Raw genomic sequence first — 567,858 nt, forward strand, 5'->3', positions numbered from 1 at the left:
CATCCCCCAGAGTTCAGGAGATAATAAAAGGCCTTTTCCTACATAGACCAGACACCAAAAAGAATTTAGAACCTCAAGGAATAAGCTGCTAAGCTTATGAATGAATAAATCACACTTCATTTTTAAATTACTAATTTACCCTCTTAATTTAGATGTGGCAATTTATGAAATAGCTGACCACTTATGATAGGCTTTCATTGGGGGACCTGGAACACAGTTGCTACTGTATCTAGTAGGGTTGTCAGAAACCTGAGAATTATCATAGTACTCTGAAATGTTGAATGATTTCACTTGGTGTTTTATTGTCATTGTATAATTTAGATGTTTCAAATATGATTGTGTTCAAAGCTGTAAGTCCATGTTGGACTAATTGATGCCCCCCCCCTTTACTTTCTAGAAGCACTGTCAGGGCAGTTTCTATAGCAGTGGCTTTGGCATTTATATCATTTGGTATTTATATCAGCAGCTTCATCTCAGGTATGTGGACATTGCTCTGTTTCATTAAGATGCACAAAGCCAAAATACAGAATTTCTTCATGTTTCTGGTTTGGCATAATGAGGTGTAGTGTATTTAAAGAGACTATACATTCCCCTGGGGAGCAAAGGGGAAATTCAGCCCAACATAGTGTTTTTGGCTCAAGTAAACCTGATTGCATGTTTCTCACTTGGAGTTGAATTCTAGTTTCTGACTACCCAAAGGATTTTACACAGCATGCTGAAAGAGGTAGCCCCATCCAGCAACACAGCTAACGAATGAGAAGTCATAAAGGCCCCTTAATGGAGAGAGATTCACCAGGCCACTGAATAGATAGATTCAAGGTGATATGGTATTACTTCATCCATTTTTTCTTTCTTTCTTTTTAAAACAGCAGGTTTATTAAGACATAACTGAAACAATACTCAACTCACTCTTTTAAAGTGTACAATTTTATTATATTCACCCTGTTGTATAATCATCCATCTAGTTACAAAACATTTTCATCACTCCTGAAGAAGATCTATAACCATTAACAGTCATTTCCCACAAGAAAAAGATCATGGTAAAGGAACTAAATAAATGAAATCAAGATTAGCAATATGCCTGATAAAGAATTCAAAGTAGTGGTCATAAAGATACTCACTGGACTTGAGAAAAGAATAAATGAAATCAGTGAGACCCTCAACAAAGAGAGAGAAAATATAAAAAAGAACAAGTCAGAACTGAAGAATTCAATAACTTAAATGAAAAATACACTAAAGAGAATCAACAACAGATTAGAGGATGCAGACAAACAAATCAACAATCTGGAAGACAGAATAATGGAAAGCAACCAAGCTGAACAGTAAAAAGAAAAAAGAATAATACAAAGATTATTTGTACATACAAAATACATATTTGTACATACAAAATACAATAGATGAAGGGGCATCATCAAGTGTAACACCATCAAGCATAATAACATTTGCATTATAGGGATCCCAGAAGGAGGAGAGTTAAGGGGGCCAAAAACTTATTTGAAGAAATAATAGCCAAAAACTTTCTTAATCTGGGGAAGACATCCCCAAACACCCACTTACAGGGAGCATAGAGAGCCCCTAACAAGGTGAACCTGGGGACCACACCAAATAACATAATTAAAATGACAAAATGTAATGATAAGGAACAAATTTTAAAAGCAGCAAGAAAAAAGAAAAGTTACATGAAAGGGAAACCTTATAAGACTATCAGCTGATTTTTCAGCAGAAACGTTGATGGCTAGAAGAAAGTGGCATGATATATTCAGTGTTGAAAGGAAAAATCCTACAACCAAGAATATACTTGGAAGGTTATCATTCAGCATAGGAGGAAAGAAAGTTCTCAGACAAACAAAAATTAAAGGAGTTCATCACCAGTAAACCAGTAAACCAGCCTGCAAAAGGGAATTCTTTAAGTGGAAATAAAAGACCATAATTAGAAGTAAGAAAAGTAAGAAAGGAACAAATTTCATAGGTAAAAGCAAACATTTAGTAACGGTAGTAGATTAATTGTTTATAAAACCAGTATGGAGGGACGCCTGGGTGGCTCAGTTGGTTAAGCAGCTGCCTTCGGCTCAGGTCATGATCCCAGAGTCCTGGGATCGAGTCCCGCATCGGGCTCCTTGCTCGGCAAGGAGCCTGCTTCTCCCTCTGCCTCTGCCTGCCACTCTGTATGCCTGTGCTCGCTCTCTCTTCCTCTCTCTCTCTGATAAATAAATAAAATCTTTAAAACCAGTATGGAGATTAAAGCACAAAAATACTAAAATCAATTATATCTGCAAAAATTAGTCAAGGAATACACAAAATAAAATGATGTAAAATATGACATCATGTACATAAAGTGTGATGAAAGGAGTAAAAATATAGTGCTTCTAGAATGTGTTCAAATTTAATCTAACATTAACTTAATATCGAATACTATACAAATAAGGTGTTTTATATGAACCCAAGGTTTAACCACAAATCAGAAACCTATACTAGATAGACAAAATATAAAGAGAAAGGAATTTAAGCATAATACTAAAGAAAACAATCAAACCACAAGGGAAGAGAGCAAGAAAAGGAGAATGAAACAGAGAAATATCCACAAAACAATTAACAAAATGGAAATAAATATATACCTATCAATAATTATTTAATAGGTAAATGGGATAAATGCTCCAAGCAAAAAGCATAAGGTATTATGACCAATTGCACTATGAGGTATTTACCCAAAGGACACAAAAATACTGATTCAAAGGGGCACATGCACTGCAATGTTGATAGCAGTATTATTAACAATAGCCAAATTATGAGAAGAGCCCACATGTCCATGGACTGATGAATGGATAAAGGTGTCACACACACACACACACACACACACACACACACGAATATTACTCAGCCATCAAAGAAAGAATGAAATCTTGCTATTTGCAGCAACATGGATGGAGCTAGAGTATATTATACTAACCAATATATATCAGTCAGAGAAAGACAAATACCATATGATTTCACTTATATATGGAATTTAAGAAACAAAACAGATGAACATAGAGGAAGGGGAAAAAAAGAGATAGAGAAGCAAACCAGAAGAGACTCTTAAGTATGGAGAACAAACTGAGGGTTGTTGGAAGAAGTGGGCAGGATATGGGCTAAAAAAAAGCTGGGTACTTGTTATGATGAGCACTGTATATTACATGTAAGCAATGAATCACTACATTCTACACCTGAAACCAATTTTACTATATATGTTAACTAAAATTGAAATAAAAATTGAAATAAATAGAAATAGAAATTGAATAGAATAGAAATTGAAATAAATAGAAAGCAAAAACTAAAAAAGACAAAGGGTGACTGAATGGATAAACATCCAAGACCTATCTATATGCTGCCTGCCAGAGACTCACTTCAGAACTAAAGGCATTGACAGACTGAAAGTGAAGGGATGGAAAAGCATATACCTTGCAAATGGAAGTAAAAAAAAATAGCTTGGTTATCAATATTAATATCAGGCAAAATAGACTTCAAAACAAATACTGTATCAAGAAACAAGGAAGGGCATTACATAATGATAATGATAAAAGGGTCAATCCAACAAGAGGATATATCAATTGTAAATATCTATGCATCCAACATTGGAGCACCTAAACACATAAAACAAATGTTAACAGATATAAAGGGAGAAAATTAACAGTAATATACTACTACTACTACTACTACTAATAATAATAATAAGGGACTTTAACATCCACTTCAACGCATAGATCATCCACACAGAAAATCAATAATGAAATAGTGGCTTTGAAAAATACATTAGACCAGATGGACCTATCAGATTAAATATATAGAACATTTCATCCAAAACTAGCAGAATACACATTCTTTTCAAGTGCACAAGGAACATTCTTCAGGATGGATCATATGTTAGGCCACAAACAAGTCTCAATTAATTTAAGAAGACTGAAATCATATAAAGCATCTTTTCCAACCACAATGGTACAAAACCAGGAATGAATTGCAAGAAGAAACTGCAGGGAGCACAGAGGAGGAGGCTCACATGGAAGCTAAACAAGATACTAATAAAAATCAATGGTCAATGAAGAAATCAGAGGAAATTAATAAATAAATGAAGAGAAATGAAAATGAAAACACAATGGTCTAAAATTTGAGGTGGAGTATTATAATAGCCTCTAACCAGCTTCCCAAATTCTGATATTGTCTCCTGTCGCAAATATCACGTATTAGCTCACTTGACTTCATTCCAACCTCAATCATAGAAAAACTTTCTAAATGATAGAAAGATAAAGATAGAAAAAAAAGATAGAATGATAAACTTGGAAACCCAAGTTTATATGTCCAGAAGTTTCTCTTGGTCTGGGTTCCACAGGTAACCTAGCCTCTGCCAAGCAGATGGATCTACATGTAATTTGAAAAAGTGAGTGGAGAAGAGTTCATACTTTTGCTTCTGCAATTTCTGGTTTTTGATAGTGAGCATGGTCTTGGAAATTTTTGCTTTTTCTGCATGAACAGTAACAGACGTCCCAAGGTGTGGTTGCTAGTTTTATGGGCATCAAAAGGCAGATCATGGGTTACCTATTTTATTTAGATACAGAATGAGTCAGTGTGGTCTTGGAATCAAGATTTGTATAATCTCAGCAGAGAAGATGTGGTCCTAGAGGCAGCTGTGGGGGCGGTGGCTTCCTGTATCTCCAGATTCCTGATGGTGCCAATTATTTGATGTTATTATGGGAAATGGTTCTGGAAATATAACCTAGCGTATGTCCTTGCAGCACCTTTGTAAGCATCTAATTCCAAATCCTTTCTGTTTAAATGGGTGAAAGTGGTTCTCTTATCCGTAACATAACTCTATACAGTCTACTCTCTATACAAAAGCTAAAGGAAATGTTTATGAAATAGAAACCAGATCCTATAACTTTGTAGCTTCTTGTGCCACTTGCAACAAACTTCAAAATCCTAATTTCCTCCCACTGTGCCCTGACTCACTTCACTGAAGCTTTACTTACCTTCTTGCTATATCTCAAACTCACAAAGGACACTACTGCCTGGGCACCTGACATTTGCTGATCCCTCTACCTGGAATACTCTTCTTCCAGATAGGCGCATGGGTAAACTTTTTAATTCATGACAGTCATCTTCTTGTAATCTAATATTAGTCCAACTTTACTTTCTATGACATTACTCTCTTGATATTCTTCAGAACATGCATTACTCACTGAGATAAATTTGTTCTCTCTTCATCTGTCTCTCTTCACTGGAATATAAGTTACATGACGGTAGGGACCTTGTCTGACTCATTTAGTGAATTTTATGGGGAGTCAATGACCCATACATATTGAGAAAATCACAAGGAATTCAGGAGGAGGAAAAAGAAATAGAAGACACTGGGCATTTCTAAGCACTGCTGGGATGTTTAGGGAGTGTCAGAAGGCAAAACACCAAGGACTGAAAACTCAAATCACCTGATAAAGGTGGTGATTTCTGAAGAATATTTTTGCAATTGTGAAATAGAAATTATATATGCAAGCAGTGTGAAGAACAACCAGGCTTGTGTCTGTAATAAGTGTCACTACATCATTGATATCCAATTAGAAGCCTTGTTCATGATCAGCTGTGCAACTCATTTAGGATTTTCTTCTATAAAAGCATGTACTTGGATGGGTTTGGTCATCTGAGGAGTAATAAAACAGGGTGTTGAGGTTCATGTCATTTTGAGGAGTAACAAAACACTTTGAAAGCCTCTGCTGTTTATTCAGTCTAGCACTAGGCATGCTGGTATGGATCTAAGAAAGGGAAAAGCCACAAAATCTACCTGCAAAAAAGGATAGCCAAGATACTGTACAGTGAGAATTAGGGAACTGACTAGGAGAGGATTGACCTGTAGGAATCAGATAGGGTGGGTTCTCTGGAGTGGGAAGAGACTAGGAAAACAGAGAAACAGGAACTATGCCATCAGCAAACAGGAGACCCTCAAGTGCTTTGGAACTAGGAAAGAATTCAATGCCCAGCCTCTCAGCTTCTATTATGAAGCAACTAAAAAAACAGGTATCAATTAAACTATTCAGGACCACAGCCAAAGCACTGTCTCTCACATCTGTCTAGGGCCTCAGGTGGCTAAACTTGTTTGCTTACTGCTGCCAGCCACTGTCACATTGACTATATTACTATGAATTCACAATCAGCAGTTTCATCTGGATCCTCAATATTGCTTAGTATTCCTACTCTGTTTCTTTAGTCACCTATCTCATTCTCCCCCATACAGTTATTTTTATCTTATACATGCTCTGTAAGCATTCTCTCACATAGAAGATAAGCTTACCCTTCATTTTCATGGAGAAAACAGAGAACTCCAAACTCTAAATGGGAATGGGAATTCTCTCAATTTCCTGCTATCAGACTTCCAGCTGCTTACATCAGTCTCCAGCCTCTTATCCTTCTTTCTCTAGCTTGGACATGATAGAGGCTTTCAGGCTGAGTTTGTACAGGGAGAGTACTTCTGGGATCACTGACTGGTTGCAACCAAGTCCCTCTTGGGACTTGCAACATTCCACTGTCTTGGTGCTTTTGTTCATATGAATGATCCTCATTTGGGACTCAATTGATCAGATATTTTTTATTCATGCAGCCAGAATGGAGGGAAATATCAGGTTCTGCAGTGTAGCTCTCCCATGTCCTGGATCACCTGCACTAAAATCTCAAGGTATATTTATTCAAAATGAAGATTTCTTCTACCTGCCCCATCTTCTACTAAGAATGGCTCCAAAGATTCGACAACTTAACAATCTTTCCGTAAAGGAATTTGTGTGCACACTATTTTGACAGCCACTGATATTGGTCATAGCTAATTTATTAGATGAAAAGTTCTGGAATGGGTTTTTCATCATGAATCAGAGTTCTTTAAAAGGTGTTTCTCTAAAACATAGGGTCAACAAGAAACCAGGGGAATCCTCTTAGACCATGTTCTTTTCAGACAAATTTAAAAATGGTATGTCACATACTATATCCCACTCCACTGTTTCTATCTCCACCAAAACACACATACACATCCAGACTGTACTTAAATGCGGAACATGCTATTTCCCAACTTTAACCCAGTAAAATGACTCAGCTATGAGAGTATTACAGTACTATACAATGTTTAAGCTATTTTTGTGAACTATAGCACATCTACAGAAAAGTACATAAAATATAATTATATGGCATAAGGAATAATTATAAGGTGGACTTTCATGTAAACACTACCTAAGTCAAAGAAAACATGACTAGTCCTCCAGAATCCCCCCATGCTCATTTCCAACATGAGCTCCCTAGTTATTGTGTATCAGTTTTATAATCTATTTATGCATGTCTGCCTTTAACTTTATAAAAATGGCCTCATACAGTATATATTAACGTGTGTCTGGCTTCTTTGACTCAATATTTTGTTTATAACTTTCATCCAGTTTTTACATAGGGCATAGTATGTTCATTTCCTTTACTAAATGATATTGCATTTATAGATATATTGCAATTTGTATAGTCACTCATCTTTTGGTATTTGGATCCTGCCCTGGTTAGGATTGTAACAAGTATTGCCTCTCTGGGTCCTCTGGGCCATGTCTCTGAGGACATGTGTGCATGGGATTCTCTAGACTAATGGAATTTGCCTAGCAGTGGTGTTGCTGGGTTGCAGGGTAAGCATATTTAAAATGTTATGGAATGCTAACATAGAATATTTTTATTCATTTCTATATATTTATTAATTTCCAGTGAAGTTCTCTACCTTATACTAGCCATGCTCTTCCACAGATACATTCTGGGTTCATTCTTCACCAGAAACTTCTCTACTCCTGAATGCATACATTAAAATATCACATATCACAACCTCCTAGCCATTTTCTCTCTCACTCTTCTTCTACATCTCTTCTTTGTTCTTACTGCGGTCTCTGTAGCTTGACATCTTTACTTCTTGCCCATCTGTCCTCTCTCTCTTCTCTCTCATCTCCTCATTGATTTGGTTCAATTCTCTTCTCTACTTTCTTTTCCTGTTTACAGGCAGACTTACTAAGTTGTCAATACAACCACTACCACTTATCTCCCTATAATAGCAACATCTCCTATATATGAACATCTAGTCATGACCCGCATGCAATAAATTGTTGATTCTAAATTCTATGTACTTCCCACTGTGTATTCTAACACTACTTTCAGCGTTTCTAAGATAATTTTTGCTGCAGTTCGTGATATATTGTTGCCCTTTGATCCTTTCTTCACATTGCTTCTGGAATGATACTTCTAAAACACAAATCACTTCCCTAATTGAAACCTTCTAATGGCTTCTTATAGCCTTAAGGATAAGTCCAAATTACTGACCCTGGTATCCAAGGCTCCTTCCTGCCTCTTTACGCTTGACTTCCACCATTCCACCTCTCAAAATCCTTTGGTATACTCACCCTGAAACATTGGCAGTACCCCAAATGTGTAGTACTTTTTCGTGGCTCTGATTTTCTTTGAACATGCTGTTCCCCCTGCTTTGAAATCCCTTGTCCTTTTACCACTTCTCTAAATACCTCCTCATAATTCAAAACTTAGCTTTCCTCATACTCCTGTGTGCCTGCTTTGCACTACTGTGGCATTTATCCAACTGAATTATGGTCATTTACTCTGCCAGTTGAGAAACTTTTTACCACTAGACTTTGAGCAACTTTGAGATCAGAAATCATGTCTTGTTCTTTCTGTTCCTAGTTGTGAGATCAATTCCAGATACACAGTAGTTTTTTTTCTCACTCTCTCTATAATAGAGTTAACTCACACTTATTGAGAGCTTACTTGTACAATGTGCTGTGCTCAATTCACTGATTCCTCACAACCCTGAAGGATAATAATTACTATTACCTCCATTTTACAGAGGGGGTCCCTGAGTTCTAGAGAAGTAAAAAAAAAAAAGTTGTCCAAAGTCACACCCCTAGTGGCAGAAGCTAGGATTTGAAACTATGAAATTTTATTTCAGGGCTAGGGTCCTAAAGCACTATGGACCTTCCCGGGGTTGCAAACAACTTAACCATACATTAAAGGAACAAGCATCATTTTAGGCAAATTGAAGTTACTTCCCCTAACAAACATTGGAGTTACCTTCTCAGGAGGACTATAGTTAATAGCCCATTGGCTGAAGATTTTTGAGCAGGCCTAAAACTTGATATTCTACTGTCAGTAGATGCTCTTTTCATAAATTTTGTTGATTGAATGAAGAAATGATCTAATGTTGTCCTAATGATGCTTTGAAAAAGTAACACAATATGTTTTTCCAGGTTTTAGAGGCTTTGTTTCTCACAAGACAAAGCTTAGAGTAAAACCATTTATTTTGTACCTCAAATTGAATATAAGTCAGCTAGATTTCTGTAAAGGCTGTCCAGAGACCTGTCATCTAGATAAAGCTTGGCAAAAGACGGCCTCAAAATAAATCCTTGAGTTTATCAATAAGTCTTAAGAGAACAGGAAACAAACTTAAATTCGTGGAAGTCTGAGTAGTTAGGATACATGATGGAGATTTATATAAAAGAGACCTGTGCAGTATTGGGCCAACTCCTTCATGGCTTAAGGTACACTAGATAATGCATAGATAAAGTAACATTAATGACATTGACTTTCTTCAGCCACACACCAAGGAACCAAAAGCTCAGCCTCACTGAAAGACAAAGTTATTAGCCCAAGTGCAGCTGTGAGGAGACTTAAAAGGAAGTCTCAAGCTAAAAACTCAGGGAAAAAAAGGATTCTAAAGAAATGCAATCATTACTGGTCATTACCCAAAACATAGAGTAGGAAAAGAGTAGGGTGGAAATTGGCAACCTTTACACAGAGCCTGCTTTCCAGATTTTCTTTCATTCCTTCCCCCCAACCGGGGAGTTAAAGACAGCATTTTTTTTTTCTTTTTCCACATTGGGTGGGCAAAGGAAAAGTTGAAAGAAGATACAGCAATGGGAAGCCTCTTTCTGCCTTCTCTTGTTGCAGACTGGCTCTGGCTGGAAGCTCCCTAATTAGGGTCCCAATGTGCCCTCCTCCTGTCACAGCTCCATTGGGCTCAGGATCCAAGCCATGACACTAAGAGTGTCTCTTGTCCTGCTCCCTTTCCATAGCCTCATTCAGCTCTTCCTAATGGCCATCAAGGACACACAGGGCATAATGGAAACAAGAGGGGCTTAGAGCACCTAGGGAAAGTCCAAAGAGAGAGACTCACTGTACACCTAGCCAGCCAAAACTAACCCTGGCAGCTCAGCTCTCCCCTTCCTGCTCCTCTGGAGCCCTCCAACACTTTTGGATGCCCACATGATTGACTGAAAGACAAATACTGATGGATGGCACCAATCAATCTTGGGGGCTTCTTCTAAGCTTCTAAGCTTCTTCTAAGCTTTAGGGGTTTTGGGGTGGGGAAAACCATGAGAGGAGCAGGCAGAGAGAGCTGTATTGGCTGTTCTGTTTATTGCTATACCTCCAGGAATTAGAATGGTTCCTGGCACATAATAAGTACTCAATAAAATAAATGATTATTAATTGACTGAATGAGTGGATAAATGAATGAATAAGTAAATGACTATAAGAAAGGGTAAGACTTCAACAATAAAGATGACACAGAGAGCAGACAAAGGCCAAAGCTTATTTGAGGGCTACCAAATAGGTTGGTATTGCTAGGTATACAGAAGTAATGGAGCCTTTCTGTTTAATTCTTGAATGATAGCTTATTTTGTATGCAGTAGAGTCCGCAAAAGTTTCCTCACAGGAATTTGGCATGGTCAGAGTTGGGTTTTAGAAAGTTTAATTTGACATTAATATGAAGAATGAGCATATGGGGAAAGAGATGAAAATAAGGGAAAAGTTAGGATGGAAAGTAGGAGAAAAATTTCAGGCAATAAGTAGTGAAGGTAATAACACTGAGAGTTCATGAGAATATGGAAAATATAGAGTTCTTATCCTCTGACATTGGGAGTGCAAAATGGTACAACTACTTTGCAAGATAATTGATACCACCTAGCAAAATTGAAGTGGTAAGAAATTTCATGCATAGGATTAGGATTGCTCAACCTCAGCATCATTGACATTTGGGGCCAGATAATTCTTTGTTCTGGATTCTGTCCTGTGCATTATAGAATGTTTAACAGCATTTCTGGCCTCTACCCATTAAATGTCAGTAGTATCTCCACAATCATAACCAAAAATGTCTCCAGAGATTGACAGATGTCCCCCAAGGGGACTAAAGTGCCCCCCACTGAGAACTGCTGCCCTAGAGATACTCTTGTACATAGACATCAGGGGATAAGCATGAGAAGGTTCATAGTACCATAATTTGCAAAGCATGAAACTGGAAACAACCCACATGTCCATCAACAGGAGAATGAATAAATTATATGATTTTCATATAATGAGTAACTAAATAGCAGTAAAAGTTAATTATTATAGCTATACAGATCAACATCGATAAATTTTAAAGTTGGGAGGGGAAAGGAAGAATGAAAAATATGATACAAAATGTATGATTACATTTATATTAAGTCTGCAAATGGACATGAAAATAACATACTGTTTAAGGGAACATACCAAAAAACTGAACTTATAAAGAAAACAAGGGAATTATAATAAAATTCAAGATAGTGGTTACTTCTGGGAGGGAATGAGGAGTTAAGTCAGTGAGAACACATGTGGGTTTCAGAGGCTTTGATTATATTCCAGTTCTCAAGCTTGGTGATAGATATAGAGGTTTTCATTTTATTATGAGGCATGCTGTTGTGAAAGCAGCTAGCTATTCCAGACTTGCTGCCCTCTTTGGGATTGTCCAATTACTGCCCTGAGCCTGGAATATTCTTCTATATGAAATACAGCTATCTTTTGGCCCTGAATTCTTATTTCTTATTAGGGGGATTTACTCTGTTCTGGGTATGAGGTGAATGTCCCTGTACTGCTTAAATGTGAGTGTCATATGGCACCTGGCCAGTTCCACCAGTATATCTGCCCCACTGTGGGAAATGAACAGGGTCTTAACCTTTCCCAAGTATGTGAGGGAGAAGAAACTAGACTTTTCCTAGAAAAGACACAAGGTTTTTATGGTTGAAGGACTGATAGACTCGGTGAGCATATATTTTACCCATGTGAAAAATAGAAAAAGCCATAAATACCCAGATAAACAGGAAATGCAGGAATGGCCCTGACCCGATGCGGGAATGAGCACTCAGAGACTCAGAGAAGCCTGTTGAATTAGAGCTGGATCAAACTGCGCAGAAAGGCAAGTCAAACTTCTGAGTGTGGACATAGGAAGGGGAGCAGGGCCTAGAAAGAAAGCTTCTGAGTTATGCAGAGGTTGTGAGGAAGTTACAGTCAGATGTCTTACTCTAAGCTCAATGCCTTTGTTGTTTCTGAGGTTAAGTTTCCCATCAAAAGCCATGGATATTGCTATTACGAATGTTAAAGCAGGAAGTAACCTTATATTTTGTAGGTTTGGTAAAATTTCCTCCCCTTTATACTGGGGAGGAAACACAGGGTAAGCAATGGGGAAGTGAAAATGAATGTAAGTTGGGGGAGAGCAAGGTCAAGCTGGGACCCACAAGCATGGGTTGGAACCCACAGGATGGACAACACCCATGTTAATTATTATTATTATTTTTTTTTAACTTTTAGGATTGTTTATGTTTACACCTTCATAGAAAATGTGTTTTCAGGGGCGCCTGGGTGGCTCAGTGGATTAAGCCACTGCCTTCAGCTCAGGTCATGGTCTCGGGGTCCTGGGATCGAGCCCCGCATCGGGCTCTCTGCTCCGCAGGGAGCCTGCTTCCCCCTCTCTCTCTGCCTGCCTCTCTGCCTACTTGTGATCTCTCTCTCTCTGTGTCAAACAAATAAATAAAACATTAAAAAAAAGAAAAAAAAAGAAAATGTGTTTTCAGAGTGTCAGCTACTGTGTTTTCAAAACTGTCTTTCCCACGTTAGTTCTTTTTGCCTTTGCCCTTGATGATGTGCCTTTGCCTTCTGCCCTTCAGAAGCTGGGTATTTGGCCCTTTGTCATTAAGTTAAACATACACCTGGTCCAGAGGTCAGAAAATTTGAAATATAGTCCAGAGGAAGGTGGAGCATTTGCATGAGTCCAGAGGAAGGTGGAGCATTTGCATGCTTGGCTACTGTCTTATGCCAACATGGTAAGTTAGCAGATAAGGGACAATGTGTATAAGCTACTAAATGGTGGCTGCTTCCTTCCACCATCCAAATCACTCTCAAGAATCTCTCTTCTGGCCCATTGTAACCTACAGGAAAGGTAATTCTGTGAAATGTAGTTCAATTTAGGCAGGTTGACACATTATCAAGCCAAGTGTTATGTGGAGACATAGGTGGGGAGTATCACCGGATTGGAAGGGGGAGAAGATATCAGGCTGATGGGCATAGATGGAGATATGGAATAGGCTTGGGAACCAGTGAGTAGTCTAGTATGTCAGATGCTTGGGTTATATGTAGGAAATAGGCAGATATTAACCTGAAAAGGGAGGTTTGGTACAATATTAAATGGCTCTTGAATATCAGACTGATGAAACTAATATCATAATAAACATAATAAATGGAGAAATTATTGAAGGTTCTTGAACAGGTGAATGGCATTTTTAGAAACTTAAGCTGTCAGCAAATAAAGGATAGATCGAAGGGGAGACTCTGGTAGGAGAAAATCTTGGTGCAAACTGAAGATTTTTTTAGCTCATTTCTACTTTATTCCAACCTTCAAGCATTAGAGAGACTTGAGAAGGAATAGGAATTGCTCAACTTCTCCGTGGCACTCAGTTGCCAGCTCTTCTTTTCTTTCTGATCCGGCAGACTCTCTGGCCCTAGTCACCAAATGCTCTCATCTCTCAAATATTCTCCCTATTAAAAGGTTTTGCAGCTATTGGTGGTTATTCTGAAAATAAAAGAGGCGGGGTTTTCCTGAAAGGATGGGTGCCCAGGGATATCTGAAGGGTTTGTTAGAAGCTGGTTGTGTGGTGCATAAACAATGAATTCTGGTACACTGAAAAGAAAATTAAAAAGTTACAAAATTACAAAAAAGAAGCTGGTTGTATACCCAGACCAATTAAGCTTTGCTCTGGGAGGTACAGATGGACACATTTGTACATTAGGGAGAAAGAAGATGAAAGGAGGAGTTCCCTCTTGGCTTTAGACTTTGCCATAATGCTTCAGTTGTCACCTTAGTAAGTAGTGGAGAGCAAGCATCTCACCAGTGAGTCCACCACACTTAGTATGTGATTGGAAAGTCCAAGCAGATCAGTACCCCAGCCCCAACCCTCGAACTTGGAGTCTGACAACCACTCTTCCTCTCAGAGCCTCAGTTTCTTCATGTGTAGAACTGAAGTAATAATAACACCTGTATTGCCTACCTTAGAGCTATAGTAAGGGTCCTGTGAGATGGCAGCTGGGAAAGTACTTGGTAAACTGTAAAGAGTTGAGTCATCATTGTGGTTATTATAAAAGAGGATCTTTACTTGGATAAGTGATACTGCAGAACAAGTAGTGCTTAATAAAGAATTCCTGATGGTGTTGCTGCAACTGAGCATTTGACTTATGAGAAAAAAAAATTACGGCTAGAAACAGAAACTGGGTAACTTTCATTGTGAAGTAAAGGTAACACAGAAGCCATCAGTGCAGGGACCTGGGAGAAAGGGTTCCTCCTGCCGACTCCATTACCCCTTAATTCCCTCTTTTGGATGTCTCTCTTTTCAACTTTTGGTCCTTTCCCTTTTTTTATCAAATGATTTAATCTTATAACCCACCTCCTGAACCTCTCTCCATTTCTCCTTTCCTCTAAATTCATTCTCATTCTTTTTCAGTTTTTTTCTTTGTTTATTAAACTCTCCCCTTTGCTTGTCTGTCTTTAAAAATTTCACTCTCTCTGTCCCTTTCTCTCTTTCTGTTTCTCTTTCTTCTTGTCTGTCTCTGTTTCTTTCTGTCTGTCTCCCCCCGCCCCGCCGCTACACACACTTTTAAAACAAATTCTCTCTTCTGCCATGCTCAAGGAGAGCCTCCCAGCCAGTGTTGCTAGGCAACACAGTATCACATGGCCAGTCCCACATTTTCTGTCTGCTTCTTAATAACTCTATTGCTCAGACTCTATACTATATAGTTCACATTGAGCACAAATTTGAATAAAGAAAGGGCTCAGCTGATTCACTTATAGTTGGCCAAAGGTGTCAGCTTTGCTGTGGGATATCTAAGTTTCTGTAAATATAGTAGGCGGGGGGAAGCTAAGGAAATGAGAACCGCAATAAGATGCCATGCATTCTTGCAAACAACTTTCCAGAGCAGGGGGTTTTGTGTCCATGGGACTCCTAAGTACACGATGGAGAGGCCACAGGTACTGTAATATCTCATGCAAAATCAAATATTTATACTTAATTGACTTTTTTGTTGTTGTGAATGTTTACAGCTTTCGTCAAATTATCAAAGGGAAAAGGCCTTCCCAGGAAGTTCTTACATGCATTTCCAACTCCTATCAAGTTGTCTGTGCTGAATATTTTCCTTTGCCTACCCCCATACCCAAGCTTCCTATTTCTACATCCTTCTTTGATTCTCATGGATGCGTCAATAGGTCCCCTTGTCCTGTGGCTTCCAGGTGGATCTGGCCAACAGGAAGTAGTAACAAAAGATCAAAAAGAGAGGTTGGAGAAGAGTTAGGACAGAACACTTATTCCCCGGCTTCCTCCCTGACAGCTTGCCAGAGGTGGTGGTACTTCTCAACTGATTATCACAAATCCTGTCTTGAGGCCCTCTCCATATAGCTACCATCTTCCTCTGGGCTCTGGTAACTGCTATGTCCTCTTGCCCCCTCAGGCCCAAGGACATTAAGGTCTCCAGCAATTAACATTCCCAGGGAACTTTGTTGGTGTCTTTAAACCATGATCATACCTCAGTAAATATTAAACTTTATTAAACTCTTCTCAAATTATCCAGTTTGAAAGAGTTATAAACTTCCTATAGGACCATACTAATAAATGGAGTCATAAAAAATTAAAAGGTGGAGGCAAGAGAAAAGGATTTTGAAGTTATCTGCAAATAGGAAGTGTTTGAGTAGGTGTGGACATTTTCAAAACCCAGCTTTAATGGTTGTATCATTCTCTCTGAGATGCCTTCATGTTGTTTTACCAAGATTCATTGCCAGGAGAGGAAGGAACTTGACTATTCCGTGGTTCCTAACTCTGACATAATTCCAGTGTATCAACTGATGGTACTTGCCTCCATAACAATGACAACTTGAGATTAAGAGGAACCTTATAGCAATGGATATTTCAACACTCTTAATTCTATGGGATATCTCAAGATAGTTTTCTCATGCTACCTTGTTCAGTTGTTCAGGAATTTCTGAAGGTCCAAGACTGCTGAACAGTTATATCCGGCTATTGTTCCTGCTTGACAATTGATCAGTTGACCAATGGGCTTCTTGGCACATGGCTTTCTGGTGTTGGCCCCTGATGGAGTTTTCTTTTGTAAAGCCTCTGACTTCCCTCCCCCACCTCTACTGCTACTGCTTCTACCCCTTTCCCTGTACTCCTTCCCTTCTTCTCTCCCCAGTCTGTGGAATCTGGGGCAGGAGGAAAAAAGTAGGTTACAAATGCTTCCAAATCTTCTCTGTCTTACACCTGAACCTCTGGCTTTTGAGAAACTCAACAGCCAAGATTTAGACACCTTTTTTTCTCTGGTTACACTCTGACAACTTTCCCTAAAGCCATAGGTGACTCATGTCTAGCATCTTGGCTGGGAGGGAGAGGGTCTTGGGGAAAATTTAATGAAGTACAGAAAAAGTAAATGCACAGGTTAATGTTTCAGTACCTTATCTTGTCATGCTCACTTTATGTTGGCTATAGCAGTCTTGAGATTTCAAGTTCATTTAGACTTAGAAGTTCCTCTTTTTTTTTTTTTTTTGAACTGGCAGCCTCTTTTTTTTTTTTTTTTTAATAAGATTGTATGGGATGGACAATATAAAGAAAAAAAACAGGGCGGGGTACCTGGGTGGCTCAGTTGGTTGAGCGGCCACCTTTGGCTCGGGTCATGATCCCAGAGTCCTGGGATCGAGCCCCACATCGGGCTCCCTGCTCGGCGGAGAGCCTGCTTCTCCCTCTTCCTCTGCCTGCTGCTCTGCCTACTTGTGGTCTCTCTCTATCTCTCTAATAAGTAAATAAAATCTTTAAAAAAAACCAAAAAAACAGGAGGACAATGAATTTCTGGGCTCTTCATATGTGTAGGAGAGTTTCATTTGTAATTGAGGATACCATTTGGGAAGTCCTCAGCAACCTATCAGACAAGATGATTTGATCCAGAGATCCCACTTTTCTGAGTCAATTAAACATTTTCACATTTTTGTGTTCCTGGTTTCACAACTATCTGGTCATTCTAGAGATACTGTAGTCCTTATAGTTGGGTAGTCATGTTCACCTAATGTAATAAAAAAGACCAAGATATTGTCCTGACAATGATAAGCTTGTTCTATAAGTCCCTTGAGATTTTGCTGGGACAGTCTGGGGAATCATGCAGCAAAAACAGCACAGTGCTGTATGCAGAGAGTCTAGTCTCAGGAAGAATGCTGTGTTCCAATTATTGCCTTTGTGCACCCAGACCTGATTTTAGATTCCCTGGAGGTTTTACTTTGTGAACCATCTGGCCTATCAAAAATGTTTGAATAATTCAGGGATGAGAGAAAGCACTTGCCCATTTCTTACAGTAAATTGGTGGAGTGTAGTAATCAATATGGAAGAATTTTTTCAGTTTTTCATTATTTTTCTTTGTGCGATATCCTGGCTAATGACATTTGAGAGTGTGTAGGGGGTGAGGGTAGGGGTAAAATGAATAAATAATACATCAGTTCCCTGTGAAGTTGCTTATGTTACAAGTACATGACTGAGTCATTTAAGTCTTCTAGGAAGTAGATGATGGATTGGAGATGTAGGAGTGCAGGAAGGGGAACATCTGTGAAAACTAAAAGAGGCATGAAGCATGACTGGGCTGGAAGACCCTTAGATTTCAATGTACATCTGACATAGTTTTAGCCAATCTAACAGAGAGCTCTGGAGCAAAGATTTCCCATTAGAGGAATTCTTTGTTGGGCACAAGTGGCCAGGGTCTTGTTAGTTATTAGTAGGGATTACCCAGGAAGTGTGTGGTCTCCTTTCAAAAAGTAAGATGGATCATGAATGTACTAATAGCTGGAGGCTGTCAGATAACTTCACTCTTCTCAGCTGAACTGCAAGTTCTTGCTTGAAGGGAGACTTGAATGGTGCTCCTCTATAGCTGCCACAATGATCTGTAGAAATGTTTTGGTTATTTTATTCTGTCATTCATATCACTTCACAAACATTTGACTCTGTGGCCATTGAATGGCATGAATAACATATGTAGAAGACTGAGCCTTCAGATACGTAGCATGTTTTTATGCAGCCTTATTATGAAAGTGGGTCATTTGGAAGTGGAGATAATGCATAGAGAGTAGGACTCTGCTCTAAAGAATGACAGTGTCCAAGAGTCCTAAGAACCAAGGGAATGTAGGGAAACAAGGGATTGTATCTTTGGAAAGAACACTTCAAATTTTGTCAGTGTGACAGATCCAGAGGTGAAGGCCTCTAAACAATTTTACCCATAGCCACCAAGAGTAATTGTGTAATAAAATGATGTCTGTCCTATAAACCTGCCATTTACTGAACTGTCTGGATCTTTAGGGATACTCAAGGCCAATATAGATAATTTCTCAAGTATTTGACCTCATAGTGGATATGTGTTTCCATGGAGGCTTTCGTCCTATTTACTACACGACACACTAAGGCTTTGGGGCTCTCCGCTGAGAAAAAAAAAATCTTCATAATAACCTGGTTCCTTGGAAGACCATTTCTCAACCTCTGAGAGGCTTTGCTTCTACTTATTTGGCTTCAGAGTTACTAACCTCTATGGTTACTAGCAAAGGCCCTTCCAGGAAAACTCCCCCTACGCCCATCCGCTACCCCTAATGTAACATAACTAGTGTCAGTTAAGCTCCTCTAATTCTATGGTATAGTAATTTATGCAGGTTAATTCCTCATAGTCTAATTGACTTCTAGCCTGGCATAGAAGAATTTGGTCAATTCATTCCAGTTGGTGTATGAAGAATAGGAATAATGCTAGGCTAATATTATTGATGATACCTAATAATTATTGAGCACACATTATTTTCCATGTGCTGTATATATATGGTATATACAATTATCCTTGTTTTACATATGAGAAACTAGAGATTTGATAAATTAAGTAACTTGTCCTAATTCACTCCAGCTAATGAAAGTTAGAGCTGGGATTCAAACCCAGGCTCTTGATCACTACACTGATGCAGAGTTTGTAGGTCATCTCAGCCTTATGGAATGAATCTCCCTCTCAGAAGATTCAAGAAATAGTAAAGGACAAGGAGTAAATAATTTAGATGGGAGTCATAAGACTTAAAGCTTAATTCTATTGGAGCAGAAAGATATTTGGATAGCCATAGAAATGGAGATGGCAATGACAGGCAAACTAGTCAGAGAATGGCATGGTAGGGAAAATTGCTCACAAAGGAGTCTGCCTTAACCCACAAGGGCATTCACTACAAGTCACATTCTGGCAGTCAGTTATTTTATTTCCTGCCTGGGCCTAGAAAGAGTGTCATGACAAAGTATGGTCAGCATGCAACAGGGGTACCTGGAAGGTCCTAGTATTGGGAACCTAGCTATGCAAAAAACTATGGCAGAAACCTAGTTCTAGCCAAGCCACAAATCAAGCTCGAGGAGTTAAGAAATATAAGGAGGAGCAAGCAGGTAATAGAAGTCCAAGCTGGTTGGTAGGTAAGATGCAAAAACAGAAAGTCAGAGCTTTCAAGCAACCAACATCGACAAATAAATTGGATGTTGATTCAAGATAGAAGCTGTCTAGCCTCTGCTATTTCTAGCCTACCTTTTATTTTTTTTTTCGGGGGGAGGAGCTAAGATAACCAATTTTACTAAATTTATTTTCCTTTTTTATTATGTTATGTTAGTCATCATGCAGTACATCATTAGTATGTAATATAGTGATTTATTATTTGCATATAACACCCAGTGCTCATTATAACACATGCCCTCCATAATGCCCATCACCCAGCTACCCCACCCTCTCCCCTCTGAAACCCTCAGGTTGTTTCCCAGAGTCCATAGTCTCTCATGGTTCATCTTCCTCTCTGATGTCTCCTCCTTTGGTTTTCCTCCCTTCCCCTATGGTTCTCCATGCTATTGCTTATGGTCCTCATATGAGTGAAACCATATGATAATTTTCTTTCTCTGTTTGGCTTATTTCACTTAATATAATCCCCTTCAGTTCCATCCATGTCGACGCAAATGTTGGGTATTCATCCTTTCTGATGGCTGAATAATATCCCATTGTATATATGTACCACATCTTTTTATCTATTCATCTGTTGAAGGGCATCTCAGCTCCTTCCACAGTTTGGCTATTGTGGACATTATGGCTATGAACATTGGAGTAGCGCATTGGACTTCCATCCTCCCTTTTAAATCAGACCTCCTGATGCCAGCAGGCTGGATTGCAGTTAGAAAACAAGAAACCTACTGGGATTCCCACTCTTGAGTACAGAGAGTTACCCTCATGCTTCAGGTATTGTGAAATTCTCAATGTGACTTGTAGTTTATTCATGTTTTACATATATCTGCTATGATTTTAGTCATGTTTTATAGAAAAAAGAAGCAAATACAGTGTTTTTTTTTTTTTTTCAAATACGGTACTTTTATATTTTACATTAGGCAGAAGTTAAGCCATCATACCGATGTCAAAATGGTTCTTGGGGGAGCGCCTGGTTGGTTCAGTGGGTTAAGTGTCTGCCTTCAGCTAATGTCATGATCCCAGAGTCCTGCATTGGGCTACCTGCTTGGTGAGGAGCCTGCTTCTCTTTCCTTCTGCCTGTCGCTCCCCCTGCTTGTGTGCTCTCTTTCTCTCTCTGTCAAATAAATAAATGAAGTCTTTGAAAAAGTGGGTCTTGAGTTTCAGTGAATTAATTCTTCACAAGAAAGATTAAAAAAATACAATTTTGAGTTTACCAAAATTGAATTGACAAGGTTAAGAAGTAATAGAACTAGAAAGAAATATACATTTTTGTGTGAAACAACTTTTGTTTCAAAATATAATTTGAATGTAAATAGAACCAAACAGAGGATCAGAGTTGGGGGTCATTGTAAGAGTTTTGAGAAAGTGCAGGTTAAGCCCTACTTATTTTTTTTTAAAATTTAAATGCACTTAGCCAACACATGGTAGTACGTTGTTAGTTTTTGATGTAGTGTTCAATGATTCATTAGTTGTGTGTAACATCCAGTGCTCATCATATCATGTGTCCTCCTTAATGTCCATCACCCAGTTACCCCATCTCCCATCCGCCTCTCCTCCAGCAACCCTCAGTTTGTTTCCTGGAGTCAATTAGTGTCTCCCTCTCTGATTTCTTCCCATTCGGTTTTCCCTCACTTCCTCTATGATCCTCTGTGGCAGGTTAAGCACTATTTAACTTGGAGCAAGCATTTATACTCAAGTGAAAGAACAACGTCCTTCAAATTATGTTCCTCCCAGAAAATGAAAGTGAATCTAGCTTCCCTAGTTGTTTTCTAAGTTGGACCTGGTCATCACAACCATCAGGAAAGTAAAAGAATCAGGTCAAGAACTTGGACTTTGTGTTTTGGGGACCAAATGATATAAAAGAACAGATTCTGCTGACCTTTACTGAATATCTCTTTCATTCTCTCTTTCTTGTCTTTCTCCTTCTTCTCTTTGTCTCCAGCCTTCCCTACTTCAACCCTTGACTCTTTGGTAATGAATCCCAGAGTAGTTAATACATTCTATTTCAAATGACTTTTAGCTTCCTGGTAGTGGTTGCTTTTAGCATACATTCTTCTTTCTAAATATGTGTCATCAATAAATATTTTTAGAAGAAGAGTGGATTGAAGGTTGAAAAAAACTCAGTCCAACAGTCCAACTTTGCTCCATTTAAGAGTTATTAATACTTGTTACTTAATACTTAATACTGCTTCTCTTACTGAGTCTAGGTTTGTCCTTGCCTGAGAACCATTTTTCATCTTATTTCCTACTGGACTCTAAATTTTTTTTTTCACATGCAAATTTCAGGTCTTTTTCAAGGTAGAGCATCATATTTATTACAGCACTTACGAATTTCTTTTTTTTTTTAATTTTTATTTTTTCAGCATAACAATATTCATTATTTTTGCACCACACCCAGTGCTCTATGCAATCCGTGCCCTCTACAATACCCACCACCTGGTGCCCCCAACCTCCCACCCCCCACCCCTTCAAAATTCTCAGATCGTTTTTCAGAGTCCATAGTCTCTCATGGTTCACCTCCCCTTCCAATTTCCCTCAACTCCCTTCTCCTCTCCATCTCCCCTTGTCCTCCATGCTATTTGTTATGATCCACAAATAAGTGAAACCATATGATAATTGACTCTCTCTGCTTGACTTATTTCACTCAGCATAATCTCTTCCAGTCCCGTCCATGTTGCTACAAAACTTGGGGATTCATCCTTTCTTTTTTCTTTCTTTCTTTTTTTTTTTTTTTTACAGCTTTATAAACATATATTTTTATCCCCAGGGGTACAGGTCTGCGAATCACCAGGTTTACACACTTCACAACACTCACCATAGCACATACCCTCCCCAATATCCATAACCCCACCCCCTCTCCCAACCCCCTCCCCCCATCAACCCTCAGTTTGTTTTGTGAGATTAAGAGTCACTTATGGTTTGTCTCCCTCCCAATCCCATCTTGTTTCATTTACTCTTCTCCTACCCCCTCAACCCCCCATGTTGCATCTCCTCTCCCTCATATCAGGGAGATCATATGATAGTTGTCTTTCTCCTATTGACTTATTTCGCTAAGCATGATACCCTCTACTTCCATCCACGTCATCGCAAATGGCAAGATTTCATTTCTTTTGATGGCTGCATAGTATTCCATTGTGTATATGTACCACATCTTCTTTATCCATTCGTCTGTAGATGGACATCTAGGTTCTTTCCATAGTTTGGCTATTGTAGACATTGCTGCTATAAACATTCGGGTGCACGTGCCCCTTCGGATCACTCCGTTTGTATCTTTAGGGTAAATACCCAGCAGTGCAATTGCAGGGTCATAGGGTAGTTCTATTTTCAACATTTTGAGGAACCTCCATGCTGTTTTCCAGAGTGGTTGCACCAGCTTGCATTCCCACCAACAGTGTAGGAGGGTTCCCCTTTCTCCGCATCCTCGCCAGCATCTGTCATTTCCTGACTTGTTAATTTTAGCCATTCTGACTGGTGTGAGATGATATCTCATGGTGGTTTTGATTTGTATTTCCCTGATGCCGAGTGATATGGAGCACTTTTTCATGTGTCTGTTGGCCATCTGGATGTCTTCTTTGCAGAAATGTCTGTTCATGTCCTCTGCCCATTTCTTGATTGGATTATTTGTTCTTTGGGTGTTGAGTTTGCTAAGTTCTTTATAGATTTTGGACACTAGCCAATGGAAAAAAGACAGCCTCTTCAATAAATGGTGTTGGGAAAATTGGACAGCCACATGCAGAAAAATGAAATTGGATCATTTCCTTACACCACACACGAAAATAGACTCAAAATGGATGAAGGATCTCAATGTGAGAAAGGAATCCATCAAAATCCTTGAGGAGAACACAGGCAGCAACCTCTTCGACGTCAGCCGCAGCAACATCTTCCTAGGAACATCACCAAAGGCAAGGGAAGCAAGGGCAAAAATGAACTTTTGGGATTTTATCAAGATCAAAAGCTTTTGCACAGCAAAGGAAACAGTGAACAAAACCAAAAGACAACTGACAGAATGGGAGAAGATATTTGCAAATGACATATCAGATAATGGACTCTAAATTTTTGAGGGCAAAGTTTGTACCTTATTCATCTCTACTTTTCCAGGTCCTAAAGAGGCACTAATGCTTAGCAAAGTATTGTTGAATGAATACTATTTTATCTGTGCCTCACCACAGATTTCTGTTTAAAAAATCATTTTTTTATTTATTAAGTTTTTATTTAAATTCCAGTTACTTAACATACAGTGCAATATTTATTTCAGGTGTACAATATGGTGATTCAATACTTCCATACAACACCCAGAGCTTAACATGCTCTTTCTCAAAGCTCTTGCAATGACCCCCTCTGGTCCTCATTTATTAGTTGATGGACATCTGGGCTCTGTATAATTTGGTTATTGCTGATAAAGCTGTTATAAATATTGGGGTACATGCATGTATCTCTTCGAATTAACATTTCTGGATGTTCTGGGTGAATAACTAATAGTACAATTGCTAGATCATAAGATACTTCTATTTTTAATTTTTTGAGACACTTCCATACTGTTTTCCAGAGGGGCGGCACCAGTTTACATTCCCACCAGTTTGCATTCTCACCAGTGTAGGAGGATTCCCCTTTCACCACATCCTTGCAAAGACTTGTTTTTTCTTGTTGTTAATTTTAGTCATTTTGACAGGAGTGAGGTGATATCTCATTGTAGTTTTGATTTGTATTTCCCTGATGATTTAGCCATTTTGACGGGTGTGAGATGATATCTCCCTGTCGTAGTCTTTTGGTTTTCCCAGATGATGAGTGATACTGAGCATTTTTTCATGTGCCTCTTGGCCATCGGTATGTCTTCTTTGGAAAAATGTCTATTCATGTCTTCAACCCATTTTTTTAACTGGATTATTTTTGGGGGGGTGTTGAGTTTTTTAAGCTCTTTGTATATTTTGGACACTAACTCTTTATCAGTAACCTCACAGGATACAAAATCAATGTAGAGAAATCTGTTTCATTTCCATACTCCAATAATGAAGAATAGAGAAATCGAGGAATCAGTCCCATTTACAATTGCACAAAAAGCCATAAGATACCTAGGAATAAACCTAACCAAAGAGGTAAGAGATCTGTATTCTAAAAACTATAGAACACTTATGAAAGAGATTGAAGATGACACAAAGAAATGGAAAAACATTCCATGCTGACAGATTGGAAGAAAAAAATGTCATTAAAATATCTATATTACCCAAAGGAATCTGCACATTTAAGGGAATCTCTATCACAAGGCTGCCAGCATTTTTCAGAGAGCTAGAACAAACCATCGTAAAATTCATATGGAACCACAAAAGACCCCAGATAGCCAAAACAAGCTTGAAAGAGAAAAGCAAAGGTGGAGGCATCAAAATTCCAGACTTTAATTTATATTACAAAGCTGATCACTATCAAAACAGTATGGTACTGGTATAAAAATAGACACATCCGTCAATGGAACAGAATAGAAAACCCAGAAACGAACCCACAACTATATGGTCAGCTAATCTTCAACAAAGCAGGGGAGAATATCCAGTGGAAAAAGGACAGTCTCTTCAAAAAATGGTGTTGGGAAACTGGACAGCAACATGCAAAAGAGTGAAACTGGACCATTTTCTCACACCACTCTCTAAAATAAGTTCAAAATCGATGAAAGACCTAAATGTGAGACCGGAAGCCATTAAAATCCTAGAGGAGAACAGAAGCAGTAATCTCTTTGACATCAACCACAGCAACTTCTTACTAGAAATATCTCCTGAGGCAAGGGAAACAAAAGCAAAAATAAACTATTGGGACTTCATCAAAATAAAAAAAAAAACAAACTTCTGTACTCTGAAGAAAACAATCAACAAAACTAAAAGGCAACCTATAGAATGGAAGAAGATATTTGCAAATGACATAACTGTTTTAGAGTTAGTATCCAAGATATATAAAAGGCATGGATTTTTTTAAGTTCTTATTTAAATCCCCGTTAGTTAACATACAATGTAATATTAGCTTCAGGTGTACAATGTAATGATTCAACACTTCCTTACATTACCCAGTGCTTATCGTAAGTATAGTCCTTAATCTCCATTACCTATTTAAGAAACTGATGGCTACCAGAAGGAAAATGGGTGGGGATGAACATGGATATTTCTTAAGACACCAGGTAGTAAAAGACATGTAGCCTTTATCATTTTAGTGCTTATCAAGGAAATGTGAGCTTTATAATTGTAATCTCTTTATTGACAAGTCAGAAAGTAGTGAGTTATAAACATGAAGTCGTACAATCACCACCATCCCCTCCCCAGCCTCATCACTGCCTTCAACTATGTCCTTGTTTCCTTTTTTAATTTTATTTTTTCAGTGTTCCAAGATTCATTGTTTATGCACCACACCCAGTGCTCCATGCCATACCTGCCATCCTTAATACCCACCACCAGTTTCACCCAGCGCCCCCTTCCAAAACCATCAATTTGTTTCTCAGAGTCCACAGTTTCTCATGGTTCATCTCCCCCTCTGAATTACCCTAGTTCACTTTTCCTTTCCTTCTCCTAATGTCCTCCATGTTATTCCTTATGCTCCACTAGTAAGTGAAACCATATGATCCTTGTTTCCTAATGACCTGTCAGGCATGTCTCACAGCATTTAGGCTACTTGCAGCACAAAAATTTCATTGCAGGCTAATTTAGTCAATTGCAAATTTTAATCTTAGAGCCTCCACTCCTAAGCAAGTGCCAGCTAGGCTTTCCCAGTAGAATTTGCAGTGAGAAAGAGGATGCCTTTTGACAACCACCTCTCTCTCTTCTGGGTCTCCCTTTCTGTTTAGATATGCAAATGGTTTCTTAGTCCTATGGAATGTGTGCAGAGATAGGGCAATGTGGTGCTTTTTAGATCATCTGGTTACTCAGAAGCTGTTATTGACAGAGTTGGTGTTTTAGCCACAGATAGAACAAAAAAGGCCTTATTCAGCATATTTTATGTATATTCCAAAGAAATGCTTAAAGGAATAAAGAAATTTTACTCTTTTGAAAGGCCACATACTCCCATATTGGTCTTAAAATGGAATCTTATATTGATACTACTGCTGATATACATTTTGTATTCCTTCATTTTGAGTTTGATAAATATTTATTAAGTATGCATGAGTTCTTGGTAGAGCTCAAGATTCTGGAATACAGACCTGTCAATACAGACAAGGTCCTTGTTCTCCAGGAGTTTACATTCTAATAAGGGGTAGACATACAAGAAACAAGTAAATAAAATTTGTGATAAGTGATAAGTGATATGAAAGAAATAAAACCAGAAGATGTAATAGAGTGAAGGGGAGTATGAGGAAGACTACTCTGAGAAAGGATATTTGAGCCAAAATTTGAAGCATAGCAAGAAGCCAGGCACTCAAAGGGTCTAGGAAAGAGTTTCAGGCAAAGAGAATAGCAATTGCAATGTAGTATGGAATGGACTTTACATAACAAGCAAATCCAGATAGGCTGCAGTTCCATGAAGGAGATGGTTGGCAAATTAGGCAGGAAATAGATCAGGTAGAGCCTTATAGGTTGTGGAAATAAATTTGAATTTGATTCCAAATGCTATGGGAAACTTTTAAATAACTTTTAAATAGTCTCATAAAAGGATAGAAATGGACTAGTTTAATTTTTTAAAAGACAGTTCTGGCTGCCTATGAGGAATGGAATTTAAGGGAGCAAGGGAGGAGACAGTGAGCTCCAGTCAGAATCTATTACCATGGTCCAAGTAAACACATATGATGGCTAGGACCAGGATGGCAGCATTGGATATGAAGAGAAGTAGGTGAACTAAAGTTATATTTTAGAGATAGGGTAAGACACATTTTCTGTGGATTATAAGGAAAAGGCAGGAATCAAGGATGATTCCTAGGTTTGAGGTTTAAACAATTGGGTTTAAACCATTTTACTGGGCAGGATTGAGATGGTGGTAATCAAGAGTTCAGTTTAGGATATAATGTTTGACATATCTGTGAGACATTTAAGTGGTAAAATCAGGTAAGCAGTTGGAATAGAGTTATAAATTGCATGCTTATGCAGAGGTAATATTTAAATCTATAGGACAAGGTGAAATTGTATAAGATTAAAGTGTAGTGAAAGGCCTAAGCTATAGGACACTTCATAATGACTATGATATTTCTATTCTAATTTTTGCAAAGCAGCTTATAAGGAAGAAGATCTCTGTAAAGAGGAAAACTTGGAGGAATTAACTCAATAGCAGTCTATGATATATTCACAGAGTCAGGGAGAATTGTCTTAATTTTCCACTCAATTACAAGGGCCCATCTCTGACCTCAGAAGAATGCTACCCAACAGTCAGAATGCTGAATTAAAGGCCAGAGCCCTTTCACATGCTGCAGATAGGTAAAAGAGAGTTAAATATTTTTCTCACTGAAATCTGTTGCAAAAGAAGTAAAAAACTAAAATTTGTAACAAAGATGAGAAAGATGCCTAATTGTACCCAAGGGTTTGTAGTTCCCTAAATCTTGCTTTAAATTATAGCCTGTTTATATTTAATATTTATGCCAATACTAGTTAGTATTTATGCAGAGTTGATTTAGTAAAGTGTTCTCCCTCTATGGAAAAAAATGTAAATTAGTGGAAAATCATGATAATTCTCTTTAATTCTGTTTATCATACTGAGTTGTTCATGACATGATACCATAACCAAAACACACCTTTCACTTGTTGGCAGCTTATTCAAACTGCAGAGAGAACAGGTGAAATAAACAGTTTCTGAAATGTTAGGCTTACATAGCAAAATGTATACGGAGATTGCATATAGCATAGCTGTTAAAGAGTTGCCAACATGGAGAAATATCATCAGACTAACAAGTCTTACAACAATTAATCCCTTAGGGTAGAATTACTCTGCAAGTAACATACATGTTGTTTTTTCATATTTGCACAAGTAAATAACTGATACAAAAACAACCTTAACCCTTCTATAAATAAATTCCACACCAATGAATAAGGGATAGATGAATTAAATTAGCCATATCAATGTATTTTTTAAAGATATTTGGTCCATCAAAATCCCAGTTACCTAATTTTCATAGGAGAAAAACATTGACAAAAAAATGACAGAAGTTAAATCGGATGTAGATAAAATAAACACCAAAAGAAATGTCTTTGATTTTTTTAATGTTTCAAAGAACTGCTTGTGTAACTCTAGCACTAGTCACATTATCAGGAACAGGAGGGGTGGTTAAGGTCATTTTTCATTTTTGTCATGGCTTTCAAGAACCTCAAAACCAAATCTGAATTTAAATCACAGCAATAATATCAACCTCTTTGGTAGCATATTTCTTCCTTCCTTGGTCCTCGTTTTCTATTTTTTGTTGTTGCGTAGGCAGTGGCATTTCATAGAGCCAAAATGCCCACCTCTTCCAGTCTGGAAATCCCAACTGCTTTTCATCTGTCTTCTTCCCAGACTTGAGTTTACATTACAAAAGCTATTTGGAGGTATGCTGGCACCAGGTTTCTCTGCACAGTGTGAAGGTATGCTTACTTTCAGGGGGATGTTTTCTGCTAAACATGAAGATGGCCACAAGTTGTACTGTAAGAGTTTGGGGATAGGAAATCCATTCTGTAGATCCAGTGTAGTCTATTGAGATCTGAAGTGAAGAAACTTACAGAATCATTTATTTTACCTGAGCTTGTGATTAGAACACTATTAAACAATTGTTAGTTTGATGATTTGTGTTACTTATTTCTGTATACTTCAGAAACAAGTCAATAGATTTGTAGACACAAGATCCAGCAATCTCATATCTGGGTGTATACCCAAAGGAAATATAATTAGGACCTTGAAGAGAAAGCTGCGCTTACATGTTCATTGAGGCATTATTAACAATAGCCAAGACATGGAAGCAACCTAAATGTCTATCAGTGGATGAAAAGACAAAGAAAATGCAATATATACATATAATGGTGTGTTATTCAACCTTTAAAAAGGAAATCCTGCCATTTGTGACAATACAGATGGACCTGGAGAGCATTATGCTAATTGAAACAAGCCACAGACAGACAAATACTACATGATACCATTTATAATGAGGAATCTAAAATAGTAAAACTCATAGAAGCAAAAGGTAGAATTGTGGTTGCCAAGGGCTAAAGTAGGGGCAAACAGGAGATTTTGGTCAAAGAATACAAAGTTTTAGTTATGCAAGATAAGTAAGTCCTAGATATCTACTCTACATCATAGTGTGTATAGTAAACAGTACCATATTGTATACCTAAAAACTTGCTACTAGGGTAGATCTTATGTTAAGTGTTCTTATCACACACACACACAAAATAGTAATTAATAAAGAAGGTGGGAGGAAAGTTTTGGAGGTGATACGTTTGTTTATAACATCAATTGTGTTGATGGTTTTAAGGGTGCAAAGTTATCTCCAAACTCATCAAGCTGTTTACATTAAATACATACAGATTTTTGTATGTCAATAATACCTCCATAAAGTTTTTTTTAAGAAAGATTAGTAGGGTTGATGCTTTATTATGAAACTTCATTTGGGGATTATGGTCAAGATTGAAGTTCTATTGTTGTCCTCATCTTCTGTCTTACTGATCTCAACCCTAGTCTAAACTTTATTACCTCTTATATTCCCAATTCCCTACACTCATGTTAGTCATATACCCCAATTCTTCTCCACCCAGGATTAAAGTTTGGAAATAAAAATGGTTTTCCCATATCAGCTCTCACATCTACTTTCTGCTTTGGATTTTTCCAAATCAGCTGAAAAATAAGATGTAAGGAAGACAAATGGCCAATGGAGGAGCTGTATTGTAAGGAAATGAAACAAAAGTAATACAGACAGGGAAGGCAGAAAAAGCCTCCCAGCATGTTTGATTTGGAACAAAACTCTTTGCTTCTCAGTTTGCTTTTCTGTAAAATGGAGGTAATTTTTTAATCCCTAATTTTTACCTAATGAGTATTATAAATCCCATAAGGTAACATGTGTAAAAGTATTTTGCCAACCATCAGGAACCAAACCTATCCAAGGGGTTAGTGATGGAAGACTTACGTAGGTACCAACAAAGTCAGAACAAAAATGACATTTCTTTTGTTTTTTTTTTCCTCATGTGCTGCTTAGTTTCACATTCTTTATAGTCTAGTATTATCATCTAGAATATTTCTGTAATTTATTCTCTAACAGTCCTTGATTTTCTTTATCTTTTTTTTTCAGCTTCTAATTTAATCTGATCTTTGTATGCAAACATGCCCTGGGTTCCTCTTTAGGAAGCCCCCCCCCAAAAAATGAAGGGACTATGATTACTACATTATTTGTGTTATGTTCCATGAGGACATACAGTGGTAATACCTTAAATGCATAAAGCATAGGCCTAGGCCCATATATATGATTAAATATATAAATACAAATGCATACATGCTTTCTCTCTGTCATACACACACACACACACACACACACACACACACACCCCTCACAGCAAAGTCCTCACCCTCTTTTTTACACCTAGCATGTCACACAATACAGGGTGACATGGTCCTTGGGAAGGAAAGTCTTGCAACGTAGGTCATGTTGTTAATTTGTTCATCCAAAGATTATTTTACCCAATGAACTGCTCTACCAATTTCACATGTTCTGTTTCTATTTTATTGTGAATTGAAGAAGAATTAAATCATCTAAAAGCATCTGATGATAGGCAGTTATCTAGCCAATTAGTTTCACATTCTTATAACTCAATATTAGCATTTAGAATCTTTTTGTGATCCATTTATGTAAGAGCCTCTCAGTTTTCCTTCTTTCTTCTACTTTTTCTTTCAAATTGATCTTCATAGGTAGACAGGCCCTGGGTTGTCACAACTTCATCAGAAGACAAAAATGAGGAGTCAAATTTTTTATTACTTTGTGTCGTGTCTTTTAATGAAAAACCTATGTCAGTAATAATCCCTTGGATTTACACAAAGTGCTTTGAAAACAACCCAATGCTAGTTATGTAACCATGAGTATCACTTTACTTCTCCGAATTCATTTCTTCATTTGTAAATGGCAATAATATTGGTAATTTAAGCAGCTTATTTGAGGTATAGCCACTCAACAAATTAGAAATGGACCTGATAGTTTTCTCATTTAGCACTGTTCTCTCTACCTTGTCCATGAAAATATCATGAAGGACTTTGTCAGATACCTTGCTGAAATCCAGATTCACTGTGCCCAACATTTCCTTGATCTAAAAGAGTAGTAACAAACCTGATTGAAAACTTAAAAAGAAAGAGGACATGAGGTTGTTTGGAGTGATCTATACTCCATATCACCATATTATCTTCACTGATGGTCACCTCACTCCACAGGTGCCCACAAAACATGTATTTCTACTTGGCCAAATTGTTGGAACTTAAAATCCACTGGTGGGTATTTTCTAAAAATGACTATTGTCTTATTTAAAAAATAAAATTAGCTTTTCCCCTTTTGTCGCTTCTCAACAGTTTCTTAAAAATACTCAAGAGGAGCTTACATCCAACAGGAGAGAAGTATTTGGAGGAAGCATCCCATGGATGCAAATTTCCATCCATTCCTCATCTACCCTCAGAGGACCTTTTTTTCCTTCCAAGGAGTTTCATGGTCCTCCCAGGTCAGTGGCAGCACCACTGGGGATGTCCTGGGGACACTCTCAAGTCACTGAGAAAGTATGAGCACAATTACACTTTTCATTTTCATTTCAACTAACATTCATAGAGAGCCTATTCCATACCAAGGTTGTACAGATACAAAATAACTCTCTTCACAGACCTCACTGTCTAGAATGAAGGATACATGAACAAATAAATATAACCCAATTGTAAAAGTGCATCTGAACTTACATAGTGGGACCATAGTTTCAGTTTCCCATGTTTATGAACACTTCTATTTTAGCTAAGAAATAGGCTGGGAATGGCTTGGTTTACTGCAAGACAAGACAAGCCAGTTGGGACCAAGACGTGAAAATATGCAGGATTAATGAAACAAAATGAGTACATGAATGACAGGCTCTTTCTTAGATTCTGGAAGACAATTTGGTCTGAAAGGTAAATGTGTCATATAGCGATAGCTGTTGCTTAAAGTAAGATGGCAAGCATCCAAACCTAAGTGGGTACTGAGTATTTCAACAGATGGCCCAAGTATAGTGATGGGAAATTTAGAGGAATATAATGCTTATATTCCAAGGAAACTATATTTCAGCATTAGGGAGATTCACTAGCAGATATGAAGCCTTAGCTACGAGGCTAAAGTTCAAGGGAAGTTCTCTAGTTAGCAACTGCTCTGCCTATAGTACAGTGCATTCTGAGCTAACAAAATTGACAAACCAGTACAGTCAGCCTCACTGTGTATCTGAAAGGCTAATGCTCCCCACGGAATTGAAAGTTTCAACTTAATACACCTGTTGAGTATGTAGTTGACCCTAAAGCTTTACTCCAATGCTTTCATCCCCCATTCTTAAGTCTGCCCCAAGTCCAAGCCCATGTGAATGTGTCCACTGAGAGAACATCAAAACTCCATATGATGGCCTCCAAACCTGTAGAATTATGGATGGGAAAAGAGGGGTGAGGATTGCATAGATTAGTGGTTTTCACTTGGAGGGTATGGGCAGGGAACGAAAAGAGGGAAGAAATGGGAAGGATGTGTTAATTTGAATACATATCCCCAAGTTCTTTTTCTTACTATACATCCCCAATTAAGAATCAGTTGCATAGTTGAAGAATTTTATTTTATTCAATATTGAAATCTCTCTCCTGGGATATTGGATTGTTTGTGATATTTGGAGAGAGAATTAGAAAGATCACCTTAGTTGGACTGACATTCAGGAAAAGGAAATCCAATAGCTTTTCAAACAATTAAAAACCTTGACTTATATAAAGTAAATACATACTCATATTTAGTAAGAAGTACTTAAAATCAAAGTGCTTACTGAGGCTTGAGCACCATGACTCAGAATTTTCTTTCAACTAAAAAGTAAGTCCCAGGGCACCTGGGTGGCTCAGTGGGTTAAGCCGCTGCCTTCGGCTCAGGTCATGATCTCAGGGTCCTGGGATCGAGTCCCACATCGGGCTCTCTGCTCAGCAAGAAGCCTGCTTCCCTCTCTCTCTCTGCCTGCCTCTCCATCTACTTGTGATCTCTCTCTGTCAAATAAATAAATAAAAAATCTTTAAAAAAAAAAAAGTAAGTCCCAATTGGAAGTCCATATAAGCACTGATGCATCACCTCTTATTCTCACCTTGTTTTCTGACACAATCCCAGGGGCTGAAAATGTAAGGATATTTTCTGAAGACTTAAGAGGCTTATAAACTTCACAAAGCCATACTAAATCCAGATCTTTTGGAAAGATAGCTCCAGTAACATTTCCTGGGGCTGGTCCCTGGCATGAATATATAGGCCAGAGAATAACCTCTGTGGTTCTGGCAGTGGGGCAGGAAGAGTATTGATTGAAAGACCCGCAGGGATCTGTGAGAAGGGGGCAAGTGTACATTCTGCATTCTCAGCTCCACTCAGGACACTTGGTACTAGCTTGTTACTTTCTCCTGAACTAAGATAAGAGGTTTATTGAGTGTATTCTAAGTGCTTTGAGTGTATTCTAAGGGCTTTTAAAGAATATTTATTTGACTGTACTTCCACAAGTGTTAAGTTCAAACTTAAAAACTAAAAGGAAGGGGCGCCTGGGTGGCTCAGTGGGTTAAAGCCTCTGCCTTCAGCTCGGGTCATGATCCCAGGGTTCTGGGATCGAGCCCCACATCGGGCTCTCTGCTCAGCGGGAGCCTGCTTCTTCCTCTCTCTCTCTCTGCCTGCCTCTCCGCCTACTTGTGATATCTCTCTCTGTCAAATAAATAAATAAATAAAATTTAAAAAAAAAAAACTAAAAGGAAAAAAAATTGTGTTTTCATAAAATTGATATTAAGCATTTAGAGTGTTTTGGCAGATATGAGCATGTGCCACTTAGAACGGGTTTCAAAAAAGGATTTCCTGCCCAGTTGCAAATAGACATGCTTCAACTGTGAGGCCCCTCAGAGACCACCTCAGCTTTTACGCAAGTCATGTTCTTAACAAGATGGCCCCAACTCATGACTGAGAAAAATAGTATAAGGACCTAGCTGTTTCCATCCAATGGGTCTCAGCAGAACATCTTAGTAGTACTCCTGTAAGAGGCAGTCTTTGCTTTTATCTCTCCTTTGCGCTAGTAGAGACCTTGTCATGTCTACATTGGAATCTGACTGTTCCCTCTGCCCAGTTCTATTTCCTCCTTTTTCTTTTCACAGGTGTTACTTCCCCATAACTTTTTATACTCACAACTCCATCCCAGTATCTGTTTTTCACAGAACCCAAATTGGCACATGTATCGTATTAAGAATCTGGGGAGATTTTATGGATAGACTGATTGCATAAAATCACTCAAAGGGAAAGGTATAACACTAATGAAAAGTGGACAAATAACACTATTATAAGTGGGACTCTACCAGAGAGAAAAGAACTCAGAGGGGTACACCAGAACTTTGAAGAGAAGAGTGGATTGGGAATCAACAGATTTGACCTCTAGCATTTGGAGATAGGGTCTTTACAGAAGTCATTAGAACGGACTCTAATTCAATATGACTGGTATTCTTACAAAAATATTAGGACACAGACACACATAGAAGGACTAGGTCACAGCCACACAGAGAGAAGACCAAGACACAGGGAGAAGACCATCTATAAGCCATGGAAACAGGCCTTAGAAAGAACAAGGCTGATGACACCTTGATCTCAGATTTCACAACTGTGAGACCTTCAAAACTGTGAAACAATAAATATCTGTCATTTAAGCCAGCCAGTCTATGATACTTTCCTATAGCAGCCCAAGCAAATGAATGCAGAGTTCCTTAAGAGGAAGAGTTCCACTGTAGAACATTAGTTTCATTCATTGGGACTCTTGGGGAGTCTGGAGAAAACTTTCAGATCCACCTCCGTGTTGGCTCAGCAGGTGCATGTCAATTACCTCTATAATGGCTATGGAAATGCTGCTGCTGCCACCCACTCTGCTCCTCTACCCTCACACTTTCAAAATTGATTTGTTATAGCCTTTCCTATGACTTGTCTTTCACTAGGTTTATAAGATTCAAACAATGAGCCCTGACTCTGGGTACTGGATTTCATAAGAAAATAGTGAGTAAATAAACCGGGGTAATAAAATTCATGCTTTATCATTATGGTCAGTTGAGCCCCAGTGGAGGCCTTCCCCAAATAGCAGGAATAACTACAACCTAGCCATGAGTGAAACTAAATTGGCATCCCATAGTTAGAGTTCCTTTACTTTAAACCACTAGTTTTTAGTCCTGGCACAGGCATGCCTGCTGTCTCCTGGGTTCCTGAGTCACTGAATGTCAAATGTGGTGAGATGCTGAGGTGGCACTGCTAAAGTTAGAAGGCTCAAAGTTGCCAATTAATTCTGTGCAAAAGAAGTGTTTACATCAGCCTCCACTTTGGGCCCTGACTGATGTTCTGAAGCTTCTTCTAAACTGGGGCCTCTTTAGAAGAGACTGCTTGCCTGGAAACAAAAGTGACTACTTAGAGCAAAGTTACCAGCCTATCTGTTGGACACCAACTAGCTATGTTTGTCTTCTATCCTCCTCCTACCCTCTCTCATCCTGTATTACTTTTATTGCTATGTAACAAATTACCACAAATTTAGCAGCTGTAAACAACACACATAAGCTCAGTTTCTGTGGGTCAGGGGTCTATGTACAGCTTAGTTGGATCCTCTGCTCAAGGTCTTACAAGACTGCAGTAAAGTTCTCAGTAAGGCTGCCTTCTCATCTGGAGTTTAGGGGCCCCTTTCAAGCTCCTATAGTTGCTGGCAGAGTTGATTTCATGTGCTATATAACTGAGAGTCCTGATTTTTGCTGGCTCTTAACTGTAGGCTTCCCTCAGGTCCCAGAGGCCAAGGCAGTCACAACATGGCTGTCTGCTTCTTCAGGGCCAGCATTAGAAGCTAGTCTGCTAGAATAGAGCCTTAACATAACATAGTCATGAAAATGACAACCCATTACCATTTTCATATTGTTATTTAATAAAAGCAAGTTTCATATATTGCTCACACTCTAGGGAAAGGGTTATACGAGGGTATGACTCATTGAAAGTCATCTTAGGGTGTGTCTGCCAGCCCTACCCCTTTACTACTCACGTCCTTTACTGCCTCCATGGCAGTTGCTGACTGTTTCTGCTTATAATACCACCAATTAAGTTTGGGAGGGACTCAAGGGCCATTTTTTGTTATTCTCTTCTCCTCCCCTAGTTGTCATACCAGATGCATGCATACTGTTGTGATCATCACTATAAATTTCAGTTAAATCACACATGGGTTAATACAATTTATTGCAATCGACAAAGTGAAGAGACAGCCTACAAAGTGGGAGAAAATATTTGCAAATCACTTACCTGATAAGGGGTTAATATCCAAAATATATAAAGAACTCAAACCACTCCATAACAAGAAAGCAACTTGATTTAAAATTTGGTAAAGGACCTGAATATACAGTTCTTAAAATAAGACACACAAATGACCAACAGGTACATAAAAATGTGCTAATCATCTGGGGAATGCAAATCAAAACCATGATGAGATATCATTTCACATCTGTTAGAATGGCTATCATCAAAAAGACAAACGATAACAAGTGTTGGCAAGAATATAGAGAAAAGGGAACACTTTTGCTCTGTTGGTGAGAATGTAAATCAGTACAACCATTATGGAAAACAGTATAGAGGTTTTTCAAAAAATTAAAAATAGAATTACCATAGGATCCAGCAATCCCACTTCTGGGTATTATTCAAAGAAAATGAAAACAGAAACTTGAAGAGACTTCTACACTACCATGTTTATTACAGTATTATTCACAATAGATATGGACACAACCTAAGTATCCATCAATTTCTGAGTGGATAAAGAAGTTATGGTATGCATATAAACAATGACGTTTCATTCAGTCATGAGGGAAAAAGGTAATCTTGCATTTGCAACAAAATGAATGGTCCTTGAGGGCATTATGCTTACTGAGATCAGCCAGACAAAGACAAATATTATATGATATCAGTTATATGTAGAAGCTAAAAAGCCAAACGTAGAAATGGAGTAGAATGGTAGTTGCCAGGGGCTAAGGCATGGAGAAATTGCGGAGGTGTTGTTAAAGGGTACAAACTTGTAACTAGAAGAATAAGTTCTGGAGATCTAATGCACAGCATAGTGATTATAGCCAACAATACTATATTGTAAACATTAAAGATTCTAAGAGATTAAACCTTAAATGTTCTCACCACAAAGAAATGATAATTGTGTGATGTGATGTGATAGAAGTGATAGTTAAAGATACTGTGGTAATCATATTGCAATATATAAATTCAACAAATCAACAGACTATACACCTTCAACTTCCACAATGTTATATGTCAGTTATATTTCAATTTAAAAATAAATTAATATTTAAAAGAAAAATAAAAACATATGCAATACATATTTTCATAAGAGAGATAGCCACTTGCTACACTGAGAACAGTTTTAAGGCAACGGATGTGATAGTCATTCTGTAATGAATATAGGTAGAGAAGTATTTACAAACATATGTAATAAATATGGTCATAAAAGTGTTATATCCAAAAAACAAAAACAAAGAAAAAGAAGTGAATGAGAGAGTATGAAGGCAACTTTTAAAGACTATTATATATATGTTTATAAAGCTGTAAAAAAAAAAAAAAGAAAGAAAGGATGAATACCCAAGTTTTGTAGCAACATGGACGGGACTGGAAGAGATTATGCTGAGTGAAATAAGTCAAGCAGAGAGAGTCAATTATCATATGGTTTCACTTATTTGTGGAGCATAACAAATAGCATGGAGGACAAGGGGAGATGGAGAGGAGAAGGGAGTTGAGGGAAATTGGAAGGGGAGGTGAACCATGAGAGACTATGGACTCTGAAAAACGATCTGAGAATTTTGAAGGGGTGGGGGGTGGGAGGTTGGGGACACCAGGTGGTGGGTATTGTAGAGGGCACAGATTGCATGGAGCACTGGGTGTGGTGCAAAAATAATGAATACTGTTATGCTGAAAAAATAAAAAAATTAAAAAAAAATAAAGACTATTATAGCTATGGTGTGCCTTGGTCAGATTTGCCTTCTTAAAAAACAAATATTCAAATTTTAAAAATTAAACAATATACAGATTTAGTAATGCATAGCAATAGTCTTCTATATGACCCCAGTCCAGCTCCCCCTAAGGAGCCTTTTGAACATTCCTATCTGATTTTTTTCTTCTCACCAGAAGACTTGCACCACATCTCTAAATCATTTGCTTTTACAGCTGTTTTGTACCTTATCATTTTTTCTCTTTCTGCTATTTCATTATCGGTGTATAGAAATGCTACCAATTTCTGGGTATTAATTTTGTATCTTGCAACTTTACTGAATTCATTTATCACTAGCAGTGTTTTGGTGGATTCTTTACAGTTTTCTATGAACATTATGTTACTGGCAAATAGGGAAAGTTTTACTTCTTCCTAACCAATTTGGATGCCTTTTATTTCTTTTTCTTATCTGATTTCTAAGACTTCCAGTACTACGTTGAATAAAAGTGAGGAGAGCGGACATCCTTGTCTTGTCCCTGATCTTAGAAGAAAAGCTCTCAGTTTTTCACTGATGAGTATGGTGTCAGCTGTAGGTTTTTTACATATGGCCTTTATCATGTTGAGGTATGTTTTCCTTAAACCCACTTTGTTGTGAGTTTTTATCATGAACAGATATAGAATTTTGTCTAATGTTTTTTCTGCATATATCGAGATGATTATAAAATTTTCATCCTTCAGTTTTTTTTATTATGTTCAGTTAGCCATTGTATAGTATATAATTAGTTTTTGATGTAGTTTTCAATGATTCATTAGTTAAGTATATTACCCCGTGCTCAACACAACATGTGCCCTCCTTAATACCCATCACCCTATTATCCCCTCCCCTCCATCCTCCTGAGACTCTCAGATTTTTTCCCCAGGATCCATAGTTTCTCATGGTTCCTCTACCTCTCTGATGTCTCCTCCTTTGGTTTTCCCTCCCTTCCCCTATGTTCCTCCATGCTATTGCTTATGGTCCACATATGAGTGAAATCATATGATAATTGTCTTTCTCTGCTTGGCTTACTTCATTTAACGTAATCCCCTCCAGTTCCATCCATGTCGATGCAAACGGTGGGTATTCATCCTTTCTGATGGCTGAATAATATCCCATTGTATGTATGTACCACATCTTTTTATCCATTCATCTGTTGAAGGGTATCTCAGGTCCTTCCACAGTTTGGCTGTTGTAGACATGACTTCTATGAACATTGGGATGCATGTGTCCCTTCTTTTCACTACATCTGTATCTTTGGGGTAAATACCTAGTAGTGCAATTGCTGGGTTATAGGGTAGCTCTATTCTTAACATCTTGAGGAAACTCCATACTGTTTTCCAGACTGGCTGCACCAGCTTGCATTCCCACGAACAGTGTAAGAGGGTTCCCCTTTCTCCACATCCTCGCCAACATTTGTTCTTTCCTAGTTTGTTAATTTTAGCCATTCTAACTAGTATGAGGTGGTATCTCATTATGGTTTTGATTTGTATTTCCCTGATGCCTAGTGATGTCGAGCATTTTTTATGTGTCTGTTAGTCATTTGTATGTCTTCTTTGGAGAAGTGTGTTTATGTCTTCTGCCTATTTCTTGACTGCATTAGTTTTTTGAGTGTTGAGTTTGAGAAGTTCTTTATAGATCTTGGATATTGGCTCTTGTTCTGTAATGTCATTTGCAAATATCTTCTCCCATTCCATGGGCTGCCTCTTAGTTTTGTTGACTGTTTGCTTTGCTGTGCAGAAGCTTTTTACTTGATGAAGTCCCAAGACCTTATTTTTGCTTTTGTTTCACTTGCCTTTGGAGACATGTCTTAAAAGAAGTTGCTGTGGCTGATGTTAAAGAGGTTACTGCCTATGTTCTTCTCTATATTCTGATGGGTTCCTGTCTCACATTGAGGTCTTTCTTCCATTTTGAGTTTATCCTTGTGTATGGTGTAAGGGAATGGTCCTGTTTCCTTCTTCTATATATAACTATCCAATTTTCCCAGCACCACTTATTGAAGAGACTGTCTTTTTTCCATTGGATATTTTTGTAGATTTTTAACTTCTACTTTTTCACACCTATATTTTTTTCTTTTTATTTTATATCTATCTACATATATAGAGAGATATAGATATAAGATTCAATGTTGTCCTTTTTCCCTATTCAATACTACCTTTATATATATACCAGTTTTAATTTCCTTATAATCTGGGAAGTAGTGTTCTCTAACAAAGAAAACAAAATACACCCAAGAAGAACTGAAACACCCTACCTTGCCCACATTGAGAGATTATAACCTCCCTTTCCCTCACCTCCCTTTTTTTCTTAAATTTATAAATCTTATTCTTGGGTTTCATTTTGGCTGGTTTTCTTTGTTTGTTTGGTTTTGGTTTTTGGTGACGGCTTCCAACCCCTCCAAACTTTCCCAGGTGCATCTTGCCTGGATTGTGGTTGATATTTTCAATTCTGTACATCCCCTCAACCAGCCCTCAACAGAATAACTGGGAGGAGGAACAGTCTTCAATTTGTTGATGCAGTGTATCCTGTTGACTGATTTGTGGATATGAAACCATCCTTGCATCACCAGAATAAAACCCACATTGTGAATGATCTTTTTAATGTATTGTTGAATGTGGTTTGCTAATATTTTGTTGAAGATTTTTGCTTTTATGTTTACCAGGCATGCTGGCCTGTAGTTTTCTCTTTTTGTAGTGTCTTTGGATTTGGTATCAAGGTAATGATGGCCTTTTCAAACATATTTAGAAGCTTTCCTTCCCCTTCTATTTTTGGAATAGTTTGAGAATAGGTATAAACTGTTCTTTATTTATTTTTATTTCTTTTGTTGTGTTATGTTAGTCACCATAAAATACATCATTAGGTATTGATGCAGGGTTCTTTAAATGTTTGGTAGAATTCACCTGTGAATCCATCTGGTCCTGAATTTTTGTTCTTTAGCATTTTTTTAAAATTACCAATTCAGTTCCATTACTAGTAATTGGTCTATTCCAATTTTCCATTTCTTCGTGGTTCTTTTTTGGAAGATTGTATGTTTCTAGGAATTTATCCATTTCTTCTAGGCTGCCCATTTCTTGGAATATAATTTTCGTACTATTCTTTTATAATTCTCTGTATTTCTTTGGTGTTGTTTGTCTCTTCTCTTTTGTTTCTGATTTTTAAAATTTGGGTCCTTTCTCTTTTCTTTCCATGAGTCTGGCTAAAGTTTTGTCAATTTTGTTTATCTTTTCAAAAAAATTAAAAAAAAAAACAGCTCTTGGTTTCATTGATCTTTTTTTTTTAGTCTTTATTTCATTTATTTCTGCTCTGATCTTTATTATTTATTTCCCTCTATTCATCTTGAGCTTTGTTTATTCTGCTTTTTTTAGTTCCTTTCAGTACAAGGTTGGATTTCTTATTTGAAATTTTTCCTCGGTAGGCTGTATCATTATAAATCTCCCTTTTAGCACTGCTTTCACTACAACCCAGAGGTTTTGGACTGCTGTGTTTTTATTTTATTGTTTCCACGTGTTTTTTGATTTCCTCTTTGAGTTTTTTGTTGGTCCATTGGCTGTTTAGCTTCCACATATTTGTGGTTTTACCAGTTTTTTCTTGCAGTTGGTTCTATTTATGGTTGGAAAAATGAATGATATTATTTCAATATTGTTAAATTTATTGAGATTTGTTCTGTGGCCTAATATGTGATCAACCTTGGAGAATATTCCAGGTGCACTTGAAAAGAATGTGTATTCTGTTTTTTTTCAATGGAATGTTCTGTATATATCTGTTAAATTCATCTAGTCTAATGTGTTGTTCAAAGACACTCTTTCTTTATTGATTTTTCTGCCTGGATGATCTATCCATTGATGTAAGTGGAGTGTTAAAGTCCCCTGCTATTAATATATTACTGTCAATTTCTCCTTTTATATCTGTTAACATTTGTTCCATGTATTTAGGTGTCCCAATACTGGGTGCATAAATATTTACAATTGTTATATCCTCTTGTTGGATTAACCCCCTTTATCATTATGCATTGCATTTCTTTGTCTCTTTTATAGTCTTTGTTTTAAAGTCTATTTTGTCTGATATAAGTATTGCTACCCTGGCTTTTTTTTTTTTTCATTTACATTAACATGATCATCTTTTTTCATTTTTTCATTTTTAGTCTATACGTGTCTTTAGTTCTGAAGTGACTCTCTTGTAGGCAGCATTTAGATGGTCTTGTTCTTTTATTGATTCTGCCACACTATGACTTTTGATTGGAGCATTTAGACCACTTAAATGTAAAGTAATTGTTGATAGGTATATATTTATTTCCATTTTGTTAATTGTTTTCTGACTGCTTTTGTACTTATTCTTTCTTCTTTTCTTCTCTTCCTCTCTTTCTTTATGATGATGACTTTCCATAGTAACATGCTTAGCTTTCTTTCTCTCTGTTTTTTGTGTACCTATTATAGGTTTCTGATTTGTGTTTACCATGAGGTTGACATATAACATCTTAAGTATATAGCAGTCTATGTTAAGTTGATGGTTAAATTAGAGCACATTCTATTTTTTAAGTAGTATGAAATTAATTTTTATTTTTACCTCAAAATAAATGCTTAACACTTTTCCAAAACCAACACTAAAGGTGAGCACTTAGAAAGAAGGGTGGAAGGTTAGTTTTTCCTTCCCTGGGGAAGCCAGTAAGGCAGATGTTCTGACATGTGTGGTTCTTCCCAAATAACTAGTTTAGATCAAACCCTTTCCCAAACTTTTCCTCTATTATCAGTTGTCCTCACCAGGGTTCTGGCTGGCAGGAGGACCCCAACCCCCATCTCGAATCCCAGACCAATGCAAACAAGGCATTTGAAAAGCTAGGGGAAACCATTTAACACATGACCAGAAACATTCACAGAAAATCCTTTCTAAGAAGATTTAACGAAGATATGATGTCTCAGAAGCTATGCAGTGGTCTCTGCCTGTCAGTGAGCAATGAGAGTGCCAGGCACATTCATACCAGTCAACAGGCTATGGCTTAGCGATGCCCCTGAGCTCACTTCAGGGACATCTTAACGTTGAACTTCAGCTTCAGCAGGTACTTCAGACTTACATGAATAATGTCATAGGCAATGTACTCATTATACAGCAGACAGGTGTTGTTAACACCAGATGAAATCCCAGTCCCAAGAGGAACTTCTACACCATCCATAGTAATACTAGCTGAAGGGTCAGGGATAGTTTTGCCCAAACCTTTGGCACTGTGCTTGCCCTTGGGTAACTTGCTAATATGCGAAGCATGTATTAGTACATAAATGTTTCCAAGGGCAACTAAATTAGAACACATTCTAAAATACCTTCCTTTTTATTCCCCCCTCCATATTTTAAGTATATGTTGTCATATTTTACATCATTTTATTCATAATTTTCTTCTAATTATGGTCTTTTTTTCCCCTTTAAGAAGTCCCTTTAACATTTTTTGTAAAGCTGGTTTAGTGAGGATGAGCTTCTTTAATTTTTGTTTGTGCAGGAAACTCTCTTCTTCCATTCTGAATAATCTTGCTGGGTAGAGTATTCTTGGTTGTAGGTTTTTTTTTTCTTTCAGCACTTTGAATATATCATGCCACTTTCTTCTGACCTGCAAAGTTTCTGCTGAAAAATCAGCTGATTGATGATGGGTGCCTGACAGGGTAACTGGGGCCCAAACCAGTATGGGCTGGGGTGATCTGGGTCACTCCACACTGGTGGAACTCTGGCAAGGCAGCTGGAGCCAATACAGGATGCAGGCCCGGGGTCCCAGTGTATTCTATACAAGGGGTACCCTAGAGGATAGCTGGAACTAAGATGGGAAGGGCCTGAGGGTTCCTGGGGCACCCTGATGAGGCAGCTGCAGCTGAGGCTTTTGTGAGTCAAGAGGTCCTGGAGTATTTTGTGCCAAAGGTGCCCTAGCAAATCATTGGGAGCCAAAGTGGTACAGGTTTAGAGTGTTCCAGGGTGCTTTGCATCTGTGTCACCTTGGCACAATGGCTAAAATTTTATAGTGAACCCTGACCAGGGATGTCCCAGTGTGTGTGCACTGGGGTCACCTTGGTGGGATGGCTGAGGCTGGTGTGAGCTGGTAGCCTGGGGCTTACTGAGGTTGTAGGCCAGCTAGAGTACCAGGATCCTGCTCCTGTCCATGGTATTAAGGTGGATGAGGAATGTGAATTGTGGCACTCACCAGCCTCTCCAACCTGGAGAGAGTTTCAGCAGCTCCCCTGGCAAAGTTCTAAACCTAGTTCCTCTATATTCTAGTTGGTCTTTTAAACTACAGCATTTTTTTCCTGTGCCCCAGAGTATTTGGGACTGGTGTACGCTAGAGGCCTGGGGCATGATGAGGCAGCAGACCAACTATGGCATCCAGAGCCTGCTGCTATTTATGCTATCAAGGTGAAGGAGGAACATAAACCATGGTGCTCACCAGCCCCTCAGACCAGAGAGTTCCAGCAGCACCCCTGTCCATTTGTTGTTGCCTATTGTTCACAAACATGCACACTAATGAGGCCTTTAACTATTAAATAATTAGGTCATTGGTGCTTAAAATGCTTTATATGATGTGAAAATCTTTGGTAGGTTATTATATAGGTGTTTCAGAGTGTTCAGTAATATTTAAGGAAATGGGGGCGCCTGGGTGGCTCAGTGGGTTAAGCCTCTGCCTTCAGCTCGGGTCATGATCTCAGGGTTCTGGGATCGAGTCCCGCATCGGGCTCTCTGCTCGGCAGGGAGCCTGCTTCCTCCTCTCTCTCTCTTCCTGCCTCTCTGCCTACTTGTGATCTCTCTCTGTCAAATAAATAAAATCTTTAAAAAAAACCGCTTTTAAAAAAATATTTAGGGAAATGGGTTAGGGCTTTTGAATGGGTTATGAATGAAGTATTTTCTCTTTTTAAATACTACTGCTCTCTGAATATTTGCTTACCAACATGTTTTTAAGAATGAATTAGATTGGGATAATGAATTCCTGCACTTAAACTTTCATTTATTGTTCTTGAGCTATCATAAAATTCCTTGATTCTCATGTAAAATGAATATATAACACTCTTACTTTTCCTTTCATTTTTTTCTTTCTTCTATCTGCCCTTTACTGCTTCTGTATTTATATTTTTCTACTGTCAAGGTTGATGACATTTGCATTCTGTTTTATAAGTCTATAAGTGCTTTGTCTATAGTTGGTTACAGAAGTGGAAAATAAGTATACAATATTTGTATTTTATGGCTATTAAATATTGCTTACTGTACAATCTAGTAACATATTATATTCTTTTTCTAGTATAACTTTTTTCACTTTCCTGAAACTCCATTTGTATATCTTGTTCCTTTATTACATTTATCTCCTTCTTAACATGATCCATATTCTTAAGGATCCTAATAAGTCTCTGGTACCTTCTTTAGTCCCAGATGCTCCCCTCTGAATATCCTCCTATGTCACTCAGGACTAATTGTTCTGTAGAATTATTGTTCAGTTGTCATCCCAGGACTTTTTTTCATTGATCTACTTAGTTGGACTGACTTGGTTTATACCTCATTTTTATACACATACTGGGAACATACTATGAAAAGGTACATGGAGATTCAATTGTCTAAATTTAATTTAATTTAATTTTCTAAATGTCTTTACTCTCACATTTGATTGATAATTTTCAAGGCTTAGAATTCTAGGTCAAAATTAATTTTCCCTCAGATTTGGAAGATTTTGTTCTTTTGAATGTAATCTATTTTTATTCCTTTTTGGATATATTTAGGACCTACACTTTGTGACTGGTGTTTGGGAATCTCATGTTAATCTGCTTTGAGGTTTTTAAAAATTTTCTATTTACTCTAGTGGGTGCCTGCTAGGCTCTTTCAAGTTTAAGGTTAATACTTCTCTTCAGTTCTAAGAATTTTACCTGTATTATTAGTTTCAAACAGGCATTAAGAATTATTTTTTTTAAGATTTTATTTATTTGACAGAGAAAGACCACAAGCAGGCAGAGCAGCAGGCAGAGGGAGAGGGAGAAGCAGGTTCGCCACTGAGCCGGGAGCCCAATGTGGGGCTCGATCCTAGGACCCTGGGGTCATGACCCAAGTAGAAGGCAGGCACTTAAACACCTAAGCCACCCAGGAATCTCCCATAAAGAATTACTGTAAAGTCTTAATAACAAAAAATAATAATAATGCAGCAGTGGTTCAGGAACTAGAAGTCAATCCAATGGAACAAAATTTTCCAGAAACATCTATGTATATGTGGGATCTTATTATATGACAGAGCTGGTATCAAAAATTAATGTGGAGAAGATAGATTATCTAGTAAACATTATTGATAAAATTGGCTCACTGCATAGAGAAATGGGAATTTGTATTCTTTGTATACTATGTATAAACTTCAAACTGATTAAAGAATTAAAGATAAAAAGTAAAACTATAAAGAAAATAAAAGCAAACTAAGAAGAATATCTCTAAGACCTCACCATAGGGGAGTTCTTAAACCTCCAAAAGCACAAATAACAAAGTTGAAAAAAAAAAGGCAATGGATTTGGCTATGCCAAAATTAAAGATACATTTTCAACAGTGGACACCATAGATAAAGTTAACTGAACGGTGAGAAAGATATTTGCCATGTCTAAAAACAAAGGAATAATATCTAGAATCGACAAGATACTTCTCGCAATGAGTAAATGAAAGACAGGACTTCCATAAGGAAAATGATCAAAGGGTATGATAAGCAACATTGTACCTGGGATTATAAACCAAGATCCAAAAGGAGGCATGTTAAAAATATTTCCTAAAATGGTGTTTTGGAGAGTAAAGACAGGAGTATCCTTGATCTCCATCATTAGGTATGTGGAGTAGTAAGAAATAGTTACAAATAAGAAATTACATTATGTGCAGCCAAAGGATAGACTTCAAAATATAATGTTGCATAAAAAAGGGAATGAATGAATGAATGTATATTTAAAATACAGTGTCATTTTTTTCAATTAAACACAACAATGCTGTGATTTTTTCAATGATACATATCTAAACACTCATAAGGAAATTGGATTGGAAGGACATACACTAAATATACAAGAGTGGATAAGAAGAGAAATTAGAAAGGGGGTGGGAAATGAAATGGAAAACAATAGACAAAATTAAAACAAAGTGCACGCCACACCATTCGATGACATTGGTGTGCTTTGAACTATGGAGTATGATCAGTTTGGTTCTGTGCATCCAAAGATCTAAAGATAGAAAACAAGTCCACACAAAGACTGAAAATCAAGTGTAGTCAACCTACACTTGAGAATCCTTAAACCACAACTCATTCATTTTTTCAACAAATATTTATTGAGCACCTGATCTGTGCTAGACACTGCTCTGAATACTTAAGATGCAACAATGAACAAAACAGACAAAATTCTTGCCCTATGGAGCTTCCCTTCCAGCAGGAAACAGACAATAAGTGACAAATATAATAATTAAATTACTTAGCATGTTAGAAGATAATAAGTGCTATTTAAGAAAAGAACAAAATAGAATAAAAAGTATCAGGGGTTAAGGGGCAACTTTGAGCCAGATGACATTGGAATGAGAACTTGAAGGAGGTGAGGAAGTTTGCATTGAAGACCCAGGCAGAGTGAACAGCCAGTGACAAGGCCTTGAGGCAGGGGCATGTCTGGCATGTTAGAGGACCAGGAAGGAGGCCAGCGTGACTGAAGCTGAGTGAACCAAGGAGAGAGTAGGAGGAGGAGAGGGCAGAGAGGTGAAGGAAGCCAGGTTGTGTAACAGCCATTGTAAGAATTTTGGCTTTTACTTTGAGAGACAAAACTGCAAAACCACTGCAGAGTTTTGAGTGAAGAAATGACATAACAATGATAAAAAAATATTCATATGTAGACTTTAAAGATACCAACATATTTAATCCTCACAACATTCCTCTGGCAAATAGATTACCATTGACATTATTCAAACAAGGAAAGTGAGGCAGGCAAGGCTAGGCAAGTTGCCCAAGGCTGCACAGCTAGTACATGGAAAAGCAAGGCTGCAAAACCAGGTAATCTGGCCCCAAAGTCCACCAACTTAGCCACTGCCGAGAGCACCTTCTAATGGGATTTTGGCATTAAAGGCTCACTTCAGCTGCTATCATCAAGTATAGTGTGCAGGCATTATATGTGTCAGTACATCCATCACCACCAGTATCCCCTCAGTACAGGAAGAGATCACTGTGTACAGTTTAGCACCAGAAGATGTCTTTGGCTTGCATTCAGGAGCCATAGTGATAGTGGTTGCAAAATGTCTATCTTTAACTACTGGAATCATGCTCAGACAGAGTTTCGCCCAAGATTAGAAGCTCTCAGGAGAGAGGCCAACTGAGACTACATCTGGATTATGTCTCTGCTTCACATGCACCCTGGGCTGTAAATTCATCAAGAGGCAGCATCAATCACCCTCCTCCCTCCCCGTCCCATGTCTTTTGCCAGCAAGTATACTTGAAAATAAGTTGAAGTCCTAGAAAACAATGATTCCTCCGTCCAACTATTGCTGACTTGCTTGTTCCTCCCTCCATTTTCCCTTTGCCAGAGAGGACACTTGCTCATGATACCTGCCTACTTCTTCCCACCTTTACTTCCTTTCTAGAACTTGTACTCTCCTGGCTCTCTGGCACCAGCTTGCCACTCCTTTTATTTCCACTAGGCCTTGGCCTGATGCATACCACAAACTGGGAACTTTTCCAGGTATCTCCTGCATCTTTTACTTCCTGCCCTTCATACTCGTTATTTGTACCCATTCCTTTGGGTGTCATTCTCTTGGAATCTCCTCCCTAAAATACAGTTTATGCTCTTCTGGAAGACTTTTTTTTTTTTTTTTTTTTTGCCAAAGCAGAAAACTGTGTTTCTTAGCTAATCACACTGTTTTTCACATTTCTTAAATGAAAACAAACTGCTCTATGTGGTATTTTCATTGAAAAATATAGACAGACAATTATAAGGGAGTAAAAATCAAGAGCTTCAGCTCTAACACATCTAGCACACTCTGAGGCTCTGTAAATTGGGGATAATAATTTTCAACCTCTTAGTTTACACAGTTGTGAAAATCAAATACAATATGAAAATGACCATTGCAAAGGATGTTTGTGGTTAATGTAAAATTAATTTTCATAACAAACATTGTAGGAATCTGAGCTTTCTCTTTTGATGATTAATTCCACCTATGTTAGGATTGAATCAGCAGGTGCTCAGTGAAAGCTTGGGCATTCAAGTGAATCAATAAAGTGGTGTGAAATGTTATGTGTTATTTGTGTTTCAAAGCATTTTAGACCACAGTTAGCTAAGTGCAGGTGGGCGGGTGCTTGGTGATGAGGATAATGGAAATAATGATAATCAACTTGTTCTGTTGCCCTAAGCCCAAGTCAGTACTACAAAAAAGTACCTTGGTCTACAGACTGGGAATACTCGAGGACAGAGATGGCTTGCTCCTGTCAGCATTTTTCCCAGCAGTAAGCACAGTGTTTGGCACATAATAGTAGTTCATGGTTGTTTGTAATGAAAGAATGAGTGAATAACCAGATAAAATAAGGTATTATGCCTGACAATATGATTGAGAACAAAGTGCTATGGAAATAGCATTGAACATGGAGTCAGAGCCCCTAAGTTTTCATCCTGATTTGTAAATTCCCTGTGTGGCTTTACGCAAGTCCCTTCCCTCTCCTTATCCTTATACATATCTGGAAGACAATGGGGTAATGGTGGACAGGGTGGAGAGGGTGATGGTCTAGGTGATTTCTAAGAGTTCTTATTGACTTGATATCCCATGACAAGAGTGACCACAATTTGCTAAATAGTGAATTGATCAAGCACAGGGAGTTGGGATATGGCTGTGGGGAAAGCCATCATGGAATCCAAGTTTTACCCTCTATCAGAGAATGTGAAAAATAAACAGTGCCTCAGACCCTGTAGCCTCAGTGGGAAAGGTGACAGGCCTTGTCACTGTTACAGCCTTGTCTTTGCCATGCATAACAATGGTACTAACTGAGGTGAGAAGCCAATATAGCTTGACAAATATATCACTCTGATGCAGATCCTTAGCAGAGGACAGGGAAACACCAAAGACCTGGGGAACTGGAAGTAAAATCAAGCTTAACCCTTCCTTAGAACATAGGACCCCAAAAAATTGGAACTGGAAGGGAAGGCTCTTAGCAATCATCAAACTCAACCTCTTCATTTGAAGGGATAACAAAACAGGCCAGCATTAGGGGAAGGCACTTTACTAAAGTCAACAGAGAGTACAACCTAGACATAGCTAACAAAGTAAGGGAGCAAAGTGATAAAAAAAATTTGAACATTTTCTCCAGAAATTTCCAAAAATTTGCTTGCATTCTCAAGTCGTGATCAGACTCCAGGTTACAGACAAATCTTAACAGACTCTTAATTGCAGGAAACCAACTGAGGGTTGCTGGAGGGGAGGAGGGTATGGGGGATGGGGTAGTTGGAGGATGGACATTGGGGAGGGTATGTGCTATGGTGAGTGCTGTGAAGTGTGTAAGACTGATGATTCACAGACATGTACCCCTGGGGCAAATAATACATTTTATGTTAATAAAAAAATACATGTAGTATAAGAGGTTATAGAATCTTCTAAAGTTGGGACAGGAAAGAACTCTATCAGTAAGCCCCTCTAACAGCTCTGCTATTTGACCATTTTCTTTATTAAAACATTTTCCTGATATTCTGATCACATCAAGATTGTATTGCTTTTGGCCAAAAGCCATTATAATACTCAGAGTGAAGTGGTTATGATGTCAGCTTTAAAATAAATTGGGAGGATTAAAATAGACCAAATGAGAATGAGCTTCTAAGAGTAAGAACAGGTCATATTTTAAGATTGTGTTCATAAAAGAAGTCATCCAATTTATGCATCTCTAGTCATTTTAACTGCAACATTTAAACCAGTTTTTACTTGGATTTCTGATATCATCATTGCAAAATATAAAGTGCTATAGCTTGTGCCTGCATTCATCTTATATAGTACTTCCCTTGATTTTTTATATTATTTTATAGTTAAAAAGCACTGCTAAAAATTTCTTGAATGAGACTAAATTCATAGAGACAGAGAAAAGAGTAAATATGGAAGGTTTCCTCTTTCTTTTTTTTAAAGATTTTTAAATTTATTTTGGTGGGGGGGGCAAGAGGCTGAGGGAGAGGTAGAGCATCCTCAAGGAGACTCCCTACTGAATGTGGAGTCCAATGTAGGGCTCAATCCCAGGACCCTGAGATCATGACCTGAGCCAAAATTAAGAGTTGGACACTTAAATGACTGAGCCACTCACGTGCCCTGGAAGGTGTTTTCATAGAGGCAGAATTGCTGGGGTGAGAGTATCTATCTGTAAAACTGGGTAGTGGATTCATAGAAGTTTGCCTGAGATTGGAAAAGTAGGATAAAGTGAGGATTAACACAGATTGGTAAATTTATGTTCCAAGCAGCCAGTCTGTGGGACCCTACTTTTTAAATATGTATATCTTTTTAGTAAACTGTTTTAATAGTTTTATTGAGGTTTAATTGACATGCAATTAAATACACATATTTAAATATTTGATTTAAGTTTTGACATATGTACATATATATGTACTATGAAATCATGACCACAATGAAGAGAGTGGACACATCCATTACCCTCAAAAGGTTTCCCATTCCCCTGTAACTCTTCTTTTCCATACCTCTCTATCCCCCCAATCCCCAGACAAACATTGATCTGCTTTCTGTCACTATTGAATATTTTGCATTTTATGTAAATAGAATCATTGCAGCATGTACTCTTTTTGTCTAGCTTTCTTCACTCAGCATAATTATCTTGAGTTTCACCCAAGCTGTAGCATGTATTAATAGTTATTTTTATTGCTGAGTACTATTCCATTTTATGTGTGTAGCACAGTTTGTTTATTCATTCACTCGTTGATGGATATTTGGATTGCCAATTTCCAGTTTTTCATTACAAATAAAGTTACATTTAACATTTTTTACAATTCTTGAGTCAACAGATCTTTTAGTTACTTGGGTAAATACCTACAAGTAGTATGCTTAGGAGTCATATATGCCCAGTAGCATGGTAGATGTATGTTTGTTTAACTTTTAAAGAAACTGATGAAATATTTTCCAAAGTGGTTGTACCATTCAACATTCCCAAAAGCAATATATGAGTGTCCAACTTGTTCTACATCCTCGCCAACACTTATTGTAATTGGTCTTTGAATGTTAGCCATTCTAGTGAGTGGGTATTTACATTTTATTGGGTTCTAATTTGCATTTAATTAATGACTAATGATATTTAGCATCTTCTCCTGTGCTTATTTGCCATCAACATATATTCTTTGGTGAAGTATTTTTTTCCAAATCTTTTACTCATTTTATTCATTGGGTTGTTTGTCTTATTTTGAACTGTGAGAGTATATAAGTCCATTCTCAGATATACAGTTTGCAAATATTTTCTCCAGTTCTGTGTCTTGTTTTTTCCTCCTCTTAACAGTCTTTCAATGAATAAAAGTTTTTAATTTTTTTTAAATTTTTATTAATTTTATTTTTTATAAACATATATATTTTTATCCCCAGGGGTACAGGTCTGTGAATCACCAGGTTTACACACTTCACAGCACTCACCATAGCACATACCCTCCCCAGTGTCCATAATTCCATCCCCCTCCCAACCCCCCCCCCCCCCCATCAACCCTCAGTTTGTTTTGTGAGATTGAGTCACTTATGGTTTGTCTCCCTCCCAAAAGGGGATAGGAGAAACATAAATGAAAAGTTTTTAATTTTGATAGAGTTCAATTCATCCAAATTTTCTTTTACGGATCATTTTTTTTGTACCCTATCAAAATTTTTTAACTAACCTAAGCTCTCAATAATTTTATCCTATATTTTTTCTACATGTTTTGTAGTTTTAGGTTCTACATGTAGGCCTATGATTCACTTTGACTTATTTCTTTATAGGTGCAATGTATGGGTCAAAGTTCTTTTTTTGGCACATAGTTATCCAATTGTCTAACACTATCTTTTGTTGTAAAGGTCATACTTTCTCCACTGAATTGCATGCATTTGCATCTTTGTCAAAAATCAATTGGCCATAATATGTGGGTCTATTTCTGTACTACCTGTTCTGCTCCACTTGTCTATCTATATGCCAATACCACATTGCTTTGATTACTATGGCTTTATAATACTATCTCTTAAAATCAACTAAAGTAAATTCTTCAACTTTGTTGTTTCCAAAATGAGTTTGTCTGTTCTGGGACATTTGCACTTGCATGGGAACTTTAAAATTAGCTTGTCAATTTCTACACAAATGTTTGCTAGAATTATGATTGAGATTGCATTACATTTATAGGTCAATTAGGGGATAAGCAACATTTAATAATATTGAGTCTTTTATCCTGTGAACACATCTATCCATTTTTTAAGGTCTTCTTTAATTTATCTCAATGACATTTATTCGTTTTCATTGCACAGGTCCTGAGTAATTCATATTTTTTATGACTTTGTAACTGAAACTTTTTTTCAATTTCCAATTGTCCTTCGCTAATATATAGAAATTCAGTTGGTTTTTGTATATTGATCTGGTATTCTTCAATCTTTCCAAACTCATTTATTTGTTCTAATATTCTTTGTATAAGTCATAGAATTTGCTAAATAGATGAGCATGTCATCTCCAAAGGACAGTTTTGATCATTCTTCCTTTCTAATATGGCCTATTATTTCTTGTTTTTATCTTGTTTTGTTTCATTTATTACTCTGGCTAGACTCTTCAGTACAACACTGAATAGAGATGGTGAGAGCTGACATCCTTATCTTGTTCTTCATCTTAAGGGAAAGCATTCAGTCTTTCACCTTAAGTATGACATTGGCTGTAGGTTTTGCATGAATGTCTCTTATCAAGTTGTGACCAGCCATTTTTAATTTTAAAAGAAATACAGTGGAATACTCCTGACAGTGTGGTGGATTAGTATTCTGAAACACTTTCTTGCTCCACAAACAAAAATCTGGATATATTATAGCAAATTTCCATATAAATGTAAAACTGACCTTGCAAGAAAATAAAGAAAGCCAATCACCAGGAGCTAAAACCAGAGCAGCAAGGGAAGATAGAAGGCAGAATGAGGCCTGGGGTAATTTTCCAATTCCAGAAACATTATATACTTGGATTTTTTTTTTAAAGATTTTATTTATTTATTTGACAGAGAGAGATCACAAGTAGATGGAGAGGAAGGCAGAGAGAGAGAGAGGGAAGCAGGCTTCTTGCTGAGCAGAGAGCCCGATGTGGGACTCGATCCCAGGACCCTGAGATCATGACCTGAGCTGAAGGCAGCGGCTTAACCCACTGAGCCACCCAGGCGCCCCTATACTTGGATTTTAACAGCTGACATCCTCTCTGGCTGAGCCACCTCAGCCTCCCTCAGAAGCTCTCTTCTTCTACCTGCTTTTAAACATTAGTGTTTTTCAAGGCTCTCTCCTAGGATCTCTTATTTTCTCACTCCCTAGTTGACATCATTTATTACAATCTCAAGTATCATCTCAATGCTAATGACATGAAAATCTTCATCTACCATGTTCTTTCCTGAACTTTCCTATCCAACTTCCTAAAGAATATGATCTCAACTCTGATGTCCTACATATCTTTTAAACCCATATCAAAATTTCATCTTTCCTTTTAAACTCATATCAAAACTTCATCTTTCCTCTGCCTGTGTCTGTTCCTGTTTCTACCTCAGTTATTGACACCATAATTTTTGAGTATTCCATGACTCTTTTTAACTCTCTCACCCTTCCATATCTGATTATTTTTAGCTCAACCTTCCAAGTATCTCTTGAGCCAAATTCTTCATTTCCATATTCATTGCTATTATCTTTGTTCAAGTCACAATTTTTCACCTGAGCTACTACAATAGCCTCTTACCCAGTTCTCTGCAGCCAGTCCATCTCTCATTAGTCTATCTTCCATAGTGCCACCAGACTCATAACTTACAAATTGATATCACTTTCCACTGCAAACATAATAAAGTTCAATCCCCTAAAGCCCTTATATAGTGTGGTGAGTTATCTGGGCTCTCATTACCTCTCAAGCCTTATCTCTCCATTTTATTCTTTATTCGCTGGTCATCTTGAATGCCATGCCACTCCCTAAACTCCTTATATTCTGTCCTGCTTTTGTGCTTTTACATATGCTGCTCTCCCTATTCCCCTCTCTCTTGTTTCACCTGGCTAACCAAATTCTATACATTTTTCAGGATTCAGGTTAAATATTACCTTCAAGAAACATTCCTGGCACTGTTTACCTGTTAGATTCTGTTCCTAGATAACTCTGGCAATTATCTTACTATATTGCAACAGATTCCCTATTTACTTCCTATATTTATTCCTATATTCCTTCCTATTTATTCCTGTATTCCTTCCGATTTGTTCCTATATTCCCTATTTCTTGCCTATAAGCTTTGTTAAAGCACAGTCCTTAACACAAGAGTAATAAAAAATGAAACACCTTATTAATTAATAAAAGTTGGCTAATTGACCTTTTTTCTGTTTTTTTTTTCTTTTTAATTTAAATTTTAGGTAGTTAACATACAGTGCAATATTGGCTTCTGGAGTACAATTCAGTGATTCATCACTTACATACAACACCCTGTGCTCATCATAACAGGTGCCCTCCTTAATACACATCACCCATCCAGCCCATCCCCCACCCACCTCCCTCCTCAGACCCTCTGTTTGTTCTCTATCTTTAAGAGTCTTTTATGGCTTATTTCCCTCGCTTTTTAAAATTTTCTCCCTTCCCTTATGTTCATCTATTTTCCATCTATGTCTTTGCAAATATCAAGATATCATTCTTTTTGGTGGCTGAGTATATATACCACATCTTCTTTACCCATTCATCAGTCAATGGATATTTGGGCTCTCTCCATAGTTTGGCTATTGTTTATAATGCTGCTATAAACAATGGGGTACATGTATCCCTTGATTCTGTATTTTATTTTCTTGGGGCAAGCATGGGGACCAATGATCAATAGCTGCCCAGGTACCAAAAAATTACGTTTCTGAAATCCCTTGATATCAGTTCTGCAAGAAGAGCAATGGAGCTGCCCTACATGTGCCACTCATGGCAGAAGTCCTTTTTTAGTACTTGACCATTTTAAAGATAGAAATACTGTGTTGTGAATATCTTCTCTCATTCTATAGGCTGCTTTTTAGTTTTGTTGATTGTTTTCTTCAGAGTACAGAAGTTTGTTTTTTTTTTTATTTTGATGAAGTCCCAATAGTTTATTTTTGCTTTTGTTTCCCTTGCCTCAGGAGATATTTCTAGTAAGAAGTTGCTGTGGTTGATGTCAAAGAGATTACTGCTTCTGTTCTCCTCTAGGATTTTAATGGCTTCCGGTCTCACATTTAGGTCTTTCATCGATTTTGAACTTATTTTAGAGAGTGGTGTGAGAAAATGGTCCAGTTTCACTCTTTTGCATGTTGCTGTCCAGTTTCCCAACACCATTTTTGAAGAGACTGTCCTTTTTCCACTGGATATTCTCCCCTGCTTGTTGAAGATTAGCTGACCATATAGTTGTGGGTTCGTTTCTGGGTTTCTATTCTGTTCCATTGACGGATGTGTCTATTTTTATACCAGTACCATACTGTTTTGATAGTGATCAGCTTGTAATATAATTAAAGTCTGGAATTTTGATGCCTCCACCTTTGCTTTTCTCTTTCAAGCTTGTTTTGGCTATCTGGGGTCTTTTGTGGTTCCATATGAATTTTACGATGGTTTGTTCTAGCTCTGTGAAAAATGCTGGCAGCCTTGTGATAGAGATTCCCTTAAATGTGCAGATTCCTTTGGGTAATATAGATATTTTAATGACATTTTTTTTTTCTTCCAACCTGTCAGCATGGAATGTTTTTCCATTTCTTTGTGTCATCTTCAATCTCTTTCATAAGTGTTCTATAGTTTTTAGAATACAGATCTCTTACCTCTTTGGTTAGGTTTATTCCTAGGTATCTTATGGCTTTTGTGCAATTGTAAATGGGATTGATTCCTCGATTTCTCTGTTCTTCATTATTGGAGTATGGAAATGAAACAGATTTCTCTACATTGATTTTGTATCCTGTGTAGTTACTGATAAAGAGTTAGTGTCCAAAATACACAAAGAGCTTAAAAAACTCAACACCCCCCCCAAAATAATCCAGTTAAAAAAATGGGTTGAAGACACGAATAGACATTTTTCCAAAGAAGACATACTGATGGCCAAGAGGCACATGAAAAGAAGCTAAACACCACTCATCATCAGGGAAAAAGAAATCAAAAGTACAATGAGATATCACTTCACACCAGTCAGAATGGCCAAAATTATCAACACAGGAAACAACAGTTGTTGGTGAGGATGTAGAGAAAGGGAACAGCTTTACACTGTTGAGAATGCAAACTGGTGCAGCCACTCTGGGAAATAGTATGGAGATTCCTCAAAAATTTAAATAGAACTAACCTATGATCCAACAATTGCACTACTAGGTATTTACACAAAGGATACAAAAATACAGATTCAAAGGGGTACATGCATCCTGATGTTTATAGAAACATTATCAGCAATATCCAAATCATGGAAGAGCCCAAATATCCATTGGCTGTGAATAGATAATGAAGTGGTATATGCATACAATAGAATATTATTCAGCCTAAAAAGAATGAAATCTTGCCATTTGCAATGACATGGATGGAGCTAGAGAGTATAATGCTAAGCATATTAAGTCACCCCAAGAAAGATAAATGCCATATGATTTCACTCATATGTGGAATTTAAGAAACAAAACAAGTGAACATAGAGAAAAAAAGAGAGGCCAGCTAAGAAAGAGACTCTTAACTACGGAGAACAAACTGATGGTCAGCAGAGGGGAAGTGAATGGGGGGATGGGTTAAATAGATGATGGGGATGAAGGAGGGCACTTGTGATGAGCACTGGGTGTTGTATGGAAGTGTGGAATCACTAAATTCTATACCTGAAACTAATATTACATTGTATGTTAACTAACTGAAATTTAGATGAAAACTGGAAGGAAAAAAGATGCTGAAAAATCTATGTCCAGTTACAAAATGAATATAAGAATATAACTAGAATTAATATAGAATATAACTAGACAAAAGGTATAGGTTAGATCAGAATGGGGGTTAAGTAGATGTTCTTTTTTTAAATCCAAAAGTCCTTAATACACTGGAAAAATAGTTCAGTGACTAGATAAGGTTTACTTCTCACACAGAGTCTGATGTGGGTTAAGTACTGCTCATGTCTTTTTCCACCTGGAACATGTAGCCTTCTATATCACCAAGGCAGAGGAAGATAGAGCTTTAAACCAACTATGTCAGCCCAAAAGCCACACATGCTGCTTTTCACAACAAGGGTAGGCTTGAGCCATAAAATCCAAAGTTGTTTTCATAAAATTCAAATAAGGTGAAATTGGTCAGATGTGATTTTAAAGGCAAGGAAAACACAAATGATATTGAAAATGATAAATGAAGCATAATCACACACCCAGAAGATATTTTATTAAATATTATATTTAGCATATGCTAGGAATTTTGTAACTTTTTTCAAGAAGGGCTAGAAAATGTAAATACAAATAATTCCTCAATTACTGATAGAATTTATGAATAATTCCTACATAAGAATAACTAATAACTATATAATAAAATGAAATATAAGCAAAAGTTTATCCCTAAAAAATAATAATAATAGATCCAGGTATTTTTAGGTAAGTTTTACCAAATCTTCAAGAAACAGATAACTCTATGTAATATAAAGAATTCTAGAGGATAGGGAAATATGGAATGCAATCCAACTCTTTTTACAAAGCTGTCACAATAATGATACAAAATTGCTCAAGGATAAAACAAAAAAAAGAACTGTAGGCTAATTTTATGTATAATAGTTTAAACTTATTAGATAATACTATCATGCCAGACTCAGTTCACAGTCCTTTAGGCACTATGCTGTCTCCCAAAATAATGGAGAAATTCCACTTCCAGTAATGGTGGAATAAGTTGTTCCATATCAATCCTTTCATTAAGAGCAGTTCCCACCTAGAACAGCTTAAGAAGCTGGACAAAATATTAAAAATACTTCTCTGAATTCATCAGGGAGCTAACAAGGCAGAAAGGATATACAGGGCCAAGATCCCAGAGAGAATGGAAACTCAGGAAGGGGAGTCTCGCATTTGGAGGGGCTTTACCATTCTAAGATATAGCTGATTCTGAAAACCTGTGTATAAGAGGCTAAAAAGTTAGGCTGAGCTTTTGGCAGACTCATGGAAATCAGTATATCAAGAGCTTAATAGATAGGTTTAAGAACTGATAATATGCAAAGTACCATCCATTTTTTTCAAAGAAATGGAACAAATAATCCTAAAATTTATATGGAACCAGAAAAGACCTCGAATAGCCAAAGGAATATTGAAAAAGAAAGCCAAAGTTGGTGGCATCACAATTCCGGACTTCAAGCTCTATTACAAAGCTGTCATCATCAAGACAGCATGGTACTGGCACAAAAACAGACACATAGATCAATGGAACAGAATAGAGAGCCCAGAAATGGACCCTCAACTCTATGGTCAACTCATCTTCGACAAAGCAGGAAAGAATGTCCAATGGAACAAAGACAGCCTCTTCAATAAATGGTGTTGGGAAAATTGGACAGCCACATGCAGAAAAATGAAATTGGATCATTTCCTTACACCACACCCTAAAATAGACTCAAATGGATGAAGGATCTCAATGTGAGAAAGGAATCCATCAAAATCCTTGAGGAGAACACAGGCAGCAACCTCTTCGACGTCAGCCACAGCAACATCTTCCTAGGAACATCACCAAAGGCAAGGGAAGCAAGGGCAAAAATGAACTTTTGGGATTTTATCAAGATCAAAAGCTTTTGCAACAGCAAAGGAAACAGTTAAAAAACCAAAAGACAACTGACAGAATGGGAGAAGATATTTGCAAATGACATATCAGATAAAGGGCTAGTGTCCAAAATCTAAAGAACTTAGCAAACTCAACACCCAAAGAACAAATAATCCAATCAAGAAATGGGCAGAGGACATGAACAGACATTTCTGCAAAGAAGACATCCAGATGGCCAACAGACACATGAAAAAGTGCCCATATCACTCGGCATCAGGGAAATACAAATCAAAACCACCATGAGATATCACCTCACACCAGTCAGAATGGCTAAAATTAACAAGTCAGGAAATGACAGATGCTGGCGAGGATTGCGGAGAAAGGGGAACCCTCCTACACTGTTGGTGGGAATGCAAGCTGGTGCAACCACTCTGGAAAACAGCATGGAGGTTCCTCAAAATGTTGAAAATAGAACTACCCTATGACCCTGCAATTGCACTGCTGGGTATTTACCCTAAAGATACAAACGGAGTGATCCGAAGGGGCACGTGCACCCGAATGTTTATAGCAGCAATGTCTACAATAGCCAAACTATGGAAAGAACCTAGATGTCCATCTACAGACGAATGGATAAAGAAGATGTGGTATAGATACACAATGGAATACTATGCAGCCATCAAAAGAATGAAATCTTGCCATTTGCGTGACGTGGATGGAACTAGAGGGTATCATGCTTAGCGAAATAAGTCAATCGGAGAAAGACAACTATCATATGATCTCCCTGATATGAGGGAGAGGAGATGCAACATGGGGGGTTGAGGGGGTTGGGAGAAGAGTAAATGAAACAAGATGGGATTGGGAGGGAGACAAACCATAAGTGACTCTTAATCTCACAAAACAAACTGCGGGTTGATGGGGGGAGGGGGTTGGGAGAGGGGGGGGGGTTATGGATATCGGGGAGGGTATGTGCTATGGTGAGTGTTGTGAAGTGTGTAACCCTGGCGATTCGCAGACCTGTACCCCTGGGGATAAAAATATATGTTTATACGCTGTAAAAAAAAAAAAAGAAAGAAAGAAAGGATGAATCCCCAAGTTTTGTAGCAACATGGACGGGACTGGAAGAGATTATGCTGAGTGAAATAAGTCAAGCAGAGAGAGTCAATTATCATATGGTTTCACTTATTTGTGGATCATAACAAATAGCATGGAGGACAAGGGGAGATGGAGAGGAGAAGGGAGTTGAGGGAAATTGGAAGGGGAGGTGAACCATGAGAGGACTATGGACTCTGAAAACGATCTGAGAATTTTGAAGGGGTGGGGGGTGGGAGGTTGGGGGCACCAGGTGGTGGGTATTGTAGAGGGCACAGATTGCATGGAGCACTGGGTGTGGTGCAAAAATAATGAATACTGTTATGCTGAAAAAAATTTAAAAATTAAAAAAGAAAAAAAAAAGAACTGATAATATGTAGCTGAAGCGAAAACTAGTGAGCAAGAAAATAATTCTAAAGAAATTTTTCAGACTGAAAGACAAAGAGGGAAATTATAGAAAATACAGAAATGATGGTAAGAAAGGTATGGCACAGTGTGAAAAAAATCTAACATACCTGGGATTGGAATTTCAGAAGGAGGGGAAAGAGAGAAGCAATACTGAGGATGGGTAACAGTTGAGATTTTCTAAAATTTGACAAAACACATTGAGCCAAAGATTCAGGAAATCCTATAGAACTCAAGGAGAATTTCTCCTACACACATCATAGTTAAACTTCCGAAAACCAAAGACAAAGCAAAAATCTTAGAAGCATCCAGAAGAAAAGATATATTCTCTTCAAAGGTGAAACTATAAGATTGATAATGACTTTTCAAAAAAAAGGAATAGAAGCCAGAAGCAAACAAAATGACATATTGAAAGTAATTGAATAAAATAAATGCCAGTTTGGAACTCTGTATTCTTAAGGTCATCTTTTGTAAATGAAGGCAAAACAGACATTTTCAAATAAGAATTAATTGAGAGAATTCATCACCAAAGGCTTGCATTAAAGGAAAAAACCTTAAAGAGCATTCTTCAGGCAGCAGGAACATTATCCTAAGAGGAAGTCAGTAGATTTTAAAAGGAATACAGAGGAATGGAAAAGTAATTATTACCGCATAGAAAAATCTATATAAATACTGAGTTAAACAGAAACAACAATGTCCTATAAATATTATATGTATACCTGACCATAAACAGCACAAGTGACAGGAGAGAGTTAATGAGATTAAATTTTAAGGCCCCACATAATCCTGTACTGCTTTTTTCTTAAGATTTTATTTATTTATTTGACAGAGAGAGATCACAAGTAGGCAGAGAGGCAGGCAGAGAGAGAAAGGGAAGGAGGCTCCCCGCTGAGCAGAGACCCTGATGCGGGACTCCATCCCAGGACCCTGAGACCATGACCTGAGCCAAAGGCAGAGGCTTAACCCACTGAGCCACCGAGGCGCCCCAACCCTGTACTACTTCTTATTATACTCTGAAAATTCAGCCATACATGTTGCATTCCTTAAACTATTTAAAAAAAATAAGCAGATTAAAAAATCAGTAAGTACATAGATAGAAGATGTAAATATGGTTAACATGCTTGGCCAATTGATGTTGACATTTTTTTCAAGTGCATATGGAATATTTATAAAAACTGAGCATATATTGGGCCATAAACCAAGTTTCAAAGGATTTAAATCATGCAGAGTAAATTGTCTAACCATAGTAGAATTAAGCTAGAAATTGATAACAAAAAGATAACTAGAAAATCCCCATATATTTGGAAATTAAGCAACATATGATTAAATAACCAATGGGTTAAAAATGGACTCATAGTGGAAATTAACAAATATTAGAACTGAAAGATAAGGAAAATGAAATACAAAAAAAACATAATGGGAAGGAAAAGGCAAACTGTCATTATACGCATTTGTAATTATAAAATCCAAGAAAATCAACCTGAAAACTATTAGAACTAATAAGCACTCAAAGAAATGACTGATTATCACATAAAAGTCAATAGCTTGTTAATATACTAGCAAGAGCTAATTAGGAAATATCATGGTAAAAATACTCCACATCACAACAGCAAGAAATACTATCAATACCTAGAAAGAAACCAAACAAGAAACATTATACCTTACTGATGATAGTTAGAAAGACATGAATAAATGGAGAAGCATCCTGGAGCCTGAATGGAATGTAGCGTAGATTTAAGAATACTGACACTGGCTCCAAGAATCTGGAGCTCAGACTGCTCAAGTTCAAATCCTGGATCTGTGACTTCCTAGTAGTGGGGTCTTACCCACGTAACTTAACCTCTTTATGCCTTAGTTTCCTTTACCTTTAAAGTGGTGATAATCATGATAGTCTGTATTTTATACAGGCAGGAGTAAATGAGATACTGTTCTATGAGTAATGTATATAAGTCTATGACCTGTACCCTGCTCTCCTGACCCTCACATTTGACTCCCCTTACTTTTTTCTTTTCTGTAGCATTTATTGCCCTTTAACAAGCTATATCATTTACTTATTTCTTATATTTATTGCTTATTGCCTGCCTATATCTGCTAAAATAGATGCTTGTTGAGGGCAAGAATCTCTTATATTTTTCAATTTTTATAAATCTCTATATTTTTTACAAATGTATCCCAGATGCATTGGAAATTACCTGGCACATAATAAGCACTATTATTAAAGTGTTAGTTCTCTAGAAATTATAAATGTAATTCAGTTCCAATAGATAGCCCAGTGAGATATTTTATAGAACTTGAGTAGCTGATTCTAAAATTCCTTAGGAAGAGAAAGCAAGTAACAACAGCCAAGAAAAATTTTACAAAGAACATGGGGGAAGGAACTTGTCTTATTAAAAATTAGCACAATGAGTTATTGTCACAGGAATAGACAAATAGATCAGTGAGACTCTCTCTCCCTGTGTGTGTGTGTGTGTGTGTGTGTGTGTGTGTAGACGGAACTTGATATAAGTGGGGGAAGAATAAACTTTTCCATACACAGTGTGAGGGTAATTGGCTGTTAGTTATTTATGTATAAGATCTGTCCCAAACCCTACAAGCTTAAAAGCAATTCCCAATGGTTTAAACAGCTTTTGTGTTTGACTATCTACTATCATGTTTTTTAAATCAATATTTTCTCATTACTGCTTACAACGATTTGAAGGTAATCATGTATGAGTTTGTACATATATTAAGCTGGACCCCAAATCAAAACAGCCCTGGTTTCAACTCTTACGGCTGTTACTAATTTTCTTTGTGTCCTTGAGCAAAATCACTTCCCCTCTCAGTGCGTAGTTCCATTGTCTACAAAGTGAGAACATTTTATTAGATTAATTGATTAAGATCCAGACAGTTTCAACTATAATTTCTTGAGTTCCAGCAACTGTTTGGTGATTTTAATCAATTCTCACAACTCCATTTTCTCTTTGTTTGGTTGAAGAAACTAAAGCTCAAAAGAAACAATGGTTTGCTCAGGATCCCACAGCCAGAAGCTGCTTGCTCTAGTTTGAGTTATGTTTACCTATTAATAAAAAGGCCTAATGAGATAGAAGCTTCTTTTTCCCCAACATAGTATGAGACTGTCCAGGGTCAGCATGGTAGCTTCTCAGCCTTTGGAAATTCTCATCTGTATACTTTGTCATCCTGAGAGCTATCTTCCATCCTCAGTGGTGGTGCCTTAGAGGCCCAAGAGGGTTACTGTAATTCCAGCTGTGACATGATGCAGGGCAGAGAAGTAAATGGTGCCTGTATCTAAAACAAGTCAATTCACTTTGAAGAGCTTTTTGAGAAATGCCAGCTTGAATTTCCATTTTATTGGCCACTCCTATCTGCAAGAGAGGTTACTTTATTGAGCTGAGCACATTGTTGCCTCAAGATTTTTAAAGAGGAGAATCAAAATTGACTAAATAACTCACAATTCTGCTATAGTGGTAAAGCCTCACATCCAGGTTTACTGTCACATGTGTGATACTATTTTCATGAAATCTATAGGTCTGACCCTTATTTTTGAAATGACTACTTGGAGAGAGGATCAGAGTAAATTTGGAGGAAGTGGTTTCGGGATTGTGCCTCCACTTGATGATTAGAAGGTAAACATTTGGAGCCAGGATTTAGGGAATTCAATATAGTGGTGGAACCATGGTGGTACAGACTGGAGGGTAAGGGGGTATATGAGGGACAGAGTGCTGCTCAGATCAGCTAGGGCCCAGAATGGGTAATGAAAGGCTAGCAGAATCCCAGGCTACTAATAGGTGGGTTTGTAAGCCTCTGTCTTAAAGACATTATATGCCTGGGTGACCATTGCACCACTCCACTACATACAAAAATTCTGGAACAGCAGGGTTGTAAGAGGCAAGAGAATGGAGGAGGTAGTACTTCATGTGGAGAATTGGTTCAGCTCAAAAACTTAGCTCCTGCTTGCCTGTCCAGGGTTCTCAATGTCTTCTTTGGGTTCAGGTAGTGGTTCTCAACCTTTGCTATACATTGGAATCACCTGTAATCATTTTAACAAATATTTCCCACTTATTCCTGACCCCAGAGTTCTCCCAATTTGATTGGTATGGGGTACTACCTGGGCATTGGAGGTTGGTAAAGCTCTCCAGGTGATAAGAACATTTAGCCAACTTTGGGACATACTGGTTTAAGACACTGAAGGCAAAATATTAATGAATGAATTATATTTGATACCATTGTATTGTTATTACATAAAACATTATTTATAATGTTACTTATTATTATTATTATTAACAGAATTTTCCACTAACTTCTCCATGGATGGGTGCACAGGCTGGAAGCCTGTGTCACAGCTACCTTGCCTGCAGAGAACCAAGTAACCCAGAGGTTATCACACAGTAAGGAGTTTGCCTCCTTTCTTGCTGGAGGGTGCCATATTTGGAAGAGTTTGAGAGGCGCTGCACCCCCCATTAGCACCTTCACAAGTTGTTTTAGCACACATTTGAGGCTTTCTGGGTCGAAAAGCCAACACAAGCAATTGCAAAGATGGATCTCCTGGGATTTAAAAGAGTACTTACAAATGAATCTCTTCTCTCTCACCCGCCAACTTTTAGTTCAGTTCTGTGTGGGATCTGAGCTGCACATGGGATCAAAGTCCAGCTGTAGAGTTGGCAGTGTCAGTGAGCAAGGCTGGACCTGCTATGGAGCTAGTGAGGAAACCAAACTCTCACTGGAGTCCCAGGCCATGGTGTGGCTCAGGAGCCAGAGCCAGAGCAAATCTGGAACTCCCCCTCCCCCTCTCCTTTTGCGCCCAGCTTCCTGCCTTCCCTAGCAGAGAGGCTGGAGAGCCAGAGGATAAATGACCACCATCTGTGTCAGTTAACTTGCTACCAGTAAAATGTGCCTCACACAGTGTAAATTTTTGTGGGTTAAAAGTTGTCACAGAAGAAGAATTAGGCTGAGAACTTGCCTCTGACTGCTGGGTAGCGGGAGTGTGAACAAGCGATTTGCAAAAGCCAGTTGGTCTCAGTTTACAAATTGGAGCTGCAAGTGCCTTGTTTGTTGACTGAATTTATTTATAAGCCACGTATTTTTGGACATGAGTAGAGGCAGCTTACATAAAAGACATAATATGATGCATAAACTATTTTGTTTAGTTTAGCAAAAGCTGAAGTAAATAACATTTGTTATTTCAGTATCTCCTCATCAAATCCTCACCAGAACAATAATTCTGGAGTACATCCAGAGTGGAACCGACCTGTCCAATTACTAAACTACTGTAATTAAGGCTGAACAAAAGGATTTGCTATTACAGGGATAACGTGCAGGAAAAAGAGAAAGGGCAATTGTTGGTCTGTAGCTGGAAGTATTCAGTATCCCAGTGAGGGCCAGGTTTGCTGAATAAAGAAGCCTATCTATAAAGGTTTTGGTCTAAATGTTAATAGGATGAATACAATGAAAGCTTTATTAGGGATACTTTCAACAAAAGATGGATAAATTTTGGAAAGTGAGAAAAAAGAGGGCAGTTTGAAAAGGACATGAATGGCTTTCAAGAAGGGATTCTGGATTATTTAAAACAAGTTTTCAGGTTAAGTAAATAGATAAAGTAATAATTCTTTAATATTTACCTACTTCTAACTACATGTCGGACACTGTTCCAAATATTTTACAGGTATTAATTTATATTTATTCTTACACTAAGCTTGTGAGTTAGCTATTGGTATTATCATTCCTGAAACTATAGACAAAGAGAGATTAAATAATTTGTTTAAGGCCAAAATGCTAGTAAGTGGTAGACCCAAAATTTGATTCCAGGAAGTTTGGTTCCAGACCCCATTCTCTCAACCAGTGGTATTCAAAGTGTGGTTCCTGGACACACAACATCAGCAGCACTTGGGAACTCATTTTAAATGCAAACTCTGAGGGTTGCAGAAGAAGGGGTGGGTGGGAGGATGAGGTAACTGGGTGATGGGCATTAAGAAGGGCATATGATATGATGAGCACTGTGTTATATACAACTGATGAATCATTGAACACTACATTTAAAACTAATGATGTACTGTATGTTGGCTAATTGAATTTGAATTAAAAAAAATACAAACTCTGAAGCCGCCCCCTCACCCCAGAGCTGACTCAGCAACTCTGGGGTGGCGACCAGCAATTTGGTCTAATCTAAGTTATCTCTCTCTTTCTCTCTGCATTTGTGTTTTGTAAAAATTTCAACACTGTGTGAATATAGAAGATAGAGGTCTCCAACCTTCTCCAATCCCACTTGCCAGAGATTATGTATTAGTTTTTGATTGCTGATGTAACAAATTGCCACAAATTTAGTGGCTTAAAACAGGATACATTTATTAATGTACAGTTCTAAATGTCAGAAATCTGCTACAGGTCTTACTAGGCTAAAGTTAAGTTGATGGCAGGTTTCCTTCTGTTCTGGAGGCTCCGGGGGAGAATCTGCTTGTAAGTTCATTCAGGCGTTGACAGAATTCAGTGGCCTTGCAATACTCTTTGCATCACTATCTTCCAGGCTCTGCCCTTAGCAACTAGAAGTCTCTTTCTGGTCCTTTCACATGACTTTCTACCTCTCAGAACCAGCAAAGTGTTTCTCACATTGCCATCACTTTGATTTATCTGGGTTTTTTTTCCATTTTTAAGAACTCATGTATTTAGATTGGGTTTATCCAGATAAGCCAGCATGATCTCCTTATTTTAAGGGGCACAGCCTTAGTCACATCTGCAAAGACATTTTTGCCATGTAAGGTAACATATTTACAGATACCAGGGATTAGGATGTGAATATTTTGGGCCATTTTTCTATCTACCATAGTTTGCCAGTTTGTTCTATGTACTTGTAATTTCTTCTCTGCTTCTATGTGCATGCTTGTGTGCATGTCCTATATATTTTCTTCTTTTTTGTTTTTAAGTAAACAAAGATTTTTACCATTTTGTTTTGTCATTGCCTTTTTGTTCAGTTAACAGTATATCATATGCGTCTTTCCAAGTTATTACATACGATTCTGCCTCATTCTTTTGAATAACTGCCTAGTGATCCAGGAGAGGGTTACACCACTGTTTCTTTAACCTATTCTCCTTAGTGGATATGTGAACAATTTCTGTTCTTTTAAATAGTGAGACAGTGATCATAATTGTACATTTCTACATGTTTGTTTTCTTAAAGCCTGTCCTCCACAGCAAACAGGTTATGATCATTATGCAATATTATATCAGTTAGCTGGAATCTAATATCTTTACCATGGTCTATCAGGGCCTTCAGGATAAGGCTACCCATCACTTCCATGACCATCATTTTTCCTATTGCTCACTCCACTCCGGCCACAATGTCTTTTCCTTAAACACATGAAGCTACTTTCTACTTCAGAACCTTTGGATTTTCTGTGAGGCTCATTTTCTGTGCTTCAGTTCTCTCTGACATGTCACCTTATCAGAGAAGTGTCTATTTTTTGGCTGTCCACCCAAAAAAATAATGACATCCTTCCTTTCCCCCATCACATCAGTCCCCTTATCATGTGTTCTTTTTCATTTGTTATATATTATTCGATATATGTGAAATGCATGTGAAATAATACGTGCCATGTATATTTAATGATTATAAACAAGGAGATAAAATGAGCACCACTATTCTTTATTTTCCTTCAAAGCACTGATTACCATCTGACAGTTTTTGTAGTCTCTCACTCTACTGGAATATAAGAACACTACAACTCAAAGTTTTGTTCACTGCTGTCTCTTCAGTGTTCAGCTCAGTGTCTGGCACATAGTAGGTATTTATTTGTTGGACAAATAAATCTGTGAAGATAAATTACTAGAAGTGTAATATCTGAGTCAAAGGAATTTCAAATTGCCTTTTAAAAGATCACACTACTATACCCTCCCACCAAGAGTATATTGTTTCCTTAATAACTTTTTGTGTGAGATACTGTTTCTGAAATATGCGGTTGTTAGTTATAAATAAAAATGAATCACAGGACTCTGGCAATAAAGAATAACTTTTTTTTTTCTTGTAGAGAATGTGCTGAAAGCTTGACAATGGAGGAATTTATCTGCAGCTTGCTTTCCACAATTTGCGAGCAGAAGGGCTTCTCTTTCACAATGTTTTTCAGCTGGAAGAAAATATAGAGTGCAAGGCAAGAGAAGAAAGTAAATTCTGTGAAATAAAAAAGATTGGAGTTTAGATTCAGTCAGATAAAATGTTTTCTTTTCACGAAAGCCTTCTCAGACTAGTCTATGTAATATCATAACCCCAACCCATTAATTTTTATCAACTGTATTGAGGCTTTATTTACATAAAAATTCATATATTTCAAGTGTTTTAAATGGCATATGGCCCTAATTAGAGGATTGTTTCCTACCAGGAGGACACCCTGGGTTTGGTCTTTAACAATTTGCACTTTAATGTGAGGAGCAAGACAACTGGACTAGGAGATTGAAGAACTGATCTAGTTGCCATTAGCTCCTGAATAAACAAACTATGTAGATATTTAATATGACATTTAACTTGATACAAAGCAAAATAATGGAAAATTTTCTAGAATATTCTTAGGAAAGTCAGATGAGGGAGAGATTAATTCCAGTTGCTGGGGTCAAGGGAAAGTCCACAGAGATGGCATCTGAACTGGTGCCTTGTAATTCTTGCAATCCGAATGTTCGGAAATGGAGAAACAAGCAATCCAGGCAGAAACACAGAGACCAGAAAATTTGTGGGTATGTATCAGGAGCATTGGGTAATTATTTTCTGAAAAGTAGATTAAGTTGGATGAAGAATGTGATATGAATATGGAAAGATAAGTTTAAGTAAAATCATGGAATGAATAACATTCCCCTTTAAAACTCCAACCTCATATGATCCTACTCTTCCTTCTTTTGGTTTCTTTTGCTTAGTTGAATCATGTTGGTCCCTTCAAAACTAGCTTGGCTAACTACTCAGAGAAACCAGTAAGGAAACTGTCAAAATGCAAAAAAAAAATGCACATGAAGAGATGTTCAACATCATTAGCCATTAGGGAAAAGCAAATTGAAAACACAACAAAATATCACACACATGGTATGGCTAAAATAAAAAATAGTGACAATACCAAATGCTGGTAAGGATGCAGAAAAACTGGTGGAATGTAAAATGGTACAGCCATTCCAGAAAACATTTTGGCAGTTTCTTTAAAAAAAAACAAAAACTAAACATACCACTACAATATAATTCAGCAATTTCATCTCTGGGCATTTATCCTAGAGCAATAAAAAGTTATATTCACACAAAAATCTGTACAAGAATGTTTATAGCCAAATATTGGGGAAAAACACTCATGTATCCTTCAATGGGTAAATGGTTAAGCCATCTGTGACACATCCATATTATGAAATAGATTAAACAATAAAAAGTAATACACTTCTGATACATGACAAAAACTTGGATGGATCTCAAGGGGATTATACTGAGTGGAAAAAAAGAATCTCAAATGGTTACACAATGGTTTATTCCATGTATATAACATTTTCAAAATGAGAAGATTTGAGAGATAAATAGATTGTTGGTTTCCAGGAGCTATGGATGGGGATAGGAATGTGGGAGCAAAGTAAACAGGGTTATAAAAGGGCAACATGGGGGATCTTTCTGGTGATAGAACTATTCAGGATCATAACTATTATTGTGGTCACACACATGTACACACAAATGAGTACAGATAAAACAGGAAATCTGAATAAGATTGGTGGATTGGATCAATGTCAGTATCCTAGTTGTGATGTTATAGTATAGTTTTGCAAAATGTTGCTGTTGGAGGAAACTAGGTAAACTGTACCTGGGAACTCTGTATTATTTCTTGCAATTGCATTAGAATCTACAATTACCTCAATAAAAATTTCAATTGAAAATACCAATTGCATAAACAATGAATTCTGGTACACTGAAAAGAAATTTAAAAAAATTTTAAAAAATACCAATTGCACATAGTTCTCAAACCCAATTTTTTGAACTACAGTAACTAATACTAAGTCTTAAAAAGCATACATGTCTTCATGGTTCCTCTGACTGGTCCCCAAGCCCCTAATTAATCTTCATGTGGTCAGTCATCTTATTTTCCACTTCTCATATATGGGTCAATGTGTTCTTCTTTGAACATGTACAAAAGTCCATATTCTAACTCTGTCCCTTACCTAGGACTCTCCCATTAAGCCCTGTTTTCTAATCCAAAGGAACTGTCTCACTTTTATTTTTTTTTTTTTTTTTTTTTTTTTTTTTTTTTTTTAAAGATTTTTATTTATTTATTTGTCAGAGAGAGCGAGGGAGAGAGAGTGAGCACAGGCAGACAGAATGGCAGGCAGAGGCAGAGGGAGAGGCAGGTTCCCTGACGAGCAAGGAGCCCGATGCGGGACTCGATCCCAGGACGCTGGGATCATGACCTGAGCCGAAGGCAGCTGCTTAACCAACTGAGCCACCCAGGCGTCCCAATCACTTTTAAATGAATGAAACAATGAGTGGCTATAACTTTCATGTGAGATTTGATCACCAGGTGTGGCGGCCATGAAGATGCATTGCTTGGATCTTCCTTTAAGAAATAACTTGCTGTTCATCTGCAAGGAGTGCAGTAATCTCTGTTGAGGAACATCATCAAAAAGACTTGACCTCCAGTTGATCTGTAAGCTGGACTCTGGCACTCAGATGCTCCTTAACACCTCTTCTGTCCTTGGAATTTGGGTTCCACTTGTGTTTTCCACTCCATTACAAGAGGCTGCCCCAAGGACATACCCTTGAGATAGTGATATGGTGTTGGAAACACCTGCATAGTATATACGACTGAACCCAGAACAGCATGGCTCTTTATAAATTTTTAAGATTTGGCAGGTAGGGGGGCACCTGGGTGGCTCAGTGGGTTAAAGCCTCTGCCTTCAGCTCAGGTCATGATCCCAGGGTCCTGGGATCGAGCCCCACATCGGGCTCCCTGCTCGGCAGGGAGCCTGCTTCCTCCTCTCTCTCTGCCTGTCTCTCTGCCTGCTTGTGATCTCTGTCTGTCAAATAAATAAAATCTTTAAAAAAAAAAAGATTTGGGCTCCTGGGTGGCTCAGTGGGTTAAGCCGCTGCCTTCGGCTCAGGTCATGATCTCGGAGTCCTGGGATCGAGCCCCGCATCGGGCTCTCTGCTCTCTCGGGGAGCCTGCTTCCTCCTCTCTCTCTGCCTGCCTCTCTGCCTGCTTGTGATCTCTCTGTCAAATTTAAAAAAAAAAAAGATTTGACAGGTAGGTGCAGGGATCCATTTATCTTGCTGCTGCCCAAGACAAGCCTCATATGTAAGTTCACATTTCTTATTAATACTGTTACCTACCAGCCTGACCTGTCTCTTTTTTTAGTCTTTCTTTGCCCTCTGAGTACAGGGGCCAGTTTCAGATCATACCAGGAAAGTTTCTGGGAAGTTACAAACTAACAAGCTGGCAACCTCCAGGTGCAACACCTTTATGATCTGCCTCAGTGTTTGAGGGGAAGCCTAAGGGTTTCTCAGACCTGCACTTTGATCTGAAACTCTCTGCAAATACTTCTTCCTCCCCATTTTCCCTTTCACAGATAGCAGATCTGCAGCACAGTGGGAAGGGTTTTTTGACTTATCCTGTTTCCTTTCCTTTTTTCTTTCATAGCTATTACTCCTCAATAAGCCTCTTATACTCCTAAACTCTTCAATACTTGATTCCTGGACACCCAAACTGAGATACAATAAAAGTGCCTTTAAAAATCCCTCCAGTTATAGGTTTGCCAAATAGTAATTCTTTAGCTGAATAGTAACCATGACAACTGTACTGCAAGAACTATGAAAATTTCATAATAGGATGCTTGTTTTCTCATGATAGTGGTTATAGTCAATATTTTTAAATGTTGTTTTATAGTAGAGTTGGTTTAAGGTGATATGTGGCTAGAGTGAAATGCAGATAAAGCAAGGAGGTCAGTGGGGTTAAAGAGTTAGGAGGAACAGCATGGCTCAGATATTCATTGCGACACCATTACGGACGTCAAAGTTCCAATGTCAAAAGTATAAGACAAACACCATATGATTTCACTCATATGTAGAATTTAAGAAACAAAACAGATGAACATAGGGAAGGGAAGGAAAAATAAAAGATGAAAATAAAGAGAGATGCAAACTATAAGAGACTCTTAAGTCTAGGGAACAAACTGAGGGTTGGTGGAGGGGAGATGGAGGGGGGATGGGGTACTTGGGTAATGGGCATTAAGGAGGGCACTTAATGGAATGAGCACTGGGTGTTATATGCAACTGATTAATCACTGAATTCTACACCTGAAACTAATAATATACTATATGTTAACTATATTGAATTTAAATGAAGGAGTTTTAAAGGGTACAAGTGGGGAAAAAATAATCGCAGTGGTTATATAAGACACCTACTTTTTGGATTGATTGAATTTTTATTTCTTGAAAATTAAGTGGTGATCTCATTAAGGCCAAAGTTCACAATCAGTATAACTTTGCCAACTTCTCCCTCAATGCTTTAGAGGTTTTGACTTAAGCTCATGCCTGTTTATAAAATCCATGATAACTGAAAATCTGAAAATTTTTGTAATAATATTACAGGCTCTTGATTTTTAAAAAATTCAGGAAACCTAGGAGTTCCTGGGCAGCATGTATATACTTAGTTGGAAAATCATTTTATATTTTGAAAAAGACACCCCTCCTCATATACTTACCCTGCCATCTTAGGAAAATACTCCACTTCTGTTACTCTATTTATTTGTCAGATTTTCTGGCATGTCACTCTAACCCTACTGATCACAACTAGAATTCATGCTGGCAGATTCTCTGGGTACAGTGGGTCAACTAGAGAAAGAAAATAACTGTATTTGGTTAAGATGTTTTCTTCTTTGCTCTGAATGCAAATTAGGACTATCTGAACTAGTTTATTTTGTGTAGTTCAAATTATCTTAACTTTGCTTTATTTTTTGCTGTTCATTGGAATTTTGGATTCATGATGTTTTAATCATTCCAAGTTTATTTTGAATAAACTAATGTGGGATTCAATTTCATTTTCCAAATTAAATATCTCCAGAAGAATCTAGAAATTGTAAGTTTGAGTAACCTGTTTATTATTCACAACATATCAGGCTCTATACTTTTATTTTAATTAAGATATGAAAAGTATCAAGAATATTTAGGTTTCAGGTGACTCAACCTGACATGTGACTCTAGACCTAAATCATTCATTGATTTGTTTATTCTTTCAACAAAGTTTTGAGTACTTGCTGCATGCTAGACTTTATTCTAGGTCCTGGAGTTTGTCATAGTGAATAAGACAACATTAAAATTAAATTTAAAAAATTTAATTTAAGCTTATAGATCAGTGGGAGAGATAGAAAATCGGATTTTTAATACTGGATATTGATAAGTGTGAAATTTTGGACAAGTGGATATTGATAAGTGAAGAAAAATAGAGCATGGTAAAGGGCTAGAGAGATCTAAGGCATTCTGTTTTAGAAAAGCTAGTCAGAAAAGTTTTTTTCCAAGGAGGTATCATTTGGACACAGATCTCAATGAAGTGAGAATAAGCCATGAAGATTCTAGGAAAGGAAGGATCCAGTTAGAGGAAACAGCAAAGGTAAAAGCACTGAGGTAGGAGTTGCTTGGTATGTGTGTATTAAGACTGCCATGTTTGGAGTATAATGAGGTTTTGAAAAAGTCAGCATGAATAAGATACTGTAGAACTCATGGTAAGGATAAGAACTGTTTCTAAGCATGGCACTTCCTTATCTTTATCACCTTAATCTGTCAGTCATCACATTTATCAGCATTGTCAGTTAGTGTCTGATCCCCTTACCCTAAATTACCTTTGGATTATTTGACACTCATTTGCTAGGCACCTATTTTAAGTTAAGCACTGTGCTCATTGTGTTTAGCTGTGGACATAAAAGAGAAACAGGGACACCTGGGTGGCTCAGTTGGTTGGACGACTGCCTTCGGCTCAGGTCATGATCCCGGAATCCCGGGATCGAGTCCCACATCAGGCTCTCAGCTCCATGGGGAGTCTGCTTCTCCCTCTGACCTTCTCCTAGCTCATGCTCTCTCTCACTGTCTCTCTCTCAAATAAATAAATAAAATCTTTGAAAAAAAAAAAAAAGAGAAACAAAACCTAGTCTCTGCCCTCTGATCATTAACAGTCCTGTGAAGGGATGCAGACTCATGCAATATCACCATTTGCCTCTTGTTAACGTACTTTGAGACAAGTATGAGGCACCATGGGAATGCTTTATGCTAAATTTCCTATTGTGAGAGTGGGACGGCTACATTAACACCCTCCAAAATAATTTCTTATATTTTTAAAATGTTTACTGCTTATAAGGCATTTTACATTATGGTGATAATCTTTACTGAGATAACTTTTATTTTTATTATTGATTGATTGATTGATTGATTCCTGCACAGATACAGAGAGAAGAAAACACATTCGCAACTGTGAAAGGAATATACAAGATATTGGGACCTTCCAGTCCAATGAGTTAGGGGACATGAATATGCATGGCTGGCATATACAGAATCCCCGGACAAAAGGGTAAATTTTACAATTATGTACAAACTTTTGTGGTTATTTTTACTTTCATTAATCTTTAATAGTTAATTTTTCCTATTATGTGAAAGATTTTGAAAAAAAATTGAAAATGTAAAAAGAAGGTATACTAAGCATGTTATTTTAAATTTCAATTTTTAAGTGTCTCAGAAAAAGATTTTGGAGATGTGGTCCAAGATGGGGGAGGAGTAGGAGACCTTACTTTTGTCTGGTCCCAGGAATTCAGCTGGATAGCTTTCAAACAATTCTGACCACCTGCAAACTCAACTGGAGATCAAAGAAAAGAATAACTGCAACTCTACAGATAGTCAAGCAACCATTTTCTGCAAGGTAAGAGGTGTGGAGTAGTGAATCTGAGGCAGTATATGGAAAGATAGACCATGGGGAGAGGGAGCCACCATCAGCCAGCTACCGGCAAGTGATAGGGCAGCAGAGCACAAAATTGGAACTTTTATAGGTCTGCTCCACTGAGGGACACCACTCACGCAGCTAAGCAGGAGGTGGAACCCTCACTGGGACACTGTATCCTCAGGATCCTTGGGGTCACAGGAAGACCAGGGGTGCCTGAATGCAGCAGAGATCCCAGATATCATAGTGGGGAAGCTGGCAACAAAGAGTGAGACCAGGAGGGGCTCTCAGCTCTCAGCCGTGAACTGTGGCACAGTTGGGTGACTGCTCCAAAGCAGGGGCCCAACAAGTGGCAGAACCAGGGAGATCCCCCTGCCTCCCCTGAGAGGAGCAGTGCAGGAGCACACCACAGGAGCCTGCTGGGTTTGGAGACTCCAAACAGACTCATGTGCCTGAGATAGAAACCCTTGGTCACAGGCTGGGTGAACATGGAGTGTGGCGGGAGAGCAGGGAAACAGGAGTGACTGCTGCTTTTCTCTGAAGGCTCACAGAGAAGTGGGGCCCCAAACTTTTGGCTTGGGGCCAGAGATTGGGAGGCCACCCTTTTCATTCTCATCTTCTGAACCTGCACTGAAAGCGTTCAGGGAACAAAAGCCACAGAGAGAACACCAGAGCAGATTACTTAGCCTGGCCTCCTGGCAAGTGTGGAGCAATTCCACATGGGTCAAAGACATTTGGGAATCAAAGCAACAAGCCCCTTCCCCAGAAGATGCACGAGCCCCCTGAGAGTTGGAGATAGATTAACCTGGAGGATTTGTTGAAGGGGGTGGACCCATTGTGGCTCTAGGCTGAAGATACCTGCATGGCCATGTTTGCTCTGATCCTTTAAAGGAAGCAGAAAGAGGCCAGGGAAGAGAAGCCATGCAGCCAACGAGCTCACATTAAGCCCATCCCCTTGACCCTTGAAGGGGGGGGGGGCAAATCCACCCAGGCAAAAATGCCTGGGAAACCAAGAAGCATGTCCCTCCCCAAGAAGACAGACTGGAAGAATAGGTGAATAAGTTTAACTTATTTCCCACAGAACTATAAAACTCCAGCATTAGGAAGAAATAATATAGAGCTCCAAGTGTTCCCTCATGACTCGCTTACACTTCAGGCTAAAATTTTGCATTTCTTTATTAGTTTCTTTTCTTACTCTTTTTTTTTAAACCCTGCTCCCATTTCAAGTAGATTTGTATTTCCCAACCTATGTTTTTAAGTCCCTTCTTAACTTTTATTTTCTTTCCATGTATATGTTTCAGAGATTTACACTCCATATTAGTCCGTTTTCCACTCTATTCAATTTTGTCTTGATGTATACATGGTTATATATGTCAATAATATGTCTATAATCTATCTATCTATAAAATATATATACACACACATCAGAATTTATATATATATCTATAAAAAATATATATATATATACACACACACACATACACATCAGAACTTACATGTATATAAGTTCTGATTTCTTTGCAATTTTGGGATATAGTACCTTCTAACACACAAACCCAAATCAAGCAGAAACAGGCAGATATTCACCCTGCTGTGTCCACCCTGAGAGATTATAATCTGTCTCAATGCCCCCTTTTTTCTTTTTTTTTCCTCTTTTATCTTTTTCTTTTAATTGTTTTTGGAAGATCATCTTGGCTTTGATGGTGTATCTGTGGTAGCTTTCGACCACTTTTGGATTTTTTTGTAGGTACATTTTGCTTGGGTCATGGTTGATATTTTGGACTCTGTCTATTCCCTCAACCATCCCTCAACAGAATGACTAGGAGAAGGAATTCCTAACAAAGAAAAGAACCAGAAACAATGTCCTTTGCCACAGGTCTAATGGATATGGATATAAACAAGATGTCAGAGATAGACTTCACGGTAGCAATCATGAAATCAATAGCTAGTCTTGAAAGAAGAATTAGTGACAATATAGAATCTCTAAAGGCAGAAATGTGATCTAACCAGGCCAAACTGAAAAATGCTATGAATGAGATGCAGTCCAAACTTGATACTCTAACAACCAGGGTAAATGAAGTAGAAGAACAAATTAGTGATCTAGAAGATAAGCTGATAGAATGGAGGAAGCTGAGGAAGATAGGGAGAGGCAGCTAGGAACCAATGAGAATAGACTTAGATCAATGATGTCATGAAATGTTACAATGTCAGAATTATTGGGAAGGAAACAAGCATTTGTGTCCAAGAGGCAGAGAGGACCCTCTCCCAAGATCAATAAAAATAAATCAACACCTGTGCATATAATAGTGAATTTTGCAAAGATTTGAGCCAAGGAAGCTATCCTGACAGCAGCAAGGGGAAGAGGTTTCTTATGTACAGAGGGAAGAACATCAGAATAACATCAGACCTACCCACAGACAATTGGCAAGCCGCAAATGGCTGGCAAAACATATTCAGCATACTAAATGAGAACATGCAGCCAAGAATACTTTATCCAGCCAGGCTGTCATTCAGAATGGATGGAGAGATAAAGAGCTTCCAGGGCTGAGAGAAACTGAAAGAATATGTAACAACTAACCCAGACCTGCAAGAAATATTAAGGGAGATTCTATAAAAGAAGAAAGACACCAAGAGTAATATAGACCATAAATGTACAATCTATAGAAACAGGGACTTCACAGGTGATATGATGGCACTAGATACATATCTGTCAATAGTTACCCTCAGTGTGAATGGCCTAAATGCTCCCATGAAATGGCACAGGGTTGTATATTAGATAAAAAGACAGGACCCATCCACATACTGTCTACAAGAGACTCATTTTGAACCCAAAGACACCTCCAGATTGAAAGTGAGGGGATGGAAAACAATTTGTCATGCCAACAGACCTCAAAAGAAAGCTGAGGTAGCAATTCTCATATCAGGCAATTTAGATTTTAACCCAAAGACTGTAGTAAGAGATGTGGAGGGACACTATATCATACTTAAAGGGTCTATACAACAAGAAAAATCTGGCAATTGTAAATATCTATGCCCCAACGTGGTAGTAGCCAACTACATAACCCAAGTATTAACCAAAATAAAGAATCATGTTGATAATAATACATTAATAGGGAGACTTCAACACTCCACTCTCAGCAATGGACAGGTCATCTAAGCAGAAGATCAACAAGGAAACAAGAACTTTGAATGACACACTGGACCAGATGGACTTCATATATATACACACAGAACATTCCACCCTAAAACAACAGAATACTCATTCTTCTCAGGTGCACATGGAACATTCTCCAGAATAGACCACATACTAGGTCACAAATCAGGTCTCAATCAATACCAAGAGAGTGAGATTATCCCCTTTATGTTATCAGAACACAATACTTTGAAACTGGAACTCAATCACAGGAAAAAATTTGGAAGGAATTCAAACACTTGGAAGTTAAAGAGTATCCTGTTAAAGAATGATTGGGTCAATGAGGAAATTAAAGAAGAACTTAAACAATTCATGGAAACTAAAGAGAGTGAAAATACATTGGTCCAAAACCTATGGGATACTGCAAGGCAGTCCTAAGGGTGAAATACATAGCCATCCAAGCCTCTCTCAAAAAAAGTAGAAGATTCCCAAATGCACAAGCTAACCTTACACCCAAAGGAACTGGAGAAAGAACAGCAAATAAAATCTAAACCAAGCAGGAGAAGAGAAACTATAAAGATTAGAGCAGAGATCAATGAAAAAGAACCAGATAAACAGTAGATCAAGGAAACTAGAAACTGGTTCTTTGAATGAATTAACAAGATCGATAAAACTCTGGCCAGATTTATCCAAAAGAAAAGGGAAAGGACCAAAATCAAGATAGAGAGTTTATCATAATTTCACTTTCTGGTTTTATCCTTTTAAAAAGTTTTTACTTAAATTCCAGTTAGTTAACATACCATGTAATATTAGATTCAGGCGTACAATTTAGTGATTTGACACTTCCATAAAACACACTTGTTCATCACAAGTGCACTCCTTAATCCCTATCTTCTATTTCACTCATTACCTGACTCACCTCCCTTCTGGTAACCATCAATTTGTTAGAGTGTGTTTCTTGGTTTGCATTTCTTTCTTTCTCTCTCTCTCTTTTCCCCTTTGCTCATTTGCTTTTTTTTTTTAAATTCCACATATGAGTGAAATCATATGGTATTTGTCTTTCCCTGACTGACTTATTTTGCTTAGCATTATACTGTCTAGCTTCATCAATGTCATTGTAAATGGCAAGATTTCATTCTTTTTATGGCTGAGTAATATTCCATTGTGTATATATACTTCTTCTTTATCCTTTCATCAGTCCATGGACACTTGGGATGTTTCTATAACTTGGCAATTGTAGATATTTGTGCTATAAACATAAGGGTACATGTATCTTTTCGAATTAGTACTTTTGTATTCTTTGGGTAAATACCTAAATGGTTTGGGAAAACTGGACCAGCAACATGCAAAAGAATGAAACTGGACCGCTTCCTTATACAATATACAAAAATAAATTAAAAATGAATGACAGACCTAAATGTGAGACCTGAAACCATAAAAATCCTAGAAGGGAACACAGGCAGTAACTTTGACATTGGCCATAGCAAAGTATTTCTAGATATTTCTCCTGAGGCAAGGGAAACAAAACCAAAAAATAAACTATTAGGACTGATTCAAAATAAAAAGCTTCTGCACAGTGAAGGAAACAATCAACAAAACAAAAAGGCAACGTACAGAATGGGAGAAGATATTTGCAAATGACATATTTGATAAAGGGTTAATATCCAAACTATATAAAGAACTTTAAAAACTCCACACCTCAAAAGTGAATAATCCAGTTAAAAAATGGTCAGAAGCCATGAAGAGTCATATAGATGGGCAAGAAACACATGGAAAGATGCTCAGCATCACTGATCATCAGGGAAATGCAAATCAAAACTACAATGAGATATCATCTCACACTTATCAGAATGGCTAAAATCAACAACATGCTGGCAAGGATATGTAGAAAGGGGAATCTTTTTGCACTGTTGATGAGATAACTTTTAAAAACCCCTAATATAGTGTCTGGAACATACATGCATTTAGCAAGTAAATGGTAATTCACTTTTTCTTCACAACCATTGAAGAGTTGCTCAGGTTGCTTGGTTTAGTGATGAAGTAATGGGTTAATTGCCAAATAGCCAATAAATGGTAGAGAAAGGACTTTGTTTCAGGCTCCTATTGTTACAAGAACAGATAGTGGTTAAGGTCACTTCAGATGCTGAAGGAATTGGTTTGGGTTGTCAGTCAAGATTTGTGAAGAAATGAGCAGGAATCTCAGGGTAGACACCTAAAACAGCTATATAGTTGAATTTCATGAGGACTGGAAGGTTTGTGGAAACTAAAGATTTTCAAAATTCAGCACAGCTCTAGTAAATTAATAAATTGGCAGTAACTGGCTGCAATGGAACCTGAAAGTGGGTGGCAAGTGTGGAGAGCAAGATGGGCATCATCACTGCCTAGCAAAATGCTTTTCCAAATTACACCTTCAACCTCCAGAGACTCTTCCAGGGGTTACTGGCCAAGAGTGAATGATTAAATCCATCAGATACCTTGCTGTTTTTCAGCTTTATTGGAATATATTGCCCAATAAAATAATGAGATATTTAAAATGTACTTCAGTGAAGGGTATCCTCCACAATGTATATTTGATGTATGTATACATTGTGGAAGGATACCCTTCACTGAAGTAATTAACATATCCATCGCCTCACAGATTTACCTTTGTGTGTGTGTGAGAGGACATTTAAATCCTACTCTCTTAGCAAATTTAAAGTACGCAATAGTGTTATCAACTATAGTCATGATGTTTTACATGAGACCCTCAGACCTTATTCATCTTATAACTGAAAGTTTGTACCCTTTTACCTCTCCTCATTTCCCTCACCTCCAAGTCTCTGTCCTGGCAACTGTTTTCTATTCTGTTTCTGAATTCAACTTTCCCTTTCTCTTTTCTCTTGTCCCTTCCCTTCCCTGCTCCCTCTCCCTCTCCTCTCTTCTCTTCCTTCCTCTCTCTTCCTTTCTTTCCACCCTTCCTTCTTCCCTCCCTCCTTCCTTCCTTCCTCCCTCCTTCCCTTCCTTTCTTTCTTCCTTCCTTCCTTCCTCCCTCCCTCTTTCTTTCTTTCCTTTTTTTCTTTCTCTATCTTCCTTCTCCTTCATTCTTTCCTCCCTCACTCCCTTCCTTCCTCTTCTTTCTTCGTTCGTTCGTTCGTTCCTTCCTTCCTTCCTTCATCTTCCTTCTCCTTCCTTCTTCCTTCCTTTCTCTCTCTCTCTCTCTTTCTTTCTTTCTTCCTTTCTTTCTTCTTTCCTCCTATGCATTAATGATACTGTGCAGTATTTTCAGTATCTTTCTCTCTCTGTTTGGCTTATTTTACTTAGCATAACACCCTCCAGTTTCACCCATGTTGTAAAAAATGTCAGACTTCCTTCTTTATTTTTTTAAAAGATTTTATTTATTTATTTGACAGACAGATCACAAGTAGGCAGAAAGGCAGGCAGAGAGAGAGAGAGGAGGAAGCAGGCTCCCCGCTGAGCAGAGAGCCCTATGTGGGGCTCGATCCCAGGACCCTGGGATCATGACCTGAGCCAAAGGCAGAGGCTTTACCCCACTGAGCCAGACTTTCTTCTTTATTAATGCTGACTAATATTCCATTGTGTATATACACTATATGTTCTTTATCCATTCACCTGCCAACATAAGTTATTTCCATACCTTGGAACTGTGAATATTGTGAATAATGCTGCAGGTGAACATGGAAGTACAGATACATCTTTGAGGTAATGGTTTTATTTTCTTTGGATATACACCCAGAAGTAGGATTGCATATAGTAGTTCTATTTTTAATTTATTGAGGAACTTCCATACTATTTTCCATAGTGGGTGCACCAGATACATTCTAGCCAGCAGTGTACAAAGATTTCCTTTTCTTCACATTCTTACCAGTATTCTTTTTAACCAGCATTTGTTATCTTTTGTCTTTTTGATAATATCCATCCTAACAGGTATGAGGTGATACTTCATTGTGGTTTTCATTTACATTTAATTGATGAATAGTGATGTTAAGCATTGTATATTGGCCTTTTGTAGGTTTTTGCTATTGAATCATATGAGTTCCTTGTGTATATTGGATATTAACCATTTATTTGATATGTGGTTTGCAAATATTTTCTGATTCCACAGATTGCTCATGCATTCTTCTGACCTCCATGAATGTTTTTATGATAGTTATTTTGAACTTTATCAGATAAGTCACTTCTCTGTTTCATTAAGATCGGTTTCTGGAGATTTTTCTTGTTCTTATGTTTAGAACATATTTTTCTGTTTCTTCATTTTCATTGATTCTCTGTGCTGGTTTTGTCCATCAGATAAAACAGTTATCTTCTCCAGTTTTGACAGAGTGATTTTGTGTAGTAGATGAATTTCTTCAATCAGCTTTACCTGAGTTCCAGGTTGTCTCTCAAACTTGCATGATTTTCCAAGCCATCTTCTTTGTTCTTCGTGGCTCCCAATAGTTGAAGTTGTGCCAAGACCAATCAGTGTCCCAGAGGGGAGGATTGAAATCAGCACGTAGATGCAGGCTGATTAGAAATTGGGCTCTCAGGCAGAAGCTGATAAAATATGTAATTAAGACCCTTCCAAGGAGAAACTGGGAGATGGATGTTTTTGTCTTCTCCCTCTGTGCTGAGCCCTGGGGGAATAGCCATGGAGTAGGTCCCCTTGCATCCATTTAAAATTTTCTTTGTTATATCTGTGGAGGCCAAGAAAAACAAGGCTGTACCCACCTCAAGTCTAGCCCTGACATCAGTACAGCCAACTTGACAAAGCAAAAGCTGGCACCTGGCACACCCTCTCCACCCGCTCCCCTCCCCTCGGTAGTATGTGTGAACAAATAGTTAACTTGTAGAAATCACAATCCTGCAAGACAGGAGTCTACCTCGGTTTACAAATGTCCCAGTGTTAAATATCACTAACAAAGACGATTGATAGGAGGAATGTGACATTTCACCAGGACACTCCCAACTGTCTTCATGTTAGTGCCTCATTAGAGGGAAAAACGGCCTTGGCTTGATAATAACCAGGCCTCCAGTATCCTGCCAGTCTTCTTTACCCTGATAGCCCTTCTGAATATCCCCTTTGTCCTCACCCACCTCCAAGTCCACCCCTACTCTGCCTTTAAAAACTGACTGTAATCTGGTTCGGGGTCCAAGTCCCTACTCTGCTGTGTTGGGTACACTTGGGCCCAAGCTTAAGCTTGTCAAATAAACCCTCATGTGATTACATCAGTGTTGGCTCCTTGGTGGTCTCTCAGATGCGAAAACTCGGGCATAACAATATCCTATAGGACTCATGAATGCAAGCTCTGTTGGCTGTCAGAGCTAGGTGACTTAAAAGTCCCATCCTGGATGGCAGCTGCAAAAGGCAGTGTGCCAGATTTTTGTATAAGCTCCTTCCAGGGAGACACCGATGGCTTGGTTTTATCGTTTGAGCCAGCAGGAAGGAGAGGGTGGGGGAAGTTCCCACTGGCTTCCCTATCTCAGGGGAGGATTGCAGCCAACCTCTAAATGCATGTTAAATTAGGATCCATACCTCTGGCAACAGCTTGTAAAATATACAGTTAGACCCCTTTTAAGGAAAGACTGGGAGATGGGCATTTTTATCTGCTCTCTCTGTGGGTCTATGCTGAGCCCTGCTTGCATGCATTAAGAACTGCCTCTTTGTTTGCTATAGTTCTCTAGGTCTTATGAATGAAAGTCCTGTAGGTTTTCAGAGGTAGGTGTTTTGTGGGGCCCATTTGGGGGTTGGAGTCTTAAAAGTTGGTCACTGGATATGTAGTCAAGACCCTTTACTTCTCAGGGAGAAGATGGGGGTGGGGATTCTCTCCCAATTGTACAGCACTTTGCTTGAGTGGGATTTATGGTGAGAGTGTGTCTCAGCCTTTCCTACCCATTTTGATATGGGTATTTTCTCATTAGCCTGATATATAGAAATTGCCTAGCAAGTTTCTGGGTTTCTTTCAGGGGGATTGCTCCATGTTTAGCTGTACATTTGGCATGTGCATGGGAGAAGGGAAGTCCAGGAGCCTTCTATGTCACCATCTTGTTAAACTCCTCTGAATGCTTTCTATTTTGATTGGACAGTTTGCCAATTTCCCCAGTTGACTGGAATCGTAAACATGTAGTAACTGCCAGTGGAGGCAGAAAGCAACAAAACCTCCCAAGAAGCATTGCTTTTTTGGTTTGCATGTTAGATTATTACTGGGGAACTTGGTTCAGACAATTTGAGCTAAACAGTTCAGAGTATTTGGTCATTTGATACTTGAATGGAAATTTGTACCAGTCCCCAGGGGCAAGAGCTGAGAACATTGCCAGGAGGAATTTATTTAAGACTCCAAATCTATGTTTAAACAGGCATTACACCTCCAGCTCTGTTCTAGAATTTCCAATTGCATGCAATGTCTGGAAAATTACAGAGTCCTGGGGACCTGGGAGAGTGGCTGAGCATAGCTTCTAGCAGCTGTTTCCTCTCTATTCCATTTCTCTCTGGGAATGCTACAAGACCATTTGATTCAGAGTTCTGTGAGGAAGAGGGCTGCTTTTTGTATCTGGAGCCACATTTCTCTCTTGGATGGTCCTTTTTAAATTTTCCTTTCATATTTTCTAAGTGCTTGCTATGAACCAGCCACTGCTCTGCCTTCATCCTCAATCGCAATCACATGGGTTGATTCATCATCATAAACCTTAGCTCTAATTTATGCCATGTGTCTATTAAAAAAAGTCTTTGTATCTATTAAAAAAAGTCTTTGTATCTTTTTCTGTAGCATCTAACAGACAGCTTGATCTCTGCTTTGGGCACTAGTCTTGATCATTCCTTTGTGATCTTGGACTAGAAATTATCTGAGACATCTCCCCTGGAGTTTCTGTGATACTGGGCTATGGGGCCCAGTTTAGGTTCTGACCTTGTTTATTTGTTTACTGCTATATCCCTTAATCAATAAAACAGTGTTTGGTCTGCAGTAGTAGCCCATTAAATACTGGTTGAGTGAGTGGGGACCTAAGAAAAAAGAAATTGCTTGTCTAATCTACTAAACCAGGGCTCCCTGGATAGATCCAGTTCTATCTGTTGTTCCTGATCATTAATCATAAGAAAAGATGCTCAACTGCATTTAAATAAGAAATATGCAAATTAAAATTGCAATTATAGGGGCACCTGGGCGGCACAGGCAGTTAAACTTCTGCCTTAAGCTCAGGTCATGATCCCAGGGATGGAGCCCCACATCAGGCTTCCTGCTCAGTGGGGGGTCTTCTTCCTCCTCTCCCTCTCCCCCTCCTCCCCACTTGTCTTCTCTTTCTCTCTCAAATAAATAAATAAATGAAATCTTTAAAAAAAATAAAATTGCAATTGTATTATTTTCAACTTTTGGATTGGTAAGGGTGAAAATGTCTGATAGCCTACTGTGTTAGTAAAATCTTGGGAAAGCGGCCATTATTACATATGGGAACATGAACTAATACAACCTTAGAGGGTAATTAGGAAATATTTAACAAAATTAGAGTTGTATGTACTTTCTGTTAAATACAGCACCTCTATGTACAGGAAATTTTTTATACAAATGTGCTTTCATATTACCCTAGTACATTCACCTTCAAATTCTCCTGAACAACAATTTGATTTTTCTCCCCTGGAATGTTGTGTTATAGCAGGAATGAATGTATTGCATACTGAATTTCTGTCCTTACTCCCAAATACATTTCTTACATAATCATCCCTTGTTAATATATGTTAACTCCAACCTTCCAGTTGTTTGGATCTAAAATCCTGTAGTCATTTTTTTCTTTCAGCTTTTATTTATTTATTTAGTTAGTTAGCTAATTATTTTTATTAACATATAAGGTATTATTTGCCCCAGGAGTACAGGTCTGTGAATCATCAGGCTTACACATTTCTCAGCACTAACCATAGCACAACCATCTCCAATGTCCATAACCCAATCACCCTATCACTACCCCCCATTCCCCCAGCAGCCCTCAGTTTTTTTCCAGAGATTAAGAGTCTCCTATTGTTTGTCTCCCTCCCTGGTCCTATCTGGTTTCATTTTTTCCCTCCCTACCACCCACAACCCACTGTCCTGCCTCTCAAATTCCTCATATCAGAGAGGTCATATGATAATTGTCTTTCTCTGATTGACTTATTTTGCTCAGCGTAATACTCTCTAGTTCCATGCATGTCATTTGAAATGGCAAGATTTCATTTATTTGATGGCTGCATAGTATTCCATTGTATATATACACCACATCTTCTTTATCCATTCATCTGTTGATGGACATCTAGGCTCTTTCCATAGTTTGGTTATTGTGGACATTGCTGCTATAAACATTCGGGTGCACGTGCCCCTTCAGATCACTACATTTGTATCTTTAGTGTAAATACCCAGTGGTGCAAATGCTGGGTCATAGGTAGCTCTATTTTCAACTTTTTGAGGAACCTCCATGCTGTTTTCCAGAGTGGTTGCACCAACTTGTTTCCCACCAACAGTGTAGGGGGTTCCCCTTTCTCCACATCCTCGCCAGCATCTGTCATTTCCTGACTTGTTAATTTTAGCCATTCTGACTGGTGTGAGGTGGTATCTCATCGGGGTTTTGATTTGTAGTTCCCTGATGCTCAGTGATGTTGGGCACTTTTTCATGTGTCTGTGGGCCATTTGGATGTCTTCCTTGCAGAAATGTCTGTTCATGTCTTCTTCCCATTTCTTGATTAGATTATTTGTTCTTTGGGGATTAAGATTGAGAAGTTATTTATAGATTTTGGATACTGGCCCTTTATCTGATATGTCATTTGCTAATATATTCTCCCCTTCTGTCAGTTGTCTTTTGGTTTTGTGGACTGTTTCCTTTGCTGTGCAAAAGCTTTTGATCTTGGGGGGGGGGAGTCAAGATGGCGGAGAAGTAGCAGCTGAGACTACTTCAGGTAGCGGGAGATCAGCTAGATAGCTTATCTAAAGATTACAAACACCTACAAATCCAACGGGAGATCGAAGAGAAGAAGAACAGCAATTCTAGAAACAGAAAATCAACCACTTTTTGAAAGGTAGGACTGGCGGAGAAGTGACTCCAAAGCGACGGGAAGATAGTCCCGTCTCCAAAGTGACTCCAAACCGCGGGGGGAGGGGCCGGCTCCCGGCAAGCGGCGGAGCAACGGAGCACAAATTCGGGACTTTTAAAAGTCTGTTCCGCTGAGGGACATTGCTCCAGAGGCTTAACCGGGGTGAAGCCCGCGAGGGGTCAGCGTGGCCTCAGGTCCCGCGGGGTCCCAGAAGGATCGGGGCATCTGAGTGTTGCAGAGCTTACAGGTATTAGAACTGGGAAGCCGGCTACAGAGACAGAGCCGAGGAGTGACTCCCAGCTTGGGGTTACCTTGAACCGGTCGCAGGCTCGGTCAGCTCGGAGCGCGGCCAGAGGCCAGGGTGACGGGAGTCATTGGGCGCTGTTCTCTGAGGGCGCACTGAGGAGTGGGGCCCCGGGCTCTCGGCTCCTCCGGGCCGGAGACCGGGAGGCCGCCATCTTCATTCCCGCCCTCCGGAACTCTACGGAAAGCGCTCAGGGAACAAAAGCTCCTGAAAGCGAACCCGAGCGGATGACTCAGCCCGGCCCCGGGGAAGGGCGGTGCAACTCCACCTGGGGCAAAGATGCTTGAGAGTCACTACAACAGGCCCCTCCCCCAGAAGATCAACAGGAAACCCAGCCAGGACCAAGTTCACCTACCAAGGAGTGCAGTTTCAATACCAAGGAGAGCAGCGGAATTCCAGAGGAGGAGAAAGCAAAGCACGGAACTCATGGCTTTCTCCCCATGATTCTTTAGCCTTGCAGTTTATTTTTTTTTCTTCTTCAATTTTTTTTTCTCTTCTTCTGCCAAATTTTTTTAACTTTTACCCTTTTCTTTTTAAACATTTTTAAACTAGATTATCTAATATATATATATATATATATTTTCTTTTTTATATTTTTTCTTTATTCATTTTCTTTTTTTTAATTGTTTTTTTTTTTTCTTTCTGAACCTCTTTTTATCCCCTTTCTCCCCCCTCACGATTTGGGATCTCTTCTGATTTGGCTAAAGCATATTTTCCTGGGGTTGTTGCCACCCTTTTAGTATTTTTTTTTTAAGATTTTATTTATTTATTTGACAGAGAGAAATCACAAGTAGGCAGAGAGGCAAGCAGAGAGAGAGGAGGAAGCAGGCTCCCCGCCGAGCAGAAAGCCCGATGTGGGGCTTGAACCCAGGACCTGGGATCATGACCTGCGCCAAAGGCAGCAGCTTAACCCACTGAGCCACCCAGGCGCCCCCCCCTTTTTTTTTAAAGATTTTATTTATTTATTTGACAGAGAGAAATCACAAGTAGGCAGAGAGGCAAGCAGAGAGAGAGGAGGAAGCTAGTATTTTACTTGCTCCTTCATATACTCTTATCTGGACAAAATGACAAGGCGGAAAAATTCACCACAAAAAAAAAGAACAATAGGCAGTACCAAAGGCTAGGGACCTAATCAATACAGACATTGATAATATGTCAGATCTAGAGTTCAGAATGACGATTCTCAAGGTTCTAGCCGGGCTCGAAAAAGGCATGGAAGATATTAGAGAAACCCTCTCAGGAGATACAAAAGCCCTTTCTAGAGAAATAAAAGAACTAAAATCTAACCAAGTTGAAATAAAAAAAAGCTATTAATGAGGTGCAATAAAAAATGGAGGCTCTCACTGCTTGGATAAATGAGGCAGAAGAAAGAATTAGCAATATAGAAGACCAAATGACAGAGAATAAAGAAGCTGAGCAAAAGAGGGACAAACAGCTACTGGATCACGAGGGGAGAATTCAAGAGATAAGTGACACCATAAGATGAAACAACATTAGAATAATTGGGATTCCAGAAGAAGAGGAAACAGAGAGGGGAGCAGAAGGTATATTGGAGAGAATTATTGGAGAATTTCCCCAATATGGCAAAGGGAACAAGCATCAAAATCCAGGAGGTTCAGAGAACCCCCCTCAAAATCAACAAGAATAGGTCCACACCCCATCACCTAATAGTAAAATTTACAAGTCTTAGTGACAAAGAGAAGATCCTGAAAGCAGCCCGGGAAAAGAACTCTGTAACATACAATGGTAAAAATATTAGATTGGCCTCAGACTTATCCACAGAGACCTGGCAGGCCAGAAAGAGCTGGCATGATATATTCAGAGCACTAAATGAGAAAAACATGTAGCCAAGAATACTATATCCAGCTAGGCTATCATTGAAAATAGAAGGAGAGATTAAAAGCTTCCAGGACAAACAAAAACTGAAAGAATTTGCAAACACCAAACCATCTCTACAGGAAATATTGAAAGGGGTCCTCTAAGCAAAGAGAGACCCTAAAAGTCGTAGATCAGAAAAGAACAGAGACAATATACAATAACAGTCACCTTACAGGCAATACAATGGCACTAAATTCATATCTCTCAATAGTTACCCTGAATGTTAATGGGCTAAATGCCCCAATCAAAAGACACAGGGTATCAGAATGGATAAAAAAAAAAAAATCTATATGTTGCCTACAAGAAACTCATTTTAAACCCGAAGACACCTCCAGATTAAATGTCTGGTAGAATTCCCTTGGGAAGCTGTATGGCCCTGGGCTCTTGTTTGTTGGGAGTTTTTTGATTACTGCTTTAATCTCCTTACTAGTTATGGGTCTGTTCGGTTTTTCTATTTGTTCCTGGTTCAGTTTTGGTAGTTTATATGTCTCTAGGAATGCATCCATTTCTTCCAGACTGTCAAATGTGCTGGCATATAGTTGCTCATAATATGTTCTCATAATTGTTTGTATTTCTTTAGTGTTGGTTGTGATCTCTCCCCTTTCTTTCATGATTTTATTGATTTGGGTAATTTCTCTTTTCTTTTTGATAAGTCTAGCCAGGGTTTTATCAATCTTATTAATTCTTTCAAAGAACTAGCTCCTAGTTTTGTTGATTTGTTCTACTGTCCTTTTGGTTGTATTTCACTGATTTCTTTTTTTTTTAAACTTCATTTTATTTTTTCAGTGTTCCAAGATTCATTGTTTATTTCATTGATTGCTGCTCTGATCTTTATTATGTCTCTTCTCCTGCTCAGTTTAGGCTTTTTTTTGCTGTTCTTTCTCCAGCTCCTTTAGGTGTAGGATTAGGTTGTGCACTTGAGACCTTTCTTGTTTCTTGAGAAAGGCTTGTATTCCTATATACTTTCCTCTCAGGACTGCCTTTGCTGTGTCCCAAAGATTTTGTACAGTTGTGTTTTCACTTTCATTTGTTTCCATAATTTCTTTTAAATTCTTCTTTAATTTCCTGGTTGACCCATTCATTCTTTAGTAGGATGCTCTTTAGCCTCCATGTATTTTAATTCTTTTCACCTCTCCTCTTGGGACTGAGTTCTAGTTTCAGAGCATTGTGGTCTGAAAATATGCGGGGAATGATCCCAATTTTTTTGGTACCAGTTGAGACCTGGTTTGTGACCCAGTATATGATCTATTCTGGAGAGTGTTCCTTGTGCACTAGAGAAGAATGTGGATTCTGTTGCTTTGGTATGGAATGTTCTGAATATATCTGTGATGTCCATCTGGTCCAGTGTGTCATTGAAAGCCTTTATTTCCTTGTTGCACATTTGCTTAGATGTTCTGTCCATTTCAGTGAGGGGAGTGTTAACATCCCCTACTATTATTGTATTATTGTGTATACATTTCTTTGATTTTGTTATTAATTGGTTTATATAATTAACTGCTCCCATGTTAGGGGCATAGATATTTAAAATTGTTAGATCTTCTTGTCGGACAGACCCTTGAAATATGATACAGTGTCCTTCCTCATCTCTTATTATAGTCTTTGACTTAAAATCTAATTAATCTGATATAAAGATTGCCACCTCAGCTTTCTTTTGATGTCTGTTAGTATGGTAAATTGTTTTCCACCCTCTCACTTTCAATCTGGAGGTGTCTTTGGGTAAAATGAGTTTCCTGTAGACAGCATATCGATTGGTCTTGTTCTTTTTATCCATTCTGATACCTTGTGTCCTTTGATTGGGGCATTTAGCCCATTTACATTCAGGGTAACTATTGAAAGATATGAATTTAGTGCCATTGTATTGCCTGTAAATTGACTGTTACTGTATATTGTCTCTGTTCATTTCTGGTCTCCTACTTTTAGGCTCTCTCTTTGTTTAGAGGACCCCTTTCAATATTTCCTGTAGGACTGGTTTGGTGTTTGCAAATTCTTTTAATTTTTGTTTGTCCTGGAGGCTATTTTCAATGACACCTAGGTGGATATAGTATTCTTGGCTGCATATTTTTCTCGTTTAGTGCTCTAAATATATCATGGCAGTTCTTTCTGGCCTGCCAGGTCTCTGTGGATAAGTCTGCTGCCAATCTAATATTTCTACCATTGTGTGTTATAGACTTTTTGTCCTGAACTGCTTTCAGGATTTTCTCTTTGTCACTAAGACTTGTACGTTTTACTATTAGATGATGGGGTGTGGACTTATTTTTATTGATTTTGAGGGGGATTCTCTGTGTTGTGCCTCCTGGATTTTGATGCTGGTCCCCTTTGCCATATTAGGGAAATTCTCTACTATAATTTGCTCCAATATATCTTCTGCCTCCCTCTCTCTTTCTTCTTCTTCTGGGTCCCCAATTATTCTAATAATGTTTTGTCTTACAGTATCACTTATCTCTCGAATTCTCCCCTTCTGGTCCAGTAGTTGTTTGTTTCTCTTTTGCTCAGCTTCTTTATTCTCCATCATTTGTTCTTCTATATCACTAATTCTCTATTCTGCCTCATTTATTCTAGCAGTAAGAGTCTCCATTTTTTATTGCACCTAATTAGTAGCTTTTTAAATTTCAACTTGGTTAGATTTTAGTTTTTTTATTTCTCCAGAAAGGGATTTTATTTCCCCAGAAAGGGATTCTCTTATATCTTCCATGACTTTTTTGAGCTCAGCTAGCACCTTGATAATCCTCATTCTGACCTCTAGTTCTGACATATTACCAATGCCTGTATTGATTAGGTCCCTAGCCGCTGCTACTGCCTCTAAGTTTGTTTATTTGTTTGTTTGTTTTTTGTGGTGAGTTTTTCTGCCTTGTTATTCCAGATAAGAATATATGAATGAGAGAATAAAATACTTAAAGCATGGCAAAACCCCATAAAAATATACATTAACTGAATCAGAAGAGACCCAAAACTGGGGGGAGAAGAAAGGGGGAAAAATAAATAGAAAAAAATAAATATATATTAGACTAGTGAATAGAACAGAGCTGCCCACCTGATTTTGGGTGTATTCTGGTCTCTTAGAAGAAACTATCTCCCAAAATTTTAAAGAAAGAAAAACTTACATATATACAAAAATAAGGACAAACACGATGAAGGGACGGAATCTGACTCTAAAGATGAAAAATTTAAAAAGATTCTAAAAAAGGAATTGATAAAATAAGTTGGTTAGAAAAAGGAAAAAAAAGAGGAGGGAATGTGATCAGGCTGGGGACTAGAACACAGCCATGTGCTAGATTTAGGGTATATTTTGATCTATTAGAAGAAATTGAATCCCAAAATTTTAAAGGAAAAAAATATGTACATTACAAATAAGATTAAATACAATGAAGGGATCAAATATGACTAGAACAATGAAAACTTAAAAAGATTTTTTAAAAAGTTATTGTTAAGATAAAATAGTTAAAAACGTTAAAAGAGGAAAGAGGAAAGTTTTAAAAAATAGAATAAGATAAAAATAAAATTAAAAAATTTTGACTTTGTAAGACTAAAGGATCATGGGGAAAAAGCCATGAATTCTATGCATTGCTTTCCCCTAGCTCTGCATTTCCACAGATCTCATTGATCGATGAACTAGGTCTTGGCTGGGTGTTCTTGCTGATCTTTTGGAGGAGGGGCCTCTTGCAGTGATTCTCAAATGTCTTTGCCTGAGGTGGAATAATATCGCCCTTGCCAAGGGCCAGGCTTAGTAATCTGCTCAGGTTTGCTTTCAGGAGCTTTTGTTCCCTGAACAATTTCTGTACAGCTTTGGAGGACGGGAATGAACATGGCGGCCTCCCAATCTCTGCCTGGTGGAGCCAAGAGCTCAGGGCCCCATTCCTCAGTGTGCCCTAAGAGAAAAGCAGTTGATCCCTCCCATCTCCCTGGTCTCTGGCTGCACTCCATGCCCACCCAGACTGTGACGGAGCATTTCTATCTCTGGTGCATAGTCCCTTTGGAGTCTCCAAAGCCAACAGATTTCTGCTGTGCATTCCTGCACTGCTCCTCCCAGAGGAGAAAGGCGGGGGTCTCTCCAGATCTGCCACTTGTGGGGTCCCTGCTTGAGCAGCAGTGGTCCGACTGTGCCTTGGATCATGGTTTAAGGTAACCCCAAGCTGAGAGGCCCCCTCCTCGGCTCTGTCTCTGCAGCAGCTTCCCTGCTCCAATACCTGGGAGCTCTGTTCACTCAGACACCCCTGGTCTTTCTGTGACCCTACAGGTCCTGAGATCACACTGTCCTCATGAGGGCTCCACCCCCCACTTAGCCTCTGGAGCAATGTCCCTCAGTGGAGCAGACTTGTTAAAGTTCTGATTTTGTGCTCTGCTGCTCTCTCACTTGCTGGGAACCAGCCCCTCCCCCCACGGTCTCTTTTCCCATCACTTTGGATTCACTTCTCCACACGTCCTACCTTCTGGAAAGTGGATGATTTTCTGTTCCTAGAATTGCTGCTCTTCTTCTTTCCTATCTCCTGTTGAGTTTGTAGGTGTTCAGAATGGTTTGATAACTATCTAGCTGAACTCCTGGGACTTAATGATGTTTCACTCTGCTACTCCTCTGCTATCTTGCTTCCTCTCCTAAAATCCTAGTCACTTTTGATTTATCTCTTTCATATATTTATTTAGGGCAGGGGACCTGATAGACAGTTTTCCAAGTAAGACATACAGATGGGCAACAGATACATGAAAGATGTTCCAACATCACTAATCATAAGGGTAATGGAAATGAAAAGCATTTTAAAATTTTACCTGTAGTTGTAAATTTTATCTAGTTTATAGAGTCTTGCAAAGTTGATTCTGAAGTCTTGGCCAGTTTATCTGTTGCTTTGGTGGAAAAGGGGGTTGTGGAGTTTCCATTCTGCCATATTCTGTGATAACATTATGTTCACTTAGATACATTTATTAAGTTTTCCTTATTTTTTTTTATTCTCTAGTGTCTGGTTAATTTTCAATTTCTATTTTTATTATACTTGTGGTTCCTTAAAATTTTTCTTTTCATCAATTTTATAAAGAGCAAATACCTGTGTTTATAAAGCTAACACCTCTGTAACCATGGCTCAGAGATAGAATGTTAGCAGTACCCTAAAAGTTCACTGCATGTCCCTTGGAAATCATTTCCCTCTAATTCTTTCATAGAAGAAACTGATATACTGAATTTTCTGATTAGAATGTTTTTGTTTTCATTGCAGTTTTACCATACATATATGCATACCTACACAATATTGTATAGTTGTGCTTGTTTCTCAAACATATAAATGTAATCACAGTGTATATATTTTATTATATTAGTTCTTGCTGCTTTTTCTCAATGTGAAATTTATAAGATTCATGCATATTGGTAAAGTGAGAATTCAAGTATTTTGCCTACTTAAAGAAGTAGGCTGTTTGCCTTTTTCTTCTTGAAATGTAGGAGTTTGATACAGTCTCTATACAATTCCCTTGTCAGATATATATAATTTTTTCCAAGTTTTTGTAGAAAAATTCTTTTAGTCTTCTTAACAGCATCTTTGGAAGAGAAAAAAAAACCTTTAATTTTAATGAAGCCCAATTTATCACTTTTTTTTTAGATTTATGGTTGTGTCCTATTTACAAAATGTTTTCCTATTTCAAAGTTACTCAAAATTTTCTTAAGTTTTCTTCTACAATATTTATAGTTTTAGCTCTTACATTTAGGTCTATGATTGATTTGAAGTTAATGTTTTTAACTGGAGAAGTAAAGGTCACAATTCTTTTTTTGTATATGGATATTTAAGTATTCCAGTATCATTTTGTGGAAATGATTATTCTTTCTTCACTTCATTGCCTTTACATTTTGTCTGTATGTCAATATATGTGTGAGTCTATTTCTACACACTTCACTCTGCTTTATTGATCCATTTATTTATACCAATACTACACTGTTTTGATTTCTGTAGTTTTATAGTAATTCTTTAAATAAGTATAATTATTTTCTTTCTCAAAATTGTTTTGGTTATTTAACATTCCCTGCATTTCCTTATGAATGTTAGAATCAGTTTGTTAGCTTCTACAAAATAGTTTTTTGGGGTTTTGATTGGCATTGCTTTGAGTATATAGATAAATATGAACAATAATAAATTTTTTTTAATTTTATTTTTTATAAACATATATTTTTATCCCCAGGGGTACAGGTCTGTGAATCGCCAGGTTTACACACTTCACAGCACTCACCATAGCACATACCCTCCCCGATGTCCATAACACCACCCCCCCTCTCCCAAACCCCTCCCCCCATCAACCCTCAGTTTGTTTTGTGAGATTAAGAGTCACTTATGGTTTGTCTCCCTCCCAAACCCATCTTGTTTCATTTACTCTTCTCCTACCCCCTTAACCCCTCATGTTGCATCTCCTCTCCCTCATATCAGGGAGATCATATGATAGTTGTCTTTCTCCGATTGACTTATTTCGCTAAGCTTGATACCCTCTAGTTCCATCCACGTCGTCGCAAATGGCAAGATTTCATTTCTTTTGATGGCTGCATAGTATTCCATTGTGTATATATACCACATCTTCTTTATCCATTTGTCTGTTGATGGTCATCTAGGTTCTTTCCATAGTTTGGCTATTGTAGACATTGCTGCTATAAACATTCGGGTGCACGTGCCCCTTCGGATCACTACGTTTGTATCTTTAGGGTAAATACCCAGCAGTGCAATTGCTGGTTCATAGGGTAGTTCTATTTTCAACATTTTGAGGAACCTCCATGCTGTTTTCCAGAGTGGTTGCACCAGCTTGCATTCCCACCAACAGTGTAGGAGGGTTCCCCTTTCTCCGCATCCTCGCCAGCATCTGTCATTTCCTGACTTGTTAATTTTAGCCATTCTGACTGGTGTGAGGTGATATCTCACTGTGGTTTTGATTTGTATTTCCCTGATGCCGAGTGATGTGGAGCAATTTTTTATGTGTCTGTTGGCCATCTGGATGTCTTCTTTGCAGAAATATCTGTTCATGTCCTCTGCCCATTTCTTGATTGGGTTATTTGTTCTTTGGGTGTTGAGTTTGCTAAGTTCTTTATAGATTTTGGACACTAGCCCTTTATCTGATATGTCGTTTGCAAATATCTTCTCCCATTCTGTCAGTTGTCTTTTGGTTTTGTTAACTGTTTCCTTTGCTGTGCGAAAGCTTTTGATCTTGATAAAATCCCAATATTTCATTTTTGCCCTTGCTTCCCTTGCCTTTGGCGATGTTCCTAGGAAGATGTTGCTGCGGCTGAGGTCGAAGAGGTTGCTGCCTGTGTTCTCCTCAAGGATTTTGATGGATTCCTTTCTCACATTGAGATCCTTCATCCATTTTGAGTCTATCTTCATGTGTGGTGTAAGGAAATGATCCAATTTCATTTTTCTGCATGTGGCTGTCCAATTTTCTCAACACCATTTACTGAAGAGGTTTTTATCCATTGGACATTCTTTCCTGCTTTGTCGAAGATTAGTTGACCATAGAGTTGAGGGTCTATTTCTGGGCTCTCTTTTCTGTTCCATTGATCTATGTGTCTGTTTTTGTGCCAGTACCATGCTGTCTTGATAATGACAGCTTTGTAATAGAGCTTGAAGTCCGGAATTGTGATGCCACCAACTTTGGCTTTCTTTTTCAATATTCCTTTGGCTATTCGAGGTCTTTTCTGGTTCCATATAAATTTTAGGATTATTTGTTCCATTTCTTTGAAAAAAATGGATGGTACTTTGATAGGAATTGCATTAAATGTGTAGATTGCTTTAGGTAGCATAGACATTTTCACAATATTTATTCTTCCAATCCAGGAGCATGTAACACTTTTCCATTTCTTTGTGTCTTCCTCAATTTCTTTCATGACTACTTTATAGTTTTCTGTGTATAGATTCTTAGTCTCTTTGGTTAGGTTTATTCCTAGGTATCTTATAGTTTTGGGTGTGATTGTAAATGGGATGGACTCCTTAATTTCTCTTTCTTCTGTCTTGTTGTTGATGTAGAGAAATGCAACTGATTTCTGTGCATTGATTTTATATCCTGACACTTTACTGAATTCCTGTACAAGTTCTAGCAGTTTTGGAGTGGAGTCTTTTGAGTTTTCCACATATAGTATCATATCATCTGCAAAGAGTGATAGTTTGACTTCTTCTTTGCTGATTTGGATGCCTTTAATTTCCTTTTGTTGTCTGATTGTTGAGGCTAGGACTTCTAGTACTATGTTGAATAGCAGTGGTGATAACAGACATCCCTGCCGTGTTCCTGACCTTAGCGGAAAAGCTTTCAGTTTTTCTCCATTGAGAATGATATTTGCGGTGGGTTTTTCATAGATGGCTTTGATAATATTGAGGTATATGCCCTCTATCCCTACACTTTGAAGAGTTTTGATCAGGAAGGGATGCTGTACTTTGTCAACTGCTTTTTCAGCATCTATGGAGAGTATCATAAGGTTCTTGTTCTTTCTTTTATTAATGTGTTGTATCACATTGATTGATTTGCGGATGTTGAACCAACCTTGCAGCCCTGGAATAAATCCCACTTGGTCGTGGTGAATAATCCTTTTAATGTACTGTTGAATCCTATTGGCTAGTATTTTGGCGAGAATTTTCGCATCTGTGTTCATCAAGGATATTGGTCTGTAGTTCTCTTTTTTGATGGGATCCTTGTCTGGTTTTGGGATCAAGGTGATGCTGGCCTCATAAAATGAGTTTGGAAGTTTTCCTTCCATTTCTATTTTTTAGAACAGTTTCAGGAGAATAGGAATTAGTTCTTATTTAAATGTTTGGTAGAAATCCCCCGGGAAGCCATCTGGCCCTGGGCTTTTGTTTGTTTGGAGATTTTTGATGACTGTTTCAATCTCCTTACTGGTTATGGGTCTGTTCAGGCTTTCTATTTCTTCCTGGTTCAGTTGTGGTAGTTTATATGTCTCTAGGAATGCATCCATTTCTTCCAGATTGTCAAATTTGTTGGCGTAGAGTTGCTCATAGTATGTTCTTATAATTGTCTGTATTTCTTTGGTGTTCGTTGTGATCTCTCCTCTTTCATTCATGATTTTATTTATTTGGTCCTTTCTCTTTTCTTTTTGATAAGTCTGGCCAGGGGTTTATCAATCTTATTAATTTTTTCAATGTGAGACAGGAATCCATCAAAATCCTAGAGGAGAACATAGGCAGTAACCTCTTTGACATTGGCCACAGGAACTTCTTTCAAATCATGTCTCCAAAGGCAAGGGAAACAAAAGCGAAAGTGAACTTTTGGGACTTCATCAAAATAAAAAGCTTCTGGGGTGCCTGGGTGGCTCAGTTGGTTGAGCCTTCAGCTCAGGTCATGATCCTGGAGTTCTGGGATCGAGTCCCGCTTTGGGCTCCCAGCTCCACAGGGAGTCTGCTTCTCCCTCTGATCTTCTCCTTGCTCATCCTCTCTCTCACTGTCTCTCTCTCTCTCTCTCAAATAAATAAATAAAATATTAAAAAATAAATAAATAAAAGTAAAAAGCTTCTGCACAGCAAAGGAAACAGTCAACAAAACTAATAGGCAACCCATGGAATGGGAGAAGATATTGCAAATGACACTACAGATAAAGGGTTGGTATCCAAGATCTATAAAGAAATTCTCAAACTCAACACCCAAAAAACAAAATCTGGTCAATAAATGGGCAGAAGACATGAACAGACACTTCTCCAAGGAAAACATACAAATGGCTAACAGACACATGAAAAAAGTGTTCAATATCACTAGCCATCAGGGAAATTCAAATCAAAACCACAGTGAGATACCACCCTACACCAGTTAGAATGGCAAAAGTTAACAAGCTAGGAAAGAACAAATGTTCGTGAGGAAGTGGAGCAAGGGGAATCCTCTTACACTGTTTGTGGGAATGCAAGTTGGTATGGTCACTTTGGAAAACTGTGGAGTTTCCTCAAAAAATTAAAAATTGAGTTACCCTATGACCCAGAAATTGTGGTACTGCGTAGTTACCCCAAAGATACAGATGTAGTGAAAAGAAGGGCCATATGCACCCCAACATTCATAGCAACAATGGCCACAATAGCCAAACTGTGGAAAGAGCCTAGATGCCCTTCAAAGACCAATGGATAAAGAAGATGTGGTCCATATACACAATAGAATATTATTCAGCCATCAGAAAGGATGAATACCCAACTTTTGCATTAACTTGCGTGGAACTTGAGGAGATTATGTTAAATGAAGTTAGTCAAGCAGAGAAAGACAATTATGGTTTCATGTATTTGTGGAACATAAGGAATAGCATGGAGTACATTAAGAGAAGGAAGGGAAACATGAAGGTGTGGGGGGAATTGGAGGGGGACACAAACCATGAGAGCCTATGGACTCTGAGAAACAAACTGAGGGTTTTAGAGGGGAGGAGGGTGGGGGATGGGTTAGCCCAGTGATGGGTATTAAGGAGGGCACATATTGCATGGGCACTGGGTGTTATACACAACTAATGAGTCATGGAACATATATCAAAAACTAATGATGTCTTTTATCACTTTTGAGTTTATCTTTGTGTACGGTGTAAGAGAATGGTAGTTTCATTCCTCTACATATAGCTGTCCAGTTTTCCCAGCACCATTTATTGAAGAGACTGTCTTTTTTCCACTTTATATTTTTTCCTGTTTTGTCGAAGATTATTTGACCATAGAGTTGAGGGTCCATATCTGGGCTCTCTACTCTGTTCCACTGGTCTATGTGTCTGTTTTTATGCCAGTACCATGCTGTCTTGGTGATCACAGCTTTGTAGTAAAGCTTGAAATCAGGTAACATGATGCCCCCAGTTGTATTTTTGTTTTTCAGCATTTCCTTAGCGATTTGGGGTCTCTTCTGGTTCCATACAAATTTTTGAGATTATTTGCTCCAGCTCTTTGAAAAAGAGCGGTGGAATTTTGATCAGAATGGCATTAAAAGTATAGATTGCTCTAGGCAGTATAGACATTTTAACAATGTTTATTATTCTGATCCAAGAGCATGGAATGGTCTTCCATCTTTTTGTGTCTTCTTCAGTTTCTTTCATGAGTGTTCTGTAGTTCCTCGAGTACAGATCCTTTACCTCTTTGGTTAGGTTTATTCCCAGGTATCTTATGGTTCTTGGTGCTATAGTAAATGGAATCGATTCTCTAAATTCCCTTTCTGTATTTTCATTGTTAGTGTATAAGAAAGCCACTGCTTTCTGTACATTGACTTTGTATCCTGCCACGTTGCTGAATTGCCGTATGAGTTCTAGGAGTTTGGGGGTGGAGTCTTTTGGGTTTTCCATATAAAAAATCATGTCATCTGCAAAGAGAGAGAGTTTGACATCTTCATTGCCAATTTGGATACCTTAGACAGGAATCCATCAGAATCCTAGAGGAGAACGTAGGCAGTAATCTCTTCGATATCAGCCACAGCAACTTCTTTCAAGATATGTCTCCAAAGGCAAAGGAAACAAAAGCCAAAATAAACTTTTGGGAATTCATCAAAATCAAAAGCTTCTGCACAGCAAAGGAAACAGTCAACAAAACAAAGAGGCAACCCACAGAATGGGAGAAGATATTTGCAAATGACAGTACAGACAAAAGGTTGATATCCGGGATCTATAAAGAACTTCTCAAACTCAACACACACAAAACAAATAATCATATCAAAAAATGGGCAGAAGATATGAACAGACACTTCTCCAATGAAAACATACAAATGGCTATCAGACACATGAAAAAATGTTCATCATCACTAGCCATAAGGGAGTTTCAAATTAAAACCACATTGAGATATCATCTTACACCACTTAGAATGGCCAAAATTAGCAAGACAGGAAACAACATGTGTTGGAGGGGATGTGGAGAAAGGGGATCCCTCTCACACTGTTGGTGGGAATGCAAGTTGGTGTAGCCACTTTGGAGAACAGTGTGGAGATTCCTCAAGAAATTAAAAATAGAGCTTCCCTATGATCCTGCCATTGCACTACTGGGTATTTACCCCAAAGATACAGATGTAGTGAAAAGAAGGGCCATCTGTACCCCAATGTTTATAGCAGCAAAGGCCACGGTTGCCAAACTGTGGAAAGAACCAAGATGCCCTTCAACGGATGAATGGATAAGGAAGATGTGGTCCATATACACTATGGAGTATTATGCTTCCATCAGAAAGGATGAATACCTAACTTTTGTAGCAACATGGACAGGACTGGAAGAGATTATGCTGAGTGAAATAAGTCAAGCAGAGAGAGTCAATTATCATATGGTTTCACTTATTTGTGGAGCATAAGGAATAACATGGAGGACAAGGGGAGTTAGAGAGGAGAAGGGAGTTGGGGGAAATTGGAAGGGGAGTTGAACCATGAGAGACTATGGACTCTGAAAAACAATCTGAGGGGTTTGAAGCAGCAGTGGGTGGGAGGTTGGGGGAACCAGGTGGTGGGTATTAGAGAGGGCACGGATTGCATGGAGCACTGGGTGTGGTGCAAAAACAAGGAATACTGTTATGCTGAAAATAAAAAAAAATTAAAAAAAAAACTAATGATGTACTATATGGTGACTAACATAACAAAATAAAAAATAATAGAATAAAAAAACTTGTGTGTTGTAACATAGATTAAAGATTTTTATTTCCTAACAGTTCCTTTGGGTTGACAATAGACCTCTTCCACCAGCAATCTTGTTTCAAGAAGTGTGAAGGAGTCATATTACCTTATTATGATGTGATGGAAGGAGAGATACAATGTCATTTTTAGACCTGGACTCAATATGCTTCTCATTAAGGACAGGGAGTTGGGGGAGAGAAGTCACTGGGACAGCCTAGATACTAGAAATAGCAGAAATAGACCTGGGAAGTTCTCCTGTGGGTATGAAGAATTCTCTGGTAAAGACTTGACACCCTATTTAATTGTGAGCAGACATTAGCTGCGTAAAATTGTTCAGAGTAGACCTGAGTAGACCATCAAAGAGAAGACACAAATTTATTTGAGTCTGATAATGATTACTAATTTATTCTTGAAGGGGTATTTGTGATTGGTTTTGTACAGTAATGAGACTATGCCTATGACATGGGAGTTGAACATGCCAACAGTGAGAGAAATCCCATGAAGAAGTCTTACTTTCAGAGGCTATGAATTATGTTGGATACTACTCACTGGCAACTTGAAAGAACTGGGCATATGCAAATAATTTTGAAAGACCAAATTCCAACTGTGCCTGGATATCCAAGAGTGAATGTTTAATACTCTAGGTGGAGGTTCAGGTAAACAAAGGGTGGTAAATCTCCTAGAATGTAAGTCATGCCTTTCATCCTAAATGAGTTGTTCTTATACTTGTGTTATTTTCTGTGCTAGAACACAAGCACAGATGGAGCTGATACATCAAGGAGCAGATTGCATTTGTCTCAATGTTCCTTTCCTAGCCTTTCTTTTTCACTTTCAGACCCCTGGCTTAGCACAGAGCTTGGTTTAGGGAGATGTTATTGACAGGATCAAGTGCATGCTGGAATTTTAATTTTGTAAGCCATATTGCTGGAGACATGGCCATGATGGGGGCAAGGTTGCTTTCTAAATATTTTCCTAAAATCTTAGTGATTTATTAAACACTTTACTCTTTCTGTTGAAAACCAGCTCAGACCATTCATCCCAGTCCCATTGAATGATGGAGAAAAGTTTATTTATAGCAGTTTCATAGTCACCTCTAGTTACCAATGACCTTTCTCAAAGCTGCAGATAGGCCAACTATTGCAAAGTTTGTATTTCAATTAAATAGTTTAACTTTTGTTGGATGGTTTTTTCATGCTCTCACCACTTCATCTATCTATTTCTCATTATCTGTACTCATATAACCTGCCTTACTCTTATTTCTTTGAACTGTGTACACTTCTAATGTTAATCACTCTACTTAGATAGCACTCAAGTAAGTTTTACTTCTCTCTTGCATTACCAATCTTTCCTTTTCTACTGAATTATTTCCATCTGTTGACAAACCTGCTGCAATACCTTCTATCTTAAAAATACTAAAAACACCTCCTTGGACCTCACATTCCCCTTCTGATTCCTTAAGTATGTCTTCACTTTTCTTTAGAGCACATTTTCTCAGAAGAATTTCCTAAACTTACTGTTTCCCCTTTCTCTTCCATCATCTCATAAATCCATTGCAGTCAGATTTTTCAATTTCATCACTGCACTGAAACTTCTCTTGTCAAGTTTGTCAAAGAACTTTACTTTATCAATCCCAATGGTCAAACCTCATTCTTCATCATACCTAATTTGTCAAAAGCATCTACAACTTTATTTCCCTTTCTTCTTGAAAGTATGCCTTGCCCTGGCTTTTGTTACCCCATTCTCTTTAAATTATTCTCCTGCTTCATTGGCCACCCTCAGTTTCTGTCATTTATCTCTTTACCTGCCTTTCAAATATTGGGGCACCCCTAGGCTCAGTCCTAAGACCTCTTATTTTGATCTATTCTCTTTCTAGGTGATCTTCTCAATGACTTTAAATATGATCTCTATAGTGACAACTCATCTCCAGTCTTAAAACCTTTCCTAAGAGGTATATTTCCAACTACTTAGCATCTCCACTGAGATGCATGTCCCAAATCCAGCTCTCAATTGTCTATCTCTCCTAAAATGGAAAACAAAAACCCAACAGCAATAAACCATCACTATTCACATCCTTAATTTTCACTACCTAAATTATCCCTGAAGTTACTTTTATCAGCTACACAATTTGGAACAGCTGGTATATAGAAAGCAGAAGTACTCAGCTTTCATTTTGTTCTCATATTTTCCAGTAACGAAAAAAGTCATCAAACTGGAAATGATAGATTGAGTCTTAACCAGGAGAGGTACTATTCCACTAATGAGTGTTTGTTATTGTGTGTAGGAGTTCTTTGGTTACACAATAACTGAAGGAGTGGAAGATGCTGCTAGCATTTAGTAGGCAGGACCTAGGTAAGCTAAAAGTCCTTCAAAGTGCAAGATGGCATATCACAGAGAATTGTCCCACTCCAGATGCCACCAGTGCCCTCATTGCAAAAGCTAGAGTATAATTTTTAGAGAAAGAATTACATTCCAAGGGAAGATGGACTACAAATAAATAAATTCAGTTCATAGCACAGGTGAATTTCATCTTAGAACACTGAAAGAACTTTATGGTATTATATTTGAGGTTTTGTCAATCTCATTTGAAGAATTATTATAAACATCAGATGGGAGAGGATCCAGTTTAGTAGCCAAAAAATAAATAGTCTTAATGTGTTATAGTCCCATCTCATTCTTTATCAAAGTAGTGTTCCTAAGCTTGATAGCTACTGTAATTCACCTTAGCTTAAATAAATGAATATTTATTGAGCAATTATTGCTTCTCAACCCATGGTTAATCTTCTCTCCTTATCTTACTTGACCTCTCAGCTGCATAATCTTTGAAGATCCTTCCAACCCTGGAATGTGAAGATTCTGAGTTTTTGGCTCCAAATGATAAAAGCAAATAGGCATTACTTGAAGCTTCTTCTAAGAAGAATAACACCTTACTGGGCATCAGCAACATGAAACATGTTTGTTTGAGTTGGGTGGAGCTATGCTTTGCTATTGTGAAAGTAGTTATTTGAATTATGAAGTTTCATATCCTTTGAGCATCTGGGTTAGCAGCATGGGATGATGGGACATATGTGAGTCCTGCTTTATTTCTGTAGAGAAAAATAGGCACTGCCTTCCCTGGCCAATCTTTCTTTCCAGTGCTCTTTCTACATGATATACAAGTCTCTGCCATTAGTAAGAATTGTAGAGGCATGGTTTCTATTATGAACCATTCTTGAACTCCCCCTTACCTAGGTGGGGAGGAGAAAAAAGCAGTTATAATTGGATTTTGTATGTGATGACCTTTCTCCTTTCCCCACCTATCCATTGTGCAGGTGCTTGCTTATATGTCATTTCCATGAAACACTCCCAAGATTCTACTATAAGTAGTTTAGTGATGCCTAGAACACCAAATTCTGCTGCTGCTTTTAGTAAACAAACATGTTCTAGTTATAGAGAATCTGACAGGTCATAAGTTTCTGTTGTTTTTCACAAAGACGGGTGACTATGAGGTAAATTGGTACTAGAGCCTCTCTCAAGTGTCAAATATACTCTTAGTTCTGGAATTTCCCCAGGTAGCTTTACATTTTCTTGGAATTTTGATCCTAAGTTTCCGCTGGCTGATTTAAAGGACTTAGTAGGCTAATATCTTACCTCCCAACCCTGTTAAGTTACCTATAATTTATCTGGATTCTTTGATGTATAAACATAATGCAATAGTTCTAATGGTGGATGCAGCAGCCATTGTAACAGACTTGTGAGGACAGAGTTCTTCCTTGGGCATAAAATTAGACTTAGAGCCCATTCCCTCAAGTTTTCAGAGACCCTGAGATTTATATACTGATGGTGAGCAGTTCCTTAGGGAAGCTGGTGATGGAAGAGCCGGAGGCCAGCTCTTTGGATATAGCAATAGCTGCTGAAGGAGATCTGAAGCTAATGTACACAATTACAATTGAGGCAATATAATAATAATAGCTACCACTTATATGCAGCTTACTACATGCTGAGTATTACCCTAAGAACCTCACTCATATTAATTAATTTAAAGCTATAAGGAAGGTTTTGGTCTTATCCTCATTTTTACAGATCAGAAGCTGAGGTACAGAAGTATTCAATAACTTTCACAAGGTCACAGAGCTTGAAGTGATAGAACCAGTATTTTAACACAGACTACTCTGGCTACAGGGTCTAGGCAATTAACTATTCCTCAGTGTCTCCTTCCTCCTCCCACACTTCTCTTTAGGACTAGCACATTCCCCTTTAAACATTAACTCCAGTGACTGCCCCTAGTAGCTGCATAGCCTTGGGAAATCACTTTATTTCTCTATGTCTCCATTTTCTTGAGAGCAAAATGAAACCTTTAGACAGGGCTGGTGTAAAGTTGATAAGAGTTCATGTATGTAAAAGCATATTGCACACTTTGGGGCACATAATAGGTGTTTTGTGTTAACATAATCTGAATTTAATAATCTAATTTTGCCTGATTCTTTATTCACGGGACTCTCAAACTTTTATTTACATCAGAATCATCTGGTGTGTTATAAAGATGCAGATTTGTGGGTTTCATCTCAACACTGACTCTATAGTCCTTTGCAGCACACAGGAATTTTCATTTTGCAAGAGGTTCTGTTACACATAATTCTGGAACTACACTTTGAGAAGCACTGTATATGACGAAATTCCCTTTCCCTCCATACCTGCCCTGTTATTCTCTAAATATATTTAAATATAGGTGTATGGATACTTCATATGGGTAATGTTATATCTGTATTTGGCTGGGAATACTGGCTTTATATAAGGGTAGAATATCATCTGTGAGTTCATTTACTAGGGAGAGAGAGGAGTATGATTCAGTCTAGAAGCCAGAAAGCCAGATTTGAGTGAAAGGATTTTAATAGTAGTCAATATAGGGGGAATCAATTTCTTGTCTGTCTGTTTCTATCTCTGTCTCTCTCTCTCTCTCCATACAATGGATATTATTAATGTGTCCAGGGAGAATCTTTGGGTTGTAGGTTGATGAAAACAAGATAGCAGAGTAGTCATAAGGTAAAGAAGGAATCAAGGCAAGGTCCCGCAAGGTTGTGTCAGCTCTTTAGAGCAAGACAGCAGATGGAGTAAGTGGGGCCTATATACACTGAACTGTGTTCTTTTTGTGTTTTGTAGTATTTGTTTGTTTTTAAAAATTCCCTTAGTATTTTTTAAAAAAAGGTTTTGTTCTTTAAAAAGAAATCTGATCGGGGCACCTGGGAGGCTCAGTGGAGTAAAGCCTCTGCCTTCAGTTCAGGTCATGGTCTCAGGGTCCGAGCCCCGCATCGGGCTCTCTGCTCAGTGGGGACCTTGCTTCCCCCCACCCTCTCTCTGCCTGCCTCTCTGCCTACTTGTGATCTTTGTCTGTCAAATAAATAAATAAATAAAAATCTGATCTTTCTCAGTTATGTTAAGGGGAGACCAAGTGAAAATGTTTTTTGGGGCCAGAGTGTTAAATTTCACCCTTGAAAAAGTGAGAGTCAGGATGCTATAGAGTTAGTACTTATGATTAGGTATCCTCAACTTGAGATTCAATTTCTAGTATTAAACTTTTGTCTGTGTTTGATTTTACCACAGAAGATGCATCAGTCAACTTAATCCTACTACGAAGATGTTTGAAGTAGCATCCATTCCCAGGGCAAGAGCAGACATGGATAGCATAGTTTAAGACTGGTAATATGTGTAGAGCATGCCAGGTTCTTCCAGTAGCCTTGTGGAGAAAGATATGGGTCCTCCCTCTAGGGCCAGATCACCCATATTTATGATATATTATAACAATTCTGATATTGACCAAATTTATCTTGAATGCCTATACCTTTACTCCTTCAAGTCTTTGCCAAGGGCATTAAATATTGTTTTGATATAAGATGTACTTTGGTAGGGGCGCCTGGGTGGCTCAGTGGGTTAAGCCTCTGCCTTTGGCTCAGACATGATCCCAGGGTGCTGGGATCGAGCCCCGCATCAGGCTCTCTGCTCAGCGGGGAGCCTGCTTCCTCCTCTCTCTCTGCCTGCCTCTCTGCCTACTTGCGATCTCTCTCTCTCTGTCCAATAAATAAATACAAAATCTTAAAAAAAAGATGTACTTTGGTAAAATTATTGAAAGATAATACAGACTTCTTGAACCATTCACTCCTTTAGAGCATGTACAAAACAGCACTGACTTGATCCCACATTATATTGTATTTAGGTGACAGTTTTCTACCTCCCTATTAGACTTTGATCTTCTTGAGAAAAGAAACTATGACTTTCAACCTGAATCATTTCCCATAATTTATTCTCAGAAAATGTTAATTTGAAAAAATATAAGGAAAACAAAGGAACAGCTGTATATAAAACTCATCTGTAAAAACGAAAGGTCACCTTCATTTGTCGCAAATTAAGATAAGACTATGCTCTAAACATACCTGAGCATCTGGTCTCAGGAGGAGATATGGTCAGGTCCTATATTACTTTTTCCATGGAGTTCAGCACAACTAGATGTCTTGTTCATTTCTCTTAGAATAAAGCCTGAAGTGTCTTTATCGACTTCTTCAGACAGAAACTATATGTATATTACTTGATAGCAGGAGACTAAATGAAACCTTAGCCACTTGGCAAAAAATCTGGAGATGCCTGTCAGTGAGAGTCTGTTAGGTTTGACTAGGCAATGCTGTGGTAAGTTTCCTCCCTGTCCCCATCTTAATGTCTAAACGCAACTAACATTTGTTTCTTCCTTCAACTACCTTTCCAATGCTGGTCAGCATGGAGAATTCTGCTCCAGTCACTCAGGGGCCCAGACTGATGGTATCTTATGGCTGTATCATTTGGCACATTTGCTTTTGATTCTCATGGCAAAAGAAAGGAAGTGGGGAATGATACAGGGGCTTTTCAGCACCTCACCATAGAAATGGTACATGCTTTTCTATACACATTAAGTTGACCAGAACTAGTCATGTGATGCTACTCAACATGAAGGGACTGGAAAATATAGGAGAGCAAAAGGAATATTTGGTGAACTTTAATGTCTCTGTCAGAGATAAGCCAAAAGCATCTGGGGCGTTGAGTGGTAAATTCTTGCATTAAGGGAGGAGACTGGGATGATTATAGGTATGGTTAATATGAATAGTTGGCAGAGAGATGGTTTTGAATTTTATGCCAATAGAAGCAGCAGAGCATCTTTTTGCGTTTCCTATGAATTATATTCATCCAGTAAAAAATCAGAATCCTAGAAGTTTAGAGTTGGAAAATACCTTACTCTTACTTAATCCAACTTTCTATTTTAAGCACTAACCCCTTGGAAATAGCCCTGTTAAATAGCTTTCTAGACTCTCTGTCCCCTACATGTATTGGTAGAGAAACTATATAATGTGTAATCCAAATCATAATACTTTTGTGAGTAAAAGAGGGCACTATGAAAAATTGTGCTGGGACAACAGGTAGAACCTGGGAGTTTTCCGCACAAAATTGAGTGTATGGTCACCATAGATATTGCAGACTCACTCACCATCCCTTGTAATTCATTCCATTTAGAACAATTCTTTAAAGAAAAAATTTTTTTCAAGGTAACAGGTACACATAGTTAAATCAAATAGTACACTCAACCTCCAAATTTAGATAAATGGCTGGTGATGGAACAGCTGAGCAGCGCTGGCAAAAACTACAAAATTGGGTAATTTGGTAGCTTGGTACCAGGAAAAATCATTTTTTTCTTCCGTTCTCAGCTAAAAGCTCAATACTAACTGTCATTATTTTTGTCTTTCAGCTGGGAGAATCTGTTTCCCTTGTCCAAAAGTCGTGCAACAACCATGAAATAATGCTAAAACCTGAACCTAGTCTGTCTCAGAGAGATGTTCACAAAACCTTTTTTTTTTTTACCAGTGTCATACATAGACATGATTTTAAAAGTCAGATAGTAATATTAAACTTCAAAAGAAAAAAAAGTTGTCTCCTGCCCTAATTCCCTTCACATCTGATTCTCTATGCCCTGACATAATCACTTGAAACTTTACACATTTTTTGTTAATTCCATATTTTTAAATAACTTTTACAAACTTATTTCTTTGTTTTTTCTATTTTTTATATTATCCATTTGCTTTCTATATGAATGATAAGGACAACTTTCTCACAGACATTCATTCTGATTGACCAACACACACAGATATATATACACTCAGACACCTACATATCTCTTTTTCCTATCCTTTCAATAGAATTTGGTAACATAGTATAATATGGTCACAGTTCTCTTATACAACCTGTTGCCTTTCCTGGAGTTCATGGTACCTTGTTTATTTGTCTGTTTCTTTTTTCTTTACCAATCATCAAGCGTAAATATCTTTTAAATATGCTAATAAATAGGTAAACTCTCAATTGTAAATTTTTGGTTGGAGCCCTCAGTTTGCTTCAGTTTGATCCAGTTGCTCTTCTAGGTCTGCTACACAGCTATTATCCTAGGAATATCCATTATCAAGACTATCTGGGAATTTCATTTTGTACTACTTTGGGCTGGAATTCCTGTTTTTTGTATCTCATTTCTTTCTCTCTCTTAAATTATGACTATTTTACTGGAGCACCTCTTCTAATAGCTCCCTGAGAAAGAAGGCGTTGATGGTAAAATGTTTTAGCTTTCAAATGTCTATACAAACATTTACTTTATTTACTTTAAGTTTATTTTTTTGAAGTAATAACTATACTTAACTTGAACTCAGAACCCTGAGATTAAGAGTCACATGCTCTTCCAAATGAGCCTGCCAAGTGCCTCTAAAAACATTTATTTTAGCTTCAAAATTGCTTAGTACTTTGGTACAGAATTCTAGGTTGGAAATAATCATTTTCCAGAACTTTAAAGGAATATCCCATTATTTTCTAGCTTTCAGTGTTGATCTATAGAAGTATTTTTTTAAATTAAACATGTTGAAAATTTGGTGATCAAGTTACCTGATTTTTCTCTTAGTTTTTTTAATGTATTAAAATTTGAGGTGGTAGTAGTAAGTACCAATTAGCATGAGTTAGAATAGTTACTACTAATTAGTGTGGCTTTATATACAATATCTTAAGGAATTAAAATTCAAAAAAATTTAATTCAATTAAAGTCCAATAAGTTGCTATATGTAAAGTGCTTAAAATAATAGCCTGGTGCATAATAAGCACTATATATGTGTTACTTATTTTATTTTTGAATTGCTTTTCTACCCTGTGGTAGGTTGAATGATGTCCCTCAAAAGATGTCCATGTCCTAGTCCCAGGACTCTGTTAATATGCTACTGGATATAGCAAAAGGGGCTTTGCAGATATGATTAAGGATCTTGAGGTGGGATGATTATTCTTCATTATCTGGGTAGTCCCAATGTAATCACAAGGGTCCTTATAAGAGAAAGGCAAGAAGGTCAAAATCAAAGATGGACATGTTGCAGTGAAAGCCGGGGGGGGATGTGGGAGGAAGGGAAGAGGGGAAGGAGGAAGATATTAAGAACTGAAGATACTGTGCTGCTGCTTTGAAGATGGAGGAGGGAACCATGAGACCATGATTGAGGGTGTGCACTAGAAGCTGGTAAAGGCAAATAATAGATTCTCCCCTAAAGCCTCCAGTAGAAAGGTAGACCTGCCAACCAATTTTTGGTTTCTGGCCTTTAGAACTGTAAGAGAATAAATTTGTGTTGCTTTAACCAAGTAGGTTTGGGGCAATTTGCTATATAGCACCAATAGGAAACTAATCAGTCCTGAATTGTCTTATCAGAATTCCTTTAAAAATCTAGGTAGACAAACCACTTATTTTTTCATTCTTTTTGCTATTGTTTTTTTGAGTGCTTTATATGAGGGGAGAGAGAATTATGGATACAATGTTTCATTTTTTCATGTATTCTTTAATAAATATTTATTAGAAACTTTTTGGATGCAAGGAACTATATATTTTCTGAAGACGAGCCAGTATAAAAAAAATCAGGCAAATTTTTTGCCCCCATGAAGATTATATTTTGGTGAGGGGATAGAAAATAAACTAATAGAGTTGGCCAGATAGTAAGTGCTATGGAGAATATAACACAGCAAAGGGAAAAGAGTATGTAGTTATAGGTGACTGTTGTTTTAATTTAGTAAGATAGTAAAGTTCTCTCTATTGAAGTTACATCTGAGCAGAGACCTGAAAGAAGGGAAGGAACCATGCACTGGCAGAGAGGTTCCAGGAAGAGGTGAACTCACACTTGATGATTTGAGAATAGCAAAGAGTGAAGTGATGGAGAAGGATAGTATAGGAGATAAAGCTTAAAAAGTTATTTAGGGTTTTGTAAGCCATTATGAAAACTCTGGCTTTGACTCTGAGTGATGTGACAGGTTGGAGAATTGTAAACAGATGAGTGACATAATTTTTTGTATGTTTTGAAAGGCTCACTCCGGTTGCAGAGAAGATGGGCAGTAGGGGTTCAAAGGGGGAAGCAGGAATTTATGAGGCTATTACAATAGGCCAGGCTAAAGATGATGATGGCCAAGACTAGAGTGGTAGCAGTTAAAATGGATGTAGTGAGATGTGATTAGGTTATGAATGTACTTTTGAAAGCAGAGTCAAAAGGATTTGCTTATGGATTGGATGTAGGATATGAGAAAAAGAATGAAGTTAAGATAACTCTCAAGTTCTTTGTGGCATCTGTAATGAGAAGGTTGCAGTGGTTATTTTATGAGATTATGAAGACTGTAGGTTTAACAGGTTTAAAGATAGAAATCTGTAATTTTAAAATTTTAGATATGTTAAGTTTGAGGTGCCCTTCAGGGAAGAGGTCCAGCCTAGAAATATAAATAAATATAAATTCTGGAGCATATAAACCTATTTAAAATGAAGAGACTAGAGGAGATCACTTAGGGAATGAACACTGAAAGAAAAGTTTTAGGCATTAAACCTTAGGGCTTTCCAATATTAGTGACAGAGAAATGAAGAATGGCCAGCAAAGGAGACTGATAATGAGCAGCCAGTGAGGTAGGAGGAAAATAAAGAGGGAAGAATAATGGTATTCTGGAAGCCAAATAAAGAAAATGTTCCAAGGATTGAGTGCTCACTTATGTTGAATGTTGCTGAAAAATTGTTTGCATTGTCCATAGGACTTGGATTTGGCAAAGGATTTGGCAAAGGTGAAGTTAAGTGTTATTCTATATAAAATTATCAGTGGAGTAGTGGTTGTGTTCTCTTTCTCTCAAGAGAGAATAGAAGAGAGATTTGGGCTAGTGAGATTAGACAATAATTTTGAGTTTTACTGTAAAGGAGAGCAAAGAAATGAGGATGTAGCTGAGAAGAGATGTGGGTTTTAAAGAAAGTTTTTATTGATGGGATATATTAATACTGGTGAGGATGATCCAGTCAAGAGGGAGAAATGATTCCATATTTAGGATTGTTTGTTCTAGCACTTTGAAAAATACCGGTGGAATTTTGATCAGAATGGCATTAAAAGTATAGATTGCTCCAGGCAGTATAGACATTTTAACAATGTTTATTCTTCTGATCCAAGAGCATGGAATGGTCTTCCATCTTTTTGTGTCTTCAGTTTCTTTCATGAGTGTTCTGTAGTTCCTTGAGTACAGATCCTTTACCTCTTTGGTTAGGTTTATTCCCAGGTATCTTATGGTTCTTGGTGCTATAGTAAATGGAATCAATTTTCTAATTTTCCTTTCTGTATTTTCATTGTAAGTGTATAAGAAAGCAACTGATTTCTGTACGTTGATTTGTATCCTGCCACATTACTGAATTGCTGTATGAGTTCTAGTAGTTTAGGGGTAGAGTCTTTTGGGTTTTCCATATAAAGTATCATGTCATCTGCTAAGAGAGAGAGTTTGACTTCTTCATTACCAATTTGAATACCTTTTATTTCTCTTTGTTGTCTGATTGCTCTTGCTAGGACCTCTAATACTATGTTGAACAATAGTGGTGGCAATGGGCATCCTTGTTGTGTTCCTGATCTCAAAGGGAAGGCTGTCAGCTTTTTCCCATTGAGGATGATACTCACTGTGGGTTTTAGATAAATAGATTTTATGAAGTTGATGAATGTTCCCTCTATCCCTATGCTTTGAGATGTTTAATCAGGAACGGCTGCTGTATCTTGTCAGATGCTTCTTCTGCATCAATTGAGAGGACCATGTGGTTCTTCTCTCTTATTTTATTGATTTGTTCTATTACATTGATTGATTTGCAAGTGTTGAACCACCCTTGCATCCCAGGGATAAATCCCACCTGGAACTGCTAAGGAAGTGTTGAAAAAGAAAAACAAAACTGGGGGCATCATATTGCCTGATTTTGAGCTTTACTACAGAGCTCTGATCACCAAGACAGCATGATGCTGCCACAAAAAACAGGCACAAGGACCAGTGGAACAGAGTAGAGGGTCCAGATATGGACCCGCAACTCTATGATCAAATAATCTTCGACAAAGTAGGAAAAAATATACAGTGGAAAAAAGACAATCTCTTCAATAAATGGTACTGGGAAAATTGGACAGGTGTCTGTAGAAGAATGAAACCTGACCATTCTTTTACACCATGCATAAAGATAAACTCAAAATGGATAAAAAAATCTCAACGTGAGGTAGGAATCTATCAAAATCTGAGAGGAGAACATAAGCAGTAACCTCTTTGACATCGGCCACAGCAACTTCTTTCAAGACATGTCTCCAAAGGCAAAGGAAACAAAAGCAAAAATGAACTTTTGGGACTTCATCAAGATCAAAAGCTTCTGCACAGCAAAAGAAACAGTCAACAAAACGAAGAGGCAGCCCACGGAATGGGTGAAGATATTTGTAAATGACAGTACAGACAAAGGGCTGATATCCAAGATCTATAAAGAACTCCTCAAACTTGGGGCACATGGGTGGCTCAGTGGGTTAAAGCCTCTGCCTTCAGCTCAGGTCATGATCCCAGGGTCCTGGGATCAAGCCCCGCATCGGGCTCTCTGCCCAGCAGGGAGCCTGCTTCCTCCTCTCTCTCTTTGCCTGCCTTTCTGCCTACTTGTGATCTCTGTCTAATAAATAAATGAAATCTTAAAAAGAACTCAAACTCAACACATATAAAACATAATCACGTCAAAAAATGGGCAGAAGACATGAACACACACTTCTCTAAAGAAGACATACAATTGGCTATCAGACACATGAAAAAATGTTCATCATCATCAGCCATCAGGGAGATTCAAATCAAAACCACATTGAGATACCAACTTACACCAGTTAGAATGGCCAAAATTAACAAGACAGGAAACAACAAGTGTTAGGATGTGGAGAAAGGGGAACCCTTTTACACTGTTGGTGGGAATGCAAGTTGGTGCAGCCACTTTGGAAAACAGTGTGGAGATTCCTTATGAAATTAAAAATAAAGCTACCCTATGACCCAGCAATTGCACTACTGGGTATTTACCTCAGAGATACAGATGTAGTGAAAAGAAGGGCCATCTGTATCCAATGTTCATAGCAGCAATGGCCACAGTCACCAAACTGTGGAAAGAGCCAAGATGCCCTTCAACACATGAATGAATAAAGAAGATGTGGTCCATATACACTATGGAGTATTATGCCTCCATTAGAAAGGATGAATACCCAACTTTTGCATCAGCATGTACAGGACTAGAGGAGATTATGTTCAGTGAAATAAGTCACGCAGAGAGAGTCAATTATCATATGGTTTCGCTTACTTGTGCAGCATAAGAATAACACGGAGGACATTAGGAGAAGGAAAGGAAAAGTGAATTGGGGGAAATAGGAGGGGGAGACGAACCATGAGAGACTGTTTACCCTGAGAAACAAACTGAGGGCTTTGGAGGGGAGGGGGATCGGGGGTTAGGTAAGCCTGGTGGTGGGTATTATGGAGGGCAGGTATTGCATGGAGCACTGGGTGTGGTGCATAAACAATGAATCTTGGAACACTGAAAAAATTTAAAAAAGCCTTCTGTTCTGCAAAGGAAATAATCAAGAAAACTAAAAGGCAACCTACAGAATGGGAGAAGATATTTGCAAATGACATATCTGATGAAGGGTTAGAATCCAAAATATATAAACAACTTATAAAACTCTACACTCCAAAAATGAGTAATCCAATTAAAAATGGGCAGAAGACATGAATAGACATTTTTCTAAAGAAAACACAGATGGCCAATAGATGCATGAAAAAATGATCATCATCACTGATCATCAGAGAAATGCAAATCAAAACTACAATGAGTTATTACCTCACACCTGTCAGAATGGCTAAAATCAACAACACAGGAAATAACAAGTGTTGACAAGGATGTGGAAAAAAGGAACTTTTTGCATTGTTGGTGGGAATACAAACTGATGCATCCACTCTAGAAAACAGTTCCTCAAAAAGTTAACAAATAAAACTAGTTTGTGACTACTGGGTCACACTAAATACACTACTGGGTATTTACCTCCCCAAAAATAAAAAATACAATTTGGGATAATGTTCAAAATATATAAAGAACTTGTACAATGTAGTATCAAATAATCTAATTTAAAAATGGACAAAAGACTTGAATAGACTTTTTTCCAAAGATATATAAATAGCTAATGAGTACATGGAAAGCTATTTTTTTTTTACCTTTTTCACTTCTAAATAGATTTTAGAATCAACCTATGTAGTTCCACAAAATGAAACAAAACAAAATGAAACCCACTACTAATCTTTTTCCTGTCTCATAGTTTTGTCTTTTCCAGAGTGTCATATAGCTGGAATCAAACAGCATGAATCCTTTTCAGATTGGCTTCTTTCACTTAATTATATACAATGAAGATGACTCCATGCCTTTTCATGACTGGATAGCTTCCCTTTTTTTTTAAAGTTTTTATTTTAATTCTGGTTAGTAAACATTCAGTATTATATTAGTTTAAGCTGTACACTATAGTGATTCAACACTTCCATACATCACCCTGTGCTCATCATAGGTGCACTCCATTCTCGTTTCTTTTTAACTCTGAATAAAATTCCATCTGGATATATCACAGTTTATTTATCTATTCACCTACTAAGGGAAATATTGGCTGCTTACAGGTTTTGGAAATTATGAATGAAGTTTCTAAAAACACCTTTGTGTAGCTTTTCATGTGGCCATAAATTCTCAACTACTTTAGGTATGGAGTATGATTGCTGAATCATAGAGTAAAATTACTTTTAATTTTGTAAGAAATCTCCAAACTGTCTTACCATTTTTTATTCCCAACACCAATGAATGAGAATTTCTGTGCTCCACATTCTGTGCTCCATATTCTGTGCTCCTCGCCAACATTTGGTGTGGTCAGTATTCTGGATTTTGTCTATGCTAGTAATTTTTCATTGCAAGTCATGTACCATGTATAAAAGAACCACAAAGACCCTAGATGAGGTATTCTAAGTAGAGTCCCACCTTTCCCCTTTAAGGCAGATAGGGTAAGGGAATGCTTATGTCAATCCAATTAGATATTGAGCTGAGTGAGGGCTAGACTACAGTTTTAGTAAATCTCAGTTTACACCTGGTTTGTTCTCCAGATTGTAAAACCTTGATTTTTACCATTGGTGGGTCTTTGTTTTTTAAGTTGTTGAAAGACTGTACAGTATCCATGACTGCCATTCACAGCTTGCAGCCTCCAATGACTTCAAATCCTACCACGTTTGTTTCCTTAAAGCTGGGTGGTTGCTGGAGATTTCACTTTACCTTTTAGAAGTATTTGACCTAGCTCCCTGTATCTTTGTGCAGTACCAGAAGTCAGCAAATGTCTGGTAAGGGAAATCTGCTGAACATTTAAGTCCCATCAACTTTTCAATTTGTCAACTAGCCCTGTCAAACTGTTAAGAGCTTTGTTGGTTTTTCTTTCTCCCAGTAGAGGCTTTTTGCCTGTGTAAGCCTGATCCTCAACCTGTTCTTAGTATTGGTACATTTTCCAGAGGAGAAAAACACTTGGAGATTGTCATTTCTTTATTTTTTTATTAAAATTTTTAAGAATTATGTTATGTTACTCACCATACAGTACATCATTACTTTATCATTTCACTTTGGAAAAGTTTTGTCTTCCCTGGAACATTAATTTACTTAATCCTTGTTGTTTCCATCACTATCTGGCACATTTAAAATATTCTCAACAATTATTTCATTTCTTCTAGTTATAGAGGACTGTTGGCTCTCATGACTTTTTTTTTTCCCAAGGTATATCTGAATAGATATTTTTGATGCTATTATGACTGGAATCTTTTAACAACTTCTATGTTTCTTTCTCATTTATTTTTTATTTTTTTAAAGATTTCTTATTTTATTTATTTGACAGACAGAGATCATAAGTAGGCAGAGAGGCAGGCAGAGAGAGAGAGGGGAAAGCAGGCTCCCCGCTGAGCAGAGAGTCTGATGTGGCGTTCGATCCCAGGACCCTGGGATCATGACCTGAGCTGAAGACAGAGGCTTTAACCCACTGAGCCACCCAGGCACCCCTCTTTCTCATTTATTAAAAATTGATTTTTGAGGGGCATCTGGGTGGCTCAGTTGGTTAATCATCTGCCTTTGGCTCAGATCATGATCCCAGATTCCTGGGATGGAGCCCCACATTGGGCTCCCTGCTCAGTGGGGAGCCTGCTTCTCCCTCTCCTTCCCAGCTGTGCTCTGTTTTTCACTATCTCTGTTACTGCCTCTGTTACTATCTCTGTCTCTTTCTCAAATAAATAAATAAAATCTTAGAAAAAGAAAATTGATTTTTGTATATCATTTTAATATCCAGCAATTTTGCTAAAGTTCCTTCTTGATGTAATAATTTATCTACAGGTTCTTTTAGATTTTTCTATGCAATTGATAATATAATCTAGGAATAAGGATTATTTTTTATTTCTTTTCCCATATTTATGTTTTAATTTCTTTTTTATTCTTAATGAACTGAACTAAATAGAGGTTCCACTATAATGTTGAATAGTAGTGATGATGGCAACCATCTTGTCATATTCTCAATGTCAATAAGAAATACTTTAATGTATTATGGATAAGTGTGGTGTTTCCAATAAGCATTTTTATAGATACATTATACCATATTAAGGAAATTCTCTTGTATTCTCTGCTATTTTTTTGGAAAGAATGAACATAATATTTTATCAATTTTTTTTCTATGCCTCTTTGCATCATAAAAATAGTCTTCTCTAAAATGTTAATTAACATTTAGATTGAAATTTAAATTAAAATTTAAAAATTTTAACCAGAATTGCATTTCTGAGATAAACCCAACAAGGTCATGATATATTAGGCTGTTTACATATTGTTAACTCTGTTTTATGAACAGTTTTTAGGATTTGTTCTTTGATGACTATGAATCAGAAAAGACTTATAATGTTATTTACTCATATAGTCCTTGTCAGGTTTTAGTGTCAAGGTTATACTAGCCTCATAGAATTATTTTGGGACTGTGGTACTTTTGTTTACTCTATGGAAGAATTTTTGTTAGATTGCTATTACCTCTTTCTTTTTTTAAAAAAAGATTTTATTTATTTATTTGACAGAGATCACAAGTAGGCAGAGAGGCAGGCAGAGAAAGAGGAAGAAGCAGGCTCGGAGAAGAGAGCCTGATGCGAGGCTCAATCCCAGGACCCTGGGATCATGACCTGAGCCGAAGGCAGAGGCTTTAACCCACTAAGCCACCCAGGTTCCCCACTTCTTTTTTAAAATGATCAGTGGAAATTGCAGTGGAGCCAATTTGGCCTAGAGTTTGTCTGTAAGAAAATTATAGTTTTTCATTTCTTTAATAGTTACAGTAATATTCAGGTGATCTTTTTTTGTTTTCTAAGAGTATTTTATTATTATGTAGCATGCATACAGGGGAAATCACAAATTTTAAATAAACAAAAAGATGAATTTTGAAAAAAAAAAGATACATTCATGAAAACATTACCTAGATTGAGATAAAGAACATTCCATGATCCTAGAAAGTTTAGTCACTCTCCACTCCCTTAAGTTACCATTGTTCTGACTTCTCTATTATAAATTACTTTTGCCTGATTCTGCTCTTTATATGAATGGAATCATAGGGGATATACTCCTCCTTTATCTCACTTCTTTTGCTTCGAATCATGTTTTTGAGATCTGTGCATGTGGTATTTATCAGTAGTTTGTTTATTTTAATATTGACTAAAACTCAAGTGTATGGCTATGCCATAGTTTGTTTATATATTCTATTGCTATGGACTTCGTTTTTCCTCCATTTTTTAGCTATTACAAATAAAGCTGCTATGAGCTTTCTTGTGCAAGTCTTTTTGTGAACATATAATTTTCTTTCTATTGGTTATATACCTATAAATAGTATTGCCAGACTATAGGTATAGGCTTATGTTAAATTATGAGAAACTACCAGAGAGATTTTCAAAATGGTTGTACCATTTTACACTTCCACCCTTCATGTGTTGGGAGTACCATTTGTTTTACATACTTAACAACAGTGAAAATAAGTTCCATCCCTGTGAATATACAGTGATATTTCATTATAGTGTTACCTTGACTTTCTATAATGACTAATGATGCATCTGTACTTACAGCCATTGTGTATCTTTATTATCTTCTTTTTGCAGTTTCTATAAAAGTATTTTCCAACTTTTTGTTATTCATAAGTAATTTTAACTTCATTTATATTTAACTTCATTTATAAATGTCAAAAATATTAAAAATAAACATGACCACAATAATTTTTAATGGATATATGTCATAAAATATTTAAATTATGACATAAAAATATAAAATGTGTTGGGGGACTAAAAGGATAGTTTTTGTATACAATTAAAGTTAAGCTGTTATTAACTCAAAATAGGCAATTGTAACCACAATATGTTTTATGTAAGTCTGGTGGTAACCGCATAGTGGAAGCCCATAGAAGTTATACAAAAGATAAAGAGAAATGATTGAAAGTATAACACTACATAAATCATCAAATCATAAAGGAAGATAGTGAAAAGGGAGCAAAATGCTATAAAATAGCCAGAAAACAATTAATAGGATGATAATATTTTCTTATATATCAATAGTTACTTTAAACATAAAATACTCCAACCAAAAGACACAGAGTTGCTGAATAGAGTGAATAAAAAACACAAAGTGAAAAACCTGAAAAAACAAGACCCAACTCTATGTTGCCTACCAGAGATTTACTTCAGCTTTAAAGATACTCACTTTAAAGATACTCACGGGCTCAAAGTAAAGGAATGGATATCAGTAGTTATACCTACATCAGATAAAGTAGTCTTCAATACTCCACTTTCAACATTGAATAGATAATCCTGACAAAAAATCAATAACAAAACAGCAGATTTGAACTATACTAGGCCAAATGAACCTAACAGACATATACAGAGCATTCCATCCAATGGCAACAGAATACACATTCTTCTCAAGTGTACATGGCACTTTCTCTAGCATAGAGCATATGTTGTGACACAAAACAAATCTTAACAAATTTAAGGTAAGTGAATTCATATCAAATATTGTTTTTGACAATGGCATGAAACTAGAAATCAGTAACAGCAAGAAAAGTGGAAATTTACAAATGCATGGAAAATAACACACAATAAAATATCAGTGGGGCAAAGAAGAAATCAAAATGAAAATCAGAAAGTATCTAGAAACAAATGAAAATGGAAACACAACATATGGAAACATATGGCATGCAGCAAAAGTAGTTCTAAGACGTTTATACTGATAAACACCTATAATAAGAAAAAGAGACTTTAAATAAACAACCTAACTTTATACCTCAAGGAACTAGAAAAAGAATAATAAATTAAGCCCAAAGTTAGCATATGGAAGGATATAATGAAAATTAGAACAGAAATAAATGAAATGGCGACTAGAAAGAATATAGAAAAAAAATCAAAACCAAAACTTAGTTTTCTTTAAAGATTTTGTTTATTTATTAGAGAGAGAGAGAGCACGCATGTGCATGAGCAGGGAGTGGAGGATGGGGGAGAGGGAGAAGCAGACTCCCTGCTGAGCAGGGAGCCCAACATGGGGCTTAATCCAAGGACCCTGAGCCCTGAGATCATGACTTGAGCCAAAGGCAAATGCTTAACTCATTGTGCCACCCAGATGCCCTAAGAGTTAGTTTTTTAAAAAGATAAACAAAATTGACTGATCTACCTAGGTTAACCAAGTTAAAAAGAGAAGAGTCAAAAGCAAGTACAAATGAAAGAAGAAACATTATGACCGATACCACAAAATACAAAGAATCATAACACTACTATGAACAATTGTATGCCAGGAACTTGGAGAACAGAAGAAAAACCACATAAATTCCTAGAAATATAAAACCTACTAAGACTGAATCATGAAGAAATAGATAATCTGAACAGAACAATCAGAGTGAGGAGATTAAAGTAGTAATCAAGACCTCCCAACAAAGAAACATCCAGGAGAAATATTTTCACTGGTGAATTTTACCAAATATTTAAAGAAGAATTAAGGCTGATGCTTCTCAAATTCTTCCACAATTTGAAGAGGAAGGAACACTACCAAACTCATTTATGAGTCCAGCAATACCATGACACCCATGCCTGATAAGGAGACTATAAGGAAAAGAAACTACAGGTCAATATCCTGATGAATATAGATGTAAATATTACAAAAACAAACAAACAAACCAAATTCAACAGCACATTAAAAAAAAAACATACACCATGATCAAACTGGATTTATCGCTAGGATGCAAAGATGGTTCAACATACACAAATCAGTAAATGTAATAACCATATTAATAGAATGAAGGATAATAAGCTTATGATAATCTCAACAAATTCAGAGAAGACATTTGAAATAATTTAACAACTTTTTATGACAAAAACTCTCAACAATTTAGGTATAGAATGAATGTACTTCAACATAATAAAAGTGATATATGAGAAACCCACAGCCAACATAATAATGGTAAATTTTCTGTTTGTAGATGACATGATCTTATATTTAGAAAACCTTAAAGTTTCCACAAAATTGTCAGAATTGATAAATGAATTCAGCAAAGTTATAGGATACAAAATTAACACACAAAAATGAGTTGTGTTTGTATATCCTAGAAGTGAATGATCTGAAAAAATAATTTAGAAAACAATTTCCTTCACAATGTCATCAAAAAATAATATTCTTGGAATAAATTTAACTAAAGCAGTGAAAGATCTAGATACTGAAAACAATAAGACATTGGTGAAAAATTGAAGGAAATACAACTAAATGGAAAGATATCCCAAGTATACAGATCGGAAGAGTTAATATTGTTAAAATGTCCATACTTCCCAAAGAGATCTGTAGATTTAATGCAATCCCTATCAAAATTCCAATGGCATTTTTAACAGCAATAGAAAATAATCCTAAAATCTGTATTGAACTACCAAAATCCCTAAGTAGCCAAAGCAATCCTGAGAAAGAGTATCAAAGCTGAAGGCATGAGATTTCCTAATGTAAAACTGTATTAAAAAGTTATAGGAATCAAATCAGTATGGTACTAAGAACAGACACATAGACCAATGAACAAGACTTGAGAACCCAGATAGAAACCTATGTATATATGGTCAACTAATACTTGACAAAGCAGCCAAGAATACTCAATGGGGAAAGGAAAGGATAATACCTTTAATAAATAATGCTGGAAAAGTGGATATTCACATACAAAAGAAAAAAACTGGACCCCATCTTGCACCACTCATAAAATTAACTTGAGATTGATTAAATCTTAAATGGAAGACCTGGAACCATAAAACTAGAAGAAAACAAAGGGGAAAATCTCCATGACATTGGGACTGACAATAAATTTTTAGATATTATACCAAAAGTGCAAGCAACAAATCAAAAGTTGACAAATGGGAATATACTAAACTAAAATGTTTCTGCATAGAAAAAGAAGTAATAAACACAATGAAAAGCCAACATACAGAATAAGGGATAACATATTTATAAGCCATGTATCTGATAAAGCGTTAATATCCAAAACATATTTTAATAACCTTCATAATATTCGATAGCAAAAACAAAATAAAATAAATAATCCAATTAAAAATGAGCAAAGGACCTGAAGAGACATTTTCTCAAACAAGATATACAAATGACCGACAGGTACATTAAAAAATTAACATTAAATTAACATTAAGAAAATTTCAAGGTAGTGTGAATCAAACCATGATGACATATCACCTCACACTTGTTAGAATGACTATTATCAAAAAAGACAAGAAGTAACAAGTGTTGGAGGATGTGTAGAAAAGGAAACTGCTGTGCGCTGTTGATGGGAATGTAAATGATACAGTCATCACGGTAAGCAGTACAGAGGTCCTTCGACAAATTAAAACTACCATATAATCCACAACTCTCACTTCTGGGTATATATCTGAAGGGAGTGACATTAGTATTTCCAAGACATATCTGCATCCTTAAGTTCAGTGCAACATTATTTATAATAGCTAAAACATGGAAGCAACCTAAGTGTCTATTGATGGATTAATGGATTAAAAAACATGGTATGTATATGCAGTTGAATGTTAGCCATAAAAAAAGAAGGAAATGCTGACATTTGTGACAACATGGACGGACCTTGAGGTCATCTTTACTCAGTGAAATAATCAAGAAGCAAAAGACAAATACTGTACGATTTCACTTATATGAAGAACCTAAAAAAGCTGAACTCCTAGAAACTAAGAGTAGATTGTTTGTTGCCAGGGGATGGGCAAAATTTCAAAAGGGAGGAACACTCCCAAACTAATTTTAGGAAGCCAGCATTATCTTGATACCAAAGCTTAGAAGGACACCCCAATATCCCTGGTGAATATAAATGCAAAAATTCTCAACAAATATTAACAAGTTAAATTCAGCAATACATTTAAAGGATCGCACACCATGACCAAGTGCTATTTATCCTTGGGATGCAAGGATAACTGCATACAAAAATCAATAATTGTGATATACCCCATTAACAGAATGAAAGACAAAAATCATATCATCTCAGTAGATGCAGAAAACACATTTGAGAAAATACAGCATCCAGTAATGATAAAAAGCCCTCAACAAACTGGGTATAGGAAGAATGTACCTCAACATAATAAAGGTCACATATGACAAAACCACAGCTAACATCATACTCAACAGTGAAAGAATGAAAGCTTTTTCTCTAAGATTAGAAACAGGACAAGTGTTCCCACTCTCACCATTCTTATTCAACATAGTACTAGAGTTCTAGCTCAAGCAATCAGGCAAGACAAATAAAAATCATCCAAAAAGGTAGAGGCAAATTGTTATTTGCAGATAATATAATCTTATATATAGAAAGTCATGATGCAAAATCTGTTGGAATTAATTAATGAATTCTATAAAGTTGCAGGGTTTAAGATCTGTAGGAAATTAGTTGCATTTCTATATAGTAACAACAAAATATCTGAAAAAGTAATAAAACTATCCCATTCCCAAAAGCATCAAAAACAATAAAATACTGATGAATAAATTTAACCAAAGAAGTGAAATACCTGTGCAATGAAAATGACAAATTTTGATGAAAGAAGTTGAAGAAAACACAAATAAGTGGAAGGATATTCTGTGTTCATGGATTGGAAGAATTAATATGGTTAAAATGTCCATGTTACCCAAAGCCATCCATATACACAATACAATCCCTATTAAAATCCAAAGGCATTTCTCACAAAATAGAAAAACCATCATAAAATTTCTATAGAACTACAAAAGATCCCAAATAGCCAAAACAATCTGGAGAAAGAATAAATCCAGAGACATCTTTCTGATTTCAAACTATACTACAAAGCTACAGTAATTAAACATGATTTTTTCTTTATCTTTGATTTTCTATAGTTTGAAAATGATATGTCTAGGTGGAGTTTGTTTTTATCGATGGGGGGGGGGCATTTTTCTTGTATAGTGTTCTATGAACTCCTGGATTGGTAGTTTTGTGTCTAACATTATTTTGGGAGAAATTCTCAGTCATTATTATTTCAGATATTTCTTTCATCCTTTTTTCTTTTTCTTTTGTATCTGGTATTCCCATTATGCATATATCACAATTTTTATAGTTGTCCAAATCTTTGGATATTGTGTTCTTCTTCCCCCTCCTGCATCCCCCCACAGAGATTCTTTCCTCAGCTGTGTCCAGTCTACCAATAAGTCCATAAAAACATTCTTCATTTCTGTCACAGTGCTTTTGATTTCTAGCATTTCATTTTGGTTCTTCCTTAGGATTTCCATCTCTGTTTACATTATCCATTTTTTCTTGCATGCTGTCTACTTTATCATGAGCACCCTTAGTGTATTAATCACAGTTGTTTCAAATTCCTGATCCAATAATTGCAGCATCCTTGTCATGACTGTTTCTGATATTTGTTCTGTTTCTTCAAATCGTGTTTTTTTTTTCATCTTTTGGCATGCATTGAAATTTTTTCTTGGCAGCTGGACATGATATACTAGCTATAAGGAACTGCTGTATATAGGCCTTTAGTAATGTGATGGTGAGATGTGGGGGGAAGTGTCCTATTGACCATGATTAGGTCTCAGTCTTTAGCAAGGCTGTGCCTCTGGGCCATGAAATTTGTAAGTGTTTTTCAGTTATTTTCTCCCTTCCTAGGAGAGGATGACTAGAGTGAGCTGGAGTTGGGTATTTTTCTTCTCCCATGCAAAAGACTAGAGCTGATTGGACTTGGTATTTCCTTTCTCCCTGGCCAGTTACTCTCTGATAATACCCTAGCAGATTAGGCTCTGATTAGCTAGGTTCTTCCAATTGCAGGCCTTGTTAAGAAAGAACAGAGTGCTCTGGTATATTTCAAAATGGTTCTTTTTTTTTTTAAGATTTTATTTGACAGACAGAGATCACAAGTAGGCAGAGAAGTAGGCAGAGAGGGGAGGAAGCAGGCTCCCCGCCGAGCAGAGATCCCAATGTGGGGCTTGATCCCAGTGTCCTGGGATCACGAACTGAGCGGAAGGCAGAGGCCTTAACCCACTGAGCCACGCAGGCGCCCCTCAAAATGGTTCTTTTTTTCCCTCCCCCTGCCAGAAGCTCAAGGGAGTTTTCCTCCAATATTTATTATGAGAACCTGGTCAAGCTCTGGGAGGTAAGTATCATAATATTGTGAGATCCTCCCTATTAATGGGTCCCCCTGGGATTATTAACTTTCCTACTGGCCCACACTGAGCCTCTAAGCAGTTTACCAATTATAATTCAGGTTTTCCTACCATGGCATCAGGTTCTTTGGCAATTTCAGTAAGGAAGTCTCTGCTGTGGTAAGCTATGACTCCCTGAATTAACTTCTATGTCTCTCCAGTCTTGGAGGCAGCAGTTTGCCCTAGGTCCTCACTTCTCTTAAGGATCCAAGACATGTTTTTTTTTTTCAGTCTGTTCAGGGTTTACTTGTTCTTAGAATGAATCAAAGTTTGCTTACAGTCAATATTGTACTGTCTCATGTAAAATGTAAGGACTTTGCTAGCATATAGTTCTTCTCACTGCCCCTCATTCATGTTACAGTTATGTGTATTATGTCTATCCACATTATATACTGTACATTACAATGTTATAATTTTTCCTTTAAGTGGTAATATATATGTAGCAAATAAATTAAGAGAAAATATTTTATATTTATCCACATATTACCATTTCTAATATTCTTCATTTCTTCTGGAAGGTCCAGATTTTCATCTGGTATTATTTGCTTTCAGACTTAAGAATTTCCTTAGATATGGGACGCCTGGGTGGCTCAGTTGGTTGGACGACTGCCTTCGGCTCAGGTCATGATCCTGGAGTCCCGGGATCGAGTCCCGCATCGGCTCCCGGCTCTGCGGGGAGTCCGCTTCTCTCTCTGACCTTCTCCTCGCTCATGCTCTCTCTCACTGTCTCTCTCTCAAATAAATAAATAAAATCTTTAAAAAAAAAAAAAAGAATTTCCTTAGATATTTCTGATACTATAAAAAAAAAAAAAGAATTTCCTTAGATATTTCTGATACTATAAATACATTGGTAACAAATCATCCTAATGTTCATTTATCTGAAAATGTCATTATTTTGCCTTTATTCATGAAGGATATTTTGATGGCTGTAAAACTGTATTGATAGTTTTTTTTCCTTAAATTTCAGCACTTTTTTTAAAAGATTTTATTTATTTATTTGACAGACAGAGATCACAAGTAGGCAGAGAGGCAGGCAGAGAGAGGAAGGGAAGCAGGCTCCCCACTGAGCAGAGAGCCCAATGCGGGGCTCGATCCCAGGACCCTGGGATCATGACCTGAGCTGAAGGCAGAGGCTTTAACCCACGGAGCCACCCAGGCACCCCAAATTTCAGCACTTTAAAGATACTTTTTTTCTGATGAGAGGTCAACAGTCAATTGTATTGTTGTTTCTTGGTATGTTATTTTTTTCCAGATTCTTTCAAGGGTTCAGCTTTAGATTTCATTTTGAGTAGTTTGACCAATTTACCTGGCTGTAGTATCCTGCTTAGTGAGGGGCTGAGTTCCTTGAATCTACAAATTTATGTTTCATTATGTTTGGAAATATTTTAGGCATTATTTTTCAAACTTTTTTTCTTTTTCTTTTATTCTTTGCCTTCTGGGACTCTAATTATATCTAGGTTAGAATTTTGATATTATATAAAAAAAAGAATTTTGATATTATCCAACAGATTACCTAGGCTCTTTTAATCTCTTTCAATCTTTTCTTTCTCTGTACTTCAGCTTGAATAATATTTACTAATATGTCTTCAAGTTAACTTACTTTCTCTTCTCTCATTTCCAGTCTACTGGTAAGCCAACTCAATTTTATTTCAGAAATTTTAATTTTCAATTCTAGAATTTGCATCTGATTCTTTTTGTTTCTATATCTTTGATATGAGTTTCTATTTGTTCATTTGATAAAATTTATTTTTCTTTATTTCCATTAGGGTAGTTATGATGGATGACTTATAATTCTTTTCTGTTAATTCCAACATCTGGTCCATTTTAGGGCTATTGTCCACTGACGGCCTTTTCTCTTGAGTATAGGTGATATTTGCCAGTTTCTTTGTGTTTTTTTTTTTCCTAGTAATTTTGGAGTATACCCTATGAATGATATATTGTGAATGATATATTGTAGGATCTCTATATTCTTTTGTTTATCTGTAAAGTAATGCTTTTTTTTTTTGTAGGCAATTAACTGAACTGAAACTCTAAACTTTCCCTTGTTGTGAGGAGTAGGGAAAACTGTTTAATCCTTTCAACTTTTTTTAGGCTCTTTGGAATCTGTTCCCACATGCATAATTTATGGTTCCAACAGAGATTTGGTTGGGCAGTTTATACACAGAATTGAAGTCTCCCACTGTGTTGTTCTCTCCGTTCTTGAATTTCTCTCATCACATTTCAGGTTCAGTGGTTTTCCTGAATTTTGTCTTCTCGCTCTTCAAGCCACTAGGACTGTGAGCAGTTGTGTTAGGTAGCTAAATGGCACTGGCTTGTGAGAGCCAACTGTGTACATCTATTCCCAACTTCATGTTGATGGAATTGGCCCTGGTGGGAATATTTACACTATGGAAATTAGGAATGCTATGAATCAGGCTTTTATTTATTTTTTTCCTGAAGAGCCAAGTGTTAAACGTTTAACAGCTATAACACTTGTAGTTTCTCTGTTTTAGTTATTGTTTTGCCCCCCCCCCTGCGGCCCGCTGCAGGGGGTCTGCCCTTAGGAAAAAATTCCTTAAAAATGGAAATTCATTCAGTATCGTACCTTTCATTCAATTGTCAACCTTCCATTGTTAACTCTCTTCCAATTTATGGCTGTTTATGATTACTTTCCAAAGCATTCAGATTGTTGTTTTGTTTATTTTTGTCTAGAATTTATTGTTATCTTCAGCAGTATTGGCTTGATAAAAACTGCTTTGTCACTACTAGAAGTGCTCCTAGTAAAGTTTTTCTGTGGTTTGCACTGAACTGAGAACACTTATGAAAATGGTATTAATTTTGCAAGGAGCTAAAATTGTATAATTTAAAGAATAGTTTTTATTATGAGAATATCTTCATCTAGCTTATTTGTATTAAAATATCTTTTCTTTAAAAATGATGATCCCATAGGTGGTTTGTTAGTATCTTTATTTCACAAAAATAAAAGGTGGCCACTGTGTGGGTTAAATAACATCTCCCCTAAATTTATGTCCACCAAGCACCTAAGGTGTAATTTTATTTGGATGTGTGATGTCTGCAGAAGTAATTAAAGATCTCAAGGTAAAATCATTCTGGATTTAGAGTGGGCCCAAATCTAATGGCTGGTGTTTTTAAAACCAAAAAAAGTGGTGAAATTTGGTCATACAGAGATACTGAAGAGAAGATAATTTGAAGATTGAGGCAGAGATTAGAGTGTTTCTTCTATAAGCCAAGGAATGCCAGAGGCTACCAGAAGCTGGAATAAGCAAGGGAAATTTCTCTAGAGCCTTTGGGGGAAGATTGGCCTTGCCAGCACTTTGATATCAGACTTCAGATGGCCTCCAGAGCTGTGAGACAATATATTTTTGTGGTTTTAAGCCACCAAATTTATTGTAATTTGTTATGGCAGACCTCAAAAATAACACAATCACCTTATGCCAGTACGTACATTTTTGTTTGCCATTTTGCTAATCCATTAAATCCAACAGATATTTATGCAAACAAATACACTTGCTTTATGTAAAGCTTACCTGTTGCTTTGGCAGACAAAAATACTATGTCTGGGATCAGCAGACTAGGTGCTGCTCTTGATTTTATCACTGATTCACTATGAGATTGTGTGAGCTATATTTTTTCTGCAAGCCTCTTTCTCTTTATGCATAATGAGATGGTTATCTGTCTGGGTACTTTTAGCTCAGTGACTGTGAGCCTACGGATCCCTATCTCTATACTCAATATATGGATTAAAGTGGAGCACATATTCCTTACTGGACATGTGTAGAGTATTGGAAATTTGGGGTAGGGGGATAAAAATAGCCCACCTTGGGAAAAATTTTAAATGCCTACCATGTCTGAGTCACTGTATATGCATTGAGGCCAGTATTTTTATGCTAAACATAGTATGTAGGATAGGAACACATATGCTCATATTCATATTGCCCTTAAAACATTCAAAATGGAATGTCATGTCAGTGTGATTTGGGGTCTCATTTGGGGACCCATCTTTGGAGAAGCTTTGAAATTTGGTAGTGTATTTTTCACTATCAACAGATCAATTTCCTTGTCACCTGGAATTTTTCCTGTCTTAGAGCCTAGATTGTTAGGTCTCGAAGAGTCCTTCAAGATCATCTACATCTATCACCATTCATTTTGCCATTGGACATACTATGAGAGTCAGATTAAACAGGTAACTTGTCAAAGGTGCAGTGGAGCAATTTTGAGAGGCAGGACTCAAACCCAAGTTCCTTTATTGTATTCTTAGCCTGGGTCTCTTTACCCTCTATTTCATTGTTACTGTACTTTGCTCAGTTATCTTTTTTTTTTTTTTAACCCCAATGGGAATACAATTGTTTTATATTTTAACTAATCTCTTCTCTGTCCTATTCTCCAATGTGCAAACTCACCTGTGAGCTCACACACTTACCTATACCTATATTCCTTTCTGAGGTTTTTGAAAAGGAAGTATTGTGGTTCTGCTGTTTGTCTGTTTTGCCTGGAGGGAAGCTCCAATTGACAGTTCTGAACTGGGTTCACACTTCTACTTTGTGGGGGGTAGAGGTGGCAGTTAGGTCATTAGGGAATCAACGTGGCTGATCACTTTCTTTTTAGTGGAGGGGGAATGACAAACTCTTTGATGTAATTTTTTTTTAGCTCATTACTGTCTTCAGAGATGGAATGTGAACAAACAGGATTGTGAAACCTTTATTTGGAGCCTGAGCTAAGAAGACACACCCATAGGGATGTAAGAGATAGACCACTTATTTTCTGTCTTGGAGCAGCTAGCCAGCATCACACATCCGCATGGTAATCCATACTTCCTTTATCCTCCTATTCACTGCTCTTACCCTTTTGCTCTCTTTCCGTTCCTCTTGCTTCCTCTGCTCCTCCCCTTCCCTCTGAGCTTCCCTCTATTTCTCTGCTGGAAATCTTAAATAATAAAATACTACTTTAGTCTTTCCTAAAACAACCACAGATCCAAAACCTTGCAGCACTGTATTCCCGAGCCCCAGCACAGCCGCGTGCTCAGCACCAGGGAATGGTGAATCTAAAGCCAGCAAAGGGGGAGGGGAGGAGGGAAGAGAGAAGAGATAGGGAGAGGCGGGAGAAAGAGAGAGGGAGAGGGGGAGGAGAGAGAGGGAGAGGAGAGCGTGAGCGCGCGCAAGCTAGCGAGCAAACCGGAGAGACGAGAGAGGGACCAAGAGAGAGACCCAGAGAAAGAGAAGAGGAAGCCGAGCTCTGTGAGGACTTAATCTCCAAGTTGTTTCATTTCATTCATCCTTCTCTTCTCTCGGCCTCGGAGAAGTGACTGTGGCTCTTGGTAAGGAACATAGATGTCCCTCCTTCCCCCTCCCCCAAGCTGAGGTCTCCTTTAGCGATAGCATCTCTCCCCCGTACTGAGAGTCTCCTTGGGTTGGCCGGGGAGGCGAGACATGCTCTGCAGCTGTGATGCTATCCTGGGTTTCCCAGTGGGGCTGGTGGAAGCCCAGAGTTGGCATCTGGGCAGGGAGGCACTGAGGTAAAACCTGATTTGGGGAGGGGGTTGTGATGTGGTGTATGCGTTATTTGCTTCATTGTCAGTGAATTGTTTTGTTCCTTTTTGGAAACAGGTCAGCCTTGACCTTGCAAATTGCTTAGGGGGCCAGGCAGCTGCTGCAGAAAGCCACCCAGTGTTCCCTAGCTGGAGCAGACAGCACAGTCATGACCCCCCAGACAGCCCTAGGCACGGGGATGGGGTAATGGCTGGAGCTTCCTTCCTCCTTTAACTCTTTCTCTGCAGCTGTTTCTCATTGCTGAAATTGAGAAATAAGGAGAATACCATGCAGCCCTTTTCCCTTTCCCAGATGCAACTGAGTGGAAAGTTGTAAATAACTGCTTCTTTTGAAAGCAGCTTGAGACCCCCCCCCACTTCCTTTAAGGGGTTTATTGTGGGGTTGGGCCTGAGTTCCTTTACAAACTTGCGGGGCCTCTCTTGTTTCCCCATGGGAAGCCTCATTGCCTGCCCACTCCCCATCCTAGGTAGTTGAACAGACAAGCGAGAAAGGGATTCAGATACCCTACCCCATCCCACTGGCAGGCATGGTATAAGTCCAGCTGTGTCCTTGAGAAGGAAGAAACACCTGATGGTTTGTGTGGAATTGGTTTCCCAGCTTGCTGGTCCTCTGTGGCTGAGGATGGCATAGGCAGGAGGACTGGGGGAGGGGTGGCTTTTGGATTTAGAGCAGGGTGGTAAGCCAGGATTCCTGCTGTGAATTGTATGGTTTATTGAGGATCAGCAGGTTCTGGATGTCTGGAGCTATGCAAGGACTGGCTGAAGATGTTGTAGTATAACCCCTCTGAACTGGTAGGAGAAGGGATCTGGTTGCTTGATGGGAGTTTTTGAGTTAGCAACACTGCCATGCCCATGGTAGTAATTATTTCATCAAAAATACTAATTGCTACCATTGTTGAGTGCCTTGTATGTTTTGGATCTTAGGTTGAGGATTTAATATGTATTCTTACACCAACACTATGAAGCAGGTACTCGTATTATCCTTGGTTTACTGATGAGGAAACTGAAGCACAGAGAGGTTAAGTAACTGTCCAAGGTTGCAGAGTAATTACATGTCCCAGTTGGGAATTAAAACACAGGCAACTTAATTCTAGAATGCATGGTCTTGGCCATTAAGTACTACTGTCTCCTTGGGGAAAATTTTGTACCTTTGTTGGTTAGGCAAGTGTAGGTGTGATAGGAAGGGTACTCTTAGCAAAAAAAAAAAAAAAAAAAAAAAAAAAAAGTAGTAGCCTAGCCTTTGTGTAGAGTAATAGGAACTTAAAGTATGGCATAGTGGCTGGCCATTGTGGAACCAAGCCTCATTTGGGTTTCCTGGAGAAGCTGCCCAAAAGGCTCTCCTTGGCCAGCCTGCTTTCCTTTGAAAAGGCTATCTGGAAAGACTTGACTTTTTTACTGTCATAACCTCATCCATCTCACATCCAGCAAAAGACTGCTTTTTTCAGGACCAAATCTTACTCTTATTTTCTGAGAGCTAGAGTCACCTGGTCCTGAAAATTTTAGAATATTAAAACCTTGGACCTGGTAGGTCATTAAGCTTAACTTCTCCATCCAGTTCTTCAATTTGTCCTAAGCATTCAATTCTTTGACTGATTTTCACTTGATCTCTCTGCAGTGACAGAGAGCTTATTAGATGGCTTTTTTTTTAATCTTTGAGCAATTCTGATTGCCAGAAAGTAATCCCCATTATAAGCCAAGGTCTGTCTCCTTATAACTTGTATTCATTGCTTCTTTGGGACTAACTGCAACAAATTTGCTTCTTCTTAATAATAGCTCATCAGACAGTTGAAGACAGCAGTCATACCTCTCCCCTCAAAGCCTCAGGTCTGACAAGATCACAAGTAAAGGATCATTGTTTGTCTCATTTTGGAAGCTAGACTTTTATTAATATGATCAGTATCCCATTCTCGTTTGTCAGTCACAAACTAGGATACTGAGCTTTTTTAAAGCAGCCTTGATAGTGTATGTTTTCTTCCTTGGAAAAACTTGCTATTTGGTATCAAGTGGACTCACGGGAACAAAGAAGCTCTCCCTCTGGAAAAAAAAAAACACACTAGAAATTAGTTAGTGATAGTTCTTCTGAAGCCCCAGAATGTCCAAATAGCAGTCAGAAAATAGGCATGTGAGATTTGAGCAACAGGGATTTATGGCAATTATAAAGGAGACACTTGAAATAGTGGTGATTCAAGGTTCACACAGTATATGGAAGGTAAAAGGATAAATTCTTTGATCAGAAAGTATCTCAGAAACAATGACATCACTGAGGGGATGGTGCGGTGTGAGACTGGGTGGAGTAGGAGTGAGCACCAGTGTGTTAGAGTGGAGAACTGACCTGGGTGTTAAGGAACTTGAGTTTTATTCCTAGCTCTGCTAATTTGTCAGTTACCTTGGACACCCGAGTCCCCCGTCCATGGGCCTCAATTTTTCCATCTAAAAATGATGATGAGGTAGACTGTAGAACCAAGGGTCTTTCAGCTCTGTAATTCTCTATCTGAAGTAAATTATAAAGTCTGGGGTTTGTAAGGGCTTCAGAAATCATCTAGACCAGTGTTTCTCCAAATTTAATGTGCAAAAGAGTCTCCTGGGCATCTTGTTAAAATGCTAATTCTGACTCAGAGGGTCTGGGGGTACAGCCTAAGATTTTTCAGTTTAGCAAATTACCAGGTGATCTTGAATCTGTTGTTTCAGTGCTTTTCAAACTACCTTGTTCAAAGACCAGTTTTTAAAAATTTTCCAATCTATCGCAGACTGTTACTTTAGTAAAATACATTATGAATTATTAGAAAAGGAAAGAGAAAACAAAATATAAACTCACGTTTTTATTACTAGATTCAACAGACGTAAAATTATTTTTTAAATTGCTATAATATTTCATAAGTGATTATTTTCATTTCTGCTCCTAGGTCATTACTGCTTGGCAATAATAGTTTGCAGATAGGCATTGATCCATAGACCACACTTTGAACAGCACTAGTCTAGGCTACTAGGAATTTAAGAGGCCCAGATTTGGCCCAGTTATAATTCCAAAGTCATTTTTGCCAAAGGATTTTTCACCATCAGGTTAAATGTCTCCTTTGACAAAGAACTTAATATCCTTACAAAGTAACATCACTTGTTGTGACTGTCATAAAGCGTTTTTTTTTAAGCTTTTATAAATGCACCTCTTAGATTATATATTCCAAGCAAGTAAATTGTCACTTCAATGTATTGTAGTATCAGCCACTATTCTAGTGTGTGGCGTATAGTAGGTGTTTAACAAATGTTTATTAAGTGAATGACCAAGTCACTTGGTATAATGCATTTTGGAGCCACACATTCATTAAATAATAGGTAATTTTGGTTTCCTTCCAGCATTTGTGAGACAGTATTTATCCTGTTTTATAAATTTCTAATGGTGACCATAAGGCCAATTTATCTGGAATCCCAATTTTATTTTAAAGGAATTATATGTCCTGGGGCACCTGGATGGCTCAGTGGTTTAAAGCCTCTGCCTTTGGCTCAGGTCATGATCTCAGGGTCCTGGGATCAAGCCCCGCATCGGGCTCTCTGCTTAGCAGGGAGCCTGCTTCCTCCTCTCTGCCTGCCTCTCTGCCTACTTGTGATCTCTGTCTGTCAAATAAAAAAATAAGACCTTGAAAAAAAAAAGGAATTATATGTCCTAAGTCCCAAGTTTTTACCTTTAAATCAATTGTTCATCAATTCAGTAGTCCAACATTTATTTAGTAATGTGGTAAAGCATCATGCAGATAATACAAGGCCATGCAGATAAGACATGGCCTTTGCTTATGAGGAACTTACAGTTTGATGGGGAAGAGGCCATAAATCAGATACTCACACAACAGTTATTTCAGTCAGTAATAAATGCTATGAAGAAAAAGTATGAGGGTGAGGCTATGAAGGTATATAACAGAAAAAACTGATCTAGTGTGGGGTTTAATAAAAGCTTCCTTGAGGAAGTGATATTAAGGGTGAATAGAGACATGGGAGTAGGGTGGGGTTATTATGGTGAGGGAGGAGCAGCTTTGTAGATGAAGAGAAGAGCATGCATGAGGGCCTTGAGATGCATAGTGAATTTGAGAAATTGAGAAAAAGCTGGTGTAGCTGAAGTGATCATTGTAAGGATGTTGATGTTTATTCCAGAAACACAGGGACTGATTAAAGTCTTTTTAAGCAGGATGACTGATAGAGCCTAAATGAATCCATTTAGTATAACATTACTAAGTGCTATGAACAAAAGGCAACGTGGGAGATACAGGCTGATTTAGGAGTAGCCTCTGCTGTCCAAGATGACAGAGTCAAGTAAGAGAGAGAAGAAATAGACAAACAACTATAATTTTAGGAGAATGTAATCCACACACATAAAAGAAGGGCACGCAAAGAGATCAAAGGCAGCTTCCCAGAAATATAGTGTTTGAATTGGGCTTCAAAGATTAATCAAACTTTGGAGGTACACTTTGGTGTTCTAGGAAAAGGCCAGAAGAGCAGAGGACATGTATTAGGAACAGTGAGGAGCTTAGTGGTGTTGCAGTCAAATGTATGGTAAAAGTATGTAAGAACTATATGGCAAAATAAGTAGAGAGCTTGGCTGTAAATAATATTAAATGCTGGCGTGGAGAATTAGAGCTTTCTTTTATAGGCAGTAGAGAGGCAACACCTTTATTTTATGGATGAGCTAACTGATCCTGATACGGGGAATCACTTGATTTGACTGAGGTCACACAGCCCAGCAAAAAGTATTGGGTACAGTTGAAAGAAATGTGGAATTGGAGCTCTCAAAATAAGTCAACTGGAGAGAGTGATTTGAATCATTGATAATAGAGGCGGTACTTGAAGTGGAAAGGAGGGATCCAAAGATCTCTTCTTTGGGGAATGCTTATGCTTTAGGATATGGGAAAACAAAGATGAGATTGTGTGAAGGCTACAGAGGAAAGGGAAGGTGTGTGGAAGTAATGTTTGAGAATGCAGTATTATGAAAGAGCCAAGAATAAAGAGGTCTCATCAATTAGTTGGGCAAACATTTATTGAGTACATTCCATTTACCAAACATGGAGAATGTAATGGTGAGCAAAATAACTGGTTGTTGCCACCTTTGGGTTCATGGTTCAGACAGTGAGATAGACATTATTCTACAAACTACTGAATTACATAGTTTTACATTGTGATTAGTATATAGAGGAAAATAGATTGCTTTAAGAAGGAAGGCATGGTTACCATTATTAGACTTTTCAGCAGCACTGTGTACTGACAAACAATATCTAGTTTCTAATAGTTCTCCCCATTATGATACTCACAGTATCATAATTAATTACTAAAAGACTGGATGATCATATCCATTTCACTGTTGTTTGGCAGATGATAATGCTGTAAAGAAATGTAAGATTCCCTCTAGTCTCATGTCCACAAAAGCACAGGCTTATTTTTTTAAAAGATTTTTAAAATTTATTTGACAGAGAGAGAGCACATGTAGTCAGAACGTCAGGCAGACGGAGAGGGAGAAGCAGGCCCCCCGCTGAGTAGGGAGTCCAATGTGAGGTTTGATCCCAAGACCCTGGGATCATAACCTGAACCCAAGGCAGCCGCTTAACCAACTGAGCCCCCCAGGCACCCCAAGCATAGGCTTATTTGAAACCAGGTTATATGTCATGTTGCTTAACTGAAATTCTCAATGAGTCAGCACTCTTCCCAGATCATCTTCATTCTCCCCATTCAACAAGTTCGAGAAAGATACACTTGGTAAGAAAAAAAAATATGGAGAATGGGATATTAAAAGTCTCTCTGAAAATGAGATTTCAGATAGTCTAGTCTAGATTCTAGTCTTGGTTTGGATGCTGACTTAGTTTCTTGTAACAAGTAACTTGTTTGAGCTTCTGTTTCCATAACTGTAAAATAAGGAAGGTTGGACTAGACCTAGCTGAAATATTCTATAGTTTATGCTCTATTCTTTACTCCATTCTCATGGTCCTGTGCTGGTTGTTCAGGCTCAGTCACTTGTTTAAGGAACACTAGGGATTTTATATGGAATTCTGAAGGTTGCTAATTTTGGTGGAAGTATTCATAGGGCTTAGAAGAGATCACAGGAATGCCCTTTCCTTGTTCTATTCCTGAGATTGCTCAAACCATCACTGTTCTGGGAAAGTTAAGAAAAGAACTGACTGTGTTCTGAAATCTGTAGTAATTCTGAGTACTAGGTGATATTTTCACCACTGCTGGTTTTAAAATGAACTAAGGGCACTGAAAAGAAAATGATGCAGGATACTGTGGAACAGAGACAAGGTGGTTATCTCATGTTCTGAAATGTAGTGGTCCAGACAGTCTGTTCCTAGGGGGAAGATCTATGGTAAAGGGAAATATTGGTTGGTAATAGAAAAACATTTTTATACTTAAAACATTTTAAAGGTATTGATGTTTGTACACAATGTCTCCTCACTATACACAGAATGAAGAATAAAAATCTCCAGGATGTATATTTTGAAGGGTACTCTTTTCTGTTTAAAAATGATTTCATAAAAGGAATCAAGAATTACATAGTTTTTTTGAAGGGAAGGGGAGGTGGATGGGGGTGGAATTATGTAAGTGATCATAACATAAAATAACTTTTTTAAATAGTGCAAAAGGAGCTCAGAAATAGCAGGGTCCTTACCAATCATATAATGGTAGTCTTATCAACCAGTACATATGGTCATTTATTTTCAGTATGAATAGTTCCAGGAAAGGTTGTTTAATACCACCTGGTAACTGTGATTGTTAACAAATTCTTCTTCATACTGACCTGAAATCTGTTTTTTGAATCCAACCTATGGGTTGCTCCTTGGAGCAACAGGAATACTAATGTCAATTTCTTTGCCCTGTAACTAGCCATTCAAAAGCTTAAAGATAGTTTGTTCTTTTCATCTTTTCTCCAGTCCATATATTCCCAGTTCTTAAGCTCATATGGTATATATTTTGAGTATCTTCTATAGGAGATGCTGAAGTTTCCAGTATCACCCTTAATACATAATATCCAAAGCTGGACCCAGTATTCTAGGCATGGCTGATTAGCACCACCATTTAAAAAATTTTGTACATTTATTAATCTTCCTTAAGACTGTAATATCTATTTCTATTTTTTTCTATTCATAAAATGAAACAGCTTCATAATAGAAAATTTTAAAAAATGGAGAGAAAACACAAATTGCCTCTCAATACCTTGTCCAAAGACAACTTGCTTGGCTTCCTCCCAGATGTGTTTCCATGTTTACATAACTGGGATCATATCTTACATGTACTATTTCATATCTGGCTTCTCCATGGGTATTGTACTGTAAGTATTTCACTGTGTCATTCACCAGCCTTCAGACAATTTTTAATGGCTTCATAATTTTCAGTTGTACAATTTGTACCTACTTTAATTATTTAACAGATCCTGTATTAGTCATTTAAATTATTTTTAATTTAAGTTATCATGAATAGCCCTGAAATGTATACCTTTATGCATAAACCTTTGCTTCTTTGAACCTCATCTCTTTTAGGTCTTTATTCAAATATTACCTCCATACGGTCTCCAAAACAATTATCCATAAATATGCAAACCCTTCTCCTCCAACACTCACTTTTCTCTTTTCTTGCTTTATTTTTTCTCCCTGATCTGTATCATAACCTAATAGTTGAGATATTTTCTAATTTATTATCTGGATCTTTGTATTAAAATGTAAGCCCCTTGAGCACAGATTTTTTTTTTTACTTTATATTCACTATTGTATCACCCAGTACCTAGAGCAATGCATGATACATTGTAGATCTTTACTAGATATTTGTTGAATAAATGATTTTCTTAAAATGGGTTTTTATAAGAGACATTATTGGACCTGAGGATTAAATTTTTAAAGGCTCGGTATATGTATGAAGTTGTCTCACTGTATAAGATGGACAATTTCTGTTCATACACCTGTACCAAAACTGGCTATCGTCATTCTTTTAAAATCTGCCAGTATAATAGAAGCTAAATGATATCTTACTGTTTTAATGTTTCTTTTATTATATTGAGCATGAATATTGTCTCGGGTTTCTTGGTCACTTTTATTACCTTCCTATGAACATATATCCATGACCTGTATAATTTTTCCATTGATAACTTATATGTTTTTTGTTCATTTTTGTGGACAATGTATACATTTAATAGACATTATACCTTTCTTCTGTGGTATATGTGGAAAATACTTCCCATGTTTGTGTTTTAAGTGAACTTTTATGCGCAAATGAACATTTATGTAACTACATTTATCTTTCCATTTGTATTATTTCTGATGAATACATGTAAGTTTTTTCCCACCCAAATTAGATAAGTGTTTAAATGGATTTTTTTTTTCATTTTTATTGCTTATATTTGTTTAATCCTTCCAAAAATTTTTTTTGGTGTGTGGTATGAGGTAATTTTCTAAATTGTTTTCCCTTTCAATTTTTCACAATAACAGATATTAAATAATTAATCCTTTGTTCTGTGATGCTGCATTTAATATGCATAAATTGTTATATATAGTAGATTCTCTTTTTGGAATTTATCTAATTTCCATATTTTGTACCCTGACTCTTTCTGTCCTAGTTTAATACTTTTGTAACTTTAAAATAATTTTTATTACCTCAACTCTTCTATTTGCCAGCTGTGTGGAATCTGACCCTCTATATGTCTATTTGTATAGAGTGTATAATGGTAAAATTTGTTATGCTTTTAATTTGTGAAGGGGATCTTTCTATCATTTCTGCTAATTTATTATGGCTGGTATACAGGGAAATTGCTATTTATAATTTTAACTTCTATTTTTTCATTTTGCTCAAATTTATTAGAAATTTATCATTTCTTATTTCTCATTTTTAATTTTGAAGACTTTAAAATATTTAGAAACTCAGAGAAACGTCTAATAAAATGAGTAAATAAGTACATACATACTGCTCAGAATGAACAAGTGTTAGCATTTTGTAATTTTTGCTTCAGATGTATTTAATGAAGTAAATAAAACATTACAGATAAACTGTACTTTCCGATGTTTAGCTCAGCTTTACTTCTCTTTACATCCTTCCAGAACACAAAGCCTGGAGCCGCTCACACTTGCTTCTTTTTCTTTTTTTATTTAATTCCAGGATAGTTAACATACACTATTATATTGATTTCAGGTGTACAATACAGTAATTCACCAATTCCATACATCACCTGGTGCTCATCAAAAGTGTATTCTTCAATCTCCTTCACCTATTTCACCCATCCCCCTGCCCACCTCCCCTCTGGTGACCATCAGTTTCTTCCCTATAATTGAGTCTGTTTCTTTATCTCTCTCTTTCTTCCCTTTGCTCATGTGTTGTTTTTTAAATTACACATATTAATGAAATTATATGGTATTTGTCTTTCTTTGACTTATTTTGCTTAGCATTATACTCTCTAGTTCCATCCATGTTATTGTAAATGGCAAGGTTTCATTTTTTATGGCTGAATAATATTCTTATATATATATATATATATATATATATATATATAGAGAGAGAGAGAGAGAGAGAGAGAGAGAGAGAGATATCCATATATATGTATACACACACACACACACACACATCTTATTTATCTATTCATCAGTCCATGGACATTTGGGCTGCTTCCATATCTTGGCTATTGTGAATAATGCTCCTATAAACACAGGGATGCATGTATCCCTTTGAATTAATGTTTTTGTATTCTTTGGGTGTATACCCAGTATTGCAAATGCTGGATCATAGAGTAGTTCTATTTTTAACTTTTTGAGGAAACTCCATACTGTTTTCCAGAGTGGCTGCACCAGTTTGCATTCCCTCCAACAGTGCAAGAAGGTTCCCCTTTCTCCACATCCTCACAAACACCTGTTGTTTCTTGTGTTGTTGATTTTAGCTATTCTGACAGGTGTGAGGTGTTAGCTCATTGTAGTTTTGATTTACATTTCCCTGATGGTAAGTGATAATGGTTATCTTTTCATGTGTCTTGTTGGCCATCTGGATATCTTCTTTGGAGAAATGTTCATGTCTTCTGCCCATTTGTTAATTGGATTTTTTTTTTTTGGTGCTGAGTTTTATAAGTTCTTCATATATTTTGGATACCCTTTATCAGATATGTCATTTACAAATATCTTCTCCCATTCTGTAGATTGCCTTTTAGTTTTGTTGCTTGTTTCCTTTGCTGTGCAGAAGTTTTGTATTTTGATGTAGTCCTGATAGTTTAGTTTTACTTTTGTTTCCCTTGCCTCAGGACACATATCTGGAAAAAATTTGCTAAGGCTGATATCAGAGAGGTTACTGCCTGTCCTCTCCTCTAGGATTTTAATGATGTCAGGTCTCAAATTTAGGTCTTTCATCCATTTTGAATTTATTTTTGTGTATGATGTAAGAAAGTGTTCCAGTTTCATTTTTGCATGTGGCTGTCCAGTTTTTCCAACACCATTTGTTGAAGAGACTATCTTTTTTCCATTGGATATTCTTTCCTGCTTTGTTGAAGATTAATTGACCATATATTTATAGATTCATTTCTGGATTTTCTATTGATCTATGTGGCTATTTTTATGCCAGTACCATATTGTTTTGATCATTATAACTTTGTAATATAAGTTGAAGTGTGCACTTGTGAATCCTCCGTCTTTTCTTTTCTTTATTATGTTCAATTAGCCAACATATGGTCCATCATTAGTTTTTGATGCAGTGTTCAATGATTCATTAGTTGCATATAACACCCAGTACTCATCATATCTGCTTTTCTTTTTCAACATTGCTGTGGCTGTTCAGAGTCTTTTGTGCTCCCATACAGATTTTAAGGTTTATTCTAGTTCTCTGAAAATGCTGTCGGTATTTTGATAGGGATTACATTCAATCTGTAGATTGTTTTGGGTAATATAGACATTTTAATAATATTTGTTCTTGCATTCTATAAGCATTGAATGTCTTTCCATACTTTTGTGTCATCTTCAATTTCTTTTATCAGTGTTTTATAGTTTTCAGAGTGTATGTCTTTCACCTCTTTGGTTGAGTTTATTCTTAGGTATATTAATATTTTGAGTGCAATTATAAATGGGATTGTGTTCTTAATTTCTCTTTCTGCTGTCTCATTATTGGTATATAGAAATACAACAGATTTCTCTAGATGGATTTTATATCCTGCAACTTTACCGAATCATTTACTAGTTCTAGCAGTTTTTTGGTGGAGTCTTCAGGGTTTTTTATATGGAGTATCATGTCACCTGCAAATAGTGAATGTTCTACTTCTTCCTTACCAATCTGGATTCCTTTTATTTCTTTTTGTTATCTGCTGTGGCTAGGAATTCCAGTACTATGGTGCATTAAAGTGGTGAGAGTGGACATCTTTTTTTTTTTTTTAAGAGTGGACGTCTTTGTCTTGTTCCTGACCTTCTGGGAAAAGCTTTCAGTTTTCCCCATTAAGGGTGATGTTAGCAGAGTTTTTCATAGATGGCCTTTATTATGTTGGGGTATGTTCCCTCTAAACCTATTGTGTTGAGGGTTTTTTCCATGAATGATGTACTTTGTCAAATGCTCTTTGTGCATCTATTGAAATGATCATGTGGTTCTTATCCTTTCTTGTATTAATGTGACGTATCACATTGATTGTTTCATGAATATTGAATCACCCTTGCAGCCCAGGAATAAATCCCCCTCGATCATGGTGAATAATTTTTTAATGTATTTTTTTAAAATATTTTATTTATTTATTTGACAGACAGAGATCACAAGTAGGCAGAGAGACAGAGAGACAGAGAGAGAGGAGGAAGCAGGCTCCTGCTGAGCAGAGAGCCCAATGTGGGTCTCGATCCCAGGACCCTAGGATCACAACCTGAGCTGAAGACAGAGACTTTAACCCCCTGAGCCACCCAGGTGCCCCTTTTAATGTATTTTTGAATTAAGTTTGCTGGTGTTTTATTGAGGATTTTTGCCTGTCTGTTGATCAGGGATATTGGCCTGTAGTTCTCTTTTTTAGTGATGTCCTTATCTGGGTTTGGTGTTAGGGTAATGCTGGCTTCATGGAATAAATTTAGAAATTTTCTTTCCTTTTCTGTATTTTGCAATAGTTTAAGAAATACAGATATTAAATCTTCTTTAAATGTTTGGTAGAGTCTGCCTGAGAAGCCATCTGGTCCTAGGCTTTTGTTTGTTGGGAGTTGTTTGATTACTGATTTAATTTCTTTGCTGGCTATCAGTCTGTTCAAGTTTTCTATTTCCTCCTTTTTAAGTTTTGGTAGTTTATGTTTCTAGGAATTCAACCATTTCTTCTAGGCTGTCCAATTTGTTGGCATGTAGCTTTTCATTATATTTATTTCTGTGGTGGTATTTATTATTTCTCCTCTGTCATTTGTGATCTTGTTTGAGTCCTTTCTCTTTTTTTCTTGATAAGTCTGCCTAGAGGTTTGTCAATTTTGTTGAGTTTTTCGAAGAACCAGCTCCTTGTTTCATTGATCTCTTCTGTGGTCCTTCCTTCCTTCCTTCCTTTCTTCCTTCCTCTTTCTTTTGGTTTTTGTTTGTCGAGGAAACTCTTTATGCCCCCTTATATTCTGAATGATAGCCTTGTTGGTTGGAGTATTCTTGGCTGCAACTTTTTCCCATTTAGCACTTTGAGTATACCATGCCACTCCCTTCTGTCTTGCAAAGTTTATTTTGAAAAATCTCTTGCTACTCTTATGAGTTTTCCCTTATAAGTTAATGACTTCTTTTGTCTTGCTGCTTTTAAACTTTTTTTCTTTATCACAATATCTGCAAATTTTTTTAAAGATTTTATTTATTTATTTGACAGAGAGAGATCACAAGTAGACGGAGAGGCAGGCAGAGAGAGAGAGAGAGAGGGAAGCAGGCACCCTGCTGAGCAGAGAGCCCGATGCGGGACTCGATCCCAGGACCCTGAGATCATGACCTGAGCCGAAGGCAGCGGCTTAATCCACTGATCCACCCAGGCGCCCCAATATCTGCAAATTTAATTAGAATGTGTCTTGGTGTGGGTCTGTTCTATTGGTTGTGTTGGGGGTTCTTTGTGGCTCCTGAAATAGAATATCTGTTTCCTTCCTCAGATTAGGGAAGTTTTCAAGTATTATTTCTTCAAATCAATTTTCTTCCCCCTTTCCTCTTTTTTCTGAGATCCTATAAAATGAGTATTATTACATTTGATGGAGACACTGAGTTTCCCAAGTCTGTTCTTGTTTTGCATATTTTTTTCCTCTGTCTTTTGTTTTGCTTGATTACTTTCCATTCCTCTGCTTCTTGAATCCTACTGTTCATTCTATCAAGCATATTTCTCATTTCAGTTTTTGTGTCCTTTATCTCTATGTTATTCCTCATCTCTGGGTTAAGTGTTTCCCTCATGTCTTCTACTATTTTCTCAAGTCCAGCAATTATCCTTATGATCATTACTTTAAATTCTCTTTCATGCATGTTACTTCTACCTTCTTGGCTTTGTCCTACTCTTTTATTTGGGATAATTTTCTCTGTCTCCTCATTTTATCTGCCTCTCTATGTCTGTTTCTGTGTGTTAAGAAAGTCAGCTGTGTCTTCTGCTCTTGAAAGTAGTGATTTTAAGAAGAGATTCTGGAGGGTCTTGTAGTGCAGTGTCTCCTATTCACCAGAACCTGGCACTTAAAGAGAGTAAACGATGTGTATTTACACCCTGCTATTGTGTCTGTCACTCTACTTTTTAATGCAGTTATCTGCACTCTCTTTGCCTATTGTGGATTGTGATTACTCTCTGTGGTGTTAGTGGGATCTAAGCAGGCCAGTTCTGAAGGGGTGTGCCCACCAGGGAACTTGGAAGCAGGGCAGCAACATTAGCAAAATTTGTGCTGGACTACTAGTCCTATGCCAGGTCACCTGAAGCAATGTGGCAGCTGGGGGCTGTGCAGCGGGTTGGCCAGATGTGTGAGGCTAGGTGTGGTATGCTACAGTGGCTAAGAGCTTGCAGTGTGGCACATAGAGTTAGCTGTGGGTGATCAGCTGAGTACTGTGTTCAAACAAATGTTGAGCATGTGCTCCATGGCTCTGGGGGTATGAGATGACTGCTGAGGGCTTGGGGCTGGGAGCAGCACCTTCAGTGACTGGGGATGCATGGCTGGACACAGCACAGTGGATGTGTGCAGTGCCCAATGAGAGCTGTGCAGCCCATGGTTGGATATGGTACCTGCATGGCTTTAACTAAATTTGCCCTGAGCCCAGGGCTGAAACTAGCAGGCTTGGAGTGGGTAAGTCCTCAGGAGAACTCATTCATTGGTGTGGTACACTGCTAGCAGATTAGGTAGCAAATGTCTATGCAGCCCACTTCTGGGGAAGTGTCTCTGTGCTTATGCTGGGGGTTGGGAAAATGGGAAATGGGAAAATGGTGCCTGCCAAGTCCCTTGTTTTTGAAGAAGCCCCCTAACATGCTCCAAAATCAGTATAAACAAATCTGTCTCCTGTTTGCCCCAAACATTATATAAACTGCCATTTCTGTTTTGGCTCATCTCTGTAGGCTGCTCTCTCTTTAAGGGCCACAACTCAGCTATCACTTGCCTCCTGGGCTTTCCCAATGCTGTCAGCTGAATTTTAAAGCTCCAGGCTTCATGTCCCACTGGTTATACAAACTAATGAGTTCAGACCCTCTGATTTTTAAAGCCCAAGGCTATATGGATTAGTCTTCTGTGTGTGCTCTCCCTGGTATGAGGGCCCATTTCTCTGCCTTTTCCATGCCCAGCTCCCTCCTCCTGTGGGCAGCCTCCCTCTGCCTTTCTGACTGTTCCAATCTTTCAGATGCAGCTTCTTCTCTATATTTAGTTGTGGAGTTTGATCTGCCAGGCTTGGGATCACTCTCCAGTTTATTGACTTTGATATGGATGATATCTACTTGTAAATGTGGGGCAGGGTGAGCTCAGGGTCCTTATACTCTGCCATCTTCACAAGCTTCCAGTAGTATTGTGTTTTTAATTTCCAAATTTCAATTGTTTATTGCTGGTATATAGGGAAGTAATTGACTTTTGTATATTAACTTTGTATCTTGCCTTGTCTGTCTTTATTTTAGCCATTCTAGTGAGTGTGTAGTGTTAGCTCATTGTAGTCTAATTTACATATCCCTATGACTAATGATTTTGAACATCTTTTCATGTGCTTACTGGCCATCTGTACATCTTCTTTAGAGAAATGTCCATTCAAATTGTTTTCCATTTTAAAATTGAGATATTTGTATTTCTGTTATTAAGTTGTAAGATAAATGCATATTACAGTCCTTTAAAAGATAGGTATTTTGAAAAACACTTTCTCCCATTCTGTGATTTCCCATTTCATTTTCTCTGTGGAGTTTGTATTACGACTTTTACCTTTTCTATTCTGGGAAGTCTTTGCCTTAACTAAGTTCAAAATGATCTCATTTGTTTTCTTCTAGAATTTTATAGTTTCAGTTCTTTGATTTACATCTTTGATGCATGTCTAGATGACTTTTCTCTGGGGCAAGGTAGTTCCAGGCCTATAAATGTTTTTTTCATATGGATGCCTATTTTTTTCCAGCATTATTTGTTCACAAGACTATCCCTTTCTCATTGAATTACCTTTGTACCTTGTCTAAAATCAATCGACCATATATATGTAAGTCTACTTCTGGACTCTCTTCTGTCTGTGTAATTTATGTGTATAACCTTGCCACATTAGCACACTGTAACAATTACTGTAGTTCAGTGATTCTCAACTGGGGCAATCCCCCTCCCTGTGGGGAGGGAACACTTGGCAATGTCTGGAGACATTTTTGTCACTACTAGAGGTGAGTGCTACTGGCCTCTAGTGGGTGGAAGCCAGGCAAACACCACCAACAAAGTATTGTCCAGATCAAAAATGTTAATAGCGTTGAGGTTGTGAAACTCTACTATAGTATTATTATTATTTTAAAAAGATTTTTATTTATTTGTCAGAGAGAGAGAGAGAGAATGCACAAGCAGGGGGAACAAGAGGCAGAGGGAGAAACAGGCTCCCCACTGAACAAGGAAACCAATTCTTGACTCGATCCCAGGACCTTGGGATCATGACCTGAGCTGAAGGCAGATGCTCAACTTACTGAGCCACCTAGGCAGCCCTCTGCTATAGAATCACAGTAAATCTTGAAATAAGGTATTATGGATCCTTGAGCTTTGTTCTTCATTAAAAAATATTTTGGCTGTTCTCAGTCCTTTACATTTCCATATAAATTTTAAACCAACTAATCAGTTTTTCCAGGCGAAAGTTTTAATGGGACTGAAATAAACGTATACATTAATTTGGGGGTAAATCGCATCCTAATAATCTTAAGTCTCCTGATATATGAATATGGTATAGTTTTGCATTTTTTATTTCTTCTTTAAATTCTCTCAATGTTTTTATAATTTTCAGTGTGTAGGTCTTGCATATATTTTGTTATATTTATGCTAAGTATTACATTTTGATGTTATTATAAATAGCATTTAAAAATTTCTTTGAATGTTTATTGTTATACACAGAAATATAGTTTTTATATTGACTTTGTATACCATGACCTTACAAAACTCACTAATTCTAGTAGCTTTTTTTTAGATTGTTTGGCTCTTCTATGTAGATGATAATGTTGTCTAAAAATACATTTTTATTTCCTCTTTTGTACTTTGTGTACTTCTCCTTGTTTTGTTTTGTTTTCATTGTATTTGAAATGAATAGAGCCTCTAATACAATGTTGAATAGAAGTGGTTAGAGTAGATCTCCTTGCCTTGCTCCTGATCTTACTGGGGAAAGTATTCTTTCACCACTCAATATGAAATCAGCATTAGATTTTTTTTTTTACATGTCATTTTTAAGTTTGAGGGAGTTGCCTTCTATCCAAAGTTTTTTGAGGGATTTTATCATGAATGTGTGTTGGACTTTTTCAAAAATTTTTTGTATCTATTGAAATTATCTTTTTAAAAAGTCTGTTGATGTGTTGAATCACAGTGGTTATTTTTCCAGTGTTGAACCACCTTTGCAGTCTCAAGATAAAACTCTACTTGTTATGTATTGTTCTTGTCATGTATTTCTGGATTCTAGTTGCTAATATTTTGTTAAAGTTTTTTTAAATATTCATCAGGAATATTGACCTTTAATTTTCTTTTCTTAAATTTATTTGGGTATGGTAGTCTGGTCTCATAAAATTAGTTGGGTGGTGTTTCTTTCTCTTCTATTTTCTGGAAGAGTGTGTAGAATTGGGCTTAAGTATTTGGTAGAAATCACTACTGAAGCCTTCTGGGCTTTTTGGAGTTTTTTTGTTTGGAATTTTCTTTATGATCAAGGTTTTAAACTATTAATTTAATTGATTTAATACATAAAGGTCTATTCAGATTATCTATTTCTTCTTGAGAGTTGGCAATTTATGTCTTTCAAGAAGTTTGTTCATCTCATCTACATTATCTCCATAAATTTGTTCATTAATGTTCACTTGTTATCCTTATAATGTTTGTAGTGACATACTTGTCTTCATAACTGATAATAATATGATAATAATACTTTTTATATTCCTTCTTTTTCTCTATATCAGTTTGTGTAGAAGTTTACTAATTTTATTGATCTTTTCAAGATACCAGCTTTTCGGTTTCAGTGATTTTTAAAATTGTTTTCTTATTTTCTCTTTCATTGAATTCTTCTATCTTTATTGTTTCCTTTCTTTTGCTTCCTTTGGATTTGATTTGCTCTTCATTTTCAAATTTCTTCTTTTTAAAATCCCCTTTATCTATTTCACCTACCCTCCCCCCAACCCTGCTCTAATCTACCTCTCCTCTGGCAACCATCAGTTTGTTCTCTGTATTTAAGAGTTTGTTTGTTGCTGTTGTCTGTTTCTTTGTTCATGTGTTTTGTTTTTTAGATTCTACATATAAATAAAATCATATGGTATTTGTCTTTCTCAGTCTGACTTACTTAACATATTATCCACTTAACATATTATCCTCTAGAGCTATCTATGTTGTCACAAATGGCATAGTCTCATTCTTTTCTATCGTTGAGAAATATTCCATTTTATATATATATATATATATATATATATATATATATATATATATATATATAAAATCTCACATCTTTTTTATTCGTTCATCCTTTGATGGGCACTTGGGTTGCATCCATATCTTGGCTATTGTAAATAATGCTGCAATAAATATGTTATGCATTTATCTTTTCAAATGATTATGTTTGTTTTTTGAGGGTAAGTACACAGTAATGAAAGTATTGGATCATGTGGTATTTCCATTTTTAATTTTTTGAGGAAACTCCATATTGTTTTCCACAGTGACTATATCAATCTACCAACAGTGCATAAGGGTTCCTCTCTCTCTGCATCTTCTCCAGCAATTGTTATTTTTTGTCTTTTTTTACTTTAGCCATTCTGAGAAGTATAAGGAGATATCTCATTGTGGTTTTGATTTGCATTTCCCTGATGATTAGGGATGTTGAGCACCTTTTCATGTGTCTCTTGGCCATCTAGAGGTCTTCTTTGGAAAAATATCTATTCAGGTTCTCTGCCATTTTTAAAATCTTTTTTTTTTTTTTTTGGTGTTGAATTGCATAAATTCTTTATATATTTTGGCTATTAACTCCTTACCAGATATATTATTTGCAAATATATTCTCCCATTAAGTAGGTTGTCTTTTTGTTTTGCTGATGGTTTTCTTCACTGTGTAAAAGCTTTTTATTTTGGTATAGTTCCAATAGTTATTTTTGCTTTTGTTTCCCTTGCCTGAGGAGACAAATCTAGAAAAATGTTGCTAAGGCTGATGTTAAAGTAATTCCTGCCTATGTATTTTTCTATGAATTTTATGGTTTCAGGTCTCACTTTTAGGTCTTTAATCCATTTGAGCTTATTTTTGTATATGATGTTAGAAAGTGGTCCTGTTTATTCTTTTGCATGTAGTTGTCCAGTTTTGCCAGCACTATCTACTAGAGAGACTGTCTTCTTCCCATTGTATATTCTTGTCTCCTTTGTCATAGATTAACTGATCATGTTAGCATGGGTTCATTTCTACATTTTCAGGTTTATTAGATCTTGATTAGTTCTTAGATTTTTTTTTAAATCTTAGATTTCTTAAGTAGAATCTTAGGTCATTGATTTGAGATTTTTTCTTGTCTAATAGAAGCATTTAATGCTGTAAATAGTTTGATATGTACTTATTTAGCTACATTTGGTAAACTTTGATAAATGCCTTTTATTTTCATGTCTATTTCAATTAGGATCCTTTTTCTATTACATTTTTAATTGATGTCTGTAAGTTGGTCTTCTATATAGCAATTTTGAAGATTCTTATTCATGCTTATATTATTTATTATTTTTAAAAATTTCTATGGGTTTTCATATCTCCTGCATATATTAACAATGTTTTCTTCTTTTTGAAATTCTTATATTGATGTATTATTTCTTTTTAATTATTTAGGCTAAGAAATAGAAAAAAAATATTGCTTAGTGATAGCGATTCAGCAGTTCTAGTTTTGTTCCTGATTTGAGTGAGATTGTTTAAAAAGTCTTCATTAAGTACAGCATTTGGTATAGATTTTGGTATATACTGTTCACCAAATAAAGGAAGTTTCCTTGTATCTCTAGTATGCTAAAATTTTTATCATGAATAAGAGGAGACTTTCATTGTATGCTTTTTTCTTCATTCATGGAACTTTTCTTTCTTTTTTAAAAAAGATTTTATTTATTTATTTGACAGAGAAAGAGACAGTGAGAGAGGCAACACAAGCAGGGGGAGTGGGAGAGGGAGAAGCAGTCTTCCTAAGACCAGGGAGCCTGATGCAGGGCTAGATTCCAGGACCTTGGGATCATGACCTGAGCCAAAGGCAGATACTGAATGACTGAGCCACCCAGGTGCTCTCATTTATGGAACTTTTCATATATTTCTTTTAATATAATGCTAATATACATACTTTTAAATTACTGTAGGTAATTCAACCCCTTCTGGACCCTTCTTTTTTTTTAGAATTGTGAATTGCATTGATTATTTAATATTGAACTCTCCTTTCATTTCTTGGATAAATCTGCTTGACTCTGTACTATATGTGGCTGTATTTATTTGTTTTCCCTTTAAAAATTTATCTGTGTTCATAAGTTGACTTTATTATTTCTCTTCAATTTTGAAATCAACATTATATTAAGCTCACAAAATGGGTTATATAGCTCTTCATCTTTTTTCAGTTTCTGGAACAGTTTGCAGAAGGCAAGATTAACTTTCATGATAGTTTAATAACACTGACTTGATTCTTGTGTGATCCCATTCCCTCTTTACTACGGGGTATATGGAGCAGGATTTAATGTTAACCTCATGGTTCAATTTTCTATATCTTCCAGTTTATTATTTCTTCTAATATTTTCATAGAAATTTATCCATTTATTTTGTTTTTGAATGTAATGGCCTAAAGCTATTCATAATATTCTGGTATCATTTTTAAAATTTGTTTTGACCTTTATCAAAATTATATGGGGATTGAGTTTAAAGTCAAATATTTCTCCAAGGTTTGTTAAAAAGAACAACATTAGGGCACAAAAATAGACATGTAGAACAATAGAAGAAAATAGAGAACCTAGAAATGAACCCACAATTATATAGTCAATTAATCTATGACAAAGGAAGCAGAAATATGGAATAGGGAAAAGACAGTCTTTTCAATCAGTGTTCTAGCAAGACTGGACAGCTACATGCAAAAGAATAAAACAAGAACCACTTTCCAACATTATATACAAAAATAAGCTCAAATGGACTAAAGACCTAAAAGTGAGACTTGAAGTCATAAAAATCCCAGGAGACAGCACAGGCAGTAATATCTCTGACATAGCAGCATTTTTCTAGATTTGTCTCCTCAGGCAAGGGAAACAAAAGTAAAATAAGTAAGTATAAGTAAAAATAAATAAAAATAAGCTATTGAGAGTACAACAAAATAAAAAATGTTTTCACAGTGAAGAAAACCATCAGCAAAACAAAATGACAACTTACTGAATGGGAGAAGATATTTGTAAATGATATATCTGATAAGGGGCTAATATCCAAAGTATACAAAGATCTCATGCAACTCAACACCAAAAAACCCCCAAACAATCTGACTTAAAAAAATGGGCAGAAGATGTGAATAGACATTTTTCCAAAGAAGACCTCTAGATGGCCAAGAGACACATGAAAAAGTGCTCAACATCCCTAATCATCAGGGAAATGCAAATCAAAACCACAATGAGATATCCCCTCATACCTGTCAGAATGGCTAAAATCAAAGACAAGAAATAACAAGTGTTGGTGAGGATGTGGAGCAAAAGGAATACTTGTGCACTATTGGTGGGAATGTCAATTGGTACAGCCACTGTGGAAAACAGCATAGATGTTCCTCAAAAAATTAAAAATAGAAATACCATATGATCCAATACTTTTAGTACTGGGTATTTACCCAAAGAAAATGAAACACTAATTTGAAAAAATAAATACACCCCATGTTTATTGTAATATTTATAATAACAAAGACATGGATACAACCCATGTGTCCATCAGTAGATGAACTGATAAGGAAATGTGTGTATGTATACACAGACAGACACACACAATGAAATATCATGAAGCCATAAAAAAGGATGGGATTTTGACATGTGAGACAGCATGGACAGAGCTAAAGTATATTTTGCTTAGTGAAATAAGTCAGATGGAGAAAGACAAAGATAATGTGGGCCCACTCATAAATGGAACTTTAAAAAAAACAAACAAAAAGCAGAATCAAAAGTATAAGTACACAGAAGAAACTTTACCTTACCACAGAAGGTAAGGGGGTTAGGGGGTTGTGTAAAATGAGAGAAGGGGAGATAGATACAGGTTTTTAGTTAGGGAATGAATAAATCACAGGAATAAAAGGCACAGCATAAAGAATATAGTCAATGATAGTGTAATAATGATACTATGTGGCAGATGGTAGCTACACTTTTGGTGAGCATAGCATAATGTATAAATTGGTCAAATCACTAAGTTGCACACCTGAAACTAAGGTAACATTTTGTTTCAAATATACTAAAAAAAACCTCACCAAAATCAATAAGGCAACATGCCCAGTCCCAACACTTTTATCAAAAAAAGAGAAAAAAAAAAGAACAGTAGTTCCCTGCCCTCTTCCCAGAAATAACCAAATTTGACCCTTTCAGACAATTTTTAGGTATTTATAACCTATCCTTAAATGACATGTTTATATTGATCCTTCTTAATTTTAAATGTTTGGGTACTATTTATTAATTTCCCATTCTGGAAGATAAAGATTTTGATACTTTTAAAACCCCCTACTTGAGCAATCTTTATACTTTGTTTAATTGCAGCATGATATTGATTTAATTTTGTGTTGTGACTGTGTTAATGCCATTCATAGCTGAACCAGATAATATATTGTATTCATTTTCTGTTGTCACTGTAACAAATTACCACAAATCTAGTGGCTTTAGAACAACAGAAATTTATCTTCTTATAGTTCTGGAGGTTTTCCAGGGCTAAAATCAAGGTGTTGGCAAAGCTGTGTTCCTTTCTTGAGACTCTGGAGGAATATTTCCTTGCCTTTTCCAGCATCTAGAGACTACTCCCTTTGTGGGTCCTCTGTTTCTTGGTTGGTTGTTCCTTTTGAAGGGTGGAACATTAAAAGCTGATTGGAAATGCTGAGTGAATAGGTAGGTATATTCTATGCTGAGGTTGTTTTGTTGACAGCTGTGATGTCAGTGTTTGTAGGTCCTTGTTTTTGGATTAAAAGTTTCAACAGAAATTAATATTCTAAGTATCTCCCTTGAAGGATACAGATTTAATCCCTTATAATCTGAGTGATAAATAGGGTTGAAGAAGTCATAAAATTTTTTTGTTATGCCTCCTTTTCTCTTTGTTGGTTATAATCAAATTCTTTTACTGCCCCTTGAGTGAGGTTTCAGTACAAGGCGGAAACTAATGCTTATGTTCAATTGACTGTCTTTAACTGGGAAGGACTCTGAAGTTTTAAAAAATCTTGTAGTTTATAATTTTTTTATATATTTTTCAATTATTTTCCCTTTCGAAAGTCTGTAGGTGGTAAACTCTGTTTTGTATGTGTACAAGTATCTTTCTTTTGCCACCACTATTATGTTAGTTTAAATTACTCTAAAATTACACACACACACACACACACACACACACACACACACACACACACCATTATTGCTTTCCTATACTCATTATTTTCTACCTCTGGAACCACTATTAGGCTTTGTTGGAGCTTTTAAGTCTGTTCTCCAAGTCTCTTAACCTCTTTTTCATTTTATCAATTTGTCTTTCTCTCTCAGTGATTCATTCTGAATCCAGTTTTTAGAAACATTTTAAAATTGACTATTTCTTTAGCCATATCCAGTACAGGGTTTATGCTGTCTTTTGAGCTTTTATTTCAGAGTCTATAGTCTTGACTTATAGGATTTTTAAAATATACACATTTTCTGATTTGTATGTCTTTTTTATTTTATAATCCCTTGTTCTTGCTCTTCATAAGCTTATTCCTGTAGTGTTTTGAGAATATCAAACATTTGTTTTAAAGTCTTTTCAAGTTACTGTATTTCCCTAGGACATTAACCTCACATTTCTTGAATTTATTATTTTTTCAAGACTTTTTCTGTAAGCTTGGAATTTTAGTTTGCTGCAAGCTTACCATAACTAAGAAAATTCAGTTATTCTATTTGCTTTACTCATCCCTTTTAGGTCTGGCTGGACTGTTTTATTTGGTCAGCTCCCCAGTTCAGAACAAGTTCTTATATTGTCAGTTTGGGACTTTGTTCCATGGGGATACAAAAGGTCCAGTTTTTGAGCCAGTAGACGGTATGATGTAAGTCTCAGTTGCATAGTTCTCTAATACTTCCTATCACTTTGGTAGCACCTCAGTTTCTAATCTCAGCTATGCATACATATCATAGGCTTTTAAAAGTCATAATGCACAGGCAGGGAATCCTTGTTTCCCTTTCTGATTTTCTTCAGCAATCTAACTTTGCTACCATGCCACAATTCCCACATAATTTGAACTCCTGACTGCCTATGGGTATTTCCTAATAGGTGAGTGACTTTAGGTATCGCTATTGCTAGGTTTATTTTTTTGTTTGTTTGTTTGTTTCTGCTCCATGGACATATTTTTCTCTTTTTTTTTCTATTCTTTTTTAAGCAATTGTGGTTGTGTTTTATTTTTAAGGTATGTTTTATGATTTAGTTATCATTAATATGAAGTATTTTATGTTTGGAGCTGAGAAGGAGGTTTTCCTAAATGAACCTACAATGCTAGCTTGACATAATGATACCTTGGGATTTCTAGATGGATAATAAATTTCCTTTCAAATAATGACTACTTATCATTTGAGGACTTGGTTATAAAGAGTTCTCCTTGATTAGTTCTCCATGCTTAATCTGTAATCATGGATTCTAACATTTATATATCTAAGTATCACTCTAGATCGTGAAGAAATGGAGGCATGTGTCTACACAGGCTGGGTCAAACAGCAGGTGTTACTGACAATAAAGGCAAGAAATTTCAACTTGCCTACAACTAGGGCTACAGACTGAAAGCAGAGGAATTCTTGTAGGTCAAGTGGGCAGCAATGGCTACCTAAGCAGGAGGGTCTTGTGACAGGAGGAAGACACAATAGTAGTATATAAAAAAAAGTCATGGTCACTAGGTTGATGTTGGAACTTGAAACAGAAATTGAGGAAATGGATGAGGTAGCAACTAACATTTGGATAGCAGACAATGGTTTTCATTGGTCCCAGAAGGATAAATTGCCCAATGGAGGTTTTCCTTAGGTCATCTTAAGGTGGGAAGGCATGGTGCTAATGCATTAGAGATAGCAAGAGGAGGCTAATAGGGCATTGACAGTGAGCAGCCAGGTAGTAGGAGTTCAGGCAAGAGAGGTAGGATTTTGCTAATGATTAAAGGACCTTATAGGCCAAATTCAAGGTTTTATAGTACCCCCCCCCACCATGCAGTAAGGAGGCTTTGAATAGTTTTAAGCAAAGGAGGAAAATAATTTGATACCTTTTAATAGGTCCCTCAGGTTGCTGTTGAAGAATGAATTAAGGCAGTTTAAAAGTAGTCACAGTGAATATAAGGAGGCCAATACCACTTTAATAGGGTGGTATATGGAGAGAGGGAAAGGGAAGGAGGAAGGGTAGGAGGGAGAAGGAATATGGTTTTGAGAGATATATTGGAAGTAGATTGATAGGAATAGTAAATTGAATATTTAGCAAACACTAAGAAGTCTGACATAGCTGAACTTGTCCTTCTGATTGTGTTTCTTTGGTTAAATTTATTTCCTATTAGTTTTTCTGACCTGTCTCATTCACCCATATATTCTGTTATTCTTCTTCCGTTTTAATTCCATTCTTTCTTCTCCTTTAACCTTTAAGCTTCTGCTTTCTCTCATAGACTCAAGGGCTTGGCTATATTTTTGTGCCTGAATCCCTTAATCAACCTTTTGTTTTCTTTATTCTACTTCCACATTGGTGACTTATTAAGAGCATTCTATATTTTCAGTGGTCTGTATTGCTTCCCCCCATTCCTTGCTTTCTTTCAATCCATCCTTCTCAGTTTTTAGCTGGGATTGGTTTGATAAAGAAACTCTCTTGCTCTTGGGGAGCGGGCATATGCTTGCCAAATGTTTGCAAGAAGTATCTCATTGTTACAAGTGGTATTCCAGCAGCATTAACAAGCAGTCAGAAATAAGTAGATAGTCTTAGAGCTCATTATCATCTTTACTCCAGGAGCAATTTTCTCCTGCTTTCTGAGGGCCTGTTTGGCAATCTATAAAAGACACAGTCTCCAGAAGCATTTGGGGACCCAGGGTAGTATCCATGTTACAACAATGATCTTAGTTATATGCTCCATGTGGTCTGGAGGCTAAAATTGGTATATATGAACATAACCTTTCTCTATTTTTGTGTCTGGTCTGTAGATTTCCCATTTTCAGATAAAGGTAGGTTGCCTGAAAATGTACATTGCACATTCCTGTTTTAGCTTCTGTAGCCTGGAGACAAACTACAAATCTGCAGTTACTCTTTAGTATACAGCTTCATCCGTCTGCCTGCAGCCTCAGGGACTACTACTGAGAGTAGGTCTTTGGATGAGAGGCAGGATACAGCAGCCTAGCATAGTGCCAGGGCTCTGAATCACTGTCTGCAGGGTGAATGTTTTGGAATCTTGATGCTGAGTTGGAAGGGACTATGAGTCAATGCACTCTTAGAATAGAGCTAGCTGTAAATCAGGCCAGCAGCCTGAGGTGATTGTGTAAATTACACATAGTGTCTTTCTTCCTTTGGTGATTTAGTTCTTGAATTACTGTCTCTAATTGGTGGGTCTGTGAGTCTCTGTCTATAAATGGTTTTGTTGCTTTGCCAAGTACCTCCCAGAGGCAAGTAAAAAAAATAATTTGTGCTATAACCTGTATTCTCATATAAAGATGTTTAGGGTCATGCAAGCAATACATATGGATGGGTGACAGTTTTCCAGGTGTTTTGGTGTGCTCTAGCCCCAAGCAGAATTTACCTGTGAATATTGTGGCCCAAATTGACAAGGTCAATGTTCACTTTTTAGAATTTCTGTATCATTAGTCTCTGTAGAACTTCTCAGTTGTCTTCAAGTTCTACTTTATGAACCCCTTTCTTGAGTGTTTGGTTTTTCTTGGTGAGAGACAAAAGAGCTTTTTCTTTTCATTTTAATATCTATTTATTATGTTAAATGTATCAGTTCACTGTGCTAAGTGTTGAGGATGTGATAGTGAATCAGACAGACCTAATCCCTGTTCTGTTGGAGCTCACAACCTAAAAGGGAAGGAATACTTTGAATAAGTAATTTGAAGGTAAGCTAAATGCTGTGGAGTAAAGAGTTTTATAAAACAATTAAATTATATACCTAGCTTAGTTGGGGATATGAAAGGCAAAGTGTCATTAATGAAGTGATGCTCAAGCTTAGAACATAAATGTCTACAACTGTTAGTCACTTCAGTAGTAATGGGGATGGGAGGTAGGAGATGGAGAAGAAAATATTTCAGGGAGAGGAAATAGGTTGTGTGAGATTTTGATTGTTAGAAAATTCATGTTCCATTTTAGGAGACAAGAGAAGGCTAGTATGGCTAGAGTGTAGACAGAGGGATGAGAACATAGAGACAGTATTATTCAGGTCATATTATGTGGTGTCTTGTGGGACATATTAAGTTTAGACCTTATTCTGATGTCATATATAAGTAATTAAGGGGCTTTAAACATAAAATGACAGGATCAAAATTGCATTTTTCAAAACTAATTTTGGGAGCAAAGAATGGGTTGGCTTTCAAGAAAGTCAAAAGTAGATATGGAGGAAGAATTATATGATGGAAAGATATGGAGGGAGAGAAGAGCTCATGATAGTAATTTTCTCCACATTCTCACCAACACCTGTTGTTTCCTGTGTTGTTGATTTTAGCCATTTTGACAGGTGTGAGGTGATATTTCATGTTGTGAAATGAATAATGTTGATTTGCATTTCCCTAATGCAATGATAGTGTTGATTTGCATTTCCCTAATGGTCAGTGATGTTGATGCTTGGGCTGGCTGCTGGTGTGGATCCTGAGCTCTGGCAGAGATTGTGGGGTAGTGAACAGGGAAGGACTCAGGTACTTGTCACCTGTGAACTCTATTATGTGTAGGACAATAACTAGTGAAATCTACGTGGAGTTTATGATAGCTATGCTGGCCATTGCTCTCTTCAGTGGGGAAAGTTACTGGGGCCCTCTGCACAGCAGGTTGTGGCTGATACTAGTAGCCCCTGCTTTTCTTCCTTGTTCCTAGTCATCTCTATATGTCTCAGCTTTGCCATTCTGGGTGGGGTGAAATCAAAACGGGTCCTTTGTGTGGTACTTTGAAAGGCTGGAGAAGATGTCACTCACCCCCATCTCCCTTTCCCAGAGTGTGCTTTCTAGCTGTGCCAGCACTGAGCAGTGCCAGCCTGGAGGACAGGATAATACCAGTCAAAAGAAACTGTTCATCTTTCCCTTCGTGTGCAGTTATTCTTAGGTTTTTTGTTCTACTGTGTTACTAGTTTCTTAAGTAGACTCTTGAGCTCTCCCAGAGCCATTTTTGTTCATGAATCTATGATCTATGATCTTTTGGGGGAAATGGAGCTTATGGCCTTCTACTTTGCCATCTTGGTGATGTCCTTAAAAGGGTTTTAAGTTACAGGTTCAATTTCTTTAATATTGTGGTACTGTTCTGATTTCCTGTTTTGACTTGAGTCAGTTTTGGTAACTTGCATATTGCTAGGAAATTTTGTACATTTTAAACATATTTTCAAATCAAAGGCATAAGGTATTTCATAGTATCTTATAAATTTAAAAAATATTTTATTTGTCTTTTTTTTCAGCAAATCCTACACTCTAAGTGGGGTTCAAACTCATGACTCTGAGGTCAAGAGTCACATGTTCCACCAACTGAGCCAGCCAGCTGTCCCTATCTTATGATGTTTTTAATATCTACATGTAGGACCTATACTTACATCTCCCTTATGTTCCCCACTTTATTTGTGCTTTTTCTCTTTTTTTATTCATTGGTCCTTCTAAAGTTTTTTCAATTTTGTTATGTTCAAACAACTTTTGCTTTTGTTGATCTTCTTGATTATATATTTATTTTTTCTTTCATTTATTTCTGGTCTTAATTAATTTCTTCTACTTCCTTTGTGTTTAATTTGCTTTTCTTATTTTAGCTTAATGAGATGTTGCTTAGCTTATTGATTTTCAAAGTTTCTCCTTTGTTAATATATGTTTTTTAAGGTCACAAATGTCCATCTGTGCATGACTTTTGCTGTAGCCCATGAGTTTTCATATGTACTATTTTCAATATTATTCAGTTTAAAATATTATCTAATTTTCAATGTGATTTTTTTCCCTAGACCTAGGGTTATTTAGAAGTATGTTTCTTAATTTGGAAATGATGAGGGTTTTCTAATTGTCATTTGATTATTTCTTGCTTAATTGCATTCTGGTCAGAGTATACTCTGTAGAATTTCAATTTAAAATTTGATGAGAGTTTCTTATAAACAGAGAGTTTCTTATAATCAGCAAATTGTGGCCCATAAGTCAAATTTGGCTTATGGACTACTTTTGTATGTCCCTTAATCTAAAAATGTTTTTTTTTCCCATTTTTAAGAGGTGATTAAAAAAAGAAAAAATATATGACAACAATATCGTGAGGCTCACAAAGCCCAAAGTATTTAGTGTCTGTCTCTTTCTAGAAAGAGCTTGCTCGCCTTTGTCCTAAAATATGTTCAGTGTATGTAAACATTCCATGTGTTTATGAAAAGAATGTGTATTCTTTAGTTGTTGAGTATAGAGTTCCATATGTATCAATTAGTTCCAATTTGTTAATGTTAATGTTACTCAGTTGCTGTATATCCTTACTGATGTTATTTTCTCCTTGTTTCACTAGTTACTGAGAAAGATGTATTAAAATCTTCCACTGTGATATTGTATTTCTTATTGTGGTTTTCTCTATTTTTTTTCATCTCATGTCTTACTCATATCTTTTGAGGCAATATTAGGTACATACAAATTTAGAATTGTTACATCTTTCTGATAAATGGGATATTTTATCATTCTGAAGCATCTCTTTTTATTGCTAGTAATGATTTTTGTCTTAATGTCTACTTTGTCTGATATTGATTTAGCCAAGCCAGCTTTATTTTTTTAAAAATTGAAGTATAATTAACATTTAATGTTATATTATTTTCAGGTGTATGACATATTGATTTAACAAGTATATACATTACCTAGTGCTCATGATGATAAGTGTAGTCACCATCTGTTACCGTATAACATTATTACAATATTATTGACTATATTCCCTATGCTGTACCTTTCAAACCTGCAAATTATTTATTCCATAATTGGAAATTTGTACCTCTTAGTCTACATTTATCTATTTCACCCATCCCTACACCTACTGCTCCCTTGGCAATCACCACCTGTTTCTCTGTATTTAAGAGTCTGGTTTTTTGTTTGTTTGCTTGTGAATGTAAATTGGTACATATTGTGGAAAACAGGATGGAGGTTCCCCCAAATATTAACAGAATTACCATATGATCTAGTAATTCTACTACTGGGTATTTACCCAAAGAAAATAAAAACACTAACAAAAATAAAGGCATCTTGAAAAGATATATGTACCCCTATGTTTACTGTGGCATTATTTACAATAGCCAAGATATGGAAGCAACCCAAATGTCCAGTGACAGATAAGTAGTTAAAGAAGATGTGGTATGTATGCACAGTGGAATATTATTCAGCCATAAAAAATGATATCTTGCCATTTGTGACAGTACAGATGGACCTTTTGTTTCGGATATAAAAGTTATTATATATACTAAGTGAAACAAGTCAGACAGAGAAAAACAAATACCATATTATTTTACTTACATGTAGAATCAAATTAGCCTTTTAAAAATTAATGTTTGGTGTATCTCTTTCCAACCTTTTATTTTCAACCTTTCTGCATCCTTATATTTTAGATGCTATGTCTTGTAACATAGTTTTTGTGCATTCAGTCTAATAATATTTGCCTTTGATCAGAGCACTCAGTTCTATATAATGCAGTTATTGGTGTACTTGATTATAAATACTAATTAACATAGAATACTTTCTATTTGTTCTGAGTGCTTTTTTTTCCCATTTAAAGAGTTTACTAGGCAAAAGACTATTGAGTTTATGGGGATATGATACCTATACAAAATAAGCAATATGGTATATTATAGGATCTGAAAGGAGGACCATGTGGCTTGACATTATGGTAGACCTGAGCCTGATGAAAGTAGTTTGGATTTGATAATGCAGTTAATTTTCCCCTAGGTTAATAATTATTAATTTCCTTAAAACTACAGACATACCTCATTTTATTGAGCTTTGTCTGACTATGCTTTGCAGATAATTTTAACTAATTGAAAGTTTGCAGTAACCTTGCATCCAGCAAGTCTACTGGCACCATTTTTTCCAAAGACATTTGTTTGCTTCATGTGTCTCTATGTCATGTTTTGGTAATTCTCACATCATTTCAAACTTTTTCATTATTATTATCTTTGTTATGGTGATCTGTGATCATTGATTATGACTCACTGAAAGCTTAGATATTAGTTAGCATTTTAGAGCAATAAAGTATTTTTTAAAATTAAGGTATGTACATTGTTTTTTTAGACATAATGTTGTTGTGCACTTAATAGACTACAGTATAGTGTAAATGTAACTTTCATATGAACTGGGAAACCAAAAAAATTATTTGACTCACTTTATTGATGTATTTGCTTTATTACAGTGGTCTGGAACCATACCGGCAATATTGCCAAGGTATGTCTGTACTTTGAAGCCACTAAGGTATTTAAAGTGGTGGAAGAGCTGCTAACAAATTCAGATTTTGAAATGCTAAACTTGACTGCAGTATGTTGGATAGTTTAGGAGGAAAGTAGATTCCAGGAAACCAGTTAGCACTGTATCAGATACAAGGCATCAGATGCCTAGTAAATATTTCTAGTGTGAATAAAGTTTTAGCAGTGGTTAAGAATGAGTACATGACAGCTTGCTCTAGGGTTGTAGTAGAACACATGAAGAGACACGATGTTTTGAAAAGAGCTTGGAGGTAAACTTTGGAGAACTTTAAATAGAATAGTATGGAGATGTTGGAGAGGGAAATGTGAAAGATGATTTCTAGGTTTCTGATTTTGTGGTTGAATGGATGATGGTACCATTCACTGAGATAAGGAATAATGAAAGAGTATTTGGTTTTGAAAGAATGCTGGGACTTTGAGAAAATGAATAGCTCAAAAATAAAATAAATAATGATATGCAACAGAAATTTTGTTCCTATCACAATCCTCATCAATCTTATTTTCTCCCCTCAGTGCTACAACAGCTAACTTTTTAATTAATGTATTAGTCGTATTTCCATAGACTTTAAATGCAAATGTCTGGTTATTTTAGTGTATGTATCTCTAATTTTTATTGAGGTTGAACATATTTTTGTTTATTATTCTTTTATAATATTCTGTTGTGAATATTTTTTATATCCTTTGTTCAATTTTGTATTTTGTTTCATCTTTTAGTTACTGATTCATATTAACCCCTTATATGACAGGAACATTAATATTTTATTTATAAATCCCAGTCTCTTGCTTATTTCTAACTTTATCAGTGAGGGCTTTTTGTTGCAGAGAAGTTTAAAATTAAAACTCTTGGTCTTTCCTTTTATGCCTTATGAGTTTTAAGTTTTGCTTTGGAAGATCTCCTACTTCAAGACTACATTTAGTATTTGTTGTTTATACGTAGTAGCACTATAATCCACTGTTCATGTGGGTCTCACATTTTTTTAAATGAATAATCATTTGTCCAGTGCAATTTATTAAATAGTCCATAATTTTCTTATTGATCATAAATTGCTCCTTAATGCTACACTAAATTCCTATATACATATGGATCTGTTTCTGGGACCCTATGTTCACCATATAGTTATGGGTAATTTTCTGGGTGTTCTGTTCGTTTCCATTGATGTATGTGTCTCTTTTGGGCCAGTGCCATACTGTCTTCACCTCTACAGCTATGTAATATAACTTGAAATCTGGAATCATGATGCTTCCAGCTTTGCTTTTCTTTTTCAGGATTGCTTTGGCTATTCAGATTCTTTTGTGGTTCTATACAAATTTTAGGATGGCTTATTCTAGTTCTGTGAAAAATGCTGTTGGTATTTTGGTAGGTATTGCATTAAATATGTAGACTGCTTTTGGTAGTATAGACATTTTAACAATTTTGTTTTTCCAGTCCATGAGCATGGATGTTTTTCCATTTCTTTGTGTCCTTTTTAATTTCTTTTATAAGTGTTCTGTAGTTTTCAGAGTAAAGATATTTTACCTCTTTAGTTAGTTTTATTCCTGGGCATCTTACGGTTTTTGGTGCAACTATAAATGGGATTGACTCCTTGATTTCTCTGTCTGCTCCTTCATTATTGGTGTATAGAAATGCAACAGATTTATGCACATTGATTTTATATCCTGCAACTTTGCTGAATTCATGTATTAGTTCTAGCATTTTTTGGTGGAGTCTTTTGGGTTTTGTACATAGAGTACAATATTGTCTGCAAATAGTGAAAATTTGACTTCTCCCTTGCCTATTTAGATGCCTTTTATTTCTTTTTGTTGTCTGATTGCTGAGGCTAAAATTTCCAGTACTATGTTAAATAACAATGGTTATCCAAGACAAATAATAAGACACCAGTCTTGTTCCTGACCATAGTGGAAAAGCTCTCAGTTTTTCCCCATTGAGAATGAGATTAGCTGTGTCTTTCATATATGGCCTTTATGATGTTGAAGCATGGTCTTCTATCCCTACTTTGTTGAGGGCTGAATGGATGCTCTACTTTGTCAAATGCTTTTTCCGCATGTATTGAGAGGATCACATGGTTCTTATCCTTTCTTCTATTAATGTGGTGTATGAGGTTGATTGCAAATATTGAACCACTCTTGCAGCCCCAGAAATAAATCCCACTTGATCATGGTGAATATTTCTTTTACTGTATTGTGTGGTTTGATTTGCTGGTATCTTGTTGAGAATTTTTGCATCTGTTCTCATCAGGGATCTTGGCCCATTTTGTCTTTTTAATGGGGTCTTTGGTTTTGGAATGATGGTAATGCTGGCCTCATTGAAGGAGTGTGGAAGTTTTGTTTTTTTTTTCTATTTCTATTTTTTGAAAGAGTTTGAGAAGGGTAGATATTAATTCTTTTTAAATGTCTGTAGAATTCCCCTGGGAAGCCATCTGGTCCTGGACTCTTGTTTGTTGGGAGATTTTTGATTACTGAATCAGTTTCTTTGCTGGCTTTGGGTCTGTTCACATTTTCTATATCTTCCTGTTTCAGTTTTGGTAGCTTGTATGTTTCTAGGAATTTGTCCATTTCTTCAAATTGCCCAGTGTGTTGGAATATAATTTTTTCATAATATTCTCTTATAATTGTTTATATTTCTGTGGTGTGATCTTTCCTCTTTCATTTGTGATTTTTTTTTTATTTGGGTCCTCTCTCTTCTTGAAAATCCTGGCTAGGGGTTTATCAGCTTTATTAATTCTTTCTAAGAATCAGCTCTTAGTTTTGTTGATCCATTCTACTGTATTTTTGTTTGTTTATGTCTATATTGTTTATTTCTTATCTAATCTTTATATTTCCCTTCTTCTTCTGGCTTTAGACTTTGCTTGCTGTTCCTTTCCCAGTTCCTTTACATGCAAGGTTAGGTTATGTATTTAAGACTTTTGTTTCTTCTTGAAGTAGACCTATATTTCAATATACTTCCATCTTAGGACTGCCCTTGCTGCATGCCAAAGGTTTTAGACTATTGAGTTTTCATTTGCTTCCATGTATTTTTTTATTTCCTGTTTAATTTCCTGGTTAACCCATTCATTGTTTACTAGGATGTTCTTTAACCTCCATGTATTTGTAGTCTTTCCAATTTTTTTCTTGTGGTTGACTTCAAATGTCATAACATTGTAGAAAATATGCATGGTATGATCTCAATCTTTTTGCACTTGTCAAGGGCTGATTTGTGATCTAGTAAGTGATCTGTTCTGGAGAATGTTCCATGTGCACTCAAGAAGAATTCATATTCTGCTGCTTTAGGATGTAATGTTCTGAATATATCTGCTAAGTCCATCTGGTCTAATGTGTCATTCAAAGCCATTGTTTCCTTCTTGATCTTGTGCATAGAAGATTTGTCCATTGCTGTAGGTAGTGTGTTAAAATCCACTACTGTTATTGTATTGCTATCAATGAGTTTCATTATGTTTGTTATTACTTGTTTTATATACTTGGGTACTCCCAAATTGGGGGCATAAATAATTACAATTGTTAGATCTTGATGGACAGATCCATTAATTATGATGTTATGACCTTCTTCATCTCTTATTACAGTCTTTGGTTTAAAATCTAGTTTGATATATGTATGGCCAGTCCTGCCATCTTTTGATGCCCATTAGCATGATAGATTGTTCTCCATCCCCTCCCTTTCAATCTGCAGGTATATTTAGGTCTGAATTGAGTCTCTTGTAGGCAGCATATAGATGGGTCTCTTTTTTTTCCCATTCTGACACCCTACATCTTTTGATTGGAGCATTTAGTCCATTTATATTCAGAGTGATTATTAAATGTTATGATTATAATGCCATTGTATTATTTGTAAAGTTGGTGTTTCTGCTGATGTTCTCCATTACTTTCTAGTTTTTGTTGTTTTGGTCTCCCCCCAACACTCAAAGACTCCCATTTAATATCTCTTGCAGGGCTGGTTTAGTGGTCACAAACTCCTTTAGTTTTTGTCTGGGAAATTCCATTTTTCCTTCTATTCTGTATGACAGCCTTGTTACATATTCTTGTTAGCATATTTTTCCCATTTAGCATGTTGAATATATTATGCTACTCTCTCCTGCCCTGACAAGTTTGTGTGTGAAACTGATCTGTCTTTCTTGTAGGTTAAGGACTTTTTTTCCCCTTGCTGCTTTTAGGATTCTTTCCTTGTTTGTTTTGTGAATTTGACTATGATATTTCTTAGTAATGGCCAGCTTTTGTTGAATTTAATGGAATTTCTCTGTCCTTCTGGATTTCAAGGTCTGTTTCCATCCCCAGGTTAAGGAAGTTTTCAGCTATAATTTGCTCAAGTAAACCTTCTGCCCCCCTTTCTCTCTCTTTATCTTCTAGGACTCCTATGATATGAATGTTATTTCACTTCAAGGAGTTGCTGAGTTCCCTAATTCTATCTTCAGGATCTAATAACTTTCTTTCCCTTTCTTTTCCGCTTCATTATTTTCCATAATCTTATTTTCTATATCACTGATTCATTCCTCTGCTTCATCCATCCTCATTGTCATCCAGCAGCATCCATTAAGGTTTTAATCTTGGTTATAGTAATTTAATTTTGGCTTGACTAGATTTTAGTTCTTTTTTCTCTGAAGTAAGGGATTCTCTAGTGTCTTGAATGCTTTTTCTAAGTCCAGCTAGTATCCTTATAATTGTTGTTTTAAAATCTAGTTCAGACATCTTATATCTGTATTGATTAAATCCCTGGCCATCATTTCTTCCTGTTCTTTCTCATAAGGCAAGCTTTAAATTTTTTAGATTTGCCTTTTTAATAAGTAACTCATGTACAAGAGTCATAATCCAAAGGGTACAAAGTTGTATAGGGTGAAAAGTAAATCTTCTCATTCTTAAACAACCACTCAATTCCTCTCCCAGAAAGCAACATCTGTTACTAGTGTTTTGGTACATACAGGTATCAACATGCAAGTATTCTAATACCACAATATTTTATTTTGTTAGATTTATAGTATGTTTTCTTTATTAGTTCAAATCACCTTTTAAAAATTAGTTGTAAGCATTTTCCTATGAACTTTAAACTTGAAAAGCTTTATTTTAAGGAAACTGTGTTGGGACTTCTATTAGGATTACATTGAATTATAAATAAGCTTGGAACATTGTTTTTTTTAAGATTTTATTTATTTGAGAGAGAGAGAGAGAGAGAGAACACAAGCAGGGGGAAGGGACAGAAGGAGAGGTAGAAACAAACTCCCCACCAAGCAGGGAGCCTGATGCATGACTTTATACCAGGGCCCTGAGATCATGACCTGAGCTGAAGGCAGACACTTAACTTACTGAACCACACAGGTGCCCTCCAACATGGATATCTTAGTTAATTAGATCTTCACAGCCAAAAACATGCTGTGTTGTAATTTATTCTGATCTTCTTTTTAGTGGTTTGTTGTTGTTTGTTTGTTTAAAGTAAACTTTTTAATTGAAGTATAACGTACATAAAAATCCAAAATCATAAGTCTACAGCTCAATGAATATTTGTCAAATGTATGAATCCATGTAATCACCACCTGGATTGGGAAATAAAAAAATAATACTCCAAACCATCCTTCATGCTTTTTCTGTCCCTGTCTGTGTTCTCCTTCTCAAAGATAACAGCAAGCCTGATATCTTATACTACAAATTAATTTCACCTGGTAGTGAACTTTATTTAAGCAATAATACAATAGGCATGCCTTTGTGTATGGCTTGTTTGACCTAACATAATGTTTTTGAGATTCATTCATGTCATTGCATTAACTATATAGTTCATTAATTTTCAGTGCTCTGTAGTATTCCATTCTGTAAATAAACCACATTTTATATATCCATTTTACTGTTGATAGGAATTTGGATTTTTTTTTTTTGCTGAATACATGTTTTCAACTCAATTCTCTTGTTTATATAACTAGGAGTGGGATTCCTGGGTCATAGGAGATTTTATATATATATATATATCTATATATATATATCTTATTAGAAACTGTCAAGGAGGGGCACCTGGGTGGCACCTGGGTGGCTCAGTGGGTTAAAGCCTCTGCCTTCAGCTCAGGTCATGATCCCAGGTTCCTGGGATTGAGCCCCACATGAGGCTTTCTGCTCAGTGGGGAGCCTGCTTTCCCCTCTCTCTCTCTGCCTGCCTCTCTGCCTACTTGTGATCTCTGTCAAATAAATAAATAAAATCTTAAAAAAAAAAGAAACTGCCAAGGAGTTTCTAAAGTTTTTACAGCAAGTTACATGTCCTTCAGTACTTTACAAGTGTTCCTATGGGTCTCCATCCTTTTCAGCACTTAGTACTGTTATTCTTTTAAATTTTAGCCATTATAATAGCATGTTTTGATATCTTATAGTAGTTTACATTTGTATTTCCCAATTGCCTTATGAGTTTGATTTGGTTTCATATGCTGTTTGCCATTTGAATGTCCTAAACAATTTTTTTGAAAGTGTGTTGAAATCGTTTGTGCATTTGTTTATTCAGTTATCTCTAAGTTTCTTACTGATTTGTAGTTCTTAATATTCTGAGTACTAGTCCATTGTAAAATATATATATTGCATATATCTTTTCCTACTCTGTTGAATTTATTTTTTACACACTTAATGTTTTTTGATGAATAGTAATTATAATTTTAATGTAATCTAATACATCAATCTTTATTTCATGCTTAGTACATTTTTGTTCCGTTTAAGAAATCCTTGCTGAATGCAATGTCATGAATATTTTATTTTCTAGAGGCTACACATACACAATTTGTATGTTGATATATACATACATAGATATACATATATCAATATACCAATATATATAATATAAGATATCACTATATATGTATGATACAAGATAATAAAGAACCATTCATTTTTATGTGGATAGCCAATAGATATTCAATTAATTGCAAAGTATTTTAATAAGTCTTGATAATCTGGTAGTACAATTCTCTAACTTTATCCTTCTCCTAAATTTTAGAATCAGGTTGCTAATTTCCATACAGTAAAGGACCTTCCTGGAATTTGTATTGCAGTTGTGCTGAATCTATTGTTCAGCATTGGGAATAACTGTTATTTTTACCAAATGGAGTCCCCCACTCTGTAGACATGTATCTCTGTCCATTTATTTATATTTTTATTTTTCCTCAGTATTTTATATAGTTTTTTGCATATAGACCTTGCATAATTTTTAAAAATTTTTTTTATTTATTTGAAAGCATGTGAGAGTGGGGAGAGAATTAGAGGGAAAGGGACAAGCAGACTCTGTGATGAGTGTAGAGCCTGATGCAGGGCTTGATCTCAGAACCCTGAGATTATGACTTGAGCCAAAATCAAGAGTCAGTTGCCAACTGAGTCACCCTGGTGCTCTGATCTTGCACAATTTTAAAATTTATTCTTAGTTATTTAGTGTTATTTGATACTATTATAAAGGTTTTTAATTGTTTTTATTTTTAAAAATTTTAGTGTCTAAACTTTTTTGTGATTATACAGAAATATAATTTAGTTTTGAATGTTGATCTTATAGTCAGAGATACTGATCAATCCATTTATTAATAGTACCAATTTATTTTTAGTTTTATGAAATCTTCGGATAATTCCATTTTCACTTATTTCAAATTTTTATATATTTAATTTTTTATGACTTATTTTGTTGCATAGTTCCTGCAGTACAATGCTGAATGTAAGTGGAGATCACAGATATTGTTTATTTGTGATCTGAGAAAAGATTTTCATTGTTTCAACATTAATCGTGGTTTTTGCTACAGTTTTGCAGGTACCCTTTATCAGACTAAGGAAGTTTCTTTTTTATTTTTGGTTTACAAAGACTTTTTCTTTTTTACTTTCTTGTATTTTTTAACATTACTATGTTATTTTTCTTGTGACAAAATATATGTAACATTTACCCTCTTAACAAATTTTTAAAACTTCAAGATTTTAAAAAAATTCCAATTAGTTAACATATATGGTAAAATTGGTTCCAGGAATAAAATTTAGTGATTCATCACTTACATATAACACGCAGTGCTCATCACAAGTGCCCTCCTTAATACCCATTACCCACTTAGCCCCTCTGCTGCCCTGCATCCTCCATCAACCCTGTTTCTTTTTTGTAGTTAAGAGTTTTTTATGGCTTGCTAATCTTTCTCCCCCTCTCTTTTAATCCCCTTACCCTGTGTTCATCTGTTTGGTTTCTTAAATTCCACATGTAAGTGAATTCATATTGTATTTGTCCTTCTCTGACTGACTTATTTTGCTTAACATAATATAATCTAGTTTTATCAACATCATCGCAAATGGCAGGATTTCATTATTTTTTTCTTATTTACAGGAGTAGCTTTTTAAGCAGTGACTAATACTGTTTTTTAAATTAGTTAATTATTTATTTTTAATTTTAAAATTATTAACATATAATGTATTATTTTTTTCAGGGAATCAGGTCTGTGATTTGTCAGTCTTACACAATATATAGCACTTACCACAACACATGCCCTCCTCAAAGTCCATTACCCAGCCACCCTATTTCCCCCACCGCCTTCTGCTCCAACAACCCTCAGTTTGTTTCCTGAGATTAGGAGTGTCTTATGGTTTGTATCCCTCTCTATTGTCATCTTGCTTCATTTTTTTGTCTTTTCTCCTATGATCCTCTGCCTTGTTTCTCAAATTCCACATATCAGTGAGATCATATGATAATTGTCTTCCTCTGATTGACTTATCTCACTTAGCATAATACTCTCTAGTTCCATCCATGTTGTTGCAAATGAAAATATTTCAATTTTTTGATAGCTGCATAATATTCCATTGATCGATGGAACAGGATAGAGAACTCAGAAATGGACCCTCAACTCTATGGTCAACTAGTCTTCGACAAAGCAGGAATGAATATCCAATGGAAAAAGACAGTATCTTCAACAAATGATGTGGGGAAACTGGACAGCCACATGCAGAAGAATGAAACCGGACCATTTCCTTACACCATGCACAAAAATAAACTCGATATGGATAAAAGACCTAAATGTGAGACAGAAATCCATCAAAATCCTTGAGGAGAACATAGACAGCAACCTCTTTGACATTGGCTGCAGCAACTTCTTCCTAGACACATCACCAAGGGCAAGGTAAACAAGGGCAAAAGTGAACTATTAGGACTTCATCAGGATCAAAAGCTTTTGCACAGCAAAGGAAACAGTCCACAAAACCAAAAGGACAACTGACAGAATGGGAAAAGATATTTGCATATGACATATCAGATAAAGGGCTAGTATCCAAAATCTATAAAGAACTTCTCAATCTCAACACCCAAAGAACAAATAATCTACTCAAGAAATGGGCAGAAGACATGAACAGACATTTCTGCAAAGAAGACATTCAAATGGCCAAAAGACACATGAAGAAGTGCTCAACATTACTCAACATCAGGGAACTACAAACCAAACCTAAATGAGATATCACCTCACACCAGTCAGAATGGCTAAAGCTAACAACTTAGGAAATGACAGATGTTGGTGAGGATATGGAGAAAGGCGAACCTTCCTACACTGTTGGTGGGAATGCGAGCTAGTGCAGCCACTCTGGAAAACAGGTATGGATGTTCCTCAAAAAGTTGAAAAGAGAGCTACCCTATGACACAGCAATTGCACTACTGGATATTTACCCCAAAGATACAAATGTAGTGATCTGAAGGGGCACATGCACCCCAATGTTTATAGCAGCAATGTCCACAATAGTCAAACTACGGAAAGAGCCCAGATGTCCATCAATAGATGAATGGATAAAAAAGATGTGTGGTGTGTGTGTGGTGTGTGTGTGTGTATGTATCAGCCATCAAAAAACCCTGAGATCTTGCCATTTGCAATCACGTGGATGGAATTAGAGGGTATTATGCTAAGCAAAATAAATCAGTCAAAGAAAGATAGTTATCATATGATCTCTCTGATATACAGAATTTGAGAGGGGGGGCGTGGTGGAGGGAAAGGAGGGAAAACTGAAATGAGATAGGACAGGGAGGGAGACAAACCATAAGACTCTTAATCTCAGGAAACAAACTGAGGGTTGCTGGAGGGTAGTTGGGGGGAATGGATAGGGTGGCTGGGTGATGGACATTGGGAGGATATGTGCTATGGTGAGCACTGTGAATTGTGTAAGACTGATAATTCACAGACCTGTACCCCTGGAGCAAATAATACATTATATGTTAATAAAAAACAACAACAACAAAAAGAAGGAACCCTTGCCATTTGTGGCAACATGGATGGACCTTTAGGGCATTATGTACATGAAATAATTCAGACAGAAAAGACAAATACTATATGATCTCACATGTGAAATATAAAACTACAAAAACAAAAACCTATCAGGTTCAGAGGTACAAAGAACAGGTTGCCAGATGTAGGGGGTTGGCAGAGCATGAAATGGATGAAGGGGGTCAAAGGTACAAACTTCAACTTATAAAATAAGTAAGTCATGCATATATAATGTAAACCATGGTGATAATAGCTAACAATACTCTTTGCATATTTAAAAGTTGCTGAGAGTAGATCTTAAAATTTCTCAGGAAAAAATATGTAACTACATATAGTGATGGATATTAACCAGACTTATTAGGGTGGTAATTTTGCAATATATACAAATATTGAATTATTATGCTATACATCTGAAATGAATATAATGTATATCAATTATACATCAATTAATAAAAGATCTGATAAAAGTGAAAAATCACCAGTAAGACTGAAGAATAGCAAAGAAAACAAATAACCAATAACCAATGTTCAGAATGGAAAGGTATATATCATTAAAAATCCAATAGAGGCATATATCATTAAAAATGATATATGATATATATATATCAATGATATATGATATGTATCAATGACATATATCATTGATATATATCATTAAAATCCAATAGAAATTTAAAAAATGAAAGGATGTTATTTTTAAGAGATTTAATGCCAAAAATATAAAAATTTAGAACGACAGACATTTCCTAAAAATATAGAAAAAATCAATAAAAGCAAATTAAAAATCTGGATAGTCTTATATGCTTTAAAAAACAGAATCTATAACTAAAGAATTTCCCAAAAAGAAAACTTGTGGTCCAGATGGCATTACCAATGAATTCTTCTAAACATTTAAAGAATAAATAGCATCAGTCTTACATAATCTCTTCAAGAGTGTAAAAAAAAGTTCTGTATTGCAATTCATTTTAAAAGCTAACATAACCTTAATACCAAAACCTAAAAAAACCCTGACAAATAAAGCAAAATTGAAGGCTAGTCTCACTAATGAACAGGGATGGAAAAATTCTAAAATACACACACACACACACACGCGCGCGCGCGAATACTCACACATATGCCAGTCTGTTATGCAAGATAACTGGAAAAGCAGGTTTTTTACTGAGAATAAAATGTTGGTTTAACACTTGAAAATCAGTTAATGCAGGTCACCCCATTTACAGAACAAGAGAGAAAATGTGATTAACTCAAATGCAGAAAAAAAATCTGCTAAAATTCAATACCCATTCTTAACCCATTCTTGTGTTAACTAACCTTACTGTGGTAGTTATTTTTCAAAATATATTTATGTCAAATCATCATGTATTGCACCTTAAACTTACATAATATTATATGTCAGTTATACCCCAATAAAGCTGGGGAAAATTTTAACGCCCATCCATGATTTAAAGAAAGAAAAATTTTTCATTTTTGATGGTTGCATATCTTCTTTACCCATTCATCTGTCAATGGACATCTGGGCTCTTTCTGTAGTTTGACTATTGTGGACATTGCTGCTATAAACATTGGGGTGCATGTGCCCCTTCAGATCACTACATTTGTATCTTTGGGGTAAATATCCAGTAGTGCAATTGCTGTGTCATAGGGTAGCTCTCTTTTCAACTTTTTGAGGAACATCCATACCTGTTTTCCAGAGTGGCTGCACTAGCTCGCATTCCCACCAACAGTGTAGGAAGGTTCGCCTTTCTCCATATCCTCACCAACATCTGTCATTTCCTAAGTTGTTAGCTTTAGCCATTCTGACTGGTGTGAGGTGATATCTCATTTAGGTTTGGTTTGTAGTTCCCTGATGTTGAGTGATGTTGAGCACTTCTTCATGTGTCTTTTGGCCATTTGAATGTCTTCTTTGCAGAAATGTCTGTTCATGTCTTCTGCCCATTTCTTGAGTGGATTATTTGTTCTTTGGGTGTTGAGATTGAGAAGTTCTTTATAGATTTTAGATACTAGCCCTTTATCTGATATGTCATATGCAAATATCTTTTCCCATTCTGTCAGTTGTCTTTTGGTTTTATGGACTGTTTCCTTTGCTGTGCAAAAGCTTTTAATCCTGATGAAGTCCTAATATTTCATTTCTGCCCTTGCTTCCCTTCTCTTTGGCGATGTTTCTATGGAGTAGTTGCTGTGGTGGAAGTCAAAGAGGTTGCTGCCTATATTCCCCTCAAGGATTTTGATGGATTCCTGTCTCACATTGAGGTCTTTCAGCCATTTTGAGTCTATTTTTTGTGTGTGGTGTAAAGAAATGGTCCAGTTTCATTCTTCTGCATGTGGCTGTCCAGTTTTCTCAACCCCATTTTTTGAAGATACTGTTGTTTTTCCATTGGACATTCTTTCCTGCTCTGTTGAAGATTAGCTGACCACAGAGTTGAGGGTCCATTTCTGGGTTCTCTACTCTGTTCCATTGATAAATGTGTCTGTTTTTGTGCCAGTACCATACTGTCTTGATGATGACAGCTTTGTAATGGAGCTTGAAGTTGGGAATTGTGACACCACCAATGTTGGTTTTCGTTTTAAATTTTCCTCTGGCTATTTGCAGTCTTTTCTGGTTCTATATAAATTTTAGGATTATTTGTTCCATTTCTTTGAAAATATCAATTATATTTTGATAGGGATTGCATTAAATGTGTAGATTGCTTTAGGTAGCATAGACATTTTCACAGTACTTTTTCTTCCAATCCATGAGCATCGAACGTTTTTCCATTTCTTTGTGTCTTCCTCAATTTCTTTCATGAGTACTTTATAGTTTTCTGAATACAGATTCTTTGCCTCTTTGGTTAGGTTTATTCCTAGGTATTTATGGTTTTGGGTGCATTGGTAAGTGGGATTGACTCCTCAATTTCTCCTTCTTTTGTCCTGTTGTTGGTGTATAGAAATGCAAATGATTTCTGTACACTGATTTTATATCCTGACACTTTATGGAATTCCTGTGTGAGTTCAAGCAGTTTTGGAGTGGAGTCTTTTGGGTTTTCTACATAAAGTATCATATTAACTGAAAAGAGTGAGAGTTTGACTTCTTTGCTGATTTGGATGTCTTTTATTTCTATTTGTTGTCTGATTGCTGAGGCTAGGACTTCTAGTCCTATGTTGAATAGCAGTGGTGATAGTGGAAATCCCTGCTATGTTCCTGACCTTAGAGGAAAAGCTCTCAGTTTTTCCCCATTGAGAATGATAATCGTTGTGGGTTTTTTTTATAGGTGGCTTTGATAATATTGAGGTATGTACCTTCTATCCCTACACTTTGATAGTTTAGATAAAAAAAGGGTGCTGTACTTTGTCAAATGCTTTTTCAGCATATATTAAGAGTATCATATGGTTCTTCCTTTTTCTTTTATTAGTGTATTGCTTCACATTGATAAGTTAGTTCAACACCCACAAATCAATCAGCCCAGGGATAAATCCCACTTGGTCATGGTGTATAATCCTTTTAATGTACTGTTGGATCCTACTGACTAACATTTTGGTTAGTCTGTATTCATCAAGGACATTGGTCTATAATTCTCTTTTTTGATCGGGTCTTTATCTGGTTCTAGGATCAAGGTAATGCCTCATGAAATGAGTTTGGAAGCTTTCCTTCCATTTCTATTTTTTGGAACAATTTCAGGAGAATAGGTATTAATTCTTCTGTAAGTGTTTGGTAGAATTCCCCTGGGAAGCCATCTGACCCTGGGCTCTTGTTTGTTGAGAGATTTCTGATGACTGCTTCAATCTCCTTACTGGTTATGGGTCTGTTCAGGTTTTCTATTTCTTCCTGGATCAGTTTTGGTAGTTTATATGTCTCTAGGAATGCATCCATTTCTTCCTGATTGTCAAATTTGCTGGTGTATAATTGCTCATAATATGTTCTTATAATTGTTTGCATTTCCTTGGTATTGGTTGTGATCTAGCCTCTTTCATTCATGATTTTGTTAATTTGAGTCCTTTCTCTTTTCTCTTTGGTAAGTCTGGCCAGGGGTTTATTAATCTTAGTAATTCTTTCAAAGAACCAGCTCCTAGTATCATTGATTTGTTCTACTGTTCTTTTGGTTTCTATTTCATTGATTTCTACTCTGTTCTTAATTATTTCTCTTCTGTTGGGTTTAGGCTTTCTTTGCTGTTATTTCTACAGTTTCTTTAGATGTAGGGTTAGGTTATGATTTGAGAACTTTCTTATTTCTTGAGAAAGGCTTGTATTGGTATATACTTTCCTGTCAGGATAACCTTTGCTGTGTCCCAAAGATTTTGAACAGTTGACTTTTCACTTTCATTTGTTTCCATGAATTTTTATAATTCTTTTTTGATTTCCTGGTTGAGCCATTCATTCTTTAGTAGGATACTCCTTAATCTCCATGTATTTGAGTTCTTTCCAACTTTCCTCTTGTGATTGAGTTCTAGTTTCAAAGCATTGTGGTCTGAAAATATGCAGGGAATGATCCCAAACTTTTGGTACTGGTTGAGACCTAGTTTGTGACCCAGGATGTGATCTATTCTGGAGACTGTTCCATATACACTAGAGAAGAATGTGTATTCTGTCGTTTTGGGATGGAATGTTCTAAATATATCTGTGATGTCCATCTGGTCCAGTGTGTCGTTGAAAGCCTTTATTTCCTTGTTGATCTTTTGCTTAGATGATCTGTCCATTTCAGTGAGGGGGTTGTTAAAGTCCCCTACTATTATTGTATTATTGTCAATGTGTTTCTTTGATTTTGTTATTAATTGGTTTATATAATTGGCTGCTCCCATCTTAGGGGCATAGATATTTAAAATTGTCAGATCTTCTTGTTGGACAGAATGTATTATATGATTGCATGATAGAGTGTCCTTCCTCATCTCATATTATGGTCTTTGGCTTAAAACCTAATTTATCTGATGTAAAGATTGCCACCCCAGCTTTCTTTTGATGTTCATTAGTATGGTAAATTGTTTTCCAGCTCCTCACTTTTTTAAAATTTCTTTTCAGCGTAACAGTATTCATTGTTTTTGCACCATACCCAGTGCTCCATGCAATCCGTGCCCTCTCTAATACCCACCACCTGGTTCTCCCAACTTCCCACCCTCCGCCCCTTCAAAACCCTCAGATTGTTTTTCAGAGTCCATAGTCTTTCATGGTTCATCTCTCCTTCCAATTTCCCTCAACTCCCTTCTCCTCTCCATCTCCCCATGTCCTCCATGTTATTTGTTATGCTCCACAAATAAGTGAAACCATATGATAATTGACTCTCTCTGCTTGACTTATTTCACTCAGCATAATCTCTTCCAGTCCCGTCTATGTTGCTACAAAAGTTGGGTATTCATCCTTTCTGATGGAGGCATAATACTCCATAGTGTATATGGACCACATCTTTCTTATCCATTTGTCCATTGAAGGGCATCTTGGTTCTTTCCACAGTGAAAAGAAGGGCCTTCTGTACCCCAATGTTTATAGCAGCAATGGCAGCCCCTCACTTTTAATCTGGAGTTTTCTTTGGGTCTAAAATGAGTTTCTTGTAGACAGTATATTAATAGGTCTTTTTTTTTTTAATCTATTTTGATACCCTGTGTCTTTTGATTGGGGCATTTAGCCCATTTACATTCAAGGTAACTAATGAAAGATGAATTCAGTGCCATTGAATTGCCTGTAAGGTGCTGTTACTATATATTATCTCTGTTCCTTTCTGGTCTGTGTTACTTTTAGGCTCTTTCTTTGCTTAAAGGACCCCTTTCAATATTTCCTGTAGGGCTGGTTTGGTGTTTGCAAATTCCTTTTTGTCTTTAGTTTTTGTTTGTCCTGGAAGATTTTTATCTCTCCTTCTATTTTCAAACACAGGCTAGCTGTGCATAGTATTCTCAGCTGCATATTTTTCTTGTTTAGTGCTCTGAATATATCATGCCAGTTCTTTCTGGCCTGCTGGTCTCTGTGGATAAGTCTCCTGCCAATCTAATATTTCTATCATTGTATGTTACAGACCTCTTGTCCCGAGCTGCTTTCAGGATTTTCTCTTTGTCACTGAAACTTCTAAGTTTTACTATTAGATGATGGGGTGTGGACCTATTTTTATTGATTTTGAGGGTGTTTCTCTGTGCCTCCTGGATTCTGATGCTTGTTCCCTTCACCAAATTAGGGAAATTCTCTGCTATAATTTGTTCCAATATTCCTTCTGCCCCTCTCTCTTCTTTTTCTGGGATCCCAGTTATTCTAATATTGTTTGTTCTTATGGTATCACTTATCTCTCGAATTCTCGCTTCATGGCCCAGTAGTTGTATGTCTCTCTATTGCTCAGCATCTTTATTCTCCACCATTTGGTCTTTTATATCACTAATTCTCTCTTCTGTTTCATTTATCTCAGCAGTAAGAGCCTCCATTTTTTATTGTACCTCATTAATAGCTTTTTAAATTTCAACTTGGTTAGATTTTAGTTCTTTTATTTCTACAGAAAGGGATTTTATTTATCCAGAAAGGGACTCTCTAATATATTGCATGGTTTTTCACGCCCATGTAGTATATGGATAATCATCATTTTGAACTCTAGTTGTGACATATTACTAATGTTTGTATTGATGAGTACTCTAGCTGCCATACTGCCTCTTGTTCTTTTTTTTGTGGTGAGTTTTTCTGCCTTGTCATTTTATCCATTAAGAATAGAAAATGAGAGAACAAAATACTAAAAGGGTAGCAATGACCCCAGATTAATATACAGTGACCAAATCAGAAGAAACCTGAAACTGGGGGGAGAAGAAAAGAAAAAAAAAGTGTTCTTTTCTTTCCCAGGGAGGAAAAAGAAAAACGTATATATATCAGACTGGTGAAAAGCCACCCATTGATTTTAGGTATATTTTGGTCTGTAGAAGCAATTACCTCCCAAAATTTTAAAGCAAGAAAAACTTATATATATACCAAAATAAGGGTAAACAGGAGGAAGGGATGGAATATGACCTGTAAAGATGAACATTTAAAAAGAGTCTAAAAAAGGAGTTGAGAAGATAAGAAGTTGGTTTAAAAAAGAAAAAAAAAAGAGGAAAGAATATGATCAGGCTGGAGACTAGAACAAAGCCATGTGCTAGATTTAGTGTATATTTTGGTCTATTAGTAGAAATTGTATCACAAAATTTTAAAGAAAAAAAAACCCTATATGTCTAAATAAAATAAGGTTAAATACAATAAAAGTATAAAATATGATTTTGACAATGAAAAAAAGAGTCATATTGATATGACTACATTAATAGTAGGGGATCTTAACACACCACTCTCAGTAACAGACAGATAATTCAAGCAGAAAATCAATAAAGAAATAAGAGCATTGAATGACACATTGGACCAGATGGGCCTCATAGATATATACAGAACATTCCACCCTAAAACAGAAGAATACTCATTCTTCTCGAGTGCACATGGAACCTTCTCCAGAATAGACCACATACTGGGTCAGAAATCAGGGCTCAACCAATACCAAAAGATTGAGATTATTCCCTGCATATTCTCAGATCACAATGCTTTGAAACTGGAGTTCAACCACAAGAAAAAGTTCAGAAAGAATTCAAACACCTGGAAGCTAAAGGCACCTTGCTTAAGAATGTTTCAATCAGGGGGCACCTGGGTGGCTCAGTGGGTGAAGCCTCTGCCTTCGTCCAGGGTTATGATCTCAGGGTCCTGGGATCAAGCCCCACATTGGGCTCTCTGCTCAGCAAGAAGCCTGCTTCCCCCTCTCTCTCTTTCTGCCTCTCTGCCTACTTGTGATCTCTCTCTCTGTCAAATAAATGAATAAAATATTTTAAAAAAATAATGTTTCAATCAGGGCTGCCTGGGTGGCTCAGTGGGTTAATCCTCTGCCTTTAGCTCAGGTCATGATCTTGGGGTCCTGGGATCGAATCCCACATCAGGCTCTCTGCTGGGCAGGGAGCCTGCTTCCTCCTTTCTCTCTCTCTCTCTACTTGTGATCTCTCTCTGTCAAATAAATAAAAAAAAATCTTTTAAACAAAAAACAAAAAAAGAATGTTTCAATCAACCAGGAAATCAAAGAAGAACTTAAACAACTCATGGAAACCAATGAGAATGAAGACACTTCCATCCAAGACCTATGGGATACAACAAAGGCTGTCCTAAGGAGGAAATACATAGACATCGAAGCCTCCCTCAATAAAATAGAAAAATTCAGAATACACCAGCTGTCTTTACACCTTAAAGAACTGGAGAATCAACAACAAATTAAGCCAACTCCACACCCAAGAAGGGAAATAATCAAGATTAGAGCAGAGATCAATGAGATAGAAACTAGAGATACAGTAGAATGTATCAATGAAACTAGAAGCTGGTTTTTTGAAAGAATCAATAAGATCGATAAACCATTGTCCAAACTAATCCAAAAGAAAAGAGAGAAGACCCAAATTATTAAAATCATGAATAAAAAGGGAGAGATCATGACTAACACCAAGGAAATAGGAACAACCATCAGAAATTATCAACAGCTTTATTTAAATGAGTTAAACAACCTAGAAGATATGGATGCATTCCTGGAAACCTTTAAACTTCCAAAACAGAATCAGGAAGAAATTGACAACCTAAATAGACCAATATCTAGTAATGAGATTGAAGCAGTGATCAAAAACCTCCCAAAAAATGAGCCCAGGACCTGACGGATTCCCTGGGGAATTCTACCAAACCTTCAAAGAAGAAATAATACCTATTCTTCTGAAGCTGTTTCAAAATTGAAGCAGAAGGAAAACTTCAAGACTCTTTTTATGAAGCCAGCATTACCCTCATCTCCAGACCAGCAAAGACCACACCAAAAAGGAGAATTTCAGACCAATATTCCTGATGAATATGGATGCCAAGATTTTCAACAAGATCCTAACTAATAGGATCCAACAGTACATTAAAAAGATTATCCACCATGACCAGGTGGGATTTATCCCTGTATTGCAAGGGTGGTTCAACATTGGAAAATCAATCAGTGTGATAGAACAAATCAATAGGAGAAGAGAGAAGAACCACATGGTCCTCTCAATTGTTGCAGAAAAAGCATTTGACAAAATACAGCATTCGTTCCTGATTAAAACCCTTCATTGTATAGGGATAAAGGGAACACTCCTCAACTTCATAAAATCTATCTATGAAAACCCCACAGTGAATATGATCCTCAATGGGAAAAAGCTGAAAACCTTCCCTTTGAGATCAGGAACATGACAAGGATGCTCACTTTCACCACTCTTGTTCAACATAGTATTAAAAGTCCTAGCAACAGCAATCAGACAACAAAGAGAAAAGGTATTCAAATTGGCAATAAAGAAGTAACACTCTCTCTCTTCACAGATGACATGATACTTTATATGGAAAACCCAAAAGACTCCACCCCCAAACTACTAGAACTCATACAGCAATTCAGTAATGTGGCAGGATAAAAAATCAATCTACAGAAATCAGTGGCTTTCTTATACACTAACAATGAAAATACAGAAAGGGAAATTAGAGAATCAATTCCATTTACTATAGCACCAAGAACCATGAGATACCTGGGAATAAACCTAACCAAAGAGGTAAAGGATCTGTGCTTGAAGAACTACAAAACACTCATGAAAGAAATTGAAGAAGACACAGAAAGATGGAAGACCATTCCATGCTCATGAATCAGAAGAATAAACATTGTTAAAATGTCTATACTGCCTAGAGCAATCTATACTTTCTATGCCATTCTGATCAAAATTCCACCAGCATTTTTCAGAAAGCTGGAGCAAACAATCCTAAAATTTATATGGAATCAGAAGAGACCCCGAATTGGTAAGGAAATGTTGAAAAAGAAAAACAAAACTGGGGGCATCACGTTACCTGATTTCAAGCTTTACTACAAAGCTGTGATCACCAAGACAGCATGGTACTGGCACAAAAACAGACACATAGACCAGTGGAACAGAGTAGAGAGCCCAGATAAGGACCCTCAACTCTATGGTCAAATAATCTTTGACAAAACAGGAAAAATATACAGTAGAAAATAGAGTCTCTTCAATAAATGGTGCTGGGAAGATTGGACAACTATGTATAAAAGAATGAAACTCGACCATTCTCTTACACCATACGCAAAGATAAACTTGAAATGGATAAAAGACCTCAACATGAGGCAGGAATCCATCAGAATCCTAGAGGAGAACATAGGCAGTAACCTCTTCGACATCGACCACAGCAACTTCTTTCAAGATATGTCTCCAAATGCAAAGGAAACAAAAGTGAAAATGAATTTTTGGAACTTCATCAAGATCAAAAGCTTCTGTACAGCAAAGGAAACAGTCAACAAACCAAGAGGCAACCCACGGAATGGGAGAAGATATTCTCAAATGACAATACAGACAAAGGGCTGATATCCAAGATCTATAAAGAACTCCTCAAACTCAACACGCACAAAACAGAAAATTATGTCAAAAAATGGGCAGAAGACATGAACAGACACTTCTCCCATGAAGACATACAAATGCCTAACAGACACATGAAAAAATGTTCATCATCACTAGCCCTCAGGGAGATTCAAATCAAAACCACATTGAGAGACCAACTGACACCAGTTAGAATGGCCAAAATTAAAAAGACAGGAAACAATGTGTGTTGGAGAGGATGTGGAGAAAGGGGAACCTTCTTACACTGTTGGTGGGAATGCACGTTGGTGCAGCCACTTTGGAGAACTGTGTGGAGGTTCCTCAAGAAATTAAAAATAGAGATTCCCTATGACCCTGCAATTGTACTACTGGGTATTTACCCCAAATATACAGATGTAGTGAAAAGAAGGGCCATCTGTACCCCAATGTTCATAGCAGCAATGGCCACGTTCACCAAACTGGAAACTTCAACGGACGAATGGATAAGGAAGATGTGGTCCATATACACTATGGAGTATTATGCCTCCATCAGAAAGGATGAATACCCAACTTTTGTATCAACATGGATGGGACTGGGGGAGATTATGCTGAGTGAAATAGGTCAAGCAGAAAGAGTCAATTATCATATGATTTTGCTTACTTGTGGAGCATAAGGAATAGCATGGAGGACATGGGGAGATGGAGAGGAGAAGGGAGTTGGGGGAAACTGAAGGGGGAGACGAACCACGAGACACTGTGGACTCTGAAAAAACAATCTGAGGGTTTTGGAGGGGTCGGGGGTGGGAGGTTGGGTGAGCCTGGTGGTGGGTATTGTGCAAGTCATGTATTGCATGGAGCACTGTGTGTGGTGCATAAACAATGAATTCTGGAACACTGAAAAGAAGTTAAAAAATAAAAATTAAAAATAAAAGATTTGTAAAAGGTATTGATATGATAAAGTAGTTAAAATAGGAAAGGAAAAATTAAAAAAGTAGAATAAGAAAAAAATAAAATTTAAAGACTTTAACTTTGAAAGACTAAAGGATCATGGGAAAAAAGCCATGAATTCTATGTGTTGTTTTCCCCCAGCTTTGGAGTCACATAGAATACGTCATTAATCAGTGAATTTGGTCTTGGCTGGATGTTCTTGCTGATTTTCTGGTGAGGAGGCCTGTTGCAGTGATTCTCAATTGTCTTTGCCCAAGGCAGAATTGTGCCATCCTTGTCTGGGGCCAGGCTATGTAATCTGCTCCAGTTAGCTCTTGGTAGCTTTTGTTCCCTGAATGCTTTCTGTACAGGTTTGGAGGATGGGAATGGATATTGCAGCTTCCTCATTTCCAGCCCCATAGGAGCTGAGAGCCCAGGCCCCACTACTCAGTGCACCCTCAGAGAAAAGCAGTTAATCCCTCCTGTCTCCCTGGTCTCTGGCCATGCTCTGTGCTCACCCAGCCTGTGATGGAGTGTTTTTATCTCTGGTGCCCAGCCCTGCTTGGATTCTCCAAGCCCAGCAGATTCCTGCAGTGCATTCCCATGCCACTCCTCCTGGGGGAGGAAGGTGAGTCACCCCAGATTTGTCACTTGTTGGGTCCCTGCCAGAAAACCAGTGGCACAACTGTGCTGCGGATCATGGTTTAAATAATCCCAAACAGAGAGCCCACTCCTTGGCTATGTCTCTACAACCAGCTTCCCCTCTCTGACACCTGGGAGCTCTGCCACATTCAAACACCCCTGGTCTTTCTGTGACTCCGCAGGTCTTGAGACCACACTGTCCCTGTTAGGACTCCACCCCCTGCTTAGCCTCTGGAACAATGTCCCTCAGTGGAGCAGACTTCTAAAAGTTTTGATTTTGTGCTCCACTGCTCTCTCACTTGCTGGAAACTGGACCCTCCCACTATGGTCTGTTTTCCCTAATGTTGCCTCAGATTCACTTTTCTGCATGTCCTATCTTCTGGAAAGCAGTTTATTTTCTGTTCCTAGAATTGCTATTCTCTTCTCTCTCCTGTTGAGTTTATAGGTCTTCAGAATGGTTTGAGAACTATCTAGCTGAACTCCTGGGACCTGATCATATTTAGGTCTCCTACTTCTTCACAATCTTACTCCTCCCCAACTTCCTTCCTTTTTAGGAATGAATAAAATTCCTCTGTGTGTGTGTGTGTGTGTGTGTGTGTGTGTGTGTATGTATGTATCACATTTTCTTTGTCCACTTATTTGTCATTGGACGTTTAGGTAGTTTCTATATCTTGACTTTTGTGACTAATGCTGCAATGAACATGGGGGTGTATATGTCTTTTCAAGTTAGTATTTTCATTTCTTCAGATAAATATTTGTAAGTGGAATTGCTGAATCACATGTTAGTTTTATTTTTTTATGTTTTGAGGAAACTCCATACTCTCTATTGCAGCTGCACCAATTTAAATTCCCACCAGCAGTACACAAGGGTTTTCTTTTCTTCACATCCTTGACAATACTTGTATTGACTAGGCCACAAACTCATTAACTTTATTGTACTGTAGTCATACAAGAAGGTTTTTACATGCACTTATTTTTGTTTGTGTGTTTGTAGTTCCTTTGTGTGTGTATGTTTGTAGCTCTATGCAATTTAACCCCATGTGTAGATTTGTATAACCACTACCACAATCAAGATACAGAACGGTTCAGTCACCACAAAGAAATTCCTTTGTGTTACCCTTTATGGTAGCTCCTACTACTTCCCACCCCATCTCTTTCCCTGAAAACAATCTGTTCTCTACAGTTTTGCCAGTTTGATAATACTATATAAATATAATTATGGGGGTGCCTGGATAGTGCATCCGACTTGGTTTTGGCTTAGGGTGACCAGGTACTATTGTGTTTCTGGATTTGGATGTATGAAAGCACCTTGGATAGACTTTGGTTTTGTTACCTGCAGTTGCTTTCTAGTTTTAAAGATCATGCTGGATTTATATCTGAGATTCTTGAATTTTGAAATAAAGTTGAATTGCAGAACTTTTGTGAGGGGTGTATGAGTGAGCTGAAGGAGCAGGAAACAGGATTAATGGCTTTGGCTGGAACCAGAACACTCTGGTTTAAGAACTACATGGTTTTTGTATTTCAGACAGCTATATCAGATTCCTAAATCCCTTAGTGCTGGTGTTTACATGACCTTATCTAAATCTCTCTGTCCTGGAGTCTCCACTGTTCTAAAATGGTCACCAAGCTGACTCATTGTGAAATTATATTTCTTGTTGATACTCAGTATTTATTCCTAGAGCCTAGGCCAGTCCTGTGCTACATGGAAGGCATCAAGCAATAATTGGCCAAAAAGTAGTTTTTCTTGTCACAATCATATATAACTGAATTCTTACCATCATAGTAACTCCTTCAGGAAATACTTTTTAAGTGAGCTGTGGAAATAACACTTAACCAGAAATCAGAAGTCTCTGTCCTCTGTGACACTTATTAGTTATTAGTTTGTGACCAAGTAAAAACATCTTTGTGTTTTAGATTATTATTCCTTATACAGGTTAAAAAATTCTTAACGTGCTTACCTATCAGGATTATGATAAGAATAAAATCTAATAATAAATGACAAAATATATCATAAATGTACAATCGAAATAATTGTTACTGTAACTTCATTTACAACCATTTACTGGATGCCCATTATATGGTTTACTCAATTGTATATATAATGTACATAATATGTGTTATATATTATATATTAGTATAATTCATATTATATATATAATTTTTCTCATGAAATAATCACACAGTCCAAAAATAACAGCTATTATTATCCTTTTCTTTGAGATGAAAAGACTAAGTTTATTAGTTTCTATTGATGATACAATGAACTATAGAAAATCTAGCAGTTTAAAAACACACACTTGTTTTTGACTCACAGCTCTGTAGGTCAGAAGTTTGGTCACCTGAGGTGGGTCCTCTGCTTTGGGAGCCTCATAAGGGTGAAATAAAAATGTTAGGGCTGCATTTCTTTTTTTTTTTAAGATTTTATTTATTTATTTGACACAGAGAGATCACAAGTAGGCAGAGAGGCAGGCAGAGAGAGAGGGAGAAGCAGGCTCCCTGCCAAGCAGAGAGCCCGATGCGGGGCTCGATCCCAGGACCCTGAGACTCGATCCCAGGACCCTGAGACCATGACCCGGGCTGAAGGCAGAGGCTTAACCCACTGAGCCACCCAGGCGCCCCAAGGCTGCATTTCTTTTTGAAGGCTTTGGTGATATATCTGCTTCCAAGCTCATTCAGATTATTGACCAATATCAGTTCCATGTGGTTGTTGAACTGAGGTACCTGTTTCCTAATTGGCTGTTAGCCAGAGATATTTCTCAGCTTCTAGGGGCCACCTGCCTTCCCTGGCACAAGGATTCTTTCATCCTCAAAAGCAGCAACAGAGGATTGAGTTACTCTCATACTTTGAATCTATTTTGCCTCCTCTTCTGTTCTTAGGAGCCCATGTGATTACACTGGGCTCATCTAGATAACCCAGAATGATCTCTTTTAAGGTCAGTTTATTATTAACTGATTCCATCTGTAAAGTCTCTTTGACCATGTAGTGTTAATATATTCATGGGCCTAATACTAGGGAGTAAAAGATCATTGCTACCATACATTTTATTTAATTTTAAATGAACACATTTAATTTTAAAGCCTATATTTTAAACTTAAATTTTGTTAGTTAACATTCAAGATGATATTGGTTTCAGGAATAGAATTCAGTGATTAATCACTTACATACAGCACCCAGTGCTCATCACAACAAGTGCCCTTCTTCATGACCATCACCCATCTGATCCATCCTTCCCCTCCATCAATCCTCAGTTTGTTCTCTATTATTGAGAGTCACTTATGGCTTATTCTTAAAGACAGCTAATAATAAATTATAAATAAAAATTATTAAAAAATAAATAATAGAACATAAATATTTCATACATTTCAAAGTAATGTGTATATAGGTGTGTGTTTGTATATATGTATATCTTCTCTGCTTAAGGGAAAAGATATCCCTTACGAAATTTCTCTGTCCCAGATTTGTACTTCCAATGTTGAGTTTCCCACTGTATGTTATTCATTTTAGCTCTTCAATATAAAGGCTTTGATTCCTACTACAGAAGGTGGTGTTGGTCTATCTAATGATATATTTGTCAAAGAAGTAAACTACCAAGGTTCACTTATATTTTAGATGCAGGGGTTCCCAAAGCTTGAAAGTTATTCCTACAGAGTCTTCCTTTCAACTATTCCAGAATTGCCAAACCACTTTTAACTCTAACTTCTTTCTCTATTCACTAGCATCAATGTTGTTCTCTATTTTTACTGTCCTTTACCCCTTTGAGCCTAATATGCACCCAGAAACCAGAATTCTCTCCCCAACATACAGATATATTTGTGTCACAACATTCTTCAGCAGTTTTTCTTCTCTAAAAATTAAATCTAAGCTCTTTATAGTGGTTTGCAAGACCATGCATAAATTGGTTGCACTTACTTATTTCTAGCCATCTCCTCCTCCTGTTTTTGTTCCAGAAGTACTGAACAACTTTCATATTTTTCAGCATAATGTGATCTCTTGTCCCTTTGATATGTGATAACAAAATCTTTTTTTTTTCACTTTGAACTTTTTGAGTTCATCATTCAGGTCTCTGTTTAAATGTTACTTCCTCCATTATATCTTCCTTTATTCCCCCAAACTCAGTTTAAATGTTTTTTTTTTTCTATATTTTCATTACACTCTGTATTTTCTCTATCATTGCACTTTTATCATACTTTACTGTAATTTCTGGTTCTCCAAGTAAAATATCAACTCCCTGAAGGTGAGCCTCATGTCTATTTTATTAAATTTTGCATTGTCAGAACTTAACATGATTGTGAAATAGTTTGCTCAGAATATGAATAAATGAATAAAACCTGGTGTCTCCTCAAGCACTTACTCTCCTAGTCTGAGTGGGTGTGATGATGCATTTCTATTTTCTTAAGACACAAAAATTGGGACTAGGATTAACCCTTCATAACCCTTCTTTGCCCCATCCCTGATCTGAATGGTCTTTACTAATCTAAGAAGTTTACCTCTTGGGAATTGTGCTCTAACCTGACCAGATGTTAGTTCTCTCTAATCTAACAATCAAAGTTTTATTGTGTTTTCTGAGGCTTTAAAGGTTTTCTCCTTGCAGTATGATAAAATATTGGTATATCATCACTATTTACAAAAGCATCTTGGAAATACTTTCCCACACCATGGTTCTTTTTTTTTCTTTTTTAGTTGTGAATGACAGTATTTTATTTATTTATTTAAATTCAATTAGCCAACATATAAGTACATCATTAGTTTTTTTTTTTAAAGATTTTATTTATTTATTTGACAGAGAGAGATCACAAGTAGACGGAGAGGCAGGCAGAGAGAGAGAGAGAGAGGGAAGCAGGCTTCTTGCTGAGCAGAGAGCCCGATGTGGGACTCGATCCAAGGACCCTGAGATCATGACCTGAGCCGAAGGCAGCAGCTTAACCCACTGAGCCACCCAGGAGCCCAAGTACATCATTAGTTTTTGATGTAATGTTCAATGATTCATTAGTTGCATATCATTTATGCAACCATATCATTTATGGTTCTGGGTGCATATAACATCCAGTGCTCATCACATCATATGCCTTCCTTAATACCTGTCACCCAGTTACCACACCCTTCCTCCCACCTCTCCTTCTGCAACCTTCAGTTTGTTTCCAAGAGTCAAGAGTCGTTCATGGTTTGTCTCCCTCTCTGATTTCTTCTTATTCACTTTTCCCTCTCTTCCCCTATGATTCCATGTGCTGTGCTATTTCTTACGTTCCACATATGAGTGAAACAATATGATAATTGTATTTCTCTGATGGACTTATTTTCACATAACATAATTCCCTCCAGTTCCATCAATGTCAATGTAAATGGTAGGTATTCATCTTTCTGATGGCTGAAAAATATTCCATTGTATATATGAATGACATTTCTTTATCCACTTATCTGCTGAAGGGTATCTCCTTCCACAATTTTGCTGTTGTGGGCATTGCTGCTATACACATTGTTGCTATAAATATTGTTTCACTACATTTTTAATCTTTGGGGTAAATACCCAGTAGTGCAATTCCTGGGTTGTAGGGTAGCTCTATCCTTAAGTTCTTGAGGAACCTTCATACTGCTTTCTAGACTGGCTATATCAGCTTGCATTCCCACAAACAGTGTAAGAAGGTTTCCCTTTCTCCACCTCCTTGCCAACATTTGTTGTTCCCTGTCTTCTTAATTTTTGCCGCTCTAACTGATATAAGGTGGTATCTCATTGTGGATAAGTGTCTGTTCATGTCTTTTGCCTATTTCTTGACTGGATTATTTGTCTCTTGGGTGTTGAGTTTGAGAAGTTCATTATAGATCTTGGATACCAGCCCTTTATCCATAATGTCATTTGCAAATACTTTCTCCCATTCCATAGGTTGCCTTTTAGTTTTGTTGACTGTTTCCTTTGCTGTGCAAAAGCTTTTTATTTTGATGAAGTACCAAAAGTTCATTTTTGCTTTTGTTTCCCTTGTCTTTAGAGACACATCTTGCAAGAATTTACTGTGTCTGATGTTGAAGATGTTACTGCCTGTGTTCTCTAGGATTTTGATGGATTATTGACTCATATTTAGGTCTTTCATCCATTTTGATTTTATAGGTCTTTCATACATTTTGAGTTTATATTTGTGTATGGTGTTAGAGCATGGTCTAGTTTCATTCTTCTGCATGTGGCTGACCAGTTTTTCCAGCACCATTTATTGAAGAGACTGTCTTTTTTTAATTGGGTGGTCTTTTAGCTTTGTCAAAGATTAGTTGATCATAGAGTTGAGGGCCCATTTCTGGGTTCTCTATTCTGTTCCATTGATCTCTGTGTCTGTTTTAGTACCAATACCATGCTGTTTTGATGATCACAGCTTTGTAATAGGGCTTGAAGTCAGGCATTGTGATAACCCCAGATTTGGTTTTCTTTCTTAACATTCCCCTGATGAGTGGGGGGTCTTTTATGGTTCCATAGAAATTATACGATTGTTTTTTCAAGCTCTGTGAGAAACGTTGATGATGTTTTGATAGGAATTGCATTGAATGTGTAGATTGCTCTGGGCAGCACAGACATTTTCACAATGTTTATTCTTCCAATCCATGAGCATGGTATGTTTTTCCATCTCTGTGCCTTTCCTCAATTTCTTTCATAAATGTTCTGTAGTTTCTAGTGTACAGATCTTTTACCTCTTTGGTTAGGGTTATTCCTAGGTATCTTAGGGTTTTGGGTGCAATTATAAATGGGATAGATTCCTTAATTTCTCCTTCTTCAGTCACATTGTTAGTGTATAGAAATGCAACTAATTTCTGTGCATTGATTTTGTATCCTGCCACGTTGTTGAATTCCTGTATGAGTTCTAGCAATTTTGGGGTGGAGTTTTTTGGGTTTTTCCCATGAAGTATCATGTCACTTGCAAAGAGTGAGAGTTTGACTTCCTTGCAAATTTGAATGCCTTTTACTTCTTTTTGTTTTCTGATTGCTGAGTCTAGGACTTCTAGTATTATATTGAACAAAAGTGGTGAAAGTGGGCATCCCTGTTGTATTCCTGACCTCAGGGGAAAAGCTCTCAGTGTTTCCCCATTGGGAATGATACTTGCTGTGAGCTTTTCATAGATTGATTTTATGATATTGAAGTATGTTCCCTCTCTCCTTATATTTTGAAGAGTTTTAATCAGGAAAGGATGCTATATTTTGTCAAATGCTTTTCTGCATCAATTGAGAGGATTATACGGTCCTTTTCTTTTATTAATGAGCTCTATCATGTTGATTGATTTGTGAATGCTGAACCACCCTTGCATCCCAGGAATAAGTCCCACCTGGTCATGGTGAATAATCCTTTTAATGTACCATTGGATCTTATTGGCTAGGATCTTGGTGAGTATTTTGGCATCCATATTCATTAGGGATATTGGTTTGTAAATCTCCTTTTTTGTGGGATCTTTGGTTTTGAGATCAAGGTAATCCTGGCCTTATAGAACGAGTTTGGAAGTTTTCCTTGTGTTTCTGTTTTTTGAAACAGCTTCAGTGGAATAGGTATTATTTCTTTAAAGTTTTGGTGGAGTTTCCCTGGGAAGCCATCTGGCCCTGGCCTCTTATTTTTTGGGAAGTTTTTGATTACTGTTTCAATTTCCTTGCTTGTATTGGTCTGTTCAGATTTTCTATTTCTTTCTGTTTCAGTTTTGGTAGTTGATGAGTTTCTAGGAATGAATCAATTGCTTCCAGATTGCTTAATTTGTTGGTATATTTTCCCATAATATGTTCTTATTTTTTAGATTTTTTTTAAAAGATTTAAAAAATTTTTTTTATTTGTCAGAGAGAGAGAAAGAGTGAGTGAGCACAAGCAGGGAGAGCAGCAGACAGAGGGAGGGAGAAGCAGGCTCCCTGCTGAGCAGGGAGCCCAATGTGGGGCTCGATCCCAGGACCCTGGGATCATGACCTGAGCTGAAGGCAGCCGCTTAACCAACTGAGCCACCCAGGTGTCCCCATAATATGTTCTTAAAATTGTATTTCCTTGGTGTTGGTTGTGACCTTTCCCCTTTCATTCATGATATTGCTAATTTGTATCCTTTCTGTTTTCTTTTAGATAAGTTTATCCAGAGGTTTATTGATCTTATTAATTCTTTCAAAGAACCAGCTTCTAGTTTTGTTGATCCATTCTACTGTTCTTCTGGTTTCTGTGTTTTTTTTTTTTTTTTTTTAATTTCTGCTCCAATGTTTATTATTTCTCCTCTCCTGCTTGGTTTAGGCTTTATTTGCTCTTCTTTCTCCAGGTCCTTTAGGTGTAAGATTAGCTTTTGATTTGGGATTTTTCTACTTATTTGAGAGAGGCTTGTGTTGCAATGTTCTTCCCTCTTAGAACCGCCTTTGCTGTATCCCAGATGTTTTAAACCAATGTGTTTTCATTTTCATTAGTTTCCATGAAATTTTTAAATTCTTCTTTAATTTCCTGGTTGACCTATTTATTCTTTTAGCAAGATTTCTCTTTAACCTCTAAGTATTTGAGTTCCTTCCACATTTCCTCTTGTGATTAAGTTCCAGTTTCAAGGTATTGTGACTGTGGTCTGAAAATATGCAGAGAATAATCTCAATCTTTTGGTATCAGTTGAGACCTGATTTGTGACCCAGTATGTGATCTATTCTGGAGAAAGTTCCATGTGCACTCAAGAAGAATGAGTATTCTGTTGTTTTAAGTTGGAATGTTCTGTATGTATCTGTGAAGTCCATCTGGTCCAGTGTGTCATTCAAAGTCCTTGTTTCTTTGTTAAACTTTTGCTTAGATGACCTATCCATTGCTCTGAGTAGGGTGTTGAAGTCCCCTACTATTAATGTACTCTTACCAATGTGTTTCTTTACTTTAGTTATTAATTGATTTATACAATTTGCTGCTCTCATGTTGGGAACATAAATATTTACAATTGTTAGATCTTGTTGGATAGACCTTGTAAGTATGATATAGTGTCACTCTTCATACCTTACTACAGTCTTTGGTTTAAAATTTAGTTGGTCTGATATGAGGATTGTTGTCCCAGCTTTCTTTCATGTCCATTAGTATGGTAAATCATTCTCCACCCCCTTACTTTCAGTCTGGAGGTGTCTTTAGGTCTAAAGTGTCTTGCTTTTTTAATCCAATCTGATACCCTGTGTCTTTTGGTTGGAGCATTTAGCCCATTTACATTCATAGTAATTATTGAAAGTATGAATTTAGTGCCATTGTATTGCGTATAAAGTCCCTGTTTCTTTAGATTGTCTCTATTTCTTTCTGGTCTCTGTTACTCTTGGGGGTCTCTCTTCACTTGCATGATCTTCCTTAATATTTCTCTCAGGGCTGGCTTGGTGATCATATCTTCCTTTCAGTTTCTGTCTGTCCTGGAAGCTCTTTATCTCTCCTTCAATTCTGAGTTACAGACTTGCTGGATAAAGAATTCTTGGCTGCATGTTCTTCTCATTTAGTACCCTGAATATATTATGCCAGTCCTTTCTGGCCTGCCAGGCTTTTGTGGATAGGTCTGATGTTAGTCTGATGTTCCTCCCTTTGTATGTAAAGAATCTCCTGCTTTGAGCTGCTCTCAGGATAGCCTTTTTTTCTCTAAAATTTGCAGGCTTCACTATTACAGGATGTTGATCTCTTTTTATTGATTTGGGGGGGTCCTTTCTGCCTCTTGGACATGAATACTTGTTTCCCTCCCCAGATTAAGGAAGTTATTGGCTATGATTTGCTCAAATATACCTTCTGGCCTTCTCGCTATCCTTCCCCTCAGTCACACCAGTAATTATGACATTTGTTCATTTCAAAGCATCATTAAATTCTTGAAACCTTTCTTCATGGGCTCTGAGTTGTCTTTTTCTCTTTTCCTCTATTTCCTTCCATTCCATCAGTCTGTCTTTTAGATCACTTACTCTCTCTTCTGCCTTATTCACCTGAGCTCTTAGAGCATCCAATTTAGACTATTTCAGTTATGACATTTTTACGTTTGGCCTGATTAGATCTCATTTCTGCACTTAGAGATTCTCAACTGTCTTTTATGCTTTTTTCAAGCTCAGCTCTTAACTTTATAATTGCTATCCTGAATTCCATCTCTGACATCTTAATTTTATCCATATAGATTAGCTCTTTGGCAGAGAACATTACCTCTGGTTCTTTCCTTTGTGGTGAGTTCTTCCTTCTAATCATTTTACCCAGGGAAGAATGGGTGATTGACTGATCAGAGTCCAAAACATCCACCATGACCCATGCATAATGCATCCTAGGCAAATCTGGGGTAGTCAGAAACCAAAACAGAAAAGCACACAAAAAGCAAAACAGAACAAACAGGAAAAAGAGAAAAAATATGTGTGGCGGTAGGAGAGAAGAGAGACTATAATCTCTCAGGGTGGACAAAACAGTGATCCACTTGTTCCTGAGTGAATTTTGGTCTCTGTGTTAGAAGATGCTACCTCCCAAAATTGCAAAGGAAACAAAACTTATCTATATAACAAAATAAAATCAAATAAAGTAAGGACTAAAATGAAACCTATATCTATTAAATGTAGATGTAAAAAACAAAAGTCAAAAATGAACTTAAAAACATAAGTTGGTAAAATAAACTAGCTGAAATGGGAAAAAGGTTAAAAAAAAGTGGAAAATTGTAGACTGAAAGATAACTGAGTTGTGAGAAAAAAACCTCAAGCTATTTTCCACTGGTGCTGGAGTTTTAGTCTTGTATGACCTGTAATCTAGTTTGCACCTATTCTTTCAGATTGTCTTCTGTCGGGGGACTGTCTGTGCTGCTTCTTAGGGGTCTTTGCCTGGGCAGATTTGTGCCATCCCTTGCCAGGGGGCTGGGATCACTGTAAGTTGGTCCTCCGTGTGGCTTTTGTTTCCTGGAGGCTTTCCATGCCTCTTTAGAGGACCAGAATAAAAATGGCCATGACCCAATCTCCAGCCCAGAACTAAAGGTCATGGTCCCACCTCTTCAATAAGCCATCTGGGAAAAACAGTCCTCACCTTCATGTGTGCCAAATTCTGCAGACTCTTGAGCCACACCATAGTTCTTTTTGCTTCTTTTCTATGTTCCTTCCTATGGCCAGCTGATTCCCTTCCATGTTTATTTGCCTATGCACTGTAGTATTATGAGCATACAATGTGATTGTATGCTTTTATACTGAGGGCCACCTACTCCTGCACCATAACCATTTGCTTATGCACCATAGCTATCTGAACTTGCATTTTCATGTACTTTGGCTGCCTGTTCATGAATCTTTTTTTTTTAATTAAGCTTGTCTACTTCCACTTAAGGACAATCTGCTCCATTACTATAGTTATTTGCTTCTGCATTATGGCTCTCTCTGTCAAATTGTGGACTTAGGTTCATGTATCATGATTCTTTCATTATAATTACCTGATTCCATATAGTCAATAACATTGTAGTAACATTGTATGGTGACAGATGGTCACTACACTGACTCTGGTGAGCTGTGCCTAATGCATAGTATTGTTGAATCACTGTGTTATACACATGAAATTAATAAAACATTGTATGTCAGCCATATTTCAATTAAAAAGAATATAGGAAAAATATTTGATTCTACACCTTCACTATGGCCTTTGGTTCTGGTTTCATGCCTTCTGCTACTTCTTTCCTTTTTTTCTTTTACCATGGTTATCATTATCAGTAACTTGAATGTTCTTGCATCATAGACATTAAAGCAAACAAATGTCCTCTTTTGCTATGTAACATGGTCAGCTGTTAATGCACTTATAGTCATTCACCACAATATAGAATATTCACCACTATAGCCACCTACTACTGTGCTATAAGCACCTTCAGCAGCATGGTGTTCTGCGCATATGCTGAGGTTTATGTGTCATGGCACTCTGAACTTAATCATAGTGTAAGTCATTCCATGACCTTACCACATGCCATAGTCACCTTGGCATAAATCAGAGGCAACCGATCCTATATTTAAGTTATATCTAAGGTTTTCTTCCCTTGAAGCATACCCTTGCCACTTTAATGTGAATCTCTATACTTTAGACATTCTTCTCTTCCTTAATCATAAGTATAGCAAGAGCTTATGCACATGAACCTGAACCACAGTCATGATGTCATTATTATGGTTTTTAAACATATGTCAGTTAAGTCTGCCCATGTATGACAGTTATTTCAGTACTTACCATGGTCATCTTTTCTTGATATTCTTATTCTTTGGGTAGAGCCAGGGCCTATAACTTCCATGTTATCTATAACTTGCATTTTTGGTAGTTTACCTTAACACTGACTGCAACATTATATACTTCTCCTGGAGATTTCTATCACTGTAATATGATTACTAGCTCATGAATCATTTTCTTGATATATTATATTATTTAAATGTATATATCAATGAAGTCTTCTTGTATACAATGTTGACTACAGTTATGAGATAGATACTTGTAAATGACTACACTCTACTTCTAACAGGCAAATGTCAGCAAAATTTACTTGACTGATTTATATTCTATCACATATTATGGCTGACCGATAATATTTGGGGGTTTTCTGAATGTGCATTTTGTTCAGGTAGTAAAACTACTGAGAGATATTTTATATATTATGCATTTATTTGTGTGCCATGATATCTCCTTTTGCAAAAATGCCATTTTTAAAGGGTTTCTGTAACAAAGTATAACAAACTGGGTAGCTTAAAACAACAGAAATTTGTTTTCTCACAATTCTTGAAGCTAAAAATCCAAAATCAAGATATTGGTAGGGCTGTGCTCCCTCCAAAGGCTCTAGAAGAGGATCTATCCTTGCCTCTTCAAGTTTCTGGTAATTGCAGGTATCCTTGGTCTATGGCATCATCACTGCTGTATCTGCCTCTGTCATCACATATAATTCTTTCTGAATTTCCCTCTTATAAGGATACCAGCCAATGGATTTATGGCCCACCCTAATCCAATATAACATTATCTTAAAAGTTGATTATATCTTCAAAGGCCCTATAACCAAATAAGGTGACATTTATAGGTACCAGGAGTTATAACTTCAAAATCTCTTTTTGGAGGGGAAAAATTCCACCCATAACAGCATCTACACTTGAAGATATTTATTTTTTAAAGCTTTTTAATAATATTTATTATTTACTTAAAAAGAATCTGAATTTTTTCATGCATGATGAAGCATTGAATAGAATTTTTAAAGTACCCAAATTGGTAGACCATTGCAATCCAGATTTAGAGTCTCTCTTGCTGAAAGATGCAATGTCCTTACTGAATGGGAAAACAACATTTTGGAAAATACGGTGATTAGGACAATGAAATCTCCATCACTATCAACTGATGTTTAACAGATTCAACAATTGCTTTTCCTTCCTGTTATGGCTTATTTATCTTAATTTTGGTATTATAATATGGAAGTAAGCATTTTGTACATTATGTCTCTATGAATATGGGTAATAATTTTTAAATTATTATTATTTAAATTATTATTGTAATTATTTAAATTATTATTATTTAAATTATTATTTATTTTGTGAATAGTTGACACAATGTTACATTAGTGTCAGGTGTAAAACATAGTGATTTTTAAATTACTTTTATTTTTCTATGTTATGTTAGTCACCATACAGTCCATCATTAGTTTTTGATGTTGTGTTCCAAGATTCATTGTTTACATATAGCACCCAGTGCTCCATGATTTGACAAGTTTATACATCATGCTATGTTCACCAGAAGTGTAGCTACCATCTGTCCTGATACATCATTATTATAATATCATTGATTATATTTTTTATGCTGTGTTTTTTATCCCCATGATTTATTAATTCCAAAACTGGAAGCTTGTATCTCCCACTCAAAATTTGCTTTTATATTATGGCTTTTTAATTAGGTATTATGTCCATCTGAGTAAGTACCACAGTTTGTTCAGATACTGTTAATGTTTGAGCTTGACCTGTTATTATCTATGTTCTATGTTGTAATCATATTGGGCAGCATCGTTCCTAACTCATACATCAATCACATCTGTCTTCCTCTACTTCAGCATTTTTCTTTGCTCCTATACCATGTCCAACTGCCCCCATATTTTGGGTATATTTATTTTTTGTTCAAGGTCACACATCTATTATTTATTTATTTATCATTTATTTATTTATTTTTGCTTTGTTTTTGTTTTTTTTCCACTTTATTTTATTTTATTTCTTTTCAGTGTTCCAAAATTCATTGTTTATGCACCACACCCAGTGCTCCATGCAATATGTGCCCTCCATAATACCCACCACCAGGCTCATCCACCCCCCAAACCCCCTCCTCTCCCAAACCCTCAGTTTGTTTCTCAGAGTCCACAGTCTCTCATGGTTTGTCTCCCCTTCTAATTCCCCTCATCTCACTTCTCCTCTCAATTTATTTTTTTTATTGCTATTATGAATTTTTTTAAATTTATTTTCAGCATAACAGTATTCATTGTTTTTGCACCACACCCAGTGCTCCATGCAATCTGTGCCCTCTCTAATACCCACCACCTGGTTCCCCCAACCCACCCCCGCCACTTCAAACCCCTCAGATTGTTTTTCAGAGTCCATAGTCTCTCGTGGTTCACCTCCCCTTCCAATTTCCACCAACTCCCTTCTCCTCTCTAACTCTCCTTGTCCTCCATGCTATTTGTTATGCTCCACAAATAAGTGAAACCATATGATAATTGACTCTCTCTGCTTGACTTATTTTGCTCAGCATAATCTCTTCCAGTCCCGTCCATGTTGCTACAAAAGTTGGGTATTCATCCTTTCGGATGGTGGCATAATACTCCATAGTGTATATGGACCACATCTTCCTTATCCATTCATCCACTGGAGGGCATCTTGGTTCTTTTCACAGTTTGGTGACCGTGGCCATTGCTGCTATAAACATTGGGGTACAGATGGCCCTTCTTTTCACTACATCTGTATCTTTGGGGTAAATACCCAGTAGTGCAATTGCAGGGTCATTGGGAAGCTCTATTTTTAATTTCTTAAGAAATCTCCACACTCTTCTCCAAAGTGGCTGCACCAACGTGCATTCCCACCAACAGTGTAAGAGGGTTCCCCTTTCTCCACATCCCCTCCAACACATGTTGTTTCCTGTCTTGCTAATTTTGGCCATTCTAAGTGGTGTAAGGTGATATCTCAATGTGGTTTTAATTTGAATCTCCCTGATGGCTAGTGATGATGAACATTTTTTCATGTGTCTGATAGCCATTTGTATGTCTTCATTGGAGAAGTGTCTGTTCATATCTTCTGCCCATTTTTTTGATATGATTATTTGTTTTGTGTGTGTTGAGTTTGAGGAGTAGAAACAATCATCAGAAGTTATTATCAACAGTTATATGCCAATAAGCCAAGCAACCTAGATGAAATGGATGCATTCCTGGAAAATTATAAACTCCCAAAATTGAACCAGGAAGAAATTGACAACTTGAATAGACCGATATCTAGTAACAAGATTGAAGCAGTGATCAAAAACATCCCAAAAAACAAGAGCCCAGGACCTGATGGATTCCCTGGGGGAATTCTACCAAACTTTCAAAGAAGAAATAACACCTATTCTCCTGAAGCTGTTTCAAAAAATTGAAGCAGAAGGAAAACTTCCAGACTCTTTCTATGAAGCCAACATTACCCTGATCCCCAATCCAGGCAAAGACCCTACCAAAAAGGAGAATTTCAGACCAATATCACTGATGAATATGGATGCTAAGATTCTCTACAAGATCCTAGCAAACAGGATCCAACAGCACATTAAAAAGATTATCCACCATGACCAGGTGGGATTCATTCCTGGGCTACAAGGATGGTTCAACATTCGCAAATCAATCAATGTGATAGAACAAATTAATAAGAAAAGAGAGAAGAACCACATGGTCCTCTCAAATGATGCAGAAAAAGCATTTGACAAAATCCAGCATCTGTTCCTGATTAAAAAGCTTCAAAGTATAGGGATAGAGGGAACATTCCTGAACTTCATCAAATCTATCTATGAAAGACCCACAGCAAATATCATCCTCAATGGGAAAAAGCTTGCAGCCTTCCCGTTGAGATCAGGAACACGACAAGGATGCCCACTCTCACCACTCTTGTTCAACATACTATTAGAAGTCCTAGCAACAGCAATCAGACAACAAAGAGAAATAAAAGGTATCCAAATTGGCAAGGAAGAAGTCAAACTCTCTCTCTTCGCAGATGACATGATTCTTTATATGGAAAACCCAAAAGACTCCACCCCCAAACTACTAGAACTCATACAGCAATTCAGTAACGTGGCAGGATACAAAGTCAATGTACAGAAATCAGTGGCTTTCGTATACACTAACAATGAAAATACAGAAAGGGAATTTAGAGAATCAATTCCATTTACTATAGCACTAAGAACCATAAGATACCTGGGAATAATCCTACCCAAAGAGGTTAAAGATCTGTACTCGGGGAACTACGGAACACTCATGAAAGAAATTGAAGAAGACACAAAATGATGGAAGACCATTCCATGCTTTTGGATTGGAAGAATAAAATTGTTAAAATGTCTATACTGCCTAGAGCAATCTATACTTTTAATGCCATTCTGATCAAAATTCCACCGGTATTTTTCAAAGAGCTGGAGCAAATAATTCAAAAATTTGTATGGAACCAGAAGAGACCCGGAATCGCTAAGGAAATGTTGAAAAAGAAAAACAAAACTGGAGGCATCATGATACCTGATTTCAAGCTTTACTACAAAGCTGTGATCACCAAGACAGCATGGTACTGGCACAAAAACAGACACATAGACCAGTGGTACAGAGTAGAGAGCCCAGATATGGATCCTCAACTCTATGGTCAAATAATCTTTGACAAAACAGGAAAAAATATACAGTGGAAAAAAGATGGTCTCTTCAATAAATGGTGCTGGGAAAACTGGACAGCTATATGTAGAAGAATGAAACTCGACTATTCTCTTACACCGTACACAAAGATAAACTCAAAATGGATAAAAGACCTCAATGTGAGACAGGAATCCATCAGAATCCTAGAGGAGAACATAGGCAGTAATCTCTTCGATATCAGCCACAGCAACTTCTTTCAAGATATGTCTCCAAAGGCAAAGGAAACAAAAGCAAAAATGAACTTTTGGGACTTCATCAAGATCAAAAGCTTCTGCACAGCAAAGGAAACAGTCAAGAAAACAAAGAGGCAACCCACGGAATGGGAGAAGATATTTGCAAATGACAGTGCAGACAAAAGGTTGATATCCAGGATCTATAAAGAATTTCTCAATTTATTTTTATTGGATATTTTCTTGTGATATGTCCTCTTGTATCATCATTCATAGTTCATATTTTGGGTTTATCAGGATATACATCATGATAAAATATTCAAATGCAAGAGGTAGATGTTTATGTACTAGGGCCATCTGATATGGTATGGGGTCTCATTTTGCACCATTGTCACCTTATCCTTGAGTAAAAGAACTGGATTATGTATTATGGATATCCTGCAGTTGGATATCCAACTGTTTGTATATAGTATATGTTTACTCATTGACTATATCCATCTATCTATCTATCATGATCGAAGTTGCTAGTCTATCATAAGTATGTAAAAAAAAAGCATCATGATTATATGTGTATAGAATGACAGCTTCTATAACATTGATATTTGCTCTTATATTGTGGCCATTAGTTACTACACAATGGTTGTTTCTCCCATGTGTGTTGTCTACTCTTGTATCATGTCTACTAACTGTATTATAGCTGTTAGCTCAGGTAATGGCATCGTTTGAATATATAACAGGTTCAAACAAAAATTCTGGATATTCACCATGATTATTTTTAATTAGGCATTATGCCCATCTGAGTCTCCTTTTGTACCACTGTCATCTTCTCCTGGACCAAAGTCATTCACTGCTTTTTTGGTGATTTTTTATTATGTATCATATCTGGGGAAGAATCACACCACATTTATTTCTATACCGTGTACATCTATGCCTGTATTGTAATTGACATCTTATGTCCTACAGGTGTGTGGGTGTGATCTGCTCCTGCACTAATGCCATACATTCCAGTAACTTAAAAAAAATTATCTGAGCAGTTTTTTACTCTATGGTTCTTTGTTGGTTTACCATATGGGTCCCCTCTTTTATATATGAATTGACTCATTCTCTGTGATAGTCTAAACATGCATAATGAATTTCTGCTTGTATGCTGTGTTTGAAGTTATTACTATGCATTTCCATTTTTAAAAAGGATTTAAATTCAATTAGTCAACTTATATATACATTTCCCATTAAACACTATGCTTGTTTGAAAATACACTATCATTCTCTACTCTTATACTGGAAATTACTATTTTGTACCATGTATATTAGTTTGTACACCATGGATTTGCTACTGCAATGAGTTTTCTCTCCTTTTTCATCACTGTCTACTCCTATAACCTGGATGTTGTTCACATTTCAGGTTCTTCTATGTGTGCATCATGGTCAAATGCTCAGACTCCTTGGTGGCTGCTTATGTACCATGAATGTTTGAACATGTGCTGTGGTGTCTGCTTGTGCAGCATCACCATCTGCTTCTGGAACAAAGCCAATTCATTATTCTGTGTTTTTTTTTTTTTTTATTATTCTATCGTATCTCTTAAAAGAATCACAGCATGTTGTCATTTATTATAGTATTTAAGAGAATGGGTAGTGGAGCCAAAATGACTGGATTTGAATCCTGAATTATCCACTTACTAGATGTGGGATCTTGGGTTTATCAATACACATTTCTATGCTTTATTTTCTTGCAAAATGACAAAAATAATACCTCATAAGGTTGTTATGAGGATTATATGAATTATTATACATATAAATTTCAAACACTCCCTGGCATGTAGTAAGATATATGTGGTGATGATGATGATAAATGATACCATGTCCCTTGATTTTCTGTCATGATTTTCAGCTCAAATTCTGGAGTTCTGTAGGTGTGCATTATGGCATATTGCTCAGACACTTGTACTAGTGTTTAATGCACCATGGTATGAGCATATGCCATTGAGTGTCCCTTTGAATAACTTCTATCTGCATTATCCTATTAGCTCCTGCACTATTCTTTTCAGCTCTTTTATCATCACTATCTCTCCTAATATCCTTGTTCATTTGCTTGTATATTTGGGTCATCACCTCCTTTTCTTGGGGTGTCTGGATGTACATCACAGTAAAATGCTCAAACATCAGTGGTAGTGGTTTATGCACCATGATTACCTGAGCATATGCCATGATATCCCCCCTAGAACTATTGCCATATGATGCTGGCCTAAAAAAATGTATTCATGTATTATGTTTCCTTTATTCATATGCTCAGTCTATCTAAGCATATTCCATTTCATGTGGCTTCTGTATCACATCCACGTGTTTTTGTATTCTAGGTTTTTGCTCATGCATCATGGTTGTCTGAACATATGGCATGCTTGTATACACATATCCCATGGTTCCTGAGCAGAAAACTTAATTGCTTGCTGCTCTACAGGGAAATGGTGTTTCACGCATCATGTGTATCAGTTTATGCTTTACGGTAATTTGCTCCTTCCATGGCTCTCTACTCCTTGATCACTCCTGCCTTTTTCTGCACTGTATGTATTCAAAGATGATAAATGTTATTGCTTGTCTTAGTGTGCCTCACACTGAGTGACACTGGCTTATCTGAGTGTGCATCACAGTTATATGTCTGTGGTGGCTGTTCATGCACCTGGTTACTTAAACATGTACCATAATTTCACTTGTGTCATCATTGCTGTTTGCTCTTAAGGAAATATTTGGTGTTTTTTAAAATCACCAACTGTATCTATTTCAGGAAGCATACTGGCATGTCTTTTTGTTTCTGTATCATTGCTATTGATTCACGCCATGGGGTTGTGTAGGTAATCATCATAAGCAAATGCTCAAATACTAGTTGTGACTGTTATCTGAGTATTTGGTGTCAGGTCTCCTTTTGCCTATCTGACTTCTACTCATGGACAAAACTATTCAGCCCTCTACTATGGCTTTTTGTAAGGCACAATATCTGAGTACCAGACATCATGAGCACCACAACATGGTTTTCTTCACCAAAAACAAGTTTGCGTATCGTATTCTATGTCTCATGGCTCCTGTATCATGATTGCTATAACATAGTATAGAGTGGTTCCATTTACCTGTGTACATTATAATCAAATGATCAAATGCTGCTTATGGCTTTCATCAACTGTTGTGAGAACATATGCCATGTTATCTCTCTATATAACATTGACATCTGCTTCTGAGATAATCATTTATGTATTGATGTTTTGATCATGTACCATATTCATCTGTGATGTCTCCACTCATGGTTATTTTCTATTGTACTTTGTCTCTTGGCTCTAAACAGCTATTGGCTTTCTCTATAGTTGTATGAAAGTACATAATGCATTCTACTCTTTTATTGTGTTTGAAGTTTTACTACAGTGTTTTTTTAATCCATCACTTGTGTGAAAATGCACCATCAGTGTCTGCTTTTTACTAAAAATGAAAATTTCTGTACCATAAATATCATTTTGTGCACCATAGTTATATACTTCAATGTGTTTGCTTCCTCCTTCGCCTTCAGTATCTACTCCTATACACTGGATGTCAGCTCATGTTGCAGGATCTTCTGAGTGTGCATCGTAGTCAAATGCTCAGACTCCTGTGGTGGCTGCTCATGCACCACGGATGTTTGAGCATGTGCTACGGTGTTTACTTTTGCTACATTGCTGCCTACTCCTGGACCAAAGCCATTTGTTCCTGTACTCTGTATATTTTAATCCTGTATCACATCCATTTGAGGAAGCATGGCACCATCAATGTATATGTACAGTGCTGACTCTGGTTAGAATACTTGTATTTAATCCCAGTTCTGCCATTTAATGGCTCAGTGTCCTTGCATAAGTCATTCCATCCCTTTGTGTCCCTGTTTTCTCAACTGCAAAATAATAGTAAGGATAACACCTACCTCATAGGGTTGTTGTGAGGATTCAAAATGTTAAATGTAAAATGCTTAGATTAGTGTCTGGTACGTGGTAAATGCTGATAATATTAAGTTACTATGTCTTTTTCTTTATTATGATTGTCATCTTGCATTCTGAGATTGGTTGTATGTCTCAGTCATATGCTACATTACTGGTGGTGGCTATACTTCCAACTGATGTTATGTCTTTATTGCTCCTTTTCAATAATGTCTCCCTCAATAAAGCCATTTATTGCTGTGTTATATTCTTCATTACTCATCACATCTATGGGAGCAAGAACAGCACAATAGTTGACTACTCTACTATTTGCACCTGTATCTATATAATTGATAGTTCATATTTCAAAGCATATTGATGTGTGTCATGTTCAAACAATCAAACAATAGTAATTGATTGATTGATTTTGTATTGTGATCATCTGAGCATATATCATGGTTTTCCACCATTACCATCTGCTCCTGGACCAAGTAATTCCTTCTGGTATTGTGGTTTTTTGATCATATACTTTGATTATCTGTGCAATTTTCTCTAAATGATTATTTTCTTTGTACCATTCTGTCTTTCCTTGTATATAAGTGTTGGCTCATTTTTCATGGTAGTCTGAATATCCATAAGGAATTTCTGTTCATATAACATGTTTGGGGTTTATAGATTTTTACTCATATACTATGATTCTGTGAAAATGTAGTTATTGTCTACTTCTGATTTAAGAATGAAATCTTCTGTATCATGGATAATAGTTTATTAATTTTGACAGCATTTGGTTTGCCTACACCTCTATCATTCTGATATCAGCCCATGTTGCAGGATAATTGGATTGTGCCTGGTAATCAAATGTTCTCCATACTGTGGTGACTTCTCATGCATTGTGGCTGTTTGATAATGGGCCATGAATCTACTTAGGCAACAGTGTTTGCTGTCTGTATCAACAATATAGCCATTAGTTTCTTTACTGTGTATTTTTAAATCTCTCATCATGTACATCAGATATGGCACAGCACCACTGATACATAATGAGGTTAGACTGATGTACAAGTCACTTCCTACCTTTCTACCCTAGTTTCCTCAAACCTAAAATAACAGTAATACCTACCTCATATACTTGTTGTGAAAGTAAAGTAGTTATATGTAAAGTTAGTTCCTGGTATATAATAAGTACTAAGTAAGTATAAACTAGTGTCATTGTCATTGGCATTATTATTATACTAGTATTCTTTTCTCTGTTCTCTATATTAAGAGTGACAGCCTATATATTCTGAGATTGTCTTGGTTTACATTATAGTCAAATTTTAAGCACTCATGGTGTCTTTTCAACACACAGATGTATAAGCATTTGCCATGATGTCATGTACTGGGTCATTGCCATCTGTTCCTGGACTGTTCCATGTCATCTTATTTTATAATTTCTTAAACACTGTATCAAGTATACTTCAGTAAGTATTATTCTATGGCTTTCTCTACCTACTATTTCTAATTTCTCCTGTAACATACTTCTATGCATCACATTTATCTGATATGCTCATATACCATGGTTTTTGTGTATGACATAATCATGTCTACTGTTGTAATGAGGTTACCATTTTCTGTGTTATGGAAATAAGTTTATGCAGCAAATTTATTTTGAACTCCTTTTTAATAGTTTCCCATTATTCCTATCAGTTTCTATATCATCTTTTTGCCTCTGTATCCTGTCTCTCAACATATATTTTGAATTTATTTGATTGTACATTAGAAGCTCAAGTGCCAGTGATGTTTGTTCATACCCCACTGATATTTGAAAATATACTGTGTTGTTTCCCTTTTTACTATTTTCACCTGTTTTTGCCCCCAAATTGCTGTTCCTATATTGTAGTTTTGTGATCTCATGTCAAATCCATATAAACAAGCTCTAAACCATGATTCTCTGTTCCTTTAAGTTTTTGATCTCTCACCATGCTTTCATTTGTGCCTTCTGATCATTCACCACACTCATCCTCCATGTGATGTATCACAACTTTCTTATCATGAACCATTATCATTTGATCCTGTACTGAGAATGCCCTCTTCTGTACCTTTGACCATGTGTTAGCTTATGCATGTTGTTTTTTAGGTCCTGCACTACGATATTCTTCCTCTCCATCACTGCTGTCTCCTTCCACACTATCTATCTCATGACTAAGAGCTTATTTTGCAGTTTTCTGAGAAACACTGTGATTATATAGTGCTCATGGTATCCTTTTGCCTCATTGTTATCTGCTATATTCCTTCATATATCAATTACTGCCTACACTTGTGTGATATAGATCTGCTCTTGAATCATTACTATCTCCTCCTATATAACTATTAACTTGTTCACAGGGCTTTCTGATTGTACCTCATTGTCAAATGCTCACACTCTAGCAGTGTATCTTCATCATGCACTGTGGTCATTTGGATATGCACCATGGAATTTCCATTTGCATTAATTCCTTTAGCTCCTGAAACAAAGCCATTAAAAAAAAAAACAACAAACTCATGCTCCATGTTTTTATCATGTAACAGCATTTGAGATTGCATCTTTAGTGTGTCCATTTATTCCTACACTGTGGCTGTTTCCTCCTGTTTCATAAGTTTCAGTTATTTTCTGAGATTATTTGATATGCATCATGGTCAAATTCTTAAAAAGTCATTGTTGGATATTCATGTGCCTTTTTGATCTATGCCAGGGTGGTTCCTTTTACACTGCTACCCTCTATTTCTTGGCCAAATTCATTTCTTTCATGTTTTATGCATATTTATTTCATGCAACACATATATTTCAGTAAGCAGATCATAGTATTATTTCCTTCTGTCTTAAGTTGTAGAAGTGTATTTACTTACTTACTATGTGCTAGAACTATGATTGTCTATACCAGTCCTGAGAATGAGGGATTATAAGCATTAGATAACTGGCTCATGTACCATGATTGCCTGCTTTTCTATCACTATTCTCTTTTCTCATGTAAAAAAATGTCTACTGTCCCATGCCTTTCAGCATGTGTTGGGGGTTGTTTGAGTGTACATCATGATCAACTGCTCAAACGTAAATGGTAACTCTGTGCACCATGGATGCTTGAGCGTATACCAGTGTACTCTTGCATTGCTGCATCTGCTCTTGAAGAAAATTCAATTGTTTTAGTATTTTTAATCATATGCAACATCTATCTTAATAATTACTATTCTATTATTATGTGCTCCGGCAGTATTATGACATGTTCCATGGTTGAATGGCTTCATGGTAACATCATGGATTCTTTCATTCACTATGGCCATCTACTCATTTACCATTGCCACTTTAGCATGCATACTGAGTCTCTTAAAATATTAAGGATTTCTCATACACAGTGGTTGTCAACTTATGCACATGAACATCTTCTCCTTTATGGTCAAGGTCCTTGGAACATATGTAAGTTGATAATCCATAGTTGGGTCCTGATTATTGTAATAGATCACTCATTCATGTGGTTCTATGGCTAAACTCTTAGTAATGTCTATTTATTCACTGTATCAATCTTATATAATGCTGCTATAAACATAGGGGTTCATGTATCTCTTTGAATTAATAGTTTTATATTCTTTGGGTAAATACCCAGTAGTGTGATTGTTGGATCATAAAGTAGTTCTATTTTTAATTTTTTTTCAAAAAGATTTTATTTATTTATTTGACGAGACACAGTGAGAAAGGGAACACAAGCAGGGGGAGTGGGAAAGGGAGAGGCAGGCATCCCACTGAGCAGGCAGCCCAATGCAGGGTTTGATCCCAGGACCTTGGGATCATGACCTGAGCTGTAGGCAGCTGCTTAATGACTGAGCCACCCAGGCGCCCCTATTTTTAACTTTTTGAGGAACCACCATACGGTTTTCCAGAGTGGCTGCACCAGTTTGTATTCTCACCAATAGTGCAAAAGCGTTCCCCTTTCTCCACATCCTCACCAATACCTGTTGTTTCTTTTGTTGATTTAAGCAATTCTGACAGGTGTGAGGTGATATATCATTGTAGTTTTGATTTGCATTTTCCTGATGATGAGTGAGTTTGAGCATCTTTCCATGTGTTTGTTAGTCACCTGCATGTCTTCCTTGGAGAGATGTCTGTACATGTCTTCTGCCCATTTTTAAACTGGATTATTCATTTTTGGGGTGTTGAGTTTCATAAGTTCTTTATATATTTTGAATACTAACCCTTTATCAGACATGCCATTTGCAAATATATTCTCCCACTGTTTAGGTTGCTTTCTAGTTTTGATTGTTTCCTTTGTTGCACAGAAGTTATTTATTTTGTTGATGTCCCAATAGTTTATTTTTGCTTTTGTTTCCCTTGCCTCAGGAGACATATCTAGAAAATTGTTGCTACAGCTGATGTCAAAAAAATTACTGCCTTTGCTCTCTTCTAGGATTTTTATTTTGCAATGTAATATAAGCTTGATTGATTGATTTTTATTTACATATAATATCATTTGTTTCAGGGGTACAGGTCTGTGATTCACCAGTCTTTTTTTTTTAAGATTTTTATTTATTTATTTGACAGAGAGAGATCACAAGCAGGCAGAGAGGCAGGCAGAGAGAGAGGAAGGGAAACAGGCTCCCTGCTGAGCAGAGAGCCCGATGCGGGGCTCGATCCCAGGACCCCGGGATCATGACCTGAGCCGAAGGCAGAGGCTTAACCCACTGAGCCACCCAGGTGCCCCCACCAGTCTTATATAATACCCAGTACTCATTACAACACATACCCTTCCCAATGTCCATTATGTAGTTACCTCATCTCCCCACCACTTTACCCTCCAGCAACCCTCAGTTTGTTTCCTAAGATTAAGAGCCTCTATGGTTTGTCTCCCTCTCTGGTTTCATCTTGTTTCATTTTTTCCTCTCTTCCTCTGTGATTCTTTGCCTTGTTTCTTAAATTCCATATATTAGTGAGATCATATGATAATTGCCTTTCTCTGACTGAATTATTTTGCTTAATATAATACCCTTTAGTTCCATCCATGTCATTGCAAATAGCAAGAATCCAATTTTTTGATAGCAGTGTAATATTCTATTATGTATATATGCCACTTCTTCTTTATCTAGTCATCTGTTGATGGACATCTGAGCTCTTTCCATAGTTTGGCTATTGCGGACATTACTGCTACAAACATTGGGGTACAAGTGCCCCTTTGGATCACTACATTTTATCTTTGGGGTAAATACCCAGTAGTGCAATTGCTGGGCTGTAGGGTAACTCTATATTCAACTTTTTGAGGAAACTCCATACTGTTTTCCAGAGTGGTTACACCAGTTTGCATTCCCACCCTCTAGTATTTTTATGGTTCCAGATCTCACATTTAGGTCTTTAATCCATTTTGAATTTAGTTTTGTGTATGGTGTAAGAAAGTGGTCCAGTGGGGCGCTGGGTGGCTCAGTGGGTTAAAACCTCTGCCTTCAGCTCAGGTCATGATCCCAGGGTCCTGGGATTGAGCCCCACATCAGGCTCTCTGCTCAACGGGAAGCCTGTTCCCCCCACCTCCTTCTCTGCCTGCCTCTCTGACTACTTGGGATCTCTGTCAAGTAAATAAATAAAATCTTTAAAAACAAAAAAGAAAGTGGTCCAGTTTTATTCTTTTGCATATTGCTGTATAGTTTTTCTGGCACCATTTGTTAAAAAAAACTGTCTTATTCTTATTAGATATTCTTTCCTGCTTTGCCAAAGATTAGTTGACCATAGAGTTGGGGGTCCTTTTCTAGGTTTTCTATTCTGTTCTATTGATCCCTGTGTCTATTTTTGTGCCAGTACCATACTGCTTTGATTGCTACAGCTTTGTGATATAACTTGAAGTCTGCCATTGTGTTGCCTCTATCTTTGCTTTTCTTTTCCAAGATTGCTTTGGTCTTTTGTGGTTCCATATAAATGTTAGGATTCTTTGTTTTAGTTCTATGAAAAATGCTGTTGGTATTTTGATAGGGATTGCATTAAATGTATAGATTGCTTTGGGTAGTAAAGACATTTAAAAAATAATTATTGTTCCAATCCATGAGCATGGAATGTCTTTCCATTTCATTGTGTCATTTTCAATTTCCTTCATCAATGTTTCATAGTTTTCAGATTACAGGTCTTTGACCTCTTTGGTTAAGTTTATTCCTAGGTATTTTATTGTTTTTAGTACAATTTTAGATGAGGTTGTTTTCTTAATTTCTATTTCTGCTGCTTCATTTTTAGTGTATAGAAATGCAGCAGATGTGATGAGCACTGGGTGTTGTATGCAACTGATGAGTTATTGAACTCTACATCTGAAACTAATGATGTACTATGTATTGGATAATTTACTTTAAATAAAAAAAAGAAATGCAACAGATTTCTAGATTGATTTTGCATCCTATGACTTTAAAGAATTTATTTATCAGTTCATGTCGGTTTTTGGTGTAGTCTTTAGGGCTTTCTATACAGAGTATCATGTAATCTGCAAATAGAGCTTTGTTTCTTTCTTACTGATTTGGATGCCTTTTATTTCTTTATGTTGTCTTATTGGTGTGTTTAGAATTCCAGTACTATGTTGAAAGAAGGTGGTGAGAGTGGATATCTTAGTTTTGTTCCTGATCTTTGTGGAAAAGGTCTCAGATTTTCCTCACTGAGGATGATATTCATTGTGTGTTTTGCATATAAGTCCTTTATTATATTGAGGTATGCTTCCTCTAAACCTACTTTTCTGTGGGGTTTTATCATGAATGGGTGTTGTACTTTGTCAAATGCTTTTTCTGCATCTACTGAAATGATCATACATTCTCTTTTTATTAACATAAAATGTATTATTTGCTTCAGGGGTACAGGTCTGTGAATCATCATTCTTACACAATTCACAGCACTCCCTATAGCACATACTCTCCCCAGTGTCCGTAACCCAGCCACCCTATCCCACCCCGCCCAGCAATATTCTTGATCCTTTCTCTTTTTGATGTGATGTATCATGTTGATTGGTTTGCAAATGTTGAAACACACTTACATCCCAAGAATAGATCCTACTTGATCTTGGTGAATGATTTTTTTAATGTATTGTTGAATTTCATCTGCTGATATTTTGTTGAGGATTTTTGTATCATTTTCATCAGGGATATATGCCTGAAGTTCTCTTTTCTAGTGGTGTCTTTATATGGTTTTGTTATCTGGGAAATGATGGCTACTTGGAATGAATTTGGATTTTTTTTTCTTTTCTATTTTTTTTGGAATACTTTCAGAATAATAGGTATCATCTCTTCTTTAAATGTTTGGTAGAATTTACCTGTGAAGGTATCTGGTCCTGGATTTTTGTTTGTTTGAAGTTTTTTTTTGTTTGTTTGTTTGTTTTGATTAGTGATTCCATGTCATTGTTGGTAATCATTCTGTTCAAGTTTTCTATTATTTTCCACTTCAGTTTTAGTAGGTTATATGTTTCTAGGAATTTATCCATTTCTTCTAGGTTGTACAATTTATTGGCACATAATTTTTCATAATATTCTCTTAAAATTGTATTTGTTTCATTTCTGATTTGCTTGAGTTCTCTCTCTCTCTCTCATATCTCTTTTTTTGATGAGTCTGGATAGAGGTTTATCATTTTTTAAAATTTTCAAAGAACCGTCTTCTGGTTTCATTGTTCTGGTGTGTGTGTGCATGTGTGTGTGTTTAGTTTCTATATCACTTATTTCTGCTCTTATCTTTATTATTTTCTTCCCTCTGCTGGTTTGGGGTTTTGTTTGTTGTTTGTTTTCTAGCTCCTTTAGGTACAAGGTTAAGTTGTTTATTTGAGATATTTCTTGCTTCTTGAGGTAGGCCTGTATTGTTATAAACTTTCTTCCTAGTACCACTTTTGCTGCATCCCAAAGGGATTAGACTATTTTATTTTCATTTTCTTTTGTTTCCATGTACTTTTGAGTTCTTTTTTTTTGCTTTCTTGGTTGACCTACTCATTGTTTAGTAGCATGTTACTTAATCTCCATGAATTTGTGTCATTTCCAGATTTTTTTTCTTGTGGTTGATTTTTACTTTTATAGTATTGTGGTCAGAAGAGATGAAAGATAGCACTTCAATCCTTTTGAATTTCTTGAGACTTGTTTTGTGGCCTAATATATGATCTATTCTAGAGCATGTTCCATGTGCACTTGAAAAAAAATGCGTATTCTACTGTATTAGGATGAAATGTTCTGAATATATGTGTTAAATACATGTGGTCCAGTGTGTCATTCAAAACCACCATTTCCTTATTGATTTTCTGTTTGGATGATATGTCCATGGATGTGAGTGAGGTATTAAATTTCCCTACTATTATTGTATTACTACTGATTAATTCCTTTATGCTTATTATTAACTTTTAAATATTTGGGTGCTCCTATGTTGGGTGCAAAAATATTTATAGTAATATAGTAATATATAGTATTATATATAGTATATATAGTATTATATAGTATATATAGTAATATAGTAATATAGTAATATCTTCTTGTTGGATTGTTCCCATTATTATTATCATTTTAAATGTTTATTTATTTTAGCAAGCACAAATGGGAGGGGCAGGGAGAGGGAGAGAGAATCTCAAGCAGTCTCCACACTGAATGCAAAGCTCGATGCAGGGCTCAATCTTATAATCTTGAGAGCACAAACTGTGTTCAAACCAAGAGTTGGACACTTAACTCACTATAGCACCCAGGTATCCCATTCCTTTTTTTCTTTTTTCTTATATATATCCTTTTTCATTTCTTTGTTTTATAGGCTATTTTGTCTGGTATTCTTATTGCTACCCCAGCTTCCTTTCCCCTTCTATTTGCTTGATAAATACTTCTCCATTACTTCACTTTTAATCTGCAAGTGTCTTTAGGCCTGAAATGAGAATCTTGTAGGCAGCATATAGATGGGTCTTGTTTTTTTATCCACTCTGATACCCTATGTTTTTGGATTGGAACATTTAGTTCATTTACATCCAAAGTAACTATTGATAGGTATTTATGCATTTCTATTTGTTACTTGTTTTATGGTTGTTTTTGTAGTTTTTCTCTGATCCTTTCTTCTCTCACTCACTTTCATTGTTTATTAGCTTTCTTTTGTGATATACTTAGAGTCCTTTATTGTTTGCATATCTATTACTGGTTTTTGATTTTTGGTTTGTGGTTACTATTACATTTGTATATAACATCTGCTTATAGCATTCTATATGAAATTGATGATCACTTATGTTTGATCCCATTCTTTAATCCTCTCCCCCCACACCAATTTTAGGTATATGGTGTTGTATTTTATATCCTTTATTTTGTGAATCCATTGACTTATTTTTATAGGAATACTTATTTTTATTACTTTTATGTTTCATACTTTTCATACTCTCACTTATGGTCTTTTTCTTTCTACCCAAAATGTCCCCTTTCATATTTTTTGTAGGGCTAGTTAATTGTCCTGAATTCCTCTGGTTTTTGTTTGAGAAATTCTTTCTCTCTTCTATTCTGAATGATAGACTTGCTGAATAGAGTATTCTTGGCTGCATATTTTTGCCTCATAGTACTTTGAATATATCATGCACTGCCTTCTGGCCTGGAAAGTTTCTACTGAAAAGTCCGCTCATGGACTTATGGGGTTTCCCTTGTATATAACTGTCTTTTTTTCTTTTGATGCTTTTTAAAAAAGATTTTATTCATTTATTTGAGAGAGCACGAGAGAGAGCACAAGCAGGGAGAGCTCCAGAGAGACAGAGAAGCAAGCTTCTCACTGACCAGGGAGTCCAACGTGGGGCTCAATCCCAGGACCTGGGATCATGACCTGAGATGATGGCAGACACTTCTCCAACAGAGCCATCCAGGTGTGCCTCTTGATCCTTTTAGAATTTTTTCTTTATGACTACTTTTTTTTTTCCATTTTAATTGCTCTGTGTCTTGATGTGGACCTCCTTTGGTTCAATTTGTTAGGGGATCTCTGTGCCTCCTGGATCTGAGTATCTGTTTCCTTCCCCAGATTTGGGAAATTTTCAGCTATTATTTCTTCCAATAAAATTTCTGTCTCCTTTTCATTCTCTTCTGGGATCCCCATAATGTGAGTGTTATTACACTTGATGGAGTCACTCAGTTCCCTAACTCTATTCTCAACTTGCATATTTTTTTTCTCACTTACTCAAGTTGACTGCTTTACTGTATTCTGGCTTCTGGTTCACTGATTTGTTCTTCTGCTTCATTTATCCTGCTGTTTATTCCATGAAATGTGCATTAAATTTCATTTATTGTATTCTTCACCTCTGATTGGTTCTTTTTAAAAATCTCTTTGTTACGGGTCTCACTGATGTTCTGGACACTTATCTTAAGTCCAGTGGTATCATTATGATCATTACTTTAAGTTCTCTATCCAACTTATTACTTATGTCAACTTTGCTTAGGTCTCTTGATGTGTTTTGTCATCTGCTTTTATATGGGATATATTCCTGTGCGTCCTAACTTTATCTAACTTTCTGTCTGTTCCTCTGTGTTGGGAAAGTCAGCTATGTCTTCTTATTCTTGAAGGTAATTGCCTCATGAAGAAGAGGTCCTCTCATGTCCTGCAGTGCAGTGTTCCCTGTTCCTCATTACTTGGCTCTTCAAGGAGTGTCTTTTATGTGTGCTGCCCTTGCCCTGCTCTTGGTCCTGATGCACCTCTTTTAATCATCCACAGAGGTTTTCTTTGCCTGTTGTGGGCAGTGTTTGGCCCCAGCCACAAGAGGGCACATTTTAACAAGAAGTGTGCTGGTTTGCTTGTGAAATGAGACCTGCCATTGTTCCTGGAATCGAGGCTCTGCAAAATGTGCAGGTCAGGAGATGTGGTGTTGTCAGGGTGCACCAGTCTTCTGGGGGAGGAGACCTTCAGCAAGGGGACTGATGCAAGTGTGACTAGGAAGTATGGATTTGCTAAATCATGGGGGGGGCAGGTCTTGGTGTAAACATGTAGTTAGCGAGCGTAGGTGCTGGGCTGGTTAACATATGCAGCCATGTGTTTATGCTGGGGTGTGGAGGGAAATGATACCTTCTAGCTCCTTTGTTCCTAGAGGAGTCTTCCTGCATTCCTTGTCTCTCATGCTCTGAGATGAGCAAATAACTCTCCTTCCCATATATCTAGCAGTAGAATGTGTATTATCAACTTTACAATCTAATGCCAAACTTTTCTCTAAGGAACTTATGCCATTTTGGGCCCCTACCAAGAGTGTAGGAGAATTCCTTTTCATTCATATCAAACTTGATATTTATGAAATTTTAAAATTATTGTTAGTCAAAGAAGGTGAAATGAAAATTTATTATGGCTCTAATTATCATTTCCATGATAACTAATAAAAGCACTTTTTCTTAAGGTTAACAATAACTTTGTAGTTCCTCTTTTGTGAAGTACCTCTTCAACTCTTATATATTTTTGTTACTGGATTTTCTCTTTTTTTCTTTTAGTGTTATAGGAATTCTTCACATATCTTAGATAACATTTCTTTAACAAATATATGTATGTTGTGTGACAAGAATATACCATTCTGTGGTTGTTCTTTACTCTTTTTCTTGAATCATTTGATGAACAGAGTTCTGAATTTTAATATACTGTTTTATTAGTTGCTTCCTTTGTAATTACCACTTTGTGTATATTCAAGAAATATTTTCTTACTCCAAATTTGTGACGTTTACTTCTATTATGTAGTTTTATAGTTTTGACTTTCATGTTTAAATCGTCAACCCATTTGTAATAAATTTTTGTATGCCCTTGGTAAGGTTCCAATTTAATTGTGTGAGGTATGAAAATAACCATTTGTCCCAGTATCATTTATTGAAAATCCTGTATTTACCAGACAATTCCTCAGTGCTACCTCAGTCATAAATCAAATGTCCATAAATGACTAGATTTTTTTTCTGAATTCACCTTCTCTTTGTCTCTCCTGGCATCAATATCCTTCTCAGTCTTGATATTAATAGAGCAAGTCATATTAACTTATTCTTCTTTAAAACTGTTTGATATTCTTGGCCCTTTGCATTTCCATGCAAAATTTTAGAATCAGCTTGTCAAGCCTGACAAGTCAGTCAAAAAATTGATTGATCAGTTAATAAAAAAATAAATTGAAGGAGGAAGGGCAAGATGGTGGAGAAGTAGGAGACCCTGTTTCAACTGGTCCCTTATAGTGAGCTAATTATCTACCAAAACACTCTGAACACCCATGAAATCAGCCTGAGATGTAAGATTATACACTTCTGGATCTTTATGGGGGCAGAAGATGCCAGCAGAGAGTGTTGACTTCTGATGGCTCAGAAGCGTTCCAGGGTGCACCTTGTCTGGATTGCAGTTGATATATTCAGCTACATATCCCCTCACCCACCTCTCACCGAAATGACTAGGAGAAGGAACACCCAACAGAGGAAAAATTCAGAGACTGTGCCTTCTCCATCAGAAATATTGGATATGGACATAAACAGTATGTCAGAAAGGGAATTCGGGGTAACAATTATCCAGGCAATGGCTAGGTTGGAGAAAACCATTAGTGATAACATGGAATATCTAAAAGCAGAAGTGAAAGCTGCCTGGGAAGAAGTTAAAAATGCCAAAATGAGATCCAATCTAATCTAAATACTCTAACAGCTAGAGTAACCGAGGCAGAAGATAGAATTAGTGATCTAGAGGACAATCTAATCTAAATACTCTAACAGCTAGAGTAACCGAGGCAGAAGATAGAATTAGTGATCTAGAGGAAAAACTGATAGAAAAAAAGGATCCAGAGAAGGCATGGAAGAAACAGCTAGGAAACCATGAAAACAGAATTAGGGAAATAAATGATGCCATGAAACATTACAGTGTCAGAATTATTGGGATCCCTGAGGGTGAGGGGAAAGAAAGAAAACTAAAAGATATAAATTTTTCCAATCTGGGGAATGGAACCAGTGTCTGTGTCCTAGAGGCAGGAAGATCACCCCCCCCCAAATCAAGAAATCTAGAAAGACCTCAAAACACTCGATTGTAAGACTGATGAATCATAATTTTAGACAGGAACTCCTGAGGGTACCTAGAGGAAAGAGATTACTGATGTACAGAGGAAGGTCCATCAGAATAACATCAGACCTGTCCACAGAAACCTGGTAAGCCAGAAAGGATTGGCAAGACATATTCAGGGCACTAAATGAGAAGAACATGCAGCAAGAACACTTTATCCAGCAAGGTTGACATTCAAAATGGATGGAGAGATAAAGAACTTCCAAGACTGGCAAGGTTTAAAAGAGTATGTGACCACCAAGTTGGCACTACAAGAAATATTAAGGGGAGTTCTATAAAAGAAGAAAGGACCCAAGAGTGAAATAGAACAGAAAATTACAGAGACAATCTATAGAAACAAGTACTTCACAGGTAACATGATGTCAATAAAAACATATCTTTCAATAATTACTTTCAATGTGAATGGCCTAAACGCTCCCATAAAATGACACAGGATTGCAGGTTGGATAAAACAACAGGACCCATTCATATGTTGTCTACAGGAGATCCATTTGGAACATAAAGATACATCCAGACTGAAAGTGAAGGGATGGAGAAGCATCTTTCATGCCAATGGGCCTCAAAAGAAAGCTGGGGTAATGATTCTCATATCAGATAAATTAGATTTTAAACTAAAGACTGTAGTCAGAGGTAAAGAAGGACACTACATCATTCTTAAAGGGTCTATCCACGAAGAAGATCAAACAATTGTAAATATTTATGCCCCCAATAAGGGAGCAGCCAACTACATAAGACAACTGTTAATCAAGATAAAGAGTCATATTGCTATGAATACAGGAATAGTAGGGGATCTTAACATGCCACTCTCAGTAATAGACAGATCATCCAAGCAGAAAATCAATAAAGAAACAAGAGCATTGAATGACACATTAGACCAGATAGACCTCATAGATATATAGAGAACATTCCACCCTAAAACAACAGAATACTAATTCTTCTTGAGCGCACATGGAACTTACTCCAGAATAGACCACATACTTGGTCAGCAATCAGGGCTTAACTGATACCAAAAGATTGAGATTATTCCCTGCATATTCTCATGCCACAGTGGCTTAAAACTGGAACTCAACCACAAGAAAAAATATGGAAGGAATTCAAATACTTAGAAGCTAAAGACCACCCTGCTTAAGAATGTTTGGATCAACCAGGAAATCAAAGAAGAACTTAAACAATTCATGGAATCTGATGAGAATGAAGACACATTGGAACAAAACCTATGGGATATGGCAAAGGTGGTCCTAAGGGGGAAATACATAGCCATCCAAGCCTCACTCAGAGAAAACTGGAAAATCCAGAATGTACCAGCTGTCTTTACACCTTAAAGAACTGGAGACTTGACAACAAATTAAGCCAACCCCACACACAAGGAGGGAAATAAACAAGATTAGAGCAGAGATCAATGAGATAGAAACTAGAGATACAGTAGAACACATCAATGAAACTAGAAGCTGTTTCTTTTTTTGAAAGAATCAATAAGATTGATAAACCAATGGCCAAAGCAATCCAAAAGAAAAGAGAGAGGACCCAAATTAATAAAATTATGAATGAAAAGGGACAGATCATGACTAACACCAAGGAAATTGAAATAATCATCAGAAATTATTATCAACAGTTATATGCCAATAAGTTAAGCAACCTAGAAGAAATGGATGCATTCCTGGAAACCTATAAACTTCCAAAACTGAATCAGGAAGAAATTGACAACCTGAATAGACCAATATCTAGTAATGAGATGGAAGCAGTGATGAAAAACCTCCCAAAATACAAGAGCCCAGGACCTGAAGGATTCCCTGGGAAATCCTATCAAACATTCAAAGATGAAATAATACCTATTCTTCTGAAGCTGTTTCAAAAAATAGGAACAGAAGGAAAACTTCCAGATTCTTTTTAAGAAGCCAGCATTACCCTGACCCCCAGACCAGGCAAAGACCCCACCAAAAAGGAGAATTTCAGACCAATATCCCTGATGAATATGGATGCCAAGATTCTCAACATGATCCTAACTAATAGGATCCAACAGTACATTAAAAAGATTACCCACCATGACCAGTTGGGATTTATCCATGGGATACAAGCGTGGTTCAACATTCACAACTCAATCAATGTGATAGAAAAAATCAGTAAGAGAAGAGAGGAAAACCACATGGTCCTCTCAATTGATGCAGAAAAAGCATTTGACAAGATACAACATCCTTTCCTGATTAAAACCCTTCAAAGTATAGGGATAGAGGGAACATTCCTCAACTTCATAAAATCTATCTCTGAAAAACCCACAGTGAATATCATCCCCAATGGGGAAAAGCTGAAAGCCTTCCCATTGAGATCAGGAATACGACAAGGATGCCCACTCTCACCATTCTTGTTAAACATAGTACTAGAAGACCTAGTACAGCAATCAGATAACAAGAAGAAATAAAAAGTATTCAAATTGGCAAAGAAGAAGTCAAACTCTCTGTCTTAGCAGATTACATGATACTTTATATAAAAAACCTAAAAGACTACACCCCCAAACTACTGGAACTCATACAGCAATTCAGTAATGTGGCAGAATACAAAATCAAGTACAGAAATCAGTTTCTTATACACTAATGATGAAAATATAGAGAGTCAATTATCATATGGTTTCACTTACTTGTGGAGCATAAGGAATAGCACGGAGGAGATTGGGAGATGGAGAGGAGAAGTGAGTTGGGGGGAAATTGGAGGGGCAGACAAACCATGAGAGACTGTGGACTCTGAGAAACAAACTGAGGGTTTTGGAGGGGAGAAGGAATGGGGGGTTGGGTGAGCCTGGTGGTGGGTATTATGGAGGGCACATATTGCATGGAGCACTGGGTGTGGTGCATAAACAATGAATTTTGGAGTACTGAAAAAATAATTTAAAAAAAGCATTAAAAAAAAGAAAATATGGAAAGGGAAATTAGAGAATCAATTCCATTTACCACCAAGAACCATAAGATACCCAGGAATAAACCTAATCAAAGAGGTAAAGGATCTGTACTCAAGGAACTACAGAACACTCATGAAAGAAATTGAAGAAGACACAAAAAGATGGTAGAGCATTCCGTGCTCTTGGATTGGAAGACTAAACATTGTTAAAATGTCTATACAGCCTAGAGCAATCTATACTTTTAATGCCATTCCGATCAAAATTCCACTGGTATTTTTCAAAGAGCTAGAGCAAACAATCCAGAAATTTGTATGGAACCAGAAGAGACTCCGAATTGCTAAGGAAATGTTGAAAAAGAAAAACAAAACTGGGGGCATCACGTTGCCTGATTTCAAGCTTTACTACAAAGCTGTGATCACCAAGACAGCATGGTACTGGCATAAAAACAGACACATAGACCAGTGGAACAAAGTAGAGAGCCCAGATATGGACCCTCAACTCTATGGCCAAATAATCTTTGACAAAGCAGGAAAAATATACAGTGGAAAAAAGATAGTCTCTTCAATAAATGGTGCTGGGAAGATTGGACAACTATGTATGGAAGAATGAAACTTGACCATTCTCTTACACCATACACAAAGATAAAATTGAAATGGACAAAAGACCTCAATGTGAGACAGGAATCTATCAGAATCATAGAGGAGAACAAAGGCAGTAACCTCTTCAACATCAGCCACAGCAACTTCTTTCAAGATATGTCTCCAAAGGCAGAGGAAACAAAAGTGAAAATGAACTTTTGGGACATCATTGAGATCAAAACTTTCTGCACAGCAAAGGAAACAGTTAACAAAACAAAGAGGCAACCCATGGAATGGGAGAAGATATTCACAAATGACACTACAGACAAAGGACTGATATCCACGATCTGTAAAGAACTCAAACTCAACACACACAAAACAGAAAATCACGTCAAAAAAGGGGGCAGAAGACTTGAACAGACAGTTCTCCAAAGAAGCCATAGAAATGGCTAACAGCCACATGAAAAAATGTTCATCACTAGCCCTCAAGGAAATTCAAATCCAAACCACATTGAGACACCACCTTACACCAGTTAGAATGGCCAAAATCAACAAGACAGTAAACAACAAGTGTTGGAGAGGATGTGGAGAAAGGGGAACCTTCTTACACTGTTGGTGGGAATGCAAGCTGGTGTAGCCGCTCTGGAAAACATTGTGGAGATTCCTTAAGAAATTAAAAATAGAGCTACCCTATGACCCTGCAATTGCACTACTGGGTATTACCCCAAAGATACAGATGTAGTGAAAAGAAGGGCCATTTGTACCCCAATATTCATAGCAGCAATGGCCACAGTCACCAAACTTGGAAAGAACCAAGATGGACAGACGAATGGATAAGGAAGATGTGGTCCATATATACAATGGAATATTATGCCTCCATCAGAAAGGATGAATACCCAACTTTTGTATCGGCATGAGCGGGACTGAAGGAGATTATGCTGAATGAAATAAGTCACACAGAGATAGTCATTATAAAAGTCATTAACTTTTTTCATTTCATTTCACTTACTTGTGGAGCATAAGCCATAGCACAGAGGACATTAGGAGATGAAGAGGAGAAGTGAGTTGGGGGAAATTGGAGGGGGAGACAAACCATGAGAGACTGTGGACTCTGAGAAACAAATTGAGGGTTTTCGAGGAGAGAGGGGTGGGGAGGGTTGGGTGAGCCTTGTGGTGGGTATTAAGAAGGGTACATATTGTATGGAGAACTGGGTGTGGTGCATAAACAATGAATTTTTGAACATACACACAAAAATTAAATTAAATTATATTAAAAAATAAATTGAGCACTATTGACAACAATATTGTGTTTAAAGTTGTATTTCTGCATTTACTTAGGTCTTCATCATCTATCATTCCATAGTTTTATCTTACAGAAGCACTGTACATCATTTGTTAGATTTATTTCTAGGCCTGGGCAATTCTTCTTTTTAAGTTGAAATATTATTGTCATCCAGTGTTATATTAGTTTCAGATATACAATCTAATGTTTCAACAATTATATATATCACTCAGTACTCATAATGATAAATGTGCTTTTGCTCTCCTTTATCTATTTCATCCATCACCCCCCGACCACCTCCCCTCTGGCAACCACCAGTTCATTCTCTGTATTTAAGAGTCTGGTTTTTGTTGTCTTTTTTTTTTCTCTGTTTTTGTTTCTATTTTTTTTAAATTTTTTTTTTAAAGATTTTATTTATTTGTCAGAGAGAGGAGAGCGAGCGAGCACAGGCAGACAGAATGGCAGGCAGAGGCAGAGGGAGAAGCAGGCTCCCCGCCAAGCAAGGAGCCCGATGTGGGACTCGATCCCAGGATGCTGGGATCATGACCTGAGCCGAAGGCAGCTGCTTAACCAACTGAGCCACCCAGGTGTCCCTTAAATTTTTTTTATAAACATATAATATATTTTTATCCCCAGGGGTACAGGTCTGTGAATCGCCAGGTTTACACACTTCACAGCACTCACCATAGCACATACCCTCCCCAATGTCCATAACACCACCCCCCTTCTCCCAACCCCCCTCCCCCCCATCAACCCTCAGTTTGTTTTGTGAGATTAAGAGTCACTTATGGTTTGTCTCCCTCCCAATCCCATCTTGTTTCATTTACTCTTCTACCCCCTTAACCCCCCATGTTGCATCTCCTCTCCCTCATATCAGGGAGATCATATGATAGTTGTCTTTCTCCGATTGACTTATTTCGCTAAGCATGATACCCTCTAGTTCCATCCACGTCGTCGCAAATGGCAAGATTTCATTTCTTTTGATGGCTGCATAGTATTCCATTGTGTATATATGCCACATCTTCTTTATCCATTCGTCTGTTGATGGACATCTGAGTTCTTTCCATAGTTTGGCTATTGTAGACATTGCCGCTATAAACATTTGGGTGCATGTGACCCTTCGGATCACTACGTTTGTATCTTTAGGGTAAATACCCAGCAGTGCAATTGCTGGGTCATAGGGTAGTTCTATTTTCAACATTTTGAGGAACGTCCATGCTGTTTTCCAGAGTGGTTGCACCAGCTTGCATTCCTACCAACAGTGTAGGAAGGTTCCCCTTTCTCCGCATCCTCACCAGCATCTGTCATTTCCTGACTTGTTAATTTTAGCCATTCTGACGGGTGTGAGGTAATATCTCATTGTGGTTTTGATTTGTATTTCCCTGATGCCGAGTGATATGGAGCACTTTTTCATGTGTCTGTTGGCCATCTGGATGTCTTCTTTGCAGAAATGTCTATTCATGTCTTCTGCCCATTTCTTGATTGGATTATTTGTTCTTTGGGTGTTGGTTGAGTTTGCTAAGTTCTTTATAGATTTTGGACACTAGCCCTTTATCTGATACGTCATTTGCAAATATCTTCTCCCATTCTGTCAGTTGTCTTTTGGTTTTGTTCACTGTTTCCTTTGCTGTGCAAAAGCTTTTGATCTTGATGAAATCCCAATAGTTCATTTTTGCCCTTGCTTCCCTTGCCTTTGGTGATGTTCCTAGGAAGATGTTGCTGCGGCTGAGGTCGAAGAGGTTGCTGCCTGTGTTCTTCTCAAGGATTTTGATGGATTCCTTTCTCACATTGAGGTCCTTCATCCATTTTGAGTCTATTTTCGTGTGTGGTGTAAGGAAATGATCCAATTTCATTTTTCTGCATGTGGCTGTCCAATTTTCCCAACACCATTTATTGAAGAGGCTGTCTTTTTTCCATTGGACATTCTTTCTTGCTTTGTCGAAGATGAGTTGACCATAGAGTTGAGGGTCTATTTCTGGGCTCTCTATTCTGTTCCATTGATCTATGTGTCTGTTTTTGTGCCAGTACCATGCTGTCTTGATGATGACAGCTTTGTAATAGAGCTTGAAGTCCGGAATTGTGATGCCACCAACTTTGGCTTTCTTTTTCAATATTGCTTTGGCTATTCAAGGTCTTTTCTGGTTCCATATAAATTTTAGGATTATTTGTTCCATTTCTTTGAAAAAAAAAATGGATGGTACTTTGATAGGAATCGCATTAAATGTGTAGATTGCTTTAGGTAGCATAGACATTTTCACAATATTTATTTTTCCAATCCAGGAGCATGGAACATTTTTCCATTTCTTTGTGTCTTCCTCAATTTCTTTCATGAGTACTTTATAGTTTTCTGTGTATAGATTCTTAGTCTCTTTGGTTAGGTTTATTCCTAGGTATCTTATAGTTTTGGGTGCAATTGTAAATGGGATGGACTCCTTAATTTCTCTTTCTTCTGTCTTGTTGTTGGTGTAGAGAAATGCAACTGATTTCTGTGCATTGATTTTATATCCTGACACTTTACTGAATTCGTGTACAAGTTCTAGCAGTTTTGGAGTGGAGTCTTTTGGGTTTTCCACATATAGTATCATATCATCTGTGAAGAGTGATAGTTTGACTTCTTCTTTGCCAATTTGGATGCCTTTAATTTCCTTTTGTTGTCTGATTGCTGAGGCTAGGACTTCTAGTACTATGTTGAATAGCAGTGGTGATAACGGACATCCCTGCCGTGTTCCTGACCTTAGCGGAAAAGCTTTCAGTTTTTCTCCATTGAGAATGATATTTGCGGTGGGTTTTTCATAGATGGCTTTGATAATATTGAGGTATGTGCCGTCTATCCCTACACTTTGAAGAGTTTTGATCAGGAAGGGATGCTGTACTTTGTCAACTGCTTTTTCAGCATCTATGGAGAGTATCATATGGTTCTTGTTCTTTCTTTTATTAATGTGTTGTATCACATTGATTGATTTGCGGATGTTGAACCAACCTTGCAGCCCCGGAATAAATCCCACTTGGTCGTGGTGAATAAACCTTTTAATGTACTGTTGAATCCTATTGGCTAGTATTTTGGTGAGAATTTTCGCATCTGTGTTCATCAAGGATATTGGTCTGTAGTTCTCGTTTTTGATGGGATCCTTATGTGGTTTTGGGATCAAGGTGATACTGGCCTCAATAAATGAGTTTGGAAGTTTTCCTTCCATTTCTATTTTTGGGAACAGTTTCAGGAGAATAGGAATTAGTTCTTATTTAAATGTTTGGTAGAAATCCCCCGGGAAGCTGTCTGGCCCTGGGCTCTTGTTTGTTTGGATATTTTTTTTTTTAAGATTTTTTTATTTATTTGACAGAGAGAGATCACAAGTAGACAGAGAGGCAGGCAGAGAGAGAGAGAGAGGGAAGCAGGCTCCCTGCTGAGCAGAGAGCCCAATGCGGGACTCGATCCCAGGACCCTGAGATCATGACCTGAGCCGAATGCAGCGGCTTAACCCACTGAGCCACCCAGGCGCCCTGTTTGGATATTTTTGATGACTGTTTCAATCTCCTTACTAGTTATGGGTCTGTTCAGGTTTTCTCTTTCTTCCTGGTTCAGTTGTGGTAGTTCATATGTCTCTAGGAATGCATCCATTTCTCCCAGATTGTCAAATTTGTTGGTGTAGAGTTGCTCATAGTATGTTCTTATAATTGTCTGTATTTCTTTGGTGTTAGTTGTGATCTCTCCTCTTTCATTCATGATTTTATTTATTTGGGTCCTTTCTCTTTTCTTTTTGATAAGTCTGGCCAGGGGCTTATCAGTCTTATTAATTCTTTCAAAGAACCAGCTCCTAGTTTCGTTGATTTGTTCTATTGCTTTTTTGGTTTCTATTTCATTGATTTCTGCTCTGATCTTTATGATTTCTCTTCTCCTGCTGGATTTAGGGTTTCTTTCTTGTTCTTTCTCCAGCTCCTTTAGGTGTAGGGTTAGGTTGTGCACTTGAGACCTTTCTTGTTTCTTGAGAAAGGCTTGTACCGCTATATATTTTCCTCTCAGGACTGCCTTTGTTGTGTCCCACAGATTTTGAACCATTGTGTTTTCATTATCATTTGTTTCCATGAATTTTTTCAATTCTTCTTTAATTTCCTGGTTGACCCATTCATTCTTAGAAGGATGCTGTTTAGTCTCCATGTATTTGGGTTCTTTCCAAATTTCCTCTTGTGATTGAGTTCTAGCTTCAGAGCACTGTGGTCTGAAAATATGCAGGGAATGATCCCAATCTTTTGATACCAGTTGAGACCTGATTTAGGACCAAGAATGTGATCTATTCTGCAGAATGTTCCATGTGCACTAGAGAAGAATGTGTATTCTGTTGCTTTGGGATGAAATGTTCTGAATATATCTGTGATGTCCATCTGGTCCAGTGTGTCATTTAAGGCCTTGATTTCCTTGTTGATCTTTTGCTTGGATGATCTGTCCAATTCAGTGAGGGGAGTGTTAAAGTCCCCTACTATTATTGTATTATTGTCGATGTGTTTCTTTGATTTTGTTATTAATTGGTTTATATAGTTTGCTTCTCCCATGTTAGGCGCATAGATATTTAAAATTGTTAGATCTTCTTGTTGGACGGATCCTTTGAGTATGATATAGTGTCCTTCCTCATCTCTTATTATAGTCTTTGGCTTAAAATCTAATTGATCTGATATAAGGATTGCCACTCCTGCTTTCTTCTGATGTCCATTAGCATGGTAAATTGTTTTCCACCCCCTCACTTTAAATCTGGAGGTGTCTTCGGGTTTAAAATGAGTTTCTTGTAGGCAACATATAGATGGGTTTTGTTTTTTTATCCATTCTGATACGCTGTGTCTTTTTTTTTTAATTTGTTTGATAGAGAGATTACAAGTAGGCAGAGAGGCAGGCAGAGAGAGAGGAGGAAGCAGGCTCCCTGCTGAGCAGGGAGCCCGATGCGGGGCTCGATCCCAGGACCCTGGGACCATGACCTGAGCCGAAGGTAGAGGCTTTAACCCACTGAGCCACCCAGGTGCCCCTACGCTGTGTCTTTTGATTGGGGCATTTAGCCCATTAACATTCAGGGTAACTATTGAGAGATATGAATTTAGTGCCATTGTATTGCCTGTAAGGTGACTGTTATTGTATATTGTCTCTGTTCCTTTCTTATCTACTACTTTTAGGCTCTCTCTTTGCTTAGAGGACCCCTTTCAATATTTCCTGTAGAGCTGATTTGGTGATTGCAAATTCTTTCAGTTTTTGTTTGTCCTGGAAGCTTTTAATCTCTCCTTCTATTTTCAAAGATAGCCTAGCTGGATATAGTATTCTTGGCTGCATGTTTTTCTCATTTAGTGCTCTGAATATATCATGGCAGCTCTTTCTGGCCTGCCAGGTCTCTGTGGATAAGTCTGCTGCCAATCTAATATTTTTTTTTTAAAGATTTATTTATTTATTTATTTGACAGAGAGAGAGATCACAAGTAGACAGAGAGGCAGGCAGAGAGAGAGAGAGAGAGGGAAGCAGGCTCCCTGCTGAGCAGAGAGCCCGATACGGGACTCGATCCCAGGACCCTGAGTTCATGACCTGAGCCGAAGGCAGCGGCTTAACCCACTGAGCCACCCAGGCGCCCCAATCTAATATTTTTATCATTGTATGTTACAGACTTCTTTTCCCAGGCTGTTTTCAGGATTTTTGCTTTGTCACTAAGACTTGTAAGTTTTACTATTAGGTGACGGGGTATGGACCTATTCTTATCGATTTTGAGGGGGGGGTTCTCTGAACCTCCTGGATTTTGATGCTTGTTCCCTTTGCCATATTGGGGAAATTCTCTCCAATAATTCTCTCCAATATACCTTCTGCTCCCCTCTCTCTTTCCTCTTCTTCTGGAATCCCAATTATTCTAATGTTGTTTCATCTTACGGTGTCACTTATCTCATGAATTCTCCCCTCGTGGCCCAGTAGCTGTTTGTCCCTCTTTTGCTCAGCTTCTTTATTCTCTGTCGTTTGGTCTTCTATATTGCTAATTCTTTCTTCTGCCTCATTTATCCTAGCAGTGAGAGCCTCCATTTTTGTTTGCACCTCATTAATAGCTTTTTTGATTTCAACTTGGTTAGATTTTAGTTCTTTTATTTCTGCAGAAAGGGCTTTTGTATCTCCTGAGAGGGTTTCTCTAATATCTTCCATGCCTTTTTTGAGCCCGGCTAGAACCTTGAGAATCGTCATTCTGAACTCTATATCTGACATATTACCAATGTCTGTATTGATTAGGTCCCTAGCCTTTGGTACTGCTTCTTGTTCTTTTTTTTGTGGTGAATTTTTCCGCCTTGTCATTTTGTCCAGATAAGAGTATATGAAGGAGCAATTAAAATACTAAAAGGGTGGCAACAACCCCAGGAAAATACGCTTTAACCAAATCAGAAGAGATCCCAAATCATGAGGGGGAGGAGAAAGGGGATAAAAAGAGGTTCAGAAAGAAAAAAAAAAGAAACAATTAAAAAGAAAACAAATAAAGAAAAAATATAAAAAAGAGAAAAATATATATATTAGATAAACTAGTTAAAAAACGTTAAAAAATAAAAGGTTAAAAGTTAAAAAAAATTTGGCAGAAGAAGAGAAAAAAAATTGAAAAAAAAATTAAATTACCTGCAAGGCTAAATAATCACGGGGAGAAAGCTATGAGTTCCGTGCTTTGCTTTCGCCTCCTCTGGAATTCTGCCGCTCTCCTTGGTATTAAAACTGCACTCCTTGGTAGGTGAACTTGGTCCTGGCTGCATTTCTTGTTGATCTTCTGGGGGAGGGGCCTGTTGTAGTGATTCTCAAGTGTCTTTACCCCAGGCCGAATTGGACCACCCTTACCAGGGGCCAGGCTGAGTAATCCGCTCTGGTTCGCTTTTGGAAGCTTTTGTTTCCTGAGCGCTTTCCATAGTGTTCTGGAGGACGGGAATGAAGATGGCGGCCTCCCAGTCTCTGGCCCAGAGGAGCCGAGAGCCCGGGGCTCCACTCCTCAGTGCGCCCTCAGAGAACAGCGCCCAGTTACTCCCGTCACCCTGGCCTCTGGCTGCGCTCCGAGCTGACCAAGCCTGCGAGCGGTTCAAGGTAACCCCGAGCTGAGAGCTCCCTCCTTGGCTCTGTCTCTGTAGCCATCTTCCCCGTTCTAATACCTGTATGCTCTGCGACACTCAGACCCCTGATCCTTCTGTGACCCTACGGGACCTGAAGCCACGCTGACCCCATGTGGGCTTCACCTGGTTAAGCCTCTGGAGCAATGTTGCTCAGCGGAACAGACTTTCAAAAGTCCTGATTTTCTGCTCCATTGCTCCGCTGCTTGCTGGGAGCCTCCCCCTCCCGCCGCGGTCTATCTTCCCATCACTTTGGATTCACTTCTCTGCCAGTCCTACCTTTCAGAAAGTGGTTGATTTTCTGTTTCTAGAATTGCTGTTCTTCTTTTCGATCTCCCGTTGGATTTGTAGGTGTTTTCAATCTTTAGATAAGCTATCTAGCTGATCTCCTGCTACCTGAAGTAGTCTCAGCTGCTACTTCTCCGCCATCTTGACTCCTCTCCCTTTGTTTTTGTTTCTTAAATTCCACATATGAGTGAAATCACATGGTATTTGTCTTTCTATGTCTGATTATTTCACTTAGCATTATGCCCTATAAGTCAATCCATGTTGATGCAAATAGCAAGATCACATTCTTTTTTATGGCTGACTAATATTCCATTGTATATATACACTACATCTTCTTCTTCTTTTTTTTTTTAAATCATTACATGACTCCCAGGATAATAATCAGCTGTGGTCCTAGGAGCCACGTACACATCATGAGAATTCATCTTGATGATGCCCAGCTACAGACTTAGTAACATTCTTGACAATGACACTGCAGAGAACATTGCACATGGACCTTATTTTCAAAGACCAAAAATTTGAGATGTCCATATAGACTTCCTGAAATATCTCTATCCCATAACCACCTAGATATTTCCTTGCCCTGATAGCTTTTAGATTAGTAACATAAGCTTCTAACATTCCCTATGACACCACTTAAAACCTACCTTCTGATTGTTTTCTTTTCTTTTTTTAATTTATTTCTTTTCAGTGTAACAGAATTCGTTGTTTATGCACCACACCCAGTGCTCCATGCAATACGTGCCCTCCATAATACCCACCACCTGGCTCCCCCAACCTCCCACCTCTCACCCCTTTAAAACCCTCAGATTGTTTTTCAGTGTCCATAGTCTCTCATGGTTCATCTCCCCTTCCAATTTCTCTCAACTCCCTTCTCTTCTCCATCTCCTTATGTCCTCCATGTTATTTGTTTCACTCCACAAATACGTGAAACCATGTGAAAATTGACTCTCTCTGCTTGACTTATTTCACTCAGCATAATCTCTTCCAGTCCCGTCTATGTTGCTACAAAAGTTGGGTATTCATCCTTTCTGATGGAGGCATAATACTCCATAGTGTATATGGACCACATCTTCCTTATCCATTCGTCCATTGAAGGGCATCTTGGTTCTTTCCACAGTTTGGTGACCATGGCCTTTGCTGCTATAAACATTGGGGTACAGATGGCCCTTCTTTTCACTACATCTGTATCTTTGGGGCAAATACCCAGTAGTGCAATTGCAGGGTCATAGGGAAGCTCTATTTTTAATTTCTTAAGAAATCTCCACACTCTTCTCTAAAGTGGCTGCACCAACTTGCATTTCCACCAACAGTGTAAGAGGGTTCTCCTTTCTCCACATCTTTTCCAATACATGTTGTTTCCTGTCTTGCTAATTTTGGCCATTCTGACTGGTGTAAGGTGGTATCTCAATGTGGTTTTAATTTGAATCTCCTTGAGGGCTAGTGATGATGAACATTTTTTCATGTGTCTGATAGCCATTTGTATGTCTTCATTGGAGAAGTGTCTGTTCATGTCTTCTGCCCATTTTTTGACATGATTATCTGTTTTGTGTGTGTTGAGTTTGAGGAGTTCTTTATAGATCTTGGATATCAACCTTTTGACTGTACTGTCATTTGCCATTATCTTCTCCCATTCCGTGGGTTGCCTCTTTGTTTTCTTGACTGTTTCCTTTGCTGTGCAGAAGCTTTTGATCTTGATGAAGTTCCAAAAGTTCATTTTTGCTTTTGTTTCCTTTGCCTTTGGAGACATATCTTGAAAGAAGTTTCTGTGGCTGATATTGAAGAGGTTACTGCCTATGTTCTCCTCCATGATTCTGATTGATTCCTACCTCACGTTGAGGTCTTTTATCCATTTCGAGTTTATCTGTGTGCCTGGTGTAAGAGAATGATCAAGTTTCATTCTTCTACATATAGCTGCCCAGTTTTCCCAGCACCATTTATTGAAGAGACCATCTTTTTTCCACTGTATATTTTTTCCTGTTTTGTCAAAGATTATTTGACCATAGAGTTGAGGGTCCATATCTGGGCTCTCTACTCTGTTCCACTGGTCTATGTGTCTGTTTTTGTGCCAGTACCATGCTGTCTTGGTGATCACAGCTTTGTAGTAAAGCTTGAAATCAGGTAACGTGATGCCCCCAGTTTTGTTTTTCTTTTTCAACATTTCCTTACCAATTCGGGGTCTCTTCTGATTCCATATAAATTTTAGGATTGTTTGCTCCAGCTTTCTGAAAAATGCTGGTGGAATTTTGATCAGAATGGCATAGAAAGTATAGATTGCTCTAGGCAGTATAGACATTTTAACAATGTTTATTCTTCTGATTCATGAGCATGGAATGGTCTTCCATCTTTCTGTGTCTTCTTCAATTTCTTTCATGAGTGTTTTGTAGTTCTTCAAGCACAGATCCTTTACCTCTTTGGTTAGGTTTATTCCCAGGTATCTCATGGTTCTTGGTGCTATAGTAAATGGAATTGATTCTCTAATTTCCCTTTCTGTATTTTCATTGTTAGTGTATAAGAAAGCCACTGATTTCTGTAGATTGATTTTGTATCCTGCCACATTACTGAATTGCTGTATGAGTTCTAGTAGTTTGGGGGTGGAGTCTTTTGGGTTTTCCATATAAAGTATCGTGTCATCTGTGAAGAGAGAGAGTTTGACATCTTCATTGCCAATTTGGATACCTTTTATTTCTCTTTGTTGTCTGATTGCTGTTGCTAGGATTTCTAATACTATGTTGAACAAGAGTGGTGAGAGTGGGCATCCTTGTCGTGTTCCTGATCTCAAAGGGAATGCTGTCAGCTTTTTCCCATTGAGGATGATATTTGCTGTGGGTTTTTCATAGATAGATTTTATGAAGTTCAGGTACACTACATCTTTTTTATCCATTTTTCTATGGATGGCCACTTAGATTGCTTCCATATCTTGGTTATTGTAAATAATGCTTCAATAAACATAGTAGTTCATATATCTTTTCAAAATAGTGGGTTTTTTCCTTTAGTTAAATACCCAGTAATGGAATTACTGGATCACATGGTACCTCTTAACTCTATGTTATTATACATATAATTAAAAATTAAGTATATAATTATTTATCTTTAGATCTGAATTGACTTCTGGATATTAATTTTATATCCAGCTATTTTCAAAAAGTCTCTTACAAATACCAATAAGTTATTTGTTGATTGTCTGAGATTTTCTATATACACAGTCATATCATATCTATCTGAGTTTTGTTTCTTCCTTTCCAAACTTTAAGTCTTTTTTTATTCTTATTTTCTTCCACTACCTAGGACTTTTAATAAAAGGTAGAACAGGATTGGCGTCATATTCCCTATCTGAAAAGGAAAGTTTTTATAATTTCTCCTTTTGGTATGTTCTATTCTATAGGTTGTTTTTAAGAAACACTTCAATAAATCAAGGAAATTCCCTTCTAGTTTTATATTGATAGTCATAACTTTAAAAAAATCTATTGTTTTAGATGAATTATATTAATTGATATTCTAATATTCAAATAATTTTAAATACCTGGAATAAACCCAATTTGGACATGATGTATTATTCATTTTAGGTATTGGATATAATTGTTAAATTTCTTCTGGACTTTTGCTAGAAAATTTTTTTTTTCTCATGCTGTCATTGTCAGGGTTTGATATTACGGTTTCACTAATCTAATAACACACATTTAGGGATATTGCATCTTTTATTATTTATGGATAAATTTACATATAATTTACATTATTTCTTCCTTGAATGTTCAGCAAAACTCATGGGTTAAATCATCTGGTCCTGGGTTTTCTTTGTGGACACACTTTTTACTGCTCTTTCCATTTATTTACTGTTTACAGGACTATTCATTTTCTCTAATTTCTTCTCGATTCTGTCTTAGTGAGTTCTATTTTTCTATGAATTTGTTCATCTCATATAAATCTTAAAACTAGTTGTTACAAAGTTAAAGTACATGCTTGATCTGTTTGTTAGTTATTCCAATGAATCAACTTTTAGTTTTCTTAATCATCTCTTTTATAAATTATTTTCTATTTCAAAAATTGATGCTCCTATCTTTATTAGTATGTTTACTATATCAGCTTATTTTGATCTTCTTCATCCATTAAGTTTTTTTTCTTTTTGATATACATATATAAAGCCACATGTTTTTCTTTAAGTATTGTTAGCTGCATGTCATAAGTTTAAATAGTGATTTTTTTATTATACACTTATGATGTCCTAATTTGTATTTGGATGTTATTTGGCCATGAGTTTCATATATATCCATATCCTATGTGTGTATATTGTTTTAATCATTTGAAATTTGTTGTAATTCACTTTCTAGTCTTGTACATTTTTATAAATATATCTAGTGAGATTAAAAATAATGTGTATTTTTGTCGTCAGTGGATATAATATTCTATATATTTACAATACATAAAATATATATTTGAATATATATATTTGAGATTTGTTACTCATCTTGTTAAAATCTTTTCTATCTGTTGTGATTTTTAAAATCTGTATAATCTGTCAATTTCTGAAAGAGGTGTGTTAAAGTACCCCATTATGAACATAGCTATGTCTATGTTTCTTTTTAGTTCCGTCCATTTTTGCTTTACATATCTTAAAGCTGTGTTGTTAGATGTATAGAAATTTATTACATTTTTTGTTAAATTGAACATTTTACCATATAGAGTTTTCCTCTTTATCTTTAGCAAAAGCTTTGATTTAAATTTTTTACTTCCTGAATATTAAAAATAATGTTTTGGTTAATATTTGCATAGCATTACTTTTTCCTTTTACTTTCAACTTTTCTGTTCCTTTGTGTTTTAGATATGACTCTTATAAACAATGCATAGCTAATTTAGTTTTAGTATTTTTAATCCAGTCTGATAACCTTTTTATTTCAAATGGGGCCTTTAGAGACTAAAATTGCTAATATATCTGAATTAGAAACTATCAGTTTTTATGTTTTCTATTTAGTATGCCTATTTTTTTTTCTTTTATTTCTTATTTGGATTGACATTTCTTAAGTAATTTTATTTTTTCTCCTCTTCTAATACAGAAGTTATGCAGTCTGTTTCTATTTATACATTGTGTGTGTCCTACTAAGATGTATGTTTTATTTTTCAAAGTCTTTTTATTTCCAGGAATTATATTTGGTTCTTTTTCAAGTCTCCTACTTTACTATTCATAATGTTCTGTTCTCCATAGATGTTTTAAGTTTTTTTATTTGTAGAGATTATAGGTATTTCATCATTTGTGTCTGATAGGAAATATATTTTGAATTGTATTAATCCCAAGCCAGGGAGAATTTTAGAGGTATCCCTCTAAAGGGGAAGCCCACAAAGGAGATAGAATATAAATGGTCAGAGGTGTAGTATAACTAGGGTGGTAACATGGAATTCAAGGACTTTCAGAGGAGAAGGTTGTGGTCAGTGCTGGTTTATGTTTTACCAGGCAGTTAAAAAAGAGTAAGAGAGAGGAAAGTGTGTTGAAGACACATACCAGAGGATGATTTTGTTGATATTATGGACTACATATGTAACCCAAGTAAGGCACGAAAAGAAGTAAGAACATGAAAGTGATAATACGCAATTGAAAGGTGGTAGGATCAAGGGATTGCTGATTAGGAGGGCAGAATAATTAACAGCTTAAAGGTACTGGATGAAAAGGATTGGAAAAGTTGTGATCAGATAGTTATTTGAGTTCATGGATTTGTAATGACAAGATTAAGGACATGACCATGAGAATAAGTGACTAGATTAGGGTGAAGCTGAGGCTCACTGGAGGGCAAGAGGTCAAGGAATTGATCTGTAGTTTACAGTGACCAAGGATTGTTACATGTCAAACATAATGCTTAATTATGCTCAGGAATTATGCCATTTAATTCTTATAACACTCCTATATGGCAGTATTATCATTATCAACTTTTTATAGATGTGAATGTTGAGTTAAATCATTCACCCAATCTCAGATTGCTGTGTGGCATATCAAGAATTGGCAGACATTTCTGGCTTCAAAGCTTATAATAATATTTCTGGCTTCAAAGCTTATAATAATGGCAGTGCTTTGAGGCTAAGTAGAATTAGATGGCCTCAAATAAAAGTTTGTGACAAACTGGGGTGCCTGGGTGGCTCAGTGGGTTAAAGCCTCTGCTTTCGGCTCAGGTCATGATCCCAGGGTCCTGGGATCGAGCCCCATGTCAGGCTTTCTGCTCAGCAGGGAGCCTGCTTCCCCCTCTCTCTCTCTGCCTGCCTCTCTGCCTGCCTCTCTGCCTACTTGTGATCTCTCTCTGTCAAATAAATAAATAAAATATTTAAAAAAAAATAAAAAAAAATTAAAAAAAGTTTTGTGACAAACTGAGGCAAAGAAATGTCAGAGTTGGCTTTATAGTATCTGAATAGCAGCATTTGGGATGCCTCTGTTCAGGTAAAGTTCCGGCAGGTAGTGCCTCATGGCATCCAAGTGGGGAGTTGGTGGGTGGAATATCAGTATCTGGTTGTTTCTAGGTACTGAGATAAAGAAGTTTTAGGAATCCTCGTTGAAGAAGGTGCTGTGTCAGTGCCTTGTACATATTAGATACTTAAAAGTTTGTGATAAAATGAACTTGTATTTGAATAGGATCTAACAACAGACCTATCCAGGTAGCATGTCTTTATTCAGGCATTTTATGTGTATTATTTAATCTATAATTTTTATGAATATTATTATTCCTATTTTACATTGAAGAAGTAAGTCTTTAAGGCCTAACATGACTAGTATTTGGTAGTTCTGAGTAGTCTCTTGATCTGGTAGTATGAAGGTGATCGTTATACTATCTTACCTCATTTATTGATGTGACTTTTTCAAAATAACATTCGTTCATTAACTATTTATTAAGTACACATTATTTATCAGCATTCTGTGCATTGGGCATGTATCTGTAAATAAGACAAGCAAAATTCCTTGTCCCTACTGAGCTTATATTGTACTGGAGTAACAGCCAATAACAAACATACATGAAATATATATTAGAAGTGCAAATGAGATATTACTTAGCCATCAGAAAGGATGAATACCTACCATTTACATTGACATGGATGGAACTGGAGGTATTATGCTACATGAAATAAGTCCATCAGAGAAAGAAAATTGTCATATGGTTTCACTCATATGTGGAATATAAGAAATAGTGCAGAGGATCATAGGGGAAGAGAAGAAAAACTGAGCAGAAATCAGAGAGGGAGACAAATCATGAGAGACTCCTGACTCTGGGAATCAAACTGAGGGTTGTGGAAAGGGAGGTGGTGGGGGGGAATGGGGTAACTGGGTAATAGGCATTAAGGAGGGCACATGATGTGATGAGCACTGGGTGTTATAGCAACTAATGAATCACTGAACACTACATCAAAAACTAATGATGTACTATATGTTGGCTAATTGAGCTTAAGTTAAAAAAATAAATAAGGGGCATTTGAGTGGCTCAGTAGGTTAAACCTCTGCCTTCAGCTCAGGTCATGATCTCAGGGTCCTGGGATGAAGCCCTGCATTGGGCTCTCTGCTCAGCAGGGAGCCTGCTTCCCCCCATCTCTCTCTGCCTGCCTCTCTGCCTACTTGTGATCTCTCTCTGTGTGTGTGTGTGTGTGTGTGTGTGTGTGTGTGTGTGTTAAATAAATAAATAAATAAAATCTTTTAAAAAATAAATAAAAATAAAATAAATTTAATTTAAAAAAGAAAGAAAAGAAGTGCAAATGTGGAAGAATAGAACAGGCAACTGCATAGGAAGTATCCAGGATGTAAGGAACTAGTGAAGTTTTACATTGGGTCATCAGGGAAGGTCTCATTGGGAAAGGAGACATTTGAGCAAAAACACGAAGTGACAGAAGGAAAAAGTTAACTGGAAATTAGATAGAAAAATAGTCCCAGTAGAGGCAATAGCATTTGCAAAGGCCCTAGGGCTGGAGCATGCCTGTTATATCCAACTGGCAACAAGGAAGTCACAGTGCCTGAAGTGGAGTGAGTGAGAGAGGAGGGTAGTAGAGGATAAGGTTATCCAGCTATCTGGAGATTAGATCATGTAGGTCCTTGTAGATCATAACATAGCTTTTGAACTGGGGAGCAATTGGATTTTGAGCAGAAGAGAGACATGATCTGACTTAACAGTTTTAAAGTTCACTCTGTTGTATAGAGACAAGACTTTAGGAAAGCAGGGTCAGAGTCACCAAGCCCAGTTAAGAGGCTTTTTGCAATGATCTCAGCAAAAGATGCCAAGTAATAGCAGTAGAGGTGATGACGAGTGGTTTTATTTTGAACATGTTTCTTTTTAAACGGAATGCCAATAAGACTTGCTGACAGATTGGATGTGGGATATGAGACTAAAAGAGGAATCAAGAATGATATCAAAGTTTTTACTCCGAGCAAATGGAAGGGTAATTACCATTACCTGATATTGGAAAGACTACAGGGGGACCAGGTTTGTATGTGTGGGGAGACTGATATCTGAACCTCAGATTTTAACATGTTAGGTTTAAGATGCTTCTCAGACATCTAAGTGCAGATGTGGGTTGCAGGAGATAACAGGGGTAGAGATATTAATTTACAAGTCATCAGCTTCTAGATGGTATTTCCTTCTAGTTTGTTACTTGTACTCTCCTTTAGCTCTTGAGCAAAGTGAATTGGTTGAATAAGCATTTGTTATTTTGGCTACACAATCATGTAGTATTGTGGCTTGAGCATTTGTCAAAATTGTGTGTTCATGTACCATGGATAATCCATTATAATACCAAGATTATCTGAGCCTTCCCAAGGGTTATCCCCTCCTATTTCATTGTCAATCTGCTCCTATCACAGGCATCTGCTATTGTGCCCATGGTTATCTTAATACATTTATTGGTTGTAAGTTCACATGTCATTGGTGTTTATCCATGTGCTGTACTTACAGGACCATATACCAGGGTTGTCTACTTTTGCAATGTGGCTTAGTTTCTTTATATCAACTTTAAAACTAGTATTAGTATTACATTCTGTTAATGCAGCATAGTTGTTTAAATGCCCATGTCATCATATGATGTTCCTTTGCTGTAATTTTCAGCTTATTCATCACAGATGTATGTGCTATACTTCTTTGTTCATATGCTGTAGATAGCTATTTATTCCCTATTGGTCATCATTACTAAAGAGATACTAATTCTTCATTGTGGCCACTTGTCTCTATATCTTATCTCTCTGCTCCAGGGAGAAATATTTTGAGCATGTTTGCCTACTCTTGGACCATGGCCTTCTGTTTCTGCATCATGGCAGTCTACTCCACTAGTATGCCTACCTGCTCCTAAACCATGTCACTCAATTCCTGATCATGGGTGCTATGGTACACACAGTGTGTGTTCACACATCATGGTTAAGTGCTGATATACCAATACCTCTTCACATACATCATGGTTGTCTAAGCATACTATAATTATTTATAGCTACATGAATATTTATCATGTTTGAAGGCCCTTTAAGTGTTATGGGTTTCAGTTTATGCACTATGGTCACTTGAAAATTCATCAACCTTGTCAGAAGAACAATTTTAAGGGTCTTCTGTCCTACAGTCCTTGTTTGCACTTGTTTGATGGTCACTTGAGCATGTATCATGGTTATATGTTCATTTAATGATAATACCTGCTAATGTGCCACATTTCTGTGTATATATATACCAGGATTGGGGACTGTTTTGTATATATTTGCTAACTTGCTAAAGCTACCCATTCCAGTAGCATTTTTTAATTGAAAAATTAATTGTGGTTAAAAAGCACATAAAAAATTTTAACCACTTTTCAATATGCAGTTTAGTAGTGTTAAGTATTCACACTGTTGTGCAACAGTCAAGTGGCATGCTTTTGATCATGCATAAATTTAAAAAAGATTTTATTTATTTATTTGACACAGAGAGAAGTACAAGCAGGGGGAGTGGCAGGCAGAGGGAGAAGTAGGCTGTTGAACAGAAAGCGCAATGTGGGACTTGATCCCAGGACCCCGAGATCATGACCTGACCCAAAGGTAGACACTTAACCAACCAAGCCACCCAGGTGCCCCTTGATCATATGTAATGTCTTAAGTGTTTACCAAGGCTCTTCTGTCTTGTACAGTAATTATTAGGCTCATGTGCTATGGTTTTCTGACATATAATGTGGTCAAATAGTTTTATACATAAATGTCTTCACATGTATTATAATAATGTTTGTTAACAAAATGTCATGGGGTGCCTAGGTGGCTCAGTCAGTTCAGCATCTGCCTTCATAGTGGTCATTTTAAATGATACGCTAGAAGAAGCAAAGCAGGAACTTGTAGTGGGAATCCTAAGCTTGGGTCCTTGCCTAAATGTCCAGACTCTGGGTATGAGCAAAGTTGCCGTATTGTAAAATGCCTAGACAGCAACTCAAAGTAGATGTTTTCTCATCACAAAGATTCAAGAAGACAATTGAATATACGACTTAGTGGCTGCATTCTTGGGGATGGGATAAATTTAAAAAGACTTGTTCTTTATCTTCTTATCAACCATAATAGCTCTCCAGCATGTATCTCTATTACATATTAGTCCCTTACATAAACTTTCCTTGGGAAAAGAGTTTTAAAGCCTTTCATTCTCTTTGGAAGTTAAGTCACTGATAAGACTTAAAAAGAGTATGGTGTTCTGCAGAATTAGGTCTCCTTCTAGTGGTCAATGTCTCAGATTCAAAGAAGCCATGAGGTTCAGAGATAGCAAGAAAGTGCCACTTTATACTGCTTTCTTAACTCCATGTCTTAGGCAAACATCCACCAGTCCAGAGTTCATAAAATAACCTTGCACATAGGCAACTCTAAATCATCTAACTCTATCATCAGTATAACTTGCTGACCTTTTAGGGTCTTCTGTACTGGGAAGATAGACTTGGATTTCTTATGTTGTGGCCCCTAAATGGGGCTGACTTTACCCTCAAACATTTAAGGGGAAACATTATTTTCCTATTCTAGAGCCATGGTGTCTCATCACTCCGCATTTTCTCAGCCTGATTCAGAGGAAACAGTTCATCTACCCTAAGACCTTTGATCTTTTGGAAAATTGCTTAACTGTATTGAAATGAGAATTAATCCCACAAATGTTATAAAGAGAGTTCAGGTCTTAATATTCTAATATTTTCTACAATATTACACAGTTAACTATGATAAAGACATTTGTGAGAGCAAAGATCAAATGGGATTGGGGGAAAATAAAATGAAGACATAAGAGAGTATTTTAAATTCTTAGATTACGAATAAGTAACTAAAACTGAGAAGACAGGGAAAGAGATGAAAGTATAACCTAAGACTCTGAATTACTGATTTAGAGCTTTTTACTCTTTATTGGATGGGCTTTGGTATATTCAAGAAAGGAGTATGTGGGGAATGAATTTTGGTGGCATTGATGAACTGGGGAAAGGGGATTGTCACATTAATCATTTAATAACTGGATACTAGGAAAGTTAAATGGCTCTAATAGAATTGAATAAAACCTTTTTTTAAACCTTTTTTCTTTTTTGTCTTCCACCCCTTCTCCTTCCTCTTTTCCCTGAACAGGAATCTCACAGGTCTCTCCAAGTTGGTGCCTAAGAAAATGATAGTCACACAAATGAGTCACTTCTACACAACCAGCCTTGGGTTTCTTTTCCTGATTAATATTTTTCCTGGAATAACTGGCCAGGGGGAATCAAGACGACAAGAACCTGGGGACTTTGTGAAGCAGGATATTGGCGGGTAAGAACCCTTACCTCCTAGAACAAAAGAAAACTTTGATAAATTCTTGCCTTAGATCAAAACTTTTTTTTTTTTTCCTAGAGGAACTTAGGTACTCTGGTCCCTGATACTTAGACATTACATTTTATTTTATTTTATTTTATTTTGAGCTATATTTCAATTTATTTTTTTAAATTTAAATTCAATTATGGAGGGCATGTGATGTGATGAGCACTGGGTCTTATATGCAACTAATGAATCACTGAACACTACACCAAAAACTAATGATGTGGACTAATTGAATTTATATTGTATTTTTAAAAAAAATCATCAGCTCAGACTTACAAGGTAGAAAGAGATCTCAGGGGTCTTCTTGAGCAGCTCCTTAGCTCATGTTTAAATTCCCTCTGTAACATTTTAAAATCAGTTCTTTCCAGCCATTTGTACTCATTTGTTTTTTTTTTTCTGTCTTAAATCTCCAACTTGTCCCTTTTTATTGGCTCTGTCCTACTAGCATTTAAATGTGATCAAGAATCTCCCATGTTAAATTTAAAAATCTGCCCACCGGGGCGCCTGGGTGGCTCAGTGGGTTAGGCCGCTGCCTTCAGCTCAGGTCATGATCTCAGGGTCCTGGGATCGAGTCCCGCATCGGGCTCTCTGCTCAGCAGGGAGCCTGCTTCCCTCTCTCTCTCTGCCTGCCTCTCTGCCTACTTGTGATCTCTCTCTGTCAAATAAACAAATAAAATCTTAAAAAAAAAAAATCTGCCCACCAAATAGTGCCTTAAATCTTTCCTCCTCTTCACAGTCCTACTTCCTGAAAAAGCAGTTTTCTTTACTGTCTTTACTTACTCACCTCTCATCCATTTTTCCAGTAGTGCTGCCTGACTTCGAGCCTCATGACTCTAAAGCGATTTATACAACTAAGATAGCCAGTGTTGGCTCTGTTACTGAAATGAACACTTGTCTGTTCTTATATTACCCAACTTTTTAAAAATTTTTAGTAGCATGTAGTAACATTCAAAGTTGTTGATTTTTCTCTCCCTCAACTCCTTTTTTTTATGAAATAAAACAATGCACACACATATAAACATGCATAAAATATAAATATGTGGTTTAAGAATAATTCTTTCTTTTATTTCAGAGACATCACAATTCCCTGTTTCTTAGATTAAGTTCTCTAAACAGGGCCCGAGACAAGAATCCAAAAGCAAATAATTTATAGAGAGTGCTCTCAGAGAAACTTGTAGGAAGCAAGGAAAGCAAGATAGGGAAGGGAGGAAAGTAAAGAAAAGGTGTGATTTCATTTGAAGTGTAGCCTCCATTTGACCCCATGGGGTTGAATGGCATTACAGATTTGGCCCACCTCAGGCAAGGGGCTGGACTTCTATGGCCTCTTCCTAATCAGCCATTGCCGGTGGGCTAACTGGAGGAAGGCATAACCTCCCAGGCATTTTAAGGCAAGGTGGCTTTTTTCAGCCAATGTTAAAATACTCTGAAGTAGTAGAGGGACAGTTTCACTGGTCCAGGAAAAGAGATCTGGACATAGTACCAGCAGTAAATACTACACCTGATTTTCTTCATACTTTTATGGCTGTGCTTAATATAGTATTTTCCATACTATTACACAGCTGTATGAAATGCCTTTGTGATATAAAGATCTTTTGTAATCTTTTTGGTAATATTTTCCTTTGTTCACTCATGTGTTGGTGTTTTTCTTTGTTTTGTTCTAAGTGTTCTTACCGTACAGACACTGAGTGATTTAATCTATCCCCATGACATCATAACCTTTTATATATACCAATGACTCTCATCTCAATTATCATTCCTAATTTCTCTTGAGTGTCGTTCCTCTATATTCAAAATCTGTTGGACATGTCTACTTGGCTACCCATAAACTCCTTAATCTAAGTATGTCCAAATTGGTTTTATCATCGCCATCTCCCTCCCTTACTCTTTTTTTTTTAAAGATTTTATTTATTTATTTGTCAGAGAGAGAGAGAGAGAGAGAGAGAGAGCGAGCACAGGCAGACAGAGTGGCAGGCAGAGGCAGAGGGAGAAGCAGGCTCCCCACAGAACAAGGAGCCTGATGTGGGACTCGATCCCAGGACGCTGGGATCATGACCTTAGCCGAAGGCAGCGGCTTAACCAACTGAGCCACCCAGGCGTCCCCCCCTCCCTTACTCTTAACAACAACAAAACAACAAACATGATATGCTTGTCTTCCATTTTCCTTAGTCAATAACACCACTATGCACCCCATTGCTCAAGCCAGACACTGGAATCATCTCTGCCAATTTTCTACTCTTTGATTTCTAGGTTGAACTTTTTTCCAAGGTATGTAATTACTACCTCCCACATCTTTAGGATTCATCTACTTTCCCACAACTTTCCAGCTACCACCTTAGTTTAATCCAATATTGTCTTCCACTTTTACTATTACAGAAGTCTCTAGTTGGTCTTACTTTCTAAAGTCTTGCTCCCACCCAAACTAACCTCTGCTCTGTAGCCAATATTCCACAGTGTATGTTGAATCATAGCTATTCTAGATCATTTAATGGATTCCTATTTTCCCTAGACTAAAGCCTAAATTCCTTAAATGATTTTATCCAATCCAATGTAACCCAGCCTCTACCCATCTTGGCAGCCTTATTTATTAGTCCTCCTGTCCCCAAACTTTGTGTTCCTCAGCTGTATGAAACTTCATTTAATTTTAAAACCCCATCTCATTCAGAGAATATTATTAATAGAAATGATCCTCTTAAGCCTTGAAATATTTAAGTATTACCCAGGATATTTTATTATTTGGTGGTGGCTTTTGTCTTATTGTTTTACACTTGGCTACTACCCGATATTCTTGAAAGTATTAGGGCTTGTTCCTAATTATTTTTGCAGGGTTATCTTAATATACTCTTTACATCTATCAGAAATTTCAAAAGTAATTTCTGAGGCTGAAGGCTACAGAACTGTATTAATATGTCCTTAGAAACATGGACAATGAGGCCCTTTTTGTTCTTTACTCCAGTCTGAAAAAACAGGCTAGTTCTGTTTTATTAATTTCTTATGTATCGGATTTCATTGGGTTATGACAAATGTTCTAAATAAGATGGAAATGCTAAATAAATGAACTTTATTTTTTCAAGTCCTAAATCCTGTTAAATTTTAACTCTGAGAATAAGGTTCTTTAAGAATTTATTGCAACTTTTCTTATAATCTTAAATAAAAATTTTGAACACAACAGTTCCTGTTTTTTGTAGCTTTATGATCATCATAAAGAACATTCATTATGTTAATTCTATATTTATATTTTTGTGTGTGTGTGTCTCCATGCTCAGTGTTAGTTGCAGTCTCTCCTGTTTACACTGGTTTGTTTAGATCCTCCTGGTGCTTAGAAAATCAGATAGCCAAATCTTTTAGTGATTATATTAAAGAGGACTTCAAGAGATCCTCCTTGAAAAAACCAAAGTAGTGCTAGATTTAATATAAGGGAATTCGAAACTTTTTTGAAGGGTTACCTTCAAATTAGATTAATATCTAATTTACCTGACATGAGAATCGCTACCCCAGCTTTCTTTTGAGGCCCACTGGCATGAAAGATGCTTCTTCATCCCTTCACTTTCAGTCTGGATGTATCTTTATGTTCCAAATGGATCTCCTGTAGACAGCACATGGACGGGTCCTGTTGTTTTATCCAACCTGCAACGCTGCGTCATTTTATGGGAGCGTTTAGGCCATTCACATTGAAAGTAATTATTGAAAAATACGTTTTTACTGACATCATGTTGCCTGTGAAGTCCTTGTTTCTATAGATTGTCTCTGTAATTTTCTGTTCTATTTCACTCTTGGGTTCTTTCTTCTTTTATAGAACCCCCCCCTTAATATTTCTCATAGTGCCAACTTGGTGGTCACATACTCTTTTAAACCTTGCCAGTCTTGGAAGCTCTTTATCTCTCCATCCATTTTGAATGTCAACCTTGCTGGATAAAGTGTTCTTGCTGCATGTTCTTCTCACTTAGTGCCCTGAATATGTCTCGCCAGCCCTTTGGAAGGGTGAGACTACTAAAACCCTGGATCTAAATATTAGGGTTGGCACTGTATTTGTATTTTTTAGAAATAAAAACCAAGGGATGTCTGGGTGTATCAGTCATTAAGTGTCTGCCTTTAGCTCAGGTCATGAACCCATGAACTCAGGTCCTGGGATCGAGCCCCATATTGGGCTCCCTGTTCAGTGGGAAGACTGCTTCTCCTTCTTCCACTCCCCCTGTTGTGTTCCCTCTCTCCCCGTGTCTTTCTCTGTCAAATAAATAAATAAAATATTTTTCCCTTTTCTCTCATTTTAAAATTTTTTTACACTTTTATTTATTTATTTTTTATTTTTTCAGTGTTCCAATATTCATTGCTTATGCACCACACTCAGTGCTCCATGTAATATATGCCCTCTCCAATACCCACCACCAGGCTAACCCATCCCCCCAGCCCCATCCCTTCCAAAATCCTCAGCTTCTTTCTGAGTCTAGTGTCCCATGCTTAAAAAAAATAATAAAACAATTCAAGTTAAAACTATGTGGTATGGGGCGCCTGGGTGGCTCAGTGGGTTAAAGCCTCTGCCTTCAACTCAGGTCATGATCCCAGGGTCCTGGGATCGAGCCCCACATTGGGCTCTCTGGGCAGCGGGGAGCCTGCTTCCTCTTCTCTCTCTCTCTGCCTGCCTCTCTGCCTACTTGTGATCTCTGTATGTCAAATAAATAAATAAAATCTTTTAAAAAAAAACTATGTGGTATATGCTGGTAGTTCTGATACTTAGCAGAGCTGCTTCTTTTTGTCTGCTTGTTTTTATACTTTCTTAATGATGTTCTTTTGTGTTGAAAAAATCCATTTGCATATAACACCCAGTGCTCCATGAAATCCATGCCTTCCTTAATACCCTTTACCAGGCTCACCCATCACCCGCAAACCCCTCTCTTCTAAAACCTTAAGTTTGTTTCCTAGAATCCATAGTCTCTCATGGTTTGTCTCCCACTCTGATTTCTTCCCCTTCATTTTTCCCTTCTCCTAATACCCTCCATGCTATTCCTTATGTTTCACAAATAAGTGAAACCATATAATAATTTACTTTGTTTGACTTATTTCACTTAGCATAATCTTCTCCTAGTCCCATCCATGTTGATGCAAAAGTTGGGTATTCATCCTTTCTGATGGCTGAGTTATATTCCATTGTGTATATGGACCACATCTTTATCCATTGGTCTGTTGAAGGGTATATTGACTCTTTCCACACTTCTGCTATAGTGGACATTGCTGCTATGAACATTGGGGTGCATATTGGGGTACATATGGCCCTTCTTTTCACTACATCTGTATCTTTGGGGCAAATACCCAGTAGTGCAATTGCTGGGTCATAAGGTAGCTCTATTTTTAATTTTTTGAGGAACCTCCACACTGTTTTCTGAAGTGGCTGCACCAATTTACATTCCCACCAACAGTGTAAGAGGGTTCCCTTTTCTCTACAACTTCTCCAACAAGTTGTTTCTTGCCTTGTTGATTTTTGCCATTCTAACTGATATAAGGTGGTATCTCAATGTGGTTTTGATTTTAATTTCCCTGATGGCTAATGATGATGAACACTTTTTCATGTATCTGTTAGTCATTTGTATGTCTTCTTTGGAGAAGTGTCTTCTCATGTCTTCTGACCATTTTTTGACTTGATTACATGTTTTTTGGATGCTGAGTTTAAGAAGTTCTTTATAGATCTTAGATATCAGCCCTTTGTCTGTAGTTTCATTTGCAAACCTCTTTGTTTTGTTGACTGTTTCCTTTGCTGTCCAAAATCTTTTTATCTTGATGAAGTCCTGAAAGTTCATTTTCACTTTTGTTTTCCTTGCCTTTGGAGACGTGTCTTGAAAGAAGTTGCTGTGGCTGATGTTAAAGAGGTTACTGCTTATGTTCTCCTCTAGGATTTTGATGGATTCTTGTCTCCCATTGAGGTCTTTCATGTCTTTTGAGTTTACCTTTGTATATAGTGTAAAAAAAATGGTCCAGTTTCATTCTTCTGCATGTGGCTGTCCAATTTTCCCAGAATCATTTATTGAAGAGACTTTTTTCCATCAGATATTTTTTCCTGCTTTGTCAAAGATTAGTTGGCTGTAGGGTTGAAAGTCCATATATGGACTCTATATTCTGTTCCACTGGTCTATGTGTCTGTTTTTGTGCCAGTACCATGCAGTCTTGTTGGTCATAGCTTTGTAATATAGCTTGAAATCAGGTAACATGATGCTCCCGACTTTGTTTTGCTTTTTCAACATTTCCTTGATGATTTGGGGTCTTTTCTGGTTCCATACAAATTTTAGGACTGTTTGTTCCAGCATTTTGAAAAATGCCATTGGCATTTTGATTGGGATGGCATTGAAAGTATCAATTGCTCTAAGCAGCATAGACATTTTAACAATGTTTATTCTTCCACTACATCAAAAACTAATGATGTACTATATAGTGACTAACATAATACAATAAGAAAAAATAAAGTAAAAAAATAAAACAGCAAAAAAGAAAAATTCCATTTGCCACATTATCTTATCCACTTTTTTCAAGTTTTTATTTAAATTCCACTTAGTTAACATACAGTGTAATAATAGTTTCAAGTGTAGAATTTAGTGGTTCATCACTTACAAAGAACACCCACTGCTCATCACAAGTGTCCTCCTTAATCCCCATCACTTATTTAACCCATACCCACCAACCTCCTTTCCAGTAACCATCAATGTGTTCTCTATAGTTAAGAATCTCTTTTATGGTTTGCCTCTCTCTTTTTCTCTCCTACGTTCATCTGTTTTGTTTCTTATAAATTCCACATATGAGTGAAATTATATGGTACTTGTTTTTCTCTCACTGATTTATTTCATTTTACATAATATATACTCTAGCTCCACGTACATCTTCACAAATGACAAGATTTCGTTCTTTTTTTTAAATTCTTTTTTATTTTTTTATAAACATATAATGTATTTTTAGCCCCAGGGGTACAGGTCTGTGAATCGCCAGGTTTACACACTTCACAGCACTCACCATAGTGCATACCCTCCCCAATGTCCATAACCCCACCACCCTCTATTGACCCCCCTCCCCCCAGCAACCCTCAGTTTTGTGAGATTAGAAGTCTGATGGTTTGTCTCCCTCCTGATCCCATCTCATTTTGCTTATTCTTTTCCTACCCCCCAAACCCCCTACGTTGCATCTCCACTTCCTTATATCAGGAAGATCACATGATAGTTGTCTTATTCCAATTGACTTATTTCGCTAAGCATAATACCCTCTAGTTCCATCCACAGTGTCACAAATGGTAAGATTTCATTTCTTTTGATGGCTGCATAGTATACCATTGTATATATATACACCACATCTTCTTTATCCATTCATCTGTTGATGGACATCTAGGTTCTTTCCATAGTTTGGCTATTGTGGACATCGCTGCTATAAACATTCGGGTGCACATGCCCCTTCGGATCACTACATTTGTATCTTTAGGGTAAGTATCCAGTAGTGCAATTGCTGGGTCATAGTGTAGCTCTATTTTCAACTTTTTGAGGATCCTCCATGCTGTTTTCCAGAGTAGTTGCACCAGCTTGCATTCCCACCAACAGTGTAGGAGGGTTCCTCTTTCTCCACATCCTTGCCAGCATCTGTTGTTTCCTGACTTGTTAATTTCAGCCATTCTGACTGACGTGAGGTGATATCTCATTGTGGTTTTGATTTGTATTTCCCTGATGCCAAGTGAGGTGGAGCATTTTTTCATGTGTCTGTTGGCCATCTGGATGTCTTCTTTGAAGAAATGTCTGTTCATGTCCTCTGCCCATTTCTTGATTGGATTATTTGTTCTTTGGGTGTTGAGTTTGCTAAGTTCTTTATAGATTTTGGACACTAGCCCTTTATCTGATATGTCATTTGCAAATATCTTCTCCCATTCTGCCAGTTGTCTTTTGGTTTTGTTAACTGTTTCCTTTGCTGTGCAAAAGCTTTTGATCTTGATGAAATCCCAATAGTTCATTTTTGCCCTTGCTTCCCTTGCCTTTGGTGATGTTCGTAGGAAGAAGTTGCTGTGGCTGAGGTCGAAGAGGTTGCTGCCTGTGTTCTCCTCAAGGATTTTGATGGATTCCTTTCTCACATTGAGGTCCTTCATCCATTTTGAGTCTATTTTTGTGTGTGGTGTAAGGAAATGACCCAATTTCATTTTTCTGCATGTGGCTGTCCAATTTTCCCAACACCATTTATTGAAGAGGCTGTATTTTTTCCATTGGACATTCTTTCCTGATTTGTTGAAGATTAGTTGACCATAGAGTTGAAGGTCCATTTCTGGGCTCTCTATTCTGTTCCATTGATCTATGTGTCTGGTTTTTTTTTTTTTTATTTAAAAATTTTTTTTTATTTTCAGCATAGCAGTGTTCCTTGTTTTTGCACCACACCCAGTGCTCCATGCAATCTGTGCCCTCTCTAATACCCACCACCTGGTTCCCCCAACCTCCCACCCCCCGCTGCTTCAAACCCCTCAGATTGTTTTTCAGAGTCCATAGTCTCTCATGGTTCACCTCCCTTTCCAATTTGTGCCAGTACCATACTGTCTTGATGATGACAGCTTTGTAATAGAGCTTGAAGTTCAGAATTGTGAAGCCACCAACTTTGGCTTTCTTTTTCAATATTCCTTTGGCTATTCAAGGTCTTTTCTGGTTCCATAAAAATTTTAGGATTATTTGTTCCATTTCTTTGAAAAAAATGGATGGGATTTTGATAGGGATTGCATTAAATGTGTAGATTGCTTTAGGTAGCATAGACATTTTCACAATATTTGTTCTTCCAATCCAAGGGCATGGAACATTTTTCCATTTCTTTGTGTCTTCCTCAATTTCTTTCATGACTACTTTATAGTTTTCTGAGTATAGATTCTTTGCCTCTTTGGTTAGGTTTATTCCTAGGTATCTTATGGTTTTGGGTGTGAATGTAAATGGGATTGACCCCTTAATTTCTCTTTCTTCTGTCTTGTTGTTGGTGTAAAGAAATGCAACTGATTTCTGTGCATTGATTTTATATCCTGACACTTTACTGAATTCCTGTATAAGTTCTAGCAGTTTTGAAATGGAGTCTTTTGGGTTTTCCACATATAGTATCATATCCTCTGCAAAGAATGATAGTTTGACTTCTTCTTTGCTATTTGGATGCCTTTAATTTCTTTTTGTTGTCTGATTGCTGAGGCTAGGACTTCTAGTACTATGTTGAATAGCATTGGTGATAATGAACATCCCTGCCATGTTCCTGACCTTAGCGGAAAAGCTTTCAGTTTTTCTTCATTGAGAATGATATTTTTGGTGGGTTTTTCATAGATGGCTTTGATAATATTGAGGTATGTGCCCTCTATCCCTACACATTGAAGAGTTTTGATCAGGAAGGGATGCTGTATTTTGTCAAATGCTTTTTCAGCATCTATTGAGAGTATCATATGGTTCTTATTCTTTCATTAATGTATTGTATCACATTGATTGATTTGTGGATGTTGAACCAACCTTGCAGCCCTGGAATAAATCCCACTTGGTCGTGGTGAATAATCCTTTTATTTTTTATTTTTTTTAAATATTTTTATTTACTTATTTGACAGAGAGAGATCACAAGCAGGCAGAGAGGCAGGCAGAGAGAGAGGAGGAAGCAGGTTCTCCGCTGAGCAGAGAGCCCGATGCGGGGCTCGATCCCAGGACCCTGAGATCATGACCTGAGCCGAAGGCAGCGGCTTAACCCGCTGAGCCACCCAGGCGCCCCTGAATAATCCTTTTAATGTACTATTAGATCCTATTAGCTAGCATTTTGGTAAGAATTTTTGCACCTGTGTTCATCAAGGATATTGGTCTGTAGTTCTCTTTTTTGATGAGATCCTTGTCTGCTTTTGGGATCAAGGTGATGCTGGCCTCATAAAATGAATTTGGAAGTTTTCCTTCCATTTCTACTTTTTGGAACAGTTTCAGGAGAATAAGAATTAATTCTTCTTTAAATGTTTGGTAGGATTCCCCTGGGAAGCCGTCTGGCCCTGGGCTTTTGTTTGTTTGGATATTTGATGACTGTTTCCATCTCCTTACTGGTTATGGGTCTGTTCAGGTTTTCTCTTTCTTCCTGGTTCAGTTGTGGTAGTTCATATGTCTCTAGGAATGCATCCATTTCTTCCAGATTGTCAAATTTGTTGGCATAGAGTTGCTCATAGTATGTTCTTATAATTATTTGTATTTCTTTGGTGTTGGTTGTGATCTCTCCTCTTTCATTCATGATTTTATTTATTTGGGTCCTTTTTCTTTTCTTTTTGATAAGTCTGCCCAGGGGTTTATCAATCTTATTATTTCTTTCAAAGCACCAGCCCCTAGTTTCGTTGATTTGTTCTATTATTTTTTTTTGTTTTTATTTCATTGATTTCTGCTCTGGTCTTTATTATTTCTCTTCTCCTGCTGGGTTTAGGGTTTCTTTGTTGTTCTTTCTCCAGCTCCTTTAGGTGTAGGGTTAGGTTGTGTACTTGAGACCTTTCTTGTTTCTTAAGAAATGCTTGTATTGCTATATATTTTCCTCTCAGGACTGCCTTTGTTGTGTCCCACAGATTTTGAACCATTGTGTTTTCATTATCATTTGTTTCCATGAATTTTTTCAATTCTTCTTTAATTTCCTGGTTGACCCATTCATTCTTTAGAAGGATGCTGTTTAGTCTTCATGTATTTGGGTTCTTTCCAAATTTCCTCTTGTGATTGAGTTCTAGCTTGAGAGCATTGTGGTCTGAAAACATGCAGGGAATGATCCCAATCTTTTGATACCGGTTGAGACCTGATTTATGACCCAGGATGTGATCTATTCTGGAGAATGTTCCATGTGCACTAGAGAAGAATGTTTATTCTGTTGTTTTGGGATGGAATGTTCTGAATATATCTGTGATGTCCATCTGGTCCAGTGTGTCATTTAAGGCCTTTATTTCCTTGTTGATCTTTTGCTTGGATGATCTGTCCATTTCAGTGAGGGGAGTGTTAAAGTCCCCTACTATTATCGCATTATTGTTGATGTGTTTCTTTGATTTTGGTATTAGTTTGTTTATATAGTTGGCTGCTCCCACGTTAGGGGCATAGATATTTAAAATTGTTAGATCTTCTTGTTGGACAGACCCTTTGAGTATGATATAGTGTCCTTCCTCATCTCTTATTATAGCTTTGGCTTAAAATTGAATTGATCTGATATAAGGATTGCCACCCCAGCTTTCCTCTGATGTCCATTAGCATGGTAAATTGTTTTCCACGCCCTCACTTTAAATCTGGGGGTGTCTTCGGGTCTAAAATGAGTTTCTTGTAGGCATCATATGGATGGATTTTGTTTTTTTAATCCATTCTGATACCCTGTGTCTTTTGACTGGGGCATTTAGCCCATTTACATTCAGGATAACTATTGAGAGATATGAATTTAGTGCCATTGTATTGCCTGTAAGGTGACTGTTACTGTATATCTCTGTTCCTTTCTGATATACTAATTTTAGGGTCTCTCTTTGCTTAGAGGACCCCTTTCAATATTTCCTGTAGAGCTGGTTTGGTGTTTGCAAATTCTTTCAGCTTTTGTTTGTCCTGTAAGCCTTTTATCTCTCCTATTTTCAATGATAGCCTAGCTGGATATAGTATTCTTGGCTGCATGTTTTTCTCGTTTAGTGCTCTGAATATATCATGGCAGCTCTTTCTGGCCTGCCAGGTCTCTGTGGATAAGTCCACTGCCAATCTAATATTTTTACCATTGTATGTTTCAGACTTCTTTTTCCAGGCTGCTTTCAGGATTTTCTCTTTGTCGCTAAGACTTGTAAATTTTACTATTAGGTGACGGAGTGTGGACCTATTCTTATTGATTTTGAGGGGGTTCTCTGCACCTCCTGGATTTTGATGCTTGTTCCCTTTGCCATATTAGCGACATTCTCTACAATAATTCTCTCCAATATACCTTTTGCTCCCCTCTCTCTTTTTCTTTTTCTGGAATTCCAATTATTCTAATGTGGTTTCATCTTATGGTGTCACTTATCTCTCGAATTCTCCCCTTGTGGTCCAGTATTTGTTTGTCTCTCTTTTGCTCAGCTTCTTTAGTCTCTGTCATTTGGTCTTCCATATAACTAATTCTTTCTTCTACCTCATTTATCCTAGCAGTAAGAGCCTCCATTTTTGATTGCACCTCATTAATAGCTTTTTTGATTTCAACTTGGTTAGATTATAATTCTTTTATTTCCCCAGAAATGGCTTTTATCTCTCCAGAGTGGGTTTCTCTAATATCTTCCATGCCTTTTTCGAGCCAGGCTAGAACCTTGAGAATCGTCATTCTGAATTCTAGTTCTGTCATATTACCAATGTCTGTATTGATTAAGTCCCTAGCCTTTGGTACTATGTCTTGTTTTTTTATTTTTGTGGTGAATTTTTCCACCTTTTCATTTTGTCCAGATAAGAATATATGAAGGAGCAAATAAAATACTAAAAGGGTGGTAAAGACCCCAGGAATATGTGCTTTAACGAAATCGGAAGAGACCCCAAATCATGGGAGGGAGAAAGGGGATAAAAAGAAGTTCAGAAAGAAAAAGAAATTAAAAAAGGAAAACAAATAAAGAAAAAATATAAAAAAGAAAAAATATATATTAGACTGGTGACTAGAACATGGTCACCCACTTAATTTTGGGAGTATTTTGGTCTCTTAGAGGAAATTACCTCCCAAAATTTTAAAGATTGATTTTATATATTTATTTATTTATTTGTCAGAGAGAGAGAGAGAGCACGCATGAGCACACAAGCAGGCAGAGGCGGAGTCAGAAGCAGGCTCCCTGCCAAGCAGAGAGCCCCATGTGGGGCCGATCCCAGGACCCTGTGACCATGACCTGAGCTGAAGGCAGAGGCTTAACCCACTGAGCCCCCCAGGTGCCCCCCTCCCAAAATTTTAAAGAATGAAAAACATACATAGGGGTAAAAACAATGTAGGGATGGAATATGCCTATAAAGATGAAAAATTTTTTTTTTTAATTTCTAAAAAAGGAGTTGATAAAGTAAGTTGGTTGGGAGAATAAAGAAAAAAAAATTTGGAGAGAATTAACTTGGGCTGGAGATTAGAACAAGCCCAGAGCTAGATTTTAGGTATATTTTGATCTATTAGAAGAAGTTGTACCCCAAATTTTTTAGAAGAAAAAACCATATGTGCATACAAAAAATAGTTAGATACAATGAAGAATAAAATATGACTATAATAGTGAAGGTTCAAAAAAGATTATTTTTTTAATGAAAGGTATTGTTAAGATAAACTAGTTAAAAAAGGTTAAAGGAAGAATGGATAAAAGTTAAAAAAATTTATCAGAAGAAAAACAATTAATTAACTGCAAGACTAAAGAATCATGGGGAGACAGCCATGAATTCCATGCTTTGCTTTCTCCTCCTCTGGAATTCTGCTGTTCTTCTTGCTAAGTGAACTTCGTGTTGGCTGGATTTCTTGTTGATCTTCTGGGGGAACAGCCTATTGTAGTGATTCTCAAGTGTCTTTGCCGGAAGCAGAATTGCACCACCCTTACTAGGGGCCAAGCTAAGTCATCCGCTTGAGTTCACTTTCGGGAGCTTTTGTTCCCTGAGCGCTTTCCGTAGAGTTCTGGAGGATGGGAATGAAGATGGTGGCTTCCCAATCTCCGGCCTGGAGGAGCTGGGAGCTCGGGGCCTCACTCCTCAGTGTGCCCTCGGAGGAAAGTGCTCAATCACTCCCATCTCCCTGGCCTCTGGCCGCGCTCTGATCTCACCCAGCTTGTGACCAGCTCAAGGTAACCCGAGCTGAGAGCTTACTCCTCGGCTCTGTCTCTGTAGCCAGCTTCCCCGCTCTAATACCTGTGAGCTCTGCGACACTCAGACACCCCCAATCCTTCTGTGACCCCATGGGACCTGGGGTCACGCTGACACTGTGTCGGCTTCACCCTGGTTTAGCCTCTAGAACGATGTCCCTCAGTGGAGCAGACTTTTAAAAGTTCCAATTTTGTGTCCGTTGCTCTGCTGCTTGCCGGGAGCCAGCCCCTCCCCCCACGGTCTATCTTCCCGTTGCTTTGGATTCACTTCTCCGCCAGTCCTACCTTTCGGAAAGTGGTCGATTTTCTGTTTCTAGAATTGCTGTTCTTCTTCTCTTCAATCTCCCATTGGATTTGTAGGTGTTTGCAATGGTTTGATAAGCTATCTAGCTGATCTCCTGCTACCTGATGTCGTCTTCCAGCCTGCTACTTCTCTGCCATCTAGACTCCTCCAAGATTTCATTCTTTTTTATGTCTGAATAATATTGCATTGTGTGTGTATGTATGTATATATATATATAAACATACATACATATATACTGCTTTATTCATTTATATATAAATATATACTTAATAACATATAATGTATATTTATATAAATATATAAATAAAATATATAAATGTATAAGCAAATATTATATACACATATATAATATGTATATGTATATTATATACATATATACTTGTATATATTTATGTATATTTATAAATATGTAATTGTATAATAAACAAATATTATATGTGTATATACTGCTTTATTTATTTATCAGTTGATTGAGATTTGAGCTCGTGATGTTATTAGCATGGGTATTATATACAACTGATGAGTCACTGAACTCTATTCCGAAACTAGTAATAAACTATATGTTAATTAATTAAATTAAAAAATAAAAAAAAACTGTGGGCTCTTCCCATAATTGGGCTACTGTTGATAGTGCCACTAAAACACTGGGGTGCTTGTATCTCTTTGAATCAGTATTTTTGTATTCTTTGGATAGACAGCTAGTAGTGTAATTGCTGGGTTGTAGGGTAGTTCTGTTTTTAACTTTTTGAGGAACCTCCATACTGTTTCCGAGAGTAGAGGATCACTTTGCATTCCTACCAACAGTATAAGAGGACTCACCTTTCTCCACACACTTAACAACATCTGTTGTTTCCTTTGTTGTTAACTTCAGCCATTTTGACAGGTGTGAGATGATATTTCATAGTAGTTTTGATTTTTTTTTTGCTGAAGATGAGTAATGTTCAGCATATTTTCATGTGTCTATTACCCATCTGGATGTCTTTGGAAGAAATGTCCATTCATGTCTTCTGTGCATTTCTTAACTGGATTATTTGTTTTTTGGTTGTTATGTTTGACAAGTTCTTCATAGATTTTGGATACTATCCCTTTATCAGATATATCATTTGCAACTATCTTCTCCCATCCCAAATGTTGCCTTTCAGTTTTGTTGATTGTTTCCTTTGCTGTGCAGAAGCTTTTAATCTTGGTGAAGTCCCAGTAGTTTATTTTTGATTTTGTTTCCCCTGCCTTTAGAGATATATCTAGTAAGAATTTGTTGCAGCCAAGGTCAAAGAGGTTGTTGCCTGTATTCTCCTCTAAGATTTTGATGACTGTTTCACATTTAGGTCTTTTATCCATTTTTAATTTATTTTTGTGTATGGTGTAAAAAAGTGGTTCAATTTCCTTCTGTATGTGGCTCTCCAGTTTTCACAACACCGTTTGTTGGAAACATTTTTCCATTGGATATTCTTTCCTGTTTTGTCACAGATTAGTAGACCTTATAGTTGTGGGTCCATTTCTGGGTTGTCTGTTCTGTTCCGTTGATCTATGTGTCTGTTTTTGTGCCAGTAACATACTGTCTTTATGACTACAACTTGGTATTAGAGCTTGAAATCTGGAATCATGATGCTGCTTGTTTTGCTCTTCTTTTTCAAGATTGTTTTGGCTATTCAGGATCTTTTGTGATTCCATACAAATTTTAGGATTTTTTTAAATGGATGGTTTGTTCTAGCTCTGTGAAAAATGCTGGTGCTATTTTGATAGGGATTGCATTACATGTGTAGATTGGTTTGGGTAATATAGACATTTTAATAATATGTGTTCTTCCAAATCATGAGCATGGAATATTTTTCCATTCCTTTGTGTCATTTTCAATTTCTTTCATAAATGTTCTATAGTTTTCAGAGTACAGACCTTTTATCTCTTTGGTTAGGTTTATTTCTAGGTATCTTATGGTTTTTGGTGCCACAATTATAAATGGGATCATTTACTTGATTTCATTTACTGATGCTTCATTATCAGTGTATAACATGCAACCAATTTCTGAACATTGATTTTTATCCTGAAGCTTTAATGAATTCGTGTATCAGTTCTAGAAATTTTTTGGTGGAATCTTTGGGTTTTCTACTTAGAATATAATGTCATCTGCAAATAGTGAAAGTTTGACTTGTTTCTTGTCGATTTGGATGCCTTTTATTTCTTTTCTGTTGTCTGATTGCTGAGGCTAAGACTTCCAGTAATATGTTATATAGTAATGGTTAGAGTTGACATCCTTGTCTTGTTCCTGGCCATAGGTGAAAGACTCTCAGTTTTTTAACATTGAGGATGATATTAGCTTTGGATCTTTCATATATGGCCTTTATGATGTTGAGGTATGTTCCCTTTATCCTTACTTTGTTGAGGATTTTTAATCAAGAATGGATGCTTTACTTTGTTAAATGTCTTTTTTATATCTATTGAATGGATCATATGGTTCTTATCCTTGCTTTTATTAATGTTGCTTATGATGTTGATTGATTTGTAAATATTGAACCATCCTTGCATCCTGGGAATATATCCCACTTGATTGTAGTGAATGACTCTTTTAATGTACTGTTGGATTCAATTTACTAGTATTGAGAATTTTTGCATCCATGTTTATCAGGGATATTGACCTATAATTCTCTTTTTTAGTGGGGCCTTTGTCTGCCTTTGGAATCAAGGTAATGCTGGCTTCCTAGAATGGTTTTGGAAGGTTTTTTTTTTTCCATTTTTATTTTTTGGAAGAGTTTGAGAAGAATAGGTATTAGCTCTTCTTTAAATGTCTGGTGAAATTCCCCTGGGAAGTCATGTGGCTGTGGACTGTTGTGTGCTGGGAGATTTTTTGATTGCTGATTCAATTTCTTTGCTGGTTATCAGTTGGTGAAAGTGTTCTATTTCTTCCTGTTTCCGTTTTGGTTGTTTATATATTTCTATGAATTTATCCATTTCTTCCAGAATACCCAACTTATTGAACAAACATGTAATTTTTCATAATATTCTCTTAAAAATATTTGTTTTTCTGTAGTGTTGGTTGTGATTGCTTGCATTTGTGATTTTATTAATTTGGGTGATTTATCTTTTCTTTTTGATAAATCTGGTAGGGATTTATCAATTTCATTAATTCTTTCAAAGAACCAGCTCTTAGTTTAGTTAGTCTGTTCTCCTGTGTTTTTTTTTTTTGTTTCTTCATTTGTTTCTATAGCATTTATTTCTGCTCTAATCTTTATTATTAGATTCTTATGGTAATTTTAGGCTTCATTTGTTATTCTTTTCTAGCTCTTTTAGGTGTAAGGTTAGGTTGAATATTTGCTTCTTCTGGTAGTTTTAGGCTTTACTTGTTATTCTTTCCTAGTTCTTTTAGGTGTAAGGTTAGGTTGGAATATTTGCTTCTTGAGGTAGGCCTGTACTGGATATACCTCCCTCTTAGGACTACTTCTGCTGCCTCTCAAAGGTTTTGAACCCTTATGTTGTAATTTTTATTTGTTTCCATACATTTTTAAAATTACTTCTTTAGCTTTCTGGTTGACCTATTCATTCTTCAGTGTAATGTTCTTTATCCTCCATGTATCTGAGCCCTTTTCAGATTTTTTCTTGTGGCTGACTTCAAGTTTCATAGTATCATAGTCTGAAAATATGCTTTTTGTACTGGTTGAGGGCTGATTTGTGACCCAGTATGTGATCTGTTCTTGAGAATGTTCCATGCACACTAAAAAAATGTGTATTCTGCTTTAGGATGAAATGTTCCAAATATGTCTATTATATATGGGCCAGTGTGTCACTCAGCCATTGTTTCCTCATTCATCTTCTGCTTAGATGATCTGTCCAGTGTTGTAAGTGGGGTATTAAAGTCCTTTACTGTTATTTTATTATTACCAATGACTTCCTTTATGTTTATTATTAATTATTTTACATATTTGGGTGCTCCCAAATAGGGGAGATAAATAATTATAATTCTTAGATCTTCTTGTTGGATTAGAGACCTTAATTTTGACATTATGCCCTTCTTCATCTCTTGTTGTAGTCTTTCATTCAAAATCTAGTTTGTGTGATATAAGTGTGGCTACTTTGGCTTTTGACATCCTTTAGCATGACAAATTCTTCTCCATCCCCTCACTTCTTCATTTAAAAAAAATATTATTTGTTTATTTTAGAGAGAGAGAGTGTGTGTGTGTGTGAGAATGGGGGAGGGACAGAGGGAAAGGAAGAGAATTCCAGAGGATTCCCTGCTGAGTAGGGATCCTGACATGGGGCTCTATCATATGATTCTGAGATCATGACCTGATCTGAAATCAAGAGTCAGCTGCCCATCTGACTGAGCCACCCAGGTGTCCCTCCATCGCCTCACCTTCAACCTGTAGGTATCTTAAGTATAAAATGAGTCTCTTCTGTGGACTCTGAGAAACTGAGGGTTTTGGAGGAGAGGGGTGCAGGGAATGGGTCAGCCTGGTGGTGGGCATTACGGAGGGCACATATTGCATGGATCACTGGGTGTCGTACATAAACAATGAATCATGGAACACTGTATCAAAAACTAATGATATATTTTATGGTGACTAACGTAACCCAATAAATAAAATAAAATGATTCTCTTGTAGGCAGCATATAGGTGGGTCTTTTTTTTTTTTTTTAAATCTATCCTGACACACTATGTCCTTTCGATTGAGGCATTTAGCCCATTTACATTTAGCATGATTATTGATAGATATGAATTTAGTTCCATTGTATTACTTGTTAAGTTATTATTTCTAGAGATTTTTCTCTTGTTATTTTCTCGTCTTTGTAACTTTTAGTCTTTCTTTCTCACTCAAGGAGTTCCCTTTAATATTTTTTCAGGGCTGGTTTAATGGTTACAAACTCCTTTAGTTTTTGTTTGTCTGAGAAACTGTCTCTCCTTTTATTCTGAATGACAGCCTTACTGGATAGAATATTCTTGACTATAGATTTTTCCCTTTGAGCACAATATATCATGCCACTTTCTTCTAGCCTGCCAAATTTCTCTTGAGAGGTCTGCCACTAATCTTATTTGCCTTCCCTTAGGTTAGGGACTTCTTTTCTCTAGTTGCTTTTAGGATTTTTCCTTATCTCTATATTTTCCAAATTTAACTATGATATGTCTTGGTGTTGGCCTGCTTTTGTTAATTTTGATGGGAGTTTTCTGTCTCTTCTGGAATAGGATGTCTGCTTCCTTCCCCAAATTAGGGATGTTTTCAGCTATTATTTGTTCAAATAAACTTTCTGCCCCTTTTTTCTCTCTTCTTCTGGGACTGCTATAATACGCTGATGATGCTATTAAGCTTTATGGATTCATTGAGTTCCCTAAGTGTACATTTGTGATCCAGTATTTTTCTTTCCCTCTTTTTTCAGCGTCATTATTTTCCAAAATTTAATCTTCTATATCACTAATTTATCCTCTGCTTCTTCCATCCTTGTGATCATTACATCCAGTTGGTTTCACATGTTGGTTGCAGTATTTTTTTATTACAGCCTGAGGAGTTTTCAGGTTGTTTATCTCTGTGGTAAGGGAATCCCTGGGGTCTTCTATGTTTTTCTCAAACCCAGCTAGTATCCTAAGGATTGTTGTTTTAAATTCTGGATTAGGCATATTACTTGTATCTATTTTGATTAGATCCCTTGCCATGACCTTTTCTTGTTCTTTCTTTGGGATGAACATTCTGTCTAGGTCTCTGTCTTCTATATGTTATGAAAGCCTGTTATGTTTCTTGCTCCTGAGAGTGTTTGTTTTATTAAGAAAAGGTAATATACTGTTTAGGGGCTGGCACTTAGAGAAGTGTTCCTGGTGTATGCTGTGTACACTCTGCTGCTGTGTTTGGGTTTCTCTTTCCCTCAAGTCAGTCCTCTGCAGTTTCCCCTTGCCTGCAGTAGGGAGTTTTTGGACCTCGTCCATAGTATGGTGAGTTTGAACTAGGTGTGCTCTGGTATGCTTGTTAAAGAGATCTGATGCTATTTTCACTAAAGCTGAATCTTTGCAGCATTCTATGGTCAGTAGATGTGGTGTATGCAGGCTTGTGCTGGTCTTCTGGGGGAGGGGCCCATTGCTCTTGTTCTCAGCCATACTTGCCCTAGAAAAATAGCTCCTGCAGAGTACAGGGTGCCAGGGCTTGGTGTAAGTGGTTTAGGCCTTAACCTGATGGTGCTGTGCTGATTAATGAAGTTCATTCATGCTGCGGGGTGTGGGAGAGAAGTGGCAGCAGTTCCCTCCCTTGTTCCCAGATAGGGGAGTTTGCACTCTCTGCTGTCTGGAAAGCCCTCACCGAAGAGCAAACAATCTTCCCTCATGTTTCCCAGGTGTCCCTCAGATTCCTGCCTTCACCCTGTGTCCAGGCCTTCTGCCCACTTAGCAGTACAGTGCACCCATGTTTTACCCCAGTCAGGCTGGTGGAGTTTTACAATTCCTACCTTTAGGGATCTGGTGTGGCACAGACCCATGGTAGTCCTCTAGAGGATAGTCTCACCTCACTGGGATGGTGCAGGTTTCTCCCAGAAGGGCAGTCACACCAAAGTATAGGAGCTTGGGGTTTGGTGTAAAGCACAGCAAAAAGCTGGTATCCAGATGAGCCACACTCAGCAGGTGTCTTTGTCCCTATGCTGGGGGTCAGGGTAGCATAATGGTGCCTGCTGGCTCTTTTGTCTCCAGACAGGCTCTCCCAGCTGTGCTCCAAGAAGGGGAAACCATCTCTCCCAGCACATCTCAGAGAATCCTCAGATCATATATCCACTACTGGGCTATCTGCCCTCCTTCTCCATAGGAGAACTGCAGTGCCTGCTGGGCTCCACATCGGCCATCACATGGACCTCTAAAACTCCAGTAAAAACTCATGAAATCAACTCCTCTTGTTTTCCTAGTCAATGGCTTTGTGTAAGTGTTTTCCTTGTGTGATCCTCTTTGTGCTTTTCTCTCCCTCTCTCCATGATCAGGGTTCTCTCCCCTCTGCAGCACTTGTAGTCTTTCACTTCCCCAAATCACATCTCTCCACCTCCTACTTTCCATGATGAGGCCTCTTTTTTCCCTCTAGTTGTGCAGTTTGTTCTGTCAGTCCTCGGATCAATTTCTTCAGTGTTCAGAATGATTTCATGTCTCTCTTGCTGTGTTCTAGGCTAGCTTAGGGTCCTCCTACTACTCTGCCATCTTCCACAGATTTCTCCATTTATCCACTTTTAGTGTTTTATTCAGTTAAATCACCTGGGTTGACTCCCCAAGCAGCTTCAACAACCAACAGTGGGTTATTGGCCAGTATTTTGAACAAATAATTTGTTAAGTGCAATGGTTCTCAGCATTCAGTGAGTGCAGACAAGGAAGCAGGCTCCACACCTAAAGATTATAATTTAGTAGGTTTGGGATAGTGCTGATAAATCTTATTAAATTCCCCAGATGATTCAGATGTAAGCAGTCTTTGGACAGCACTTTGGAAACACAGTCCTTTTCAAGGAACTAACAGCATATTTAAGGATATGGGATATGGGAACATGGGAAAACACAGAGAGAACATCTAGTCTCATCCCTCATTTTGTGCAGGAAGAAATTGAAGTCCAGAAAGGAAAATAGAATTTTCAAAGACCTTATACCAAATTAATCATAGAGATAGATCTAGAACGCCAGTCTCTGATTCCCAGTCCCACATATATTTTTTAAAATCATTATAGGAATATAATGGACATACATTGTTAGGCTAGTTTTAGTATACAGTATATTGATTTGACATTTCTATACATTTCTCAGTGCTCACCATGCTAAGTATAGTCAACATCTGTCACCAAACAATATTATAACAATATTATTAATTATATTCCCTATGCTGTACTCTTCATTTCTGTGACTTATTTATTTTGTAACTAGAAGTTTGTACCTCTTAATTCCCTTCATCTGTTTTGCCCACCCCCCACCCATGACCCTCCCTCTGGCAACCACCATTTTGTTCTCTGTTCTTTTTTTTGTTTTGTTTTGTTTTTAAGATTCCACATATAAGTGAAATCATCTGGTCTTTGTCTTTCTCTGTCTGACTTATTTCACTTAGCATAATGCCCTCTAGGTCTATCTAAGTTGCAAATGGCAAGATCTCATTGTTTCTGGGTAATATTCCATTGTATACCACATCTTCTTTATCCATTCATCTATTGATGGCTCTTGAGTTGTTTCCATATATTGGCTATTGTAAATAATGCTTTTATAAACATAAGAGTCTACATATCTTTTTAAATTAGGGTTTTTTAAAAATTTGGGTAAATACCCAGTAGAGAAATTATTGGACTGTATGGATTTCTATTTTTAATTTTTTGGGAAACCTCCATACTGTTTTCCACAGTGGCTGTACCAATTTACATTTACACTAGCAGTACACAAGTGTTCCCTTTTCTCCACATCACTGTCAACACTTATTTTTTTGTCATTTTGATACTAGCCATTCTGACTGCTGTGAAGTAGTATCTCATTGTGAATTTGATTTGCATTTCCCTAGTGATTAGTGGTATCAAGCATCTTTTAATGTGTCTATTGGCCATCTGTATGTCTTCTTTGAAAAAATGATCTATTCAGATCCTCTTCTTTTTTAAATTATTGGATTGTTTTCTTTTTGGTGTTGAGTTGTATAAGTTCTTAGTATATTTTGGATATTTAACTCCTTATCAGATATATCATTTGCAAATATCTTCTCCCATTCATTAGGTTGTCTTTTTGTTTTGCTGATGGTTTTCTTCACTGTGTAAAAGCTTTGTATTTTGGTGTAGTCTCAAAAGCTACTTTTGTTTTTATTTCCCTTGCCTGGGAGACATATCCATAAATACGTTGCAAAGACCCATGCCCAAGAGATTATTGCCTATATTTTCTTTTAGGAGTTTTGGGTCTCACACTTATGTCTTTAATCCATTTTGAGTTTGTTTTATTATGTGGTATAAGAAAGTGGTCCAGTTTCATTCTTTTGCATGTAGCTGTCCAGTTTTTCCAACACCATTTATTAAAAACACTGTCTTCCCATTGTATAGTTTTGCCTTTGTCATAGACTGACCATCTATATAGGCATGGGCTTAATTTTTGGCTCTCTATTCTGTTCCATTGATCTATATATCTAATTCATGCACTGATTACTATAACTTTGTTGTATATCTTGAAATTAGGGAGTGTGATACATCCAGCTGCTCTTCTTTCTCAAGATTGCTTTGGTTATTTTATATCTTTTGTGTTTCCGTACTAATTTTATTATTATTTCTTCTAGTTCTATGAAAAATGCTGCTGACATTTTGACAGGGCTCACAATGAATCTGTAGATTTCTTTAGGTTGTGAATCTGTAGATTTCTTTGGGTAGTGTGGACATTTGAATAATATTTTTACAATTCATGATGAGTATGGTATATCTTTCCATTTGTTTGTGTTATCTTCAATTTCTTTCATGTTTTAGGGTTTTCAGATTAGAGGTCTTTCAACTTCTTGGTTAAGTTTATTCCTAGGTATTTTGTTCATTTTGATGCAATTGTAAGGGGAAGTGTTTTCTTAATTTCTCTTTCTCCTACTTCATTATTAGTGTATAGAAATGCAACAGAATTTTGTATATTAATTTTGTATTCTGTAACTTTGCTAATGTCATTTATCCATTCCAATAATTATTGAGTGGAATCTTTAGGGCTTTCTATATATAGTACCCTGTCACTTGCAAATAATGGCAGTTTTATTTTTCCCTAGCCAATCTGGATGCCTTTTTTTTTTTCCTTACCTGATTGCTGTGAATAGGACTTCTAGTACTATGTTGAATAAAAGTGGTGAGAGTGGACATCCTTGTTTTGTTTCTGACCTTACAGGAAAGCTTTCAGTTTTTTCTCATTGAGTATGATGTTAGCTGTGGGTTTTTAATATATGGCCTTTGTTATGTTGAGATGTGCTCCTTCTAATGCCCTTTAGTTTAGAGAATCATGAACAGATTCTGTATTTTGTCAAATGCTTTTTCTGCATCTGTTGGGAAGGTCATATGGCTCTTATCCTTCCTCTTGATAATGTTATATATTATATTGACTGACTATCATTGAACCATCCTGCATCTCTGAGATAAATCCCAGTCAATCATAGTGAACGATTCTTTTAATTTATTGTTGAATTTGGTTTGCTAATATTTTGTTGAGGATTTTTGCATGCATGTTTATTATTGTCCTGTAGTTTTTTTTTTTTTTTTTTAAATAGTGTCTTTCTTTGGTTTTGGTATCAGGATAAAGTGAATTTGGAATTTTCCCTTTCTCTTCTGTTTTTTGAATAGTTTGAAAAGAATAGATACTTTTCCTTAAATGCTTGGTAGAATTCCCCTGTGAAGCCATCTTCTCCTAGACTTCTGTCTGTGGAGAGTTATTATTATTATTATTAATTATTCTTATTATTATTTCTATTTCATTACTAGTAATCTGTTCAAGTTTCCTATTTCTTCCTGATCTTCCTGATTCAGTTTTGGAAGACTGTATTTCTGGGAATTTATCTATTTCTCCTAGATTGTTCAATTTGTTAGCATATACTTTTTAATAATATTCTCTTATAATTCTTGTTACTTCTGTGGCAGTGGTTGTTGGTATTTCTCCTTCTTCATTTCTGATATCATTTATTTGACTCATCTCTCTTTTCTTCTTGATGAGTCTGTCTAAAGGTTAATCATTTTTTTTTTTTATCTTTTCAAAGAACCAGTTTCTGGTTTTATTGATCTTTTCTATTATCTTTTAGTCTCTAATTTCATTTATTTCTGCTTTACTCTTTATTATTTCCTTTCTCTACTGGTTTTGGGCTTTGTTCTTCTTTGTCTAGTTTCTTTTGGTGTGAAGTTAGATGTTTATGTGAGACTTTCCTTGTTTCTTAAAGTAGGCCTATAAATTTATATCTTGGATCTGCTTTTGCTATTTCCCAAAGATTTTGGACTGTTGTGTTTTTATTTTCATTTGTCTCCGTGTATGTTTTGGTATCCTCTGATTTCTTCACTGACCTATTGGTTGTTTAGTAGCGTGTTGTTTAGCTTCCATGTGTTTGTGTCTTTTCCAGTTCTTTTTGTACTTAACTTTTACTTTCATTTCATTGTGGTCAAAAAAGATGCTTATAAGAAGAAACCAGAAAGGGAGACAGACCATAAGAGACTCTTAATCTCAGGAAACAAACTGAGGATTGCTAGAGTGGAGGGGGGTTGGAGGGATGGGGTGGCTGTGTGATGGAGGCATAATACTCCATAGTGTATGTGGACCACATCTTCCTTATCCATTCGTCCATTGAAGGGCATCTTGGTTCTTTCCAAAGTTTGGCAACTGTGGCCATTGCTGCTATGAAATCAGGATACAGGCGGCCCTTCTTTTCACTACATCTGTATCTTTGGGGTAAATACCCATTAGTGAAATTGCAGGGTCATAGGGAATCTCTATTTTTAATATCAGTAGGTTGCCTTTTAGTTTTGTTGATTCTTTCCTTCACTGCAGAAGCTTTTGATGCAGTCTCAGCAGTTTTATTTTTGCTTTTATTTCCTTTGCCTCTGGAGAGGTATCTAGAAAGCTGTTGTTAAAGCCAACATTAGAGAAATTACTGCCTGTATTTTCCTCTAGGATTTTTATGGTTTCAGGTCTCACATTTAGGTCTTTAGTCCATTTTGAGTTTATTTTTCTGTATAGTGTAAGAAAATGGTCCAGTTTCATTCTTTTGCAGGTAGCTGTCTGGTTTCTCCAACACCATTGGTTGAAGAGACTCTCTTTTTCCCATGAAATAGTCTTACCTCCTTTGTTGAAGGTTAATTGACTATATAATTATGGATTTATTTCTTGGTGTTCTATTCTGTCCCATTGATCATGTGTCTATGTACATGCTATACCCTACTCTTTTGATTACTGTAGCTTGTAGTACAACTTGAAGTCTGAAGTTGTGATAGTTCTAGTTTTGTTTCTTAAGATTGCTTTGGCAATTCTGGGTCTTTTTCTTTTTTTATGTTATGTTAGTCACCATACAGTATATCATTAGTTTTTGATGTAGTGTTCAATGATTCATTATTTGTGTATAACTCCCATGCTCATTATAACACATGCCCTCCCTAATACCCATCATGGGGATACCCCATCCCCCCACCCACTATTTGCGGTCTTTTGTGTTTCCTTTCAAATTTTAGGATTGTTTGTTCTGTTTCTGTGAAAAATGTTGTTGGCATTTTGATAGGGATGGCGTAAAATGTGTATATTGCTTTGGGTAATATAGACATTTTAAAAATTTAAATGCAATTAACCAACATGTAGTACCTCAATAGTTTTTGATGTAGTGTTCAATAAGTCATTGGTTGCTTATAACACCCAGTGCTGATCATATTACGTGCCCTCTTTAATGCCCATCCCCCACTTACACCATCCCCCCCGCCCACCTTCCTTTCCACAACCCTCAGTTTGTTTCCTGGAGTCTATAGTCTCTCATGGTTTGTCTCCCTGTCTGATTTCTTCCCATTCACTTTTCCCTCCCTTTCCTTGTGGTTCTTCATGCCATTTCTTATGTTGCAATTATGAGGGGAACCATATGATAATAATTTTTTTCTGCTTGACTTATTTCACTTAGCATAATCCCCTCCAATTCCATCCATGTCAATGCAAATGGTGGGTATTCATCTTTTCTGATTGCTAGGTAATACTCCATTGTATATATGAATTGCATGTTCTTTACCCATTCATATGTTGAAGGGCATCTCAGCTCCTTCCACAGTTTGGCTATTGTGGACATTGTTGTTATGGGTATTGGGGTGCATGTGCCCTTTCTTTTCACTACATCTATATCTTGTGACAAATACCAAGTAGTGCAATTGCTGGATCATAGTGTAGCTTTATTTTTTTTTTAAGTGTTGTTTGTTTATTTATTTATTTATTTTTTAAATTAAAATTTATTTTTTTCACTGTTCCAAAATTCGTTGTTTATGCACCACACCCAGTGCTCCATGCAATATGTGCCCTCCATAATACCCACCATCAGGCTCACCCAACCCCCCATCCCTCTCCCCTCCAAAACCCTCAGTTTGTTTCTCAGAGTCCTCAGTCTCTCATGGTTTGTCTCCCCCTCTGATTTCCCCCAACACACTTCTCTCCATTTCCCAATGTCCATTTTTAATATCTCTAGGAACCTCCATACTGTTTTCCAGACTGGCTGTACCAGCATGCATTCCCATCAACAGTACAAGAGGGTCCCCCTTTCTCCACATCCTCACCAACACTTGTTTCCCGTCTTATTAATTTTTCTATCCTAACTGGCATAAGATGGTATCTCATTGTGGTTTTGATTTGTATTTCCCTAATGGCTAGTTACGTTGAACATTTTTTCATGTGTCTGTTGTATTTGTATGTCTTACTTGGATAAGCATATGTTCATATCTTCTGCCCATTTCTTGACTGGATTATTTGTCTTCTGGGTGCTCAGTTTGAGAAGTTCTTTATAGGTCTTGGATACCAGCCCTTTATCCATAATGTCATAGTAAATATCTTCTCCCATTCCATGGGTTGCCTCTTAGTTGACTGTTTCCTTTGCTGTGAAGAAGCTTTTTACTTGATGAAGTCCCAATAATTCATTTTTGTTTTTGTTTCCCTTGCCTTAGATACATGTCTTGAAAGAAGTGGCTGTGGCCAGTGTCGAAGAGGCTACTGCCTATGTTTTCTCTAAGATTTTGATGGATTCCTGTATCACATTTAGGTCTTTCACCCATTTTGAGTTTACCTTTGTGTATGGTGTAAGAGAATGGTCCAATTTTATTCTTCTGCATGTGGTTGTCCAATTTTCCCAGACCCATTTGTTGAAGGGACTGTCTTTTTTTCCATTGGGTATATGTTCCAGCTTTGTCAAAGATTAGTTGGCCATAGAGTTGAGGGTTTTTCCTGTACTTTCTATTCTGTTCCATTGATCTATATGTCTGTTTCTGTACCAATACTATGCTGTTTTGATGATCACAGCTTTGTAATAAAGCTTAAAATCAGGCATTGTGATGACCCCAGCTTTGGTTTTCTTTTTCAACATTCCCCTGGCAATTCAGGGTCTTTTCTGGTTCCATACAAATTTTAGGGTTGTTTGTTCTAGCTCTATGAAAAATATTGATGATATTTTGATAGGGATTGCATTGAATGTGTAGATTGCTCTGTGCAGCATATGCATTTTCACAATGTTTCTTCTTCCAATCTGTGAGCATGGAATATTTTTCCATCTCTATTCCTTTTCTCAATTTCTTTTGTAAGTGTTCTGTAGTTTCTAGTGTACAAATCTTTTACCTCTTTGGTTGGGTTTATTCCACTGTATCTTAGGGTTTTTGGTACAATTGTAAATGGGATTGATTCCTTAATTCCTCTTTCTTAGTCACATTGTTAGTATATAGAAATGCAACCAATATCTGTGCATTGATTTTGTATGCTGCCATGTTGTTGAATTACTGTATGAGTTCTACCAGTTTTGGGGTGGAGTCCTTTGGGTTTTCCACATTTAGTATCATGTTATCTGCAAAGAGAGAGAGTTTGATTTCTTCTTTGCCAACTTGAGTGCATTTTATTTCTTTTTGTTGTCTGATTGCTGAGACTAGGAGTTCTAGTATTATGCTCAACAAAAGTGGTGAGAGTGGGCATCCTGTGGTGTTCCTGACCTTGGGTGAAAAGCTCACAGTTTTCCCCTTTGAGAATGATACTTGCTACAGGCTTTTCATAGACGGCTTTTATGATGTTGAGGTATGTTCCCTCTATCGCTCTATTTCGAAGAGTTTTAATAAGGAAGAGATGCTGTATTTTGTCCGATGCTTTTTCTGCATCAATTAAGGGGATCGTATGGTTCTTGTTTCTTCTTTTGTTAATGTGATCTATCATGTTGATTGATTTGTGAAAGTTGAACCACCCACCCTTGCATCCCAGGAATAAATCCCACCTGGTGAATAATCCTTTTAATATATTGTTGGATCCTATTGGCTATTAACATGTTGACTATTTTAGCATTCATGTTCATCAGGGATATTGGTCTGTATTTCTCCTTTTTGTTGGGGTCTTTATCTGGTTTTAGGATCAAGATAATGCTTGCCTTATAGAACAAGTTTGGAAGATTTCCTTCTGTTTCTATTTTTTGAAATAGCTTCAGTAGAATATGAACGATTTCTTCTTAAATGTTTGGTAGAATTCCCTTGGAAAGCCATCTGGCCCTTGATGCTTGTTTATTTTTTTTTTTTAAATTTTTAATTTTTTCTGTTTCAATTTCCTTGTTGTGTGTTGGTCTGTTCAGATCGTCCATTTCCTCATGTTTTAGTCTGGGTAGTTTTTAAGTATTCAGGAATGCAACAATTTCTTCCAGTTTGCCTAGTTTGCTGGCATATGGCTACTGGTAGTAAGTTCTAATAATTGTCTGTATTTTCTTATTATTGGTCGTGATTTCTCCACTTTTGTTCATGATATTATTAATTTGTGTCCTTTCTCTTTTCTTTTGGATAATCTGGCCAGAAGTTTATCAATCTTATTAATTCTTTCAAAGATCCAGCTTCTAGTTTTATTGATCTGTTCTACCATTCCTCTAGTTTCTATTCATTGATTTCTGCTCTAATTTTTCTTCTTCTTCTTGGTTTAGGCTTTATTTGCTATTCTTTCTCCAGATCCTTTAGGTGTAAGGTTAGCTTGTGCATTTGTTATTTTTCTAATTTTTAAATGAGGTTTGGATGGCTATATACTTTTCCTTGCAATATCCCATAGGTTCTGAACCAATGTTTTCATTTTCATTGATTTGCAAGCATTGTTTAAGTTCCTGGTTGACCCATTCATTCTTTAATAGGATGTTTTTTAATCTCGAAGTGTTTACATTCCTTCCAAATTTTTCCTTGTGGTTGAGCTGCAGTTTAAAATCACTGTGGTCTGAAAATATGCAGGGAATAATCTCAATATTTTGGTATCAATTGAGACCTGATTTGTGACCCAGTATGTGATCTATTCTGGAATAAGTTCCGTGTATCCTTGAGAAGAATGAGTATTCTGTTGTTTTAGGATTGGATGTTCTTTATCTATCTACAAAGTCCATCTGGTCCAATGTGTCCTTTAATGGTCTTGTTTCTTTATTGATCTTCTGCTTAGGTGATCTGTCTACTGTTGTGAGTGTAGTGCTGAATTTTCCTACTATTAATGTATTATTACTCATAAGATTATTTATTTTGGTTGTTAGTTGGTTTATGTAGTTGGCCACTCCCATGTTGGGAGTATAGATATTTACAATTATTAGATTTCCTTGTTCTATAGATGCTTTAAGTATGCTATAGTGTCCTTCTACATCTCTTACTATAGACTTTGGTTTAAAATCTAATTTGTTTGATATGACAGTTGCTACTCCATCTTTCTTTTGAGGTCCTTTGGAATGGTAAATTGTTCTCCATTCCCTCATTTTCAATCTGGAGGTGTCTTTAGGTTCAAAATGAGTCCCTTGTAGACAGTAGATGGATGGGTCCTGCTTTTTTATCCAATTTGAAACCATGTGTCTTTTGATGGGAGCATTCAGCCTGTTTACATTGAGAGTAACTATTGAAAGATGAATTTAGTTTCACTGTATTGCCTGTAAAGTCACTGTTTCTATAGGTTGTGTCTGTTAATTTCTGGTCTATATAATTTTGGGGGTCTTATTTCTTTTACAGAATCCCCCTTAATATTCCTTGCAAGGCTGGGTTGGTGGTCACATATTCTTTCAGTTTCTCTCAGCCCTGGAAGCTCTTTATCTCTCTATCCATTCTGAATGACAACCTTGCTAGATAAAGTATTCTTGGCGGCATGTTCTTTTCATTTAGTATGCTGAATATGTTTTGCCAGCCATTTGCGGCTTGCCAGTTGTCTGTGGGTAGGTCTGGTGTTATTCTGATGTTCTTCCTTCTCTACATAAGAAACCTCTTCCCTGTGCTGCTGTCAGAATAGCTTCCTTGGCTCAAAGCTTTGCAAACTTCACTATTATATGCCCAGGTGTTGATTTATTTTTATTGATCTTGGGAGGGGGTCCTCTCTGCCTCTTAGACATGAATGCCTGTTTCCTTCCCCAGATTAGGGAAGTCTTCAGGTTTGATTTGCTCAAATATACCTTCTAGTCTTCTCTCTCCACCCCCCCCATGGATCACAATAATTCTGACATTTTAACATTTCATGACATCATTGATCTAAGTCTATTCTCATCAGCTCCAAGCTGCCTCTCGCTATCTTCCTCAGCTTCCTCCATTCTATCAGCTTATCTTCTAGATCACTAATTTGTTCTTCTACCTCATTTACCCTGGTTGTTAGAGTATCAGGCTTGGACTGCATCTCATTCATAGCACTATTCAACTTGGCCTGATTAGATCACATTTCTGCCCTTAGAGGTTCTATATTGTCACTAATTCTTCTTTCAAAACTAGCTATTGATTTCATGATTGCTACCATGAAGTCTATCTCTGACATCTTGTTTATATCCATATCCATTAGACCCGTGGCAAAGGACATTGTCTCTCGTTCTTTTCTTTGTTGGGAGTTCCTTCTCCTAGTCATTCTGTTGAGGGATGGTTGAGGGAATAGGCAGAGTCCAAAATATCAACCATGACCCGAGCAAAATGCACCTACAAAAAAATCCAAAGTTGTTGAAAACTACCACAGATATGCCATCAAAGCCAAGATGATTATCTAAAATATTTTAAAAAAGGATAAAAGAGGAAAAAAAGAAGAGAGAAAAGGGATCAGAGAGAGATATTATAATCTCTCAGGGTAGACACAGCAAAATGATCTGCCTGTTTCTGCTTGATTTTTGGTCTGCACATTAGAAGGCACTATATCCCAAAATTTCAAAGAAATCAAATACAAATACAAATACAAATACAAATCAAATACAAATACAATGGATTTCAGTATGTTGATTTATATCCTGAGATTTTACTGAATCATTTATCAGTTCTAGCAGGTTTTGATGGAATCTTTCAGGTTTTCTATGTATAGTTTCATTTCATCTACAAATAGTGAAGGTTTTATTTCTTCCTTACCAACTTGACTGCCCTTTATTGCTTTTTGTTTTCTGATTGCTGTGGTTAGGATTATGTTGAATAAAAGTGGTGAGAATAGGTATTCGTGTCTTGCTCATGAATTTAGGGGAAAAGCTCTGTTTTTCCCCATTGAGTATGGCATTCACCATGGCTTTTTCATTTAAGACATTTATTATACTGAGATATGTTCCCTCTAAACCTACTTTTTTGAGGGTTTTTATCATGAATGAACATTTTACTTTGTTAAATGCATTTTCTGTATCTATCAAAACAATCATTTTTTATCCTTTCTCTTATTGATATGATGTACTATGTTCATTGATTTGCAAATATTGAACCATCCTTGTATCCCTTGATCCCTTGATCATGGTGAGTGAGTTCTTAAAATATATTGTTGGATTCAGTTTGTTAATATTTTGTTGAGGATTTTTACATCTATATTCATCAGATTTATTTGGCCTATAGTTCTCTTTCCTGTGGTGTCTTTATCTGGTTTTGGAATCAAGGTCATGCTGGCCTCATAGAATGAATTTGGAAGTTTTCATTCCTCTCTATTTGTTGGAGAAGTTTGAGAAGAATAGGTAGTAACTTTCCTTTAAATGTTTGGTAGAAAGCCCATGTGAGGTCATCTGGTCCTGGATTTTTATTTGTTGGAATTTTTTTGATGACCGATTCATATCCTTGCTAGTAATCAGTCAGTTCAAATTTTCTATTTCTTCCTGCTTAAGTTTTGCTAGGATATATTTTCCTAGGAATTTATTCATTTCTTTAAGGTTATCCAGTTTTTTTTGGCATATAATTTTTCATAATATTCTCTCACAATTGTATTTCTGCAGTTTTATCAGTTGGTTATTTCTTCTCTCTCATTTGTCATTTTGTTTATTTCAGTCCTTTATCTTTTTAAATTCTTGATCCAATACCTTTCTTTCCTTCTTTAGCTTCATTATTTTCAATAATTTTATCTTCTCTATCACTGATTCATTACTCTAGTTTGTCCAGCCTTGTTGACATGACTTCCATTTGGGTTTGCATTTTTACTTTTGGCCTGACAAGATTTTAGTTCTTTTATCTCTGCAATAAGGGATTCTCTAGTGTCTTCTATGATTTTTTCAAGTCCAGCTAGTATCCTTATAATTGTTATTTTAAATTTTAGTTCCAGCATACTACTTATATCTGTATTGATTAAATCCCTGGTGTTGAGTTCTACTTCCTGTTTTTTTTTTTTTATTCTTTTGGGGTAAGTTTCTCTGTCTTGTCATTTTGTAGAGAAAAGAAAGGAAGAAGGAAAAAAACAAACAAACAAACAAACAAACAAAAACCTCCAAAAGCCAAAATCCGCCCCCCAATATCCTGGGTTGTTTTGGTCTGCTTATTAAAACAATCTAGATCCCATTATAAAAAATGAAAATTAAAAAATAATAAATACATAATATATATAAAAATAAAAGTTAAATTAATAAATTTTAAAGGGAATTAAAAAATAAGAAAATAAATGAACAAATAGTAATAATAAATAATTAAACAATGAAAAGGAAGCTAGATTCTATTTCCCCTAGAGCTGAATCTTTGTAGCACTCTGTGATCAGTAGACTTGGTTTGAGCAAATTGTTTGTGCTTGTTCTGGTGGAGGGGCCTGGTGGGCTGATTCTCAGGCTGACTTGTTTCAGTGGAAATGTTTCTCCAGGGCACAGGGGGGCAGGGCTTGATGTAAGTGGGTTAGACCTCCACTAGGAAACACTCTTTTGTTCCCTGAAGTCATTCAGTGCTAATGGGTAGGATGAATATGGTAGCACCCAGCTCTTTAGTACCAGAGCTGAAAGTTCGAGCCCCCCACTCTTCAGTGAGCCCTCAGAGAAGTGCAATCAGTCACCTATCTTTGTGTCCCTGGTTTCTATCTGAATCCTGCATTCACCCTCCTTGTGTCTGAGTTTTATTTATTTATTTTTTTAAATCTCAAGTGCAGGACTGAGTTTCAAAATTCCAAATTTTAGGGACTCCGTGGTGTGGATCCATGCTGTTCCTCTGGGCAATAGGTCTTGCCATGCTTTTGCTGTTTGTAGCCAGTCCTAGGAAAGCAGTAGCATGACTGTACAGTGGTTCATGGTTTATAGCAAAACAGAGCAGAAAGCCAGCACCAAGACACTCTGCTCTCAGCTGGCTTCCCTGCTCCTCTGCCTGGTAATAGTGCAGCATGTTGGCACCACCCATATTTCTTGTGACCCAGGGGATCCTCAAACCATGCTATCACTACTGGGATTCTGCCCCACTTTGCTATCTGAGCACCTTTAAGCTGTGCACATCCCCCAGTATTAGACTTCTAAAAGTCATATTTTGTGCTCTGCTTCTTATAATACTTTACAGTAGCCTTCATATGCAGGATCCCTCCCTGCTGCCATACCCACAGCCATATCTCCCCCAAGTCAATGGTCTGCACCTCCTACCTATCAAAAGATGGTCACTTTTTTACTTGTAGACTGGCAGTTTGTTTTTTTTCCCTCAGACCTCAGATTGATTTCCCAGGTATTCAGAATGAATTAATAACTATCTATGTTTGAGGGACAAGACAAGCTTAAGGTCCCCCTATTGCTCCACTATTCTTAACTCTTTGCCTCTTGTCTTTAATTTCAGATTTTATTTATTTGAATTCTCTCTCTTGTTTTCTTAATCTGGCTTAAGTTTTGTCAATTTTATCTATCTTTTCAAAGAATGAGCTCTTAGTTTCATTGATCTTTTCTATTGTTTTTATGGTCTCTAGTCTGTTTTTGCTCTGATCTTTGTTATTTCCTTTCTTCTGCTAACATTGGTCATAATTTGTTCTTCTCTTTCTAATTCCTTGAAGTATAGGTTGTGCATTTGAGATATTTCTCATTTCTTAATCTAGGTGTTTATCACTATAAATTCTCCTCCTAGAACTGCTTTTGAAGCATCTCATACATTTTGATATGTAGTGTTTCCGTTTTTATTTGGCTCAATATATATTTTTTATTTTCCTTTTGATTTCTTCTTTGACTCATTGATTGTTCATAAACATGTTGTTTATTCTCCACTTGAATTTTCCAGCTTTCTTCCTGTTATTGATTTCTAGTTTCATGCTGTTATGGTTGGAAAAGATGGTGTAATTTCAATATTCTTAAATTTGGAGACATTTTCTGACCTATCATGTAATCTATTCTGGAGAATACGCCATGTGAGCTTGACAAGAACGTATTTTCTGCCATTGCTAGGTGGAATATTCTGTACGTATTTTAGGTACATTTGTTCTAAAGTGTCATTCAAATTTATTATTTCTTTATTGATTTTCTTTCTGAATGATATATCCATTGCTGAAAGTGGAGTATTGTAGTCCCCTACTATTATCACTTTGATTCTTTTCTTTTTATCACTTTTGTATCTATTATAGGTTTTTTTCTCTGTGGTTACCATGAGGTTTTCAAAATATATCTTATAATTATCTAAACACATAACAGCTTAACTTCAGTGACATAATCAACTTTTATGTATTTACTTGCCTCCCACAGTTTATGTTGATGTTTCAATTTTAATGTTTTTATATTTTGTATCCATTAACATGCTACTGTAGCTCTAGCTATTTTGAAAACCTTTATCTTTTAACCTATATGCTAGATTTCAAAGTGATTTATACCCCACCATTGTATTATGAGTATTTTGAATTTAACTATATATGTAACTTTACCAGTGAATTTTATACTTTTGTATATTCTCATTTTGCTTATTAGCACCTTTTTATTAGCACTTTTTTTTTCATCTTGAAGAACTTCTTTTAGCATTTCTTGTAGAGCAGGTCTAGTGGTTATGAATTTCTTCAGCATTTGTATGGGACATTTTTGATCTCTCCTTCATTTCCAAATGACAGCTTTGCTAGGGAAAGTATTCTTGGTTGGCATATTTTTTCCCTTTGGGTATTCTGTATATATCATTCCACTTTCTCATGACTATGAGGTTTCTGCTGGGAAATCTGTTTATAGTATCAGAGTTCACTTGTATGTGATGATTCATTTTTTTTGTAGCTTTCAATATTCTCACTTTGCACTGATCTTTGAGAGTTTGATTGTAATGTGTTTCAGTAAAGTTCTCTTTATGTTGAACACTGTTTGAGGATCTTTGAGCTTCCCATACCTGGATGGCCATAACTTGCCCCAGATTTGAGAAGTTTTCAGCCATTTTTCCTTAAATGAAATTTCTGTCCCTTCCCCCCCTCCTCCCATAATGCAAATACTGTTTCTTTTTATTCTGCCCCACAGTTTATGTAGTTTTTTTTCACTCTTTTTCATTCTAATTTCTTTATTCTCTTCTGACTGGATAATATGAAGAAACCTGTTCTCAAGCTCAAAGATTCTTTCTTCTGCCTGATTGATCCTATTGTTGAAGATATCTATTGCATTTTTTACTTCATTCATTGTATTTTTCATCTCCAGAATTTCTGTTTGGTTCTTTTGATGATTTCTATTTCTTTGTTGAATTTCTCACTTTGTTCACGCATTATTTTCCCAAGTTTGTTGACTTGTCTATCTGTGTTCCAAATCCACTGAGCTTCCTTAAAATCACTATTTTGAATTCTTTTTCAGATAACTCACAGATCTCCACTTCTTTGGGCTCATTATTAAAGTATTATTTTGTTCCTTTTGTGGTATCATATTTTCTTACTTTTTCATGTTTTTGATAGGTTTGCATTGATGTCTGTGGACTTGAGTGTGCAGTTAACTCTTCCAGTCTTTTCAAACTGGCTTCATTAGTAAAAGCCTTTCACCTAGAGGTGGCTGTAAAAATGCCAGCTGAGTGGGATTCAGCATCTTTGGTTCCTGAGAAGGCACAGTAGTACAGCCTCTATGGTATTCCATTGGCTGAGGTCGCCATTGGCCAGATTATAGGGGTCTTCTGTGGCTAAGGCTACAGGGGCCCTGTAGGTAGTAGTAGCAAGTATGGCTATTTATATCTTCAGAGGCTGAGGCTGCTGGGGTCTTCCTGTTCTCCTGCCTCTCCTTTTATGCCTCTTGAAGGAGGTTCTAGCCAAGAAGATACTTCCCAATGCCTGGTTGTGTGTCCTGACACTCAGAGTCCTTAGAACACTATCAAAACCAATGTTTGTTGAATCAGGTTATGTGGAACTACCATAGCACCTGGGTCCTGGGGCATAGGCACAATTGCTGCAGCTAAGGGCCTATGTAGATATCTCATGGAACGAGTACCCATGTCTCATGGGTTGTGGGGTCAGGGTGTTGAACCAGCACAACCTAGAGATGGCAGGTCAAAGTTTCAATTGTGGCCTCCATGGGCAACCACAGCATAGAAGCAGCACAACTTGTGGTGGTCTGTTAAAGCCATATATAGGGATTAATTGAGCTGGGCACAACAGTGGCAGCATAGTCCTAGCAATGCCAGTTGGGAGCCCTATGACCCTGGATCTGAGGTTTGAAGCTCAGGACAATGGTAGACAATGGCATAGTTCAGGTTCTAGCTATAGTGGGTCAGACCCCCAACCTGAAACCTTAGGGTAGGGCTCAGGTCAGCACTAGCACCCTTGTAGTGATGGTTCAGAGACTTGACTGGGACTTGCAAATGGAGCTCAGTATAGAAGAACTTGGGTCCCAGCAATTGGTCAGAGCCACAACCTGCCATGGAATGGGGAGAATGGGGCTCAGGGCAGTCGTAGCACCCATGGCAATGATGTTTCAGAGGTATGACCAGGAACCCAGGTAGGATGGTTCAGGGAAGTGAAGTGAGAGCCTGTCTCAGCAATGAGTTTAGAGTCTTGACCTGAGATGGGGGTTGACCAAGGCAGCAGTAGCACACTTTGTAATGACAACCCAGAGCCAAGATGTGGAAGCTGGTTGGATGGGATCAGGGAGGCAGAGCAGGGCCCTAATAATTACTGTCAAAGCACAACTTGTGACTCAGGGGGCAGACATAGGGCAGTGGAGGCTGCCCTGATAATGGTGAGACAAAGGCCTGACCTGGGGCCAGAGATGAGCTAAGTGCAGTGGTAGCTCCACTTTCACATATGATGAAATATTGTTATAGCAGATCTCTGGGAGTAGGACATAGCAACAGTTGGGACCCCTGAGGGTAAGTCTCATTTTGACAATAACTCCAGCCTGGGGAGTAGACGCAGAGAGGGACACTCCATACTACTCCATCAGCTGGGATCAGTATCAGTGAAGACTATGGGAGACATCTATAACAAAAGTTGTAAATATCTACATTGGTGAGGCTTTCTATGTTTCTCCTGTTCTCCTCCCTGTGTGGTGAACTTCCTCTGAGGGCATTCTTCCAGATGTGGAGCAGCTCCTGGCTAGGGGACTGGATGACACAGGTAATGTGCTTCCTCTACTTTTCTATGTAGCCATTCTTGATTTCTGAGCTCCTTGGATATTTGCTGGTTGTTTGTTGTCTAGACTTTTCCCGGAGTTGTTTTCTTTAATTTGTAGTTGTTTATGGTTCTTGTTAGTTTTCTTCTGTGTGGTTTTTTTTTTTTTTTTTTTTTTTTTTTTTTTTTTTTTTTTTTTGGGCAGGGGAATGAGTTTTGGGACCTCCTAGCCCTCTATCTTGCTGATGTCACCTTCTGCACAGTAATTTTGAATTTATTTGTTTTAATTTAAATTCAATTTAGTTAACATATAATGTATTATTAGTTTCAGAGGTAGAATTTAGTGATTCATCAGTTGCATACAATACCCAGTCATTATGTCAAGTATCCTCCTTAATATACATCAGCCAATTACTCCATTACCATACCCACCTTCCCTCCAGCAATGCTCAGTTTTTTCCTATAGTTAAGAGTCTCTTATGATTTACCTTCCTCTCTGTTTTCTTCTTTTACTTTTCCTTCCCTTCCCCTATGTTCATTTGTTTCGTTGATTAAATTCCACATATGAGTGAAAAGATATGGTATTTGCTTCCTCTGACTGACTTATTTTGCTTACTGTAATACCCTCTAGTTCTCGCCATGTTCTTGCAAATGGCAAGATTTCATTCTTTTTGATTGCTGAGTAATATTCCACTGTATGTATATGTATATGTATGTATACATACACCACTTATTCTTTATCCATTCATCTGTTAATGGACATCTGAGCTCTTTCCATAGTTTGACTATTGTGAATATTACTGCTATAAACATTGGGGTGCATGTACCCTTTCAAATCACTGTGTTTGTGTCCTTTGGATAAATACCTAGTAGGGCAATTGCTGGGTCATATGGTAGTCCTATTTTTAACTCCTCTTTTAAAATTTTATTTTATTTATTTATTTGACAGAGAGTGACACAGTGAGAGAGGGAGCATAAGCAGAGGGAGTGGGAGAGAGAGAGGTAGACTTCCTCCTGAGCAGGGAGTCTGATGCAGGGCTCGACCCTGGGATCCTGACCTGAGCTAAAGGCAGACACTTAACAACTGAGCCACCCAGGCACCCCTATTTTTAACTTCTTGAGGAACTTCCATACTGTTTTCCAGAGTGGTTACAACAGTTTGCATTCCCGCCAACAGTGTAAGAGGGTTCCCCTTTCTCTGTATCCTCACCAAAATCTGTTGTTTCCTAAGTTGTTAAATTTAGCCATTCTGACCGGTGTGAGAATGAATCTCATTATGGTTTTGATTTGTATTTCCCTGATGCTGAGTGATATTGAGCATATCATTTCATTTTTTTCATGTGTCTTTTGGCCATTTATATATCTTTTTTGGAAAAGTGTATATTCATGTTTTCTGCCCCTTTCTTGACTGGATTTATTTTGGGGGGGTGTTGTTTGATATGTCATTTGTGAATTTCTTCTCCCATTTTGTAGGTTGCCTTTCAGTTTTGTTGACTATTTCCTTTGATGTGTGAATGCTTTTTATATTCATGAAGTCCCAATAGTTCATTTTTGCTTTTGTTTCCATTGCATTTGGAGACATGTCTAGCAAGAAGTTACTGTGCCTGAGGTTGAATAAGTTGCTGCCTGTGTTCTACTCTAGGATATTGATGGATTCCTATCTCATGTTGAAGTCTTTCATTCATTTTCAGAAATGTGGTCTAGTTTCATTATTCTGCATATGGCTGTGCAATTTTCCTAAAACCATTTGTTGAAGAGACTGTCTTTTCCATTGGATATTATTTCCTACTTTGTTGAAGATTAGTTGACCATAGAGATGAAGGTTCATTTCTGGGTTTTCTATTCTCTTCCACTGGTCTATTTGTCTGCTTTTGAGCCCATATCATACTGTCTTGATGACCATAGCTTTGTAATACAGCTCAAAGTCTGGAATTGTGATGCCCCGAGCTTTGATTTCTTTTTCAACATTCCTTTGGATATTTGTAGTCTTTTCTGATTCTGCACAAATTTTGGGATTGTTCCAGCTCTGTGAAAAATATTGATGGTATTTTGATAGAGATTGCATTGAATGTGTAGATTGCTTTGGGTAGCATAGACATTTTATCAACATTTGTTGTTGCAGTCCCTGAGTTTGGAAAGTTTTTCCATTTCTTTGTGTCTTCCTCAATTTCTTTCATAAGTGTTCTATAGTATTCAGAGTACAGATTCTTTACCACTTTGGTTAAGTTTATTCCTAGGCATCTTATGGTTTTTGGTGCCATTGTAAATGGGATTGATTTCTTGATTTCTCATTCTTCTGTTTCATTATTTGGCTATAGAAATGCAACTGACTTCTGTGCATAGACTATATCCTGCAACTTTGCTGAACTCCTGTATCAGTATTAGCAACTTTTTTTTCCTGGAAGCTTTTGGGTTTTCCACACAGAGTATCATGTCATCTTCAAAGAGTAGAGGTTTTACTTCTTCTTTTCTGATTTGGATGTCTTTTATTTCTTTTTGTGCTCTGATTGCTGAGGCTAAGACTTCCAATAATATGTTGAACCATAGTGGTTAGAGTGGACATCCCTCTCATGTTCCAAACCTCAGGGGAATAGCTCTCAGTTTTTCCCCATTATGATGATATTTTTTGTGGGTCTTTCATATATGACCTTTATGATGTTGAGATATGGTCTCTCTATCCCTACATGGTGGAGGGGTTTTATCAAGAAAGGATATTGTATTTTGTTAAATACTTTTTCTGCATTTATTGAGAGGATCATATGGATCCTTTATTATCCTTTATTTTATTAATGTAGTGTATCACATTGCTTGATTTGTCAACATTGAACCACCCCTGCAGCTCAGGAATAAATCCCACTTGGTTGTGGTGAATAATTTTTAATGTACTATTGCACTGATTAGCTAGTATCTTGGTGAGAATTTTTGCATTCTTGGTCATCAGGGATACTGGACTGTAATTCTCCTTTTTATTGAAGTCTTTGTCTGGCTTTTGAATCAAGGTAATGCTAACCTCATAGAGTGAGTTTGGAAGTTTTCCTTCCATTTTTAATTTTTGTAACAGTTTCATAGGAATAGGTGTTAATTCTTCTTTAAATGTTTGGTAGAATTCTGCTGGGAAGCCATCTGGCCCTGCATTCTTGTTTGTTGGGAGATTTTTGATTACTGATTCAATTTGTTTGCTCATTATGGATCTGTTTGGCTTTTCTATTTCATTCTGTTTCAGTTTTGGTAGTTTATATGTTTCTAGGAATGCATCCATTTCTTGCAGATTGCCTAATTTGTTGGCATATAATTTTTTCTTAATGTTCTCTTATATTAAGAGAATATTATATACAAAGAGTTTGTATTTCTTTGGTGTTGATTGTGATCTTTCCTCTTTCATTCATGATTTTATTTATTTTTCTTTTCTTTTTGAATTATCTGGCTAGGGGTTTATCCATCCTATTAATTCTTACAAAGAAGCAGCTCCTGGGATTTTTAATCTGTTCTACTGATTTTTTTATTTATATATCCTTGTTTTCTGCTCTATTTTTCATTATTTCTCTTCTACTGCTTATTTTAGGCTTCATTTGCTGTTCTTTTTCCAGCTCCTTTAGGTGTAAGTTTAGATCGTGTATTTGGGATTTTTCTTGTTTCTTGAAGAAGGCCGGTATCACTATATACTTGCCACTTAGGACTGCCTTTGCTTCATTCCAAAGGTTCTGAATTGTCATGTTTTCATTTTCTTTTGTTTCCATCTACTTTTAAAAATTCATCTTTAATTTCCTGTTTGAACCACTCATTTTTTTTTAGTAGGATGCTCTTTATCCTCCATGTATTTGTGGTACTTCCAAATTTTTTTCTTGTACTTGATTTCAAGTGTTAAAGTATTGTGGTCTGAAAATATGCATAGACTAGCTCAATCATTTTGTAGCATTTGAGACCTGATTTGGGACCTTGTATTTGATCTAATCTGGAGAGTGTTCCTGTGCATTTGAAAAGAATGTGTATTCTGCTGCTTTAGAATGAAATGCTCTAAATAGATCTGTAAGTTAATCTGATCCAGTGTGTCATTCAAAGCCCCTGTTTCATTATCAGTCTTCTGGTTAGATGATCTATGTATTTTTGTGAATGGGGTCTTAAAGTCCCCTAATATTGTATTATTATCAATGCATTTCTTTAATTTTGTTATTAATTGGTTTATGTATTTGGCTGCTCCCAAGTTAGGTGAAGAAATATTTGCATTTGTTAGATCTTCTTGTTTGATAGACTCTTTTGGTTATGATATGGTATCCTTCTTCATCTCTTATTATAGTCTTTAATTTAAAATCTAGTTTGTCTGATAAAAGGATTGCTACTCCAGCTTTCTTTTGGTGTCCATTAGCATGATAAATGGTTTTCTACCCCCTCACTTTCAATCTGCAGATATCTTTGAGTCTAAAATGAGTCTCTTGTAAGCAGCATATTGATCAATCTTTTTAAAAATCTATTCTGAGGGGCGCCTGGGTGGCTCAGTGGGTTAAAGCCTCTGCCTTCGGCCCAGGTCATGATCCCAGGGTCCTGGGATCGAGCCCCGCATCGGGCTCTCTGCTCGGCGGAGAGCCTGCTTCCTCCTCTCTCTCTGCCTGCCTCTCTGCCTACTTGTGATCTCTGTCTGTCAAATAAATAAAAATTTTCAAAAAAAAATAAAAAAAAAATAAAAATCTATTCTGATACCCTATGTATTTTGATTGTAGAATTTAGTCCATTTACATCCAGAGTAGTTATTGAAAGAAATGAAATTAGTGCCATTGTATTACCTATAAAGTCACATTCTTATACATTATCTCTGGTCCTTTCTGGTCTTTGTTACTTTTGAGCTCTCTTTTTCCTCAAAGCATCCCCTTTAATATTTTTTGGAGGGCTGATGTGGTGTTCACAAATTCCTTTAGTTCTTCCTTGTTCTGGAAACTCTTTATCTGTCCTGTTCTGAATGACAGCCTTTCTGGATAAAGTATTCTTGGCTGCACATTTTTCCCATTTAGCACATTGATTATATCATGCTTGTCCTTTCTGGGTATCAGGTCCCTGTGGACTGGTCTGCTGCCAGCCTTGTTTGTACTCTTGGAGGTTAAGGACCTCTTGCTCTGAACCACTTTCTGTATTTTCTCTCTCTCTGTAATTTGCAAGCTTCAGTATAATATGTGGAGGTGTTGACTTATTTTTGTTGATTTTGAGGGGGCTTCTCTGTACCTTCTGGACTTGAATGACTGTTTCCTTCCCCAGATTAGGCATGTTCTCAGCTATAATTTGTTCAAATAAAACTTATGTCCCCATCTCCCACTTTTCATCTTCTGGAACCCATATTTTTCAGATATTATTTCACTTTTCAGATTTGAATTCTTGAAGTCTCTCTTTGTGATTCAGTAGAAGATTTCTACTTATTTTCCATCATTTCATCTTCTATATCACTGACTCATTTGCTTCATTTATCCTTCCTTTCTGAACCTCTACTTGGCACTGAATCATAGTAGTAGCATTTCTAATTTTGGCTTGATTAGATTTTAGTTCTTTTATTTATATAGTAAGGGATTTTCTAGTATCTTCTATGTGCTTTGCAAGCCCAAATAATATCTTTATAATGTTGTCTGAAATTCTAGTTCAGACTTACCTATATCTGTTTCAATTAAATCCTGGCAGTGACTACTACCTCCTGTTCTTTCTTTTGGGGTGAATTTCTCCATCTCATCATTTTTTCCCAGAAAAGAATAGAAAAGAAAGAAAATACAACAATAACAACAACAGAAAAACAAAAACAAAACAAACCAGAAGAAAATAAAAACATTATAAAATAAGAAAAAAAATCAAGAAACAAAACAGGACAAAAGATAAAACTAGATACTGGGTGTATTTCAGTCTGTTCTTAAAAGAAATTAGAACTAGATCCAAAAATAGGAAGGCAATACTTCTACATATATTACAAAATAAAATACAATGTAAGGAAACAAAAAATACTATATATATGTATATAGTATATATAAAATAAAAAAATAAAAAGGAATTGAAAAGTAAGAAAATAGCTGGAGAAAAAAAATAAAAGTGAAAGACTAAAGAATGTATATATTAAAAAAGCCACAATGCTGTATGTTTTCCTCCAGAGCTGAAGATTTGCAGTTCTCTGAGATCATTAAATGTGGTGCTAGCCAGTTGTTCCTGCTGGTCTTCTGGGGGAGGGGCCTGTTGTGCTGATTCTCAGGTGCCTTTGCACTTGTGGAAATGTGCCTCCCTTGGCGGGGGGCTGGGCAGGGTAAGCAGCTCTGGATAAAACTATGTGGTACTGTTTTGGTCCTTGAAAGTTTTCAGCATGGATGGGCAGAATGAAAATGACAGCGCCCTGCTGTCTAGCCCAGGAGTTGAAACGATGTGCCCCCCCACTCTTCAGTGAGCCCTCATGAAGAATGTAGTCATTTGGTCTTGTTTCCTTGGCTTCTGTCTGAACTGTATTTACACATCCTGTTACGGAGCATTTTTATTGAGTCACGCAACTGAGTTTCAAGTCTCCAAATTTTCTAGACCCCTCTGGTGTGGACCTAAGCTGTTCTTTCCAGGGGAGAAGGGGAGTCTCACTATGCTTCTAACTTTTGCTGGGCCCCTGCCAGGAGCATGGTCACTCAACTATGCAGTGGTTTACAGTTAATGGCAACACAGAGAACCTAGACTCACTGTTCTCAGTTGGCTTCCCCACTTCAATGCCTGGGAGCTCTGCTGCACTCAGACTCCTCCATTCTTCTTGTGTCCCTGACCCTGACCCTCAGGGATCCTGAGACCACACTGTTATATGTGGAATTCTACCTTACTTCACCACCTGAGCAGCTTATTGATTATATTCCCTATACTGTACTTAAAATCCCTGAGACTTAATCATTTTATAACTGCAAGTATGTACCTCTTAACTCCCTTCACCTATTTTTTCCATCCCCACACCACTTTCCCTGGCAACCACCAGTTTTTTTCTCTGTATTTGTAGTTCTGTTTCTGTTTTTTGTTTGTTTACTTGCTTTTATTAGATTTCATATATAAGTGAAATCATGATATTTGTCTTTCTCTGTCTGACTTACTTCACTTAAGCCCATGCCCACTACAGCTCCAACCATCTTTCCAGGGTGTCCCTTGTATGGAATGCCCTGAGACACCCTCTGCCCCTCAGCTTACTCCCACTTCAGCCATCTTGCCAAGGTGCCATGTATATGGAGAGTCACAGGACTCTCCTCTGGTTCATGTCCACTTCAGTTCCAGATGCCCTACCAAGGTAGCCCCAGCTGAGTGCCCTGGGATCCCCAGCCCACACCCTCTAGAGCACCAGCTAGCTGGCCAAAGCCATCAGGCACATGTAGTCCATAAAGAGGACATCCCTATCCAAGGACATTCCTTCAAATTTAAGAGAAGTAGCCATTCCACTTAATTTATGGACACAAACACAGAAGTAAAGCAAAATGAGGAGACAGAGGAATATGCTCCAACTGAAAGAACAAGACAAAAAAATAAAAGTGCCTGTCTTGCGAAGATATCTCATTACATTTTCAGAAGTTGGTAGGGATGGCAGAGAAAGGAATGAATAATCCTCAGTATATTTGGAGTGTTATCATTTATAAAGCAAATTTTATTTGTTATCTTATTTACTTATTTCTTCCAAAAATTTTCTAAGATAGGATATTATTATCCCCATTTTACATGTAAGGAAATAGGTTACACAATCAGTTAGTGGCAGAGCCAGCACTAAAACTCTGCTCATTCTCCATGGACTTACTATTATCCCATCTGTAGAGCTAAAAATGAATATACCTGCCTTACCTACACATAGCATATTAGTAACATTATTTTTGTGTTTATATGATGGATTATTAACATTAAATCTAATTGATAATAACATATATGAGACAAAATAGGTATGGCCACATTGATTTTATCAATTTAATAAGCATGTGGCTTTGAATAATTTCTTTCTCTCATCAATGTCTTAGGTGCTTCATCTGTAAGTGGAAAAAATTATTGCATGATCTCTAAGACTCTCCATCATCCTGACATACCATGAGTCTTTGTTGTTCCTCTAAACACCTTTGTCATGGAAGTTAGTATGTCAGTCAAAGAAGTGGCATATTATATTGGCCTCATAGTCAGGAAATCAAGTTCCAAATTCTTGCTTTCCCATTAACATTCAGGGCAGTTAAAAGTTATGTTTGGGGGTTTAGAATTCCCATGTCAATCTACCTAGAATGAATATAATATCTGAAGCCCTTTATAGTTCATCTGTAACTCTGTAAGGATTCTCCTATCTGCTTCTCCTATCTGCTTTCAATAATTGATGAAATTGTTTTTAACTCAATTTATAGACCCATTTCCCAGAAATTGGGAAACCAGGGCTAAGTGTCCCTGCAGCAAAAGTTAAGGGATAGTGAGTAAGTGGTGTGAACAAAATTAATTGAGCCTCTCTCTCCATAGTGTATGTAAGGTGGATTCAGAATATTGGTGGATTGAGCTAAGTGTGGGATTCATCTGAAGTGTCTGTATTTATCTCTTCAACATATTAATGGCAGTTTGTTAGCTCTGCACTATAGTTCCCTTCTTTCTTCCCCCTTCCCAGTAAGGTAAATGTATCACTTCTAGTGTTCTGTCCACTAAACGAGACAATCATCTCTACTCTTCACTGGGTTGTAGTGCCTCTCTGGCCAAAGTTTTCTTTATGTCTTTTGGTGGATGGGGTGCCAATATTTTTTGTTATTATTTGCATTTGAATAATGCATTCAAGTGAATATAGTACTATTTCAAAGAAAAAAAAACTTTTAATACTTAGATATTAAACATTAAGCCTGGCAATTTTAATATTATTTGATAGTAATAGAACCTATCTGTGAAGTTATTTTGATTTTAAAGATGAGAAAGCTATTACTAGAGGTGTTACATGACTTGCCTAAGGTCAAACTAATAAATTCAAATGTATGTCTCTAGACTCTTCAAGACAAATTCCCTTTTTCCTCCCATATATATCTATGTTATCATTTGATTCTCTTTGCAACCCTATAAGCAAGGGAAAGATTACTTACCTTGTTTTACCTTTTTCATGCTCTATCACAATACCTAAGCTGTTAGAGGTACATAGTTGATACTCAATAAAGATGTATTGAATAATTAAGTGAATTGAATTAGACTTATGAATTAAGGAAATTGAGATCTAAAATGACTTTTGCAAGGTTATCTGCTGGAGCAGCAGTTTAGAGTGAGAATTATTCACTTTTGGTGTTTCTATTCTGTAGACTTTTCTCAGGGTCTTTTTCATAAAAGAAATCTTTGTAGCCACTAAGAATATATATTTGTGGGAAGACATATTGACTCTCTCTAGGACTCCTTCTCAACTGTTATCTTATGTTTTTTATAGACTTGACTAACTGGATGCTAGGAACAGTTATAATATATGTATTAATGGAAACCTTCTAGATCCAAGGTAAGAATGGAGATAAAATAGTGTAACTTGCTTAATGGTCTACTCCAAATCATGAATACAGATGGCAGTAGAACCCAGGATTCCTGACTCCCAGTTTATTGATTCTACACTGTGCACAACAGCCATCTGTTTCACTATGCCTCCCTTTCTCTTAAACTACCCAGAGAGCTTCATTTTTAGTCCTATCAAACCACAACAAGTCCTGCCTCACAAAGTGAAAGTATGAGTCAGCCCAGACCTGAGTGGGTGGTTATCAAAGTGCCTCATGCTTGGAAAGGTTTACAGGAGGCATCCAAACTAGAGGAGTAGGAGGTAGCTGATGGTCAATAGAAAATCAGAAAACTTGGATTCTAGTCCTATTTCTGCCTCTCACTAGCAATATGATTGTGGGTAAATTTGGTGGTGTACTCTTTGAGCTTATTTCCCCATGTATAAAATGAGAAAAATTATGGAATCCCTTAAGAGTCCTGGTAGCTTTAACATTTAATGGAGTACTATTGTTTTGTTGCCCTATCTCCAGAGGGCAGTAGGTAAGTGAACTAAATGCACTTCAACAATCTGTCTGGTTCTGTTTTTCTGTGAACCTATACTTCTCTAGGTTTGAAGAGGGATAAGTTCTTTGTAACACAATTTTCCTTTTTTAATTTTGTGGATTATTCATTCATGTAACAAAATTTAGGAAATGACTTCTTTTCATTCATTTATTTATTTTTCTTAGAGGATTTTAAAAATTGTGTTCAGTTAGCCACTGTATAGTACATAATTAGTTTTTGATGTAGTGTTCAGTGATTCATTAGTTAAGTATAACACCCCGTGTTCATCACAACATGTGCCCTCCTTAATACCTATCACCTAGCTACCCCATCCCTCACCTCCTCCCCTCTAAAACCCTCAGATTAATTCCCAGAGTCTATAGTCTCTCATGCTTCATCTCCCTCTCTGATTTCTCCCCCTTTGGGTTTCCCTCCCTTCCCCTATGGTCCTCTGTGCTATTGCTTATGTTTCACATACGAGTGAAATCATATGATAATTGTCTTTCTCTGCTTGGCTTACTTCATTTAATGTAATCTCCTCCAGTTCCATCCATGTTGATACAAATGGTGGGTATTCATCATTTCTGATGGCTGAGTAATATTCCGTTGTATATATGAACCACATTTTCTTTATCCATTCATCTATTGAAGGGCATCTCATCTCCTTCCACAGTTTGGTTATTGTGGACATCACTGCTATGAACATTGGGGTGCATGTGCTCCTTCTTTTCATTACATCTGTATCTTTGGGGTAAATATCTGGCAGTACACTCAAAAAACTAATAACCCAGTCAACAAAATGGGCAGAAGACATGAACAGACACTTCCCCAAAGAAGACATGCAAATGGCTAACAGACACATGAAAAAATGTTCCACGTCACTAGCCATCAGGGAAATACAAATGAAAACCACAATGAGATACTACCTTACACCAGCTAGAATGGCAAAAATTAACAAAACAGGAAACAACAAATTTTGGTGAGGATGTGGAGAAAGGGGGACCCTCTTACACTGTTGGTGGGAATGCATGCTGGTATAGCTACTCTGGAAAACAATATGGAGATTCCTCAAGATGTTAAGAATAGTGCTACCCTACAACCCAGCAATTGCACTACTAAGTATTTATCCCAAAATACAGATGTAGTGAGAAAAATAACATCTTTTTAATGATTTATTTATTTATTTGGGTGGAGACAAAAGAGAGAGAATCTTAGGTAGACTCTGCCCTGAGCATGGAGCCCAACCTGGGACATCTCATGACCTTGAGATTGTGACCCTGAGATCATGACCTGAGCCTAAACCAAGAGTTGGACACTTAACTGACTGTGCCACTCAGGTTCACCTTGGTGAATAATTTCATGATGGGTACTGTTCACAGGCTCATTCTGTTAACAATTTATGTTTGTGTTTCTTCACTACTAGGTTGGGGATGGAGCACATTTTGTTAAACTCTTGACAATGCTGGACTAAAAGTTGAATTTATAGTGACCACCGTCTGCCTTTTACACAGATATTCATTGTGATAAATAGGAAGTGCTGATTTGGTTAAGATATAAGGCTATTTAATTGGCCCACTCTCTTGATTGAAATCTTCTTAAAGTGTTAACACATGTTATTGTTTCCTGTTAAGAATATTATTTTGTATCTCTTTTTCTTCCACTGCCTCAGACTCTCTCCTAAGCATGCCCCAGATATTCCTGATGACAGCACTGACAACATCACTATATTCACCAGAATTTTAGATCGTCTTCTGGATGGCTATGACAACCGACTGCGACCTGGGCTTGGAGGTAAGTTACTATTTTAAGATCCTTTTCTTGGCTCTTGTCATCTAAAAAGATTCTTAAGGTGCCTTCAGCGCTATATTGACCAATGAGTTTAGTGCAATATTGAGCTTCCTCCTTCTCAGCACTAGAAATTAGTTATAAGCCTTCATTTTATAGTAAATCTCTCTGCTGTGGTTTTGGAAAATTCTTAATTTCACTGAGCTAAATGTATATAGGGTATTTTACCACCATATTTGGTCAACAGCATTTCTGATAATAAAAAACCAATCCCTGCTGGAATGGGAGGTGTGGCCCAGGAGTATCTGGGAAACATGCTTTTGTTTTCAAAACCCTGAGCATATATCATCCTGAAATTCCTGTGAGGGGCAACCTGTTGGCTAGGTCAGATCTTAGTTGGCCATTGTTTAGTATGATTTGCAATATGATCACAATGAGATAAGTGCATTATAATATATGATGGGCTGTATTGAAATGGCAAGTATGCAGAGGTATGAATTTAATTTTTTTCCTGAACCATTTGAGAACTAGTTGCAGATATCATACTCCTTTTCCCTAAATACTTCAATGTGCATTTCCTTAGGACAAAGAAATTAATTTACAAAACTAATTCTTCACTGGGCAAAGACTTTTATCTTGATGAAGTCCCAATAGTTCATTTCTGCTTTTGTTTCCCTTGCCTCTGATGATGTGTCAAGTAAGAAGTTGCTACAGCCAAAGTCAAAATGTTGCTGCCTGTGTCCTCCTCTAGGATTTTGATGAATTCCTGTATCACATCTAGGTCTTTCATCCATTTTGAATTTATTTTTGTGTATGGTGTAAGAAAGTGGTCCAGTTTTGTTCTTCTGCATGTTTCTGTCCAGTTTTCCCAATACCAGTTTTTGAAGAGACTGTCTTTTTTTTTCTATTGGATGTTCTTTGATGCTTTATCAAAGATTAGTTGACCATATGGTTGTAGGTCCATTTGTGGGTTGTCTTTTCTGTTCCATTGATCTATGTGTCTATTTCTGTGCAAGTAGCATACTATGTTGATGACTACATCTTTGTAATATAGCTTGAAATCTGGAATTGTGATACTTCCAGTTTTGTTTTTCTTTTTCATTATTGTTTTGGCTATTCCATGTCTTTGTTCCATATATATTTTAGGATGGTTTGTTCTAGCTCTGTGAAAAATGCTGGTGGTATTTTCATTGGGCTTGCATGAAATATAGATTGCTTTGCATAGTATAGACATTTTAACAAATATTTTTTCTTCTATTCTATGAGCATGAATTATTTTTCTATTTCTTTGTGTCCTCTTCAATTACTTTCATAAGTATTAGTTTTCAGCAACTTCTTGTTAGAGTCTTTCAGGTTTTCTACATAGAGTATCATATCATCTGCAAAGAGTGAAAATTTGACTTCATCCTTCATGATTTTGATGCCTTTTATTTCTTTTTATTGTCTGATTGCTGAGGCCAAGACTTCCGGTGTTATGTGAATAGTAATGGTAAGAGTGGACATCCTTGTTTTGTTCCTGACCATAGGTAAAAGGCTCTCAGTTTTTCCCAATTGAGGATAATATTTGCTGTGGGTATTTCATATATGACCTTTATGATGTTGAGGTATGTTCCTTCTATCCTTACTTTGCCAAGGGTTTTTAAATCAAGAATCGATGCTCTACTTTGTTAAATGTCTTTTCAGCATCTAGTGGGAGGATCATGTGGTTCTTATCCTTTCTTTTTTTTTTTTAAAGATTTTATTTATTTATTTGACAGAGGGAGATCACAAGTAGACAGAGATGCAGGCAGAGAGAGGGAAGCAGGCTCCCCGCTGAGCAGAGAGCCCAATGCGGGACTTGATCCCAGGACCCTGAGATCATGACCTGAGCTGAAGGCAGCGGCCCAACCCACTGTCACCCAGACGCCCTTGTCCTTTCTTTATTAATGTGGTGTATCACATTAATTGATTTGTGCAGAGTGAACCACACCTAAAGCCTAGGAATAAATCCCACTTGATAATGGTGAATAATTCTTTTAATAATCTGTTGGATCAGATTAGCTAGTATCTTGGTGAGTATTTTTTGGATCCACATTCATCAAGGATATTGGCTTGTAATTCTCCTTCCTAGTTAGGTATTTGTCTGGTTGAGGATCAAAGTAATGTTGGCCTCATTAAAGGAATTTGGAAGTTTTCCTTCCATTTCTAATTTTTGAAACACTTTCAGAAGAACAGGTATTAATTCTTCTTTAAATGTTTGGTAGAATTCCCTTGGGAAACCATCTGGCTCTGGACTCCTGTTTATTGACAGATTTTTGACTACTGATTGAATTTCTTTGCTGATTATGGGTCTGTTCAAATTTTCTGTCCCCCCCCCCCCGTTTCATTTTTTGGTAGTTCTTTAAAATTTAAATTCAATTAGCCAACTTACAGTACATGATTAATTTCAGATGTAGTGTTCAATAATTCATCAGTTGCTTATAACACCCAGTGCTCATCTCATCATGCACTGTCTTTAATGCTCATCTCATCATGCACTGTCTTTAATGCTCATCCCCTAGTTGCCTCATCTCCCACCCTCCTCCCCTTCAGAAACCCTCAGTTTGTTTCCCAGAGCCAAGAGTCTTTCATGGTCTGTCTCCCTCTCTGATTTCTTTCCATTTTGTTTTTCCCTCCCTTCCCCTATGATCTTCTGAGCTGTTTCTTATAGTCCACATATGAGTGTAACCATATGATAATTGTCTTTCTCTGATTGATTTATTTCACTTTTCATAGTATGCTCCAGTTCCATCCATGTTGATGTAAATGGTAGGTATTCATCCTTTCTGATGCTTGAATAATATTCCATTGTATATATAAAACACATCTTCTTTATCCATTCATCTGTTGAAGGATATCTTGGCTCCTTCCATAGTTTGGGTATTGTGGACATTGCTGCTATGGACATTGGGGAGCAGGGGACCCTTTGTTTTACTACATCTATATCTTTGGTGTAAATACCGAGTAGTGCAATTGCTGGGTCATAGGGTAGCTCTATTTTTAAATTCTTGAGGAACCTCCATACTGGTTTCCAGACTGGCTGTACCAGTTTGTATTCCCACCAACAGTGTAAGATGGTTCCCCTTTCTCCACATCTTTGCCAACATTTGTTTTCCCTGTCTTCTTAATTTTGGCCAGTTTTGGTAGTTTATGTGTTTCTAGGAATTTATCCATTTCTTCCAGAAACCCAAATTTGTTAGCATATATTTTTTCTTAATCTCTTATAATTTTTTTTTTCTGTGGTGTTGGTTGTGATCACTCCTCATTCATTCATGATTTTATTTATTTGAGTCATTTCTCTTTTTGATGAGTCTGGCTAGGAGTTTGTCAAAGAAAATTAGCAATTTTGTTAATTCTTTTGAAGAAACAGCTCCTAGTTTTATTGATCTGTTCCACCTTTCTTAAAAATTTATATATCATTTACTTCTGCTCTAATATTTATTATTTCCTTTTTTCTGCTGGTTTTAGGCTTTATTTATAGTTCTTTTTCAGCTCCTTTAAGTGTAAAGGGACTTTTCTTTTTACTCGAGGAGGGCCAGCAACACTGTATACTTACCTCTTATGACCACCTTTGCTGTATCCCAAAGGTTTTGGATTATCATTGTTTTCATTTTCTTTTGCTTCCATGTATCTTTTAAAAATTCCTCTTTAATTTCTTGGATGGCCCATTCATTCTTTGGCAGGATGTTCTTCAGCCTCCCTGTATTTTTTTGTCTTCCCAAAATTTTTCTTGTGGTTGACTTCAAGTTTCATGGTGTTGTAATCTGAAAATATGCATGGTATGATCTTGATGTTTTTGTACTTGTTGAGGGCTGATTTATGACCCAGTGTGTGATCTATTCTGGAGAATGTTCCATGTGCACTCAATAAGAATACATATTCTGCTGCTTTAGGATGAAGCACTCTGAATATATCTGTTAAGTCCATCTGATCCAGTGTGTCATTCAAAGCCATTGCTTTCATGTTGATCTTCTGCATAGATGATCTATTTCTATAAATGGTGTTTTAAAGTCCCATACTATTATTGTATTATTATCAATGAGGGGTTTTTTTATGTTTGTTATTAATTCATTTATGTATTTGGGTGCTCCCAACTTGGGAGCATAAATATTTATAACTGTTAGATCTTCTTGTTGGATAGACCCCTTTTATTATGATGTAGTATCCTTCTACATTTCTTATTACAGTCTTTGTTTTAAAATCTATTTTGTCTGATATAAGGTTTGCTACTCCAGCTTTCTTTTGATGTCCATTACCATTATAAAGGCAGGTGCCTTTAGATCTAAAATGAATCTCTTATAAGCAGCATATAGATGGGTCTTTTTAAAATCCATTCTAATACCCTTTGTCTTTTGATTGGAGCATTTAGTCTATTTACATTCAGAGTATTTATTGATAGATATGAATTTAGTGCCATTTTATTACCTGTAAAGTCATTGTTCTTGAAGATTGTCTCTGTTCCTTTCTAATCTTTGGTGCTTTTGGTCTCTCTTTTCTGCTCAAAGGGTTTCCTTTAATATTTCTAGCAGTGCTGGTTAGTGTTCACAAACTCCTTTAGTTTTTGCTTGTCAGGTAATCTCTTTGTCCTATTCTGAACGACAGTGTGTTGCCAGGTAAAGTATGCTTGGCCACATATTTTTCCATTTAGAATGTTAAATATACCATTGCCACTTTCTTCTCACTTGTCATGTTTCTGTGGACAGGTCTGCTGCTAACCTTATGTGTTTACCCTTGTAAGTTAAGGAACTTTTGTCTCTAGCTGCTGTCAGAATTTTCTCCTTATCTTTGTACTTTGCAAGTTCCCCGATGCTATGTTTTGGTGTTGACCTATTTTTGTTGATTTTGAGGGGAGTTCTCTGGGCCTCCTGGATTTAAGTGCTTATTCCTTTCCCCAGATTAGGGAAGTTTTAGCTATAAGTTGTTCAAATAAACCTTTTTCCCCCTTTACCTGCTCTTCTTCTTCTGGGACTCCTATGATATGGATATTATTGCATTCTATGGAATTGCTGTGTTCCTTAAGTCTATGTTTGTGATCTAATAGTTTTTTCACTCTTCTTTTTAGCTTCAGTATTTTCCACAATTTTGTCTTCCATACCACCAGTTCATTCCTTTGCTTCTTCCATCCTCTTTGTGATTACATGCAGTTTATTTTGTATCTCAATTATAGCATTTTTTTAGTTCACCCTGACTAGTTTAATGTCTTTTATCTCTGCAGTGAAAGTTTCTCTGGTGTCTTCTATGTTGTTTTTTCCCCCCAATCCCAGCTAGTGTTCTTATGATGATTTTTCTAAGTTCTTGTTCAGATATATTGCTTCTATCTGTTTTGAGTAAATCCCTGGCTGTGGTTTCTTCTTGATCTTTCTTTTGGAGAGAATTCATTTGTCTTGTCATTTTGTCTAGGTTTTTGTTTCTTGCATGTTACAAAAGCTTGATATGTTTCCACTCCTGAGACTAATGCTACATTAATATGGGGTAATATACTGTTAGGAACTTGATACTTCTGTTTCTGGTATATGGTGTGTGCATTCTGTTATTGGTTTTTGGTTGCTCTTTCCTACAGGTCAGTCCTCTGCAGAGTTCTTCCTTGTTTGCAGTGGGGACTGTTTGGAACTTTAACTAGATATGCTTTGATTTGTTTGTTAAAATAAGACTGGCAAAAAAAACAAACAAAAAATCTGATCCAAAAATTAGAAAAGATAAAAGATGGCCCTTCTTTTCACTACATCTGTATCTTTGGGGTAAATACCCAGTAGTGCAATTGCAGGGTCATAGGGAAGCTCTATTTTTAATTTCTTGAGGAATCTCCACACTGTTCTCCAAAGTGGCTGCACCAACTTGCATTCCCACCAACAGTGTAAGAGGGTTCCCCTTTCTCCACATCCTCTCCAACACATGTTGTTTCCTGACTTGCTAATTTTGGCCATTCTAACTGGTGTAAGGTGATATCTCAATGTGGTTTTAATTTGAATCTCCCTGATGGCCAGTGATGATGAACATTTTTTCATGTGTCTGATAGCCATTTGTATGTCTTCATTGGAGAAGTGTCTGTTCATATCTTCTGCCCATTTTTTGATATGATTATCTGTTTTGTGTGTGTTGAGTTTGAGGAAATCTTTATAGATCCTGGATATCAACCTTTTGTCTGTACTGTCATTTGCAAATATCTTCTCCCATTCTGTGGGTTGCCTCTTTGTTTTGTTGACTGTTTCCTTTGCTCTGCAGAAGCTTTTGATCTTGATGAAGTCCCAAAAGTTCATCTTCGCTTTTGTTTCCTTTGCCTTTGGAGACATATCTTGAAAGAAGTTGCTATGGCTGATGGTGCAAAAACAATGAATACTGTTACGCTGAAAAGAAATAAAAAATTTTTAAAAAAGTAAAAACAATAAAGAGGTAACAAAAACAAAAACAAACCAAAAAAGGAAAAAGAATAAGAAACACAAAGAAACAGACAAACAAAAAACTATAAACCTGATTCTAAAGAAAAAGAAAAAAAGAAGACTGATTCAGATTCAGAAAAAGAGAAAAACAAACAAAGAAGCCAAAAACTATAAACTTGATTCCAAAGGGGGAAAATATGCTTGGTCCTATTTCCACAAGAACTGAAGCTGATGCTTTGAAGCACTCTATGATCAGTAGACTTGATGAATGTGGGGGGGACTTGTGCTGGTCCTCTGGTGTAGGAGACTGCTATACTGGCTCACAGTCATACCTATCCTATTAGAGATTCCCCTGCAGGGTGTAGGGAGTGGTGTTTGGTATAAATGGTTCCACCCCCAACTGGGGGTACTGTGTTGTTTCATGTAGTCCCACTGTTCTAGTGTGTGGGGGGAAGGTGGCATCACCCCATTTTCTCATCCCCAGGGAGGGAAGCTCATGCCCACCATTGTTCCAGAAGCCCTCACAGAGAAGTGAATCATCTCTCCTCATATGTCCCAGGCTTCCATCAGATACCTACCCTCAATCTGCCTATGCTCAGGCCATCAGCACACCTCGCTCCATGATTCTCCTGGTGTTTGTTTGTTTGTTTTTTAATCTCTGGCATGTGGCTAGGATTCAAAACTTCAAATCTTAGAAGACCCAACAAAATGCAGACCTGCTTCTCTCCTCTAGAGGAGGGCCTCACAGCACTGTGTCTGGTGCTGTTTGGTCCCGGAAGAGCAGTTACATGGACACATGGGTGCTTGTAGTTTATGATGAAGTACCATAAAAAGCTACAACTAGGTTATCTGCCCTCTGAATGTGCTTCTGTCCCTTGCTGATGAGCAGCTTCTCAATGGTGCCTGGCAGGTCTTTTGTCCTTGGAGAGGTAATATATCCTCTTCCAAATGTACTCTAGGGAGGGGAACATTCTTTCCCAGTGTGACCCAGGGGATCCCTGTACCATGCTGTCCACTGTCTGTTCTTGGGCTTCTGCCCTCCTTTTCCCCAGGAGTACTGCTACCCACCCAGCTTGACTCTGGTGAATGGCGTGGACTTCCAAAATCTCAGAAGTTAAACTCCACTGTTTGTAAAAACTTGTGATAGTCAGTTCCTCTCTATTCCCCAGTGGATTTGGGGGGAGTGTTTTACTTGTGTGACCTGATGCACTGCTTTCTCTCCCCCTCTCTCTTTCTCTCTCTATGCCCTCTCCTCCATAGCACTGTGGATTTTTTTCTCCCCAAATTCACATTTCTGCACCTCTTACCTGCCATGTTCTCTCCCTCTAATTGTGTAAGTTCTTCTCTTAATCCTCAGATCGATTTCCTAGGTATGCAAAATGATTTGATGTTGATCTGGCTGTGTTTGATGAATGAGTCAAGCCTGGGGTCCCCCATCTTAACTCCCTCCCTGGTGCTATTTTCTAAAACAGAGAACATTAGAAGAGGAGCAGGTTATTTGGTTTTATTCTATTTCTTTTGGAGTTGTGGCTGGAACATATAAGGTAGGGGAAGAGGTGGAAATTAATTTGTAGACATGTAGAGTTTGACTATCCATGAAAAATATGAGTGGAGCTTTTTGCTATTGGCTAACATAGAGTAACAGGGACCATATTTACCCTTATCACTAGTTGTAAGCAATTTGATCATATCCCTTTGTGTAATTTTATTAATGTTTCTTATCTTTTGAGATTCTCTGTGAGAATTATAATTTTCATCAAATTTAGAATTTTTTTTATCATTTTTTATTCAAATACATTTTCTGATCTCCTTCAGATAAAGAGAAAATCTTAAAAGCAAACATAAACAATGAATTATGGAACACTGAAAAGAAATTAAAAAAAAAAGCAAACAGTAAAACAAAACATTATGTTCAGAGGGAAAATTTTAGAAGGACAGCAGACTTCTTGTCAGAAATAACCAAGCAAGAATGTAGTTAGCAATAGCTCTGATGTACTGGATAAAACCTGACAATCTAAAAATATGTAACCAGAGATAATACATTTAAAAAATATAGCACAATAAATATTTTTTCAGACTCATAGAAGCTGAAAAATTCACCAACAGATGTGTACTGCAAGACATGTAAATGGAAGTGTGTCAGACAGAAGGAAAATAATACCAGATAGAAATATGAATTTATACAAAGGAGGGAAGAGCAACACAAATAAAAACTATGTAAGTAAATATAAGATAGCTTATTTTTTTCAAATCTCTGTAAATGATAAGTGACTACATAAAGCAGAAATATATCTATCTATATATATATATATATATATATATATATATATATATATATATATGGAAGATGTATGACAACAATAGCACACAGGCCAGGAGAAGACAAAATAGAAATATATTGTTGAAAGTTTTTTATACTGTATGTGACGTAATATAATATTACTTGTAGGCAGATTGTGATAAATATGTATGCTGTTGAACTTAAAGATAAATTATTGCTAATAAAGCAAGAACTGTTATAAAAATAGAATAATAAAGATAATTGGTAGGGAGGCAGAAAAAGAAGAAAATGTAACAAAAATAGATAAAACAAATAGAAAAGCAATAAAAATGATATCAATCATCACGTTAAATATAAATAATTCAAACATCTACTTTAAAAGGCAGAGATAGTGAAATTGGCTTTTTTTTTTTAAAGCAACATGCAAAATTACCTACTGAGAGAAACCCACCTTAAATATAAAGCTGTAAATAAGTTAAAAATAAAAGGATGATGTCCATCAACAGATAAATAAATAAAGATGTGATATATATATATATATATATATATATATATATATAAAATGGAATACTATGCAGCAATCAAAAGAAACGAAATCTTGCCATTCGCAACAACATGGATGGAACTAGAGGGTATTATGCTGAGTGAAATGAGTCAATCAGAGAAAGATAATTATCATATGATCTCCCTGATATGAGGAATTTGAGAGGCAAAGTGGGGGGTTTGGAAGGTAAGGAAGGAAAGCAATGAAGCAAGATGGGATCAGGAGGAAAACAAACCATATGAGACTCTTAATCTCACAAAACTAACTGAGGGTTGCTGGAGGTCGGGTATGGAGAGGGTAGTTGGGTTATGGACATGGGGGAGGGTATGAGAACTGTGAAGTGTGTAAACCTGATGATTCACAGACCTGTACCACTGGGGCAAATAATACATTATACGTTAATTAAAAGGTGTTTATTTCTAAAAATAAACAAATAAATAAATAAAATAAGAGGATGGAAAATGTGCACCTTGCCAACACTAATGAAAAGAAGGTTGGAATGGCTATTTTAATATCAGAAAAAAGATATATTAGAGCAAAAAATATTGCTAGAAATAAAGAGGGCCATTTCATAATGAAGGGGTCAATTCATTAAGAGTACATAACAATCCTAAATATTTCTGCACCTAATCACAGAACATCTAAACACATGAAGCAAAGATTGAGAACTGAAATGAGAAAAAGTTTATCTCTAATTATCGTGATTCCAACAGTCCTCAATAAGCAATATAAGCAATATAACAGTAGGTAGAAAATAGGTAAAGGCAACAGAAACAAGAACTACACTATCAATCGACTTGACTTGATTGGCATTTATAGAATAGTCCAACCAACAAAAGCAGAATACACATACTTTTCAAGTATATGTACTCTCTCTCTGTCAAATAAATAAAAATCTTAAAAAAAAGAATGTTCAAATTTCAAATATTCATACCACATTTACCAAAATAGACCATATTCTTTGTCATAAAAAGATTAAAATAACTTATAACATATAAAGTATGTTCTTTGGCCACAATGGAATAAAATTAGAAATTAAAAATAGAAATACACCTTGAAAATCTCAATGTACTTGAGACCTAAGAAATAAAGTCCTAAATAAATCACAAGTCAAAGAAGAATACAGAAGAAAATGCAAAACTTTTTCAATTAAACAAAATAAAAAATGTGATATAAAGCAGTGCTAAGAGGAAAACTTGTAACATTAGATGGCTATATCAGGAAAGATTAACCTTAAATTAATGTCCCAAGCCTTCACTTAAAAAACTGGAAAAAAAAGAGCTAACAATGATTTAAATAATAAGTATAAGAGCAATAATCAATAGGGCAAAATCTCTGAGTCATGGCTCTGATTCTGAGGCTGAGAACAACAGCATAATTTTCTCTGAGGTACAACACCATTTCACTTACCAAGTGTTTGGTGGAGGGGTATTGGTAGCAGCCCCAAGTTTCCGCAGCTCACACTTTCTGGCATGGACCACTGCCCCACAAGCCAGATCAAGGACCCTTGAGGCCCACAGTACTCTCAGCAGGGCCTTATCCAAATTAGAGTCACTGGCATGATTTATTAAAAGTGCTGGAAAAAAAAAAAAAACTATAACCAAGAATATTCTACCTGGCAAGGTTATTATTCAGATTTGAAGAAGACAATTTTATAGACAAACAAAAGTTAAAGGAGTTTAGCACCACTAAACTAGCCTTATTAGAATTGTTAAAGGGATTTCTTTAAGTAAAAAAAAAAAAAAAGACTATTTCCACTATTAAATGAAAAAGAAATGGCTAACTGAACATAATAATTAAAAAAAAGAAATAGACACAATTAAGACATAAGAAATTTATAAATAAAACCATGTAAAATATAACAGCATATGCGTAAAATGTGGAAGAGGGAGGAAGGAGTAAAAAAAAAAAAGAAAAAAGTTTTTAAAGTATGTGTTTGAACTTAAATGACCATCAACTTAATATAGACTGCTATATACTTGGGATTTTATATATGAACTTTATGGTAACCATAAACCCCAAACCTGTAATAGATACACAGAAAATAAAGAGGAAAAAAAAACTGAACATAACTCTACAGAAACCATCAGTCACTGCAAAAGAGAGCAAGAGAAAAAGAAAAGAACAGAGAAGAACTACAAAAACAACCAGGAAACAAATAACAAAACTGTAGTAAGTACATACCTGTCAATAATTACTTTAAATATAAATGACCTAAATGCTACAATGAAAAGACATAGTGTGTTGGAACATATTAAAAAAATAAAAAAAGCAAGATCCATTTATGTGCTGCCTATAAGAGACTCACCTCAGCCTAAAGACACATAGACACTGAAAGTGAAGGGATGGAAAAATACCATGCAAATGGAAGTGAAAAAAATGGAAGTGAAAAAAAGAAGACTGAGTAGCAATGCTTATGTCAGAAGAATCTTTTTTTTTGTATTTTTTTTAATTTTATTTTTTATAAACATATATTTTTATCCCCAGGGGTACAGGTCTGTGAATCGCCAGGTTTACACACTTATTTTTATCTTTTTTTTAAAGATTTTATTTTACTTTTTATAAGAGGAAAGAGAAAAAGAGAGGGGGCAGGGGCAGAGAGGGCCAGAGAGGGAGTCTTAAGCAGGCTCTACACTCAGCACAGAACTTGATGTGGGGCTTGATCTCACAACCCTAAGATCCTGACCTGAACCAAAATCAAGAGTCAGATGCTCAATCAACTGAACCACCCAGGCACCCCCAGACAAAACAGACTTGAAAACAAAGACTGTCACAAGAGACAAAGAAAGACATTACATGATGATAAAGCAATCCAGCAAGAAGATATGAAAATTGTAGATATTTATGTACCCCAAAATGAAGTACCTAAATACATAAATCAAATATTAATAAACATAAAAAAGAAATTGATGGCAACACAATGAGAGTAGGAAACTTCAACCTCCCACTTTTATCAGTGGCTAGGTCATCTATGCAGAAAATCAATAAAGAAACAGTGTCTTTGAATGGTACATTAGATGAATGGACATAACAGATATATACAGAACATCCATCTAAAACAAAAGAATACACATTCTTTTCAAAGGCATATAGAACATGCTCAAGGATAGATCCCATGTTAGGCCACAAACAAGTCTCAATAAATTTAGGAATATTGAAATCATACTACGCATCTTTTCCAACCACAGTGATATGAAACTAGAGTCAATCATGAGGAAAAAAAAATGGAAAAAACCACAAATATGTGAAGCCTAAACAACATGATACTAAACAACCAATGAGTCAATGAAGTAATTAAATTAAAGATTTAAAAAAAATACACAGAAACAAATGAAAATGAAAACATAATGTTCCAAAATCTTTGGAGCACTGTACAATCCATTTCAAGAAGGAAATATATGGCAATATAGGCCTACCTTAAGAAAGAAGAGAAAGCTCAACTTATAACTAAAGGAACTAGAAAAAGAAAAAAGCCCAAGGTGAATTGAAGAAAGGAAGTAGTAAAGATCAGAGCAGAAATAAATAAAGACTAAAAAAAAGTAGGAAAAGAAAAGAACAACAAGAGCTTGTTCTTTGAAAAGATAAACAAAATTCATAAACTCTTAGACTCATCAGGAAAAAACGAGAAGGACCCAAATAAATAAAATAAAAAACAAAAAGTAACAACTGACCACATATAAATACAAAGGATGGTAAGAGAATACTATGGAAAATTATATACCAATGAGCTAGACAAACTAGAAGAAATTGATAAATTCCTAGAAACATACAGTCTTCCAGCTTTGAATCAGGAAGGAAGAAATAGAAAATTGGAACAGATCAATCACTAGCAATAAAAGTTAATTGGTAAACAAAAACTACCAAAAAATAAAAGTCCAGGACCAGATGGATTCACGGTGAATTGTACCAAACATTTAAAGAAGAGGTCATACTCTCTTTAAACTACTCAAAAAAATGGAAGAGTAAGGAAAAATTTCAAATTCATTCTATGAGACCAAACTTATCCTGACACCAAAACCAGACAGAGGCACTACAAAAAAGGAAAACTGCAGCGCAGGCAGTATTTCTGATGAATAAATATGCAAAAATCCTCAACAAAATATCAAACCACATTCAACAATACATTAAAAGGATCATTTACCACAAACAAACTGCTTTTATTCCGGGATGCAAGTGTGTTTTGATATTCACAAATCAATCAATATGATATGCCACATCAACACAATGAAGGATAAAATATACATGATTATCTCAACAGATGTAGAAAAAGTATTTGACAAAATTCAAACTCTGTTCATAATAAAAACTCCCACCAAAGTAGCTTTAAAGGAAACATACCTCAACATAATAAAGACAATTTATCAAAAACCCACAGCTAGCATCATACTCAATACTCATCAGATGTAGAGGAAAAATAGAGAGCTTTTTCTCTAAGATAAGAAATAAGAAAAGGATACCCACTCTTACACTTTTATTTAACATAGTACTGGAAGTTCTTGTGTCAATAATTAAACAAAAAGAAAAAAGAAATAAGAAGCATCCATATTGGCAAAGAAAAAGTTAAACCGTCACTATTTGCAAGTGAGTTGATACTATACATTGAAAACCCTAACACTCCACCAAAAAAATCTACTGGGAGTAATAAATGAATTCAGTAAAGTTGCAGGATACAAAATTAATACACAGAGATCAATAGTGTTTCTATACAGTAATAATGAAGTAGCAGAGAAATTAAGAAAGCAATTTCATTTACAATTGCTCCAAAAAGAACAAAATACATAGGAATAAGTTTAAGCAAGGAGGTGAAAGAACTGTACTTTAATGAATGAAATTAACTGTACTGATGAATGAAATTAAAGACAACACAAACAACTAGACGTTTCATATTCATGGATTGGAAGAGTTAAAGTTATTAAAATATCCATACTACCTGAAGTAATCTACAGATTTAATGCAATTCTCATTAGAATACCAACAGCATTTCTTGCAGAACTAAAGCAAATAACACTAAATTTTGCATGAAATCACACACCAAAAAAAGCCCCAAATAGCCAAAGCAATCTTGAGAGAGAAGAACAAAGCTGGAGATATCACAATTCTGGATTTCAAGATACAAAACAAGGCTGTAGTAATCAAAACAGTGTGGTACTGACACAAAAATAGATGCATCTATGAATGAATCTCTATTCATCTATGAATGAATAGAGAGCCCAGAAACAAGCCCATATTTATATAGTCAATTAATCTATTACAAAGGTCGCAAGAATATACAATGGGGAAAAGACAGTCTCTTCAACATATGTTGTAAGGAAAACTGGAGAGCTATGTGCAAAAGAATGAAACTGGACCATTTCCTAACACTGTACACACAAAAACTCAAATTGGATTAACAACCTAAATGTGAGAACTGAAACCACAAAAATGGTAGAAGAGACACAGGCAGCAATTTCTGTGACATCAGCCATAGTAACATTTTTCCAGGTATGTCTCCTAAGGCAAGGGAAATAAAAGCAAAAATGAACTATTGGGACTACACCAACCAAAAAGCATTCATACAATGAAGTTAACCAACAAAAGTAGAAAGGTAATCTACTGACTGGGGGAAAATATTTGCAAATGATATATCCAATAAGGGGTTAATTCCCAAAATATATAAAGAACTTACACAACTTAAAACCAAACCCAAATAATCTGATTACAAAATGGGCAAAAGACTTGAATAACCATTTTTCCAAAGAAGACATATGGATGACCAACAGAGACATGAAAAGATGCTGAGCATCACTCATCATCAGAGAAATGTAAATCAAAACTATGATGAGGTATTACCTTATGCCTATCAGAATGATCAAAATGAAAACACCAGAAATAATAAATGATGATGAGAATGTGGTGAACATGGAATCCTCATGCACTGTTGGTGGGAATGTAAATGGATGAAACTCTTACAGATAATAATATGGAAGTTCCTCAGTATTTAAAAATAGAAATGCCTTATGAGTCAATACTACTAGGTATTTACCCAAAGAAAATGAAAACACTAATTTGAAAAGATATTTGCACCCTTATGTTTACTGTAGCATTATTTACAATATCCAAGATATGGAGGCAACCCCAGTGTTCATTAATAGATAAATGGATAAAGAAGATATGGTTTATCTACACACATGAGCACATACACACACTGGAATATTACTCAACCATAAAAAGATAAGGTTGTACCATTCACAACAACATGGATGGACCTACAGGACATTAGCTAATAAAAATAAGTCATACAGAGAAAAACAAACACCATATGATTTGACCCCTATGTGGAAATTTAAAAAAATAAATGAAGTTCCAAAAATTCATTTTTGCTTTTGTTTCCTTTGCCTTTGGAGACATATCTTGAAAGAAGTTGCTGTGGCTGATATCGAAGAGGTTACTGCCTATGTTTTCCTCTAGGATTCTAATTGATTCCTGCCTCACATTGAGGTCTTTTATCCATTTTGAGTTTATCTTTGTGTATGGTGTAAGATAATGGTTGAGTTTCACTCTACACATAGCTGTCCAATTTTCCCAGCACCATTTATTAAAGAGACTGTCTTTTTTCTACTGTGTATTTGTTCCTGCTTTGTTGAAGATTATTTGACCACAGAGTTGAGGGTCCATATCTGGGCTCTCTACTCTGTTCCACTGGTCTGTGTGTCTTTTTTTATGCCAGTACCATGCTGTCTTGGTGATCACAGCTTTGTAGTAAAGCTTGAAATCAGGTAACATGATGCCCCCAGTTTTATTTTTGTTTTTCAACATTTCCTTAGCGATTCGGGGTCTTTCTGATTCCATACAAATTTTAGGATTATTTGCTCCAGCTCTTTGAAAAATACCGGTGGAATTTTGATCGGCATGGCATTAAAAATATAGATTGCTCTAGGCAGTATAGACATTTCAACAATGTTTATTCTAACGATCCTTGAACATGGAATGCTCTTCCATCGTTTCATGTCTTCTTCAATTTCTTTCATGAGTGTTCTGTAGTTCCTTGAGTACAGATCCTTTACCTCTTTGGTTAGGTTTATTCCCAGGTATCTTATGGTTCTTGGTGCTATAGTAAATGGGATCGATTCTCTAATTTCCCTTTCTGTATTTTCATTGTTAGTGTATAAGAAAGCAACTGATTTCTGTATATTGATTTTGTATCCTTCCACATTACTGAATTGCTGTATGGTGGTGGGTATTATGGAGGGCATGTATTGCATGGTGTGGTGTATAAACAATGAATTCTGGAACACTGAAAAGAAATTTAAAAAATTAAAAAAATAAATAAATTAATAAACCAACAGAAAGTAGAAACAGATCTATAAACACAGAGCACAAATTGGCGTTTGCCAGAAGGGAGGCAGGGGATAGGCAAAATGGGTAAAGGAGAGTGGAAGATATATGCTTTCAGTTATGGAATGAATAATTTATGAGAACAAAAGGTACAGCATAGGGAAGATAGTCAACAATATTGTAATAGTGTTATTTGTGACAGATAGTAGTTATGTTCTTAGTGAACATAACATCACATATAGAGAAGTTGATTTATTATGTTGTATACCTGATACTAATGTAACACTGTGTGCCAACTCTACTCAAATAAAAAATTAAAAAAAAAAAAACTATGAATGATAAACCACCCTTGCATTTCTAGAATAAACTCTGCCTGATCACAGTACATTATTATTTTATATATCACTATATTTAATTTGCTAATACTTTGTTTTGGAGTTTTGCATTTTTTTAAGTAAACATTGGTCGATTGCTTTCCTTTATTTGTAATGTCCTCATTCAATTTTGGTAATGTTTATTATGCTGATCTCATAAAAAGAGCTGGAAAGTTTTCCCTCCATATCTACTCTCTGAAAAGCTCTTGTGAGATTAACATTATATTTTCCCTGAAAATTTAGAAGAATTCACAGGTGAAACTATTTGAGCCAGTTGGGTTTTTTTGTGAAAAAAGTTTTTTCCTTTATCAAGTATTAAACATCATTATGAGACAGACTATTAGATGTTCTGTTTCTTCTCTCATTACTGTAAGAAGTATTTTTCAAGGAATTTATCTATTTTATACAGGTTGTGAAATTTATTGCCAAGAAACTGTTAATATCCTCCCTCTCCTCCCCCCCTTTCCCCTCCTCCCCCCCTTTCCCCTCCTCCTCTTTTTCTTCTTCTTCTCCTCCTTCTCCTTTTCCTCCTCCCTCTTCTTCTTCACTGTAGCACCTGTAGTGATAATCAACTTTCCATTCTTAATATTGGTCATTTTTGTTTTCTATCTTTTTAAATCTCCCTTACAAGGGATTCATCAATTTTATTTTTTTCAAAGAACTACCTTCATCTTTATTGTTTTTTTTTTAATTCCTCTCATTTTTTTCAGTTTTTCTTTTCTAATATACAGTATCAAGGCTGTATATTTCATCTAAACACAGACTTAACTGTACCCATGAATTTTAAAATGTATCTTCATTACTATATATATTCAATGTAAAATATTTTTCAGTATCTTTTAATTTCTTTTTGATCTACAAATTACTTAGAAGTTTATTGTTTAATTTACATGGAGTTTGTGATTTTCTTATTATTTTGAAACTTATTTTTAACTTAATTTCACTATGGTTAGAGAGTAAAGTATAATTGATTTTAATATTGTAAGACATAAGGTAAATACATAGACAAATATATATTAGAAAACATTATGCTAAGTAAAATAAGTCAGGGAAAGACAAATATTGTATATTCTCACCTGTGAGTGAAAACTAAAAAATCCAAACTCATAGAAATAGAGAGTAGAATGGTAATTTCCAGGGGCTGGATGGAGGAATGGAAAAATTGAGATGTTTGTCAAAGGGTACAAACTTCCAGCTCTTAAGATGAATAAGTTCTGGAAATACAATGTACAGCATGGTTGACTGTAATTAATTAACAGTACTGTATTATATACTTGAAAGTTGGTAAGAAAGTAGAACTTAGATGTTATAATCCCCCCCCACACACACAAAGGTAATTATATGACAGGATGGAAGTGTTAAGTAATCTTATAGTGGTAATCATTTTACAATATATGCATTTATCAGATCATCCCATTTTTTAAAATTTTTTTTAAGATTTTATTTATTTATTTGAGAGAGAATGAGTGAGAGAGAGCATGAGAGAGGAGAAGGTCAGAGGGAGAAGCAGACTCCCCAAGGAGCGGGGAGCCCAATGCGGGACTCGATCCTGGAAGTCTGGGATCATGACCTGAGTGAAGGCAATCGCTCAACCAACTGAGCCACCCAGGCACCCCCATTTTATAGCTTAAACTTGTATATATTTTATGTTAATAATATCTTAAGCTGGAAAAAAACCTCTTTATCTGATTGATATGCATATTTCACTTTTTACGTCCTTCAGTTTTTATTTTACGGATATAAGGATATAAGTACAAGATATAGACTACATACAGATTACAGTTGTGACATTTTCATGTTTGAATAACTCCTTTATCATTATGAAGACTCCCTCTTTTTTTTTTAAAATAATGCTTCTTGCTCCAAAGTCTATGCACCTTGACTACAATCAGTATAGCTACACTGCTTTTGGGGGGAAAGTGGAGGAGTTAGTATTTGCTTTGTATATCCTTGTCCATTCTTTTCAAAGTTTATGTATACTTATACTTAAATGTTTCACTTGTTAGCAGCTGATAGTTGAGTTTTATTGCTTTATCCAGTTTGAAAATCTAGTCTTTTACCTGGAGTAGTTAGCTTATTTACATTTAAAGTAATTTGCTAAAAGATCATTTATACTACTTTAATATTTTTTCTATTTGCCCAACTTTGTTGGGTTTGGCTACCAAACCCCGAGACAGTGAATGAAAAGATTACTCCAGACACCTTAGCAAGAGAAAGGAGAGGCCTGGAGACCAGATGCTGTAGTGGCAAAAGGCCTCAAGCCAAGCTTTGTCTCCACTTTTATTGGGATCATATCAATACACCAAGTGCAAGCACGAAACAAGGAGGCAAGTAGTTCATGAAGTACGTAACCACCAGAGTTGACTGTTTTTCTTTAAAATTTAAACATTTACTCCCTGATGAGAGCCTTGAGCCACAGTAAGTATCTGACCACTTTCAGCCAAGAAACTTGAAAGGAGGCCCAGCATTCCAGGCACTTCTCTTTTGCTTTTCAATTAGTCTCATCCAGTGAGGCATATACAGGTCAAGTTTTGTCTATTCAGGCACTGTGAATTCCCACAAGCTTCTTTTTTTTTAAATTAAAGTATAATTGATACACAATGTTGTATGAGTTTCAGGTATAAAACATAGTGATTCAACTTCTCTATATGTTATGCCATGCTCACCACAAAGCATAGCTATCGTCTGTCACCATACAACACTATTACAATACTATTCACTATATTACCTGTGCTGTACCTTTCATCCCTTTCATCAAAACAAGATAACATTTGTGGGTGAAAGCAAAACACTCTAAGGCCTATGTCATGCTCATAGTAGGATAGCTTCTGTGTACTCTGTACTCTGCCTTGACATGAATCTCTTCCCCTTCAAACAGGAATTGCAGCAGAGAACATTGACTTTTTAGTCAGACAGACCAAGAGGTCGATTGGTCCTACCTCTGTCAGTTGTTCTAGTTATGTGAATGTGGAGCATTTTCTTACCTTCCCAAATCTTTTTATCATCTGTAAAAATAGGGTTGAGATAAGTATTTTGTCAGGTTGTTCTAGAGATTAAGAAAATACATAAATCACTAGGTAAACTCAATGAATATGAGTTAGTTTTGTTCCTTTTCTTCCACCCAAGTACTGTGAAGGAAGGTGCTTGGCAGGTGTTTACCAAAATAATGAACACAAGATGGACAGAAAGGGTAAAACCTCTCCCAATGGCAATTTTAATATAACATTCTTTTTTTTGGAAATAGCTTTCATTCTCCACAGGAAAAGGGACAAGAGGAATGAATGAATGATTGCAAGAATTTTCTTCTCCGTGAATTTTGAAGAGAGAAGTCATATAACAAAACATCTGACAGAGTAATGTTCATAGTATTAGATGGCAAGGAACAGTAAATAATTTATTTTTGAATTGAAAGATAGATATAATCTTATAAATAACCAAGGCAGCTTTTCAATGCAGGAGATAACTACAACATTTTGATTTTTAGCAAAAGGGAGAAAATGTGTAAGCAAGTTATTAGGCATAATTATGGAATTATAGAAGATTTGTGGCAGTGTGACACACAAAGTCTACACTTGGTCAATGGGCACTTAACTCCTTAGGGAAGATTTTAATGACTAAACATAGATTTATTGAACATTAATTAGATTTATATTAAAACCAAATGATAACTTCCTTCTTGAGAGGAATCCACATCATTACAAACCTCTGTCATAGGATCTCAGTGGTTTGGTATGGTGGCAATAGTTTCGGACTTAGAGAAGACTTCAATTATAACCATAGTTCTTCTATCAATGACTTATTAATTTTGAGCAAACCCATTCCTGTCCTTTACTTGATGACCTGTAAATGAATTTAGATTCCAGCTCTTTTATTCTTCTGTTTGATGATTTAAAGTGCAACATCTATTGTCTTACTGCCATACAAGTTCTTGTCCACTGAGTATTCTTTCCTGGCTCTCTAGGTGTTCAGTGACTGGATAGTGTGAAATTAAGTGTGCCTCCTGATATTTATACCAAAGAGCACACCTTGTGTATCCCTGGGTAAACACCATCACCTAGTTTCAATTCATCACTGAGTCACTCCATATTTCAGAAACTTAGTTGAAATGCCTGTTAAATCATGAAATGTCTGTAAGCTGAATAATGAGGCACAGAATGTTGTCTCTTGAAGGAAGTTGCATCTTTTTCTGGACCAACCTCTCTTCCAGGATAATAATCCCTTTTGTAGCAACTCTAATAGTTAGCTATCTAGATTCTACTTGAATATCTCTAGTAAGTGAGGTGGTAGTGCCACTTTAAACCTCTGTAGGAAGTTCTTTCCATTGTTGGGCAGTTTTAATCAGAGAATTATTCCTTATTTTGAGGGATTTTACTCATTTTGCCCTCTAAAGTCAGTCTATTCCCCTTTTCATAGGATGAGCCTCATGATATTTGAGGGGAATTCTATCTTCAGTGTCTTCAAATATCTTTTATATTTTATGGTTTCAAGGCCTTTCACAATCCTGGTCACTGTTCCTGTCAGTATCTTTCAAACCGTGTTCCACTAAATATTAATATCCTATGAGAAATCAGTAAGTGATCCAGTCTTTTTAAAAATGATTTTATAATGCATAAACAATGAGTCTTGGAACATTGAAAAAACAAAATAAAGTTAAAAAAATAAGAAAAAAATAAGCCACAATTATAACAAAAAATGATTTTATTTTATCAAATGCTTGGGTAACTTAACAAAGTCAAATAGGTTTTTTATGTAGGACTATACAGATTCCTTAATGTTTTAATAATAATTATGAATATGTAGGAAGCAATTTTAGTATGTCATCGTTTGTGACCATAGGACTTTCCCCTCACCTCCAAATATGTATTAACATCTCACTTACATGCAAGTAATCCATAGATCAGCTTGGGAAATACTGCTCTGGAAACTATCCAGTGTATAAATATCCAATGTCAACTGTACTTTCTGGAACTGAGCATAATACTCTAAATGTTTTCTAGCTACTTCACAGTACAATGAGGACTATTAGTTCTCCCATTTTACGTATCATACTTTTATTAATGTAGCCTAAAATATAATTAGTCTATCTGGTGATAACATTACCCTTTTGGATTATTTTCAGCTTTTTAATCACATAAAATCCACCAGATCTTACTGTCATGGTTGTTGGCAAGCCAATTGCCTCAATCTTATATATTACAGTATTTATTTTTGAACATAGATGCATAGACATTTTAATAATGTCTATGCATGTGAGACAGAAATCCATCAAAATCCTAGAGGAGAACATAGGCAGTAACCACTTCAACAAAGGCCACGGAAATGTCTTTCAAGACACGTCTCCAAAGCCAAGGGAAACAAAAGTGCAAATGAAGTTTTGGGACTTCATCAAGATAAAACTTCTACACAGCAATGGAAACAGTTGACAAAACAAGGAAGGAGCCCACAGAATGGCAGAATATATTTGCAAATGACACTATAGAAAAAGGGCTGATATCCAAGATCTATAAAGAATTTCTCAAACTCAACACCCAAAAACCAGATAATTAAATAAAAAATGAGCAAAAGACATGAGCAGACACTTCTCCAAAGAAAACATACAAATGACTAAGAGACACATGAAAAAGTGTTCATCATCATTAGCCATCAGGGAAATTAAAATCAAAACCACATTGAGATACCACCTTATACCAGTTAGAATGGCAAAAATTGACAAGGCAGGAAACAACAAATGTTGGAGAAGTTGTGGAAAAAGAGAACCCTCTTACACTGTTGGTGGGAATGCAATTTGGTACAGCCACTTTGGATATCAGTGTGGAGGTTCCTCGTAAAAATTAAAAAACAGAGCACCGTATGACTCAGCAATTGCACTACTGGGTATTTACCCCAAAGATATAGATGTAGTGAAAAGAAGAACCATATGCACCCCAATGTTCATAGCAGCAATGTCCACAATAGCCAAACTGTGGAAAGAGTCAAGATGCCCTTCAATAGACAAATGGATAAAGATGTGGTCCACATACACAATGGAATATTACTCAGCCGTCAGGATCAATACTCAACTTTTGCATCAACACAGATGGGACTGGAGGAGATTATCTTGAGTAAAATAAGTCAAACAGACAAAGAGAATTATCATATGGTTTCACTTATTTGTGGAACAGAAAGAATAGCATGGAGGACATTAGGAGAAAGAAGGGGAAAATAAAAGGGGAGAAATCAGAGTGCGAGACAAACCATGAGAGACTGGATTCTGGGATTTTAGAAGCAGCGGCGGGGTGGGGAGACAGGTGATTCAGGTGATGGGTATTAAGGAGGGGACTGATTGCATGGAACACTGGGTATTATATGCGAACAATGAATCATGGAACACTACATCAAAAACTAATGATGTACTGTATGGTGACTAACATAACATAATATAAATAAATAAATAAATAATAAGCAAATAAATAAATAACCAAAAACATAGATGCAGGAATTTCTATTTATCCATATTAAATTTCATATTATATATTTCTCTCTAATCATTTCAACTCACATAAATCTTGAAGTTTTAGTTATGCTATTCAGTTTATTGACTATCACTTTTAGTTTAATGCTATCTCTGTATTTGAGTCAGCATGTCTTCTACATCTTTTGAATTTTTTGCCAGCTTTACTGAGATATAAGTGACAAGATTATAAAATATTTAAAGTATACAATGTGATGATTTGATATACATACACATTGTGAAAGGATTTTTCCCATCTAGTTAATTAACACATCCATTAACTCACATATATATCTTTTTCTGAGGGAGAATATGTGAAAATACTTAAATTCTACTCTCTTAGCAAATTTCAATTGTACAATACAGTGTTATCAACTATAGTCACCATGTATTACATTAGATCATCAGAACTAATTTATGTTATAGGTAAAAGTTTGTTCCCTTTTTCCAACCTCTATCTATTTCCTCCACTCCCAGACACTGGCAACTATTTTTTTACTCTCTTTTTCCATGAGATAGACTTTTTTTTCCCTTAAGATTCCATGTGTAAGTGATACCAGGAAGTATTTGTCTTTCTCTCTCTAGCTATTTCTTTTTTTTTTTTAAAGATTTTATTTATTTATTTGACAGAGAGAGATCACAAGCAGACGGAGAGGCAGGCAGAGAGAGAGAGAGAGGGAAGCAGGCTTCTTGCTGAGCAGAGAGCCCGATGTGGGACTCGATCCCAGGACCCTGAGATCATGACCTGAGCCGAAGGCAGCGGCTTAACCCACTGAGCCACCCAGGCGCCCTCTCTCTAGCTATTTCATTTACCATAATGCCCTCAAGATCCATCCATGTTGTCGAAAGGGCAGGATTTAATTTCTTTTAATGGTGGGATAATATTCTGTTGTGTATGTTTGTGTGTGTTTATTACATCTTTATCTATTCATCTCTCTTTTTATTAACATATAATGTATTATTTGTTTCAGGGGTATGGGTCTGTGAATCATCAGTCTTACATAATTCACAGCACTCACCATAACACATACCCTCCCCAATGTCCATAACCCAGCCACCCTAACCCTACATCCCACCCCCCAGCAAGCCTCAGTTTGTTTTATGAGATTAAGAGTCTTTTATGGTCTGTCTCTCTTCCCGGTCCCATCTTGTTTCATTTTTTCACCACCCTACCCCCTATGACCCACCTCCCTGGTTCCCAAATCCCTCATAATTGTCTTTCCCTGATTGACTTATTTAGCTTAGCATAATATCCTCTAATTCCATCCCCATTGTTGCAAATGGCAAGATTTCATGTTTTTGATCGCTGCATAGTATTCCACTGTGTGTGTGTGTGTGTGTGTGTGTGTGTGTGTGTGTGTGTGTGTGACAACTTCTTTATCCATTCATCTGTTGATGGACATCTAGGCTCTTTCCATGGTTTGCCTATTATGGACATTGCTGCTATAAACACTGGGTTGCATGTGCCCCTTTGGATCACTACATTTGCATCTTTAAGATAAATACCCAGTAGTGTGATTGCTGGGTCGTAGGGTAGCTCTATTTTCAACTTTTTGAGAACCTCCATACTGTTTTCCAGAGTGGCTACATCAGTTTGCATTCCCACCAACAGTGTAGGAGGGTTCCCCTTTCCCCACATCCTCACCAACATCTGTTGTTTTCTGACATGTTATTTTTAGCCATTCTGACTGGTGTGAGGTGGTAGCTCATTGTGGTTCTGATTTGTATATTCCTGATACCAAATGATGTTGAGCCCTTTTTCATGTGTATATTGGCCATTTGGATGTCTTCTTTGCAGGAATGTCTGTTCATGTCTTCTGCCTATTTCTTGATTGGATTTTTTTTTGTTCTTTGGGTGTTGAGTTTGATAAGTTCTTTATAGATTTTGGATACTAGCCTTTTATCTGATAAATAATTTGCAAATATCTTCTCCCATTCTGTCAGCTGTCTTTTGGTTTTGTTGACTATTTCCTTTGTTGTGCAAAAGCTTTTGATATTTTTTAAAAAGATTTTATTTATTTGAGAGAGAGAGAGAGTGAGAGAGAGCACAAGACGGGAGAAGATCAGAGGGAGAAGCAGACACCCTCATGGAGCTGGGAGCCCAATGTGGGGCTCGATCCTGGGACTCCAGGATCATGACCTGAGCCAAAGACAGTCGCCCAACCAACTGAGCCACCCAGGCACCCAAGCTTTTGATGTTGATGAAGTCCCAATAGTTCATTTTGCCTTCTTCCCTTGACTTTGGTGATGTTTCCAGGAAGAATTTACTGTGGCTGAGGTCAAAGAGGTTGCTGCCTGTGTTCTCCTCAAGGATTTTGATGGCTTCCTGTCTCACATCGAGGTCTTTCATCCATTTTGAGTCTATTTTTGTGTGTGGTGTAAGGAAATGGCCCATTTTCATTCTTCTGCATGTGCTGTCCACTTTTCCCAATACCATTTGTTGAAGAGATTGTCTTTTTTCCAATAGATACTCCTTCCTGCTTTGTCGAAGATTAGTTGACCAAAGAGTTGAGGGTCCATTTCTGGGCTCTCTATTCTGTTCCATTGATTAAATTCTTTTTGTGCCAGTAGCATACTGTCTTGATGATTACAGCTTTGTAATAGAGCTTAAAGTCTGGAATTGTGATACCCCCAACTTTGGTTTTCTTTTTTGACTTTCCTCTGGCTATTAGGGGTCTTTTCTGGTTCCATATAAATTTTAGGATTATTTGTTCCATTTCTTTGAAGAAAATTGATGGTATTTTGATAGGGATTACATTAAAAGTGTAGATTGCTGTAGGTAGCATAGACACTTTCACAATATTTGTTTTTCCCATCCATGAGCATGGAACGTTTTGCCATTTCCTTGTGTCTTCCTCAATTTCTCTCATGAGTACTTTATAGTTTTTTGAGTACAGATTCTTTGCCTCTTTGGTTAGGTTTATTCCTAGGTATTTTATGGTTTTGGGTACAATTGTAAATGGGATTGACTGCTTTATTTCTCTTTCTTCTGTCTTGCTATTGGTGTATAGAAATGCAGTTGATTTCTGTGCATTGATTTTATATCCTGACACTATCGAATTCCTGTATGAGTTCTAGAAGTTTTGGAATGGAGTTTTTTGGGTTTTCTACATAAAATATCATATCATCTGCAAAGAGTCAGAGTTTGACTTCTTTTCTGCCAATTCGGATGCCTTTTATTTCTTTTTGTTGTCTGATTGCTGAGGCTAGGACTTCTAGTACTATGTTGAATAGCAGTGGTGATAGTGGACATCCCTGCTGTGTTCCTGATGTTAGGGGAAAAGCTCATCGAGGCTGATATTCACTGTGGGTTTTTCTTAGATGGCTTTTATGATCTTGAGGTATGTACCCTCCATCCCAACACTGTGAAGAGTTTTTATCAAGAAAGAATGCTGTGCCTTATCAAATGCTTTTTTAGCATCATTGTTATCATTAATTGACTATGTATGCATGAGTTTGTTTCTTGTCTCTCTGTTCTGTTCCATTGAACTATGTGTTTATTTTTGTGTCAATATGTATTTTTTTAAGATTATTTATTTTATTTGACAAAGAGAGATTACAAGTAGGCAGAGAGGCAGGCAGAGAGAGAGAGAGAAGGAAGCAGGCTCCCCGCTGAACAGAGAGCCCGATGCGGGGCTCAATCCCAGGACCCTGGGATAATGACCTGAGCCAAAGGCAGAGGCTTTAACCCACTGAGCCACCCAGGTGCCCCAATATGTAGTTTTTTAAAAACAAATTTCTTAAATTATTTAAGGACAAAATCTCGTTTTAATCATCAGAGACTACATAAATGTTTGACATTGACCTGATATATGGAAACTTTGGAAATGTTTTTTCCAGCTAAAGGTATGCATAAATATAGTCCAATCAATTTCTTTTTTGTATGGCCTTATAAGTGTACAATAGAGTTTGTTAGTGCCTTGATGAAATTCAGATACACCTTTTCAATAGATCCTCTCTCCGATGTGCTAATTCATTTTCCATGGAAGATAGCCTTGGCATAATTTATTTTTAGTGAAACTCATGGTAGCTCCTGCTAGTAATTATCTTTTTCCAATATTCATGGTGTTTTGTGTACTAATCTGATTTGAAATTTTACTATGGATTGACTTAACTTTAATAAAGAAGTTATCTTATATAACCATTTGATCTATCTTCCCAAAGCATTGATTATAGCACAGCACAATGGAAGTGAGAATATTTTCTGTGGTTTTGGGACAATTTCCTAGCCTCTCCATAGTTGCAATTTCTACCAATGAGAAAATGAGCATCATAACTTCCTCGCTGCTCTGGGGGTATTGATAGATTGAATTATTGTTTTATTCATTTACAAAGTTACTGTTATAAGCCAGATGTACTGTTGGTGCTCTAAGGTATAAAAGAATGAATAAGATGTATATTTCATAAAATATTATAGATTAAATATGGCAATTAGGTCAGTGAGGCAAAGGGTAGTTTCCAAAGCTAAGATGTCTGGATTGTGTTAGGGGAAATAAATTTAGTGAAAAAAAGGAGAGGCACTCCTTGATCTTTTGGGAGTTCCTTTGTTCTGCTTTTTTTTTCACCCCTAAATAGTAATTTAGTGTCCAAGTAAGCTATGTGTTTCAGCTTTCATAAAAGTTAATGGTGTTAATGTGCATATGTCTGATTAGAGAGAGGGCTGTGTTGATTTTTTAAATAAAAAACAATTACCATCATTTTTTCATTAGGAGAGTTGCTTCAAAGGATGTGGAGATAAACATATATCTAAGAATATGTTACTCACTTATAAATTGTTACTAATAAAGAAATAATTCATTCTCTATTTAGAAGAGAAAATGGAGATTCTGTGTCCTTGTTAGTCTTCATAAACATGTAGTGGGACACTTTCATGTCTATTTAGGCTTTACTTTCATGTATTTCTTTGTTCTCACAACATCACTGTGATGGTGTGAAGTCATAGATGGTGAAACCAAGGCACATGGAAGAAAAGAAATATGTCCAAGTTAACCAATTCCAGGAATGGAAAATTGGCCTCTTGAATTCTGGTTCAGTGTGTTTGCTGTTCTACCACTGCTACCTATACTAGAGCTGAAATTCAAGATAAAGTGAAAACTGAAAGTAAAAAAGAATAAACAGTAATTATGCTGGAAGTAACTTTGGAAATAATAATAAGACATATCCCACTCTAAACTATTTGGTAGTGGTTAATGGAGGCAAAGCCATTGGGATGACTAATTAATACTTAAGCTTAAGTCTTATTTATTTTAAATAATTTAATGGGGTGAAATCCACATAGCATAATAGTAACCATTTTAAAGTGAATGATTCAGTGACATTTAGTTCATTCAGAATGTTCTGCAAGCACTACTTCTATCTACTTCCAAAAACTTTCATCACTCAAAGTAAAACCCCATACCCAATAAACAGTTACTTTCTATTCCTCCCACTCCCCAATCTTTTGTAACCATAAGTCTGTGTTTTGTCTCTATGTATTTGCTTATTCTGGATATTTCATATAGATAGAATTATATGATATGCAACCTTTTGTAGTTAGATGCTTTCACTTAGTATAATGTTTTGGAGGCACATCCATACTGTGGCATATATCAGTACATTATTACTTTTTCTGGCTGAATAATATTCCATTATGTGTATATACAATTTTTTCATTTGTTGATGAATATTTGGGCTGCTTCTGCCTTTTTATTGCAAATAATGCTCTATGAACATTCTTATACAAGCTTTGTTTGAACAGTAACTTTCAATTCTCTTAGATTTGTGAAATTGTGGGCTAAAATGGTAATTTTATGCTTAAGTTTTTGAGGAATTGTTATGCTGTTTAACTTAATTTATGGTGGGGAAAGAGAGAGAAGTCAGTGCATTTGAAATGAAGATGTGTACTTTGTATAAATCTCACTATTTGTCATTGCACATTGTGAGAAGGTTCTCTTGCATAATCACTGAACTAAGTACATGGGAAGATGCTTATGGACATTTCCTGGATCACTGACTGATGTAGAGAGACAGTCTATATGGCAACAGGAAGACTATAGATCCTAATTGATTTGATTTTCTGCCCAAGAGGCTGAATAAAATTAGTACTTAATATAAATCTCCACAGAGTGGGTTTGGATCTGGAGTTAGACCAAGGAGATACCTAAGGGCTTATACAGGGAGTCATGTATCATATCAACAGTGAGGCCAGGAAGTTTTCAAGTCAGTAGTGTCCAAATTTTCATGCACATTATAATCCTCTGGGTATCTTTAAAAAACTCTGATTCCTTGTATTTTACCATAATAGAAATACTTATTCCTGGCTCCTATCCCCAGATATTCTGATTTAACTGGCCTAGGGTAGAACCAGGACACCAAGAGATTTAAAAGCTTTGTAGGTGAATCTAATATGCTGCTAAGTTTGAAAACCACTGCTTTAAGTTTATGAGTCCCTGCCTAGAGAGACGACAGGAAAGTGATCTCCCTATGCTTTATCTTTTCTTTTCATTCTCCACCTTGAAATGTCCAATTCCTTTCAACAACATCTTAACCTCCATACTAGAAAAGACTCCAGAACATGCAAAAACAAAGTAATTTATGATCAGATAGATGATCACCCGTTGCCTAGTAGATGAACAGACTTAGACACAAATAATCAAACAGCAAAGAAGAAATTTGTTTTGTTTTATTTTAGTCAAAGCCTTTATCAGGTTGGTCGGAGTGGGGGGTGAAGAATAACAAGCTATTGAAGATTAGAGAAACTTGAGAGGCTTGATTCCTGCTCTACTTGATCAGTGTTAAGAATGACTGACTGTGAGGTCGCTCAGGTGACTTAAAGGCAGATATGCCTGACATTTTCCCATTTGTATGCCTGCGTATCCATCTTTTCATTCAGTACTTCTTTTGATCACCAGCTATGTGCTAACCATTGTGCTTGGTGTTAAGGTTAGATTACTGAATAAAATGGCAAAACATTCTGCTTCATATTTATAATCTGGTGCATGGAAGAGACCAACATTAAAAGCAATCATAATTTCTAATTACAAACCATGATGTGAGATAAAATAACCATACAACCCAATGCAGATTTAGGAGAAGAAATCAAGGAATACCTCTCTGATATAGTGTCATCTAAGGCAAGACATAAAGAATAAGTGAATATTCACCAGCATTGCTTAGATGGAGGGAGCAACATATGCAAAGAATCTGAGGTTGATAAAGGCCTTGATTACAGAGACAAACAATAAAACAGCTACTGGAGCTGGAGCATAGTGAAAAAGAGACCAAGGAGACCATGAAACTGTAGAGTTGGGTAGAAACCAGATCATGCAGACCTTATAAGTCATGATAAGGACTTGAGTTTTACTCAAAGTATGTTTTGAAGTCATTGGAATGTTTTGAAGCAAGGAAATGATAAGATTTTACTTTTAAAATAAATAATTACTCTGGAGAATGGCCAGTTTGACAGCTCCTTTCATTTATTTAATTCAACCAATATTTATATATCTCTTGGTTTGGGGGCACTGGATAGACACAAATGAGCAATATATGATTCTTGCCCTCAAGAAGCTAAATGTAGGTATTACGCTAAATAAAATAAGTCAGACAGAGAAAGAAAAGTATCATATGATATCACTTATTGTGGAATCAAAAATGAAAAAACAAAAACAAAGATCAGAAACAGAACCATAAATACAGAGATTAAATTGATAGCTGCCAGAAGGGAAGGAGGAGGGAAGAGCAGAAAGGGTGAAAGAGGGTGGAACATACAGGCTTCCAGTTATGGAATGAATGTCATGAATAAGTTAGTTATGGAATGATAAAAGATTCAGAATAGGGAGTATAGTCAGTGGTGTTATAATAGTGTTGTATGGTGACAGATGGTAGCTAAACTTGTGAACATAATATAGCATATAGAATTGTTGAATCATTATGTTATACACCAAATGTAACATTGTGTGTCAACTATACTTCAATTAAAAATAAGCTAAATGTAGTGGGCAAAGCTGATACTTGTAAACATAAAATTAAAATAGGGTGTGATAAAGACAATAGAAGTATATGTGTCGTACTGAGAAAGCAACAAGAGTTGTAGCCAGTGGAATAAAGAAACAGAAAATGCTTTAAAAAGGAAAATATGTGTATGTCAGAGGAAAAGTAAGTATTTGATAGATAGAAAAGGTGGCAGAGGGTATCCCACGAAAATAAGTACAGAAGACAAGATGTATAAAATACTGCAGATGTGTCTAGTCATAGAAGAGCCAGCTACCATGGACTCTTGTCACAAACTAACCTTGCTGACAATCATCCTGCCAATAAGCTGCCTTTGAGCTGATTCATCTTTTGAGTACATCCCGTACCATACTCCATCTTCTACGTTGTCACACATTCATGGATTTTCACCCTCTCATCCATCACCAATATTTCCACATTTTAGTCTCTCTCTCTAATTTGATACATGAACAGAAGATCCATTTTTTAAACTCACCCTTACAATAATAGCTCTTACAATTGCTTGCCATTTCTATAAAGTTATCAGCAGTTCTCTTTCATAGTCTTCCTTTTATGGACCTGAGACTTACCTGTTACCACAAAGTTTCTATTAATATAGCTCCTTCCTGCTATAACTCTTCTCTAGACCATTTCTTTCCAAGGATCCTATTAGTGTGGAGAAGCAGAGAGCTACCAAACACTGTTAGAGAAGGCATAGGTCTAGAGAGCAGGAATATACCTAAGGTTAGGATTGCAGAGATTAAATTACGTCTTTGGTTTTAGCACCAATTTATCACACAACATCAAATAAGTACCTTGTCTTATAGCACAAAAGTTGCCCCACTTATCACATGAGAATAAACTTTTTTCCTGATATCAATAATATATAAATAACTTAAAAATTCACTTTCAAATAAACAAAACAGTGTTTTCATGTCATGATGGTTGTTTAAGATCAACAGATCGTAACCACTATCTCTGAAAACATGACAGAAGGGAATAATAGCAGAAGGTATTTAGGATGGACACTGGGAAGAACTTTCAGAATATCAAAACATAACATTTTATGCCTTTCTAATAAGGCTATATGGACATAATTATCTTTAATGTTTTAGTCAAGCTCTGGTGGGATTTCCCAATGGGATTTGTGCCAGATCAGACTTCCTTTCTGTCACTGGAATTCTTTGGTTTTAGGTACAAATTGTCAACAATATGGAAGCCTTCACACTGGAAGGAAAGGCATGAGGCAAATCAGTGAGCAGAAAGTCTCTTCAGTCATCCAGTCCAAAGTACCACCTTTGCAGTTCAACTTAATGGATTTAAAAAATGATTTCTAAGAGAAGTAGTGCTAGCTGCAGAGAAGACAATAACATGGCTCTGCGTTGTCTCCTTTGATCTCCCTCTTCATCAGCAAGTTATTTTAAGGTGGAAACTATGTCCTATCAATTGCTCTATAGTTCTGAAGTGCTGAGCATAGAGCTTTGCCCATAGAAGAGGGGTAGGAAAATCATAAATGAGAAATAATTGATGGGTTCTCCTTGTAATCCCACAGGCCTTGATTTTTGTCTCTCTTTTCTTCTTATTTTTATTTTTTGGTTGAGTACAAAGCTCTTAAGATCTCTTTCTTTCTTTCTCTTTCTTTTTTAAATTTTCTGACCTCTGTGATATCACCTTCTCATTCTGGTTCACTGAAAGAGAGTTTCAAATGGATTGCTTGTGCCTGTCCCCTCACTACCTTCTGTTTTTGTCAACAAGCTTCAAATCAGTAGGTGCCAGCTTTTTGACTAGTTCCCGTTCAGTGTTACCTCTCACTGTTTTTGTCTGATATGGTTGTGTTAGTGTCTCTCATCTGACTACCATCTTTTGGTTTCAGGCATGATTTCTTTGTTTTCTCTCTCTCTCTCTCTCTTCTTTTAGTCATTAATCTTTCTCTTCCTATGCTTCGAGTGATTCAGCATTCATCATAGGAACCTCCATAATAGAAATGCCATCAATAGTTTAGAAGTCTAGAAATAGATTCACTTAGACTATGCCCTTAGCCCAACATGCCCTCATAACTCTCTACCATTTAAATTCCTATAGTTTCTTCAAGACTTAATATAAAGGCTTTAGGCTAGAAAATCTAAATTTACAGCTTTCTTTCTGTTCATTCTAGCTGAGTGACCTCAAGAAAATCAGTTAACTGACCTCTTTGAGCCTCCTTGTCCTTCCTTTGGCTACAAAGTGAGGATTACAAGTATACCTTCTAGCTGCTGAGGAAACTTGATGTCTCTTCCAAATCCAATTCAGTAATAAATTCTGCATCAAAATATCCAAATCTCTGACTAGTTTCCACCACTTCAATCACTACCAACTTGGTCGGAGCCACCATCATTTATGACCTATACAAGTATCCTCTTAATCAAATAACACCTTCTCAGTGAGGCTTTTTCTAGTGATCCTATTTAAAATTTCACATCCCATTCTGAGCTTTATTTTCTCTATAGTTCCTATTGCATTATAATAATTTACTTTTATATGATCTCCTTCCCCCCTTAAATGTATGCTTTAGAAGTGTGGATTTTTGGGGTACCTGGGTGGCTCAGTGGGTTAAAGCCTCTGCCTTCGGCTCAGGTCATGATCCCACAGTCCTGGGATCGAGCCCCACATTGGGCTCTCTGCTCTGCAGGGAGCCTGCTTCCCCCCACCCTTCTCTCTGCCTGCTTCTCTGCCTACTTGTGATCTCTGCCTGTCAAATAAATAAATAAAATCTAAAAAAAAAAGTGTGGATTTTTGACTCCTTGGTTCACTGGCAAATTGCCCAACACAGCCTAGTCCATAGTAGTTCCTCAATATTTAATGAGTGAATATTTACCTCACAGGTTTATTGTGAAAATCAAATGAAATAATATATAAGGAAAGGCTTCATAAGATAAAATACTATAAATATGAGTTATCATTTTTATTATTTCCCTCAGTTGGAGTTGACCATTTCCTATCCCAAACTCATGTCTGTTGGTAAAAATCCTAGCAGCACTTCTTTGCTTAAGGCGGGGATATTTAGGTGTCTGTATCATAATTTTTTTTCTCTCTGGAAAAAATGAAGGCCCATTATCTTAAATTTAGGTTGGAATTCTTAATGTTAGAGCTGGGTAGGTAGTAGCCAACTCATGGGCTACAAAATGTGGAAATAAAAAGATTTGAAAGGATATACTCAGGAGTAAATTTGAAAGAAAGAGCTCAAGCAGACAATCCTAATAGTATAAACAGTGCAGAGAGTAAGGCACCAATTATCAGGCAACAGTGTGAAATATCACAAGAGAAGAGCAAGAAAAGTAGGTTTTCTGATTGAGAAAGTTAGAAGGAAAGGTAAAAGATAGAATCTGGAGGGTTTTCTGAGAGATTATTGCAAAACCACCTCTACTTTATACTACACTATACATCACCTTTCTATAGAAATATACTATACATCACTTTTGGCTTTGCTTATGGGAGGTATTGATCATTTTGAGCTAGTTCAGGTACCACCTCTCTGTAACCTTTGGCGTAGGTAGACTAAGACTATTGTTTCCCTGGAGACACTAAGTGGAAGGCTTGGATGATATCTAGAACATTTTGAAGGTGGGAGACAGCACTATTGAGGCTATTCTGGGCATATCCCCCTGGACCAGGTATCAGAGCTGGCCAAGGAATTGTATGTTTAACATCTCCTTTGAAATACCCTCTACTAGGGGTGCCTGGGTGGCTCAGTTGGTTAAGCAGCTGCCTTCGGCTCAGGTCATGATCCCAGCGTCCTGGGATCGAGTCCCGCATCGGTCTCCTTGCTCAGCAGGAGCCTGCTTCTCCCTCTGCCTCTGCCTGCCATTCTGTCTGCCTGTGCTCGCTCTCTCTCCCTCTCTCTCTGACAAAAAAAAAAAAAAAAAAAAAAAAAAAAAAAAAAAAGAAAGAAATACCCTCTACTTTTCTGGATAGCCTCAACTGATCCCTGAAAAAGAGATGGGATCTAGATGAAAGCAATAAAGAGTAGAAATGCCTGCAAGTCAGCTCCAGAGTTAGAAGGTAACTAGATTGATGATTACTGTTATCTTCAAGGGCACAGGGGATTAATGGTCATCCAGCTTTGAGCACTAAGCTCAAATTTGGGTTGTAATTTATATCTATTGAGAGGAGTGCCAAGTGTCATCTTTTTTTTTTTTTCTTTCTCAAGGTCCAGTACTGGTCAGCATGTTCCTTATCCCAACCCTTGGTCTGCCAGATATAGGGAAGGTCATTTTGGGAAACCTTATTTGCTCAGGGAATGATCAGCTATCAGAGTGTTAATTATGGTAGTCATTTTGAGGAAATCATGGGGGTAGAAACTTCTGTGTTTATGAAGTGGGTCTTTTATGTGGAGTATAGCAAGGTAAATTGATCAGTGACATTATCACTGGGAGTATAGTAGGGTTGCAATTTTTCAAGGACCCAGCTGATAAGCTCAAAACCCAGAGGAGAGTATGGACAGAAATATGGTAGCTTGGCTGCCCACTGAGTATAAGAACATTTTGAAAAACAGGATAAGCGTAAGCAGCAATGAGCGATGCCTCATTCCATTGGAATAGGAGATCAGATATCAAAGTCCAAGATAATGCTCAGGGGTTACTGAAGGTTGGGGAAGGTTGCCCCAAATTCTTGGACCACATAGGTGTCACAGATAATGATATAATGTAGGGTAATATTTCTAATTTGAGGCCACCAAAGATACCTGAGAGCCATACTCACTGTTATAAGTGAGATTGATTCAGTAGAGTGGCTTTGTGGAATGCCTAGATATAGGCTTCCTTTTTCAAGATATACATTGATTGACAGTTATCAACATTCTATGTCTCTAAGTACTGTTGTTTATACAAATATAACTAATTAGGTGACTCCACTGAGCATTGGAATACCTCCTTTGTATGCTGGACTACTTTAAGCAGACATACATAAATATGACTACATAAAATTCTCTATCTCATCATCTTCAAACTTCCAGGAGAAGACATCAGGGAGATCATAAGTAGAGAAGACTGAAGAATAAACCATCCATCCGTGGTATTGGTCAAACCCAAGAACTGCTGAGTATTTAATTGACAGGGGATGAAAAGTCCTCACTTCAGAACTACTGACACCTTGTTAAACATCACACAGACCTTGTGACAGATAAGATGTGGCTGAGAAATTCCATCTTAGGAGTAATAGATATGTATTCCTTTTGTTTAGCCCAGAGAAGGTGCTGATATAAGTAGTACAAAATAACCTGAGACAGGTATTCAAGAAATTTTGAGTTCAATGACAAGCAGAGAGCTGATCAAATGAACTATTGTATTCAGAGGAATTTTTAAAATTATGGAGGTCAAGGCTGGAAGGTATCTTGGATGTTATGCAAATTGTTATAAGCATACCCCTCTTGGTGAAGACCTATCTGGAAGACTGCCTTCCAATCATCACTTTTTTTCCTATGCATAAGATGGAATAGATTTATTGAATTGCTATGTTGTGTACCTGAAACTAACATAACATTGTGTGTCAACTATACACAAATTTTTAAAAAATTCCTGTTTTCAAACTCATAATAATACTTTTTAAATAGTACATAGCACTCACTGTGTTCAAGGAAAATTCAGTATGGATTTGCTCAAAGAGATATCAAATGTATCAGAATAAGAACCTTACTAGAAATAATAAATTAATTCAGGAAAGTTGCTAGATACAATATTGATACTGGGATCAGCTGTATTTCTGTGTTTCTGTACACTAATAATGAAGTAGGAAAAAAAACACAACGAAGAAAACAGTTCCATTTACAATTGTGTCAAAAAGAGTAAAATACTTAGGAATGACCTTAACCCAGGAGGTGAAATACCTGTACCCTGAAAACTATAAAACACTGATGAAAGAAATTGAAGATGACACAAAAAATGGAAAGATATTCCATGCTAATCAATTGGAAGCATTAATATTTTTTAAATGTTTGTATGACCCAAAGCCATCTACAGATTCAATGCAACCCCTGCTAAAAAATACCAACAGAATTTTTCATAGAACTAGAGCAATCTTAAAATTTATATGGAAACATGAAAGACCCCAGATAGCCAAAGCAATCTTGAGAAAGAAGAACAAAACTGGACATAAAACAGTCCCTGATTTCAAGATATACTACAAAGGTGTAATAATCAAAACAGTATGGTAGGGACACAGAAGTGGACACATACATCAATAGAATAAAATAGGGATCCCAGAAATAAAACCATGCTTATATAGTCAATCAATTTATGACAAATGAGGCAAAAATATAAAATGAGGAAGAGATAGTATCTGTGATAAATGATGCTGGGAAAACTGAATAGCAATATGCAAAAGAATGAAACTGGACCATTTTCTTAGACCACACACAGAAATAAACTCAAAACTGATTAAAGACCTAAATATGAGATGTGAAACTATAAAAATCCTAGGAAAAAATATAGACAGTAATTTCTGTGATGTTGGCCATAGAAACATTTTGCTAGATATGTCTCCTGAGGCAAGAGAAATAAAAGCAAAATTAAACTGTTGGGGCTACACCAAAATAAAAAGCTTTTGCACAGTGAAGGAAACCATCAACAAAACAAAAAGTCACCATACTGAGTGCAAGAAAATATTCACAAATGATATGTCCAATAAGCATTTTAAATCCAAAATATATAAAGAACATATAACAACACCAAAATCCCCCAAATAATTTGATTTAAAATGGACAGAAGGAGAGAACTTAAGGTGGCAGAGGAGTAAGGGAACCCTAAGTTTGTCTCATCCCTTGACTACAACTAGATAGTTATCAAATCATTCTGAATACTTGAGAAATCAATCAGAGGTCTGAGAAAACAAATACTGCAAGTCCACAGGTAGAAAAATAACTGATTTTTGGAAGGTAGGAGGTGCAGAGATTTGAATCTGGTGTGATATAGCTGAGAATATGGTGGAGGGGAGGGAACCTGCTTAGGGAAGCTGCCACAGAGTATTATAAGTTGTATTATAAAATTAAAACTTTTAGAAGTATGCTACAGTGGGGGACATGCCTGCTTTAAAAGTCTTCAGGTGGTGAAGCAAGGCAGAATCCCAGGTGTAACAGTGTGGCCTCAGGATCCCCTGGAGTCCCAAGAAGAATGGGTGGTCCCTGACTGTGGCAGAGTTCCCAGGTATAGGAGTGGGGAAGCTGGCTGAGAAAGGAGTGCATGTGTCAGCTTTCTACTCTGTGTTGCAATAAACTTTGCAGTTATGCAAACACTTTCCTGGGAGGGACCCAATAAAAGGCAGAAGTGTGGTGAAACCCTCCTCCTCCCCCCAGTCTATGACACAGGAGTCAATAAAATTTGGAGTTTTGAAACTCAGTCGTGTGCCTAAGATAAAAATGCTCAATCACAGGAAGAATGAACAAGAAGTTATGATGGAAACCAGAGAGACAAGAGTGATTGGCTGCTTTTCTGTAAAGGCTCCCTGAAGAGTGAGAGGGGGATGCAGATTTTCAACTCTTGGGGGAGAGAGCCCAGCACCACAATATACATCCAGCCCGTCAATGATGAAAGCCATCAGGGAGCAAAACACCACCACCTAGTGGAGTCCACTTGACCCAGCCCTGTCTCTTCACACTAGAAGCACATTTCCACTAGGGCAAGTCCACCTGAGAATCAGCACAACAGATCCCTCCCTCAGAAGACAAGCACAAACAACTGGGTCACACCAAGTTTACTGATCAGAGAGTGCTGGAGAAGATCAGTCCTTAGGGAAAACAGTATATAGCATTCTTTGTATTTTTATTAGTCTTTTACTATTATTTTTTGGTGATATTCTTACTTTTTCAATTTTTTAATTTTTATCTTTATGTATACTTTATATATAGACCTTAGGTATATACCTTTATTTTTTTTTCATTGTTATAGCTATATCTATATCTACACACATGATATACTGTATATGTGTAAAACTACTATATAATATATGATGTATGTGTAAAACTATTTATGTGTGTGTGTATATATATATATGTAAAAGTTTTTTTCTATTTTTGAGGTATCTAGTTTCTATTAACAAACAGACCAAAAAATACCTGAATCCTGTTCTTTTGTTGTTGTTATTGCTGTTGTTATTCCTCTTTTTCTTTTTGTTGTTTTTTTTTTCTCTTTCTTCTTTTTTGGACAAATTGACAAGATGGAGAAATTCACTGCAAAACAGAACAGGAGGTAGTAATCACTGTGAAGGTTTTAATCAATATGGATATAAGTAAGATGTCTGAATTAGAATTTAAAACAACAATTATAAAGATAATAGCTGGGGTTGAAAAACTCAGAGAAGGTACTAGAGAATCCCTTACTGTAGAAATAAAAGAAATAAAATGTAGTAAAGCTGAAATTTAAAAAGCTATTACCAAGATGAAGTCCAAGTGGAGACCATCAAAACAAGGATGAACAAACAGAAGAGCGAATCAGTGATCTGGAAGATAAAATGATAGAGGTGCACCTGGGTGGCTTAGTCATTAGGCATCTGCCTTTGGCTCTGGTCATGAACCTGGGGTCCTGGGATCGAGCCCCTCATCAAGCTCCCTGCTCAGTGAGAAGTCTGCTTCTCCCTCTCCTACTCCTTCTTGTGTTCCCTCTCTCACTGTATCTCTCTCTGTCAAATAAATAAACAAATATTTTAAAAAAAGATAAAATGATGGAAAAAAAAAGGAGTTTGACAAGAAAAGGGAAAAATTTATTAGCTCAGTCATGTAGACTTAGGGAACTCAGCAATTTTGTAAAACAAAATAATATCCATATAATAGGAGTCCCGGAAGATGAAGAACAGGACAAAGGAGCAGAAGTTTTATTTGAGCAAATTATAGCTGAGAACTCCTCTAATCTGGTGAAGGAAACAGGCATTCAAGTCCAAGAGGCAGAGAGAATCCACCTCAAAATCAATAAAAATAGGTCAACACCATGACATATAAGAGCGAAGCTTGCAAATCTCAGAGACAAAGAGGAAATCCTGACAGCAGTTCCAGACAGGAGGTTTGTAACCTACAAGGATAGAAACATTAGACTGTCAGCAGACCTATCCACAGAGACCTGGCAGGCCAGAAAGGACTGGTATGATATATTCAAGGTAATATATCAGAAAAATATACAACCAAGAATACTTTATCCAGCAATGTTATCATTCTAAAAAAGGAGAGATTAAAAACTCCCAGGACAGACAGAAATTAGAGGAATTTGTGATGACTAAGCCACCTCTATAAGAAATATTAAGTGGGCTCCTTTAAAGGAGGAGAGATCCCGAAAGTAACATAGACCAGAAAGAAACAGAGACAATATATAGAAATAGTGACTTTACAAGTAATACAATGGCACTAAATTAATATTTTTCAATAATTACTCTAAATGTAAATGGGCTAAATGCCCATATCAAAGACACAGGGTATCACATTGGATAAAAAAGAAAGACCCACTGATATACTTTCTGCAAGAGACTCATTTTAGACCCAAAGACACCTCCACATTGAAAGTGGGGGTATGAGCCATTTATCATGCCAATGGATATCAAAAGAAAACAGGAGTATCAATCCTTATATCACAAAAATATATTTTAAACCAAAGACTGAAATAAGAGATAAAGAAGAACCCTGTATCATAATAAAGGAGTCTATCAAACAAGAACCTCTAACAAATGCAATTATTTATTCTCCTAACTTGGGAGCAGCCAAATATATAAACCAGTTAATAACAAAATTAAAGAAATGCACTGATAATAGTACAATAATAGTAGGGGAATTTAAGTTCCAACTCACAAAAATGGACAGATCATCTAAGCAGAAAATCAGCAAGGAAACAAGGGCTTTGAATGACACACTGCACCCGATGGACTTAACATATATTCAAAGCACTTAATCTTAAAGCAGCAGAATACACATTCTTCTCGAGTCCACATGGAACATTTTCCAGAATAGATCACATAGTGGGTCACAAATCGGGTCTCAACTGGTACAAAAGATTGAGATGATATCATGCATATTTCCAGACCACAATGCTAAAAAAACCTGAAGTCAATCACAAAAAAAAAAAAAAAAAAATTGGAAGGATGGCAAGTATATAGAGGTTAAAGAATATCCTACTAAAGAATGAATGGATTAACCAGGAAATTAAGGAAGAATTTAAAAAATATATGGAAGCAAACGAAAATGAAACAATGACAGTTTCAAAACCTTTGGGATGCAACAAAGAAAGTCCCAAGAGGGAAGTATATAACAATATAAGCCTTTCTCAAGAAACAAGAAAATTCTCAAATATACAACCTAAACTTACACCTAAAGAAGCTGGAAAAAGAATAGCAAATAATGCCTAAACCCAGCTGGAGAAGGGAAATAAAGAGTAAAATAGAAATCAATGATATAGAAATACAAAAAAAGTAGAATACATCAACAAAGCTAGGAGCTGGTTCTTTGAAAGAATTAAGATTGAGGGGCGCCTGGGTGGCTCAGTGGGTTAAGCTGCTGCCTTCGGCTCAGGCCATGATCTCAGGGTCCTGGGATCGAGTCCCGCATCGGGCTCTCTGCTCAGCAGGGAGCCTGCTTCCCTCTCTCTCTCTCTCTCTCTGCCTGCCTCTCTGTCTACTTGTGATCTCTCTCTGTCAAATAAATAAATAAAATCTTTAAAAAAAAAGAATAAAAAAGATTGATAAACACCTAAACAGACTATTCAAAAAGGAAAGAAAAAGGACCTGAATTAATAAAATCATGAGTGAAAGAGGAGAGATCACAACCAACACCAAAGAAATATAAACAATTATAAGAGAATAGTAAAGAATTATATGCCAACAAATTAGGCAATCTGGAAGAAATGGATGCATTCCTAAAACATATAAACTACTAAAATTGAAACAGGAAGAAAAAGAAAAGCTGAGCAGACCCATAATCAGCAAAGAAATTGAATCTGTAATCAAAAATCTCCCCCAAAAATAAGAATGCAGGGCCAGATGGCTTCCCAGTAGAATTCTACCAAAAATTGAAAGAAGAATTAATATCTATTTTCTGAAACTTCTCCAGAAATTAGAAATGGAAGGAAAAATCCCAAACTCATTCTATGAGGCCAACATTACCCTGATCCCCAAACCAGACAAATATCCTACCAAAATGGAGAATTACAGACAAATATCTCTGATGAACATGGGTGCCAAAATACTCAGCAAGATACTCGCCAATAAGATCCAACAGTACATTAAAAGGATTATTCACCATGACCAAGTGGGATTTATTCCTGGGCTGCAGGCATGGTTCAACATGCACAAATCAATGGGATACACCATATTAATGAAAGAATAAGAACAATATGATTCTCTCAGTAGATGCAGAAAGAACATTTGACAAAGTACAGCATCTTTTCTTGGTTAAAACTCTTCAAAATATAGGGATAGAGGGAATGTACCTCAATATCATAAAAGCCATCTATGAAAAGCCCATAGCAAGTTTCATTCTCAATGGGAAAACAAAACAAAACAAAAAAAAAACAGAGAACTTTTTCTTAAGGTCAAGAACACGACAAGGATGCCCATTCTCACCACTTTTGTTCAATATATTTCAATATAGTACTTGAAGTCCTAGCCTCAGTAATCAGACAACAGAAAGAGATAAAAGGCATTGAAGTTGTCAAAGAAGAAGTCACTCTTGATCTTTGCAGATGACATGATACTTTATGTGGAAAACCCAAAAGACTCCATCCCCAAATTACTAGAACTCATATAACAATTCAGTAATGTGGCAAGATAAATGCACAAAATCAGTTGCATTTCTGTACACTAACAAAGTGAATGAAGAAAGAGAAATTAAGGAATTGATTCCATTTTCAATAGTACCAAAAACCACAAAGAACCAAGGAATAAGCCTAACCAAAGAGGTAACAGATTTATACTCTGGAAACTATGGAACACTTATGAAAGCAATGGAGGAAGACAGAAAGAGAGGAAAAATAATTCATGCTCAGATTGGAAGAAGAAACACTGTGAAAATTTCTGTGCTACCTAGAGCAATCTACATTCAATACAATCTCTATCAAAATATCATTGACATTTTTCACAGAGCTGGAACAAATAATCCTAAAATTTGTATGGAACCAGAAAAGACCCTGAATTGCCAGGGGAATGTTGAAAAAGAAAACCAAAGCTGAGGACATCACAATGTCTGACTTCAAGCTCTGTTACAAAGCTGTGATCATTGAAACAGCATGGTATTGACATAGCTTAAAGGAACAGAATAGAGAGCCCAGATATGGACCCTCAACTGTGGTCAACTTATCTTCAACAAAGCAGGAAAGACTATCCAATGGAAATAAGAGAGTATCTTCAATAAATGGTGCTGGGAAAACTATACAGCCACATGCAGAAGAATGAAACTGGGCCATTCTCTTACACCAAACACAAAGATAAACTCAAAATGGATGAAAGACCTAAATGTGAGACAGGAATCCACCACAATCCTAGAGGAGAACATAGGCAGTAACCTCTTGGACATTGGCCACAGCGACTTCTTTCAAGACATGTCTCTAAAGGCAAGGGAAACAAAAACAAAAATGAACTTCTGGGACTTCATCAAGATAAAAAAGTTCTGCACAGCAAAGGGAAGAGGAACCCACAGAATGGGAGAAGATATTTGCAAATGGCATTACAGATAAAGGGTTAGTATCCAAAATCTATAAAGAACGCCTCAGACTCAAACCCCCCCAAAACAAATAATCCAGTCAAGAAAAGGGCAGAAGTCATGAAAAGACAGTTCTCCAAAGAAGATATACAAATCGTTAACAGACACATGATATAGTGCTCCACATCACAAGCATCAGGGAAATACAAATTAAAGCCACAATGAGATACCACCTTATACCAGTTAGAATGGCAAAAATTAACAGGGCAGGAAACAAGTGTTGGTGAGTACATGGGGAAAGGAACCCTCTTACACTCTTGGTGGGAATGCATGTTGGTACAGCCACTCTAGAAAATGGTATGGATGTTCCTCAAGATGTTAAAAATAGAGCTATCCTACTGCTCAGCAATTGCACTACTAGGTATTTACCCCAAAGATACAGATGTGGTGAAAGGAAGGGATATCTACATCCTAATGTTCATAGCAGCAAGGTCTACAATAGCCAAACTATGGAAGGAGCTGAGATGCCCTTCAACAGATGAATGGATAAAGAAGATGTGGTTCATATATACAATGGAATATTACTCAGCCATCAGAAAGGATGAATACTCATCATTTGCATCAACATGGATGCTAAGTGAAAAAAGTCAAGCAGAGAAAGACAATTATCATATGCTTTCACTCATATGTGGAACATAAGGAATGACATGGAGGATCACAGGGGATGGGAGGGAAGAGTGAATGGGAAGAAATCAGAGAGACAATCAAACCATGATAGACTCTTGACTCTAGGAACCAAACTGAGGGTTACAGAAGGGAGAGGTGTGGGGGGATGGGGTAGCCATGTGATGGGTATTAAGGAGGACATGTGATATGATCAGCAATGGGTGTTACATGTAACTAATGAATTGTTGAACACTACATCAAAAACTAGTGATGTACTGTATGTTGGCTAATTCAACATAAAAAAAGACAACCTCTTCGCTCTATAGGGATAGAGGGAATATACTTCAATATAATAAAAGTCATATAGGAAACAATCACAATGAATATCATTCTCAATGGGGAAAAACTGAGGGCTTTTCCCCTAAGGTCAGGAACATGACAGGGATGTCCATTCTCTCCACTGTTGTTCAACATATTACTGGAAGTCCTAGGCTCAGCAATCAGACAACAAAAGGAAGCAAAAGGCATTCAGATCAGCAAAGAAGAAGTGAAACTTTCACTCTTCATAGATGACAGGATACTTTGGGTGGAAAACCAAAAAAAAAAAAAAAATCCACCAAAAAATTGATATTACAGAGAGAGGAATTCAGAAAAATTGCAGGATATAAAATCAATACCCCAAACCAGTTGCATTTCTATATACTAACAATGAGGCAGAAGAAAGAGAAATCAAGGAACCAAAAACCATAAGATGTCTAGGAAAAAACAACCAAAGAGGTAAAGGATCTGTACTCTAAAAACTATAGGACACTTATGAAAGAAATTGAAGAACACATAAAGAAATGGAAAAACATTCCTTGCTCATGGACTAGAACAGATATTGTTAAAATGTCTATGCTACCCAAAGCAATCTACACATTCAATGCAATCCCTATCAAAATACTATCAGCAGTTTTCACAGAGCTGGAACAAGCAATCCTAAAATTTGTATGGAACCAGAAAAGATCCTGAATAGCCAATGGAATGATAAATTATAAACCAAAGCTGGAGGTATCAAAATTCCACACTTCAAGCTGTATTATGAAGATGTAATCACAAAGACAGTGTGATACTGGCACAAAAAGAAATAGATTACTAGAAGAGAGTAGACAACCTAGAAGTGGACCCTCAACTCTGTTGTCAACTAATCTTTGACAAAACAAGAAAGACTATCCAATGGAAAAGGACATTCTCTTCAACAAATGGTGTTGGGAAATTGAACCGCCATATGTAGAAGAATGAAATTGGATCAATTTCTTACAACATACACAGAAACACTCAAAATGGCTGAATGACCTAAATGGGAGGAAGGAATCCATCAAAATCCAAGAAGAGAAGGCAGGTAGCAACATATTTGACCTTGGCCACAGCAAATTCTGGCTAGACACATCTCCAAAGGCAAGACAACAAAAGCAAAAATGAACTATTGGGATGTTGTGAGGATAAAAAGCTTTTGCACAGCAAAGGAAAGAGTTAACAAAACTAAAAGGCAACCTACAGGATAGAATAAGATATTAACAATGTGACATAACAGATAAAGAGCTAGTATCCAAAATCTATAAAGTTATCAGACTCAGTACCCAAGAAACAAAAAATCCAGTCAGTAAATGGACAGAAGACATGAACAGATATTTCCCCAAGAAGACATACAAATGGCCAAGAGACACATGAAAAAATTCTCAGTATCACTCAGCATCAGGGTAACAGAAGTCAAAATCATGAGGTACCACCTCACACTGTTCAGAATGGCTAAAATTAACAACTCTGAAAATAACAGATGTTGGCTAGGATGTGGAGAAATTTCATGGGAATTCAAACTGGCACAGCCACTCTGGAAAACAGTATGGAGGTTAAAGATAGAACTACCCTGAGACCCAGAAATGGCAGTACTAGGTATTTATTCAAAGGATACAAATACATTAATTTGAAGGGGCACATGCATCCCCACGTTTATAGCAGCAGTGTCCACAATAGCTAACCTATGGAAAGCCTAGATATATGTCCATCATCAGATGAATGGATAAAGAAGATGAGGTGTATATATATAGTATATGTACACACACACACACACATGCACACACAGGAATATTACTTAGCTATTAAAAAGAATGAAATCTTGCCATTTGCAATGACATGGATGGAACTAGAGGGTATTATGCTGAACAAAGTAAATCAGTCAGAGAAAGACAAATACTATATGATTTCATTGTGAAATTTAAGCAACAAAACAGATGAACATAGAAGTGAGAGAAAAATAAAATAAGATGCAAACATAGAAGGTAGCAAATCATAAGAGTCTCTCTCTCTCTTTTTTTAAAGATTTTATTTATTTATTTATTTGACAGACAGAGATCACAAGTAGGCAGAGAGGCAGGCAGAGGGAGAGAGGAGGAAGCAGACTCCCCGAGGAGCAGAGAGCCCGATGTGGGGCTCGATCCCAGGACCCTGGGATCACGACCTGAGCCGAAGGCAGAGGCTTAACCCACTGTGCCACCCAGGTGCCCCAAGAGTCTCTTAACTATAGGAAACAAACTGAGGGTTGCTGAGGTGGGTGGAGCTATGGAATAACTGGGTGATGGGCATTAAAGAGTGCCCTTGAAGTGATGGGCATTAAGTAGTGCCCTTGAATTAATGAGCACTGAGTATTGTATGCAACTAATAAATCACTAAATTCTACCTCTGAATCTATTAATACAGTGTGTGTTAAGTAAATTGAATTTAAATTAAAAAAATTTTAAAGAATGGGTGGAGGAACTGAATAAACATTTTTACAAAGAAGACATGCAGATAGTGAGGAGACACATTAAAAGATGTTCAGCATCACTAATCATCAGGGAAGCATAAATCACAACCACAGTGAGACATTATCTTACTCCTGTCAGAGTAACTAGAATCAAAAAGACAAGAAATAATTCAAAAAGATATATGCAGCCCTTATTTATTACAGTATTATTACAATAGCCAAGATATATAAGTAATTTCTGTTTCCATCCATAGATAAATGGATTCATACAATAGCCAAGATATGTAAGTAATTCCTGTTTCCATCCATAGATAAATAAATGGATTCAAGAAAATGTGATACATTTTCATATACACATATTTATACATAATAGAATATTACTCAGCCAGTAAAATGATATATTTCCTTTTGGAACAACATGGATGGACCCAGATGGTACTATGCTAAATGAAATAAGTCAAACAGAGAAAAACAAATACCATATAACTTCACTTATATGTTGAATCTAAAAAGCAAAACATGATGCCCCCAGCTTTGTTTTTATTTTTCAACATTTCCTTGGTGATTTGGGGTCTTTTCTGGTTCCATGCAAATTTTAGGATTGTTTGTTCCAACTGTGAAAAATGTTGATAGTATTTTGATAGGGATTGCATTGAATTTGTAGATTGCTCTGGGCAGCTTAGACATTTTCACAATGTTTATTCTTCCAATCTACAAGCATGGAATGTTTTTCCATCTTTTTGTGTCTTCTTCAATTTCTTTCATATGTGTTCTGTAGTTTCCAGAATATAGATCCATTACCTGGTTAGGTTTTGTTCATGAGGTGTCTTATGTTTTTTAGTGCTATTGTCAATGGAATTGATTACCTAATTTCTTTTCTACAGTTACATTTTTAGTGTATAGAAAAGCCACTTAAAAGAAGGAAAGAAAAAAAGAGTGTTAGAAGAAGTAGAGTTACCTGCCTATTAAGTGTGGAGCCACCTATCAGGGGTGTGGAAGTGTACTTAACCCTGGGCCATAAATTGCGATGTAGATTAATGGACAACTCTTGTGCTACAGAAGTGAAAGTGTATATTTCATTGCAGGAATTTGAGCCTAATATGTTAAAAGTACTGCTTAGTCACATTCATAATGAGAATAGGCAATTGAGAGGTAAGGAAAATCAGGAAGCAATTTCTGTTTTCAAATCTCTTAACCATCTTTTACTGGTATACTGGTCTAGAATCCTTAGCGATAGGATAATAGGCAGAACTGGCCTGCCTGCCTATGGGAACAAAGTGATGGGAACAAAGCATGGGAACAAAGTGATATTGGCAGCAGAAGCCCAAATTGAAGTAGAGAGGTATAAGTCTTCCAAAACCTGCAGCCAGAAGATCCAAGACCAAGAATAAATGTAGACATCAAATGACAAATAACAGCAGCCTTTCAACATTATTATTGTTTTCTTTAGTCATTCCCTTACCTCCTAATGAGGATAGCTATCAGTAATGTTTACTAGGGAGCCAGCATTAGATCATGTGGGGAGCAGAGACAAGGTTTAGTGTATCATTGATTTTATCTGACCCACTCTACTTAAGACCATACACTATGAGTACCAATTTATAATTTTTTTTAAAGATTTTATTTATTTATTTGACAGAGAGAGATCACAAGCAGGCAAAGAGGCAGGCAGAGAGAGAGGAGGAAGCAGGCTCCCTGCTGAGCAGAGAGCCCGATGCGGGGCTCCATCCCAGGACCCTGAGATCATGACCTGAGCCGAAGGCAGAGGCTTAACCCACTGAGCCACCCAGGCGCCCCCCAATTTATAATTTTAAAGTACTTCTTTCACACCCAGCATTTTTTTATCTAACTTTGTTTATCTAATTTATTATCTAACTTCTCACATTGGAACTGTGAGGGCAAGTTAAAGAAAATCTTTGTTTTATTGCTATTGAACCCTGTTGAATACTTGTGCACTGTTGGTGAGAATGTAAACTGATATAGCCCCTGTGAAAAGCAGTATGGAGTTTCCTCAGAGTATTAGAAAATAGAAATACCATATAAACCAGTAATTTCATTACTGGGTATTTACCTGAAGAAAATGAAAACACTAACTCAGAAAGATATATACACCCTCTTGTTTATTAAGAGGGCAAGTATTGATACACTCATTTTACAATGGTGGAAACTAAGACTAAAATTTATTATGGTTACTTAATAAATAGGAAAGCCAGGACCCAATCTCAGGGCTATTGGTTCTGTGTTTTAGGAAAAGATTAAAGCAGAGTAAGAGTGAATAGAATACCCTCATAGTCCCAGTCTTACAATCTGTGAATGCCAAGGTTTTGTGGGACATGGTATGTTTTCTAACAAAGGGTACTGAAACAAGGCCTAGCTATTTCAATGCTGGAATAGGCAAAAGTAACAGCAGTGTAGGTATATGTCAACATAGAAGATGGCTCCTCATAAGAAAATTTTAAGAGAGCATGTTCTGGCTAATACTGATGTAAGAGAAAAAATATGAGAGTTTTCTGGCTTAACACTAAGGTTAAGAAAAGATAGCTTAGCATACAATGTATTTGGCAGATGGAATTCTTCAGAATGGCATCAAAGCAATAGGAAAACTCTACTAAAGACATGGAGGGGAAAACTACTGATATTGAATTGTGAAGTAAAGATGTTTGATTCTAGGTAGAAAGCCTGGGTTATGCTCAATTCAGATGGGCCTATCACATTAATTTATTCCATGACAAAATGAAAGAGACAACATCTTACTTGCAGCCCATTAATCTATGGTGATTGCAAAGGAATACCTATTTCTAATGGAAATAGTCCTATTTGCTGAAAGATTCCTATTAACTACCATTAAGTCTAAACAGAATCACATTTAAAACACTGAATGGATGTGGTTGTTGGACCTCTTTGTACACGTGTGAGGGTTTCTGTTGTTCTGTTGTTTCTGTATAATCAATGGAATAACAGTTATAGTGTATACACATCTCATCTTTAACATGTATTACCAAATTGCTCTCTAAAATGATGCTAATTTTCACTTCCCTCTAGCAACATACGAGAGTTCTCTGTTTCACTTCCTTACCAATACTTTGTATAGTCATGCTTCTAAATTTTTGCCAGTGTGAGAGCTATAAAATGTTATTTCCTTTTAATTTGCATTTCCTTGACTAATGATACTGGTTGTCTTACAGTCATTGACTATTCAGATTACTTTTCATGAACTGTATTTCTTATTTAAGTTATCCAAAATACTGGCAACTAATGTTTATGTGTGTTGTAGGGTAGGAATGTAGTTTTTACACATGAATAACCTGTAGTCTTGGCATGTCTTTCAGCAGCACATGCTTTTCTCATATATAATGCCTTTCCCGCCATCAAGTTTTCATATATTCATAGAACAGTTTCTGTGTGTACTATTCTGTTTCTTTTTTTTAATGTGTAGGCTTATTTTGAATGGAAGTCCTTGTGCTTCTTTTTACTTTTTTTGTTTATTTTAGTTAAATTCTGTATTTTTAAAAATTAATATGTAATTTACATACAGTATAATTTATTCTTTGTAATAAACAGTCATATAACTACCAGTACAACCCAGGTATAAGTAGAACAGTTCTATCAACTGGAAAAATCCACTTAACGCCTCTTTATTGTTATTCATTCCCCTCCCCACCAGCCCCTGGCACCCACTGATCTGGTTTCTGCTTCTACAGTTTTGCTCTTTCCAGAATGTCATATTAATGAAAGCATACAGTAGTAGCCTTTTGTGTCTGGCTTCTTTCACTTAGATAATCCATTTGAAATTCATCCATGTTTGTTGCATCTATTAGTAATTAGTTCCTGTTTTTTCTGAGTAGTACCCTATTGAAATTTATAGATTCAGCAGTGGAAAAATATTTGGGATATATTTGCAGTTTTCAATGATTATGAATAAAGATTCTATAAACATTCACATAAAAGTTTTAATGTGACATAGTTTATATTTATCTTGGGTTAATACCTAGGAGTAGGATTGCTGAGTTGTAAAATAAAGGTACACTTAACTTTTTTAGGAATTGTTAACTTCTTTTTCAAAATGGACATACCATTGTAAATGCCTACCAACAGTGCATCATAATTCTAGTTCTATATCCTTGCAAGCACTTCATATTGCCAGTTTTGAAACAACATATAGCTCTTTGATTAGGCTGCTAATGGTACCATATTGTGGTTATAAATTGCATTTTCTTTTTTTAAAAAACTTTATTTATTTGTCAAAGAGAGAGAGCACAAGTGAGAGGGGAGGGGCAGAAGAAGAAGCAGGCTCTGCACTGAACAAAGAGCCCGATGTGAGACTTGATCCCAGGACCCTGGGATCATGACCTGAGCTAAAGTCCAATGTTTAACTGACTGACCCACCCAGGTGTCCCTAAACTGCATTTTCTGATTACAATTTTTCATGTATTTGCTATCTGCCTTTTTTCTTTGGTGAAATATCTGCTTAAACCATTTGTAAAAATTATTGGATGTTTTGGTTTCTTATTACCAAATTTTAAAATTTCTTTATATATTCTGTATATAGGTCCTTTATTAGAAATGGGATATAAAAATATTTCTTCTAGTGATTGAATTTTTAAAGCATTAAATAAGTGTCCCTAAATTTCTGATATTTCTATCATATTCTTTTGTTTATCTATTTTTCTATTTATTTTTTGTCATAATAAGTATACTCTTTAATCCCCATTACCTATTTCACCCATTCCCCCAGCCCCCTCCATTCTGGGAATGATCAGTTTACTCTCTATAGTTGAGAGTATGTTTCTTTTTTTGTCTCTCTTTCTCTTTTTTCTTTTCTCATTTGTTTTGTTTCTTAAATTCTACATATGAGTAAAATCATATGATACTGATCTTTCTCTGACTGACTTATTTCGCTTACCATTATGCTCTCTAGCTATATTTATGTTATTGCAAATGGCAAGATTTCATTCATTTTTTAAATAAACAATTTATTCTTTAATTAACATATAATATATTATTTGCTTCAAGGGTACAGGTCTGTGATTCATCAGTCTTACACAATTCACAGCACTCACCATAGCACATACCCTCCCCAGTGTCCATCATGCAGCCACCCCATCCTCGCTACCCCCTTCCCCTCCAGCAACCCTGTTTGTTTCCTGAGATTAAGAGTCTCTTATGGTTTGCCTCCCTCTCTTGTTTTGTCTTGTTTCATTTTTCCCTCCCTTCCCCTATCATCCTCTGTCTTGTTTCTCAAATTTCTCATATCAGTGAGATCATATGATAATTGTCTTTCTCTGATTGATTTATTTCACTCAGCATAACACCCTCTAGTTCCATCCATGTCATTGCAAAAGGCAAGACTTCAGGTTTTTTGATGGCTGCATAGTATTCATACACACACACACACACACACACACACACACACACACACACACATATATAAAATTTCACATCTTCTTTATGAATCCGTCTGTTGATGGACATCAAGGCTCTATCCATAGTTTGGCTATTGTGGATATTGCTGCTATAAACACTGGGGTGAATGTGCCCCTTCAGATCACTGTATTTGTATCTTTAGGGTAAATACCCAGTAGTGCAATTGCTGGGTTGTAAAGTAGCTCTATTTTCAACTTTTTGAGGAATGTCCATACTGTCCATACTGTTTTCCAGAGTGGCTGCAGCAGCTTGCGTTCCCACCAACAGTGTAGGAGGGTTCCCCTTTCTCTACATCCTTGCAGTGAAAGTCGTTTTCTGACTTGTTAATTTTAGCCCTTCCGATTAGCATGAGGTGGTATCTCATTTGATTTGTATTTTCTTGATGCCAAGTGATGTTCAGCACTTTCTCATGTTCTGTTGGCCATTTGGATGTCTTCTTTGCAGGAATGTCTGTTCATGTCCTCTGCCCATTTCTTGATGGGATTATTTGTTCTTTGGGTGTTGTTTGATAAGTTTTTTTAAAATAGATTTTGAATACTAGCCCTTTATCTGATATGTGCAAATAAGATTTCATTCATTTTTATAGCTGAATAATATTGCATTGTGTATACATATACACCACATCTTATACCCACTAATGTGGTTACTGGATCATAGGGTACTTCTATTTTTAATGTTTTGAGAAACTCCATACTGTTTTCTACAGTGGCTGTACCAGTTTGCATTTACATTAACAATGTACAGAGAGTTCCTCTTTCTCTACATCTTAGCCAACACTTGTTGTTTCTTGAGTTTTTTATTTTAACAATTCTGAGAGGTACAAAGTGATATCTCATTATAGTTTTGATTTGCATTTCCCTGATGATGAGTGATGTTGAGCATCTTTTCATGCATCTGTTGGCTATCTAGATGTCTTCTTTGGAGAATGTCTGTTCATGTCCCGCCCATTTTTAAATTGGATTATTTGTTTTATGGGTGTTGAGTTTTATAAGAACTTCATACATTTTGGATACTAACCCTTTATTGGTTATATCATTTGCAAATGTCTTTTCCCATTCAGTAGTTGCCTTTTAGTTTTGTTGAGTGTTTCCTTCACTGTCCAGAAGCTTTTTGTCTTGATGCAGTCCCAGGAATTTATTTATTTATTTATTTTTACAATTTCTGAGTAATTAATTTTTCAAAGTGTGATAAAGTAAAGCTCTGTACTATATTATGGATTAATAGACAAGGTTTATATAGAAGATTTTCTGTATTTGGTTGATGTGTGAATATTATATATACACACATATATAAATATACATATAGTTTATATTTTTTATTTTGTTTTCCTTACCTTGGGAGATGTATCTAGGAAGATGTTGTTACACCCGACATCAGAGAAATTACTGTCTGTGTTCTTTTCTAGGATTTTTATGGTTTCAGGTCTCACATTTAGGCCCTTAATCCATTTTGAGTTCATTTTTGTGTATGGTGTAATAAAGTGGTCCAATTTCATTATTTTGCATGTTGTTGTCCAGTTTTCCCAACACCATTTGTGAAGAGACTTTTTCCCATTGGATATTCCTATCTCCTTTGTCAAAGATTAATTGGCTATATGTTGCTGGGTTCATTTCTGGGTTTCTTTCTTACCTTAACTTATGTCATTTAGCATCCGTGTTGATGCAAATGGTGGGCATTCATCCTTTGTGATGGCTGAGTAATATTCCATTGTGTATATGAACCACATCTTCTTTATCCATTTACCTGTTTAAGGGCATCTTGGCTCCTTCCACAGTTTGGCTATTGTGGACATTGTCGCTATGAACATTGGAGTGCAGGTGCCCCTTCTTTTCACTACATCTATGTCTTACATACATTACACTATTACACCTAGTAGTGTAATTGCTGGGTGGTAGGGTAGCTCTATTTTTAACATCTTGAGGAATGCCCATACCATTTCCAGAGTGGCTGTGCCAATGTACATTCCCACCAATAGTGTAAGAGGGTTCTCCTTTCTCCACAGCCTCACCAACACTTGTTGTTTCTTGTCCTGTTAAATATTGCCATTCTAACTAGTGGTATCTCATTGTGTGTTTTTTAAAAATTAACATATAATGAATTATTTGCCCCAGACGTACAGGTCTGTGAATCATCAGGCTTACACATTTCACAGCATTCACCATGGCATACCCTCCCCAATGTCCATAACCCAGCCACCTTATCCCTATCCTCCCACCCCCAAGCAGCCCTCAGTTTGTTTTGCGAGATTAAGAGTCTCTTATGGTTTGTCTCACTCCCAATCCCATGTTGTTTCATTTTTTTCCTTCCCTAGCCCCCACAACCCCACACCCTACTTCTCAAATTCCTCATATCAGATAGATCATATGGTAACTGTCTTTCTCTACTTGACTTATTTTGCTCAGCATAATACTCTCTAGTTCTATCTATGTCATTGCAAATGACAAGATTTCATTTCTTTTGATGGCTGCATTGTATCCCATTGTATATATATACTACATCTTCTTTATCCATTCATCTGTTAATAGACATCTAGGTTCTTTCCATAGTTTGGTTATTGTATACATTGCTGCTATAAACATTCAGGTACACGTGCCCCTTTAGATCACTACATATGTATCATTATGGTAAATACCCAGGAGTGTGATTGCTGGTTTGTAGAGTACCTTAGTTTTCAACTTTTTTTTTTTAATCTTTTTAATTTTTTTATTTTTTTCAGCATAACAGTATTCATTATTTTTGCACCACACCCAGTGCTCCATGCAATCCGTGCCCTCTACAATACCCACCACCTGGTGCCCCCAACCTCCCACCCCCCACCCCTTCAAAATTCTCAGATCGTTTTTCAGAGTCCATAGTCTCTCATGGTTCACCTCCCCTTCCAATTTCCCTCAACTCCCTTCTCCTCTCCATCTCCCCTTGTCCTCCATGCTATTTGTTATGCTCCACAAATAAGTGAAACCATATGATAATTGACTCTCTCTGCTTGACTTATTTCACTCAGCATAATCTCTTCCAGTCCCGTCCATGTTGCTACAAAACTTGGGTATTCATCTTTTCTTTTTTCTTTTTTTTTTTTTTTTACAGCTTTATAAACATATATTTTTATCCCCAGGGGTACAGGTCTACGATTCGCCAGGTTTACACACTTCACAGCACTCACCCTCCCCAATATCCATAACCCCACCCCCCTCTCCCAACCCCCTCCCCCCATCAACCCTCAGTTTGTTTTGTGAGATTAAGAGTCACTTATGGTTTGTCTCCCTCCCAATCCCATCTTGTTTCATTTACTCTTCTCCTACCCCCTCGACCCCCCATGTTGCATCTCCTCTCCCTCATATCAGGGAGATCATATGATAGTTGTCTTTCTCCGATTGACTTATTTCGCTAAGCATGATACCCTCTAGTTCCATCCACGTCGTCACAAATGGCAAGATTTCATCTCTTTTGATGGCTGCATAGTATTCCATTGTGTATATATACCACATCTTCTTTATCCATTCGTCTGTAGATGGACATCGAGGTTCTTTCCATAGTTTGGCTATTGTAGACATTGCTGCTATAAACATTCGGGTGCACGTGCCCCTTCGGATCACTACGTTTGTATCTTTAGGGTAAAAACCCAGCAGTGCAATTGCTGGGTCATAGGGTAGTTCTATTTTCAACATTTTGAGGAACCTCCATGCTGTTTTCCAGAGTGGTTGCACCAGCTTGCATTCCCACCAACAGTGTAGGAGGGTTCCCCTTTCTCCGCATCCTCGCCAGCATCTGTCATTTCCTGACTTGTTAATTTTAGCCATTCTGACTGGTGTGAGGTGATATCTCATGGTGGTTTTGATTTGTATTTCCCTGATGCCGAGTGATATGGAGCACTTTTTCATGTGTCTGTTGGCCAGATCAAAAGCTTTTGCACAGCAAAGGAAACAGTGAACAAAACCAAAAGACAACTGACAGAATGGGAGAAGATATTTGCAAATGACATATCAGATAAAGGGCTAGTGTCCAAAATCTATAAAGAACTTAGCAAACTCAACACCCAAAGAACAAATAATCCAATCGAGAAATGGGCAGAGGACATGAACAGACATTTCTGCAAAGTTTTCAACTTTTTGAGGAACTTCCATACTTTTTCCAGACTGGCTGCACCAACTTGCATTCCCAGTATAGGAGGGTTCCCCTTTATCCACAACCTTGCCAACATCTGTCATTTCCTGATGTGTTAATTTTAGCCCTTCTGACTGGTGTGAGGTGGTATCTTACTGTGGTTTTGATTTGTATTTCCCTGATGGCTAGAGATGTGGAGCATTTTTTCATGTGACTGTTAGTGATTTTTTAATGTCTTCTTTGGAGAAGTGTCTGTTCATGTCTCTAGAAACTACAGAACACAAATGAAAGAAATTGAGGAAGACACAGAGAGATGGAAAAACATTGTGTTCATGGATTGGAAGAAGAAACATTGTGAAAATGTTTATGCTGTCCAGAGCAATCTACACTTTCAATGTAATTCCTATCAAAATACCATTGACATTTTTCACAGAGCTGGAGCAAATAATCCTAAAATTTGTATGGAACCAGAAAAGACCCTGAATTGCCAGGGGAATGTTGAAAAAGAAAAGCAAAGCTGGGGATATCACAATGCCTGACTTCAAGCTCTATTACAAAGCTGAGATCATCAAAACAGCATGTTATTGGCACAGAAACAGGCATATAGATTAAAGGAACAGAATAGAGAGCCCAGATATGGACCCTCAACTCTGTGGTCAACTTATCTTCAACAAAGCAGGAAAGACTATCCAATGGAAATAAGAGTATCTTCAATAAATGGTGCTGGGAAAACTAGACAGCCACATGCAGAAGAATGAAACTGGGCCATTCTCTTACACCATACACAAAGATAAACTCAAAATGGATGAAAGACCTAAATGTGAGACAGGAATCCACCACAATCCTAGAGGAGAACATAGGCAGTAACCTCTTGGACATTGGCCACAGCGACTTCTTTCAAGACGTCTCTAAAGGCAAGGGAAACAAAAACAAAAATGAACTTCTGGGACTTCATCAAGAAAAAAGTTCTGTACAGCAAAGGGAACAGTTAACAAAACTAAGTGGCAACCCACAGAATGGGAGAAGATATTTGCAAATGACATTACAGATAAAGGGTTGGTATCCAAAATCTATTAAGAATGTCTTAAACTCAAACCCCCCCAAAACAAATAATCCAGTCAAGAAATGGATAGAAGACATGACTTTCTTTTGTTTTTGTTGTCAGATTGCTGTGGCCAGGACTTCCTGTACTATACTGAATAAATGTAGTGAGGGTGGACATTCTTGTCTTCTTCCTGACCTTAGGGAAAAAGCTCTTAGTTTTTCCACATTGAGGATGACGTTGGCAGCAGGTTTTTCATATAAGGTCTTTTTTATGTTGAGGTATGTTCCCTCTAAGCCTACTTTGTTGAGGGTTTTTATTATGAATGGATGTTGTACTTTATGAAATGCTTTTCCTGTATCTGTTGAATAGTCATATAATTTTTATCCTTTCTCTTAATGATGTGATATGTCACATTCATTGATTAGTAAATATTGAATCACCCTTTTGCCCCAGGAATAAATCCCACTTGATTGTGGTGAATGATTTTTTTTAATGTATTATTGGATTTGGTTTAGTAATACTTTGTTGAGGAATTTTGCATCCATGTTCATCAGATATATTGGTCTGCAATTCTCTTTTTTGTTATTATTTATCTGCTTTTTTTTTTTTTAAATCAGAGGCATGCTGGCCTCATAGAATGAGTTTGGAAATTTTCTTTCCTCTTCTATTTTTGGAAAAGTTTGGGAAAAATAGGTATTAACTCTTATTTAAATGTTTGGTAAAATTTATCTATGAATCCAGCCAGTCCTGGGCTTTTATATTTTTGTAATTTTTTGATTATCAATTCAACTTTATTACTAGTAATCAGTCTATCCAGATTTTCAATTTCTTTATGATTCAGTGTCAGAAGATTGTGTTTCTAGAAATTTGTCCATTTCTTCTAGGTTGTGCAATTTGTTGGCATATAATTGTTTCATAATATTCACTTACAATTCTTTGTATTTCTGTGGTGTTTGTTCTTATTTCTCCTCTTTAATATCTGAATTTGTTCATTTGAGTTCTCTCATTTGCTTTGATGATTCTGGATAGAGGTTTATCAATTTTGTTGATCTTTTTCAAAACTAGCTCCGGTTTTTGTTGATCTGTTCTATGGATTTTTAATTTCTATATCATTTATTTTTGCTCTAATTGTTATCATTTCGTTCCTTCTGCTGATTTTGAGATTTTTCTGTTCTTACTCTAGCTCCTTTAGATGTAAGCTTGAGTTGTTTATTTGAGATTTTTTCTTACTTCTTCAGGTAGGCTTTTACTGCTATACATTTCTCTCTTACAACCGTTTTTGCTCTATTATGTTTTCATTTTAATTTGTCTCCAGGTATTTTTAATTTCCTTTTTGATTTCTTGGTTGACCCATTCATTGTTTAGTAGCATGTTTCTTTTTAACTTCTATGTATTTGTGCTCTTTCCAAATTTTTTCTTTTGGTTGAGTTCTAGTTTCATTGTGTTTTAGTCAGAACGATGCATGGTATAACTCTGATCTTACTGAAATTGTTGAGACTTGCTTTGTCACTTAATATGTGAACTATTCTGGAGAACATTCCATGTGCACTTGAAAACAATGTGCATTCTGCTGTTTTAGGATAAAATGTACTGAATATATCTATTAAATTCATCTGGTACCATGTGTTATTAAGGGCCATGGTTTCTTTTTTATTTTCTGTTTAGATGATCTGTCCATTGATGTAAATGGGGTGTTAAAATCCTCTGCTATTATTGTATTACTATGGATTAGTTTGTTTTAAATTTGTTATTTACTGTGTTATGTATTTGGATGCTCCTATGTTGGGTGCATATTTACAATTGTTAAGTCTTTTTGTTGATTGTCCCCTTAAATGATTATGTAGTGTCTTTCTTTGTCTCCTGTTACAGTCTTTGTTTTAAAGCCAATTTGGTCTGATATGAGAATGCTACCCTGGCTTTCTTTTCACTTACATTTGCCTAATAAATGTTTCTTTATCCCTTCATTTTCAATCTGCATGTGACTTTAGGTCTAAAATGAGTCTCTTATAGACAGCATATAGATGGGTCTTTTCTTTTTAATCCATTCTGTTACCCTGTGTCTTTTGATTGGAGCACATAATCCATTTAAATTCAAAGTAATTATTGATAGGTGTGTATTTATTGCCATTTTGTTTTTTTTTTTAATTTTATTTATTAGGGAGAGAGAGAGAGAGAATGAGCAAGTTAGAAAGAGGGAACTAGAGCATGAGCAGGGGGAGATGGAGAAGCTGACTCCCCACTGAGCAGTGAGCCCATCGTGGAGCTTGATCCCAGGACCCAAAAATTATGACCTGAGTCAAAGCCAGATGCTCTCTGTTACTTTGTTCCCTTGCTTTCTTCTCTCACTATAAGTTTGTTTTCTTTAGTGATATACTTGGATTCCTTTTTCTTTTGTTTTCACATATCTGTTACTGGTTTTTAATTTGTTGTTATCATTAGATTGGTATATAATATCCTCTGTATATAGCTTTTTATATTATGTTGATTTTCACTTAAGTTTGACCTATTCTTACTCCTCTCACCACCACCTTTTAGGTATATGGTGTCACACTTTATAATCCCTTTATTTTGTGAGTCCTTTGATTCTTACAGATATACTTATTTTTACCGCTTTTGTGTTTCCTACTTTTCTTACTCTCACTTGTGGTCTTTACATTTCATTCAGTGAGTCCCCTCTAACATTTTTTGTAGGAGTGGTTTAGTAGTCATGAACTCCTTTAACTTCTGTTTGTCCCAGAAATTCTTTCTCTCCTTGTATTCTGAATGACAGCATTCCTGAGTAGAGTATTCTTGGCTACAAATTTTTGCTTTTCAGCACTTCACATATATCATGGCACTCCCTTCTGGCCTGCAAGGTTTCTGCTGAACTGTTCTCTGATAGCCTTATGGTTTCCCTTGCATGTAACTGTTTTTTTTTTTCCCTGCTTTTAAAATTCTTTATTACTGATTTTGCCACTTTAATTAATATGTGTCTTGGTGTGGACCTCCTTGGGTGATTTTGTTGGGGGATCTCTATGTCTTCTGGATGTGAATTTCTGTTTCCATCCCCCAATATGAGCAGTTTTAAGCTATTATTTCTTCAAATAAATTTTCGTCCTTTTTGTGCTCTTCTACTTCTGGGATACCTATAATATGAATATTATTACACTTGGTGGAGTCACTGAGTTTCCCATGTCTATTCTCCTTTTGTGCAATTTTTTTTCTTTCACCTGTTCAGCTTGATTACTTTTCATTACTCCGTCCTCCAGGTCACTGATTCATTCTTCTACTTCCTTTAGCCTGCTGCTTATTCCATGCAGTGTATTTTTAATTTTAATTATTTTTTTTATCTCTGATTGGTTCCTTTTTATTACTTTTTAAAGGGTCTCACTGAGATCCTCCACTCATTTCTCAAGTCCAGTGAATATTTTTATGATCATTACTTTAAATTATCTATCAGGCATATTACTTACCTCCATTTTGCTTACTGATTCATTTGTGATTTTGTCCTGTTCTTTCATTTGGGAAATACTCCTCTCTCTCTTCATTTTGTCTAACTTTCTGTCTGCTTCTCTGTGTTAGGAAAGTCAGCTATGTCTCTTGCCCTTGAAAATAGTGGGTGAGGCATATGCTTTTAACAAGGTGGTACTGGTCCTTTTCCACAGAGGATGTGCATCTGTCATGGATACTTGGGTAGGCTGGGCCTGTTTTTGCAGGGTGTATAATTTTAACAAGGTGCGTCATCCTCTACAGGAGGTGACCAGCTGCCACTGCCACTAGGACCAGGGCCCCACAAAGCATATGATGGGAGATGTTTCCTTGGCAAGATTTATACCAGTCTTCTGGGGGAGGGTACCCACAGTGCTGGAACTGAGGCAGCTCTGGATGGAGGAGGCTGGGCACAGCATAAGCAAGTTAGGTAATGAATGTTGGCATTGTGCTGTTTGGAACAGTTGGCCAAATGTTCTTGCTGGTGGGTCAAGGAGGGAAATGGCCTGCCATCTCCCTTGTTCCTGGAGAAGACCCTCAGGGAACTCTGATATTAGTAAATAACTCCCCCTACCAAATGCCCCAGGTGTTTTTCAAACTGCTGCTTTTATGCTCTATCTCTGTAGACCATTTGCTGTGTCTCTTTAAGGGTGGGGACTCAGTTTCCTATTGCCCTCCAGGCTCTCCCAAAGCTGAGCCACCAATTTTTATAGTTCTAGGCTTTAAGTCCCACTGGTTGTAAGAATTCAGGAAATTAAAAAAAAAAGAATTCAGGAAATTTGGTCCCTTTGATTTTCAAAGCCAAATATTATAGGGATTCATCTTTTCCATGCACGCTCCCCAAGTGACAATATGTTTCTCTCCCCTTTCTGCACCTGCAGCTCTCTCCCTCCAGAGACCAGACCCACAGGGTTTAGCTCCCCACCACATCTTCTCCTTTCCCACCCTCTTCTATGGGGCCTCTTCTCTACATTTAGTTGTGGAGTTTATTCTGCCAGTCTGGGTAATTTTCTGGATTATTTGCACTAATGTGAGTATTATTTAGGGTTATATCCATGGGATGAGGTGAACTTAGGGTCCTCCTATTTCACCATCTTCCCCACAAGTCCTCTTGCTTATTTTAGTGGACAATCAACTTGATGAAATTCAGTCCACAAGGTTTTCCTTGGTCTCTATGGGTGGTGATGCCAATCTCTCTCAGTTTTCAAAGCCTTTGCTATGGTGCATTTGTTTTATCTCACGCATGTGTCACCTAGGGGATAGTCTAACACTCGAGCTGTCATTTACATATTAGTTCATAGTTCAATTTCAAAATGTTTGCTGTGGTGCTTTTGGTTTGTCCTATACTTGTACTACTTAGGATTAGTCTGATATTGAGGTGGCATTTTAAACCATAGTGTACTTCTTAAAGTCTTTGGCATGTTGCCTTGTGTCTTTCCTATGCATGTGCTCAAGGATGAGCCTATGATTTCAGGGGTTCATAACTGAATTAGTGGATCCTTTTCTTTGGCCCTTAACCCTTTTGGATCTCCCTCAGTCTCTGGCTTGCAGTGGCCCTTTCCCCCTGATTGGCAAGACAGTAAGATTTTTGGTTATTTTTGTTGTTGTTTGTTTTTTAACCAGAGTTTTGGCTGCTTTTGCCAGTGCCCCACTATGCAGCTTTGCCTTTGAGGCAGAACTGCAAGAGAAAAGGACAAACCCAGGAAAGTTATTTCCCTGGAGATTGCTTCTCCAAGTTTTGACTCCCCCTTATAATCTACATGTTCTTTTTTCTTTTTCACAGTCCTTGAGTAATTACTTTTATAATATGTCCAGAGATTTTATTTATAATGAGAGGAAAAGAAAGGCTGTAGTACACTTAATCTGCACTGCCAGAAACTAGTTTAGTTTTGTTTTAATTTTAGTTTTTACCTTATTATTCTCACTGTGTACTGGTTTTGTAGTTTGCTTCTACCCTTATCACTATTCTAAAATGGACTTACAATGATATTGTGAAGTTTATTCTCCATTGTGGTAATGCTGATTCATTCCTACTCCAACAAGCCACTTGCTCAATTCTTAATCACAAGACTATGTCTTTGTATGTCACATCATCCCAATCCATCCCCTAACCCAAGCCTGTAGCCTCAATCAGAGCCATATACTAGGCATTAGTCCAACATTGCTTTTTCTAGCCTCTTTAAAAGGAGAGCCCCAGATCTGACCCACAGGTACTCAGCCTACTTTCAGTCACCTCTTTTGTACAGAAAAAATATTTTAGTCTTTTCAAATTATTATTTTTACTATTATTATGTTTTACTATATTATTTTTAAAATTTTATGACTGTTTTAATTTTCTTTTTTTAAATGTAAGCATAATTAACATACAGTGTTAAAATGGTTTCAGGTGTACAATAGAATGATTCAACAATGCTATACATTACTCAGTACTCATCATAAGTGTACTCTTAATCCTTTTCACCTATTTCACCCATCTCCCACCCCTACACCTCTGGCAACCACCAGTTTGTTCTCTATATTTGAGTTTTGTTTGTTTGTCTCTTTTTTTCTTTGTTTATTTGTTTCTTAAATTCTATTTGTCTTTCTCTGACTTATTTCACTTAGCATTATACCCTCTAAGTCCATCTGTGTTGTTGCAAATGGAAGATTTTATTTTATTTTATTTTAAAATTCCAGAATCTTTATTAAAGTAACATGATGGTGGAAGATTTCATTTTTTATGACTGAGTAATATTCTGTGTGTGTGTGTGTGTGTGTGTGTGTGTGTGTGTGTGTGTATACCACAATGTCTTTATCCATTTATCTGGGGATGGACACTTGGTTGCTTCCATATCTTGGCTTTTGTAAATGATGCTGCAATAAACATAGGGATGCATATATCATTTTGAATTAATGTTTTTGCTTTCTCTCAGTAAATACACAGTAGTGGAGTTACTGGATCATATGGTAATTCTATTCTTAATTTTTTGAGGACCCTCCATACTGTTTTCCATAGTGGATACACCAGTTTGCATTCCCACTAACAGTGCACAAGATTTCCTTTTTCTCCACAGCCTTGCTAACACATGTAATTTCTTGTGTTTTTTTCTTAATCTTATTTTAGTGATTCTGACTGGTGTAAAGTGATATTTCATTGTGATTTTAATTTGTATTTCCTTGATGATGAGTGATATTGAGTACTCTGTATGAACACTGTTGGTAATCCATATGTCTTCTTTGGAGAAATGTCTCTTCAGGTCCTCTTTCCCACATTTAAATTGGATTATTTGTGTTTTGTGTGTTGAGTTTTGTGTAAATTCTTTGTATATTTTAGATATTGACCCTTATCAGATAAATAATTTGCAAATATCTTTTTCATTCAGTAGGCTGCCTTTTGGTTTTATTGTTTGTTTTCTTCACTGTGCAAAAGTTTTTTATTTTGGTGTAGTCTCAGTAGTTTAATTTTCTTTTGTTTTTTAAACACTTATTTTTTTAAAATTTCTTTTCAGTGTTCCAGAATTCATTGTTTATGCACCACACCCAGTGCTCCGTGCAATACGTGCCCTCCACAAAACCCACCACCAGGCTCACCCAACCTCCCCCCCCCCCCCCAAACCCTCAGTTAGTTCCTCAGAGTCCAAAGTCTCTCATGGTTCATCTCCCCCTCCAATATTTCTTAAGGAAAACAGTGTATGTGCCTCTGGTAGTCTCTTCTATTCTATTATGGCCTTGGAAACCACACTATTTTTGGTATTGGAATCATAACAAAGTCAACTTTTTTTTTTTTACAGAAAATAAAACTAAGATTTAGTTCTGGACAGAGGAATTAGGCTAGAAACAGAAATAAAAGCTATCCAAATTGGAAAGGAAGAAGTAAAACCATCACTATTTACAGACAACATGATACATATATAGAAAACCCTGAAGACTCAACCAAAAATTATTAGAATATATGAATTCACTAACATTACAGCAAACAAAATCAATATACATAAATACATAAATGTGTTTTCTTTAATGTAAATTCAATTAGTCAACATACAGTCCATCATTAGTTTCAGATGCAGTGTTTAATAATTCATCAATTGTGTATAACACTCAGTGTTCATCACATCACATGCCCTCCTTAATGCCCATTACCCAATTACCCCATTTCCTACCTACCTCCCCACCAGCAATCCTGTTTTTTTCCTGTAGTTAAGAGTTTCTCATGGATTGTCTTCCTCTCTGATGACTTCCCATTCAGTTTTCCCTCCCTTCACCTATGATCTTCTGCACTACTTCTTGTATTCCACATGTGAGTGAAAACATATGATAATTGTCTTTCTCTGATTGACTTATTTCACTGAGCATAATACCTTCCAGTTCCATCCATGTCGATATAAATGGTAAATATTCATCCTTTTTAGTGGCTGAGTAATATTCCATTGTATACATAGATACCACAACTTCTTTAACGATTCATCCGTTGATGGATATCTCAGCTCTTTCCACAGTTTGGCTATTGTAGACAGTGTTACTATGAAAACTGGGGTGCAAGTCCCCTTTGGATCACTACATTTGTATCTTTGAGGTAAGTACCCAGTAGTGCAATTACTGGGTCATAGAGTACCTCTATTTTTAACATATTGAGGAACCTCCATACTGTTTTCCAGGGAGGCTGTACCACCTTGCATTCACAACACTGTAAGAGGGTTCCCTCTTTTCTAAATCCTCACCAATATTTGTTGTTTCTGTCTTCTGAATTTTAGCCATTCTGATTGGTGTGAGGTGCTATCTCATTGTGGTTTTGACTTGTATTTCTCTGATGCCAAGTGCTGTGGAACATTTTTTCATGCATCTGTTGGCCATTTGTATGTCTCCTTTGTAGAAGTGTCTGTTCATGTCTTCTGCCCATTTATTGACTGGATTATTTGTTTTTTTGGGTGTTTGAGATTGAGAAGTTCTTTACAGATCCTTGGATATTAACCCTTTCTGTTATAGGTCATTTGCAAATATCATTTCCCATTCTGTAGATTGTCTTTTAGTTTTGTTGACTGTCTCCTTTGCTATGCAGAAGCTTTTTATCTTAAAGAAGTACCAGTAGTTCATTTTTGTTTTGTTTCCCTTGTCTATAGAGACATGTCAAGCAGGAAGTTGCTGCAGCTGAGGTCGAAGGGTGGCTAGCCTGTGTTCTCCTCTAGGATTTTGATAGATTCTGGTCTTGCATTTAGGTCTTTCCTCCATTTTGAGTTTATGTTTGTGTATGGTGTAAGAAAATGATCCAGTTTCGTTCTTCTACAAGTGGCTTCCCAATTTCCCCAGCGCCATTTGTTGAAGAGACTGTCTTTTTCCACTGGATATTCTTTCCTGCTTTGTTCAAGATTAGTTGACCCTATGGTTGAGGGTCCATTTCTGGACTTTCTATTCTGTTCCATTGATTTATGTGTCTTACTTTGTGTTAGTACCATGCTATCTTGATGGCTACAGCTTTGTAATAGAGTGACAAGCCTGGAATTGTGATGCCACCAGCTTTGGTTTTCTTTTTCAACATTCCTTTGGCTATTTGGGGTCTTTTCTGGTTCCATACAAATTTTAGGATTGTCTGTTCCCACTCTGTGAAAAATGTTGATAGTATTTTATAGGGATTACATTGAATGTATAGAATGCTCTGGGTAGCATAGAAATTTTAAGAATATTTATTCTCCCAATCCATGAGCATGGAATGTTTTTTTATTTCTTTGTATCTTCCTCGATTTCTAAGTGTTCTACAGTTTCTAGAGTACAGGTCCATTACGTCTTTGATTAGGTTTATTCCTAGTTATCTCATGGTTTTTGGTACAACTGTAAGTGGTATCAATTCCTTAATTTCTTTTTCTTCTACCTCATTGTTAACGTGTAGAAATGCACCTGATTTCTGGGCATTCATGTTATATCCTTCCACATTGCTGAATTCCTGTACGAGTTCTAACAATTTTGGGATGGAGTATTCTGAGTTTCCCACATAAAGTATCATGTCATATGCAATGAGTGAGAGTTTGACTTCTTAGTCAATTTGAATACCATTTATTTCTTTTTGTTGTCTGATTGCTGAGGATAGAATTTCCAGTACTATGTCGAACAACAATGTTTAGAGTGGACGTCCTTGTCATGTTCCTGACCTTTGGGGAAAAGCTCTCAGTTTTTCCCCATTGAGAATGATATTTGCTATGAGCTTTTCATAAATGGTTTTTATGATATTGAGGTATATTCCCTCTATCCCTACACTGTGGAGAGTTTTAATCAAGAAGACATTCTGTATTTTGTCAAATGTTTTTTCTGTATCAATTTAGAGGATCATATGTTTCTTGTCCTTTCTTTTATTAATGCAGTGTATCATACTGATTGATTTGTGAATGTTGAACCAGTCTTCCAGCCCAGGAATAAATCCCACTATGTCATGGTAAATCATCCTTTTATTGTACTGTTGGATCCTATTGGCTGGTATCTTGGTAAGAATTTTGGCATCCATGTTCATTAGGGATATTGGTCTGTAACTCTCCTTTTTGGTGGGGTCTTTGTCTGGTTTTGGGATCAAGGTGATGCTGGCTTCATAGAATGAGTTTGGAAGTTTTCCTTCCTTTTTATTTTTTGAGACATCTTCAGAAGAATAGGTATTAATTCTTTCAATATTTGGTAGAATTCTCCTGGGAAGCCATCTTGCCCTGAGTCTTATTTCTTGGGAGAGTTTTGATTATTGCTTCAATTTCCTTGCTGGTTATGGGTCTGTTCAGCTTTTCTTCTTCTTCCTGCTTCAGTTTTGGTAGTTTATAAGTTTCTAGGAATGTATCCATTTCTTCTAGATTGCCTAATTTGTTGGAATATAGTTGGTCATAATATGTTCTTAAAATTATTTCCATTTCCTTGGCGTTGGTCATGATCTTTCCATTTTCATTCATGATCTTATTAATTTGGGTCCTTTCTCTCTCTTTTTTTTTTTTTTTTTTGATAAATCTGGCCAGGGGTTGGTTTATCTATCTTATTAATTCTGTCAAAGAACCAGCTTCTAGGTTCATTGATTTGTTCTACTGTACTTTTGGTTTCTATTTCATTGATTTCTGCTCTAATCTTTATTATTTCTTTTTTCCTACTTGGTTTAGGCTTTATTTACTGTTCTTTCTCCAGCTCCTTTAGGTTTAAAGTTAGCCTGTATATTTGAGAATTTTCTAATTTTTTGAGAAAGCCTTGTTTTGCATTGTACGTTCTTCTTAGGACCACCTTTATTGTACCCCAATGGTTTTGAACAGTTATGTTTTCATTTTCATTTGTTTCCATGAATTTTTTTTAATTTTTTTACTTTATTTTCAGCATAACAGTATTCATTGTTTTTGCACCACACCCAGTGCTCCATGCAATCCGTGCCCTCTCCAATACCCACCACCTGGTTCCCCCAACCTCCCACCCCCTGCCCCTTCAAAACCCTCAGATTGTTTTTCAGAGTCCATAGTCTCTCATGGTTTGCCTCCCCTTCCAATTTCCCTCAACTCCCTTCTCCTCTCTAACTCCCCTTCCTCCATGCTATTTTGTTATGCTCCTCAAATAAGTGAAACCATATGATAATTGACTCTCTCTGCTTGACTTATTTCACTCAGCATAATCTCTTCCAGTCCCGTCCATGTTGCTACAAAAGTTGGGTATTCATCCTTTCTGATGGAGGCATAATACTCCATAGTGTATATGGACCACATCTTCCTTATCCATTCATCCATTGAAGGGCATCTTGGTTCTTTCCACAGTTTGGCGACCGTGGCCACTGCTGCTATAAACATTGGGGTACAGATGGCCCTTCTTTTCACTACATCTGTATCTTTGGGGTAAATACCCAGTAGTGCAATTGCAGGGTCATAGGGAATCTCTATTTTTAATTTCTTAAGGAATCTCCACACTGTTCTCCAAAGTGGCTGCATCAACTTGCATTCCCACCAACAGTGTAAGAGGGTTCCCCTTTCTCCACATCCTCTCCAACACACGTTGTTTTTCCTGTCTTGCTAATTTTGGCCATTCTAAGTGGTGTAAGGTGGTATCTCAATGTGGTTTGAATTTGAATCTCCCTGATGGCTAGTGATGATGAACATTTTTTCATGTGTTTGATAGCCATTTGTATGTCTTCATTGGAGAAGTGTCTGTTTATCTTTTGAATATCGCCACAGATTCACTTCTCCTCACCTCCTACATTGCAAAAAGTGGTCACTTTTCCATTTATAGAATTCCATCAATTCTTTTCTTATATCTCAGATTGAAATCATAGATGTTCAGAATGATCTGGTAGTTATCTAGCTAAATTCAAGGGACCAGATGAAACGAGGTCCTCTACTCTTCTGCCAACTTGCCTCCTGTTGTGTTTCCATATACTAATAACAAACCACCAGAAAGAGAAAATCAAGAAAAGAATGTCATTTCCAATTGCATAAAAAAGAATAAGACACCTAATAATAAATTTAACCAATTAACTTGTACACTTGATGAAAGATATTGAAGATGACATAGATAAGTGGAAAGATAGTCTGTGCTCATGGATTAGAAGAATTAATATTTTTAAATGTCCATATTACCCAAAGGAATCTACAGATACAATATAATATGTATCAAAACACCAAAAACATTTTTCACAGAACTAGAACAAATAAAAAAAAAATCCTAAAATTTGTACAGAATCATGGAAGTCCCCAAATAGTCAAAGCAATTTTGAGAAAGAATAAAGCTGAAGGTACCATGTTCCCAGATATCCAACTATACTACAAAGCTATAATAACCAAAATAGTATTATATTGGCATAAAAACAGACCTGTAGATTAATGGTAGATTAATGGAACAGTATAGAGAGCCCAGAAATGAACCTATACCTATATTGTCAATTAGTTTACAACAAAGGAAGCAAAAATATACACTGGGGAAAAGATAATCTCTTCAATTAGTGATGTTGGGAAAACTGGATAGTCAAATGCAAAAGAATAAAATTTGACCACTATCTAACACCATACACAAAAATCAATTCGAAATAGATTAATGACTTGAATATAAGATCTGAAACCATAAAACTCCTAGAAAAAAACAGATGGTAAACTCCTTGATGTCAGTCTTGGCACTGGATCTTTGGATCTGAGGCCAAAGCAAAGGCAATAAAAGCGAAAATAGAGTGGTGGGACTACATCAAACTAAAAAGCTTCTGCAAACGAAAGAAAACCATCAATGAAATGAAAAGGCAGCCTACTGAATGGGAGAAAATATTTACAAATCATATATTTGATAAGGGGTTAAATCCAAGATACATAAAGAATTCAACTCAATAGCAAAAGAAACCTATAAACAAACCAATTGAAGAATGGGCAGAGGAATTTAATAGACACTTTATGAAGAAGACATACAGATGGCTAATAGGCACATGAAAAAATGTTCAACATTTCTAGTTATCAGGGAAATAAAAATCAAAACTACAATGAGATATCACCTCACAGCTGTTAGAATCACTATTATTAAAAAGAAAAATAACAATGTTAGGATGTAGAGAAAAGGGAACTCTTGTACACTGTTGGTAAAAAATGTAAATTGGCACAGCCACAGTGGAAAACATTTTGAAAGTTCCTCAAAACATTAAGTATATCTACCTTATAATCCAACTATTACACTTCTGGATATTTATCTGATGAAAATGAAAATACTAATTAAAAAAGATATATGCACCCTTGTGTTCATTGAAGTATTATTTAGAATAGACAAGATAGAGAAACAACTTGTGTTCATTGATAGATGAATGGATAAAAAAGATTATATGTTTAATGATATACTACTCAGCCATTAAAAGAAGGAAATTTGGCCATTTGTGATGACATGCATGGGCCTTTAGGTTATTATGCTAAGTGAAATAAGGCAGACAGAAAAAATACCATATGATTTCACCTATATGTGGGATCTAAAACAAAATAAAATGAACAATTATCCTATGGTTTCACTCATATGGGGAACATAAGGAGTAGCATGGAGGACCATAGGGGAAGGGAGGGAAAACTGAATGAGAAGAGACCACAAAGCAAGACAAACCATGAGAGACTCTGGACTCTGGGAAACAAACTCAGGGTTATAGAAGGGAGAGGGGTGGAGGGATGGAGTAGCCTGGTGATGGCTATTAAGGAGGGCACGTGTTGTGATGAGCACTGGGTATTGCACACAACTAATCAATTGTTGAACACCACATCAAAAACTAATGATGTACTACATGTTGGCTAATTGAACATAATAATAATAAAAAAGGAAGAAAATAGCCTAGAAAAAAATGAACAAATAATACAAAAAATACTCATAGAAACAAAGAATAGATTGGTGGTTTTCAGAGGCGAAAGGAATTGTGGGGTGGGAGAAAAGAGTGAAGGGGGTCAATTGTAGTGTGATGGATGGTAACTAGACTTATTGTGATCACCTTGTAGGGTATACAAATATCAAATTATTATGTTGTACACCTGAAACTAATATGTTACATACCAACTTTACCTCAATTAAATATATATTTGTTCAACTAATGAATCATTGAATATTATATCAAAAACTAATGATATACTATACCTTTGCTAATTGAATCTTAATTAAAAAAAAAAGGAAAATACATATTTGCAATACATTCCAGGCACCTGACACTAGATGGTACAGCATAAACACAGTGCTAGACATCTAACCTATTAAATGTCAAAAGCTGAGAGACTTGTCCAGTCTGCAAAAGAGGGTATGAGTCAATTGCAGAGATTAGATTAGCGCTAACACAGACTCTTGTAATTTCTGCTCCCCTAAATCACTGGTTACTCCACTAGAGAGCTTATCTATAATTAATACTATAGGGGAGTGGAGTCACTGAGGACTTACTGTATCTTAGTCCCCAAAGGTTGTCAAAGACTAATGGAAAGGCTATTAACATAAGAAGAGAGCACACCAGCTCTCAGATCTGTGAAAGCCTGTTCATAAGTCACTGTAGCCCACTCCGTAAGTTCATGTGGCCAACCAACCAAGACAATCACATGGGAACTCATTTCCACCAGACCAGTCTAGCTTCAAGATGAAAAGTATGTACAGCAATAAATGCTTGTTCCCCCAAACTCCCAGTGATCTGGAAGTAAGAAAATAGAAATGTTAAGGTTTTGCTCTTCTAGCTCTTCTAGCCAAGGCTCCAGTCTTCAAAGCCACACTGTTCTTAGGAGGATTATCATTAGAAAAAATTGAAGAGTCCATTGTGGCCTAAAATGAGAAAAGAAGTTATAGTTGGCTTTTGGTCATAGCATTCATCTTATGAGCTTGTCTCTAATGGAATTGTAACAAACTTTCACCATAAAATATTTCAGTATCAGTAAAAAAAAAAAAATCAGACTTGAGCCAGAGGAAAGTGACTGAGAGAGAGATAGTGAGGATGCCTAAAACCACGTCAAAGGAAGAGGAGACATAGTTGAAGGAAGTCAGGATATTTAGTATGGAAAGGAAAAAGAAGAGCAAATTTAGGGGTACTACTATCACCTTCTTTCAATCTCTGAAGGTCTTTGAATCTTAAAAGATTGAGAAGCAAACGTTGTTGTGTGAGTCAAAGGGCAGTGTTAGCAGTGTTTTTTTTTTTTTTAAGATTTATTTATTTATTTGAGAGAAAAAGAGAGAGCATGAGCAGCGGGAGGAGCAGAGGGAGAGAGACAATCTCAAGCAGACTTTGCACTGAGCATGGAGCCTGATGTGGGGCTTGATCTCATGACCCTGAGATCACGACCTGAGCTGAAATCAAGAGTTGGATGGTTAACCAACTGAGCCACCATGCAGGTGTCACAAGACCAATGTTTATATGTGTGCTAAGGTGGAACAGCTAGAGGGTTGAGGAACCTACTCTGGTTTCTGCTCAAAGGAGAAAATTAATGATTTCTTGGGAATCTTTTTTTTTAAGATTTTATTTGTTTATTTGACAGAGATCACAAGTAGGCAGAGAGGCAGGCGAGGCAGGGGGCAGGCTCCCTACTGAGCAGAGAGCCCAATGGGGGGCTCCATCTCAGAACCCTGGGATCATGACCTGAGCTGAAGGCAGAGGCTTAACCCGCTGAGCCATCAAGAGCCCCAGGAATCTTTTTGAAGTCAAACTAGAAAACAGTTTGTTATGAACAACATAATTAATGTAAACACAGTGATCACTTTACTCTTTCAGATCAAGTAAACAGAAGTGACATGGGGACTGGTTGATGAGTTCCCCACCAGTGGGAGTACAACTGAAGGCTAAGGTCATGTGTGTTCATGTAAAGACAGGAGCTTTCAAGCATTTCCAATATCACTGTAAATTGCAAAAGGAAAACAATTCTGTTCACCTTTGGTTTCAAAGGGTAACATTGGAAGGAAATTGGATCTCCAAATCAAATAAAACACCAAGAAACATCTGAAAACAATTATTAAACACAGTGGGGGGTGAGGCCCTTTTATCTATCTATTAATTTATGTCTCACATTTGTCTCTCCTGAGAAGACTGTGAACAGGCCTTAGACTATGAATTGTAGCCCTCACCAGTTCTGGTCTAATTCATTGATCTTTTCATTGAGTTAAATGAAAGCAAATTTCTAATCATTCTTTCACACAGAGAAGCTAAAGTAGTGAGTGGGCACTCTCTTCTATCTCTGGGACCCAGGTCCTTAGATTTCTGGGTGACTTTTGTTTATTTGTACTTTACCCATTTATCATTTCTTGCTTTTGCCTTCAGTCCTTTTGTAATTATATCCTCTTCTCTTTCTTTCTTCCCTCCTTCTTTACTCTCCCTCCCCTTAATTTTACACCAGTGTACTGGACCAAACTTCCCAACTCTCCTTCCCTGCTACAAAGTCAGGGAAATTTCTGAAGCCTGGGGTGACCCCTAATTCATTGGGAAAGCAGTTTCTCCACACTGTTTTCTTCTTAGCAATCAAGGGGTGCATTTTATGTGAAAGTGAATAGTTGAGAGAGAGGAAGAGTGCCGAATTTCCATAAAACCTCCTACATTCCTCAGGCTGCTTGCTTCTTGCTACCATTGGTCACCTTTAGTCAAATGCTTTTTGCTTGACTTTACAGTCAGAGTTCCTAGTTAGCACAAAGAAAATATTCAGAATTTGTATGGTCCTATACCATCATTGTACAAGAGAGCAGCTAAAAGTAAAACAGTCTTGTTCAAGTTATTGACCAAGTCAGGGACAGAAATCCAGAATCCATGCCTTGCCGTCTTAGCCCAAGACTCTTTGTTATAACCATTTTCCTTTCTATCTATAGTGACTCCACTCTCCCCTGGGTCGTCTCCTACAATTTAACTTTACCACCAGTATCTTTCTCCTTCTTTTTCTGTGGTCTGGGTAATCTGTTTTTAGTCTGTTTAACTATCTTACAATTTTACAATTATATTGGTTTAGAAGGTTGTTCTGTACTTATGCCCTGCCTAGAATACTGGATTCAAGTGTAATTACGGTCTCTTCCATTACTTACTTAAATTTGTTTTATGTACTTGAGGGTAGGACAATACTTCTCTAGCCAGTGAACCTGGGAGTGTATCTGAAGGGACAAGTCTTCAGGAGGCATGTTCTGGGTCCTGAAGTGTTATCTCTTCTCCTTCAAGTATAGAAATTGCTCTGAAAGAAGCCTGTACTCCAGATAAAAACACAGCTCTAAGGGCTCCAGGGTGACATAGTCTGTTAAGCAACCAATTCTTGGTTTTTGCTCAGGATGTGATCTCAGGGTTGTGAGACTGAGCTCTGCAAGACTGAGCCCCAGAGGATCAAGCCTGGTGAAAGCGAGCCCTACAAGGGCAGGTTCTGCATTGGGCTCTGCATGGGACTCCACATTCATGTAGAGTTTGCTTGGGATTCTCTCTCCCTCTCCTTTTGTCCCATCCACTTCTCATGTGTACTCTCTCTTTCTCATTCAAAAATAGGTAAATAAATCTTTAAAAATAAACGAAACATATCTCTAGTTTCAAAGACATGTTATTTGTTGATTAAGTCTGCAAGTAAGGTGTGTTTTGATGAATTGACTATAGTGCTGATTATTATTATTACTATGAAAATGTAATGTTTGTAGATATATAGATGTATATAAGTATAAATCAAAACTTATGTGGCCTTATTGATATTGGCTGTGCTACTGGTATACTCTACTGGGGTTTGGTATTCTAGGCTGAAATGGGATTTATTTGAATTTAATATAATGATGAAGTAGATGAAGTATTTGCTAGGCTGGTGTAGGCTTTCCTGTGTTCTGTTTGAGGAATGGTGGAGTGTGTGGGCTAGTCTGATCTACACTGGGGTAAATAGGGTTGACTGAAACAGGAAAAGAGAAACTTAGCAATGAAATAACTTTACTTCTCTGGGTATCAGTTTCCATCTTGGCAAATATGTGATGAGATTCGTCCATCCATACAAAAAATATTCAGTGAGTATCATCTGAGTAACAGGCTCCTTTTCAATGGACTGAGAATATAGAGATAACAAAACAGGGTCACTGCCATAGAGGACCTTTTGTGATAAGGTGGGGATAATACAATAAGGAAAAAATAAATGCAAAGAGAATGTATCAAGTGATATCAGTCAACTTCAACTCTCAGTCACTTAATCCAATGAAAATGTATTTCTCATTCATGCAAAGTCTGTTGTGCAGCCAGGCAACTTTCAGGACAGTTGTCCTTCATGTGTTGGCTCATCATTCCAGGATGTTTCAATCTTATGATAGCTCTATAATAAAATGTTTCTATGATAACCATGGCAGGAAGGGTCTTACATTGGACATTAATTGTTCCAGCTAGAAAGGGACACATATAACTTTGTTCCACAACCAAAACTAGTCACATGGCCTCTCCCTATGTTAAGTGGGCAGAGGAATGGGAGGGCAATCATTCCGTGTTTCTGGAAGTATTAAAGTTAGATATTAGAACCTACCACAGGTAAGGGTAATCCTGGTGTGAAATTCCAGCACATATGAATATCAGAGATCTCTCAGCGCTCTTAATCTTTAGAGTTTGGGGATTCTGTTGTTATTCTCAATGATACCTAAAGGGATAAACTTTGTACCTGTACCTATCATGTTCTCTGAACAAATAGTATAAGTGAGAAGTTTTTGAGAGGTTTTCCTATCACTCTGTCAGGTACACTTTTTCAGATGTAGCAAGTTAGCTGTCATTTGGAGTACTGCACTGGACTTTCTTTGAGTTAAGGGAATTGACTTTCATGACACTCTACTTTTCTACTTTCCTTGGCCTAGATGCAGTGACTGAAGTGAAGACTGACATCTATGTGACCAGTTTTGGCCCTGTGTCAGACACTGATATGGTAAGTTATAGTTCCTGCAAAGGTAAAAGTGAAAGAAGATACAACAGATCAAAGAAAATAAATTGGAGTTTGTTACTACCTTCTAGGGAGAAACCTTGTCTCATACGAATTCCCTACCCTCGCCATCCTACATTGTCCCAAATTTGTCTTTTCATTTGCTCTCCCCATGTAGTCACATATAAAGCATATGCCCTCATGAGGACTACCCTTCCCTTCTTTCCACAACACATCTTTCAAAATTAAACTTGTATCCCTATGCTCAAACTTCCCCTGACTTCTCTCTTCATATTTGTTAGCACTCCACACATATTAACAGAGATAGGTTACGTGAGGAGAGCATTGTGGTAGACACTCTCAGAGTGTCAGCAGCCTCCAGTATCATTCAAGAAGTCTGTTCCTTGCAAAAAGGCCCTATTCGTTGGGGGTAATGGACTGACAATGGCGATGCAAAATATTTGGAGAAAGAGTCAAAAGCACTTTTGGAAACGGTTCCTTCTACAGATGTGAGCAGGGAAAGGCTTCAGAAGAAAGTCAAGGAATAGGGCAGGATACAGCAGAGGTAGTAAAGGGAGACTCAAGAGTCATCTTCAGTGACTTCCCTTCTCCTTCCATTATCCCTTGCTGCCAAAGCAAAGAATGTGGTAGTGTTGAGACAGGAGACCCCATCCTAAAGGACCACCCAGTTAATACCTACTATGTATCAGATATCTGATTGAATAATTTTCATGAAGGGAAACAAGCTATTATATGCTCAATATGCCTGGCAGTTAATAGATGCTCAAAGAATCTTTATTGAATGAGTGACTTTGTATGGAAAATAAGAATCTTAAAATCAGAAAGAAATGTCCAAAAAATATGAAATGTCCATGATCACTACTTGGATTTTTTTCTTTGTATCTTCATTGGGACTGCTACTTAGCAGGGGGCAAGTCTTCTTTAGACCTGTTGGTAAATATTTACAGTTGTGTAAGGATGTGATAGAATTTGCCTGTGGGTAATATAGAATGATTGAGTAGATATTAGTAGGGCAATAATAATATACAAGTATTGTTTTAGAATGATTTAGAATTACCTAGCAGTCTGCACAAGATGGACTACAAGTGGGAAAAGACTTGAGGCTAAGAGTTGGTTTAGGTATGTTGACTTTACATGGCTCTTCCTTCAATCAGGCAAGGTCTATGAGTTAGTTGGAGAAGTATGGTAGTTTTCAGCAGAGGGAATCATGAGTGGTTGTGAGGCCAGGCCTGAACTTTGCTTTTCAAGTGTGGAGAAAAGAGGATACAGAAATATAACAGCCTTCCTGTATATCCCTTAAGGGCAAGTACAAAGTCTTCATGGCTTCCCTGGCATTTAATAGAATACTTGACACATAGGGAGAGCTCAGTAAGGGGCAAGTTTGATGTATGAGGGGTGGAGGAGACAGGTATCTCATAGGGGCATCAGGAAAGCCTGTATTTCTAGATTATGCCCTCCCAACATGTTTACTAACGCCCACAGCTTTAGATCCATGCATGTGTTAAAACTATTGTCAGTTGGTCATTCAACAGTACTCCTTTCCTTAGAAGTCCAACTCTGCATTAAGGGTCTCTAGGATTCCCTATATTCAGAGAGCTTATAGGCCACTGGAGATAACCAGATTCACCAGGGATATGCAGCTCTCTCTTTGTATTTCTGGGAACTAGTGATGAATTAGGATTTTTGTACGAAAGTGACTAAAGGTACTCTATGAACACACACACTTATGTTCATACACTCTCATTTACTCTCACTTATACACCAGCATCCACAAATACATTCAGAAAAATATACATGCACACAAAAAATACATACTTGATAAAAAATAGTCCACATGATATCCCAGGCACTTCACGAACACACATGTGCAAACAGATACCTAAATGCAGGAATACTACAGAAACATATATGTAGCCCCTACCCAAACCAGCTACTCTCCCTGCTCCTTCCCCACCCAAGTAGGCACACATGGGTATGCTGAGGCCCTTCAGACATTTCAAACAATCTAGATATTCTATCTCTTGAAGTTTTGTATTCTACTTGCTTGTTTTTCTCCTCCGTGATTAAGTAGAAATAACTGAATGGCTTTCCTGATATGGAGGGCAGACTTTAATCAAATAAACTTCAGGTTATTTTTAGCTGCACTTCTATCTTGTTACAAGGTAGAATAGCTATGATCACTCTGACTGGGAAACACATTAATGGTGTTTTTAAATTTCTTCTTCCTGTACAACTTAGTATACTGTGACAATTGACCCTCATTCAGGGATGATTTTTTGAGTGAAACATCAGAAAGTTGTCTGACTTTAGCAACTAGCTGAAGCAATAAACCCAGCTCTCCTGAGACTACAGACTGCTTGGGCAAGTAGATGAAAATTAGAGCTGGCTGGGTTCTTGAATCACTTTCAGCCAAATGGAATTTTGGTCCAGAATACTTTCTTAAGGAAATAGGGACAAGTTTCTTATCCGTAAAGAAGAAAAACTGTAGTGCCACTTTGAGCATTGAACCAGTATCACCCATAACCCTTTGCAGCCATTGTAATCCTTACTCAAACACTGACCTTCACAGACATAGATCCTGAGTTTGACAAAAAGCTCTATTGGGGCACCTGGGTGGCTCAGTAGGTTAAAGTCTCTGCCTTCGGCTCAAGTCATGGTCTCAGGATCCTGGGATCAGGCCCTACATTGGGCTCTCTGCTCAGGAATGAGCCTGCTTCCCCCTCTCTCTCTGCCTGCCTCTCTGCCTATTTGTGATCGCTCTCTGTCAAAATAAATAAATAAAAATTTTTAAAAAGCTCCATTAAGGGCCATATATGTTTTGTTAATATTCATATCACTAATAGCTTATCAATATTTGGCACATGGTAGACTCACAACTATTTGTTAAATGCAAGAATAAATGAGATGGCACAAATTAAATTTGAGGGGAAAATTATAACTGTGCTCCTCCACTTGACTGAAAAGTCCTTCAAAGTTAGAGAACATGTCTGATACATTTCTGTATCTCTAGCACCTAGCATAAGACCTGATACAATTCCTTTTTTAAGTGTTTACTGAAATGATATGAAACATTAGTAGCAAGCCAGGTAGACAAAGAGTAAAGTAGCTTTCTTTAGGAGATACTATGGAATAGCAAGACTAGTAAGTCAATTGGGCTACTAGTTTGGGTGGCTTTGCCATTTATGAATATAAAGAGCTGTGACAATAGGGAATTGGGCAGAGAGATGAAAGCAAACAGTAGTAGATGTTTCTGCAGGAAAAGTCAGAGAAAGAAAATTTGTTAAAGAGTACAGATATAAATTGGAAACTGATTACAATGGGAATTTTATAGGCATCACAAATGAAAGTCTTGCATTAACCATTTGTAACAAATAAAGCTTGATGGTAAAAAAAAAAAAATACCTGGTGCTCCTCAGCAGTAATACCAATCCTATACCCATGCTCTTCCAGGAGACAGAACAAGGGATGCAATTCCAATTTAAATTATCCAAGGCCATATGACCTTCTATGACTTTCTATTTTAGAAGAATTTACACCATTTTCTCAATCCATGTATGGAAAGAATGGGGTAGGTAACAATGAAGAGAAGGTTGCAAAAAAATTAGTGAAAATGCAGTTTCATTGCTTCTTCTCTCTCAAATTGGTTATGTTTATTACTCACCAGTGAGCAATGACTCTTGGCAAGTGGAAATTTTCCCTGGTCTCTCAAGAGCCTTTGAATCAGAATGCAGAGAAAGTGGGATACTGGCTTAGAAATGGAATGCTATGCATATGATCAGTGATTGGAAAGGAAGGTAGAAAGGTGACAGTTGATAATTCTCTAAGAGAGTAGATCTTAAGTGTTCTTACCACACACACACAGACACAGGTGACTATATGAGGTGATAGAGGTGTTAATTTGATTGTGGTAATCATTTCACAGTGTTACATATATTAAATGATCACATTATACATCTTTACAAATCACATTGTACAACTTAAATGTATACGATTTTTATTTGACATCATAACTCAGTAAAGCTGGAAAAAAAGAAAGCTAACAGCTGAGAAAATTTGGATGCTCTCCTGGTCTGAAACACTTTCTAAGCTAACCTCCTTCCTAAGGCCCCAGATTTTGACATGCCACAAGTTCAGGGACCCAGGGTCTTGAGTTATGTATTTAATGAATATCTATCTTGTACTGATAAAGCTAGTGAGAAAATAAGGAGGACAAAGAGCATAATGTTAGTAGAGTCAGAACGAGAACAACTGGGAAACTTAAAATGCCAATTCTAGGTATTGTCAACTTCACTCTCTTCCCAGGGATGCTTTAACTGTTTAGATACCTGCTTGGTAACAACTGTCAGCTGCTGCTCGTTGACAGAGAAACTTCCCTGGGTATACAGTGGACAGTCAGGTTATGAGGCAAGTAATACAATAAGAGAACTAATCAAATAGCCTAATGAAAAAAAAAGAGGCTATGAATATGAATTCATAAAAGATATAATCATGATTCTTTTTAACAGATGGTATATATTTTAGTCTGACTACTGTTTGTGAAAATCATGCAAAGTATCCAAAATCATGCAGAGTATCCAAAGACCATAAAAGAAGAAATTGGTGTTGATTAAAAAGAAATTAGCACAGAGACCTCTTTCCTGGTGGCAGTGGGCTTGAAATTGTTGTACCTGTTTCCTGCCTAGCACTGGAAAAAGTGGCTGTGTTCATTTCAAGACCTCACTTACAAGTAGTAAGGCACAGAATGAAGGGGAGCCTTTGTCTATTTTGAAAGCCTCTTGGGCTGTCAGTTTCCTCTTATTCTATAAGATGCTATACTCCCAGATGCAACATAGTTAGGAGTCCATGTCTATGGGGTTTTGCCTAGGAATCCATGCCCAGGAATCTCCTGGCTACTTTTATGTGAAATAGACGGACAGGCCACATAAACAATGCTAATAAGACTATTTCAAGGACTAAATGCAACTTAAAGGGACAGGTGGATTATAATTCTTCAAAATTCAGAATGATTGTAAGAAGGCAAAGAGCAAAGGGAGGACTCTATGGTCAAAATAAGGGGGGAGTGGTCTACCTATGAGGCAATGAATGCCTTCACTGTAATGCCGTTGTCAAGTACCTTGGCCCTAGAACCTGCTCAAATTAAATCAGACTTGTAGTCCCTTTCTAGAAGCCTGATTTGATACACTGCACAGTGTTAGAGAATTGAAGACATTCAGGGTCTAACACTAAACCAGAAATTCTTCCCCAAGTGCTATAAGTCATCTTTGCCTAGTGTAGTGCCTTTCTCAGGAGGCAGACTTAAGTTTATTATCTGGGATATTTTATTTAAATGCCTCACAAAACAATGACATTTATTTGTCAGTTTGGAGGTCATCATTTTTTGAGAGTATACAAGGATTCAATTTGCAAAGAAGGGATTTATTTCATTGTTAGAATGGTCAGGTCAAAATTGATTGCTTTTGGCCAAAGGTCATGGTATACTTATGGAGCAAATAATCACTATGTGATTTCCCCCCAATAATTCTGACTATACAGAAAATAATATTAAAAAATGGATACCCATAACCCAGCTTTTTTAAATCTTAAAAATTTTTCCCTATTTTTTCTCATAATAAAAAATCTTTGGTGATATAGATGAAGTCCCCTATGTACCTTATCCTGATTCCATTTTCTCTCTCACTCTCTCCCCAATTAGAGATAATTAAAACAATGAATTTGCTTTTTTTGGTCATTTCTACACATATTCTAGACTTATAACTAAAAATGTATATATCACATGGAATAGCAAATATTGCAATAAATAACACAGTGGTTTTCAAACTATAAATATATTTCAAATTATAAAATGGATCATAGCTTGTATATTATTTTACAATTTTTTCAACCATGTATCAGAAGTTATTATTTTTGATACATTTAACTCTAATTCATTTATTTTAACTGCTATACAGTATTGCAGTGTATGCATATTTTTATTTATACATTTGTCCAATTATCTTGCCAATGTGCATTTAGGCTCTTTCTAAATTTTTTGCTATTATAAACAGTGATAACAATAAACATTCTTTTTTAAAAGATTTTATTTATTTATTTGTTTGTTTATTTGAGAGAGAGAGAGATCACAAGTAGGCAGAGAGGCAGGCAGAGGGAGAGGAAGAAGCAGGCTCCCTGCTGAGCAGAGAGCCTGATGTGGGGCTCAATCCCAGGACCCTGAGATCATGACCTGAGCTGAAGGCAGAGGCTTAACCTGCTGAGCCACCCAGGCACCCCAAGAATAAACATTCTTGTACACATCTTCTTGAGAACATGTTTGAGTTTTTGTAGGGTATGTACTTACAGATAATTTTTTTTAGTTGTACATTTTAAATTTTTTCAGATAGGACCAAATTACAATCTTAATGGGTTGTAACAATTTATAATCCCACTGGCAGGGTATGAAAGGTTCATTTCTCCACAGTTTTGTTAACTTTCTATTATTACACTATTTTTTTACCATTCTGATGAACATGTAATTGTGTCTAATTGATATTAGTGCCATTTTCCTGATTACCTTTGAGGTTAAGCACTCTTTTATGTGTTTAGTGACCAATAAGACCACTAAAAACAAGGTAACTTTGCCACCACCTGCACTACAACCACCACAGTAAAAGTAGAAACTCCATGCAGATCTTGTTTCCTCATGTTGACACTTCTGAACTGAACTGAAGTTTACTGTTGGAAATGCATGCATGTGTGTGTGTGTGTGTGTGTGTGTGTGCATGTTTGTGTGATTGGTGTTTCTTAGGTCATTAGTCTGATTCTAGCTCCAAAACACTGGTAATTTAAGTTTTGATTCTTATCTTATGAAGGCAGAACTCATAATATGGGATTTTCTACAAGATTTTCTAGAAAGGACAAACAAATGACAATGAACAGTAATAAACATAGATATACCTACTGTACATTTTATTAGTAGTTTTCTAAGGTGTGTATGTGTGTGTTTATAAATGTATTTGAAGTTTTACAACTTCTCTTTTGTCCCCTATTAAGATGATTGCATGATTTCTCTCCTTTAATCTATTAATGCAGCTAATTATATTAATAGGTTTCTCTAATGTAGGTCATCTTTTACATTCCTTGAAAAAAATCAGACTTGATAATGATTTTTAAATGCATGTATTGGTTTATTTAACTATTATTTTTTTCATGATTCTTTGTATCTGTGTTCATAGGGGTTCCCAATTTAGACCACTTCTCATGACCTCTCTACTCTTGTCACCCTATAATCTGTTCTTTACAAGATGGCAGTGATTATAGCACACACACACACACACACACACACACACACACACACACTCTGGCACACACACATACACACAGAAAATAGTTTAATGGAACCTCAAGTACAAATTACCCAGTTCAAAAATAAACATTTTTTTGGCCAATCTTATTGAATCTGTATTCCTACACTTATCCCCAGTTGTTTGCCCCATTTTGTCTCTTTTTCTTTATTAGACTTATTAGGAGCTCCTTTTCTATATTATAAGTATTGTCAAAGTAACCTGTTTTGGGTTTTGTGCATCATATGTATTTTTTTTTATTTTATTTTTTATAAATATATATTTTTATCCGCAGGGGTACAGGTCTGCGAATCGCCAGGTTTACACACTTCACAGCACTCACCATAGCACATACCCTCCCCAATGTCCATAACCCCACCCCCCCCAACCCCCTCCCCCCATCAACCCTCAGTTTGTTTTGTGAGATTAAGAGTCACTTATGGTTTGTCTCCCTCCCAATCCCATCTTGTTTCATTTACTCTTCTCCTACCCCCTTAACCCCCCATGTTGCATCTCCTATCCCTCATATCAGGGAGATCATATGATAGTTGTCTTTCTCCGATTGACTTATTTCGCTAAGCATGATACCCTCTAGTTCCATCCACGTCGTCCCAAATGGCAAGATTTCATTTCTTTTGATGGCTGCATAGTATTCCATTGTGTATATATACCACATCTTCTTTATCCATTCGTCTGTAGATGGACATCTAGGTTCTTTCCATAGTTTGGCTATTGTAGACATTGCTGCTATAAACATTTGGGTGCACATGCCCCTTCGGATCACTACGTTTGTATCTTTAGGGTAAATACCCAGCAGTGCAATTGCAGGGTCATAGGGTAGTCCTATTTTCAACATTTTGAGGAACCTCCATGCTGTTTTCCAGAGTGGTTGCACCAGCTTGCATTCCCACCAACAGTGTAGGAGGGTTCCCCTTTCTCCGCATCCTCGCCAGCATCTGTCATTTCCTGACTTGTTAATTTTAGCCATTCTGACAGGTGTGAGGTGATATCTCATTGTGGTTTTGATTTGTATTTCCCTGATGCTGAGTGATGTGGAGCACTTTTTCATGTGTCTGTTGGCCATCTGGATGTCTTCTTTGCAGAAATGTCTGTTCATGTCCTCTGCCCATTTCTTGATTGGATTATTTGTTCTTTGGGTGTTGAGTTTGCTAAGTTCTTTATAGATTTTGGACACTAGCCCTTTATCTGATATGTCATTTGCAAATATCTTCTCCCATTCTGTCAGTTGTTTTTGGTTTTGTTCACTGTTTCCTTTGCTGTGCAAAAGCTTTTGATCTTGATAAAATCCCAATAGTTCATTTTTGCCCTTGCTTCCCTTGCCTTTGGTGATGTTCCTAGGAAGATGTTGCTGCGGCTGAGGTCGAAGAGGTTGCTGCCTGTGTTCTCCTCGAGGATTTTGATGGATTCCTTTCTCACATTGAGATCCTTCATCCATTTTGAGTCTATTTTCGTGTGTGGTGTAAGGAAATGATCCAATTTCATTTTTCTGCATGTGGCTGTCCAATTTTCCCAACACCATTTATTGAAGAGGCTGTCTTTTTTCCATTGGGCATTTTTTCCTGCTTTGTCGAAGATGAGTTGACCATAGAGTTGAGGGTCTATTTCTGGGCTCTCTATTCTGTTCCATTGATCTATGTGTCTGTTGTCTTGTGTCAGCTTGTATGACATGCAGGGAATTGTTGGCAGTGAACTTCCTCAATAAAATCTTGTCAGATATGTTATTTTCATACCTATTGATCACCATGGCTTCATTTTTCAATCATAATCATTTGCCATACTTCCAGTAAGTACTATTAATATACTGCTGCTTCTGTGCATTGGAGGAAATATTGCAAATTGATTAATATTTGCTAAGGGCACTATAGGTCCTCATCAGAACTATGTTCATTGTTCTCTCTTTTTTGTCCCTAGGAGTACACCATTGATGTATTTTTTCGACAGACATGGCATGATGAAAGATTGAAATTTGATGGACCCATGAAGATCCTTCCACTGAACAATCTCCTGGCTAGTAAGATCTGGACCCCTGACACCTTCTTTCACAATGGCAAGAAATCAGTAGCCCATAATATGACCACACCTAACAAGCTACTCAGACTGGTGGACAATGGAACCCTCCTCTACACAATGAGGTCAGTGAGTGGTACCTCCCATCTAAAGTATATTCAGGGTAGGGCTTGAAAACAGCATGCTTTAGGCTATCTATTGAAAGTTCTGTTAAGTTTACAGATTAGAAATGGACATTTGGTATATACTGCTTTATATATTTGCAGGTATACACATTCATAGAGACATATATTATAGATATACAAATAAATAAGAGAGTTGAACATATGAACATTCTCAGACACACAGAGATATATGTTCAAGATGTATAAATGTATCCATACTCAGAGACACATATAGACTAACACGTAAGCATATACATATTCAAAGGTCTTAAATTCAAAGACTCACAGCTATATACACAGGAAAAGCACTGTGATAGTCAGAATAAGCTGTTTAGCTGCAGCAAAAAACCTTCCCTATAATGCAGAATTGTGAGAATCAAATGAGATAATAATGGATATTTTCAGAAGCACACAATGTTATATATAATATATAAAAAATTACAACAACATATCTTTTATGCCACATTGCCTGGGAATGCTGAAGAGTTTGATGTAAGTGAGGTTTCTAAATAACCTAAGAATGTTTCTTTTTTTAATTTTTTAAAAGACTTTATTTATTTGAGAGAGAGAATGCACAAGCATTGTACAATGTACAAGAGGAAAAGAAAGAAGCAGACTCCCCACTGAGCAGGGAGCCCAATGCAGGGCTCAATCCCAGGACCCTGAGATTATTACCTGAGTCAAAGGTAGCTGCTTAAACAACTGAGCCATTGAAGTGCCCCTAGAATGTTTCTTTCTTTTGTTTTTTTAAAGATTTTATTTATTTATTTGTCAGAGAGAGAGAGGGAGTGAGAGCGAGCACAGGCAGACAGAATGGCAGGCAGAGGCAGAGGGAGAAGCAGGCTCCCTGCCGAGCAAGGAGCCCAATGTGGGACTCGATCCCAGGACGCTGGGATCATGACCTGAGCTGAAGGCAGCTGCTTAACCAACTGAGCCACCCAGGCGTCCCCCTAGAATGTTTCTTTAAATATCATTTATATACAGAGGCACCTGGATGGCTCAGTTGGTTAAGCATCCAGCTCTTGGTTTTGGTTCAAGTCAGGCTTTCAATGCTGTGAGATCGAACCCTGCATCAGGCTCCATACTCAGGGCAGAGTCTGCTTGAGATTCTATCTCTTTCTCTCCCTCTGCCCCTCCCCCTCTCATGTTCTCACTCTAAAATAAATAAATATAATTCTTACACACACACACACACACGTATGCATACATATATATGTGTATATATGTATATAATGTATAATTTTGCCTTCAAAAAGAATGACTTTAAAAACATTTCCAGTTCCATAATATTCTTTGCCCCTAAACACTAAAAAACTTTCATGGTTCTTTCATGGTGTATACAGACACACACACACACACACACACATATATAAATGTATATATATATGTATATGTATGTATATATATGTGTGTGTGTGTGTGTGCATCTGCGTGTGTGTGTTGGAGCACCTGATTATTACTATTAGCATTCATTTTTGTACTATTTAGTAAGTATAATGTAGCTAAGATAATTGTAGGTGTTAAGGGGAGGAACGAGGAAGTATATTTTAGGCAGAGAAAACCAAGTTAGCCGTTACAGGCAATGGAATGGTTTCCTTCAACAGAAGCAAGAGAATGAGGTGGTCAGTTTTTAATTTACATATGCCACTCCAGTTACAGTGTAAAGAATGTATTTGAAAGGAACAAAACTGGAGTTATAGAAACGGGTTAATAGACAGCTTAAATAGTCTGGGCAAGGAGTGGTAAAGTTCTCATTCAGAGCAGCGGATTAAGATGGAGAAGGGGAGAGACACTGAGGAAATAGTAAAAACAGCCAATGTTAGAATGACATGAAGGACGGGATTAAGGTTATAAGTACCCAAATAACATGGGCGAATGATGGTGCTACAAACTGGGGCAGATCATGTAAAAGTTGGAAGAAACTTGGGATAAATCTGCAAGGTTCATTTTTGGGCAAGATAACCTTTAAAAGATTGTAGATTATCTAGGGATAGGTGTGTAATAGCAGTTGGATATACAAATCTTAAGATCAGAAGACAGATACAAGCTAGAGATGTAAAGTTTGGTATTGTTAGTATATTGGGACAACCATGTGAATGTATGTGATCACTTGAGGAAGGTATGCAGAGTGAGAAGAAAATTATGCCAAGGATCCAGTCATGTAGCATCATTATCATTAGGGCAGAAGAGGAACCTTTGAAGGAGACCAAGAAGAAAAAGTAAGAAATGTCTTGGTAGAACCCCTAGTGTGCAGTATCTTGAAAACTGAGTGTGATAGTCAATACTTTTACTTTCAGTATTTTTAATTCATGTCTTTCTGGCTTTGTGGTTGTATTGTACTTCCATAGAACCTTGAAGTTAGGCATAGATAGATGACTTTGGCTAACCAAATGTGACTAGAAATAACATGAATCATTTCTGAGGAAGGATAATACATAATTTTCCATGGTCTTCTCCATGGCCACAGTAAGTAACATTATGCCAAGTGTCCTTGGCTCTATCATTCTGTATCCTTTATTGAAGATGATATAGAAGACAGTATCCCCCTCGCTACAACCTGAGATAGACAAGTAGTGTGAGAAGTACATCTTTGTTGTTTGAGGACACTGAGATTTTTTGTTACTACATGCTAACCTGACCCATTTTGACTGATACATCAAAGGAGTAAAGGGTTTCAAAAGAGCTCACAGTGATCAATAATAATAATAATATCGGTAATAGCATAAATATAATCATTAACATCAATACAGTATTTACAGTGTGCCATGCACTGTTCTTATCACTTAACTTTTATAAACCAACAACCCTGTGAGATAGGTACTATTATTTCCACTTTTCAGATGAGGAAACTGAGACAAGAGTGGGTAAGAAAAAATTTAAAAATCACCTAGGTAGTAAATGGTTGAGTCAGCATTCATATTCTGGCAGTTTGGCTGCAAGTTCATGTTCTTTATCATTATTAATATATTTTTATAACATTATTGGTTATTAAAAAGAGAACAAATAATATAGGGAATTAAATGCATTAGGTTTTACAACATGGAAGACATTGGTATTCTTCACATACACTGTTTCAATGTAGTCTTTAGTGCAGCAGTGAGTTTTTAGGAGTTGACATAGAAGTAGTGAAAATAGTAAACACAGAAAATACTTCCTGGGAGCTTGTTTGAAAATGAAAGCAATGAGTATATTATAGATACATTCAGGGGTAGAAGAAAATAATTGCTTTTTTGAATGTAAATACTGATACTTATTTGTGCAATAGCAGAGAGACACAGATTGAAAGTATAGTAGAAATGAGGTTTTGCTGACACCAAGTTGCCAGAGAAAACTGTAAGCAGAATGACATCAAAACTACCTTGAAAGTTTTACTTATAAAGGAAGAGGGACAACTCTTTTTGTCCTGAATGGAAGGATATGAGGCTAGATAAAAATAGGAAGGGAGATGGGAAGGATAGGACACAGTAGAGGTAGAATAGATAATGTATGAAGGAGAATTTGAAGAGAATAGAAGATAAGTGGGAAAATGTAAAGGAGGCATACTTATAAAGAGGCATAAAGGAGTTTGAAGAGGAGATGGGAGTGTAAACAATTGTTGAAAGAATGAAGCAGAGTATACATAAACAGGAGGGGCTGTGGAATGTGGTAGTTGGAAGGATGGATGAGGATGATGAGATGTGGATGGGTAAAAAGCTGTAAGAAAATGAAAAGAAAGTGATGGGCAGGCAAGGAAATCAACACATAGAGATTGAGGAGAAAGAATAGAGAATGAATGAGGAGAACAGGATAGTTAAGAGGATGAATAATAAAATAAAAAGGATCAATGATAGGTTTGTTTTGGAGGAGGGGTGGAAAAGAGAGACGAAAGGAGAGAGGAGGATGGGAATGTTAAAATATGAAAAAGATGGAAAAATGATGAAATATGAAGATTGAGGAGTACAGAAGATGAAGCAGATGAAAGGATTAGTCACCTGAAAATAAGGTTAGATAAATGGGAAGAAGATAACTATTGAGTCCTTCATTCTAATATGAATTGGACAAGAAAGTGGAGTTTGATAAAAAAGGAAACTATGTGGAATTCCCTTGTGTTTATTCTGAAGTACAGCATAAAGGAGGCACAGAAGTTCAGAAGCATGATGAAGCCTTTGGTTCTCTTACATAGTAGATCATTCACTTCAGACCCAGGAGGGTGGGTCTGGAGCGAGACCTAGGTTCAAAACTGAAAATATTAGAGCTTGGCTCTATTTATGACCCCACAATTTATTCATCGAGTGACCTTTTGTAAGACAAAAATTATCTACTTTCTCATTCTGATAATAATGTAAGTGCTGCCTGTCTTGCAGACACATGAAAAATGTGAATTAGATAAGGTCCAAAAGAACACTTAGAATTTTTCAGGAAGTGTTATTCTACAACATTATTATTTTGACCCTTGGAAATCTTATCTGGATTTCATGGAAAACTACAGAACTTCAGCTTCTTAGAAAACTCTGACAAAGGACTGAATAGCTATGTAAGTAGGGCAGTTTAGAATGAAGCCTCATCTTGGGACTTCAGGACAACCATAAAAATGCAGTTATAGACATTATAGATATATGGGGCTTATTTCTGGATTCTTCTATTCTGTTAATCTATATGTCTGCTGCTTGCTTCAGCACCACACATACTAAAATTAAAACAGTACAGAGAAGATGAAGCCCAGATCAGGATGATATATATGTTTAGAAAATATTTTCCTTTTTTTACAGACATGGATATATAGAAAACTTCATTTCTATTAATGACATTTATTGATGAAGATCTTGATAAATATATTCATTGTATTGTTCTTTATACCTATTGTATATAAATGTGCATAATACATAACGCAGTAAAAGCCAAGTTCCACTGATTATTATTTGGAATGTGTGCTGACCTACAGAGATAAACAAGACACAGCTCATGCTTTTAGTGAACTTACAGTCTAAAAGTTAAAGCAGACATTGTGCACAGATAGATGCACAATATATATATTTTATACAATAGTATAAAAGCCCTCAAACTGATGGGGATAAGAAATGTGATGGAATCATAGGACAAGGAACAACCAAATTTATGTGGAGGCATCAAAGAAAGTTGTAAAAAAGAGCCAATTAATCCTATATCTTGAATCTTGAAGGAGGTATAGGTAACTATTAAACAGATGAGGGATGAAGTGAGATATAGGAGGGTATTCCAGGTAGAGGAGATAGCATGTACAAAGCTAAGTATTCATGAACTGTCATCATGAATCAGAAAATTCATGCCTCTTGTTAGAGCTTTCATTAATCTATTCTTCCAAAAATATTTCTAGAGAGCTTAATGAGATCCAAACAGTATTCTGGGCACTAGGAATAAAATAGTGAGTAAAAAGGAATGTGGTCTCTGCCCTCATATAACTTACATTCTAGAGGGGAAAACAAACAATAATGATAACAGAATAAGTGCTAAGATCAAAGAAGTACAGAGGGCTGTGGAATCATATAGCAGGGATAAGGAAGGGAATCTGTGGGAGAATACCCACAATGGATTTCAGAGGAAATTACATTTTTTAGAGAGAGTGTGTGAATTATGAGGTACTGCAGAGACAGAGGGAGAGAGAAAATCTTAAGCAGGCTCCACACTTGGCATGGAGCTGGATGTGGGGCTCAATCTCCTGACCCTGAGATCATGACCTGAACCAAAATCAAGAGTTGGATGCTTAACTGATTGAGCCACCTAGATGCTCCAGAGGAAATCAGTTTTAAATGAGACCTAAAAGATGTGTAGAAATGAATTATACTGAAAGATAGGGAGGAAATGTTCCACAGAGAGAGTATAGCAGGTATGAAGTCCAGGGGAATGAAGTAAGAGAGGTAGTAATGATACACTAAAGAAATGAAAGGAAATTCAGTATGACTGAACCATAGAGTAAAGTGCAGAAAAGTGACCTAGGGTGGAGAGGGATTCTTATGAGCTACATTAGCATAAAAATGAGGGGATCCATTAAGAGTTTATTGCAGGGGGATGGCACAGATTTACATTTTATACAGAGTGCTCTGGTAACAATGTGTAAGGTAGATTAGAAGAAGGCAAAGAAGAAGATGAAGTATATGTATGAGTGATAATACTCTAACAATAATAATAATTACTTTGTGTTGGACACCTACTATGTGCTAGACACTTTATGTAAATATCTCCAATCTTCATGAAAATTATTCAATATAAACATTATTATCCCTATTGAACTGATCCAGAAAGTGAAGCTTAAAAATTAAAAATAGGAGGGGTGTCTGGGTGGTGAAATTGGTTAAGCACCCAACTCTTGTGATCTCAGGGTGCTGAGACAGAGCCACATGTCAGGCTCTCTGCTCAGTGTGGAATCCACTTAAAATTGTCTCTCCCTTTCTCTGCCCCTGACACCTGTGCTCTCCTTCTCTCTCTCTAAAATCAATCATCAATTAATCTTAAAAAATGGGAGAGGAATTATGATGGTGGAGGAATAGGGAGACACTAAATTTGTGTCATCCCTCAAATACATCTAAATAATTATTAAATCATTCTGAACACCTGAGAAATCAATATGAAGAAAGAAAATATGAAGAAAAAAGGCAATATGAAGAAAGAAAAGCTGCAAGTCTACAATTAGAAAAGTGACCACCTTTTGGAAGTTAGGAGGTATGGAGGGTTGAATTGGGTGATAGCTGAGGTGTAACAGAGGGAAGAGAACCTGCTCAGGAAGGTTATCACAAAGTATCGTAAGCAGTGAAATACAAAATCAGAATGTTATAGAAGTCTGCTGGAATGGGGGGAGGTCCCTGGTTTAAAGGTACTCTGGTGGTAAAGCAGGGCAGAATCCCAGGTGTGACAGCATGATCTCAGGATCCCTGGGGTCACAAGAAGAATGGGTACCATCTAAGTGCTATACTGTTCCCAGGAATAGAAGCGTGGAAGCTGGCTGAAAACAAGTATAGGTGCTGGATTTCTGTTTTGTGTTGCTATAAACTGAAATGCTTCACAGTCGTGTGATTTCCTGGGCATGTTCCAGCAAAAGTCAGAAGCACGGCAATATCCCTCCCTTTCCCCTGGAAGGAGCAGAGTAAGTCTTTACCACAAGTCCATAAAATTTGGAGCTTTGAAACTCAGGCATGTGCCTGATACAAAAACACCTACTCACAGGCCCAGTAAACAGAGTTCTAATGGAAACTGGAGAGATAGGAGTGATTGATTGCTTTTCTGTGAGGGCTCCCTGAAGAGTGGAGGGCATGAACTTTCAGCTCCAGGTGCTAGAGAGTGGGGTGCCACCATATTCATCTCACTCATCAGTGCTGAAAGCCTTCAGGGAGCAAAATCGCACCACATTGTGGAATCTGGAGCCACTTATACTGAGCCCTCCCTCTGTATAAGGGAGGCACATTTGCAATAGGGCAAGTCCACTGAGAATCAATAAAACAGGCTCCGCCTTCAGAAGACCAGGACAAACAACTGGCTGGCACCAAGTTTACTGATCATAGAGAACTGCAAAGTTTCAGTTCTTGGAGAGAACAGTACATAGCATTCTTTGCATTTTTATTCCTTAGTCTTTTAGTATTTGTTCACTTATTTTCCTGTTTTTTCTATTCTTTTTAATTTTAATTTTTACATAAACCATATATATATATATATAATTTGTTTCCTTTCAATGCATTATATATACAATATGTAGGGTTTTTTCCCCTTATTTTGGGATCTAGTGTCTTTTAACGAGCAAATCAAAACATACCCATGATCTAGTGTTTTGTTTTGCTTTGTTCTTCTTTTTGGCTTTGTTTTTCTGTTTTCATTGTTTTTTTCTTCTTCTTTTCTTTTCTGGGCAAAATGATGAGATGGAGAAATGCACCACAAAACAGAGAACAGGAGGTAGTACTCATTGCCAGGGATTTAATCATCATGGATATAAGTAAGATGTCTGAGCTAGAATTTAAAACAACAACATAAAGATACTATCTGGGTTTGAAAAAAGCATGGAAAACACTAGAGAATCCTTTACTATAGAAATCAAAGTACTAAAATATAGTCAGGCTGAAATTAAAAATGCTATTACCAAGATGCAGTCCCAAATGGAGTCCATAAAAATGAAGATGAACAAAGCAGAAGAGCAAATCTGGAAGATAAAATGATGGAAAATATGGAAGCTGAAAAGAAGAGGAAAAGAAAACTCTTAGATCATGAAGGGAGATAAGAGAACTGAGTTATTCCACAAAGTGAAGTAATAACTATATTATAGGCATCCCAGAGGATAAAAAGCAGGAGAAAGGGACTCAATGTTTATTTAAACAAATTATAGCTGAGAAGTTCCCTAATCTGGGGAAGGAAACAGGCATTCAAGTCCAGGAAGCATGGAGAACTCCCAGCAAAATCAATGAAAATAGGTTAACACCTTGACATACAATACTGAAGATTGCAAATTTCAAAGATAAAGAGAAAATTCTGAAACCAGCTTGGAACAAGAGGTCTTTAATCTACAAGGGTAGACACATGAGGCTGGCAAAAGGTCTGTCCATATGGACTTGACAGGCCAGAAAGGACCAGCATGATATATTCAAAGTGCTAAATGGGAAAAATATGCAGCTAATAATATTTTATCTATCAAGGCTATCATTCAGAATTGATGGAGAGATAAAGAGTTTCCAGGACAAACAAAAATTAAAGGAATTTGTGATCACTAAACAAGCCCTGAAAGAAACATTAATGGGGATCCTTTGAGCAGAGAGACCAAAAATAACAAAGTCCAGAAAGTAACAGAGACAATCTATAAGAACAACAAATTTACAGGTAATACTATGGCACTAACTTCATATCTTTCAATAATTACTCTGAATGCAAGTGGACTAAATTCTCCAAACAAAAGATGTAGGGTTTCAGATTGGATTAAAAAACAATAACAACAAAAACAAACAAGAATGATCAATATGCTGCTACCAAGAGACTCATTTTAGACCCAAAGACACCTCCAGATTGAAACTGAGAGGGTGAAGAACAATTTATCGAGCCAATGGATATCAAAAGAGAGCTAAAGGGGTGCCTGTGTAGCTCAGTCTGTTAAGTGTCTGCCTTCAGCTCAAGTCATGATCTCAGGGTACTGGGATTGAGCTCCATATCAGGCTCCCTGGTCAGTGCGGAGTCTGTTTCTCCTCTCTCTCTGCCATACCCTAAACTACTTGTTCTCTGTCCCACATAAAAAAATAAAATCTTAAAAAAAAGGAAAGCTGGAGCAGCCATGTTTATATAAGACAAACTAGATTTTAAACCAAAGGCTGTAATAAGAGATGAAGATGGACACTATATCATAATAAAATGGTTTATCCAACAGGAAGATCTAACAATTGTAAATATTTATGCCCCTAACCTGGGATCAGCCAAATATATGAATCAATAACAGAATTAAAGAAACTCATTGATAATACAATAATAGTAGAGGACTTTAACACCCCACTCACATCAATGGATTGATCACCTAAGCAGAAGATCAACAAGGAAATAAGGGCTTTGAATGAGACACTGGACCCGATGGACTGAAAAGATATACTCAGAGCATTTCATCCTATAGCAGCAAAATACACATTCTTCTTGAGAGCACATGGGATATTTTCCAGAATATATCACATATTGAGTCACAAATCAGTGTGAACTGGTACAAAAAGACTGAGCTCATACCATGCATATTTTCAGACCACAATGCTATAAAACTTGAAGTCAAACACAAAAAAATTTTTTTGGAAAAACCCACAAATACATGGAGGTTAAAAAATATCCTACTAAGTAGTGAATGGGTCAACCAGAAAATTAAAGGAGAATTAAAAAAAACACATGGAAGCAAACGAAAATGAAAACATGAAAGTTCAAAACCTTTAGGATGCAGCAAAGGCAGTCCTAAGAGGGAAGTATATAATGGTACAGGCCTTCCTCAAGAAACAAGAAAAGTCTCAAATACACAACCTAAACTTACACCTAAAGGAGCTTGGGGGGAAAAAAAAGCAAATAAATCCTAAACCCAGTTGGAGAGGAGAAATAAAGAGTTAAGTAGAAATCAATGACATAGAAATTAAAAACAACAACAACAAAAAAAACAACAAAACTCCCCCCAATAACCATAGAATGGATCGGCAAAGCTAGGAGCTGATTCTTTGAAAGAATTAATAAGACTGATAAACACCTAACCAGATAATTCAAAAAGAAAAGAAAAAGGACCCAAATTAATAAATTCATGAATGAAAGAGGAGAGATCACAACCAACACCAAAGAAATACAATTATAAGAGAATAATGAGGAAATAAATGCCAACGAATTAGGCAGTCTGGAAGAAATGGATGCATTCCTAGAAACATAAACTACCAAAACTGAAATAGGAAGAAAAAGAAAAGCTGAACAAACCCATACCAGCAAAGGAATTGAATCAGTAATCAAAAATCTCCCAACAAATAAGAGTCCAGGGCTGAATGGCTTCCCAGGGGAATTCTACCAAACATTGAAAGAAGAATTAATACACATTCTTCTGAAACTGTTCCAGAAAATAGAAATAGAAGGGCAACTTCCAACTCATTCTATGAGGCCAACATTACCTTGATCCCCAAACCATACAAAGACCCCACAAGAAAGGAGAATTAACAATCAATATCCCTGATTAACATGGATGCCCAAATTCTCACCAAGATACTAGCTAATAGGATCCAAGAATACATTAAAAGGATTATTCACCAGAACCAAGTAGGATTTAATCCTGGGCTGCAAGGGTGGCTCACCATCTGCAAATCAATCAATGTGATACACCACATTAATTTTTTTTAAAAAGGATAAGAATGATAATGATCCTCTCAGTAGATGCATAAAAAGTGTTTGACAAAACACAGCCTACTTGATAAAAACCTTCTACCATATATGGATAGAGGGAACATACCTCATAACAGCCATATATGAAGGACCCACAGCAATTACCATCCCCAATGGAGAAAAACTAAGAGCTTTTCTCCCAAAGTTAGGAACATGACAGTGATGTCCACTATCACCACTGTTGTTCACCATAGTACTGGAATTCCTAACCTCAGCAATCATACCACAAAAAGAAATAAAATGCATCCAAATAAGAAAAGAAGTGAAACTTTCATTCTTTGCAGATGAGAGAATACTTTATGTAGAAACCCAAAGAACTCCACCAAAAAATTCCTAGAACTGATACAGGAAATCAGGAAAGTTGTAGAATATAAAATCAATGCATAGAAGTAACTTGCATTTCTATACACTAAAAATGAAACAGAAGAAAGAGAAATCAAGGAATAGATCCCATTTATAATTGCACCAAATACTGCAAGATACCTAAGAATAAACCTAACCAAATAGGTTTCTGTACTCTGAAAACTATACAGCATTTATGAAAGAAATTGAGGAAGACACAAAAAAATGGAAAAACATTCCAAACTCATGGATTGCAACAACAAATTCTGTTAAAATGTCTATGCTACCCAAAGCAATCTATAGATTCAATGCAATCCCTATCAAAAATACCATTAGCATTTTTCACAGAGTTGGAATAAATTTGTATGGAACTAGAAAAGGCCCTGAATAGCCAAAGGAATGTTGAAAAAGAAAATCAAAGCTGGTGGCATCACAATTCCAGACTTCAAACTATATCACAAATATGTAATCATCAAGAAAGTATGGTACTGGCACAAAAGCAGACACACTGATCAGTGGAAGAGAATGGAGAACCCAGAAATGGACCCTCAACTCTATGGCCAGCTAATCTATGACAAAGCAGCAAAGAATATCCAATGGGAAAGGATGGTCTCTTCAAAAAATGGTGTTGGGAAAATTGGACAGCTACATGCCTAAGAATGAAACTGGACCACTTTCTTACACCTGACACAAAAATAAACTCAAAATGGATGAAAAACCTTAATGTGAGACAGGAATCCATCAAAATCCTAGAGGAGAAGGCAGGCAGCAACTTCTTTGATCTTGGCCACAGCAACTTCTTTCTAGACATATCTCTAAAGGCAAGAGAAACAAAAGCAAAATTGGGACTTTGTGAGGATAAAAAGCTTTTGCACAGCAAAGGAAACAGTCAACAAAACCAAAAGTCAACCTACAGAATGGGAGAAGATATTTGCAAATGTCTTATCAGATAAAGGGCTACAGTCCAAAATCTATGAAGAACTTATCAAACTCTAATACCCAGGTGGTGGGTATTAGAGAGGGCACGGATTGCATGGAGCACTGGGTGTGGTACAAAAAACAATGAATACTGTTATGCTGAAAATAAATTAAAAAAATGATTAAAAAAATAAAATAGGAAAAAAAAGAACTTATCAAACTCAACACCAAAAACAAATAATCCAGTCAAGAAATGGGCAGAAGAAATGAACAGATGTTTTCCAAAGAAGACATACAAATGACCAACAGACACATGAAAAATGCTCAGCATCACTTGACATCAAAGAAATACAAATCAAAACCACAATGAGATACCACCTCACACCAGTCAGAATGGCTAAAATTAACAACTCAGGAAACAACAGATGTTGGCAAGGATGCAGAGAAAGAGAAATCCTCTTACATTGTTGGTGGGAATGCAAACTGGTATAGCCACTCTGGAAAAGAGTATGGAGGTTCCTCAAGAAGTTAAAAATAGAGCTATCCTATGATCCAGCAATCACATTACTAGGTATTTATCCAAAGGATACAAACATAGTGACTTGAAGGGGCACACACACCCCAATGTTTATAGCAGCAATGTCCACAATGGCCCTAATATGGAAAGAGCTCTGATGTCTGTCGACAGATGATTAGATAAAGAAAATATGGTCTATATATACATATATAATGAAATATTACTCAGTCATCAAAAAGAATGAAATCTTACCATTTGCAATGACGTGAATGGAACTAGAGTGTATTATGATAAGTGAAATAAGTAAGAGAAAGACAATTATCATATGATCTCACTCATATGTGGAATTTAAGGAACAAAATAGATGAACATAGGGGAAGGGAAGGGAAAATAATATAAGAGGAAAACAGAGAGTGAGGCAAACTATAAGATACCCAACTATAGGAAACAAGCTGAGGGTTGCTGGAGGGGAGGTGAGTGGGGGGATGGGATAATTGGGTGATGGGCATTAGGGAGGGCACTTGATGTTATGAACACTGAGTTTTGTATGCCACTGAAGAATCACTGAATTCTACCCCTCAAACTATTAATACAGTATGTTAATTAAATTGAATTTAAATAAAAAGTTAAATAAAAATTAAAAATTAAAACGACTTGTCCAATGATGCATTTATTAGGCAAATGCCGTTCTGTCTCAAACTACTGCTTTTTCCACTAAATAAAGTTGAAGAAGGAGGTGGATATACAACATGTAGCATTGGTGGTATTTGGTGCCTGATTGGAAGTTGGTGATGGTCAGAATGTTGTTAGTTCTCCCAATAAGCAAAGAAGTCCCCTGAGATAACAGAAGTACTAAGGGTTAGAAAAATAATAATAATCCGAGTATTAACATTCCTATTGAATGTGGAGGAGTAAATAAGCTTTAGAAAATGGCAGTGAGGGGCACCTGGGTGGCTCAGTCGTTAAGCGTCTGCCTTCGGCTCGGGTCATGATCCCGGGGTTCTGGAATCGAGCCCCGCATCAGGCTCCCGGCTTGGTGGGAAGCCTGCTTCTCCCCCTCTCACTCCCCCTGCTTGTGTTCCCTCTCTCGCTGTGTCTCTCTGTCAAATAAATAAATTAAAAAAAAAATTTATAAAAAAAAAATTAAAAAAAAAAAGAAAATGGCAGTGATAAGGTGAGGTAATGGTAAATATAGCCAAATAGCATGCCTATTTGGAAGGGTTTCTGCATAATGGATGAGGGATAATTATCTGGAAGTGATGCAGAATATATTCATTCTGTACTTATTGGGAAGCATTATTGGTTTTTTTTTAAAGGGAGTAACATGCTCAGATCATTTGTGTTACAGTTTGCTAAATTCAAAAATATATAACAGTTCAAACTTGATAGAGGTGTATTTCTTGCTCCTTAAATTTCAAAGCAGGTGGCTCATTTGTTAGTGGCGTTTCAGCGACCCATGCTCCTTTCATCTGTTGTCTCTGCCATATTCAGTACATGGTTTCCGAGGCCACTTTGTTTCTCTGTATCGAGTGAGTAGAAGAGGAAAGAGCATGGAGGATTATATGTGGGAGGTGTTTAAAGTCTGGCCCTTGAGTGGTGTACTTACTTCTACTGCCATTTCTTTGACTAGAATGAGGTCACATGGACATGCCTAACTGAAAGGGAGGCTGGGAAAATAAATGGATTTGGTGAACAGCTGACAGTTCTTTGCCAATTTTTATGTTGTTGTTTTTTTTTTTTTAATTAAAATATCAGGTTGCACTCTGGAGAATCATTTAGAAGCAGGGATACCAGTTAGTAGACCATTTTGTAATCCAGAGAAGACTGTTCATGGATGAAATAAAGGCAGCAAAAAGTAAGAGTAGAAAAGAAAGGAGAGGCTTTCAAAAGAACTTGGTGTCCAACTAGATATGGGGTAATGAGGAAGAGGGCATATTGAGACTGTACCTTACATATTCTCTCTGAATACTAAGAAGATTGTGGTGTTATTATTTTTTAAAAAGCAATGTAGAAGCAACATATATTTTATAGAGAAGAAAGTGTGTTTAGAGAACTTACACCTATTTAGGATTTTCTATATACCAGGTGATATGGTAGGTGCTTCACATGTATTTATCTCATTTCTCATGGCACTGATTGTGCATTACACAAAGGGTTTTGTGTAACACAAAGGGCAGCATTGTGATTAAGATGGTAGGTTCTGCAATAAGACTACTGCTGGTCCGGGACGCCTGGGTAGCTCAGTCGGTTAAGCTGCTGCCTTCGGCTCGGGTCATGATCCTGGGATCCTGGGATCGAATCCCATGTGGGGCTCCTTGCTCAGCGGAGAGCCTACTTCTCTCTCTGCCTCTGCCTGCTTGTGCTTTCTCTCTCTCCCTCTCTCTGACAAATAAATAAATACATTAAAAAAATCTTTAAAAAAAAAGACTACTGCTGGTCCTTCATCTGTAAAATGTGGTGAATCATAACAATACCTGTTTCATAAAGCTGTTGTGGGGAGTAAACATGATAAGCCTTATGAATTGCTTGATACATATTATGGCACATATCCACTTTGGAGGTTTTTGTGTTAAGAACCCCTACTTTTATATTTAGTAAGCTGACATTTCAGTAGAGCCAAAGTCACACCACTGATAAGTGGCAGAGCTGGTACAGAAACTGAAGTCACACTTAGGTTAAAGCGAGCAGTTTTTCCTCTACTCCATCCCACCACTTTCTCTAAGAAAAGAATGTAAGGGATATAAAGTTTAAACATACTGAGTCTGAGGTGAACGTGACAAGCTGCAGTTGGAACTCAGAACTTTGACACAATGTGATTTTATAAAAATTGAATGCATAGACAAAGCGTCTTTTTATCTTAAGCTACACAATAATAGCGTCCTACATTTAGCTAAAAATTAAAGAAAATAAGAACTCACTTCTCATGTTGTATCATTAAGAGAGAGGCATCTTTTTAAGCAACTAAAAGAAGCTTCCTATCATATTCAGAGCTTCATGCCTTCCTTTATTCTTTGATTTTATGAATGGGTCAGTTTTGCTTATGTACTTGGGATTTCCAAAGACAAATTATTTCAAAGACAAATTGTGAAAATGTTAACAGTAAAGCTAGTCTCTTCCTACTTTAGATGCAAATAGCTTGCACATGAATCTTTATAATAGAGATTGTCTCTGAAATGGCCAGGAACCAGGGAAGGCATTTGGGCTACATTGTTAGGCTAGCTCTATAGGATTTAATGTAATCAAAGCAACCAAGCACTGATAGCTTTGTTTCACACAGTCCTTTTTCGTAATAGCTTTTGCTCTAGGGGATTTCATCTGTAGTTCCCCTTCCTTTAAGCTAGAAACTGACTCTGACAGGACCATACTTAGTGAGCCTCACTCTAATGAATAGAGGTAAGGACATAGAAGATGTAGACTGGCTTATTTTGGGTTCTGAGAAAGCTTACAGTGAGGTGAGAAGCAAGTAATAGTATAAGTCCTCAGTCAATCACAAATTATGCTGTGTACTCCATGTGGTGATATCAATTCCTACCTTCCATGAGCTCACATCCTGGCAGGAAAGATAGGATACATCATTCACCATACTATGAGGCATAATGGAATTTTCACAAAAAGCCAACAATGAGGTACTATAAACTAAAGAGTACAGGTTTCATTAGGACTTGGGAACATAGGTCCAGATGTGGGAGGGTTTTACAGAGGAACTGGCACTGAGCTGGAAGGAGGAAAGGAAGAATGTATTCACAAGTGGTTAGCTGCAAGAGGAAATCAGGTCCTTGTAATAACAAGAATTGTTTTTATTTTTTTAAAGGCAAGAAGCTGATGTCCAGTCAGATTGAGTCTGTTTAAAAAGGTCATTCTAACACAAAGGGGGAAAGGATTTACAGATCACCAGAAGAGTCCCTCTAATTCCAAAGAATGAAGCTATTTTAGATGCTACTCCTAGACAGAGTTGGAGACTGTATTTTGTAGTGAAATGAACTTTAGAGTAGGAATTAGGTGCTCTGGCAAAGAGTCCCAACTCTGGCACATATGAGCATGTCACCATGGACAAGGCATTTCTCCCTTCCTGGGCCCCAGTTTCTTCTTCTGGGAAACAGGACTGAAAATAACTGCTCTATATTATAGAAATATTTACTAAGAAGCATTTATTGCCTATCTCCTATGGGCCAACCACCATTGTAGGGATAACATTAAAATGAGAAATAGAGACCCTTCTCTCAAGTTACAGTCCTGTTCAGAAGACAGACACATAAATGGATACTGATAATCTATGTGCTGTTAAAAATGATTAAAGAAAACAATTTAGTTAATACTAACAAACTTTGTTTCACTTCATGAAGTGGACAGTCTCCTTTTACAAAACTGAAAAATGGGGCAGAAGACAAAGATTTCATAGGATAAAAAAAAATAAAGAACTAGGAAGAGAAAAATAGAAAATATCTGATTGGCCAGAGCAGCATAGTTAACCTTGTCTGAGATGAAAAGGTACAGAGTTGGTTTGGCATTTGGGTATTGGCTGACTGTATATACTATGTTTCTGGTCAAGTAGAATATTTACAGTAACACAGAAGTTATCTAAGTTTCAGTTTGTTGACATGGCACCCCAAGCAGGAACAGCTCCATCATAGGCCTGGAAAGTTATTTCAACAGTGCTAAGAACTAAAGTATGTATCCAAAGTGCTCTAGAATTTCTGTGAGTAGAGAACTTACTATGCCCACAGCACACATACAAAGCATCATGGAAGAGGTATATATGAACAAGGACTTGAAGGAAATTTGTCACACATATCAAGGGAAATGACATTTCAGGCAGAAAAAAGAAACAATGTGTGCAAAGACAAACAGAGTTTTGTGTCATGAAATCACACATATCTGCAGATGGGTGGAGAGTGGGGAAATGTGTGAATGTCAGAAAATGAGGCTGGAGCTACATGTCTGAGGTAGTTCTTAAAACTTATATGTGCTCCCCAAAAGGCTAAATGCAGTGGTAAACTTATAGTCTTCCAAATAGGAAGCCCAAGGGCCTTCCAGTATATTAAAGCCTTTTGTCTATAGCTCGAGTATTTAATAGTAAGCCTGAAGACGACTGAGATTATTACAACTAATGCACTGCTTGGTTTGGTGTTTGGGGGTTGTGTATTTGAAATGGCTCATCCTCTACTGATAATGGTTAGTAATGATTTACTCTCTTTTCTTTTTCATCATAAAGTTCACACCTTGCCCTTTACTCTATGGTCATAGAAAAAGCCTGCCTAGTACCTCTGAAGTAGTGTTTTCTACCTTTTGGTTTTTAGAAAGAATATTTCTCAGAATTCAGAGCAGATTGTTCCATTTCTAAAATGCCTAGGTGACATATTGCCTACAGTGAGGCTCATACTGATCTCCAGACACCCTGTGCCCTACTACATTTATGTTTCTCCTTCCTATATTTCTCTTAATGTGTTGACTATCTCACTGAACAATTAGTGCATATAATCAATAAAATTTAAATCTTCAACCTTTGGAACTTCAGTAAGTTCAGAAACTTCTCTAGAATTTTTTCCTATGTTATGCCTCTATTTTAAAAAATTGGTATTCTACATGCAAAACTCTAGAAACAATGTGATATTTTTCTGTGGAGCAATTAAGAACTAGGTGATTCATTTAATTCATATTCATTTTATAGTTTTTAAAACTCTTTGAGGTATGATATACATATTTTGAGGTGTACAAATGTTATGTGTATAGCTCCACCTTGTTCTAGGTAAGGAATGTGTTCTAGATATTGCAGTAGTAGAAGGATAAAGAAAAGGGGAAGTAGCTTAGTAAAGTGAGAGGTATTATCAAGATATGAGGACCAAAGATTTATTTTCTAGGAGGATTGTTTTCTCGGGCCAAAGGCAAATGGACGCTGAGAACGTGGATGCAATACCATCTGAGCTGGAAATTTTTCCTTGTTGAGTTATTGCATTGGGTACATTCCCACCTAAAAGCGAGTGACTTACATATGATATTCAATCTAGTTCAGGAGACAAATATGTACCAATAAAATCCTAAAATTTCAAAACATTATATAACAAATATAAAATAAACATTGGCTTTTGTGTTAATGATACAATAGAAATATCAGCAAATAGTATAATAAGAATAGTCTCTGATATGTGTGTGTTCATTTTGGATACATACTTAGATATTTCCAGTGGGGATGAGATAAGGCACCAAATAACCAAGTCACAAATTTGTCTCAATTTCAAAGGAATAGAAAAGAGACGATTTACTCAGTGGCTTTAAGTCAATAGCAGGGATTTTTAATGAGATGCCATCGCTTGATTATTGGAGTAAACATTTTTAAACCACCATATTCATTATACCTCCTTATTTCATGCCTCCTTTCCACTTTGAGATTCTGATACATACTTTCTGCCAGTGGTAAAAGGTATATTATTCATGGGTAGTGCATACTGTAGGAAATAGATGAGATACTGAGAATCACTGGTGTTAGGATTCATTGTAAAGGACGTTAATCCAATTATTATACCCTGAATCTCAGCTCTTAGACTTTTTGCCTTCCTTCATAATACTATCCAGTTTTAGAGCTTTAATCAGCATTTGGAAAATAAAACCTAACAAAGCCCAGAGAACTGAAATAACTTGCATATACTTATTAAGAGATAGAGTTGGTTTGTAAATCTTCTAGTCTAGCTTTGGAATCCATGCTCTTAAAAACTATGCTATAATGCCTCTCTTGCTTTTTTTTATTTTATAAGAACTCTTTTTGAAGTATTATTTATATCTGATAAAATTTATATTTTAAGTGTGCATTTCAATGATTTTTAGTAAATTTAGAGTTCAACTATAACCACAAACTAGATTTAGAATATTTCTATCACCTCTAAAAATTTTTTCCAAATATTTTCAGTCACCATCCATTCTCAACCACAGCCTCAGGCAACCACTAATTTACTTCCTGTCTCTATAGATTTGCCTTTCCTGGACACTTAGTGTGAATAGAAACATAGTATGTGACCTTTTGTGTCTGGCTACTTTCACTTAGCACAATGCACTTGAGATTCCTCCCTGTTGTTGTCTGTATTTATTTAATTTGTATAGAGAGCGAGAGAGTGAGAGTGTGCAAACAGTGGGAGGGGCAGAGAGAGAGGGAGAGAGGGGATTTTAAGCAGGTTCTCACCCAGTGAAGACTCTGACTCTGGGCTCTATCTTGACCCTGAGATCATGATCTGAACCGAAAATGAGAGTCAGTTGCTCAACTGACTGAACCACCCAAGTGCACCCATGTTGTTGTCCTTATTCCTTTTCACTGATGACTAATATTCTATTGTGTGAATATGCCACATTTTGTTCAATCATTATTTGATGGACATTTAGGTCATTTCCATCTTTTGGCTATCATAAATAATTCTGCTATGTTAAGGTCTTTCTGTGGACATCTGTTTTCATTTCTCTTAGATAAAAGAATTACAGTGGAGCCACAGGATTTTATAGGAAGTATATGTTTAACTTTTTAAGAAACTGATGAAATGTTTTCCAAAATGTGGTTTAGCATTATATATTTCCACCAGTGATTTATGAGGTTCCATTTTCTCAAGATTCTTGCAAACACTTGATATTGTCAGTCTTTTTTATTTTAGCCATGCTATTACACATGTAGCAGTATCTTACTGTGATTTTAATTTACACTTCCCTAATGACTGATGATATTGAGTATCTTGTTATGTCCTTATTAGTCGACAGAGTATTTTTTTTAAAAGATTTTATTTATTTATTTGACAGACAGTGATCACAAGTAGGCAGAGAGGCAGGCAGAGAGAGAGGTGGAGGCAGGCTCCCTGTGGAGCAGAGAGCCCGATGCGGGGCTCGATCCCAGGACCCTGAGATCATGACCTGAGTTGAAGGCAGAGGCTTAACCCACTGAGCCACCCAGGTGCTCCGACAGAGTATTTTTTATTAGATGTGGTGGTATTCTATAATTTTTAATGTATATATGTATTTTTATTAAACGTGTATTTAAGTATCTTGCTCACTTTCAAATTGAGCTGGTTTTTTTCTCATTTTTGAGTTGTAAGAATTATTTTTTTTATTGGATCATGCTAGTCACCATACAGTACATCATTAGTTTTTGATGTAGTGTTCCAAGATTCATTGTTTACGTATAAAACCCAGTGCTCCATGTAATACGTGACCTCCTTAATACCTACCACCAGGCTCACCCATCTCCCCACACCCCCCCAAAACCCTCAGTTTGTTTCTCAGAGTCTACAGTCTCTCATGGTTCATCAACCCTTCTGATTCCCCCCCAAACACTTTTCCTTTCCTTCTCCTAATGTCCTCCATGTTATTCCTTAGGTTCCACATGTAAGTGAAACCATATGATAATGGACTTTCTCTGCTTGACTTATTCCACTTAGCATAATCTCCTCCAGTCCTGTCCATGTTGATGCAAAAGTTTGGTATTCATCTTTTTTGATGGCTGAGTAATATTCCATTGTATATAAGGACCACATCTTCCTTATCCATCTGTTGAAGAGCATTTCAACCCTTTCCACAGTTTGGCTATTGTGGACATTGCTGCTATGAGCAAGACATACAAATGGCTATCAGACTCATGTAAAAGTGTTCATCATCATTAGCCATCTGGGAAATTAAAATCAAAACCACATTGAGATACCACCTTATACCAGTTAGAATGGTAAAAATTAACAAGGAAAGAAACAACAAATGTTGGAAAAGATATGGAGTTGTAAGAATTATTTATATGTTCTTAATATAGATTATTTATCTTTTTTTTTCTTTTATTTTTTCATTTTTTATTTTTTTTAAAGATTTTATTTATTTATTTGACAGAGATCACAAGTAGACGGAGAGGAAGGCAGAGAGAGAGAGAGGGAAGCAGGCTTCTTGCTGAGCAGAGAGCCCGATGTGGGACTCGATCCCAGGACCCTGAGATCATGACCTGAGCCGAAGGCAGCGGCTTAACCCACTGAGCCACCCAGGCGCCCCTATTTTTTTATTTTTTTATTTTTTTATTTTTTATTTTTTATAAACATATATTTTTATCCCCAGGGGTACAGGTCTGTGAATCACCAGGTTTACACACTTCACAGCACTCACCATAGCACATACCCTCCCCAATATCCATAACCCCACTCCCCCTCTCCCAACCCCCCTCCCCCCATCAACCCTCAGTTTGTTTTGTGAGATTAAGAGTCACTTATGGTTTGTCTCCCTCCCAATCCCATCTTGTTTCATTTACTCTTCTCCTACCCCCTCAACCCCCCATGTTGCATCTCCTCTCCCTCATATCAGGGAGATCATAGGATAGTTGTCTTTCTCCGATTGACTTATTTCGCTAAGCATGATACCCTCTAGTTCCATCCACGTCATCGCAAATGGCAAGATTTCATTTCTTTTGATGGCTGCATAGTATTCCATTGTGTATCTATACCACATCTTCTTTATCCATTCGTCTGTAGATGGACATCTAGGTTCTTTCCATAGTTTGGCTATTGTAGACATTGCTTTATCAACATATGATTCACAAATATACTCATTTTATGGCTGTCTTTTTATTTTCTTATGGTGTCTTTTGAAGAGCAAAATGTTTACATTTTAGTAAGATCCATTTTATTCCATTTTTTATTTTTTATAGCTCATACTTCTGGTGGTCTAAGAAATCTTTGCTTGACTCCAGGTTACAAAGATTTTCTCCTATAATTTTTTAGAAATTTTATCTCTTACATTCTGACGTATGTTCCACTGGAGTTGATTTTTGTTTATGATATGAGGTAAGTGTCTATGTTCATTTTTTTGCATGTAGATATTCTCCCAGCACCATTTATTGAAAATGCTATTTTTTTTCTGTCTTGAATTGCTTTGAACCTTGGTCAAAGTCAATTGACTATATATGTGAAAGTTATCTCTGGAATTTCTATTCTTTTCCTTTGATCTATATTGCCTGTTTTTAGACCAAACCCATGCAATATTGATTACTGTAGTTTGTTAGTATGTTTTGAAATTGGGAAGATTTTTTTCTTTTTAAATATGGATTGCCTATTCTAGATCCTTTGCATTCCTATATAACTTTAAGGATCAGCTTGCTCTTTTTATAAAAAGAAAAGCTTCTGAGATTTTGATAAGAAATGTGTTGAATCCAGTGATCAATTTGGAGAGAATCTTAATAATCTCAGGACTTCTATAAACATGGAATATCTGAAACTTGTTATTTGCAATTAAAGAAAGTTTTGTTTTTTACTTTCCATTTTTCATTTCTTTAACTTCTTTAGTTTGCCTAAATTTTTTTTTAATATCTTATTTATTTGAGAGAGAAAGAGAGAGAGAGAGTGAACACACATATGAGCAGTGGGGAGGAGCAGACTTAGGGCTCCATGTGGGGCTTGGTATGGGGCTCAATCCTGGAACCCTGAGATCATTACCTGAGCCAAAGGCAGATGCTTAACCAATTGAGCCACCTAGGCACCCCATAGCTTACCTAAATTTTTAAGCAGCTTTACTGAAATATGATCCACCTGTCCTATAATTCACCTTTTTAAAATGTAAAAGTAAATGTTTTCTGGTATATTTACAGGGTTATGTAGGTATCACCAATACATAATTTCAGAATACTTTAGTTGCTCTAAAAAAGAAACTGCATACCCATTAGCAGTGACTTCCATTACATTCTTTCTTAGACTGATTAAAAATCTCCAGGAAAATGCTTAATAAGAGAAAATGGACATCCTTATTTTATTCATTATCTTAGGAGGAAATAGTCTTTTATCATAAAGTATGGTTCCAGATGTAGATTTTTCACAAATGTTCTTTATCAGTTGAGAAAGTTCCCTTCTATTTCTAGTTTTTTGAGAGTTTTTGGATCATGAATGGGTGCTGAATTTCACCTTCCTGCTGTTGTCCTTCAAGTTATTCTTCACACAGCTGCCAGAATAATCCTAAAATGTTAGATCAAATCACCATTCTACTCAAAATTGTGCAATACCTCCACATTTCATTTAAGGTAAAACCCAAAATATCCAGAGCACCTGGGTGGCTCAGTCATTAGGCATCTACCTTTGGTTCAGGTCATGGTCCTGGGTTCCTGGGATCAAGCCCCACACCAGGCTTCCTATTCAGTGGAAAGCCTGCTTCTCTCTCTCCTACTCCCTCTTCTTGTGTTCCCTTTCTCACTGTGTCTATCAAATAAATAAATAAAATCTCGAAAACAAACAAACAAACACCTAAATATCCTAGGAGGCCCTTGTACTATCTAGTATATTCCCCACAGTTTCCTCTTTAAATTCATCTACTGTTAATCTTTCCTCTTTATCTCTCCACTATGGCCACAGTGGCCTAGTTGCTCTTCCTTGAATACACTGGACTAACTTCTATCTCAAGTCCTTTGCATTTGTTACTCCCTCTATTTTGAATGTTCTTCCAAGTGTCTACAAGGCTCACTCTCATTTCCTTCAGGTTACTGCTTAAACATCACCTACTCAGTGAGGTATTCCCTGAACACCCTACTAAAAATCGCAATCCCTCTCTAATACTTTCGATTCACATATTATTTTTCTTCCTGAAGCATATTACCTTTTACTATATTATATGATTGATAGATTGGTCAATTGATTTATCTTTTTAATTTTTTTTGTCCTCCCTTCACTCAAATGTAAGTTTTAAGAGGGCAGCACTCTTGATATATTTACTAATACACTTATATTGCTTAGAATATTAACTGGCACATAGTCGGTGATCAGAAAGTATTTGAAGACTACACCAAAGACTCAGGAAACTTGTAGTTTAATTTTCTTTTTAGTTTAATTTCCTTCCCTTCTGTTTCATTATATAAAACATCTGAGGAGATAAAACCAGATATTTTTGAAAAATATTTTGATAAAGCTCTTTCTGCTCTGAAATTCCAGGAAAGAGGCTATATGCCCACAGAAAAGAATAAGTTGAGATATTATGCTCTTAAGGAATCATATTAAGGTGCTTTTTGCCTGGAACCCTAAAAATACCTAAACCCTGTTTGCCCAGCCTATACCTCCTCTCGGCAAGATCCTAATAGAAATACATGCTTTTAGGAAACAAAACTCATTCTTTAATTCATTCCTTCAGTGGATATGTGTTGAACATCTACAGTGTGCCAGGTAACATGCTAGGTTCCTAGCACCCATCAAAGAGAAAACAAGGCAAAAATCCATAACCTTATAGTAAGGAGAAAAAAATGATAAATAGAAAAAAAAATAGATGTTATAACATATTAAACGTTAAGTGCTATGGGAAAAGAAGGAGCATGGTAAGGTTTACTAACCTAATGTAGATAGTAAACTGAGTAGAGGTCGGGGTGGGCCTCATTTAGAAAACAATAATTAAGCAAAGATTTGAAAAAAAATATGAAGGTATAACAAGTGCAAAGACCATGCTGTTAAGAACCTGACATGTTGAAAGAGCAACAAAGAAGCCAGTGTGGCTGGAACAAAGTGAGCAAGGGAGGACTTTGTAGGAGATAAGCCGTATAGGAACAGAAGACAAGGTCATATAAGACCCCATTAGCCACGGCAAGGACTTTGGCTTTTAGTCTGTATAAGATGAAGAAGTGTTAGGGGCACCTGGGTGGTTCAGTTAGTTAAGCATCTGCCTTTGGCTCAGGTCATGGTCCCAGGGTCCTGGGATTGAGCCCTACATTGGGCTTTCTGCTCGGTGGGGAGCCTGCTTCTCCTCCTTTTGTCTGCTGCTCCACCTGTTTGTGTGCTCTCTCTCTGTGTGTGTGTGTGTGTGTGTGTGTCAAATAAATAAAACCTTTAAAAAATAGATGAGGAAGCATTAGAAGACTATTGTGTAGAGAATATACTGTAAAAGGAAAGGGTGATAGCAGAGACTAGTTAGGGGGTCTTGGTGGTAATAAAACTAACTTTTTACTGTGGTGAAATAGAAACCAGTTTTGAACAGCAAATAGTAAGGTGATAAGGGAGCCAGGATGCAGCAAAGCACAGTGAAATAAGAGCAGTAATGGAGGGGAGGGTGCGTGTGCGCATGTGCACACTTGTATGCATATATGCAGGGCTAACAGAGTTTCCTTTCTATCTGTATCTTTTACCCCCAAAGAAAGGAATTTCCTGGATTGTCTCAGTTCCTGTCTCATTTTTGCATAAGAATCAAAGTAGGCCAAACCATGAAGTGGAACTGAGTCCCTATGACCTGAATGCCACATTTTGAGGGGTCCCTGACCTTTCTTGAAAAGCCCACGAAAGACTATTTGCTGTACAGTAGATCTCTAGGACTTATTCATCTTATAAAACTGAAACCTAGCACCCTTTCACTAATATCTTCCTATTCCCTCCCCACTAACCCCTGGTAACCACCATTTCATTCTCTGCTTTCACGAGTTTGACTATCCCACATATAAGGGAGATCATATAGTATTCATCTTTCTCTGTCTTGTTTATTTCACTTAGCACAATGTCCTCTAGGTTCATCAATGTGGTTTAAAATGGCAGGATTTCTTTCTTTTGTTAAGGCTAAATAATATTCCATTATATGTATATACATTTTCTTATACACCTATTGATGGATACTTAGATTTCTTCTATGTCTCGGCTATTGTGGATAATACTACAATGCATATGGTAATGCGGATATCTCTTTGAAATCCTGATTTCAGTAACTTTGGACATATATTCCCAAAAGTAGGATTGCTGGATCCTATGGTAGTTCTATTTTTAATTGTTTGAAGAAACTCCATACTGTTTTCCAGAGTTACTGCACCAATTTACATTCCTACCAACAGTGCACAGGATTGCTTTTTATCCACATCCTCATCAATACTTGTTATCTCCTGTCTTTTTCATAATAGCCTATCTAACAGGTATGAGGTAATAACTCATTGTGGTTTTCATTTGCATTTCCCTGATGATTAGTGATATTGAGCACCTTTTCATGTACCTGGGTCCATTTGTATGTCTTCTTTGGATTAATGTCTACTCAGATCCATTTCTCAGTTAACAATATTCTATTGTATTTTTATCCCCAGGGCACGGATTGCATAGAGCACTGGGTGTGGTGCAAAAATAATGAATACTGTTATGCTGAAAAAAATAAAAAAATTAAAAAAAAAACAATATTCTATTGTATACTTAAAAATTTGCTAAGTGGACAGATCTTATGTTAAGTGCTCTTGTCACATGAAACAATAAAAACAGTAATAATAATAAGAGGGTAGAAGGAAGGTTTTGGAGGGGACACATATGTTTATGACATAGATTGTAGTGATGAGGATATTAGCCTGAGTATAGTCAGGCTGCTTTCTACTGTAGAAAAACTTGAAGGGGGTCTTGAAAGTTATAACAAGTTAAAGGGAAAGAAGAAAGGGAGAAGGGAAGACAGTATGACATGGGATGTCAGAGAGCATTAGGATGTGTTTCAGAGCTAATGAAAAGAGCACAGCATAATCTGGCTTGTGAAGTTCCCTGCTTTCATTATCTGCCTTCTCCTCTCTACTCTGTGCCTAGGTATGATGGGCAAGATGTATATGCGAAGGAAAATAGAAAAGTTATACAAATCAGTTCTGCTCTTAATCAGAAATCAGTGCCCTGTGCATCTTGCTTTGATAATCTATTTGTTGTGGTCTTATTTGCCATGTCCCCAGGACTGCTGGGTAGACATAAAGTAATTTCCCCTTGGCATTACTCATAAAAGGCAGTATCTTGGAAGTACTAATATAAGTGGAAAGAAGGAACACAACTTTCTTTATTAAAGCCTCATGGAATCTTTTAACTATCCAACACTAGGAACAGGTTTCTCAGTGAAATACATTATTTGTGTGTCAAATTCTTTGAATTAAGAAACCCCCTTTATACCTTAAGAATAAAAGTGGATTGTTGAGATATTGCAGGCTGACTTGAGAATTAAGCTTTTGTCCAAGACACATGGAACATTTTATAAGTATTGAAAGGATTAATTAGATCTGCAAGGACACTTGCTCTCTAGTTCCTTTTACTGTTTATATGGGAGAAGTAAAAATAAGAGATGAATAAGTATTTGTTGAAGAGCATACGCTTGGTTTCTGCCATTTAGTCTGGAGTTTTTGCTAATACACACTTGAGCATGTTTGTTTTAATCAGCCTGCTTTGTACAATATCTAGTATTGCTCCTCTGATCATTTGTGAAGTATTATAATTCATCAGGTTTAACAATTAACTAGGATTGGAGATGCTGGCCAGTTAGTCCCCTAGAACATGAAGAGGATGACATAGATGGAATCTAGTATGACCAAGAAATATACTGATTAGCTAGAAATAACCCATCAGAGCTTGGCTCCAAAGAACTCTGAATTTCTGTTGAATAGGTCCTTTTTCTACATAGAGGCAACTATCTAGGCCAAGGGAAGTTGAGGCTAAAAATTCTTTAAAGAAATCAGAGGGAAAATCTTAGAATAGATTATTTAAGCAGACTAATGCAGGAAAATGAATATGTGGGCATGATAAATCATACCCCATCCAGATTTTCATTGAGGAATCCATGCAGTCTCTCCTATAGGATATTCCTATAAAGAAAACATGAGCTCTTTAGACTTAACTTCTGAGGTTTTTGATGTCCTCCATAACCTTTGCATTTTTTTTTTCCTGGCCAGTTGTGTGTGTGTATGTGTGTCTGTGTGCACACGCATGTGTGCATGCATGTGTGCATGTGCACACGCATGTGTGCACAAGTGCGTGTATGTGTTCCCCAAAAGTCATCTCTTTCAACAAAACTATAGCAATTGCTGTGAGCAGCAGAGTCATCTTTCATACCAGTTCATTATCAAGGTGAAGATATTCATCTCTCCTTTCCAGTGCAGTCTTTAAATTGGTTAACTCACTTGATAGCCTGCTGAAAATTATTTAATAAATGATTAAACTGCTATCAGGAGTGAATGAGTCAGGACCTGGTGTTTTCAGATTTTTTCAAGAAGGAGGACTGGGTGAGGGAGCTCAGCTAAGGTAGATAATTATATTTGTTTTTCTAAAGGTGGTAAGGTGGAATTCAAATCTGATCTAAAAATCTGAATGCTGCTTTGAGAGGCTTTCTAGTGCATTTAATTCATCCCTTGTGTTCATAAAGACTTCAATCTCAATATAAACGAAATCCCACTATTCTTAGGAGCACCCCATTGCTGGTGAATGGACATTCAGCTGTGTGTTTACCACCATTCATTTTGGCTTAATCTCATTTTCTGTTCTCCTTTCTTTTAGGTTAACAATTCATGCTGAGTGCCCCATGCATTTGGAAGATTTTCCTATGGATGTGCATGCCTGCCCACTGAAGTTTGGAAGCTGTACGTATTTTCTCACTTTCTATTTACCTGATCTTCTTCTGAAAGAAATAGTGTATTTCCTATTCTATCCCCTAGTGGTTTCTAAAGCTGAAGCCTTGAATTCAGGGTGGTATGAGAGTGGGGAAGGGAATTGGGGTTGATCAGGAGAGGAGACTTAGCTTTTAATACTTTTCTTTGTAGAAAGCAAACATTATCTGACCATTTCAGACTCATTTCTGTCATTAGATTAAAATAATAACTTCTATTTCCTAAATTGTCCAGAAGATATAGTAAGACAGAGCTAATACACTGTGATGAACACTGGGCATTGAATATTGTATATAAGTGATGAATCACTGTATTGTAACACCTGAAACTAATGTTACACTGTATGTTAACAAACTGGAATTTAACAGGACTGGAAGAGATTATGCTGAGTGAAATAAGTCAAGCAGAGAAAGTCAATTATCATATGGTTTCACTTATTTGTGGAGCATAACAAATAGCATGGAGGACAAGGGGAGATGGAGAGGAGAAGGGAGTTGAGGGAAATTGGAAGGGGAGGTGAACTATGAGAGACTATGGACTCTGAAAAACAATCTGAGGGTTTTGAAGGGGCCAGGGGTGGGAGGTTGGGGGATCCAGGTGGTAGGTATTGTAGAGGGCACGGATTGCATGGAGAACTGGGTGTGGTGCAAAAATAATGAATACTGTTACGCTGAAAAAATAAAAAAAAATAAAAAAAAAACCTTGCGAATGGATGAATGAATAAAAAGACAAAGTTAATCTAGGGTACAGTAGCAGCTTCCTAAAGACAAGATCCCAAAAGGGAAGGTGCTTTTATTTTTGAAATGCCTATTCTATTTGTATCTCATATCATTCTATCTAATTCTCTACAGTAAATGGTAGATAGAGACCTGGAGATTTTCTCATTTTTACAGAGTATTGCCTTTATCAATAACTGTAAATCTCAAAGAGAAATGAGTAGATACATAGTCCATTTTCAAATACATTAGAAAAATCAAAATTGAATAGAATTTGAGTGAGTTTCTAGCTCTAAGAATTTTAGAGTAAGTTTCATATAGGGAATCATCTGAGCAATATATCAAGGTCTGTGTTGATTGTGTCTAAATTAAATTTAGATCTATATTCTGAAGTAGAAAGTACATTTGAAAATATCCAAATAATTACATGTGACATATTTTTTCAATCATTGTCAAATATTTATGAATTGTCTCTTATGTGCCAGGCTCTATTGTAGGAATTTGGAGTACATCCGTGAATAAAACAAAGACCCCGTTTTTGTGGAGCTTATTTTATAGAGGAGAGAGTGATGATGAAAGATAAACAACAGATTTAAAAGTAACATATAAAGTATGGTATAAAGTGAAAATCACTGTAGGAAAAAAAATTACTACAGAATAAGGGGAATCAGTCTTGTCTAGGTAGAAGATAGGTGTTGCCACTGAAATTTTAAAATTGGGTAATCACCATAGGTCTCTTTAAAAAGTGACAATTGAGCAGAAATTTTAAGGAAGTAAAAGTATTAACAATGCAGATATTAGAGGAAACTGTGCTCCAGGTAGAGGGAATATCCAGGGATAAGAAGCTAAGTCAGAAAAGTGTCTGGCTTTTCCAGGGGGATATCAAAGTATCCTGTCTGGCTGGATAGAGTAAAGGGGAAAGCACTAGGAAAGAATGAGATCAAAGAAGAGACTAGGTCATCTAGAGTCTTGTAGGACATTAAAGGGCTTTGAATTTTACTGATAAAAAGTGAGGAGTGGTTTGAAATTTGGAACAAAATGATTACATTATCTGACTTAGGTTTTTCTTTCTTTTTTTCTGTTTAGAATGCACTTTTTTGTGTGTTATGTTAGTCACCATAAAATACATCATTAGCTTTTGATGCAGTGTTCCAAGATTCATTGTTTATATACAACACCCAGAGTTCCTTGCAATACATGCCCTTCTTAATACCCACCACCAGCCTCACCCATGCCCCCACACTCATCCCCTCTAAAACCCTCAGTTTGTTTTACAGAGTCCACTGTCTCTCATGGTTCATCTCTCCCTCTGATTTGCCCCAATTCACTTTTCCTTTCCTTCTCCTAATGTCCTCCATGTTATTCCTTATGTTCTACAAGTAAGTGAAACCATATTTGACTTTCTCTGTTTGACTTATTCCACTTAGCATAATCTCCTCCAGTCCTGTCCATGTTGATAGAAAAGTTGGGTATTCATCCTTTTTGATGGAGGTGTAATATTCTATTGTATATATGGACCGTAGCTTCTTTATCCATTCATCTGTCGAAGGGCATCTTGGCTCTTTCCACAGTTTAGTGACTGTGGCCATTGCTGCTATGAACATTGGGATACAGATGGCCCTTCTTTTCACTACATCTGTATTTTTGGGGTAAATACCCAGTAGTGCAATTGCTGGGTCATAGGGGAGCTCTATTTTTAATTTTTTGAGGAATCTCTACACTGTTTTCCAAAGCGGCTGCACCAACTTGCATTCCCACCAACAGTGTAAGAGGGTTCCCCTTTCTCCACATCCTCTCCAATATTTGTTGTCTCCTGCCATGTTAATCTTTGCCATCCTAACTGGTGTAAGGTGGTATCTCAATGTGGTTTTGATTTTAATTTCCCTGATGGCTAATGGTAATGAACATTTTTTCATGTGTCTACTAGCCATTTGTATGTCTTCATTGGAGAAGTGTCTACTCATGTCTTCTGCCCATTTTTTGACATGACTATATGTTTTTTGGGTGTTGAGTTTGGGGAGTTCTTCATAGATCTTGGATATCAGTCCTTTGTTGTAGTGCTTTAAAAGAATCATTATGGATACTCTGTTAAAAATATAAATATGGGAAGAACAGAAGAAGGAAGTCCAGTTAAAATGATATTGCAATAGTTCAGATGAGAAATGATAATAGCTCAAATTACAGTGATATTGGCAAAAATAATGAGAAAGACTGTGGGTGAACATGTCTCATGAACAATTAGAAAACCTAGGACTGTTGAAGCAATGAGGATTGAAAGACAAAAGTTCTGGAGAAAGGGTGGAACTCCTTGTAGATGAATTTGTGAACTACATCTTCTTCATTCTTTGTGGTAGTTGACAATTCTGGCCATGAATTTCAGCTTATAATTCAAGTTTGGCCCTAAACATATGACTGTTGCTAGATGATGGGGGGGAAAAAGCAATAGTTTTCATGGTCACAGAGAGCTAAAGTGATAAAAGTAGAGATTTAGAAGGTCTCAAACTCTTGGCTAATAACAGTCTCAATACAATTGCTAAATTTTGAATATGCACAAATCATAAGGCTAAAAAAAGCAATATAAAAACTTCGAAAAAGTAAAGCTGGCTTTCCTATAGACTCCCAATGTTATAAAGAAAGAAGGCATGCCAGGCTCTTAGTTTAAATCCCTAGAGAAACTATGTTCTAGTTACAAGGGAGCAGCAGAGACATACCAAGTTTAACCAAAACTAAAATTCAACTCATTCCCTTGAAAGAATTAAGGTAATAATTTTCCCACATTATCTGTTTAACAAAGGGAAGAATGAGGTCTTTCTGGTGGAAATCAACATCATCTGAAAAGTTCTACAGTTTATTATACAATGTCTGCAATTCAATGAAAAAGATCATTAAGCATAACAATACACAGGACCATATAACCTAAAACCAAGATTTTAAAACAAAAAGAAATGGAATATGGAAATAGGTCAACAGGTGACCCAGATATTGGAGTTTGTAGACAAGGGCTTTTAAAAACTGTGGTTAATATGTTCAAGAAAAAAGAGAAAAGAAGAAAAAAATAGATAAAAGAAAAAAAAAGAATTTCAGCAGAAAATTGGAATCTATAAAGAACAAATTAGAAATCACTTATGGAAGATACATACCTACAATTCAGAATTGAATGGATAGGTTTATTTTTTCCATTTTTAAATTCAAATTCAATTAATTAACATATAATGTATTATTGGTTTCACAGGTAGAGGTCAATGATTCATCAGTCTTATAAAATACTTAGTGCTCATTACATCACATGCCCTCCTTAATATCTATCACCCAGTTGCCCATTCCCCTCCCTCCCTCCCCACCAGCAACCCTGTTTGTTTCCTATAATTAAGAGTCTCTTATGGGGACGCCTGGGTGGCTCAGTGGGTTAAAGCCTCTGCCTTCAGCTCGGGTTATGATCCCAGGGTTCTGGGATCGGGCCCCGCATCAGGCTCTCTGCTCAGCAGGGAACCTGATTCCCCCTCTCTCTCTGCCTGTCTCTCTGCCTACTTATGATCTGTCAAATAAATAAATAAAATCTTTAGAAAAAAAAAAGAAGAAGAATCTCTTATAGTTTGTCTTCCTCTCTGGTTTTATCTTGTTTTATTTTCTCCTGTCTTCCCCTATGATCCTCTGTTTTGTTTCTTAAATTCCACATATGAGTGTGATCATATGATAATTTTCTTTCTCTGACTCACTTATTTTGCTTAGCATAATACCCTCTAGTTCCATCCACATCATTGCAAATGGCAAGATTTCATTCTTTTGATGGCTGAGTAATATTCCATTTTGTGTGTGTGTGTGTGTGTGTGTGTGTGTGTGTGTGTGTGTATACTACTTCTTCTTTATCCATTTATCCGTTGACAGACATCTGAGCTCTTTCCATATTTTGGTCATTGTGGACATTACTGCTATTAACATTGATGTGCATGTGCCCCTTCAAATCACTATGTTTGTGTCTTTTGGATAAATACCTAGTAGAGCAATTGCTAGGTCATAGGGTAGCCTATTTTTAACTTCTTGAGGAACCTCCATACTGTTTTCCAGAGTGGCTGCACCATTTGCATTCCCACCAACAGTGTAAAAGGACTTCCCTTTTTCCACATCCTTACCAACATCTCTCATTTCATGAGTTGTTAATTTTAGCCATTCTGACTGATGTAAGGTGATATTTCAGTGTGGTTTTGAATTGTATTTCTCTGATGCCAAGTGATGTGGAACATGTTTTCATGTCTGTTGGCCATTTGTATGGCCAGAGAAATATCTGTTCATGTTTTCTGCCCATTTCTTGATGGGATTAATTGTTTTTGGGGTGCTGAGTTTGATAAGTTCTTCATAGATTTTGGATTGTAGCCCTTTATCTGATAAGATATTTGCAAATATATTCTCCCTTTCTGTCATTTGTCTTTTGGTTTTGTTGATTGTTTCCTTTGCTGTGTAAAAGCTTTTTATTTTCATGAAGTCTCAATAGTTCATTTTTGCCTTTGTTTCCCTTGTCTTTGGAGATGTGTCTAACAGGAAGTTGTGGTGGCTGAGGTCATAGAGGTTGCTGCCTGTGTTCTCTAGGATTTAAATGAATTCCTGCCTCATATTTAGGTCTTTCATCCATTTTGAGTCTATTTTTGTATATGGTGTAAGTATATGTTGCAGTTTCATTCTTCTACATCTGACGGTCCAATTTTTCCAACACCATGTATTGGAGAGACTATCCTTTTTCTATTGGCTATTCTTTCCTGTTTTGTCAAATATTAGTTGACCATTGAGTTGAGGGTCCATTTCTGGGTTCTCTATTCCATCCCACTGATCTATGTGTCTGTTTTTGTGCCAGTAACATACTGTCTTGATTATTACAGCTTTGTAATAGAGCATCGGGTCTGGCATTGTGATGCCACCAGCTTTAGTGTTCTTTTTCAACATTCCTTTGGCTATTCAGGATCTTTTCTGGTTCCATACAAATTTTGAGAATATTTGTTCTAGCTCTGTGAAGAGTGATGATGGTATTTTGATAGAGATTGAATTGAATGTATGGATTGTTCTAGGTAGCATAGAAATTTTAACAATATTTGTTCTTCCAACCCATGTGCTTGGAATGTTTTTCCATCTCTTTGTGTCTTCCTCATTTTTATTTCATAACTGTTCTATAGTTTTCTGAGTACAGATCATTCACTTCTTTGGTTAGGGTTATTCTTAGATTTCTTGTGGGTTTTGGTGCAATTGTAAATGGGATTAATTCATTAATTTCTCTTTCTTCAGTCACATTGTTATTGTATAGAAATGCAATTGATTTTGTATCCTGCCATGTGACTAATGTAACGCTCTATGTTAACTATACTGAAATTAAAGTAAAATAATGAACAAAATAAAATAAGGAAAAATAATCTCTAACAAGGAAACAATTCTGGAATGGTAAAGTAAGGACTTCTGAAAATCTCTTCCATAAAACCAAGGAGAACTCAAAATTTTCAAAATAAACTTTCTTCAAACCCTCACCAAAGGCTCACAGCAATTTAAGGAGTGTTATTCAAGAGAAGTGTTTATTCTTGGTGAAATCAGGGAGCCCTATTTCCAACCTCTACGTCTGGATTCTGTAGAAGCCTTGAAGATTTTGTAATAATAGAAGGACTAATCCATCAGGAAGATATCATAATTATAAAGATATATGCACCTAACTATAGAACCCCCAAAATACATGAAGCAAAACTGAAAAAATTTAAAGGAGAAACAGACAACTTAACAGTAATAACTAAAGATTTCACTACTCCACTTTCAACAGATCACTAGACAGGGCATTAACATAGTAATAAAAGACTTAAACAAAATTTAAACAAACTAGATCTAACAAACATACTGCACTCTACCCAAGAACATCAAAATACACATTATTTTCAAGAGCACGCAGAACATTTTTCTGAGTAGACCATATGTTAGACCATAAAACAAGACTCAGTAACTTTATAAGTATTAAAATAATACAAAATGTGTTTAGTTGAATAAAATTAAAAATAAATAATAAGGGAAATTGAGAAATTCACAAATGTGTTAAAACATGCACTCCTACATAAACAGTGCACTCCTAAATAAAGAATGGGTCAAAGAAGATATCACAAGGGAAATTAGAAAATATTTTGAAATGAGTGAAAATGATGCACAGTAAACTAAAATTTATAGAATGCATCAGCTTAAAGCACTGTTCAGAGGGAAATTTATAACTATAACATATATTAAAAAGCAAGATAAAAAGCTAATAATCTGACCTACTTTAAGAAACTAGGAAAAAAGAGCCAACTAAATCCAAAACAAGTAGGAGGAAGAAAATAATAAATATTGTAGTGAAATTAAATTAGAGAATAGAAAAACATTAAAAAGAATCAAAGAACCTAAAAGTTGGTTCTTTGAGAAGATTGACAAAACTGATAAACCTTTAGCTAGACTCACCAAGCCAGAATAGAAGAAGAATTAAAATTACTAAAATTGTAAAGGAAGGAACATTACTACTGACTTTATGGAAATAAATAAGATTATACAGGAATACTATGAGAAATTGTATGCCAACAAATTAGACAGCCTAGATGAAATGGAAAAATTTCTAGAAATACAGGAATTACTGAAACTAACTAAAAGAATAAATAGAAATTTTTATTGGACCTATAACAAAGCGATTAAATTAGTATTGTAATAACTCTCCAACCCCCCAAAACAGGCGTAGATGGCCTCAAAATTTATCTAAACCAAATATTTAAAGAAGAATTAATAATAAGTCTTCATAAAGTGTTGCAAAATACAGAAGAGGAGGTAACATTTCTTAACTCATTCAATCAGGTCATTATTACTCTGATTAAAAAAAAAAAACAGAGCTGACGTCGAAGAGGTTGCTGCCTGTGTTCTCCTCGAGGATTTTGATGGATTCCTTTCTCACATTGAGATCCTTCATCCATTTTGAGTCTATTTTCGTGTGTGGTGTAAGGAAATGATCCAATTTCATTTTTCTGCATGTGGCTGTCCAATTTTCCCAACACCATTTATTGAAGAGGCTGTCTTTTTTCCATTGGGCATTCTTTCCTGCTTTGTCGAAGATGAGTTGACCATAGAGTTGAGGGTCTATTTCTGGGCTCTCTATTCTGTTCCATTGATCTATGTGTCTGTTTTTGTGCCAGTACCATGCTGTCTTGATGATGACAGCTTTGTAATAGAGCTTGAAGTCCGGAATTGTGATGCCACCAACTTTGGCTTTCTTTTTCAATATTGCTTTGGCTATTCAAGGTCTTTTCTGGTTCCATATAAATTTTAGGATTATTTGTTCCATTTCTTTGAAAAAAATGGATGGTACTTTGATAGGAATTGCATTAAATGTGTAGATTGCTTTAGGTAGCATAGACAGAACACAGGCAACAACCTCTTCGACCTCAGCCGCAGCAACATCTTCCTAGGAACATCGCCAAAAGCAAGGGAAGCAAGGGCAAAAATGAACTATTGGGATTTTATCAAGATCAAAAGCTTTTGCACAGCAAAGGAAACAGTGAACAAAACCAAAAGACAACTGACAGAAGATATTTGCAAATGACATATCAGATAAAGGGCTAGTGTCCAAAATCTATAAAGAACTTAGCAAACTCAACACCCAAAGAACAAATAATCCAATCAAGAAATGGGCAGAGGACATGAACAGACATTTCTGCAAAGAAGACATCCAGATGGCCAACAGACACATAAAAAGGTGCTCCACATCACTCGGCATCAGGGAAATACAAATCAAAACCACAGTGAGATATCACCTCACACCAGTCAGAATGGCTAAAATTAACAAGTCAGGAAATGACAGATGCTGGCGAGGATGCGGAGAAAGGGGAACCCTCCTACACTGTTGGTGGGAATGCAAGCTGGTGCAACCACTCTGGAAAACAGCATGGAGGTTCCTCAAAATGTTGAAAATAGAACTACCCTATGACCCAGCAATTGCACTGCTGGGTATTTACCCTAAAGATACAAACATAGTGATCCGAAGGGGCACGTGCACCCGAATGTTTATAGCAGCAATGTCTACAATAGCCAAACTATGGAAAGAACCTAGATGTCCATCAACAGACGAATGGATAAAGAAGAAGTGGTATATATACACAATGGAATACTATGCAGCCATCAAAAGAGATGAAATCTTGCCATTTGCGACGACGTGGATGGAACTAGAGGGTATCATGCTTAGCGAAATAAGTCAATCGGAGAAAGACAACTATCATATGATCTCCCTGATATGAGGGAGAGGAGATGCAACATGGGGGGTCGAGGGGGTAGGAGAAGAGTAAATGAAACAAGATGGGATTGGGAGGGAGACAAACCATAAGTGACTCTTAATCTCACAAAACAAACTGAGGGTTGATGGGGGGAGGGGGTTGGGAGAGGGGGTGGGGTTATGGATATCGGGGAGGGTATGTGCTATGGTGAGTGTTGTGAAGTGTGTAAACCTGGCGATTCGCAGACCTGTACCCCTGGGGATAAAAATATATGTTTATAAAGCTGTAAAAAAAAAAAAAAGAAAGAAAGGATGAATCCCCAAGTTTTGTAGCAACATGGACGGGACTGGAAGAGATTATGCTGACTGAAATAAGTCAAGCAGAGAGAGTCAATTATCATATGGTTTCACTTATTTGTGGAGCATAACAAATAGCATGGAGGACAAGGGGAGATGGAGAGGAGAAGGGAGTTGAGGGAAATTGGAAGGGGAGGTGAACCATGAGAGACTATGGACTCTGAAAAACGATCTGAGAATTTTGAAGGGGTGGGGGGTGGGAGGTTGGGGGCACCAGGTGGTGGGTATTGTAGAGGGCATGGATTGCATGGAGCACTGGGTGTGGTGCAAAAATAATGAATACTGTTATGCTGAAAAAAATAAAAAATTAAAAAAAAAACACAAAGATCACAAGAAAACCACAGACTAATATTTATTATGAGCATGGACAGAAAAATCTTCGACAAAATACTAGCAAACTGAATCAAGCAACTTATAACCGACTGATTAGTTTTTCTCTAAAACCTTCTTTTGTGTTCCCTTTCTTAATTTATTAGATTCTGTATTCTGGTTGTTACATACTTCTTCAATTTCATCTCTTATTTCTCTCCCCTTTACATTGGTTTGCCAGTTCCTAGAACAACGCAGATCCTTCCCACTTAGAAACCTTTATACTTAGTGGTTTTTTGTTTTTGTTTTTGTTTTTGGCTTGAAATATTCTTCTCTGGCTCTTTCTCACTTTTTAAGTTTCAGGTTAAAAGCCGCCCCCTCAAAGAGTTCTTCTCTAATCGCTATACCTAATGAAACCTCTCCCAGCTTCTCTGCCTTATTTGTCTAATATAATGTCTTAATATTCGTTGACTGACTGAATTAGTCAAGCAAGTAAGCAAGCAGTCTCTGAAAAGATGAGTCCAAAAGGAATGATTTTTCATTGGTGCTATTGTGGCAGGATTGTTTTTTATTTCCCATTTTACTGGGACCTAATACATACCAAGGCTCAGGTAATAGGAGACAATGAAATGCTTGTGCCATCATAGCCTATCCAATATGTGTTGAGGGGGCCATTCTGGGAATGTAGTAATTATAATCCTCTCATAGATGTCCTTTTCTGCAGCATCCAACCCCAACACAGACACTCTATCCCTGCTTTTCCATGACAATATAATGATTGGAACTGGGAAGAAAGGGTAGGGAGGGGTGCCTGGGTGGCTCAGTGGGTTAAGCCTCTGCCTTCAGCTCAGGTCATGATCTCAGGGTCCTGGGATCGAGTCCCGTATCGGGCTCTCTGCTTGGCAGGGAGCCTGCTTCCTCCTCTCTCTCTCTGCCTGCCTCTCTGCCTACTTGTGATCTCTCTCTGTCAAATAAATAAAATTAAAAAAAAAAAAGAAAGGGTAGGGAGGAAAGGTGTGGGAGGAAAGATGAGATGTTAAAGGAGCCCAAGGGGCATATAGGAAGGAGAAAAAAGAGAAAGCTTGAAGGAAAAGAGGGAGAAGAGTTCTGTTCCCCTATGGGTGAATGAATTTTATCATTATCCTTGACTTGCAAAAGCTACGCTCTTAGAGTCATGTAGAATCCTTCCATAAATGTCCTCCTTTCCTTTCCTACTTTCATGAAAAGCATCCAGTTATAATCTGTTCTACCTCAGAAATCTTTTCTCGGTCTCACTCAATTCAGCCCACTATTACCATATGTTATTCTGTAAGGGTCACTCACGCCAAACATTGTGATGGCCTTGTAAGTGATGTCTTAGCTTTAGTTTCACTATTTCCAGCCAGTCATCCATTATGTAGCTAGGGCAATCCTTTGAAAATATACATTTTGCTATATCATCTCTCTACTTCAGGCACAACCACAACGTATAGCCTATGGACTAAAACTCTTTTCTTAAGTGTGGGCAATTAGGGCAATATTACCTCAGCCTCTCTCTAGCTTGTAAGTCCAGAGATACCATGAATTCCCTTAATACTGATGCTCTTGTATGCCTTTTGCCTTTGCAGTGTTGTTCTTTTGCTAAGAATGGCCTCTTTTCATCTTTTAAAGGTAGTCTCATTTCTAAGCACTATCTACTTTATGAAACCTTCCCTAATACTCCACTCTGAGCAGAAGTCACCCCCTACCCTAACACCACCATGAGTTCCTCTGATTTTTGTTTACTATTACAAAGTTAAGCTGTGAACAGCCAAGTAGTTTTCAGTTTGTTTTCTTGAATTTATTTCTTCATCTTCCTTCTCTTCCTTTTTCAGTTCATACCTTTCCTGCTTTGACCTTCATCATATAAGAGGACATTTCCCCCCCATAATTCCCTCTGCTCCCATACATTATTTTCAAAGAAATGAAACAATTACTTTTTACTTAAAACAAGTTACAACTCTGGGTCCAATGAAGTTTTAAAGTAGGGATAGTGCATGTTTTAGTGTCACATTTATACTAGGACATGCTAACATTTTTAGGGTTAATATTCATGATTGTTTGCCCAAAGTATTTGACTTAAGTTAAGAGACCCACCAAGAAATTCCTTCTCTTTCTTAGGGGTGGAAAATATTTTCCATCTCCTACTCTTTCCCTGAAAGTTTTTACATTGTTAAACTCTTGAGTATATTGGATAGTACACTGAATTGTCCTTTAAACATAGGGATTTATAACACCCTGAATGGCAAAGATAAGAATACATATACAGGTGATTTTCTGTTTAGGAGTAGTAGAACCCCAAGCATATGTACTTAAGATGGGAGACACTGGGGAAAATAAGAGAACAGGGTCTTGTGATCATCTTCACTTAATAATCTTAGAGCAAATTTTGAATAAGGAAGTGAGAAGAGTCCTAAGGAGAAGATTTCCTTTCCTGGTGATAATAGTTTAAAGATCTATAGTTCTAATTACTAATTACTAATTACTCTAATTACATCAGAATGGATGAATACTTAGTATTTACACTGACTTGGGTGCAACTGGAGGGTATAATGCTGAGCAAAGTAAGTCAATCAGAGAAAGACAATTATCAGAACGTTTCACTCATATATGGAACATAAGAAATAGTGCAGAGGACCACAGGGGAAGGAAGGGAAAACTGAAGGTGATGGGCATTAAGGAGGGCATGTGATGTGATGAGCACTGGGTGTTATATGCAACTGATGAATTATTGAACACTATGTCTGAAACTACTGATGTACTATATGTTGGCTACTTGAATCTAAAAAAAAAAAAAAAAAAACATCTACAATTCTGGTTGGTACCCTAGGAGAAGATGTCTAGACCAGAAGTTACAAATTGGTGGTTTGCAAGTGTGATTTGTTTGATCCATATAGTGTTTATAACTTTTAAAATTATTTGTGAAGATTTGAAATTTGAGAAATGTGACATAAAACCCCAGATTTGATTATTATTTTATGATCAGAAGATATGACAACATTGGTCTCAAATTCTCACATGGCCACAATCAGGTGAGTAGTGGTTGTCCTTGTAAATGGACACATGTTTGCCCATTCTCCCAAATTTCCATCACTTTCTACCCTCTCCCTGAAAAAGAGTCCAATGTCAGTTTCCATTAATCAACTCACTTGCACCTTTGTTTTACATGTAGTAGAATTAAGAGGAAAGTGACATAGTTCTTGTCATCAAAACTTGAGGGAAAAAAAAAGACTGAAAGGACTGGTTTCAAAACCAGGGGAGTTTACATTTCCTTACAGAAATGAAGACTATTTCTACATCTTTACCATGCATATAAAGAAACTCTTGTTGAAGAAATAAAACTTCAGGTATTACCATTATGCAATTTGTTTTAAAGAACTATATTTGATATATAAAAAGATATACAATGAAAGTCTTTTTTTTTTTAAAGATTTTATTTATTTGTCAGAGAGAGAGGAGAGCGAGTGAGCACAGGCAGACAGAATGGCAGGCAGAGAGAGAAGCAGGCTCCCCGCCAAGCAAGGAGCCCTATGTGGGACTCGATCCCAGGACGCTGGGATCATGACCTGAGCCGAAGGCAGCTGCTTAACCAACTAAGCCACCCAGGCGTCCCGTACAATGAAAGTCTTAATTAGCTTTAAAGAACAGACTGAAATTTCAACATGTTTTGTGCTTAAATGCATATACTAAGTGTTGCTGTTGGGAAATGAAATTATATCTTAAGCAACAAACCTTCCCAGTTACCAAAATATTTTATAGATACCAAATTTGTTTAAAAAAAAAGGTATATTGCAGAAGAAATTATATGTTGAACTACAAGTCTTTTTAATGATTTTATTTATTTATTTGACAGAAAGAGAGAGAACACAAGCAGAAGGGAGTGGGAGAGGGAGAAGCAGGCTCTCCACTGAGCAGGGAGCCTGATGCGGGGCTCAATCCCAGGATCCTGGGATCATGACCTGAGCTGAAGGCAGACACTTAACTGAGCCACCCAGGTGCCTCAAACTACAAGTATTTTTATCTGTGTTGAATAAATGACTGAGGTCATATATAAGACATACGTGGCAAGCTGGATTTCTTGTGGCATTTTCTTTTATAGCTTATGAGAATACAGATATAAAAAATACTATAGAGTTATATACATTTTTTTCATGATTTCAGTGAGAATTTTGATGTGAATGAAGAAATTTTTGGCTGTTGCCCATTATAAGAAATTCAGAAAATGGTTTATTTGGGTATACTGAAAAGAGTCCTAAGAAGTATAATATATGCAGACCATAATTAGTACATATGAGTGTTAATGTCAGACGTAATGAAATCTATATCCAATGTTGCAAAGTTTTGTAAAGACACAGAATTTATGTTTGTTCACTGGTAGATTCACTAGGAATTATTTGATTTGTGGTAAAAGACTTAAATAGAGCATATTATACAGACAGTAGCTGCCACCGTGAGCTGGAGACTTCCTACTAGGTTGAACAACAGCTCAAAAGTTGGGTGAAATGAGTAAACAGTATAGTTCAGCTTCTCTTTATGAACCTAGGTGCCTGCATTAGGGCAAGGTGTTCACCCCAACATAAAACCCACTGTATAAAGAGTAAGTCCATGTCTGGAAAGAAAGCAACTCTCTTCCTTTAAGATACTAACTTAAACTAAATAACATCATTCCTTATTCTCTCACCATTTCTCTTACTCACATCCCTATTAAAACTAATCCATACTTAAATTCTGTATTCAACATGGGAATTCCAAATACAAGATCTGACATTAACACCTTGGTGCAGAAGTAAAGGAGGCAGGTTTCTGGGTTTTGTTGTTGTTGTTGTTGTTGTTTTTAAGATTTTATTTCTTTATTTTACAGAGATCACAAGCAGGCAGAGAGGCAGGCAGGGTAGGGGGGAAGCAGGCTCCCTGCTGAGCAGAGAGCCCAATGTGGGGCTCGATCCCAGGATCCTGAGACCATGACCCGAGCCAAAGGCAGAGGCTTTAACCGACTGAACCACTCAGGCGCCCCTGGTTTGTGTTTTGCAAATCAAGGTGGAAATAATTTTTAAAAGAAAATTGCAATTAATTATTGCTATTTTTAATTTGAGCTTTTTATGTTTTTAATTTAAAATATCTCTACAGTGATTTTTACCTTATCTCATATGTTCACTCCATAGTAATTAAAATTGTATTACATTTTTGACAGGTTTTTTTTTTTTACAACTAGCCTGATTAACTTATTTAAGATACCAATCCTATAGACATTTGAATTTGTGACATCTGCATTAGATAATAATTTTGCTATTCCTCCCCTTACGTCTATTGTCTACCCTCCAAGAGAAGGAAAAGTCTAACAATTTATCATCAGTCAGAAAGACTGTCATTGAAAGAAGAAACCACTTTAGGTTCACTCCTGTGTACCCAGCAGAAACTGTAGAAGTTATTCAATGAGTGTTTACTAGATGGATGGATAAACGTACTTCAGTTGAAGACAGAACACATACCCAGAACTTTCGGGAGGGAAGCTGTATTTCAGTCTCATCCAAGTTCATTATTAAGGATAATTACTTTCTTTCCCCTTCAACTTCTTCTTGGCCCTTTTCTGCTTTAGATGCCTATACAACAGCTGAAGTGGTTTATTCTTGGACTCTTGGGAAGAACAAATCTGTGGAAGTAGCACAGGATGGCTCCCGCCTGAATCAGTATGACCTGCTGGGCCATGTTGTCGGGACAGAGATAATCCGGTCTAGTACAGGTATTTATTTATTTTATTTAATAAGCATTTTTATAACCTGAACCATATACCAGTCTTATACCTGTGCTTATAAAAACATGTAATCCTCAAAGTAGTCTTGTGATGTAGGTACTATTATCATAAGGAAATTGAGACATAGAAATGTTCAGTAATTTGTCCCATGTTACATAATATAATATCAGAAACAAGATCTGAACTCAGGCAGATTGGATCCCAAGCCAATGTTTTTAACTATGATCCCCTGTTGTCTAAGTGGGTTAGAAGGCCAAGGACATTAGGGCTGAACTGTGGTAGAAGAGAAGGCAGAGGGAAACCACGAGGAATGGAGAACTGAACTTTGATCCTAAGGGTTTCATGATGACATTTGCTCAACTCTGCCAATGCTGAAGTGACAAATTAATAAGCCAGGAGGGTCCAGGTACACAGCCAGGAGGTCCAAGGATGAGCCATGGAATTATTTTTTAAGTGAGTCACCCATCTCAAAAACAAGTCTGTCTGGCAAAACTTTCCAGGTCCTCTCAATAGCTAAGTCTTGGGTTAATAAATGGAGCCTAGAGACTTTTTTTTGTAGGCTGGAGTCCTGTTTAGAGACTGACCAGTTACAGGGGCCTAAGGAAGGAGGGACCCTGAATCTGAACTAACCCTAAAGTATTTGGCAAAATGGAGTATATCTTTTGGGTCCACATAGCTTACAATACTTTTTTTGGTGTTAAGGGTAGGAACTTTCAGCACTTATCTTGGTGAAAGATCTGAATCCACAATTATAAATGAATTAGGGTACTCTTGTTCTTTTATTTCATTATCCAGACACTCTTTCCACTTCATGTGATGTTATAGTGTATCATCTTATCTGTGCCCTGTTTTCCCTCCATCTCAGGGGGGAAAATTTCAGGGACAACAGTATTTTGAGATTTAGAATTTGGGGTGGGGAAAGACTATTACAAAGAAAGGCAATACTGAAGTGTCAATGTGAAAACATGATCTATCAGAGAAGCTGCAAGCAGTTCAGAGTAAGAAGTGAAAGGTAGAGAGAGTGTGGGGCCACAGGAGTGTGGGCTGCTTTCCTCTGAGAGGATTCTGGGGTTTGGCCCATGGAGTTGGTGCTGTGTGGACCAGGCTGAGCAGCTGGGCAGACACTAATGTATATAGCTGGTCCAGGTCCAAGAGTTTTCCCCCTCCAGCAGGTGTGAGTTAGCTGCTGGAGCCAAATGCCCAGTTTTGCAGAGTGTACATGTGGGTTCTGGAGGCAGGTGTACCCAGGCCACCTGGAGCTCATAACTTCACTCCAAAGAGCACTCCATGTCTGCACAGTGAGCTACTGTGCTCCTGGGGCTCAGATTCTGGCTATGCCTCCTATCCTCTGGAAACACTGGAATTGTGGTCTGGGGCCAGTTGCCCAACCTCCCTAACTTGATTTGCTCACAGTGAATCTACACCATGGTGTAAGTATTGCTTACAGTTGCAGACCTACTGCTAGGTTTGCATGCCCTGACCCCTGGACTGAGCACAGGCCTTGTTAGGGTGCTTGAAACCCACTTCCTGGGACCCCATGAAAGGGTAGGACCAAGGGCACCTCAGCTGGACTTGGTGTGTGTATGTGGGGGGTAGTCTTCCCCACCTGGACAGTAATTCTGCTCTCCCCAAACAGGGGGAGGGAGCAGTCCTTCAGTACCCACATGTACACACTACATTCCATCTCTCCTATGGTAGCCCTTAACATTTTGGAGCAGAAGCCTTTGTCCTGCTACTGGGTGCATCTGCATTGTGCTGCCTTTGGAGCTGGGGCCAGGACCTCCTTTCTGTGATCACATACCTGAAATGCATGCCTGTTCTCCCCCATGTGAGCTATGGGCAAAGGGTCCTAGAGGAGGTCATGTGTGTGCCTGCAGGTGACAAGGCTCGGCTCAGAGCAGCACAGAGGGTCCCTATAGGCCCAGGGCACACCGCCCCTACCCAGGATGTCTACCCTGAGGGAGGGAGAGAACTCCCCGCTGCATCCATGACTCTCCTCACTTCCCAGTCCTTCCTCAGCACTGCTCACGTGGCATCAGCTTTTGAGATCCATCATTGGCTATCCAAGCAGTCCCAGCTCCCATTTCACTTGCTTAAACCACTGTTTAGTCTTTATCACACAGGCAATTTACATTCATTATAGGAAAAATAGAATACACAGAAGAGCAAAGTATGGGAATATTCTTTAATCCCACCATTAACTGATTATTGTACATTTTGGTGCATAATCTTTAAGAAGGTTCCTATGTATTTTTTTACATAAATACCATTGATACTGTTTTTAAATTAATTTTATATTATAAGCACGTTTCCTTATCAACAAATATATAAAATCCAAATAAAATGTACATACAAGTTAGCAACATTTTTATTTAATTATACTGGACATTTTATTAGTTTTGGGTATATAATATAATGATTCAATATTCTTATATGTAGCAAAATTATTATCTATCTCAGTAGTTCTGGTTATCATCTGTCAACATATATATATTTTTTTTCTTGAGAAATTTAAGAGCTACTCTAAGCAACTTTCAAATACGCAGTAAGGTATTATTAACTATAGTCACCATGCTGTACAGTACATACCTAAGACTTACTTATTTTATAATGGAAGTTTGTATCTTTTGACCACCTTCACCCATTTCGCCCACTGCCCCTCCCATGCTCCCAGCAACCACCAATCTGTTCTGTGTAACTATGAACTTGGTTTGTTTGCTTGTTTGTTTTTTGCGTTTTTAAAAAAAAAATTCCATGTATAAGTGAGATTAATACAATATTAGTGTTTCTCTGACTTATTTCACTTAGCATAACGCCCTCAAGTTGTTGTAAATCCATGTTGTTGTAAATGACAAGATTTCCTTCTTTTGATGGCTGAATAATATTCCACTGCCACTGCATATATGTGTATGTATATTTATATACATGTATATATGTGTATAAAATAGATAAATACATTCATAGCACATTTTCTTTATCCATTCATCCATCAATGGACACTTAAGTTGTTTCCACATCATCCTGACTATTGTAAAAATGCTTAACATTGGAGTGCAAATATCTTTGAGTTAGTGTTTTCATTTTCTTTGGATAAATACCCAGAAGTGGCATTGCTGGATCATATGGTATTTCTATTTTTAATTTTTTGAGGAACCTCCACACTATTTTCCATAGTGGTTGCACCAATTTATATCCCACCAACCAAAGTGCACAAATGTTCCCTTTGCTCCACATCCTTGCCAGTACTTGTTGCTTTTTGTTAGTTATAAATAGTAATATTTAAACAATTATAATAGACATAATTATAATAAACATTAATTATTACTTTAGTTACTTTAAATTTAAAAAGAAAATTAAGAAGCACTCCTTCAAGGCCACAGAATTCTTGGTAACAATATGATAGGTTTTGTTGTCATTGGAAAGTATGGCATTTCATTGTGAAACTTAATAAAATAATATCTTCATTTTAATGGCCTCATATATGTGGATCATAGTCCATTTAACCAATTATTTAGTAGTATTTTCTATGTTTTAATGCTATAAACAACATTGTGAAGACCTTCTTTTTCTATATCTTATTTTGTCCCTGTGTAATCATCTGCCTAGGATAGACAGAATACTAAGAATGTTATTTCAGAAAGTAGATACATTTCTAAAAAATTTTAATACATATTGACAAATTGCCATTTTAAAAGGTTAAAAAATTCATGGTCCCATTATCTGTGTATTAGCATGTCAGTTTCCCTTCACTATTGGCAATGCAGATATTGTGGGTTGAATTATGTCACCTCAGAAGATACATTGAAATCCTGACTCACAGTACACCAGTAAGTGACCTTATTTGAAAATAGGGCCATTGTAGATATAATTAGATTATATCTCAAATTAGTTTTGAACACATGATACAATGTCCATTAGTAAAGAGGTGATTTAATGTATTACATTCACTCACACAATTCAATAATATGCAGCTGTAAGAGAGAATGAGGAAGTTCTTGATGTATCATTTTAAGGGAATATCTGCAGGCTATAGTGTTGAGTGAAAAAAACAAGGCACAGAACACTGGACAGTAAGGGATATATACTGGTATAGAGATAGTATTTCTAGAAGGATACACAAGAGGCTGTTAATTGTTTTTGTTGTTTTTCTTTAAACAATACTGTAGAAATTACAACTTTAAAAAAGATTTTATTTTATTTATTTAAAGATTTTTTATTTATTTATTTGACAGACAGAGATCACAAATAGGCAGAGAGGCAGGCAGAGAGAGAGGAAGGGAAGCAGGCTCCTGCTAAGCAGAAAGCCCAACGCGGGGCTCGATCCCAGGACCCTGGGATCATGACCCGAGCCGAAGGCAGAGGCTTTAACCCACTGAGCCACTCAAGCACTCCAGATTTTATTTATTTTGAGAGAGAGAGAGAACATGAACAGGGGGATGGGCCAAGTGAGAGAATCTCAAGCTGGTTCTGCGCTGAGCACAAGGTCCAAACGGGGCTCTATTCTATGACCCTGAGGTCATGACCTGAGCCAAATCCAACTGACTGAGCCACCCAAACACCACAAGAGGTTGTTAATTGGAGAAAGGAGATGGGTGGTTTGGGGGCATCTATGGGAGGGAGACTTTTTGCTATAAACCCTTTGATACCCTTTGATTTAGAAACCATATTAATATTATTAATATAATATAATATATAATATAATATTATTATATCATATGTATGTGTACTGTTTCATGTGATTATAAATTATGGACATTCTTTGCTGAATTCTAAATATGCTCTTCTCTGTGGGGTCCAGAATATTAATGGGATGCTGGACCAGAGAAATATCACAGTCCATGGATGCTCTGTTTTATATGAGTGGCTTTCTCTCTGAATGCTCTCAGTCCTTAGTAAGAAGTACAGGCATACCTCGGAGATGCTGCCACTTCAGTTTCAGACCAGCAAAATAAGCAAATATTGCAATAAAGTGAGCCAAGTGAATTTTTGGTTTCCCAGTGCATATAAAAGTTTTATTTATACTATACTGTAGTTTATTAAGTGTACAATAGCATTATGTTGAAAAATTTATATACCTTAATTTAAAAATACCTTATTCCCAAATAGTGCTAACCATCTCCTAAGTTTTCATAATCAGTGATCATATGACCAAATTATAATCATTGATCACAGATTACCATAATAAATATGATAATAATAGAAACAGTTTGAAATATTGCAAGATTTACCAAAATGTAACACAGAAACATGAAGTGAGCAAATGCTTTTGGAAAACTGTCACTATAGACCTGTTTGACATAGGCTGCCACAAACATTCAATTTACGAAAGACCCAGTACTGAGGTATTTACCCAAAGGAAACAAAATTAATTAGAAAAGACAGGTGCACCTCTATCTTCATTGCAGCATTATTTACAGTAGTCAAGATATGGAAGCAAACTAAGTGTCCACAGATAGAAAAATGGATAAAAAAGATGTGCCATATATATATGCATATATATATATATATATATATATATATATATGTGTGTGTGTGTGTGTGTGTGTGTGTGTGTGTGTTTACACACACAAATACATCTATACACAGTGGAATATCACTCAGCCATAAAAAATAGTGAAATCTTGCCATTTGAGACAACATGGATGGTGCTAGAGGGTATTATGCTAAGTGAAATAAGTTGGACAGAGAAAGGCAATTATCATATGTGGAATCTAAAAACAAAAGAAATGAACAAACAGAAAACAGAAAAAGACTCACAGAAAAAGACTCAAATACAGAGAATTGATGTTTTGGGGAAGGGATGGGTAAAAGAGATGAAGGGGATTAAGAGTTACAAAATTTCAGTTATAAAATAAATGCATCATGAGGATGAAAGGTAAAGAGTAGGGAATATAGTTCATAATATTGTAATAACTTTGTATACTGACAGATGGTAACTACACTTATCATGATGAGCACTGAGTAGTAAATAGTATTGTCAAGTCACTCTGAGGTATACTTGAAACTAATACAACATTGTATGCTAACTATATTCAATAAAGTCAATAAATAATCAAGTAAATAAAATGGGGTATGCCTGTAATTCTAAGCAAAAATTCCTCCTCTTTGCTCCAAATTCAAATATGTGTTAAATAAATGAATAAAAGCCTTCAAAAATCTGTGTTTAGCTGTTCACACCATTCCCTATTTTAGCTCCAATTCCATTTTCTCTCACTTGGGAAATTATTGCATTAATTTTCTAAATAGAGGATTTGAATGTATGATCTTATTTTTCCATTCCCAGAAATGTGAATTAAAAGAAGAAGGTAAGATAAAAGTTCAAGGAACAGAGAAAGAGAATTGAAAAACAAACAAACATGAATTTAAGAAAGTGTATCTACTCACTTAGTATAATGAATTAATTTGCCAAACTATTTAAAAAATCTTCTTGTGTCTTTTACAACCTTTGATACTAGCTAAATTGTGAATGTGATTTACACTGTATTCTCAAATATGTCACATTTAACACAAATGGAATTTAATAGGCTGGAGTGCAAAGGCAAGGGAAAATTCCCAAACCACTTAAAGGGTCATCTTTCATAATAAGACACACAAAGAGAGGCCACAAGGAGAGGGGAATATAATGATCCACTTTATAAAAATATATTCAGTTATGTAAAGCATTTGCTGAACTGTTCTGTATTTCTAATCCATAGATAGAAACTAATTTGTGAATACATATGCATTATATGTTTTATATTGTACCCTTGGATATTTTACACACAACACAGATGGTACTTAATAAGCTTAATAATAAGCTGAGACACAGGGTGGAAATATAATGGGGAATTTGGAAAAAAAAATCTTCCAATCTGATCAAAGCTTTAACTCTTTGGCAGAGAAGAGGATGTAAAGAAATACAAAATATCAGAGTTACATTTAAGACAACCCAGTCAGTTAATTAACACAATGAATTAATTTGTTAAGCTTTGTAAACATTCACTTGTGGTTTTCACCCACAGAAAGTATCTAGGGTATGAATACATGTGAATGCGCAAAGGTGAATTTCCATTATCTCTTTGACTATTTCACATTGGACCCAGACCGTCTGCGATATAAGAGCAGAAATGGGAAATCTTCACAACTGAACAAAAGGCTTCAGTTCTCACTAAGGAAAATTCTTTTTGCTTCTTTGCTTCCCCTGGCACCCCAGCTTTATTGAGATATAATTGAAAACATTGTGAAAATTTAAGGTGTACAATGTGATAATATACGTATATTTTGTGAAATGATTACCATAATCCATCACCTTCTTAATTTTGTTGTTGTTGTTATTTTGGTGATGAGATCACTTAAGAATTTACTCTCTTAGCAAATTTCAAGTGTACAATACAGTGTTATTTTTTAAAAGATTTTATTTATTTATTTGACAGATGGAGATCAGAAGTAGGCAGAGAGGCAGGCAGAGAGAGAAGAGAAAGCAGGCTCCCCACTGAGCAGAGAGCCTGATGTGGGGCTTGATCCCAGAACCCTGGGATCATGACCTGAGCCGAAGGCAGAGGCTTTAACCCACTGAGCCACCCAGGCGCCCCGTTTCTATTTCTATTTCTATCACCCTCCTTGTTCTGTTTACTTTTACCTCATTCTTCTCTCATGTTTTTTAGGCACTATTCCATTTCTTCCCAAATTTTGACACGGTTTGTATTTTTTTTTTTTAGATTTTATTTATTTATTTGACAGAGGCAGAGAGATCACAAGTAGGCAGAGAGGCAAGCAGAGAGAGAGGAGGAAGCAGGCTCCCCGCTGAGCAGAGAGTCCGATGAGGGGCTCAATCCCAGGACCCTGGGATCATGACCTGAGCCAAAGGCAGAGGCTTTAACCCATGAGCCACCTAGGCACCCCTACAATCTAGTATTATTAACTTTAGTCATCATGTTGTACATTAGATCCCCAGAATTTATTCATCTTAGAGCTGGAAGTTTGTTCCCTTTGGTCAACACTTCCCTATTTCCCTTACCCCTCAGCTCCTGGAAACCACCATTCTCCTTTGTTTCTATAAATACAACTTCTTTTAGAGTCTACATGTAAATGATACCACACAGTATTTGTCTTTGGCTTATTTCAATTAGCCTAATATCTTCTAGGTTCATCCGTGTTGTCAAAAATGCCAAGTTTTTTCATTTTTTACTGCTGAGATAATATTCCACTGTGTGTGTATGTGTGTGTAACTATATATCACATTTAGTTCATTCATTCATTCATTAATTGATGGACAATTCGGTTGTTTCCATGTCTTGGCTATTGTGAATAATGCTGCAATGAATATAGGGATACAGATATCTCTTCTAGGTACTGATTTTATTTCTTTTGGACATATACTCAGAAGTGGAATTGCTGGATCGTATGGTATTTCTATTTTTAATTTTTTAAGACACCTCCATGCTCATTTCCATAGTGGCTGTGCCAATTTATAACCTACCAATAACGCACAAAAGTTTTCCTTTCCTACACATCCTTTCCAACACTTGTTATATCTTGTCTTATTGATGGTAACCATTCTTTTAGGTGTGAGGTGATATCTCATTGCAGTTTTGATTTGCATTTCCCTGATGATTAGTAACATTGAGCCCATTTTCATGTACCTGTTGGCCATTTGTATGTCTTCAGAATAATTCCATTCAGATCCTTTGCCCATTTTTAATTGGATTGTTTTTGGTTTTTTGCTATTGAGTTGTAAGAGTTCTTTATATATTTTGGAGTATAAGTTTTATCAATCATGGTTTGCAAACATTTTTTACAATTCTGCAGCTTGTCATTTCTTCTTATTAATTGTCCCCTTTGCTATAAACATGTTTTGTTTTGTTTTTAGTTTGATGCAGCCACATTTGTTTATTTTAGCTTTTGTTGCCTGTGTTTTTGGTATCAGGTCTTACATTAAGTATTTAATTCATTTTGAGTTCATTTGCAAGATAGGGGTCAAATTTCATTCTTTTGCATGTGGATATCCAGTTTTCCCACCACCACTTATTGAAAAAAATATTCTTTCTCCATTCTGTATTCTTAGCATCCTTGTCTAAGATTAGTTGCCTTAAATACATGAGTTTATTTCTGAGTACTTTATCATATTCCATTTATTTATGCGTCTGTTTTTATGCCAATACCATGCTGTTTTAATTAGTATACCTTCGTAATATAATTTGAATCAGGAAGTGTGATATCTCTATCTTTGTTTATCTTTCTTAAAACTGCTTTGGATTTCAGAGTCTTTTGTACTTCAGTATGCATTCTTGGGGAGATTTCCCTATTTTTGTGAAAAATGCTATTGGAATTTTGATAGGGTATTGCATTGACTGTATATCCTTTTGAGTAATATGGACATTTTTGCATTATCAATTCTTCTAATTTATGAACACAGGATATCTTTTATTTTTGTCTTCTTCAATTTATTTCATCAGTGTCTTTTAGTTTTCAGTATACAGATATTTCATCTCCCTAGTTATATTGTTTCCTAAGTATTTTATTTTTTATACTATTATAAATAGAATTGTTTTCTTAATTTTTTTTTCAGGTAGTTTGTTCTTAGTATATAGAAACACTACTGGGGTAGCCTGGGTGGTTCAGTCAGTTAAGTGACTGCCTTTGGCTCAGATCATGATCCTGGATTCCTGGGATGGAGCCCCTTGTTGGGCTCCCTGCTCAGTGAAGAATCTGCTTCTCTCTTTCCCTCTGCACCTCCCCCTGCTTGTGCTCTCTCTCTCTTGTTTGTTCACTCTCTGTCTCTCAAATAAATAAATGAAATCTTTAAAAAATAAAAAATAAATTAAAAAATAAACACTACTAATTTTTATGTATCCTGCAATTTTACTGAATTTGTTGATTAGTTGTAACAGGGTTTTGTCTTGTTTTATTGGTGTAGTCTTTAGGATTTTATATATAAAATTATGTTATCTGCAAATAGAGACAATTTTACTTCTTCCCTTCCAATTCTGATGCCTTTATTTATTTTTCTTACCTTATTGATCCAGCAAGGACTTTCAGTATTATGTTGAAAAGGAGTGGTGAGTGTGGATACTTATGTCTTCTTCCTGATTTTAGAGGAAAAGCTTTCAACCCACCATTGAGTACAATGTTAGTTGTAAGTTTGTCATATATGTTTGTCTTTTATGTCATATATGTTGAGGTATATTTTTTCTATACCCAGTTTGTTAAGAGTTTCTATCATGAATGAATGTTGAATTTTGTTAAATATTTTTTTCGGCATCTATTGAAGTGATCATTTGATTTTTTTTCTTTCATTCTATTAATATGATATATCACATTTTTTGAACTGGAAATGTTGAACCATTCTTGCATTCCAGGGATAAATCCCACTTGATCATGGTATTTGATTCTTTTAAGGAGCTGTTGAATTTGACTTGACAGTATTTGTTGAGAATTTCTGTGCCTGTATTCTTCAGGGATATTGCCTGTACAGCTTGCCTTTGAACAACAGAAGTCTGAACTACATGATTCTACTTATATGTGGGTTTTTTCAATAAATATATTGGAAAAGTGTTTGGAGATTTGTAACAATTTAAGGAAACTCACTGATGAACTACATAGTCTAGAAATATTTTTTAAAAATTAGGATAAGTTTGACACGTCATTAATGCATAAAATATATGCAGATACTAGTCTATTTTATTATTCACTACCATAAAATATACACAAATCTATTATAAAAAGTTAAAATTTATCAAAAGTTATGCACAGGGGCGCCTGGGTGGCTCAGTGGGTTAAGCCACTGCCTTCGGCTCAGGTCATGATCTCAGGGTCCTGGGATCGAGTCCCACATCGGGCTCTCTGCTCAGCAAGAAGCCTGCTTCCCTCTCTCTCTCTCTCTGCCTGCCTCTCTGTCTACTTGTGATCTCTCTCTGTCAAATAAATAAATAAAATCTTTAAAAAAAAAAAAAAGAAAAAAGTTATGCACATATACCCAGAAAGTCCATGGCACCATTCACAGTTGAGAAATATGTAAACAAATGTAAAGATGCAGTGTTAAATCATAACTGAATAAAATTAACCCCAGTTTATACTACACTACTTTAAGAATTTTATAGCAACCTCCTGTTACTATTGTAGTGAGATCAAGTGTTGTGAGTATCCACTTAAAACACTATGTGATGCTAATCATCTCCCTGTGAGCAGTTCATCTCTCCACTAAATTGTGTATCACAGTAAAAGGTAATCTCTCATGGTTCTTGCATATTTTTCATCATGTTTAGTGCAATACCATGAAACTTGAATAACACTATGGAAACCAAACAAAGTGCTACTAGTGATTCTTGGATTGTTCCCAAGAGGCAGAGAAAAGCCATGATATTACAAGAAAAAATTTAATTGCTTGATATGTACTATAGATTGAGATCTACAGCTAAATTCTCCCACCATTTCAAGGTAAATAAATCCAGCATAAGGACCATTATAAAAAAAGAAAAGGAAACTCATGAAGTTATGACTACAACCACATCTGCAGGTACAAAAGCCTTGTGCTTTTTGTGAAATATCTTTTTCTCATTGAAAATGCAGCTTTTATGCAGGTACACAAGTGCTATAAGAAAGGCATATCTGTAGACTCTAATTCAAGAAAAAGTTAAGTCATTATATGACAATTTAAAGTAAAAGGAAGGTGAAGGATCTAAAGTTGGGGAACTTAATGCCAGCAAAGGATGGTTTGATAATTTTAGAAAGAGTTTTGGTTTTAAAAATGTCAAAATAACAGGAAAAACAACTTTTGCCAACCATGAGGCAACAGGTGAGTTCCAAGACATCATTAAAAAATCATTGAGGAAAAAAGGTATTTGTCTGAATAGGTTTCTAATGCAATGAAAATGCCCTATACTGGGAAAAAATGCCACAAGACATTTACTAGTAAGGAATAAAAGTGAATACCAGGACTTAAGGAAGGGAGAGACAGACTAATTCTACTGTTTTGTGTAAATTTAGTCAGGTTTATGATCAGGATTGCCCTTATATATAAAGCTGTTAACCCTCCAATCTTGAAAGGAAAAGATAAACACCAGCTGCCAGTCTTTTTGTTGTGCACAAGAAGGCCTGGACAATGCAAACATTTTTTCTGGATTGCTTCCATCACTGCTTTGTCCCTGAAGTCAGGAAGTACCTTGTCAGTAAGGGACTGCCTTTTAAAGTTCTTTTGATATTGGGTAATACACCTGAGAACCCAGAAACCCATAAGTTCAACACCAGCAGCACTGAAGTGGTCTACTTGCTCCTAAACACAGCACCACTAATTCAGCCTCTGCATCAGGAGATCACAAGGACCTTTAAGTTTCATTATACATGGTACTCTATGTAAAATATCATCAACCCTATGTAGGAAAACCCCAATATAGAGAACATGAAAATCTGGAAGAATTATAACACTGAAGATGCCATCATTGTTACAGAAGAAGCCATGAAATCCATCAAGTCTGAAACAATAAATTCCTGTTCGAGAAAACTGTGTCCAAATGTTGCTCATGACTTCACATGATTTATGTAGAATCAAAGAAATAAAGAGATTGTGATATGGCAAAAAAAACAAAGTGGGAATGGAGGGGTTTCAAGACATCGATCTTGGAGAATTCAAGAGCTAATAGACACCACATCAGAGGAATTAACAGAAGACAACTTGTTGGAGATGAGTGCTTCTGAACCAGTGCCAGACAATGAGGAAGAAGATGGAGAAGTAGTGACAGAAAACAAGTTGACATTAGACAATATGGAAGAAGGATTCCAATTATTCAGGATTGCTTTTGACATTTTTTATGACATGGACCCTTCTATGATATGGGCACTGAAACTAAAGCAAATCATGGAAGAACGATGAGTACCATATAGAAACCATATAGTTTTAGAGAAATGAGAAAACAAGTCAGACAGACATTACAATGTATTTCTGTAAAATTATGCTGAATGTGCCTACGTGTCCTACCTCCCCTTCCATCTCCTCCACTACCTCTATCTCTGCCACCCCTGAGACAGCAAAACCAATTCCTCCTTCTCCTCTTCCACCTACTCTACCAGAAGACAAGGAGGATGAAGACTTTTATGATGATTCAATTCCACTTAATGAATAGTAAATAATCATCATGGCATACACTTAATAAACTTACTATCTGCTGCATGTTTGTGCCCTTTTGTGAATATCTAATAACTGTACAGCAAGAATTGTATGAGGCATTTTTGTGTCATCATCATCACCTAAATATTCATTATGAAGAACATAATGTGTAAGACTTGTATGGAAGTGGATAGCTGATCCTTACATAGGCATAAAGTCAGTAATATTTAATATAAAATAAATAATGTATTAGTTTTCTGTTTTATAACTTTGCTTTCCAAGAATTATATTACCATACAGTAATTCTTTCTTCTAATTGGAGGCAATGCATATCAGCTTATCATCACAGGCAAGTGTTTTTTTTTAAGTAACAATGTTTCCAATAGCATATTATGAATATGACTATAATATTGTATGCCATAAAAATTTGTGACAATTCATTCATCAGTGTATGGGGTAAGCCACCATGAAGCAATTAAATTGATTATAATAGGCTACCATAAAGCAATCATATTGCTGCTTCTTTGGTATTAATGTATGAATTATAATACTTGTAAATAAATATTAATTTCTTTCTCATATTTTCATTTCTGATGTCTAGTGTCAATAACGTATATAGAATTTATAGTGTTTTTTTTAAAGATTTTATTTATTTATTTGTCATAGAGAGAGAAGCGAGAGTGAGCACAGGCAGACAGAGTGGCAGGCAGAGGCAGAGGGAGAAGCAGGCTCCCTGCCAGGCAAGGAGCCCGATGTGGGACTCGATCCCAGGACGCTGGGATCATGACCTGAGCCGAAGGCAGCTGCTTAACCAACTGAGCCACCCAGGCGTCCCAGGAATTTATAGTGTTTTATATTATATGACAATATTGATGTATACATTAAAAGATGGTTTGTCTTATAAATAGATGAGATAAACTTACACTATTAATAAATACAGTATTATAAGTATATTTTCTCTTCCTTATGATTTTCTTAATAATATTTTCTTTTCCTACCTTCATTGTAAGAATACAGTATATGATACTTATATAAAATATGTGTTAATTCACTGTTATTGGTAAGGCTTCTTGTCAACAGTAGGTTATTAGTAGTTAAGTTTTGGGGGATTCGGAAGTTATAGGCAGATTTTCCATTGTGTGGGGTTTGGTGCCACTAACACCAGCATTGTTTAAGAGTCAACGTGTAATTTTCTTTAATTCTAAGTCTTTATTGGTTTTGATGTCAGGACAATGTTAGCCTTCTAAAATGAGTTTGGAAGAATTTCTCCTTTTCAATTTTTTTGGAAGAGTTTAAGGAAGACTGGCATTTATGCTTCTTTAAATGTTTGGTTACCCATGAAGCCATTTTGTCCTCGGTTTTTCTTTGTTGGGAAATGCTAATTACTGATTATATCTCCTTGCACCATACTGATCTGTCTAGGTTTTCTAGTCATGATTCAATGGTCCATGCTCCACTGTTCAGCAGGGCCACAGGGAGCCTCTGTTGCATGGGGAATGAACTATTTGCAGCAGTTGGGTGCCACACTGTTTTGAAACACAGGTTAACTGTGACATGCTCTACTGCTTGGAGGTAGGGATCCCCAGGTATTACAACGGGCCTGTTTCAACTAATGGAAGTCACCATTTTGGTGGTTGGAGTGCCACAACCCCCATCTCCCTCTCAGCAGTGCATCCAGGGGTTTTGACCTGTGGAGATCTCCAGTTTGGTAGTTGGTCTAGACTGTTGATTCCCCCAGTATTCCCCAGGAGGCAAGGCAGAAGTGGGCTTCTGGGAGAATGTTCTGGAATGCTGTGGGAAAACAGGTATCTGCCTTAAGTTCCTCTTTTCCCACTAGAGAAACCATAGACCCAGCAGAACCCTCTAGGTGCTACATTGGGCTGGCTTAGGGGAGGGAAGTAAGTGGTGAATTGAAGCCACTTCTCTTACCTTTCTAATGTGACTTTTCTTGGATTTTGTGGTCAAAGAGGGTGCTTTAGTTTTGTTCCCTGGTTCCGGGATTTTCACAAAAGTATTATTGTCTATAAATATTGCTAATCCATATATTTGTAATTACAAATCCCAGCTTCTCATTTTAGGCATGCTCTTTGCTTCTTTGGAAATGAGATAGGAAGACAGATATTGAAAGAGAGAAGGCTAGAAAAGAATATTGAAGAAAATATATTCAGTTATTTAAAATGAATGTTTGATTTGTTAAGTTTTTGAATAGTCCACTTGCTTTGTCTCTCAGATCTACAAAATATAATTAATTTAGGAATAATATTTATTATATATTTTATATATTAAATATTCCACATGATCCTATATCTTCCTGTGTGAATTTGTCTTCTTTTTATACAAACATCAGTCGTAGTGGATTAAGGACCATCCTACTCCAGTATGACTTCATCTTAACTAATTATACCTGCAACAACCTTTTTTCTAAAGAAGGCACATTCTGAAGTACTCAGGGTTAAAACTTCACCATATCTTTTTGGGAGACACAATTCAACCTACAACAAGTAAGAAGCCTAGGCAGAAGATATTTCTTTTATTATTTTTTTTTTTTTTTGAGAAAAAGAGAGAGGGAGAGAGGAAGGACAGGGACAAAACACTCAAAGTTGTTTGGCATAAAGTAAAAGCTCAGTAAGAGTTCACTTCTACTTTGGAGTGGAGTGATATAGGCCAGCCCACATTCTGCTATATGAACTTTTGGTTCTAACTCTAAGTCCATTCAAATAGCAGAGCATTATGGTTAAAAAGCACAAGCTGTGGAACTAACCCATATGGCCTCAAATTCAGGCTCCACTGCTTAGAGGCTGGGTAACCTTGTATAATTATTCAATCTCTCTTTGCCTCAGTTTATTGGACCATAAAATGAGGATAACAATAATATACACTTTATAACATTGTTATAAACATTAAGTATTTAAGATGTGAAATGTTAAAGTGCTAGAAGAGTGCCAATCACATGCAAATGCTGTAGAAAAGACTGTTACTTATTATTATTTAGACACTGATCTATTTGAATGAATCTGTCAAACTTGCTCTGAGCAAGCTGTGTTGGCACAGTGTTAGTATATATTTTTTGCATAAAAATGCACTACTTCATGATTATTAAAGAGATATGGTTATGCGAACTTGGGAGGTGCTGGAATGGCTTATTTTGAATATAAAGTTAAACATCTTGGTGAACTGAACTGGGGCCCACCTTGAATTAAGAATGTTAACTCAGCTATATGTTTCCTAATTTTGCTCTTTCTCCAGGAGAATATGTTGTCATGACAACCCACTTCCATCTCAAGCGAAAAATTGGCTACTTTGTGATCCAGACCTACTTGCCATGTATCATGACTGTCATTCTGTCTCAAGTGTCTTTCTGGCTCAACAGAGAGTCTGTCCCTGCCCGTACGGTCTTTGGTGAGTGTTGTTTTATGGAGAATGTGCAGATGAAGGCATTCGCAGAGTCTTATGATGGACTGTCAGAGTAGGGATAAGGAAAGTGAATGGGAGCAATGCCTGGGCCCAGCATTAGTAACTGAATCATCAGATCCTGGTGTTTCAAGAACAGAATTCTTAACAAAAAAGTGGGAATAGAAGAGTGTTGGAATAGTAAGATTACTAAAATGCTTCCTGTCTCAGTCAGGTTTGCTTTAGGAACTGGGGAGGGACTGAGCCTTCAGTTAAAAAGAGGAAATTAGTGGGCAGAGCTAGAGAAAGTGACCAGAGGGAAACTAAGTTGACAATAGAGAAGTGAATTAGGTGCTTTTTTTTAGTGCTTTTTTATGATCCATTTTTTGTATACTTAACTGACATTGCTGTTTCTCCTTTAACTTTTTTTGAAAGTACAAATTATCATTAAAGGCTACACAAAGTTTGAAGGATTTTTCAATAGTACCTACAATCAGGGAAATTTTCATTAATAGAAAGTTACTGGTGTCTAAAAAGAGATGTGCACATCATTAGCATTTTTCCCTGGGAGACTTAAAACATATAGAACATTTTCTGCCTGTTTTCTGCACTGTAAAAAATTTTAGGAGACAAATATATGCTCTTTTTAGTCTACTAAACTGCCTCTATGGCAGTAGAGTCTGTAAAGCATACACATGGATATGCTGAGTACCCCCATAGAAGGCCAATATTTCCTATCAATATCCTGAAGCCATACTGTGTAGTTAAATAATAAATGGTGTTTTAGAAAGTAGCAGCATTTTGGTCAGGTAGAAGAGACCACAGTAGAGAAAGACCAAGAGTAACCTGTAAAGAGGGGAAAAAAGAAAAAAAAACTAGAAGTGTATAATATCATGGAAGTCAAGAGGAGAATGTTTCAAGAAGCACGGAATAATCATCTGGTGTAAATTCTGTGTTTTTAGGTAAGATGCAGATAGAAACTGTTGACTATGGTGATATGCTTGGTTGTTAGTGATCATGAATGGTTCTAGTTTTTTTTTTTATAAAACTATATAGGAATCAACAATTTTTAGAAATTTAACAAACTACATACTCTGAAAAGTCTTCCATTACAAAATCCAAGAAAAACTAGATAAAACATAGAAAACATTCTTTTTAAATATTTGAGCTGATAAGAAATTAAAGGAAATATTCAGGAACCTAAATGGAAGAGAGAACTAAAAATTGGACTGTTAATTACTTGAACTGATATTGTTATAGCTGGAAAATGGACTACTAGTTTTGGTAAATAAGATTTTGAGTTTTGAAGTTACACAAGAAAGACTTTGAGCCCGAATGAAGTTTAGGATTAGAAAGAACTAAGGCTGTCTTAGACTAAATAATATATTAAGTCCCCCAAATATATCCATGTCCTAATCCCTGGAACCTGTGAATGTTACCCTATATGGCAAAAGGGACATTGCAAATGTGCATTAAATGAAGGATTTTGAGATGAAGAGATTATCCCAGAGAGATTATCTGGTTGGGCCCTAAATATAATAACAAATATCCTTATAAGAGGGAGGCCGAAAGATATTTGATTACAGAGGAAAAGGCAGTGTGATGAAGGAAGCTGGAGAGATTTGAAGATGCTATGCTGTTGGCTTTGAAAGAGAAGGAAGGGGCCCATAAAACTGCCAGATTTCTGGCCTTCAAAAGTGTAAGAAAAAATACTTGTGTTGTTTTAAGTCACTAAATTTATGGTAATTTTTTACATAAACTATAGAAAATGAATACAAAGATTCATCCCATAAATTGAATACCATTGAAAGATTATGCATTAGAAAGATCACCAGATAAGTACACTAATCAGGGCAAGGAAAAAATAAGGAATAATGTATGTTTTGGCCTGGGCTCTGTGTAAAATTTATTTTTTAAAATTTGAACTTAAGAATTTATTTTTTAAAAGATTTTTATTTATTTAACAGCTAGAGATCACAAGTAGGCAGAGAGGCAGGCAGGGGGTGGGGGGAGGCAGGCTCCCGGCAAGCAGAGAGCTGGATGCGGGATTCGATCCCAGGATCCTGGGATCATGACCTGAGCCAAAGGCAGAGGTTTTAACCCACTGAGCCACCCAGGAGCCTCAAGAATTTATTTTTTAATTTAAACTAGGCCTCACATGAGTTTAGAGTCCATAGTTATACTAATTGCATTGAAGTAAGAACCTCCAACATAAAATGTTAATTTAAAAAGTGGTTACAGACTTTTTATAAAAAAACAAAGAACCAAGAATAGTCTGTAGGCTCCTAAATAAGAACAAAGTTGGGGTGCCTGGGTGGCTCAGTTGGTTAAGAGTCTGACTCTTGATTTTGGCTCAGGTCATGATCTCAGGGTCCTAAAATCAAGCCCCATGCTGGGCTCCACACTCAACAGGGAGTCTGCTGGAGATATTCTCCCTCTCCCCTACCCTCACTTGTATGCTCGCTCCCTCTCTAAAATAAATAAATAATAAAATAAAATTTAATTAATTAATTAAGTTGAATAAATAAAAATAAATAAAACTTTTAAAAATAGAACAAAGTGAAGAGATGTGCACCACAAGATGTCAAAAATAATTGAAAATTATAGAAATTAAGTGTGTGTTATAGGCATAAAGGAAAGAAAAATACACTATAGGGAAAGTAAAACTAGACCCACATGTATGAAAATTTGATTTATGACAGAGATGGCATTGCAGAGAATTAATTTGAGATTGATCATAGGCTTAGATATAGAAGCTAAAAATGTCATGCTCTTAGAACTAAATATAAGACAATGTCTATAACCTTTGGAAGGTAGAAATTCTTTAGTATATAAAAAATAAGTGAAGAATGAAGAATAAATTATACTCAATCAAAATTAAAAATTACCAGTCATCAAAGAATAACATTAAGAGAATGAAAAGGCAAGGCATAGACTGAAAGAGTATACTTTATATATGTACAGATTGACAAAGCATCTATTTGAAAAATATAAAGAGATCTTTAAATTCAATGATAAAAATGCAAAGAATCTTATTTTAAAAATTGGAAAAATACATGAATATTCTACTGAGAATATAGGTAAATGCCCTATAAGAACATGAAAAGATATTTAGCATTATTTTATATCAAGAAAATACAAAATAAAACTACATGGAGACATCATTTTATAAATACTAGAGTGGCTAAAATTAAAAAGACTCACAATTCCAAATATTTGTGAGGTTGAGGAGCAATTGGAATTCTCATACACTGCTGGTGAGGATTTAAAATGGTACAACCACTTAGGAAAAACAGTTTGGTTATATCTTATAAAGTTAATACATTTACCCAAAAATGTAGGTATTTCACTTCATACCCAAGTGAAATGAAAATACATATAAAAGGCTTATACATATATAAAAGCTTATATAACAATGGTCATAATATCTTTATTCATAAAGTCCCAAATTGGAAAATATCCAGATGTTTATCAACCAGTGAATGGGTGTTTATATTGTGGCATATTCATACAGATATTCATACAGTGCATTGACAATTATTGATTCACATAACAGTGAATCTCCAAAATAATGTCATGAGAGACTATGGACTCCAAGAAACAAACTGAGGGTTTTAGAGGGAAGGAGATTGGGGGATGGGTTAGCCCAGTGATGGGTATTTTATTTTAGTATTTTATTTATTTATTTGACAGAAAGAGATCACAAGTAGGCAGAGAGGCAGGCAGAGAGAGAGAGGGGGGGGAAGCAAGCTCCCCACTGAGCAGGGAGCCCGATGTGGGGCTCGATCCCAGGACCTGAAGATCATGACCCAAGCTGAAGGCAGAGGCCCAACCCACTGAGCCACCCAAGTGCCCCCTGGTGATGGGTATTAAGGAGGGCACATATTGCATGGATCACTGGGTGTTATACACAAATAATGAATCAGGGAACACAACATCAAAAACTAATCATGACTAATATAACATAATAAATAAATGAGTAAATTATGTCGAACTAAGAAGCTAGACACAAAATAGTACATAATACATGATTTCATTTATATGAAATTCTAAGACAGATAAAACTAAGCTACAGTGTTATAAACCAAAGTAGCGCTTTCCTCTGGGGTGATGGATTTACTGAAAATGGGTATAAGGGCACATATTGGTAAATATTCTATATCTTCACTGGGGTAGTAGTTATACAACTGTGTACATTTGCCCAAGTAATTTGTTTCTTTTTGTTTGTTTTTTGTATTTTTTTAAAAAAGATTTTATTTACTTGGGTTTTTTAAAAGATTTTATTAATTTTACAGAGATAGAGAGTGGGAGAGGGAACACAAGCAAGAGGAGTGGGAGACAGAGAAGCAGGCTTCCTGAAGAGCAGGGATCCCGATGTAGGGCTCAATCCAAGGACTCTGGGCTGATGACCTGAGCTAAAGGCAGACACTTAATGACTGAGCCACGCAGGTGCCCCTTGCCTAAGCAATTTGAAATGTACAACCAAACTATTTTATTTTATTGTATGTAATTTATAAACCAATTAAAAAATACTGACCTACTAAAACTCCAGATATTTGGGTTATCAAACTTTCAAATAGCTATGATGAACGTGTTTAAGTAGGTGAAATTAACATGATAATTCTATCATATAGACAGTGTGTGTAGAGAAAAAGAGAGCATGAGAGAGCAAACGCACTGGAAATTCTAAAAGTTAAAAATATACATAAAAACTCAGTGGTTTAGATACAATTGAAAGGAAAACCCATGAACTGAAAGAAAATAGTTAGAATGAGGCCTAGAAAGACAAAAATGTGTAAAATGCAGAAGAGAGGGAAACAATGTATGATTTATTGAAAAGGTCTAATATAGAAGTAATTGGAATCCTAGAAGAAAAAAAGTGAAAGAATGGTATAGAAGCAAGTTTTGAAGAGACAGTTGCTGAATCCTGTCCAAGCCTGATAAAGGACAGAAAGGCACAATTACAAAAAGCTCCATGAACCCAAGTAGAATAAAGTAAAAGACAAACAGAGACACATTATAGTGAGGCTTTTGGAAACAACCAAAAAAGAAGAAAAAGAAAAGAAAAGTCTTTAAAGTAGACTAAGAAAAAAGTGCATTGTTTAAAGTAATAATAAATAGACTACCTTGACTTCAACAGAAACAATAAAGACCATTTCATTAAAAAAAACCTAAAAATTTATCATAGAATTAAAAATTATCATCAAACCCTCACTAAAGCGAATTCTTCAAGCAATAGGAAAATTATTCCAGAAGGAAGGTTTAAGATGCATTTCTTAAAGATTTTATTCATTTATTTGACACAGAGAGATCACAAGTAGGCAGAGAGGCAGGCAGAGAAAGAGGGGGGAAGCAGGTTCCCTGCTGAGCCGAGAGCCCGATGTGGGGCTCGATCCCAGGACCCTGAAATCATGACCTGAGCTGAAGGCAGAGGCTTAATCCACTGAGCCACCCAAGTGCCCCTAAGATGCATTTTAAAAGTGAAAATAATTAATATATGGGGAAGGCTAAATGACTATGGAATGTATAAAATATTAACAGTGGCTTATTGTGCATACAATATATCTAGAGTGAAAGACTAGACCATAATGTAGTGTATATAAGTTGAAATGGAAATAAAATGTTCTAAGGACTTTCATTGTCAGGGAAATGTGTAAAGGTACCAATTAATATTTAATTTTCATAAGTCAAAGATTCATGCTGACTGAAACTCATACATCTAATGGGAATGTTAAATGGTATAAACCCTTTAGAAACCTGGCAGTCTCCTGTAGTTAAACGCATGCTTATAATATAATCATGAAGTTCCATCCCTAGGTGTTTACTAAGAAAAATGAAAACATGTGCTCACAAAAAGACTTACACATAAATCTTCGCAGCAGTTTTATTTATAATAGTTGAACCCTGGAAATAGTCCAGATGTCCATTAATAGGTGAATGGATAAACAAATTATGTTATGTCAATGCAGTGGAATGCTACTCTGAAGTTAAGAGGAATGAACTAAAGATAGATGCAGCAACATGAATGACCCTGAATGAATGCTGGGTGAGGAAAGCCAAAGGAAAGCCAAAGACTAATGAGTACATACTGTATGATATGTATGAAATTTAGGGGGAAAAAGATCTAACCACATGGAAAGAAAGCAGGGGAGTGGTTACCTGGGGCCAAGGAGGGGCTGGAATCGTCCCAAAGGAACATTTGGGTTGATGGAAGTATTCTATAGACAATACCAATGAGAAAGAGTGAAAAGGGGTATTACCAGATGGTAGAAATCTCAAAGAAGCACAGATTAGCATCAGACATTGATAGTGTAAAGGCACCTGGATGGCTCAGTGGGTTAATCCTCTGCCTTCGGCGCCTGTCATGGTCTCAGGGTCCTGGGATCGAGCCCCCCATCAGGCTCTCTGCTCGGCAGGGACCTGCTTCCCCCTCTCTCTCTGCCTGCCTCTCTGCCTGCTTGTGATCTCTCTCTCTCTCTGTGTCAAATAAATAAATAAAATCTTTTTAAAAATTACTATGATAGTGTAATGGTCTAAGGAATACTAGAGATCAAAGAAAATATGTACCTTGATCTCCTGAGTTCTTGATTTTGAATGATAACCACATTTTGAGAACATAAACTAGTACACTCAGTATGAGAGTCAGTTTTTTTAAAGATTTTATTTATTTGACAGACAGAGATCACAAGTAGGCAGAGAAGCAGGCAGAGAGAGAGGAGGAAGCAGGCTCCCTGCTGAGCAGAGAGCCCGATGCGGGGCTCCATCCCAGGACCCTGGGATCATGACCTGAGCCGAAGGCAGAGGCTTTAACCCATTGAGCCACCCAGGTGCCCTGACAGTCAGGTTTTAAGATCAAAAGAGATTGTGCATTTGAAGAAGAGGTTGAGAATATGAATCTGCTGGCCATAGAAAAGCAGAGTTGGAGAGTTAGAAGAGTTAGGGAGAAAGCGATTGTTAAGAAAAAAATGAGTGACTGGGTCATATTCACTAACGTACTTTCTGGAACATGATTAAGCCTGACTGACAGTGAATTAACAAAAAGCTTCCCCTTTGTGGTACTAAGTTCAGTGGGTACATGAAGTATGATTAATTCTAATTGTCTCCTGAGGAAAATGAATGCTTGTTTTGAAGGCTGTAGTCTGAAATGATTTGATTTTTGTATCCCTAGGATCTTACTCTGTGTGGCACAGAATAGACAGTTGTTAATGTTGGAGAAAAGAAAAGAATAAGAACTAATACAATGATTTTATAGTTATTCTAAGAAAAGTGCATTCTTCACTCTGATGGGAACACATGTATTGCAGTATTACATGGGTTGCAGGCTGTTCACAGCAGTTTCACTCCTCACACAGGTACTAGGGGGTTACTCTGTGCCAGGTATTATATTCAGGGCTGAGGGGATAGAGACAGATTACTAATGATCCCTATTCTCAAGCAGCTCCTGCTTTGGTAGTACAGACAGACATGTGTTGTCAAAGAAGTGTCCTAGAATTTTAGAAGTACTCAAAGAAAGTGAGTTTGAGGCAGTCACAAAATACTTTCTAGAAGAGTCTTGAAAAAAAAGCACTGGGTGGTAGGACTGCCTCTCTTAAAATGCCAAAACTCATTGTCCATCCATGAAGTGTAAATGCTTGATTGGGTGTTCTACCAGATAACTAGCCAGGAGCTTTTCACAAGATGACTATTCTAATTAAGCTCCAGAAACTAGGATTCTAGAAAATTCTACTGAGTTATGATATAGAAACACTTATGTGCAGTAGAGTTCTCTCCATTCATCCATTGGCACACTGCTATGGCTGTGCCAAGGTAGCCAATTGCATTTTCTAATAACCATAAATGAGGTAGCTTGTTTCTCCCATGAATCACTGCTTGCCCAGTGTGGTGAGAAGATTACTGAGCCTTGGGTTCAGTCTCAGAACTTACCAGGATAAAAATTCAGATAGTTTGTTAATAGGCATTGGCTAAGTAGCTGATTCCTGACAGGGCTTAAAATTTGATTTGCTAATCAGCCTTGATGACTACATAGTTTTTACAAAGGTGCTTCCTTAGGGTCTTTCTCTTGAAATTGTACTGACTTTTCCAGTTTGAATTTTCATTTACATAGCAAATATATAAGTATGGTACATGAGGGACGAAGATATTAAAGAAACCCAAGAGGCTATAGCATACACAGCTGACTCTCTGGGTAGAGTTAAGAGGCCTTTTCTTCTTGCTTTTATTTTTTAAATTTTTATTTAAATTGAATTTAATTAACATATACTGTATTATTAGTTTCAGAGGTAGATTTCACTGATTCATCAGTTGCATACAACACCCAGTGTTCATTACTTCAAGTACCCGCTTTAATGCCCATCCCTCAATTACCCCATCTTCCCACCCACCTCCCCTCTAGCAGCCCTCAATCACTATGTTTGTTTCCTTTGGATAAACACGTAGCAGTGCAAATGCTGGATCATAGGGTAGCTCTATTTTTTTATTTTTTTTTTTTCGTTTTCACATATTATTTTGTTTTTTTAATTTTTTTATTTTTTTCAGCATAACAGTATTCATTATTTTTGCACCACACCCAGTGCTCCATGCAATCCGTGCCCTCTACAATACCCACCACCTGGTGCCCCCAACCTCCCACCCCCCACCCCTTCAAAATTCTCAGATTGTTTTTCAGAGTCCATAGTCTCTCATGGTTCACCTCCCCTTCCAATTTCCCTCAACTCCCTTCTCCTCTCCATCTCCCCTTGTCCTCCATGCTATTTGTTATGCTCCACAAATAAGTGAAACCATTTTATAAGATTTTATTTATTAATTTGACAAACAGAGATCACAAGGAGGCAGAGAGGCAGGCAGAGAGAGGGGGGGAAGCAGGCTCCCCACTGAGCAGAGAGCCTGATGCGGGACTCGATCCCATGACCCTGGGATCATGACCTGAGCTGAAGGCAGAGGCCTTAACTCACTGAGCCACCCAGATGCCCCGGTAGCTCTATTTTTAACTTTTTGAGGAACCTCCATACTGTTTTCCAGAGTGGCTGTGCCAGTTGCACTCCCACCAACAGTGTAAGAAGGTCCCCCTCTCTCTGCATCCTCACCAACATTTGTTGTTTCGAGTTGTTAAATTTAGCCATTCTGACTAGTGTGAGGTAGTATCTCATTGTGGTTTTGATTTGTGTTTCCCTGATGCTGAGTGATGTTGAGCATTTTTTCATGTGTCTGTTGGTCGTTTGTATGTCTTCTTTGGAAAATGTCTGTTCATGTCTCCTGCCCATTTCTTGACCAGATTTTTTTGCTTTTTGGATGTTGAGTTTGATAAGTTCTTTTCAGTGTCTTTTCTGTTTCTATACAAATTTTAGGATTATTCCAACTCTGTGAAAAATGCTGATGGTATTTTGATAGGGATTGCTTTTAATGTGTAGATTGCTTTAAGTAGCATAGATATTTTAACAATATTTGTTGTTCCAATCCATGAGCTTGGAATATTTTTCCATTTCTTTGTGTCTTTCTCAATTTCTCTTGTAAGTGTTCTATAGTTTTCAGAGTACAGATCCTTTACCTCCTTGGTTAAGTTTGTTCCTAGGTATTTTGCCTTTTTTGGTGCAATTGTAAATAGGATCTATTCCTTGATTTCTCTTTCTTCTGTCTCATTGTTAGTGTATAGAAATGCAACTGACTTCTGTGTATTGATTTTACATCCTGCTACTTTGCTGAAGTCCTGTACCATTATTAGCAATTTTTTGGTGCAGTCTTGGGTTTTCTACATAGAGTATCACGTTGTCTGTGAAGAGGGAAAATTTCACATCTTCTTTGCCAATTTGTAAGGCTTTAATTTCTTTTTGTGGTCTGATTGCTGAGGCTAGGATATCCATTACTATGTTGAACAACAGTGGTGAGAGTGGACATTCATTTATTCCCCCCTCGGTTTGCTGAAATTATTATATTTTTAAATTTTATTTTATTTTGTTCAGTGTTCCAAGATTCATTGTTTATGTACCACACCCAGTGCTCCATGCAATACGTGCCCCCTTAATACCCACTACTAGGTCCTCCCAACTCCCCACCTCCTTCCCCTCCAAAACCCTCAGTTTGTTTCTTGGAGTCCACAGTCTCTATGGTTCGTCTCCCCCAACAATTCCCCCCAACTCACTTCTCCTCTCCTTTACCCAATGTCTTCTGTGTTATTCTTTATGCTCCACAAGTAAGAGAAACCATGATAATTGACTCTTTCTGCTCGACCTATTTCACTCAGCATAATCTCCTCCAGTCCTGTCCATGTTGATACAAAAGTTGGGTATTCATCCTTTCTGATTGAGTCATAATACTCCATAGTATATATAGACCATATCTTCTTTATCCATTCCTCTATTGAATGGCATCTTGGTTCTTTCCATAGTTCAGCAATTGTGGACATTGCTGCTATGAACATATGGCCTTTCTTTTCACTATATCTGTATCTTTAGGGTAAATACCCAATAGTGCAATGGCAGGGTCATAGGGTAGCTCTATTTTTAATTTTTTGAGGAACCTCCACACTGTTTTCCAAAGTGGCTGCACCAACTTGCATTCCCACCAATAGTGTAAGAGGGTTCCCCTTTCTCCACATCCTCCCCAACATTTGTTGTTTCCTGTCTTGTTAATCTTTTAAAGCAGCCATTTTGATCAGATAACATAAAATTTCCATTTGCAGATATTTTATTGAAGTGAAAATGTGATTGAGTTTTCAATAATTGTCTTGTTGTTTATAAATCAAAAGACAAAAAGGAAAGTTGTGGTTCATTTTAATCTGCAGTCAGTTTCTGACCATTCTCTGTAGTCCGTGGTGCCCCAGGTCATGTGCAAGGTTAAAACAGAGCACACCATGTACTTTCATATATTGTGTCCTGGAAAACAAAACAGGGACATCACTCAGATTTTCAACTCTCTGTTTAAAAGAAAGTCTTAAAAACCAAGCATTTCTTTTCCTTGGCTTCCTGGGTTTGTCTACACACATCTGTTATCCAAGGCAGTCAGTGTTTGAATTAAGATCAGAATGATCTGGTCTCTCATTCTAATGATGAGGAAACCATATGATAATTGACTCTTTCAGCATAATTGACTTATTTCACTCAGCATAATCTCTTCCAGTCCCATCCTACCTAGAGAGCTGCTTCTAGATCTCTTCCCCATCAGGGCTTACATGTTAGACATACCAAAAACAGTCTGACATGGAAACCATTACTTTTAAGACTCAGAAAATAATGGAGATATACACTCCTATTGATTAGTCTAATCAAGATTTTTAAAGAAAAATTCCATTATCCTTGCTTGCAGGGTTTTTCAGGCTTTAAACTGTTTACTGACAGTAAATACATATAACATAAAATTAACCATTTTCATCATCTTAAATATACAGTCCAGCAGTATTAAGTATACTGACATTGTGGTGCAACCAATGTCCAGAACATTTTCATCTTGCTATGGTGAGACTCTGTACCCACTGAATAATCCCCATTTCCCATACCACCCAACTCCTAGAAAGCACTATTCTACCTCCTGTCTCTAGGAGATTAGGTACTCTAGAAAATGGATGTAAATGACCTCATGCAATAGTTGTCTTCTTTTACTGGTTTATTTCCTTTATCATAATGTGCTCAAGGTTCATCAATGTTGTGTCCTGTGTCAGCATCTTCTCAGTGAAGGACACTTTAACCTTTTGCCTTGGCAATATTTCTACATTGTACCCTGGAAGGTTTTCAATGGCATATTAGTGTTTTTTTTTTAATTTTGATTTATTTTTTAAAATTTCTTCTCAGTATTCCAGAATTCATTGTTTATGCACCACACCCAGTGCTCCATGCAATACGTGCTCTCCATAATACCCACCACCAGGCTTGCCCAACCTCCCATCCAAAACCCTCAGATTGTTTCTCAGAGTCCACAGTCTCTCATTGTTTGTCTCCCCCTCCAATTTCCCCCAACTCCCTTCTCCTCTCCATCTCCCCATGTCCTCCGTGTTATTCCTTATGCTCCACAAATAAGTGAAACCATATGATTATTGACTCTTTCTGCATAACTTATTTCACTCAGCATAATCTCTTCCAGTCCCATCCATGTTGATACAAAAGTTGGGTATTCATCCTTTCTGATGGAGGCATAATAATCCAAGTATATATGGATCATATTTTCTTTATCCATTCGTCTGTTGAAGGACATCTTGGTTCTTTCCACAGTTAGGCAACTGTGGTCATTGCTGCTATGAACATTGGGGTACAGATGACCCTTCATTTCACTACATCTGTATCTTTAGGGTAAATACCCAGTAGTGCAATTGCAGGGTCATAGGGTAGCTCTATTTTTAATTTTTTGAGGAACCTCCACAGTGTTTTCCAAAGTGGCTGCACCTACTTGCATTTCCACCAATGGTGTAAGAGGGTTCCCCTTTCTCCACATTCTCTCCAACACACGTTGTTTACTGTCTTGTTAATTTTGGCCATTCTAACTTGTGTAAGGTGGTATCTCAATGTGGTTTGATTTGAATCTCCCTGAGGGCTAGTGATGATGAACATTTTTCCATGTGTCTGTTAGCCATTTGTATGTCTTCATGGGAGAAGTGTCTGTTCATGTCTTCTGCCATTTTTTAACATGATTATCTGTTTTGTGTGTGTTGAGTTTGAGGAGTTCTTTATAGATATTGGATATCAGCCCTTTGTACTGTCATTTGCAAATATCTTCTCCCATTCCATGGGTTGCCTCTTTGTTTTGATGACTATTTCCTTTGCTGTGCAGAAGCTTTTTATCTTGATGAAGTCCCAAAAGTTCATTTTTGTTTTTGTTTTCTTTGTCTTTGGAGACATATCTTGAAAGAAGTTGCTGTGCCAGTGTTGAAGAGGTTACTGCCTATGTTTTCCTCTAGGATTTTGATAGATTCCTGCCTCACATTGAGTCTTTTATCCATTTCGAATTTATCCTTGTGTATGGTGTAAGAGGATGGTCCAGTTTCATTCTTCTACAAATAGCTGTCCAGTTTTTCCAGCACCATTTATTGAAGAGACTGTCTTTTTTCCACTGTATATTTTTTCCTGCTTTGTCGAAGATTATTTGACCATAGAGTTGACGGTCCATGTCTGGACTCTCTTAACTCTGTTCCACTGGTTTATGTGTCTGTTTTTATGCCAGTACCATGCTGTCTTGGTGATCACACCTTTGTAGTAAAGCTTGAAATCAGGCAATGTGATGCCCCCAGTTTTGTTTTTCTTTTTCAACATTTCCTTAGCAATTCGGGGTCTCTTCTGGTTCCATACAAATTTTAGGATTGTTTGTTCCAACTCTTTGAAAAATGCCGGTGTAATTTTGATCGGAATGACATTGGAAGTATAGATTGCTCTAGACAGTATAGACATTTTATCAATGTTTATTCTTCTGATCCATGAGCATGGAATGGTCTTCCATCTTTTTGCACCTTCAATTTCTTTCATGAGTGTTCTGTAGTTCCTTGAGTATATATCCTTTACCTCTTTGGTTAGGTTTATTCCTAGGTATCTTATGGTTCTTGGTGCTATAGTAAATGGAATTGATTCTCTAATTTTCCTTTCTGTATTTTCATTGTTAGTGTATAAGAAAGCAACTGATTTCTGTACATTGATTTGTATCCTGCCACATTACTTGAATTGCTGTATGAGTTCTAGTAGTTTAGGGGTGGAGTCTTTTGGGTTTTCCATATAAAGTATCATGTCCTCTGCTAAGAGAGAGAGTTTGACTTCTTCATTACCAATTTGAATACCTTTTATTTCTTTTTGTTGTCTGATTGCTCTTGCTAAGACTTCTAGTACTATGTTGAACAAGAGTGGTGAGAGTGGGCATCCTTGTCATGTTCCTGATCTCAAAGGGAAAGCTGCCAGCTTTTCCCCATTGAGAATGATATTTGCTGTGGGTTTTTCATAGATAGATTTGATGAAGTTCAGGAATGTTCCCTCTACCCCTATACTTTGAAACGCCTTAATCAGGAATGGATTCTGTATCTTGTCACATGCTTTTTCTGCATCAATTGAAGGGACCATGTGGTTCTTGAGAGTGGACATTCTTATATGGCCCTGACCTTAGGGGGAAAGCTCTTGGTTTTTTCCCACTGAGGATGATATTTGCTGTGGGTTTTTTGTATATGGCTTTTATGATATTGACATATGTTCCCTCTATCCCTATGTGACAGAGTTTTTGTCAAGGAAAGATGCTGTATTTTTTTGAATGCTTTTTCTGCATCTATTGAGATGACCGTATTGTCCTTGTCCTTTCTTTTTTTTTTTAATTTGATGTATCACACTGATTGATTTGTGGATGTTGGACCATGCTTGCAGCACAGGAATTAATCCCACTTGATCATGATGAATAATCCTTTTAATATACTCTTGGATCCTATTAGCTAGTGTCTTGGTGAGAATTTTTGCATCCTTCTTCATCAAGGATATTGGTATGTAATTCTTTTTTCTGATGGAGTCTTATCTGGTTTTGGGATCAAGGTAATGTTGGCCTCATAGAATGAGTTTGGAATTTTTCCTTCCATTTCTACTTTTTTGAAAAAGTTTCAGAGAATAGGTATTAATTCTTCTTTAAATGTTTGGTAGAATTCTGCTGGGAGACCATCCAGCCCTGCACACTTGTTTGTTGGGAGATTTTTGATTACTGGTTAGATTTCTTTGCTGGTTATGGGTCTGTTCAGATTTTCTATTTCTTTCTCTTTCAGTTTTGGTAGTTTATATATTTCTAGGAATGCATCCATTTCTTCCAGACTGCCTAATTTGTTGGCGTATAATTCCTCATAATATTCTCTTATAATTGTTTGCATTTCTTTGATGTTGGTTTTGCTCTCTCCTGTTTTATTCAAGGTTTTATTAGTTTGGGTCATTCCTCTTTTCTTTTTGGTAAGTCTGTCTAGGGCCTTATCAATCTTATTAATTCTTCCGAAGAATCAACTCCTAGTTTTGCTGATCTGTTCTGTTTTTTTTTTTTTTTTTCTGTATCATTGATTCCTGCTCTATTCTTTATTATTTCCTTTTCCTACTGGATTTAGGCTTTATTTTGATGTTCTTTTTCCAGCTCCTTTAGGTGTAAGGTTAGGTTGTGTATTTGAGACTTTTCTTTTTTCTTAAGAAAGGCTTATATTGCTATATACATATCTCTTAGGACTGCCACATCCCATCAGCTCTGAATTGTCATGTTTTCATTTTTATTTGCTTCCATGATTTTTAAAAATTCTTCTTGCAGCACCTGGGTGGCTCAGTCAGTTAAGCTTCTGCCTTTGGTTCAGGTCATGATACCAGGGTCCTGGGATTGAGCTCTACAAAACAGGGAGCCTGTTTCTCCCTCTCCCTCACCCTCTGACTGCTGCTCCCCCTGCTTGTGCTCACTCTCCTTCCTTTAAATAAATAAATCTTTAAAAAAATATATTCTTCTTTAATTTCCTGGCTGACCCATTCATTCTTTGGTAGTATGTTCTCTAACCTCCATGTATTTGTGGTCTTTCCAAATGTTTTCTTGTAGTTGACTTCAAGTTTTAAAGAATGGTGGTCTAAAAATATCCGTATAGTAATTTCAATCATTTTTATACTAGTTGAGACCTAATTTTTTACCCAGTATGTGATCTATTATGGAGAATGCTCTATGTGCACTTGAGAAGAATGTTTATTCTGCTGCTTTGGGATGGAATGTTCTGTATATATCTGTGAAGTCCATCTGGTCCACTGTGTCATTCAAAGCCCTTGTTTCCTTGTTGATCTTCTGTTTAGATGATCTGTTCATTGATGTCAATAAGGTAAAAGTCCCCTACTATAATTGTTATTATCAGTGTGTTTCTTTAATTTTGTTATTAATTGGTTTATATATGTGGCTGCTCCCATGTTAGGAGTATAAATATTTATAATTGTTAGATGTTCTTGTTGGATAGATCCTTTCATTATGATATAGTGTCCTTCTTATCTCTTATTACAATATATAAGAATGGCTACTCCAGCTTTCTTTCGATGTCCATTTGCATGAAAAATTGTCCTCTAAACCCTCACTTTCAATCTGGTGGTGACTGAGTCTAAAATGAATTCCTTGTAAGCAGTATATCAATGGGTCTTTTTTTAATCTGTTTTGATACCCTGTAACTTTTGATTAGAGCATTTAGTCAATTTACATTCAGAATAATTATTTTTTATTATTTTTTTTATTTTTTTTTAAAGATTTTATTTATTTATTAGACAGAGAGATCACAAGCAGGCAGAGAGGCAGGCAGAGAGAGAGGAGGAAGCAGGCTCCCCACTGAGCAGAGAGCCCGATGCGGGGCTCGATCCCAGGACTCTGAGATCATGACCTGAGCCGAAGGCAGCGGCCTAACCCACTGAGCCACCCAGGCGCCCCTAGAATAATTATTTTTTAAAAGATTTATTTATTTATTTATTTGAGAGAGAAAGAGAGAATGAAAGAGAGCATGAGAAGGGGAGGTCAGAGGGAGAACCAGACTCCCTGCAGAGCAGGGAGTCCAATGGGGGACTCGATCCTGGGACTCCAGGATCATGACCTGAGTCAAAGGCAATTGCCCAACAAACTGAGCCACTCCAGGTGCCCCATAATTATTTTTTACTCTCACTCATAACACAATCAGAAATAAAATATTTTTGTATAAAAAAAGAATAATTGTTGAAAGATATGAAGTTAGTGCCATTGTAGTACATGTAAGATCACTGTTTCTGTAGATTGTCTCTGTTCCTTTCTGGTCTTTGTCATGTTTGGACTCTCTCTTTGTGGATAGGATATTATTTCTTATAGGGCTGGTTTAGTGTTCACTAATTCCTTTAGTCTTTGTTTGTCCTGGAAACTCTTTATGTCTTCTTATATTCTAAATGCCACCTTTGCTGGATACAGTACTTTTTGCTGCATATTTTTCCCATTTAGCACATCAAATATATCATGCCAATCCTTTCTGGCCTGCCAGGTCACCTGGACAGGTCTGCTATCCACTTTATGTGTCTACCCTTGTAGGCTAAGGACCTCTTGTCCTAAACTACTTCCAGGATTTTCTCTTTTTCTTTAAAATTTGGAAGTTTCATATTTCATATTTTTATTGATTTTGAGGGGGATTCTTTGTGACTCCTGGACTTGAATGTCTGTTACCTCCCCCAATTAGGGAAGTTCTCAGCTATAATTTATTCAAATAAAACTTTTGTCCTTCTCTTCTGCTCTTCATCTTCTGGGACCCTTATTATCTGGATATTATTTCACTTTATGGAATTGCTGAGTTCTCGAGGTCTACCTTCATGATCCAGGTGTTGTCTTTCTTCTTTGCAGCTTCATTGTCCATCATTTTGTCTTTTATATTAACAATGCTCTCTTCTACCTCATTTATCCTTGCTGTTAAAGACTTAATTTATGACCGTATCTCAGTAACAGCACTTTTAATTTTGACCCCATTAGATTTTAGTTCTTTTATTTCTATATTTCTATAATAAGGGATTTTCTAGTGTCTCCTATGCTTTTTCCAAGTGCAACTACTATCTTTATAATCATTATTTTAAATTCTAGTCCAGACATATTACTTATATCCTTTTTGATGAAATCCCAGGCAGAATTACCTCCTGTTTTTTTGTTTTTGTTTTTGAGGGGATGAATTTCTTTGTCTAGTCATTGTATTCAGAAGAGAAAGGAGGGTAGAAAAAAAGAAACCAGCAAAAACTATAACAACAACAATAAAACCTTTAGGAAGTGTTTCTGGTATATGCTGTGTACACTCTGCTGTTGTGTTTTGCCTGCTCTTTCCCACTCGTCCTTCCTCTACAGAGTTCCTACTTGCTTATAGTGGAGAGTGTTTGGACCTTTACGTAGCTGTGCTCTGATTTGTCAAGATAAGTCTCTTGGGGCACCTGGGTCACTCAGTGGGTAAAGCTTCTGCCTTCGGCTTGGGTCATGATCTTGGGGTCCTGGGATCGAGTCCCATGTTGGACTCTCTGCTCAGTGGGGAGCCTGCTTCCCCTCTCTCTCTGCCTGCCTCTCTGCCTACTTGTGATCTCTGTCTGTCAAATATAGAAATAAAATCTTAAAAAAAAAGATAAGTCTCACATGTGCCACCTCTCTTCCTCCAACTGTGTAGATTGTTTCCTTAGTCCTCAGCTCATCTTCCTCATTGTTTAAAATAGTTAAATGTTGGTCTAGTTGTATTTGAAGGACAAGGCAATTTCATGGTCCCCCTACTACTCTGCCAGCTTAACTTGGCCACTCTGCTTGCTTTTCTATGTATCTCACCACATCAGGACTACTTTCCATGCCCCTACTTGATCCAGACCCACATTCTCCATCCTCTTGAGCATTCCAACAGTCAGAAAGAGGGTCTGACTACTCCCTCTTCATGAAGTCTAGATGTCTTTGGGTACAAAAATTGCCTCGTCAAAATTCTAGGGTATAGAGACTATAGAAAATATTCATAGATGGGGAGAATGGAGGCATAGAGAGATGAAACAAATTACCCAAGATACGAAGCAAGTAAGTGGCAGAGTCCAGGACTTTTAATTTCTAGTGTAGCTATTTGAGGCTAGAATACTTTTGCTAACAATGATAAAATTATTATTATTATAATGTTACTTAAAATATGTTTATAATTATACCACTATAATTAATTATCTAATTATGACACTCTTCTCGTTAATAGCAAAAATAAAAGAAATGTTAATTATAGAAGCTACTATTTCTTGAGTGTTTACTTTCTGCCATATATAGGTGCTATGGGCTTTATAAACATCATCTCATTGGATCCCCCAACAAATTTCTGAGTCTGGTATAATCACACATTTTACACATAATAAAACAGGCTTAGTGGGGGTAAATCTCCTTGTCCTAGGTATATTTCTAGTAAGTGTAATTGCCAGAATTTCAGTCTATTTTCAATCTAATTGCAAAGCTTATATTGTTAACCACAACACTATAGCTCATATGTATATCTAAAATACAGAGTAGAAAAAATAGTTTTAATAGAATTTAAAAGTGAATAAATGGAAGTCTTAAATTTAGGTTAATAACATCACCAATAAAAAGAAACAGTTGATCTAAAAGCAAGCTCTGGTTTGACAAAAATCCACAAGAAACAGATATTGAAATAGCTTTGGTTGTCCACAAAGCTCAATAGGACCTGGACTGTGATATGGTTAAAGTACCATTTCCTACAATGGTTTGTTGCAGTATTAGGAGAATATTGTCTACAGTAAGAGAAGTGAAAACCCTGAGTCTCTGGCTCAGGTTCTGGGCTGTTCAGAAGAGAACTATCAGAATGGGGAAGGAGGAGAATCAAGAGAAGGAAGTGGCCATGTCCATTCTGGAGATTAACAGACTCATGAGGAGTCATCCCCACCTCCTCCAACTCTCTAAAGGCCTGTCCTGGAAAGGAGGGAGCAGGCTTCTCTTTCCTGTGTTTCAGAGATAGAACTCTGAGATCAGTTAGTAGGCTGGGAGTTAGAGGAAGGCAGGTTGCAGCTCAGAAAGTAAGATTTTTATAATTAAAAATTGTTCTTACAATGAAGTAGATTACCTATTCTTTAATGGAAATATTTAAGTAGAGGCTAGATGAGAATTTTCATTTTTTAAGGAATTTGTTTATTTGACAGAGAGAGACAGTGAGAAAGGGAACACAAGCAGGGCAAGTAGGAGAGGGAGAAACAGGCTTCCCACTGAGCAGGAAGCCCAATGCAGGGCTCAATCTCAGGACCCTGGGATCATGACCTGAGCCAAAGGCAGATGTTTAATGACTGAGACACCCAGGCACCACTAGAGAAGAACTTTTAGAAGTGCTTTACTGGAGATTCTTATTCCTGAGATAACTGGGATGGGTTAATTACTAGGTAGAACCATCCCATGTTGACATTCTCTGTTTACTTTAAAGGGACCATTTTGAGTGGGGTATAACTTCCTCATAAATCAAAGTTGCTGATCTCATCATATATGTTCTAAATGTCTTCTAGTGGCAACTTGTTCTCATCTTCTCTCTCCCCAGGTGTCACCACTGTTCTCACCATGACCACTTTGAGTATCAGTGCCAGAAACTCCTTACCTAAAGTGGCATACGCGACGGCCATGGATTGGTTCATAGCCGTCTGTTATGCCTTTGTATTTTCTGCGCTGATTGAATTTGCCACTGTTAACTACTTCACCAAGCGGAGTTGGGCTTGGGAAGGCAAGAAGGTGCCAGAGGCCCTGGAGATGAAGGTGAGCTACAGCAAGGGTGGGGGCTGGGAAGCACTCCCTGAGAGAACTGTATTGGAACCAGGAGTGGGCAGCCTGCAGCCTGTGGGAACTGGCCAAGGCTGTGTGCTATTCACTGGGGTCATCAATCCAATTCTCAACTGGAGTGCTTCTTGGCAATGTGGAGTGTTTGCTGGGGGCAAAAGAAAGAGGATTTGTATCATGTATGGTTGATGTCTTGTGATGAGGGACCGACCCTAAGTATGATACTGCTAGAATCATAGAGAATACATTGTACTTACAAAGCCATCCAGAAAAGTGCAGTCTCTAGGGCCAATTCTGCCCTTCACTTTTCAGTATATTCCCACTGCATTCAAACTAAAGTGATCATTATTCCTTCTGGGCCTCTGCTTAACTTTTTATGCTCTACCTAAACTATTCTTTTTTTTTTCCTGCCTTGTGAAGATCTACTCATTCTTTTTTTTTCCCAGCTTATTCTTCAAAACACAGATTAAATGATATTTTCTCCATAGAACCTTTCCAAGAATCATCTGGATAGTTTTAGCTTTTCCTGTGGTAGGAGAAGTGTGCTCCTATTATTATAATCTTGTATTTGTATTAGAGTTGTTTATCTGCCTCCTCGTTAGACTGAACATTTTGAGGGCAGGGTCTTGTCTACATCATCTTCCTAACTAGCCAGTATTCTTGCACAGCACCTGATTCATAGTAAAAGCTGAATAAATGTTAGTTGGATTGGTTGAGAGATGGGAAGGAGGAAAAAAAAAACAATAACCAACTAGAGATGGTAGGAATAAAACATAAATACTGTGAAATCAAGATTATTGTCCTTGGCTGCTTTAAAAGAGTTCAGATCTCTAGATCTAGATGAAGACTATCCAAAGATGCTAAAAAGAACTGGCAGATGTGGTCCCAGAACCATTCCAGTACTATGAAGAATCATGGAGAAGAGAAAAGATAATGAAGATTTTCAAACTGGAGGAAAAGATATATTTCATAGAATACAGACTGGTGAGTTGGCAAAATTTTAGACTAGATTTTCACTACTTAGATAGAATTTATTAAGTCCTTGGTATAAATTATGAAGAAATAAACATATTTCTACTAGTTATATCTATCATAGGAAATTTGGGGTTGATTTTATTATTATACTTAGCATAATTGTTACCTTTGTATCCTTAAAATATATTAATCCATCTAATACTTGATTTGTCATCTATGAACAAGGTCTATTGACCCCTCACACATTACAAAACAGGGAAATTAGTATACTTACCTTACCTCTCACCTTCTCTGTCCTTGTAATTTCCTAACTTTTGTTTATTATGCTATTTCTGCATTGTCAAACCATTATTGTGTTGTCAAGTCTTACAGCATTTACATGTTTTTATGGAGCCAGCCATAATACCTATAGTCAATTATGTGTATTTCTACATTTAAATGGATAAAAGGACTATTTTGAAAAGATGGCCCATTTTTCCTTTCATTGGTTAGTTACCTCAAGGCTATCATCTAGAATATTTTTTAAGGCTCATGGGAACAATATTTCCTATGATATTGCATGTATAGAATCATCTGTCAATTGTTTATACTTGAATTGTAGTTGTGCTGTTGTATAATTCATGGGTCCTATTCTCTCTCTGATGTCCATATAGACATTCATTGCTATATTCACGTCTATCACTGTTGCTATGAAGAATTTTTTTTTTTTTTTGCTATGAGGAATTTTTTTAAAAGATTCTCTTTATTTATTTGAGAGAGAGAGAGCATGGGGTAGGGGCAGGGGGAGAGGGAGAAGCAAGCTCCCCACTGAACACAGAGCCTGATGCATGGTTCAGTACCCAAACCCTGAGATTATGACCAGAGCCGAAGCCAGATTCTTAACCAACTGAGCCACCCAGGAGCCCCTGTTATGAAGAAATTTAAAACCAGCCTGAAAGTCTCTTACACAATGGAGGACTTGATTTTATGGCCTAGAAGCCCATACAAATGTATCTTTTATTTATAAATTCTAGTTTCTTTTCAAGGATATATCTTGATCTATCTGTATGAATTTTTTCTAGGACACCATGCAGGGTTTTTTTCCCAAGTATTTATTTAAATTCCAGTTAGTTAACTATAGTGTAATATTAGTTTTGGGTGTACAATTTAGGGATTTATCACTTAATCACTTACATACAACACCCAGTGTTCATCACAAGTACCCTTCTTAATGACTATCACCCATCTAACCCACACCTCACCCACCTCCCCTCCAGTAACCATCAGTCTGTTCTCTATAGCTGAGTATCTGTTTTATGGTTTGCCTCTCTTCCCCACCTTGTGTTCATTTGTTTTGTTTCTTACATTCCACATATGAGTTAAATCATGGTATTTGCCTTTCTCTGACTATTTCACGTAGCATACTACACTCCAGCTCCAACCACATCATTGTAAATGTCAAGATTTTGTTCTTTTTATGGCTCAGTAATATTTCATTATATATCACTTCTATTTTTAAACACTTTTAAATTCAATTATTTAACATTTAGTGTATCATTAGTTTCTAATATAGAGTTCAGTTATTCATCTGTTCATATAATACTCAGTTCTCATTATATCACATGCCCTCCTTAATGCCCATCACCCAGTTACCCCATACCCCTCCCCTCCTGCAACCATCAGTTTATTTACTTAGTTCAGAGTCTCTTATGGTTTGTCTCCCTCTCTGATTTCACCTCATTTTATTTTTCCCTCCCTTCCCCCATGATCCTCTGGTTAGTTTCTTAAATTCTGCACAAGGGAAATGATATGATAATTGTCTTCCTCTATTGACTTATTTTGCTTAGCATAATATTCTCTAGCTACATCCAACATCATTGCAAATGTCAAGATTTTGTTATTTTATTATGGCTCAGAGATATTCCATTGTGTATATATACCACAACTTCTTTATCCATTCATAAGTTGGTGGACATTTGGGCTTTTTACATAATTTGGCTATTGTGGACATTGCTGCTGTAAACATTGGGGGTGCATGTATCCCTTACAATCAGTATTTTTGTGTCCTTTGCATAAATACCTAGTAGTGCAGTTGCTGGATCATAAGGTAGTTCTATTTTTAACTTTCTGAAGTACCTCCATGCTGTTTTCCACAATGGATGCACCAGTTTGTATTCCCATGAATAGTGTGAGAGGGTTCCCCTTTCTCCATTCTCCCCAACATCTGTTTCCTGCTTTATTAATTTTAGCTATTCTGACAGGTGTGAGGTGGTATCTCATTGTGGTTTTGATTGTATTTCCCAGATAATGAGTGATGATGAACATCTTTTCATGTGTCTGTTAGCCATCTGGATGTCTTCTTTGGAAAAGTGTCTATTCATGTCTTCTGCCCACTTCTTAACTGGATTATTTGTTTTTGTATTGGGTTTGATAACTTCTTTATAGATTTTGGATACTAGCCCATTATCAGATATGTCATTTGCAAATATCTTTTCCCATTCTGTAGGCTGCCTTTTAGTTGTGTAGTTTCCTTTGCTATACAGAAGCTATTTATTTTGCTGAAGTCCCAATAATTCATTTTTGCTTTTGTTTCCTTTGCCTCAGGAGAAATATTTAGTAAGAAGTTACTATGGCATAGATCAAAAAGGTTGCTTCCTATGTTCTCTAGCAGTTTGATGATTTCCTGTCTCACATTTAGGTCTTTCATCCATTTTGAATTTATTTTTGTGTACAGTGTAAGAAAGTGATCCAGTTTCATTCCTTTGCATGTTGTTGTCCAACTTTCCTAAAACCATTTGTTGAAAAGATTATCTTTTTTTCCATTGGATATTCTTTCCTGCCTTGTCAAAGATGAACTGACCATATAATTGTGGGTTCATTTCTGTTCCACTGAACTATGTTTCTTTCTTTCTTTTTCTTTTCTCTTTCTTTCTTTCTTTCTTTCTCTCTCTCTCTTTCTTTCTTTCTTTCTTTTTTTCTTTGCCAGTACCATACTGTCTTAATCACCAAGGCTTTGTAATATAACTTGAAATCTGGAATTGTGATGCCTCTAGATTTGCTTTTATTTTTCAAGATTGCTTTGGGTATTCAGGGTCTTTTGTGGTTCCATACAAAATTTAGGATGGTTTGTTCTAGCGCTATGAAAAATACTGTTTGTATTTTCATAGGGATGTCATGAAATGTGTAGATGGCTTTGGATGGTATACAACTTTTAACAATTCTGTTCTTCCAATCCATAAATATGTAATATTTTTCCATTTCTTTGTGTCATCTTCAATTTTTTTCATCATCATTTTATAGTTCTCAGAGTACAGATATTTTAGCTCTTCAATTAGGTTTATTCCTATATATAGTATATATATATAGTATACAGTATATATATATAGTATATAGTATATATAGTATAGTATGGTTTTGGGTACGATTGTAAATGGGATTGATTCCTTGATTTCTCTTTCTGCTGCTTCACTATTGGTGTATAGAAGTACAACAGATTTTATATATTGATTTTATATCCTATATCTTTACTGAATTCTTTTATCATCTCTAGTGATATTTTTGGTGGAGTCTTTGGGTTTTTGTTTTTTTGTCTTTTTGTTGTCTAAATGCTGAGGCTAGGACTTCCAGTACTATGTTAAATAACAGTGGCAAGAATGGACATCCCTGTCTTGCTCCTGACGTAGAGGAAAAACTCAGTTTTTCCCCATTGAGGATGATATTTGTTGTGGACTTTTCATATGTGGCCTTTATTAATGTTGAGGTATGTTCCCTCTATCTCCACTTTGTTCAGGGATTTTATCATGAATTGATGTTGTAATTTGTCAGATACTTTTTTGGCGTCTATTGAAAGGAATACATGGTTCTTATCCTTTCTTTTATTAATGTGTTGTATCACATTTGATTGGTTTACAAATATTAAACCATCCTATAGCACAAGAATAAATCCCACTTGATTGTGGTGAATGATACTTTTAATATACTATCGGATTTGATTTGCTAGTAATTTTTTGAGAATTTTTGCATTCCTGTTCATCTGGAATATTGACCTATAGTTCTCTTTTTTAATGGAGGCTTTGTCTGGTTTTGGAATCGGGGTAATATTGGCTTCATAGAATGAATTTGGAAAATTTCCTCCCATTTCTACTTTTTTTTAAGAATAGTTTGAGAAGAAGCCTATAGATTCACAATAGTCTTTGTTTTAGGAAAGCTCTAAGAAAGCTTTCCTAAAATTTATCTGTGTTCTGTTCTCTTCCTAAAAGCACAGAACTATATATATATATATATATATATATATATATAATCATAGAGCTTTCTTTGTCTTCCATATCTATTGTTTTTCTCAAATAATTTTTAACTGTTATTTTCAGTTTCACTTTGCTCATTTTTCTCAAGCCTGTCTTCTCTGTCTCTGACCATTTTTACCAGTGCCTATTCACCTTCATTTTTGTGATAGTATTATTTTTCCTTATATTAATATTATAATCCTTGTTGACATATTTTTATGTGTTTTATGTTTGCTTTTTCATGTTGTTCCACAATTCTTTATTGGTAATATCCCCCCTTTTTGCAACATATTTTGCATTAGTACCTTTTTTTTTTTTTTGGTTTTCAATTATTACATGAAGTTGCATTAGGGGAATTCTTTACTAGCCCTGCAATGTGTGACAGTATCATTTTGGGGAGGGACTGAGAGAATGAGTAGGACAGTACTGAGTAGTTGAGACTAATTAATTTGAGCATCATCTGTTATCTATAAAATTCTTAGGAGTACTCCTCCTTGTAGTTTTGATTCTGCTTCTACCTATCAAGAAGTTTTCTTTGCTCATGGGAAAGTCTTCTATGTATGGTGCAGAGGTGTCAGTGTGTGTTTGTATGTGTATGCATGTGTGTAGTATTATATCATTTAATTATTCTAGTCTCCACCTCCTCTGCCACTATATGGTGGTCAAACAATGTTTCAGGTTGTTCTCACTACCAGTATGAAGACTGATTTTGTTTCAAAATGGGGGTCATTTGTTTCCTCACTCAGGTTATGCCACGTATCCTTTAAGACTCTGTTCCTAAAATTCTATTCTGGTCTGAATTCCAGAGTAAGAGACATCCTCAGTGTCTTCTATACTCTGATCCAATTTTTTTTCTGCCTTTGGAAGTCCTTACTTTTTGGGATCGGTGTTAAAAATGCTTTCACATTTCATCAAAACTGGAGTTTGATTTTTCTCCCATTTTCCTTATTCTTATAGTTTTTACTTTATTCCAGAGAGGAAAAGGAAGAAAATATATCCTTACTCCGACATATTAAAATGAAAGTTTCCTAGAATATGTTATTAAACAGATGTTTTATGGGCAATTAACACTATTCATTGATATCTAGCATAAATCCACTAAGAAGAAATTATGCCAAACTAGCCTTAAAAAATTGCATTAAAAGTTTACTAGACTGGTAGACCAGGGAATATCATAGACTTTGTCAAGACATCTAACTACTTTTATTTTTTATTATTTTATTATTTTGTTTATTCTTCATGAAGAAGAATTTGAAAAGAAGTTGAAAAAAATAGTCCAGTTGGGCTGATGTCACTGGTTGGCTGATTAAAGTCAAATAGAATTGATTGATGAATCAATGTCAACCTGAATAGATGTCCCTGTGAATAGTCCATAGGGGTTCATCTTTGATCCTTTCCTCTTACATGTTGTCATCAATAATTCAAATTTGTAACTTGACATTAATGAATGTTGGTTGGAGAAGATTATCTTCTGAATTATGAATCAAAAAGAATTTCTAAAGTTTGAGAGAACAGGCTGAAAACAAGAGATTAACATTAGCTGAATCAAACAAATTCTTATACATAGATACAAAAAAAACATTAATTCTTGATAGTGAAACAATAATTTCCCATTATAAATAGGACACTGAGATATAGAGAAAAAACAAATTTAATATAAGCCTTGCATCTGGTGTAACTTTCAAAAAGCCAAATTAATTTGAGTCTGAGTTAAGAATTACCTAGAACAAGTGAGATAATAAGCCCTTTTTATTCTATACTGGTTTAGCCATGTTTAAAGCATACTATTCCAGTTTGGTTACTATAATGGAGAAGGGGCACATATCTGAAGGGAATGATCTATCTAATTTCAGATATCTGAAAGGCTGTTATGTATGTCTTTTGAAAACTGTAGTAGACTTTTTTTTATGGCTAGGAAGAGGTACAGGAATGGTTTGAAGGCAGAGAGAGAACTAGAATAGATTAATATGAGACTTCGGATGTCAAAAATGATGACCATTTCTCCAATTCCAGGGAATGCTGAAAATAAAAAAAAAAGACAAAAAGAATCATTTAAACTCTTCTTCAAAAATGGTGATACCAGTCTTTTTCTTTAGTCCATCTCCATTGTCAATACATTTAAATTATCTAAAAGAATACAATTTTGAGATTTGGAAAAAGAAAACAAAAGCTACAGAACACAGAACAATGGATCTTTAATGTGAGGGTGCTCTACTTTTTCTATACTTTTACAATGTGAAGGAACTAACACTGAGAACTGCTGACCCACATAAAAAAATGAAGCTTTGAAAATAAGAAATATTCGTATCTAATTTATCTATAGCAAATTAATCTATACCAATTAAATTGCTATCTAATTGATAACTAAACTCAGTTTGGTTTTTTCCTACTTTAGAGAAACATTAAACCTTATTTGATTTATAAAGCTAGAATAGACTTAAAACTAGTATAAGTGATTTAAAAATTTATTTCTGAGTTGTATTGTGATTAGAGATGAGATAAAATGTTAGAGGAGAGATTATAAATGAAAGGAAAAGAAGGAATAGATGGGAAAAAACACCCTCCCTTACAAATGAAGACAAATGACTACCTTATAATTGCATTCTGAAAAATAGATGAACTGTGGTCTTCTGAGGATCAACTACATGTGTTTATCACTGCTTCCTCTGACGATCCCACTAAAATGAGAGTAAAGAAATAAAATAGGTATAAATAAGCACCAGGAAAACTGGAGAAGGGATTTCAGTCAAACGAGAGATTTTAGTACATTTTTTTTAGAAGAATGAATGTAGAAAGAGAATAAAAACTAATCTATTAAGCTAGAGTAAGATAGAACCCTAAAGAAACTCAGGGTTGGAGGTGCTTGGTATAGCAGAGAATAAAGCAGCTAGGGATATTGGTTAAAATCTGTGTACAGAGTAGTCAAGATCTCAGTGCCCAACACGTAAAATGTCTGCAGCCAAATGTATACTTTCCAGAAGAATGGCAGAAGTTTCTAAAGAAGCTGAATGTCTCGAGAATAAAGACCATTACATATGTACATTTTGAAGTACCCCATAAAAAATTTCCTGCTTCCAATTGATCTTAAGTGTTCAGCCAGTCAACAAGCTCAGCTCAGATTCTTTAAGCATACATACATCTTTTATGTTGTCAAATAATTTTGGCATATCAAGGAGTATCAAAGTGAAGTTTGCAATGTAAAAGAGAAAAAGCAAAGATTTTTTGTAAAAACTCATCATGGAAGAAACAGGGATAATTTAGGGAATTAAAGAAAATTCTATCTTTTATATTTGTAAATAGATCCATAAAACAATAAGATACTAATATAAAAGGAAGTCAGATTGCCTTTGGACAATAGAAGACCCTTTTACATTCTATTGTATCTCATCAAAATGGCTCAACAAAACAGCCAGAGAAGTAGTCTCAGAGTACCTTAAATTCAAAAGTTAATATCTAAAATAAAATAACAAAGACTATTAAAATAAAGAGATAGGCATTTGCTACAAAATCAGGCACATAAAAACCAAACAAAAATTAAAAAGTGCCACTATTAATATCAGTTAAAATGTAACTTACAAACATAAGCCTTAAATTGGTCAGATCCACTATAGCATGATGAAATATACAATGCACAAAGAAGCTACAATTAGGCCACTTTATATACCAAGCAATAAAGCTGGGAAACACAAGGTCTAAACTCTCAGAAATTCAAGATCTCAATAAAATCAAAACAATAGTACATATTTTAATAATCTTTTGCAGATTTTGACAAATCATGTTGCTGAAAATATATATGGTTTGGGAGAATTTTGAATAAATTTACTTAAATAAACATAAAAAACTAAAGGAAATCAGAGAATAAGGAAGAGCTCTTGAAATTAAAAAGAAATGGCAAAATAAAAAAAAATTAATAGAGAGATGGGAAAATAAACTGAGGAAAATTTCCCAAAAGTAGAGCAAAATGAAAAAACAAAACAAAACAAAACTGAGAGTATAAAAGAAAAGGTAAGAGACTTAGGGATGAATCCAGGAAATAAGCCAACACAGAAGCTTCAGAGTGAGTGAACAGAGAAAAAGGAATGAAGGAAATTAACTAGGAACTAATACAAGACATTTTTATAAACAGAAATACACAAGCCTCCAGCTTGAAAGTGACTTCATAGGCCCACATAAAGCCACATCATCATGAAATTTCAGAAAAGCAGAGATGAAATGATAGTCTAAAAAGATTCTTGAAATAAGTGTGTGGGTTTTTCTTTTGGTTTTTTGTTTGTTTGTTTTGCAAAAGAATGGTTACAGAATGTCATCAGACTCAAGTATACTGGATGATGGAAAACAGCAGAGTAGTAAATCTCATAAATTTGAGGGCCAAATGCTTTTCAACCTAGAATCCTGTGCCTAGCTAAAGTATCAATTAAATAAAGAGGTACAGGAGCCATTTTCAGACCTCTAGGATCTCAGAAATTTCCCATGCACTCCACCTTAGGAAAATACTGGAAGATATGTTCTATTAAAACAAAAGAATAGAATATAAAAGACAAGAATGTTGGATCCAGAAAAGAAAGTACCAACAGGGGAAATAAGTGAACATAAGTCCTAAAATGAAAGCTATGCAGCAAATAAACTTGGAGAGGAACTAGTCTAGACTGGGGCAGGAGGCTAGATGCATTTATGTAGTCATTTATAATGATGATTATTGATTAAACTAAAAACATTGTTATAATTATATTGGAGGATGGAGGAAAGGTTGCATTAATGAGGCAAATCATTATCAAAGAGATTGGTTATGTGTGAAACTAATAGCAGTATAAGCATATTATTTAGAAATTTAGTAATATCACCTAGGAGAATTAAAAATAATTAAGACTTGCTAGACAAGATGAGTACATTGAGGTAAAGGTTTTCTGGTTTTCAGTATAAGACTTTAAGTTCTTTTTTTAAAGATTTTATTTATTTATTTGACAGAGATCACAAGTAGGCAGAGAGGCAGGCAGAGAGAGGGGGAAGCAGGCTTCCCACTGAGCAGAGAGCCCGATGCAGGACTCGATCCCAAGACCCTGAGATCATGACCTAAGCAGAAGGCAGAGGCTTAACCCACTGAATCACCCAGGCACCCCTTTAAGTTCTTTTTTCTTTTTTTAACTGTATGTTACTTTGATTAAACTTTTGAAAATTAAAAACAAAAGAAAATAAAATGAAGAAATAAGCCTCTACATTTAAAAAAAAAGATTATTCTTAGAGCTGTTTTTAGGGGCACCTAGGTGACTCAGTCAGTTAAGCATCCAACTCTTGATTTTGTCTTCAGTCATGATATCAGGGGTCATGAGATTGAGCCCTGCATGGGCTTATGCTGGGCAAGAAGCCTGCTTAATATTCTTTCTCTCCCTCTGACCCTCCCCCTTTAAAAATTTTTTTTAAAAGAATTGCTTTTAAAATAGTCAAATTCTTACCTAAATCTTGTAAATACAGTAATTCTTACCCTCTTTTTCTTATTGTAAGAATATTTGGTGGGTATTAAGGAGGGTACATATTGCATGGAGCACTGAGTGTGGTGCATAAACAATGAATCTTGGGGGGGCGCCTGGGTGGCTCAGTGGGTTAAAGCCTCTGCCTTTGGCTCAGGTCATGATCCCAGGACCCTGGGATCGAGCCCCGCATCGGGGCTCTCTGCTCAGTGGGGAGCCTTCTTTCCCCTCTCTCTCTGCCTTCCTCTCTGCCTACTTGTGATCTCTGTCTCTTAAATAAATAAAATCTTTAAAAAAATGAATCTTGGAACACTGAAAAAATAAAATTAAATTTAAAAAATGTCAAAGAGACAAAAAAAAAAAAAAAAAAGAATATTTGAGGGATGCCAGAGTGGCTCAGTCAATTAAGTCTCTGCCTTTGGCTCAGGTCATGATCCCAGGGTCCTGGTCCTGGGACTGAGTTCCACGTTGGTCTCCTTGTTCAGTGGGTAGCCTGCTTTTCCCTTGGCATGCTATTCCTCCTGTTTGTATTCTCTCTCTCTCTCTCTTTCTTGCAAATAAGTAAAATCTTTTTAAAGAGATTTTCCTTCTTAAAAAATATTTGAATGTTCCAGATAATATTCTTAACTTCCATCCACATCTTGGAAAAATTTAGCTTATTATTATTAGTGGCTTTTAAATCTGTGGGGGCATTCCTGTAAATACAGCCACAAACTGAGTCACCCCTTCGTATTTTTTCTGTGGGTTAATAAAATTCACTATGGATTAAGTTGTACTCATAAACTGGTAGTCTTCCCTCCCTGTTCTATGGTAGACATAAATGCCCTGAACAAAAGTTTTCTATCATTGATGAATCAATTGAAACAAAAACAAACAACAATCATTTTTTTTAATATATGCGGGATGCAGAGCTAAACATAGCATGGCCCTAGTATTCAGAAGCTGATGGTCTAAAAAAGAAAGTTACGTGTGCATATATATACAGAGCCCTGATACAGGACCAAGTGCTGACAGTCATAGGAAAGAAAAAAACCAAAATACTCTGTCTCCATTTTTTTTTCTGTTTTCCTTAAATTGGCTATTTCATGAGGAAACTACTTCCTCAGCTAACAGTTCAAGTGGAAGCCACCCTTCCATTCCTTCCCTGCTGCTTCCAGGTCATTACTCACTCCTTTACTTCATGAAAAACTGCTTTGTGCTTTAATGCTCACCTCATGTAGCTATCTCACTCTATTTTTCTTTATCATTTTCCCAATATTATTGTCTCCTGCATGCTCATTTTATATATAGGATTTTATAACTACTAGCTATTATTTGCAACCATTCTAAGCACAGTTATTGTTTTTCACTTGGATGACACATCTGACATCATAAACTAGAATTAAGCCTGTGGTCAGTTCTATCAAATGAGCTCTGCATTATCCCACTTGCCAAGCACTGTTACTGTTTCCAGCACTAGGTGAGGGCTTTGGAAATGAATCAGTCTGAATGCCCGTTTATTTGTTCTAGTTTTTTTTTTTTTTTTCCAGGAAGACTATAAAACTTAAGTCAGCCAATGATATTATTATGTTTGGAATGGCTACCAGATATCAAAGCCTCATGATAAACTTCTGTGTAGACATTTGAGGCCATATGTTCTACAGGGCTTACCTCTGTGTCACCCCTGGTCAGTGGCCTAATTGTAGTTTCTTGTGTTATTATTTATCCTCCCTTCACTTCTTTTTTTTTTAAGATTTATTTATTTGAAAAAAAAAAGATTTATTTATTTGAGAGAGAAAGAGAGCATGCATGGGGGAAGGGACAGAGGGAGAGAATATCCAAGCAGACTCACTGAGTATGGAGCCTGACGCAGGGCTCTACCTCACAAGCCATGAGATCAGGACCCGAGCCAAAACCAGGAGTCAGATGCTTAGCCAGCTGCACCAACCAGGTACCCCTAATTCTCCCCTGACTTTTTATCTTTGTCCCGTACTGTGCTTTTTTCTAGACTTTATCCTCCCATCCTTCGTAAGTTTTCCCTCATTTCTCTCAGGAATTCCTGTTCACGGAAAATAAACCATTTTACGTTACCAACTTTTTAAAAAAGATTTTATTTATTTATTTGACAGACAGATCACAAGTAGGCAGAGAGGCAGGCAGAGAGAGAGGAGGGGAAGCAGGCTCCCTGCCTATCAGAGAGCCCGATGCAGGACTTGATCCCAGGACCCTGAGATCATGACCTGAGCTGAAGGCAGAGGCTTAACCCACTGAGCCTCCCAGGCCCCCCCATTACCAGCTTTTTTACTGAAAATATTTATTTTTTATTCCAATAACTCCTATCTTAACTGACACCCATTTCTCAGTTGATACTTCTCTTCTGCTGCCTTTTGCTTGACAGAAGTTGTTATTCTCACCCCACTTTCTAGAAGTGTATTTCACATCCTCCTAACCACAATATTGCTTTTAGACCATAGATCTTCCACTCTTTTATACTAAAGATGTCTCCTCTGAAGCTCCAGGTATACATTTGGATTCTTATATATCAGGATTTCCTGTTGTTCCCTTTTATCCTTGATATTTTCTTTTACATACAAGTCTCCATATCTATTCCTAGCCTCACTGGATTGGCCTCTTAATTTTATTCCTCCACTAACCATCTGTTGTATACCCAATAGTCAGAATGATCTTTTAAAATTGTAAATTAGAAAAATTTTGCTCAAAATACCTTAATGGCTCCCCAACACACATAGATCAAAATCCATAACCTTTACCATGCCTTTAAAGCTTTATGAGATCTGGTCGCAGATCTATGACGTTACCTTTTACAATTCTTTACCATTCTTCTTCTTCTTCTCCTTCTCCTTCTTCGTTTATTTAAATTCAATTAGCCAAGGTATAGTACATCATTAGTTTTTGACATAATGTTCAATGATTCATTAGTTGAGTATATCACCCAGTGCTCATCATATCACATGCCCTCTTTAATGCTTATCACCCAGTTACCCCATCTCCAATCTTTTTTTTTTAAATTTTTTATCATTCACTCCATTTAGGTCACAGTGGCCTCCTTTATGATCTTCGTACAAGTCACTCACCTTCCAATGGCAAGTGTTTTGTTACTACTATCCTTTCTCTCTGAAAATTTTGTTTTCAGATCTTTTCATGGCTTGCTTCCTCATTTTATTCAAATCTCTGCTTCCCTTCTTAGATTTTCTCCAACAGATGTCATACTTCTTTACCCCTAACCTGCTTTCAAATACTATCTATGTTTTGGTGGGTAGAAAGGTACACAGTGAGTTAAAGTAAATTTCATATAATGGTATTTATATCCTTAATGGAGAAGGTAAAAGGAATTGTCAAGATTTAAAATAAAATACATTTTATAAGAAATAGAAAACAGAATTGATTATGAACACAGAGGAAGATTACAGGCAGATGGAAAAACTAGAAGAATTCAAGAATATAAGCTTATAAATGCCACCAATCCATCAATGGCTATGGAAAATTTTTTTCAGAAACAAGTAGAAGAATTGAATTGGAGTGACTGAGGAAGTTGATGATCTTAACCTGGCACGGTCTGGTTAAGAAAACCAAGAATACAGAATAATGGATTTTGAGAAACTGCAGAGTTATTCATTCATTTGTTAAGTATTTACTGAGTGTCTACTACATGGTAGGTTGTGTGTTAGGTGCTAGGGGTACAGCAGTGAAAAGTAAAACATGGCCCCTTCCCTCAGGAGGTCAAATTGAAACTGTCCATTAAACAATTAATCCCCATTGTCCCCTCTGCCCTACCTCTAGCAACCATTCTACTTTCGGTCTCTATGAATCTGAATACCATAAGTACCTTATTTAGGTGAAATCATATAATAATTGTCATTTGTGACTGGGTTATGTCACTTAGCATAATGACCTCAACATTCATTCATGTCCTAGCATGTGTCAGAATATCCTTCATTTCCAAGGCTGACTAATATTCCATTGTGTGGCTAGAACCCATTTTCCTTATCCATTCTTTTCTCTACAGACACTTCAGTTGCATTTGCCTTTTGGATCTTGGGAATTATGCTATTATGAACATGCGTGTTCAAATCTCTTTAAAACCTTGCCTTCAGTTTTTGGGAATACATACCCAGAAGTAGAATTGCTGGGTCACTCTTTATTTCTATTTTTAATTTTTTGAAGAACTAACATACCATTTTCCATGGTGGCTACACCACTGTACATTCCTAACAGTGCACAAGGACTCCACTTTTTCCACATCATTGTGAAAACTTGTTATTTTCTGATTTATTGTTGTTGATAGTAGACATCCTAATGGCTATGAGGTGGTAGGTATCTCATTGTGGTTTTCTTTTTTTAAAAGAATTTATTTATTTATTTGGGGAGCAAAAAGAGAGAGCACAAGCAGGGGAAATGGCAGGAAGAGAAGGAGAAGCAGACTCCCTGCTGAGTGGGAAGCCTGACACAGGGTTGGATTCCATGACTCTGAGATCATGACCTGAGCTGAAGTCAGATGCCTTGCCAATTGAGCCACTCAGGAGCCCCTCTCATTGTGGTTTTCATATGTATTTCCCTAATGACTAGTGCTGTTATACATCTTTTCAAATGCTTTTTGGTCATTTGTATATCTTTAGAAAAATGTTTATTCAAGTTCTTTGCCAGTTTAAAAATCGGGTCAATTGGGTTTTTTTTTCATTTTGTTTTTGGGATTTTTTTTGCCCTTTTAATTGAAGTATAATTGACAATATCTTCTTAGTTTCAGGTGTATACAATGATTTATTTTATACATTATGAAATGATCCCCATAAGTATAGTTACTGTTACCAAAGTTATTATATTATTGACTGTATTCCTTATGCTGTACATTACATCTCCATGATTAATTTTGTAACTGGAAGTTGGTACCTCTTAATCATTTTCACCTATTTTACCTATTTCCCCAATCCTTCCCCTCTCCAGTAACCAAGTTACCTCTATATAGAGCCTATTTCTGTTTTGTTTTCTTAGATATTACATATAAGTGAAATCATATGGTATTTGTGTATAAGTGAAATCTCTGAGTTATTTTATTCAGCATAATACCCTCTAGGTCCATCCATGTTGTGGCAATTGACAAAATTTAATTATTATGGGTGAGTAATATTCCATTGTATACATATATGCCATATCTCCTTTATCCATTCATCTATTGATGGACACTGAGGTTGCTTCCATATCTTAACCATTACAAATAATGCTGCAATAACCAGAGGGTCTATGTATCCCTTCAAGTTAGTGTTTTCATTTTCTTTGGGTAAATACCCAGTAGTGGAATTAATGAATCATATGGTATTTCTAATTTTTTGAGGAACCTCCATATTGTTTTCCATAGTACCTGAATCTGTTTACATTCCTACCAACAGCCTATGCAGTTTCTCTTTTCTCCACATCCTCGCCAAATTTTTTTTTATTTTTTATAAACATATAATATATTTTTATCCCCAGGGGTACAGGTCTGTGAATTGCCAGGTTTACACACTTCACAGCACTCACCATAGCACATACCCTCCCCAATGTCCATAATCCCACCCCCGCTCCCAACCCCCCTCCCCCCATCAACCCTCAGTTTGTTTTGTGAGATTAAGAGTCACTTATGGTTTGTCTCCCTCCCAATCCCATCTTGTTTCATTTACTCTTCTCCTACCCCCTTAACCCCCCATGTTGCATCGCCAATACTTTTTTTTTGTCTTTTTGATAATAGCCACTCTGACCAATGTGAGGACATCTCTCATTATAGTTTGGATTTGCATTTTCCTGATGATTAGTGATGCTGAGCATCTTTTCATATGTCTATTGACCATCTGTATGTATGACTTGAAGTCCTCTGCCAATTTTTTTTGAAGATTTTATTTATTTATTGACAGAGAGATATGGCAAGAGAGGGAACACAAGCAGGGGGAGCGTGAGATGGAGAGGCAGACTCCCCCCTGAGCAGGGAGCCTGATGTGGGACTCGATCCCAGGACCTCATGATCATGACCTGAGCTGAAGGCAGATGCTTAATAACTGATCCACCCAGGCACCCTCTCTGCCAATTTTTTAATCAAGTTTTTTTTATATTAAGTTGTGTGACTTCCTTATATATGTTGGATGTTAACCCCTTAGTGGATGTATGACTTGCAAATATCTACTCCCATTTAGTATGTAGTCTTTTCATTTTGTTGATTGTCTCCTTTCCTGTGCAGAAGCTTTTTAGTTTGATATAATCCCATTTGTTTATTTTAGCTTTTATTGCTCTTTTCTAAGGAGATTTGTCTTAAAAAATATTGCTAAGACTGGTGACAAATAGATTGCTGCCTATGTTTTCTTCTAAAAGTTTTATGTTTTCAGGTCTTCCACTCAGGCTTTTAATGCATTTTGAGTTTATTTTTGTATATGGTATAAGAGAGTAGTACAGTTTTGTTTTTCTGCATGTAACTGTTCAGTTTTCCTAGCACCATTTATTGAAGAGACTGCCTTTCCCCCATTTGATCTTTTTACATCCTTTGGTCACAGCTTAATTGGCTATCTATTCATAGGTTTATTTCTGGATCCCCTATTCTGTTTATATATGTGTCTATTTTCATGCCAGTACCATACCATTTTGATTATTATAACTTTGTAGTATGGTTTGAAATCAGGAAATATGATACCTCCACCTTTGTTCCACTTTCTCGAGATTGCTTAGCTATTTGGGGTCTTTCAGTGCTTTCATATAAATTTGATAATTTTTTGTTCTAGTTCCATGAAAAAATGACTTTGGTATTTTGACAGAGATTGCATTGAATCCATAGATTGCTTTGGGTAGTATAGATATTTTTAAAATGTTAATTCGCCGAAGCCATGGGACAGTATAATTTTCCACTTGTGTTGTCTTCAGTTTCTTTCAGCAATGTCATAAATCTCCCTTGGTTAAATTTATTCCTGGATATTTTATTTTTTATGTTTGAGGAACCTCAAACTGTAATGAAATTGTAAATGAAGTTGTTTTCTTTTTTTTTTGCATTTTTAAGAATTTTTAATTAATTCAATTTAATCAACGTATACTGTATTAGTTTAAGTGGTACAATTTAGTGATTGCTTGCATACAAAACCTAGTGCTCATTACATCAAGTGCCCATCATCCAATTAATTAACACTTCCCCCTACCTCCTCCCCTCCAGCAACCCTCAGTTTGCTTCCTATAGTTAAGGGTCTCTTATGGTTTGTCTCCCTCTCTGTTTCCATCTTATTTTATTTTTCCTTCCTTTCCCCTATGTTCATCTGTTTTGTTTCTTAAATTCCACATAAGAGTAAAATCAATTTTTTAAAAATTTGTCTTTCTGTTTTAATGCTCATTACTAGTGCATAGAAATGCAAGTGATGGGACACCTTGGTGGCTCAGTCATTTAAGTGTCTGCCCTTGGTTCAGGTCATGATCCCAGGCTCCTGGGATCCAGCCCCACATCAGGCACCCTGCTCAGCATGGAGCCCACTTCTCCCTCTCCCTCTGCCCTGCTTGTGCTCTCTCTCTCTTTCTCTCTCTCTCAAATAAATAAATAAATAAATAAATAAATAAATAAATAAATCTTTTTAAAAATTCAAGTGATTTCTGCCTGTTAATTTTGTATCCTGCAACCTTACTAAATGTATTAGTTCTAATTGTTTTTTAGTGGAGTCTTCAGGGTATTCTATACATGGTATCATGTCACCTGCAAATAATGACAGTTTTACTTTTTTTCTAATTGGGATGACTTTTATTTCTTTTATGTTGAAGCTAAGCCCTATAATAGTATGTTGAATAAAAAATGGTGAGAATGGACATCCTTGTCTTGTTCCTGTTCCTAGAGAAAAGGCTTTCAGCTTTTCACCTTTGGATATGTTAGCTGTGGGTTTGTCATATATGGTTTTTATTATGTTGAGGTCTCACTTTGTTGAGAGTTTTTATCATAAATGAATGTTGGATTTTGTCAAATGCTTTTTTTTGCATCTATTGAGATTATCATGATTTTTATCCTTTTATTGTTATTGTTGTGTATCACATTCATTGACTTGTGGATCTTGAACCGTCTTTCCATCACTGGAACGAATCCCACTTGATCTTGCTATATACTACTTTTAATTAATTTGCTGTTGAATTTGATTAGCTAATATTTTGTTGAGGGTTTTGGCATGTATGTTCATCAAGGATCTTGGGCTGTAATGTGTGTGTGTGTGTGTGTGTGTGTGTGTGTGTGTGTGTGGTGTCTTTGGTTGTGATACCAAGGTAATCCTGGCCTCATAAAATGAGTTTGGAAGTGTTCTCTCTTCCTCAACTTCTAAAAATGCTTTGAGAATGATAGGTCTAACTCTTCTTTAAATGTTTGGTAGCATTTACCCATGAAGCCATTTGGTCCTGGATGTTTTTTGGTCACTTCTTTGATTTGTCTTTGATTTCCTTATAACATATATGCCATTACTTTGCTCCACTTATGAAAACTGGGGTTCAGCAAAGTTGAGTGTCTATTATGGGGTAGATTTAGAGGCTCTAGGCCATATCTGCATATACTCTGATGGCTTGGCTGAGTATCAAGTACGTTCAGGGCTCCAACTTACCCTGTACTTTGCACTTCTAGAACAATAGATATGAATGCCATCTGAGGAAATCCCTTGAGTTGGACATGCATTGGTCCATAAAAGTTTTCATTGCCTCATCCTAAAATCCACATGAGGTGACTTTCTAGAAGGAAAGTTGTTCTGGGAGTCATACTGCTTGGGGAATTTGGAGGAGTCAGTTTTAGTTTGGTGGTGTGGGAATTACTCCCAGCTGAACTATGGAGATTTATTTTCTGTATAGGAGAGGTCAAGACTAAGGAGGAACAAATGAAAAATCACATTGAGAATCCTCAGTGTGGGGAGGTCATCTTTTTATTCACTAAACATCTATCACATGTCCAAGTTAGGCATTTGGCTAGGAAGGAAGGAATAGAATAACAGCTTGGTCAAAACTAAGTCTAGTTTGTATCTATCAAATTCCAGATCATAGGGAAATACTGAAAACTAGGTACAGAAATGGATAAATATTAACTATGAATCTCTGCATCCTGTTTCTGTCTTCTTGACAGTACAGCTTTTGCTTTGACTTCCTTCCTGACGATTTAGGTAAATAATTAGAATGGTTGACTAAAATGTGCCATGTTGGAAAGAGCAAGGGAAATTAAAATGTAATTTTCCTTTATTGCTTTAAAAATCTGAGATTAAATCCACTGCTGCCTCTCCTCACCTATAGAACAAAAAGGGTTTATAAAGCTAAAGAAATTGTTTGATGTTTGGAATGACTGTTTCAGAGACTTGGTCATAACCAGCTTATATGATAACTAAATGGAATAATGTGAAAGTCAAGGTAGTGGGGTTCTTTTCTTTCCTTTCTCCTTTTTCTTTGTCCATCCACCAAAAAAAGATTACTAAGCAAATTAGTAAGTAAGCAGTCAAACAAGTAAAATGCTATTTAATAGCAGAGGCATTTAGCAGCATGCCTCTATTCACACAATGAAGTTGCTAATTATAAATGAGTCCCATGTAGTATTTAAGGCATTTGCAAGGTTCTTAGAAGTCTTAGAGCTCTGTCCCCCCTTCCACTTGTGGCAATCTGGCTGCAGTTCTTAAAGAGAAAAACTGTGTTGCTTTATTAAAGTCCTATTAGTGAGATGGTTTGTGTACTTAAACCAACACTCTCTCATTTATCCCACACTCCCCCTCTGATTGAAAACTCTAAAGTCAGCATGGGCAGGCAGAACAGGAAAGCAGGGCATACAAGGCCTTTGCCATGTACACTGTGACCCAGCTACAGCAGACTTCTTGTCATCCCTTCAAACAAGCAGTGCCCTTAACCTGTGCTATATCTTCATCTTATGAGTTCCTGCTTATCTTCTGTGACCCAGTTCAAAAAATTCATTGCCTTCTCTGAGCTACCTTTTCTACATCTCTTGGTGTTTAGCCCATCATTTTACTGAATTCCCATTATATCTGTCATAATTTCCTCATATCCGTTAGAACTCTGATCATACTATGTAACACTCATGTGTTCCCACAACCCTCTCCACCAGTGGACTGTAAACTCCTGGAAAACAGGGATTGAAATGGATTCCTCTTTTAACCTTCCCACCAATCCCTAAATACCTAGCATAGTTTTGACCCAGTAGATATTCAGTAAATATTTGGCAAAGTTATACTAGGATCAGGAAGGTAAATGGCAGTATGGTCTAAAGGGGGAAAGATAAAAATGGTAGGGACTCTGATGTAAAGAAGAAAAGAAAGAGATTAGGGGAGAAGGGTCAGTAAGAGAAAGGTGGGAGTAGAGAGACCCTGGAAGGAAAGAAGAAGAGGAGGAGTAAAATAAAATACAGATGCTGGGAAGCAAAAATAACACTGACAAAGGGAATAAATGAGGAGTGTGAAATTAGGGCAATGCAAATAGTTTTCACTTTTCATCAAATACTCTTGGGCATTTCTGAAGCTCATCTATACCCAACTTTTCCCTAGAAACAAAAAGGGATGGAAAGAAGAAAAGGCCAGAGTACAGGGGGAGATAGCAAACACTATAAACTATGAGCTCAGTCACTCTATTCTGTTCTAGACCTGAGTTTTGTTTCCTCTTTTCTTCATGGAGGGTCATGGGTACACAAATCATATATGTGAGAACAAATGGGCACATGTGTGCATGTTTGTTTCTCATTGAGTTTTTTTTCTTTTTTTAATTCTGAAAAAAAATTACAAAGGACAGTGTCATAACAAAGGCAGAAACAGCCAGGGGATTGCTGTGTCAGAGGGAAGCATTTCATCGCTCCCTGGGGAAACATTGGCTCCTGCCTGTAACTATGTATGAGTGAAAAACCCTGGTGTGCCCCTTAGCTTGCTGAACACATTTACAGTGCATGAAGGGTGAGATACTGTTGTAATGATGCATGTAAACATGCCATAGTATTTATTGTGTCTTTAAGTTGAAATGACTTTCAGACTCACATAGCTCTCTTCCTCACAGGGGATGTGCCACTTGATGGTTGAAGCCTTTTGGAGTTATTTCTCGGGTAACCAAAAAAGTGTCTCGCACCTATAGAAAGCAACACAGTACAGCCCTGGATAAAAGTCAGGAGCCCAGGTGGCTAGTGTGGGCTCTGCTACTCAGTCTGAGGCTCAATTTTGTCATCTGTCAAATGGAGTAATCTCACCTACCTACTTGATAGGGTTACTGTGAGGATCAAATCACATGAATATATAAAACCCTACATGCAACCAACATTTCACAGTTTTCCAGTGATTCTTACCACCATTCTTTCATCTGATCCTCTCAACAACCCTGCCAAATATTTTGATTTTCATTTTACAGATGAAGAGACTAAAGCACAAAGAGAAGTGACTTGGCCAAAGCCACATAGCTAGTAAACCAGGATGATGCAAGTTTTCTGTTTTCAAGCTCATCTTCAATTATCCTTAGACACAAACCTGTCTACTCAGTGCTATTGGCTTCCTGGCCTCTGTTTCTTAACTTCCCTCATGGCTCCTCCTCCCTACAATCTCTGAAGGTGCTCTGTGTAATGAATTAATTAGCTTCTGTTTTGTCCCCCCTTCTCCCCTACTTTTTCTGGCTCTTAGAAGAAAACACCAGCAGCCCCAACAAAGAAAACCAGCACCACCTTCAACATCGTGGGAACCACCTATCCCATCAATCTGGCCAAGGACACTGAGTTCTCCACCATCTCCAAGGGCGCTGCTCCCAGTGCCTCCTCAACCCCAACAATTATTGCTTCGCCCAAGACCACCTACGTGCAGGACATCCCGACTGAGACCAAGACCTACAACAGTGTCAGCAAGGTTGACAAAATTTCCCGCATCATCTTTCCTGTGCTTTTTGCCATTTTTAATCTGGTCTACTGGGCCACCTATGTCAACCGGGAGTCAGCTATCAAGGGCATGATCCGCAAACACTAGATAGTGGTGATGCAGCAACCAGAGCACTGTATACCCTAGGAAGCATCCAGGCACCTAAACCCCAGGGCTCCCCTTTCTGTGTTTCAGGATTCTTCTTTTTGACTCTCTACCAAGCTGTGACTCTCAATTAATATTTATGAATCTTATTGAAAAAAATAATAACAGAAAAATTACTTGTCCCTCTGACATTGCTGAGTGTACCCTCATCAGAGCCAAACACTGCCATTTGTTCAGTTGCTCATCTTAGTCTGCCAGTCTCCCCCAGCTGAGGGCACTGCATGTGTTTTATTGCACTCTGCCCACTGCAGAAAGAACAGGAGACTCTACTACTTGTAGTGGGAACCTTGGCTATTTGAGTGGTCCAGACCAATGAGGATTCTTGACTGGTCCAGATCAGATGATTCTGACTCATTCATAAGCCAGACTATCCCATGTGGTCCTGGCCTGCTATTTCCTTTACCTACAGCAAGGCCCACTATGCAAAAGTACTGCTAGAAAAGGCAGGAGCCAGTGCTAGCCTCTGAACCTGGCCCCTGACTCTTTATTGACTTGGAGGTTAGTGGGGACAGTTAAGGCTCACCACTGTCAATGATATATGGCCAAAACAGATAGAACAAACTAGGCCAGCCTGGCCCCAAGATGGCTGATGCTCTGCCATGTTCAGTCCCTCAGGAAAATAGTATCTTCTTTGGTATATCTCTCCTTCAGAAAAGCCCTTTGACCACCCCCCCCCAATAGCCAGCTGGACACTGCTTATTTTAGACTCATTACCACCTGCAAATTCTTCAGGAAAAGGATCAAGTATTTTTATAATTTATACTAAAAAGGGACAAACAGAAACAGAAAGATCTAGATCAAATGCCTATGCAATTTTTTAAAAATTATGTAGGGAAGTCAACTCCCTGCCAAGGCAACTAGTCAAATACTAGATGGGGCAAGAGATTTGGCCTGGGTAGTAAAAGTTTAAAGTCTGGCTCAAAAGAGAGGGCCACTGGCAGGTAAAAGTCCAATTCTTCCTTCCATGCCCTGTACACCCTAAATGCTAGCCCAGGCCTAAAAACTCTGCTCTCACTCTGTCAGGGAACTCTGGTCCTCTGTTGATGCCAGTTCTTAGAGGGGTGAATTGGAGTCTAGTTGATTTTTGAGTCAAGTGAATCATTATTACTAGTTTGCTAATATTTTACTTAGGGGCCATTTGATCTTGTTTGTTCTTAATGTATTATAATTGTAAAATTTTTATAAGATAGATAAACTGAGTCTCAGATATTTGAATGACTTGCTTAGGCAATTTACAAGTGTCTGTAATAGAGAACTATCATGGGCCCCTTTCTAAAAACCAAAAGAAGACAGGTCTGAGAAGCCAGATCAACTTGACCTCTGAACCAACATGATCTCAACAGTCCTGCTGACTCCTGAATGCAGTTTGGTTGGACACCAAAAAAAATTTGTAGAAAGAAGTCATAATGTGTCACCTAAGGAGACCACTTCTAATAGTCATGGCTCAATAGAATGAAACGGTTTAAGATGGCAGTCCCAGCCACAGAAGCCCAAATTAAAGCCACGGATGGCACCAAATCAGACTCTCCCTGCCCACTCCCTATACAAAGCTCCTAAGGGGTCTATCATTAGCCACTGGTTGCATTTGCGCCTATCTTTCCCCTCCCCTTCCCCCGCTTCTCTGCCATTGCTGGGATAATGCATGCCAGTCCCATTATTTCTAAGAGTATGTCTGTAGGCAATTTCATGACTAGAAGAGTGTAGTGTTGTGGATATGTGGGGATGGGGGGTGGTGGGGTGGGTGGGGCTGTCAATGATCATCTAAAGGAGTTTAGAATGAAAGCCTGACCTTTGCCTTTCTGTAGAAATTGTGTTTCCAAATGCTTTGGTGCAATGTTTAGTGGCTGTTTATTAAACTTCTGAATTGTACTCAGACTGGAGAGCTTTTATTTTAAATTTAGATTTATTTATTTAAGAAAGAGTGTGCACAAGCCTGGGGAGGGACAGAGGAAGAGGGAAAATATCTTAAGCAGACCCTCTGCAGAGTGCAGAACCTGATGTGGGATGTGGGGATTGATCCCATGACCCTGAGACCACGACTTGAGCCAAAATCAAGAGTTGGACACTAAACTGACTGAGCCATTGAAGGACCGCAAGAGGCTTTTTTTTGGGGGGGGGGGGGTTACTCATCTTTCACTCCCACTCTTAAGTCACCCTTGCTTTCTACTTCTTAACACTATTGAAATAAGCTGGAAAAAGGGTATCCCCAGAGCGAGAGACCTATTACAGTTGAACCAAAATTGAACCCATGTGAAAACATAGCTTTGATTGACTCAAGGGTCTCATTACCTAATAAGAGAAGAAAACACCTGCATTGTTTCCTCTGCTGAATTCTCCCACTCCCAGGAAACAGGGAAAGTAATTCTCATTGCAATTCAACATCTCTAGTCTAGTTCTTTCATATTAAATTTAATATGTTCAAAGCAAAACTCTTGACTCCTCAACACATGCAGTTCTTCCCTTGGTCATTCCTTTATCAATTAACAGAAGCAGCAGCATTTGCCCAGATGCTCAATACAAAAACACAGAAATAAATCTTGACACCTCTCTTTCATCCCCACATTCAGCACATCTGACAATCTTGTGCACTTAGCCTCTAATTTAAATTTCATATTGTACCACCTACTCCTCACTACCATTACCAGCACCCCAGTCCAAGCCTTCATCATGATCTCACGTGGATCACTACAGGGCTAGCCTTTTAAACTGTAAACCAGATCATGTCCCTTGCCTATTTAATACCTTTCAGTGGTATCTGCTACACATAAAATAAAATCCAAAATATAACCTTGGCTTTAAAAGTCTTGCTCAGTTTCCTTACCACAATGCCTGCATCACTTACAATGCATCAGCCATTTCAACAACACATCAAGTACTACTATATCTTAGGGCCTTTATGCAGGGTGCTTTCTCAGCCTAGAAATTTGCTTCCCTTCCTGCTTTGACCTGGCTGACTCCTACTCATCCCTCAGTTTGCACATGAAAGGTCATGTCTCTCATGCCTTGTCCTCCATCACAAACCAGCTATGTGCTTGCTTCCACTCCATTCTGCATTGCTTTCACTATCCCAACATTTATCATTGCTATCTCCCACTAGACTAAGCCCTATAAAGAGGAGCTGTCCCTATACACCACTATGTAGAACTAAAACCACAGTCCAAACTCAGCAAATGCTTATTAAATAAAATAATTTTTGAGCTGGGATTTAAAGGATGTTCAGACTTTGCCAGGCAAAGAAAAGAAGGACATTCAAGACAGATGCACAAAGGCCCAGAAATGCAAAAGACCATAATGAGATATACAGCAAATTTATTTGTCCTGTCTAAGCATTCTACCCATTAGGATGGGTGGCGAATATAGTGGCTCTTGACCCAAGAGGTGATGTGGGGACATAACCTGTCATCTACCTGAGAACCTGGCTACATGCCATCATCTTGCTGACCTATAATCTCAGAAGGTTGGCTTCTATAAACCCAGAAGGCTGATTGCAGTACATGTGAGCTACTTTGGGGGAAATCCACTTGCTGGCCCCTAGAGTTGATGACTCCATTCTAGGGCAACTTTTACAGACCCAGGATCTTAGAGTTTCTCATGCTTACAGCCATTCAGCCTTGCTACACAACAGCACATTTACACTATCCCAAAGCCCACAGACCTTTTTTCGGATCATTTGTTTCAAATGAAATGAACAGAAGTCCATGAAAGATAATAATAACACTGCTAGGTTACACTGCAGACCACTATATTTTATCATGGTCTTAGAACAACTCTGTAAACTGCACTAGACTGGAGGCTTAGGACTCTGCATTCCAGCACATGTAGTTTTGTGCCTATTAGTGTCAAGTTGGGCAAGGGCTCTAGGATCTTTATACACTTCAAGTTGGAAACCCTTTCTGAAACACAGACCTAGCCAATAATAATGCCAGCCCCCTCCCTCTCTCTTCATGGGAAAACTAGGAAAGCTTAATAAATGTTTCCTGGCAAAGTAGAAAGCTAGTGAGACCCTAGTAGAAATTGTATCAGCCAGCTAAATCCAAGATCTTATTCATCACTAAACCCCCTCTGTGCTGATGTGAGGACTAGCTGACTCTGAAACTGTCTAATTTTCTCAAGCTACATTCTTGCTGTGCTGGTCTCCTATGATGAGTTACAACCAACTTTTCCTGTCTTCTATGACACTAGAAGGCCTTTCCCAGGTTAAGGTCAGTGAGAGATGGTACCCAAGGCTGGTGCTCAGGTTAATGATATCTCAGCTGGGAATTTGTTCTACACACTTTGGCTTTAGGTCACAACCATACCAAAATCCCCTTGAAAGAGCCATGATGACAGATGCAGCATAGTCTGAACCTTGGGGAGATGGCCGCTGCCTCTTAAAAGTATTAATATGTGGCCATATGAGAGGCTTTGATCCAGATTAGTCTCTGTCCAAACCCATGAGAAGAATGAGATATCAACATGGTCATGTGGAAAGCTAGTGGTTGTTTGAACAAGTATGAATGGTAAAAAGACACAGGAACTGGGAGGCAAGAATAATGAGTTCCTATCTGGGTTATACAATGATTTCACTTGTAGGACCTTGGGGAGTCAGTTAACCTCAATGTAACATGACTATAATACGAAAACTTCCAGGGAACACTAGGGATGAATGAGCTACTATACATGGAAGATCATCGGAATTGTTAGTTGCTGCTCATATGTAGGGAATAAATACAATCCAAACACTGTTGAGAGTGATGTCACCAAAATGGTGACATAGAACTCATTTCTGATTTTTCTCCCCCTCAAAAGAACAAATAATAACTATTCACAGACAAGACACCACTGAGGGAACCCTAGGACGTGGGACTGAAGCTAAAGCCCCACCCCACTCTACCACAGAAGCCAAGACAGAGTACATTAGAAGGGCAAGAGAAGCAGCTACATGTTGACTGCACATTGCCCCTCCTCCAGGACAGTTCATCACCGCACAGGGAAGTCCCACCAGAGCCTCTGGTTCTTTCGGTAGGAAAAGAGAACCCAGGGAGGACAACCGGCCTTCCCCAGCTTTGTGGAAGCCCCTACTCTAGTCTCACAGCATGAGGACCTGTAGGAGAATTTGCATGAACCAACCATGGGAATCTGATTGTGAGGGAGAAAAAGGAGGGGCTTGTAATAACCAGCAGACTGAGTTTGTACCTGCAGTGCCCAGCAGTAATCTCAACTAGTGACTCTGCTCATCTACAGCACCAAGTTGGGGACATAGTCTGACCTGGGAACTCAGTGAGGTGCAGATCCACCTGATTTGGATCCTTAAGTGAGGAGCTTTTCTGGACCTCGCGCTCAGTTTAGCCACACCCTGGCAGGGTGCTGAGTTATTACCCCCCCACACCCATGTAAAGTGCTTTCTAGTCCCATGTGATCAGAAGGACTAGTGAGAACTCCTGGAAGCTGTGCAGCCCAGTGGTGCTTGAGCCGAGAGGTGAGCAGGCAGAGTAGATCACCCTCAGCGCAGGCATGGAGGATTCCTCTGCTATGCATGGGCAGCGGGATTACATCATAGAATTGGCTGAGGATAGCTGCCAGCCTCTTCCAAACAGAGAGCCTTTCTGGGAAATTGACAGTAGCCTAAAGCAGTCCCTCCCCTCTCTAACCCAGGTAAGGGAGCTGAGACATAGCCCTACCTGCTGTAGAGAGTTTCATTTGACCAGAAGGGCTGTTAAAACCACCTGAAAACTGTTCAACCCAGCAGTTCTCAAGCTGAGAGAAGGGAAGACAGAGATCATAGTTTGCAGAGCAAAGCCGGAGGTCCTATTCGGCCAGGGAATTTGGGGTGTGGGTAGGCTTGAGTTCAGGCAACAAATAAAAGGCTCTACTGGTGTTAGAGCTGCTTCTCCCACTGCACTTAGGAAGGGAAACTAATTTGTAGTTTATTCTGCTTATTGCTGAACAGCCTTTAGCCTGCCTGATTGGGGAAGCTTACCAGAGCATAGAAGGTGCATAGCCTATTCAACAACCCTACAGACAGTGACACTTGAACAGAAAGAACAGCCCATGGCTTTCCCTATCTACAGAGCAAAACCAGTGTCCTTACATGACCAAGATATTCAGTGCACACCCTGGTCTGATTTGGGTCCCCAGACAATGAGACATGCAGGCCCTGGGTCCTATCCTGTTGCCCCACCAGGTCAGGAAAACTAATTCATAGCCCCACCTGCTACTGAATATAGTACCCAGTCCTGAACATCTAGTAACCCTGCCCAGAGATTCCAGGAAATCACAGAGCCCATCCTGCAGACTCACTTTTGTGAGGAAACAAGTCAGCAGTTTTATTCAACTGGTCTCAGCCAGTGACACACTACCTACCCCTGACTTCAGAACTCAAATGGTTGCCTCACCCATAAATAGACCCTAAAAGCAGGCCTCACCTGCCCAAGGACACTACTAGCAGATAAATCCAGAAACTGAATCCAAGCTATCTAGCAAAGAACTATGTCTGCCAAAGCAAACCTACAAAGTCCAAAGAAGGGACCACTTATGCAAATGTACAGATTCAATATAAAGCATCAAGGATCATGAAAAATCAGGTAAATATGACACTACCAAAAAACTAGTAAATCTTCAATAACCTTAAAAATATAGAGATCTGTAAAATGTCACAGAAAAACATTTAAAATAATCTTTTAAGGAATTCTAGTGTGGGGCACTTGGGTTGCATGGTCATTTGAACATCTGACTCTTGGTTTTGGCTCAGGTCATGATCTCAGGGTTGTGAGATGGAGACCTCAATGGGTGTGGATCCTGCCTGGGGTCTCTCCCTTTCCCTCTGCCCTTCCCTTCTATTCACTCTTGCTCTCACTCTTTCTCCCTTTCTAAAAAGAAAAAAGTAAGAATGAAATCTTGCCATTTGCAATGACATGGATGGAACTAAATAATACAATGTTAGCAAAATAAGTCAGTCAGAGAAAGACAAATACCATATGATTTTACTCTTATGTGGAATTTAAGAATGAAAAAAATGAACAAAGGAGAACAAAAGAGAGAGGCAAATGAAGAAACAGACTCTTAACTATAGAGGAAAAAAAAAAAAAAACAACAATAGTTACCAGAAGTGAGGTTCATGGGGAGATGGGTTAAATAGCTGATGGGAATTAAGGAGTGCACTTGTGATGAGCACCAAGTGCTGTATGGAAGTGTTAAATCAATATATTGTACTACCATAATGAATATTACACTGTATGTTAACTAGAATTTAAATTAAAACTTAAAAAATAAATAAAATTGAGGACAGGAAAACAATAAATAATATTAACCAAACTTTGAGTTGGTTCTTAAAATATCAGATTGACAAACCTTTAGCTAAACTAACTGAGATAAAAAGAGAGAAGACCTAAATCACCAGAAATATATATGAACAATGAAAGATTACAACTGGTACTATATAAATGCATCAGATCCTAATAGAAGAGTATAAACAACTATGCACCAAAAATCTGGACAGCCTAAAGGAAATAGAAAATTCTTAGAAACATACAACTTACTGAATACATACTGGAACACACAAAGACTGAATCAGGAAGAAACAGAAATTATTAATATACTAATTATTGGTAAGGAGATTGATTCAGTAATCAAAAACTCCTCAATGAAGATAAGCCCAGGACCAAATGGCTTCACTGGTGAATTCCTCAGACATTTAAAAATTAATGCCAACCATTCTCAAACTCTTCCAAAAAATCAAAGAGGAGGAAACACTCCCAAACTTATTTTATGAGGCCAGCATTACCTGATACCAAAGCCATGAAATGACACTACTAGAAAACTATGGATCAATATCCCTGCTGAATATGGATACAAAAATTCTCAATAAAATACTAGAAAAATAAATTCAACAACACAGTAAAAGGATCATTCACCATGATCAGATGGAATTTATACTTAGGATACAAGGACATTTCAACATACACAAATCAATCAATGTAACACAGGCATTAATGAAATGAAAGAAAAAATCATATTATCATCTGAGATGTAGAAAGAGCATTTGACAAAATTTATCAGCCCCTCTTGATAAAAACTCTTAACCAATTGGGTATAGAAAGAACACATATCAATATAATAAAGGCCATAAATGATAAGCATCACAGCCAACATCATACTCAATAGTGAAAAGTTGAAAGTTTTTCCTCTAAGATCAGGAAAGAAGGGTCACACTCTGACCACTTTTTTTTTTAAAGATTTTATTTATTTATTTGTCAGAGAGAGAGAGAGGGAGAGAGAGTGAGCACAGGCAGACAGAATGGCAGGCAGACACTCTGACTACTTCTATTCAACGTAGTATGGTAATCCTTGCCAGAGGAATCAGACAAGAGAAAAATACAAGGCATCAGAATTGAAAAGGAAGAAGTAAAACTGATTCAATTTGCAAATGGCATGACTTTACATATAGAAAATCCTACTCTAGAAAAAATGCTGGATCTAATTAATTCAGTAAAGTAGCAGGATATAAAATTAACATGCAAAGTGAGTAATGCTTCTATACACTAACTGGATTATCTGAGAAAGAAATATAAAAATGACCCCATTTAAAATAGCACCAAAAAGAATAAAATACTGAGGTATAAACTTAACCAAGGAGGTGAAAGATCACTATTCTGAAAACTATAAGACCTATGGAAGAAATCAAAGACATAAATAAATGCAAAGGTATCCCATGTTCATGGATCGTAAGAATTAATACTTTTAAAATCTTATACTACCAAAAAGGATGATAGATTCAATACAATCATTATTAACACCCTAATGGAATTTTCAACAAAAGTAGAAAAAAGAATCCTAAAATTTATATGTAACCACAAAAGACACTGAATAGCTGAAGCAAGCCTGAGAAAGAACAAAGTGGGAGTCATGACATTTTTTGATTTCAAGGTATACTATAAAGCTACAGTAATCAAAACAGTACAGTACTGGCATAAACAAGCAAACAAAAAATAGACCAATGGAAAAGAATTAAGAAATAAAACCAAGCATCTACAATCAATATTTGAGAAGGGAGCCAAGAATACTTTCTGGAGGAAAGTCAGTCTCTTCAATAGAGTGTGGGAAAATTGGATATTTACATGTAAAAGAATGAAACAATACTGCTGTCTTACATCACTCACAAAAATTAACTCAAAATGGATTAAAGATTTAAATGTAAGACCTGAAACATGGAACACCTAGAAGAAAATATAGGAAAAAAAACTCCTTGACATGGGTCCTGGTAATTCTTGTGATATGACACCAAAGAAAGCAAAATCCACACAACCAAAAATAAAGAAGGGAGACTACATCAAACCAAAAATCTTCCAGACAGCAAAAGACACCATCAACAAAGTGAAAAGACAACCTATGGACCTGTAAAAAACTTTTGCAAACCATATACCTGATAAGGGGTTAATATCCAAAAAATAAGAAATTCATACAAGTCAAGAGCAAAATAATAATTATCCAATTTAAAAGTGGGCAAAAGGCACCTGGGTGGTTCAGTCGGTTAAGTGTCTGACTCTTGATTTTGGCTCAGGTCATGATCTCAGGGTCATGAGATCAACTCCCACCTCTGGCTCCACACTTAGTGGGGAATCTGCTCAAGATTCTCTTTCCCTTCTCTCTTTGCCCCTCCCCCTGCACCTCTGTATCTCTCTCTTAAATAATTAATTTTCTAAAAAACAGGCAAAGGACATGAGTAGACATTTTTCCAAAGAAGATATATGAATGGCTAACAAGTACATGAAAAAAATCTCTTCATTACTCATTATTGGGGAATGCAAACCAAAACCACAATGATATTCACGTCATACCTGTTAGAATACTTATCATCAAAAAGACAAGAGACAAGAAAATGACAGAGTAAGGGGATCCTGGTCTCACCTCATCCCACAGACACATCTAACAGCTACATCTGTACAATAAATTATTTAAATGACCTGAAGACTGCTAAACAGACTCCACAATTAATCTTAGAGTAGAAGCCACATCAAAAAGGATAGGAGAGGGCGCCTGAGTGGCTCAGTGGGTTAAAGCTTCTGCCTTCGGCTCAGGTCATGGTCTCAGGGTCCTGGGATCGAGCCCCGCATCGGGCTCTCTGCTCAGCGGGGAGCCTGCTTCCTTTCCCCTCTCTGCCTGCCTCTCTGCCTACTTGTGATCTCTCTCTCTGTCAAATAAATCTTAAAAAAAAAAAGGATAGGAGATGCAAAGAAACAGTTGAGAGCCAAAGCCCCCATAAGCCTAATCACAAATGAGAGGGACACCACAAGCATTGAGAAATTAGGGGATTAAACCGACAACAGGCACCCTAGGCTTAGGAAACCCACACAGGGAAGACAAGCTCCCATAACATTTGGCTTTGAAAACCAATTGAGCTTAACTTTGTGAGTTTTTACAATCAGTGGAGATTAACTCTGGGCACCTTAAAAACAGTGGCTTTAGCTCCACAAGAGCTGGAAGGTGATAAGAAACTAAGTCCCCACCCTCAAAGAGCCAGCGTAACAAATAACCTGGCTGAGACACAGAACAGAAGCAGCAGTTTGAAATATATCTGGAAGATATATCAAGGAAATTTATTTACTAATTTCAGAATATATTCTGGAGGGGCAGAAATCTTTAGGTGAATTCTTGAAGAACAAAGGTGCTGGTATGTACCATTTTCCTCCCCACCCCAGCCTAGATAGCCACACACATGCAGAAATCAGTAGAAACACTCTCTGCCTATCTTGTTAGCACTGCATTCCCTACCCCCCAATTCCCCTGTGGATCTGCCCCATCCAACTTGTCCCACTTACCAGGCATCCCTCCAAAGTGACTCCTTCCCTGATATACCCTACAAGCAATTCTGGCAGGGACCAGGGAATGGCACCATTCCAGAGACTCCTGCCCTAGGGAGAGGGGGAAAAAAACACATACCAGTGCACCCACAGTCACAATAGCCAAACTTTATAGTTGGCAGCACAAAGGCAACATCCTGCTGATCAGTGCAACTACAGCCTTATGGATGGACTAGGGATAGGCACCTTGTCTGACTGACAGCCTTTCCACCAATGAAAGCCTCTCAGAGGGCAGCACAGGGAAAGTGCCCTGCAGTTCAGTATAACTACAGCCCAAACATACGAACTGGGGTTAGGAATCTGGTCTCACTATTGGTCATGCCAACCAACAAGAGCCTCTCTAGAGTAGCACAGGGATAGAACACTCCAATTTGGCACAATTGCAGATGGGTTGAAGATAGGCATCTGGTCTGATTGCTGTCACCACCCAACTACAAGCCTGTGGTGGCCCCAGACGGATCTCTTAAGAGCACATGGACCAAACCCTGCCCAGATTGCCCACAGCTGTCAAAGTAGGCCATTGCAGCCAGCTGGACTGAAGGAAAATGTAGCTCAGTTGCAGCAGTAGAATGCATGAAGACTACATAAGTAGATAGCCCTCGAGAGCCTGGTTCTGGTGAACAAGGGGTATTACACTACAGGGCACCACAGAACTTCTTCAGAAGGCCACCTCTTCTCTTTCTTTTCTTTTCCTCTCACTTTCTTTTCTTTCTTTCTCTCTCTTTCTTTCATACTTCCTTTCCTTCCTCCCTTCCTCTCCTCCTTCCTTCCCTTTCTTTTATTCTTTTCTTTCTTTCTTTCTTTCATTTTTACTATTTTAAAGATCAGGAGACATAGCTGATTTCCCTAATACATAGAAAAAAATACACAGAGAATTAAGAAAAATGAAGAGACAAGGAAATATATTCTAATGAAAGAATAGGCCAAAACTATAACAAAATAACTCAATGAAATGGAGATAAACAATATTCCTGATAAAGAATTCAAAGTAATGTCCATAAAGATATTCATTGGACCTGAGAAAAGATTGGTGGATCTCAGTGAGATCTCCAAAAAAGAGATAGAAAATATAATAAAGGACCAGTCCAAGAAGAAGAACTCAATAACTGAAATAAAAATACACTAGAGGATATCAATAGCAAATTAAAGGATGCAGAACAGATCAGTGATCTGAAAAACAGAGCAATGAAAATCAATCAAGCTGATCAGCAAAAAGAATAAAATGAGACTAAGTTAAGGGAATATCATTAAGGATAATAACATTCACATTATGGGGATACCAAAAGCATAGAGAGAGAAGGGGGCAGAAAACTTACTTAAAGAAATAATAACTGAAAATGTCTGTAATCTGTTGAAAACACACATTTAGATTCAGGAAGCATAGAGAGCCCTCAACAAATTAATCCAAGAAGGCCCACACCAAGACATATAATAACAAAAATGGCAGCCACTCTGGAAAACAGTATGAAGGTTCCTCAAAAAGTTAAAAATGGAATTACCCTATGATCCAGCAATTGCACTATTAGGTATTTACTCAGAGGATACAAAAGTAGTGATTCAGGGCGCCTGGGTGGCTCAGTGGGTTAAGCCGCTGCCTTCGGCTCAGGTCATGGTCCCAGATTCCTGGGATCGAGTCCCGCATCGGGCTCGCTGCTCAGCAGGAAGCCTGCTTCTCTTCCTCTCTCTCTGCCTGCCTCTCTGCCTACTTGTGATCTCTCTCTGTCAAATAAATAAATAAAATCTTTAAAAAAAAAAGTAGTGATTCAAAGAGACCCATACACCCTGATGTTTATAGTATCATTTTCAACAATAGCTAAATTGTGAAAAAAGCCCAAATATCTATTGACTGATGAATGGATAAAGATGAGGTGCTACATATCTACAATGGAATATTACTCAGTCACCAAAAGAATGAAATCTTGCCTTTTGCAATGACATGGATGAAGCCAGAGTGTATTATGTTAACCAAAACAAGTCAGAAAAAGACAAATATATGATTTCATTCATATATGGAATTTAAGTAATGAAACAGATGAACATAAGGGAAAGAGAATAAACAGAGGGAGGCAAACTATAAGAGATTCTTAACTAAAAAGAGCAAACTGAGGGTTGATGGAGGGAGGTGGGTAAGGATGGACTAAATGGGTGATAGGTATTAAGGAGAGCACATGGTGTGATGAGCACTGGATGTTATATATAAGTACTGAATTACAAAATTCTACTCCTGACACCAATAGTATACATATGTTAACTAACTAGAATTTAAATAAAAACTTTAAACAAGAATGAATAAAATTTTAAAAAATAATTAAAATGACAAAAAGGAGTGACAAAGAGAGAATTTTAAAGGCAATAGAAGAAAACCTTTTTATAGAAGGGAAACTCCATAAGGATATCAGCTGATTTCTCAACATAAATTTTGCAGGCTAGAAGAAAGTGGCATGATATATTCAAAGTGCTGAAAGAAAAAAAAAAATTGCAGCCAAGAGTACTCTATCCAGCATGTCTATCATTCAGAACAGAAGAGATAGTTTCCTAGAGAAATAAAAAGTTCCACTAAAACACCCATCTAAGAAATTTTAAAGGGAAATCAATGAGTGGAAATAAAAAGCCATAATCAGGAGAAAGAAAATTAGGAAAGGAAAAAGTTTCACAGGTAAAGGCAAACATATAATAAAGGTAATAATAATAGATTAATTACCTATAAACCAGCAGGAAGGTTACAATTCAAAAGCAGTAAAATCAATTACATCAGGCAAGGGATTAACAAAATAAAAGGATATAAAATACTATGACTTCATATGCATAAAATCTGTATGTGGGACATAAATATTTAGTGCTTTTAGAATGGTTTCAAACTTAAGTGACCATCAACTAATACAGACCACTATAGACATAAGATGTTATAATTTAAAATTTAAAAACTTATCATAGATACACATTCAAAATTTAAAAACCTATCATAGATACACACAAAAAAGAAAAGGGAACTCAAGTGTAACATTAAAGGAAGACATCAAACCACAAGGAAAGTGAGCAAGAAAAGAAAGGAATAGAGAACTACAAAACCAACCATAAAACAAATAACAAAATGGCAATAAGTACATACCTATCAATAATTACTTTAAATGTATGTGGAAGAAATGTTCCAATCAAAAGACATAGGGTAACAAAATGGATAAAACCAAGACCCATTTATATGGTACCTGTAAGAGATTCACTCAGATCTAAAGACACATGGAGATTGAAAGCAAAGGGAAAGACCTTTGTCATGCAAATGAAAGTGAAAAGAAAGCTAGGGTAGCAATAATATATTGGACAAAACAGACTTTTAAACAAAATGCCTTATATTTATTTATTTATTTTTAATTTTTAGCATAACAGTATTCCTTGTTTTTGCACCACACCCAGTGCTCCATGCAATCCGTGCCCTCCCTAATACCCACCACCTGGTTCCCCCAACTTCCCACCCCCCGCCCCTTCAAAACCCGCAGGTTGTTTTTCAGAGTCAATAGTCTTTCATGGGTCACCTCCCCTTCCAATTTCCCTCAACTCCATTCCCCTCTCCATCTCCCCTTTTCCTCCATGTTATTTGTTATGCTCCACAAATAAGTGAAACCATAGGATAATTGACTCTCTCTGCTTGACTTATTTCTCTCAGCATAATCTCTTCCAGTCCCGTCCATGTTGCTACAAAAGTTGGGCATTCATCCTTTCTGATGGAGGCATAATACTCCATAGTGTATATGGATCACATCTTCCTTATCCATTCGTTTGTTGAAGGGCATCTTGGTTCTTTCCACAGTTTGGCGACCGTGGCCACTGCTGCTATAAACATTGGGGCACAGATGGCCCTTCTGTTCACTACATCTGTATCTTTGGGGTAAATACCCAGTAGTGCAATTGCAGGGTCATAGGGAAGCTCTGTTTTTAATTTCTTTTTTTTTTAAGATTTTATTTATTTATTTGACAGACAGAGATTGCAAGTAGGCAGAGAGGCAGGCAGAGAGAGAGGAGGAAGCAGGCTCCCTGCTGAGCAGAGAGCCCGATGCGGGACTCAATCCCAGGACCCTGGGATCATGACCTGAGCTGAAGGCAGAGGCTTTAACCCACTGAGCCACCCAGGTGCCCCTGTTTTTAATTTCTTAAGGAATCTCCACACTGTTCTCCAAAGTGGCTGCACCAACTTGCATTCCCACCAACAGTGTAAGAGGGTTCCCCTTTCTCCACATCCCCTCCAACACATGTTGTTTCCTGTCTTGCTAATTTTGGCCATTCTAAATGGTGTAAGGTGGTATCTCAAGGTGGTTTGAATTTGAATCTCCCTGATGGCTAGTGATGATGAACATTTTTTCATGTGTCTGATAGCCATTTGTATGTCTTCATTGGAGAAGTGTCTGTTCATATCTTCTGCCCATTTTTTGATATGATTATCTGTTTTGTGTGTGTTGAGTTTGAGAAGTTCTTTATAGATCCTGGATATCAATCTTTTGTCTGTACTGTCATTTGCAAATATCTTCTCCCATTCCGTGGGTTGCCTCTTTGTTTTGTTGACTGTTTCCTTTGCTGTGCAGAAGCTTTTTATCTTGATGAAGTCCCAAAAGTTCATTTTTGTTTTTGTTTCCTTTGCATTTGGAGACATATCTTGAAAGAAGTTGTTGTGGCTGATATTGAAGAGGTTACTGCCTATGTTCTCCTCTAGGATTCTGAGGGATTCCTGTCCCATGTTGCGGTCTTTTATCCATTTTGAGTTTATCTTTGTGTACGGTGTAAGAGAATGGTCGAGTTTCATTCTTCTACATATAGCTGTCCAGTTTTCCCAGCACCATTTATTGAAGAGACTGTCTTTTTTCCACTGTATACTTTTCCCTGTTTTGTCGAAGATTATTTGACCATAGAGTTGAAGATCCATATCTGGGCTCTCTACTCTGTTCCCCTGGTCTATGTGTTTTTATGCCAGTACAATGCTGTCTCGGTGAACACAGCCTTGTAGTAAAGCTTGAAATCAGGTAATGTGATGCCGCCAGTTTTATTTTTGTTTTTCAACATTTCCTTAGTGATTCGGGCTCTCTTCTGATTCCATACAAATTTTAGGATTATTTGTCCAGCTCTTTGAAAAATACCGGTGGAATTTTGATCGGAATGACATTAAAAGTATAGAGTGCTCTAGGCAGTATAGACATTTTAACAATGTTTATTCTTCTGATCCAAGAGCAGTGGCTTTCTTATACACTAACAATGAAAATACAGAAAAGGAAATTAGAGAATCGACTTCATTTACTATAGCACTAAGAACCATAAGATACCTGGGAATAAACCTGACCAAAGAGGTAAAGGATCTGTACTCGAGGAACTACAGAACACTCATGAAAGAAATTGAAGAAGACACAAAAAGATGGAATACCATTCCATGCTCTAGGATAAAAGACTCTTTTTTTTTTTTAAAGATTTTTATTTATTTATTTGTCAGAGAGAGAGAGGGAGAGAGAGCAAGCACAGGCAGACAGAATGGCAGGCAGAGGCAGAGGGAGAAGCAGGCTCCCTGATGAGCAAGGAGCCCGATGTGGGACTCGATCCCAGGACGCCGGGATCATGACCTGAGCCGAAGGCAGCTGCTTAACCAACTGAGCCACCCAGGTGTCCCTAAAAGACTCTTAACTAGGCTGAGTTACTCAGGGAAAGCCTCTCTTGAAAAAGTGTTACTTGACTTGTGACTGGGACTAAATTAGTCTGTCCTTATCCAAAATGGAGCAAGGATAAAGGGGAATGGCAGAGAAAGAAGTGATCAAGCAGAAGAAATATGATGTATAAAGATTACAGCCTCTGAGAGAGCATGAAGATTTCAAGAAATTTAAAGTGGTTAATTATGGCTAAAGGGTAGACTACAAGGGGAAGATGGATATTGTATGAGGCTAGAGAGGGAGGCAGAGGCTAGGTCATTTGTAAAGGACTCTACAAGGGTAGAGCAAGGCTTTTAGACTTTATCCTCAAAGCCAAAGACACTAATGTTAAACAGGATGTTAAATAAGAAGGTGTAAGGGCAATGGTAGTGGGTGGAGTGGCAAGAAAATTACTGGGTCTGACGTGTGTTAGACAAGATTCTCAAGCACCAGTGGAAGAATGGAATGACAAGGCAAGTGCAGATACAGTAAATCCAGGACAATCATCTGCTTATGAGATGATGGGTCCTGAATTATAGTAGGGGAAACAGAAGTGGAGAAGAAGGGAGGACCTGAGAGAGATTTAGGAGCTGAAATCAGTAATATATTAATACACAAAAACTAACTTGATTTGGGGCCTGAAGAAGAGGAGGCATCAAAGATGACAATTAGGCAGGCGTCTGATTTGAGTGACTTATAGGTGACATTTATGGATATGGGAAAGACTGGAAGAGCAAGTTTGAGTGGAAAATGAGAAGTTCAGTGCTGGATATACAAAGATGAGCATGTCTGTGGAGAATGTTTGGTGGAGGTGTCCTGGAGGTAATAGGATACCAAAGTCTGGAGCTCAAGAGAGCATTCAGAGATAAAGGTTTTGTCAATGTAGTAAAGGTGACAATTGAAACCTTAGGATCTCCTGAGGTCCTCTGCCTCCACTCCACACACCCAGCTATGAGAAGAACAGTGGAAGAAGAGAATGTGACCCAGATGAAGCCCAAATAGGAGGGGTAGTACTTAATGGGTGGATCTAGGACTAGCAGCCATTGACAGAGACTGAGAATAGGCAGGCAAACAAGTATGGGAGAGACTAAGAGGAGGTGGTGTTATGGTCAGAAGCAGAGGGAAGGAAAAGACTGCTTTCAGAAAGATGGCGGGGGGGGGGGTTGGACATGTTTAGTACTGTCATCTGCTGCTGCTGACTTCAGGAAGAACAAGGACTGAAAAATCTCCTTTGGATTTATGGACAGAGAAGTCTTTGGTGAAGTTTGAAAGACCACTTTCTGTGGGATGACAGGAACAGAAGCTACATTGCAGATATATTACCTTACATGGTAAAAGGGAATGAAGGGTGTTAATCAATCAGCTGACCTTCAAAAAGGAAGATGATCCTAGATTTTCTGGGTGGGCCCAATGTAATCATAGGAGTCCTTAAAAATGGAATAGGGTAGCCAAACAGCAAACTAGAAAGATGCAACCTGAGAAGGACTCAGCCCAACATTGCTGGTTTGGAAGATGGAGGAAGGGGACCAGGAGTCAAAGAATACAGGCAGATTCTGAAAGTAGAAAAAAGCAAAGAAATAGATTCTTCCCTAAATTCTCCAAAGAGATACAGCCCAGTAAGATTCATTTTGGACATTTGACCTCTAGAATTATAATAAATGTGTATTAAGTCCCTAAGTTTGTGATAATTTGTTATAATGTCCATAGGAAAGAAACACACTTCCCTTCACCTTTCTTTCTTTCTAGGTTTCTAATCACTGGAAAATAACCAAGGCTCACCAGCTGAATGTGAGATTCGCTGCAGGTTTATTAACTTGGGCAAACATTTCAAACCCCCCAATACAAAACTCCTTTTTAAGTTCTGTTGGAAAATCTGACATGAGGCAGCAGGAAAGCAATTCCGCAAATATTTATTGCACATACAGCACTATACTAAGTACTAGGAATACAGCAGAGAACAAAACATACAAGCCTAAACAGCACTAGCTTAGAGGGAGTTTTCTAGTAACATACAATAGGAATGGGGCATCTGCAGCACAGGTGTCGAATCTTAGCTTTGCACCATCAGAAAAATCCTGTCCTGTGGCATAAAACAAGCACATAGATCAATGGAACAGAATAGAGAACCCAGAAATGGCCCCTCAAATCTATGGTCAACTAATCTTCAACAAAGCAGGAAAGAATATCCAATGGGAAAAAGAAAGAGTCTCTTCAATAAATGGTGTTGGGAAAATTGGAAAGTCACATGCAGAAGAATGAACTTCGACCATTTTCTCACACCATACGCAAAGATAAACTCAAAATGTATGAAAAACCTAAATGTAAGACAAGAATCCATCAAAATCCTAGAGAAAAATACAGGCAGCAACATCTTCGACCTTAGTCACAGCAACCTCTTGCTAGACACATCTCCAACAACAAGGGAAATAAAAGCAAAAATGTACTATTGGGACTACATGAGTAAAAACAAAACAAAACAAAACAAAACACTTTTGTTTAGCAAAATGAAATAATCACCAAAACTGAAAAGCAACTTACAGAATGGTAGAAGATATTCACAAATGACATGTCAAATACAGGGCTAGTATCCAAGATCTATAAAGAACTTATCAAACTCAACGCCCAAAAAACAAAACAAAATAAATCCATTCAAGAAATGGGCATGATTTGTGAGATTAAGAGTCACTTATGGTTTTTCTCCCTCCCAATCCCATCTTGTTTCATTTACTCTTCTCCTACCCCCTCAACCCCCCATGTTGCATCTCCTCTCCCTCATATCAGGGAGATCATATGATAGTTGTCTTTCTCCGATTGACTTATTTCGCTAAGCATGATACCCTCTAGTTCCATCCACGTCGTCGCAAATGGCGAGATTTCATTTCTTTTGATGGCTGCATAGTATTCCATTGTGTATATATACCACATCTTCTTTATCCATTCGTCTGTTGATGGATATCTAGGTGCTTTCCATAGTTTGGCTATTGTAGACATTGCTGCTATAAACATTCGGGTGCACGTGCCCCTTCGGATCACTACGTTTGTATCTTTAGGGTAAATACCCAGCAGTGCAATTGCAGGGTCATAGGGTAGTTCTATTTTCAACATTTTGAGGAACCTCCATGCTGTTTTCCAGAGTGGTTGCACCAGCTTGCATTCCCACCAACAGTGTAGGAGGGTTCCCCTTTCTCCGCATCCTCGCCAGCATCTGTCATTTCCTGACTTGTTAATTTTAGCCATTCTGACTGGTGTGAGGTGATATCTCATTGTGGTTTTGATTTGTATTTCCCTGATGCCGAGTGATGTGGAGCACTTTTTCATGTGTCTGTTGGCCATCTGGATGTCTTCTTTGCAGAAATGTCTATTCATGTCCTCTGCCCATTTATTGATTGGATTATTTGTTCTTTGGGTGTTGAGTTTGCTAAGTTCTTTATAGATTTTGGACACTAGCCCTTTATCTGATATGTCATTTGCAAATATCTTCTCCCATTCTGTCAGTTGTCTTTTGGTTTTGTTAACTGTTTCCTTTGTTGTGCAAAAGCTTTTGATCTTGATAAAATCCCAAAAGTTCATTTTTGCCCTTGCTTCCCTTGCCTTTGGTGATGTTCCTAGGAAGATGTTGCTGTGGCTGAGGTCGAAGAGGTTGCTGCCTGTGTTCTCCTCGAGGATTTTGATGGATTCCATTCTCACATTGAGATCCTTCATCCATTTTGAGTCTATTTTTGTGTGTGGTGTAAGGAAATGATCCAATTTCATTTTTCTGCATGTGGCTGTCCAATTTTCCCAACACCATTTATTGAAGAGGCTGTCTTTTTTCCATTGGACATTCTTTCCTGCTTTGTCGAAGATGAGTTGACCATAGAGTTGAGGGTCCATTTCTGGGCTCTCTATTCTGTTCCATTGATCTATGTGTCTGTTTTTGTGCCAGTACCATGCTGTCTTGATGATGACAGCTTTGTAATAGAGCTTGAAGTCCGGAATTGTGATGCCACCAACTTTGGCTTTCTTTTTCAATATTCCTTTGGCTATTCGAGGTCTTTTCTGGTTCCATATAAATTTTAGGATTATTTGTTCCATTTCTTTGGAGTGTTGTGAAGTGTGTAAACCTGGCGATTCCCAGACCTGTACCCCTGGGGATAAAAATATATGTTTATAAAGCTGTAAAAAAAAAAAAGAAAAAAGAAAGGATGACTACCCAAGTTTTGTAGCAACATGGACGGGACTGGAAGAGATTATGCTGAGTGAAATAAGTCAAGCAGAGAGAGTCAATTATCATATGGTTTCACTTATTTGTGGAGCATAACAAATAGCATGGAGGACAAGGGGAGATGGAGAGGAGAAGGGAGTTGAGGGAAATTGGAAGGGGAGGTGAACCATGAGAGACTATGGACTCTGAAAAACGATCTGAGAATTTTGAAGGGGTGGGGGTGGGAGGTTGGGGGCACCAGGTGGTGGGTATTGTAGAGGGCACAGATTGCATGGAGCACTGGGTGTGGTGCAAAAATTATGAATACTGTTATGCTGAAAAAATAAAAAAATAAAAAAAAAATTAAAAAAAAGTAATAAAACAAAACAAAAAAAAGAGAAATGGGCATGAACAAACATTTCTCCAAAGAAGACATAGAAATGGCCAAAAGTCACATGAAAAAATGTTCAACATCACTGGGCATCAGGGAAATACAAATCAAAACCACAGTGAGATACCCCCTCACACCAGTCAGGATGGTTAAAATTAACAACTCAGGAAACAATAGATGTTGGCAAGGATGCAGAGAAAGGAGAACTCTCTTACATTGTTGGTGGGAATGCAAATGGTGCAGCCATTCTGGAAAACAGTACGGATGTTCCTCAAGAAGTTAAAAATAGAGCTACCCTATGACCCAGAAACTGCACTACTAGGTATTTATCCAAAGGACAAAAACATAGTGATTTGAAGGGGCACATGCACCCCAGTGTTTACAGCAACAATGTCCAAAATAGCTAAACTATGGAAAGAGCCCAGATATCCATCAATAGATGAGTGGATAAGGAAGAGGTTATACACACACACACACACACACACACACACACACACAGGAATATTACTTACCATCAAAAGAATGAAATCCTGCCATTTGCAATGATATGGGTGGAACTAGAGGGCATCATGTTAAGTGAAACAAGTCAGAAAAAGAAAAATGCCCTATGTTTTTACTCATATGTGGAATTTAAGAAACAAAGCAGATGAACATAGGAGAAGGGGAGGAAAGATAAAATGAGATAAAAACAGAGAGAGAGGAAAACTATGAGACCCTTAATTATAGGAAACAAACTGAGGATTGCTGGAGAGGGATTGGGTGTGGGGGGGAAATTAAGTGATGGTCATTAAGGAGGGCACTTGATGTAATGAGCACTGCGTGTTATATATAACTGACGAATCACTAAGTTCTACCCCTGAAACTAATAATATACTATATGTTAAGTAAAGTGAACTTAAATTTAAAAAATTTTAAAGGGGCGCCTGGGTGGCTCAGTGGGTTAAAGCCTCTGCCTTCGGCTCAAGTCATGATCCCAGAGTCCTGGGATCGAGCCCCGCATCGGGATCTTTGCTCGGCAGGGAGCCTGCTTCCTCCCCTCTCTCTCTGCCTGCCTCTCTGCCTACTTGTGATTTCTGTCTGTCAAATAAATTTTAAAAAAATTTTAAAAATTTTAAAAAGAAAAGTCCTGTCCTAGTCCAGTGATTTTGTCAACAATGTTATTCCATGGGTAAGTAAGGAACACCTTTAAGACAGAGTAGGAAAGGATCAGACTGCCTGGGCTTTTTTCTAAAAAAAATGCTTAATGAAGGATGTTTATGGGTAGGGAGAAGCCACATAAATTGGGGTTTTGACAAATGCCAGGGCAAAAGGGCAAGAAGCCAAAGCATTTAGAATATATGTAAAAACAATGGAGGTAGTTATGGACCTGGAGGTCAGTGATGCCAGGAAGGCAATGTCACGCTGGGAGAAAGTACAGGGACTGATGGTCTGAATGTCCAAGGATCTGCCTGCTCCCTGTGGATATTCCTGTCCTAGCTCTCTCACACATAATGCTCTGGTTTCTCTAGCTCTGACAGCAGTGTGTTGTTAGTGCTGGTTACCTGGCTGTCTCCCACATGACTGTTTATGTCTAGACTTCTCAGGTCTGTGCAAGTGGTAGGCCCAGAATAGTCGCTGTTTCTCCACCTCTGGGAAGAGTGGGGACAGAGAGATGCACAGAGACTACAAGCCACAGTGTAAGAGATAGATAGCTTTGAAGGGAGACAAGGAGGGAGGAAGGAAGGGAGGAAAGAATAATTTTTTACCTCATCCTCCATTCTTGACCTTTTCGTTCTGTTCACTCTTCTCCTTGAGAGATTGAAAACTAAGTGAATCTCTCTTGAAAGATGTCTTCAGTGAGCAGTCAGGGAGGGAAATCCCAGTAGCTATGTGATTGTGGAAGTGGGGACAGGTACATTTAGGGTTTTGTCTATGAGTCTTTAGGGGCAGCCCCTGAGCTCTGGCTTCTAAGAGGGATGCTCACTTCTTAGGAAATCACTTAGGGCCTCAGATTCCCATTTTACAGTTATATATAACTTTTGTGTAGAATGAATTTTTAAATTGTCTTTTATAGGGTGTAATCAACAAATCAGACCAAGGCTACTACATTCATGATCCTTTTGTCTCTGTGTATCTCACACTTCACAGCCAGCAGAAATTTCATTTTTTCCAGAGGGGTTCAAGTAAGGAAGAGTGTACTCAGGACCAGGGCTAAAGGATGCAATTTGAAACCAAGAAAGAATGATGTAGCCTCACTTAGGACCAATGTGGAAACACGTCATCTTGGAAAAAATGTCCCAGTCATTGATGTCAGGAATTTGGTATTCTCTCCCAGGCTATCCACTGAATCTGTCTTTCAGTGGATTTTATTTAGCTGTCAATAATCTAAGGGAATGAGAAAAATGAAAATAGAGGAGGAGGCTTGGGGAGCTAGCAACCGTGAAGACAAAGATCAAAAAGGATTATCTTGTTTTCCTTCACCCTTTCATGGTTGTCTAGTATATAACTTTTCTTCTATTTGCAAAACTGGAAGCTCATGATAAAACTTCAGATGAATTTCTCAAAGTATGGTTCATTGTCTCTTGTGCTCCTCTTCCCCCACTCTGTGAGATTAACAGGAGGAAAATATTCTATGTTATAAAACATGTGCCATGTCACAGAGGCTTGAAAGAGCAAGTAGCTATTGAGAAATTGTTAGTAGTCAAGTGTTAGCTCAAAGGGAGAGTACTGGGAGGAGTGCAGAGAAAATAAGATAGGGGCACATGATGGAGATGTGGATGCAAAGGTATATAGAAATCTGTTATGCAGAGTTTTATAGTCCAGCATAAGAAATTTGAACTGCATCGGAAGATCAAAGAAAACTCATTGAAGGATGTTAGGAATAGCATGGACAAGTGATATTTAAAAAGCTCTTTTTGCTGCTGACAGAACAAAATGGCAAGGAATAAGACTAGTAGCAGGAAGGTCATTAAAGCAGTTTAATTTAAACAATATATGAGGCTCTGGACAAAGGTAATAAAAATGAGAAATCCAGCTTCTCTAATGCCCCAGCCAAAGACAAATGACAATTTTAAGAAACAGAATGGGTAGGATTTGGTTTGTGATTAAATATAGGTGTGTAGATGAGGAAGGAGTATACTAGCTTGAATATCTAAATAGCTGCCTGTGCCATTTGTTAATTATGGTTTAGTTTTGAGAGTGAGGGATCTGATGAGTTTAGTTGGGGGGAAATCCAATTAGCTACGTTTAAGAAGAAGTTGGATATTACAGATCTAAGCTTAGGAGAATGACCTAAACCAGAGACATGTATCTGGAAGTCACAATATAAAGGTTATAATTAAATTTAGCAACAAATAAATCCTTGGCAATCTTAGGAAGATTGCTCTTAATGAAACTGTAAGCAAATTTTAGATGAGATGTAGGGAAGTGCAGATGATCCTGTCTGATGAATTTTTGGAGATTACAAATTTTTCACTGAAGCCAGCATGCCTACTGGTAAGATTTTCTCCAGCATCCAGTGTTCATCAAACTAGGTGAATGAGGACAATGGAAAAATGGCTTGTTGTATAAATGAGACATAAAGATATTAAGAGGGAATCCTGGGTGACTCAGTCATGGGGTATCTGCCTTTGGCTCAGGTCATGATCCCAGGATCCTGGGATTGAGCCCCTCATTGGGCTTCCTGCTTGGCAGGAAGCTTGCTTCCCCTCTCCCACTACCCCAGCTCATGTTCCTGCTCTTGCTGTCTCTCTCTCACTGTCAAATAAATAAAGTCTTAAAAAAAACAGTTGGGGGTATTGACAAAACAGTAGGAAATAGAAAGGATTGATGTTTTTAAACAGTTCAAAAAGATGTATTTTAGGAATAGATGAGTCAGGTGTAACGTAGTTATGATTAGAAAACTGAATATTTGAATTTACAATGTTACAATGAATTAATATAAAGTATAATTAATGGAATGGATAGCTGAAGTCTAGTGAAGGAAGAAGCCATTGTTGGTAAGGAGGTCAAGGGTGTTGGATAGATCTTTCACAGGTATATTTTAGTTATCCAGGATATCAGAGCTTGGAGTAGAGAGGAAGACTTTGAGCCCACAGATACAATCTTTAGTTAAGATATTATGAATCAGTGTTGAAGTGAGGAAAATATAACCAACAAATTCAAGCCCCTATTATATCTTTAGTTCTCAGCCCTAGGCTTGACACAGAGTAAGGTCATGAGTGAGTAAATGAATGAATGAATGAATGAACTAATAATTTGAGAGATTCTAGGAGTCCTCCTACGAAAATGTGGGGCCTGGTCAAAATGACTCTTATTTCAGAAACATGTTTAGGCTCAATGGGGTGAAGAGAAAAGCTTTCAGAAATTCCCAAAATCGCCCTAAAAGAAGTTTGTAGAGTCCCCAGAGGTTCATCCCCCATTACCCTTGGAACTGGTCACTAATGCCCTAAATCCTATTTCAAGACCTTACTCAAAGCATCCATAGGAGTACTGATGAGCCTGTCTAAGGAGGCTGTACTCTGAAAAAGAGACACTCACTGTACCATTCAGAAAGCTCCTGCTTCCTGCCCCCACATGCCACTTAACCTGGATATAACTCAGGGTTTGGGAGTGTTTTCTCTTTTGGGTCCCATCAGAAAAGCTTCTGATGATGGAGCAGTCCTCCATAGGTCTCATTCTATAGGAAGGTAGGGCCTCCTGATCTGAGGAGGCCTTTGACATACCCCAAGTCTTTGTAGCAGAGGCCCTAGTCACTCCAAATCTGAAAAATAAAGATTAAATTTCACAGTAAGACAAATTTCTGTTTACTGACTACCTATTATTCTGATGTCATTTTTAGTAAGGGTTATAAACACAAATAATTGCAACAGAATTTTCAAGAATAAATATTATTGATATGGATCGGAAAAAAAAAACAATTCCGTTAATGAACAGAAGTTATACTATTTGGCTACGTAGTTTTTTTTCTGGTATACTATGTGCAGAATGCAAGGATAATAATTACAACATTAAAGGTAAACAACATGAGGACTGGGCAGAGCAAAGGCTTAGTCATCATTGTGAAAAGTTTGCTTCCCGTTCAAACTGTCCTTGCCTCCACACAGACTGAAAACAAGTGACTAAAGTCAGTGCACCTCACACTGTCATATACCTGTGGATCCCCTAGAGATCTTGTTAAAATCCAGATTCTGATTCAGAGGATCTAGGGCAGGCCTGAGATGTTGCATTTCCAACAAGCTCACGGGCATTGCTTCTTGTTGCTGGTTCCTGGTTGTAGCTGGAGTAGAAGCAACTGAACAAGGCGCTCAAACCCAACCTTAAGGGTGCCTGGGTGGCTCAGTGGGTTAAGCCTTTGCCTTCGGCTCAGGTCATGGTCTCAGGGTCCTGGGATCAAGCCCCGCATCCAGCTCTCTGCTCAGCGAGGAGCCTGCTTCCCCCTCTCTCTGCTTGCCTCTCTGCCTACTTGTGATCTCTCTCTCTCCCTCTCTGTGTCAAATAAATGAGTAAAATTAAAAAAAAAAATAAAAAACAAAACAAAACAAAAAAAAAACCCAACCTTAAATGGGCCAGGCCAGAACAACTGCCTAGTGCCTGAGGGAAAATGCCCAGGTGGGAGTGCCATCCTTTGGCATCAGGTAAACAAACTCATTTTCGTTTTTGTTTCCTTTGCCTTTGGAGACATATCTTGAAAGAAGTTGCAGTGGCTGATATCGTGGAGGTTATTGTTTATGTTCTCCTCTAGGATTCTGATGGATTCCTGCCTCATGTTGAGGTCTTTTATCCATTTTGAATTTATCTTTGTGTATGGTGTAAGAGAATGGTCAAGTTTCATTCTGTCCCCATTTTTCTGATGAAGAAACAGAGGCAAAGAGTGCCGAAGCAACATACACAAACAACCTGCCTATTCCCAGCCTCTGAATCACTTAATCTCATTGCCCTTTTCTCATAGCTTTCCAGCTGCCACCACCTGGAAAATTCTGTTCAACCAGTAATACCCAGCATACATTTCTCCCTTCCTCCTTTCTAACCAGAACTCAGATTTTGTTTATGAGTCCACTCTTTCCACATTGAGCATATATGCCTTGAATGAATCTGATGTTTTTTAGCTGTTTTAGCTAATTTTAGCACCTAATGCAGCCTTCACTGGTCTGAGGTAATCCATCCCCTCTTACCGTTAATTAGAAATGGGAATTTCAGAAATGGGAATGAGAAATAAAAAATTGGCTAAGGGATTCCAGAAGAGCTCTTGCTAATCCTTTTTTTAAAAATTTTCAGCATAACAGTATTCATTGTTTTTGCACCACACCCAGTGCTCCATGCAATCCGTACCCTCTCTAATACCCACCACCTGGTTCCCCCAACCTCCCACCCCCCGCCGCTTCAAACCCCTCAGATTGTTTTTCAGAGCCCATAGTCTCTCATGGTTCACCTCCCCTTCTAATTTCCCCCAACTCCCTTCTCCTCTCTAACTCCCCTTGTCCTCCATGCTATTTGTTATGCTCCACAAATAAGTGAAACCATATGATAATTGACTCTCTCTGCTTGATTTATTTCACTCAGCATAATCTCTTCCAGTCCCGTCCATGTTGCTACAAAACTTGGGTAGTCATCCTTTCTGATGGAGGCATAATACTCCATAGTGTATATGGACCACACCTTGTTCATCCTTTTGACAGAATTTCTACAAGTGATGCTCTCCTTCATTCTGAGTTCATTTGAAAAAACAAGTAATACCACTTAAAAGCATAACCTGTCCCATAATCCAAGAGGAACCAGTAATAGGATAAAGCCTGTGGACAACAGTGAAAGGACTTGAGTCCCAGATGACATCAGTAAATCACTGAATCAACCAGCCTAAAGCCCACCCTACCTTTGTATCATGTGATTGATTAACTTTCTTTTGGTTTTAACTAGCTAAATTTTATTTTTTTCTTTTATTTGATGCCAAATGCATGGTAAATGATATATACCAATCTTATCTCTGTTCCTTCCTACAGGAGGGGGTGAGGGAGGGACAGAATCTGAAATATCATTCATCAAATTCTGAGGTATTCAGTCCTCCACCCCTTGACCTCCTCTACTGTCTTTTTGTCATCCAGAATTATAGGGTGACAAAACTATTCCTTTTCTGTTTTCTCAAAAACTATTCTTCTTAGACTTCTTTAAGAACCTGTAGTCACTGAAAGTGGATCTGTATGGGGGAAAGGAGGGTTAAAATCTTTCCAGATTTATATGTCTATCAAGAACTTACTAAAATATTTTAGGGGACTTCACTTTCAAGATATCTTACTAATAACTCCTGTTTACCTCTTCTCCCTCCCCAAACCCCACTGAAGTTGTGAGAGAAACTTAAGAATAATCCCATAGCAGCATTAGAGGAATGCCTTGAGGAATGCCATAAGTAGTTTAGAACATGGAACAAACTTTGGAAGCTGGAATTCAAATGCGATAAAATTGATAATGAATCCTAACAGAACTGAGTAAATTAAAGTCCCATACAGGTGAGAAAGAGACACTGAACTCAGGAAGATCTAAAGATTAGCTTCACTGTATTTGCGGAAGTCATTGAAAAGATACCTCAAGTTGACTTGTGAGCTGAACCTGGTTGATCAGAGGTTTCTTACCCATTACCTATCCTTGGAATATGGGTTCCACTTGCCTTTCCCACTTCAGAGGCTGCTCCATGGACATAGCCTTGACATAGTAATGTGGTGTTGAGAACACCTAAATAGTATATGTGACTAAACCTAGTTAAGGCCTCTATATAAACTTTTAAGACTTGGCACATAGGTGTGAAGATCCACTCATGTTGCTACTGTCCAACACAAGCCTTGTATATAAGTTCCCTTTCCTTATCAAAACTGTCACCTACCAACCTGGGGTGGCCTTCTTTTTCCTTTGGTCTCTCTCTGCCCTCTGAGTACAGGAGCTAGTTTCAGATTATACTTAGGAAGCAAGGAGGTTGCAAACCAACAATTGACAAGCCAGCCAGGAGACTAAAGCAATGGGCCTTGAAAATGAGGCATCTGCAGGGGAAATCCTGAGTTGGCCAGCCACCTCACTGTGGGGAGCAATGGCCCATATGTTAGCTTTGGAACAGTGCATGAGTATGGAGATGTCCTGAAAATACCAGCCATTCCAATGCACTTGTTAGAGGAACTGTGTGGAGTACACTGCAGCAGAAAAGGGCAGTGCATGGTTGTTATCATAGTGGGCTCCCTCTCCTGTGGGCAGATCAGCTGGCCACTGATGCCTAACTACAGGCTAAAGCTGAGGTCAAGAAGTTAGAAGAAGAGCTGTGGTTAGAGAAGAATATGCATGTGTCCACTACTTTGCCAGGTTTGGGGCTGGCAGACAAGGTGGAAAAGCAGGATAATATATTAGAGGCCTTAATGTGTCATTCTGCAAAGCTTGGAAGGTCTAAAACACCTCTGTTGCTTAGTGCATTTGTAGAGAGAAAATGATGACTCTGAGTCCAATAACTTGGAAGAAAGAGAGGCCAGAAGATGCCATACCACCAGGGACTGCCAAGAAGTGCAGGTATGGGGGTGAAGCCCCAAATGCCAGTGTACCCTCAGTTTTATTATCATAGAATGTAAAGTATGTGGAAGCAAAGAAAAAACAACTTAAGAAAGCAATCATGTGAGGGGCAGAAGGAAACCGTATATGTGACTATCAGTATGGGTCCTAGTGAAGCATTAACTAGGGGACTGCAGAAGATGGGAGAGCCAACCCCAGTAGACCTATCTTATTCACCAACATTGTTGTTTTCAAGATGTACTGTTTTCAGTACAGAATGATGAGGGAAGGGTTGGCTTCTGCCATATATGCTTGTTTCTATTCTTATTGTTTCTTTTATCTACAGAGGTATTGCTTTCCACACACCTTAAATTAAGATCACGGCAGTTATTATGGCTGAGTAACATCCCATCTTGTATGGGATATACACACACCACCTTTTCTTTATCCATTCATTAGTTGATGGGAATTTGGGCTCTTTCCATAATTTGGCTATTGTAAACAATGCTTAGCCATAAAAAAGAATGAAATCTTGCCTTTGCAATGATGTGGATAGAGCTAGAGTATTATGCTAAGCAAAATAAGTCAATCAGAGAAAGACAAATACTGTCTGATTTCACTCATACATGGAATTTAAGTAATATAACAAAGGATTGTAGGGGAATAAAGAGAGAAAAACCAAGAAACAGACTTAACAGTAGAGAACACACCAATGGTTACCAGAGTGGAGGGGGTGTGGGGATGGGTTAAATAAGTGAAGGGGATTAAGGACTGCTCTTGTCCTGATGAGCACCAGCTATTGTATGGTATTGTTGAATCACTAAGTTGTACACTTGAAACTAATATTACACTGTATGTTAACTAGCTGGAATTTAAATAAAAACTTTAAAAAATCTCAGCAGTTGTGATAAAGCCTTATTAGGATGCTAATATGTAAAACCTTTAAAAAAGTGATGAAAATGAAAAAGAGGAGGATGTTGTGGTAATTAGTGAAGAAATACACAAAATGTCCCATGCCTTGGAACCCCTAATGCAAAGGAAATTTTTAAATAGCCATTACTCCAAAACTTCTAGAAGAAAACTTGCATTCTTCTTTGTCCTTTGAAATTGTAAATCTTATCATGTCTTTGAAATGTAAACACCTCAGGAGATAACCAAAACATTGCCCACAGAGACTTAAAAAAAGGGGAGAGGGCTTTTTAAAATACAGATGCTATAGAAGAAGACTTGCCCCAAATCTGGTCCGCAACCATTATAAATCACAAATATCCACAAAAGCTTTAGCCATGTGGGTGGGTACCTGATTAATGGCTAGAGTTTTGGAAGGAAAGCTAATATGATAAAGTTGAAGAAGGTTTGTGGAAAAGAAATATTAAGAATTTCATATTCAGTGAAATTAAAATTGGAATGGATTTATGTAAGTTAAAAAGAAAAAAAAGTTTTAATATCAAACATACAGTGGTGTAAAATTGGAATTTGGTTTTCTCTCTGCTAGAAAAGACAAAGTTTTCTTTGATATTGATCTGCTCTTAATAAGAAATTGTAAACAAAGTTTTTCTTTACCTTTAACATAATCTGCCTAGAAAACAAAGATTCTGTGTTTTGTTTTTATAAGGTCTTTGATTAAAAGAGCTAAGTTTTTGTAAACAGGTAACTTTTTGCATATGTTAAATTTTGCATTTTGTTGAAGTTTTTGCACATGTTAAAATGGAAAACATCATCAAATAAGAAGTGATGCTAAATTTTCTTTAGGCTATATTTGTATGAAATTCCTAAAAATCTGATATGTTCTCATACAATGATATCAGTTATAATTTTAAAATGTATGTCACAGAAATAACCAAATTCCTTTGTCAATTGTATTATAATGAACTCTCATGGCCAAGTCTTTTGTCATTTGTAGATAGTTACTGCCTTATTCAGATAATCTGTCAAGCACTGTTTCTGCAAAAGTGCTTCATTTTCAAGAGATTCATGGAAAACACTTTCATAAGTATAGGTTTCTTTCTTTTTTAAAAATATTTTATTTATTTGACAGAAGGAAGAGAAAGAGAGGGAACACAAGCAGAAAGAGCAGGAGAGGGAGAAGCAGACTTTCTGCTGAGCAGGGAGCCTGATTCAGGGCTCCATCCCAGGACCCTGGTATCATGACCTGAGCTGAAGGCAGGCACTTAATGACTGAGTCACCCAGGAACCCAAGTATAGGTTTCTTATAACTAAGATCAATTTGCCTTCATGTGGGATGGGCAATGATAAACATTTCAAGTGCTCCCCCAAGGCTACCTGCACAGCCTTCTCATATGTCATGGGGTGGTAGCCCAAGACCTGTCCCTACTTTCCCTCACATCAATAAAATGAGTCCATTACCTTGATGATATATGTTAACATGTGAAGATTTGCGTCTGCTGTAGGACCTCCTTCAGGCTCTGCTAGAGCATCTGTGAGAGAGAGTGAACCTATGGAAAATTCAAGGCCCACGCACCACCATTAGGTTTTGGGAGTCTTCTTGTTGGGTAACTCTCATGTTGTTCAAAAAGCTATGATTGATAAAGAGCAAGATTATCCAACCACTAAGAATCTGATAGAGGTGCAAACCTTTGTAGGGATTTGTGCTTTTTTTTTTTTTAGATTTTATTTATTTATTTGACAGAGAGAGAGAGAGAGAGAGAGATCACAAGTAGGCAGAGAGGCAGGCAGAGAGAGAGAGAGGGAGAAGCAGGCTCCCTGCTGAGCAGAGAACCTGATGTGGGGCTTGATCCCAGGACCCTGAGATCTTGACCTGAGCTGAAGGCAAAGGCTTAACCCACTGAGCCACCCAGGCGCCCTGGGATTTGCACTTTTGAAGGATTTTACTCCCCACCTCGCACAGTGACTCCATCCCTTATACCACCTGGTAAAGACAGGGCACATGTGAAAGGAATCAGAGCAGCAAATGTGAGTCTGCTGTGGTAGTTCTGCAGGTATCTTCGATGTGCACAAGGAATATAGAGCCCTTGCAATGCTTGCCCCCAATTCCAACATAGTCAATATTGTATAATCAGAATCCTGAGTCAGTGCATAGGTAATAGGGAATTTTACTTATTCTGTGGTAATACACACAGCTGTTAATATTGATCAGTCTAGATTAGTGAATCTCTACTTTCCTCTGCTCATTGTAATCACTTGGATAGCTTTAAATACTAACACTGAATAGCAGTTACCTTTGGGAAGATATTAACTGAAAGGTACAAGAAAAAGTATTCTGGAGTTCTAGAAATGGTGTATACAAGAGGTCAGATATGCTTATTTATTTACATATTGCCCATGGCTTCTTTTCTAGTACAAGAGTTAAGTAGTTGTGACAAAGAGTGGCTGGGCATTTGGCCGTTACCAAAAATTTTTGCCAACCTCTGGTCTGTATCTTTATGTCAGTCAATATTACGTATGTATGTATATATGATTCAGATAAAGATCTACTGAGCTATACTAACAACTTTTGCATTATTCCACGTGTAATCTATATCCCTGAAAGTAGTAAATAAAAAGTAAATAAAAAGACCAAAAAAATGCAAGTGCTTGAATTCTACCTCCAGATAAGTCTTATTTAATTGATCTATGGTATGGTCTGTATATCAGGGTTTCTAAAAGCTCTGAAGGCAATTCTAATGAGCAAACATGGTTGTAAACCACAGAGTTAGATCCTCATTTATCTGAACAAACAAAGATCACCAAATATTTGAGGAAAACCAACCACATGAATGCAATATACCAAGTGCACAAAAAGAACCAACCCCTGAAGAAATAGTAAAGAAAACAAAGAGGACTTAAAAATAGATGTCATTATGATTCTCTAAAAATATAAGAGGGTAGCACAAGCACTAAATAAGAATAGTCAGCTTTGGAAAAAAATTAATCAGAAAAACCAGTTATTTTGAACTAATAATCATTATTGGCAAAATGCCAGTAGAATGATTAAATAGCAGAAACATAATATATGTATCACAAATTAGTGAATTGGAAAATTAATTGGTGTGGTTTCCGCCAGATGTAGTGCTAAAGAAAGGGATAGGAAGATTATGGCAGAAAAGTTAGACCAGGAGGACAGATCAAAACAAACAAACAAACAAAAAACCACAAAAACAAATGTCTATTTAACAGGAGTTCCAGAAGAAGGGAACAGAAAAAATGAAGAGAATGAAATAGTGAACTGAATAGTGAAGAGAAATTTCCCTGAATTAGAGAAATGCTTTAGTCTTAAGACAGAAAGTGTCCACCTAATTAGATAGTGTTGATCTGAGGAAAATATATCTATTTGAGGAGGGAAATGGGAAAGGTTTGGTTAACAAAACTAGAATGCACTAAGCTAGTACATCAAGAAAGATCTAGAGAAAACAGATAAGAATACATTGAAGCCTGCTTCTTAACTATTCCAGTGACCAAAACCACAACCAGAATTCAATTTGAACGTCCCAGTGAGACTTAACTATACAAATATCACTGCCAGGTGTTCTGATTTTAGGCTACCTCTTTATATGAATTATATTGCAGTAAGAAGAGCTATGTGGAAGTAAAATAACCATCAAACAGGAAAAGAAAATCACATGCTCTATCTAGCTTCCCCTTAGAGGAAGATAGGGCAAGAGGTTTGGAAGGACTTGTGTAGTGGAGATAGGATATGATCACATGAGTTTATTCTTAGGCTAAGTAAAAAGGATTTACTGAGCCTGTGTGGACCCACAGAGAAAATAGTTAATGTTTCTGCACAACTAGGGCTTGCTGAACAAATATTACTGGAACTTGGAACCTGGGTTAAAAAGAGAAGCTTTGGAAGGTGATTTACAACTGTATACATAGTGAGAGAACTCAAGAGAGATTTGTCATCAGATGTGTTACATTTCATTCCTAGATTGTAGAACTGGAGACAATAGTCTTATGTTTCCCTTTTAGAATTTAGATTCTTTTAGAATTTAGATTCTAAATTCTTTATCTCTAAATATCTCTAAATATCTTTTAGAATTTAGAATCTGAAAGGTTAGAATAAGAACACCAGATCCTTTCCAAGAAGCAAAGGTTTTAATTCCTCCTTCTTGGAGGGACAGCCCTCTATCTTCTATATAAATGCCCAGATTCACTTCTGCATCCCTTGCCTGCAATGTAAATTCTGTTTGTGCAGAGTGATATCCAACTCTCATCCTGTCAACCCAAGAATAAGAAATCAGGGCACAGAACTACAAAATTATTATGTGCTTGAAAAGTAAATAATGATACTCTGCTCCAGAAATCTCATATGTGCATTCAGAATAATATTAATAAATAGGGATATTAAAATCTTAACAGCCTACAAATTCTGGACCTTCTTCACCTCTCATTAACATGGTTGCAGTGAGTATAAGTAGATCAGATGTTTGTGCATGCGCTTTTTTATTTTTGAAATATCTTTTTTATTTAAAAATGTTAATTCATTAGTTAACATAGAGTGTTACATTAGTTTCAGGTGTACAATATAATGATTCAACAATTCTATATATTACTCAGTACCCACCAAGGTAAGTGTACTCTAATGCCCTTCACCTATTTCACCCATACTCCCACTAACCTCCCCTCTGGTAATCATCTCTTTCTTCTCTATAGTTGAGCATCTGTTTATTGGTTTGTCTTTCCCCCCTTTTTTCCCTTTCTTCTGTTTCTTAAATACCATATATGAGTAAAATCATATGGCTTTTGTCTTTCTTTGACTTATTTCACTTGGTATTATGCTTTCTAGATCCATCCATCTTGCAAATGGCAAGATTTCATTATTTTTTATGTTGGAATAATATTACACTGTGTGTGTGTGTGTGCGTGTGTGTGTGTGTGTGTGTGTGTGTGTGTACAGCACATCTTCTTTATTCATTCATTTATTGGTAGACACTTGGACTGCTTCTGTATCTTGGCTATGGTAAATAATGTTGCAAAAAACATGGGGGGCCAGTATCCCTTTGAATTAGTGTTTTTATATTTTTATATTTAGCAGGATTACTGGATTGTAGGGTAGTTCTATTTTTAATTTTTTGGGAAACCTCCATACTGTTTTCCACAGTGACTGTACCAGTTTGCATTCCCATCAACAGTGCAAGAGGGTTCCTTTTTCTTCACATCCTTGCCAACACTTGTTTCTTGAGTTTTTGATGTTAACCATTCTGACAGATATGAGATGATATCTCATTATGGTTTTGATTTCCATTTCCCTGATGATGAATGATGTTGAGCATCTTTTCATGTGTCTATTGGTCAGCTGTATTTTTTTTTAATTTGTCCTGTGTACACTAGTACTTTCAGAAAGAGCTTATGTGTCTAATTTCTAATTAGTCTGCTACCAGGTCTTCTCTGGGCTTGAAGGCAGTTATCTACCTTTTATTGTTGTTGTAGCAAGAAATTCTAACACGGTAGCTGTTCTTTTAACAAAATTTAAGCGTACAATAGAGTATTCATCTTGCATGACTGAAACTTTATACATTGAATAGAAACCCCATTTCTCCCTTTTCCTAGCTCCTGGCAACCACATTATGCTCTATTTTAGATACCTCTTATGTATTAACTAGGGTGCTCTAGAGAAACAGAACCAATAGGAGATATATAAAGGAAAAGATGATATAAATAGATGATAGATAGATAGATAGATACATACATACATACATATAGATAGCTAGATGATAGATAATAGATAGATACATACATACATAAATACATAGATTTATTATAGAAATTGGCACACACAGTTATGGAGGTTGGAAAGTATCATAATTTGCCTTCTGCAAACTGTAGCACCAGGAAAGTCAGTGGTATAAATCAATCCAGTTCCAAAGGTCTGAGAATCAGGGGACTGCTATTGTAGGTTTAGATTCTGAAGGTCCAAAAACCTGGAGCTCTGATGTCCAAGAGCAGGAAAAGATGGACATGCCAGCTCAAGAAAAGAATGAATTCATCTTTCCTTTGCCTTTTTATTTCATTCAGGCCCTTAAAGGATTGAATGATGCCCTTCCACATTGGTGAGGTTGTATCTCTTTACTCAGTTTACTGAATCAAATGTTCATATATTCCAAAAACATCATCACAAATACACCCAGAAATGTTTTATCATCTTTCTGGACATCCCTTAACCCTGTCAAAATTAACCATCACATCATGTATAAGTGGACTCATGTAGTATTTGTCTTTCTGTGACTGACCTATTTCATTGAACATGGTATCTCCCAGGTTATTCCATGCCGTTGCATATTGCAGAATGTACATACACATTTTCTTTATCCATTCATCCATGAATGAACATTTAGATTGTTCTATTATCTTGGCTACTGTAAATAATGCTTAAATGAACATGGGAGTGCAAATACCTCTTCAAGATCATGCTTTTAACTTTCTTGGATAAATACTCAGAAATAGGACTGTTGGATCATATATGGTAGTTCTATTTTTAACTTTTGAGGAAACTCCATATTTTCCATAGTGACTGAATATTTTGCATTCCTATCAGCAATATGTAGGGGTTTCAATTTCTCCTCATCCTCTCCAACACTTGTTATTATTTTTTAACAGTGGCCACCCAAATGGGTATGAATTAATATCTCATTGTTGTTTTGAATGGCATTTTCCTCATGATTACTTATGTTAAGAGTATTTTTATATATCTATTGGTCATTTTTATATCTTCTTTGGAAAATGTCTATTCAAGTCTTTTGCCCATTTTTCACAAGATTATTTGTGATTTTGTTTTTCCTATTGAACTATAGTAGTTCCTTATGTGTTTCAGATATTATTCCCTTAACAGCTCTTTGATTTGCACTCTTTTCTCCCATTCCGTAAGTTGCCTTTTCACTATGTTAATTGTTTTCTGTGCAGAAACTTTTTAGTTTGATGTGGTCCCACTTGTTTAGTTTTGTTTTAATTCTCTGGTGTTTTATGTTTGTTGTTGTTGTTGTGTACGTTTGCGTGTGTATTTTGTTTTGTATTTTGGTGTCAAATCCAAGAAATCATTGCCAACTTCAATTTCATGAAGCTGTTTCTTTCAGTTTTCCATCTGCCTCTGACTTTAGAAAATAATGCCCCCTTTATTCCTGTCAATACTCTTTTATTGTTAAAGAAGTGGCAGTAAATATGTGTATTCAATCTGCCCTACCTTGCTAAAGTCCTAATGTTTGTCTTGAATTTCACATATATCTGGATTAACAAAGAAGTCAAACTATTACACTTTAGTTGCATGATTTTAGTGATAATAACAGAAAGAACTACTATTGCTGAACACTACTGTTTGCCAGGTACTATCTTGAGAACTTTGCATTCATTATCTTGTTTAAGTCTCAAAACAACCCAACAAGGTAAGTACAATTTATACCCATATTTTAAAAAACAAACTGGAGCTTAGAGGTTACACATTTATCCAGTATCATAAAACTTTTAACTGTGTAATTTTTCACAAGGAGCAGAGTGAGTATTGACATCCACGTACTTCCATTTCACACCTCAAGCTTTAACCAGAATGAAGTAATGTTTTTGTGATAGCTTAAAGGGATAGGATATATGTAATCACCAATAATACTAGTAGAAATAGGCTTTTCTGATAACATATACAGCATATTTCTTGGTAGAGGTGATTTAGAGCAAAAATCAGAAGACTATAAATTTATTTTGTTTAACAGTAGTTTCCCCATTATATAGCTCCACATTTTCAATGTAATCCAAAGGAAGAAATAAACATCCCCTCTTAACTGCAGTCCTCACACTTTCTGTAAAGGACTAAAAAATTACTGTAAGCCAAAATGACTTTTAATTTTCCCTGGGGCAATATTCTTTAACTAGAACTACGAAGTATCAAACTAAGCAATGGTGGTAGATAGATAACAAAATCACCACAATATTCCAATCCTCCCTGTATCCAAATTTTTGCAATTTGACTTTGTAGCTTCTCCATCCAAGAGGTGGAGTCTATTTTCTGATACTTTAACCTCTTTTTTATTAAGTTTTTTTTTTAATTCCAGCATAGTTAGCATACGGTGTTATATTAGTTTCAGGTGTACAACTCAATGATTCAACAATTCTATACATTACACAGTGCTCATCATGATAACTGTAACCTTTAATCTTCATCACCTATTTCACCCATCCTCCCATCTGCATGTCTTCCTTGAAGAAATGTCTATTCATGTCTTCTGCCCATTTTTTAATTAGATTTTTTGGGTGCTGACTTAAATTCCTCATATATTTTAGATATAAACTCTTTTTTTTAAAGATTTTTATTTATTTATTTGACAGAGAGAGATCACAAGTAGACAGAGAGGCAGGCAGAGAGAAAGAGAGAGGGAAGCAGGCTCCCTACTGAGCAGAGAGCCCGATGCGGGACTTGATCCCAAGACCCTGAGATCATGACCTGAGCCAAAGGCAGCGGCTTAACCCACTGAGCCACCCAGGCGCCCCTAAACTCTTTATCAGATGTGTCATTTGCAAATATCTTCTCCCATTCTTTAGGTTGCTTTTTAGTTTGGTGATTGTTTTCTTTGCTGGGTGGAATCTTTTTATTTTGATATAGTCTCCATCATTTATTTTTGCTCTTGTTTCCATTGCCTCAGGACACATATCTAGAAGGATGTTGCTATGACCAATGTCAGAGAAATTACTGACTGTACTCTTCTAGGATTTTTATGGTTTCAGGTCTCACATTTGGGTCCTTAATCCATTTGAATTTATTTTTGTGTATGGTGAAGAAAGTGATTCCATTTCTTTCTTTTGCATGTTTTTGTCCAGTTTTTCCAACAATATTTGTTGAAGAGATTATCTTTTTCCCATTGCATATTCTTGCTCCCTTTGCAAAAAATTAATTGATTATATAATTGTGGGTTTATTTCTAGGCCCTCTATTCTGTTCTATTGATATATTTATCTACTTTGGGCCAGTACCATACTGTTTTAATTACTATAGCTTTGTAATATAACTTAAAGTCCAGAATTGTGATGCTTCCAGGTTTTTTTTTTTTTCTTTTTCAAGATTGCTTTGGCTATTTGGGGTCTTTTGCGGTTCCATACAAATTTCAGGATTGTTTGTTCTAGCTCTGTGAAAAATGTTGGTGGTATTTTGATAGAGATTGCATGAAATGTGTAGATTACTTTAGGTAGTAGAGATAATTTTTATTTTTTTAAATATCATTTTCTTTTTTTATTATGCTGTTAGACACTGTATAGTTGGTTATATATTAGTTTTTGATGTGGTGTTCAATGATTCATTAGTTGCATATAACGCCCAGTGCTCATCACAACATGTGCCCTCCTTAGTACACATCACTCTGTGTAGTAGAGCTATTTTAACAATATTTGTTATTCCAGTCCAAGAGTATGGCATGTCTTTCCATTTCTTTGTGCCATCTTCAATTTCTTCCATCAGTGTTTTATAGTTTTTAGAGTACAGGTTTTTCACCCCTTTGGTTAGGTTTATTCTTAGGTATTTTATTATTTTTATGTAATTATAAATGGGATTGTTTTCTTAATTTCTCTTTCTTCTATTTCATTATTAGTGCATAGAAATGCAACAGATTTTTGCACATTGATTTTGTATCCTGCAACTTTATTGAATTCATTTATCAGTTCAAATAGTTTTTTTAGTGGAGTCTTTAGGGTATTTTATGTGTAGTATCATGTCATCTGCAAATAGTGAAAGCTTGACTCCTTCATTACCAATTTGGATGCCATTATTTCTTTTTGTTTTCTGATAGTCGTAGCTAGGATGTCCAGTATTATGTTGAATAAAAGTGGTGATAGTGAATACCCTTGTCTTGTTTCTGACCTTAGGGAAAATGCTCTTTGTTTTTCCCCATTTACTATGATGTTCACTGTGGGTTTTTCATATTAAGATATTTATTATGGTGGGGTGTAGTCCCTCTAAACCTATTTTTCAGGGCTGTGATCATGAGTGGATATTGTACTTTATCAAATATTTTTCTGCCTCTACTGAGATGATCATGTAGTTTTTTATCCATTTTATTATTGATGTGATATTTCACATTGATTTGATAAAACAGCAGAATGCACATTCTTTTCAAGTGCAAATGGAACACTCTCCAGAATAAATCATATATTAGGCCACAAAAAAAGTATCAACAAATTCAAAAAGATTGAAGTTATATTATGCATCTTTTCTGCTATGAAACTAGCAATGAAATGCTATGAAACTAGAAATCAACCAGAAGGAAAAATCTGGAAAGTGCACAAATACATGGAGATTAAATAATATGCTACTAAACAATGAATGGGTCGATGAAGAAATAAAAAATACATGGAAGAAAAAAAAATACATGGAGAGAAATGAAAATGAAAACACAATGAACCAAAATCTTTGGAACGCAGCAAAAGCAGTTGTAAGAGGGAAGTTCATAGAAATATAGGCCAAGAAATTTCTCAAATAAACTACCTAACCTTACATCTAAGGGTGCTAGAGAAAGAACAACACATGAAGCCTAAAGCCAGCAGAATGAAGGACATAATGAAGATTAGAGTAGAAATAAATGATATAGAAACGAAGGGAAAAAATCAATAGAACAGGTAAAACTAGGAGCTGATTCTTTGAAAAATTTACAAAATTGATAAACTTCTATCCAGACTTATCAAAAAGAAAAGAGAAAAGACCGAAATAACATCACCAATGAGAGAGGAAAAATAACAATGCCACAGAAATACAACTAGAACATTATGAAAAACTATATGCCAACAAATTGGACAACCTGGAAGTAATGGATAATTTCATGAAAACATACAAACTACAAAACTGAAACAGGAAGAAATCAAATACTTGGACAGACTGATAGCCAGCAGAGAAATTGAATGAGTAATCAAAGAACTCCCAATAAACAAAAGTCCAGGACCAGATGGCTTCATAGTCGAATTCTGCCAAACATTTAAAGAAGAGTTAATATCTCTTCTTCTGAAACTACCCCAAAATATATAAAAGGTACGAAAACTTCCAAATTCATTCAATGAAGCCTAATACCCAAACCTGATAAAGTCCCCACTAAAAAAGAGGGCTTTAGGCCAATATTCCTGATGAACATGGATGCAAAAATTCTCAATAAAATACTAACAAACCAAATCCAACAATACATTACATTAAAAAATCATTCACCATGATTAAATGGGATTAATTCCTTGGTTGCCAAGTTTTTTCAATATTCACAATTCAACCAATGTGACACATCACATTAAAAGCATTCTGAGAGACAAAGTGAGGGTTTGGAGGGGAGGGGGTGGGGAGTTGGGTGAGCCTGGTGGTGGGTATTAAGGAGGGCATGTACAGCCTGGAGCACTGGGTGGCTGCGGTGCATAAACAATGAATCTCAGAACACAGAAAAAATAAAATAGAATAAAACAAAATAAAAGAAAGGATATGAACCATATCATTATTCCAATAGATGCAGAAAAACACTTGACATTCTATTTACAATTGCTCTTTCTCCTTTTAAAATTCTCTATCACTATACTTTTTTGCCATTTAAAGTACAATGTGTTTTGGAGTGGACCTTCTTGAGGTCTTATTATTGGGGGCTCTCTGTGCCTCTTGGGTCTGTATATCTGTTTCCTTCCGTGGATTAGGGAAGTTTTCAGCTATTATTTCTTCAAATAAATTTTCTGCCTCCTTTTCTCTTTCTTCTTCTTCTGCAATACATATAATACGAATAGTATTATGCTTGATAGAGTCCCTGACTTGCTCTGTCTATTCTTATTTTGCAACATTTTTTTTTCTCACCTGCTCAGATTGATTACTCTGTCTTCCAGATCACTAATTCTCTCCTCTCCTTCCCCAAACCTGCTATTTATTCCATCTAGTGTGTTTTAAATTTCATTTATTGTGCTCTTTACCTCTGATTGGTTCTTTTTTATGTTTATTAAAGATCTCACTGATGTCTCCATGCTTTTCTCAAGTCCAGTGAATATCTTTATGATCCTTACTTTAAATTCCCTATCAGGCATATTATTTATATCTGTTTCACTTAGATCTCTTGATGTAGTTTTTGCCTGTTCTTTTATTTGGGAAATATTCTTCTATCTTCTAATTTTGTCCAGCTTTCTGTGACTGTTTCTCTCTGTTAGAAAAGTCAGCTATGTCTCCTGCTCTTGAAAGTAATGGCTTTATGAAGAAGAGGTCTTATAGTGTTGTGCAGTGCAGTATCCCCTTTTCACCAGGACCTAGGACTTCAGGAGTTGTCTTCTCTGTGTGTTGTGTGCACCCTGATGTGTTCTACTTTTTCCTTCACTCCAATCATCTGCAGATGCTCTCTTTACTGTTGTAGGTAGTGTTTGGTCCCCAGCTGGAGTGAGGTACAGTTTTATGAAGGTTCATGCTGTTACGCTTGCAAATGAGACCTGCTGCTGCCATTGCTAGTACCAGCAAAGATCCACAAAATGAGCAAAGTTGCCCAAGGCATGTAATTTTAAGAAAGTGTGCCTTGAGCTTCCACAAGACCCACTGACACTGCTGCTGCCATCACTGGGATCAAGGTCCCACAAAATGCACAGGTTGGGAGACAGTTTGGCAAGTTTTGTACTGGTCTTTTGGGGGGAAGGAACCCACAGTGCCAGGACTGATGCAAACATCACTGTGGAGGGAGAATTCACCAAGGCACAGAGTATGGGTGGGGCTTGGTGTAAGCATGTTAAGTAGTGATTGTCAGCACCATGGTGATTTTGCAGGTAGCTGTTTATGCTGGGGCAAGGAAGAAAGATTGTGCCTTCCAACTCCTTTCTTCTGGGAGAAGTCCCTCAGTGGCCACTAACCCTCCAAGACACACTCCAAGATGAGTAAATCACACTCCCTCCTTATGTCCTAGGCATTTTTCAAACTGTTCTTTCTATGCTATAACTTTATGGGCTGTTTGCCATGCTGCCTCTTTAAGGGTGAGAACTTAGATTCCTATCACCCTCTAGATTCTCTCAGAAAGAGTCAGCTGATTTTTAAAATTCCAGGCTTTAAGTCCTGCTGGTTGTAAGAACTCATGACATTCAGTCCTTCTCACTTTCAAAGCAAAATATCATAGGAATTTGCCTTCCCTCATGTGGGCCCTCAGTGTGATAATCTGTTTCTCTCCCCTCTCCACACCCACATCTCTGTCCCTCCCTCTGTGGACCACTGTAGTTTGTTTCATTCCCCACTGCATCTCCACACTTCCTGCCCTCTTCAATATGGCCTCTTCTCTGCCTTTAGTTGTAAAGTTATTTTCTGCCAGGCTTTTAGGTTGTTTTTTTTTTTGGATTATTTATGCTGATGTGAGGGTTATCTAGTTATATCTATGAGACAAAGTGAGCTTAGGGTCCACTTACTCTGCCATATTCCCAGCCTCCTTTGTGTGCATTCATATTATGTCATGCTTTCTACCAGTTCCTTTGTTACAGAGGAGGAAATCTCAGAGATGAAAGATGGGAGATATCATTCTCCTCATGGCTCTTCATTGCTTTGAACAAATAATTGTGGCACCTTTCTTCCTTGAGTGTTTAACATGTTCCTGACTGCCACTGAGGAAAACCATGCTTATCCATAGACTCATAATGGGTAGGTTCACCACCCAAAGGGCATAGGACAGCTGAAATGAAGAAAAGCATTGAAGAGAAGACAAAAGACCAAACTGCATTAGTCAGACTAGGCTCTGTTATGCCGTGGTAGTAAACTACCTCAACCACAAAGCTTAACCCAACAAAGGTTATTTCATTCTCAAACTATGTGTCTATTGCACGTTAACACAAGGACTCTTCATTGTAACCACTCAGGGATTATCACTGATGGAAACTTCATCATAATAGAGTTCCATGATCACATAGGGTAAAGCAATGTGGAAAACTGTGGTTCTTAAAACTTGTCTTTGGGGGACACCTGGGTGGTTCACTGGGTTAAAGCTTCTGCCTTCAGCTCAGGTCATGATCCCAGGGTCTTGGGATCGAGTCCCGCATCGGGCTCTCTGCTCAGCAGGAAGCCTGCTTCCCCCCTCTCTCTGCCTGCTTCTCTGCCTACTTGTGATCTCTGTCTGTCAAATAAATAAATAAAATCTTTAAAAAAAATTGGGCTCTCTGCTCAGCAGGGAGCCGGCTTCTCCCTCTCTCTCTGCCTGCCTCTCTGCCTACTTGTGATCTCTGTCTGTCAAATAAATAAATAAAATCTTAAAAAAAAAACTTGTCTTTGGGTAAAACATGTAACTTTGGCTCACATTTCTTGGGCAAAAAAAATAACATGGTCACATCTAACTTCAGGGGGTTGGAAAGAGCAATTCTACCTACCATGTGCTTGAGAAGGAAACTGGAATATTTGGTAAATAGCACTAAAAGTACTCCAGTTTTCCTTTCTTGTCACTGAATACTTCACCCTTCTGCAAGAATGGAATTGAAAATTTCCATTCATTCACTCTTTCACTTTCAAAATCTAGGCTCTTTGAATAGTGTTTAGGGGTTTTTCGTTTGTTTGTTTGTTTTTGTTTTTAACCATGCTATAGGTGGCCCCTCTTAGTCCAGAGAAATATGAACCAAAAGAAAAGTTGTCTGCCCCCTCATACTCAACATTCAGTGGTGAAACAGGAAAAGAGAACCACAATAAACAATCTCTTTTGGAAAGAAGACTGGAAATCACAACACAATCCCTGGTTAATAACAACTCTTAATCCCACTGTACAGATGTAGAAAGAGTTCCCTGTGTAGGAAGTGAGAATGTTTCTTAATTATGCCCTGATTCTGCTCCCTGGGAAGAGATCCCTGCTCATTTTTTCTCTATGAATCTTTCTGCCTTCAGAGGGTTTCTTTCTTTTGTGTCACCATCATTGACCACAACTGCAATGAGCATTGGAAAATACATATCCCTTGGGGGCTGAAAAACTCATAACCTGCATCCTTTTTATAGTAGATTTGGAACCCAAGGGTAATTTTAAGTCTTAAACAGTCACAGCAATTTATTCCAGGCTTCTTATCTACTTAGTTTGATTCAACTCCAATTGTCAATAACCATACCCACAATTCATTACTACACACACTTTGCATATTTGCTGTATTTATTTGCTTTCTCATAGTCATGTCTCTCACCACTTAATTGTGAGTACTTGGAGCCTATCAGGCTTTCATTGGGCTAGACCTCAACTTTATTTCCCCTCAAATATTTGTCCAACAGAAAAGATTTACTTGTGGCAACAGCCCTAATTTGATATTTCCTTTGGGACAACACAGTTTATTCAGATATTTTTACGATGGTTGAATTGCCATGCCCTTGATTTAATCCTGCTATGGGGCTGTTTTATGAAGCTTTTGTCACGAGAAAACTCTATTTGTTTTACTTTTTACTCATTGAATCCAGAAGAAATTGTCTCTTCCTATCACACAAGTCCTCACATTTCTGGATTCTATGCTCCCTTTCATCACACTCCTTTCACAACAGCCAATTCTTTTCTGACCTCAGCACTTCCTTGTAGTAACTTGTCAAATGTGATGAACAATGACTAACACACAGTGCCAACATTCTGTATTACAGTCTCTACCCCTAGAGCTAAACATTCATTAGGCAAATTATGTGCCTTACAAATTAATGCAGACAACAATTTCAGCAAATATTTTATCACTACAAAACATGGATTACCATTCTTCCAGTCCCTGATAACCATTTATTTTTTTATTGAATATCTGGTTCTTCAGCCAATGTTACTTATTATTTTTTTGTTATGGTAATACTGTCCTGTTTCAGTCTGAATAGGCTAGATTATGCAGTAAAAATAAACAATCCAAAAATATCAGTAGGTTGAAACAATAAGAAATTTATTTCTTTCTCATACTGCTAGTTCAATGTTGGGCAGCCAGAGGGCTTTGCTCATTGTAGTTACTGAGACCAGGCTTACAGAGGCTTTAGATCAATATGGGTTTCCACAATTACTATCAGAGGAAAGAGAATATGACAAACAGTGTGCTACTCAAATCTCATGGAAGAGATACATCATTTGTTCTCAAATATTAGCCAATATATGTCACATGGGCACAGATAACTTCACAAGGTGTGGGAAATACAAGTTACCATGTGCCCAGGAGAACCAGAAACATATGAATGATGGCATTAATGATATCACAAGAGGGATAGACACATCCTACATATTTTTTTCAAATTCTATTGATAAAAATTCCATTAGGAAACACTAATTTTCTACAAAGAAGAGATTACCTACAAAAATAATGTGAATCCAAATCATTTCAGACTTTTCATCCACAATGCAAGATGTTAGTAAGGTCTTTAAAATGTCAAAGGAAGAGGATTTTTAAACTAGAATTCCCTAGCTAGGAAAATTATCAGTTAAGTATGATGGCAAAATAAGGGCTGACTCAGCCATACACTCAAGCAACTCACGCCATTCAGTATCACTGAAATAATTATTCACTGAATAATAATTATTTATTATTATTTATTGAATAATTATTCACTGAAATAAATAAACTTACTCTGGCAAAAGGAAAACAGAATTCAAGCAAAAGGAATACAAAATACAGGAAATAGTAGTAAGCAAAAAGTAAAACTTGCAGTTCACAATAGTTATTAATAATAAAGCTAAAAAATTAATCATTTTATGTGAATAGTTTATAAAATAGAAGGGATAGGCTGTTAAAAATGATTTGAAATAAAAATTCAGTTAATATCAGTGAAACACGGATAACATGGGAGGGGCAGAAAATAAACAAAAGCTTACAGAAGTCTTATGTGGAAAAGAAGATAAAATTTGATTAGCATTCTTTGTTGGTGGAGATTGTAAATGTAAATGTACTTCCTAGAAATTTAAAGGCAACAATTTGCAGGATGGAAATAAAAAGCAGAATTTACCAAATAGCAGATTATGGTAGAGGGGAGAAATACAATGTTACTCATGTAAATGAGGGAAGAAAAAAATGCAGGAATTATATGGAAACCAAGATAAACACAAAAATAAAGCCAAGTAACAAAAAATTATATCAAAAGGGTTCTATTTCTTGCACTGACAACATGAAGAGCTCCATGGATTTACTCCTCAGTAAAATTTGTGGAAATTATTTTTAAAATAATCATTTAAAATATTTGGAAATGGTCCTACAGGCATATACAAATGAAACTCATTCAAACAAATTTACCAACACATAAACGGAGGGTTTATAATATTGACCATATGAACCATGACCCACTCCCTCCCACATCCCACCCAGAACAGTGTGAAGGAAACTGCACTCCAGATAGGTGCAACCAAGAACATAGGGCTTCCTCTCCACCCAGTTCCCAGTTAAGGGTTTTGGTATTTTTCTGGGAAGGATGGAAATCAGCATTTCTCATCCCATCCCAAACTACCTGTTGCAGAGGCTAAGTTCCAGGCGAGTGAGGCTGAAAAGTGTAAGCTCTCTTCTTCCATCCAGCCCCCAATTGTATAACAGAGACTTCACCATGGGAATAGTGTACTGTGAATACTGAAGCTCCAATTTACCTCTCTCTGGTGGAGTTACCATTCCAGGAAAGACAAACCAAAAATATCTGAGGCTACTGACCAATTAACCTTCATGCCATGCACCAACCAAGTACAGCAGGGGTGTTACTAAGAACTATGTAGTCCACTGTTCCTGCTTACAGCTCCAGAGCCATGGCTCAGAGCTTTTGACGATGAAGAGGAAATCCATAAAAAGTGATCTCTGAAGATCTTTCTAAAAGAAATTATTTCATTTTACCTCATTTGATACAGATAAAGAAGTCCAAGCCTAAAAACACTCTCAAAAGCAATGGAGCTTGTGATAGAAAGCAAATAAGTGGATACTGTAGTCCACTATAAATACAAGCTAAATAGGAGTTATAATAGTTGTACACTGAAAACTATACAACATCGTTGAAAGAAAATAAAAAAGAGTTAAATAAATGGAAAGACATACTGTGTTCATGGGTTGGGAGACTTAATAGTATAAGATGGCAGAGCAACATGAATTGAGCTACAGATTCAATATATTCCTTATTGACATTCCAATTTTTTTTAAGAAATGTAATATGTAAAATTTCCCTTCCTAAAATTTGTATGGAATCAAAAAGGACCCCAAATAACCAAAATAATCTTGAAAAAGAAAAATGAAGTTGGAAGACTCACACTTCCCAATTTTTAAAATGTACTACAAATCTACAGTCATAGAGTATGGTATTGGCACAAGGATAGATATATGTCAGTGAAATAAAAGAGTCCAAAAACACTCTTATACATCCATATTCATTTGAGTTTCAACAGGAGTACCAATGAGAAAAATCAATGAGGAAAGAATAGTCTTTTCAATAAATGGTCCTGGGAGAACTGGATAGCCACATGCCAAAAACAAAACAAAACAAAACAAAAACAAAAACAAACAAACAAAAAACACCAGGAGTTGAACCACTACTTCATTCAATATACAAAAATTAACTTAAAATGAAAGAAAAACCTACATGTAAGAGCTAAAGCTATGAAATTCCTAAAAGGAAACATATGGGTAAATCTTCATGTTCTAGGGTTTGACAATTTTTTCTTTGATAGGACACCAAAAGCACAAGCAACAAAAGAAAGAGTAGATAAATTAGATTTTCTCAAAATTAAAACTTTTTGTACTTCAAAATGATAGTAACAGGGAAGTGAAAAGACAATCCTTGGAATGGGAAAAAAATATTTACACATCATGTGTGAGATTATGTACCTAGAATACATGAAGAACACTCACAACTTAACCACAAGAAGATGAGCAACTCAATTTAAAAATGAGGAAAGGATTTAAACAGGTGTTTTTCCAAAGAAGAGATACAAATGGTCAACAAACACCTGAAAAGATGCTCAATATGAAGATAGTTATAAGAGAAATGCAAATTGAAACCACAGTGAGATACCACTTAACATTCAGTAAGATGCTATAATTAAAATGGCAGATAATAACAAGCATTAGTGAGCATGTGCAGTAATTAGAACCTTTATATACTGCTAGTGGGAAAGTAAAATGGTACAACTTTAGAAAACAGTTTGGAACTTCCTCAAAAAGTTAAATACAGAGTTGTCATTGGACTCAAAAATGCTACTTCTAGGTATATGTCCAAGTAAAAACATATGAATAGGCAACTTGTACATGGGTAAATATAGTGACCTTATTTATAATAGCCAAAAGGTAAAAACAACCCAAATGTGCATCAATGGATAAGTAGATTTAGAATAAGTGGTATATCCATACAATGGAGTATTATTTAGCGTTAAAAAGGAATAAAGTATTGATGCATTTTAAACATGGTTGAACCAGCCTGGCTGGGTGGCTGAGTCAGTTAAGCATCTACCTTTCGCTCAGGTCATGATTGCAGGGTCCTGGAATCGAATCTCATATCAGGATCTCTCCTCCACAAGGAGTTGTCTTCTCCCTCTTCCTCTGTTCTCTCTCTCTCTCTCTGTCTCTCAAATAACTAAAATCTTTAAAAAATAAAAAATAAAATAATAAACTTCTAGCAAGTCTTAAGAAATTAAACTAAAATGAACAGGAAAAAGAAGAAAAAAGTGCCCTTGGACAGAGTTGGAAGATGGCAGCAGAGTAGGAGGACTCTAGGCTGACCTCATCCCACAAATACAAATAAATCATCCTAAATACACCAGAAACTGACCTGAAGACCAGTAGAGCAAACTTTACAACTAAACGTAGGAAAGAGGTCACATCAAAGAAAGTAGGAAGTATAGCAATATGGTTTGGGAAACAGATCTTGGCCACCTCTGCAGTGGGGAGGGAGCCACAATTACAGAGAAGAGCAAGAGACAGACCAGCATATGGGGGAGCATATGAGGAAAATAAGTCCCCATAGCAACTGGCTTGGAAAGCAAGAAAAGCCAAATATTGTGAGTTCTCACATCCAGCAAGGCTTAAAGCCTGGAGTTTTAAAGGTCAGCAGACTTAGCTGGGATAGAACCTGGAGGGCACTGCACTGGTCTTGGAGAGATGGCCAGCAAACAACCTGTGGACATACAGAATGGAAACAGCAATCTGAAGAGCACTTGAGGCACACAGTGAGAAGTTATTCTTTCATCTCAGAGCACATCTCAGAAAGACAGCATTCACAGAGAGATCCTTCCAGGGACAGAGGAAATACCCTCTGTTATTTCCATCCTCCAACATTCAGCATAAGCCCAGGGCCACCTACAGGAAGTAGCATAGCACTGATACTTGCTACCTAAATTACTTACACAAAACCCTGCCCCATGCCCACCCCAACCCTGTTCTGGTGGAACCACCCCTCCCAGTCATACTCGCCTCAGTCCCAACCCAACTTGTCTTTCCCCCAAAGACAGGCCCAAACCCCTGCTCATACTATATCTTCTGACATAGGAATCTATTGGCACTACAGTTCCTGCAGCAATGCCAACAAATCTCATTTCACAAGCAGACAAGAGCACATCTAGGTAAAACTCATCACATTCAGTCCCTGGAACAAACATTGTCCACAAGAGGCAGAGAGGCTCTGCAGATAACTAGCCAAAAGCAGCCAGGACACAACAGCAGAGTACATGCAGCACACGCCAGAGAAACTCTGAAGCAACAGGCCCTGGGAAATAGGGGATGCTACATAGCAGGACATTCAGGGAACTCTTTTTTGTAAGGCCATAACCCTCCAGAATTGGAGATGTAGCTGACTTTCCAAACACACACACACAAAAAACAGGCACAGAAACTTAAACAAAATGAGAAGATAGAGAAATTTATCCTAATTGAAAGAAAAGGACAAGGTCATAGCCAGAGATCTAAGCAAAACAGATATAAGTAACATGCCTGATAAAGAATTTGAAGTAATGATCATAAGGATACTCACCTGGCTTGAGAAAAATGGAAGACAAGAGTGAGACCCTTAACACTGAGATAAGGAATAACATAGCAGATATAAAGGGGTCAACAAAAGAAATGAGAAACACATCCGATGGAAAGAACAGCAGGATGGAATAAGCAGAGGAACAAATTAGTGACCTAGAAGACAAAGTATAGAAAGTAATGAAGCTGAACAAAAGAAAGAAAAAGAATTATTCTAAACAAAAATATATTTAGGGAACTCAGTGACTCCATAAAAGATAGTAACGTCTTAGGTGCCTGGGTGGCTCAGTGGGTTAAAGCCTCTGCCTTAGGCTCAGGTCATGACCCCAGGGTCTTGGGATCGAGCCCCGAGTCAGGCCCTCTGCTCAGTGGGGAGGCTGCTTCCCCTCTTTCTCTGCCTCCCTGCCTACTTGTGATTCATCAAATAAATAAATGAAAAAATCTTAAAATAAGAATAATAAAAAATGGAGTTTAATCAATTTTGGGCAACCTGGGTGGCTCAGTGGGTTAAAGCCTCTGCCTTCGGCTTGGGTCATGATCCCAGGGTCCTCGGATCGAGCCCTGCATCAGGCTCTCTGCTCCCACCCCCCTCTCTGCCTGCCTCTCTGTCTACTTGTGATCTCTGTCTGTCAAATAAATAAATAAAATCTTTTTAAGAAAATATATTAACATCTGGATTATAGAAGTCCCAGAAAAAGGGACACCTGGGTGCCTCAGTTGGTTAAGTGGCTGCCTTCAGCTCAGGTCATGATCCCAGCGTCCTGGGATGGAGTCCCATATTGGGTTCCTTGCTCAGCAGGGAGCCTGCTTCTCCCTGTGCCTCTGCCTGCCACTCTGTCTGCCTGTGCTCACTCTCTCTGACAAATAAATAACTAAAATCTTAAAAAAAAAGAAGTCCCAGAAAAAGAAAAAAGAGTGCACAAAATTTATTTGAGGAAATACTACTTAAAGCTTCCCTAATCTGGGGAAGGAAACATATCCAGATCCTAGAGGCACAGAGAACTCCTATAAAAATCAACAAAAGAGGGAGGAGCAAGATGGCAGAGGAGTAGGTGAACTGAATTTCCTCTGGTCCCAGGAATTCAGCTAGATAGTTCTCAAACCATTCTGAACATCTACAAATTCAACAGGAGTTTGAAGAAAGGAATAACAGCAATTCTATGAATGGAAAAGCGACCACTTTCTGGAAGGTAGGACATGTGCAGAAGTGAATCCAAGGTGGTATTTAGGAAGATAGAGGGAGGGTGCTTCCATCAACCAGCTACCAGCAAGTGATAGAGCAGTGGAGCACAAAATCAGAACTTTGAGAAGTCTGATCCACTGAGAGATATCGCTCCAGTGGCTAAGTAGGGGGTGGAACCCTCACTGGGACAGTATGGTCTGAGGACCCTCAGGGTCACAGGAAGACCGGGGATGCCTAAGTGTGGCAGATAACCCAAGTATTGGAGCTGGGAAGCCAGCTGCAAAGACAGAGCCAAGGCACAGTCTCTCAGCTTGGTGTTGCCATAAACCATGATCCACAGTACAGTCAGGCCACTACTCTTCAAGTAGGGACACAATAAGTGGCAGATCCAGGCAGACTCCTCTTCCTCCCCCAGGAGGAGTGGCACAGGAGATTATTTAGCCTGATTCCCTGCAAGGGTGCTGCAGTTCCAACTCAGGCAAAGACATTTGAGAATCACTGCAACAAGCCCCTCCCCCAGAAGATCAGCAAAAACATCCAGCCAAGACCAAGTTTATTGATCAATGAGAACTGCGAAACTCCAGTGCTAGGGGAATACAGCATATAGAATCCATGGTTTTCCCCCCAAGATTCTTCAGCCTTTCAAGGTTAATTTTTCTTTAATTTTCTTTCTTTTTTTTTCTTTTTCTATTTCTAAATTTTCCTTCTTTCCTATTTGAACCATCTTATCTTATGGACCAGATGGACTTAACAGATATATTCAGAACATTTCATCCTAAAACAGCAAAATGTACATTCTTCTCAAGTGCACGTGGAATATTCTCTAGAATAGATAACATATTAGGTCAAAAATCAAGCCTCAACAAATACAAAATATTGAGATTGCACCATGCATATTTTCAGACCAGAGCACTATGAAACTTGAGGTCACCAACAAGAAAAAATATGGAAAGACCACCACCAAGATGTTAAAGAACATCCCACCAAAGAATGAATGGTTAACCAGGAAAATAAAGAAGAAATACAAAAATACACGAAAGCAAATGAAAATGAAAACAGGATAGTCTAAAGCCTTTGGGATGGAGCAAAGGCAGTCCTAAGAAGGAAGTATATTGTAATATAAACCTACCTCAAGAAGCAAGAAAAGTCTCAAATATACAAGCTAACCTTAAATCTAAAGGACCTAGAAAAAGGAACAGCAAATAAAGACTATAGCCAGCAGAAGAAGGGAAATAATAAAGATCAGAGCAGAAATAAATGATATAGAAACAAAATAAAATCAGTAACGCAGATCAACAAAGCTAGGAATTGGTTCACTGAAAGAATAAATAAAACTGATAAACCCCTAGCCAGACTTATCAGAAAGAAAAGAGAAAGGTCCTTAATAAACAAAGTCACAAATGAAAGAAGAGAGATCACAACTAACGCCACAGAAATAAAAATAGTCATAAGAGGGACACCTGGGTGGCTCAGTTGTTTGAGTGTCTGCCTTCAGCTCAGGTCATGAACCTAGGACCCTGAGATAGAGCCCCTCATCGAGCTCCCTGCTCAGTGAAGAGTCTGCTTCTCTCTCTCCTGCTGCTGCTCCCCCTGCTTGTGTTCTCTCTCTCTCTCTCTCTGTCAAATAAATAAATACAATCTTAAAAAACAAACAAACAAACAAACAAACAAACAAAAAACATGGGGCGCCCGAGAGGCTCAGTCAGTTAAACATCTGACTCTTGATTTCAGCTCAGGTCCTAATCTTTCATTTGTGGAATTGAGCCCCACATCAGGCTCTGTGTTCAGTACAGAGTTTGCTTCAGATTCTCTCTTCCTCTCACTCACACAGTCTCTCTCTCTCTCTCTCTCTCTCTCAAATAAGAAAATAAATAAATAAAATATTTTTTAATGATATAAAAATCATAAGAGAATATTATGAAAAATTATATGTCAACAAACTGGGCAATCTGGAAGGAATGAAAAAAAAAAACCTAGAAACATATAAATTACCGAAACTGAAATAGGAAGAAATAGGAAATTTGGAAAGAACATACCCAGCAAAGAAATTGAATTGGTAATCAAAAACCTCCCAACAAACAAAAGCTAGATGGCTTTCTAGAGGATTTCTACCAAACATTTAAAGAAGAATTAGTACCTATCCTTCTCAAACCATTCCAAAAAATAGAAATGGGAGGAAAACTTCCAAACTCCTTCAGTGAGGCCAGCCTTGATTACAAAACCAAAGACCTCACTAAGAAGGAGAATTATAGTCCAATAAACCTGATGAACATGGATATAAAAATTCTCAACAAATTATTAGCAAAGCAAATACAACAGTACCTTAAAAGAATTATTCACTAAGATCAAGAGGGATTTATTCCTAGGTGGTTCAATATTCAAAAACCAATCAATGCAATATACCACATTAATAAAAGAAAGGATAAGAACCATGTGATCCTCTCAATAGATGCAGAAAAATAATTTGACAAAGTACAGCATACTTTATTGATAAAAACTCTCAACATGTAAGGATAGATGGAACATACCTCAACATCATAAAGGCCATATACAAAAGACCCACAGGTAATGTCATCCTTAATGGGGAAAAACTGAGAGATTTTCCTCTAGGATCAGAAACAAGACAGGGATGTCCACTCTCACCATTATTACATAACATAGTTCTGGAAGCCTTAGTCTCAGAAATTGGACCAAAAAAAAAAGGCATCCAAATTGGCAAAGAAGAAGACAAACTTTCACTATTTGCAGAAGACATGATACTCTATGCTGAAAACCCGAATGATTCCACCAAAAGTTTTCCAGAACTAATACATGAATTCCTCAAAGTCATGGGATAAAAAAGCAATATACAGAATCTGTTGCATTTATATATAGCAATAAAAAAGCAGCAGAAAAAAAATCAAGGAATCAATCCCATGTACAATTGCACCCCAAACAAGATATCTAGGAATAATCCTAACCAAAGGGGTAAAAGATCTGTATTCTGAAAACTATAGAACACTTAAAAAGGAATTTGAAGATGACACAAAGAAATAGAAAATTTCCGGGCGCCTGGGTGGCTCAGTGGGTTAAAGCCTCTGCCTTCGGCTCAGGTCATGGTCCCAGAGTCCTGGGATCGAGGCCTGCATCGGGCTCTCTGCTCAGCGGGGAGCCTGCTTCTTCCTCTCTCTCTGACTGCCTCTCTGCCTACTTGTGATCTATCTCTCTGTCAAATAAATAAATAAAATCTAAAAAAAAAAAGAAATAGAAAATTTCCATGCTCATGGATTGGAAGAACAAATACCTTAAAATACCTAAAGCAATCTACTCATTTAATGTAATCCCTATCAAAATACCACCAACATTTTTCACAGAGCTAGAACAAGAAGTCCTAAAATTTGTATGGACCTTGAAAGACCCCAAATAGCCAAAGCAACCTTGAAAAAGAAAAGAAAAGAAAAGAAGAGAAAAAAGAAAAGAAGGAGACATCACAATTTCAGACTTCAAACTTTATTACAAAGCTGTGGTCATCAAGATAGTACAGTACTGGCACAAAAACAGACACTTAGATCAATGGAACAGGATACCCAGAAATGAACCTGCAAACTATATGGTCAACTAATCTTTGACAAAGCAGGAAAGAATACCCAGTAGAAAAAGGACAGTCTCTTTAACAAATGGTGTTGGGAAAACTGGACAGCAACATGTAGAAGAAGAATGAAACTGGACCACTTTTCTTACACCATACACAAAAGTAAATTCAAAATGGATGAAAGACCTAATTGTGAGATAGGAAACCATCAACATCCTAATGGAGAACACAGGCATAAACCTCTTTGACCTAGGCCACAGCAAATTCTTACTAAATATATCTCCTGAAGCAAGGGAAACAAAAGCAAAAATGAACTACTGGGACTTCATTAAAAAAAAACAAAACAGCTTCTGCACAGTGAAGGTAACAATCAGCACAACTAAAAGGCAGTCTATGGAATGGGAAAAGATATTTGCAAATGACATATCTGATAAAGGATTAGCATCAAAAATCTATAAAGAACTTATCAAACTCAACACGCCAAAAACAAATAATCCAGTTAAGAAATAGAAGACATGAATAGACATTTTTCCAAAAAAGACATCCAGATGGCTAACAGACACAAGAAAGGATGCCCAACATCCCTCATTATCAGGAAAGTACCATCAAAACCACAATGAGATACTACCTCACTCCTGTCAGAATGGCTAAAATTAACAAAGCAGGAAACAAAAGATGTTGGGGATGATGGGAAAATGGGGGTCTCACTTTATTCATTGGAATGCAAACTGGTGCAGCCAAACTGGTGAAAACAGCATGGAGGAGCCTCATAAAATTTAGAACTATCCTATGATGCAGCAATTGCACTAGTATTTACCCAAAGGTTACAAAAATACAGATTTGAATAAGTGCATGCAGCCTGATGTTTATAGCAGCAGAGTTCATAATAGCTAAATTGTGGAAACAGCCCAAATGTCCATTGACTGATGAATGGATAAGAAAATAAAGTATATATACAAAATGTTATATTACTCAGCCATCAGAAAGAATGAAATCTTGCCATTTGCAACAATGTTGATGGAGCTAGTGTGGCTAGGGTGTACTATGCTAAGCAAAATAAGTCAGTCAGAGGAAGACAAATACCATATAATTTCACTCATAGGTGGAACTTAAGAAATGATACCAATGAACATACAGGAGGGGGAGAAGATAGAAGGGGAAATAAGCCATAAGAGACTCTAAAAGATTGAGAACAAACTGAGGGTTGAATGGAGGGAGGTGGGTGGGGGATAGGCAAGATGAGTGATAGGTATAAAGGAGGACACTTGTTTTGAGCATTGGGTGTTGTATTTAAGTGATAAATCACTAAATTCTACTCCTGAAACTAGTATTGTATTGTACATTAACTAACTAGAATTTAAATAAAAATTTGAAGAAAAAAATAAAATGTTTTTTAGTCACTAATGGCACTCATTCTTAGTCATGAGTAAAAATGTACTTTCTAAAAAAATGTACCTTTAAAAACACTGATTTTCAGAAAAATTATGCAGTATTTCAATAAAAGTGAACCACGTTTTATTTAACAAACCATTAGTCTATGCATAACTTCTAAGTTAACACATGCTTATCTTTCCAAAACTGAACACCAAGTAATAAGAACTATGATTCATGATTTTGGTTAATACTTCTCTAATGACAGATATGTTTTCTTTTAGGAATTTTATGGCTTATGGTCCTACATTTAGGTCTTTAACCCATCTTGAGTTTATTTTTGTGTATGATGTAAGAAAGTGATCTAGTTTCATTCCTTTTCATGTAGCTGACCAGTTTTGTCAGCATGTTATTAAAGAGACTGTATTTTCTCCATTGTATATTTATTCTTGCCTCCTTTTTTGTAGTTAATTGACCATATAGGCAGAGTTTATTTCTGGGGTTTCTATCTTATTCCATGATTGTGGTTTACTTTTGTGTCAGTACCATACTGCTTTGATTACTCTAGCTTTGTAATATATCTTGAAATCTGGATTTGGTTACCTCCAATTTTGTTTTCTTCTCAAGATTGCTTTGGCTATTGGGGGTCTTTTCTGGTTACATACAAATTTTATTATTTGTACAACACATGAAATGGTGCTCAACATCACTAATCAACAGGGAAATGCAAATCAAAACTACAATGAAACCTCACCTCACACCAGTCAGCATGGTTAGTATCAAAAAGACAAGAAATAACAAGTGTTGGCAAAAATGTGGAGAAAAGGGAATCCTCATACACTATTGGTGGAAATGTAAATTGGTACAATCACTGTGAAAACCAATATGGAAGTTCCTCAAAAAAAATTAAAACCAGAAATACCATATGGCCCAGTAATTCTACTATATATTTAACCAAGGAAAATGAAAACACTGATTTGAAAGGATAAATGTACCCCTATGTTTATTGCAGGACTATTTACAATATTCAAGACGTGGAAGAAACCTAAGTGACCATTGATAGATGAATGGATAAAGATGTGGTACACGTACACACACACACACACACACACACACACACACACAGGAATATTATTCAGTCATTCAAAAGAATGAAATCTTGTCATTTGTGACAACATGAAGGGACCAAGAGGGTATTATGTTAAATGAAATAAATCAGAGAAAGATAAATACCATGTGGTTTTACTTAAATGTGGAATCTAAAAACAAAACAAATGAAAAACAGAAACAGACTGGTAAATACAAAGAACAAACTGGTGGTTGCCAGAGGGGAGAGGAAGGAAGAATGAGTAAAATAGGTGAAGAGAATTAAGAGGTTCAAACTTCCAGTTATAAAATAAGCCACAGAGATGAAAAGTACAGCATAGGGAATATAGTCAATATTAGTGTAATAACATTGTATGGTGACAGATAGTAACTGCACTTATTGTGGTAAGCACTGAGTAAGATATAGAATTGTAGAATCAGTGTTGTATACCTGAAAATAATATAACATTTTGTGTCAACTACATTTCAATTATCAGCACCCTAGAAGTCTCCCTTATGTTCTATCAGTCATTAAATCCCCAGCAATAAACACTATTCTGAATTCTAGCACCATAAATTATTTATGTTTCCTTTTTGTTTAAAAATCAGCTTTATTAAGGGGTGCTTGGGTGGATCAGTTGGTTAAGCATCTGACTTTTGTTTAGGCTCAGGTCATAGTCTCAAGGCCGTGAGATTAAGCCCTGAATCAGGCTCTGTGAGCAGTGCAGAATCTGCTTCAGATTCTCTCCCTCTGCCCCTCCCCCCAAATCATGCTTGTGCTCTTTCTCTCAAATAAATAAACAAAGTATTTAAAAATAAACTTTATTAAGAAACAATATAAATGTAATAAAATTTGCCCAATTTATATGCACAGTTCAATGAGTTTTGACAAATGTATATACCTATGTTACTGCTACCATAATCAAGATATAGAATATTTATGTTACCTTAAGAATTTTCCTAATGTCCTTTTACAATCTGCCACCACCTCTGGACCCAGGCAACTTACTTATTTGCTTTTTGGTACTATAAATTAGTTTTCTTCTTTTCTAGAATTTTATTTAAATGGAATTAATAATTTATATTATTTTGTATTTGGCTTCTTTTTCATCATAATATTTTTATGTTTCAGCAATATCATTATGTGTATAAGCAGTCTGTTCCTTTTGGTTGTTGGGTAGTGTTCTAGTTCTACTTATTTTTGAGATTATATATATGGAATCATACAGTATATATTTTTCCGTGTACAGTTTCTTTCTCTAATGTAACCTTATGTCTAGGAGATTCATCCATGTTGGTGATTTAGCACTCATTTTTTCATTCTTATTGCTACATAGTATTCCATCTTATGAATAATCCATAATTTAAAAACCTGGTTTACTAATGGTAAACATTTGGAGTTTTCTAGTTTGGAGCCATAATGAATAATTCTACAATGAAAATTCATGTATGTGTCCCACAAAAATTTCTGGGATATAGTATAATCATTTCTTCAAATATAGTGAATAATGACCTATTGTTTTCTCAAATGCTTATAGCAATAATACACATCCACAAGGAGAGTTTGAAGGTTCCTGTTATTTTATATCCTTACCAGTATTTTGTTTATACAATTATTTTATCAGTTGTGGTGGGTATGTTGTAGTATCTTATGGTGGCATAAATTTGCATTCCTGTGTTTGACAAATAGGTTGATCATTGTTTTATATGCTTGTTGGTTGTGTATCATTTTTTGTGAAGTTCCTTTTCAAGTCTCTTTCACATTTTTATATCATGCTGTCTTTTAATTGTTGATTTGTAATAGTTGTTTAAACATTCTAGAGGGGAGGTTTTTTTTTTTTTAATGTGTTACATATGTCTTCTCTTACAGTGTCTGTCTTAGTCTGTTTGGGCTGCTATAACAAAATACCACAGAACAGATGGCTTATAAACAGTGGAAATTTATTGATCACAGTTCTGGAAGCTCAAAGTTCAAGATCAGAGTGCCAATATGGTGAAGTGAGAGTCCCCTTCAGGGTTGCAGACTTCTCTTTTATGCTCACATGATAGAAGGGCCTAAGGAGATCTGCAGGATCTCCCATTCATGGGAGAGCCCTAATCCCATTCATGAAGCCTCCACTATCATGATGTAATCACTTTCCAAAGTCCTCTCACCTCCTAATACCAACACATTGAGCATTATATTTCAACATATGTTTTTTGAGGGGACACAAACATTCAAGCTATCACAGTTTGGCTTGCCTTTTCATTGTTTTAATGTTTTTAAAAATAATAACTAAAGTTCTTAATTTTAATGCAGTTCCATTTATCAATCTTTTCATTTATTATTAGTGCTTTATAGTTAGTTAAGTCATTATCTACCCTAAAGTCACAAAATATTCATGTAAAATACCTCCCAGAAGTTTTATTGATTTGCTTTTCTCATTTAGACTTATGATCAATATTGGGATCGATTTTTGTGTAGGTTGTGAGATAAAGGTCAAATTCTTTTTTTCATATGGCTTTTCATTTGTTTCAATAAGATTTCCTGATTGAATTATCTATTACTCACTGTTCAGCAAAGCCACTTTTGTCATAAAACATACATCTATGTATACATGGGCCTGTTTCTGTGATATCCATCCGACTCCATCAATTTATTTGGTACTTTAACAAGCACCATTCTATCTTAATTCTTGTAATTTTATGATTATAAGCTTTGAAGTGACTTTTACTTTGACAATGAATTTTTAGGCTCAACACCAAAACATGATCTGTGAAAGAAAAGTTTAAGTTGGACCTGATTAAAATTAAAACATTCTTCTCTGCAAAAATGCACTGTTTAAAGAATGAAAATATAAGCTACAGACTCAGAGAAAATACTTTCAGAAAAACATAGATGATAAAAGACTTGTGTCCAAAATATTAAAAAAAAATTAAAACTTAGAAATAGTAAAAAAAAAAAAGAAAAAAGAAAAAAGGCAAAACAAAACATACAACCAGATTAAAAACAGACAAAGGATCTGAATAGACACCACAACAGAGAAGATATACATATGTCAATAAGTATAGGAAAAGATGTTCAACACCATTTGTCCTTAAGGAACTGCAAATTACAACTATATGCTACATCTGCACACCTACTAAAATGGCTAAAAACCCAAAACTGATAGTACTAAATACTTTTGAAGATGCAGAACAGCTGGAACTTTCATTCATTGCTTATAAAAATTAAAATGTTAAAGCCACTTTGGAAGACAGTTTGGCAGTTTCTTAAAAAGCTAACATCATCTTCTAAAGCTAAATATATATGACTTAGCACTTATGATCCTAGGTGTTTCCACAGCAGATTTGAAAAGGTATGTTCACACCAAACATGCACATGAATGTATAACAACTTTATTCATAATAGCCCAAAACTAGAAATAACCAGGATGCCCTCAAGTAGCTGAATAGATAAACAAACTATAGTACATTCATTGGAATATTATTTAGCTATAAAAATAAATTATCTGCTGAGTTACGAAAATATCTGGATGGACATTTAATACATACTGTTAAGTTTAAAAAAGGCAGTATGAAAAGACAACATGATGTATGATCTCAGTTATATAACCTTCTGAGAATGGCAAAATTATAGAGGCAGTAAAAAGACCAGTAGTTGGCAAGAATTTAGAGTATAGAAGGAGAGTGACTAGCTAAAACACAGGTAATTTTTAGGATGTCAGAACTAATATGTAAGATGTTTTAATGCAGGATATGTGACAATATGCATATCTGTATGATAGAATTTTACAGCACAAAGAGTGAATTGCAATGTATGCCTTTTTAAAAATTTATTTGAGAGACAGAGCAGGAGGGGCAGAGGCGGGAGGGAGAGGGACAAGCAGACTCTGCACTGAGCATGGATTCCAATGCAGGACTCAATGCAGGGCTCATCTCAGGGCTCAATCTCATGACCCTGAGATTATGACCTGAGCCAATAGTTGAACAATTAACCAACTGTGCCACCCAGGTTCCCCAATGTATGCACAATTTTAAAAATCATTTAAGTGGTCAGGTAATCCCAGAAAGGAATGTATACTGTACAAGATAATCTAACTGTATTATACCTGCATGAAACAATCATAGTAAAGAGGTCGGGGGGAAGGGTGTTAAGTTAAATAACTTTGGAAATGAGTGATATCTATAAGATTAAAGGCAAAAGAAACTGCATATAAGAGTTGTACTCTAATTGATAGTTGTTTCCCTTGGGGTTACAGGCTAGAAATTCTATACTGTAATACATGTATATTGTAATTAAACAAGTAAATGAATGGTAGATCAGAGAGTCAAGTTTCTCACTGATTGAGTGGGAGGTTATAGATAAGCAAAGGAAGAGGCTATAATTATTCTTGTGGTAATGATTTAGAATTAGAGACATTAATTTGAATTCATTGTCAGCTCAAAATAAATACAGATGTTTTCACATATTAAATATTTGTAGACATGTATATACAGAAGTTAATAGACACATATATGTCCTTGTTCTGTTAGTTGAAAGGAACTAGAAGAAATGAATTCCCCAATAGCAAAAAACACACCAAGCAGTTGGACTTAGATTACTAAAATCACTCTCTAATAAATTAACCAAGGCTTCTTGCAAAAATGATTCTAAGACTGAAACAGGAAATATGTGCAGTGATTCAGAGCATCTTGTAGTGCTAGAAAATAATGAAGTGATTAAAAATAAATCTACACTGATGGGAGTATATAAAAGGGACAAAGTAGCCAACTGAAAGAGCTCCCAATGGCCAGAACTAGAACTTTGAGCAACAAAATAAACTAGTATTAGCTTACAACCTAAAGTCTAAAATAAGTTTTAATGAGTCCATATTGATATAAGTAAATTATTGAATAAATAAATAGGTAGGGGAGAAGAAATAAATAACCATTGCAGAAGAATTTCAGATAATTTTGTTGATACTTCAACTTCAAGGAGAGGGAGTATAAGTCCTCATTATGTAAGTATGGGTTGTGAATAGTAGCTTTCTTTCAAAATATGGGAAGGGGAAAATAAGAATAATTTCATATTGGAGAAATCTGACAACAATTGCCTTAGCTAGATGGTGAAAGTTAATATCAACAAGTCATGTTGATAGTATGTACCCTTGATAGGATGTGATGACTATGGCACTTCACCTCTGTGGTCTTCTTCCCAAAATGCATAACCCTGGTTTAACTCTTCCAGGCACAGATGGTTTTACTGGTGAATTTCATCAAACAGTTTAAACAGTTAAAGAAATAATAATAATTTCACAAAAATTCTTACAGAAAATTGAAGAAGAGAGAATATTTTCCATCTCATTTCTATGAAACTCTCCTCACTCTAAACAGAAAAAGACATTATAAGACAAGAAAACTATAGACATATGTCCTTTATTAACATGGATGCACCAATTTCAAACAATTTTTTAAACAAATTGAATCTAACAATGTACAAAATAATGATATACCTGGAACAACCTTGACTTATGTCAGAGATGCAAAGTTGTCAACATTTGAAAATCAGTCAAGTCTCCATATTAACAGGCAAAATGAAAGATGGTATGGCCTCTCAATAGAAAAGAAAAGAAAATATTTGAAAAATCTAACTTTTTTATGATAAAAACATTCTACAAACTAAGAATAGAAGAGGAAACCTCCCCAACTTGATAAAAGCTTTCTGTGAAAAGACCATAAACAACATCATAGTTAATGTTGAAAGACTGAATGTTTTCCTCCTAAGATCAAGAACAAAGCAAGGAAATCCACTCTCACCACTTTTACTTAACACTGTACTGAAGGTTCTAGCACAGCCAAATAAGCAAGAAAAAGAAATGAAAAGCATCCATTTTTGAAAGGAAATAATACAACTGCATTTATTCACAGAAAACGTAATCATCTACTCATATAATCTGATGGAAGTTTTAAGACTGTTATTATAAGTAACACAGAAGTTTGCCAAGTTTGCAAGATACAAGATCAATATAAAATGCATTTTATTTCTTTTTTATGTTATGTTATGTACTACCAATTAGTAATCAGAAATTGAAATGTACAAAGATAACATTAGTTACAATAAATCAAATTATGAAACATTTTGGAGAAAATATCACAAAGTATGGGCAAGATATATATACTAAAAACTCTAAAACATTGTTAGGAAAAATTAAAGAAGACCTAAAATATGGACAGAGACATTCTGCCAGTGGGTCTCAAGACCAAATATTGTTAAGACATTAATTTTCCCAAATCCTTTTGTAGATTTACTGCAATCCCAATCAAAATAAGAGTAGGCATTTTTTGCAGACTAGACAAGCTAATTCTAAAATTTATATGGAAACACAAAGTAACTGGAATAGCCAAAATAACCCTGATGAAGAAAAACAAAGTCAGAAGACTTACATTTCCTAATTTCAACATTTATTATAATGCTAAAGCAATAAAGCAAAATACACTACAGTAATATACCATTACACAACTGTTAGAATGACTGAGAATCCAATGTGCTGGGAAACTTGATAGTCCAGGAAAATCTAAGAGATTGGTCACCCTAATTACATTTGTATAAAATTTTATAAAATGCAAACTAATATATAGTGGCAGAAATTATATCAGAGGTTGCCTGGGATAGAGAAGGGAAGAGCCCAGGACCAGATGGCTTCCCAGAGCAATTCTACCAAGCAATTAAAGAAGAATTAATACCTATTCTCCTGAAACTGTTTCAAAAAACAGAAACAGAAGAAAAACTTCCAAACTCATCTTAGGAGGCCAGCATAACCTTGATCCCAAAACCAGACAAAGACCTCATCAAAAAGAAGAATTACAGACCAATATCCCTGATGAACATGGATGCAAAAATTCTCACCAAAATACTAGCCAATAGGATTCAACAGGACATTAAAATGATTACTCACCACAACCAAGTGGGGATTTATTCTGGGGCTGCAAGATTCGTTCAAGATCTGCCAGTCAATCAATGTGATACCATACTTTAATAAAAGAAAGAACAAGAGCCAAATGAAAAAGTATTTGACAAAGTACAGCATCCTTTCTTGATCAAAACTCTTCCTAGTGTAGCAATAAAGGGTACATACTTCAATATCTTAAAAGCCATCCATGAAGAACCCACAGCGAATATCATTCTAATTGGGAAAAACTGAGAGTTTTTCCCCTAAGGTCAGGAACATGGTAGGGATGTCCATTATCACCACTGCTGTTCAACATAACACTAGAAGTCCTAGTCTCAGCAATCAGACAACAAAAAGAAATAAAGGGCATCTGAATCGCAGAGAAGTCAAACTCTCACTCTTTGCAGATGACATGATACTTTATGTGGAAAACCCTAAAGACTCTACTTCAGAACTTCTAGAACTCATACAGGAATTCAGTAAAAATTGTCAAGGTATAAAATCAATGCACAGAAATCAGTTACATTTCCATACACCAACAGGAAGACAGAAGAAAGAGAAATTAAGGAGTTTGATCCCATTTACAATTGCACCCAAATACACAAGATTCCTCGGAATAAATCTAACTGAAGAGACAAAGAACCTGTACTCAGAAAACTAAAGAATCCTCATGGAAGAAATTGAGGAAGACACAAAGAAATGGAAAACGTTCCATGCTCATGGATTGGAAGAACAAATACTGTGAAAATGTCTATGCTACCTAGAAAGATCTACACATTTAATGCAATCCCTATCAAAATACCATCAACTGTTTTCAAAGAAATGGATCAAATAATACTAAAATTTATATGGAACCAGAAAAGATACCAAATAAATAGAGGAATGTCAAAAAAGAAAATCAAAGCTGGTGGCATTACAGTTCCATACTTCAAGCTCTATTACAAAGCTGTCTTCATCAAGACAGTATGGTACTGGCAAAAAAAAAAAAAAAAAAAAAAAAAAAAAAAAAAAAAAAAAAAAACAAACACAAACAAACAAACAGACGCAGAGATCAATGGAACAGAATAGAGAGCCCAGAAATAGACCCTCAACTCTATGGTCAACTAATCTTTGACAAAGCAGGGAAGAATGTGCAGTGGAAAAAAGACAGTCTCTCCAACAAATGGTATTGGGAAAATTGGACAGCCACATGCAGAAGAATGAAACTGGACCATTTCCTTACACCACACACAAAGATAGACTCAAAATGGATGAAAGACCTTAATGTGAGACAGGAATCCATCCGAAATCTTGAGGAGAACACAGGCAGCAACCTCTTCAACCTCAGTCATAGCAACTTCATCTTAGAAACATCCCCAAAGGCAAGGGAAGCAAGGGCAAAAATGAACTATTGGGATTTCATCAAGAGCAAAAGCTTTTGGGGCGCCTGGGTGGCTCAGTGGGTTAAGCCGCTGCCTTCGGCTCAGGTCATGATCCCAGGTCCTGGGTTTGAGCCCCACATTGGGCTCTCTGCTCAGCAGGGAGCCTGTTTCCTCCTCTCTCTCTGCCTGCCTCTCTGCTTACTTGTGATTTCTCTCTGTCAAATAAATAAATAAAATCTTTAAAAAAAAAAAAGAGCAAAAGCTTTTGCACAGCAAAGAAAATAGTCAACAAAACCAAAAGACAACCAACAGAATGGGAGAAGATATTTGCAAATGACATATCAGATAAAGGGCTTATATCCAAAATCTATAAAGAACTTCTCTAACTCAACACCTGAAGAACAAATAATCCAATCAAGAAATGGGCAGAAATGGGGCACCTGGATGGCTCAGTCGCTTAAGCAGCTGCCTTTGGCTTGGGTCATGATCCAGGATCCTGGGATTGAGCCCTGCATTGGGTTCCCTGCTCAGCATAGAGCCTGCTTCTCCCTCTCCCTCTGCCTGCAGCTCTGCCTACTTGTGCTATCTCTCTGTCAAATAAATAAATAAATAAATTTTAAAAAAGGAAATAGGCAGAAGACATGAACAGACATTTCTGCAAAGGAGACATCTAAATGGCCAACAGACACATGAAAAAGTGTTCAACATCACTTCACATCAGGGAAATACAAATCAAAACCTCAGTGATATACCACCTCACACCAGTCAGAATGGCTAAAATTAACCATTCCAGAAACAACAGATGTTGGTGAGGATGTAGAGAAAGGGGATCCCTCCTACATTGTAGCTGGGAATGCAAGCTGGTGCAACCACTCTGAAAACCAGTATGGAGGTTCCTCAGAAAGTTGAAAATAGAGCTACCTTATGACCCAGCAATTGCTCTATTGTGTATTTACCCCAAAGATACAAATGTAGTGATCCAAGGGGGCACATGCACCCCAGTGCTTATAGCAGCAATGTCCACAATAGCCAAACTATGGAAAGAGCTTAAATGTCTATCAACAGATGAATGGATAGAGAAGATGTGGTATATATAAAAATAGAATATTATGCAGCCATCAAAAATGAAATCTTGCCATTTGCAATGATGTGGGTGAAACTGGTGGGTATTATGCTAAGTGAAATATGTTAATCAGAGAAAGACAAATATCATATGATCTCACTAATATATGGAATTTGAGAAACAAGACAGAAGATCATAGGGGAATCAAGGGAAAAATGAAACAAGATGAAACTAGAGAGGGAGACAAACCATAAGAGACTCTTAATCTCAGGAAACAAACTGAAGGTTTCTGGAGTGGAGCAGGATGGGAGGGATGGGTAGCTGGGTGATGGATATTGGAGAAGATATGTGCTATGGTGAGTGCTGTGAATTGTTTAAGACTTATGAATCACAGACCTGTACCCCTGAAGCATATAATACATTATATGTTAATTAAAAATGTGCAGTTTATTGTATGTGAATTATATATCACAGTTCTGCTAAAATAAAAATATTGTCTTGGTTGTATCTTGAAGTCTTAATATATGTTGCTTTCACTATCATTAAGTTCTGAGTATTGTTATATTTCCATTGTGATCTGATTAAATTCTTAAGTTACTTAGAAGTACATTTTAAAATAATTCCTAAATGCATGGTCATTTGTCTTTTTTTTTCTTTTTTTTTTTTGCTGGGTTAAATTTTTTTTTTATTTTCAGCATAACAGTATTCATTGTTTTTGCACCACACCCAGTGCTCCATGCAACCCGTGCCCTCTCCAATACCCACCACCTGGTTCCCCCAACCTCCCACCCCCCGGTCCCTTCAAAACCCTCAGATTGTTTTTCAGAGTCCATAGTCTCTCATGGTTCACCTCCCCTTCTAATTTCCCTCAAGTCTTTTTTTGTTATTACTTTCTTATCTCATTTTGCAGTGGCAAAAGATCAGTCTGTATGATATCTAATGCTTTAAAATCTACTGAGGTTTTCCTTATAGAGTAGACCATGATCCTTTTTTGGGGGTGTGAATATTTTATACATGAGAAAAGTCTGTGGTCTGTAATGGTTGGCTAAAACTTTATATATGTCATTAGGTCAAGCTATTAATACCTTTCCCCACTGTTTATGAAACTGGTCCTTCTCAATCTAGCTGAACTTGACAACATTCTCTACTGTCTGTCCATTAGTATATTTTTGTTACCACTATTGTAACATTTATTGTAATATGACTTGATTGTGGAGATTTTACAGTGCATTTTGATGGAGCAAGAGTAGAATTCTTTTTTTTTTTTTAAAGATTTTATTTATTTATTTATTTGACAGACAGAGATCACAAGTAGGCAGAGAGGCAGGCAGAGAGAGAGGAGGAAGCAGGCTCCCTGCTGAGCAGAGAGCCTGATGCAGGGCTCGATCCCAGGACTCTGGGATCATGTCTTGAGCTGAAGGCAGAGGCTTAACCCACTGAGCCACCCAGGCGCCCCAGCAGTGTACTCTTTTGTCTGTGTAATCCCTGAGCTGCCTCTGCAATGTATGCCATTAGTTAGCATTCACATGGTACAAAAATACCTTCATGCTCTGTGACCACTCTGAGAGGTCTTTTATTGTCACTGGTCTACCAATTCTACTCCTTCCAAGTCCCTGACCATAAAACTAAACTATTGAGAAATTCCCATGAGTCAGCATAAATTTGTACATCTGGCCATCTTTCACTCTGGATCAAGTTGACAACAAAATGTACAGCTTGAATCTTGGCCCACTGGGAGACTTTCCCTTCACCATTGTCCTTCAGGTTTACCTCTGACTGGGGCTTTAATGCAGCAGATGTCCAATTCCAGAATATCATACAGAAAATCTGTAAAATAGGTCTGATATGTCTTCTCAGCCAAATCATTTAAAAGATTACCTATGAAACCATAGATGTGAATACAATGAGAGGAATCAATGTAGCAGGTATCTGTCTGAATCACCTGTTCTTACAAATTACTCGGATTTTTAAGACCTGCCTCAGCTGTTAGCAATCATTTCCACCTGGTGAAAAATTTCTGCTGTGTATGCTCAACGTTAAGGCTTTCTGGGTCAAATAATAACTAGTTCATGATAAGAAAGTGGGCTGCATGATCACTTAATATCACATGATTAGGTATTCATTCTATATTAAAGCTCACAAGCAATCCAGGGCTGTTTTGCAAAAGCTAAGTATAGATTTTCTCCCAAAATCCTAGAGATATGGTATATGATTCTCAGAGTGGTGCTTCCGAGAGGTTCCATGTAGCATTTCTATTTACCACAGATAATGAATCTGCTGGATTATAAGGTCAAAGTGATAAAGCAGCTTGCACAGTTTTGCTGCAGCTTGCACTCGCTGCTGAGTCTTTTCTTTCTCTGGCCCTCAACAATACTGGAAACCTTAGGGATTACTGAGTAAATAGTACAATTAGGATATCCAAATGTAGTATATATTGCCTCATAAATTAAAAAAAAAGAATAAGGAAATCAAATTGTGCCTCTTTCTTTGATAGGTGGTAAAAAAAAATACAGGAATTTGTCTTTTCCTTTTGGTGGGACTATAGTGATTCTTCAAAGCACTGAACCCTCTGAAACTTCACTGAGGTAGTGGATCCCTTAATTTTCATGTTTTTTTTTCTCTTCTACTCTCTGTTTAATATATGTCTTACCAAGGCAATTAAAGTACATGCCATTCCATGTACTTCTTTTTCATCATATGTAATCAGCATAATGCTGCCAAGAGAGTAGACCAGTGTGTAGTATGAAATGTCCAAACAATCATAATGTCTAGGCTCTATATTTTGGGGGGAAAAACAGAATAATTGATGGCTCCTTGAGGAAAGACTGAAGATGTACTATGTGCTCTTCTGGGTAAAGCAAACTTTTCTGGTCATTTTTTAAAATTAGTCTGGAGAAAAGCATTGTAAAGGTCAGTAGATGAATAGCAAATGTCAGGAGCTATGTTGATTTTCTTCAGCAGAAACACTGTATGTGCAAGAGCAGCTTAAAATTGAAATCATTACCTGATTAAGATAAAAATAATCAACAGTTATTCTCTGAGATCTATCTTTCTTCTCCACAAGCCAAAAAGATGAGTTAAGTGGAGGTATTAAAAGTATCACATCCTTGGGGTGCCTGGGTGGCTCAGTGGGTTAAAGCCTCTGCCTTCTGCTCAAGTCATGATCGCAGGGTCCTGGGATCGAACCCCACATCAGGCTCTCTGCTCGGCAAGGAGCTTGCTTCCTCCTCTCTCTCTCTCTCTCTCTCTCTCTCTGCCTGCCTCTCTGTCTACTTGTGATCTCTGTATGTTAAATAAATAAATAAAATCTTTAAAAAAAAGTATCACATCCTTGAATTTTGATGAGCTGTTATATTTAAGTTATTTTGTAATTTTATAGCCAGCATAATTTTGTTCAGTGCCCTATTGTCAGTAATATTGGCCCTACAGCTACAAAAAGTAAATTATTTTGGGTCACCACAAGAGCTCTCTCTGGTTCTCTATGATTTGAATTTAAAGTGTATAGACTCAATCTTGTCATTTTAATTCTATACAAGTTCCATTTTACTCAAAAGAGTTTACCCAACTCTACAGCCTTTGTGATAATAATTACTTTCATAGCAGTCAATATGGCAGCAGTTTGGACTCTTAAAGCATGTATGTTAACAAGAATCTCATGACAGTCAGCAGAAGATATACACAGATTGCCAACATCCCAGTTTATATTGACTCCGAGTTGAGCATTATGCTCTATCCCAAAGACACAACCAAACTAATCCCCAAATACAATTTTAGGGTGTTTCCTGGAACCACTTCTGTTGTTACCTTCTTTATAAACAAGGAGACAGAAATAGCACAAATAATTTGAACAGAGAGGATTTAATATAAAGAATTATTTATTAGGTATAAGATTGTTAACTACATGACTTTAAGGGTAAAATGAAAAAGTTCAAAGGGATCATGGAGGTAATAACTACCAGAAGTAGCAGGGTCTGTGGAGCAAAGTGGAGGGGTGGGAATTTTAAAATTTAGTAAAGACATTTAAACTGAGGGGAGGGGTGTTGTGTAATTGAAGCAAAGACCTCTGATAAAAGAAACTTCTCAGCTGGCATTGGTTTTCCTGAGCTTAGAGGAGACTGACAACTAGATTTCTGGACTGGACACTCTTTATCTGATTTCTCAAAAAAGATTTCAATGAAATTGGTTCTGCAAGTGTTAGGAAAACTGCAAATGGATTCATTTGCTTCTATCAGAAAGAACTTCATATGCCTACCTTAGGAAGCATTGCTGGAATGATGCCCAGAAGGACTGCAAGAAGACCACAGAAGCAAAGAGGAAAAAGCCAGTCTCTCCTTTTTCCTCCAAACTTAGTATCTCTCTGGTGTCTTCTATTGGTAGAACTTAACAGGCATTCAGCAGGCAAAGTAGAAATCTGGTTTACAAAGTCCAAGGCCCAGCATCACAAAGCAGGGTATAGAAGAAAATTGAATTTAAATTAAAAAAAAAGAAAATATTAAAAAGCAAGTAATCCATAAAAAAGAAGAAAAACAATGTAAAATTAATTGATATATAAAAAGTATAGGGGCGCCTGTGTGGCTCAGTTGGTTAAGCATCTGCCTTCAGTTCAGGTTGTGACACTGAGGTCCTGGGATGGAGCCACGCATTGGGCTCCCTGCTCAGAGAGAGCCTGCTTCTCCCTCTCCCTTTACTGTTCCCCCTTGCTTGTGCTAGCTCTCTCTTTTGTGCTTACTCTCTCTCAAATAAGTTAAAAAATTCTTCAAAAGAATGTATATATGACATAGCAAATTCAGATATGAAGAATAAATCTTTATTTCTGAAATAGGACATGAGGCTATGGGTGATATTTGACTTATTTTCTTCAATATCATTTCATGATCTCATTTTTAAATATTTTGATAGAAACATTACATACATACATACATACATAAAAATAGATAAATTATACACATATATATCCAGAAAGTATTATAATTATTTCACACCAGGGTCACAAAAAATCAGGTCAAGAAATAGAACATAACTAGCATCCCAGAAATCCCCTCAATAACTTTTCTAATAACTATCCCATCCAACAAACACAAAGACGAACATTGTTCTGACTGTTAATATCATAGTGTTACATGTTTTTAACTTTATAATAATGGACACACACAGCATGTAGTTTCTATCTAAATATATTTCTATATGCTTGCTTTTAACAGTACTTTATTAATTTTTATTAATGTGTTAGGGTTCTCCAGAAAAAAAGAACATACACAAATGTATTCATAGGGAAATAAATAGAAAATACTCATGGAAATTAGTCTTCATTTTTATAACTGACTACATGGTCATAGTTGGTATTTACAACTACCTTCTTCAACTATGTATTCTGTATTCCCTTTACCTTCTGCAAGTACCTCAGCGGGTCAGGATTCTTATCTAGTGGAATGGGCCAGAACTTCTTTCCTGAAAGTTCTGCCTCATTAGTAATCCTGCCTGCATTGGGTTGTTACAGTTTTCCATTGACCTTAACCATAGGGTATGGTAATACTAAGAGACATCCTAAGGAAGCCCCTGTATTTTAGACACACTCTTTTTCACCTATGTTGTGGAGTAGTAATCCAATTTCCCCTTGGTAGTCAGGATCAATCATCCCAGCTAGCACAGGAACTCCCTTCTTTGACTATTGATTCACAGGCATCAGGAGTCCAGGGTGGTTGGGTAGTAGGCTTAAATTCCAGTTCAATGGATCTACTGTTATATTTCCTGTTGGAGATATTACTTTCCTCCCTTTGGAACTAAAGGCCTCTAAGACAGCAGAACACGAGGTCATAGGAACAAGATGCACAAATGTTACTAGTGGGTCACTAGGATTAGTAAGGAGTAGTGCCACTCTTATTTCTTCCCCTTAATTCCTGGACACAGAACAAAAAGCTCTCAAGTGAGGGTGTGTCTGTGAATAACTCTTATAGTTAAATTTCAATGGGTGGAAGGAAGGGATAATCCCAACAAAAGAGCATACTCAAGTGCATAGACAATGATGGGTGCTATTAAACAAAGGAGAATGGCAATAAATTGTGGGGAACTAAAGGAGGTCTTTTAAAGAGTGTGCACCTATCAGTTTGAGAGAGTAACATTTAAGCAATGATTTGAGGCAAGGTATAAAAGCCCAGGTAGCTGGAGTATAGTGAGCAAGGGCCAGACCATGTCCAGCTTTATGGGCCTAACAGAAGGATTCAAACTTAATTCCCTAGAATTAGGAATTCCCTAGAAACCTTCCACTAGAAGGTTTTGAACAAAGATATAATTATTATTAAGAAGACTACTCTGGCCACTGTAAAATGAATAGACTGCAGATGAACAACAGGAGGTCAGGTAGTAGGGGGGAATGAAAACGCTGCTATTTCTCAAACCTTCTGCATGATGCCTGGCTTAAAGAATACATTCAAGCTAGATTGGGTGATCAGGAACCTCCATATACTTGGCTTCATGGCAACCTATCAAGGGACCTCAGAGGTGACACTTATGGCCACTTTCCTCCCCCTTTTCTATCTCTCCTCCTCAAGGATAGAGGGCTTAAGAGAAAAAGCTGAGCACACTCCTTCTTCCCTCTTCCTGCTCCATTTCAGGATGCAGTTAACCTTATATAATTTGGTCTCTGCCAGTCAGAAAGAGGCCTAGCCCTCAGGAGAAAGCAGGGGACTGACCAGCTGTGCTCATGCCTGGGTGGACCTATCTGCAGAATTAGAGGAGAGACTGACAAGCCCACATTGACCACCCATCTAAACCAAGACCTCTTATCCAAGCTTTACCAGTCACAGAGCTGTTACTTCCATCTTCACCCACCTGATTCACATATATGCCTCTCTAGTCCAGAACTCCATAAGGAAAGAGGTGTTTTAGATCAGGCCCTTGGGATTCCAGCTGTGAACCTAGTACTATGATCATTATTGTGACCATTTTTATTTAACTGATGCCCGAGAATGGCACTCCCACCTGGACATTTCCCACCAGGCACTAGGCAGCTGCCCTGGGGTGGCCCATTTAGGGTTGGATTTGTTTGGTCTCTGCTACTACAGGGGCAGCCAGGAACCAGCAACAAGAAACAACCCCTGAGAGCTTGTTGGAAATGCAGCTTCTCAGGCCCCTCCCAGATCCTCTGAATCAGAATCTACAATTTGACAAGACAAGCACTTTATAATATGACCTGCCCTGCAAATCTAGCATTCCTCCATCAAGAATTTGTTGAGTGCTTCAAACAAAGCTGTTTCATTTTGGAAATCCAGGAACTACTCTTACATTAATATCTGGGAGCAAATTTCTGGAAAGAACAAATCCTTAAGCAGCATAGGTCCCTACTTGATTCAGCCTGAGGCAGATATGTAATTATCTGGCCTCAGGCACCTATTAGGAGTTATTGAGCCATGCTGGTCTAAGGCACAGATGTGTGGTTGTTGGCAAAATGCAAGCTGGCTCTCCCCCAGTTGAGTTGGCGTGTGGTACTTTGCCTGGTTAGTAGTCTTTCTACAGGAATGCTCCTAAGCCACTCTACTCCTAGAACGGACCTGGCAACTGCTATCTCATACATGCAATGCTTTCAGACTACAGGGCTGACTTATTGCCATTGACAGAACAATCAATATGCTACTTCTAATGAAAGCCGGAGAAAGAGTGGAAAATCTAAGCCATGAGCATCCTGAGCTCCAAAGCTGGGGGTGACTCAGATGTCTCCTTGTTTCACTTTCTAAGTGAATTCTTGGTGCTCCCAGAACTTGGGCTGCCTTGGCACCAATCCCTGTGAGCTACGGGTTGATATCACAGCCATTTTATCAACAAGATGCAGTGAGTTTGAAGAAGCAGGATTCTCCTTCCACTGGGCCACAGTACAGGCCATTTTGTGAACTAGCCTTCATTTACAAATAAGGGAAGCTTCAAAAACATGGACTCCAGCACTCTCATAGTTGAAGGGGCCTTGAGAGTTTAGGGTACACACCTCTTTGGCATGCAGGGTGTCTGCTCAATGGACTATATGAATGCTTTCCTCCACAGAAGAGCTCAGATTGACAGATACTTCTTTCTAACAATGCTGATTCCTGCCTTTATGACTTCTCCCACACAAACACAGCAGATTGGCCCCTGGGCCTCTCTGAGAGACAGTAACTGGAGGAATCTACTTCTCACACAAAGGGCTAGACCTGATAGTTCATTGATCTTGATACTCTGTTTCTGGTAATGCCACAAAGATGACAAAAATTTGGGTTTTGTAAAGCTGCGTCAGTCACAATGAGATTTACAAGATGTATTTCTCCTGGAATCCCCTCTGTCCCCAGTTCTTATTTACTCAAACTGCTTTCTCCATTTATAGAACAAAGGGGTCTGGGTTAGGACGTTCTTCTTTTTGTAAGGTCACTGCCATTTATCACCTGTTGCCTTGTTAATTGTACATTGTCACCTTCACATCATGGGTGACTCACAGGAATTAAAAATCCATCCAAAAGTTGTTAATTAACCTAATCAAAAATGACTTGGTAAATAAGTAGATTGAGCATTTTGGACTGTGATAACTGTTAATTGGCCCCCTGGCCTGGCCAAGTACAGAAGACCTGATCTTGTCCTTGGAAACTTGCCATTGCCCAGTTCTATGGGGTTGCCAGGAGCCAGAGCCTCCTCAGAAGGAGAAGTCACAGGCTCTGTCTCAATTCCAGTTCCTGCTTATAGAATTAGGGCAGGAGAAAACCTGAGATACCAGTCAGCCAAAGCCCCACATTTTACAGATGGAAAACCAAGATCCTGACTTGTTCAGAATGTACACACTGCCACATTTTTGAAGTTAGGCAGAAGGTTCCATAGTTCCTCATTGCATCCTGGGGTAGAGGTTGGAATTACTGGGAGGAGTCAGATAGAATCCATGCCAAACTATGAATCAGGTCCCCAGGCCTGAGAAACTGACTTGAGGGACTGAGCCTATTTAAGCAACTGTTATAGTGTAATAGGACTCTCTCTCCCATTATCTGTCTCTCTGTCTTTCTGTCTGTCTCTGTCTCTCTGAATTTCACTGCTTTCTGAGCTTATAACCTCCAAGCTTGGATTTCCAGGCCTGTATATTCAAGTTTCAGGACTAATTTCAGACTTACCAAATGGGGACATATGTGAAGGGCCATTCCGAACTTTTAACCAGCTGGTGTTACATGGTGGCACACTCCCACAGCTGCCCATTTGTTCTGACCTATTGGCTCTGAGCTGCCAATTCTCTGGCCAAGTTGAATTCTGTAAACCATGTGACAAAAATAGGAGATTCCCTGAAGAAGGAAGGAGATTTTCTCCGAGGAATCCAATTCTTCAAGAGCCTCCATGGTCCCTATCTTGTACCCAATCCTTAGAGAAGTCTCTTCTTACTCATTAACCATGAGGACCAACCATGTATACAGATGCCCTGTTATTCTTGTAAATAAACTATCAGGTGAAAGTCATCTCACCATGCCATTACTTCCACTTCCCTCTACCTAAGTTCCCTTCCCTTTAGGGAATGGGGCTTTCTCCATCAAGGTCTCCTCCCTATCCAGAGTACATTCTGGAAGCCTACTTGAACAATATGTTCACTGTCTTTTCTGGTCCTGTGTTGCTTGCTGTACAACAAACTATCTCAAAACTCAGTGGTTTAAAACAATAGACATTTTATTGTTTTATCTCACCATTGCATGGATTAGGAATCCACGCAGGGTTGATCTGGGTGCTTCTTCTGTCCACATGGCCTCAACAAAGATTACTCAGCTATATTCAGCTGGAGGATGGACTACTCTGGTGAGCTCACCACAGTTTCACTCATCTATTTGACGCCTTGGCAGAGATGGCTTGAATGCTAACCTCAGCTAGGACTGTTAACCAGAGCTCCTACACATGTCCATACCAGCATGGTGGTCTCAGGGTGATTGGAGTTCTTAGATGAGAGCTCAAGGCTCAAAGGAGTTTCAGTGTTGTAGTGTTTCAGTAACCCAGGTGGAATATGTATGGCCTTTTATAACCCAGCCTCAGGAGTGACATAGCATCATTTTGCCAGTACTCCACTGATTTTCTAAGTCCTAAGCCCATCCAGATTCAAATGGAACAGAGATATATAAGCCTCATCTCTCAAGGAGAGGAGTGTAAAGAACTTACAGACATGTTTTAAAACTTTCATAGATGTCTTATAAGAATAAACCAGGCATGGAATTTCCCAAGGCTTTCCTGAATCTTGACTTTCTCTACTTTGTAGATCAAAAGTCAAATGAGCTGAACAAGAAGGTGGTTCATTTCAAGAAGCCTTGTCTTGAAGGATGAAATAAGGGAGCCACAGAACATAACACAACCCCTTTGCCACACTTGTCCACATCTCATTTCTTGGTGGCCAGAAAATAAATGAAAATGGTGACTAACTCTTATAACATCCTTCAAGCACCATTGGAAAGGACACAAGGGAGGTGACCCAGTATAGAAAAAACATCTTGTGAATCTAACATTGACTCTCTGAGGAATGTTGGACAAGTCTATTTTCCTCTCTAGGCTTCACTTATTTATCTTTGTAGTGGTGATGATTCTTACACTTAGGGCAGTAAATAAAGCCTGTAATGTATGGCCTACAATGTATGATATGTATTTACTACAATACAAAAATTGTAGAGGTATGACACTTGCTCCTATACAGAATGCTCATAATTTATTATCCTTTTTGCATTCTCATTACTAATTGTTAGTTTTCTTGCTTCTACTTTGTTGTTCCTCACTCCAATGTCAGTATGGCTTTCAAGCTTTCTTTAAGAATACTTAAAGACAAGCTGAATTTTTTTATTTTCTCATATCTCATATTTCTCAGAGTCTAAAAACGACATTGGTGTCCTTTTTGTTCCAAATGATGACTCTTCTACCTTCTTGTAAAAAAAATAAACAAAAAGAAATAAAATAAAATGAAAAAAAAAATTAACAAAAAAACCCACCTTCCATTTATTTAAGTCCTGTGTTATTTAGATATCCAACATTTCCTCTTTCCCTGTTTTTTTTAAAAGATTTTATTTATTTATTTGACAGAGAGAGAGACCACAAGTAGGCAGAAAGGCAGGCAGAGAGAGTAGGGGAAGCAGGCTCTCTGCCATTGCAGAGAGCCCAACATGGGGCTTGATCCCAGGACCCTGAGATATGAGATCAACCTGAGCTGAAGGCAGTGACCTAACTCACTGAGCCACCCAGGCTCCCCTTTCCTTGCTTTTTTAATCTATATATCTGCTAGCTATTCACTGAAAACTTGACACCTGTCTCCGTGTTCTTTTGCCAAGCTCTGCCTTTATGGATGACTTCAGCATCAATGTATGTGGTTAATTCCTCCAGCTCCTCAGGTTCTGAATTCCTTAACATCCTTATTTCCAAAGACCCTCTCCTCACTTGATCTTAGCCAACCACTCCCATAGTCATGTCATAGATCTTAGCATCTCCTGTTATTGTTCCACCTCCAGAACCAGTATTTCAAGTATCCTACTCTCTAACCACAAACTCCTCTCCTTCTGGGTTGCTTGCTCTACTCTCCAGGATGACTATTCTTCAACATCTAGGAGCTCACCAAGTATTGACTTTTTTTTTTTGGTCTCTCCCAATCTTCTCTCCCTTTCCCCCTACCTTCCCACCCCCGCCTTTCTTTTTGGGAGGGGGGTCTGATGTCTTATCTTATTTGGGTTAAACGGCTCACCGATTCAGTTGACTCCTCCCCAAAGCCTTGCCCAAACTCTCTTGCCTCTCATTTTTGTGTAACTTCAATTCTGAGTAAACTGAACAGTCTACTTTCTCTGTGCCTGGGCCTCAGCATTTGAATAATGCTGGAGAAAGTTGCACTTAAGGAAGGTTGATCTCATTCTAAATGCATAATTATCAACTTCAATCAGTTCTCCAACACTGGCAATTCTATCACAGGCCTCTGGTCAACCCCCCCCCCATTTATCCATAATAACTATTTAAAATCTTATTTACTAACCTCAAAACTCTAACTTTCTCCCTTAACTCCCTCCCACTGTCATCATAGAACTTCCCAGTTCACACATATACACAAAATAAAAATCAACAGAAGGAAATTTCCCTGTGCCATGTATATTAAATCTACAAAACTACCTCTACTAACACCAATCTTTACCTGTGTCATTCGTTTATATTAGAGAAGGTGACTACCCTTCTGTTTTGGTCAAATTCCCCACCTTTGCTTTGATTCACAGTTGATCCCAATTTCTCATAGTCTTTCCCTACAAATTATTCTTTCTCTATCTTTTATGTTCAACTGCTATTGCTTGTCTGGAATTTGAGTAATGGCAGAGCTGAGACTCCATTGATTTGTTCAGGATAGGTGTGTAACTGAGTTTTTAAAAAAATTTATTTATTTATTTGGGAGAGAGAGAATAAGAAAGCACATGAGTCGGAGGAGGGGCAAAAGGAGAGGGAGAAGCAGACTCCCCACTGAGCGTGAAGCCCCATGCAGGGCTGAGTCCCAGGACCCTGAGATCATGATCTGAGCCAAAGTCAGACTTTTAACCCTCTGAGACACTCAGGTGCCCTGTGTGTAACTGAATTTTACTGAAAGTGAATTCAGCGTACATCCAGAACATAGTGGTTTAGAACAGCAGTCACCAATATGACATGTATGGGAGTGATTCATTGTGATATGAGACAGAAGATACTACAATGTGTTTCTATGTCTTTGAATGTCAAAAGTGAGACAGAAATTTATCTTCCCATTATGGAATATGCATGTTGACCTATTGTCCTCATCTCATTTTGTCCATTCATGTGACACATAGTCCTGAGTCCTGTGCTATGGAAGAGGTACCCTGAGGTAAGAGGAAAGATGCACAGTGTCCTAGCATTTATAGTAGAGGACGTTCATGATTGTGTCAGCATTTTGAGCAAGTCATGTGTGTTAAGCAATATGGATTTATAGATATTAACCAATTTATCTTGTGATAGTTTTATTGAAGTGTAATTCACTTACTATAAAATTTAGTGAGTTTTAGTATATTCACCAAGTTGTGCTACCATCACCACCATCTAATTCCAGAACATTTTCATGCCCTCAGGTAGAAACTCTATGCCCATTTGCAGTCACTGCTTCTTTCCCCTCAACTGCCCCCTCAACTATAGACAACCACTAAACTACTTTCTGTTTCTATGGATTTGTCTCATCAGGGTATTTCAAATAGACAGAGTCATACAATATATGTTCTTTTGTGCCTAGCTTCTTTCACTTAGTATAATATTTTCAAGGTTCATCCATATTGTAGTATGTATCAGTACTTCATTCTTTTTTATGTCCAAGTAATAATAGATTGTATGGATAGAGCACATTTTGTTTATCCATTCATCTGTTGATAGACATTTGGGTTATTCCCACTGTTAAGCCATTATGAATAATACTATTATGAACATTCATGCACAAGTTTTTGTGTAGATGTATGTTTTCATTTCTTTCAGGTAAATACTTACTAGTGGAATTGCTATATCATATACAAACTATGTTTAGATTTTTAATTAACTGTCAAACTATTTTCCAAAGTGGCTACATCATTTTACAATCCCATCAGCAATGTATAAGAGGTCCAAATTCCTCACATCCTATCTAACACAGAAAGTGAGAAAAAAATATTTGCAAAGTATATATCTAAT

At 37.0% G+C, this 567,858-nt stretch overlaps 1 protein-coding gene and 1 non-coding gene across 6 annotated transcripts; one reads left to right on the top strand and one right to left on the bottom strand.

The window, feature by feature from the left end:
- The first annotated feature begins 20,408 nt into the window (after window positions 1–20,408).
- Window positions 20,409–486,374, top strand: GABRA3 (gamma-aminobutyric acid type A receptor subunit alpha3). 5 transcript variants are annotated; one of them, XM_047715987.1, is made up of 10 exons: window positions 20,409–20,628; window positions 245,852–246,028; window positions 296,112–296,233; window positions 372,936–373,003; window positions 382,267–382,487; window positions 411,393–411,475; window positions 426,744–426,887; window positions 443,227–443,379; window positions 463,349–463,560; window positions 485,893–486,374. In XM_047715987.1, exons 2-10 carry the CDS (start codon window positions 245,889–245,891, stop codon window positions 486,226–486,228), a joined length of 1,479 nt encoding a protein of 492 aa, XP_047571943.1. In that variant the 5' UTR covers window positions 20,409–20,628; window positions 245,852–245,888; the 3' UTR covers window positions 486,229–486,374. The 5 variants fall into 5 exon arrangements, with proteins under 5 accessions (XP_047571943.1, XP_047571942.1, XP_047571948.1 ...); XM_047715986.1 differs by lacking the exon at window positions 20,409–20,628 and adding an exon at window positions 134,357–134,532; XM_047715992.1 differs by lacking the exons at window positions 20,409–20,628; window positions 485,893–486,374 and adding exons at window positions 134,357–134,532; window positions 464,401–464,517.
- On the bottom strand, window positions 56,963–57,100 carry LOC125092551 (U11 spliceosomal RNA). Its single transcript, XR_007125005.1, has one exon. It is a non-coding gene; the product is annotated as a U11 spliceosomal RNA (small nuclear RNA).
- Window positions 486,375–567,858: the final 81,484 nt, after the last annotated feature.

This window comes from Lutra lutra, chromosome X (genome assembly GCF_902655055.1).
Source record: "Lutra lutra chromosome X, mLutLut1.2, whole genome shotgun sequence".
In the NCBI taxonomy this organism is placed as follows: Eukaryota; Metazoa; Chordata; class Mammalia; order Carnivora; family Mustelidae; genus Lutra; species Lutra lutra.

What these genes read in the sequence shown, in the direction of transcription:
- GABRA3 (XM_047715987.1), top strand. Translation starts at nt 245,889, where the DNA reads ATGATAGTCACACAAATGAGTCACTTCTACACAACCAGCCTTGGGTTT. An exon ending in ACTGCGACCTGGGCTTGGAG is followed by an intron (nt 296,234 to 372,935) that starts GTAAGTTACTAT and finishes TCCTTGGCCTAG; the next exon opens with ATGCAGTGACTGAAGTGAAG. An exon ending in CCCACTGAAGTTTGGAAGCT is followed by an intron (nt 411,476 to 426,743) that starts GTACGTATTTTC and finishes TTTCTGCTTTAG; the next exon opens with ATGCCTATACAACAGCTGAA.